The 574,876-nt window shown below is 44.0% G+C and overlaps 6 protein-coding genes across 16 annotated transcripts; 1 reads left to right on the forward strand and 5 right to left on the reverse strand.

Moving 5' to 3' along the window:
* Nucleotides 1-1,079: 1,079 nt before the first annotated feature.
* PPARGC1A (PPARG coactivator 1 alpha) lies at nt 1,080-346,811 on the reverse strand. 5 transcript variants are annotated; one of them, XM_068149304.1, is made up of 14 exons: nt 64,052-64,204; nt 63,830-63,965; nt 58,545-58,724; nt 33,348-33,542; nt 32,276-32,398; nt 31,139-31,343; nt 27,032-27,077; nt 26,850-26,923; nt 18,704-19,607; nt 18,057-18,161; nt 17,800-17,920; nt 8,875-8,996; nt 8,090-8,241; nt 1,080-5,228 (listed from the first exon to the last, which is right to left on the reverse strand). In XM_068149304.1, the coding sequence occupies exons 2-14, from the start codon at nt 63,875-63,877 to the stop codon at nt 5,125-5,127; spliced, it is 2,379 nt and encodes a 792-aa protein (XP_068005405.1). In that variant the 5' UTR covers nt 63,878-63,965; nt 64,052-64,204; the 3' UTR covers nt 1,080-5,124. The 5 variants fall into 5 exon arrangements, with proteins under 5 accessions (XP_068005405.1, XP_068005403.1, XP_068005406.1 ...); XM_068149302.1 differs by lacking the exons at nt 63,830-63,965; nt 64,052-64,204 and adding an exon at nt 346,649-346,811; XM_068149305.1 differs by lacking the exons at nt 63,830-63,965; nt 64,052-64,204 and adding an exon at nt 121,947-122,114.
* Nucleotides 346,812-359,411: 12,600 nt separating this feature from the next.
* DHX15 (DEAH-box helicase 15) lies at nt 359,412-396,940 on the reverse strand. Its single transcript, XM_068149307.1, has 14 exons — nt 396,723-396,940; nt 390,502-390,850; nt 387,403-387,596; nt 386,885-387,044; nt 386,265-386,483; nt 377,709-377,876; nt 373,721-373,807; nt 372,050-372,199; nt 371,782-371,890; nt 370,473-370,664; nt 367,350-367,472; nt 365,015-365,205; nt 361,112-361,281; nt 359,412-359,980 (listed from the first exon to the last, which is right to left on the reverse strand). The coding sequence occupies exons 1-14, from the start codon at nt 396,788-396,790 to the stop codon at nt 359,863-359,865; spliced, it is 2,298 nt and encodes a 765-aa protein (XP_068005408.1). The 5' UTR covers nt 396,791-396,940; the 3' UTR covers nt 359,412-359,862.
* A 38,895-nt stretch (nt 396,941-435,835) lies between these two features.
* On the forward strand, nt 435,836-437,321 carry SOD3 (superoxide dismutase 3). Of its 2 annotated transcripts, none has more exons than XM_068149309.1 (2): nt 435,836-435,957; nt 436,386-437,321. In XM_068149309.1, the coding sequence occupies exon 2, from the start codon at nt 436,421-436,423 to the stop codon at nt 437,144-437,146; it is 726 nt and encodes a 241-aa protein (XP_068005410.1). In that variant the 5' UTR covers nt 435,836-435,957; nt 436,386-436,420; the 3' UTR covers nt 437,147-437,321. The 2 variants fall into 2 exon arrangements, with proteins under 2 accessions (XP_068005410.1, XP_068005409.1); XM_068149308.1 differs by having other exon boundaries at nt 435,837-435,957; nt 436,405-437,321.
* Nucleotides 437,322-438,271: 950 nt separating this feature from the next.
* On the reverse strand, nt 438,272-488,423 carry CCDC149 (coiled-coil domain containing 149). 5 transcript variants are annotated; one of them, XM_068149310.1, is made up of 14 exons: nt 486,894-487,076; nt 478,124-478,285; nt 477,556-477,594; nt 469,223-469,330; nt 463,584-463,700; nt 461,975-462,147; nt 460,430-460,502; nt 459,088-459,172; nt 457,747-457,891; nt 452,965-453,041; nt 451,333-451,365; nt 447,388-447,495; nt 442,286-442,879; nt 438,272-441,688 (listed from the first exon to the last, which is right to left on the reverse strand). In XM_068149310.1, exons 1-13 carry the CDS (start codon nt 486,963-486,965, stop codon nt 442,287-442,289), a joined length of 1,785 nt encoding a protein of 594 aa, XP_068005411.1. In that variant the 5' UTR covers nt 486,966-487,076; the 3' UTR covers nt 438,272-441,688; nt 442,286. The 5 variants fall into 5 exon arrangements, with proteins under 5 accessions (XP_068005411.1, XP_068005415.1, XP_068005416.1 ...); XM_068149314.1 differs by lacking the exon at nt 486,894-487,076 and adding an exon at nt 488,339-488,423 and having other exon boundaries at nt 438,272-442,879; XM_068149315.1 differs by lacking the exon at nt 486,894-487,076 and adding an exon at nt 487,243-487,261 and having other exon boundaries at nt 438,272-442,879.
* Nucleotides 488,424-508,090: 19,667 nt separating this feature from the next.
* Nucleotides 508,091-528,450, reverse strand: LGI2 (leucine rich repeat LGI family member 2). Of its 2 annotated transcripts, XM_068149317.1 has the most exons (9): nt 528,154-528,450; nt 526,858-527,216; nt 526,079-526,150; nt 523,196-523,267; nt 519,923-519,994; nt 519,303-519,374; nt 518,001-518,170; nt 512,812-512,976; nt 508,091-512,222 (listed from the first exon to the last, which is right to left on the reverse strand). In XM_068149317.1, exons 3-9 carry the CDS (start codon nt 526,108-526,110, stop codon nt 511,405-511,407), a joined length of 1,401 nt encoding a protein of 466 aa, XP_068005418.1. In that variant the 5' UTR covers nt 526,111-526,150; nt 526,858-527,216; nt 528,154-528,450; the 3' UTR covers nt 508,091-511,404. The 2 variants fall into 2 exon arrangements, with proteins under 2 accessions (XP_068005418.1, XP_068005417.1); XM_068149316.1 differs by lacking the exons at nt 526,858-527,216; nt 528,154-528,450 and adding an exon at nt 526,254-526,441.
* Nucleotides 528,451-546,865: 18,415 nt separating this feature from the next.
* SEPSECS (Sep (O-phosphoserine) tRNA:Sec (selenocysteine) tRNA synthase) lies at nt 546,866-572,516 on the reverse strand. The gene is made up of 11 exons (XM_068149318.1): nt 572,215-572,516; nt 570,255-570,409; nt 568,829-568,947; nt 568,583-568,741; nt 565,629-565,782; nt 561,594-561,696; nt 558,930-559,059; nt 558,709-558,800; nt 551,822-551,915; nt 551,142-551,232; nt 546,866-549,168 (listed from the first exon to the last, which is right to left on the reverse strand). Exons 1-11 carry the CDS (start codon nt 572,326-572,328, stop codon nt 548,922-548,924), a joined length of 1,458 nt encoding a protein of 485 aa, XP_068005419.1. The 5' UTR covers nt 572,329-572,516; the 3' UTR covers nt 546,866-548,921.
* Nucleotides 572,517-574,876: the final 2,360 nt, after the last annotated feature.

Genomic DNA, 574,876 nt, shown 5'->3' on the forward strand with positions numbered 1-574,876 from the left:
GAACCCAAATCCCACACAGCAAAGCACTTCACTCTACCTTCATTGCAAGCACCAAGCACAACAGTTTGGATTAGGCAATAGTAGAAATGCAAAAGCTGATTGTTTTTGCAAGTGAAAGCAGTATCTTTACAAACAGTTAATGTTAGACCAGAGATGACATGGAGGCTAGGTGCCTCGAGGAAGGCAAGTTTTACAAGTGCATTCAATAATCCTCCATACCTAAAGGCCACAGCCAGGCTGCCCATCAGCTGCTGCTCGCATCATGCTTTGGGTAGCTTCTGAGGCACACATCAAGATGAGAAACACTCATTAGTTTTGTGCTGTTAGCCCCCAGAGAAGGCTGTTGACACAACACGACAGGCCTACAGTGGTACATCGTCTGCCTGTGAACAAACCCCAGGCAAATGAAAGAAAAGCAATTTCTTTCCCCTTTTATGTGCATGTAAAGGAGAGGGCTGTGAGTACCTTTTGTCAGCCCTGCTGTTGCCTGCCCGATGGCAATGCTGGTATGGCAGCCCACCATACTGCACCCTGTACCATCCAGAAAGCATTCAGAAAACCCCATGTTTGTCCCGCCAGCAAGCAGTCTGATCCTCTCAGCAGAGAAGAGAGGCTGGTGAAGGCCTCTCATGATAGTGCTTTTCTCCTAGCACAGGTATTTATCATCTCAGGATAACCAGTTTTGAAATTGTCAGTCTCTACTACCTGCACCACTTAGATCCAAGCACGGCCACACAGAAAAAGCATTACATTCCCCACACTCTCCTAACTTGGGCCAGTAACTCTTCCAACTCCACTGAGCATTGTTCAAAAGCTTTCCTAGGTTTATGTCAGCCTTTCAGCAGCCTTGGGTACTCGCAGCAGAAAGGCAGACAGCCCCTTTCTACCATTAAACACACTAAACCCAGTGGTTCTGTCCCCTGCCCAAAGTGCAGTATTGCAGGCGTGATCTGGACAAGCACCAAAAAATCAATCACGACCAGAGAAAGAGCAATATAAAACCCAGTACACAACCAGTCTGGGGGAGAAATGGGGTGGTGGGGAAAGCTGCCACTTGTGATAAAAAAGAGAAACAGAAATGGATTTGAAACATTCGTTTCCCTTTATTTGCTCAGTGAGGCTGATGTGTACTGCACATTAAAAAAAACAAAAAGGAAAGAAAAAAAAGAAAAAAGAAAAAAAAGAAAAAAAAATCACAGGAATTTTCATACAATGAATTAACCACAGAAGTACATGTAGAATTGTAGAATTAATTGGCAGGTGGAAACCAGCCCACAGCTTGGGCTTAGCTAGTATCTCGCTTTCCCTGTTCAGCATAGTCCAACCAACAGCTTTACACGTTCACCTCCGACACAAATCTCACAGTAGCTCCATCAGGTCAGTGCTGCACATTACTGAGAATGTCTGTCACACAGATACAAATTTAGGATCATCACATTATATTACATGGCTATTCTAGGTCATTTATAGATCAGATCTTAAACTACAGTGATTGAAGTTCTCATTACCGCCATCAGAAAAGGACACACAATCATTACCTGCTGTAAGCTTACATCTGAAGGGATGGGAAGGTGTGGTTGGTTTGGTTGGTTGTTGTTTTTTTTTTCAACTGACCCCAGTATTAAACCCCAGAGGCACAAACTTTCCTCTCAGCCAAACTGCTTTTCAGAATCGTTTAGCACAGGCATTTGTCTCCAATTTTAGGCTCCCTCTGTTTGGATTTGGATGATTTTTACATGCTGTAGGAATTACTTTGTTACAGCTCTAGGAAAGACCATAGCTTCTAAGTATCGGTTCTGTTACCTGTATTGTGGATGTGGTACTTACCACAGCATGAAAGCAACAGCACAATCTTCATCTAAAAGACACGGGGAGCTACGCTGCTATTTGCCTCCGGTGACAATGTGCTACATGTGCTAATGTGAAACGTTCTTGGGGAAGGGAAACAAAAAAAGGAAAGGAGACACCAAGTTTATGCTTGGATCGGTTACCTACTACAGTGCCTACGTAGGACAGAAACAGCTTTCTTCAGCAATCCTAGCTCTAGTAATTTCACATGTAATTTTTAAACCCACAGAGGAAAGCCATCTTCAGGATTAGAATGTTTACCAGGCCAGTGAAAAAAAAAAACACCACAGGAAAAAAAACAAACCCCAATTGACTCATGTCATTATGCCTGCTTGGTGAAAAAGAAAGAATCCCTCCCCCAAACCCCACACCAATTTGTTCATGTCAGCAATCTAGGGCAACAGAGAATGTATTTAAAATTGAATCACATAACTTTAAAGGCAAAAATTAGGTAATGCACCTGGTCCTTGAACACATAATTATGATATACTAAATACTGATTTCTTAAAAATAATTTATTGCTTTTAATATTTTTTTTTTTTTTTCTTTACAACAGAAGAAGATACTCAAAATCCAGAAAGGAAAACTGTAAACTTTTAGTTTGGCATTCACACAAAGTTAAAACACCTGCATTTTCGACCTACAGAGCAACAACAAGAATGATGCAGGTTAAAGAATAGTACAGTCGGAACGCAGAACCTCTGAAAAAGTTCTTGACCTTTTTTTTTTTTTTCTTTTTTCTTTGTTTTTTTTTTTTCATTTTATTGCTACCTATCTACTGAGAAAGAAGAAGCCAAAAAATCAAGCAAGCATCCGACAGGACAGACAGTGGAATCTCTCAGAACACAATATGCTGGTGATAAAATGAATGCAGCCATCAAAATCAACTGCACTGGCGTGAGGGTGGAATCGGTTTTCTCAGATGGGGAGTGGGAAAGGAGATTAAATAGTTGGGTGTGCCATACCTTTAGGAGGAGTCATGAATGCCAAACAGTAACAGAATACCCAATTCTATACATTCACAAGCAAATTCCAAACTGTGCTGATTGGGTCTGGAGACTCAGAGTTCAGATGAAATTCTGACGCTCAGACTAGCAGTAGTTTACTCTTGTGGCTTGTGTTTATTTTCCCTCTTTCCTGAAGTTCCTATTGAATTTAGCAGAAGCAATGTCATCAGCAACAATGTCATGGGCACATCTGAGGCCATGCTAGTGCATAGTAAAACAAAAAAAACAAAACAAAAGAAAAGTATAAGAAAAAAATAAAGGAAAAAGAAAAGAAAAACAAACAAACCACAAAGAAGAACCCACTGCTTCTGCAAAAGCTGAATTTCCACACAAAGCACTTACTCCAAACTGACAACCATCATGCATCCTACATATAAAATTTCCACTGGCCTTTGTATTATTTTAGTCATCTCATAATTTATAATAAATAGGATAATTGTAACTGATAAATACGTCTCTTCAGTAAACAAAGGAATGAAGGATTGGTATTTGTACAGGATGCAGAACTGTAAAAAATATAGATAAATACCATCATTAAACTCTGCCAATGAAAAGGTTACTGGCTTCGAGAACAGCGTTTAGACACAGAATTACCGTAAAAATCATAACTGTACTTAGTACCTCAGCGTAGGGTTTTTTTTTTTTATCAAATTAAAATCACAACAATTAAAACAAAATAGCATTTTAAAAAGAGTTTTGACCTCTAGTTCCAAAACTACCGTCGATACATAAAATAAAAACCATTTCTTAATGATCACCCATTTGAGAGACTTTTACATAAAGTTATTATGGTATCTCCTAGAAAAATTTAGATGAGAAAAATTTGTCGTTCCCCTAACAAATTCAGTGTATAAAACTGCAAAAGAAAATCAAGCAATGAGAAAAAAATGTGGAAAAATACCGCAGAAGTGGTTAACACCTTTTTTTGTGGGCTAGGATAGCTCTTGACAAAATGCTTACAGAAGCTCACCAAAGAAGGGATGGAGGCGTGTAAAGCATTTTGGCGCTCAGGCACACGCACACGTACGCACACACACACCCCCTCACCCACACCAGTTTCTCTTCTCTTTGCTTTTTTGTTTTTTACAATCAAATATATATAAGCGTTAAGTTCAGCTTTCTACATATGTTAGTGTACAGTAATTGTTTCACCTCATATAATTACATTTGAGTACTCTTAAGAAAAAGTCAGCAGTTTTTGAAAAGAAGGCTGCATTTACAGTGCATAGCTGTAACAAAACCAAAGAACATCGTCATACGTTATGTACATAAATAAAAATACTCCATTTAACATTTGTAAATACTCAACTACTTCAGAGAACGTAGCAAACAAACTATCTGTGCACACACCCAGATAGTTACATCCAACTCTCATTAATAATGTAACATCACGTCCGCTCGTTAGAATAAACCGCTGAACAAGCTGCACATTTGACCAGTAACAAGGCTTTGAAAATTCTGCTGTGGAAGATCAACGTTGTAGACATTTACATGGGTGTCAGAATTAAAAGATGAAACTTCAAAATGTTAGGGAAGCTTGAGCCTTTCATTTTCTCTTCTGCAAGGACTGGGAAAAAAAACCAAACACAACACACACACACAAAAAAAAAAAACAACGACAACAAAAAAACCCCAAAACCAAACAGGAAAAAAAAACCAAACAAAACCAAAACAAACAAAGGAGGAAAAAAAGGTCTTAAAAACAAAGCTGGAACAGATTGTAGGCTTCTGGGAGCTGTGGTTTCTTCTGGATTGTCATATTATCACCATGTGAGAAGAAGCTTAATCTTTACAAAAAAATAGAATTGCAGTGTCTGATTGCCAGACATCAGCAGCTGCAGTTCTCAAATTTGGGTTGGTTGGTTGGTTTGTCTGCTTGGCTTTTTTGTTCTTTTTTTCTTTCTTTTTTTTGTTTTTCCTGTTAAAATGCAGTATGTACAGATTTTGCAGTTTGTAGTTGTTTGTGTATCTCTGTGGAACTGCTGCCATGTCTTGTGGTTTGCATCGAACTCTCAAGGAACTCCCGGCTCCCCCGCCACCGATCGCCCGCGAAAGCAAAGCTGACACCCATGGACATGCGTGTGCTTACTGGACAGCCGTCCTGCCCCTCCACTCGCTGAGCAGCTGTGTTCATGTAAACCATGGTTTTGAACAGAGAGTGTAAAGCAGAAGAAATTCCTAAGTATGACTTGTTAATTGTCCGTTATTGAAGGACGTGATGTCCGTGAGGTATTCGCCATCCCTCTGTTTTCCTCAGGTCTGATGCATGTTACCTACGCAGGCTCCGCTGTGCCTCTTTAAGTAAACTATCGAAATCCATGGAGTCGTACTTGCTTTTAGTGGAAGCAGGATCAAAATCATCCGAGTTTGAATCTGAAATCCAAAGGAAGCAGATTTAGACAAGATGCAAGAACCCCTAGTGAGTATTTATACTGTCTCCTCTATACATCCTATGAAACAATTAACTTACAACCACAACCTTATGGGATGAGAAAAGCCTAGAAACGATCATCAGAGAAGCTTTAGGTATGGGCAGAACTTTGTGGTGAGGAGCAGGTCTTAACAAAAGCAGTAAACATCACCAGCAATGGGGAAGAATCTCAGATTGCATGTACATATAGAGCAAGTCAACACAAAAGTTTCTCCAAGGACTTGAGCACCAACACATGCTATGTGTAGGTCTCAAAGGGGTCCAGATAATCTGAACAGATGCGTCAGGCAAAACCCCACCATCATTTTGCAACAGCTCTTTTGCAACAGCCAAGAATTTCTGTTCCTGAGGAAGGTACTAGGGGGATGGCTTTGTAGAAACCCAGGGCTGCCTGCAGGCAAGCACACAGGGTACCTGGCTGCTTCTGCCTGCCCTTCCTTGGGGTGTTGCAGAAGTCACTACACCTCCCTGAATCTCTGGTTTTGCTTCCACTGTGGAGTTTTTAAGGGAGTTTCTTGTTTAGAGTGTGAGCCATTCAGGGCGGGGACTCTGCACTGCCATACAAGCAATCTCAGGTGGGCTCCTCAGCCTTGTGCAGCATACGTGATAAGTCACAGCAGCAACAATGGTCCAGCTCCTGTGACCTGTGGTACCTGCTTCTGCTTTGGTAGTTGCTCAGATACAGATGTCAGTCTGTGCCTCGTGCAGAGGAGGGATTGTACATCTGTGGCCACACAGCCCCAGTACGACAATTACTGACATGGCTGCAAGCACTGAATTTCCTTTTGGAGTCATCCCTGCTTAACACCAACTCTCTCTGGTTCCTGTGTCACAGCTCCTTTATGAGAGTGCCCTTTTCTTGCCATTTCCTGTGTTGAATTAATCAGAACTCCCCATCTACCACTATAAGACACACTGTGCATTAAATGTTCATTACAAGTTCTGTTAAGACAATATCTTCTCACAGAGGAGAGGTGTTAAACTTCCGACTACTATTTTCAAGTGTTTTCTTTCTTCTGTACTCAACCCAAGGCTGATTAATTCTCTCTGTCCTTGTACTAGCTCATGAATTTTAAAGTTCATCCTGCCATTTCCTTGTGTAGCTCTCTCAGCTCTATCTACTCTGCAAAACACAGGGAATGCAGTCTGAAGTACAGAAGCTCGAGCTGTCAGCAGGACAAAGTGAAAATACCCTGCTCACAGATACTCTGGGAATCCCACTCGGTACAGAGAGACCTGCCAGGGAATACTCCCGGTGATGAATAATGTTCAAGAGGGTTCCCTTCAGACAACTTATTTTAAACCCCAGATTTTCTGAGATACAGACATGACCCTGACTTCCACTGCTGAAGATAAGTCAAACCAAGTCAAGACTTCAATCTGTTTTTACTGTTTTTTATCAGCCTACATTTTGACAAATGCCTCACTACCTTTTGTATTTTCAACATCAACCTTATATCTCTTCAGCAGTCAATTGCCTTCTCTTAGCTTTACATTATCTACTTAGCCACTGAAGTGAATTATAGCATATTCATCGTGAACAATGCGTATCATCTTTATCATTTATTCTGAAAAGACATGAATTGGTTAGAAAAAAACAGCTCTGTATTCACTTTCTGCATCGTACAAAGCCGAGGGCAGCGCACACAAGATTTCATTAGCACTGTGTTACAGGGTTATGAGAGATTTTAATGACTCTGGTCATTTATTCATAAAACCCCACAATATCTGATTAATATAGATTCAATGGCAAAATGTCCCTTGCTATTCAGAAAAGACTATCTCCCCCACCTTTAGTCTATTTATACAAGTATTAGGAAAGGTTTAACATCTAATGAATACTTTAAATTTTAAGAGGTAATTAAATAAGAGGCGAATTTACAATATAAGATTACAGAGGATGTTTTGGTAGTCTGCATGATCTCTTTATGCATATACTTAACATCAGTACTCCTGCTGTAAGATTTGAACATACCTGCCACAAGAAGCATCACACCCTGACCCAGAGGACAGAATGACACATTCCTGTCCAGACAGGTCTAGGACATATCCAGATGTGTTATCACAGCCTGTATGCAAATCAGGATTGGAGTTATCGCAGCATACCGGGGTGTAGAGACTGGCCATACATACTGCCACCCATCAGAGGGACAGCGAGCACCACGAGATATGCCAAGTCCTCCACAGGCTGAAGCCTTTTACATCACACCTGGAAATCCCTGCAAGGGGACACCTTCATACAGAGATGCTTATGCACAATTTGAGAACCACTGGTGGAGATTTGTGGCCTCTGCTATACGAAGGGTCAGATTCAGTCACAAGGCCTTCTGTCTTTCCAACCTGAGAAACTATGATTTGTGTTTAAGAAGTCTCTGGCAAGCTCTATGCATCTACAGCACAACTCATGGCAAAGTAAGAACCATAGGAATTTTCTGGGTCAAGGCATCTACTTTGTTCTCTGTTGCTCATATAAAGAAGTTTGGTATTAGAACCAAGCAGTTATCATATAGTAATGAATAGCAAAGTGTGCACTATCATTTTGACATGGAAATGTATTATTGAATATTGGGCATGGAAACAGGCTTTAGAATAATGTTCATAGACTGAAATACCTAAATGAAGCCAGCTCAGATTAGAGCTCAAGTTTAGCACTTTCAAACTTCTTGCAGCAAGTGAACTTTAACTCCCCGACCAAGCACTTAAATAACACAAGCAGCAAACGAAAAAGAAGCAAACCCTAAACTGTTCCAGTCTATGAGGTTCCAGTTACATGCTTTTAAGTCCCAGAGAGCAAAATCCCTACCTAGATCTGCATAGTTAGACTTGCACAATTGCTTGCGTCCACAGAAGTACAGCTCGAAGTCAGGCTCGTTCGACCTGCGCAAAGTCGATCCGTTTTCGAGAGCAGCGAAGGCGTCACAAGTGTAGCGGTAGGTGATGAAACCATAGCTGTCTCTGCAATCGAAAACACAGTTGTGGGAAAAGCCTGAAAGAGTTCATGCACATGTGTGTAACCCCCTCCTCCTGAAAGAAAGGACCTGCATGAGATCCAGCAGTGGACATGCCAGAAGTTCTGCATCCATTCTCTCAAGAAACTTGTGACAAGAAGAGGGGGCCAGGCCTGAAGCTGCGCCAGGGGAGGTTTAGGTTTGATGTTAGGAAACACCTCCCTGGGGAAAGGGGAATCAGACACTGGAATGGACTGCCCAGGGAGGTGGTAGAGTTACCATCCCTGGAGGTGTTTAAGGAAAGATTGGATGTGGCACTTAGTGACACGGTCTGGTCGATGCGGTGGTGTTGGGTCACAGGCTGGACTTGATGATCTCAAAGCTCTATTCCAGCCTCAATAATTCTGTGATTCTGTGATTTAGCAGCACGATTGCCCTGACCTGCAGCTAAATACTTATTTCTGAGACAGAAAATCTCAAGATTAATAAATAAGGCTGAAAGAAAACAAATAAGGGTTTTGCACCCAGTTTGTCATCTGTCACAACACTTACACTGGTAAGTCCCATACCACTAATCCTACTGCCATCATTTTTTCCACGTGACAGCTCCCAAAGAAGAAGCAATCTCAAAAGTTCATACCCATCATCCTGCAGATTTACTGCACACTCCTCAATTTCACCAAAAACTTCAAACCGGTCCCTCAGTTCGGTTCGGGTTGTGTTGGGTCGGATTTTGCCCAGATAAATCACACGGCGTTCTTCCTGTGGAGACAGCAGCAGCAAGGGCAGATCTTCAACAAACGTGGGAAAGAGATGAGCTGATACATGCATGCATGCAAATGCACACACACAGATATGCAGGCGATGCATAATTATAGTCTCAGCTGGAAGACTCACTGCCTTTTGTAAGTGAAACAGCTCTCTCCTGGAAAGCATCTAAGGTATTTCAATGGCACTACATTTGTCAGGGGGTGTGCTCCTGGAAGCTTTCACTGCTTGCTATACACTGACAGACAGCTCCCTTTGTATCATACTGCACCTTCTTCTCTTCCATCCTTTCTACTACTTCCCCTCCAAGACTGTAAACTATTCCAAACCAGCAGCTCCCTTTCTTTTGCCATCTATACAGTATGAGGCAAACCCCATCTTAGTTGTGGGTCTCTAACAACCAACACAGTAATTGTACCACAGATATAACAAAATGTATTACAAACGTAACATCATACAATTCAGATGACTCAGCAGCTGATTTTTTCCTCCAATCAGCTGTCCCCTAAAACTCCATGTCTTAAAATACAGGGAAAACTGAAGGGGCCCAAAAGATGACTTTTATGAAGATAAACATTAGGGGGGCAAAGGTGAAGCAATAGACTATATCCTGGGGTCACCACTGCCTTTTGGTTTCTTCAGAAGAAACCACCTGACTGAAGGCCCTGATTTCTGCAGGCTAGAGTGCCATCTGCGTTTTCCTTTGTCACTTGGAGCATAAGATCAAAGATGCTTTTTCAATAATCAAGTCATGGTTACATCCTTTCTCTATGAGTGGAAATGCTCAGCAGAATGACAGAAGGACTAAGAAAACCTGTGAGAGTCACTTAAGGAATTTTTGGATGCACACCTTACCGAGGGCAGAGAGCCATTTAGTGAGCTGCAAGCAAAGCAGAAGGCAAAAGATCTTCAAAACACTGACTTTAAAGTGACCAGGGCGAAGAAGCACCAGCTCCCACACCATGGCTTGGGTGCCCAGCCCTCCTGTCTCAGATTGCCTCTGGCCTGAAGAAGCCTGGCACTACTGGCCCTGCTGCTCATCCCTTACACACACGCACATTTGTCCCTTAAATTGAACCACCACCACCACCACCACATTCTCAGCTGGTGTAAATCTGTCAGTCAGTGGAGCACTGTCAGTTTAAACCATCAGCTTTGGCACCTGAGACCTGCATAGAATTTCGGTGCTGAATGCTGAAGGAGCTATACTGACTGCTGAGAATTCATGACTGTCGTAACCTGGAGGTGCCTAAAGGCTAATGGCACCTCAACTGTGTGATGCAAGAGACTCTAGGGACCTAAATATAGACTTCCATTCCTGATCAGAAACATCCTAGCCTGAAGAGGCAGGCAGCTTAGAGTGTTACAACTCAGATATAGCACTAAATATATTTTTTTCCATCGAGTCCCCACTAGTCATTCGTGGACCATGGACAACAGGATTGGGATCAGACCAACAGGTACACATAGAAATGATCCTGATACTACATTACTGTTTTGAGCACTTTGAGATAAATGAACCATCAGAACTCTTAGTTATGGGGGCCCAAAAATCTTGACTCCCTCAAACTGTTTAATGCAAAATAAAGAAACCATCCCTGCAGCAGGAAACTGAAAGTAACATATCTGCTTCTCACTGGCACAGTCAGTCAACTATTTTCACTGACTTCTTTCCTGGCCTTGAAATCTCAGGGGCTCAGATCCAATTAATCTAAGCTCCTGAGAAATGGTAGTGAGTTTAAAGCTCCCTAAGAAATATCCAAGAATCAAACACTCCTACCTAAAAGCCCTACCCTCTAAGGTATGGCAGAAGAAACGACCACTAGAACCACCTGGGCTCTTTACAGCTCCCTGGTCTGCCCAGCACAGTCCCTGGCTGCTCTACCAAAGTATGTACAGGCTCTCCTTAATCAATAGACTCACATGTCTCATTCAGATGCTTCAAACTACAGCCTCTTTTGATTATGTAAGGAAGCCAGGTCACTGCCTTAGTAGTCCTCTGCAGCTTTGCTGGGACAGACACTTCACTTTCTAAATGTTATGCCTAACAAAGTGCATGGTCCAAAAGCTGCCCTTGTTCTCTGCTGTAGCAGTGCAGCCTGGAGAAGCTAGCATGGCTAAAAGCAGGACAAGGGTGCTCAGGTGTGGCCATAAGTTTAAGAGTACCACTTTACAGCCAGCTGCTGCTTTTTATCTGTCCCTGTTGTCCCTCAGTCCAGAGCCCTGACCCTCCTGACAGAGGAATCTGGGCTTCATGGAACTAGGGACTGTAGAGTACAAGCAACAGAAATCTGCAATTCTTCCCTTTTGCCATTTTAATTCTGCTTACTTTCAGTATGGTTGGGTGCCATAAACTTCAAACCCAGGAAAATCTGCATATGCACAGTAATTACTTTTTCAGCCTGTTTTACCAAATCAAGGATTTAACCGCACTGAAATACTTGATAAGAAACAATTCCACTGATACTTGCTATTGAACCTAAATGACTGACCAGATGGAGCAGAACATAACATAGCAGACTGTCTAATATACTTCAGCTGTGATAATACATCTCGACTGAAAAAACATAATGCTTCACTCACTGACATGGAGATTGTTATATTACAGTGTGATGGAAATAACTATTGCACGCTCTTCCATAAGTCTGCCTGCATGCCTGCACAATTTTTCCTACTTCTATTTCCTCTAATAACCTTTATATCTCCAATATCCCTTTAAGACAACTGTAATAAAACAAAACTGAACAATTAGAAAAAAAAAGGGGGGGGGGAAGCCTGTTAAACTATCATTAAGGGAATAATTTAAACCTGCAAAATTAAGGAAATTCAGATTTGAAGCTGAAATGCACCATATGTCCTCCAGTGCACACACATGAGGAGATGTGCTCAAGCACTTTCTGTAAGCAGAGTGCCATGATGGTGTAAGATACTGGAGAACACAGGATTCATGCAGCAGTGTCACTGTTCTGGTTAACTTTGGTTCCTTTAAAGCATCTGAGTTCACTGAGACACCTCCCTTTTAGTCCCTATTAAAAATAGCAGCGCTGAAAGCCTAACAAAATGACAGCATAGCTCTAAATGTTCAAGACCTTTATTTTACAATAAGTTACATGCATAAGTCCGTATCTGCATATTAAGTGTACTTTGCACTGGACTTTTTAAGAGGAGATGATATATGACCTGGAAACCTAGAGAATGACAGTGGAAAGCTTGTGCTTTCAATTTAATGTGGGCAGAGGGAACCTGCAGGAGACTCCAGAAGATACTGTTCATATTTCCCTCCCAAGAGGGCAGATGATTTATTTGGCATCTTAAGATCTAAGTGTAGTTCATTGCTTTGCTAGCTAAAAATGGAAGAAAGAAGAGTTAATCTAACTCCCTCAGGCCCAAAATGTCTTCTTTTGGTATACATAAAGCTTCTTCATATTCTTCCTCTTTCTTCCTTGCAGTAAAAACATTTTAATAGACAGATGTAGCAGAAAAAACTCAGTCTGAAAAGTCCTATTTCAGGTCTCAAATGAAAGAACTGAAGTATCAGAATGCCACAATTTGAGAGCACAGGACCAGGATCTGCCCTACACATCTACAAGTCAACAATAGGATCAGCCATCCTGTAAAACACTCATGCGTGCTAATGTTCTTTCTGTTCTGCAAAGGCTTCCTCCAAAACTTCATTGTTTTCCCTTCCCCATTCTGAGACCTTCACCTCACAGGGAACCAAAGCACTGCTAGGCAGGCTGATTGCAAGTCCCACACCTGTATTGCCTACCATGCCAAGCAACTTCCCTCTTCTAGTTCAAGTGTCGGGTTCTCACTTTGGCCACAATGACCCCATGCAGCACTACAGGCTGGGGTCAGAGTGGCTGGAGAGCTGCCAGAAGAAAGGAACCTGGGGGTACTGGTTGACAGCAGCTGTGCACGGGCCAGCAGTGTGCCCAGATGGCCAATGGCATCCTGGTCTGGCTCAGAAATAGTGTGGCCAGCCGAAGCAGGGATGTCACTGTGCCCCTGTACTCAGCACTGGTTAGGCCACACCTTGAGTCCTGTGTCCAGTTCTGGGCCCCTCAGTGTAAGGACACTGAGATACTTGAACATGTCCAGAGAAGGGCAAACGAGGCGGTGAGAGGTCTGGAGCACAGCCCTGTGAGGAGAGGCTGAGGGAGCTGGGGTTGCTTAGCCTGGAGAAGAGGAGGCTCAGGGGAGACCTTACTGCTCTCTACAACTACCCAAAAGGTTGTAGCCAGGTGGGGGTTGGTCTCTTCTCCCAGGTAACCAGCACCAGAACAAGAGGACACAGTCTCAAGCTGTGCCAGGGGAAGTTTAGGCTGGAGGTGAGGAGAAAGTTTTTCCCAGAAAGAGGAACCATTGGAATGTGCTGCCCAGGGAGGTGGTGGAGTCACTGTCCCTGGAGGTGCTCAAAAAGGATTGGATGTGGCACTTGGAGCCATGGTTTAGTTGTCAGGTGGTGTTAGGTATTAGGTTGGACTTGATGGTCTCAGAGGTCTTTTCCAGCCTGGTTGCTTCTGTGTGATTCTGTGAAAATGGTTAAGTGCTGCTGTGTGGCTGAGAACTGCAACAGTCCAGCCATGCTCCATGGTGACTGCTAGAAAGACAGTGATGGATGAGTAAATCTCAAGATTTAGGTAATCTGTTTGGTACATTTTCAGCAGCTCACACAGCAAAATTATGAGTGCCTGGGATCAATGCCATAGATGAGCAACTACAAAAAAAACCCCAAACTAAATATACAACATACAACTGGATCCTTCCTTAGTGGAAAAACACTCCATTATAAGGCTGACTCTGGTTTTAGATTTGAGAGAAGCCAAGCACTCACTTAGGAAACCACCTTTCTCCTGCCTTCCTGTTGTACAGCAATTTATTTTCTCTGAAACTGTGTTTCTTTCCGCTGCAGTGGCCCCACACTGCATTTATCTTTTTATGGCTGTAAGTTCTGTGGGACAGGGACTCTTGATGCTTGTCTCTTGGAGGCTGTCAGCACTTAGACAGGAAAAGTAGCAACGTTAATAATAATTTTCTACTTGGATAAAAAGCTGATTGTGTTGTACCTCCTGGTAGCAGCCAGCAGCCACAGTAAATGAGCTGCAGGGATGATGTGACCCTAAGTCAGTATTGTGCCCAGAGAGGCAGAGTAGCAGAGATCCAGAACACCAGGCTGCTCATCAGACAGTTTAACCTCCCAGCCCTGGTGCACCATGTCAATGGGGAACCATGAACTGGTGACTCCAGAACAAAAATGTGCTAACTGTATTTCTGACACCATGCCTTGGAAAGCATTTGCTGCATGGTCTAATGGGCTGCTGGAGTAAAAGCCAACATTAACTCAGAAATTTCCTGGGGTGTATCAGAAGTGAAAAGGAGCCCTCACTCTTCTTGGCAAATCACTGTTACCTGCCCTGGTTGGATGTTGCACTCCAGTTTCTACAAAGCCCTGAGAAGATTTTCCTGTTCTGCAGTTGCTCTTCAAGTTTCACAATGACTGTGCCTCCACTCCCATCTGCTTAACACTACAAAGCCAGGTCAGTTTTGGTGGTAGACCATCCTTCTGTTCAAAGAGAACCCACTCCAAAACAAAACTGGGACCCAGTGAAATAAATCAAGTAAAGATCAAACTAAACTCTGCTCGCATTTCTCAGGTAGCAAAGGCATCCCAAACAAAATTATGAACAAATCAATGACCAAAGTATTTTTCCCTCCCTAACTGGAAAATATCTTGTGGACTCAGCTCCTGTTTTTCAAGTGTGATTGCTGAAAATTAAGACCTCAACTCACACACAAAAATAAAAGGAGGCCCTGAATCTGGAGTAACTGTAGAGAGGAAGAGAAGAAAAAAAAGGAGAGAAACATCACAGTACCTTTAGATGTCAAGCCACCTATATATAGCTGTAAGTCTAGATAGGCACTCAGGGATCCATACAAGGAAATGCTAGCCCAGGCTTCTAGCTGATCTGAAGCTCCTGTGGTGAAAGTGGCGTGTGCAGGACTCAAGGGGCAGCCACTTGAACACGCCTCCACCACACAGCATGAGCACAGGCTTCTAAAACGAGCCTCCTGCGAGTTCTGCCAATATCCCCTCTCGCCTGCCAAAACACAAGCTGCCTGCACAATCAGAGGGCACTGCTTCACATATGGGTTTGACCGATTCAAATGTGAGTTTTTCTCTCATTTATTTTCTCCTAGGTTTCCCACCCTGCTTGTCTCATGGAGACTAATTCAGGGCATGGAATTACCTGATGGCTTTTAGGTCAGCCATAACTTCTGTCCCCTTTCCACTGTGCATGCTCTCTACAACCAGCTCCTGAGAGCACAGCACAGTGCTTCTCATGATGAAAAGCCACCTGCCCTGTGTGACACCTGAGGCATTTGTACTGCCCAATCTTTGGGCCACTCTTTCAACAGTGTCTGGAGGAATGTGGCCATGAATCAGTTGTGGCAGCATGAGAATCAGCTAGAAAGCATGTAAAAAAAATCCCCAATGCAGAGAGTAAAGAAATCTAATTTATGGGACTGTCCAAAGAGTTCAAGGAAAGAGGAGATTCTCCTGGCTGCACAATAAATGAGTTAAGTCCCTCAAGAAAAAAAAAGAGTAGCACAGAAGGGACCCATAAGCTGAAAGGACTAAGAAAAGGAGCAGAGAAGGCTAGAAATAAACCAGATTTTATCACTGATTTCATGGCATCAGGCCTTCCCTGCCTCTGCAGTCCCTAACCTCTACTTATTTGTACAGAGAATAAACCAGCATGATTCAACAGTGATTTTTTTAAGTGCTCATAGACTTGATAAAGAAGTTGACAGGATTTCATCTACATCTGCAGCACTTACACAGGTGACTGAATTTTAAGTCTATGCCTTGTCTTCGGCTTTTTTTTTTAGTTCTGATTTATTCACATTCATTGATAAACAATTTCTTGAATGAAGTTGATCGTCATGACAATTCTTCCTTCAGAAAGGAAACAAATTCAGCCTTGCACTGAAATGTCTAACATTGTTAGGATAGGAAAAAGCCATAACACAGCATGTCTGGAGCTATTCAAGTTGCTTTTCTTTCCTTTTCTCTTGATTAGCTACTTGCCAAGCAGTTTTGGTTTCAAACTAAATGCAATTTTCCATCTCCTCATCAGGCTTCATCTTTATTTACACCAATAAGGTAGAGTGACTGAGCAGTAGCAAGATATACCCATGACAGAGGTCTACTTGAATCTCTAATTTGTGTTTGATCTAAGAGAGAGAACAGGCAGTGTAAGTTACGATGGCTGGAAGCTAGTGTTCATCTCCAAGCAGATGGAAGCCAGATATTTTAAAACTAACTGCAACAATTGACTTAAATATAGCCCTGTCTGAAGGCAAGCAAAATCATTCCATTGCCTTCACCGAGTTTCAGATCAGCACAGCAGAGCATGTCATAGCTCTAAATCTCGTGCTCTACAAAATACACCTATCACCAACACTTTGTAGATAGGGCACCTGAAGCAGGGAAAAGTGAAATGATTTGATGAAGCTCAATAGTGAAGACAAAAATCAGAAAATAAAGGTGTCTATTCCCTTGCAGAATTTCTCATTGCTGTGGAGCACACCAGCCTCTGTCAATCTCGCCACACTCCCAGTTCTGAAGGTCTAAGTATTAGAAAAAATGCTGCCAAGTGTGTGACAAATCACCTTTTATGACAAAGTCCACTAAAGGCACTGGAAAAAAACTGCTGCTCATTTTGGTGAGCCTTGGACAGAGCACTAGGGGAAAACCTAGAAATGAAGATAAAGCATCCCGGTCTGTACCAGTTGATGCAAACGCCAGAGCACAGACAAAACAGCAGTGAAAGTGAATGGAGCAAGCAGGACATGGAAATCAAGCAAAACCGGTTAAGTGAGACACTAAATGGGCTTAGCAACTACAAGAGGAGTCCAGGCTTAGAGCAGCTCCCGACTTAATTTATCAGAACTATCATGCAGTTGCCAATGGGGAACTCAAGAGGGGCAAAAGCCACCTGGCCAGTTAATAGCCATTCTTCTATCCTGCAGTTACAACAGCCACGAGAGCTGCTGGTCCCCACATGGGTATTTCATTTGCCTCAGGTATTTGAGTTGTTTCAAGCAGAACATAGATGAACAAAATAATTAAATAACACACATTCATTAGGAAAGGGCCAGTGTTAAGTGACACTTTCAAATTGCATCATGTCTTCAGACTATTTATTTTGCTAAAAATAACTTTAAAATTAACAGAGTCCTAGACAGGGAAAAAAACTTCAATGCAGCTCCTGCCTTTGGATCCTGCTAACTGCACCCTCTTTGTAGACAATTACAGCTACTACTGACGTCCAGCAACCAGTAGGTAAGCTGACTCCTTGCATTGCTTGTGCAAAAAACCCATAAATACAGAAAATAGGCATTGATTACTGGCACTCTGGTAGGTGATATACGGTATAAAATGAAGGCTTTCTGATAGATCACTAGAAAAATTGACTGGTTCACTTTTAACTTTTATTATCTGGGGTGAAACCTTTTTCAAGTAAGCCCTTTGTATGCTTGACTGTGAAAACCTTGCAGAGTTGCAATTTACAGGGGGAAAAAAAGTACTACTGTAACATCAAAACACAAACTGCTACAACACATTTGCCTACAATCTGGAACACTAACACACACATGGAAGCAGAGTGCTGTATTTTGGTTTTTCTTTTATGAAAAAAGAAAGAAAATTAAGTGTGAGTTCTAGCTTTAGAAATCTATGAAAAGAAACAGAAATCTATTTCAAAATGAAAGTTATCTTCACAGTGCTTACAATTGCTTTCTGCCTCTGTCTCTCCCTTTGTTTGGCCCTTTCAGATTCCCGTTTTTCATACTCTTTGCGGTATTCTTCCCTCTTCAGCCTTTCATGCTGATACTCCTCATAGCTGTCATATCTAGGAAACATAACTGAGTCATTAAATCAAGCACCTGCATTTGTGAAAGTAAAATTAGCAATACAGTTTTCTGGAATGCTTCGTTATGCCTTGAGAACCAGCTGCAAAGCAGAGCAGTGCAGGTAAAATGCTCTACCTGGGTCTGTGACTGCACGGTGATCTGGATTGCGATCTTGCACGTAAGGGAGAACTCCTGTATGCTCGGTGTCTACAGTGGCTGGACTCATAATAGCAACAAGATCTGCAGGAAGAAACACAATTCACCTTGGCCACTCAGTCTGAATCCATTGGTATAATTTTCTACTTCTCCCCTGAGCTACCAGCATGATTTTCCAGCGACAGCCTGTGATCTCCTAGTCGGCAATGGGCCTCAAGTGTTTTCCACCCTCACCCTTCTGTAATGTTCCTTATTGAGGCAAATGCAGAGAGGAGAGTCAGCTACTGTCAACTTCATCTGATAGGAACTGCAGCTAGATTGGCACCAGGCAGCTCACAGATACTGGGAAAGGTTAGTTGTGTACATCTCTCACCAACTGTTCTGCTGCTGACCTGATTGGCTCCACTCAGAAAGGGTAAACTCGACAAATTTAGAGGATAATGGCAAGAATTGTTTCTGCAGCAACTCCACTGCCTTCAGAGTTAATCAGTTCAGGAGCAAGAGAATCAGTTACACTGGGTTAAGTCACTGCTTCTTTCTTTCTTTCCTTCAAGCTGCTTTATGCTTTTTTGCTCTTTTCCCTCTTACTAACTATGAGGAAGATAAATGAATTTGCTGTACTGTACCTTGAAGAGGATCTACTACAAGGCGACCTTGATCTCGATCGGGAATATGGAGAACGGGAACAAGACCTGCATTGAGGAAAGGACCTTGATCTAGAGCGTGTCCTTTGGGATCGTTGAGAAAATAAGGATTTGGGTGGAGACACTGAATCTCTGCATGGAGAGTTAAAAGAAGAGCAAGAAGGCGATACATCAAATAATGAATAGGCTTGTGTCCCATCCCAAGGGTAGCATAGTTTATCACTTTCATCTTCACTGTCATCAAAGAGACCATCCATTGCTAGTCCTGAATTTATAAACATAGGTAGTTTGGAGAACTGTTCATTACTGTAATCACTGTCCCTTAGTTCTCTGGTCTGATCTGCTTCTTCATCAAAAACAGCTTGGCTGGGGTGACCAAAATGCTTGTTCAGTTCAGCCCGAATTTCCTGGTCTTGGAGCTGTTTCCTGTTATTACCGTGGGATCCCTGGTTACTTGTCTGTAGAGTCTCTTTCTTGAAATACTGGTCTTGTTCTAAAGAAGAACAAATCTGACACTGCCACCCAGGTGAAGATTCTGGTTGTCTGGAGTCCTGAAGTTCCTGGGATATTTTAATGTGTATTTCCGATTTTGAATTCACAGATTGGCAGTAGTCATGGTCACCAAACAGCCGCAAACTGGGCCGTTTTGTCTTTCTCTCCTCATGTCCACTGGACAGTACTGTAGTCTTGCTAAGCTGTGCATACAGCTCAGACTGTTCTGGACCCTTCTTGATTGGGTTATTTCCTTGAGAACCGGAAGACTCACTACAGCGGGGCTTTTTGGAAGGTGGTACAACAGTCTTGCATGATGACTTCGGCTTAGGTGAAGTCCTGAAAGGATTATCCTGGTTGGCTTTATGAGGAGGGGTTGTAGGTGGAGTTAGGCCTAAGGAGGGAAAAAAAGAAAACAGGAACAGAGTATTTGTCAGCATGCATGCAACATTTATAAAGGTAGCTCACGTGCCTCTTTAAAATCAGACACAAAGCAAGACCCATTCCACATCACTTTAATATAGCACCACTAATCCTGGGAATGAGAGTATTTGGAGCACGAGACGCCAAAGCTCTGATAAGAACAATAGTAACAGTACTAATGGATTGCCATTAAACTTCAACATCATTGCTGCCCCTCCCCTTCCTCTGTGACATCCGCCTCCCTCTCTGTAGATTGGAATAGAAAAGATCAAGAGATAAAAATGAAAAGGCTTTTTTGTTAAAAATCAGAAAGACACAAAAATTTCAGAAGTCAGGAGACCAGCACTGTCAAAACCCTAAAGAAATTAGCAGACAAAAAACCTGAATAAAAGCAAGCCTGAGAAAAATAATTGAGCGCTACCAAAGGAGCCTTGGTACAACACAGAACTTGACTGAAGGAAGTACAGCAACTCTACGACTCGACTGCAATGACTCTTTGCCTCCACAGTTCATTAACTTAGTAAACCATTGCTAATATATGTATAATACATTCTTGTAAGCATAACTAATACATTTCGCCTGAAAAGTGGTTCTGCAACTGCAACCCAAGTGAAGAATAGGACAGGGAAGAGTAGAATATTGCAATTTCTTCAGATTTTACTGAAAAGATAACCCAGGGCACCAGGCTACAGTAACAGCAAACTGCAGCCACTGCTCAGGGAAAAAATACAGGAATGTTTGGATTATGTTTGGAATATGCACTGACTCTAATGTAACTTAGGAAAAAATATGCTTAAAATTAAACAACTTAAACCAGGGCTAGGGAGTTCTAGAACATCCAGACCACCTGAAGTGCTCCAGAGTTTGATGCTGCCCAAGATTTCTTCTCCTAGCCCAAACAATGAGGTTTCTATTACTTCCTTAGCAAGAATGAAAGAGAGAGGGCAGCCACACTTCCAGGAAATGTGTCTTTCAAACACAGCTATAGAGTTTTGTTTCATATTTTTAACCATGCAACAGAGCCCAGCAGATCAATGCAAATGGATTATGTTTTACAGTGTTTTGCTGTAAAGAAGGAAAAGCGTCCATCAATGCACAGTGCTCCCTAAGGAGCACAAATGGAGACTGGGAGCCCCACTGCATTAGCTGCAATGAATTTGTGCTAGAAAAAAACATAGAAGTACCAAGGCATGAATACTTGATGTGAAAGAGATGCTTGGTGTTGTTTAAATGTTTGGCAAACACAGCTGTGAGCTACCTGTGGCTATGTGAAGATTTTGCCTAATGCCATAAAAGCCAGGGAAACTGAGGCACAATAATGACACCTAAAACTCCAGTCGCCTCAAACTTAATTTCATAGTGATAAAGTCTTGTGCAAAGTCATCACTGCTAAACTCTTTCCTTTAATTTGAGTTCTCAAATCTTTCTTCCTTCCTGAAGATTCACTTGAGGCAGCAGCATTTATTTCACACCTTATCCACCTCCTCACCAAGAGGTATTTTGGAGTGCCAAATGAATGTTTAGTAAAACGAAGAGCACCCTTTCAAATTCTGTAGCAATAACTTTTTTGGTTAAAACTTCAGGCTCATACTCAACAAAGATTTGAGTAAGCAAAGACTATTTTCTAGATTAAAAGTGAGAACCCTCGCTGTTCCTCATGAACTTGTGTATGCCATGAGAATCGCAGGAGGGACCTCAAGGATCACCCAGTTGTAAGGCCCCTGCCATGGGCTGGGACACTTTCCACTGCACCATGGTGGGCTCATTTATTTTTTCTTTTAAACATAGTTTTAAAGAAAGAATGAAGCAGCAACACAACCACCCCACAACAAACATGCATACTTGAGAATTTTAGCATAGAAACTCAAAGATAATCCAATATTCAAACACCTCTTTAAAGCTGGCCCCAGGAGGAAGCCAACTAAACACAGAGCACAACAATTTCCACAAGCTCAACAAGGAGTTCAACAATCTTTAGAGGAAGGGAAAAAAGCCACCCCTATAAAAAAAAACCCTTGCAAAAGTACAGACTGAGCTACATTTACTGGCACTTCTCTTGCTGGCAGAGCTGTGCTAGGGACAGCCTTAGAAAGGGCTTCCTCGTGGCATGTTGGCTTTTTTCCTGGTGTTCAGCAGAAGCAGGAAGCTCACAGGCAAGTACAGATAAAAGTTGGAAAACATTCCTTTAACTTTTGAACAAACCTCCACTGGGGGATGGCAAAGCAAGGGAAGCTTTGAATTCATGTCAGCACTACAGAATCCATCTTGGGAGAGTCCCATGACCAATCTCCAGCCCATGAACTTTGAGAAAAGCAGCTGGCCGCACACTTGTTCATCTTCACACGAACCCCTGGCAATCTGCACTGAGGGCCATGATCCCCCATCAGGGGTGTTGCGATATTCTCTAACCGCTGGATTACTTCACACGTGCCAATTTCTCCTCCAGTGTGTACATTTTAGCGTTGACAGTGCAAGGTATACTCTGTGCTCTCTCTTGAACTTAGCAGGTTTTGACAGATTTATGGAAGGACAGATGGCCATTACGGGCTGAAGGCTGACAAGAGGCAGTTCAGAGCATTGTTAACACACTTGCACAAACTCTCAGCAGTGCAGCGCTGTGCAGAATGTAATTCAGACTATAGCTTTTTTATTGCTGCCTATTTTCTTTTGTCAAAAGAGCCTGCTGTGCACAGCAACAAATGGCTGCCATTACCCAGAATGTAATGGGTGTCAGACAAATCACGTAACACAAACAATCAAGAGTATGTAGGTCATATTTCAACAGAGCACAACCTTAGCAATATTTATGATTACTGCATTGAAATGTGCTCTATAATAAACAAGTACCTCTACATCACTCACACTTATGTACTTCTGCACAGCAAATCTGTTAGAAGTGGTACACACTCTACAATCATCCCCCCTTAAACAGTCTTTTTTTTCCTCTTCTTTTTAAAGTAAAAGGCAAGTATTTTTTCATGACGTGCTATAAAACCATTTTCTTTGTAGGGGCTTTTCTCTAATTGAATGGCTTTGGTAAATGGTAGGTTTGCACTTTGCCTTGCTCTGTCTGCATACTATGAAGTGAGTCGACGATCTTGTGCTTGAGAGCGGCGTGCATTCACTTGCCAGCACTGCCAGCACCATCCTCCCTGTGTCTGTGCAACAAAAGTTGTTTGCGTGTGTGCCAACTCTGCCACCTCGGTCGAGTGACTTCTTTCAAGAAAGTTCCTGGGAGAGTGAAACTGCTTTTGTTGCATTCCAAACACTCCACTGAAAAGACACCAAACCCTTAGTAAGTATTTTAGCTCAAGCAGGTTGATAAGCAGAAACAAGGGGAGCCCCTTGGCATAAAGCATGACATCTTGACTTCTCAGGACTGGTTTGCAAAGCTGTTCTACACAGACAGATCCTTCTAAAACTCTACTGCAACTGTTGGCATTTCAGTGTTGGATGATGTTTGTTGTGCTTTGCAGGGGCTGAGGATCAGTGTCTTCTGGGGGAGACAGTCCCCAAGCCTTTCCACGTGTGGACTGGACTTTAAAAGTTCATTTTCATGCCTCTCAAAAGTCTGAAAATGGATTGTCAAGGGAAACGTTATTTAAGGCCACTTTTGACACTGAATACAAGATAACAGCTCAGTTCAGTAAAAGAAGCAGAAGAGCCTTTGTGTGGCATAAGACTGCAGTAGCCAGGAAAATATAATAAAAAGAAATGGCCATCATATCATACAGAACTACATGCTCCTTGAGTAGTCAGTTTAATCCTGTTGTCAGTGCTGCAGAGAATAAACACAGATGCCTGAAAATATCAAATTATTTACTAGATTTTATTCCCTCTGGACAGCTCTCTGCATCTCACATCTCATTTTATCAGAAATCATTTTGAAGTCAAACAAGTTCTTATGTGATAGATTTTAAGTATTTGTTCTGACAACTAAAAGGTAACACAGATCTAGAGGTGGGCAAAGAGCAGAGTGTAAGTATTTTCAAGGATGCTCATGAATTTCAAATCACTATTCGGGCTGATTGTATTCATACAGCCTCTCCTGTCATCCTTTTTGGAGAAATCAAATTTTGTACCTAGGAAAGACCAGTGAGGAGTTTTATGCTCAGATAAATTACAGGGATCTGTGTGCAAATGAGAGACTTTGCACCATCACCTGCTGCAGACAAAAGGGTGGAAATAGCCTTCCAGTTACTGATTGAGTCTTAAGCATGTGAACTTCTTTCATGCATTTACATGATGGCTTTGATTATGTGGGAGTGAAGGCTTAAAAAAAACAAAACCACTGGGAAAACAAAGGGAGATGAATTTCAAACATTGTAGGAACCACATCAGCCAACTTCTGGCAATCAGAAGTTCAGCAGAAAATCTAAGATAGTTATTGGGGAGCCCTTGATCACCAAGAGAAGCACAGCCACCTCCAGAGGGGGAGTTAACCCTGCACTAGCAGGTGCCCCCTCAACTTGACTGGTAACAAAGAGGTCTCAGTGACACAGAAACATCCCATGCTCCTGGAAGACATCACAGAGATTCAAGCCCATGACCTCCTACCAAAGTGTTGGCAATGCAGCTAGCTGTGGAAGCGAAGGGAGAGGGACTTCTGAGCCTCTCGCTCAGAACGAGACTTGCTTTATACAGAAATTTCAACTGCTACACTATCCTCACCTAGAACTCCCTCTACATCATGATGTTCTGGTCCATTTTCCTTTGAACAACACTAGGAGCTGGGACTTCACGTACCAGCAGCCTTACTCCTCTACAACACACCATTTACTTAAAGTGCATTCAAAGACTTCTTACGCGAGACTTCAAAACACTGGAACAAAATATTTCTTCCTCGCGATTTGACAGATCAATGTTTTGACAGTTTTAGGGAGGATAAAGTTACACTCATGACTACTAACAGATTTGTTGTAAAAGCAAGATACAGCCCTGGCAAGAGAACAGTTTCAGTTTGACTTCAGCTACACGAATCCAAACCGTGTGTGTGACAAAGATTGATGGCTCACGTAGGAAATGCTCTTATTTATTTTTCTCCTCCAGAGTTAATTCACCGGTGAGGCAACCGAGGCTGTTTTCAGCAGAGAGATCAAGGGAGTGCTTCGGTAGTGTGAGCAGCACTGCTAATGGTCTTTCCAATTCTGCAGTGAGATCAAGGCAACTCCTATTTAAATTATAATAAATAGTGCTGGTACAGTGCAAGCTGCCCTGCGTGAGGACAATGAGCTATGTGGTTATCTAGATATCATTTAGAGTTGCCAGGGTCTCACTAAAGAACTCCAAGGCAGTATTAATCACTGCTGCCACTGCTTTCTTCCTTATTCCTTTTTGGGTGTGGTTTTTCTCACTGAAGTTTTTCTCACTGAAGTGGGTCCCAGTTCTGCCATGATTTACTCACATACGTCGTAAGTTCTTCAGTACTTGAGGTGGTTTCTGTGATGGACTTGTGTCTGCTTCCAGCATGAGCAGATTCATAACACAAGATACTATTGCAATTCAAATGAATTAAGAAGACATGCAAAACCACTGGACTTTTTATAGATTTATATAGATATGATTATAAAATCTACATGTATCTAAAGGCAGAGATTAATACAGCAGGCGAGCGATGAAATACACTGTCCTGAAACCTCCTCACCAACCACTGTTAGGACTAGAGCAAGATAACAGAGCAGAATGAATTTGGTAACACCAAGACCATTCCTGTTGCCAGTATGGAGGCAATGCTAGAGGACTACCCAGGGCCCCAGTTTGTGTCTAGTTAGCTGATGTGAAGAGTAGACTGCTGGCTGGGAGAAAAACACTGCTCCCTTCAGTGATTTCAAGGGCTGCTTGTACCACCCTGCTGTAGTCACCTCAGCTGCCCCTTTCAGTTGGCAGCACTAAGCACTTACCAGTGTGCTTACAAATGGGCACCCTCATGCAGATTTGCTCTGCAGCAATGATAAAAGAGGCTCCTCCATGCTTCAGGCCTGCTGGCACTGAATGGGATTAGCCTGCTGCACGCAGTGAATTTTGCTGTGTTTCTGTTGGTTTTCCAAAAAGGTGCAATAGAAGGAAACTTCTTTTTGGCATGAGATGAATGATTAAGGCTGCAAGCTTTCAGTAAAGTGTGTGTGTTTTAATGCTCAACTAATGAAGGAGTTTCTGGAAGAGTGAAGGATGTAGGGAGGTGAAAGCCCCACGTAGATAACACATCTAGTGCTTGGACCTGCTCTTGTGTACAGCTGCCACCAAACTGAGAAGCACCAGGCTGATTCAACGCACCCAAAGACATATTTTGCAATGCCCCCCAAACATGTTAGGAATCACATAATTTACAATTCACTCTTATCCTGAGAGAAACACATGCCAGGTAGGACATCTCTTATTTTTCAGTATTATACAACTGAGAAAGAAACAGTCTTGGCAAAAGCTCCAGTGGAGCTCAACAGTTCTGAGCACTCCAGGAAAATGGAGGCAAAACAGAGTTCAGAGGAAAGAATAAACCTGATCTGAGTCTGAAGTAATTGACTTTAGCTGGAAGAAGAGCAGATGAATTAAATGAGCACAATGTGTGATGCATGAACTGTCCCAGCACAGGATAAAATATCTACAACTCTTCAGGTGTTAGAAACACCAGGGATCTGAAAGGAGGGGCAAGGTAAAGGGAGGTTGTGTGATATGTGCTAACAGAAGAAATAAAGAGAAAGGCAGAATATAAAATGAATACCAATTAAAAAAAAATTACCTCAAAGCTATGGCATAGTTTTTCAGTGGTAGAGGAGAAAGCTGTTATTTGTGACATGTTAATCTAGAATTGACAAAGCACTGAAACATGCAGTCACGTACAGCCCTAGACTGGCCTGGAGACAGGCTGAATGACATAACTTTTCCATCTGTAACATCTATTACACTGTGCTGTGGGGTTTCTCTCTGAAAGATGGTGCTCAGCAGTACACAAATCTATGGGGAAATGGGGAAGCAGAACAGATAAATGGTTTCATTCATATTTTCCCAGAAATTATGCTCTCTTGTGGAGGTTTGGAGCCATATTTTCAAACACATTCCTTCTCAGGTAACTGGATAAAAAGTCAATGCTGAACTGCAGTGCAGTTAATCTACTGGAGACCACTGTGAGATCTTGGTGTACCTGTGGTATATTAAGATTAACAAACACGCACATGAGCCATGCTTAAAGGAAGAGGCAGCACTCTCCATTTCTCACCTGCAGTTCCAGAGAGTTCCACACTTAAGGTTTGTTCAATAGTCTTGTTCTCAAATGGGGAACCCTTGGGATCACTGGAAGACAGGGCACATTTATAAAAACAAGCTGAAATGGAGTTGCTGTAGCCAAAATCTATTGAACCCCCCTCCCTTGTAGGTATGTTTGCGCTTTTTAGTACTTACTTTGGTGACTCGGGCGTCAATGGAAGTGATAAACTTGTTGGTTTGGCTGAAAGGAAAAGGAAAAGGATTATGGAGTAGTTAAACACTCCATACTGTGTAGCAAGAACATTTCTTTTTATGTTGGTGCTGGAATCCCATGCTAGTCAGGGCTGAGTGCTGATAGCTCAATAGCCATTTCAGTGTATCTTAGATAAATAAGGAGGCTCATTCTGATTCCTTATTAACGGTACCAAAAGGGCATCTAAATTTCAGCAATGATTTACATCAATTACTGTACCTCTGAAATACAGTACACAACCCAAATGCCAAGAACCTTTCGGAAGAAGAGTGGTACATGCTAAAAATCAATGAAGAACTCTACAGGACACACTGTGAAAATGTTATTTCTCTTAGAGCTAATTTAGACTACAGTTCACGTTCCATTTGGAAACGGGAGCAGCAGAATTGCTATGAAGTAACAGAACGTTATGAATATTCAGTTAATTTTACTTCTACAATATACAATTTTATATATAGCACTGAGAATAGGTTGTTTCTGTGAGGCCAGAGTCCAACCACTTACAGTCCAAATTTCTGCATATTATCCTCAAACTATGACAAGCCACGGACACAGTCACAGATGGTTAAAAATGGGGTTGAAGCTCTCAGCACTACAATCCCAACAGACACAGAAAACCAAAGCTCCAGCTGTAAAAATACAAGTAGCCTTTTGCATGGCTTTTACTCATGCAAACTTGTGTTTTCCCTAAGCAAGCCAAGAAGCAGGCTGCTGCACTACAGCTGAGAGTCCTTTAATTGTCAGCAAAATGTTTAAAAATTAAAGAAGAGTATCACTTGCAAATTTCACTTTTCAGAAGTTAGATTGATGTTTAAACGCAGAGAGCATTGTACCAAGAACAACAGCAGGGGATCTCTTCTGCAGATTAATTACTTAAGACAAAATGTTCCCCTTGAACACTCCTGCACTGCAGATCTTTTGTCCAGAGTGTCACTGCTGCGTATTTTGTATTCATTCCAGGCTTGGAGCTCCCATCAACATTAAAGGATTTTATATGCAAATTGATTACTTTTATAAGCTCTAGAGCATTCCTGAAGTGATATTACTTAAAAAAAATAATAAATAAATTAACTCAATTCTCAAGAGCTGCATATTGTTTCTCCTCCTCCCCATATGAAAGTTTGAAATGGAAGCTCAGGTGTTCACCTCAAGTTCACCTTCCTCAGAAGTCACCACCAGAGTGAGGAGATGCACCTCAACGAGTCAGTTGTCTGACCCAGTGCTGCTGCTGCTTTGTGCATAAAACCACGTGCACTAAGGCTGAATGCATCTTCACACGCCTTTATGTGTGTTTTATATACATCTAGGGATAGTAATGCTTTACCTAGGGGTAAAAATGTGGTAAGCCAACCACAGACCTTACAGCAAAGCTCTGGGAGGAAGTTTTATGCAAAACCTCCACTATTTATTTTTTTTGTATAGTATTCATATACTCTGCTTGTTTTAAGCTTTCTAAGGAAGTTGAAAGTGTAAGAGCTATTTAAGCCTCTACAATGCCTCATTTTAGTTCTCATTAGTCCCACAGAACAGCTTCACATGAGACCATATTTATAAAATTCTGAAGCACAGTGCAAACCTGCCAGAGATGGGCACAGAACCAAGGCGCTCTCTCACACTCCTATCTATTCACTTTTGGCAGCTGTTAGGGAGCTCTCCCACTGAGAAATTCCCATACCAAAACACCCATCAGTTTTCTTACAGCTAGTCAAGGGCTTGACCAAACAGCACTCCTGCAAAGGATCTGTCCTCACATACAGCTATTGACAGTGTAAATATTTAGCTGAGACACTATCAATGGTGCTTGTTTATTAGAGCTTCAAGATCTACTGTGGTGTGGGGTTTTTTCTTGTTAAAGAGGGTTCACATGAAATTGCTTGTCCCTGTAAATTGAAAACATTCAGGTTCAAAAGAACTAAGTTTCCTCATGGGCAAATTTCAATGCAAACCCACAGATGATCTTTGGCATGATGGGGTTTGTGGACATTCCCGTGGGTTTGCAATATGTTTACAACAGCAGCCCTAAAGGAAAATACCATTTGACTTATCCTTTGTGAGCTTTCCCCAGCTCTGAAAGAAAACATCAGACCCTGATTATTTTTTGAAACAGAAGGAGCCAATTTTCTTGTCCTTTTGATTAAATGTATGAACAAATGACTGCAGGTCTGCAAATACCAAACTTGTAAGGTTGTTTCTGCCCGAACTGACTGTCCAAGCTGAAAGCATTAGAGTCTTGTGTTTGTATTATATGCAAATCCATTGATATTGAAGCCATATATTGGTGTATCAGGCAAGTGTGATGAGAAAACAACTCCCAAACATTTCAGAAGCCTGTAAATTAAACTGCAGGAATTAAAGAACAGAACATTTCTCTATGCCTGCAATTTCACCTGCAAAGTCACCATCATCTCTTAAACACTGCTAAGTTAGCTATATGTCCCTTTGGACTTCCCTCAGCTCTCTTTCTGTGCTGTTTCCACAGCCCAGCATGCCCACCTGCTTCTTTGCACTGAATCTACACAACTGCCTCAGCTGGGGGAAAACTGCAGCTCTGATCTGAATAGGAAGATTTCACAATCTGTACTTCTCTGTGTGTGTATAAGACACATGTGCTATATATAGCATGTCACACATGATATACCTTATCACATAGCACCTTAGCACCCAACAGTGCCAATCAAGCTCCCTTTAACTTCTGACAGGTCTACATTTCAGTGCCACTGCAGCATGAGACTCTGGTTTTACATGCAGAGTTCAGCCTGGATTGTTCTGTGAAGCAGACTGCTGAAGCCATCCAGAAGGAGTGGCAGTTGGTATCCAAGAAGCTCTCGGGGCAGTTGGATTTCTTTCTTACAAGAAACATTGCTTAGATGAGACCATAGCAGCAAAAGCTGCACTTAGGCTGTCAGAACACACAGCTGCAAGAGGGTGGCGGAAAGGGAAGACTATTTTTCTGAAGTTTGCTTACGCTTCCTACTGAAGAGTGAAAAATGAGACTAGATGTGGGCTGAAAACTGGGGGAGGGAAGAAGCAAAAAAACCTCTACAGTTTACAACTGTTTCTTAAAAAATTACCAGAACACCACCTTTAGGGTCATGTCCTGATCTGTGTCGCAGCCAGAGAACCCCCAGTGGCTGTGGTGGAGTCACTGAAGTCACAGCCAGGATTTGCACTGATGTGACTGAGACAGGCACCCAGCCTTCTAGTTGCCAAGCCTATACATAGATTATATATATATACATAGATGTATTTTAAAGTAACAGCAACTTTAAAAGTAACTCCCTTTGGGCTCGTTAACTTTTACAGCTTTCCTTTATCTTGGGAAAACAGGCAAGGGAAGAGGGGGAGAGAAAGAGAGAGTGGGGGCTTTAAGTTCTTGCTCTGTCATAGAAGCAACTTGTAATGCAGACTAATTGTATATGCATTAGGGAATACTAAAAGTCAACACAAGTGTTTAGGTTTGGCCATAAAGAATCTAAAAGGAGAGAGAAAGATCAGGATGGCAGCTAAACTTTCAACTATTTACAGAATAAAATTACAAACTGGCATTCCAGCTGTAACAGGAATGACACGTTTATTGCTTTCTCTGTAGCAGTGAGAGCACTATTTATTGTCTCTTAAGGACTAGGTGGCAGGTTAACAATGCCTTCAGTTTTACACTAGCAAAAAAGAAAAGCTCACTAATGAACTGGCCTGCCCAGCTTGTTTAGGGAAATAATGATTTCTTAGTGGTACAGTACTCTGTGAATAAGCCTCTCCAGCTAGCCTGGCAGATGAACACGTGGTATTTGCTAAACTTTTTCTCCCTGAGATTTGTTTTCTGAGGCTGAGGGCAACAGAGACAGGATTAAAATTATTTAAAAGCTAAATCTAGCTAACTAATTCTAACTTCATTATAATGTTTTAAAGTCCTCCCTACACAGAAGAGATGCCAGATTTGCAATACTAATCCAAAGAACAGAAGCGGTATCAAGGGGATTCACAACTGCGGTATTACAGCTTCCCGGCGATACTGCTGGTACCAAAGCTGCTTCCTGCAGTCCCACACCTACCTTGCAGATGATTTGTCTGAGACTGCAGATGGGGCTTCCTTTTGGAGGTGCATTTCTCTTTGCTGCTGTTCCTGTTCTCTGCTGGTTTGGTCTGAGGAGGGTCATCGTTCGTAGTCAGATACTTGAGAAGTTCAGAGCAGGGACGTCTTTGAGGCTTTTGCTGTTGACAAATGCTCTTTGCTTTATTGCTCCATGAATTCTCAGTCTTAAAAACAGGGCATAATAAAATAAAATAAAATTAAAAGGGGGAAAAAAAAAAGTGTTAAAATTAGTGAAGTGAACCTTATCAGAATGGATATAGGTTTTCTGAAGAGATGAGATTTTCAATGAAGTGTTCAGTCTAAGTGTACTAGATCTATGAGCTGTGAATAATTGTTTGCAGAACAAGGGAAGAAAATTACATTTAAAATTCCTAAATGACATTTATGCAGCTTTTTATTTCATTTCTCCTACATTTCAATGTTCCTACTCAGCAACATGTAACTAACAAGACCCTGCAGCACCTTTACTGTGAACAAAAAAAATAAGCTGGTTTAAACCTTAATTTGCTGCTGATTGCTTGAGCCCAATACTCACAACTCTCTTAAGTACCCCTGAACGCTCTGTTTTCAGTTACGGTGAATGGCAAGACAAACATTGTTGACTATGCCTGCTAACAGAATTATGGCACAGCCCCATTCCAGCCAATCCATGGCCGATACACAGCTTGTTCCAAGGATCCAGTGTCATTTTTCTTAAGCTCAGGCAGCTGGTAAAAAGGCAATCCTGCAACCTGGAGTCCCTCATAAACACCACCAGACCATCAGCAAATTTTATCATGCCCCCTACTACTCTCTGCATCAACAGAGTAGGCGAGAGTAACAGACGGTGGGACTACAGCTCAACTCTGCCAAGTGAAAGAGCATCAATGAAATATTCAGAGCATAAAGGAGCTCAGGTGATTTTCTGGAACCCAGTCTATAATCTGGTCACTTTGGGCTTTTTTTAAAGCAATTGCAAGACAGTAGGTAGATTCATACAATACCTATGGATCTACTGCTTGCTCAGTTGCTGGAAGCATGAAAGACCTTGTTACACTTTTTATTTCCTCCCCCCCCCCCCCCCATTTTTTTCTTATTACAAAGATGAAGTTTGTACCTTAACAACCACAGGGCTTGTTCTGATCCTGTGATTACTGTTTGCATGGTTTTGTGTGCTGAGACCACTGCATTCATTGTAATTTAGTTGAGTGTTGGCTGGAGCCAGCAAGAGCTTCTTAAGCTACAAACACATCAGGGAAAGAGTGAAGTTACGCATCTGTTTGGATGAAAATGACTTATCTACATTTTTGCATAGTTACTTCAAATTAGCTATATCAATTTCAGCAAGCAAAGGTACAGCAAAACAGAAAGAAGGGCTCGTGATTCCCCAGAGCAGAGAGATTTCAGTTTCTCCTGGACTGGCAGCGTATTTCTGCTCCCTTCCCTGCAGTATACTGCGGGGCAAGCAGAAATGCCCAGGGTGCTCAGTTTCTGAATCCACAGCAAAATGAAATCCTTGGTGATCTGTTTGACAGAAGAGGCTTCTGATCTGAACAGGGAGGTTAACTTTAATGGATACAGCACCAAGATGCAGGTATCTGGCTCTGCTATCACAGCAGCCAGTGATCAGGAGCTTTCAGCAGAAGCAGAATCACGCCTCAAACTGGTTTTATTTAGCAAAATGCATATGAGGTTTGACCCACATCCTCACCCAAGGTTCAGTTTTGCCCCGATTAGCACTGAGCTGGTGTTTACTGGTCAAATCAATGTTAAAGGCACAAAATTAGCCCCACATCCCGCCAGACTCAATGGGTCTTGCTTTGCAGATCACCAAAAGTGATGTCTGCACATACACACAAAAACAGCCCCGAGAAATGAAATTTGGATTAGAAACCATTACCCTAACTTATTTGAACAGCATGATAAGCCAAAGTGTCAGCCATTAGCAGAAGAATCTCAAGAACAATCTCTTCAAACACACTTTTTAATGGACTGCCTTATTAGTCATCCTATGGTATTTGGTGTTATGTTTTGCCCCCCCCACCCCCCACTTAATTTTCAGTTCTGTACTTGATTTTCCTTTCCAGTCTAAAAGAAAAGCCCAGACCTTACTGTGACTACATCATACCCATGCAGCGGGCTGCCAGAGGCACATCCAATTCCCGTTAAACAGTAGGAAGGGTTCTTACTAGAGACGGCTCTTCTGCCTCCTGAGTTGGAGGGGTGCCGTCGGGCATCGGGGAAGGGCTAGTGGCATTTTCGTTGGTCACATCTCCATCTGTCAGTGCGTCAAACGAAGGCAATCCATCCTCATCCACAGGGATGCTGTCCAGGGTTTCAGTGAGAACAGCTAGCAAGTTTGCCTCACTCTCTTCATCTATCTTCTGCAGAAGGAGACAAAACAAAAAGCGGAACCAGGTGAGAAGAGGAATGGATCAAAATGATGTCTCTGTATGTGACAGAAACCTGCAACAGTGTCTCAGAAGATGTAATTAAGCACAATAAAAGAACCCATCTCTGCCTTCAACAGAAGTCTCTTTGCATTTGCACTGTATTGCTCTCGTTTACTTTTCATCCACAGTTCTTTTTTTCCCCTTTTCAGTGGTGTTAACAACAAGAAGTAATCACTCAGGGATTGTATTACAGGATGTGCCTAAGCTGCTGACACCCAGTGATGGTGTCAGCCCAGGCTGTCTCTTTCTTTTTCTCAACACTGAACACCAGCTAATTGACCTGACAAAATTACAAGTATCAGAGAGTAAGACAGCTAATCAGAAGACCCAAACGAATCACCAGTGAAATCTGAAAGTCCTTCTTCACATACACAGCCAGGGGTAAGCAAGAAAGTGTTTCCCTTCCATACTTCTGGAAATCCTTGCTCCAAACCCAAAAGAACAACTTCTCACTGCCCAGCACTTGTGCCTCCGAGCAGCCATCAGGACTCACGCTGCAAGTGGCAGGCTCTTTGGGGTTTTAAGCAATGCATTAGGCAGGTTGCCTTTGAAGTGGTCCTTTCGAGTTCTGTTGTTTGAGTACTCAGTGTGACTATTGTGAGCATTTATCTCATTCAGATGGCAATTATAAAAAGTTGATTAATTCCTAATCAGATGTGGCTGTAATGTGAATTTGTATTAGATATTTTATTCCAGCAACATGACTTCCTTTTGTCAAAGGGAGTAAATTCAAATGACTTCCAATTTTTTAATGAAACACGGTCCCTACTGTATATTAAGGTACAAATTTTTTGGCATACTGAGAGCTTGGAGGAATAGACTTGTGTAAAAATCATTATACTTATTTTTCAGAAAGGTTGGAAATTGATCTTGACAGATCAATTATCTAGGATTCCTAGGCTGATCCTAGCGCTATTAAAGTAAATGAAAAGCCTTTCACTGATTCTCAGGATATCAAATTGGGAGATTTTCCACCAGCTTCAGAGTGGCTCATCATGTTCCAGGTTCACAGTGTGAAGAAATTTCAGCTGAACTCAAATCTCACACATCAAAAGTGAACTAGCAAGAAATATACCAGCGAGACAAACAACCAACAAATTAAAACAACCCTTTAAAAGTCAACACTAAAACACTGCCAGGTACACTTCAGAAACAAAATTTAAACCAAGTGAATCTGAGTATCCCCTTAGCATGGTCTTTTCTTTTCAGTAATAATTTTGTCTACCAGACTCCAAACAGAGACACTCCTAAACCACACAGATCACTGCTTCTGTCAGGCTGCTCTGCCAAATCACACCTCACAGCTGCTTACAGAAACTCTGACTTGGAGCTAGACAGCTACAGCAGAGCACAGACTGCGCTGGTGCTTACAGCATCGCCCCCAAGAAACAAACAAATACTCAGGCAAAGCTGATGCTACAGAGAAGTATTTACTTACAAGGCCAAAAGACACTTGGCCACTGAGGGGAAAAAAGTCTAAGTTTCAGTACCTGCTGATTTCACCCAAACCCAGCAGACACATGCACAATGCTGGGATAATTCAGTGTACAAAGGTTGGAAATATGCTGAGGGAAGCCACCCTGTGAATAAAACCATGCTCCAAATCCAGCTTTTGACAGCCACTTTTTGAGGGAAATAAATACAACCGTGGGACAGTCTGGCTGCCTGAGCCCCAGCCCTGCAGCAGGAACTTCTCCAGCAAGTCTAGCCGGTGGGGCACACCCCTGCACCCCCTTCACTGTGCCTTGCAACTTCCAAAGCTGACACCCAAGCTGGAAGTGTTACTATTTCTAATGGGGAATGCCTTCTTCAATAATAGCATGCCAGAAGAAACCCTGATATTTGCTGTTAGCTGCTCAGCTCTTGTGCTTTAAACAGACATTCAAGTGTGCTGACATTCAAAACTGGAAAGTTGAGTGGACACTGGTCCTCATCACAGCAATTTCAATTAGTTTTGTACAAGTTTCAACATTCAAACACCCCAGAGAAAGCAGAGGATGTGACAAAGAGGACTCTGTTAAACAATTAATGTCACTTTCCATTATTGCTTCAGTCCCAATTTACAGAGCAAATAAATCAAAGTCAGCACAGATGAAGCACACTAGCTGGCTAACACATGTCTATTCACAAACGACATGGCAGCAGGAACACATTAGTCAAGAAAATGACATTGCTAGATAACCTTTTAAAGGTTTAACTGTGCTATTGCTCCTAATTGTCCTAAATTACTGTTTATAAAGAAACACAATCATTAGATACAGCAGAAATGGTGCTGAGGGGAGATGCAGAGGGAGAGATGGTCGGGCGCATCAACGTCTGAGCAATAATCACTGAAGCAGCAGCTTTCTGCTTTGCTGTTGCAACCTGAGTCTTGGTGTTGACAGCGCTGGGGAGAAGTAACGCCATGGCCAAATGCAGGCTCTTTCACAGTTTCAGCACTGTCATTGCAGCAGCTCACATTTCAGACTGGCATCCAACCTGCACAACACACAGGCTCAGTGAATCAGGAGCTAAGCACCTTCCTCCTCCAGCGAGGTTAGAGGATGTGCCATGTGCTCTCAGGAACTCATTCCATCGTGTCCCTTACTTCCAAGCAGGGTCACACTGGAAGGGCTTGCTTCTCTCTAAAGAGAGACACTAAGTAATTGGACCACCTAGCAGAACTACAGTGTGTTTTTAACACAGGAGCAGTCAGGCATCACTTCCCAGCCACACCACAGGAACTTAACATCCTTGGTTTTACCCTCTGCATCTCCCCTCAGCACCATTTCTGCTGTATCTAATAACTGTGTTTCCTTACAAAGAGTACTTTAGGCCAATCAGGAGCAATAGCATAGTTAAACCTTTAAAGCCAAGTTTAATACACAGATATAAGGACCAGAAGTTTTTTGACCCTTATGAACTACCCCCCAGCTGAAGGAGGCAAGGAGCAGAGCGTGTCACTGCACACAGGTGTCTTCACATTTCTGACAGCAAAACTTTCTAGGATACCCAGATGGCACTAACTCTGAAGAGAAATAAGATTTGGCACTAGGAAATGCAATGGGAAATGCTGGCTAGTGCTGTAGGACACCAACCAACCCTCAGAAATAAGCAATCTAGGAGCCTGAATATCATGAAGTGTTTCTAACTGTGATCTTCCCTGCTTTCACATGTTTTGCTTTAGTGCTTCAAGACTTTTGCAGCACTAAAAATAATTCTCTGTCTGAAAGCACTTTATTAGTTGGGTAACAATCTTATTCTAATTGGGTTTCTGCCTTCAGTAAAATGTCTCCAGAGATGTTCTCTTTGGCCAGTGAGAAGCGCTAAGAAATGAGTTGATAATTTACCCACACAAAGGTATTTAAATCCTCTACCCCTGATAATTCTTTCTCCTTTGCTTATTCTGCCTGTTGATGGAGTGGGGTTCACTTCGTGGCTAGCATTTCATGACTGTAATACATGTTACTTGTAAGCAATCCCACGGCAGGTGTCTCAGACTGAGCTGTAACAGAGAATTTGCCACTTTGTCTTTCCCATGCACCAATCCCTTCCTGAAGACCTTGACACCAGTGTGCAGAGGTCCAGATGCAAGACTCCACTGTAGCTCTCTTGTGGCCAGCTTGGGTATGCTGATTCACTCTGGGAAAGGCTCGAGCCCAAGAGTTAGAAAATCTTTGCCAGATCTTAATCGTATCTTCCAACATTTCCCCTCTGATTCCCTCTGTGATACGTGCAACGCTTCTGCTTGCTGTATCTCAAGAAGTGAAATCACCTAAGGGATGATGACAATGCTCTAAAGTTTCTTTACTGATAATTTGAACCACCTTGATTTATCCTGTAAGATCAGGGTCTAAACTGTGGCATTAGTCCACAGCCCCAAAGAGCTGGGAGCAGTGGCAGCTTGCCACGTTTCTGTAAAAAGCCCAGGAAACTTTGGGACAGATCCACAGCTGGTAGAAGCTGTCACCACTCCAGCAGCCCAGCTTGGTAAGCAGTTCTGAGCAGCCAGGTGTACACGTGAGCCCATGAGGGATCACCATTTCAACATCTTGACTCATTTCTCCTCAGCAGCCTAAGATCTATTCATAGCACAATTAACAAAGAGTACACAAGATTTTCCTCCAGCTGAAAATATCCAAGTGATCTAAAAATACTAACACATTATGGCACTGCTCTCAGAAGCACAGAACTTTCTTGTGAGCACATCTGGGACTTCCAACAGGACTTAATTCCTCAATGACACATTTTGGAACGAATACACCCTCAAGATTCATACCACTAGGAGAAACAAGGGGTACAGACTCACCCCTTTTTGCACACAGGGATGCAGGGGCAGGGAAAAGCTCACCGCCACCACCTGAGCACCACCTGCCAAGAAACATGTAGGGGTAGGGGCAGAATGTATCTCAGCCACAGCCTTACAAACCAGGCTTTGCCACCTGAGGATAAGGAGCCGCAGGCTGGGCAGAAGCACAGGGAGTGTGGAAGGAGGAAAAGGATTAGGATGCATGCTGATCTTCCTGCTCCTGCCAGCAAAAAAAATGAGAGCTGAGGTCAGGGACAGCGAGTGGCAAAAAATTACAGCCCAGGTTTTCCTTCTTCTGGAGTAGAAGGAGCCAACCTGGCACAGCACCAGCACAGACAGTGCTGTCATGGTGATTCTGCTGCCTTCTCAACGTGCTGATCAAGGCAAGTGCCTCCTTCTCCTCAAGCTACAGCTGGCCATACCTGGGACTATTTTCTCCCAGAGCCAAAAAGGACTCAGTGGTCCAAGTGAGAACCACTTGTTCCACCCTACCTGCTCACAACCAGTCCCAGATCATTATACACTTCGAGACATACTTCAACCTCTGTTCCGCTACTTTGTAAATCCTTAGGCATCCTGTACTGTCTTACAGCAGAAATCCACATGATGCATTTGCATTAGAACATTTTTCCAAGGTCTGTTAGTCTGGTCCCCAAGAGACACTCCCATAATTGAAATGCTTAAGTCCAGACCTATCAATTATCTTTAAAAACAAAATGGAGTCCCACCAGGAGAAAATTACAGCCAGATTTCTTTATATGTTAGTAGGAATGTGGGGATTAATTATCACCACCTCTGTGCAAATGCCTTTAGGGTATGGGAAGGCAACAAGAAATCTTCTCTTCTTGAAGGAGACAGCTGTACTCCTAGTCTTCACATGCACCTGTAGGCAAAGACCACTTGGATCCAGAGCTCTCCTTCTGTCTTCAGCTGTCCCACTGCCTAACATACGAACCGTGACCGTCTCTCATCTGTGGCACTCGCCGCATCTCTGTATTTATGTAAAAGCTTCACTCCAGCTGGGTTTCTGGAGGTGCTGTACAGAGCTGGAGCAATATGCTCTGCCATCCCCATCTCCTTCAGAACAATGTAAAATAAATGGTGTAATTATACACAAAGCAGGTACTGCAACACTCAACCGCCAGAGCTGGGTCCCTGAAGTGGAACAAACTCCCAGGGATGTTATGGCACCGCAAGAAGGACCTGCACAGGGTCTGCCAGCTGAAGGAGACAGGAGCACCTGCAGCAACCACTTCACCCCTCCCTTCTCCAGGGTACAACAGCAAAAAAAGTATCAATATCTGCTATTATTCATATACTCCACAAGGTGTGTATTTCCAGTCTGAAAAATGCTCATGGTTCATCTTGGCAACTGAACTCAGGTTATTCTCCGTCAGAAGTAGAGAGCTTCTCACCTGACATCATAAAACGTTCATCAAGTATCTGAGATTAAAACATCACAACACAAACCCATCTGTAAATAGGAATTTTCCTTAAGATCATGCCCTTGATCACCCAAACCAATGCTGGACTATCTTTCAGCTGCTCTAAGCTAAAGACATCAGTTTAAAGGAGCTTACTAAATATTCTTCTCCCACAGACACTTTTTTTTCCTACTGCTTCTGAGTTGCTGCATTTCAGAACTTTCCATTACATGCAATTAAGTTTCTAATAAACTACAGAGCTACTAACTGACTTATCCATCTCACAAACTGAGGATCCAGCTAGCAATCTGTATCACATTTTACATTTTCTGGCCATAACTCATGCATATTTTGCAAGTCAATTTCATTGGTGTCAACTTCATCCTTCCCCTCGGTGATACCAATCTTTGATTCTGAGAAAAAGACAGAACACAGAACCACCTGAGAACACACCGTGCTTGCTGCTGACTGTGTGAAGGGGACCAGGGTAAGATGTTGCTGTGTTGGAATCAGTGTCCCAATGGCAGACCCAGTAAGAAAAATTTATGGTAGCTGAAACCACAGAACCTTTGGAAACGCAGTCAGTTTGACTCTGCATCAAAAGGTTATGCTATCCATTTATACTTGGTGCTGAAGACTATACTGAGGAAACACCTGAAAGCAAATCATCAGCAGCTTGGGCCTCAGCACTGACTGCCTACAGAAGCTAATTTGTGGATTACTAATTAAACACATCACCTGTGTTTTGGGCCTGGTGAGCTCAACAGTGGGGCTTCTTAACTTGTATAGGGCTTGAAACTGTAAATCCATCACCAGACCTCTTACCAGGAATAGCACATCTGTGATGCTGCAGCACACTGTGGACATACTATCACAGTCTTGCCTACTGCCAGGGAAGACAACCTGGTGGGGAACTGCACCAGAAGACCTGGCATGTCTTGTCCAGCCTGCAGTGGGCTAGGTTTGGGCAGAGCCCCACATCAAAGAACAACAAAACTCTACATATATCTGCAGGTGGGAAAAACAAGAGCAGGGAAAGAGCAGAGTGCAAAGGGGAGAAAAAGTCTGATGAAGAGCTACAGAAAAATGCAAGAGCTGGGAGTCATCCTCTGCTTGCAAGACAGCCACAGAGGCAAGCAAGCAGGTGGAGTCTGCTTGCTGCCAGTACTGTTGGAGGGGCAGGAGCGAGCAGAGGAGTAGCTGAGCTGCTGCTGGGGCAGGGGACACAACGTGGGCAGCCCAGCCTGCAAGAGTATCTCACTGTTTGGGCTCTGAGAGGCTACAGAGACTGCCCCTCCAAGCCCACCAGCTTCCCCCTGGAGCAGGGCACAGCACCTCTTACCTATCCTCCCTTTTATGCACATAGTAAGGTCGTGAACAACAACCCAGAGGTTTTTAATCATTATTACACACCCAAAATATGCAGAAGGGTAGAGAGTCACAGTTCCTGACCTAGTCCCAGTGCCCAGGCAAGCTCTAATGGGGAATGATTACTGCAAAAACAAGGGAAGGAGCAGGAGGAAGGCTCCAGGTTACAGCATCAGGTAGAAAAGAAGTTTGGGACTCCCCCCACTGCAGAGCCCTCAATAACGGTGTCAGCAGTATTTCACCTCAAATACTCAAACACTGCTTGCTCAGATTTATTTATTTACTTGATTTATGGTACATGCCCACACTAATCTCTCTATGCACCAACATAGAATTTTTCAGCATTCACAGACCTTTGTTAGGCAGCCAGGCATGCTCTGGATAAAAAAGGAGCTACATATATCTTACAGTGATTATTTCACACCGCTAACTAATGGAAAAACTTCCTTTTTCCTCCTGAGGATGCACACCTCTAAAAATTGCTCTGGAGTGGTAGCACAGAGCCTTTGCAAACTATAAAGTATAAGCTTGTTGCTTTTGTTCATTCTCTATTTCAGTGTTGCATTTGCTTTAGTTTTAATTATATTGGATGTGTCAGGATGTCTGTCATAATCCCTACTTCTTTCCAGAGATTTATGCTTCCCCACAAACATAAATTTCCTGGTATAGAAAGTAGGAGACTTCACACACTTTTAAAAATGTTGTCCCATTTTATGGAGGCTGGTTTATGTGCAAAAAGAACAGACAGCCCCAAAAATCCCTTTTTTAAGAGTAAAATAAGACACACACTTCTGTCTGGTGCTTTTACTGTTAGAAAATCGGGATTTAATTTGACCAGGAAATTAGCATTTGTAAAGCATCCACCTGTACTGTGAGCATCCTAGGCTGAAAGCAGTAAAAGGCTCCTTTGTGACCGAAGCACCGAGTGAGAATGTGGAGATGCCAGAGTAAGGAAGGTGCTAATAGGTATAGGGTTTAACACAGCACAGATCACAGGTTTCTTTGGCCAAGCTTCTCAGTTCACTTTTACAATTCCATGAAACCAAAAATGTAAGCTTATGCCAGCAGGCAAGGACACCTTCCCCTCCAAAAGCAGTGATCCTGGTAAACCCCTACAACCACAGAGGACAGCCTCCAGAATGAGATGTGTCAGACTCTTCCAGTAGTGAAGCATTTACATTTGTTTAGGTATCTCATAATATCCTTAATGATGTATTTCCTTGATTTGTCACTAGGGGCTAAGACTTGACTGTTCTTTCAACTCCATTTTTTGCATGCAGTGTAAACAGGCCTCTCCACAGGTTTTAACCTGCATGCAGAGCTACGCAGATGCACTCTAGCTAGGGACCTGCTGCTCTTTGGGTATGTTGATGCTGAAGCTGAGAGTAGCAGCTCCTGCACACCAACCTGTCCCAGGACTAGTCCAGCAAGGGCTAATTCTTCCTCCTTATCAAGTGAGTTTTGCAGCAGAGTGCTACATTGCTCTAAGCAGGCAACATGTCTTCAATGTGGTAGATGCTCTGCTCATGTTCCCTACTGGAAATGCACTGATGTATTTGTTCATGTCAAGTGCATTTTCAATTTAAAAGTTATGCCCACTGATGTTAACACAAGTTATAGTTGGAGCCTATGTAGCTGCCAGACTCACACCCCAAACCTCACAGGCTGTGCCTAACCCCGGGAATAATAAACAAATTGCAGCCATTTGAATACTAAACCAGGCTGGGACACTGGCTTCAACACAGCCTATCTCAGAAGGCCTCAATTTGTATCAAGGTATTTTGCCTTGCTCTATCAGCACCCAAAATGAGGGGAAGGAAGCTGGGGACTGGAAATGGCCCAAGATGCAGGTTAGAGCTACTTCCCTTAATCCATGCTGCGTGACCTTTCAGAGAGAGGGCAGGACAGCATGCCCAAGCCCTGCTCAGCTGGCAGAGAGGAGAGGGTGGGACCACTCCTCTTCAGGTAGCAATAAAATCCTGTTTTGTAAACGTACTTAAGGAATACACACACATCACCAGAGAGAAAGGGGGGAAAGGAAAGGAGAGAGAGGAAGGGGAGAGAGACCAAAGTAAAAGCCACACTTCATCCTGTACTTGAGGGGGACAAGACCATACAGTATTTCCATTTCCAGTAAAAAGATCAGCTATCTGTGAGTAATATTGCAAAGTTGTATCCACCTGAAGCACCACTGGTGTGCACAAGCACTGCAGTTTCTCAGAAGCCCCTGTCACCAGCAAAAGGTGCCCCAAGCCCGGGCAGCGGCAGCGCAGGGAGCGTAACAGCAACCCCAGCTTGACTTCCCCGGCATTAGAGCAGCACAAACCAAGCATCACCCGGCAAAGTCAATGGAGTTACACCAGGGCAGATTAAGTGTAAGCGAGAAGCCAATCAGGCTCTTTATGTCTGCCCTTCCTTCCCTGAGAAGAACTAAACAGGATCCTTTTTCCTCAGAGGCACCGCCAGCAACAGCCTCAAACTGCCGCGATTGGGTTTCGCCGGCCGCGGTGCAGAAATGTTTACTTCCATCGGGCTGGGACTGTAAGACCTCCTTCCACTCCTCTGCTTCTACAGTTTCCAAACAGCAACGCCTGGCATTTCGGTCTCTGACAAGCAACGCTCAAGGGTGGGACATTTGAAGGAAAAAAACCCCAAAAACCTCTAAGAAGAAAGCTCTTAAGACAAGATAGGCTGAGCGTCTGCACCACAAAAGGTTTGTTTTAGCTATCTCTCTGCCTCCTATAAGACGGAAATCAGACAGCTTATTGGCTTAGCTTGTTAGGCCAGGTTAAAGGGATGCAACGCTGAAAGGCTCTTACAGAAGCTTACCCTTGGACTAAAAATAGCAGGCACTAGAGAATTATCTTAAATACTACCAAACTTGTTCTGCACTGTGAATGCAGATAACTGTAATATGTTTCCATTTTTGGTAGTTTTAGAGCTTTTTAAAGTTATGCTGGCTTTAGCTGACTATTTAATTAGTTTCTGATTCTATTTGCCGCTTTTTCTCTCAGAGATATAGCCTGAGGGGTACTTTGCCTATGAATCCTTTGTATTTAGCAGCGTTGCTATTGTTAACATCTAATGAGCTGCTGGATTTGCCAAACACTCCGCATAGGTACAAACGCTGCTTTGAAATATAAATGTTTAACACCCAGCAAATAGCAAATCAAAAGCTACTCTAACGCGGCATCCTCACTCTCTCTTCCTTGCCTGTCTCATCAAAAGAGAGGGAAAATAAAAGTCTGCTTTATTACATTTAATTCTGAAATGCCCAAATGCGTATCGGAACGCGACATTTTTAGCTCACTGCCCAGGATTTAGAAGAAAACTAAATGGTTTTTGTTGCTGCAGGAGGACTGGTGCGGACAGGCAAGGCTCGCCTAGCTGAGCTGTGGAGGTAGCAGGGTTCTCTTTGGGGTGAAGCTGCAAAACCCTACAAACAGCTCTCTTTAAGCGGTCTAAAGATGGCTACCTGTTCACCTGCTCCTCACTGAACACTGTGACAAGATATGAAAACAAAGAAGCTCCAAAGCAAAGCACCAATGTCCTCCATCCTCACATGCATTTCACTCATGCCACAGCCAGTCTGAAAGACCTCACCACAAAAATCAGCTGTGGTGTAACACCCTGGCTGTCGTTGCTGCTTCAACTCTTCCCACTTCTGCTGATAACACCACAGTGGATACTTCTTGTATGAGCTCAGACTGAGAACATCACAGGACTCAAGCAGCAGGTGCCTCCACCTGCTGATTTTGCCCACTGCCTTCCACATGACATCCCAGGTACTACACCAGCCCTGGCACCTGGATGATTGCTGAAACAAGAGTACCAAATGGAAACCAATTCAGGCTCATACTTCGGCATGGTTCCCTGGTTTACCTGCAACGTTTTAGTGCAAGTTACTTTTAACATAGTTTTAAATCCCCAGCTCCAGGAAGGCAAATTTCTCTCTACAAACACAGGCCAGGGTCATGTTAAAACCCAGCCACACAGCCCACCAGAAGTTCCTTCCCTTATGGGGCAGGCACTGCATTCAGCTGCCATGGAGCTAGCAGAGACTGTCCTTTCAGACACCATTTTTCTTTGACTCCTTTCAGAGTGAGAAATGTTTTCACTCTTAAAGAGTGGTGGAATTCACAGATTCCCTCACCAGATATATACCTACTGCCTTTATAAGCTCATGCATAGTGGGCATAACCCAGCCACCTGTCTTGCAACTGCCATTAAAACCCTCCATATGTCTTCATTTGGGAAGCAAGTTTTCTTTTTGAGTCAGGAGATAAGTTCACAGCCTCTCTGTCAAATAAACAACACGTCTGTTGTCACCTGGCTGCTGAGCAAGCCCTGCTTTTGACAATATGCACTCAGTGATGCACTCATCTATTTCTCAGCCTCTCCTTTCACATTCATGCAGTAAAAATAATGTTCCATCTTCATTACGATGATTAACATTACCATCCACCTCTTGGAATTTAACTTGCTCCTGGTTAAGTGCTGCTCTAGCACTACCAAGACAACAGCCTTGCACTGAATGGTCTCCAGTCACATTGTAAGGGAAAGTAACTTCAGAATGTATTCACAGTTCAAACAGATGAGATCAAGAAAGGAGGATTATAACCCCTGCTTTATAGCAAGGGATTTGATGCACAGAGATCAACCACCTTCTCTAGGCCAGAGTGTCCACAGGAACGGTGGAGGGCAGGGTTCCAACCAGCAACATCTGTCTTTGCAAGCAGGGAACAACATTTCACCAGTGCACCATCCCTGTCCCAAAGCACTTGCAGCCAAGCTTACAGAAGAGGACTGAAAAATGGTAGTCAACAGCAACCTAAGGGGAGACTCATCTTGTGCATCTGTGGAACTTTGTAATTTTGCCATCTTTTGTACAGAAAAAGTTCCCATCCTGTTTGTTCACTTACTACAGGCATCCAAAATGGAGATTTCCAGAGAAAGTTAACACAGAGACAGTAGTGAGTGGCCACAACAGAGTAAGGCTCGTGTGCCAAATGTACCTCCACCAGACAGCCAGAGCATAGCTGCATGACACAGTGAATGGTAGGGAGAACAGCAGCACACCACAGCAAAACAGACAAGTTTGGATCAGTGGAAAGGAGCAGGGTCATGATTGAGCTCAAAAGTGAGCACAGAGACCATCTAGTTTAACATGAAAAACTGGACTAAACCCTGGCAACACAGGAAGAAGAGGCTATAACAACAACTCAGCAAGTCTCTAGGAAAAACAAAGGACCCACAAAATGTTATTTGAGTGGGGCCCTCTCTTTGCATAACTTACTTAGGGAAGATAAAAATCAGACAACATCCAAAGCTGGTTGGGTAAGTCATTACCTGTACAGACAGTCACACGCACAGATTTGCCCCACAGAAAGATAAGCAGAAGTGAACTGAGAGTTCAGCACTGCATCATCTCAAAGATTTTCAAATTACTGTAAGCCAAGATGCAAGATATTTCACTTTATAACTTGGATGGTACTTCAAAACAAAAGTGTTCACAAAAGCAACCCATTTGCCCCCATCAAGATGCCACGGCAGCAGCTTTATTGCACATGGGCTCCAAAGAGCAGAGCCTGTGGGGAGAGCAGCACACAGGGTGTCTGCAGTGTCCCAAACCTGCCAGACAGAAAAAGAGAGGAGAAAAGCTGTTGTGTTGCTGCCCCATTTTTTCCTGTATGCTTTTCCCGTTCTTTTCTCTGCTAGTGAAGAGATTGCACTTTGTGATGAGTAATAGTTCAAGATCAGTGATCTGCTGTGGAGGACCTTCTGAGCTGAAGTGACAGCCTGAGATGTGGCACTCATTTGTGGACTTTTGTATGTAAGACTGTGCCATCTACCACAGCCTGCAAAGGTCGTTACAAAGTCTGCAAGAAGGCAGACAGCAGTGATGGAGGAAGAAAGTGTCTTTGGCACAGGATCAGGGATAAAACACTTTCTCAAAGGCATTTGTGGGATATCAGGCAGAGTGAATTGGAATTAGGATGAGGAATTGTGCCATTAACAGCAGCAACAGATTAAGTCCTGACAATTTTCCTTTTGTATAAAGTAGGGGAAGACAGGCTAGATAGTGTGTGTTTATTGAAGCAAGAAGGTTAGAGATAAGATATAATCTAACCAAATCATGGAATGCAATTTAGGGAGATACTCAAGAGTCCGGGAGTCTGAATTAGCGGGTTTGTCTAATACCTACAGGTGCAATTATGCCCTGGTGCAAAACAGTTATTGGATTCCACAGTGGGAGAACACCAGGTGAAGTGGCCCTGATCCTTCATTAGTTGAGTAGCTTCCAGGACTAGAAAGGACACCCACATGTTTCCAAAGATACAAGTACTTAGGGAGGAGGAAGACATCTCCAGAAATGTTGGAGTGTACAAATTTGGCACTAGGAGACACACTTTCTTTACACAGAAACAAGTCAGATGGACCCAAACATTTAAGCAGAAGCCAGGAATACTTTTGGAGGTTTTCATTCCAAGTCTGTGAGCATTTTGATTCCTGGGTTATTGAATACAAGGATGTTATTACACCACTCTGTTGTCCTGCCATCTTCCTCACACACAGAGGGGTTTGGGCTTACCAGTTCCCAAAGTAAAGGAGGATATAATTTTAGAACTGAACCCAGGACTTGCAATGAGAACTGAAGCCATGAAAATTTGACCAATTTCTCATCTTAAAGCTTCTCAAGAGAACTTCATCTCACTTCTGCATGGCTCCTGCACGAAACACAGAAGTTTGCAATGAGATCTGCTTTTCTTTTTTTTGAGGTCATACACACTCCACTCTTGGATTGAACTCTCTAGGGGTCAGCGTGATGAGGAATCATGTGGACAGTCTCCAAATCCCTGCAACATTGATTCTCACCAATATTGGAGTTATTTTCCTAATTGAGAGCACACCAGTACTGTTCGGAGGGATTCTAAAGGAAAAAAAAACAATACTTGATGAGTCTTGATTGGAATGGCTAAAGAATAGAAAGCAAGTTTGGGACAATACATTAGAGGGATGGCTTTGTTAAGAGCTCTGATTTTGGGAAGGCACTGGGGAAACCTAGCTGCTCTGTTAAAAGGTATAGAAGGGCAATGAATTCTACTGTAGGATCTCTCCTTTTGCTGACTCAGTGAAGACACATTTGTCATTCAAAGACAAATTAGAAAAGGGCATGGATCATGCTACATAGATGCTCAGTCTCAGTTATCAGCCAGGTACAGGCAGCTTCCAACCTATCTACCTCCAAGTGCATCTGAAAAAAAAAGGCAATCTCTTCTGGTGGATGTGGACAGAACATCTTTGTCAAAATTTCAGTTTGAGCAAATACTGCAAAGCGGTTTAGTGCAGGGAGGATTTGTCCCTGCAGAAATTGACACAAATTCCTTTAGGACAGGGGCAGCCACCCCAACCACATTGCTGGGATTGCCAGCAGATAGAATTAGGAAAACTGGAAGATAACACTGGGGCCTAATGTAAACTCTTAAATCTGCTGTAAACAGAGCGGTAACATTGGCACGCAATAAAACCAGTATCTGTCATTGCACTCCCAGAAGCAGGTGCAGAGAAGGACAAGAGACATGCCTGGATTTCTGTTCATCCCTGTGAAGTCAGGCTGGGAGGAAAAGCAAGCTGACAGAGGCTGTGGCAAACAGCTAACATTATAGTGATGGAGGGCAGGCTGGAGTGAGTGTAGGAGGGAATAATGGAAGGGTCCAGTTTGAGGTTCTTGCTAACACCCATGGTGCAACTTGGAGTAACAGGCTTGAGGAGGCAGCGTTCCTGGATGTTTCAAACTGGACAGAAAACACAGTACCCACCAAAGACCTTTCCCAAAAACCTTGTAACATGCCTGCTAGGCTGAGGCTCCTCTTTGAGAACATATACACACAGTTTTCAAAGCCACTCATTAGGGAATGGGAACTAATAGCAGCTGAAGTTCAGGTCTCTTGCCTTCCTTAGCTTTGGGTACAAAAAGCAAAGTCTCACAAGCTGAGTCTTGTCAGAGTGCACACCATAAACCAAGGGTGGGCTGGTCACTAGTTCCAACAAAGAGACGATCCAAGATCGTACTCCAGGGTTTATAGGCATTACCATGAGACAAGTAAATAAAAACTGTGGTTAGTAACTAAAACAAAACAAAATAATCTAAGCTAGCATCACAGCCAAGGAACCAGGCAGGCCAGCTACTAAAAAGGGCCACATGGAAGCACTGCAATTAAACTTAATTCATGAGATGAGATTTTCAGGAGGGTTAGGTATCCAGTGACAATGTTTAAAAAGCAAATGCACACAGAAGTAATGTGCTGCCAGAACTGTAACAAAAAGACTGTATAGAAAGTTCTGCATTATGGATGATTTAGCAATATCATAGCACAGGCTCCAGCAAAGAGAGTGAAATCATCCCTAACTTCCCATTTGTCGGCAGAATTTTAACAAGGGACTCCTGGGAGCTCTTGGGGGCTCCTCCATGGCTCAACAGACAAATTAACTCATCAGAAGAAAGGTAGGGATGATTAACTAACAAAAGCCCCCTCCAGCCCTTCACTGGCACATGGTTATTCCACCCAGATGGTGTTCACCTACCTGAAACTGGTAATGACAGCCTTGGATCGGATTTACAGAAAAACATAGATAATAAGGTGCTGCAAGAGTGACATGATAGGAGTTATTGGTCTGTGATGCTCTAGACTGTGCCAGAGGCAGCAGAGCTGTTTTGTAACGTTAGCCTCTGTTTTGTAACTTTATCCTCTCTGCCCGGGAGGTTTCCTGCTGCAAATAGGAGACTTGGTCTCCAGAGAGGCATTTGACCTGACCCTTCCTATATGAGTGGGATCAACAGCAAAGAAAATGACAAGAGATGGCAACACTCCCATCACATACAAGCAGCAGCAGTTTGACACCCTCTCACTGGAAATGGATGAATGTCTCTGCAGTGCTAAGGACTGTGCAATATTTTCTTATGCCTCAGGGGGGAAAAAACAACAACAAAAAAAACCAACCCCAAACCCAACCCCCACAAGTTCTTCTGGCTTTTCTCCAGATGCAATTGAGGTGACAATTGGTAAAGTTTTGACCTTTGTGCTAGTGTGAAGAGTCTTGGGGACTTTGAGGGACAGCTGATATGGGGCAGAGGGAATTGGAAAAAAATCCACAGCAGTCCCTGGATGGGGGAAAGAAGCAAATAAAAATCCAGAAAAAAAGAATTAACAAAAAATAAACAAAGGTAGGTTTCCCTCACATAGCTAGAAATAGAAGTCCACCACTCCTTCTGTGCACGCCTGGAGGATCAAATGCCTTACAGAGCACATCCAAGCAGATGTCAACAAGCATGCACTTAGGGTTTTGCTCATTAACATAACTGCAGGTGCATCCTTTTGTACCTGACAACTATTAAAACCTCATCTGTCCAAGAATAAGCCTATGAAAATGCACAAGCTAAGGACCTGTGGAAGTTAGGACTAGCCCTAGAGGTAGGTTTCCTTATTAGGTGCTTGGAAGGGCTGATTTTCATGAACTTGTTGTGACGAGCTAGATAGCCGCGAGCAGTTCAGGCAACTCAGATACGTCATAAATCAACACGTCCACAACATTTGCCCACGGGTCCTTACGGAAAATGTTCTGGGTTTATGATCAACATCTTCATCTTGGTGATTAGAAGTACCCATTACAGGCCAGCAGCCATTGTGCTCCTCACAGGAAAGCACAAAAGCACAGATGTGTGTGAGGAAATGGAAGCGCTGTTCCAACGCATCACAAGGCCCAGGCCTCACGACACCACCAAATCTCTGCAGGTTTTGGTTTCGTGCTTCCATAAACAAAACCCAGTGATTACTGCATGTGGTAAAAAGCAAACTCCAATCATGGCCCTTCAGACTCATCACCACCGCACAGTGCTAATTAATTTCTCAATCATTATGAAGCAAGGCTGTTGTCTGCTGTGGCAGAACAAAAAACGACCCACAGCCACCGACTCTGCATTGCAAAGGGGCTGATTTCCACCCAGCCCTGACGCCAGCCAGCATGGCTCAGCACATGTGTGCAGCCAGATGCCCACACTGCAGCCTGGCACCTGCAAACACCTGCAGAAAGCCATCACAACCAAACCCAGAGGCTGCAGGTTTTCTCCCCCACAAAGCTGCAGGGGAAACTCCTCCAGAAAGGCTGCAGATTTCTACTGCATCTGAATCACTGTAGCACAAGTGGGCAAGCTTTCACTGACACACACCCCCTCATTCTTGTATTTTTTTTTCCCTGCTCGTGGGGAGGAGAATAGTTTGACACTACTTTAGTTCACTACTAAAGATTTCTCCCTGCAAGAAATTTGCTCTGTGCAATTTCTTTCTCCTGGCATACACATGCACAATAGGTTAGCAGCATCAAGGAAAGAAAATAATTACCAAATGAAGCCTTGCTATGATTTTATCCTTCTGTAATGGCATGGGCCTGAGTAAATGTCAAGTGGGATGGGGCAGCAGGGGAAGAGCATGCCAGGGTTAAGATGGAGCATTTAGCAGCAATTAGCAACGATGCACAGTGCAAAAATAGTAACAATGGGGGAAAAAAGAAAAAAAAATAAAGGAAAGAAAGAGGTTAGAGTAGAAATAAACCCATTAAGGGAAATAAATTCAACAGTTTAGCCAATTAGCATTTGTCTAAGAAAGGCAAACTTTCTGCTGCTGTTGTTAAGCAAGTAGGAAAAGAAAAAAACCCAGGAGAATCATATCAGAAATATTTACTTCCCACTAGCAGTGACTCTGGGAGTGTTTTCCTAACAGAAGACAGAGCCACTGTCCCACTTTTTTGTGACCCTCTCTGCAGTTCTAGGGAGAAAATATTTAGTTCAACATTATCGTAAGCCAGAGTATGGCTCTATTTATGTGACAAGTTGACAACATACAATTTCATGCTTGTTGAACTGATCTGTGTTATATATTCACTGTGAATATTATGAAGCCTCACCATTATAAATATGAAACAGTATACACTTATTCAAAATAACTCCAGCAGTGGCAATTTATAGCTCAGTTGTTGGTGTGCTTATGAAGTCCAAATGCCACCTTAAGAAGCTGCATCTCACTAAAACAGATGTGGAGTGTGACTGTGACCAAAGTGGATTTAAGATGACCTCTGTGAAAGGAGGCTATTACAATTTTTGTCTGCATGGCAGCTGACACCAGTTTGTATTTAGCTACGTAGCCAGCGGGAACACAGTGTAACACGGTGTCCTCAAGGGCTGGTTTTAACTCCGGCCAAGACATTCATCTAATGACCTAATTAGCTTACTACTGTTCTAGCTAGTGTTAGCCTTCCCTCTTGCAAAAAGGACAGGTGCTCAGCAGAGCAGAGACACCATGGGTACCTCAAACCACTACTGCTCCAGGTGAAATATCTCCTTAATGGGACTGTGAAGGGGATCAGTTGCATTTTCTTGATTGCGCGCCCGGGGAATGGTCTTGGTGGCCTCATACATCAAACAATAAGCTCTCAAAGCAATTGGGTTTTTTTGCTCATTTGGGACTTTTTTCCTGCCTGAAGGTTTCAACCAACATGCAAGGTTCTTGCATTAAAATAGAGACATGTTTAGACAGTTTGTAGTTTGTCCAAGTGGGGAAAAAAGGAGCAGCAAAACACCTTGCTCACACCGATACGGAGCATTTGCATAAACTCTTCCCAATCATAGAGCAGCTGGCTTGAGTAAAATAAATTCCACTTACTGCTTGAGCCTTTTTAAATGTCAGCATAGCTAGTCACAGATTATAGTTTACATACATCATCCTCATAGATGCAGTGTTATTGTGCTGGCCCTTATTTAGCAGATGCAGAAACCTGAGTCAGGCCAGAGACACTGGAAAAGGCAATGCATAGCAGCACACAAGAAAGGTGACATTCCTCCATTAGAAAGCTAACAATTCTGGCATTTTTCCTCAGCCTCCACCATTTTCTTCCCCCAGGACACAGACAGGGTCTTTCTGGGTGTCTCAAAGTGGGTTTTATAATACATTGTTACCTTTTATTGTTCTTATAAAGTTTCCTATCCCAAATCTGCATCTTTTGCCTTTTATGTTTATTGTTGTATTAAACCTACGACGTTGTCTGTCGCCCTACTAAATCTATCCCATAACCACATACTGTACATTCATTTCTCAAGGCCCTCAGTAGCTCTTATCTGTTTGCTTTTATGATCTCTTATGAACTGCTAGGAATAGCAATTTGCAGCGCTGTTTGTAAAGTCATCTCAGCCTGAACTCAGCCTTCCCCTTTTTTGCCATCCGGCGATCTCCTCTGCAGCGAAATCCCATTTGCCGTAGAAGCATTTCATTACGGGATGCATTTTAGAGGGACACAAGTTCCCAAGCACCCTACGTGTGCTTATCATGTAAAATTCAACGTGTGTGGATCTGGAATTCAAAAAACCCTACTTATTAGAGCAGCAAACTACATGTTGATAGGAGATGGGCCTGTGCTGCCTTCAGATTCTCTGATACGCTGCCTGCTCCATGCTGCTGCCCAGAGCTATTTAGCTTGTGCTCTCTGAGGCCTCAGACACGCTGCTATGCTGTTCACACAATCTCAGTTCTTTAAAGCACTTTGATAAGCTTTATTCTGCCATTATACCATCTAGAACATTAAACACAATGTTTAAGTTCTATGTTAAATCACAATCAGTTCCTATTAACTGTTCCAAGCTCCTCATTTTTATCAACAGTTACTTTATTAAATCCTTAATAATATAGATGGAATAGTTAGTTAATTTGTGTGTTGAGCCATGGATGTTAATTTGTAAACATAATAACATACTGCAATCATTTGCATAATAGCATTTTAATCTTTTTAGTAAAAGCTGTAATTCCCTACAAAGTACGCTGCAGTAGAAACTAAGTGACTATTGGTAATAATAAAAAAGGCCTTAAAATTCTGATCCTATTATAGTGTTGGAACATACCCAAACTGCTACCATAATCTCTGAAATGTTACTGTTCTCTGATTTAGGTGTCTGTGTCAAGAATAAAAATGAAGTATAACTGGTAGCAGTAGACTATTTCCTAAATGTAATTTAGTATTCACTAAGCACCAGCACTTTGCAAATAGCTCTGAGGCTTTCCTTCAAAGTTCAGAGCTCTAGTTATGCATATTGTGTGAGGTACACCATGCAGCTCACCTCCAGCCTCTGTTGTGCTGAATAGATGGCTATGATAAATCATGCTGATTTGGCACTGAAGGGCATCAGCCATCAAGGATTTGACTACTATGTCTTTTTTTCCCTTGTCTTTTTTTTTTCCCCCTCTCTGAGATTGTATCTCCTTGAACTGCCTGCCCTGGGCTACTAGTTTTGGAGAAAATTAGAAAGTGGAAAAAATGCTAGGGGAGGCCAGTACGGAAAGCCTATATAGGCTCAGCTCTCTGGAAACCCATTAACACTAGTCACAAGACTGGCAAAGAAAACAGTGGTGGTTGTTTAAAAGTCAGGCCAAGTCATTTTACGCAAGATCTGGTAATTCATTAATCAATCTGGCTGCAAACCTTGAATGAATAACCTGAAATAGTGAAAGAGACTGGCAGCACCACAGAACATGCTGGAGTTTATAATCTGAAGCAATGCAAAACACCCTGGTGATGTTTAGGGCTCCCCTCTACCCTTGTCATTCCCTTCCAAATAAATAAGAAAAGATTTATCTCCCAAGAATTTCCCTGCTGCCAGGGACAAGTCTGTGTGCAATTCACTGGGCAGCTCTTTCTCTCCCCACATTTTCATTGCTTGGAATACAGCAGGTTTTGGCAACCCACTATAAACATAGTAGCCTGCTTAGGCTTTCCAAATACATGGGTACTTAGCATGGTCTTGAAAAGTTACCTGGGCTACATCTCTGCAAAACAAAGTCATCAAACACAGTAAGCATCTCTCTGGAACAGAGGATTGTGTAAATAAATTAAATCCACAGAAGAGCAAGCAAGGTAGGTTTGCTGTAGTCTTTTTAAAGGCTTTTGTTTTGCCAGGTATGAGAATACCTCACTTACAAGTCTTTATGATTTTGCACATGCTCCTTAACCAGGTGATTCCCTACCTGTGGGCTGCATTTTCTCTTAACATCAGCTCTTTGTAAACAAGACCAACAGAGACATCCACTGCAGAGACCTGCTCTCTTCAATGGTAGGCATGGGCCATAAATAATTGTAAATATGACTAACCTCACGTGATATGGTACAGCATGTTGGAAGAAGCCTCAGGGGCCACAGTTCTCACTTGTGCCACATGATGTTGTATGCTTTTACATAGTATTGGCTTAGAGAATGGAAAACTTATCCTTCTGATTTAATCAATTTATCACAAATACCATTTTTTTAACTCTGGGTCTTCACAAAAGCAAGTCATGAAAGTGAATGATGCAGTGAACCATCTAAATACCTGGTCTTGGGTGACTTGTTAACTATTTACTTGCATGAACTTGTGTCAACAGACAGTGCCCTGAGGGGCAAGAACTCCCTCATTCTATCTTTCTAGTAGTCAACACAACAGGCAGAGAAAACTAGGCTAAACCCAGAAGGGATCAGGCTGTAAACAGAAAGAAATGAACTAATTCATAACATGCATGTGTACAGATATTGATGATCAGCCTCTGTGCTGGGACAGACACTCCAGGTTGGTTCAAGACTATGATCAGTGGCACCAGTGTGCAAAGAGTGCAACAGTGATGTTCTAGGTGTGCCAACAAAGCTCTGCTGTGTTCTGACACTGGGGTGAAGGGCAGAATCTCATCACACCCAAGCAGCTGAGAGCAAGGATTTATACTCAACGGCTACATACTATCCAGATTAATTCAACCTTTATCTCACTTGGCTCCTGGTTACTGCGATAACTACTCATAATTTCTAGTCTATGAGACTCCCAGTGACACTGGAAGTGCCCAAGCTTGTGGGTGCTTGGCTCAAGTGAGCTTCCAGGAAGCCTGAGAATTAGCTTCCCTAAGTACAAGCCTTTCTTAAAAAGAAGTGCACCAGCAACATCCAGGAATGTTTCTGAAGGGCTTCTGAAGACCAGCCTGCACCTAGAAAATGCCACATGTAAAACCACAAGAGAGAGTGTGCTTCACTCAGGGTTAGATTTGGCAGCCATAGCTTGTGCAGTTAATGCTGCTCATCCACTTCCCAGCCTTTGTCTGTTGTTTTGGTTCTTTTCCTTACACCCTAAACTGAGTGTATTTCTCTTTTTGGGATGACAAAGCCTCATCTAGAAGCTTAAGTTAGAAAAAGCACACCACTCATGCTACTCCCATGATCATATGAGAGAAAAACGGGGGAAAAAAGGTTGTTTTGTGGTTTTTTTCCAAAGAAAAGCCAGCGCAGATCAGTAGGGAAAAACCCTAGAGATTACCAAATGGGAGACTGCACAAAACTTCTATTCTCTCAGCTAAAACAAACAGTTCCTTGCAGAGTTTGTGAGAAAAATCTCTGGAGAAAGAAGACGTCTTCTTCTGTTCTTGAGCACCCCCAGTTGTCACATTACAGAGAGGCAGAGGTGAGAAATAGTGCAAGGTAACCAGCTGCATGATGGAGAATGGGGACAGAGTTCGTATATGGGAGGAGAAAGTAACTGTTTCATTGCCATCTTCCTAGGCCAAGTAATGTAAATATAACAACCCATGAAGCTGAAAATAGTCTAATTTTGCACTGCAGTATTGCAAAGTGCTATTAGAGCACAACTTGTCCCTACAGGTAAGATTGGGCCAAGCTGTGCTGTCAGAGACAGTGATGCAGCCCGTGACCGAAGCTGCTGGCACATGGAAACCCAGGCACTTGCAGAGAGCACAACAGAATTTCCCTGTTAGGAACAAATCTTATTCCATTTCCAAACTATGGTTTCTGACCTATCAGTTGCTGCATAGATGCACTGCCCAAGCTGCTTACCACCTATTTCTCCACAATGGGGCTGCTCATCCTCAGATGCATCCAAATGTGCCTGAGAGGTTACACCTACTGACCAGCATCTCTTGTCACCATTTCCCAGTGCTATTAAGAAGAAGCCTCTCTGGTTGTCTTGCTGTTTGGAACATGGTTTGCTTTTCAGAATGGGAACTGTCTCATATAGGATGTGACAATTCCCATACAAATTACATAGGGGAATTGTCACTACCAATCCCAGACAACTGTGTGTCCAGCAGCTGTGGCCACCAGTGCAGCTGAGCAGTTACACACAGGGCAAGACATAAGCCTGTGGTCAAGTTCCACTGGTTTTCACTGGAAAAGTTTGTGTGCTTAAGAGCTGATGGATGCTTATTCATTACATTATTCATCTGGAACTTACACTTTGAAAGTCTGCATCTTCAATTGATTTTTCCAAAAGGAAAATGTCTCTGCATTGATGAATGAGGAAAAATATGTCTCCTCAGTTATAAAACAGGCAAAACCACTCTCCACCATGCTAGCTGCTAATGGGTCCCCTGCCCCCCCTGCCTCTGCTACCTACCATCCAAACCTACACACCAACACACTGTACCCTGCCTGAGGCAGTACAACAACAATTCAAGAATGAGATGGGGTTTGGAAACTTTGTAAAACAAGGTGTGGAACATTATACAACTAATAAAAATCAAGAACCTAAGCACAGGGCTTTGCAGGGCTCATTTTGGTTTGATTTTAATAGAATTAATTCTGAGTTACTTGGGTGTAAATGATAGAAACTGAACAGGGAAACTGAATAAAGACCAGTTTCTGGTAGCAGTTACCCTGGTATAAATCCAGAGTAACTTCATCTGCATCAGAGAAATCACTGCAGGTTTGGAGCTGTACATAAAAGTTATTCAGGACATCTTAGGTGAGAGTTGTTTTATATTGCCTCAATTAAACCTTTCTAGGTTTTCAACTCCACCATGGCAATTTGGGGCTTCCTCAAGCCATGGGCCAGCCACACTTCCTGGAGCTGCAGTACCTGCCCTGTGAGAGCGCCAGTGCTTGCTGTTGCACAAGCTCCTTCTGCCAGCTATCACTTTATTGTCCAACTTCCCACTCAGGGGACAATCTACGGCATTTCCTACCATCAAGAAGGAAAGGAGTTCAGGGTTCAGAAGGCACAAGGCAGAGAACCATGAAGGCTTTACACAACAAAAGAAATGAGATTGGAGATTGAAATAAAGACACAGCAATCATCCTCTCAACCCACCTGATCCTCAAGGTGGAATTGTAAAGAAAACATTTAAATCTCCTGTACCACCCTTCAACTTTTACTTTAAGACTGCTCTCCACAAGAAGATCTATGAAACATCTCAAATTTTGTGCTTGTTCCTGAGCTGCTGACATCCTGACTGCTTTCCATGTCACATTTACACTTTTTCTTCCCTATATGTCAACTATGAGGACCTCTCAATTTATATTCAAGTGCCCTGCACACTAAGGCCCTGAGAGGTAAAAACCTTCACTAGAACTGCTCCAGCTACATCAGGTAGATGCTGTGCTGCACTCCTCTTCTTGCTGGGGAATACAAGTGGAAAACAACAAACAGGTTTCAACTTTTGTTTCTCCTTTGTAGCTGAGAACTGTGCAACTCCTTGCTGTGACACCACGGGGCAGTGCACTCTAGGCACTTCTTAGCCATTTTCTTCCAAAAATTAAAAGTTCCATTTCATTCCTTTCAAGACTTTTCCTCCCCCTCTCTCTCCAGATTACAGGCCTGGTTTTGATCACGAAGATTAAGGGTGCCAGTCAGAAACTGGAACACACATCACCACATTTGTTGTCTCTTAACAGAGGAAGAACAGTAAAACTGCCGTCCACTGGACCAAAAAACCCAATACAATACATTTAGAAGTAAAAGCAAGCAAGGACTTTGCAATGTGCACTTGCATCTCCTTGCCTTACCTCGAAAATATTGGCGGGTTCATTGCTGTACTGATTGGAGATGATCTCCGACTGGTCACTGTACCACTTCAGTCCCCCCAGAAAGCTGTCTGCGTCCAAGTCGTTCACATCTAGTTCAGAGAGGTCAAGTTCTGGGAGATCTGGGCAAAGGGGCTGGTCTTCACCAACCAGAGCAGCACACTGCAGGAGACAGCAACACAGAAATAGTTTATTAATTACTGGGAATCTATTAACTTTAATATCATGTGGTAAGAATTAAGGCTGGATTAAGCCATGGCACAGGGTCACTAGAAGTGGCTTTGTTTTCTGGAAAAGAACCCACTGAGTAAGTAAGTATGAGAACACGGTTAGCCCTATGCAGGCATGCAAGGCAGAGGGGGAAAGAGGAGGGCTTCCTTCTCTACCACATCTCTGTTCAAAGGCAACAACTTTCCTTTTCTCTATACTCTTTGACAACAATCATGTTCAAAGGTTTATGAAATTAAACAGCAGAGGCCAAACCATGGCCTTACTCTCCTGCTTCAGAGTGCCCCAGCACAGGTAGCAGTTACAGATGAATACCTCTGGGCAGTATCTGTCATGCATTTCCTGATGCATTCAGGTTAAAGAGGCACAGCCTGTTCCAGCCTTCAGGCCCGGAGGCTAGCTCAAGCTGGAGATAGTCACACTTTCACTTCTACAGATCCTCACTAATCCTCGAGGGTCAAGTCATGATGGTGGACGCCATGTGGGCATAAGAAAGTACAGGTCAGTGCTGCTCCTGCGGTCTTTCCTCACTGCACTTGATGACGCACTGACCACAAACACCAAGCCACACATGAGGGTGCTGGCAACCGCTCGATGTGTGTTCTGAAACAGCCCCATACAACTCATTCATGCAGCCTTTCACCTGTTTGACCCAGTCAGTCTCCTAAACGTCCCCAGACAGTGGTTGCAGCCAGGAAACCAAACAGGTTTTCCTCCTCTGGCAGCCTCTGATTCAGTAATCCTAATGCAGAGGGTCTGTGAAACAGTTTGTCTGAGGTAGTAAACAGAGTCTGGTCTGTATGGATTCTCTTCAACACTGCAAAACGTTTTCGTTTCTGTGACTTTACAAAGTGAGGAGCGATAAATACAAATACTCCTGGAGTAAGTGTCCTTTCATATGCTAGCATGAAGCTAGGTAGTGTATTGACTGACCTACTAAGGAAGCAAAATGAGTAACACACATTCACTTCAGCATGGCAACTGAAATGTTAGAATATGCACCAAAACCATTTCCTAATTATGGAAAACATGTAGTAACAGCTTGGCAAGCAGCAGACTCCCATACATCAATGCTGCTTGATGAAGCAATTCCTCCTGCACCACACCTCATACCCTTGTAACTTATGCCCAAAGATCAGCGTTGATGAGGGTACACTGCAAAAACCCACAGAGCTGCAAAGGCACCAGGTGCTGAATGGTTAAACCCATTTAAACTCAACTGAGTATAAGGACTTCTATCCTGGATGTTTCTAGCACTGTCTTAAGGATGGCCAGCAGCAGGCCCTCCTTGAGTCCTGCCCATTGACTGGGTGGTCTGAATGACATCCCAACTGCTACATGGACCGAAGACAACACGGAAAGTGCCGCTGTCTGCGGGTAGATGTCTGTAGGGCACTAACACAGCGTCCACAGATGTGAATTGCTCAGGGCTGGTTATGTCACTCCCGCAAGGCCTGCCTTTTACACCAGTGCCTGTGAGAGCTGCTGAAGGTGCATCTCATTGAGGCTTTTGTCCCCGGGAATCTCGGCGCGTCTGCAGCGCGCGGGCTGGATGCAGCAGTGCAGCCGTGAGCAAAGATTTTGTCTGCTGGCACAAAGGCTGGGTGCAGCTGGTGTGAGCTATAATTTACCAGACAACTTCTACATCGACCAGGACTCTACAAGATAATCACAGAATAGGCCAAGGGGCGAGGCAGCTGAGAGGTTACAAAACGAGGTTCTGAAATAGCAGCTGCTTTTCTCCCTATTATTAAGGGGCTGCAGAACTTTAAGAAGTCAAACCCCACTTCAGGAATTTTCACAGCACACAATTTTTTATAATTATTTTGGTCATAGGGGAAAGAAAAAAGAAAAAGAACAAAAAAAAAAATCAGAGAGTTTCCTCTTCTCCAACGCAAGACACAACCTTCTGGTAGCAATCTTGTAATGCAGAGATGGCCTTTCACGATGCTTGGCCAAAATCTCTGATCTAATTAAAGGATAATATAGCTTTGAGCAAAAAGGTAGATCCTCAGCATCATTCTCAGGTTTGTGTGGTGGAGGTCAGTAGCTTGTAACTGATACTGTAGACTTCCAAAGTACCCTGCTGGTCTGTTACTGCTTTCATTTGTAAAAATAGCTCCACTCTGTGAGCCACTCACTTAAACATGTTTACTCTTGGTAACCTGCATTTTTAAGTTCCTTCAGTGTGCTTTTGAAGCACCATAAACAATGACATTAAAAACACCACCAATCCTGCTCATCGCAGCCTTCATCCGCCTGTAGTGACTGCACTGCCACCTAAACAAATTGCTGAAATGAAGTATATATGCTCTTGCCAGCGCTGACATGATAATAAAATCAATGTTTCTGAATATGACATTATGCTTCTAATCTGAGACACATTAGTAGCAAGTGTTCCTGTTATTAATTTATATTTGGCCTTTGGATGATGCCAGATTTAACAGTCCAAGTCCTAAAACTGTCCTCATCTGACACGCTGATATTTACTGTTTGCCTCTACATCTGTAACAGGTGCACCTGCATTGCTAGCAAACGTTTTACTGTCTGCCTACCCATATTTGATAGGAGAGTTACTCCATAACTATAGCTTTACTTTGGCAGTAATATTTAGGAGGATAAAGCAGTCACTAAACACAAAAGGCTAATTACTGCACGTTATTTCACCCCAACAGACTTTTTTCTCCTAGTTCAGGTGCAAACAATAAATTAGCTTAACTGCACTGATGATAATGAATCATTATCATTAAGTATAATTCTCCATTAACCTTTTGGATTTTTTTTTGCCTTTGAAGGTAAATTTAAAAAAAAAAAAAAAAAAACAAAAAGAGAGAAAAAGAAAAAGGAAGAAAAAAAAAAAAAGACAGACTGGCCTTGTGCCATATTAATTACATTAATGAAAAAATAATCTGCGTTTCATTTTTAACAAGTTTTTCAAACAGCCAAGGGGATGAACCAAGGGAAGAAAGAGAGACTTGACAGAATGTGTGTCATGTGGATTCTCTCTATCAATCTTTGGAACCTTACTGTACATCACCTTCATTAAGCTGTGAAGCATTGGGGACGCTGATCAGCTACAGTGATGCAGGCCTTTATTAAGCAACACGCCATCCTGTCATTATGGGAGTGAGAATATAATACATTTCCCACTGACAACAAACATTCCTGATTCAAAAAATGCAAGCTTCCTCCAGTGCCTGCCACCTGCAATATTTTAGATCAGTGAAGGTGATCCCCTGAGCCAGAGAAGCACACAGATGCTACTGTATTGCTGTAAGAAGTGCAACGCAGGAGCTCGTTGGTAAAATCCTACCCAGAGTTAATCCATCCACCACACAATTAATATGAAGATCAAACCTTTTTTAAACTCCTTTTCTTTTCTCCACACTATGAAAAAGTCATTGACATAAGTTATCTATTCTGTTACTAGCTTGAAATTACCGCAGGAACTCCAGTGATTAAAATAAATCTTCAGCATTTCCATATAAGCTGGTTCCTCAATCAGCTCCTAGCAGCATTAGGAATAATACATGATGGAAAAATGAAGCTACGGCAGCTGAGACCCATGCTACAAGCCAGACAACAACCCACAGGATACTCCAGCTACTCAGAAACAATTAGGACTTTGGAGCCAGCAAGTCATCCACTTACAGCCTTGACTCATAATAGCTACAGGACATATGAATTATCCATATCTATTCCACTTTACCAAGAAATCAAAACAAGATAAGAGCAATTACAATATGCAAACAGAAATCAGTGGACACAATGGCAAGCTGTGAGTATGTAGAACACGACAGAAAAACTTGAGAACCCGCACGCATGCTCCATCAGATAGGAGACATATACTGGAGAAGAGGGTAACGTTTTTACTTTAGATGGGTATCTCTCGGTGGCAAGAACATCTGACTTAAAAAACATTGCCTGTAACCTGTTTTTTCCCTCCCCCATTGCCCAAGGGGAGCATTTTAAGCACTTATTCCAAGCTTGCAGCCAGAGGGTTAGTTCCTTTGAGGAGGTCTGTATTTGGGATTCCTCTCCATGGGGTCCAAGGAAAGTTTGCCTCGCTTTGCAAGTTGCCCGAACTTTCAGGTAATGCTCCACTTTGCTGAATGCAAACATGCAGAAATCCTCAATCCTCACTTTATACTCCAGAGATTACCAGGGAGCTGCTTGCCCTTTTTTTTTTTATTCTTTTTTTTTATTCCCTTTATGAATTGTAGCCAGCAGAAGCTGTGGATTTGATGTATTGCCATCTATTTTTACACAAGCAGCAGCGGCGGCAGCAGTGGCAGCAGCAGCAGCAGTTCACACAGTCCTGCATAAACTCTATTCTCATGGTTCATCCTGTTGTCTCTGCTGTGCAGTGGGATTTAACCATTTGTTGGGCTGACTGCGAACCCTGCTCTACAGGACATTAGCTACAGCGTCATTATTCCAACACCACAAGAAGCAGGGAAACGTCTCCTTCCAGAAACCTCTTTTAAAAGCATCTAAAGCCAAACAACAGGGTATTCATTCTTGTGTGTGTGTTTGAATTCTGCAGCTGACAAAAAAGGAAAAAGCCTTCCACAGAGCACAGTGAAACAAGCAATTAAAATATGAAGCCCTTGGTTAATGTCAACTTCCCCCCCCCCCTTTTTTTCCTTCTTTTTTTCCTTTTTGCAAAATAATCTTTATCTTGTTCTAAATAAACATGGCATTTTTCCAACCAGGCCACTAAACGCCACTGGAAAGACTTCAGACACCGATTCATATCAATATCTTAGAGCATAAATATTGCATATGACAGGAAAGCGAGCCAGAGGCACATGAAAATAGTTTCCAACTGCAGGAGATACTGATGACAGGAGCTCAGCTTTGATTTGCTCAAGGCATCGCAGAGTAACCTTAAAATAGCAAACTTACTGGAGTTAAGATAAGATTCAGACTTGTTTGCAAAGTAGGCTGCCTCGGCCGCCCTGCCGGCCCCCCGACGAGCCCCCCGGCCCCGCACAGCGCCCGCGCCCCACGCGTCACCCACGCCGTGCGCCCCTCACCTCGAAATCACTCCATAGAGAGTCCTGGTTGCACATGTCCCACGCCATCCAGCTGCGAGCGACGGCAGGAAAGCTGGCAAACTACAGTCCAGAGGCAGGCAGGCAGCAGACACTCATGCAGGCAACGAGACCCTCTCTGAGAGTGAACCGAAGGCACCTGTCTTACTACTGTTCCCCGTCACATGACAAAGCTATTAAAAAGTAGGCTGGGCTGTCACTCACCCAGCCTTCTGGTGCCGCGGCTCCAGCCCGTGACGTCACCCAGGGGCAGACCCAGCCTCAAGTGAAGTAAATCTTTGCAAAACCCGCTCAGACCTCGCCGGCCGCGGCTCCACGCTGCGATTCAAAGCACATTTCCACGCCACACCCCTGCAACTCCGCTCCGGCCACGGAATGCCTCCCAGCCCTCCCCATCTCTTTAAATTTCTTGGCTTGCTTTCCTCACCAATCTACAACACCCCCCCCACGCCCCCCCCCCCAAGAAAACAACAGGCAGAGCTCTGCTTATTATAAAGAAAAAGTGAAGTAGCTCCAAGCCGAGCTACAGCCTGCGTGCTGCCAGCAGCCCGAGCCCACCCTTTGCAGCACCCGCAGCAGCTCCCCGGCGCTGCTTCTCTCGGAGGGGCTGTCCCAGAGTTCGGCAAAAGTTACACCACCGGCCGACTTCCTTTTTTTTCCTTCTTCCCCCTTTCCAGTCAGGGATTTTGGTTAGGTTAATGGTTTCTCGTCGGTAATTGCAACTCAAGTTAGTTTTTCCACACCAAACGCATCAGCAAACAGCACCCAGCCCCCCCCGCCTCCCCACCACCAGGCATTTCTCTGGAATGGGGTAAGCAGCTATAAAAAACATTCATACAGTTATCTCACCTGCTACACGGAGGGAGCCTGATCCTGTTCCCAGCTAGATAACAGTATTTCTCAGCTGCTCTTTAATCACTTCTCTGTCTCCCTGGCTATTCCCTCTGGAAGCCAGGGCTGCTACAAGCAACTGCCACAGCCCTTCCCAGAACTACTCAGACCCCTGCTTGCTTTTTCTCCTATAAGCACCACTGCCTCAGGCTGCATTTCTGTATAAACACCATGCACCAACTCCTCTGACCTGGACTCGGCATTTTCTCATTGAAAAAAAACAACAAACCAACCAACCAGCTCTTGTGCGAAAACCTGGACACGCCGTCAAACCCTTTCCCAGACAACAGGGGCTGCTGCAGGTGCAACCGGTTTATGATGTCCCTGTGCTCTGTATACACAACAAACTCCAGGTACCCAACCGAACTGCAAAACACTGCTCACAAGGGGGGGGGGGGGGGGGAAACCCACAAATAAAGGTCTTGTTTAACTATCCCCACCTGCCTGCTTAATTGTCTTAAGTTGCAGGGTTTTTAATTAGCTGGGTGCAAAAAAGTCTCCTGAAATGAAGCGCTGGCTCTGTCCTGCTGGGCTACCACTCAAAGTCACAAAACCATAATTGATCATCCTACTTGTCATGAAATATTCATTTTCATTGTTATTTGCAAACTTGAGTATTCTAAAGGCTAAATGAATTCAATTATTATACAAGAGCATGGTGATTTTGTTGAGAGAAAAAATAAATACAAAGAAGTACAATTCTTGGAACAGCCTTTTTGCCTCATGCACACTGGAAACTTCAGAAATGGCAGGGGGTCTCAGATACATTCCCAGCTTGTTTGTGTTCCCTTGTAATTCATTATTGCCAGTCCTGATAAAATGAGCAGTTTTCCCAGCTTGTGCTTGAGTTGCACATCACATCACCCTGTCATATTTTCACCGGGCACAGATGACAGAAATGGCATTGTTTTCACTTTACTTAATTAATACATAAAATAAAATAAACCCAAACCAACACACAGCAAAGTGCTGAATGACTACAGAAAGCCTTTCCTAGGAATGATTAAATTAATGATATTGCTTTGCTCTCATAACTAAAACAACCTCATTTCCTTCCCAATTATATGCCGATTTAATGACAAATCTGCAGTAAATTATTAAGATCCGGGGCAAAGGTGAGTACCTCTACCCCCTGAACAGTCAGCTGTGAAATAATGCTGGGCATCCGCCTGCCTGGAGTGGAGTTGGTTCTTACTAATTATTATCTGTGGATCCACGGCTGGTGGAATATTCTCCTTCAATACCTACTCATAATTGTGTTCATTGACTGTGCCGAATCCATCATCTGCTTTTTTTGAAGTTTCATTCACACCTTTTATGGAACTGTATTTACACTGGAACATTTCATATTGCTGTTTGGGATATTTTGACCTGCTCGTGTTGTTTCTATTTTCTACATTTCCACTTCACTGCTTTCCCTTCAAATTAGCAACTTAACTGATAAATATAAACTGTGGCCTTAGTGGTGCTCTCACCACGCAAGCTTTAGAGATTGGAGAACTTTCTTAGTGTACTGTAGACAGTGCAAGCACTAGGTAATAACAGGAGCCCTCCAGAGCTCTTCTGTGACCCTGTCCACATCACAGCTTGAGCTTTGCTGCCAGTTCCAGCATTACCTGGAAGGGATGCCAAGCACAATTCCCACTACCAAAGACTGCAAGGTTTCAGCAAGGGTTCCCCATTGCTTGGGAAGGTTGTATTTTACATTTTTCATAAATCCAAGTGGCTACCCCCAGCCACAGTAAACATTTACTCACTAGGAGCTTTTTTTCGTGTTGTAATGTGATCTTTTCAGCATACTGCCCATGAGAGGAGAAAAGCAAGGCAGGCAGTTGTTGCAGTAGTGGTGTAGTGTGGAAATGGCACAGCTTCTGCACTTGGAAATGAAGCCTGTGAAACCCGGCCAGCACCTAAGCTGCTCTCCTCAAAGGAAACCTTGTCTTCTGAGCATTCCCTAGAAGCTTTAGCAGTGCTCTCCCCTCGTGTTTTGACAACATGGAAGAATTGCACAAACATCTTTCCTGGGGCAATACCTGAACACATACACGTTATTTGGTTCCATAACAAACCCATACAAAGAAAACCCTCTTTCAGCTGGTAAACGTCCGCGGGTCTGCTTGACCCAGTCTGCCCTGTTGAAATACCCAGCGTCAGACCACCCCCTCAATCCCTCCATTTGCCCTGTTTCCAGGTTACTCTCTACCCACTCTCAGCAATTCCCAAATTTTGTCTTTTCTTCTTCAAGGGCCATAATTCAAGAAAGTTCTGGCAAGCCTTCCAACAGCATTTGGGCATGAATTCCCAAATCCTGATATATTTTTTAACAGAACTTGAAGGTAAGGCTGCCTGCAATGACAAGGAAGACAATTCAAAGACCAAAGTCTTCAAGCCCTCTGTCCTTAATTTTTTCTTGGATTCAGCATTCATTTTATTTCTTCCTTCTCTTCTCCCACTGACATTTTCCAGATATGATCATGTTTTCAGTCCCTGTAATTCAGATTGCTCAAAGAAGCTACTCATTTTGGAACCCTCAGGATTTTGAAATCCAAAACAGTCCCTTCATCACGGCACCGAGGAACAAAGACTTTAATTCCTGGCCCTTAAGACTATGTTACTTGCTGATTTTCAGCACTCTGCTGCTTTTCCAGTGGAGTAAGGACAACCAAACTTGTGTGTAAAACTAGTGCTGGAGTTTCAGCAAGCTGAGGTTTGCAAACCAGTTCACCAAGGTTCTCACACCAGCTCAACCCCCTTCTGCACTACCCTCCAAGAGTGAATGGATTTACAGCAGCTGATCAGCCAATGCTGTATATAAAAGAGCAAACTGCACTCCAAAGGTGTGTTAGTGTGAATGGTGTTCTATATAAAGTATATGTACCCTATTAATTTTTTATTAGAAATCTTCCTTCTGTGCATCTTTACTCTCATTTTTTGCACAGTCCTGTATTTGTTGTATTTGTTTTCCAGTTTGTTCTCTCTGTTCTGCTATTTGTTTGCTGATCTCTTTTTTTTTCCCCTTCTCAGTTTCATTTCATTATTTATCCAGTTCATCCTACCCAGAATCCACCCTCAATAGCACAAGCCAACTCCTCAAACTTCTGGGTTCATTGGTACAGCAATTAAACAATGCAATAAAACTGTATGTCCTCTCCCGTTTTACTAGGGCAGTTGGGAGATGAAATTCTTGTGTGGTTTGTTGTGGGGTTTTTTTAACACAAGAAAACCATGATGGTTCTCTGTACCAGCTCCCTGAAAAACTCCACAGATCTGGGCCAAGTTAATTCCTGGCCCAGCTCTAGGCCACAGGCTGCTGTCTGAGGAGCTGACATTACTGACACCAGGCTGAGTTTTGCCACATCTGCCTCTGCAGAGTGAGGCCTCAAATAAACAGCACTGAATGCCAGGGGAAATCACTTGCTTGTTCACATGCAAATGGACCTGACTGTGAATATTCACGATGAGTGCAGATTAGCTGATTATCAATGTTAACAGGGCTCGCAGACACACAACTCTTTGTAACTCCTCCTAGTGAAACCTTCCAGGAGTCTCTAAGTGAGGCAAGAGCACAGGCACCAAGAAATCTTCCTCATTTTTCTCGTGTCTCCCTGAACATCTCCCTCTATTTCACTTACTCATTTTTAAATCAAGTAAAGCAAGCCTCACCAGCTGATTACATAAAAAACACACTGTCACTTGTTTTCCCCCAACATTTGGAGCATATGTTCTCCAGGACCCACATTTGTGATGATTTGCAGGAAAATCCAGCTTGTCAGGCCTGTTAAAAGCAGCATAAACAATGTCTTTCACTTGGGTGTTACTGTTTTGGAGAGAGACTAATCTGTAAAAGAGTATCTACATTTAAATTTATTGCCCCTATATGTTTGAGAAATGGAGCCCTGTAAACACATCAGTTTCCTGGAGAGGCTTTGGGCTGTTTGAGCACAGATGCCCAGACAAGCCAAGGAGACAGATTCCTGTTTTGCACCTTGCACGCTGGCAGAGCAGGCAGGACCACAGCAAGATCAGACCATTACAGATCTTCATCACCTCTCTTTTAATCACCTCTCTTTTAATCACCTCACTGCTGATACTTCCTTGAAACAGAAATCATAAAATTCTCCCCCTCCCCCATGCATCCCCTGGGAAGAGACCAAAACCTGCAACCTGCTCATGTCCAATAGTATCAGACTCGAGGAACTGGCTTCTGGCATTACTGTTCAGTGGCTGGGTGCATTGCCCCCACATCCAGAAGCTGTGCCCCTCTTCTCCCCCTTCCGGTCTGTCTGGGGTGCTCATACCCCTTATGGAGACAGACAATTGCCACCTTCATCTTCATCCATACAAGGCAGAACCTGGGTCTGCCTGCAGTCTCTGCAGGGCCCTGAAAATCCCACCCAGATCCTTTTATTTACTCCTATTACCATCCGCCTTGCACCACCCTCCCTGGAGCACCTGTGGGGTCCCATTCATCATCAATACCTCCAATCTAGTTTATACTGACTTGTTCTGAGATGGATCTGAAAAGGGTGACCCCAGGAACAACCACCCAATATCAATATCTTAGGGTACAGAAAAGATTCCCTGATGCGACTGTACAGATTTGGTGGGAGCTGAGGCTGTTCCAAAGTCACTATCATTCACTAGGGCTGGCACCCAGCTGGCACACTGTACTTGGGACTTGCTGCTTTGCCAGCTGGCCATTTAGTCACAGAACCAGAACCTCTATGATCAGAGGGAAGCTGTGGTGTCCGGACTGCCCCAGCAGCGCAAGAGAGCACAGTCTCTGCCAGATCCATGCCAAAGTTTGTGGTGGCTGCTGGTGGAAGGCAAAAAAGCCTGTGTTTCCATAGCAGTGTTTCCATACCATAGCCTCTCTGCTCTCTAAAATGGCTGGGAAGGCGATTGCAGTGGAGCACACACAGGTCTGCAGCACAGCACTGGAGAGAACAGCAACCTCCGAATACTCTAAAATCAAATCTTGTTTTACACAAAACCGCTATGGTAAAGTCGATGTGAATGAAGCACCTTTGAGTGAAGGAACAGAGGGAAAGGCAGTGGACAGCTTTAGTGCCTCCTAGCAATTTTTTTTAATAAACTAGAGATGACAGACAGCCTTACCAACACATCTCTCATCTTCAAATAAGACTTTCTTCAGACAGAGCTCAGTGGAACTGAGTCAGCCTTTTTTTCTTGGGCCTAGCTCTTGGCATTTTTCATATTAAAACAAAGTATAATGTGGAAGTAATTCTGAAGTGTAGTCATCTGATGGGATTTTAGCAAGAGAGGCTACAGATTTGCTCAGCTACTCTTTTAGGCAAACAAAAGAAAATGAAGATATCACACATAAGGACTGGAGCTGTTGTGTGGTGGTGTTTGCTTATGAACCAGTTGTAGGGCTATGCCTAACTGCAGAGGAGGGCAAGATGCTGTGGAGCCTGCTGTCAGTGGGCAGCAGAGCTTCACATGTGCAGCAGCCAGCACTCACTGCTTGGCCTCTGTCTGTCACAAAACTCAGCAAATGTCCCCTTCCCCAGATGAACACAGCACCCCATTTTCCCCAGTCAGCCAAGGGACAGGCCATGAGGAGATGGGGTCACGTCCCCACAACAGCCAACGTAGTCTCACACAGACAAAGCTCCTGAAGTATCAGCTTCCCCTGACCTCTTAACTAGCAGCTCCTGCCAGCCAAAATTGAGCCCTGAAGTTATTTTTAGCAGAACCCTTCATGAATTGCAGTTAACTTGCAATATGCAAACTAGTGACTAGTGCTAGAGGAATCCCTATGGGTTTCGTGGTTCCACTCTCTGCTCAAAAGTCCAATTATTCATTTTTCTTGGAGCTGCAATATTAATCTAAAAAAGTTGCACAAATGGCAAGAGATGTCATCCTCCCTCCATCCCCAATTCAGATAACTGAAATAAAGGAAGATAAGCATTTAGCCCAGGGGTTATTAGCTGTACAAAGTGCAGCTGTAAACCTTTGGAGGCTGACCCTCCTCCAGCGATGCTTTTGACAAGAAATTTGTCAGTACTTCCACCTTTGACTCAGGGCCAAACAAAGTAGTACAGAGATGGAATGGGAGAACTCCTAGCTCTGGAGAGGTTTGGGCTGAGTTACTGTTTTGTTTTAACTTTATTTTATTCTATCCAAATTGCTTGCCTTCATACCTGTAAAAGAGGGGTTAAAGTGACTGGAAGGGGTGACTGCTCTAAATCCTGTGGAAGAGAATGGGAGTTTAAAAATGGATTTAGGCAGGCTTTGAATCAGACCTTATCACAGAAAATGGGACCAAGACAGTTCAAAGCAGAATCTCCTCCACACATTTCCACCTGTGTTTTATTTTCATGCTACTCAGACTTGCCCAGCTTTCCCCTGTGAATGGAACAGGGATAAAGTGCTGAAACCACATCAGCTATCACCGTTTTAGAAATCTTGGTTCCTGAAAAATGTAGTATTTGCCAAACACTCTTTGCCCTGGGCACTGGTTAGTCTCATAACTATTTTGTAAGTGGGTGCCAGTGAAGATTCGTACCTCCACCCCAAAAGAGCTACAACTACTTTCATTACTTCATGCCAGCCAACGGGTAAGACAAGCTTGCTGCTTCATATTTGTCCCTAATGGAGCTCTACCATCATAAAATTTCACAACAATCTGACACAATAAAACATTATTTGCTGTCTTTGCACTGTTGAACTTCACGTGCAGAACAGGAAGCCAGGGCAATGCATTTAACCAAAAGCACTGAAAGGACTGTGTAGGACAGACACTTTACCAGAGTGCACCCTTCCCTTTCGCCCACTGCAGGCTCCCCCTTCCTGTCTGGGGAACAAAAGACCAAGTGAAAATAAGAAACTGTCAGGATGGAAGTTTATTTTAATTTATGTTGCAAGTTGCTATGCAGAAAAAGCCTCTGAAAAAAACAGCCAAGCAACAAACCAACACCAAAGAGCACTTCATCATAATATTATTACCAATTTATTAAAGCGAGATTGCCCAGACTGGAGAAATGAGCGTGACACATCCCCAGGGCTTTTCTGGAGGTAGACCTCCAGCTGTTTCATTCTCACATGCACTCCTGTTTACAAAGACACAGCAAAATATTTGCACTTCGGCTCAACGCAACACAATTTTACATTGTTTGCAGGTTTCCTTTAAGGCAGGGTAGGAGCCTGCCGAGCGGGCTGGGGACGCACGCTTCTGGGAGACACAGGGCTACCATCTTCCAGGGAGAGTGGGGGGAAGGCAGGGCGGCTGTTAATTTATATCCCGGACAATGCTATAAATCGAAGCATTGCTGACAATTCCTGCCCAGTAAACATGCTCAATTTCATCTCCCGTAAAAAGGCAAGCAGGCACTAAATAGCAACACATTTTGATTTTCATTTAGCCACTTTAATGATAGGTGATGTTAGCGGAAGAGATCATTTATCTTCAGATTTATTTCACACCAGATAAAAGGCCTTGCCAATTTTTTAAAATTCATTTACACAAGTGAATAAATCTTCCCCAAACAATAAGTGGGAAAGTCATATTTCTTTAACTTTGCTGAAGTCTGAAAATGCTGATCTTGGAGTGAAATAGACAGCACTGGCATTTTAATCAAGAGCATAAAGACTCCTCTTCTAAATAAGAGGAGCAGCTTTACTTCGGGGGGAGAAAAAAACATCTCGGAGTCGGGGAAGAGCCTTTTTAATGCACTTTGTCCAAAATCTCTGACAGATCAGGAGAGACACTTGCAGTTTTTATATCACCTTCATTTTCAGATCAGTCCCAATGTGAAGGCTACCTAAAAATAGACCGGACCTAACCTTTCAAATATCTGTACTGCTGCATACCAGAAAGGCAAGCTTTCAGTGCCTCTCATGGCTTCCAGAGCCTTGTGCTGTGCCTGTCCTCTCCTCTAGCACATTATCCCATGTTGCATACTGCGCCCGGGCACGAGACGAGCTGCAAGTCGCAATGTGCAGCGCCTTGCAGTATGCGATAGGTGCTCATTCCGGACATGCAGCAAGATCATCAAAACCAGCCTTCCCTTTTGGCTGCTTGAGTTTGTCACAAAAAGGACACCAGCAACACCCAACCTAGAAAGTGGGGATGTGAGAATGAAGCCATGCCAGCTGACCTAAGCAGCTCTGCTCGGCGAACGTGAGCTGACGCGTTTGCAGCATACCACTCTTAAAAAGCTGAAAGGGCACAATAAGCTCTTTTGTCTTATTCTTTGCTACAGCGCTTGCAGACACACTTCTACCCATTTAAAGATGAGACTTTCCAACGGTGCACTGAACTCTGAGTGACTGGTGTAGAATTACAAGACAGCAGAACACGCAGCGACTATTTCTTTGCATTGCACTTTATAAATCGTGATTCTGCTTGGCCTTAACAGTATAGGTCAAATTCATCCCCAGCACAATCCCAGCAACTTCAGGTCAGTAGTACCTGGAAAATCAATAACATTTAAGGTGATGAAGTTATAACAAGGGTGATTTTGACCCAGGCTGTACAAATACTTACTTTTATTGTATGTATTCTTCACTGGGTATTATGCTTCAGTGAATATATTTTCCTGTTCTCTGCTGCTAAACACTCTGCTTAGCAGGTCCTGAAGCCAAACTAGGAGCTGGAACAGGAGAAATCTGTACTAACCCAGGTTGTGGGGCTGCCCTGGAGGCTTTGAGTGACTGACTTCTGCTTACATGAAATAGAAAAATCACCCTTGTACCAGTTGTTAGAGAGCTACTCCTAGCAGGAACGAGCTCGAAAGGAGCAGCTTTGCTTTGTTTACTGTCATCCTCGGCTCCGACAGAGTCAGAAGTTTATCGAGGCACTTCACTCTGTCAAAAAATGAACAAAATAACTTCCACTGATCAAACAATCAAACACAGCAGCAACAGACTAAGTGAGTTCTTTCAATGGATTTTGGATGGGGAATGTCTTACCTGCTGACAGGGAGGGAAGAACAGCAAACAAAGGCATAGGAATAAAAACTATTCAATAAAATATCGATTTCATTATCACCACCTATTCAACTTCATTTTCTTGGCATCCATATCCCTAATGCGGGTTCGTGATAGATCGTACAATCACTTTTTAATTAAGCCCTACTGTGCTTTGTATTAAGAACAAGGCAGTAGACATTATGGCACAATGTATCTAGCGCAATATTTAATGCTTATCCTTTTCATTTTGGTATTTAAAAGTTGTTCTCTTAGGAGGAGGTATCAGTATTTAACAACACTCTTGACAGCAAGTGGAAAAAAAAGAAATCAAAAAGTTTCATACTTAATCTAGCCATGTCAAAGCTGAAACTCCTTAAAATAATGGCTTTCTGAATATATGATACTTCCATTGCCTGATTTTAGTATTACCCAGCTTTCCACATCTTAAGATGCAAAACTCGCTCCCTCTTGCACATACTGAGGAGAGACAAAGTGGCACAAGGACAGGAAGCTGAAATTTGACCGACGCAGTTGAATGGCACACGACAACGTGCCATCATGTTTTAAGAGATATTGAAGCAGAAGCTGTAGAAGGTGGGAAACTTCTTGGCATGGTTGTACCTTCTTTGGGGTTTAGGTGTCCATTGGTACATTGCAGCTCTGCTGCTTGTGATGGGGCAGATCCTGTAGAAGAAAAGCAGCTCTTCCAGTAGAGTACTGGCACTTTTCAGAGGGCAGCATTCACTTTAATTACTAAAATGTGCCCACCTGCTCCTTCCAAGGAAGAAAGGACTGTTGTTGCATATATAATGTGGTTTTAGTTTTTAATGCCAGAAATAAATTGGTAAACATAGTTACATTATGGTATACTGCTTTTTATTCTGTACCCATAGAAACCAAATTAATCTCAAGGCACTGCCGGCATTAATTCAATCTGAAGCTCCTACTTTGGATTTCACATAGGTGCCTTCACCCTATTCTTCTTCTCAACTCATAAAATGTTAATATATGGCAATGTATTTATTTCTGGTTCAGTTCAAGATGAGGAGTGCAGTACTTTGCAGAAGCCTAATTAATATCAATCATACATTACAACACTGTGGTTTGGTATACTAAATAAATAAATAAAAGTGGTGCTAGTACATGAGGATGAAACAGATGAGCCAGGAATTCATTTCTGTCTCTAGTTTCATTTCTGTCTCTAGGATAGGTATGATCTGTTTTTTCCTTACCCTTCAATCACCATTAGGAAAAAAATAATCTGTAACATATGGCAAATAACTACACTAAATATATCACAGATCCTAAAAAAAAAAAGAGAGGATTGAGATTTGGGAGTATGAGATGTTGATAGCTCCCTCTGTACCACTGTAACTTGGGTACACACTAGCAAGAAGCTAGAACAGCTCAGGAATTGCACTTGAGCGGCTCAAGAGGCATAGGCAGCTCAACAGCTGTTGTGTAGCCATCCTACACCAGACCATGGCCAAAAGAAACGTGGTTCTTTCCTCAGGGCTTAATTTGGACAGCCTGAGACTCCAGGCACACTACAAACCCAAAGTCTTAAAATTTCCTCTACTCCCCATAGTTAGAGAGGGTTTGCAGCAAGGCTCAGTGGCAGTTCACATTTCTTGAAGCCCTTCTTTCCCTTCTATTCCTAGAAGCACTGGTGTCCCCAAGTATTTTGGTGCTTTCAAAATGTCCACCTATGAGAAATTATTGTGCTGAACAATGCTCAGTCTGATCCAACTACTGCCAGAGCAACAGGGACAGGATCTGTCACCCCTATTCACCACATAAGCAGACCCATCATATGGGTGAGTTGGTGTGAGGACTCAAGGACTTCTGGACAAGCACAGGGAGGGTGAGTGAGCTGTGGCTTACTGAGTGAAGATTCACACTCCAAAAAGAAGTACCCTTCTGCCAGCACTGCTCTGCAGGGAAGCTCAGGCCTCGAGCTGTACATGGGTCACACAGCTGTGGCAGAGCTTGCCTTTGGCTTACAAAGGTCTGGTGTTCTGGCAAAAGTCACAGGGATGTATCAGCCAGCCCACAGCCCACTGGCGGTCCCACGCCCAGCACTGCAGCACACAGAAGACTCAGCGGGTCCCTCCAGCAGGCACATCCCTAAAGGCTCTACAGGCAGATGCATGAGCCCAGGACATTGCAAAAGGATCCTGACCCATCTCTAACAAACCTGCACAATGCAGAATTGCATCAAACAGCTGGGCTTCACAGAACCCTCCAGAACGCTTCAGGCTCTGCCTTGGCAACAGAACAGTAAAGCTCTTAGGGGCCCTAATGTGCCCCATGGCGTTCACACAGGGCTCCCACTGGCCTTGAGCACTGCCTGTATACCACATCCAAGGGCACAATAGAGTCCTTCACTTTTACCAACTGCTACAGCATAAGCATTCCTAGAATGGCTCAAACACATAGCAGTTCAAATATGGGTTCTTTCAAACTTCTTCTTTTCTATTCCAAATGATGTGCTTTGCCAGCTTCAAAAAAACAGATGGAAAATACATCCCTAAATGTGCACCCTTGTGATCATTCCAAAAGGAAAGCAGCACCAAGGAGCTTAAAACGCTCGCTAGAAAAATCCTCTTCCATATCATGCAAATAGAAGACAAAAATAACTGCTAGGCAATTGATATACACACAAATATTGGTTATTTTAAACAGTAATTTGTTATTGAGGACAGCTCACAGAAATATTATAATATTCAATTTCCTCTGCATTTGCATGGAAAAGGAGCTGGAGAGCACATGATCATTCATTTAACTATTACATAAATACGTCTGTGATAAGATCACAGGGCTTTCAAGCCAGAGTTCAAACACATGTTTAATGCATGAGAGTCTGATGAAGAAACTTGTGAACTCACAGGTCTCGTAGCCCAATCTCAATCAGATACGAGCTTGGTGTAAATATGTACAGTATCATGTGCTTTCCAATAGCAGTGTGTCTCCAGGGAGCAGTCTGACATCAGCAAAGGAGACAGGTGGTTCCCTTTCCAACCCAAGAGGGAAAAAAAGAAAAGAGTCCTGAAGACACTGCATAAATACAGCAATATTTTGCCTCGGTGTTTTGCTATGGTTTTCACCCCTTAATGAAACTTCAGTGCATGAACAATTCTCATAACATCTTTGCTACAAATCAGCGAGTGGATGTCACGTCCCGAGATATTTATAGCCTTAAAGGTAGTGGTAAGTGATACTGTTTGGCAGCCTGGGTTTTTGCTTTGCTAAGAAAGGAGTTCCACGAAGCCACAGAAGCCCATTTTCCTTGCTCTGAATATATCCTTTCCCTGTAGCAGGTCACTGTTACTAACAATGCCTGTAAGAATGACAAACAACAGTCAATCACGGGCGAGAGCAGGTCACAACTGCTTTCAGCTAGCTCAACTTTGTAAACTCCAGCAGTGTCAGATATGCTAAACCCTGCCCAATCCGCAGCCCTTGCATTTTGTGTCTCACATTACAAGAATTCACACATACGCTAACCTGTGTATGGAATAACCCAATTTGGCCTTTCTTTCCTATCTCTACGTAGATACTTTCTACACAGTGACAGCCACAGCCTCTTAAAGCATTTTCTTTTGTTGCATTTCCTTAGAAACACAAATCTTGTTCCTTGGCAGCAGTTGCTGTAAGTGCTGTACCACATGCCCAAACTAGTTCTCACTCACAGCTTTAATTCACAGTAAGTGGCACGAAAGGAGGTCAACACTTCTCAGAAACCACTTTCAGTTCTTTGCTGCTTCAGTATCTATTCTCTAAAGCCATCTACCCTAGCAGGAAAAAGAGAACAAAACTAAAAAGGAGTTGTTTCCTATATTGCATCCCTTGCTTTTTTCACTGTTGTCATCTTTATGGAACGGGCTGCAGAATACACGATGGAATAGAAGATTATTCCTGGAATCACATTCCTGGTGTCCCTTTTGCAAGATCCCACAAGTATGATAAATTATTTTTTACCAATAAAATATGAATCCTTTCCCCAACAAAACCAAAATACTCTTTTTTCTTTTGCCTATGCAAAAAGACTTTATATAAATGGCCTCTTGCAGCTCAGTGTCAGTCTCTGTGCCTTACTTTTTGTCCACTTTGCCTTCCTACAGAAAGATTATGTTTTTTTATCAACCTGACCAACACCTCATGGAGGTTGAAAATCAAACAGCCTTCTTTTTGCTGTGATGCATCACTGGCAAGAGGAATGGCCTTGCTGACAATATTTTGCTGTCACATTTGCCTCTACAGCTTCACTGCCTTCTCTGTGATCAATGAAAACAGATTTTGACCTCATCTATTTCATTTCAGACCATATTCTGCCCTGAGGCACACAAGTACAACCTATCATAGTTATAGTGGCAAGGGGGGCAGAATTTGTTCCTTTCCTGACAATTCAATATGTGATTCATGAACCAGAATTGAATCCAACTCTCCTTTCCTAGAGCTCCTCTGGTTCTTTGGCATTAGCATTGGTAAGAAAGCAGCAAAGATGAATTTATGTTGGGTTGTATCAGCAGAACCGGCTGGGCAGTCAATAATCAGACTGCTCAGTAAGATGCTAGCAGACCAAAAGTTAGTTACTGTGTTTTATTTACACAGCCTGTTCTGTAGTCTGCTTCCTCCCTTCACTTATCCCTCTGTTGTTTATCTAATGGGATCATAAGACCTGGAAAAACACCTCCTAGTCTCCAACATTTCTAATTGGCTTAATAAAGCAAACAGGGGGAAAAAAAAGCAAAAGATAATCCTCTCCCAAACCATCACCTTCAAACCCACAGAAAGCCATGCCACCAGACATGGGGTATCTGGTGTGCTCACAAGATATGCAGTGGCAGGCAATAACCGGATGATCAAGTTCCCATTAATCCCCAGGACAATGGACCGCTTCTGAAAACACAGACTCCATTTAGAGCCACACATGGGCCAACGCCTGCCTGCATTCCTTCATGGACCTCACTGCACAGCAGAGGTGAGAACTCTTCAGCATACCAGGTATGAAATGGAGACACACAAATCCCTCTGAGATGTGTGGTGCTCCTCGCCAATGTATGTTATGGGGCACTCTATGCATGACACTCAGGAGGAGGCAAGCCTGTTTGAGACCACCCGGGGGACTTAGGTACTTCAGAGCCTTCAGGAGATCATATTTTGAACTCTGGAGGTTCTGTGTCTCACTCCAGATGACAGACATTGCATGCATATATTGTATGGGGATTTTCTGCAGGACTGAAGGCCCAAGCAGGGCCAAGGTTGACACAACTTTGAAAACTGCATCTAATGAACTGCATACAGGAGACTAATCTACAGTAAATGGTAAAAATAAACTCCTTATTATAACAAAAGCACTAATCAACATATTGCAAATCAGGCCTGCAAAACACCAGTTACCTGCTGAAGAAGAGTAATAGTAGATTGTTCCAATTCCTTCAGTTACTTAACTATTTACATCAATGGGAACCAAGGAAGACAATGCCTACAGATCCAAGCATGAAAATACACATGAAAGAGATGAGCCAAGATTTGGGTTCAGATTTGAAGGTAAGAGGAGAGAAAAAAAACATTCAGTGATAAACCAACAACAATACTGCTCAGGATCTCTGAGTCCTGCTGCATATTGCTACTGTACTGGTTATGAGAACACTGGTTTTGAAGCAAATTATTTTCATTTCTTTTACCATTTAAGAAAAATCATCCACAGCAAAACATCCACAGAGCCTGATCCTGCCCTCCTGCAACCCCCTCAAAACCAGCTGTACCACAGATTCCAGAGAGGCAGGATTTAGCCTTTCTTGTGGATCGTGCTCTGAGCTTTTAATGCAGTAACACCTTATTCACCAGCTGGCTCAGAAAGGTTGGCTGTGGTTTCAAGCATTATTCATGGCCAAGTAGAGGGTCTGCAAACATCCTCTTGCTCTGTATTGTCAGACCAAAGAAAGTATCCATAATCTGGAGAGCATTTCCAAAGGCCCAGAAAGAAACTGAGTATCTTCTGGGGGGCTTTAATGCAGTGAGAGGTGTTCTTGGGTTTGAAAATTGCCTTGCAATGAGAACAAAAGACAAGAACTCCCTTCTCTTCCTGTCTTTTGTAGGTAGCATGACCTAAAAAAGGATTTGCAAAGAAGCTTGGAGAGGGAAGCAAGTTCACGAGTTTACTGGATTTCTGCTTGTATTCTGCAGTTATTTCAGAGATCATCTCAATATTTTCAAAGCTCTCTGAATCTTACAAGGTCCATCTTTTCCAAGTGCAATGTGTCTCGTTTCAATGTCTTTTATTTTTTCATCCTATTTATTGCACTTATTACAAACTCTCTGAATGCTCACAACAGTGCTTCAAACCAGGCTGCAAATATCCCCTGGATCACCATCAGCAAAAAGCTGCTCTCCTAAAAGGAAGTAAAAACCAGCATGTATTTTTGTTCTGTTATGTGCTGTTTCGTAAAAGTGCAAGAAAACTTCCGCCTGAAGGGCCAAGCTCTGCTGGTTCGGCAGCGAAGGAGCCCAGGAGCGGTCTGCGCACTGCACCGGCGTCGTGCTTGGAGGTAGCGCACGGGAGGAACAGCCTGCCAGAAGTGCTGATTCACTGCAGCGACCCAAGAGGTTGCTTAGTAGCTAAGCTGGGGAGGAGAGACGGCACAGAGAGGGGGGCATCTGGATCAGTGCGAATGAATAAACAGGAGGGAATGCCAAAGTTGTTGCAGAGCCTGGGTCCCCGAGATCTCCGCTTAGTACATGCATGTTACTTCGTTTATTGGAACAAAATCTGTTACTACAGCTTTAGCCATAGGGGGAAAAAAATACTTGCAAACGCACAGAAGTCATGTAAATCAGATCTGCTGCTCTATTTTACAAGAAATGTTCTCCATTAATTAGTTTCCTGACTTAGAGCAAATGTGCATGGTTGGAAACGGGGGACCCTGCTGATACCAATCTCACGGCACAGGACACTTTTGTCTTTCTCTCTCAGATTTATAGCAGATGTACTCCCTGGCTCAAACCCAGGTGTGGACTAGGTGCTTCTGTGGCTGAAGCAATGCCTACTAACCTGGTTAAGTCTATTACTAACTTCTTTCTGGTTTGGAGCTGTAACAATCACACGAAAGAAAGAAAGAAAGAAAAGAAAAAACAACAGGATTTTAAAATCCAAATTCTCAGAGCTGTCACATTTATAATTAGAATGATCTGACATGACTGGCATTAGTATGAGGTAGGAACATATCACAGAGGGCCAAGCAGACAAACTAAACTATTTCTCACCCTTAAAAAGGGGATTCTTCCAAGTAGAAATGTCAGTAGAGTCACAAGAGCCCTGTGCAAAAGTAGCACCTCTTCATCCTCATGCCTCCTCATCAAAAGTCCCATGCTGCAGCCTAACTTAGCTCAGCAGACCACACCACCAACTGCAGCCCTGACAACAGCCTTGTCTCCCTGTATCAAACCCAGATCCTCCCCCAGACAGGAGATTTCTATTCTGGAGATGCAGGTTGTTTTGGAGGTACCTGTAACACCTTCAACCATAAAGCCAGCATCTCTCATCTCTGTTGATATCACACGTTGAAGGAGATGCCCCCACACTGAAAAAAATGAGGTTTGATAAAACACTTTGTCACAGAATCAGTAGATGCAGAGCTGGTTGCGAGTGTAACCCTTTTTATGTGCTGATGGAAGGATTTTTCAGGTTGTCTGCCCCCATATAGGAGAAAGAGAAGAAGGAAGAAAAAAAGGAAGGGAAGAAAGGAGGGAGGGAAGAAGGGAGGTTACACTACTGTAGCTACTGAATCAGCACACAAACCAGCAGCGGTCAAAATGAGAAGGGCTGTAAGGAACCTGGCAGCACCAGCATGTTCACTGAGACAACAAAAGGCCTGGAAGACAAGAGAAACCCTGAATCCAGAGACTCACATCCCTTTTTTTTTTCTCATTCTTCCTGGACAAGGATTTATGATGCCAGATTTCAGTTGTCTCTTAATAGCCACACCTGGCTAAATACAAATGAAATTAATTTTACAGCTGCAGACTTTCCACACTTTGCACATGGTGATTTGCTGAAGGAAACCCTCTCATGAGGTGTCAGGAAACAACACAAAACATAACATCCAACGCTTTTGGAGAGACATCAACCATAATTATATGAAACCTAACAAAGCTGCTCCAGGGAGAGGTGGATGGAGGGGCACAGCAGAGTGCCTGGCCCCCTGTGCAGAAGGCAAAGCTCGATCCAAGAGAGTACAGTGGGAAGGCCACAGGGGCTCACACACATCAAATCATACCAGTAATAGGTCTCCTTATTCTGCCATCTGGTCACTGAAATCAGTGTGAAAGCTGTACAGAGATAAAAATACTATGGTCATGGATTAGGCTAGGGCTTCCTACATGACCTGCAATGACAACCACCATCCCTCAGCCCTCTTACTTCCACATGACAACTCTCATTCCTGTTGTGTCCTAAACTAAATCACTGGTCTTGGAAGTTTGACTAGCACAGGACGGGTGAGCCTCACTCCAAGGCCTTAAGTTGGTTTTGAAAATCAGTGGACAATATGTCCGTAACACAGCCCTGGGATTCATGCACATCAGGTGCTAGCACTGTGCCAGTGCTGTGAGAAGAGATGGTGATACTCCTCCAGAAACCCAGGAAAATTTCCAGCAGACTCTGTCTGAGAAGCAAGGTGTGATTTTCAGAGTTAGGGCAGGAGCACTTTACCTGCTCACAGTCGTTGGCCTCCTTGCCACATGCCCAGACTCCGGTTTAGTGCTTGGGAGAATGAAAATTGGTGCTGTCCCAAGTCTCAGTGTTCTACCTATAAAAAAACACATCCCCAGGAAAGTAGTGTTTTCCCCATTGCTTTCTGCTGGTGAGGGTCAAGTTATTAAATGCCTTAGGCTCACCTGCTTGGAGGCAGCCATGCCCACAACCGGAGAGGAGACCTCCAAACTGGAGCTTTTTTAAGCTGAACTAAAAAAGCATCGGGTCCTTTACCAGGCAAAATCCCCTGTTTTGCAAAATGGGTCAGTGCTGAAGGGAAAAATCCCTTTTCTTACTATTAAAAGGGTAGTTTGCTTTCTGGTGTTTTACCTGACCCCACATTATCACAAGCATGCTGAATTAATAGCTGTAACTACATTAAAGCATCAGTAGGTCCCCCTTTTTTTTAGGTTTTGCCCTCCTTTGACTCTACCAAGCTGCACAGCGGCATTAACACTCAGAAAGATATTTTCCCTTTGAGAAAGCAAGCAAAGAAGAGTACCAGCTTTAATGGGTACACCAGGGGCAAACTAGGAAATGTGAACACCTATCTTTCAAAGTGTGAAGAATGGCAACCAGTTTTTTACAGATATGCTGCAGGAAACTCTCTGTAAGGTGGCAGGTTCTCTGCACTTGGGCTTGCACCTGGTTGTAATCCCTCCCATACTTCTCAGCTCTTGTGCAGGAAACGCAGCACAGTCCTACAGCTGCGGCATTTTCAAGCCTGCACAACATGCTGTACATGCCATTGCTTGACATTTTATTGACAACAAAGGCCTGCAGCATGGCAGCTTTTTTAGAGATGGGATTAACATAATGAACTCCATCTCCATGGCTTTTTTCATGGCATTTCTTCACATGTAAGAGGAAAAAATACACAAACCAGAAACAAACATTTTTTCCTACTCTTTTAAGACACAGTCCCCTTCAAAATAATAGGAGAGAAAAGTCTGTAAGTAAAGGAGCACGTTTGTATCACAGTATGTTAGAGGTTGGAAGGGACCTCCAGAGATCATGGGGTCCAACCCCCCTGCTAAAGCAGGAGCACCCAGGGTAGTCCACACAGGAATGCATCCAGGTAGGTTTTGAAAGTCTCCAGAGAAGGAGCCTCCACAACCACTCTGGGCAGGAAGGAGAATATAACTGCTGAGGAACCTGGCAAACAAAAAGGTTCTAACATGTCTATGAGGCAAGAAGAGCTCAGCTGTGGGGTCTGCACTGGTGCAACATCGTATTTGATAGTGTGAACTCCAGCCACCCAGGGACAGACTGAAACTGTCCATTTGCAGCAACACAACACATCAAACACATGAACAAAATCCAGCAGATACTGCTTATCTCAGCCTCAGGTCAGTTGGTCCTTGTGCATGGTAGCTCTCACAAACACAGCCACCGAAACCAACCTACATTTGCCAGGTGCCCAGCCCAAGTCTGCAGGATGGTCCTAAGCACAGAGAAGAGAGCAGCATCCTGTGTAAGAATCAAGCAATTTTGTCTGCAGTGCTCTAATCTTCCCCTCATAGGGCTTCAAGGAAACTCTTCAATGAAAAAGTGCTTGGCAGAGTTTCCACTTGTTCTCAGCTGGATTTGCTAGCCAAGTCTGAAGAACACAGGGCTCTGGTTTGTGGGCTTTTCTCCCCCCAGTATATAGATAAAACACAACATTCATATGTTTTACTTAGTGAGATGGAGTAATCACACAGCCATCAGTGCAGCCTAAATGTAGCTGCTACAAAATGATGTCTAGACAATTAGGAATTACAGCTTTTGCTTTGGGGGAATGTTTCCATTTCCTTTCTGTCCCTCTCTGAAGTCCTGCATCCAAGTCTACCCTTTTGTAGCCTTCTACAATGCCTTAAAAACTTACCTAGTTATCTACAGCAGTAACTTATTCAGACCCTTTAAAGGGTGACAACAGAAGGAAATGGCAATTTGATATGACCTCAACCAACAATGCAATGAAATTAATGTTAGGAAGAGATCAAAGAAGAACTAAGCAGTAAAAAAAACCACACTGGCCACCAATTGCATCAAGAACCTGTCTGCAACTCAATCATTGGCTTTAAGTTAACATGTCATATCCACACAGAAAATTAAAGAGGAAAACTCAAAATGCCAACTGCTTTGAAAAATGGAGGCAAAGTTCCCGGTCACTGTGAGAGCTGAGAGTATTCAGCACCTTTCCTGAAAGTCCTGACAACTTGCAGAATTGCTACTCAGTTTCTCTGGGAAGCTCTGAGGTGCTTTCTAAAAATCAAACACATTTGCAGCCCTGATCCAATCCCTCCGTCCTGGTTCACAACCTTCACTTAAGGAAGACAAGCAATCTACACTGCAGAAGGAGGCTGTGCTCATTTTCCTGACGTACTTCTCTGTGACCCGAACCCGCAGTTATATAAGAGTGGGAAGCATGAACAATTCATTCTTAATGCTAGCTCAGTCCTGGCCTCTCCTGGGCACTGGCTGAAAATAATACTAAACCATGCTGAATCATTTACAGTAGCTTTATGATGTGGATTATCATTCAGAGAGGACTGACCTGACCCCAGCACACTCTCTTCATGCAGCAACACAGACTGGACTCCAACCAGAGCCTAACGAACGCCACCCACCAATACAAATCATGCATCCGTGTAGAGTAAAGTCGCTTTACATTTATCCTTCTATTAAACCTTCAGTAATTGCCATGTACTTGCCTCTTCTGTCAGCACAGGCACTGCTTTAAAAATACAAGTGGCCCAGAGATATCTGCAGTTTTTTATTTCAAGCAGCTTCCCCGCTCTTATTTTCAGAAGGATGCTAGCCATTACGAGGAAACATTTTGTTAATTAATGCTTCCAGCAGTCGCACAGATTCCTAATGTCTTTGCTAAAATAATGGTCCATTATTCTGTTTCATCCTCCAGACAGATCCTGGTCACAAGGCACAGGAACAATTTACCTCCTCTTGGACATGAGATCCTGTGCCACAGTGCATGCAAAAATGTGAGCTTCCCAGTCACACAGGACCTGGTCATATGGCTGCCCACTGAATTCCTTCCCTTTCCACCATCATAAAAGGAGTACAAGATGCTGTTGCCATTTATATTCCACTGATTACACAAGCTATTTTCATGGCAGGACTCTGCTGCTGCATTCCATCTCACAGGCTGAACAGATTGAGCTTTTTTAGTGGATTCTGTTAAAATGGATGTTGGTTCCAATAGGACAAATTCGTCAGGTAGGGAGCTTTTACAATGACTCATTTTGAGGTAATCTTTGTACGCATCCTTTTCTGATAGCTTGAACTCTTTGAACGATAAGAGCACCAAAACCAATAGTGGCTGTGAGTGGAGAAGCAATGTTTAAAAAGCTGGATTTGTTAAATGTTAACCCAGAAAACTAATGTTTGCTAGCTGCATTCCCATCCTTGCTGATTTCTTTCTACAGATGTGCTTTTACACTAAGTGAAGCAAAGGTTTTAATTGCGAGACACTTTCATTTTTACTCAGGAACTGTCATTATCAATCATTTATGTTTTCTAGTGAACTCCTACACTAAATAAAAAGAGAATACAAGAATACATCTTTTAAAAGGAATCAATTTGCTGCACATCAATCCCTGCAGGCCATGTGTTCATAAGTCAATAGTCTAAAATGAAAACATCTGATTCAAGGTAACACACCTGGTAAAGGAGCATAAAATTCCAAACCCAGTGGTAAAATATAAAGATTATGAAGCCTCTTAAAGGAGCCATCAAAGTAAACTATTACACAGATACATCTGCTTCACACCAGCGCCCGCTCCATCAGTGCCACTCACAATAAATGCCTATTAGGACAAACATTTCCTAGAGCCTCTGTTGAAATAGGGTGTCTCCAAATGTGAGTAGTTCAGCTCAAGAAAAGAAGAAAGTCATAACTTGGCCTTCCAGGTACTTCTAATCACGGATCTCCAAGCAATGCAAAATATTAATGATCTGACTCAACACAGGATCTGTGTGTTCGCAATTTTTATCAGTCATGTTTTACAGATGGAGCAACAAACTACATATTGTAATATATGTCAGCAGAGCAAACTGACCAGCAGGCCTGACCATGGTGAGAGCAGGGCTGAAGGACCAAAGCAAGCCCACAGGACATCAGTACTATCCCCGCTGCTGTGACTAGTCATAGTTCAATCAGTTCTACTGGTTCCCACCCCAGTGGCTCCATACTTTGAGGTTTGCTGGAGAAGGAAGTCAAGCCCCACACCATCATGGACATCCTTGTGCTTTTGCAGTTTCCACCTGCCCTGAAGCTATAGAAATCTCTATGAATGCTCTGCCAACATACTCACTTCAGTGTGTGCTGTTGGGAGAACCAAGGGGGTTTTGTCATTTGTTCTTTCTTTTCTCTCTCTCTTTTTTGTTTTTTTTTAAACAAAAAGTGCTCAGACCCCCACCTGAGGGATTTTTGAGCCCCTTTCCAAAAGCTTCTGGGCTCCCAGGTCTCACTTGTAATTACAAAATCATAGAACCATAGATTAGTGTCAGTCATGTTTTCTAGTCCTTCATCCCCCGGATTGCAGCTGGGTTTGGCCTGCAGTTTAAATGGAGGGAAGAGCTGGTACCAGCTCTGTGTTCAGACTCCAGACTTTCTCACCCTTGCTCATACTTCATAAATCTGAGGTTTTGCAGGACATGAGGGGAAGAGAACTATGGTGTCCCACACAGGGCCAAGGGAGGGTATGATTTCTCCTTCACAAAATAGATTTCTGCTGGGATTCCTCCTGGTTCCTGACCACAGCAGTGCCGAACCTCCTCTGGCCTCACAGCCCCAATGACACAGGTTTCACACTCTCGCCTCTTCCCTTCATACAAAGGGAAAGCCAAGCCCAACGCCCAAACTTCCTGTAGCCCTGCTCACAGGCACTGTCGAGGTGGGCTGCAGGCAGCTCCTAAGGGGAGAGAACGAGCACCTCCTGCCCATCTGGTGGGTGGACATGTGTGAGAAGACACCATGGGCCCCATCCCACCAGCCTTTCACCAGAGGTCACTGACATAACCTTACCTTCCAGGTCACCACAGGAGCAATGCTACTCAGGTGACCAGAGTTACCAGGCATGGAATCCAAATTCTTTGCACCTCTGATGTTACCTCATGAGGTAGAGAGGGCAAGGCCCCTGCCTCCTCAGCTTGGGGCTGGCACACCACACTTCCCTGCGAGCCTCAGCTTCTTCACCCAGTACCTCACGCACAACATTTACCACCTCTGTCCAAGTGCTTGAACAGTCAGGGCCACTGCCACGCTTCGCACAGTGCCGCATGCTTGGCGCTGGCTTTGAAGTGCCCCACGCAGGTGTCAGCCTGTGCAAAGGGTACGGCGTGTGTGCCTGCCTCGCCTTCCCCGTCAGCCTGCGGATCGTTACCTCTCGGCAAGCATCGCCCTGGTGCTGCTGACATTTATGTAGCACGGGGAGGTCTATTTTGCCAGCTATGACTTCAGCCCCGTTCTCAATGACTTTAAAGATCAACCATAACAAAACAAGAAAAGGCTTCTGAATTCTATTGGCACGTGCTGCCACCACGAACAGAGAATGCGGGCACCTGCCACCACTGATCTGTTTCAATTGTTACTTATTTATTTATTTACAAATAAGGGGGCGCGGGGGTGTCAAAATAAGAAAAAAGCAATTACAGCCTGCAGAACTGCTCTGAACTGTAGGGTCACATTAAAACAGAGGAATCATTGAGATAATAGTCTCCTCTGAGGTACAACAGCCAAGGTAAGCTTGGTGACAGTGCACTACCAGGCAGGGCAGGGTGCCTGCTGTGGGTGCTGCTCCCAGAGACAGAGCTGCTCTGGAAAGAATGGGTTAATATTAGCTGCATGTTATACTCAGTGATGCCTTAAATAATCATCACATGGCTCCTGTAATCTGTTCCATGCTGTCAGCACCGGGTTAGTCATAATAATATCAGATAAGAGCTGTTCAAAGTGACATACTAACCAACATGAGAGCCACATGACTTTCTGGCTACATGGCTGCCCTTCACCTGAACTTTGGCTTAGATAGCTTTACGCCAGCACAAGGTGCGCTGCCCTTACAGGCAGCTCCCCAGCACCTGAGCACCTTCCTGCCACCTCATGCCCCCCACGGCCTGTCCTCTGCCGTGGCAGGTTCGGCTGCCAGGGCCACCCCTCCGGACACTCCTCTCTCTTTTCCCTAAGCTGGCCGCGGGGTGAGGGAAGCACTGCTGGCAAAGGGCAGGCAGGGTGACTTTGCCTTTTCTGCCCAGCGCTTCCTGCCCCTCCCCTGCCGCAGGCGTGAGCTACCCTGGGCCAAAGAGGGGAGCTGAGGGGCCGGGCAGGAGGAGGCACCTGGCTGGGGAGCGGGAAAGGGAGGGAGGAAGGGGAGAAGTATTCAGAAGGGAGCCGGTGCAAGGCTTAGAGGATCTGTAGCAGAGAGGGCAAAAGGGGACAGACTGCGGTGCTCAAAAGAAGTATCAGAAGCAGAGAAACTGCTGTGAGAAAGAAATCAGGCAAAAAAACCCAACCCCAAAGCAACAAAACAACCAGAACTGGTTGTTGCAGGCCCTGAAGGACACCAAAACCAATGCAAATGGATTTGCAAAAACCATTGTGAGGAAGAAAAAAAACGTCAAGAGTTCCGGTTACAAATGCCAAGACAATTCTAACTGTGGTCACAAGGTTCCCATGGCCAGTCAGGCAACAACCTTCCCTGTATCCACAAACCACAACTCATACCCACCACTTAATATAGAAAGGGACTGCTGTGAGAAGGAAGGGAGTTCAAGGGAACAAGGGGAAACAAGTGAAACAAGAAAAAATATGAAAGGGAGACACAGCATTAGAGAGCTTAAAGAAATTGAAATATAGCCACAATATTTGTTTTGGTTTATCTTCCTTAATTATCTCTGTCCTTATAAACTGCAGCGTACGCCACCTGCACCTCCTAAAGCAGCAAAAGTTTTGACCCCTGAGGAGAAGATCTGGATTTTCAATCTTAATGTTAACTATCTGTCACATGTTAATCTCTGCAACATCAAACTGCCATTGGGCACCTAAGATATCGCTGTGTTAGGCTCCCATTAAGCAAAAAAGAATGGTGTCAAACGAACTCAGTGAAGCCAGGGGATTCAAAATGAACAGGAGAAAAGGGGAAGTGTTTGGTACTGGGCTGTCAGCAGTCAGCTCAGACCGGCTGCAGAGGCTGCTCACCCAGACTTTGTCCTGAAGACAACAGAAAGGGGTGGCTGGATCAGGTCTCAGCCTGCCACGTGTGATGCTCGCTCACTCAGGAAGACACCCTCAGCAAAGACAGAAAAACTGCACCACAGAAAGCCATCCCTTCCCTGGCACTGATGTGTCTCTTGAGCATTACATTATCACCTGCTTTCTTGGGTATTACACTGAGACTTAAATACATAGTGGACAGAAACTGGCATCTCTTGGCTCAGTTAAAACCTGAATCGCTTTATGGACCTATAAACTAAGAAAACCATACCCTTAAGACATTAACTTAAGTGGGATAAATCTAGGAGTATAAATTAGTTCCCTAAATTTAGGTGGGCCCCAGTTCCTGCATTGTTCTTGTGAAGAATCACCTCTAGGATATAGTCTGATTCTGGGAAGAATACCTGGTGTCATCTCAGGAGACAGCACCCTTTTTCCCTACCTAACTGTAACCTGAGTGTGTTTTTTCTTCTACTGACACATGTCAAAACCAGTGTTACACAACAGTGAAATGGCTGGAAAGAGCTCCCTGCTTTTTTAAGACCTTAACCCTAGGCAGGGGTCTGGGATGCACTCACATTTCCCTCCATGAGAGGCAGAAGGTCTGTTAGCCGTCTTCACTTACTGAGCTGTGCAGAATTCTGTTCCAAACTATGCCATTTATTATTCATTATTATTTAATGGGACCAAAGAATGCAATATGTGTAACCAAGAAATATGCCAAGTAATGTTCTTTCCTTTAATGGCGAGATCAAAGGAAAGTTTATGAGGCTGGTGCTGGCTCAGTCAGTAGTGGCATTTGCCCCAGATCCTCTGCAGCACACCTTGCTCAAGCATGCTGTTTTAAAATCTTTAAAATCAGGAACCAAAAGATGTGCTGGGCATCTGGAGTTCACTTGCCTTCACGAGCTTTTTCTCCCCTTCCAAAGGAACTGGGAGACATTTTTTCCCCAAATGTTTCTGAAAGACATTTCTAAGCTAACTTGTAGTAAGTGCTTAACATAGCATCTTGGGTACTCAAAAAGCAAATAGTCCTTGGAGAACACTCTTCCTTCTTTCGCTGTAAATGCATGCAGTGGGTGATGGAAAGGCTCTTAGACTTGCCAGAGAAGGGATGATTTTATGATTTTCCTTCTTCCTCTTTTAGTCACCAGCTGCTTTATCAACAATCAGATATTCCACATCCACACTGTATACACCACCACCCCCTAACCCCTCTTGCCCCCAGTGAGACTTGTAAACGTCTCTGGAAAAGTTGTAAAACTAGCTCTGGCAGGATAGGCACTCACACTAATGCTGAAGACTCTCAACTGTGATAATTTAGCAGATCATTAATCCCACTCTCTAAAGGAGGCTGTAAAGCAGAACTAAATATGCAAATCCTCTTGTGCTTTAAAACTTGCATCTGTCTGTCCGTCCATCCAACTATCTATCTATTGTAGTGGAATTCTCCTAAGATCATGCTGCATTCTAATCCATTAATGTAGCTCAACTGGAGCATACAAGATTAAATTAAAAAAAAAAAAAAAAGGAGGAAAAAAAGGGTAAGAAGAAGGTGGAAGCCTCAGTACAGTGGCAATCTTGAGGGCTTTATGATCTCCACCACACGTGCAGAACAGGGGTGCCCACAGCACTGGGGGTTAGTAAATTAGCCTTTTATCACCACCCACTGACATTCAAGCATCAATTACTGTAAGGCAAAAGTTGCAAATGAGGTGGGTGGCCTCTTTCTAGTCCACTTCACTGCACTGCAACACAATCTGGCATGACCTCCAATTCCTATTCAGGACAGCAAAGGCTGTGCTGTCAGGGGGTTTGGGTATTCTGGCATGGCTGCAGGTGGTATGCTTGCGCAGTAACTACCCACACAGTGCCTGGGGCTAGACATTTTGCTCACATGAGCAATAAACTCTCTCAATCAAACGTAACTAAGTGTATGATTTACTATTTGCAGCTATTCTAGCATGGAACTGTTCCTGCTTTAACTCAGACTCTTCTAGGGTTTTTTTTTTTCCTTCTGGCTTTAAATCAGAATCCTAAATGAACATTTAAAAACGTAATGATCTTTGCTCCTTAAAAATTGCAGTATCAACGTCTATGGGGCACCTTCACAGCGAGCACTGCAGTGATTTTTAAGATGCAGCACAAATGATGGAGTGCTAACAAATGTGAAGGAACATTGCGGGTGAAAACTCAACAAGCAGTGCTGGACCCCACGATACGTATGCAAAATCCAGGGGGAAGGGATGCACCCCATCTCCTGAGAGGAGCTGCAGAGCAAAATACAGCAAAAAGAATATGCAAAGCTCACAGAACCTAACCCAGTGGAAAATACCAGCTCCTGCTTGAGCCATAGGAGCTCTGGAAGGCAAGAAATGCCTTATTTCTGTTCAGGGGAAAAAGGGGCACTGTGCAGATGGGGAAGACCCAGCTTCAGCAGTTTGTGTCAGGGAATAACAGATTTATTCTTGGTTGGAAAGCCCTGTGGGGAGTTTCAGCAATCTTAAGGCTGGAACTAACACTATGTCTCCAGCAGCCACAGGACTCCACTCCTGTCTGAAAGTGCAGCTGATGCTCCCATATGGGATTTAGCTGCTGGCAAAGAAACTCTCCCATTTGCTACAGAAACCTCCACTCTCCTCCCCCAGTCACTTCAGTGTACTGTGAAGAAAGCTACTCATCTAGGGAGACCTAATGGGCTATGTCTGCCTCGTACGCCTCTGAAAACGTCCTGTTTCCTCACTGAGAAGCTCACACCCAGAATGTTCCACTGAGAGGCTTGTGCTCTAAGTGCCTGCTTGGGCTTACAGAAGGTTCCTTTCCAAGGACCACTTCTGGTTTCCCACTGTCTCGGTAGAAACTGGCACAACCACTGGACTCTGCACATCAGAATCCAACAGGATGATGGCTGAGACCCTGTGGATGTATGCCAGTGCCATGAACACAGCAGGTGCTCCCTGCACATGCTATGGGGCGTTTGTGTACACGTGTAAGCACACCAGAACTTGTGTGTTTCCTCATGTATACTCAGAAACATGCAACCACTCCAGAAACTAAGCAACATCATCTGCAACATCATCTAGATGTTTTCCTTCTCTCCAGGCTCAACTCAGCTATTTGGGCTACACTGGGAGCACACTCTGCTGAGCCCTCTTGATGGTCAGGGAGGAAGAGGAGGAGGAAGAGGAGGAGGAAGGAAGGGTATCTGAGAGTTATGTATGCATAACTTTTCTTCTGCTAACTGACATAAACTGGCAATAGAAATTAAATCTGAGTTGCAAATGCTCGATGCCTAGATGTTATTCTCATGTCCCATATGCCTGGGTCTATTCCAGCATGAAACAGCTCAGAAATTAAACACTGGGACTTTAAAGATGAACTCTTCACTCGCAATGCATACAGACACATTAAAGTATTTATTTGTATACGTGTCAGCTCTGCATCTGGAAATGTTCACAAAGACTCTAAATGTGTCCCATGCTCCATTACATGCACTGAGTATTCAGAAGAAGAAGAGTTTGCTAGCCAAACACCGTTATAAACACAAGATATTGTGGGGGGTTGGGGTTTTTCTGCAATACTTTGGCGTGATTTTAATTACATATGAAGAAAAATCTGAATAATTAGCTTTATAAAATCCTGCCATTTCCTTCAGTAAGTGTTTAGCTCTTTTCCTCAGTAAATGGCTCACATCCATCCAAATTTCAGGCTCACAACAATGAGCTACTCAAGAATACAATTCAACCTATTCTGAAAGCATCTTCTCATTGCTAGAGACAAGCAGTTTACAAAGGGGACGGCAGAAGTAGCCAAGCCATCTTACTGTCTGCTGCCTACAGGATCGCCTCAAATTCAGCTTCTTGCCATTTGTAAGCCATAAGCATTGTTTTGAGGAGACTACTACAACATGCTGCAGAATGCTGCATGCAGCCTGGTCAAAAGCAAAGTTGAACAGCTAATAACTCTGCTCTTACAACACCAGCATAAAATGTACCCCTGCAAAGGGAAAGATTAGCATTAATTGCCTGTTGTCAAATTCATCATTTCCCCCAATTTATTAGAAGTTTTGAGCATTGCAGCACCGCTAGGATAAGTTTGTGAGCACTGCAACACACCAATCTTTATTCTCCCTTTGGCAAATTAATGCAGATATTTTGCCTTATGATAATTCCTAATTAATAAGGGGTATAGAGAAAGTCCCACTCATTTGGAACTCCGGTGCTACTCTCATTCATTTGAAATTCAACTCTTAATTTATATTTTTTTTTTAGAAGGAAAAAAAAAAAAAAAGAGAAGATATTCATCTCTCTCTTTACCACATCCCATTTATTGCAAGAATACTTAATATTAGTAAATTGGTCCCTTTGGGAATCTAAATGTAGGCACATATAATAATACACCTTGAAAACCGTAATTCTATCATAATCACTCCTCATTTCAGGTTGTTTGGTTTAGGGGTTTTTGTGGGGGTAAGGAGGTGCTAATTCAAAAAGGAGGCTTCCTCACTGAAGATTTACCATAAGATGTAGGTATTTACATAAAAAATTATCCTTGAAGTGCAAGCTCACTCAGGCATAAATAACCCTTTCTGGTATGGAACTCTTACATGTAGTGAGAGAGTTCAATAAACTTCTGCACTACAAATTCACTTTGGGTGATCCGTACAATTTTCTGCATAAAAGATCAGGTCAGCCTGAAAACCACTTGTGAACGACTTAAAACACAGGAAGAATACTACCAGGCTGTACATCAAAGGCCGGGGGGGTATTTTCAAAGGGTACTTAGTGCAGGTGAGTGAAGTGCCCGGCGTGTTCTCACATCCGCCGGCTTCTTTGAGCGGCGCTTAAGGACAAGCAGTTTTAACTCATTCCGAGTCTGTGACTTTAATAAGTGGAAAAAACATTACGAGGCGGACTCCAGAGTCAGCAAAAGCTTCCCACGTAGTGCACTCCAGTGAGCAGGAAAGAAGGGTATGCGCAGGGGAACGGCACCGAGAGGAGGCTTAACCTGATTTCCTAGTTTGTATTTCCAGCCCTGCTGACGCACGCCCAAGAAGGTCGCTCGCATGCGATCTGCCGAGGTGTCGCTGCAGGGACCTCAGTGCCGCCCCGCACCCGCACCCTTCCCAGCAGGAGGGAGCATCTCGATCCTGTGGCCATCAAGAGGGTCTGCAAAGCACTACCGAAGCAAGAGTGGAGGGCAGCATCCGGCCTGCTGCGACTCTTCAGAGGCGCTTTGCATTCCCGTTGGAAAAGAGGCAGGTTTTCCACGAGAGAGGAGGAGGAGAGGGGAGAGGACCGTCTTTCTCTAAAAGGCCAGCACATTAGTGACGAGATTTTTGTGTTAGATCCCGGTTTGTCTAGTTGGGGAATTTATGGACTTTTAAAAATAGATTTTGCCAAACAATTGTGTGGGCAACTGCTGACTTGCAGTCTGCAAGATATCTTTCCGTCAGCCTCAGGAAGATTAAAGCAGGTTCTATTTTCATCACGAGGGAGCTAAGGATGGAGGCACAAAAGAGAAATTCACTTTTTGTCCACATCAAGCTGAGCCTCTTGCCAGACGATGCAGCGTTCGCTGCAACAATTGCCAACATAATGTGTTGCTTTCTATAGCCCCTTCAGGTTGAAGAATAGCCTTGTACTGCTACACGTAGAGAGCAGGAGTATTTCCCAGTCCCTGGGTATCTGGTTGAACACTAGGACAATTTCTTTCCTAATTTTGCATGCCAAAAAGCTGACAGAAAAATAACATTGGTCTACAAAGCAGCAGAATCTCCATGCATCACACCCAGGTGAGGAAAGAAATGGAGATGAAAATAAACTATCCTCTGAAGGATCACAGCATTACTTATTTTTCTGTTTTCTTTGAAGTCCTGACTCTAATACCAGCAGTACAATGCTCAAAGAGCAAGTCACAGCCTGGTATCTGCCCCTCTAAGACAAAAGAGGGGTAAAGGAGCCCTGCCAGCACACCAGAGAAACCTTGCACTAAGTAGGGCTACAGGGACATGGGAATGGAAATTATCTTCTCAGAATCCAGGCCCCTAGTGTGGGGCTACAATGTGGTGCAGTCCCTCTTGAAAATCAATCACCAGCCCCTGTAAGGGATCTCCCCCACTACCCCTCAGCAGCAGGTTCTTCCAGAACCTCACCTTGTTGATGGTCTGAATGTCTTCCTCCAATTTTCAACCTACCTTTTCTCTTGGCTAGTTTATACCCATTTATTCTTATGGCAACATTCTCTTGTATCTTGAACAGTCCTTCCCCTCTCTGGTGCTTATTCCTCTGATGTATTTATGGTAAGCAATCAGATCCCCTCTCTGCCTTTGTTTCAATAGGATACCCAAGCCAAGCTCTTTAAGTCTCCTTTCACAAGACAGGCTCTGCATTCCTCTGATCTTCTTGGTACCCATTCTAAACTGAGTTATCATTCGTGCACACAGATGACCTGAATTGTACAGAGAATTCTGATGGGGTCACATCACTAAATGTGCCATGGAAATGGCATAAGCAGAAGAGATATGGGACATATGCTCCTGTTATTCTTGGATACACAGAAACAGAAGTGCACTTGGCACTTTCTAACTCAGACTGAAAACATAAAGGTACTAATATTTAAATATTCAGACAAACAAACCCAAGAAGCTTTCCTTTTGCTTGTCAAGGGAAATATCATTTTACCCTGAACCTAAATGTAACTTCCAAGGGAAAAGTTTCCTATGCAATCTAGTGGACTTAAACCAAAGCTGTGCTCCCATGAAATACCATCCTCCTGTTTATAACAAAGGAGGGGCCTTGTGCTGCAGTGCCTCTTTCAAGCCATGATAAATACCTGCATGAAGTGCAAACTCTAAAGACAAACTTGGAGAGAAGAGCAGCTTCTTCAGATTAGCTGCTCTGTCTTCTTCAGCTCGACCTGACTGTGCTGCTGCTGCTGAAGCAGACACAGAAGCCAAAAGCAGAGCAGCTCACTAACTTTCTGATGAGGCAACTGAACCTCCCCCCACTTGCAAGCAGACAAAGTGACCCGTAGGAAATGGGTAAACGTAAGAGCTCATTGCTACGGGCCCCCAGCACAAAAACTAAACTGAGCCAAGCAGTGCCACACAGGTAGCAATTGTACTGAGGTATGCCAGCAGTCAGCAGGCTTTCAGCAACACCCCACACATGGCTGCAAACATTCGTGCCAGTTAATTAGCAGTGGCATTAAATGAGAAAAGGGACACTGCCCACGACATTGGGGTTAACCTTAGCCTATGTGAGCTGTGCCATGTGATCTTTTATTCCATCTGTTATCAACATACTTCAAGAGATTAATCCCATACTCACTATTTCAAACGAGCAGATACCATTTTGTTACTCTGGATCATACTTCACGAGTCTCAAATGTTCAGCATCTGATTGACAGCTTGAAGAGGTGCCACAAGGTTAAATGACAGCCTATCAATTTTTCAAGGGCAGGAAATCCTTTACGAGACATTCAGAGGGTTTTTTTCCCCCTTTTAGCATTTCTCCACCGTTTGCCTAGCCCAAACCTCAGACATACAGCAGAGTTTAAGGACATGTTCCTGTAACAGGAACCATCAGTCAGCAGTGAAAAACATCTCCGAGAGATGTGCCATATGCCCATCCTGCAAAGACACACCAATTACGGTGCTCGTACAAGGGATCACGGCAGGATCTGTTGCTATGGCAGAGCCACTGCTGTCAGTTACACCACGCCCAGCGCCTGCCCCCGCCCCTGAACTCCAGCCCTACAGCAGTACCAGAAGGGACTTGCTTCCATTGGTGCCACCTACCACAAAGGCACCTTTGCTTTTCCAACCCTGCTATAAAGCTTTACACCAGATCCGGGGCAGCATGAGAACGTAGATTGAGACGTAGATAGCTTTACTAGCCACAGCTGTGCCAGAGGAAGATGAAGCTGTGCAACTCCCTATGCATGAGGAGCTGCTCTACTGGATTGTGAGCAAGGGAAGCCGGACAGAAACATGCAGCCAGGCACATGCAGCACTGCTCTTCTTTATAGGAGGAGACAAGTGATTTCCTGGCATATGTGCAAATGCCTGGGAAAGTACTGGTAGCAACATATGAACATTGCCTGGTAGCTGGCAAAGCATGTGAATGTGGAACCCTCGCTGGAAGGGAAGCTTGATGGTGCCCCTTGTCTGCCCATGTGAGAGTCACTGCTCCTCACCTCATCAAGCTCTGCACCCAGGAGTGTACTCCTACACTATACAGAGCAGGAGCTGGACAAACATCAATAGCAGCTTTATACTGGCCACTGGAAATAGAGCCAGTTAGTATCACCTAGTCATTAATCTGGTGTTATGCTGCAGGTCAAAATGTCCTTCTGTTTAGACCTTATTGTCAATGTCTTCAGCTTCCTCAGCATCATGATTTACTGTTCAGAGCCATGTAACTTCATGTCACTGTCACTGTCACTGCATGTGTTCTGCTCTTTGCCTCTGAGACATCTTGACACCTTGATATACAAACTAGGGACGCAAAGATGGCTGTAAATACTGCACTGGGCTCCATTCCTAGCAAGCTGAAGAGAATCTAACACAACTAATTGCAGGGAAGAGATTGACTTGAGAAATTCATAAAGAAAATATATTGCATTAATAAATTAAGAGCTGCAACCTGTCTAAAGTTCAGCTGCATTGACTGCTAGAACATCTGAATGATTGCTCTAATTACTGTAGATACCAGTGCCAGTTTACAATATGGCCTCTTCTGCTTGCATTGTCCTTCCCATCTTTGCAGCAGCATCACAGCTCCAAATGCAACTGTTGCTGAATTGAAGCCGGAGTGCCTTGAAGGCAAGCACCATATTTTATTCTTCCATGCTTTCGGTGCTTAATTGGTTCCTAAACTAAATATGCTGAATATATACTTAATTAAATGTGCTAAAGAAATATTCTAGGTGCATTTACAAAAGATTTGTTTGGCCAACTAAGATGTTTTGCCACTGTAATTGCATTATTGTTATTGGCATTTCTAAATCACTGTCTTGCATTTCCTTTGGAATAAATGTCTCGGTAGCTCACCAGTATAATGTATTGCTGTGCTACACACTGGAGGAACACATTATATATTCATGTACACTTGGCTTTAACCACTTACAGTAGAACAATGAAGGAAGGATTATTATGCAGTAAGTTTGCTGAATCATCATTCTTTTCAACCATAAATATACTCTGCACATACCACAACACCCACCCAGGAAGAACTTGGGTAAACAGAGCTCACTGTGTGAAAAACCTGAATGGACAGTTGGAACTGAATTAAGCAGTCAGATAACATGGAAACTGCAGTTCACACATTTGGAGCCTGTTTCTCTTGCAGTACAAGGGAAAGGAGTTAGTATCATGCATGTTCCCAACACCCCTTCATTCATTCAAAAGCAGGTCTTAAATACCTCAACTTATTAAAAGATAGAAGTCCCTTTATATTAACATTGTCTAAAGCATCATCAACACTGCAGCAGAGCAAGGGGAATCCAAATCAGCTCCTAAATGTGCCCTGATTATCTATGTGATACTATCTTCTGTCAAACTGCATCCAGGGCATTCACTTTCTCGAAAATCACAATCAACACCAAACCCAAGGCACAGAGGCTGCCAGAGCAGCAAAGGGTGCTCAAGGCACAGATGTCAGAGCAGCCAAGGATGGTCACGGCACAGAGGATGTCAGAGCAGCCAAGGATGCTCACGGCACAGATGTCAGAGCAGCCAAGGATGGTCAAGGCACAGAGGATGTCAGAGCAGCCAAGGATGGTTAAGGCACAGAGGATGTCAGAGCAGCAAAGGATGGTCAAGGCACAGAGGATGTCAGAGCAGCCAAGGATGGTCAAGGCACAGAGGCTGCCAGAGCAGCAAAGGACGCTCAAGGCACAGATGTCAGAGCAGCCAAGGATGGTCACGGCACGGATGTCAGAGCAGCAAAGGATGGTCAAGGCACAGAGGATGTCAGAGCAGCCAAGGATGGTCTTTGGAACAAACTGACTACACTGAATATGGACAGGGAAAAAAACCCAACCCAACCACAAACCCCCATGTTAAATTTTTCCACTCCAGCAGTTTAGTAATGTACAGGGATTTTCATTGTTTCTGTGTATTGCAGTTTTGTTCATAGGCAGGTCCCAAGCATATGCTTGTACAACACAAACCATACTTGCTTGTAGCATTAATAATTTCTTTAATTACTGTTTTTAGCAGTTGTGGCATATTTGCAATTTTTGCCTGCTATGTCTTTCACATTTTCTAGTTTTTAACCTCTTGAGACCCTTCCCTTCAATCTTTTTGGGGTATTTTGTGTAGCAGGAGATGCCAGTAGCTGCAGTATAAATTAGCTGATGAAATTCAAGTTCAGAAGATAGGAGAGGCAATCCTGCTTGATGCGGCAGATCTCTTGGTCACAGATCTGATTTTGAGTGGCGTCTGAAGGGAAGGGGACCAGCCATGCCCCAGCCTAGCAAAGCTTTTAAGCACACACTTAACTTTAAGCATATGATTACTTTAAATTACTTCAACAGGATTATTCACACACTTGAATTAAATGCTCTTCTGGGTTTGAGCCCTTATGCACAGCACAGTCTGCCTCTGCAGCAGGTCCCAAAGTATACGGGGGATGTGGGAGAGGAGGGTGAGGCACCTGTAGGTATTTCCAGGACCTCACATAGCAACCAGGTGAGGTAAATCTAATACCAGTGGGAAACTGCAGCTTCTTTCCCATACTGAGATGGGCACCTCTTACAGAACCAGTGTGGGTTACATTCTCCTCTTTTTTTTTGATCTGTTGAAAAATGAAATAAAGTCATGCTTTTCTTCAAAACAGACTTATTGATCAGAAATCTCTCCTTTCAACTCACATTTTCTCTAGACAAAACCCCCTTCTTCTCCAAAAGCTCTTCACTTGTTTGGTACCCAGTGCTTTTCAATAAATTTGGTATGTACTCCTGTGCTGTTGAGAGGAGAACCTTGCTCATGCTCTGATTTTTAGGACTTGGAAGTATTACCACAACCCAGAAAGGCTTGTTGTGTTTGGTTTGCTTTGTCCTTCCTTAAGACAGAATAACAACTCTTCTGACCAGCTTTTGTTTCCTGATCCCACACAGCAGCTCTGTTACGTAGCTCCACTCGTGCAGAGTTTGGCAAGCCAGGCAGGCTGGATGGAGCTGGGTAGAGGAGCTGCCCTTTAAATAGAGAGCACAGCTGCACATTGGTCGGTTGGGGATTTAAGTGCCAGCCTCTCTAACTGTATTAATGGGAATTTAAGATGTAAAGAGATACCACCAACACAGAGAAATAAAACAGTTTTGATCTGATGTTTCTTCAGCATCAGAACCAATGGAGAACAACAGCCTGGTACTTTGTAGCTTTCACAGCTATAAGGCAAGGCAGAAACTCTTTTATCTTAATACACTTCCTTTTTCAGAATGAGAATTATCATGTTCAAAATGGCCCTGAAAAATGAAGACAGACATGACACCAATGCTACTCAAGGCAGTTTAAAATCAGAACTTATTTGTCTGTGTCAACATTTTAAAGCAGAGGGTACAGAGAGTTTTGTTATTTTTGTACTAATAAAGATCCCAGAAGCCCGCAAGGACCCGGTACGCTACTTCAATATTTAGAGAGTGTGCCAAAAGCCCAGGCATTGTATTCCCAACAAGGAGGCAGAAGCACAGAGTTTTGCTGCAGTCTTGGTACTTTAACTACGTGTCACTGTGCATCAGTGTTAGCTGGAGAACCGAGAGCATGGCTAATGAGAGAGAGAGGAAAGTAAAAACTGATGGTGACATAGGATTTTCCCTGAAACATCACCTCTCCCTCTTTTCCAGGTATTAGGAAAAGGTTATGCTCCTTTTGCTCACAATTATAAAGTGAGAATTCTGGTAACACAAAGGGCCAAGCTTTTATCAATTTCCAACTGCTACATTTATTAGGGAGTGCTTCTAATCTTTTATCTGAGATGGGAAACGAATCCAAGGCTGAGAATCTTTTGCTGATACTTTTTAATTGCACTGAAACCACCAGGCAACATTTATGTTCCTGTTAAGATTTGCTAATTTTATTTCACTTTTTATAGCTGAAGACCTTTGCAAAATGCATTTTCTCACCTTTAATGAATACTAAACAAAACTGATTGATACAACTGGAAATGTGTTCACAATGAGTAAAAATTACTTACGATGGCATTAAAACATCAACCTAAGTTATACTTAGCATTTTTTCACGTCCAGGGGAGGTATTTTAAAACATCTCCTAGATTAATAGTTACTACTCCTGTTGTTATAATTATTGTTACTATTATTATTATTTATATAAAAAGTGGTGCAAAAAATAAAAGAAGCAGAAATCCTTGAAGTTGCCTGGTTCAGGGTCTGCACCAATGCCTGTTAAAGAGGTCTTGAGAAATATTTTGGGTACTATTGCAAAGGAATCAAAAGATCAAGGTGGTTTAGTTTCAGTTCTATAATGGTTATTGTTTTAAAGTACTGATGTATTTTTATCATATCTATATATGTGTGTGTGTATATATACACACACATTTCTAGTTCAGAGTTAAATCTTGAATGTAGCAGTCTAACCATAATCCCTATAATTAACAGATAGTCCAGCATGCTGGCTAGGCTTTCCCCTCTCGAGCAGATAAAAGTCATTTACAAGAAAGAGAGAAAGAGAAGGAGGGAGGAAATACAATTTTCTAGCTGATGCAATGTTTTACTGCAACACACTGGTTCCTATGTGGCTATTTAAAAATATGTTTTCAAAGATAGCTGATATTTCTGTTGGAATGCAAACCTAAAGGTATTTTTATCTCAGTGCACAAGGGTTGCACAGAAATCTCAGGAGCCCTAATGAGAAGATTCCCAACCAGTCTGCTTCAGGGATTTGTCCAAAACCCAAAATTGCTGTACCACATGGCCCAGCACTGGCAGTATCTGCTGGGCAGAGAGACTGGAAGGGAAAAACAGGATCCCTCACGCTATGAAGAAGTCTTTCCTCACTGTCTGATCAGAGAGGAAATGTAAATGCCATCACATTGATTGAAGGGGAAGCATCACACACCGTGCGGTCAGTCAGAAGCAACTCTGCAGTGAAGGAGAAGCTCCTTGTTTTGACAATGAACAAGGCAGGCAAGTGAGTGGACACCTGGTGATTTAAAATGCACCAGGATTTGAATGGTGGGCCTGTTTGCCAAATTGCTGCTGCTCTTCTGAGCCAGAAGAAGTAAAATGTGTTTCTCTTACACATTTCAGCTGTTGTGCTGTATCAGAAGGCACTCCAGGCTGGAATGTGAAAACAAGCCCAAATTATCATCCTGGATTGTTTTCCCACAGTTCCTACCAACTTTCACGCTGCAAAAACCCATCTGACACGTACTGCCATTAGTGCATTACCTTCAAATTAGGACTAATAAAGTCCTGTCCCAGTCTGCTATAAAATACCAAGGTTGTTTTTCAATTGCATAGTCAGTGCCATGAACCGATGACAGACTGTGTGTGTAAGAAGTATTTCCAACCTCTAACTAAGGCCCAGTATGTATCAACATTGGAGAGAAGCTTGCAGTTTATCTGCCCCAACTCACATCAACAGTAAACATCACCCAAACAGGTGGCTTCCTGCCTCTTTGGAGCTATTCTCTGGATTATTCCTACAGCTGACTACACATGGAGTGCCTGACAGAGATCTCCCCACTGCCACTGCACATACATCCTTCCTATTACTCTCTTTATCCTCCCAATCAGAACCACAGACTGATGTTTTGGTGCCCTTGACATCTTTCATCCGAAGCTTCCTTTCTCTGGGCTGCTCCCATTTTCTGCAGCACCTCGCACACAGCCCTACCGCATCACCTGTGTGCCCCTGGTGCCCCACTCAACCTATGCTTGATGTGGCTTAGCCTCTGCTCACCAACAGCTGGTCTCTGGGAAGCTCAGCAAGTCCCAGCTGAACTTTCCATTCACAGACACTGCTCACAAGCTCCACATACAGAAAACCACTTTACTATTCAGCTTCACGTCCTACAAGTGAATATCCAAATGCTGCAGCATTCATCAGGAGGAGTTACTGGAAGCATTTACCCTAATTATGCTCCTGTCTGAATTGGTTACTGATCTTGTATTATAGTTAAACTACCAAAAGGATTTCTAAAGCAACAGATTTTTTTGCTGGTTAGTGGTTTTTATCAGACAGATAATGGGAGAAGAGGAATAAATAAACTCAGTGAGGTACAATTACATCATCTTACTATTTCAGCATGATAAACAAAATGGTATTCTCTTCCCTCCCCAGAGTGCTATGAGGCTTATTCCATTAAGGTTTGTCAAGTGCTTGGATGGAAGGCTCTGTAAGTGCATGGTGTTATTAGGAAATACTAAACAGAAAACTAGATTCTAATTATCAGGATAAACAGGCTAAGTTCTGCTTGGCTAAATGCACTTGGGAGAGGAACCCAGGACCACCAGCGTGCTGCAGCATATGCATCCTTATCAGATTCAACACCTCTTATCCTCCAAAAGACCAGATTTGCTCAAGTTCAAAACTACTAGAGCTAAAATTCATCATCCCTATCCCTTCCCCAGCTCTGAATAAAAATTTTACTCCCACTTTAGTGTGTCTCTTGCATAGCAGACTGATGCAATTAGTTTTCCAGGCATCCCTAAAACTGCCCATCACCCTGTACAGCTGGGACAGAAACATCACACAGGTACAGCAGGCAGACCCTCTGCTCCCACACCTGGCAAAGGCTCCTGCCCTTCCAAGCACAGGGCACAGCCTCCCCTGTTATTTGGCTTGAGGCTGCCTTGCTCCCTACATCCCAGCACCAGAAGGAAATCCTTGTTGTAGCCTTTCTGCCTTTCACCACAATGGAGAGACCAAATGGAAAAAACCAAAACCACAAGTAATCATCCTACAAACGTTTCAGCAGAGATAAAAGAAGGAAACATTTGTGTAACACTGCGCTGATCAATCAGAATCAGAGGGAAAAACTGCCCTTAATATCATGCGTGAGGAAAAAGTCTCAAATACTTTTGCATTGATCATTCATGATTAAAACTAATGTCATCTGCTAGCTTTGGTGGTGTTTGTGGTTTGTTGTTTTTTTTTACCTTTGCTGTCAAGTCAAGCCTGAGCTGGGCACAGCCATCTGGGGCTTTGCATCTTCCCAAGCATGCTGTGCAGTCTGATGGCATCGCTTGCGTAAAAGCCATCGACTGACAAGGATTCAAAGGAGACACAATTGCTGCAGTGAAGAGGCTCCTTTCACATCAGGGACAAGGTAGGGATGGGTAAAACTGTGGAAATAGCATTTATGGTAGGTAGAACAGGAACCCTAGTAAAGAAAGAAGGTCCTTCACAGAGTCTTCTATTCTGGGAGAGTGAACACTTTGCCAGCTTTAAGTGTCCTTTAAAAGGAGGCAAACGACCCATGCCTACAGACCTGCTCCTAGAGCCTGTGCACAACACACAGCCCCAAGAGCACAGCTAAAGCACATTAACCAGTTCCTACTCACCTATTTGTTTGAATGGAAAACTATCTTCACTGAACCCCATGTTAACAACCTGGCTGCTGAAGCTTTTCTCACTGGGAGTAAGCTCAGAGATGTTTGGAAGACAAAAGTTGTGAATTACAGTGATGACCTCTTGCTAGTGGGGACTGCTTACCACAAAGCAGCATTTGCAAGACTGATGGTTTGGGCTTTCCTGCAAAGATCCCCCTCTAGAAACCAGGTCTTGGAACACCAGCAAAATATTAAGCAGGATGGTTTGCAACCTTCCTATCTGTCTCCTCTCAACCCATAACAACAGGCTGAATTCAAACAAACAAACAGAAGAGTCTGTAGAGACTCAACATCAGTCTCCTTCCATAATCCCCACCGAGTGGCTCTCAGGAGAGATGGCTTTCAGCCACACTGCATCCTGACCGAGACTGAGGGAGGCTGGGCTGCAGAAGCATCAGCTGGGAAGCCTGTTTCAGGAACACCCAGGTTGGACTGTTGCTAATTCACTAAAACTTGCTCTTCCCTTTAGGTTTATGCATGGAACAGCACCAGCCTTACCAGCATGCCAAGCTGCATGGATGGCTTGGGTTTAGGAGAGTCATCACCACGTACACCCATTTGTTGTGTTCTCCATCCATATAACAGCTACAGATTCACACAGCCTCCAAGCAAGCCCTTCTTCTACAGCTACAGTGTGGTTAGGCACGCACTGAGGATGGGCTGAGGCATCCTGCAATGGTGGCACCATCTCCTGCTTCTCAGAAACTGCCTTCCAGCACTAAGCAGCCTGAATGGGGAGTATGGACTGAATTGGAAGCATGCAATTTTTAATGCGTCTACTTATTGAATTTTTAATTTGCAGATTATTGACTGTATGGACTGTAATGGCTTTGAACAACAGGGTGAGTGTGTATGCCAGACATCTGAAGTAATTCCATGTGAAAAGAGAGAGCAAATTGCTGGAGCCTTTAATTACACTATTATTTAATAGTATTAAGGAAGGGCCAGGAAAAAACAGAATACTCTCCCCCTGCACATTTATCTACGTCTCAATAAAATGAAATGCCATTTGTGTGAGATGAAGGGAAGGGTGGCTCTGAATATATATATATATATGCACACACATGTATACAATATCTCTGAATGGGGCTGGTATGAAAGGGCAGCACATAAAGAACTGATGGTTTCAGTCCATGGGATGTTAACACTTTTTGCTTCTGTGATCTTCTAAGCCCCCAACACCAAGAAGCCATTAAATGAAAAGTCATTAGATTTCTGCCCTGCCTTTTTCTATGCATCTGAAGACAATAAAAACAATGAGGCTGTCACCAATTCCCACATCTGTTTGCATATTGCATACTTTATAGATATAGGGCCTGCTGCCACAGAGATGAGGACTCCCAGGTTGTGTTTTTCAGCAGGCTCTTGACAGCACGGTCAGCACAAAAATCCATTCAGAACAAAGCAGCAGCCACGGGCCAGCCTCTTCACCATACCCAGCCCAGGTCATGCCAGGCACTCCTTCCCTCCCTGGCAGCAAGGCACTGCTCTTCTTCTCTTTCCTCATGCTTTTATTTGGAAACAAAAAGAAACAACATCCTGTCATCAAACCTCAGTAAGGTGTAATTATCATAGCTACGTTTTACCTACCACAGCGAAGGTTATTAATATGTGAGGACCACAAATATCAAGGCTCAGGAATGTCACACGAGAATGTCATAACTAAGCCTACGTCTAAAATAAACACTCGGGAAGCCCCTTCTCAGAATCTCTGCCTACCTACGTGCAAGTGCACCTTGTCAAGGGCTGAGCCTTAAAGGCAGGGCAACAACCTGCGCAAGAGCGAGGCCAGATTGTTATTTGGGGGGAGAAATGGCAATTATGCAGAGAGCTAGTGTTTTGCTGTGACTTCTCTCCAACTGGTGCCGTTGGAAGGAGCCACAGCTCGGCTGGAGCACGCTGCAGCTGCTCAGGCTGACCTGCTGCCATCGGAACAAGGCTGGGGCCGGCTCTTCTCTTTCATGCCACCGACTATGTGCCTGCCTTGTATTTCTGCTGCCCCTTGCCAGCACTCGTGTCTCAGGCAGGCAACTCAAAACTCTGTTATAAAAAGTACCTTTGCTAACATTTAAATGCACTGTGCCCAGCAAATGAATTTAAGATGAGTTGGTGTCACTGGGTGCTTTAGATAGATACATATTTTTACTCACTGCCAACCAGCTCATCGCATTGAGGTCTAGCAGCGCTGAAAAAGAAGGCAGCGAATACATACCCCATTGGAAACTGAAATGGCACGCAGCAGGACAAAGCTTGTCAGTGGAGGGATGAGCCAGGGAAGGGAATTTTACAAATTCCTTTCAATGTCAGGTCCTTAACTTTGCAGCAGCAGCTCTGTATACCGAAGTTTTGTTTCATGCCCTATATATATTCCCCTTTCATGGAGAGAAGGCTGGAGACTGTGCTTGCTATTCTTGGAGTGCTGTCGTGGATGGGTGGAATACTAAGAGAGCCACATCTGAAAATGTGCACTCACAAACTCTTATCAGTGTTGGACATACATAATGTTTTTTTCTTGCAAAGTTTTTGCTATGAAATTGGTTGTCACACAAATCCTCGTGCTTCTCCTTGCTGGGCTGTTGGGGCTTTGTAAACTCCCTACATTACTGTAGGTTTTGATGTCCATTTTAATGTTCCTTAAAGATAAAGCCAATCGTCTATACTGAAATTTCATGCACTCTTTTGTTCGCTCGCACGGAACTGCGTTCTCACTCCCCACTAAAACTTCACATACGTTTCAGTAACTCAGCAAACTCCATCCAGATAAAAATACCCACCTGTAGGCATGAAACACTTCTGCTCTAATTGAATGTAAACACAGCCTTCCTGAACACACATTCTCTCAGGTAAGAGCCTGTGCTCTATCCGTGTGAAGCACCACCATTTCACTTGCTGCCACGGGAAGTAAGGATGGATTAGCTGAATAGCTGAAACACTCTGGTCTACCCTTGGAAAACTGAAGGTTTCTTCAACCTTAGCTGAAGATTCTCTCAGGCCAAGCTTTTGATAAATTATAATTTATCAAAATAACACCTGCACTTGATACAGAGACTTCAGGGAATGCTTTATGTGAACAGAATAGATGGGAAACTTCAAGGGTTCATGGCTAAACACAAGCTGGCAACTAGCACTGCTAGTCCACCAAGCACACTGCTCTCTTAACAACCTGTTTTTCACCTGAAGTGTAATTCACTACAGATTTTCCACTGCCCACTATACATGAGACAACAGCAGCACCACTTTGCAGGGTGTTGTGTTTTTATAAAGCAAGAACCACTATTGATTGCATGTGGAAATGCAGAACAATGAACCAATAACTTCCATCAACAGCATTTTAATCCCTTGAGTAAGGTGCTCAACCAAGCCCTTATGGGCTCTTTGCAAGGTTTACATTGAAGTGACTGGAGCACAGCAGCAGAGAACTGCAGTGGTCAGAGCAGAGACCTAGAGGAAGTAATGTAGAGGAAACCACCAAAAAAAAATGCCTATTTAGCATGCTGAAAACGAGGATTGCTTCAAACAAAGCTCTTCGTGGAGGCTGGCTGGGATTACACAAGCTTTGATAAAGTTGAAGCAGGCCTCAGAAAAGGTGTATGGGCTTCAGCCACAGAAGAGCAAAACACAGACACTTTCCAGATTAGTCCTAAAAGGTAAGGGGCTTGCAGTACAGTTGGCCACCACCAGGCCCCAGGATGATGATGGAGATGATGATGATGATAATGCTAATAATAACAAGTTAATTAACACAGAATAGGTTCTAAAGTAACCAAGTCATCTAAAGTCTAAGTAGAGGAGTTGTTTTCTTTCTAAGTGAAGAAGGGGAGCACTGCTTCTACATCTGCTGCATTCTGAAATCATACTGGTTTCAGCAAACAGGTACCCTGGACACAGCAGTCAACAGAGCAACTGAGGGGAACCAAAGCACTAAGACAGCTGAAGCACAATGGAAAGACCCAGTGCTCTATTAATAATGCTCACATTTAAAGAAGCATGATAGAACTGTGGCATTTAATATCAGTGCTTATCAGGAGCATCTCAAGAGATTTCATCTCTTTTAATGTATGTCTTACAAAAGAAACACCACTACAGAGTGCTGACTTCAATGTTTTCCTACCACTAACAGCTACCTTTCAGGGAAGCTCCCGTGCCGCTTTCCTCTTCCACATTTAACTGACTGCAGATTTCCACGTTTAATTGAATGGGATTCAATAGCAGGAGCAGAGAGAGTTCAAATTGTCCCTTTGGGGATTCCCTCACCAGGAATTACTCATTCATGCCATGACATTTTGAGGGAATATCATAATGTCGTTTTGGACACAATGTCATAACTTAGAGGAACAGAAGAGTAAGATGGAAACATCAATTACAATAAAAGAAAGGGTGTAAAAATCATGGTTTGCCCTGTGCCCCTCCTTTCACAGGGAGCTCTGAGTTTGAAGAAGGCTGTTCTGTATCTGCAGTTGCTACATGATTGGGTCAGTACCATCACCAGTGACAGGGTCACTTGCAGGCTGTGTCCTGCTTAGCCCACATTCACCCCAGCCAGCCCACACTCCTCTGTGGCAGGGTAGAGGAGAGCGTTGTTATGGAGACTGGTGTAGTAGGTGAGTGCTACTGGCAGGATCTGGCCCTTCCTCACAGCAAGAGATAGCAGAAAAGGACTGACATGGCTGTGGTGGGTATGCTTGTCTGGCAGTACCGCAGGGTGGGAGCACAATACAAAGCCTTTGTATGAGCATGTATGTACAGGATCACTGAAGGCTTATATGGATAGAGAGAGAGTCCTGAGAGTTATTTTAGCAATGCTACCTCGTGTGCTGACACTGAATTCCATTAGCAGCACCACTCCACAGCAGAATGTTGTGGTTTTTAAAAACATGAAAAATAAGTGTGAAAAATCAGGCAGATGCAGAGCTGTGATGGGAAGGCTGAGTGTTTGAAGGTATCTAATATGGGGATACAGCATGTCACAGATGAGCCACCAGGTCATGTATGTGCAGTCTGAGGACAATGGCTCAAAAATCCTTCCAGAGATACTCCTTGCACAGCCAATGAGATGTGAGTTGTGAGGTAAAAGGTGAGGAAATGTCCTATGGGGTTTATGGCTTGAGGAGGAAGTTGACTTTACCCTACCCTGTGTGCATTAAAAGCCTTTCTCTTTGTCCTCCGTCTCTCTGCCTTCAACCTGCTATCTGATTTATATTAATTAAATATAAGTGCAATTAAGAATGAGTTATTTTCATTATGAGTAAGTAGGTTGAAATGAATCCATCTGGTTTTGTGGTAAGCAAACTTCAAGGAACAGAACTCTAAGTCTCTAAAAGAAATAAGGCAGTGCTGCCCCCTTTATGCTCACTGTCTGATTTTCAATTACTTACTACTCTCTACATATTATTTCGCCTGTTGTGTAACTTTTCACTTTTTGTGTTACAGCTGCTATGCCAACACGAGAAAGGCACTAAACATTTTGTCACACTGTGCTGAATGGCCTCAGAGTTACCACACTGTCAGTAAATATTTGTAGAAAGGCTCCTTCCCGTTGGAAGGGGTGCCTGGACCCGCTGCCACCTGCCCTGACTGCCCCACTGGCAAGTCAGGCTGTGGGGATAGCTGGAAGACAGCGAGCTCCCTACCTCCACAGTCGAGCTCTTGGCAAAGACTTCACTGGGAAAGTAAACTTCCACATTAGGGCTTCATCACTCTGATATTATAATTATTCTGTGTTTCAGTTACTGCTGCAGCTTCAATTCATCTAGCAGTAGGCTTTTTAGATTACAGTCCATTTATTACCTACTTTTTTTTTTCCCCCAGAAGGTTACAACGGTTTATTAATCCATCAGTGGACTCCCTAAAAATATGATCAATGATGCTGCATGAAATGTCATTCTTTATACACTTTAGGAGGTTCAGCAATTAGCACTTCAAAACATTATGATTGTATTGAAGGTTTAAAAAATAAGTTGTACAGAAAAATACAGAACCATATCCCTGAAGAGTTCTGCTGAATTAGGATAAAACGCTGTAACTCTCGCCACCTGACAGCACTACCTTCATGGAATGATTCAAAAATGCATGTTATTTGCAAAAAGTTTGGGGAAAAAAAACACAAAAAGGGAAAGTATTAGGGACAGCATTTGATTAATGAGACTGTGTCTCGAGCAGCTCCACAGTGCTGCGGTTCCTCAGAGTCGCCTTTCAGACATACCTTGAAGCCTGGGAAGCGCTTGCTGCTGTTTTCCAAAGCATCTTATTAAAAGAAAACACTCTGACAGGGCTGCTTGCTCACTACAGTGTGGCTGTGAACAAGGAGAAGCTACAAAACACATTACCGTTTGCTTTCCTTGGATGAAGAGAGGCTCTTCAATTACAGAAGCGGAAAGGGGCGAGGATGGAACCACGGTGGTGAAAGCCCCACACGTACTCATCTCCTCGCTCCCCGCCCAGAGCCTGCAGGCACAGCAGCCAGCAGCACCTTCTGCAAGGTGCTGGGAGAGAGTTAATGCTGCACAGCCTCTTGCACTGCATTCACACTGCATTCAAAGGACAGCACGCTTTGCTGAGCCCTGCTTTAAGAACACCGCTTACTGTAGCGCTGTGCCAAATATTTTGGTTGATATTTAAATAATTCATGAATGCTAAACTCATCTCTTTCTCTTGCCTTTCTTTCTTTTTTTTTTCTTTAATAGAAGAATAAAACTGTCATATTCAGGAGCTGACCTTTTTACTCTGCTATATAAACCCATTAACAATACGGAAAAACAGATCCCAAACATAAAAAGCTTTGAAATATCAATTTAAAGGCTACTTTCTGCTATATCCTTTATTGTAAATGTTACCAAGAAAAAGGCAGAAACCAAAAAAAAAAATCAATTTTTAATATATTTCTTCCTACCACAGGGCATCGGAAGCATTAAGGCTTTCTGCAGCTCCCTGGCTACTCTCGCCAGCCTTGCTCTTCCCACACTCGCCTTTAAAACGTGATTAATGCATGTTTGCATATACATTTAAAGTACTTCTGGATGTAAATTAATTAACAATAATGCAGCACACACAAACAACTTTCCCATTATTTGATTACCCAGAAAATCAGTTTGGTATTTACATAGCTGCTGCGACTTAGGCAAAACAAAATGTTGCCCATTTTTCATTAGCTAACTGGATCCCCAGCAAACCAGGAATCCAGGCAGGAGGCAGACTGTTGGAGTGAGGTTTTGAAGCCACTGCTGTTCTGAAGAACTCAGCCAGCTCCAGTAAAGACATTTTGTGACAATGTTTTCTGCCTTTAAACTTTCAATGGTCCAGGAATACTGAGTAGGGCTTAGAAGTTCCACCGCACATCAGCACCACAAGGGTGCTGTATGAGTGATGGTTATGAACAGCTTTGTGCAATCCCAGTGTGGAAACACTCCTTTGCATTTTCTTTCTGCTGCTTCTGAGAAGTCTCCCCTTTCCATCATAAATCCATGCACACACACACACTTCTAACTAATTTCCACACTCCATATTTGAAATCATCCTACTGCTCCTGGTCACTCTAGTTTCCAGGCTTTGTTCACCTCTGTTTCTCAAACTACCCTTATGTTTCTGGAGATGAGGGTGGAAATTTCCTCTGTAATCAAGAAAAAGAAGTAGGAGCCTTTGAAAGCCTGCAGAGAGGGAGATCTGGATTAGGATCTAATTAATTAGGGATTAGGAACCTAAATTACCTCTCTGTTCACAATGTAGGCATTTACTTCAGGAGGACTGGTTCACTATGTGCCTGAAGGAGGAATGTGAGATATAATCTAGATATTTTCCTCAGGTTCACATAACATACTCTGTCATAGGTTTCATGATGAATTTTTCTTCCTCTCTTTCCAGATCAGGCTCTGGCTCAGTAACACTCATTGCTATTCTACTAATAAAGCAATACCACATTCTCCAGTCTAGAAGTAGCACATTAGACTAGAAAGCAGAAAAAAAGACAGCTGGACAACACTGAGAGGCTGAAACCATTGCAGAAAATCATTAAACTATGTTTGCTTGGGCTCTAGGGTTTTCTTACACTCCTTAATCTACTTTTAAATACCACCTTCCTTTTCAGGCTGTCCCACTCTCAGAAGCATAATCAATCTACTGGATTGCTCATGGGTTAAAGTGACTCTGGGATTGCTGGGAGAATGTGTGAAAATGTTCTTTCAGAACTATGCAGTGGCATTGCTACAGTCAGGCTGCAACATTACAGAAACTTCTCCCTCTGCTTGTAAACATATCACTGAAACTCCACGGAGCTGCATGTCCAAAGCCTCCTCTCCAATCAGCTAGAACAGTCTGGGCCCCACAAATGCAAACCAGTTAAATATTATTTTTAGCCCTTTAAAAGGAATTAAGAATAAAGCCAAGTTTTCATATGGCATGGAAGTTATCAGTGTGTCCCATGTCATTTTAAGCTGATCCTTTAAGTGTTAAAATAACACAGCAGAAGCCTACAAGGCCGTGAAAAGGTTTTTTTGCTCCCTTTCAGAGAAGGGAGTAATCCAAGGGATTTACAATTAATTGTACAGTTTCAGCACCGAGTAACTGCACTGGGTGAAAGTCTGTATAAACTATCTTAAGCTGGAGCTTTCAGTCTGTCAGGCCAGTGCTGTCCGCTGCAAACTCCACTCCCAGGGTAGCACAGCTGCTTTCTAAACACCCCTGCATATCATAAGTAGTACTGCAACACCTTGGGGCACCTGGATGAGTTACAAGCAGTCTTGTTCCCAGTTTTAAGAAGAATCACGGTGTCATTAAAATGTGGATTTCATCCTGGGCATGACCACTGTCACGGCACAAGCATGGAAATACTCCTGTGGGAAACTCTGTTGAGCCCCCGTAAGAGAGACCTGTCTCTGCCAGTAAGGAGAGAGCACAGCCTTCCTCAAACAACACAGAAAATGAGAGGTCTCTCAAGAGAAAAGGATTTCATTCACTATTTCCTCTTAATTGTCCCTGTCTATTGAGGCCCTAAACCTGTTGCTGAATACTGGGGAATTCAGAATAAACAACCATAAGGTAAAGCTTTTACCAGCATGTATCTGAGCATTAACTGAAATGCTTTAAGGCAGAGTAAAAATGCTTCTAAGCATTTACATGAGATGAATAGAGCTTGGGTAAGAAACAAAAGAGGAGATATTCACAATACTTTTCTTTATAGCTATCCACATCTATTAGCCCTCACACACAATGACTTCTGGACTAAGTTCTCAGAATTAAAGCCCACTGCAAAGAACCCCAAGGTCTTAGAAAACATGGCTTGATGAAATGTTCCAGAACGACTTGTAACCAAATAGCACTGAAAGGACTGGTCTCTTAACAGCAGATTTAGAAGGCACTGGCTTTGTTGCTTGGTTCTTGGTTGGATTTTTTTCTATTGATAGCTGCACAGAGTATTTCTCAGGCAGACTTTGGGCACTTTAGGTACATTATGCTTCCAAATACAGCGCACACATCACCAAACACCCAACTGCAACCAAACCTTAAACCTCCTTCCACTGCATCTTCTGCACAGAAACCTGTGGCATTACAGAAAAGCTTTTTTTTACTGCAAATGGGAGTCATGTGCCAGGATACCTTCCCCTCATCCCATTGCTGATGGTCTGAGGTCTGATGAGGCTGTAAACTGCAAGGCCAGTGCAGACGCAACTCTTCAGAAGCAAAGTTCTGATTGCACTTAGTGTGGGAAGACTTTCCACAGGTCCTGGCACCAGGGGTCCCAGCAGGGTCCTCAGCCCTCTGGAGGAAACGGCTCTGAAGATGTAATCTGACTTAAAAGCTCCCAGCAGGGAACACATCCTCCTCCCAAGCAACTCGCCACAGAAGCTAGTGATCTGACTGCTGAGGAACTGTGGCCAATTTCTCCCCTGAATTTGCTGGGGATCATCTTTTAACCCTGGCATCTCAGCTCGCCTTCTTTGCCTAGATTAAGGAGCTATCTGCTATCGAAGGTATCGTCTTCAAGTAATACCCTGTAGACCATCATCCCATCATCTCACATCCTCCTCTTGGACAAAGTAAGTAGATTGAGCTTCTTAAGTCTGTAATTGTAGGGCCTATTTTCCAGAGATTGAGTGAATTTGCTACTGACTTTAATGCTGTCAGGATTTACTCTCAGAGCCTCAGCTGGGGCAACTTCTGTGCTCAGAGGTCAGAAGAAAATGTAACTAAACCGTTGCTGAGATGTTCTGATTCCAAATACCTCCTGCAAATCTCTCTTGCAATCTGTTTTAATTAAGGCTTAGCAATCAGAAGGAAAAAAAAAAGATCTTTGAAGTTGAACATTTCAATATCATGTGAAAATGTTAACTACTGACTCCTTCTGTGGAAGCCTTATTCTGTTAGTTAACAAATTTCCAATACAGGCAGCAGCTTGTTGAAAGCAGATAAAGGGAAAGAGATTGGTGTGGATAATACCTTGTGGCTAACACACTCCTTAAATTCAGTTATTTACCAAATGTTGTGCTGGTGACAGTGGAGTGCTTGGCAAAAGCTGGACAGTAAATCATACAAAATTATACTCCCATGCAACCTTAAATTTTGCATTTTAATTGCCTTTAAACAGATTCTGCCCATGTTATAGCCTAAAATATGCAATGCTGTTCTAGATAACGGAAAAATAAATGGTGGGATCAGAAAACAGCAGTAAGAATTATGGCTGGATTTGTTTCTCCCAGTGCCATTGTGAGCAAGCAGAAGGGAGCGGGACTGCTACTTCTAGCTACACTGGGAAGGGCTCAAAGGGTCTGTGTAATGAGGATCTTCATGGCTGAAGAACTGGAAATAAAACCCTTACAGGCATCTAACAAATCAAGCCAATGATCCTAATATTTGAGAGGCCTGAAACAGTTCCATTTCCCTGAGAGCTGGGCAGAAAGACAGAGCACCACACCGTACCCGATGCACTAACCAGGGGCTGTACTTAGAATGGTACTTTTGGACATTAAAAGACTATTTTCTTTCATGTTTTCGTCTATTTGTGTTGGCAGGAAGGTACTTGTGCAAGCCTGCCTGGGTGCTGATGAAACACAGGCTACCCAGTCTAATTTTCAGTGTCTGAGTGCTCTCACAACCGACTGAACTTGATACCCAGTTAAAAATGAGTGGTCAGAAACCTCAATACAAATGCTGTAACATGTATCCTGATAGCCTGACTACTGAGGGACTGCTGTTTGCTTTTATTGCTCATAACATTTGTATTGATAACTACTTAAGCTCTACAAAGGATTCCCACATCTAACTTTCCTAATAATCTATAGCAGGCCATGAAATCTACTGCTTGTGAGAGGGCCAACCCATGAAATCAGGCAACTTTTGCCCCGATTTTGGAAGTTAAACTATGGTAAATACTGCAGTAGAGTGTGTGATATAAATGTGAGTGTACCATAATACCCACAGCATACGTACTAATGCAACCATTAAACAGGATAGTACTGCCACAATATTAATACATTTTAGATTATAGTAGCAGAACTAATACACATTAGGTTACATCATCTTCCCACAGTAATTACTGGAATACTACATTATCCATAAGAAACTGCCATTTGCCTCCCTGAATTCCATTATGTGCCATTTCAAAGCAGCAGGAGCACAGCTGGCCTCTGGAGATGAAGCTCCAGCCGAGGAGCAGTGCTGGGCACCCCAGGAACAGTCAAGGTGCTTAGGTGTTGCTGTGTAGCACAGACATAGGAAGCTCTTTGGATAATGTTTCCTGCAGGAGCAGTCTCAGCTGGAGCTGTGGATGCCTGGCCCTTCTGGGTCCTCTAACCTTTCCTCTCAACCCTAAAAACAATTCTAATAAAAATGCTGAGAGACAGGACAAGGAGGAGCTCTGCTTTTTGATGGTGAGAGGCAAAGGCATTTCCCCTGATTAGTTTACCTGATTAATGTTGATCCTGATCAATGACAATGATGAAAGGCCATAAACTCCTCCTGAGATACTCAGAGCTTTTCAGCTCTCAGAGAAAAAAAAAACCAACCCAAAACATAAATATTCATTTGGCTTATAACACAAACTGAAACCCCTCATTTGACCAGTTCTGAGTGCTGCCCTACCTCCTGGCCAGAAGCAGGATTTATTCATTATTTAGATGAGCACTCCCCACAGCAGGAACACACTGGGGCTGGGGCCAGCACAGGTATGGGTTAGGCTGAGGAGGACAAAATTTTGCTACACCTGTGATTTACTCCCTTCACTGAGATGCCTGCCTCCACTTCCAGCAGGACCCTGAAAAACATCTCGGTCCTTCCTCCTCCAAAGAGGCAGCTGGCAAAAGCAGCTGGATTGAGGACAGAGATGAACCTGTTAGTGAGCTGTTTGCTTCTCTGTGCTCCTTCCTAACCACCACTGAGTGTTCACTGCATCCCAGTCACATCCTAAAGATACCATTTGGCAGGAAAACTGCTGGCAGAAAGTGCAAGGAAATAACGGTGAGGAAGTGACTGGGTTAGGAACAAAGCACTGCAGGCAAGCAAGTCCTCTGGACTCAGGCAGTATCACTCTGCTCCATCCCTGGACTATGTCCCACAGTAAAAGTAGCTCACAAAGCAACAAGGAGAGTAGCAGAGATGGAGAGTATGGCAAAGGAGAGGAAGGCAATCAAGTAAAGCAACTCTGATCAGTATCTGCTCCCACAGGGTTTTGCTCCTGTAACAGTGGCAAGTCCTTAAGCATAGGTTAAGTCCCAAATTGTGTCCTTTGCACCAAGGAACAACTCACTGACTGGCACTTAGCTGACAGCAACACATCCTGATATTCGGGGGCAGGTGATGCCACAGAATCAACCAGGTTGGAAGAGACCTCCAAGATCATCAAGTCCAACCACCCAACCCTAACTAATCAACTAGACAATTTCCTACCAAGACACAAGAAGGCTCAGGATGCCCTGAACCATATGGGACACAGCCTGGTCCCTGCTCCAGATGGCACAAGGAGGAAAGTCCCCATGCTGAGTGCTGCACAGTGCTGCAAGGATGCCCAAGAGGAGCACCCCTGCACTGACCAAGCCTGTGCCTGCTGCCTCTGACCTCAACACACACCAGTCTCCAGCTTAGCAAGCTCTGGCTCACCTCCTGCTCTCTCCACCACATGGAAGTGCTCACCTGTGGATAAGAAACCCCCAGGTGACCTACACCATTCCACATCCACCACACATAAAGCCTCCACTTCTCCAGGTCCCTCTGAAGAGAGAAAAAATCCTAGGAGAGAGAATGTGTGTCCCTTTAACAGAGAGATATCATTAACCATTCCAACAATTTATCAAGGCTTCTCAGGCATTTCCAATCACAGCAATTTTAAATCAAGGTTGGATGCTTTATTTCTGAAATAAATGCTCTTGTTCAAACAAGAATTATTTCAGGGAAGTTTGATAGTATGTGTTATACGACGTGGTCAGACTAGATTAGCACAGTATTCCCTTCTGGCATTATAATCTATGAATCTATAAAAGGGAAAGGATTTAATTGATGAAGTTTAGCCCCATTAGCCCCTCATTACCAGATGACATTGTCATCGTTAATCTCTGACTCCAAATGACTATAGATCCAAATTCAACCTTTTCTCTCTAATTTTATATACATTTTATGTCTGTGATATACACACATGGTTTAAAGGGATTATAAAATCCACCCTTTACCTTTCCCCTGCCTTAAATACATGGAAAACATCACAGATTTCAGAATTAGCCCATCTGCAGCTCCTCTATCTGGAGGAGTTCTTCAGTAGATTTTCAAAGGGAAAGCAAAGGAAATTCATTCAGACTGGAGAAAGACATTCAGGGATTGCTATGTTGAATCCTGGGACTGTGTGGAAAATGATGTGCAAAAGCCATGCCCAAGCAGATGACATAAATGCACTTTCCTTTTAGCTCAGAGATGACCTTAAAGAGAAGACCTCATCTGGAGGATCATAACTCTGTTACCAGGGAATAATCATTTATGAAAGATCTTGTTGAAGCCTGGGTTTGGATATCAAGTAAATTCTGAGCAGCAATTTTCTTATATCCATTTATAATCTCCCCAAAAGTTTGCAAAGGAAAACAGGAACAATTGAAAGCCTTCAGACTGTCCCTTCATTTTACACCCCACTGTACTGAGTTGCCCAATTCACTTCCCAAGCATTTACTTCACTTTTTAACTAGTCCTCATTTACAGATTTCATCCTCAGTCAAGAAACAGTACTCAAAAAACTGGCCTGCAGTGAAGTGGGTATTTCATCTAGCTTCATTACAGGCAACAAAGGAAAGCAATCTGTTGAGTTCACTTCTGTTTGGGTTGGCCTGCTGCTGAAGAACAACTGTGATTTAAGGATATCTGAGATGTGGAGTACATGAAGAGAAAATGCAGATGGAATATGGAGCTGACAGAAGTCAATGGCAAATCTGTTGAATTTGTTTCATTCCAAGTACACAGTTTCTCCCCCCCGCACCTCACCATTTCATAGTGCATCGTGTGAATGTGATAATACAGTCTGAAATTGTTAAACTTGGTGTTTATGGAGACGATTCCTTCATGCACACATCTCCAGCCCTTTAAAACAGAGGATGAACCTTCCTGATGCTCAGCAGCACTCAGTTCTAGTCACCCCATGCCCACAGCTCCCTGGGAGTCAGCAAGGCAACAGGGCAGCTCTGCAACAGTTTGCTCCCACGTGCATTCACCAAGCAGAGGATGCACCAAAAGCCTTCTTGTCTGGTCTTCCACTTTTCCAAACCAGAAATGGTCCTTCCCTTTCTCTTGAATGGGCAGCTGAGAGTCCATGCCCCATTTGCAACAGTTTGCTTCTCAGAAGAACAAAGTAAAGAAAGATATTTATAGCTCAAATCTAAAGTAAACCATACCTGAGAAGCCGGATTAGACAAAAGTCCTTTTTTATCTGAGGTTTTTGCTACAGATTAGGGAGGATTAAGCAAGCATCCTGCTCTCACCGCCGTGTGAACGGCTGCAGCAGAGGGGAAGTTTTAGCACGCTCCCCATTAACATGAAAGGCCAGAGATGTTTAAAGGTAAGCACAAACCAAGTTTTTCCAGCAGCCCGTGTCACTTCCAGAGAGTTCAGCACAAGTAGTTTGGGTTAATAGTGTACTTGCATGTAAATACATAAAAGCTTCAGTGCCGTAAAGCTAATTTAAAAAAGGACATTTCTCTTTATCGTCCCCCCGAGTATAATAGAAGCTATGATATTCTTTCTACCATAATGTACGTTTCATTAAAGAGCTGGAGCTATAATTGTCTACATCAGTATGTAGCAGCAGACTGGATAAATTGTCCACATAAATTGCTTAATACAACTCTGAGCCCTGTTGCAGAGTGCTGGTGACTCCTACAAGCGCACCGCTGAGTCCTGCCTTAGGTTATGCTGCTACCTGCAGCTCCCCAGGGCTTCGGACAGACCCAGAAGGAGCCCGGGTCCCATAGAACCGCCCGCTGCTGAAGTCCACGCTCAACACCACATCAAACATTTAAACCTGTTCACGATGTTCCACGGTGGACACGAAGATTTATGTGACAATTATGTATATGAAGCGATATGCAGGCTATTATCATTCTTAATAAATCAATAAAGTCAACTGAGGAATTAAACTGAGCATGTACGGAACATTTGACAGCAAATATATTTCGGTCTCTTAAGCGCTGTCATTTTCATTGCAATTTACTGCCTACCCTGCAAGAGGGTTAAATCAGAAAAGTGAGTAAAGCAAGAGAAGAGGTCTCAGAAAAGGAACTACAGTGCATTGAATTGCAATTTCCTAGTAAATCAGCATGGCAGAGGGAAATTTTTGTCGTAACGGGGCTGTAACAATCTTTTTTTAAAGCCAGTTTTGTCTTGAACCCGAAGCTAACGTTCATTAATGGCAACTTTAGGACTGCACTAAAACATAAAACATACTAGAAATGTAGAGATGTGATTTCATTGGTTTAAGGTTTCTATGCATTATTCCTCATAAAATATGAATGCTGATATCGACTTAGTAGGTAGGATGCAAAGTATTTTCCTTTTTAAGCCGAAGAGGAAAGAGGGAAATCTTCGAGACAACAGCCATTTTCCAGCCTAATGTGGAGACTCAGCACTCTCCTGACTGAGGTTTTTTTTGGATCTTGATCACATTTTGACTTTCTACAAGATATATTTGCATGAAGGGTTTCAGTTTGCCCGTTTTTCATCCTGCAGCAAAATGGAGTAGTTTCTTTCAGAATGTATGGCCTCTGAAGGCACACACAAACACAGCAATAGAGGGCGTGGGCTCACACAACCCAGACGCATCCGTGAGAATATTGTCTGAAGGAAATCCCCCCAAGAAGCACACCAAAGTTTGTGGTTGTTAGCCCTCAGTGTTTTAAGTCAGAGAGTAATGAAAGCAAGCAGCATATGTAGCACATCCATGTGTACCAGGATATTAAATGCTGCTTCGTGAGCGCCTTTACGAGCCTCCGTATTCCCTGCCCTCTTTTGTGGAAGTTATCACTGTATTGGATGTTGTTGAACATATTTGATATGAAAGCATTGTCTGTTTGCTACCAGTATCTAACGAGTATCTCCCCTAGAGTTGCCAGCAAGGTGCTGATTAATTAACTGAAGTAGTGAAGCTGAATTGTACAACAGCTGTTTAGAGAATTGTCATTAACTCGGTCTCTTTCCCCATCTATTCATTCCCTCGCAGTGCTACCTCTAAACTGTGCCTTTGGGAAGCTTTCTGTTGCTCCTACCTTCACTTGTCCACGCTCCATACCGAAGGAAGGGGTGGCTGGTCAAGGCTTATTTATAAAAAGAGAAGGGAAGCATAGGAAGGAGGGAGAAGAAGAAAATAAACTTCCTGGAAGTCGCAGCTCTGCTGTCACTTGTCAATGGCAGCTGACAATAGATGGTCCTCCAGGCAGAATGTCAAAGCAGGAATCACATATATCCTCAGCTGACTGAGAAGCCCAGGGCTGTGACAGTCCTTCCCCAGGACCGCTCTGCAGCCCAGGGAGGCAGCTCGGCTCTCCCAGCCGGCAGAAGAAGGGATGAGGGCTAAGCAGCTGCAGCCCACTCCCACAGTGTAATGACACTTGGCAGTGGATCCCAACCTGTGGACCTCAGCTGCCCCACTGAATAAAGATGATTATTCAGGAGAGTATAATCTGTATTAAGTGGCAGACGGAGGGGTGAGGGGAAGTGTTGATAGGAGAAGCATTTCTCGTTAAAACATGCTGGAGAGGCTTTCTGCACTTGCAGGAGCTGCACATTTCAAAGGGGAAGGGGCAACAACGATTTTTCTTGTGTGTTATAGCTTGGGTGAAATTAATGCAAGGCAAAGTTTGGCATGCTCTCCTCGGGCTGATCACCTGACCACCTGAGTAAGCTCAGCTTATTCCACTTGACGTGCTCTGCCGTGACACGCTGGAGATCGAAACGTTAACACCAGCTGCATCTCTAACTGCTGCTCTCTGCAATTTAATTTAATATGAGGCTGCTTCACATGGGCCTGGCTTTATTATGCTTGAGAGTTATGAAAACTGGAAATTACACATGTGATTAAACACCATCTAATCATTCCACGTACTAAATAAGCCAAAATACATTGGGAAATAGATCAGGTACAGTTTTGGTGTGAAACAAATGAATGCAGGAATGTGTTGCATTGATATAGATGGAGCATCTGCCTCATGATAAAATTAAGTCTTGTGACAGAAATAAATCACTGTAGGGGAGAACGCAAACCATTATCCAATAGGATTTTCTCTTTCCTTCTTATGTGACGGGACTTATTGGATTCCCTGATGTTAGACAGCCAAGTGCCTCCATGATACGATGATAAATCAGCAAGGCTACACCATCTGAAATTTAACAGCTCCTTATTTTTGAGATGTTAAGATAAAGGGGGGGGGGGGGGTGGGGGAGGGAATACTTTGATTTCTGCAAGTAACTATTAAATTGGGAATCTCCTTTCCTGATCATCTGATGCTCCGTTGCTGTGTCATATCATCAAACAATGCCAGCAGCCAGCAGTGGGTAAAATAGATTTTGGACTAAGATGAATACGAGAACCACTTACCTTCCTTCTTGCTTTTCCAGTAGTCACAGTTTTAGCTAAAGAACACCGTATAAAGGTTACTGTTGACATAAAAATGTACTGTTCTTATTACAGTCTCCTTTTTTTGCATGAATATATACTCAAATGGAGCCCCAAAAGTGTGGAGTTTTGCTGCTTCTTTCTACATTTGAATGAAAAAAAAAAAAATTAATAATCCATAGGCTACCTGAGAAATACAAAATAAATAATGGAGCTTCAGCGTGTATGGTGGCTGATAAATGTGACTCACAAAACACACCTTCAGGTTTTAATAGCTTTCCATTGTTAGAAGTATGCTATTAATTAGTGGGGAAATGGATTCATCTATCCAGGATCTACTTGGATTTCTTCCTTTTAAACACCCCCCCCCCCCCCCCCTTTTTTTTTCACTGTGGTGGCTTTTGGCTACTACCCTCAAGAGAAGAGGAAAGGAGGTGGCTGAGAGAAGATTGCCAGGTAAGATGTCTGTAGGGGCATTCCTAAGCAAGCCTGTGGGGAATGCCACTTAAAACAAGCATCACAATTAGGTAACTGATGAGGTCACGATTAACATACAAATGAGCAGAGGAAGGTAAGGAGCATCAGTCACAGCACTGCTAAGCACAGCACCGGTTCAGGTGCCTTTGGTGGAAATACATCAAGAGCCTAAACCTGCTGGTCTCGCAGGTCGTCAGTGACATCATCCTCTGAGCAGTGTCCATATGTGACTGTCACTGTAAAGCCACTTTCTCCAAGCTGCCCCTCCACAGCCTGCCCCACAATAAGCTCTGCTGGGGAATGGCTGAGCAGGGAGGGAGGGTAGAGAAGAGAAAGCACTGAACGTTTATCACTTTTAATTAGGGTAATCTCCTTCAGAAGCTTTAACTGCTCTAAACTCCGGCTGCCTTCAGACAGACCTGGCTCCATGCGACAACACCATAAAAGCCATTAAAGAAATGTAAACTCCTCTGGCTGGGCTCTCCACACAAGGGAAGGAGATATCATAACTCTATTACAACCTGCCAGGAGCGATACCATCGCTAAAGTCAGGCTCTGCAGCAACACAGAGCAAGCTTAAAATCACAGCCTAACCAGAGCTGTTTCCTCCCAGACAAAGCAAGGAAAAGCCAGGCTGTTTCTAATTACTTGTCCCAGGCTGTTTGGGAAGCACTGTGCTGCACGGGTGAAAGCCAGTTATTATTTGACATCCTCTGGCTGACAAGGACATGATAACTGGCACTTGATGATGTACCTCTGGGAAGGGAACAGCATCAAAGCAGGCAATTCAGCATCCTGCCACACTCTGTGTTAAGAAGCCCTGATCTGCAGGTTTTTTGCAAAAGAGATATGAAGAAGGAAGGGAAGACAGAAGATAAAAACTTTGCAGGGCAAATCAGAAAGGCATCTGTCTGCAGCCGTGTGTCACAGGAACGATACAGAGGCTGAGATGAAGGAGACAGCCAGGAAAACCAACCAGGGGTGAGATGCCTCTGCCAGCAGCACATGAGCCATTCGCCATTGGCTTAGGCTGGGCAAAGAGAAGGCGACATCCAGGAGGACAGTTCTGCCCGATTTTCAAGGGTTTATCTCAATTCAGGGTGTGGTATTTTAGCAGCTAACTCTGACAGATATGTTTAGAAAAGACCAAGTTTTAAGTGACTACCCCATTTGTATCACTACGTAAACCTTACCATAACCTCACCAGATAACTGCTATTTCTACCCTGAAACAGTGGCCTACCCTCAAAACACAAGACACTTAGTGTTGCACCACTCCAGCCAACAAGAGTTTTGGCCCTGAGGGAGCAAGAGCAGTACCTGAAGTATCTGTAATTATCTGTCAAAACCACATGCAACTCCCAGAAGTACTGCTTGTGTTATTGCAACATCAGTGTTGAAATCAAGTGCTCAAAAAGGAAGGAAATGCAGAGCTTCAACAGACACTTCAAACTTTTGTCTCTGTGCTTATGCTCTTAAATAAAGGCTCTTTCTTTAAATAAATTAATAAACATCATTAAAAAAATCTCAACAGCCTGACACAAGGTTGACACAAGCACCTTATTATCATGCAGGGTTTCACAAAGAAACACCACAACAGTGTGTCAGAAAACACTGAGATTTTAACTCCTGGTTGCTTAAGACAATTCCACCTTGAAGGGTTTTGTGTGTCTTGACTGTGATTCTTCTGCTCTTGCCATTGGCTACACCTCTGCTGCCATCTCCTCTGGCTGCACCACAGTGAGCCCTGCAGAAAGCCCTGACCCAGGCAGCTGTGTTGGAGATGGTTTGTCCATGGGGCAGGGCTGCCATGGCATTCAGTCCCTAGGCTGCCCTTCCACCTTGTCTCCCCCTCCCATTGGGAAATTGTCCTGAATGCAAAGCCAGCTGACTTAAGAGTCCCCTCAGATTTAGAATGGGAGAGGCTGTCTTGACCATCAAAGACTTTGGACTTCTACATCACTTTGAGACCTGAACTAGGAGAACATTATAGACCCAGGCAGCCTACAATCCCCTCCAGAGTAACCTGGTTCCAAGACCAGTCTTTCTAACTCTAAATTCAGGCTGCTAGCTCAGGAGCAGTGATGTGCTTTCTTGCAGACTTCTCATTTAGATAGCTCAGAGTAAGCTCAGCTGGAAGACTAGATGTTGAGATGGGCCATGGTGGAAAATGGTGTGAGATAACCTTTTTTATCCACTATGATCGATGTATCAGTGGAAAAATCTGAAGAGCAAGAGGAGAGAAGATGAATACATGCATAGCAAATTGCATTTCAAGTTATTTCCACTGAAAGTTTAAGACTAAATTTGTTTTAACACCCATCTATAAAATCAGGGCATAAAGCAACCAGTATTTTATCACCAAGAGCATTCAAGTTTGGTTGCCCTTCAGAAATGAGGAAGATCAGGCTATAATAGCTTTATATAGGAAAACAGTCTTTGATTGACAGAATCTAATCATTTGAAGGGCAGCAAACCCACATTAGGAAAGCAGAATTCTCTGTTCAAGTTCTGGCTTGCAACATCTATTAGCATCTTAACATTTGCTTGTACAAGTTTTTGCTAACTGAACATATTATTATTCTGTTACTGTGGCAGAAAAATAGCGACCTTTCTTTCCAGGGATAAAACTATGGGGGTACTTCTCCTGTACTTCATGTATCTTACACTGCAGGTCATTTTCAAAGGTCCCACCATTCACCTTTTCATCCTGAGGAAAAGCTAATTTCATCAAGCACAACAAGACCTTCACAGAACTTTCTGGTGTCAATGAGTACAGCCACATGGCCACTCCTGTGTGAAAGGTTTTCTCTAACATATCTCCTGCAGACAAATAAGCATGGGGGTGGGGGAAGATAAAGCACACTAAACCTTCTTGCTGTCTGTCTTACAAAAGTACCTACAAGCAAAGAGAATTAAGTGGAAGTTTGATGGCAGAACAAAGCCTGGTGTGAAAGAAACCTGACAGGAAGACCATAAAGCAGCAAACCAAAAAGCATGACAAAGCATGGTTTTGAGAAAGGATTTGAGGTATGATGGGTGGAGGGACACAAAATGCTCTAAATGAGGTTTTTTTGCTAAATGTGCATTATCAAAAAGATTTGACTGGCACCAAGGTAATACAATTGTCCATAAAGATAACAGGAAGCCCTGAACAGACAAGGCCATTTGCAGGACAGACACCAAACCTCCTCCTCAGATGGTACTCTCAGTACTCTCCTTCACCTGAGTATCTTAAGAATAGAAAAAGGCCATGTGCACACAGAACCCTGTGCTATGTGGAGAGAAGCTGTTTCTCACGGTGTGTGTTTCTGCTGCTGGCCTTGTCCTGATGTCCCCTTCAAAGCATAACATGCAGAACAAAGGCAGAACGAAGAGTTCAGGTTTTCTGCACAGAAATGAGACCTTAATAAGTCCTAAATCCAGTGATTAGCCCAAGACATCAGTCCTTCCAGGATAACACATGCTGCATACGTCAGGATTCACGAAGAAGAAATCAAAGAAAGGTAAGGACAGCTACCATAGCCCAAGTTGGAGGACAGACAGAGACCACAGAAGGATGCACTAAGATTGTGTCCAGTTCTGGGCCCCTCAATTTAAGAAGGATATTGAGACGCTTGAATGTGTCCAGAGAAGGGCAAACGAGGCTGGGGAGGGGTCTGGAGCACAGCCCTGTGAGGAGAGGCTGAGGGAGCTGGGGTTGCTTAGCCTGGAGAAGAGGAGGCTCAGGGGAGACCTTCTTGCTCTCTACAACTACCTGAAGGGTGGTTGTAGCCGGGGGGGTGGGGGGGGGTGGGGGGGAGGTTGGTCTCTTCTCTCAAGCAACCAGCACCAGAACAAAAGGAGACAGTCTCAAGCTGTGCCAGGGGAAGTTTAGGCTTGAGGTGAAGAGAAAGTTCTTCACAGAAAGAGTTGTTTGCCATTGGAATGTGCTGCCCAGGGAGGTGATGGAGTCGCCATCCCTGGAGGTGTTCAAGAGGGGATTGGCCATGGCACTTGGTGCCATGGTTTAATTGGTCAGGAGGTGTGGGATGACAGGTTGGACTTGATGATCTCGAAGGTCTTTTCCAACCTTACTGAGTCTATGACTCTAAGACAACAGATCCTGGTTTTGTGAAGCAGTCCCATGCCGAGGTACTGCAGCCTTGAGCGACGACTTGCAGCCCCTGCACTGCTGAGCACACCGGAACCTGGAGCCAGAGCAAGCGGGCTGGCTTTGTGGCATACATTTCATGTGAAACACACTGCAAACTGTACCTTTTAAAACAATTATTGCCTTTTTAAGGACAATTATGTATTATGTATGATGTATAATTTATTCCGGAGGTTACTGGTTTATAAAGGAGTCGTGGGCAAGCCGCCAAGTTACCGTCTCAACTGGAGCAGAGTAATAACAGGGTTATAATTTACATTCCTACTCTGTTTTTAAGTTAATGAGCTATCCAGTATGAAACCCAGCACTTGGCTTTTTGTTTCTGCACTTCCTTATGTTCAAGAACACAGCTCGGTGTTCTAATTTGCCTCTCAGATATGCAGCACCCTAAATACCTTTCACTCAAGTGTCATGGTGGTGACTGCCTCAATAAAGAAGCCACTGTGTGCTTACCCTTGGCTTTTACATGTAGACACTGATGGTGGTACTTGCTCTGGTGAAGGAGGGAATACTACCAGGACAGTAGGATTATACTTTCCTCATTAGAACAAAAACAAACCAAAACAAAACATTCTCTGGGATATTTCCACTTCCCCTTGGCCACCAGGACAAGGTGCTTCAATGCAACTGTTCATCCAGACTGCAGCTCCTTAAGCAGCATGATACCCGGTTACCACACTGGGGAGGAGCCATGTCCTGTATGGGAGTAATGAGAGTGCAACCCCCTGGCCTTCAGGTGACAATGTCAGTGATGAGCCTCACAGTCACAAACACACAGTTTTCCCCAGCCAGTCAGACAACCTATTTGTATTAAAAACCTGGGTTAAATGCAGACTGGTGAGAGACTGGGATAATCCACCTGGTGAGCATCCTTTTTCTTTTTGGTAACAGAGCAAGAGAGGTGAGAACCAAGGAGGAGACTGAAATTAAGGAAGTAACGGACTCCATGAGGTCAACTGAGAAAGAACTAGCAGGATGCCCTGACAAAAACATTACAAGACAGACCTAATGTACAGGGCGAGGACAGAAGGGCAAAAATACAGAGAGGCTTGTTGTTAAGAGGCCCACTTATGTCTGTCACCAGAGAACAATATTTATAACTCCTGAGCCTGGCTTTGGTGAAGGCAAGCCTGGCAGGATCACCAAGCCTAATTTGCCCTTCATACTCATGCCACTGCTAATGGTAGCCCAGTGGTACCTCTGCTTCCCATAAGAAACTTGTAATCACTTCCCCTTCCCCTGGAAAAAAGTTACAAATTATTAAGTCCTTGGCACATACAAAAGAAGCAATAATTAGATAATGCCATGCTTGGACTTTCAGTCAGTCATCTTCCAGTCATGGTTGTTAAGTGCTACTCTGGTGCCAAGTATTAATTATCTGAAAATTAGTGCTTGGTGATGGACCAAGTCTTTTCTCATCAGGACTCAGTAGCACCAGCGTAACGGTGTGGGAGAAATAAGCCCAAACATCAGTCATGAAAAGGAGAGTGGAAGCAAGCAGGGCAGAATTTCCTCTCAAAGCTTTGCTGATTCACTTGCTTTCCACCCCAGTGTCTCATTCCTGTCTCTGAGGCTTCACTTCTTCCTCTCAACCTGAGGACTCAGCAGACCTGCCTGAGTCAGGAGGCAGCTGGGGGCTCCCACTAAGCCAAGGAGAGCCAACTGCAGAGTGTGATTCTTTCCAAAAGAAAACCTAAAGACGGCTCTGCAGGTACCACCTTCTGTCCAGTCAGGCAGCCAAAGGCTGCTCCATGGTGGGCTGGACCCAGGTTTGCCAGCTTCCCTTTCAAACCTGGTGAAATCATCTTCTCTAAGCCGAAGGTGAGAGCTGTGCCTCAGTCACTGCTAACATTAAAGCAAGAAAGCAATTATTTTAGTAACTGCCACAGGAGAAGAGACAGATGGATCTTGGAGGTGGGATTCACCTCTCCATTGCAACAGGCTTTCTTCCTGCAGCTTTCACAGTGCCGTGGCAGCCCTGAGGGGCTGTGGCAAGCCCACCTGAGGAATGCTCAGGTAGCAAGAATGGAGACCCTGGGCTCAATCCTCCCTTCATTTTAAGCTTTCACAACTCAAGGCAGATGGAGGAAGATGGATGCTTTCTACTGCAGTGTGAGTTAGTTCCAGAATAAATCTCTTTCACACAGTTACTGGATTACCCAGTGTCTGGTTTTGTCTACCAAAAGCCTTAAGAGATTTGCTTGTCAGTGCTGCTGTATTTCCGTGGGACAAAATCTTCTAAGCAGCCTTTTACAAGCAAAGCAGCTATGTTAGCATCCCATAACCCAGGCACAAGAAAAGGGGGAAAAACAGGATTGTCCTGAGGAACTGAAAGGTCACAACACTTCCAAAAGAACATGAGGTCAAGGGCTGGAGGTTTTAAGCACTCACTAGAAAGGGGTGAGACCCAGAATCTTTTTCTCTGCTTGCTAGGTTTTGAACACAGACCCTAAGGCTTTGGAGGTTTCTCCCTCTTAAGATTCTCACTAAGACTAGCCCACATAGTCAAACATCATTACATTAAATACTCACTAGAAACTCGGAAAACACCTCCAGACTGGAATCCCAACAATTATGCTATGCTTGAAAAATGGCATAGAGATGAAAGAGATCTACCACAGAGCTACCACATCCTCTGGCTTCATCACCACCCCGGGAGAGGCAGGAGGCAGCCAGATGCCACCTGCCTTGCGGCTGAATCCCATTGTGTCCTGCTCACTGTGGGTGCTCCATCCTCCATGGAGTCACTCAAAAGTGGAAACAATATGCCTGGCAATCAGCACATGAAACCTATAGTGGACAGAGTCCATGTTAGGCTAAACCTGTCTCTCTAAAGGAACCTCAGCTCCTTCAAAGAGGTGCTGGAATTACTCACCCATAGCAGCAATTGCAGTCATACCTTGATCTGTTGCTGCAGTGAGCCTGGCTGTCTTGCACTTGGGACAAGGACAAAATACACTGCCCTATTCTTACAGAGCAGCAGCATCTTCAGCAGTGCTTCTAAACTATCCCACATTCCCTTAGTATTGATAATTCTGTGCCACTGTGTTTGAGCTGCTGTGATAAATACCTGAACTTAAACCATTTTCAGGTTTTCTCCCTTCCCCACGGCTGTGCAGCTCCATATCCATCCTTCCACAGATGTAGAACAAAACAAGGCTCAGCAAAGTGTTTAAAATGTCACTAGTTACTTTTTTCATATTTCTACACAGATCTTAACACTTTGCAAGATGTAACCAGGCCTCTCCCTCACCCTGATTTATGAAAACTTCAATCTAAAGAGAGGGGAAGGAAATCGTGCCTTACGCTGCCCTTAAATGTCAGTCAACCTTAAGACTAGGGAACGGGTCCCTACTTTTCAAATGTCACTAAGACTTCTCATAAAAAAAACATGGGTGAGATGTCTGTAGAGTTCACATGCTGTATGATCTCATTTCCAAATGTTTCTGATCTTTCCTTTCTTTCCCGGTTTGGCTGGCAGAGCAAACCAATTCTCAGTGCCCTCCCATCTGCAGCTCCATCATAAAAACACTCCCGTGCTCCCTGGTACCTCAATCTTTTAACACTGCCTCTTTCTTCTCTTTCTTCTTCTCTCACACACACACACACCCCCTGCCACCCCACCCCCCATTTTAAACAATACCTTCAAGTTAGCTGTAACACCTCAGAAAATAATGCCATAAAACTAAACAAAAGACCCAGGACTAAAATTGAACATAAAAGTTGTTGCAGATATTGTTTCTTGACAAACAACATCTCCAAACGTCATAAATTGTCCAAACCCTCTTAAACCTTTGCTCTGCATCACCCACGTAGGACTGCAAAGGGAATACAGCCAAGGAACTGCAGGCTAATTGAAAAATCATTCACTTGAGATACAGTAAGTATCATGCTCCAGCTCTATGAAAGTATACAGAAACTTGACACAAGTGGCATCCTCCATGAACTAAGCAATTGACTAATCAGCAAACTCAAAAGGAAAATAATCTGTTTTTTCCTCCCTTGCATTGCTGAATTTGCATTTAATAATTCATCTGAGCTGCGAAAGAAAACCAACCCTAAAACCCAGCAGCCAGCCAGCACCACGACCACCACCCACCACCCCCCTCCAAAAGCAACACACACCAAACCAAACCCAAACAACACAAGCCATAGGGTGGCACCAATCCCTTCCCAGCCTCCAGGGCTGCTGCCTCTCAAAAGGGAGCTCTGGTATTGACTGCTGAAGCTGGTGTAAGGACCCAGGAGCTGCTATTTCTAAACCTCTATTATTCAAAGATCGTTATCACAGTTTTCCATTAGCAGAAGTAAGTAAAAGCTTTGCTGTATAACTGACAATGTTATTTTGGGAGAAGGGGAAAGAAGGCTCAGTATTGTGCTGCCAGAGTTATCCTATTGATCCTGACTTTTCATAAGATTTCTGTGCCTTTATTCTGGAGGCCATTTACCATCGACTTTGCCTATTATTAATTTTGCAGTCAGTAGGAGCTTCTGGATGTTACATGTGCAGTACAAATGGAAACACCTGTAGGACCTGTTATTTACCTGACATTTTCATATTCTGCACTCTCTGCCCCCCAAAATCCCATTTAGGAGGTTTAGCATCTCCCTTCATACTACAAAAACAAGTCAGACACATTTCAAGCTCTGTCCTTCCGCTGGGTTCACGATACAGAGAAACCAGGCTCTGATGTCATGATTCCCAATCGCCTGCTCTGGGCACTAACAGCATTTACCTTCAGACTCTCCTTTCATGCCTCAGTAACTGGATTTTTCACTGTCACTAGTTGCCTCATCCCTCTACTCCCTTTGAAGCAGGAGGTGAGCATACACACACTTGAGCATGTATTTCTCTGCCTCATACTGGGACAGTAAAAGTGTAACTGTAGTCAGAGAAATACATCACACTGTCCACTTTGGAATCCCTATGAAAATAACATCAGGGATATTGACATCACCTTCAGAAGAGCCTTCCATTATCTCTTGTGGATGATCACAGCATGGGTCATCATCCTCTCTATCGACAGCGACAAGCTGCTAACATGACAAGACAAAATATCTTGTTTCTGAAGGTTCAGAATCAACTATTGACAAGGTAATCCCTGAATGCTTTGTGTCCTGCGCTTTAAAATATATATAGAAATGTACAGCAAAACTCTCATAAACAGCCAGGCAAAAAGGAAAAAAATCTACTTGGACAATGTCCAGGGGAAGAAGATGCTCAATACAGACACAGGGGAAGAAGATGCTCAATACAGACACAGTGCAAGTAAACAAACAAAAGAAGCCTCAACAGGGAAATTAAAAGCACAGATTTCCACCGTGGAACACCACAGCACTTCTTCCCCACTGTACAGTTATTAGCTACAGCAAGAGTCAGGCAAGGAGGCAAATGAAAAGAGAAGCAGAGAGAGGAACTAGATGGATGAGAGATAAGCAACACATGCTCTGTGGAGGGAGAACCACCAGACAGATGATGGCCAGGTCCAGACTGCAGGACTCAGCTTGGAATCTGCTTTCTTTTCTGGTAAATGAATAAAAAGCCATGGAGTTTTTCACAGCATACAGCACCAAGGAGAGTCCCACAGCTCCCTTAAGAATACCCTCATGGAGCATTTATATGCATTTATTGTCTATTTAGGCAATCTGAAGCTTCCCAATTAGAAACATTTCTGGAGATTCAGCAGTTGCCAGCTTTGTAATTTGAGCTCTTGGAACAGTGCTTTCCAATCTGTGGTCCACAGATCCCTTCCAGTCCCCATTTCTAAGGAGTTTAAGAAAGATTACTACCAAGATGAGACTACTAGTTGTGGCCTGCAGCTTTCTATTGAGGTGAATACACCCTGTATAAATCTTTCATGTGTCACAGGATGGCTGAAGACTATCAGGGTCCAAAATTCACTAATTTGTTTACTCCTTCATTTTGACTTGCAAATCCTCCAACAAGTCTGTCTGAGCACAGCAGCTGAAGTTGTATGTTCAGTGCTCTGAAATCTCATCTCTCAATCGTTCCTTGCTTTCCTTTCTTCATGCCATGTATCTCCTCCATCCTTCTCCAGGCCATCACCCTGCAACTCTGCCTGAGAAGCTGACACTCCTGGAATCCAGAGAATTCCCCACAGCACAGGTTCCGAGAGCCCAGGATTTCTTTGGTGGGCCAGGCAGCAGATGAAGCATTTGGGTAATAAAATTGTGTTTATTAAGTGTTGACTGCTGAAACACCAGCAGCTGGGCCTCTGACAAAGCTGCAAAACATGGCTACAACTGGGCAGATGAAAATACAGGCTGCTTTTAAAAGAAGAAAGTTTGCATGAGCTCATAAGGCATAAACTTATGTTTTGAAATCTATGGATGGAAACACGGACACACAGCAAATTGTAAGCTGTGTATTTCCTGGTGAAATACACAAGAAATACACATAAGGAATACACAAGAAACCTTGAGAAACAAAACAACAACAAAAAAGGGGAAAAGATGTCCTGACCCCCTAGCCCTGGTCTATCTTACCAGTGCCTAACTCCACCAAGGCTCTGAGGATGCTCCTTCCGATCAGGAAACACCCAGGGAGAGACACAAGAATCTGTCTCTGCTGTCTCCAGGCTGCCCAGCTCATGTACTCAGCCACTGAGACAAACATGCTCTGAAATGCTATCTTTTATTCTCTTTTCTTTCTGATGTCATAAAAAGAAAAAGAAGAAAAATCAATACAATTACATACAAAACTACAGAGAAGGACATTACAAAATATAATGCTAAATATTTAAATAGGCAGTGCTGACCACTAAGATCTTTAAGGTTTTATTATTCCCAGTTCCCAGTGCAAATGGATCAGTTACTTGCAAAAGACAAGTAACCAAATGGTCTTAACTTGGCAATGCAAACAGATAACTACAAATAAAACAACAGCAGTAACAGAATAACATCCTGATAATGCTTCCTCCTGATTTGTAGCTGTTAAGCTGCAGTGATTTCCAACCTGGATATTCAGACAGAAATAATACACCAAAAACTGCAGCTTATTAAAGAAACCATTTTGCTTGGGCAGCCTCTCACCCCAGGTGACCACCTTTGCGTCCCCAGCCTTCTCAGGCAACCACCCTAATGGGCTACATGGAAGCCTAATGCAAGGACAGAGAAACACTGCCAAATATTTGTAATGCCTAACATTTAGGTACATTTATCTAATCTCCAATATAATGGAGGCCAGCAGTACAGAGAGGCCTGCTGAACCTAGCCTGTGCCTGTTCCTGCTGCATGTAAATAGTCTTTTCCTCAGTTTGCTTCCTTAAAGCATGGAGCCTGCAATTCTCTCTCACAGCTACAAAGGCAACTTAGTGCTTTCAGAAGTGATACATTCAGTCCTGGTGACAAGGGAGTCCCAACCTGCCAGGACATAAACTGCAGCATAAGATTTTCCAGTCGAGATCTTCTGTCCCACAAGCTCACTCATTTTCAACCTCTCCACTTGTTCTGGTCTACTCCTTCTTAAGCACAGGACTCCTACTGTGGTCACTCCTAAAATCACTTTCTGACGACTGTTCTTCTTCAGGTACTGAATAAGATCCATTAATTCCACTATTGGAAAGACCAAAGGGGAAAACTGAGACTCGAGGAGCCCCCCCAAACCCCAAAAAATCTACAAGGCACAACTCTGCATTTCATTAACATTAAGCTTCCAATAAACACCTGCAAAACTGCTGATGCAGCCAGTGGCACATCATCATCACCTTCATGCCATGGTGAGATCACTGGGTTTTGGAAGTACAACAATCTAACTAGAATGGGAGATTCCCAGATTAAACAGCCTCTTCCTTCCACCCCTCTTCTGGTCATTTCTCATGCTTTGACAAGAATAAAATGCCACCCAGAGTTTTCCTGGGACATTTTTTTTTGGTCTAATATTCTCTGTTTAACTTAGTTTGACATATCTGTAATACCTATTTAAAACTGTCTCTCCCTCAGTCTAATACCTCAGCCTTTAACAGATGGATATTTTCTCCTGCACATAGTTACAGGCAAAGCAGCTAAGAAAAATACAGTGCAGATGGTACAGGATGGAGTAATGGATGAAGCAGGGGTTCAGCAAAAAAAAACAACAACAAAGGAGAGCAAAACTGACTAGTCACAAAAATGCTTTTAAAAATAACAATTGAGGAACAAAAGAAAGGCCTGGGATCAAGATGCCTAAAATGACAGAGACACAGCTCATGCTGTTGGTCCAAGCAAAGACTCAGCTATCTGACCTGTGTCTATGTGTTGAAGGTCAACCTGGGTGGTTGGAAACTGGGTCTGAGATTCACAGCGCAGCTCTGCAGCTATTTTGCTGTGCCTTGATGCTCCAGACGTCTGCTCACAGCTATATAGAAACTCATCTCATCGATTCTGTACCCAAGACACAGCCAGACTCCTTCCCAGGTGATTGTGCAACCAGAAAACAACTTGCACGTCCCCCACAAAAATGGGGGCAGTAGAGCTGGGTGGTCTGTCGGTCCTCAAGGGATGTGGCTGGCCCCTGCACGGCAAAGCAGGCAGCTTCTGCTCTGCACCTAACCCTCAGCCAGGCATTTACCTGTGCCTGGGTGAATCTTTCCTGGTAAGGGTGGAAAACCAGTGGGTACAAAGCAGAACAGGAGTGAGGATTAACAGAGCAGGGTGGTGAGAAACCAAAGTGAAGAACCAAGAGCTGCTGCATACAGCTAACCTAACACAAGTGGTTTGACTTGGGAGGGTGGCCACTGGTTCAGTTGCAGCAGTTCTATAGCAATGTTGTGATAGGTGCAAATACCTGTTAGACTGTCAGCATCCTGAAGCTTTCTCATCTGTAGTCTGCTCTTTTAAATATTCATGGCCAGCTTCTTCCAAGCACACATGCTAGTCCAAATAACATTCAGCTGATTGATGTAATCTTCCAAATTAAAAGGCATCCATTTGCTCTGGCACGTGCTACATCTAACTTTTACCCAGGATGTGTCTATTTGCTCTCTCTCACATGAATTTCAGCAGGAGATATAACTGAAAGCAATAAATAGCTGAAGATGGAGCCCTGAAGAGCCCAGGACTGGCAATGCAATGTCCTGCCAGGATACTGACCTTTTATTTTTCTAATGAATACACAATAAAATGGCACTAAAAAATGTGAAATGGCCATTTTTAAAGCATTTAATATTTCTAATCTCAGACACTGTACTGTACCACCCAGTGTTTTGAAAATTCATTGGTAATCATCCCTAGTGCCATTTCAACTCCTCCCATGTGGGCTCACAGCTTTCTGGCTCCCTGTGGGAATGGCAATCCAAGGACTTGCGTCCCGAATGTACCCAGGGAACCATGCAGCCCTGATGAGATGCCTTTCCTGTGGCTGGCAACAGCATCCCTGCTGCAAGGTAGGAACTTCAGCCCCAGCCCCATTCCATGCTTCCAGTGAAGGGGCAGGAGGAAACAGCCTTAAGATCATTCATCCTTTCATGCTAACTGCTGCCAGGCCATCAGATTCACGGGGACTAGTGCAGCCTGAGTTCAGATGAGGAACCTCAACGTTCTGCAGCCTGTTGCTGACTCCAGCTCTAGCCTTCAAGCCCTGCATTTCTTGCACAGCCACAGGTCAGGAACATGCTATTTGAATTTATTCCTGTGTTAAATCAGCTGCTGTGTGCTTACATAATCACAAAGCAGCGCTATCATTATCAAGCTGAATTTCATGGGGTACGCAGGGAATTTTATGGCTGTTTTAAAAAGCATTACACTGGTTGGAACTTCTATAAAAGAAACCATCTTTCAAGTTAAATATCCCCTTGTTAAGTGCCAGACTGCTAAGAGAGGCAGGCAAACAGAAGCCCCGCTACAAATCTGATTGCCATGAAGGGTCCACCGCCCCTGGCTGGAAAGGCAAGTGAATATTAATTCAAGATGCAGCAGAAAGAGCTGTGCCACCGGCTCTGGGCCACTCCTGGTTACTCCTGGTCAGCCCTTCCATGAAGTGTCCCTCTGTCCCTCCATTCCCAGCCAGCTGGAGCAAGTGGCTCATCACCACACTAACAATGCCAGCCACAAGGCCAACTGCAAAGGGTCATGTCTGATGGAAGAGCTGAAGATATACTCCCTCTGAATCACATTGGCTAAATTTAGCTTGAATATTTATTCCAATACAAAGGTAAAACAGCAAAAAAATGTGAAAGATAGCTTTCTGTCCTGAAGCTTTCTAGGCATCCCTCACCATTCATTTCTGACACTATTTAAACATCCTTTCATCTGCTAAGTGATATTATAAAGCTCACTTGATACTTACAGATCTTTAGATTTGTGCATAATGACATTTCTTTCAAAGTTTTACAAAACCCTTCATTAACTCTAGACTCACCAGGCCCTTCCTAATAAAGCAGAGTCAGCCCACCTGCCTGACCCATTCTTCGTGTTCGAGTCTGACACTGACAAATGGAAAACAGAAGAAAAGATGGTGAAAAAAAAAGCCCTTCTGGACATCACTGGGAGCACACCCTCCTGTGGTAAAGTAGAAGAAAGCAAGAAAAGGCAAGCAGGTTTCATCCACTCTTGCAGAACAAATACCAGCCCACAAGCAGACAGCAATTCAGCACTACAGGAATTGTCTTCTACTGAACAATTATGGGAGACAGAGTCGCCACGAATGATATTTCCAAGCAGATACATTAGCCTGCAAAGTTCAGCTGGAGCCAAAAAAGAACAATAATCCAGGTTCTGACTCTCCTCCTGAGATACAAATAATTCTTATTTACTTTAATAGAAAGTGAGATTAAAAATAGAGAGGTATTCATGTCATATGGGAAGTGATTCAGCTCCTCAGATCATCCCATTAAACACAAAACTCCAGTGAAATGCTGGAGAGCAGTGTAATAGAAGAGGCAAGCATAGCATGTAGGGCATGCAGTGAAAGGCAGGCTTGTAAAATAAAACCAGCATTGCACAAAGATCTGATTAGCTCCCCAGCTTCTATTCTTAGACAACCTAGGCACAGGAATGGCCAAGGCAACATTTTCCCAACTCTTGCAGTCTGAAGGCAGCGTTTTTAAACACTGGACTTTGCTATCATCATTCACTGAGATGATTTGTTGGGGATGAGTGGGAAAAGCAGGCTGTACACAAGTGGGTGCTCTGCACATGCCAATGCTCTGAACTTGCAGGTCAAGAGGAAATGTCAAAGATGGGTCTGTGAACCACTCAGGGTCTAAACCACTGGGCTACAGCTGCAGATGTGGCACTGTTACAAGAGCCACAATGTTCCTCCTTGTAAGGGAGTTCATGTACTGTACTCCTACAAAGTGCTTCACGTCGGATGAAGCTTCAGCTCGAACCACGGGCACACCGCAGCACACCAGCACACGGACCAAAACTACTGCTACCAATAGAGGGAGTGGGCTACAGCCCCCACAGTTTCCCTGCTAAATCCTTCCTTCAGCCTTTCATCATGCAGCACAGAGAGATCAAAATTCAATTTACTCTGAAATTAAAGGCTTTAAATTAGACAGAGCTGGTACCCTTGAGTCCTGGCACACGGTGCCTCCATCCCTGACACTGAACACCTCCTCTGCCAAGAGCAGCCACCTCCACCACTGGACTGCCTGCCTCCAGCGTGCTGCCCCCCTGGCCACACTCCTCTAGCACAGCCAAAGAAACACTTGGGCTAACTACTGTCAGCATGGAGACTCCCACCTCTTGCACACAGCCAGTCAAACAGCCCAGCCACTCTTCATTAACTCCATCTTCTTCCCAAAAAAGCTTCTTCAGGATGCAAAGTCACATCTGGATGTACCAAGCAGATGTTTCACCACCTGCCCATGTGAGCAGGCCAGCAGAAAATCACAGCCTTTTGATACCAAACTTTGGTATCAGTGCTTGAAGATTTCTGGTGACCGTTGTTAAAAGGTTGTGACTGAACAAAGCAGCAAGAAATGAGCAGCGGTGTTGCACTCTGCTAGATCTGCATCAGGAAGCAAGCAGTTAACTCTACCTTTTCCTATCTGGCTTCCTACTCTTCTACTTTCCTTACTACTTTTAATTTTTTTTCCCTTCTCTTTGTGATGAGAGGCAAAGGGAAGGCAAATCCCAAAGACCATAAACTGAAATCCTCTCTTCAGGGTTGGCAATTCAGGGGACTTAACCCTTTAATATTTCATGAAGTAGAAATTTTGTTGTGAGGCATTACAAACGTATTCATCAGCACTATCCACCAGTTTTCAAGCAGCTCTATACAACCCATACAGTCATGAGCCAGGGATTGTCAGGAGAAGAGGTTGTGTTAAATCAGTGAGCCTGAAGCACAACTGACCAAAACCTAACTGACCCCCACCCCCCACCTCCCCACCCCCACATATTCTCTTTGCAGTGGCACTAGCGTTGCACCTCAGCTCAGCAGACCCAAGGCTTCTGGTGGGTCCTTTTCCCCCACGGTCCCTCAGTAAAATGCATTCCTCACTTTACTGCATACCAGGCAAAATCTGTTTGCTGATCTTCAGGGTATTATGCAAAGCATTTGGGGAGAATGACAGGAGAGAGAGAATTGAATTCTGAGGCATTTGTTTGATCTATCGCTTTGATGATTTAGGCTGATTTATATGATGGGTTTGGGTTGTGTGTGTTATGGTTTGCATTTTATGCAGCTTTTTGTTTTTTTCCTGTGGCTGGATTCTCTGCCATGTTCAGCATCCTGCCTCTTTTAGTACAACACACAGATTTCAAACAAATAAATAATTCCCACCATTTAGCACCTGCTCTCTGGCAACCCATGCTAGAATTTAACCAAGAGTTGGGCCGTTAGGAAATCTGGCTGCATTGGAGGGCACTGACCACTTCAAAAGCTGGTCTTAAGCTCAGGTTGATGTGATTTTAACCATCAAAACAACATTCTGAATCCCATTCAGGGAATCCAAAACAAGACAGAGTGGTTTTCCAGACGTGCCTGCTATGTGGTCTCAGGAATCGCTCTCCTATGAATAGAAAATGAAGTCTTGGCCTATTACAAACAGCTGAGAAATAAAGAAGGGGCATAATCACCAAAAAAAAACCCACCCAAAAAATAAATGCTTTCAGAATTGATTCATTGATTCTCTGACTGTCTTGCAAAGAATCCTCACATCTTATTTTTCACATTTATTTTTATAGCTTTTTCTTCTTTCCTTCTTTTGTATTCTGCTCCTTAAAACTAAGTAGGAAGCAAAACGTTCTTTTGGTCAAAAGCTATTGTTAGCATACATCTCACAAATCTAGACAGATGGCATGGAGGAGTCTGTTGTTCTGAGAACTGATTCGGTGCTGGATCACTGAGAGGGAGCATCTCCATTCAAAGAGTGGCACTTCTAAGGCAATGCCAAGCTTCATTACTAAATTCCATGCTTATCTTAAGAGGTTCACACACAGCCATATCCCAGCAGAAGCACATCCCTCATGCTGCTAAAAGCGGCAAAATAGAGAAAAACCTGCTAATCACCTGAGAATGAGAAGCATCAGTCTCTGCAACCCCGTTCTACAAGGCTTTGTGCAAAGGAAAGCAGTCGCCAAAGCAAACATCTGTGATCAAACAGTAATTTAGCACCAACAGGAGATTGACTTCAAATCATCTCTTTGTCACTGTAATTGATTAAAAGTCAAATGAAAATTGATAACGTGATTTTCTATGTGTGAATGTGTACGTGGCACAGACTCTCAGGAGCTCTATTGGCTTCAGCTATTGACCTTTCCCAAATAAAGCCTTTTCAGAGTACCTTAGTCGGTCCGCTAATAAACTCAACATGCAGACTAATTACACCAACATGAATCATTAATGCACTCTCCAGACTGCTGAATTTTGGGGCAAACCCAAAATTCTGAAGAGCTGTTTGAAGCCAGGCAAAGTAACCAACTGCACTGTGAGGGACCGACTGCCATCCCCTTGTATTTTCCTTCTCATTTAAAACTTGATCAACATTTTATTAACTCTTCCCCAGTCCCATTGGCAAACACCATTGCCCTGCCCTGCTCTAAAGGCTGGGCTTTTAAGTGCAGGTTACAGATGTACATACCTTTTTTTTTTCCTTAACAGATTATTTTCTGCATCACAGAGCAAATGCCCCTCTGTATCGACCCCTGAAGAGGAAGCAGCCAATGGAGAACTAAAATGTTATTTCATCTACTCTGTGGACACTGATTTTTTTAATTATTTTTGTAATATCAGATGCAAATCCACCAGAAAGCATTGTTCTGCCTCGGGATGGCCATTTGCTTTGGCACTGCGTATTCCAAGCTGCTCTGAAACTAGGAGCAGAAACGTCTTGCAAACAGCATTAACTCCACTGATTCAGATTCCCACCTTCTCCTCTCTTAATGGGAAAACACAGAGGTATGAGAAATGGAAGGAAAAGAATATTAGAGATGTGTCATTAAAGAAAGCAAACTTCATCTCTCAACCAACCATAACACACACAAAAAAACCCAAACCAAAATCTTTGCAAATAAATTCTTTAAACCAAACACTTTCAAGACTTTCCAAATGCCTTTATATTGCAGTCAAGCTCTGTTACATCACCACAGACATGCCACTGGCCAAGGAACTACCTGTAGGTCAAGCAACAGAATCCTAAGGGAGAGAGCATCACCAAGTATCATCCCTCTTTGTCTCAGGAGGAAGGAGAACAGCAGGAGGAGTAACGTTTCCAGCTGCAGATATGGATTGTGCCTGTTAGAGCTAATCAGGAAAGAGATGGGGAATCCAGAGGTGAAAAGGCTCCCCTTCCACATGGCCACAGTAAAGCAATGAGCAGCTAGGAAAGAGCTGAGATGGTCCAACTTTCACAGCTTTTGAGGTGGACTGGCCCAGCTTGGAAGAAATTAAGAGAGGACTAACGTGGTGCTGCTGAGTGCAACAGTGAGCTACAAAAAACAGCCAAACCAGGTTGCTCAGCACTGCCTTTGTGGGCTTCTGTGGGGTTCCAGCTGTAGCAAAGGCTCTCTGTGTTGATGCAGTGAGCAGCATCAGCAGAGATCCAGTCTGTGATGAGTGCCAACATAACATTATCACTTAAACTCCCCTTTATTAATGTGCCTACAACAAAAATGGCAAGAGTTAAGCTGCTTGTGAACTAATACTGCCCTTCCATCTGAGGCTTCCCAACATATTTCTTGCTTCCCCATGTGTTTACAGCTGCCTCATACTTCCATATCCTCCTCTCCACTTCTTGTCTCCTCTTGCTACCCCAGGCAAAGGCTGCCAGCAAGGTCTATGGGCATGCAGCACAGACCACAGAGGCACTCAGTCCCTGGGATGCCTCAGTATGACCACAGCCCAAATCTCAGTAAGAGCTCAGATGACCTTGAAGAGACTGTGTGGGTGGGCAGACCATGTGCAGCCCCCTTGCCCAGTGCTGAATGCCACACAGTCCCCACCATCTGCTGCAGAGGTTCTCCAATTGCTAACCACAGCACTTGCAAAAATTCAGCTCTTCCATTTTCCAGGAGAAGCTTTAGGAGCACTCAGATGCAGGGTTTACTGAAGTATGCACACACACATACACACACATTAAAAACAAAGCATAAGCAGGGGCAGTCAGGGCACCATGCAACCTGATGCTGAATTCAATGCTGATTTGGGTTGGGTGGTTTTTTCCACCAAAGACATGCTGTCCCCAAACTATAACATGCCACCAGAACCTGCAGAAGGCTTAGGAAGGCTGAAGGAACTGTTGTGAGGAGGACACAGATTTTGCAGCCTACACAGGTAACCAAAAAGTAGTTACATTTTAGTGCCTTAAACGTTGGAGCATCCACAACTACAAAGCAGATTCCCTTACTGTCCAACCAGGGCCAGCAGGAATCTGAGTTTTCAGTATGAATCGGACACTTCATTGCTCACCTCTGGAACCATCTGCCCTACCCTCTGCTCCTAATAACCACACAGGCAAAAAAAGCACCTCAGCTGGCCACTTCAGTAGTAAAGCAGAGCTGGCACATGCAAATGCTCTCACCTGTCTGTACAAGCAGAGCAACCTGCACAGGCTGCAATTCCTGTGTCCGCTTTTGCATTTGCACCATCATTTGCCTTGGCTCTTAACAATTATTACTCAGCATTTCGAGTGCCATCTGTGCTGCTGATAAGTAAATGCCTTCAAGTATATTTGAAACAGATTTCCTGAAGTTTTACCTTGTACTGGGCAGAGTCAGCATCAGAAGGATGTTCTGTATGGAAGCTGACATGTGTTTAGCTCTTTTTCCATAGAGCTCGGTGTATTTAAATTTGACGTGTGTAGAGCCAAGCTGCCCCCCAGAAGACAAGCACATATAATGAAGGGAAATCACTGCATCCCGAAAAGCACTTGCTCTCTATGGGGCAAATTCAAATCCACACACAGGAGGCACATTCACTTGCACCAGGAGTGAATTTTCTCTTATAATTGTTAACTGCATCTTGAGACAAAACCCTATTAAATAAGAAAAAACAGATCTGCAGGTTCAATACCCAAATGCCTCAACTCTTCTTGACGTCTACATCAGTCACCATTAATATTAAAATGTGAAATCTAATGAATGATATCCACAAGACACATGAAGCTGACTATTCTAAGATGCTCAGTGACAGTTTAAACTAGTCAAAGTGACACACGGGAACAGATCCAGACTAACACATCTCTGCCCACTGTTTTAGTGTAAATGTCACTGTGGAAGTAGAGTCTGTGAAAAAAATATCTTAAACAGATTTATTTATCCCCTCCCCCTTTAAAAATCCCTTAGAGGGATAAAGCCAAACACATAAACCCCCCCCAAACCCCAAGATGCAGATACAGGTAAATACTGTGCCACACTCTTTCTAAACACAGAATACAAACTGGAGGGAAACTACAACCTCGTAGACAGCTCTAGAGTGCTTCAAGTCAGTGAACAGATAGACCGTGGTAAAGGAACAAAGTGGGAATTCCCTTCAGTTCCCTCTTCTGATGCTGAATGGCATTACTGACTGCAAGGGCATTCCTACCAAGTCATGCCTGACAAGGCCACTTGGAGAAACCCAGCAACGCATGGACTGGGCACCAGGAAAGTTTAGTGCATGAGAGGGGTGGCTTAATGTAGCCGTAACACCAAAGCCACTGACATCCAGTCTGGGACCTGGGCAGATTTGATGCTGTTGGGAGCCCATGAAGAGCTTGAAATAAGAAGCAAAGTGAGGCTCAGTTATTCCAACCCACCCATGTGCCAGGATGCCCCTCACAGCAGAGATCCACCAGAGATCCCAGCTGCTGCCTCTGCTCCAGGCTGGAGGAGAGGAGCTGAGAGGCTGCAGAGAGGCCCTGGGCATGTCCTCCATCGCTGTCCTTCTCCTTGCTCACCTCGAGTCAGGGCTCTGTGCAGTTTAATTACAAACCACAGACATGCAATTCTATTAGCCAGGCTACAGCACTGGCACTAGATAAGCTTGTGCTCTGAATCCAGTTACTGAGACACTGCCAACAAGCTCAGAGATTCGGAGACTCTTTTCCATGCAGGTCCGTTTGGCCTGGAAATAGCCTACATATACACTGACTTGAGTTTAACAAAGAATGTTAATTTGGGTCAGTGAACTACCACTAATTGAATTCTAATAGATGTCACCATAACTCAAGTGCTCCAGCTCTCTCAAGCAAAATGGCAGCAGGCTAAAGCAGGTGCTTCTAATGCACAGGAGGAGAGAAAGTCTGTCCTTCAACTGCCTGGCTTCTTCCCTTTCCAGTTTTAACAATTGCTCAGACATAATAAGAAGCAAATGAGATGCTGGCTTGACAGCTCCATCAAAAGGTCTTCAAGAGCAAGGTTTAGTTTTTAAGGGCAATGCTCTCTTTATCCAAAACTGAGCAAACCTTGAGTTCTTCCACACACAGGCACAGTGGTGAGGATTGTGCAAACAAGCAGGCAGACAAGCACCCAGCCTCTTCTTCCTGAGATCACTTACTTGAAACACACCATTTTCAAAGTCTTTTTGCCCAAAGCCAGCAGCCCTGTGATGGCTGGGAGGAGTAACCCCAACACAGGATTTTCCCAAGGCTTTTGGAGCCCAGCAGCGTGGGAATACCACAAAGACTGCACACAGCTGAGCATCCAGCCACATGGGAGCAGAAGGAAGAGGACTGCATTCAGAAAGAAAGGAGTGAGTTTATTTTAGCTGAAGTAAGCTTACTGTGATTCACACTAGCTTAACCATGGCAAGGCTCCTTCTTAGCTCATCTGAAAGTAAGAGATTTACAGTCAACAGACCATGAGGGTGCTGGTTCGTGCCTCGGTTAAGATGGAACACAGAACACAAGGTGAATTTTCCACTGGCTTGCATCCTCTATAGTCACTCATCCCTGCGCAAAATGGATGCAGAACTGCTGCTGAAGAACAATGGTGGCATTTTGTACAGCTGTGAGTAGTGACAGAAGAGGCAGGCTGGTGGAAAATCAGGCCCAGTGAATTCCAGCCTCTAGGTAAGTCTGCGGTAGCAGCCAGACCCGATGTAACAGGTCATGCTGCTGACAGCCACCAAAAATGTTACAACAACTGCTGGAACCCAAAAGTAAGACAAATGAAAAGAGAAAAAACCTCTGAAACTGAGAAGTCAACCTAAATTCATTTGCATGGCTCTATGGGACAGGTAGCTGGGCCTCAAAACAGTCAGATGCAACTTCGCCATGCCGACTGAGCACAGGTAACATTTCAGGGGGAGGGCAGGGAAGAAGTGAACAAACACTTCTGTTTCATTTACCCACAACCTGTGATGTGCCTCCACCATGAGGCACATAAATATCTGCAGGTGAGTAAATTCCACTCTGAAGTCCAAAACGCCTAGAATTAGCAGGACAAGGAAAACAAAACTCCCTTTTGTCCCATGCCACTGCTGTGCACTTCTGAAATGCCACCATTTAAAGTATATGCACTAAAGAATGTGGATATCAGAGGCATTACATAAACTAACCCTTTCCTATGCTATTGCCTTTCCTGTGTTATTTATTTCACCTCATACTGCCCTTCTGCTTTGCCTCCATTTACGTTCTCCATCTCCTTCACCTCTCCCTTTTAGTCAGACCCCACAACCACCGGCGCAGCACTGCTGCTTTTCCTTTCCCACCACTGGTTTTGTACACCCTCCAGTGAAACTTCCCTGTCCATTTAAAAATGAATAGCCCTCACATAACTACAGATAATGTTGTCTACTTTTTAATAACCAGGTTATATATATTTGCCTGTTCCAGGCACAAAATCCCCACAGCTCTTTTCCCAGCTATCTCCCACGATGAGCTCTCAGGCAGTCGGTGTCCACCATGAGTCAGTGGGCTCCTCTCTGCATTACTGCAGTATAAGGTAAGGACAGATGTAAACCTGAGATCTTCATCATCTGCAGCTTAAAAAAAACCCAGCACCAAAACACAAACCAGCAACCACAGAAAGCTGTGGCAGTTTTCATCAAAGGAACAGTTTTGAGCAGTGCCCTGCCGCACAAACACTGCCTTCTGTTAACTTTTGCTGCCAGTTCAAGGGGACCTGTAATATTTTGTCCTGAACTGTTGCACACCACTGCAGAGTTCAGTGGAAGAGCTGTCATATTCTGCACCAACACAGGAGGTGTCTCTGTGGAGAACAAAACAATCCTGAGGTGTAGTTTTCCGTATTAATTTATTTAATTTGTGAAGCTCTTTGGGACTCCGCAAGATGAAAGAAGCCACATAAATGTAAAATATATCACCATTATTGCTGTTTTCTAAGCAGCATCTTCCATTTTGTAGTTGGTATTTTTCTCCCATAGTGTATGACCTTGTATTTTATCTAAATTAAATCTCATCTTGTTAATTTTTGCACAGTTCTTTAAACTCTCAATATCCTTTTGTTATCTCTCTCTCTCTTCCTCTCTCTCTGCCTTCCACCGCGTTTATGATCCCTCTTAATTTGGCATCATCTGCAAATTGTATTGCTCTGTATATATTGTTTAGGAAAGTATTAAACAATATTGTGATCAGCACTGACCCTTGTGAAACCTCCCCTGATATTTTTCCTAAATTGATGTTGTAACATTTATAATTAGGTACAAGAGGACACCAGAAGAAGTAACAGGCGGCAATTAAGGAAAGGAAAATATAAGCTATCAGTAAAAGCTCTGACAGTTAAATCTATGTGAATGTACAATAGCTTCCCAAAGGAAGGGCTGAAAGTCCCAATGCTTACTAAAGAACACATTAATAGCAAATAAAGCACTAAATAATAATAATAATAATGCTTAGCACACGGTGTGTATACTGCTTGCCACGTTCCAAACCTACTCACCAAAAATAGCTGGTTTGGGGAAAGAGTGAAAATTCTGGAAGACAAAGCACCCAAGTGTATTTTCTTTTTCTTTTTGCATATGTAACAGCCTCTCCCCACCCAGCGTGACTCAGGGACAAAGCACTCCTGCAAATAAACCTGCGCTACCAAAGGGATCTGCAGATGCCTGCGAAGAGGACAGGATGACCTAGCACTTTCCATCGTCTCTGCTGCTGTTCCCTACACATCCCCACTACACATTCTCCATGGGATAAGCTCTCAGTCACCAAAACTCACCTTCACAAACCCCTGCTCTCCTGATTTTTCATGTTTTTTGTTGTTCCTTTTCTTTCCCTCTTTTCTATTTCCCCCCTGTACAACAAACACAGAGGGCAATTTCAACCTGCTGCCAGAAGATAGGACTGATTCCCTTGTGAAGACAGCCTTGAGAATCGGCATCATGAGACTCAACAACTGCCAGGAAGACCTCTCTCAGAAGTGTAAGCTAATCCATTTCTTCTCTTCAGCCAAAAAGAAGCAAAGCAGGACAAGTCTGAAACCTGTGCCAGTATTCAGGAGAGATCCTGGGACCAAACCCATTGGGACCAGGGGACCTCTAAGCCTGATATTGGATACGCCACATCAGCGCTTGGTTCACCTAGCCTTTGGCTAAAGCAGTTAAGGGAGATCTTGAATAAATAAGTAAGGCACAAAAGTGTCTGCCACAGGATCTTCCAGAGGTGGGTGAGGACTCTTACATCTCAGCCTTTTACCTGAGATGATCATCTTTATCCACAAGCAGCAACAAAACCTAGGAAGCACAGCCATCACCCACATGATTCACCAGCCAGTTTGCATACATGCTCAGGAGAAACAACCCTTTGAATCAAATTCCCACTCCCAGATTCTGCAGCTAGAAAGAGTCTTCCTTTCCAATCAGTCTGCCATGTAGTTAGTCAGTATTTTTCAGTCTCCCACTTCCTACTCCACCCCAGCTTTTGGAATTGGAGTACAAGCAAACCCAATGCTCCACCAACCTATGGGCACTTAAGAATACGCTGAAGATTAAGTGTATTACCAGCCCAATCCATCTCCACTGGATTGCTTACATGATTAAAATGAAGCAGATGGTTCAGATGCCTGAAAGCTCATAGCCCAAACACTTATTCTCTCCATAGGTTTTGGCAGCCACTTGGTGGCCTGATCACATCTACCATGTGATGTCCACAGAGTTGGTATCTGTCTCTTGCTAGAAAAATCTCAGTTTCACAAATGAGTAAAACTGTACAATAAGTGTTGTGATCTCCCTTCCTTTCCCCCAAAGATTTAGTAGTAAACAGCTGTGAAAAAAGGACTCATGATCTACGCAGAGTGTGGTAGGCAGAAGGAGAAATAAGGAGAATACAGGTGGGAACAGAGAGACCTTGAACCACATCAAGCAAAGAGGGAAAACCAAAGAGCCTAACATGGAAAACAGCTACCTAACAGTATTGGTTTGGAGAAGTAAAGAACAGAAAGGACGTTGAATACTCTCAAAACTACCAATCTCACATGGAAAAAGACACAAGATAGGACTGCAGTCATGTTCTCACTCCTACAGCCAGGGAGAATATGCATGAAGCTCTGAAAAAAATGGGCTAAAGAAGGAATGTAAAGGTGGCTGGTTCAGGCATCCTGACAAGAGGAAGCCAGAAAGTGGTGGAATTAGAAGGGAGGGGTGTGAGGAGAAAACTGAAAAGCTTAACAGCAAAAAAGAGAGAAGCATTTTGAGGAATGCCTCTGACCTGGCACGTTGCTCAACACTCCTCAGAAACTCTTGTCTTTACCCAAATGGGGCTGGCATAACGATATGCCATTTAACCCTTGAAACTACAGCCACACAAGGGACAGCAGATGAACACTTCCAAGCACAGATGTGCCCAATAGCAGCAGGAGTGCTCTCAGGAGCCCTGTTATGAGAAGGAGCTGAGGGATGGGAGATTTCAGTGCTCTGGAAGACTGATATGAACAGCCGCAGCCATCCAACCTCACTGACCTCTGCTGCTGGAGTTCATGTGGGGTGAGAAAGAGGCCCCAGTCACTGAAGAAAGAGGACAGATGTCACGACACCTTGAAATCTTGCTGCCCTTGCAAGCCTGTAAGGCCAGGTTGGGTATAACGACTGGGTGCAATGCCTGCAGCAGAAATCAGGCCAGCAAATTCCAGGTGGTGGTTACACTTCCAGACTTTCTGCAATGCTTCCAGTGCTGCCATCTTGTGTTCCCACTTGTGCCTCCTCGCTAGCATCCTGCTTTTAGTCCACTCTGAACAGCTCTTACCTGGTCGTGTCACAGCCTTTGCAAACGTTTCAGAAGTCTCTTAGTGCTTTTGAAAAAGAAGACATTTTGTTTTCCTCACCTCCCTATGCTTACATGAGGTTCCCTAGAAGTATGTGTGATAAATGCACTGAAGTTAGGAATTAAAGCCACATTAGAAGGCATCGATTTTCTTTACAGTAAGAGGAGGCTCCTTGGGAGCTGGATGGGGGTAGCTGTGAGCAGACACAGCAGGATGCTGGCGAGGAGGAGCATTCGGGGAATTGCTCCCGCAATAGGAAAAATTTGTTTTAATTAGGTTGGTTGGTGGTTCCCAAAGCAACGTGCTGTGAGTGGGAAGGAGAAATGAGGATGGGACTGTAAACAGCTTGTTGTGCTCTCAGCCTCTGAGTCACAGCACAGAGAGGGAACTTGCGCTCCTGGCTCTGCTGCCAGAAGAGTCCTTCCGAGGAGGGGCGAGGGAGGCGATGTGTGGATGTCCTTTCCCTTTTCCTTTATTCCCGTGCTTACAAAAGCCGACGAGGTTTTGCTCTCCTGGAGGAGGGAAAAGGTTCAAGGAAGAAGATAATAACGAGTAATTAGGGCTGCAAAAACATCCAAGAACAAAACTGACCGAAAATAATAAAATTAAAAAGTGAGGGAGAGCGACTTTGTCATTCTGTCTCAGATTATGTTGAGGAGGCTGAACTCAATCTTATTGAGAAATCAATTCTAATTTGGCACTCCACACGCTATCTGGCAGAGGACGCCGGTAACAGTCTCCATTGAAATCTGCCAGCTAATTTACTTCTGCTGACTTTACACTAGCAAACAGAAGCAGGGAAAAGTCGTGTCGGAGGGATGACATTTCCCACTAAATATCTTGTACTAATATGCATTCTGAGCCCTCCCACGCTCGCCTTCAGAAACCCTTCACCTTGCACAGGGAGACAAAAAACCATGAAGACCTCCCCCCCGCCACCAAACAGCCCCTGTGCCAGGCTATGGGCCCAGCACATGTCCTGCAGACCAGGCTTGCATGTCCTGAGCTCAGCTGGGAGGAAGGGCTTAGGGACAAGAATTTAACCTCATCTGTCTTCCTATTCAACTGGCAGTGGAAGTCCACTACCAGCAACTTTTATAGACGCTGCATCTTGCCACTGATTGTCAAAAGGGGAGGGGGGAAGAAAAAAAGCTTTTAAAGGATTGTGAATTATTGAAGAAAATGTGTCTATAGATATTTCAGGAAGGCACTGCATAAAATTTATCAAGGGTTACGTGTCTGGGAGCACAAAATGTGCCATTTAATGCTATGCTTTACTGACCTTTAAGCAGTGGCAGCTCTCCTAACTGTATTCACAGCTTATGTGGATTCACTCAGCATTTATAGAAAATCTTGTTCATTTTTACAGGGTTTGTGCCACTGAGGATTTTCCTTGCACTGAGAAAACCATTGCTGAGTGGGTTGTTCATAGCATTGTTTCCAAACATTAATATAACCAAGAAGTGTGATTTTCTCTTGCACTGGCATGCTTACTAATAGGTCCTTATCATATTTTATGAAGTGGTTCTTACATGTGGACAGAATTAAAAAGAAAGGGGGAGGGGGGAAAGACAAAATAAAATGTTTTTTTATTCTTTTGATTACTTACAGCCTTTGCTTTCGCTTCTAATGATGCCTGAGCAACTCTACCTGCCTGCCACAACTGCATTTTCTTTTTCAGGGAAGGTTTCTGTCTTCAGTTAAGTAAGTAATATCCATACAAAAGCCCCAAAATTAGAAGTGCACAATGACTTACATTTCCTCACTCCATTTATAAACCAGGTTCAGTGCTCCATGAGGACCTGATTTCACCCCCTCCCTCTCAGCAACATTCTTTAAGTCTTCACAAAGATCCATTTTCCCTTTCTTATTCCCAGAAGCCTGCTAAAACTAGGGCAAGATGGTCTAAAATTGCTATTTCCCTCAAAGTCCCAGAAAACCTAAGGCCACTGGCACCTCTGCCTTACAGCAAAGCTGCAGCCGGACGAGCCACGCAAGAGCCATGCTGGGAGCGCTCGGGCACCCCCACACCTCAGCCTCTGCAGAACCTCTTCCTCGTCCATTCAAGGACACACTCCCACTTAGTCTCAAGACCTGGTTCATCAGAAAGCTATGAACCTTTGACCCAAGCAGGCATTTTGTGGCTCCAGAAACCTGATGCTAGAAAAGGCTGAACTTTATCTCTGAGAAAAGAAATAGGGTAAAAAATGACTATAACGACATTGTTCTAAATAATTGATGTTGCAATCTAATGCTATTTCCTTTTGTATTACTGCAATCTTCTTAAACAGATATTCTCAAGCTGTTTATTATAGCAGTAACTATAATTTTTCCTTCTCTTTTAGCAACAGTGCTTCACCCAAAATGTTGCCTACAGATAATGTATTAAAGACATAAACAAAATAACACAGTAGAGGTGGTACAGCAACATACAGATTGTTAACTAGCCACAAAAAAAATGTGGTTTAGAGTTGGATTAGCTGGAGCTCTTTATCTGAGCGTCTTCCCTCTTTTCATTTATCCATCATCAGCTTTCTATCTGTCTCTATCTGTATTTGCTCTGACATTACGACAGCACTGTGAACAAAACCTAGACACATTCACACTTTCCTTTTAGTCACCTCACCAGGAAGAAGAAAGGAGATGAAACAAACAGCTTTGAATGACCAGAACACAGAAATCCAGACCCCAAATTTAAACACCCTCTTGCCTCTCATGTTTTGTCATAGCTCTGAAGCTCTTCCAGAAAGCTGTAATTTCCTTAAATATAAAAATCCATTTAAAAGAAAATTCTCTCTCCCTCTTCTAGGATGGACTAAAAATAGCCATGAGTGCAATTATTACCCTCTAACCTCTAGCTTCAGTTCAACTGCATATGCCATCCTCAGGAACATCTCCAGAGGAAATCAGCACAGTTATTTGTGTTACAGCAGCATCTCTAAACCCTTGCCAAGAGTCAGTCCCTCGGAGTTCTTTTTGTACACCAGCCTAACGCGGCAGATCTCACCTCAAAGATTTTAAATGGAAACCAGATTGTCCTAAATGTATGAGACAGACAAAGGAGGAGAGGAAGAGAGGAGCTCCACTTGCGTGGGGGGACCTGAGGCACAGTGAAACTCCAGGTTAGACTGTGCAGAAATCACACTGGAGGTCATGGCTTAACACACCCCACCCCCCCCAACAGCAGTCCTGTGAAAGAATGCTGTGAACAGAGGAAGGAAGCAGGTCTGGCAAAACTACCACAACTACATTAGAAGAAAGCAGGTTTGCCACTGCCAAGGACTTTCTCCAGCAAGACAATTAGAATAGAATAGAATAGAATAGAATAGAATAGAATAGAATAGAATAGAATAGACCAGACCAGACCAGACCAGACCAGACCAGACCAGGTTGGAAAAGACCTTTGAGATCACCAAGTCCAACCTATCACCCAACACCATCTAATCAACTAAACCATGGCACCAAGTGCCTCATCCAATCTCTTCTTAAACACCTCCAGTGATGGTGACTCCACCACCTCCCTGGGCAGCACATCCCAATGGCCAATCTCTCTTTCTGTGAAGAATTTCTTCCTAACATCCAGCCTAAACCTCCCCTGGCACAGCTTGAGACTGTGTCCTCTTGTTCTGGTGCTGTTTGCCTGGGAGAAGAGACCAACCCCCACCTGGCTACAACCTCCCTTCAGGTAGTTGTAGAGAGCATTAAGGCCTCCTCTGAGCTCTGGGTTCAAGCCACACCGTCACACATTTATGTCCACAGTTCAACCTAAAAGGCAAAGTACTTCCATGTGATGAGGATGAGACCACTCACAAGCCCTCTGCTTAGCACACAGGACTAGGACCTGTAGGATCAACTCCCTGAAATGTTAAACACCACACCACCTCCACGAGGCCACTGGGGCTACGGGCAGCCCAGCAACGTTCCTTACCTGGAGGCATTACTCCCCTAAATTTATCTATCTGCAATACTGAAGCACATTTTAAGACAAATGCTGTTCTAATTTGCTGTAGGCACTGAGGACCAACATGCATTTCAGTGGAGGAAGTTATATGTTTTAATTGGTTTATGAAGACAAAGCATATGCCATGGCACAGTTAAATGATTAACAGATTCCCACGAATGCCTTTGGCATAGAATATCTATACATTCATTAGCTGGAACAATTCATCTTCTTGATAAAACTAGAATTAGTTATACAGCAGGTTTACTTTTTATGATTAATAAATGATAAAAATCTAAATTATCCATCTGCAATGACTGCTTTCTTAGCTATTAATCTCACATTTATCAGCTCCTAGAATTCACGTTATTAGTTGGGGAAAAAAAAAAAATCAATTTCCCAAATACTTTTAATTTCCTATGGAAAAAAAAAAAAGAAATCAAAAACATGTGGAATCATGTATCACCTCTTGCACTACATTAGTTTGGGATTGATTCTGAATCAAGATATAAGAGAGGCACTGTTTGATGACTCTACCATAAAAACCAAACAGATACAACACACCACTGTGCCTCCCTCATTATGAGAGTCCAAAAAGGGATGGGGGGGAAAAAAAAGAGGAAAGAAATTGCTCAGTAATAAAACAGCTCTAACAAAAGATGTATCAGCTCATTTGGATTTTCCAGCTCTCCAGAGTTGTTTTGCCAAGAAGCAAAATCCATCTCATTTTGCAGAAAACCAGCTTAGGGCAGAGCAGAGCAGAGGCTATGGTAGGAGCACAGCGCTGCCTGTGTGCTGGGGATGGGCTTGACACAGCACAGGTTTAGCTAGAGGGAAGGGCTTGAGAACACATCCTTCTGGCAGCTGTTTAAAATGCTGAGGGCCTCCTGTCCTCCAACTAAAGCATCAAGGAAGTCAACAACAGCTCATGTACAAGTGCTGTGCAGGACTCCCACTGAAGGCCAAGGGCTGAGGAGGATGTCTTACTTTAGTCCTGTCATTACTGGGGTCAGCCAGTGACCATCCCCAATTCCAGTGATATCCCCAGAATCCCAAAAGCCAAGTTTACCATTTTCTAGTTCCTGGCAAGAGGTGGGTGAGGAGAAAGAAGGATGAAGCAGAGGTATTTGGTAGCCCCAGCTACCTGCCACTTTACTGATGGCTGAACTGAGCAGGTGGCACTGCCCTCCTGGATCCCCAGCCCCGGGGGTGCAGCTGATGGCAGCACACTGGAATCTGCTGGAAGGAGCAGCAAACACCAGTGGTGTCTTGCTGCCCTACTAGATCTCCTTACCAGCTGAGAGAGAGATTTGGGGCTAGTGAAAATCCCCTAGCAACACAGAAAGGATTAACCAAGAGCCATAGCAAGATGAGTGCTGAATTCCGTGTCATAGCCATGGGAGATAGGATCCAGAGAGATGTATGATTCATCAGTCAGAAGTATATAAAAAACCCCAAACAAACAAACAATAAAAAACCCAAACAAAACAAAACCCAAAATCAAACAAACAGCAGCACCATTCTGTAAGAACAGGAATGAACTGCAGAAGTTTCCTAACTCTGAGCTGCATGTTGGCACACCTCCCTACCTGAATGCTCTGGAACATATTTTAAAGAGCAGTCACATAACTAAAACACTTCTTTTTTTTCATTGGAAAACAATTTGTCCATCTCTTTCTGGGAGTAATTTTCTGTGCAAATAAGGGGCTAAATTAGCAGAGAGATGTAAACAGGCTGAACTCTGCCCTGGGTAGCCTGGGAAGAGAGAGGTAAACATCTAAGGCATCAACTACCCACCTCCAGAGCTAGAATATAATTGCCTGGTCTGACACAAAGCAGACCAGTCACAGTACAAAGCCTTCAGGGAACATTTAAACTGTGATGACACCAGAGAGGTGGGTACATGATGGCAAGTACCTCTTCATAGGAATTAGGAAACATGGGTTCAACGTGAAACACTCCTGCCTGACAAAGACCTTCCTTAGCCAGATGTTTCCTTCAAGATTTTCAGAGAATAAGAGAGAAGTGATTCAAACAGCACAGCCCAAAACGTCACTTGATCATTTTTGCCACTTGTGAAAGAAACTCTTCACCAAAAATAAAAAGTTTTAGAAGAGTTAAGTAGGCACAGAACAAAACCTCCAGTGGAACATGAGCCAGCCAGCCCACAGGTTTCCATCAACAAATCAAGTGCTCATAGCCCTATACAGCTTCCTGAGGAGGGGGAGTGGAGACCGAGGTGCTGATCTCTTCTCCCTGGCATCTAGGGATAGTACATGTGGGAATGGTTTGAAAATGCAAGAGGGGAGACTTGGACTGGACATAGGTAACCATTTCTTTACCAAGAGGGTGGTCAAACACTGGAACAGGCTTCCCAGGGAGGTGGCTGATGCCCGAAGCGTGTCAGTGTTTAAGAGACATTTGAACAATGCCCTTAATAAGATGCTTTGACTTGGTGAGCAATGAATTGATCAGGCAGTTGGCCTAGATAATTGTTGTAGGTTTCTTTCAACCAAAATATCCTATCCTATCCTATCCTATCCTAATTCTTATTCTATGCTATCCTATCCTATCCTATCCTAATTCTTATTCTATGCTATTCTGCCAGACAGTTCCACAATGCTCTCTTAGGCACGGGCTTAAGTGGTTGTTTACATAGGGCTGGACTCCTGCCTCCCCAGGCTTTGCAGAAACAAAGCCACCTACCTATAGGTAGTGCTGGAACAGCGCTGATATTAAAGGCTGAAAGTATTAATGGTGGCTTTGGCAGTTCATCCTAGTAGTGTAATGGAGCAACACAAAGCTTGAGCTATCATAAGACCAACCCAAACTACCCAGTGAAGTTAAATAATCATATTCTCAGACCCAGATGTCTGCACATCAGTACACTTCACATATGTAACTCAGGATAGCACAACATTCATTTAGCAGGTTAAAAAAAAGCTAAGAGGTGTCCTGGAGAAGCCAAAAGATAGCGTTGATATCACTGATAAGAATCCATGCATGCACAGTTTTTAGTATCAGCATGTCACAGCAGCAGCAGCATTCAAACGAAATGCCCTTTTTACTAGCAAATGTCTTCAATGTTAGAAAAACATAAACCCAGCTTATAAATAAAACCACATAAACACTTTGGCACTGGCAATAAATGGAGAATAATTGACCTTGTCCTATCAAAGGATGAGTGTATCTTTAGATCTTAAGTGCTGTGAATAGTTATGAACAGGCTGAAAGTACTGAGCAGCCGCAAGCTAAGCACAGCATGCACGGTGCGTTTCATAGGGTATTAAATAACCCAGGTTGGTAGAACCTCTCTCTTGGCTCAGTCTCGAGGCGTTTGATTTCTCAAACTACAGTCCATACGATATCACACGTTGGTCCTGCTTCTCTTTACGCTAATTAGGCATTTTATTATCAAAAAGACACCTTGTACTAGCCTGGTGCAGCTACAGCTCTTTTCTTACTGCTGCGCGCCTGATCCCAGCTCTCAGAAGGGCTGACACCGTCTTGTCTCGCAAGGGAATATTCCCCTGGTGCTGTGCTTGATGAGGAGCATCAAGGAGAGAACACTTCCTCGGGCATGATGAAAATAAGGCAAATCATTTTGTTCCAGCGGTGTGGGGCCTAACCCTCAAACCCGAGGATGGACTAATCACTGCCCGCGCTCTGAAGAGGGATTGAGGCCTCCATCCCTCCCAAATGCCAGTGCCTAATGGCACTCTGTGGCAAGCTGAACAAAGGGCACAGAGTGCTCATGTAACATCAGAGATGGCCAAATACCAGTGCTGGACATAACTGCACTGCCACTCATTACCAGCTTTTACCCTGCAAAGCAGCTGCAGCTGCTCCCAAATCCTCCCAGGTAATAATTCCCTGTGTTAGTTTCATGCTTTGAAGCATTATGTGTATGCTTCCAGTAGATGAAATCAAACAAAACAACAGTCAAAATAGCAACTGTAGGCAGAGCTGATAAAGAATTTCCAGTTCACTATGCTGCTGCTCAGCTGCCAATCCTTCTGTGAAGCTTCCAGGATTTCCTTTGTAAAGGTAACCCAGGGATGGAGGTCCAGCCAGCCCACCTGCACCTGGGAATCCTGCAGCTCATACTGTACCTTAAATACTGAAACTGGTAACAAAATAGGTTGGTAAGGTTAGAAATTAATCCAGCAGTAGATCCTCTTATGACAATTGTCTTGAAAATAATATACTCAGGGGAACAATAAAAAATAAACAGCTTCAGAAGGTGCTAGTCTAAGATAACTGAATTGTGACCTCCTCCCTACAAATAAAAATAAAAAGAAATGGAGGGGAAAGAAAAGAAGAGGGGAAAGAAGGGGGGAAAGAAGAAGAGGGGAAAGAAGAAGAGGGGAAAGAAGAAGAGGGGAAAGAAGAAGAGGGGAAAGAAGAAGAGGGGAAAGAAGAAGAGGGGAAAGAAGAAGAGGGGAAAGAAGAAGAGGGGAAAGAAGAAGAGGGGAAAGAAGAAGAGGGGAAAGAAGAAGAGGGGAAAGAAGAAGAGGGGAAAGAAGAAGAGGGGAAAGAAGAAGAGGGGAAAGAAGAAGAGGGGAAAGAAGAAGAGGGGAAAGAAGAAGAGGGGAAAGAAGAAGAGGGGAAAGAAGAAGAGGGGAAAGAAGAAGAGGGGAAAGAAGAAGAGGGGAAAGAAGAAGAGGGGAAAGAAGAAGAGGGGAAAGAAGAGGGGAAAGAAGAGGGGAAAGAAGAGGGGAAAGAAGAGGGGAAAGAAGAGGGGAAAGAAGAGGGGAAAGGGCAACAGAAAGAATAAATCTTCAGGAACTTCACTATTTAAAGGAAGTAAGTGTTCACGGCACAAAGGTGTTATTGACTATACCAACTCAAATCTTGCTTGCTTTGAAAAACTAAGCCAAGTTTTCCATATTTTTCACATCCAGTATCATGGAGGAACACAGGGAAGACTCGTGGAATAGTATAAGCAGCAGATGAGATTCCCTGCCCGGATCTCCAGTTGGTTAACAGCCCAGTTTGGCTGCCACCACCAGAAGACTGAGCTGTCAGCACTGGGAGCAGTCATTAAAAAAATGAATATACTTCTTAAGGAATGAATCTGCAGGGTTTTTTTGCTTGTGTTTCCATCACCAAACTCCCAACATTTTGGCAGCTTACTATTTTGCATTGTTTTTAGTAGATTTTGGAGAGCTAAATACTCCTGAAATCAGGCACTGGAATGGCTATTCTAGACAGAACAAGAAACAACAAGAGAATTTTACATGTTACTTCAGGCAGGGATTTCTAAACCTCCCTTTCCAAAACATTCAACTTTCAGCACTACCATACCTTGAAGAGGGGAACACGCTGCACGCAGATGCCCACACCAATAGACAGATACATGCCTGCACATATAATCCATACATATATATCCACACACACACATATATATAAATTAACAGTGTTCTTTTCCAGCTAATATTATTAGCTCAACAGGACCATACTCTAAAGAAGAGGATAGGCAGTCATGCTTCCTTCACTTTATACTCTCTGTTGCTCTGTTCCCAGCTTGACTGAAGCCTGATAAGTTCTCACTTCAGCCAAACTTCTCCCACCCCCCACAAATGCATATGAGAACTAAGAATTAAATGAGAATGGCAGGATGTGTCTGCTTTTATTACTCTGTAGGAAACGATCATCAGCCTGCTGAAGGCTCTGACAAAATGCCTGCTTTCCATCAACCGCACGCCCATCCTGATGAAAGATCCCAAATGATTCTGGAACGGCTTAAACGTCTCTTGCTCTGCACTGCTCCCTCTGCAATACATGCAGTGGATTTTAGGCTGTACAGTAACTCAGCACATCAAGGACAAACCTTACAGTAAGCTTGAGACACCGGCTGCACGCTGATTGAGCCATCAATTAGGAAGGAAATTGTGGCTTTCGAGATCTCAGTGTGTCAGCAGAGGGATCACCGCTTCGACAAGTTGCTGGAGTCGGTGCACTGCTCCTTTCTCAGGACATTCTGGATGTCTGTTTGCTCTCATTTGTGGAAGAAAAATTCACTTTTAAATCAGCTAGAGTTACTCTGGCATGTCTGAGAGCACAACTTTCCCTGGATGTGTAGAGGTGAAGGAAAATCCATTTGTCTCTATCAATATGCAGGACCTATTTTTTCTCTAGGTATTGACACCCACACCCTTATAGATTTCTTAACCTTTGGTCTATCAGCACAGTTGTGGTCACCCAAATATGTGCCTGGCCTGTGGTGAAACTGTGCCAGCTTTGTGACAGCTATAGATCTGTTGGATGTCAGAAGCTGTTCCCAAGGAAACATCAGGAAAAAGGATTATAGGAGGTTTTGAAAACCTGTTCTGAAGGTCTGCTAGGAGGAGTAGGAAAGGCCACTTTTCTCCATGAGAAATCAAAACCAGACACAGACCATTACAGCGAAGTCTGAGATGAGGAGAACAGAAGATAAAAAGTTAAAGCTAAGTGATATCAACAGAATTCAAATTTTAGCTCTGCTTTTTAATTATTATGGGTTTTGCTCAATAGAAAACTCTCTCCTTCTGGAGAGAGACTGCAATCCATTTCCCAAATTGCATATCCCCCTGAAAGAAACACTGTGAGCTCCTTCCTTCCTTTCCCTTGCAAGCTGATGTTTATTCATGTGCATGGGGCTGCCACACAGACCTCTCCCAGCATGACGAGAGCGCTGGCTGAAAGGTAGGATGGATGACGACTATCGCCAGGATTTTTAAAGCAGGATGCTCAAGCTTGGCTGCTTAACCTATATTTAGCCTGCTAAATAAGTGGCCTGATTTTTCCAAGTGCAAAGTCAGAACTGCTGTATCTCTCACTAGGAGAGGGAGACTCACAAGACTGGCTGCTGCTCCCCCTTTGCTGCATGGCACCGGGACCACTCTCCTGCTCTGTGGCACCCTGCACGTGCCAGCATGGGTCAGCAAGTCCCACTGACCACACAGAGCTGTCATAAGGGTGAGGGGCACAGCAGCTCCAAGGGTTATTAAATAATTCTTAAAGGCAGTTCACAGCCATCAAGACCTCCAGCTGCAGCTGAGCACCACAGCCTGCCTCCTACCCCAGGACCACGCAACAGGCACCATCACCATGCAGCCCGAGCCTCACACATTGAAGCTCAAGAAACTGTCTGTTGGCTTCCCAGGATACTCAGCACTTTGGAAAATCAGGACACTTATTTGGGAGTCTAAATATGGATATAAGGGCCTGGTGCTAAAAAAACTTGGCCCATTTAAGAAGAAAGGATGTACGCCATCACCTTGGAGCTCCCCAGCACACAGGACTGAAGAGGAGCTCTGGCTCTGCAGCGCTCGTTCAAAATCAGCTCCTTTCAAGATTGATGCTCTGCCCTACCCTGGGACTTGTAAAGACCTTGCAGTGTGAAGAAATATGGGATGACTTACAATCAGAGTGAGAGCTGGATAACCCTTTCCCAGGGGCTTCTCTGAAAATCTCACTCACGTGTAACAGGGTTGCAGCTTCAGAGCAAAACATTTCCACCCACCATCCCTGTGCTCCAGTCAAAGGGAAGTCAGTCAAGATAGCAATTCTGCCTGGGAAGGAGGACGCGAGCAGGCACTACCAGGGAACATTGTCTCCTCAGAGATAAGGCCTCACCTTTATCTACCTCAGAGTTGAAGGTATGGCATCTACAGCAAATGTGACTACCCCCACCATGCTGCCACCACTATTCTGTAGCAGTGCAACACCCAAAAAGGAGGCAGAAGCTGCTGACTGGAAATTAATCCTTGCCATGGCATGCTTGGTTTCTAGCCAGGTACTACAGGAAAATTGCTTCCATATTTTCCCAGCTCACTCTTCAGTCATCTGACCTGGCAGAAACAGCACAAACCTGGGAAGCAGCAAAACAGATTTCCAGGTGTACAGACTGGGTGTACAGACTAGCTGCAAACAGCCCCAGCTCTCTCTTGCCTTTCCCTCATCTCCTCCCAGGTCTTCCACTCCTTCACACACTTGTGGAGCCCAATTCTTCATGGCAGTGATGGTCTCCTACGCTGTGTCTGCACCAGCTCCACACACTTGCTTCCACCGTGACAAAGAGAGCAAAGCTCATTTATTTGACTTTTATACGCACAAGATCCTGATTTTGTATTTCATTTAGTCAGTGATACAGACAGATGATCAGAAAAGCATCACAACACAAACCACAAGCAGTGTGACATGAAGCATCTCCTCTGAAAAGCGATTTGTATTTCCTTCTCTCAAGCAAAGTTATGGGGAGGGAACCAAACTAACCCAGCTCTTCTTCTGGGGGGAGGGAGCATGCCTTGGAGCATTTAGACTGCTGCAGTAACTCTTACCAAGCTGGGACTCTTGTACAGCTTCACCTGATAGGAACAAACCTAAATGCCACTTGATATGAATTCTGTATAATGGCATCACCAAAATAACAATAATAATAATAGTAATAGTAATAGTAATAATAATAATAATCATCTATTAAAATCCCTTGTAAGAAGCACAAGGAGGGGGCGGGGGGGGGGGGTAGAAATAACTTGGTGACACATCTCCTGAATATTGTTGATTGACTAATTAAAATGCAATAGAGCAGAAAAAAGTGCATAGAGGATGCTGAGGGTGTAATGCAAAGAGCAATCACAACCACTCAGCGGGGCTTAGCAGGTCTGAAACGGTATCTAATTCTGCAAACTCCAGAAAGGTGCTGCATAATGTAAACAGTATTGCTCTGCACACGTTAATGAAAGCTGCCTGCCTCGGGAGTGAATTGCATGCACATCCATTGTGAGTCCGGCGTCGCAAAGAAAACAAGCATTGTGCATTTAAAGACGTTTCCTCCTTACAAGAAGCTGAAAGAGCCCCCTTGTTCCAGGGACTATGGCACAATTAAGTCAGAGAGTGACAGGTGGTGTATTATCATTTGTAATGGAATCAACTTGCATCTACCCCGACGCGAGCCACGTCTTTCCTTTGATCTTACAGCATGCACCTGCAACTTGTTATTGCAAGGACCTTTATCAAGGAAGTGCATTCAGTAATGCCTGCAGATTGCTAAAACTACTCACTCAGCCTACAATTTGCCAGAGATGGCTTTGGAATCTCCCAACTATTCTTTCCAAGAAAATAGGAAGATAATGATAACTGCTCTGGTAGGAAGGAATATGCTTTCAGGCATTGCTAGACACAAACATGTACGCTTCACCTACGCTTAGGCTAAAAAGTTCAGAGATTTTCAGAGCTGAGATTTAATCTGCTTGCAAGCATTCGTCTTTGTATCACTAACCTGCCAGCTAGCTTCCCGGCGCAGCCCTTTTATCCAGTTTTCTTCTAAGTCCTTATTCTCTCTCGTGGATGTTTCATCCATAGCTGATGGAGCTTGCACAAACTCGATTGGCCACTGGCTGTTACACTCTCTTTGTAAGCCTTTACCGAGGCAGCAGCAAGTGCAGTTCGGAGACAGACTGTCATGAAGAAAATGTCACACCGCGGGCTGGGGGGAGGAGAGGGGGGAGAAGGGGAAGGGAGGGGAAGGAAAGGGTCGACACGAAGGCTCCACACACGTGAGAAGATTTGGGGAAGTGTGACTGCGGTCTGACACTGTTCCCGCTGGTCCAGCAAATGCACTGCTGCAGCCGGGGAGTTCGCAGGGTAATGACAGAGGGTTGGTGACACTGTGGAACAGCCCTAATTAGATGTAAAGTATAGCAGAACTGCTAATACTTTCCCCAAAGTGCTTTCTTCACGTATTCCAATAATTGTCTCATTTGGTGTCATTATAATTAAGACTGCATCAGGGGTGTGGATTCAAGCAATGGAAATACAAATAGCTGCCGGGTCTGTTTGAAAGAAAATATTCTGTGTCTGTTTGAAAAGTGCTTCCTGAACTGCTCTGCAGCCAATAAACATGAATAATAATACAGGCCATTTTGATAGCAATGGGCTCATTACCATACTCGCTGCTGAGCTCTTTCAGAGCTCAGGTTCAGCAATGCAGGAGTGGGTTCAGCAGGACACAAGGATTTCAACCCCAAGCCAGAAAAAATTAGTCCCAATGTAAGGCATTTTAAAAAGGTTCTTGAGTTTGCTCTCTGTGCTTCACACCTAGAGATGCCTGCCACGCACCCTGAGCATGGCCAGGCTTGCTTTATGGTGCTCTTTATCACTCCTTAACTGAGCATCACCATCCTTCATCCCACCAAGAGACAGTTGAGGCTTCCCATCAACTGCTAAAAACATCCTCTGCCTTTTTTGTTACCCAAACAAACCCAAACCAGAATCTGCCCTGCTACTGCACTACAGCATCTGTCACAGATGAGCTGAGAATGCTGAACTCGTGGCATTTAGGAGACCAAGGGTTTCAAGAAGTGACAAAACCAAACTCCTCTTTGGAAGTAATGCTTCAGTACAAACCCAGAAGATTAATTTTGAAGCCTGCTTGTAGCTGAAACAAGTTTGTCCTGCTAAAAATAAAAAATAATAAAACCCCCACAACAATACTGCAATATCTTTACATTTCATAAACTTTCTGACTGCTGGGATGAGCTGTATTTTTAAGGTATGGATCATCTGCCAGTCACACTCTCTATGTAACTAAGCAGACCAGAAAGAACAACAACAAAAAAAAAGGATTAATTATTAGGTTCTTTTTTTTTTCCCCTGAGGATTTTTACTTGCCTCCCCCTCCTGGTCTCCCCCCAGCCATCCTCCCTGGGCTGAGTCAGACCTCTGCACAGGGCTGCTGACACACAAATGAAAGCCCCTTGCTTTCCACCTGCCTTCTAGACTGCTGGAAAACATTTCCATTTTCCTCAGGTTTCACAAGCATCCATTGTCACAAATTTGGGGCCTTCCACAGCTTGACAGTGCCCTTGCCATAAAGCCAGACGTGCCAAGCTCTGCACTGTGGCTACATTTTGAGCCTCCCTCCTGCAGCTTTGAATTTCTCCTTCATGGGATTTTTTTTTCTCCCCTTTCTCCTTTTAGTTGAATGATTGGAGGAGCTTGGGCAGCACAGGCCTCTGCTGCATCCAGTGTGACTTCAGGACTTGTGTTACAGACCAGGAGCTCCTCTCACACCTATGGCTGTTTTATTTTTAGAGCCTGGGAGCACAAGGTAAAGCAGCACCAATGCCAGAAGGAACCAGGTGCTCGCACAGACACAGGCAGGAGCATCAGGCTGGCAACAAAAGAGCTGCAAAGGGAATTCTTGTTCAGAAATTCCTTAGTGGAATTCTGCTTTCTTGGTGACCAGGAAAAAGAAAAACCAAACATAAAATTTTAGTTGAACTGAACCGGTAACCCAAAGCACTGCCCTGGCCCTGGTGGAACACACCTTGCCTCTAACACTCCCCACCCACTGGCTGGCAGCAAAGGGGAGCAGGGTGACAAAGGCCAGCAGTGCTGCCAATATGGAATCCTACCTCCCTGATGCTCACAAAACCTACCAATGACAAATCCTTGAGATGAGATAAGCTGGCTGTCACTTGCAGCAGGCAGCGCCCAGGCGACAGCTGCTCTGATTTTGGCGGGGTACAATGAAAAGAAAAATAATGAAAAAACATTTAAAACACATGTGAAAACAAAGCAGGAGGAATTCTTGTCTTCCTCTGCATATGGCAAAGACAGATGCAAACCAACACATCGACATATTTGTGCCGGGCCAGGAGCATAATTCTGGATGCGAGAGGCGGGGAGCGCGGAGCGGGCCGGGTGGCAATTGTAAATATTAGCAGCGCTGCCAATCTAAGCTGCTCTGCATGGCAGCGAATTATTTCGTGGCTTTCCCTTGTCCTTTTTACCACCATGAAACAGCCCAAATTGTGTATGAGCTGCAAGAATATGAAGACATTTATTGATGGAAATCAAACTACTGGTTTTTTTCCCAGCCACGGTGTCTTTGATATGTTAGAGCCTGAAGCAAAGCAAACGTAATAAAAACAATATATAGATGAGAGTTTCAATTTTCCCCTACGTATGAATCTGTCACTTATTTGCTAAGAATCAAATCTAACTCCAGACAGTTAAAGAAGCTCCATACATCATTCTCTGTAATCCAGGACTCAGTTCAAATGTACCTGGCTTGAAGTTCATACAACACAGTTGATTTTACACTACTCTAAACAAAACATCTCTGGATATTACAGCTTGGAGTCTAAAAGGCTTTCACTGCAATTGCATCTCCAGTAGTGAGAAAAGTGCTGGTGTGAGAAGGGATTTATCAGCAGGAGGCAAGCAGGGTGTTTCAGCAGTCCATCCTGTGGATCAGATACCACTGTAACAATAGGCTATTCTCTTTTTATGTATCCGCAATTTATTACTGTGATGCCAGCACACAGCTGCCAGCAGTGTGAAGACACAAAGTGAGAAAAACAGGAGGGGTTTTTTCAATACTTAACTGGTTCCCAAGCACAACCTGATTCTGCAAAACACTTGACCTGTGACACAAGTGCTGCTTCTGAGTGAGGGCTGGTGTCTCACACTCATGCAGCTCTTACATGCCTATCCATCTAAGCATAGTAGGATTACCTGTGGTGGATAGGGTCATGAGGGTACCTCTCCACCTCATCAAGGCTGCACAGAGCTTCTAGTCAGCCATCTGCTCTCCAGAAGCATGATCAGGGTGCCTCCTGGTGACCCTGCAAAGGGTCGTTAGTGGAACACTGAACTCCATTCTGAGGAGGCTCAGCATCATGCTGGGTATCTGTAGACTAACTGATATGGTTGTGGGAGGGATGCAAGGATGAATATAAACAATTTTCACCACCTTCTTCAGAAGCTGTGCTGAGGGCAGCTTGGGCAAAGCACATCATGGGCCTATTCCATCTGAACACACTTCTTTCAAAGCTTTGTGTTCTCCTAACTGTCCCACATATGCCCACCTTTCATTTCCTTCTTCCTAAACAAATGCCATGCTCTGATCTCTGTTACCAGTTCCACATGAATTAACCACTGAAGTCTAGTACCCAGTATGCATCAAACTCCTCCTGTTGTTCTGTGCTCCTGCATGGGTACCCACCACAGCTCTGCAATAACCTTTGTTTCTGAGTTTTCTCATCAGAGAACTATGATGGGAACTGATAAAGTTACTAAGGGATCCTTTGGGATCTCTCAGTGCAGGACATCTTCCTGCCTCTTGGATCACAAGTCTTCAGCACATTTCATGTTTTCAGTGCCAGACTCATGATTGTCACCTTAACTCATGGAGGCATAAGATTTTCACCAAAAAGGTCCTTCTAGCACCTGCTAAGAGACTGATGAGGAAGAGCTTATAAATGCCTTCGAGTACAAGCCAGATCAAGAAGCACTGCATGGTAATACATGAAAGGGAAAAATTATGAAGTACCTCTTAACTTATAACCACAGAGTGGTTACTGAGGGTAAAATTTATGTTGTCCCTGAACTAAATCCAAGCCACAGCTACATCATTTCCAGCACAGTCTGTATTAAAGCTATTCACACACTGCTTCTTATTCATCAACAAGGCTCCCATTTAGGAGTCAGAGATAGGAAAGTGCAATTAACAGGGAACTGTTTTCAATCTTGCTGTGCCCAGGGATGTCCCAGACACAGTGAGACAAGGTAGTACCTAGTGATGACATCTTAACTGCTTTGTGAAACTTCAGTGTCTCTTGTTCATAGCTGAGTGAAGGAGAGAACTGAGTGATGGAGAGAGCTTACCTTCAGTGAAACTGGGGCTCATGAAATCCCCTGATCACTTCTGGAAGTACATTTTAAGACTATTAGTGGAGGCTTCTGATGCCAGTTGCTGGAGGCACCACCCTCCTAATGAAGTCCTTGCACCCTGCTGCAGCCCTGCAGATCTAACTCTAGCACCTGGCAAGCTGATGGCATGGCAGGTCAAGGCAGTTCAGAGATACCTGCTCTCCTCTGTAATGCTGCTGCATGTACTGCTTAAATCGATTACCTGTTGACAAGCTATAAATAAAGTTGCCATTAGAGCAGCCTGAGGTGTGATATTCCACAGGCTAAAGCAGAGCTCTGTTTTCCCTACCTTAACCTAAGTGTCCTTTGAGGAGCTTGCTTTGTCTTGCTAACCAGTCAAGGAGGAACTCGTTTTTCTGTCTTGCCTATCTTGCAACTTCTTAGCTCCTGCCTGCAAGAATTACTCATTTGTTAGTGCCAGGCTGTCATCTCCTTGAAAGCAGAGCCACGCGGTCTTAACAGACTGGATGTACACAGCTGTTAAATTTATTAGTTAAGAAAAACAGCAAATGACAAGTGAATAAAGCACTCCTCGGGACGTTCGGACTACAGCTTTGGTATAAATCAATAGCAAGTGCTATAAAATGTCAGAAAATACCAAATGAGGAGAAAGAAATCAATAGATACCTTCTGAATTAAATGAGTGATGAATATTCTTTACCAACCAAAATAAATTAAACTACAAAAAAAAAACACAACCTACATTAAAGCAATATCCAGCCTCTTACTTGAAACCCCAGAGGGAGGTAATTCAGGGTTAAGTCTGAAAGCTCTGTCCTTAAACAGCACCACAGAGGAAGCGGGGGACAGAAGAGAGGAGCAGGAAGAGAACAACTAAATTGCTTTGACAGAAGTTGAAAATGACATATGAACTCAAACATGGTCCTCTTCATCCTGAATTCCCTTCATTTTCTGGGCTCAGTCAAAAAGTCACCTGCCATCTTTCTGCAACATGTTTGCAGCATGTTCTGACTCTCATTTGGATCCCTAGACAGAATACCAGAACAGAATACCAATTCTATACCCAGAAATGGTTACAAGTAAACCAAATCCCTTATCAGCAACTGAGGATGCATTCTGTGTATTGCAGAGGTCCTTCCACCTCCTTGTTAGGAACCAGCATGGAATAGTGGTGTAATGAGTTTGCAGGTATTTTGCCTTTGTGGTTCGGGATCCCACCTTCAGGAGCACGCTAGGGAAGGCACTCAATGGGGACACCACCACACAGTCACCACAGTGAAACAGAACGGAGAAGAGAAGACCTGGGTTCACAATCACAGTTGTGCAACAGCTGTGGATCTGCCCTCAGTGCAGCACATCACTTCATCAAGGGGATGTTTCTGCTTTTAACAGGCCCCTGTTTGTAAAAGGCCCTGTGCAACACGCAGCCAAACACCAATGGCTTCCTGTCACATGTACATTATCCTTTTCTTACTAGAGGACAGAAGTCCATATGTGCCATCATGCATGCAGAAGAAATCTGAGATCAGGTATAATGGAAAAATACTTATTGATGTCTTCCAGCCTCCTGTTGAAGATTGTATACAGTCCTCCTCACTCCCCTTTGCACAGCTAGGACAAAGAAGGGCAACGCAAACAGAACATGGAAAACCCCTCCTATACAAAGTGACAGGGGAAAAATTGTGGGCAGGGTTTGCTCTATTTATTTAATTATGTTTAATCTAAGGAAGAAAAATCATTAGCACAGGACATGGTACAACTTTCTAGAGGAGGGAACGGTGAGAAGGCAGCAGATCCCTTCTTTCTGGCTCTCAAAACAGCAAGGTAAGGACATACAACGAAAGCCAAAGGTGGCAGATTCAACCCAACAACATCAAATGCTTCTTGTGAAATATGTAATTAGAGAGTGAAACTCGGTGCTGGAAGAAGTGCCTGAGGGTAAGAATGTATCAACTTCCTAGAAGTGTTAGTGCAGCTGTAAGAGCAGAAAATTCGAGCATAAAGCAGGTACCACCAAGAAAGACTCCTGCTTCGCTGCGCCACCAGCCTGCAGAGCTGGTGACACGTCGGACAGAACACGGGACCAGCACGGCTGACAGCTCTGACGCCCACCCAGCCCTTCTCTACCTTTTCAGAGACCAGCCTCCATTCAGTCTGGATACATCAGAGAGCTGAAGAGGTGCAGCAATTCCCATGGCCTTACAGATCATCACTGGGCTCTCCTGCTTTACATGGGTAGGCAGCTATCATCCTTGATGACAACTCTATGGAGGAAAGGTGTGGGAGGTCCCCCACGCTGAAGGGCAAGGAGTCCTCCCCCTGAAGAGGGAAGAGCAGCTGTGGAAAAATGTGATGAACTGTGCCACTAGATGGGGAGGAGGCAGAGAAAACGGAAGTAAAGTTAAGCCCAGGAAGAGGGGAAGAGTAGGGAGAAAGGAGGTGTTTTTCAGATTTGGTTTTATTTTTCATTAGCCTACTCTGATTTGATTGGTAATTAATCAAGCAGATTTCCCCAAGTCCAGTCTGTCTTGCCTGTGACAGTAACTGCTGAGCGATCTCCCTGTCCATATCTCGACCCATGAGACACTTGTTTTATCTTCTCTCCCCTGTCCAGCCAAGGAGGAGGAGGAGGAGGAGGAGTGTGAGAGCAGCTTCAGTGGGCATGTGGCCTGCAGCCAGGATCAAGCCACCACACCCACCAAGATTAGAGCTGGCTTCACACACTTGCTCTATTAATCCCTTCTGACATCTATTCTAGTGCTGGACATAGACTAGCCTGAATTTGCTAAAGCCTCCTTACTCATACTAAAGCACCCAGAGGGAGACTTTTTGAGGATGATCCCTGAGCAGCTCGAAGGAGAGATCTATTTCATTAAAGCCCTACCTGTTGTTTGTTACTGTAAGAAGCCTTCTCAGTGGAAAGCAAGCTGAAGGCGTGCCAGGTCACTGGTGCTGCTTGCTATTTCAGACAGTGTCACGAGCCACAGTCTGATGGTATTTCTGCTTCAGTTTCACTGCATGGCTCCAACCACTCAGGATCTTTATGAAAGTAATACATTCCAACCTAATCTACAACTAAATTAATGTCAGAAGTAAGACAGTGCCTCGAGTGATCAATAAGTGGGTTTTTCCCTATAGAAATATTAGAAGCAACTCACATCAATAAGCTTCAAATTTATGTGGCAATTCGGCTCCTCCATTTACAGCTTGAGTAACTGGCCTTTGTATGGGATATTACATTACTAAATAACATGTGCTAAAAGGAGCTTCTCTCTTGCAGCCCCAGACCTGCCACAGCCACAGATTTCACGGTCCATCAGCACGTGGCAGTGAGGGACCTGAGATGTCCACCTCAGCTAAGCCCCTTCCAAAACCAGCACAAGATTATTTCTGAATGCATTACAGACAACTATGGCATTATCCTCAGACCCACTTTGAGATTAAAATGAAGAGGGCTAGTACTAGGACCTTTGGAAGACTGACTTTGGTCTTGTGACTATCTGGATGCTCACCTTTAGAATTACAGAGTGAAACAACATCCTGTTGAATATTCTTCATCTTACTGACTGAGTCATATAAACCCAGGCTACTAAAAGAATGCTGTCTGTAAGGAAGGAACAATCCTCACCAGATGGACTAACAGGTCTCTCTCACCTGTAATTTTAAAAAGTCCATACAAACCAGTGGATCTGAGTGCAGTGAGCTGCTTACCTATCAGGAAGACATTAAAGGAAAGCCCATTTGATTTCTTTTTCCCTACAATATAATGTTAGGTCAGACAGCTACTGGAAATAGAGAAAATCAACTGACAACGCTATGGCAAACCATTAATTACCACAAAAACTTCTCAAAAACCTTCTGAAGTCACTGCTCACCCTTGCAGCACCAACAGCCACGGTGCCTGGGTTTTACATACGAAAGAACTATAGGCTGTGGTGAAGAGTAGCACAGGTTGGCATGCTTGGTACACAGCAGAGTCCCACTGGGCACTGCAAACTGCTGCTCTTGCTATGTGCTGATTCTGACATTCCAAGAACAAAATCTAAACCCAACCCTTCCAAAGGACAACCTGCACTTTGCAGCTGCCATGGGACCCACAGTGAAAATGGTTAGGAGTTTTCCAAAAAGGGCTCTTGATCCATATCAATTTTCTTTTCCTGAGGGTAAACATCATTTTAGCATCACTGGCCACACATCCAAACTGTATTCTGATCAGCTCAATCCACCCTGCTTCACTCTCTGCAGTAAGCTCAGCATTTTCACCTACATCCACCCTGGAGAGCATGGAGCTTCATGGCAGTCACAGAAGTTATTTTGCTGCCCTCTTCTCTTCTCTTCTCTTCTCTTCTCTTCTCTTCTCTTCTCTTCTCTTCTCTTCTCTTCTCTTCTCTTCTCTTCTCTTCTCTTCTCTTCTCTTCTCTTCTCTTCTCTTCTCTTCTCTTCTCTTCTCTTCTCTTCTCTTCTCTTCTCTTCTCTTCTCTTCTCTTCTCTTCTCTTCTCTTCTCTTCTCTTCTCTTCTCTTCTTCTCTCAATCCTTGGCTGAGCTCAGACAGCTCTTGAATTCCTTGAAAATTATTCTCCAAAACAAAAATAACAGTAAGGAAGAAAGGTGCCTGGCTCCAACACAATCACTTTCTGTTTAACAAACAAACTCGCCGAGCTCAGTAAGGTCACCAATGGCTGCTTTTCATTTCCCATTTCTAAAAGGGCAATGACTGCTGTGCCGTGTTCGAGGCAGCACCTTGTCTTTCAACCATTCTATTCCTCTCTCTCATTTATTATGCTGCCTTTATTTAGGCATTATGATAAAAAAGCAGGCTCTGCTGCAAACTAATAATCTTCAGTTTCTCCACCCGATCAATGCCGACGTGGAGGAGAACTTCCAAATGCCTTCAGATTAATTTCTCACACATCATCACGGACACTTGAGCAACAAATAGCCTGCTCTATTCCTGATAATAGGAGATTAGTAACACTAACAATGTACAGAACAGACGAAAGGAAAAGGGTATAAATCTTTCCAGTAATATATTACATCAAATCTGGAGGCAGGTTTCTCAGTGACAGGTGCAAGTCTTGCAGCCGTTGTCGACTGCTGCAGGAGACTCTCAGTTTGTGAGAAGTGCAGAAAGGTAAAATCAGAATCATTGTCATTTTCCTCTCATGTCCTCTTTACACTGAAACTGGAATGAAATTTGCCTGTTTTTCTTTCCCAAGTAGGCCCCCATGCAAGCACTGCCAGTAAATCTCCATGTGACACCAGCCCTCAATGTGAGTATTATTGTGGAAGTGTCATGGTCTGCCAGCTATTTGGCCACACTTGAAAATTACTCCTGTTTTATTTAGTTGGGGATGCAAATGTTCCAAAAATGAATGCAAGCAAAAGGAATCCTGCTTTGTCCTTTTTCCTCCCCAAGGGAATAGTAGCTAACAGTGAGATCACTCTGACTGGCTTCTATGGCTTCTTGGCTTAGCCTTTTCACCTCAAATACATGCAAAAAGAAGTGGTCATAACAGAGGTATCCATCTTAATCACACAGAGCTCCCCTAGACTCATCACAAATGCATCTGGAGTCTTCTGTCTTTAGCATGCATCACCCTTATATTGTAGCACTATTAAGAACTATTATTAAAGGTATATTTTAAAAGGCTAGGTGTAGTGACAGAAGGACAAACATTCACCATGCCAAGAAAGTCACCAGTAACATCCCAAATGACAGAGAATAAAAGTGCTGACTTGATTTGCCTCAATTTCTTAACTTGCCTAATAATTAGCCTAAATCAGATGTGCAGCTTGCTTACAGCTAGAGGTAACACTAAGGTGCTTGCCACCCTGTTCCCTACTTCATATGGCAAGTGGATGCCATTAGCACAAAATACCTTCCAGCTCAAGTGTCAAGGGTGGCTCAGATCCCCTGCCCAGCACACAGCTCTGCTGTGGGAACGTGCTTACAGACAGAAAGCCCTCATGCTGCAGCTGTTTGCAGAGCTGTGCCTAGATTCGTTGTACAGGAACGTTGCCAGCTCTTTCTAACTAGTTTGGGCATCTTTTGGGCACGCTCACCACCCAGTGTAGCTTCAGGAGTGCTAGAAATCCCTCAGAACAAAGGTGTGACTGTACCTACAAGGAGAGCAGGTGTGCAGCATTTTTGGGTTCACTGAGCTGATCCAGCCTTGGTGGTAAGTTGGCATCTATCACAAACCATAGAAACCACATCTGTGAATGCTGGCAGATGCCATCCCGGGTGCTACACGTGGAGGGGCTGTAAGGAGAACTATTGGTAGCAGAGGAGATGGTTTATCATGGAAGAGCCCCGCAGTTCCCCACGCTTTAGCGACAGACAGAGCACAGGGAGCCTGCATGCCCAGGGCCATCAGAGCAGTTCTGTGCAGCCTTGGCACTAAGTGGATCTGGCGTCAGGAGTCAGCGGAAGGTGCGCGGCTGGCAGGTTCGGCGGCTGTCGAGAAGCAGCGCCGGCAGAAGGAAGTTTGTCAGCTGTGCAGCAGCGGTGACAGTGACCAGCGGCAGCAGGCAGCAGACAAGGAGGGGAACTAACTGCTCACATCTGCTCTGTGCCGGTGGCAGCGGCGATGGAGGGCTGCAGCAACAGAGGGACTTCATCCGGGAGCTGCTGGAGCCCCTGGGATCTAACAGCAGCAGTGCCAGCCTGGGGAAGGATACTGCCCACGCAGAATGACATTCCTGCCCGAGAATGACAATTCAGGGACTCTCCTTTTGTTCTAATTTACTTGCAAATAATGGTTTCCTTCTATGCCTACCAAACAATGTTTACGCAGGACTGGATATATAGCTCTCATTAGAGCAAATGCTACTACCTAAATTGGGCTATTTGTGACTCTACACCTCAAGTTTCACTCATCCCTGGTCTGAAGTGCACTAAAAGCACATTATTACCGCTTAAGATGCAAACTACTATGCTGAAAAATACCACTTTTTACCTCCAGTGAAAGAAGTTAAAAACTAATGGTTACTCAAAACTGAGGTGGAGAGCAAACAGGAACTCCTCGTGACCATGTGCAGGCTGCTCCCCAATCTGTGAGGAGGTTATGCTTACTACTTAGATTAATTACTCTTTTTTTCTTCTATCTTAATTTATTTTACTCTTTAGGAATCCAACACGTCCACTAACCACTCTGTACGTGATAAAGAAACACAATAAAAGCAATTTCTCTCCTAACCACCACCACCCCCCCCAAAAAAAAACATTCTCAGTAATGCATTTTTGAATCCAGCATACCTTCTCCTAATGAGGTTTCAGCATGCCATAAATAACACTAATGAGACTTTGTCTTGCCCATGTAATACATTTCCTTAATACAGCTTTAGATTTTCCTATGTTGCACGGAAAACTAACAGTCACAGAAAGAAATGTCCTCCAGTAGCACATTAAGACCAAAATTACAATTAAATATAAATTAATTCAGTAATTTAATTGCAGGGTGGCCAATTTTTTAAAATGCAGAAGAAAAGTAATGGTGTCATTTTTTTTCCCCTACTGGTAAATAATAAAAGTGCTGAGGAAATCAGATAATATTTAAATAAACATTATTGTGACGATATATGATGCAAAGATACCTTTTATTGCTAGGTAAATCCTGTGTTTGCTAATGAAGAGAGAGCTCCAAGCATGGATCTTTGCAGGCTGAGGGACCAGTTCTGCAGGCACTATGTAAGCAGTCCCAGGTAAGGGATGTGAGCTTTGACTCTGGTTTTACAAAGCTAACAGCCTAAGCCAATGCACATTTCCAGCCTCAGAATGCAGATACTTTAAATATCATCTGCAAAACGCAGCCATTTAAGCAGAGGTTTATAGTGAAACAATCTCTTACACTGACAAGTGGTATATATTTATGCAATCTGCAGCTCCCATCATTCTAAGAGCAAGCCAATATTGTCTGGGTGGAATTTTTTTTCCCCTCTAAAAATACCAGCTCATGTTTTTTTTTCCCCCCCCTAAAAAAAATAGAGAGAGAAACTACATTTTTGCAGAAAAATCAGATGATTATATCGGGCAGTATAAATTTGAAGCCTACTCTGTTCCTAAAGATCAACTGAAATGCTATGCCTGTCACCCCGGCACCCTTTTTCCCCTCAGAAAGCAATGAAAGGCTTATGCAAAAATTCAGTGGGTGCACCTGGAGAGTTTTGCCACCAGATTTCAGGGAAATGGGTTAACTAGTAGCTCTTTTCCAGGATTCCATCTTTAATGGCAAAGTTCAGTAAACATCTTGGACTAGGCTGGGCAACGCTGCAGTGACAACAGAGAGGGAGACGAAAGAGCAGCAAGCTCCATCCACATCAAGTCAATCACAATCAAGAGGGTGTCACTGGTGGTGGTATGGGCAAAAGTAGTTACATGTATAAAAATGGAAATAATCACATCCAAAGTGGAAGCAAAACTCCATTTCCGTAATTCCTTCAAGTCAGGAGAACAAGATGATCACAGCTTCCGACTTTGGAAAGAACCAGGACACCAAATTATAGGTTGGGCATCTGAACAAATGATTAAGTCAGGGTGGAACTATATAGCTGAAGATTAGGAGATAAAATTACTGATGTACTTCAGAAAGGGGAAAGTGATTCATGCAGATATGAGGCTATTCATCTGATCTCACTAGCATCTAAGGCTGTAGAGCAACTCTTCCACGAGGGAATATCTAACAGAGGTGTAGGCAATTGGAAAATGGCATGAAAATTGACATGGATTTATCAATAGCAGACTAAGCCAAACTAATAGCTTCCTTGGTATGCTTTCATTTTCAAGACAACGTTAGTGACCTCATCTCTCTGCATTCTGGCAATGTATTTATCATCTACAGGGGAAACCCTCAGTTAAAATGTGGATGAGTTTAGGGAAATAACTGCAAGCAAAGCAAGAAGAGAATCAAAGGGAGGTGCAAGAAAGTTCATACATGGCTCTGGTGAGACCTTCTGTGGAAGCCCAAGCACGAATCCAGCTGCTGGCTCCCGAGATGTTTACACACCTCAGCGGCTGCAGGAGAGGACTGCTAGGACAACATCAATATGCAGAAAATAACTATATGAGAAAGCAGTCAAATATTATTAAACCTGGGCACAAGAAGGCTTGTAAGCTTCAGAATGCAGCACTCCAAAACAGACTCCCAACAAAAGACACCACAGGTGAAAAACATAAATGGTTTTAACATGAGCTTTGATCAGCATCATGGAAGGAATAGGGAAGAAACCATACAGAAACTTCTAGAAACAGCAGTGTGTGCACACTGTCTAGGTTCTGATTCCCATGTGGGCAAATGATTTCTCTACCACCTGTATCATTTCTCATACAAATTGTGCATTTTTCTCAAAGTAAAGGAATTTCCTAAGTCACAGAGAGACACACTGGTTGCTCTGATTCTTCTTTACACTCGAGGTTTGTAGATCAACAGATTTAGCTAGAAAATGAGTATTAATCCTCCACATATGCCTCTTACACACACACACACACAGAGTTTTCTGGGAGAAAAAAAGAGGTGGGGGAAGAAAAATTAACTATTTCTGACATAGCTATGTGGCCCTAATTTGATGGGTATGCATTCAAACAAACCAACCAACCCACAAGACCTTTCCATTGTTGCTCCTCACAATTCAGAAAGTTTCACAAGAAATAGCCACAAAATGTGGAGAGCTCAAGCCCTAAGGGTTTCTTTCTAAACTTCTCAAGTGACTAAGCTGAAATTAAATGGTTCTGAATCAAGAGCCCTGGCAGAAAGTGTGCAAGTCTGATGTGCTATTGCTGAAGAAGGAAAATGACCCCTGACAACACCGGAGCCTCACGAACGGTTGCTCAGCATCACGTTTTAATTCTACAGGTACAGGCATGAGCCAGGCTATCAGCAAAATCCCACAGAATTGCTTAACGTGGGTCAAAATGAAGCCATGTTTTTCTTACATTAACTTTTAACCCCCTTAAAAAAAACAATAGAGCTTCATCAGACCAAGTTCTACGAGGGATATTAACTGCATTTTTTTCAAGATTCCACAGCCTGTGGGTGCTTCCAGCACAGCAAGGATGACTCTGGTCATAAACTCATAGTAAAATGCTAAATGGAACAGGTAAGATCAAACAGCAAACTTATGAAATCAAGTTAGGGAGAAGCAAACGCTAAGGGCAGCTACCAGAAATGACAAAGGAAGGAAGGATGATCAATATTAGGATTTCGATTCTAGCTCTAGACAGATAGAGAGATCATTCCCCAATGTCCCTTTCTGGCAGGCAATATTAGCAGAAGTGATGTCAAATATTGTCATTTCATATCCAGACAATTGGCATTACTATCTCATTCTCAGGGCATCGTCTTGGAGAGGCATGCCTAGACATACATTGGGCCACAGATCTGACAGGAATATCTCTGAACTTCCCTGCTAAGAGATGCAGCTGCACTTTGTCAGACTGTTTTGACTCACTTCCAGTTGGAATCTGATGCAGGATAATGGTTCTTGTATTTCACTAAGGTTATTTATGATGCATCTCTTTCTTTTCTTTTCCCCATAAGATATTGTCTTTGAGCTATTTCTCACTCTTGCATCACTGCTGTCTTTCAAAAACATAGTAAATTCTGAATAGAATGACTCTTACCGTTTGCTTGGCTGGAACTGGGTTGCTGCTGCTGAGCTATGGCCAGGCTCAGGGCACTCCAGTAACACCAGCAGCCTGGAAGAAATTAGCCTCCATACATGCATTTAATGAGAAGTCAATGACAGACAGCAGAGGGTTTGATTTTCGTGTTAACTCTACAGCTTTGCCGATGCAAAGGCTACAGTGCTATAAAGTGGGGCCCCATTAGCCTGGGGCTCTACACAGCTGAAAATCTTGTACCAACACACAAGGTTCAGGGAGCGCAGGGGCAGTGTGGATCACACAGAAGACATGGTAAGGTATTGTACAGGTATTCATGTATTTTCATTATACAGTTTCTTCCTCCCCACCAATGGTTCCTGACAAGCCATTAGAAAATGAAGGCACCCAGACAGTCTTGAGCTGCTCCTCAAGACTCTCACATCATTACCATTTTAGAGATAAAAAATTGAAGCCTCTCATTTCAGCTGTTCCATATAACACATACACAACTCACTCAGTCGAGAGCAGGATTTTCAAGAATCAGTCCAGCTGCTGAGCCACATCTGGTACCCACATCTAAGAAAATTTAAATTGGTGCATCTCTGCTATTTCTGTTAGATGTGCTTGTGACACATGGCAAACATGCCTTTATCTGAATGTGAAATGCCTGTTATCTGCTAGGCAACATGTATTTTATCATGTTGGATCACAGCTTGCTCTCTGAAGTAGAACCCCCATTTTCCAAGAGCACACTTCTGCTTGCTACGGATAACAGCAGAGAAATCACTAATTCTACTTTTTACCCTCTGCTCCAGCAAGTAGCTCCATTGCCTCTCAGTGGTTCTCCATACAGAAACCAACAGGCAAGGCTAATGCTTGGGTTTTTTTCTTACTAAAGGCAAAAGAAGATGGAAAATTGTAGAGAAGACCCAGGATGAGGGGACAAGAAAGGCTTCTAATCAGAGGTCATTAATTCTGCACTTTCAAAAGGAAAGAAAAAGGCAAGGGCTGGCCCTGTCTTTCCAGGGTCTTTTAGCACTTAAACATGCCAGGTAAGGAACTGCTGGGATAAATCTGTTTTCCTTCCCTTTTTGCTCTCACGGGGTCCATGAAGGGGACCATTGCTGGAGCTAGGAAGATGGGGTGCTGGGCACTCAGCTTACAAGGGCTCTCTTGCAACCCCTGTCCAGGATACCCCTAAAAGACCTGGTGCTATACACCACAATGACAAAAGAAGGCTAGGCACAGCAAACTTATTAAAGCTTTCTACTTACAATCACTGTATGTAAATCCTTTGTGTTCCTACCCTGGAAGTCAGAAATCCATCCCCTGGCTTTGCCCAATCATTATCTTCTCCTTTGTACTTGATGACACCAAATTTCTGCAGCCCTTCACAACAGCGGCTGTTAACTGGGAAGAGCTTCCACATCTCTAAATACTTGTCTGTTTAGTGCCAATCAATCAAGTACACATCCACAGGGCTCTAAAACTAACATTCTACAAATTCTAGTTATTAGTATTTGCATTTAGCTTCAGTGTACTTAGAAATAATTAATCTTTTTGACGACACTTTGATTTAAGCATGTTGTATTATTCACCCTATTTTGCAGGCTGGAAATGAAAAAGCCATAGTCTCTGAGGATGCCACAGGCAAAGCTGGGGATGAAACTTGAGCAGCTACTCCTCGCCCACCCACCATCTCACTCTTACAAACCAGGAAAAGATAATCTGACTGCCCACTCTCTTGAATCTTAAGTTTTGCACCCATCCTGCAAGCGACCACACATTATGCAAAGCAGGCAGGAACTGAGCTCCAGACTTTTAATTTTCCTCCACCTAGGGACCAGTCCTGCTTTTCTGCAATCTCAATGCAAATCAGAAGTGTATCCATTAGAGTCATTAGCATTGCATCACTCAAATCACCACCAGCAATATCAAAAATGCAAAGTTTTATTCTAATGATGGGGAAACACATGCACTCCAGAGTGGGGCTACCATTGTATGTGGACAGCCATAGAATCATAGAATTGGTGGGGTTGGAAGGGACCTCAAGGATCATATAATTCCAACCCCCTTGCCATGGGCAGGGACCCCTCGCCCTAGATCAGTTGCTCAGAGCCACATTAAGCCTGGCCTTAAAAACCTCCAGGCAGGAGGCTTCCACCACTTCCCTGGGCAACCTGTGCCAGTCTCTCACCACCCTCATGAGGAAGAACTTCTTCCTAACACCCAATCTGAATCTACCCATTTCTAGTTTATGTCCCATTCCCCCTACTCCTATCATTACCTGACACCCTAAAAAGTCCCTCCCCAGCTTTCTTGTAGGCCCCAGAGGATGACTTTGAAGGATTTCCAGTGAAACAGTTTGATCATCAACTATCAGTGCCACAGTCAGCCTTTTCCTTGCAAAAACAAAACTAAAGAATTAGAAGCCCCAGCAAAGCACAGGAATATATCAACATAAATTAACTTCCAATTTCTAAATACTGGAGAATTAAGTCAGGCATTTGCAAATGGTAAATCACTGTTATTTAGTGAGAATCAGCACCAGGCATTGCAAAGCAACAGATAGAAGTGCTGATAGATAGGAGATGAAGAACTGTGCCTCCAGAAGGCTGGGTATGGCACTCCAAGTGCACACAAGTCCCTGTCCTACACTTGAAGTAAAAGAAGAGGAGAAGAAACCAAGGTCTAAGCCGAAATAGACTGCTGCTCATAGTCTTCTCTAAGCAAAACTAGAAGTAACAACCAAATATAAAACCCAAACTCCCAAGAGGCCAGGCAAAGTGCCAATGGATTTAGATGAGCCCAGATGAGACCACAACATTGCACCATCCCCATGATGCACTCCTAGAGGAGTCCTAAGGGTGAGGTGGGTAGCAATGTCCCATCAGGAAGTGGTGGTACAGAGGTGTAAACTGGCAAACTCTCTGTAGGGCTACAAACCTTTCACTCCACAAATAACTAACTCTGAGACATAATTCCAGGATGCAGATATCTCAGGCATGCAGAGGCCTCTTACCAGGTCAGAGTTCTGACATGCCCCTGTGGATGTCTGCTTTCCAAAGCAGGTGCCACTGTGATACTGTGAAATTCCACTTACAGGCAGGGTAATCCTGAGAAATCATATCATGCCATATAAAGCTTTAGCCAAATACTGAAGGTGATTTAAGCCTTCCTCTTAGAGCCAACCAAACAGCATACAAAATCCAAGACATTTCCAAAGTGTCTGCTTTTGTAGGAGAGGAATAAGGAAACCTTATTCCTCTCCTACAAAAGTCTTGTGATTGGCACACACAACCAAGGACGGTGAATCAGAGGCTCTCGGAGTGTTACCAGCAGTTAGCTAGGGCAGTACTGGGTGCTGTGCTGCTCCCAGAAAAAAACACTTGGGCATTTCTAGTGACTGTGGGAAATTCACATAAGACAATGTTTTCAGAAGCACCCCAGGAATGTACTACCAGTTTCCAAAACACATCCAATTTTCAGCAAGTGTTGGTTTTTTCCCTCACCTTTGGGCTAAAATACAGATAAAAGCTTTTGCAATCACCTGCGTGACTTAGCTTCTCTTGCCTTAGTCTTTCTGCCCCTGTACAAAAGCAGGCCAGCTCAGCTGAGCTCTTTAATTCATTCCTGCCTGAAAAGGACCTTGGATGGAGGATGTTGGTGAACTACACAAAAGCCTCAGAAAGCAGGGCTTAGGTGAAGAAACAGAGCTGCTTATGCATTCTGAAACACATGAAATTTCTGCCTGATAAGTAACGTTAAGGGACAGCAGTCATGTCAAACACATCAGGAGCTGTTACAAAACCAAGCACTCACTATGGGGACTAGTGTGTCCCAAATTCCAGCCCAATGACAGCATCTGCAGTCCCAAACTGTGTCACAGATTCTTCCAACTTCATAAACTCATGTGGTGCATACGTACGTGTGCACGCATCTGAATTACATACACAGTCCCATGCTGGATAGATGCGAGTCAAAAATGAGCTGAGGACGATGTGCAGGGGACACACCACCCCTCTCCCTGCTGCCTCTCACACAGACTCTCACAGAGCAGGTAAGCACTCGGGAAAACCAACACAGAATAGATTCTGCCTCTGAGCATTTGGCTACTCTCATCTCTGTCTGGAATTAGAGTTATGACCATCTCGAATATCCAGATGAGAGGCCAAGGAAAATGTTTTAAAGTAACACAAAGAGTTATCACTACTTACACATTCCAGACTTCTGTTCAGCTGCAAATACATTAATGCAAGCAAGAAAGAAGAGTGTGATGTGGGGAAGGAGGCTGTCTACAATTTATCACTGCTGTGCAGACATGCCCTGAGAAGAGAGCTGTGCTGAAAACCCAAATATAGGAACATCTATATTAGCAGCACTTATTTCTGATTTGGTCTGAGGGACCTTCCAACTCTAGGGGCTCACAATGAAGGACTGGCCAGCCATGAAGAGCCTGCAGTAAAGCTGAAAGGACATGTAAATTGCTCTGATATCCCAACAGACTTCTGCTGTTTCAGGAATGCTATTCTAATCCCCAGAAGCAAGGAGGAGCCCCATTTTGTGCTTTCCTCCCCGCTGCACCACGTTCATACTCGAGCTTAATCAGAGCCTTTTTATCTGTGGACACCTCCATTCCGAAACTACAGCTGAGAATTGAAGTTAGGAATGATTTCACAAATGGCACAATTGCCTAAAAAAGCTGAGTCTGAACTGGGTCAGAGCCTCATCTGGGGAAAATCAGTGCAGTAGTGTAAAATGCAAGCATGGAATGGGTTAAACATCATATAAGGAGTACATTCTGTGTTTTATTGGGGCATTAATAAAGGCATACCAAAATTATAGTTTTCTAAAAGGTCAAAAGAGAGCTCCCTGCTCCTTAGAATATATTTTGCACAATATTCAAAAAAGATGCATAATTTGGGGAAATAACTCAGCCATAATTTTGCAGTGGTATCTCCTTTGATGCCTAAGGAGAGTACCTTTGAGCTGGCTGTGAATTAAACATTTAACAGCAAGAAATGAGAAAGCCTGTCAATACTTTCTGAACCAGCTACATGAACAACAGCTGCTGAAATTGGCCCCCTGAAATTGCTGTTTCCCCTCACTAGCGTTTCACAGTTTTCCTTCAAGGTTTGCTTGTGCATAAGTAATTAATTTAAAGCAGTTTTCCAGGTTCTTCTGTCTTGCAAGATCCTCACTTTAAGTCCTTGCTCTTTAAGATCTGTACTATGAAGTAATTTTAGAGAGACACATAAAATAAGGAAACTTGTAGAGTTTTTCAGACCAAGTCTTTGACTGTGTGTTCAGCTTTGGGTCTCTCCCACCTGCACGACAGGACTTTTCTCCATCTCTAGAACCTGGCTACTCTCAGAACCTTTTCCCAGCCATGGGGTTGATTACACAGGTGACTCTAGCCTACCACTCCAAACACCAACATTCAGCCTTAGAAGTGGAAAGAAGACACACACACACACCAGCAGTGATAAAAAAGCCTTCCAAAGGCAAACTCTAATCTCCCTATCTCCAGTTGTTCCCAGTCTGTGGTTTAATTTACTGCTGGGTTAGCAGGGTGTTCCACAATGCCTCTCATAATTACTTTCTCAAGGCTCTAATTCAACTGCAATTACCCACTGCGGAAGTCAGAGAATTGGATCCCAGCTCTGCTTAGATCCAGCTGAACCACCCAACCAAGGAGCTGCCCAGCTCCCAGAGCCGCTTCCCTCGCTAAGGTGAATCAGGACCTCGCAGAACCACGTAGTGAGACTATCTCCCAAAGGCCTCTTCCACCTCCCCACCCCAGATGCCTTCCCTCTGAGCCTGAGGAATCATTTTTGCAACAAAGGAAATATTTATGTTTAGTTCCTTGTGTGGACTAAAGAGTTATACTAACAAAACAACCCAGCAGACCTCCCTTTCACACCCACAGCTGACCAGCTGGGTTCATGGCTCACAGCTGGCCAAATGATCTAGATAATTAAAGAAGAAAAAAACTCTTTGTTGTTCAGGGATTTCAATCTGATTCATCAAGAACATTATGTCCTTGATCTATCTCTGCTCTTTTTTGATTTTTTTTATTATAACTGCCAGATTTAAAGGCCACTACAACTCTGTGGAAAGTGCCTATCAGCCATCATGGACCAGGCCTACATAAAAGAAATGTCAGGACAGGAGCTCTCGGTAGAGCTCCCTCCACTCACTAAAGGCCATATACGACATAGGGCACATGTTTATGGGCTGCTCCAAAATGCCCACCATGAGACAGAGGAGTGGCAAAGCAGCAAGTGCTCCCTGCACTCACAGAGCCCATCACTCTAACCCACTCCCCTCTGGTTAACCTTAAGCACACGGATGGTTCTATCCACAACACACTTTATTGGGCTTCCCATGCTGTGTGTGGGGGCCTGGCCGTGCAGGCAGACCCACCATGGCATCCAGGAATCCTCACAGAACGCAGCAGTGCATCCCTGTCAATACTGGTGACTGCTGAATCAGCTGCTTGTAGGGAGTGACTGGAAAAGGCAGCAGCAGGAGTTAATTTATCTCTGCAATCTGCTTTGACTGCCACTTTGCTTAATACCCAGCACCCAACACAGCTTTCAAGACAGGCCCAGGCTTACTGCATTTGGGAGGACTCAAGCTTATGGCACAAAAATGTATTCACTTGATGATGTAGCAAAACCCTCTTTGCACATTTTGGCTGCAGAGCCAGCGTTCAGCAACATACATTGGTGCTGGCAAGCAAGAAAAAACACCCTGTGCACACTGAAAGGAAAATAGAGGTTTCAAATGATGAAGTGATGGTGGGGAGGGAGGAAATCTCTTTATGAATGTGAGCCTGAGAAGTGGCTTGCAGCACAATGACTTTGCCAGGACAAGGTACCCTGTAGCATATCTCCGCAGCTAAGCAGTGCAGCATCGTCAAGTAATACAGCACTGCTAACAACGCTGTCACACAGATGCTGTTTAGTCAGCAGCTGCACCTCTATGACACTCCACACTTGAGGAATGCTTAGGTTCCCAAATGAAACGTGATACCTTGCTAATGCACGAGACAGCCTGAACCACATTCCCCACCACGCACATCCTACCGACCTTAGATTCAGTGCCTTTCACGATTAACCTCCTTGCAATTGAAAGATTTACCCTAATCCCACTTAGCTGTTTTCAAAGCACACGAGCTCTGTACGGCGGCGCCGCTCCTGCAGCCGGCGGCACAGTTCCCTCCAGTTTTCAGAAGGCAAACAAGATGGTTTCAAAGGCACTTGGCTTCTATCTCCGCCACTTGACCTCCCCTAATTTGGAGTGCGAGCCCCCAGCGTGGCAGCGGTGCCGTCTTTGTTGAGCCGTTGCTCTCTGATAGCTAATACATGCATACATTACTGCTGACATTTAAAACCATTCCTAACAGTTTGTGTGAGTACATGGCAAACAGATGCTATGGGATTTTTTTACCCATTATCAGTCATCTCTGAAGACTGCAGCAAAGTGACAGGTTGTTTGAGACTCTTCGGTCTAACAGTCAGAGATTTATTTTTAATAGGCTATTGATATTGTGGCACAAAATGCCATTTGGTGTTTACCTTTTTTTAGTGGTTTTTTTTCTCCTAGAGATGCAGTGTAGCTTTTCTTTCTTTCTTTCTTTCTTTTTTTAAAGCTTTTGCAACCCTGTTATATCTACTATTTTTTATGGAGGGAGGAAAAAAAAGAAAAGTTAGAGACTTTTATGAACTCTCTGATTAAAGTACCTCCATCTGAATGCAGATTAAAAGTTCCAACACCTGAGAGCACTAAACCAATGAATATTTATATAGAAAAACAGCAGATGAATGCACTTTAAATCTTCAATGCAAGTCTAGTCATGGGGTTTATCTTATTTTAGGGCTTACTTTTTATTAAAATGAACTCTTGCATATTTACACTACAGAAATAAATGTTATTTGCAAGCACAATACAGTAAGAATCTTACAAATGGATGGCCTTGGTGAAAAGTAAATTTAGTCCTCAAACTGATTTGCTCTTTTATCAAGTATGTATTTAAGGGGGTTTCATTGTGTTCTGCTGGCATAGCGTGGCGCAGATCCAGTGTGTTCGTTTCAACTGGCTCTGAGTTCACACTTGCACAAGTCAAGTAGCACCCATGGTGTTAAACTAACCACCCCAGTATAAGTCATGGGAAAATCAACAGATGCAAGAGGGATCCCTGCACATGGCTTCCCAGGTCGGATACAGGATCCTTGCACTTCACTGTTTGCACAATACTGCAGCTTCTTGCTGCACTTGGCTGCTACCAGTAAAACTAGCTCCCACTATACACTGAAGCTACTGTCTGCCCCGCCAGCAGAAACTGTGAGCAAAACCCAGCCCCTGAGTCAATTCATCTCAGGAACAGCACAGGGCTGCCAGGCCACCCCAAAACCTGTGACTTCCCTCAGCACTGACTCCAAACCTGCCCTGCTCAACACCCACAGTGATAGTTGGCATCGTCATTGACCCCAGTTCCATAGCAAGCCACTGACACCTACAGAAAGGGTGTAACAGTGCAATTGAGGGGGAAGGGTGACTACTGTTCTGCACAGGAGGATCTCCATGTCTCCCTGCATCCTTCAGTGGCAAAAATCCTGCTCCCTTACTCAAAGATCCGCTCCTTGTTTGAATGGGGATAAATCCACAGCACCAGAGAGCAGCAGCACCACCAGGAAGGAAGTCTTGATGCAGCCCAAGTATCCTTTAGACAGTAAACATCTCTCCAGATCTTGTGTTTTGTAGAAAGATTTGTTACACTGTCTCCAAACCTATGCAGTTCTATTTTGGCTTTAAATGTAACCTTAGAAATAAATGTTTACAAATCAGCTCATTGTGTCTTTGTTTTGAAGCTTAAAGCCTCACTTTGATTGCTGCCTTTTTGACATTTTGCATAGGAAATATGGTTGTGTGTTCACAGCGCTATCGAAACAGCAATTAGATCACCATATTCCAGCTGTTACAAGGTTTTGTAATGCATTTTCCAATAAACATTTTCAAGAAAACAGAACTATTTTGGTATGTCAAGCAGATAGGCTGAGAGCTTTTCTGTTTGTCTCTTCCCCCCCACCCCCCCAGTCTTGTGCTTTCCTGCCTGTTCCTGTACGTCTTCATGTTCCTCTGTTTTCACTTCTTTTAATGCCACCTAAGATTAATGAAAAGGGTCAGGCCTTCAAAAGCAGAGAGTGATTTGAGGAGGTTTGATTTGGAGATTTGATCTGGGGAGCTGAGCTGAGCCAGTTTTGACAGAACTGAACTTTTTCTCTTGGATTACCAAACACCACAACTGTGATGGCTTTTAAAACACTTGCTGTTACTTCTCTGATCTTCTTTAAACAGGACCATTTTTACCTTTCCCAGGCACTACCTAGCTAGCTTCCTCCCTTCCTCAACAATTTTCCCACTTGCTACAAGAAAAAAGTAGAGTTTTCTTCCCTTGCCTGCTAACATTAAACATGCAGCTCCCCTGACACTGCAATGATTTCCTGCAGTGCCATGGAGCCAGTGCATTAGAGGCAAAGGCAAACAGCGCCCAGGTGTGAGGGGAAAGCAGTGCCTGCATCTGAACCTCAGCAGCCCAACAGATCAGACAGAGCCTCACCTCAGCTGGGAAAACCTTGGTTGTCCTCTCTTAAGTAACTCAGTTCACACCAGTCAGTAACCAGGCTCATGACAGACACGAGGCAGCAGAAGTTGCCTTGGCTGAAGAGGAAGGAAATCTGCAACCTTCTGCTTTATGTTCAGTATCAGATAACTATTAAGGATTACTTTTTCTTCTTGCTTGGTGGTTAATCATTCCTGGTATGGATGATCAAAAATTAAGATTTTCTGCTTCAAATTTATTTCAGTTTTGCTGCTTTCTGTCCTCACATGTCTAATGTTTTGCTTCCTCACATGAGAAGATGTTTTTCCTACTTGTTGCTTCATGCAGTAAAAAAAAAGCGAAAGACTTTTGTTGCAATATACCTGGTTCTGTCTAAACCCAATGAAGTGAAACCACAGCAGCTGATTTATCTTCTGTGTGTTGACTGATCACTTTGAATTTGGTATATGCTAATGAGAGTGATACACTGACTTACCTTTTTGGGGTGTTGTAAGTCATTAGTGGGCTGTAACCAGATTATTTTCCAGATGGTAAAAATTCAGAGAGCTACTTCTTTAGCAGGAGAGTTGGCCTAGGTCATCTCTAGAGATCCCTTCTAACCCCTACTATTCTATGAGAGGAAGAAAGAGATTTTCCTGGGGATCAGGAACTAGGGTGGGAAAGAGTTCTCCCCACTTGATTACCCTATTTCAGAGCAGGCTGTCAACTATTTCCTTGATGGTGGCTGTAGGTAACTGTGTCCCAATGGATTGCTGATTTCTTACAGTAATTTTTAATAACGAAAATAATAACAGGACAATGAAGACTTACAAACCTCTTGGGAGGCTTCCCCTTACCTCCAGGTAACTCCCAGACTTGCACAGTGGCTCGCTGTGATTCTGCCAAACAGGGTGCTGAGATACACCACCCAAGGAAGAGCGAACTCTAGGGACACACAGACCAGTTAGTGTCTGCTTGCTGCTAGGAAGGGCTGGCCATTGCTCCATCCCATTCCAAGTCTCTCAATTAGAAGTGCAAACGTAGGAGAGCTGCAGCAGAAGAGGTTATTTTAAGTTTCCTTCTCATCTTCTAGGAAAATGAGCCATTATAAATGCTGCAGCTGCCTGTCTATCACTGACGGGACATCATCAAGTTGGGGCCATTTCAGCCTCCCTCGGGTTTAGCAATAATTATGCATGATTTTGTCACATCAAGATGAGTTTATTTGCAATTCCCAGGCGTCGTGCATGTCCAACGCAACCTTGCACAGCGCTCCAGCACCGACAACCTGAAAACACTCCTTGCGAAGAGGGTTTGCTCTTCACATATTTCACCCAGTCTGAAACTACTACCTTGGTTGCCAGTTAAACAAAAGTATTGATTTTAAAATTGCTCTTTTAACCTACAAGGTACTACATGGCCTCTGTCCAGCATCCCTTAACTTTTTTTTATGTTCTCGGATGCGCACTCGAATCTGCTGCGGGAAATCCGTCACTTGTCCTAGATTTCACTGGGAAGGGGTAGGGAACAACAGCTTTTCCTCAGAGCAATTCTGTCCTCCTGGAAAAGCAGGAGGTAACAGTAAACCAAAGAAGTTAAAGTAAGCTACAGGTACATTTTTTACAGCATGTTACAAGACTTTCTTTTTATTGCTCTGTCTTACTGTCTAATGAACTCTCTGACAATTTCTACCTTCCCATATTGTTTTATTACCAATTAGTTTGTCATGTAAAATACCCAGAGACACACTGCATGAATGACAATATAACCTACTGACTGCATGGCAATGGGGAGGCTTTGACTACTGCATCCTAATTCCCTGTATGCTGAAAGGAATCAAAACGGTTTCTGTAGCTGCTGGGTGCTCCAGGTCTCTTTGTCAGCACCCTGATTATCAGAGGAGCCAAGTGGCATTCATCTGAGACAGCCTAGCTCAATTCCTTCCCTCCCGTGGCCCACACCTGTACATACTCTTGTCATTTTACTTTTCTGAACCCTATTATTTAGATTTGAAAATCTGTAAAGGAGAGAGAGATCTCTCCAGAAGATATCCACAGAGAAACTTAGCAATCCCAAAAAAAGAAACTCCAGCTCTGGAAGAAATTGCTGGGGCCAGGCTCTAGCAAAAAGCTTCACATCATAAGTCAGGACACTGCAGATGCAGCTGATTAATGGTATCTTCTACCCATTTCACATTATGCCAATCTCGAGAATGAAAATGTGACCCATGGAATCTGCACATCCCTGGTCATTGATGCATTGATTTTTGGAACAACTGTGACAAGAAAGCATCACCTGGTGACTAATGCAATCTTCTGCAAAGAAAGCAGGCTGCTGCTGCTTAACACTGCTCTCTGTAAGCTGCCCAGAGCAAGACAGGCTGTTGGCTTCTCTTTGGATGTGCCATTAGAGACACTAGAAGATGATAAGCCACGAAGCTGTTAGACAGTGCAAGAGGGAAAAACATTAGAGGACCAGAGAAATTTGGCAGAATCTAAGTCCCTTGTTCTTGTGAGTTGCTGCATCAACATTACACCAGCAAGACAGCCTCTGAAAGGTAACTGTTTCCTTTAAAAACATGTGAAATTAATACAAGTCCTGTGCAGAAGGCTAAGTTCCCTGGATGGCATCTAGGAAGGACCAGGGAGAGGGGTGTTGGGGGGCAGGTATGACAGAGGAGCAGACAGACTGATAGATGTGAACGCCGAGCTCCTATTTCGAGAGTCAGTTACAAGCAAACACAAAACCAAGCTCTGGGAACATCTGAAAACCTTAAAATGGAGGAAGTGAATCACCCACAGCCTCACAGCTGCCGTAACAAATTAGGCTGTCCCAAAATCGAGGAGATCATTTGATAGCCAATTACCTGAAATAATGAAAAAGGGATAAGAAGTGAAGACACCTAGGGGAACAAAACAAGAACCATTTCTAATATCCCTGACACTCCTCTCTTACTGAGATCTCCTCCCTTGTTTCCCTTCCACATTAAGTTCAAGCAATTCATCTTCACTCCGAAAGCTGTGCAGTTTTGACCCTGCCTGTGCACTGATGTCCTGGCTGCTGCTACATCTTCTGGCTGCCTTGCCTAGCCTACCTTCTCTATCACTGTCCCTCCATGTCTCCCTGACGCACCTTCCTCCCCTCCTTCATGAGGAGCGCACCCACCCTCCTTGTGTGCCACACTCCTCCTCAAAGTCCTTCAATAAAACACAGGATGAAGGTTTTTTATGACACCTCAGGAAAAGACAAAAATCCAGGGAAAAAGGAAAAAAGAGCCACCTTTAGACCAAATCTTTACCTAATCAGCTAACACCTTGTAAAGATACAGCATGACCTCCTGCTACAGGGGATTGAGATCAGTGCCTGCCAGGCTTAGGTCCTTTAACTGGAGCTCATTGTGTGCTAGAGGATGGGAAAAGGGAGTTTTGAGCTTAGAGGGGTTTAGGAATTCGGATGTCTCACTGTTAATTAATCATTACACTATCTTCTGACACAATATACAAAGAAGCAAATGCTACAGCCAGATCCAAAGAAGAAATCAATCATTCAGTTTTGTTCTTTCTGAACTGACCAGTGTAGAGAATGAAAAACTCTTGACAGGACAGCCCTACAAGAAGGCATCTGTGGATGACACTTTTCACTCATTCATTTAGAGAAAAACTTGTCTCTTATTAGGAGTTTTGAAGAGACACATGGAACTGAAGTCATATGAATGCAGAGGCTGGAACCTGGCATTAATTCCAGTTTGCTGGTTTACTGCACCCTGTAAGCATCTACAAGAAAGCTGTATTTCTGCACTCACCATTAGAAAAATCTATTAAAGGAAAGTCATTTAGGATGAACACCCTGCACTCAGAGCCATAGGTGTCTTCTTCATCTAAATTAAAAACCATAGTCTTGTCAGGCCATAAAAAACATCAGAATTTGAGTTACAAATTACACCACAGTCAGTGTCAGCATCTTTTCCACAGATTTAGCATTGTCTGAAGATAAACTGAAACAGATCGGTGCAACACTTAATTGAGCTCTCAATAGCCACATTGATAAAAGAGCCTTAGTAGACTTTGGCAAAACTTTAACTATGGCTACCAGGATGCTGCACAGAAACCATTCTAAATAGAGTGGATCACATTTTCTCTGGTGCCCTAAGGCCTCTTCTGTTGCTCTTGTAGCATAAAGAGGCTTAAAGACAGCAGACTTCAACCTCGGGGATATTTCCCGCGTAACGAGATTTCTCAGGCAATAAATAGCTGCAACTACCTCTGCTCCCTCAGCATATAAAGTACGTGAAGGTGAGGATGATGCTCTACTCCATGCCTTTCCCACCAACAGCTCAAGCAAAATTCAGAGCCTCTGAAGAGCTCAGTCTCTGGGCCAGCACAGGAACTACCCAAAACAGAAGACAATCAGAAACGACTTAGGGGCACATCTGTTGCTGCTTCCCCCCCTCTGCATACAAAGGGATGGATAACTAAGCAGGGAAGCTGCAGCCACAACCTACAGCCCTTTTTCTCTGGACAGATTATGTTGCCAGATGCTACTTTTGTCCTAGGTCCTTTTGAACCAAGGAGGACCATCCAGAACTGTTCAAGTTCCTATTAGAGGGTGGAAGAGCCCCCAGTGATGTTATGGCTCTCAAGACAAGGAGGGCTGAACAGAGCTATGAATGCCTTATTCTCTTCCTTTAAGAGAATATCTAATAGGCATAAGTGAAGTTTGTGTACTCAATAGAAACTTACTTGCATCTAAATCTTTCTCTTCACGTCTCACAGAAAATCTGATGGTCCAATATTAGTGCTCAGTAGTAACTCATTGATTCCTAGCAGAATGAATGAATACCTTTCAAAAAACCCCTTGGAAATGCTGATGACTAGAGACTATTGGTACAAACCAGTTTTACAGATCATAGAAAATCAGTTACTCATAGAAAGCGTGACAGATACAGAATGTTCTTGCTTTAGATGGGGGAAAAAATTCCTACATTATGATCCATAAATCGATAAATATCCTACAAATCAGCAACACAAACAAGATGAGAGAACTTTATTTCATCTTCAATCAGAGAATAAGAAACAAACTGGGCAAGGTAGCTTCAGCAGTAAAAAATAGTTACCATGCTAATTTTCTACTCATCTAGTAATGCCAATCCTTTGCATTTCAATATGTTTTCTTTCCTCCTTTGCCATCGCATTTGTATCTGCAGCACTTCCAAGCCCACGATGCAAGCTGTGAAATATGTTAAGCTGATTTGGGTTTTTAATAAAAGAGAAAAACGACAATATAATGCTTATAAAACAAATCAATACACTCTTTTGCATTTAAAACAACTCAGGAAAATGTTTTCAAGCCACGGTGTCAGCACAAAAGGGGCCGGATTCAGGTGATGGGAGCACAGGTAGAGGTGTAGTAAAGACTGAAGCTGCTGCACAGAAAAAGGGAAAAGGAGGATGGATCTTGCAAGGCAAGAGGAGGATGGATCTTGACACCCAATATTACTCAGGCAATTGCACAGCCTTCATTTTTTCAGTATCCAAAAGCATTTTTTAGAGAGGAGAAACCCTTTTTTCTGTCTAGATGCATTGGTGCAGGGTGAGTGACTGTGGAGAAATCACATTGAGTATTTTTCTCCCTAATATTTATATATCAGAACTCTATGAGCTCTGATTGCCTTTGACATTGCCAGACTGTCAAGTACAGTACAATCTCTGGCTTTTGTGTAGTATTCTTTGCAGAAGGGTCTCAGAAGTGTTACTTTTGCCTGCACAAAGCTCCTAGAAACCTACAGCAAGCACAAGTTTTCTGTTCTGCATTCATCACTGGTATTGGATACACAGGAACAAAGAGGAGAGGAAAGCAAGCTGGGACAGTAGGGTCCTGCAGATGGCCTGGGTCACACTATTAGGCTGTAATCACCATCCTCTCTCCCCCATCTCCCCCAAGTGCATACACAGAAGTGCTGTGTAAGACCCTAGACCCACACAGGAACACTGACCAAGTGGACACATTAGTGTATCCTTTTTTGGTTGTTGGAGAACCTTTGGTGCATGGGCTAAGGGAAATGTCACAGGAGACCAAGTGCAGAATGGGTGTGAAGGGTCAGCTCCCATCTGTACCCCACCACCATCACAACCTCCACCAAACACATGGACAGACTTTTATGCAGTGGGGATTTAAGCAGCACTTCTGCAAAGCATTTTTTCCATTTATACAATTTAGTCTTCACCTAGGGCTGACATATGTCCTAGCTTCCCCAGACAAGAGCTCTTTTTCCATCTTCAAGTTTCTTTGCAGGTGAAGAAAGAGGAATTTGGCCAGATGTCTCAGAGGTACAAATCCCTACAGCCACAGCCGCAGATGTCAAAAAGTTCCAAGCAAATGGTTTTGGAGCATGTGCAGGCCACCTGTGTAGCCCCTGTGCCTGTATCTCTATCCAAGAAATGACAAACAAAACTAGGACAAAGCCAGCTCCCTGTCCTTACCCCATGGAATAAAAATGCACAAAAGGAAAGCCTGTCTGTAGCTCAATCCGTAGGAGCAGAATTCTGCAGCTTTGTTGTGTGGCATCAACATAAAAATAGTAGTTTGAGGAGAAGAGTCAGAAATTCACACCTAATTTGCAGATCAGAAGGGACAGCATAGGGATCCTTAGCAGGCAGGTACAGGACACCACATTTATGGTTCCACTCCGTAACACCACACAGCATTGCTTTACTACACGTGGGAATCCCAGCTTCCTTCTGCTGCAAAATCACCTTTCTGGAGCACGCAACACGTGTTTGGAGACCGGCAAGCCTCCCAAGCCAGCAAGGAAAGGTCTCCCAGCACTGGGATGGAGATGGAGCAGCTATTCCAGCAGCAGGAATATTGACAGTATTCACACCTTTAGCACTTGTTTTCCAATGACTATGTTAGCACAGAGAGGCTACGGTTCTGTAATCTGCACAGCACCCTGAGAGCAGTGAAAGAATCCCTACCTCTTTAAATATTGGGGCAATGCACAATGACTGAGGTGCTTATCAAAAGAGCTGAATCAAGATTTTACATTTGCTTTCTAGTTGCCCAAATATTTCTATCAGCCACTAGGTAGAAGGCAGGACATGTTTTGAGAGAGAGTCATTTTCCCTCTGCCTGCGAGCTTGCATGCATTACGGTTTGTACTTTTCTTTAAAAAGAAATGAGAGACTGCTGAGATATTATTGTACTCCACATTACCCAATTACCCTTTTTTAACCAGACACATTTGTCATTCTGTTGGAAAAATAAGTGTTTGATACTTATCATATTCTCACAGACTTCAGCCACTATTACTTCTTAAAAATGCAGGGTAGCTGAAGAGCCCTTTTATTATTTATTTGCTGTGTCTCCAAGTGTCTATGCTCGTGCTCTGCCTCTTGCTGAGGGAATAAGATCAGTGGCCCAGAAGGGCCAAACGCTGCTCTGATAAATGTGATGTTCCCCAAGTGCCTGCATGGCTGGCTACTGGGCATGCCTGCGGAAGCATAGTGGCTGCGAACTGCTTTGTGAGCTACAGAGAAGGAAGGAAATTCCTGCTGGGTCCCCCCAGAGCAGGAGGGTTGTCTGGTTCCTCCACGTGCTCATTCTTCATGGTTAGGACACATCCAGATGGTGGTGGTGAAACCTGCTTGTGTGGGAAAAGCCTGACACTGGCACAACAGCCTGTGAGGAGCATTGCTTCACCTGAGACAGTACAAACAAGTAGTGATTGTCCACAGCAGACTCTTCATGCCCTTCCTCCTACTGAGTCATGCAGCAGGCAGAGGAGTGAGGAGTGAGCGGGCTACTTGTGGGAGAAAGCATTTCTCAGTGGAAGGCTCTGATTTGGTCTGTTCATTAGCATGTACAGAACGACAGACAAACTGCAAAGGTGGTTTATCTATGTCTACATTTGATGCACTGGACTAGGTTTTTGACTATAAAATTCCATCAAAGGGAAGAAAATTGCCAAGAGGCTACGTGGAAAGATTGTGAAACTATTAGACAGTGCATGGAACAGGCCTGCTCCAGGAGTGGCAGAAAGCATTGCCATGGATGCTTAGAGGAGGAAGATAGATCCATCAGGCACCTGCAGGTGCTGCTCAACACAAGGCTGGACCACAGCTGCCTGGTCTATGACAGCCCCCTCAACACTTCCAACTTGATTCAGGAAGACCAAAGCAGAATTACAGAGAACTAAGCCATTTTGAACTGCTTCAGTATGTTATAGGAAAAAACCATAAATGCTGGGGATCTGGATGTGGCAAGGGAACCATGACTCCCTTAACTCCAGTTGTTCCAAATACCTTTTTGTCAAGAAGTGGCATATTAATCAGCATGCTCCATGTCCTAGGTAAACCCTGGATTCCTTGTCCTCCAAAGCCCCTTCCCATCCTTACTCCCTTAGCAGTCCAGCAGTCAGGGAGGGTCACTCCACCTCCATCACAAGCCTACTGGCATCCAGGAGGTGGTTTCTCAGCACCACAACCACTGTGCAGGCACACCACCAGGCCAGGCTTGCACTTACAGTGTTGAAGCTTCCGGTTTGTGGCACTGATGGTGCCACCAAACTTTCATTTGCTGCAGATATAGCTAAAGAGAGATAAAAATCCCCTGCTGAAGCATGTGCCCACAGACAGCCACTGTCCCCCACATCTCCAGAGCAGGCAGCACGCCTGCCTCTAGCCAGGCACCGCTGCATGCTGCCTGCATCTCTGTCTCAGCAAGGGCAGCCCAGCCAACACAAGCTGCTCCCTGCTGCCAGCAAATGAGGTGTTCCTCCTAAGTCCTTGATGGCACCAGCGTGTGCCATGTGCACTGGGCAGCCGAGTTAGCTCCCTCTCCCATGTGACTTTACCTGGAGCACTCCATGATGTCCTTACTCTTAGCAAAGGAACTATCACTACTCTTTGTCACTGCCCACAGCCCTTCAGTTGTCTTCCAATTAGAGACCAATGGCTCCTTGCCCCGTTTTACCCCCCAGGGACAGGCTGTTTTCTTCTGTGGTTAGGTCCAAGGGGCTGCCAGCAAGGAAGGGTCACAGAAGCGCTGCTTTCCTCAACCTGCCAGCTCCAAACTGAATAGCTTTGCAGGGGGCACTGCTAATGACCATCCCCGGTTTTATTGTGGCTGGCCGCGGATCTGCTGGGCTGAAAGGACTCACAAAAAACAGTATCCATCACTCCTGCAAACTGCCTGGCACATTATTATCGTTTGATAAGTTCAGCTGCAGACCACATGCATTTGCTGGCTTCAAATGAATGGCACAAGTCAATTCTCTATAAATTCTAAATGTATATTAGAACATGGAAACATATTTTAAGTGGGTTTCACACCCTGCCTGCTGGAGATGAAGCCTGCCACTTTGCTGCTTCAGTCTTCTGCCACATAATAAGACATGAAGAGAGTTCATTACCCTTTGTCACCCCCAAGCCACCTGGGTGAGAAAGGAGGAAACAACCTGTGCCTGAGCTGGGATGCTGAGGGGGAAGGGACAAAGGCTGAGGGAGGGCACATCAGGAAATAGCTTTTTAATTGTGCTTCCTGAAAACTGCTGCCGTGGAGAAAATGACTGACGGAGAAAGCGAAGCGGCCTGAAAGCATCCACCATGCCGCAACCCACTCGGGAAGCTACAGAAATAAGAGGCAGTTTTGTACTCTGAGTGGCCTAAACAAATAAATTACAGTCTTGATAACCTTTTATTTCAGTGCTGTGCCATTTGTGCTACTCCAGTTGGATTGTGTCATTCCCAGGATAAATCCTCAATTGCAAGGGCTTTAAAATTGAGCTATAAAAATTTCCTCTGGGCAGGAATCTGGCAAAATGTAGCACAATGGGGGGGGGGAAGGGAAAGGGAATCAGACTAAAAATAGAAGCAAGTAAAAGAACTTGGAAACCTTTGGGTGGACAACAATTTGTCAAACTTCTCTCCCCTGCACGCTGGTAGGCAAAAGGGTGGGGGCCAGGCTAGAGGGACACAGTAGCTCGCCTGCACTTTCTGAGCACTGCACCTTCAATGCCAGGATTTAGGGAAATGGCACAGTGGCCAAACTGTCACTCTAAGGGAGGGAGGTCTCAGAGAGGGAAGGGTGAGCCAGGATAAGAGATGTGACATGCTGCTCAGCCCCAGGTGATTCCCCTATCCGAAGGCCATCTCAGATGCTGAGTTATCCTCCAGAGCTTAAACTCAGTCTGCCTAAATCCCACCTACATTCCTGCTCCTGTTGTTGCCTACTGGCTGCCCCCATGTTTAAACCTTCTGTGGGTCTCTGTGCCTGCTGAGGTGCCTTTAGAGACACCCTGCTTGGTAGCACTAGGCACAAGGCTGAGCCTGTGCTTTATTACCTGACAAAAGCTTTGTTTCTCTTCATAGCTTAGCATGAAAATTAAAACAGTTTTTAATGAAGTTTGCAGCTACCAGGAACAACATAGACATGGCAAGGAGAGCAGACTCTCAGGTTATGGGAAGTTAGGCAACTAAGCATTCACATGACAGAACCCAAGGCAATGCCTTAATTATCTGTATGTAAAAGAAGAAATAATGCCTCAAATATATCAGAGTATGCTGCAGCATTAAAGATTGTTGGAAATAACGCTGGGAAGCCAAACCAGACAAAAGCCAGCCCTGTAAAAGCCAGTTCCCCCTGCAAAGTTGGGCAGTCCTCAAAAATGGGAGGGCTGCTTGGAAAACACACCACAGCCCTGCAGCATCACACAGCGCTTAGGGGGCTGAAGGTGACACTGTCAAGCCTGGCTGATATCCCTCCTATTTTTAAAACTGCCAACAGAGCTTCAGTTGGCTTCTGATCTCTGACCCTGTCGTGCTCCCTGGGAGCCAGCCACACAGCAGCACCAGGCACACCAGCACCAGCTCTGCCTGTATGACAAGGCAGCACGGCCCAGGCCAAACGCAGAGGCACAGCCATCAAGACACATTGTCCCCATGCTAGGCTCAGACTAATTTTCATGAGAGCATCTTAGTGTGGCCGTGACCTGATGGTAATGAAGCTCCTGGGCAGCAAGCAGGAAGAGCTGGCCTGACAGTGCACATCACCTTCTGTGCAGCTTTTTTAGCTTCCTTTGTGGGATTGCTTGAAAAAAATAAGGATCTGAGCAGCAGCCAGTGTTCAAAACCAAACAAACATTTCAACATCAAAGTCTCTGCAAGCTCAAGGTAATGCTTCTTACACAGGGCAAAATGACATTCAGATTTAAAACATGCTTCAGCCCTAATAACTTAAGGTGTCATTATGAGCATATGCAAGGAATACCAAACAAATAAACCTATTTTCTTATCTTTCAATCATTGCTCTAATAATATAATGCCTGACACACGTGAGGAGCAAGATGTTCAGGCAGCGGCCGCCAGAGTTAATGACATCAGGTACTGATGAAACATCTCAGCATGCCCCAAAGTTATGCAAAATAAAGAACTACTGATTTGAATTGCATCCAACTCTGCAACTCTCTATCTTCAGGGCAATCCAAGAGTAGATTTGTTTGAATGTTTTTCATTAAATGCCATCGTGCCATACTAGATAAGAGATTCCATTTGGACTAGCAGCCACTTCCAATTTTCACCCCAAAATAAAGGAGGGTTTATCAATTCCAATCAGTCTTATCCAGAATTAGTTGTCAAGTTTCAATAGCTGGCATGGATCTGACAACATAAATTCAGCACCAGTGTCAAATGACTAATACAACCTTGTAGAAGAGGCCTGGATGTATAGTCCTGCTGGGATTGACCAACTGCATTTAAAATATCAGCACTTTTATGTTATAATGGCTTCTATTAACAACAGTTGGCTGACATTAGATATATCCAGGCTAAGCATCAATTAAAAAGTTGCTTATCTGTTTGAAAATGTGAAAAGCAGGTATGGGCTCTCACACAGGCAGAGCAATACAAATGAAATAATTGCTGTGGTGTCCTGGGACTGCATCACTTTGACTAATAGATGCTGCTACTTTTCTGTCTTCTTTAAGGCAAGACCATACATATAGATGTGTGTCCCCGTCATGCTGTGCTGCATTTCTTAACAACCATCTTTCATTTTCAAAACAGCATCGTTTAGAGGCCCTGTGGAAAGCCAGGTGTCTGTTACACCAGGTATCACTCAAACAAAATGCAATCAGATGATTGCCCTGTGCAGTTCACAGCACAGGCAGCCACGAGAGGTTTTCTGCACCGTTCTCCCTATGGGAAACTGAGGCACTGCTACATTTGAGGCATTGCCCAAGGTCACAAAACCAGCCACTCATATCTCCTGAATCCAGGGTCATAAAGCTACACTAGTAGTAAATGCTGACATCCAAGAGACCTCATTAAACTCATTAAGGACTCATAAATGAGCTGAAATAAGTGCCAACCAGTCTAAATGTTAAATAGGTCATCACTACCTCTGATCAAAATGCTTTATTCTTCATTGTATCTGAGAGTGATTTAAGTGAGAGACACAGACATGTTCCTAGGAGCTGGAACATGAGGTTCCCTGCCCAACTGCTCCACTCGCTCCCCATCTTTATGCCCCACTGGCTGCCTGCCCAGCTTTGGCAAAGTTTGGGGCAACACTTCAGCTTGGTGGCATTGAGAAGGGTGTGGGGAATCTGCTCTCTCCCCACCTGCTCCCCAAGGCTAACCTGCAGCCTTCCAGCACAGCCACACTGCCCAGGCTGGGCATACTGGGAGGAAATCCCACACCAGAAAAAATGACAACCCAAAGCCCCAAATGTCTCACCATGGTCAAACCTTTTAACCATTCAGCTACCCTGCAGAAGGGGGAACTTCTCTTCAGCTGTCTTCTAAAGGGGGAAAAGTAGCCCAAGTCAATTTGTCAAAGGAAAGGTGCTTTGAGGAGAGAGGATAGGGCATGATCTTGAACAGATGGAGACCCTTCCTTGCAGCTATCAGTAGCGCCTGAAAGGCAAAGTTAAGGAAAAGATTTATTTCCCCTACAGCTCCTATTTCAGTAAGCCACTGAGAATGCAGACATGTTTCTTTTCAGGAGGCAGTCAGGTTTTGGTTCCCACTGTCAGCTCTCCCTAAGCAACACCAAGGAAGCCTGGATGCCTGACAGACATTTCTGGGTTCAACTCCAGAGGCCTTAGAGATGTCCACGCTACTTTCTTATCCATCATCAACTCCAGAGCAGTCAATGGAGTTAATAGCATTAAGGACCTGACACCTCCACCACTTATCAGGGTCTCTGGCAATTCTTCAGGCCAGTTAACTGCAAATAAAACCCTGTCTGAGCAAGCTGGGACAGACTGTCCAAAAATAGCAGACAACCACTAGCCTCAGTTGCACCATTGCCTGTGCGAGGAGCTTAGTTTCTGGTTGTCTGGTCAGATCTCTCACTGCTCCCTTCATCATACATATCTCTCATTCATTAATATAACAACAAGCTCCCAGTAATAGGATCTTGCCACGAGAAGATGATTTCTTGCTCTCAAAAATAAACATCTCTGTTTCACCTTCACATTGTTTTTACAATACAGTAGGAGATCTTCATCCTGTCAGGTTTTATTTTCATCCCACTGACATTATTTCTTAATTAAAAGAAAAAAAAAAAGAAGAAGAAGATAAATAGAGGGATTCAGCCAGGTGCTATGGCTGATAGGAGGCATAGCTCCTCAGGAAAACAGAGTCAAGGCAGAGAAGAAGGGAACATGCCTGGCAGTCATTTCGTGCAGCCAGCCTCCAGCAGCGGTGGGTGGCCATAACTGGCTCTCCCCTTCGTTTGTTCTGCAGTTTTGCAGCATCTTCCAGCTGTCATTTCCTTTTCTTTATTATTGTATTTATTTTTTAATGATTCTCCACTGAGGAGCTTCAGCTAAGAGAAGAAAGAACCAGCGGCAGCAAAGCATCATCTCCCTCTCCCCAGGCACAGGGCAAGTGAGGATTTTGCACTTCGTACATCATTTATGGCTGCTGGATGTCAGGCTGCCACCGGAGTCCACCTCAGCTCAGGCAGCATCCTGCCACCAGAAACTGCACAGGGCAGACAGGATTCAGAACTTCACTGGGGAAAAAAACCCAACCACACAACTGTGGGGAGAAGTATTTCATAGAGAACCACCACTTTTGGAAGCTTCAAGCCACTGCAGAAATAGAACCTTTTTGTTCAGTGCGAATGTGCTCGTTCAAACCAAACGGTCCAGCAGATGCCAAAATGTTCTGTGCATTAAAGGAGACATAAAATGCAAAAGGCTCTGCTCCCCAAGAAATTGTTTATTTTCTTAATGCCTGTTTGGGCCATACCTCCCACCCCAGGGACCAATACAAGCACTGAAGAGTACAGCATCCTCCTTTCAAGAAGGAAGCACTGCTCAGCTGGGGAGAGAAAGACCAGCAACAAAGCTGACCCAAGAAAAATAAAGGATGAGAGCAAAAGAAGTTCTATATTTACAGAGTTTGCTCTTAAAGAGAGAGATTAATGAGCAGCTGAAGAATATGAATAGCACAGAGTGACATTAACTGGGTTGTTAATTTGAATAAAAGAAGGAGGGCTTTTGGTTTCTGGGAGACAGGGTTTGGGGCATAGATGCCTGGGTGCTCACGACAGGAGGCAGAGGAACAGTCGACTGCAAGTCTCATTTTCTTTGAGTTGGCTGAGCTGCTTCACTAGGGAACCAGATCGAAGAGGCACTCCAGGAAGAGATAAATGTGCCAAATGAAGAGGGTTTAGGAAAAAGAATCTGTTCAGGGACAAGAAGGTATGGAAAAGAAAAAAAGCCTGTCCAGGAAACAACAAAGTTTTGTGAAGCTGGGGCTTGTTTTGCATTAATTCAAGCCACAGGAATGTTTGAACCTCTATATAATCTTAAAGCCTTGAAACAATCTGTCCTGCAAGGCAAATCTACTAAATAATGCAGCATTCCCAGTGGAACAGAAACAGCCTTCCACCTGCAGAGGAATTGTTAAAGCACCGCATCAGAGATCTGAGCTTTTAATTGTATCTTGCTAAACTTAACAACAGGCCTATTGTTTGCTCTCAATAGGTTAAGAAAAAAGCCACAATGATTCCAGAGCATTGAAAGTGAAAGCAGAATAACAAGACAAGATTAGATGCAACAGTGTTTTCAAATTGCATAGCTCTAGCATCCTGCTGTGTAGGGACGATCTCACCCTTGGATGCTGGTCACACAGGATCTTAGAACCAGCAGGGCTGCTTAGCTTTATAGCTGAAAATCAAGATCAGTGGCTGTGGGGAAGACACTGCTGGTTGAAGCTGGCTTGGGAAGAGCTGTGTCCCCAGCCTGTCCCCGAGAGGAAGGTGCCCATCACAGCAGAAACTGCTCTTGGGTGGCCGCCACAATTTGAGCCAGTGCCTCAGGACTGTGAGTCACATCAGAGTATTTCTGACTCCCAGGATCCAGAGGGCCCAAGGGATGATTCAGTGCCACCTTCCTCCCCAAACTGCATACAAGAGATGGAGCACAGAAAGAACATTTTTTAATGAGCCAGTAATAAACTGGCCACAATCACAAGAGCAGCAAAGGCAGCTTTGTTTGAGACTATATATACATATATCTGTAGAGAAATCCTTAATAAGATCAATACCCTTACTGAGCACATTTCCCTCAGTATGTGCTTAGTCTTTCCAATAAAATGATTCATATAAAGCAGACTGAGTAAAGCACTGACTGTCCACTCAGTATATATTTTGGATATTCAGTACCCCTTCCAACATCTTCCTCCTTCCTGCTGGGTCAGGCTACAGCATCTCTCTTCATTCCCTCATCAGAGTCCCCCAACAAGGGTCACCTCCTCTGTAAGGAAATGTGCATTTACATTTTGTCACCCTCCAGCTTACATGAAATGGCATCATAAATGTAGCTGGCACAAGGCAATCTGTCATGAAACGTTCACGTTTGCCCTGCTCCATTTTGCCTGCAGAGGTGATCAAATGCAAACTAAACTTCTTTCAGGAAATCTCCTCCCTCCCTAGGAACAGTGCTCCCTTTTCCCCCCAGATTTGACCTAGGAAGTATCTGAGGTGTTTGTTTATATAATTTTGCTCCTGTCAGGAGAGGCCAGCCTGCCTCTGATGCCAGAGCTGCTGTCTGCCTGCCAGTCTCACTTCTCTTCTGCAGACACTTCATCCCATTGGAATCAATAGGTAAAGAATCAATAAAATGCAGACACTGCACTTTACCCTGGCTGCTTCAGCCTGCCTTGCTTCTGCCCTGGAAATGCTGCAGCTCTCCCTCCACAGCCAACCTAAAGCAGTTCAAGGGATGAGGACAGAAAGGTCCTGTGAGACCAATGGGCAGGAAAAGCAGGAAGGCTTTGCTCAGCTCCCAGCTGGTGGCAACAGCCACACAGGTATCTCTTTTTCTGCTGGTACTCCACAGCTTCAGGAACCAGCAACGCCCTGCCATAGCCTCACAAGGAGCAGCCTTTACCAGGCACCATCCAGGGCAGCCTTGGTGTACCTCCAGAAAGACAAAGCCTGGAAACTGCCTCTCTGAGCTCAGCAGCCTTCAACCACTGTCCAAGCCAGATGGTTTTAACCAGTCATCTTTTCACTGCTGCCATGAGGCCACAAGCCATACTCATTCATCACTACGTTTTTAACCCCAGCTCCTTCCTTAGTCTCTTTTTGACAGACTGCTGCTATAAACAGCTTCACCTTCTGCAATTTCCAGACCCCACAAATCACTACTGGCAGAGCAGGAGCTCAGTAAAACAACCCAGTCGTACAGTTCCCTTCCTAAAGTGGCCATCAACCGTACAGACATCTAAATAAGACAATCTTTCTGTTTGGGGTTTCCAGAGAAGTTGTCACCCACATCTTGCCCCAGGCACACAGAGGGTGAGGGACCATGGCAGCGAGCCAGTTCAGGGCTGTGGGAAGCATTTCTTGCCACAAGGCTTATCAATTTGAATGTTCCTATTATTCCAGTACTTGTTTTGCTTTAACTTATTCTGGTTTATTTCAAACAATACTATAATTTGTATGGGCATGATGCATTTCACTTCACTGAGAAGTTGGGGTCTCCAGAGACTCACACTAAAATCATACTGATATTGTCAGCAATGTAATTGCCACACAGTCTCCAGAGACTTCTATTGAAATTGCTTTCCTCTCCTAATCTCAAGTAGTAGGAACAACATCCCAGCAGAGACTCCAAAGACTTGCAATGGAGTCATGTTCCCATCATAAATGGTCTCATAATGATCCTCTTTAGACATTCTTTGAAACTGCCAAGAGATTGGTGCTGCACAGTATTTATTTTCCACGACGTTCTGAAGAGGACATTAATGTTCTCTCCCTTGAATCCTGAAGCTCACATCCTATTAAAAAATTTTATGAGAAGTAACTACTGCTTCACTGCAGTCCCCCACAGAGCCTTCAGTATATATATTATTATTTCACAAGCTTCACTACTGAGTTGCAACAAAATTAGCAAACACGTTCTTTACCCAATAGACTAGAGCCGACCCCAAGGATCTGTCTTGCTCCATGAAGTCATGATGAGCACAGGGGAGAAGAGAAACGTATTCTTTCACCCAGAAAACAAGACTGTCTCCTTGGGAGCCACACTGGCCCAGGCACAACAATCCTCACAAAAGGGCAAGCACAGTTGGTGATAAAAGGTGCTGGCTTTGTACAGGAGGCTGTAAAGATGATTTTCCTCCTTGTTTTCCTTGGTTGTATATTATAGCCAGCAAACCAAGTTCACTTGAAGCAGTGACATACTGAGAATGGAGATTTAAACCCACCTGCATGAGGGAGGAAGCTTAAACTGCAGGATGGAGGACAGACCCTAAATCTGGTCCACTTCTCTATCTTTGACATCTTTTCAACTGAGATAATCAAAGTAATCAAAGTTTCTGGATTTCTGGAGAAAGTTCTTTCCCAACAGGCAAGCTGAACATATGCTCAGGCTGCAGCACAAATCAGATCTTGCAAGAAGCTTTTGAAGTCCTTGGTCTCAATGGGGTTTGAGTGGGAGTATCAGCAAGGTTTTGAGTCCTCTGCTGGGGCATTTTGTACTTTAGTGAGAGTGAAAGAGATGTAGTTTATGGAGCAAGAAGCACCAGATGTGAATAGAGGCTTAAAGGCCAGAACTCCTAGACTCCTCTCTTGTCGCTCCTGGTCCTAAGATTCACATGGTGCTAGCACTTGATGGCTTTAAGGAAGCAATCTTAGGTGCCCCAGACTCCCCACTGGCAAAAGGAAGATAATACTACTTACCAGTTTCAAGGATAACCAACTGCCACATGCGACACAGAAGATTAAGCTTTAATTGCATAAAGAAGGAAACTAAGAATACAGAACAAATTATTCTACCTTCTGGGATATCCAACTACTCCTGTGCAGCAGGAAGTGGAAGAAATCCCTTCAGTCAGTTCATACTCACCCCAGCTATTTCACTGTGGCAGTCATGTGTTGGCAATCTCACACAAATGTCATCTCTAGCCTTTGGCTGCATTTGCCACGCTGTTAGATGGCACAGAGGCATTACAGACTGAATCAGAGATTTCTCTGAGTCTAAAATAAAGACTGGTCAGCAACTTGTGAAAAAACAAAAAACCACCAGCATAAAAATCTACTACACAGATGTCACAGACAAAAGACCTGCCTGGAGATGAGCAAGGACAGGATTGCTTTCTTTTGCTTGCTACACAATGTAGGAAACTCATCAATATGTAGCTGGGTGTAAATGTAACATGTAATTACTGTTAATAACAATTATTCAAGCACTGGGGAGAACTGAATCAAAGGTCTCATCTTGGGACCCCATCAGTACCTGATCCTTACCATGAAACTTCTGAGCCAACCTACAAGGTTCCAGCGTACACACACATTCACTAAAGAAGGAGTCCTGATCTGCTGCCATTTCACAGCACATTTTACTTCTATGGCTGAGTAAGATCATAGGATTGTCAGGGTTGGAAGGGACCTCAAGGATCATCCAGTTCCAACCCCCTGCCATGGTCAGGGGCACCTCACACTACATCAGGTTGCTCAGAGCCACTTCCAGCCTGGTCTTAAAAACTTCCAGGGATGAGGCTTCCACCACCTCCCTGGGCAACCTGTGCCAGTGTCTCACCACCCTCATGGGGAAGAACTTCTTCCTAATATCTAATCTAAATCTCCCTTCCTCTATCTTGGATCCCTCTCCCCTAGTCCTATCACTGCCTGACACCTTAAAAAGTCCCTCCCCAGCTTTCTTGTGGCCCCCTTCAGATATTGGAAGGCCACAATTGGAAGGCTCTCCTCGGAGCCTTCTGCTGTTCAGCACGATATGCCTGCATAACACTGGCTACTGCAAAATACACTCTGGCTTCCACCCATCCTCTTTAGGGTAAAACTAATAGTAGCTACATCTAAAACACAACAATCTTGCAAGTTTGGCACAAGCCAGTTTGAAATGCTGGATTATTGTCATTCCCAGTCAAAACTGCATCTTTTCTACCCGTTAATGAACCCTGCCTAAAACAGACATTTCTATTCAGACTGTTTACCTGATGCATAATGCTTGATAGGGGGGAAGGGGGGGGGAAATCAACTCTAAATGATATTGCTACAATTTTATTACAGATTTTGGTGCAAATAATAAAAAGCTTTCTACAGCTAATGAAACTGCCCAACAAAGCAAGTTTGTTAGTTAATAAAACCACATCCCTTTAGAAACAATTGAGAGATTAGAAAACTCTGGTTGTCACTGAAGAGCTGCTGGTACATTTCCTGTTAATTGGCATCCACTACTCTCAGATTTTCTGCAGTTCTAAAACTATGGAAATAAGCATCAGGAATATTGGCTTTCAGGATAAGTAATTTAGATCAGACTTTTTATATCTATGAGAGCAAACAAAGACTTCCATTACTTCATCCAGCAGGACAGACAGAACGCCCCTCAGCAACATAAAAGATATCTAAGTGTCTAGTGGCCAAGCTACCCAGGTAGCAAACACTCTCCCTTTCAGACTTTAAGGTTTGACCTTGATTTTGGAACATTTCAAAGACAACATTAAAAACATAGTGGGAGGGCTCAAAAGAAAGTAATGTTTGCTTTTACAAATTCACATTTGTAAATCATAGAATCATGGAGTGGTCTGGGTTGAAAGAGACCTCCAAAGGTCACCTAGTCCAACCCCCTCTGCATTCAGCAGGGACATCCTCAGCTAGATCCGGTTGCCCAGCACCCTGTTGAGCCTCACCTTGAATATCTCCAGGGATGTGGCCCCAACCTCTCCCCAGACAATCTGTTGCAGTGTTCCACCACCCTCATGGTAAAGAACTTGTTTCTAGCATCCAATCTAAATCTGCTCTTCTCTAGTTTGAAGCTATTGCCCTCTCCTGTGATCTGATATACCAAATTACAATAGTTCAGGTCTCAGATGGCCAGAGCTCAACACTCAGGAAACAGAAACTAAAGCTCTAAACAGAAAACAAAGACCCTGTGAACAGAAGGAAAGTGGGTAAGATCCTGACAGCAGCTCTTACAACCCAGGAAAGGTGACCACACATTCACATCTGTCTGACCTGACCATCTCCACATGATGATAAATAAGACTATGTCCATGTTAGTCAAACACTGATGGGTTTCAGAGCCCCCCAGTGTGGAATACATCAGGCTTTAGAGGCAAGTAGTTATTAAACAAAACATAAATCCAGGTAATTTTGGGAGGGAAGGGGGAAATTAATCCTGCTCCTTACAGGTGACTTTCTGGAGTCCTGACGCACCAGATTTTCTTATAATCACTTTCCTAAGCTAGGTTTTTAAGAGTGATGAATGTGCTGAGAGCAGCAAGGGCAGCCCAGTTCCGTCCACAGCATGTGAAAGCAAAAAGGTAAGAGGTACCCTGAGCACAGGGCTGAAAGAAAACAAATACTCATGTACCTCACCATGACTCCAAGGGCCACAAAACCTCTATGACAGGTGGAAGTAACTCCTCCCAAAAAGACATTCAATATCATCTTGAAAAGCACAAGCTGAGTCCCATTGTCCCCCTCCCAGCAGACACAGCACTGACCTGCCCTCCTTGCTCACAATAAATGTCTGCTACTTGTCCAACTTCAAATTCCACCCACTGGATTTCTTCATGCTTTTGCCAGACAAAGAGCTGCTACCCCTGATTTCCACCTGCCATTATCTTCCAGTGCATGCTTCCCTATCCTTATTCCAGCTATACATCAGCTGTTTCTCATCCTTACTCGGAGATCAATTATATGCAGATACCTCGAATTCATACACAGCTTGCCCTGAAGATACCAGCAGCTTTGCACAGCCAAGGACTGCAAGACCAGACATGACTTAAATGAGGCTGAAGGTGATTCTCAGGGCAAAATCCAGGGGACAGTTGCCACTGCTTCTAAAAGGTCAGGATTGATCTCTCAAGTGAGAATTTCACCTTGTGTCTTGGCAAATCTGAAGCTCAGGTAATTATGTTCTGCCCTCTTAGAATTCCTTTGAAGATTCACTTGAAGAAGTTAACCTCCACATCCCTTCCTGACAGACCTGAAGCTACAAAAGGACTATCCCATAGCAGCAGCCCCTGAGCGATGCACAAAGGATCTCTCCCTGGGCAGGTGGTGGGGAGCTCTGGTCTCACAGGGAAGAAATGTTACCTTGGAGACAGAGCAACCTGCAGCAATGCTCTTGAAAAGGAAATGGCAATAAAGTTAACAACAGATCTGTGAGCATTACAACAAATATGGAAAAGGCAAATGTAAGCTCTTTCCTTGGAAACACCAGTCTTAACACGTTTCCCTTGCCATTAACAAAGCAAAAGCCTACAGGTTGTTAGTATTAGCAGAGTAACCTTCAGAAATCTTCCCAAAGAAGAGGAGATTAGCAGCACTCACACACAGGCTGCTCAGCTGTAACACAGCAGCACCTTATGTACTCGTCTATGAAATTACAGCACTCGCTATGTACACAATCGATGCTTAAGTGCAGTTCTTTTTCAAGGGCAGTAAAACCTGAGAGTTGCACGACCAGTAAAGTAACAAATGCAGCGAAGTAAAAACATCCAGAGGATCCACATTGCTTTTTAAGAATTAGTGGTTTATAGTATAAATTTATTGATGCTCAGAACTGTTGTGAACTGATAAAGTATTTCTTTAAGTGCTGCATATTTTCATTTGAAACATATGTTCTCAGGGTAGTTAAAAAGTATCCTGCAAGGAATTATACTTCCCAGTGCAAAAATCAATCACCTCATTTAATACTATCATCAAGGAATGTCTCAATTAATTATTATTAATCACACAGAGCAGATTATATTTTCATGTTCATAAATGCTACGCTGCTTTGCTGGACTGCTACTGAAAAGTTCAAGCAGGAAATGGGAAGGCTTTAAGCGGGTCAAGAATCAAAAAGTTGCAACACCACAGATTTCTACTTCATTCTGGGTGTCAGATTTATCTGCAGCAATACAAAGAAATCACTTCTAACTATGCTATGTTCATGCCACCCCAAAACTGCATATTTGGAGAAAGCTATTCTTGCAGCACGGCAAAACCTCCTGAATTCTTCTGCAGATTTTCTCACATACATCATTTGTCATAGCCTAAGTCTGGCATCAAATGCTAGCAGCAGATATGTCCTGGAGATGCCACTCTCTCCCTCTCCCCGGTGATGTAGTGACTAAACAGTTGGCTTATCATAAATACCTGTCTCATAGATGGTTAAAGGCTTATGAAGTTAATGCTATCCTAAAGAAAAATGAAACCCCTCTTGCCATGCTATGGTTCTGCAAAAAATAAAAGCATTTTACTATTTACCCTTTGGCCCCTGGAAAAGTCCACCATAGCTTATTGAAATTAAAAACCAGCAAGCAAGCAAACAAACCCCAAACCCAAAGAAAACCCAAAAAACATACAAAAGGCCCAATGAAAATTTTCTCCATTTCAACAGTTTTGGTTCCCACAGCTCCCTGAAGGTGTTTCACCCATGCAGGAGTAAAATGTTCCCCATGGCAGGAGAACAGCCCACTACCTATGTGGGAAGAGAGAGTTCAGGCATGTTTGAAGCTGCAGCAAAATCAGATCCAAATTAAATGCTACCTTGGACAGAGCCCCCATACGTGATTCTGAGCTGCTGCTCTACCAGAGCTTTCTGGTCTGAGAGTAGGAATCTCAAATTCAGAGGGAGAGATGGGAATGACTTCTGGCATTTTTCCCCTTTCCTCACCCCATCTGCAGGAGGGGGGGAAAAAAAAGGCAAGCTGCTATGAGAGTGAATTCTACTTTCTGTAGCCAGGATTCATATTTCTCTCTGGAGCTTGATTCAATGGGAAGGATCTTGAAGCGAGAAGCCTCTAGTGTACAAGCATTTTAAAAGATGTGCTCTGTGCCTTTATATTTAGTTTTTTTATTGCTGCCTTAGAAGAAACTCCTGCCAAGATATCAGACTTTTTAAGAAAAGGCTGTAGCTTGCCTTAGTAACTCTCACTTCAGTGACATCTTCTGTTCTCACAATCAACTTTATCCTCCCAAAGCAGAAAAGATAAAAAGAGCATGTAAGACATTCCTTAAATAACAATGTTCATAAGGACTCACAGTGCAAGCCCCCTAAGGCAAAACCCAGGTGGCACAGACACGGGCAGAAGTCATACATTTTGGGCATCACATCCATTGTGGGGCCAGGGAGAAAGGCAATTCACCTGAGGGACAGGCAAGAGGTGCAGAATGCACCACATCCACAGCGTGAACGTGCACCATCCTACTCCTTGCTGTACCTTCAGACACAGCTCTCAGGAGATGATCTAGAGAGATATCAGCATCACTCCTGATCCACACCTCAGACCCAATCCATTACAACCCAATTCTTCCCACATCTCCACCGCTGCTCACCTTCCCCTGCTGCAATCCAGCCTTGTCTTCTTTATGCAACAAGGAGCAGAATCCTATCTTCTCACCCTGCACTAAGTCCCATCCTTCACCCTTACTGCTGTGTAAGTAATGGTCAATATTAATAATAAATCCACCAGAGGTGAGGGTGCCACTGCTAATGAGCCAAACCTACAACCAGAACCCTGCAAAAATAAACTTACAATCCCCGCAGCCATGCTTGCACGACTGAGCCACCTTCCCGGACAGCAAATAAAGATCAAAAGCGCTCAGTTCCGCGGGGGTATGCACCAGGAGAAATAAATATGTTGCCACTGGAGAAACTCTGCTCCTTATTGAATACTGGAGCACTATTAGGCACATTTCTAGCATCCATGACAAATATAGTGCTCCTAAATTTAAAAGACCCATTTAAAATATTCCTAGACACAGTGACCATTTAGCAAGTTTATACTGAATAGCGCAAAAGAAAACAGAACAATTTGGTTTTCAAACAGCCAGCACTGATACTATTGACATTTAGCTCCCCCCCAGCCTTAACCTTATCTTCTTTGTCCTTGTCTCTCCCATTATTCTTCCTTTCTTTGTTTACTTGCTCTTACTTTTCTCGTCCTGTCATTTACACAGTAACATTATTTTAACAAGTACATTTGAACAGGAACTACACCAATTACTACATCATCCATTTTTTTTTCTGCTCAGCCTTTATAAAGAGAGGCTGAGGAAGGAAAGGGAGAGATTAAACCCAGCGCAAGAGTTTGGAGCTCTTTGCAAAGTGCCACTGCATCTCAAGCGAAGCCTGCTCCGCAGTGAACGTGCAGAATATATTCAGTGCCGCACAAGTAATGACATATCAATTAACTGTGTCACAAGGTCTAAAAATATGCAAATTACTGTACTTCAATTAGAAAAATCTACATCCTTGGAGAATATTGTAAATCAGGAAATTTGGGAGACATTAAGAGTAATCAGTGAAGGAAAGCATGCACTTTTCCCCGTATCCTATTTTTATACATACATAATGAAATAATTATAGCTACACTGTATTTATGCCTCTGCAAAAATATTAAAATCTTAAGATCTTTACAATGATAAATTTAATCCACGTTACGTTTGCAGACAACATTAATTATATGAAAAAGAAATCTATTATCATGCAATATAACTAAGTTGAAACTCATTTGGACATGTAAATTAGACATATGACTTTTCCATAGTGCCAGGGTAGCAGAAAACAGAAATTCAGGAGAGATCCAGAGATTAATTAAAGAGGTTGCATATGTGGGGGGAGGGAAAAAAAAACACCCAAACCCAAGTATATTTCATTTGGTTCCACAACCAAAAATATGGATTGACCAAAAGAAAAGAAGAATTGATAGTATAGAAGCATTTTAAGAAAGAAATAAAAGAGTTTTATGGTTTAATAGCAGCTCTTCAAGGATTATTTTTCCTGCTAGGAATCCTACATCATAGCCAAAGCCTATCAGGGCAGGGCGCACACCTGCAGCTGCGTACGGCAGTGTCACTGTTCAAAGACCAGGTCACTCACCACCGTAGCAGCCGTGGTGATAGCTTTTGTTTGAAATTCAATTTGCATCTGTTTCAGGGATGCCATAAGAATGCATATAAGGAGCAGGCACATGACTTGGATCTGCAGTGGTTCCACTCTGTAGCCTTCAAAAGACTGTAGAGTCCAGCAAGAGACATTTCCCAGTACTGCTCCAGAAGAGGAGGAAAGGGCTGTCCTTGCCTACTCTGGCATTCTGTTTGATGGAGAGACTATTCAGAAGGATATTTGTTGTCTCCTCTTCACCAGAGAGTTTCTCCATCTTCTGAAAGTGCTGTTTATGACTATCAGGTGATCAGGACCCCCTGAGACACTCATTGTCATTTGAGACAATGCTCAACGCTACCATGGCTGCGTCACCTCCCAGGTTCATTCACCAGATGGTTGGTGTTAGAAGAGCAGGCAGAGGTCCACACAGAAGATGGCTGGGTGCATGGAAGGTGCCATTACCCAAGCTTCTTTGCAGCCAAAAATGTACAGGGAGCACACAAAGGCAGCCAAATTCACACAAGTATGAACTGTGGAGGTCCAATATTCCATCATTTTAAGTGCAATCTTTAAAGTGACAAAATTACTTGCATTTGTCTGAGGAATCAGGGGCACTCAGTGGCCTCTACAACTGATCACATGGAATCAGGAAGGATCAGCATCATGAAGGACACAAAAACAGGACTGAGTCCTCCGTGTGGCTTTGACTTGGGAGCTGAGGTCACCAAACCCTAACAAAAGGTGCTCCGAGTTCTGCAGAAGGGGCTTCCCCTACCAGTTTGCAAGCACCAGAGAACTACAAAGCTCTAGAAGGCTCAAGGCCACGTGAGCTTTTTCCTAGAGTTCTCTACAAGCTGCTTAGGACTCAGTCCTCCTCTTAATAAAGATGAAGCTTCCCAGATGACTTGAGGGAGGAACCAGCCCTTCGTGGTACCCGTCTTAAGCAGCTGCTCTTGACCTATACACACTGCCATTATTAAACCAGCATCAAGAGCATCACACATGCATCTGAGTTGGGCTCCTCCATTTAACAAACTCAGAGCTATACATGGATTTAAAAGATGTATGTAGGCCAGTTTCACTTAAGCAGAGGAGATTTCTGATAAACATGCAAATAGGAATTTAAACAGCAATTTAAAACCCAGGAATTCAATTCTCATTACTTATGCAAACTATCATGGTCTTGTCATGCTTTATTTCTCTGCCTTATCATTTTATCTATGGCATTTCCCCCCTGTCGCTGCATTTTCTTCTTTTCCCCCTGTCATCTACATTTTCTGGACGTGGTTTTAATGTCCTCACCCCCACATTCTAACCTCTCAGGTAACACAGGGTTTCCAGCAGCAGGCAGGGAAGCGGCATCCACGCGCAACTGAAGGCACCTCCTGCAATTTCTGCTACATAATTGCAGGGAACAGAAAACTCAAAAGATATTTATCGGACAAGCAGTTTATCATATGAACCTAAGGGCATTTATAGGCTACAAGCAGAAAACAGATAGAGAGATTTACAACTGCATTTATACATCTTAAAAGTTTAAAAAGCTCGGCGTTATCCTTTCTAAGGCATAGCTACGCTTCCTTTTTAAGACAACTCCCTTTATTTCACTCAATCTGTCTGAGATTTATTTGCCATATTTCTGTTTGTCAGTATAGTGGAGGAACATACCAGAATGTCCATCCTCCCTGAGCTGCAGGACAGCCAGCAGATAAGGATCAGGACAAATTCTGAAGAAAAAAACCAACACACCAAACCACCACCAACAACAAAAAAAATGAAACCCCAACCCTCTCACGAGTTCTGATTAACTCTATGTAAAAAAAGAGGACAGACAAGGGGAAAAAAAAACTATGAGGAAAAGAAAATCATAATCACCATCTACCATTCCTGCAGCAGGGTGGGGGGGAAACTGAATTAAAAAAGGAAAAGAAAGAACTAAAAGCCAAGGATATGAGGGATTCAGACAGAAGCATGTGCTGGAAATACAGCATACATTTCATTACCACCTATATGCTGCTACATCCCAAGACCTTGCAATTTGGTTGCCTATTATTTGCCTTTAAACATTAGCAAAAGAGATCTACCATTTTTTTGAAAGGTAATTGTGCTGTAATGCAGGTGGCAGTAAAACAATTATACAAGATAAGCCCTTGCAATGATCTTTACAAAGCAAACCAAAAGTAGTACTGAATCATAAAAGACCCAACGTGGAGAAGGCTGCATTGCAGCACTACCGCGCTGCTGCCAGTTCCCCTGCAAAAGTGGCAGAGCAATATTGCAAACAGCACAAGAAGCAGACACAGTGAAGGTTAAGCACTTCATAAGTTTAAAGGGTTCTTAATCCCAGACTAATCCTTTACAGTCTCTATTTGGTGTAGATCCCAAAATACTCCAAGTGCTACAGAAACGCTTGTTTGGTGATTATTTCTTCCCCCACCCCAAAAAAAGGGTTCAACTTTTACACCCTCCTGCCACCCCCGAGCTCCGCTGGCACACTGTCATTTCAACAGGATTTTTCCTGCCTCCTTGAAGTTGTTCAGACACAGTGAATGCAACTGCTGAGGAATCATTAATTACTATTAATAGACAGCTCTGGAGATGAGATGAGCTACAACAAGTAGTTTGTTTGACTGTCACATCAACGCACTTGGTATTTTCATGACTTGTTAGTGACTCGGAGGAGATTTCAGATGGCCAAAGGTGCCTCACCAGCCCACGCTGGTCGGGACTGCCAGCTGCAAACAGGTCGTTCTTGTCTTAAACCTTGACCAGCCATCCAACAAATCAGGGCACTCGCCAGCCACACATTGCAGATAGAGCCTAGCATCAGACATGCAAGGAAAAGAGGGCACATGGGAGATAGGATCTGATCTTTGCTGTTTTCCAGTGCATAAAATAACAGCCTGTCATCTACCTTTTGCAGGTCATTTTTATCACGTTGCAGGCCAAAATGAAATTTGACCTCCATTTTCCAGCTAGCCCAGAGATGATAAATTTAATGCAGGCAGTGTAAATGAATGGAATGCTACTAGGGAAAAGTCAGACTGGTGAGAATTATTAGTGGTGAAGTTTTTGCCCCTGTATTTTTCATTCCATTTTTCCCCTCCAGTTTTTTGTCATCTTTTTTTCCCCTGTATTTCTCTTCCTCTCTCCCCATGATCTGACCCCTTTTCCACCTGGAAAGATATCATTTACTGCAGCCATGCCCTGGTCACTGCAAGCACTTTTCTCCTTCTGGATAATTAAGAGTACAGGGCAGCAGGGGCCCAAGTCTGCAAACCCACCCAAAGGAGTCAGGAGGACTGCTCTTATGGAGCAAGAGAGGGGCAGCCAGGGTAAAGCCAGCAGATACTTATGCAGGGCTTTAGAGCACCACACTCATACTATTTCTGCATTCCTTATGCATGAAAACAAAAGGCATCCAAAATTATGCCCACTGATGACAATCTCATGAGCCCACACCTATCTTTCCCCACAAGCAGCACCAGGGCTTGGACTATAACCTCTTCAGAGCAATCTGCCTTCCATTACAGGTTAGTAGAGGAAAGGTCCTTGGCCAGAACCTTTGGCTACAACCATGGCTGGAAAACAAAAATGTCATCAGCTTGCAACAGATGGTTTTAAACCTTGACCAGTCTTCCAACAACAGCAGCTCCTCTTTGGCAGCAGAGAGAGAGCCTTTAGGCTGACAGTCCTCTCCCATTAATTGCCTTGATGAAGGAAAGAAATGAAGACTAATGGTGGACCTGGTGGGCCACTCCACCTGCACAGTCAGCTGTCCTAGAGAGTCTTACAGTTATCTTGGATCTCTCTCTCGATGCTATTTGAAAACAGTGACTTACTGCCAATGTAAATCTGATACTCCCTTGTTTAAGAAAATGTGGTTTTATTATTAAAGCAAGATGCCTCACTGGAGAAAATTTAGTACCACAGAGAGCAGCAATGGATATATTTCATTACTATTATTGTATACAGGGTGCACTGGTTGTAAGAGGAACATCTGTGCTCCTAATTTTATTATAACATCCAGTATTTACGATATCCAGGGAGGCAAGCAGCGTGCTCCATGTGTGCATCTGAAAGACAGGGACAAGAATGGATACCTGACAAACTCCAGGCATCTAGCTGAAGCTAGATCCACCTACTTCTCTTCACCAGGGAAGGAGTAGCTACACGCAGTGAGGATACAGAAACCAAATGGAAACCACAGCTGAACCTACTGGGCCGGGGATGTTGCATTTCCAACGGTCTCCCCCTCTGGAATTCAGTCTCAGTGAGGAGATGAGGTTGAGCACAAATACTAAAACTATCAGACTGCAATTCAAAGCTGGCAGTGGATCTTCTACATTACTAAGTGCTGAACAGTGGAATGGCCCCAGGAGTGTAATCCTGAATTAAACTACACGAATTCAAGTACCCATAAGCAAAAGATGTATAACTGAAGCAGAGGGAATTAGAACTAGTTCCTTCTCTTGAAGGAACCAGATGCTTTACAGACATATTGTAGTACCTCTCTACCACAGTGACAGATGCCTTAGTGATTCCTGTAATTGGTGATGATGATGGTGATAAAGGTATGCTACTTCTATCCCACTGGACTGACAAACATTATCTTTGAATCTCAGAATCTGAAAAAAAGAAGCGAGAGCAAGCTGGATACAACTCGTGTGACAGCAAACACATCAAGGGAAAAGTCTGACCTGCCATCCATGGAGAAAGAATAACACTTCTGAAAAATCCTTCCTTGCTGCTGCAGAGAAATGAGGAGTTATTCCAGGAGGGAGGGAAAAAGTCCTGTAAATACTGGTTTAACAAGTCCTTGTGGTTGGCCTATTCCTCCAAGTGCTGTAGCAGCAATGTATCATAGAGCTGTTTACACACCTACTGATCTGGAGTCATTCCTCTCCTCTCACAGCCCAAAGGAGGGTCAGAAAATCTTACATTTGATGCAGAAGATAGAGACCTCTTTCCCGTGAGTACACCTACTGCCCTCCATTTATTTGCCAATGAATCCTTCAGACTGTGTTCTTCCCAGGCATGCTCCTGGCTCCCATCTAAAACTCCTCAACCAAAGGATGTCCAAGAGCTGGGGCCAATGGAGATGAGGGGAATGGTTAGCCAGGCTCCTATCCAAATCCTTGCAGCGCCTCCTTTTGCTGCTGTCAGAAGCACACTACCAGGCCAGGCAGCACACAAACCTGACATTGTAGAGCAGTTTTTGTGCTCCTAGGTATAGTGCACACCTCCCCACGGAAACTGCCACTGGGTCTTCTAACCCAAACACTACACTGAGTAATATAATGCAGTCACATATTCCAGCCTGCCACCTGATTCTCAAAATATAATTGTTTGCTAGAGAGGTCTTGCACTGCAATCATTCAGATAAACTACCAGCCAAAGAAAAAATAGAGCCATATTAAAATGGAAGATAAACCAAGCAAGTGGAGTAAACCCTGCCTGAGTAAATGCAATAGGACTGCTGGAAAGAGGGAGGAGAACATCCAGGCAAGGACCAGGGCCAAGCCCTTGTCTGCTGTTGTACTGACACCTCTGTGATGATGTCTGCTGGGTTAGGAGAGTGATTCTGACAGTGAGTGCTCCTTCCTTTGGAAATAAAAAGGGAAAGGACACTGTATGCTGGAAAAGAAAGGGGGAAACCAAGAAATTAAAAAGCAATCTATAGGAAAGGAGACAAGTGAATCTGTAACGAAGCTGCATGGCTCCAGCCGTGCTGTGATCTTGCCTTTGCTGTCAGCAAAGGTCCCACAGTGCTGAGGGAGAAAGCAGGACAAGGTCCCCCTGAGGCACAGGAGGTCTCACCCTGCATCTACAAGGCAAACAATCCCTGACCAGCACAGCCAGCTCCTGCTGGTGCTGCTTCCTCTGCAGGGTAAGGGCAGGGGCTGCTGTAATAAGCTATCTTGTCAAAAAGCATGGTTTTGCCAGGACAAGCTATTTCCAGCAGTCCACCCAGGACTGCTTTGCTGTTGCAGTGTGTGGGTATAGCTGCATCAGCAGCCTGCTCCTAATGGAGACAGAGCTCCAAGGCTGCTTTCCACATGGAAAAGGGCAGAACAGAGGGCAGTCAGCTTGCTGCTTCACCTCCTCCTACTCCCAGACCCAGTAAGGCAAAGCCGCCAGCTTCCCAGCCAGCTTCTGATGGTCCTGGCAGAGAGAGGTCATACGAGAGAGGCCATATGGCTGTGCAGACACAGAGATCGGGATTTCAGGCACTGTCTGACACACAGAGAGCAAAAAGTGTCTGTACAACACTGAATTAACCTGTGGAGCTGGAGGGTGCAGGATACTGCTCAGGCAAAAGATAATGGGTAGGATGGAGAAGTGATGCATTTCAGTGCAGAATCACAGAGGGCACACCAGACCTGAAGAGTTGCCTTGTGGCTGAAAGGAAGAAAGAAGAACTGCAAAGCAGATAGCCTTGACCATCACTGGTTAAAATCTGTCACTGGGGAAGGGAAGAGTCTGTTCCACCATTCCAATGTGCCTATATATATTGAGATTTTTTTTTAATGCACTCTAGAGATGTGCTGTACCATAAGCTTTACTAATAGCAGCTCCACAGATCTAAAACACTGCATCTGGCAGGTGGAAGTACAGCATGCCCAACGCTCTTTTCTGTGGAGCCTCACCCCTGTCATCTGCCTCATGCAGCTCTACAGTCCAAGAGCAACAAATCACATGAAGATAAGATTAGCCATGATCTCCATATTGTATGACCCACCAGAAGTCTGCTATCATCACAGAACAGCTGGAACAATTTGTGGCTAAGCACTTCAGCAACGGACTACAGCCTTGCTTGTATCAGGGTTTTCCAAATAAAGAATAGATCAAACCCTCCTGACCCAGATATTAAAGACAAAAAAGTCATTCTGAACAGAGAGCTTGCAAATTCAGCTTCCTGCACCCATGTCAGGAAGTAGATAGATACTTTATTCCATGTCCTTTAACTTCTGTTGTTTTTATGGAGAGTTTTTCTCAGCAAGTGAGACAAGGCCATCTACAGAAAAAAAAAATGAGTATTTGGGGATAAAAAAGGAATGATGGACAGGCTGGCACTTCCCTTCCCATTTTTAGGATTCTTTCTGAAATTTCAGACAAAGCCAGCAGCACCCACGCAGACAGCAATACCACACTTACAAACTTCAAGTGTGTCTGTTGTAACAAAACCCAGACATTTTTTCACTTGACAGTATTTTGCAGCTAACAAAAGGCACCAGCTGAACCGCTGCAAAATGCTGCCCCGGCGGCAGGGAGCCGTTCCCTTTCTGGGTCCAAACAGCATCACCCCAGAGCAGCCGTAGCACCGGGGCTGCTGCTTGCCTCCCAGGCAGACCCTCACTGGATGTTTGCTGGCTGGAAGTGGTGAGTGTTAAAAAAAGACTCACCAGGGTCAGGCAAAATCCCTGAGAAACCATGAGGTTGGAGAGAGAATGGAGCTAGGAAACCTTTACAAGTTTCAAATCGAGTAAGATCAAGCCTCAGATAGACAGAGCAGGAAATAAGAGACTGATCCCGCTGGGGGCTAAGTGCCCTCTAAACCTAACAACTTCCAGAGGCTCAGCACCTTGCTGGAAGGGTGTCACTTCAGAAGATCAACTTCCTCAGCAGCATTTGTGGGTGCTACTATTCTTGGCTCTCTCATAGCTTCATGTTATAATTTTCTGCAAGTACATTAACCTTGCTGTGGCTGAATTCGCTCTCCGCGCTTTTCCCTCCCTCCTCCACCAAGAGCTTTCTGATCTTTGGAAAAGTCAATATGGGCTGTAAGAAGAGTTCTCCTTACAACTGCATGAGAAATGGAGGGCACGATTCTGCCCTCCTTCCTCATTCAAGCATTCCCAGAGATTTCAGTTGTGTGATTAAATGCTACTGGCCATGAATACAGGCTACAAGGTAGGACCTTTAGCGGGGGAAGGGTGAGGGGGAAGGGATACTAAACGCCAGCGTTAGAAATTCCTCACATCTTAAAGAAGCCAGGAATATTTTTAAATTGAATTATGCACCGAGTAAAACAATTCTTAAAAATATCTAAAAGTCACATTTCCATCAGAATACTGCATCACACACACACACAAAATCACTCTCTGCTAAGAAGAGTGCTCTCCGGGCTATAAAATCAAGCCTCCGACATTAGGCAATGAAAGAATTACGGCTGCTGAGGCAAACTTCATTTGGTGTCCTTTGCATATACATTATCACACAGTCTAATTTTTGTAACTTTCTTTATTTTTTTTTTAAGGGCAGTTCTCCTTCACAGCACAGGATGGATGGTGTTGAATTAATAAAGCAGCTATTCAATATTTTGTCTTATCATTGCTAAGGGTACGGCCTTACGGCTTGTTTCCTGCTAACTATTCAAACACTGCTCTGAAGACAAAATTATTAATTTCCTTATGGGCTTTTCTCTTGCACTCATCACTAAAATAAGTGAGAGCTTCACAGGCACTTCACTAATCTTCACCAAATCCCTGCAAGTTGAGGGAACTACTGGTCTGTTTCATACAGAGAGAGCTTAGGGACAGATAAATTAAAGCCAAAAGTACCCACTAATTTAGGGAACCCTGCCTTAAGATGTCCAGGCCATGATTTTTCAGAGTCTTTAACATTATGCAGTGCTTTGTATCTTCAGAGCTGAGTCTCACTGGTTTCAGTTATAGCCATGCTCTTCTGCAAAACAAGCCCTAGGGCTGAGGCTGGGCTTCCAGAAAAATGTGAAACATGCAATTAGGCATCATCTTTAAAAAGCCTGATTTACGGGGCTTAGTGTCATGGAGAAATCTGTGAAAGAACAAGAGACAGAACCCAGTTTTAGGGGCCTGGTAGCTAACCATAAGGCTGGCCAGATCCTGCCATTCCTGCTGTTCACCACCAGCCTCTTCAACCTCCTCCAAGGGACAGCACTCTCCCACTGACAACAAGCCCACCTACCATCAGCTGGCCTGCACAACTGGTGGGGTTTAAACCCCAGGGGAACATCATGGCATGATGGATGCAGGACTGCTGCAATGCATAAGGGGCAAAGTAGTATTGCATGAACAATCTCAGCTTCCCTACCTCTTAATAATTGAAGAGCTTATTGGTTTAGTGCAGATTTTTCATGCATTTTCCTTTCTCTTCCCCCAAAAGCAGAACACACCACTTGCAGCTCTTCATGCAGGCACTATGGCTTATACCAAGCCCAAGCACAGACAGAAGTATTCAAACTGAAAAAGAGACCTATTACTATCTTTAGAGGACACATCTCAGTCTTTTTCTTCTTTTAAGATTCATGAACTGCTCAAAATTGGGGCTTGTTTTCATAAGCACAAAGAGAGCCTCCTTGACAAAGGAGACTACCTCCTTGGCAGTTATCAAACCACTGCTCCAAAGCACGAGCTGTTCAAGAAGGCTGAAGTGTTTCTCAAAAAGAGCAGAACAGTATGCTTTGCAGCACTTCATTTTCAGAAAGTAGCTAACTTTGTATGGTATTTGCAAGGAAAATCTACTGGAGAGGCTTTTGCTTGCCTCTTTTTTCTTTTTATTTTTGGTGTTTTTTTGCTTGAATGGTTGCAGTGTTCAGCAGCAGAGAAGGGGACCCTTCAGAAGGACATACTACATGGCCTTAAGAACAACCCACGGCGTCACCCCCTCACCCTACTTACAATAAATCAAATAACTTCTCATTTCAAGCAAGAGAAGCAAAGCTGGGAAAGAAGCCAGAGATATACTTTGATGCATATTGAGGAAAGTGTATTCCAGGGTCAGGAGACCTTATTGGCCAAAGTCCTCTTTCTTACATTTTCCTGAAGATGCCCCAAAAGTCAGCAATGCTAATTCTGCTCATTTCACCTACAGATGCAGGGTGGCAGGCAGCAACATTTGCTGTTTTGACCAAAGCAATTAACTAATGTTCTGGATCCTGCTGCAATTTCCCTTCAAAATTCTGCTGCTTAGGGAATCAGATACAGCTCGAAGGCAATCCTGTTTTATCAAGGGTAGTGTACAAGATCCTCCCTAATAACAACGAACAAGAATGAAACATTTCCCTACTTCTATAGCCTGAGACTTTCCTTTGGGCTTTTGATCACACTAAAGAGTGTTTTGTTTCTGTGGGCTGGGGTTTTTTAAGCTTTCCCTTAGAACTGCATTTCAAATGCTGCTCCAGCTGCCCTGCCTTTCCAGCACTGTCTTTCACTGTGCCTGAAGTGTTTCTGCTCATGTCAAGTCCTGACTTGTGAGCCCACACACGTTCATGCTGGACCAGCTAAACAACACACAGCCGTTGCAGCTTGCATGTGGCTGCAAAACAACAGGTACTTTAAGGAGGTTCCAACTCGGACTACACTAAAAGGAGCTTCTGAAAAATTTCTTTCCCTTGGCTGAAAAAAGGGGGCACCATATCTGCCAGCTCCCTCCAGGGTTCCTCACAAGCCCTGGATAAAATAACACCAATCTGAGCCCTGTCCAGCCATACAGAACCCAAGCATTTCCAACCAGGCAATAAGCACCATGACTCACCCAAAATGTCACAAGTTTCTCATCTGATCCTCTGCCTGGAAGGTGCCCATGGTCTACATCCAAACACCTACCCAGAGGATACAATGCTCTGTACATGTTTTAGAAATAGTTACACCAAAGAAAGGCACTCCAAGGGGGAAAAAAGAAAAAAGAACAAAGTCACTGCAGTAACTATTTGCAGTGCCCTTAAATAGTCTTGAAAAGGGAGGAGAGAAAGAAAAGGGAGGAAAGAAAGAGAGAAAGAAAAGGGAGGAAAGAAAGAGAGAAAGAAAAGGGAGGAAAGAAAGAGAGAAAGAAAAGGGAGGAAAGAAAGAGAGAAAGAAAAGGGAGGAAAGAAAGAGAGAAAGAAAAGGGAGAGAAGAAAGAGAGAAAGAAAAGGGAGGAAAGAAAGAGAGAAAGAAAAGGGAGAAAAGAAAGAGAGAAAGAAAAGGGAGGGAAGAAAGAGAGAGAGAAAAGGGAGGGAAGAAAGAGAGAGAGAAAAGGGAGGGAAGAAAGAGAGAAAAGGGAGGGAAGAAAGAGAGAGAGAAAAGGGAGGGAAGAAAGAGAGAGAGAAAAGGGAGGGAAGAAAGAGAGAAAGAAAAGGGAGGAAAGAAAGAGAGAGAACAAGAGGAAAGGGAAAAACTTGGCTCTATTTAAATATGTAGATGACAACTACAATAAATAAAGAAACACAACTGTGCCCTGAACAGGCTCCTTGCCATTTGGCTGCAATGAACTCTCTCTGGACACTGGCACTGCTCAGCTGGCCCTGAGCAGGAATCTCAACTTTGCTACAACCTCCAGCCCCTGTGCGTGTTGTTGCTACTTGCATAACTCCAATCTGCTTAAAACAAAAGCTGTCGAGGGGTAGAGGCACAGAAGGAACAGCAGTGACACTGTGGCCTTTTTCTTGATTGCTAGAAGCATAAAGAGGGCCACATCCTATCAGACAGTGGGATGAGCTAGGAGGTTAAGGAAGGAAGCGAGGGAGGGGGAGCCAGCGGGTGAGGGCGAGTGCATGAAATGGCAGTGGTGTGCTCCTGGCTTCCATAACTCAGAACCTCACAGGGAATTTGGGTTTGAACAATTTAGTGCCTTAAAGAGTCCCTCTTCGTACAGAGTCAACCTGTGCTTCAGAGTATCTAGCGGGAGGGCGGAGGAAACACTGACACAGAGCCTAGAAACTTCCTTTCAGTGGGTTTAATACCAAGGAAATACAAAATACAGACGTGGAGTTATGTGACTGAACATAAAAAGCAGCAGCTCACTAAGCACTGTAGCTATCTAGAAAACACACATAAAAATTCAGAGAAGAACCGAATGTGAAGCAATAGCACAATTTACTTACAATCTGGAATATCAGCAGGATTTTAGTTTGTTGTTTGTGGGTTGCTGGGGTATATGGTACATTACAGTAGAGCATCAGCACTAATTCTACATGGCAGCTCCTCAGAATACCATCTGCTTCCCCGGTAACTGTTAATATAGTTGTAATTATCTACTTCTAAGCACTTTATTGGGAATATCATTTGCAAATTAATCAACTACAGACCGGTAAAACAAATGACATGCTTGTCTGAAAACAACAGCATTATTTCAAATTATTTTCCTAGGGGTTGGGAAATCACAGCCACAGCCAAAGCTAGGAACAGGGCAAGGAAAGGTCTATGTTCAGCTTTGAAAAAAAAACAGACTCTAGCTACATTCACCACCAATTTGTGGGTACATGAGCCTAGCTTCAAGAGTAGAAAATCTGCAATGTAAGATGTGAGTTCCCTTATTGCTCTGCACTGTCCAAGTTCCTCCAGGACTCTGCTCTCTCTGCCTCGGCATCTTGCTTTGCTCCAGGCTGCTCAAGAGTCTCTGCCCTTCATCTCTTCCCTTTCTACAGTACTTGTGCCACTTTTTCACAGCTCATAATCCTTACTGCTGGCTTCTGTCTCATTGCTTCCTTTCTTCAGTGAGGGATTCTTAGCCCTGGGTACCCCAGTGTAAAGTTCCATAATCCAGGAGTGGACACCACCTTGTGATGTCCAATCCGGGATCTGCTATGCAAGGCTAGCGCAGAATTCGCTCATCCAAATCCCAGCTACACACTCAACACATTGCAAAGCTGAAGGCTGCCTAATTACTGTAAAATATCAGGTTGAGATGCACCTTCTGATAGAAAGAAGCAGCTTTAATTATTTGAAAGACAGTTCATGAGGAATGATGAGACACCACACAGAAGCACTGTCCCCACCAAAGTTTCCAATAAGCTATTAGGAAAATGAATTTGGAGGACCACAATAAGCAACCCGGCTGCTATCAGTTTACTCATGCAGCTACCACAAATAGCCCTTCCATGATAATGCTGTTCAGCAAGAGATTTTTAAAATCACTTAACTTGTAATTCTTGAAATATTAGAAGCCTTGCAAAGTGAATACAATCTCCTAGCTCAGTGAGCAAGCAATAGGTAAGGCACGTTTGCCGTGGCATCTGTTTGCAGTGTCCTTTGTTTGGCAGTAGGTCTAAGTGAAGCACTTTCTAATGGCAGACAGTGGGGTAAGCTGATCGATAATTGTGGAGTGCCATTTCTCCATTCATGGTTGAAAGCTCACAAATAAAAGCAAACAGGTTATCTGCTCTGTGATATAAGTGTCCTCAGATCGCTGTATTTCAGCATCTCAGCACTTTTCTTATGCTTTTCCCATCAGTGCCTCTATCATCTATTAATGCAACGATCAAGGTTAAAAGCAACAAGGAAGTACATTGTTTGGGGAGAAAAATTAAATTAATTTCTGAGGAGTGATAACTCCTCTGTGCTGCTTCAGTATGCATAGAACCAGCTCCTCAAGCAAAAGTCCTGCTTTCTTACTTTAGAAATATGGATCTACTTAATGTTCCTTTGGTCCTCTGTTCCAAGGACCCAGACGCAGCTTTATTAAGTAACAGTTCATAGTAATGAGAGTTTATGTTCTTTAAAAATATTGAAGTCCTTGAACAGAAACCCACTCAAGAATCCAAGTGGCAGGCAAACAACTCAGCTGGTAAGACTGAGCAACTAAAATAGTTTCTTTTCCTTTTCATTGCCATTCAAGTGAGCAACAGAATTGTCACCTATCATCAAGGCTGAACAGCTACCGCTAACTGCTACTTTTGTGCATGATGAACCTTTTCTTAAGGGTTACAGATACTTAAACCCAACAGCAGACACTTCACAGGGACTGTAATGAAGTGCCAGCCCATTCATAATGAACTGCAACTTTGTATATGATTCATCACCTCTGCTTTTAATATTTCATTAAACTTTACAAAGCAGCCTGGAAAATTGGCACAAAACACCCTCTAAAGCCTTCCACATTTTCTCACTATGTTCATTATTAGACAGGTAGACTTACAAAACACAAGCATTTGCTTTTCTTTAGAGAAGGCTATGTGCTCCCAACAGTATGATAAACACCTTTAGGGTAAAATCTAATTGTCTCTTAACAAGTCCTGTAGCCTCTCTGTAGGCAGCAGGTTCCTGGGAATGTCAGCTACAGCTAAATTTTGGGCAGAGCCATGAACAAATGGCTCCACAGTTACCATCTGCAACGAACAGGCAGTAAGCAAACAAAACCAAAAGTGTTTCAAGGAGGTGTTCATTACAGCATATAACATTTGGCTGTTTGGGGGGGACCACATTCTGTTCCATAGGATAAAAGTCAAAGGCACCAGGTCTTCATTGCTTTCAAGGGTTTATATCAGTAGACATCGATTAGTATGTGCCCCATGAACTTCTTTCCCACGTATTGCTGAGACTGAAGCTGTAAGCTTTGAGCATGGACTCCTGGCCAATAACATGTGTAAGATGAAGACCTCTGTGCAGAAGACACAGCTTACATCCCACATATATGAGACCTCCAGCTCATTACACGAGAACCAGCAACTTCAGTGGCATCTCTATTTCTTGCATTAGCTGTTTTTCCAACTATTGTGCACCGCAGCCATCTACTCTTTCATCCTAAATGAACTTTATTGCTTATTATACCCTCACTTATTCTCTACTTAGTGCTGCACTGAGGCATTAAACAGCACTGCATGCCAAGGACCAATTCCTGACCTTCTTTCTCCTACAGAGAGTAGCACAACAATTTAGGAAAACACCTCCCTGGGGGGTCAAACTCTCATATCAAACTGGTGCTTCTTGTGCAGATGTATTTATTCACAGGAAGCAACCCAACTTTTCACATTCTAATTACAATTTTCAACCTAAATGGGCAATGGAGGGAAAGGAAATGGTAGCCTCTGTTTCTTATTATTTCTACAGCATCACTAAAAATAAACAAGCACAAGAAATCAGAAGAAATGTGAGAACAACACTGGACATCTGACACCAGGCCAGCAGAGGAACTCAGAGCTAAGATAAATGCTCTAACCTTAATGCACCTTCACGGTGCCCAGCCATCTGCAGGGATCTGTGAACAATGAGTGCTTCTGCATATCAAGTGAACAGAAATACCTTGAGTGGACACAATCAGGCAAATTAAAGCTGCAAGGGCAGCCTGAGCTCAAAGTGCTTGGGGGTGTGCCCACTGAACATTGTCTCTGAGATCCCTTCCTTGTACAGGGTTAATTTTGCACAGGAATGTAACAGCCCCTTAGAAGGAGCTGAGGGGATGGCAGACTGTCCAGTGTGCCTTGGCTGATCCATGTGGTGCCTGTCTCCACACCTTTTGCTCACTAGAAGCACCATTGTGCTTTGTGATATGCCACACCGAGCTCACAGGAGTTCAGGTGTCAGAAAGAGGCAAATAATTTCCAAGCTTAACTTGAATTCAGTCCTGAAAATTCCTCCTACTAGTTTCCTCTAATATTTCTTTGCTACTAGCAGGGCTTTTCTGCTGCACAGGACATCTCCTCTGTTCTCTAGAGCTCCTGCTCACTTTATAGCAGTCCCTTGAAGGCCCCCTGAGGTTGCTCTTTGTGAAGCAAGACATATTCTGAGTGGGCACAGACATCTTTGCTAGCTTTCAGACTGCAGCTTACTCATTTCCTCGCTCCACTGTGGTTCTAACCTTCTTTCAGATTAAGAGCAATTTACATCTCTTTAACTAGACATATTGGTGTTATTACCATTGCAGTCCTATTGATTGCAATGCTGCACTTAGCATCACTGTTCCAATTTTATCATCCTTAGTCATTCTTGCATGACTGTGTATTTATGTACGAGTTCTATTATTTAAATTAGTATATAACATTAGAAAGGAAGCATGACAGAATTAAAACAAACTGAAAAGCACAAAAGAGCGATGCCAAAATGCTGCAAATAAAGCCCTCCTCTTCTTGGATATATCAGCACTCAGCTATTGGAATTTCTTTTAAAGGGGATGCTGCTACTGGTTATTTTGAGACATTATGGCCATAAAACAATGCCATCAACCTTGAAAACAGAGGAGGGATTATTTAAAAGTTTCATATCCTGCTCTACAGTGCAACACAAAAAGGCAAAGGCAAAGAAAATGTTCCAAGTAGGTGCAACTGTGAAGTAGTACAAAGACTTGTGACAGCCAGTGCTTGCTAGTAAATGACACAGCAAGACAAACACTGCTGAAAATAAACCCCAGTTGTTCCTACCAAATGATTGCAATAACTAAGGAATCATGAATGTATACTCTGGAAAAAAAATAGTTCAGAACTTCTGTGAGCCCTGCAATAATCCATCATGACATCAGTCAGACTCCATCACTCCATTAGGGCATTTCAGGGACAACAGAGGAAAGCAAAGACAATATGTACTGAGGGGCCAGAGGTTGCAGACAGTACCTGAAATACAGCAAACCAGATTTTTCTACATTTCTGAAGTGTCAGCTAAAGCCTGCCTTCCAACTCTTGCTGCCTCAAACATTCTGATTGCTCTTTTTCAAACAACATTCACACCACGTGAAGAACACTGACCGCAACCTTCCAAGGCCTGCAGTTCTGGCATGGCTGCTGCTCCCTTTTAACTGGCCTGCAAAACTGGAGAAAAAAGCCTACAACGATCCCAAGTGCTCAGGAGTTTATAGACCAGCTGGGACTGCAGTACCTCTGCTCCTCCATATGCCACAATTATCTCAGCAGAGCTCATGATGAACCAAGCAGAGACTGCTACCATTCCTGTAACCCAGCACACCTCTAATTCCAAGACCTCATTAAAAATACATCCCTAGCATTCCCCTTTGGCCCTCAGTGACTTATCTTAAAGCGGTGTCAGTCAGTCTAATGAGAGAGAGAAATGCTTTGCCTTTTGAAAAGAAAAAAAACCCCAACACACCACCACAGAAATTGATCAAATGTTCTTTGAATATTTGATAACCCAAATAAGAACATGCAGATAGAGCACATCAAAATTCTGCCCTGGCTGTGATCAATAAGCAGGCCATTCCACAAATCCACTTCCATTAATTAAGAGAAGGAAGTGCTATTTCTTCAGGCAGATGCAGGATGACACTCATGTGTTATTATTTCATGTTAGCATCTTGATCCAATCTGGGTAAGAATAGTATGCCTCTCCTCCTCTCCTCTTCTAAACAAACAAAACCTCCACTTACTACCAGTTGGTGGTCTGACAGCATTCTGCATTCAAAGCCAACCAGACCTATCAAAGTCATGTCATATCAAGTCCAGCTTTAGCTTTAAAGCCCCACTGCTCCTCTCAGTGTGGATGGTAACACTATTGCATACTGCTTGTGTAGGAATGGAGACTGTACAAATCCTTAGCCTTCTCATCTACAGTCAGAAGGAAGACTTGTTAAGTTGTAACATGGGTCTTGTAAACCACCAAGATAGGAGAACTGGAAAGAGAAACTGGGGAAACATGCAGAAGGTTAACTCTCAGATCCTTGTGTACTTAGGAAACAGTTATCCACTAATACCTGCCAGCCCCCATTTGAGCCACCTGAATTAATGACTAGGTATGACTGTGAAAACCTAAGAGAACAGACTTTCCTCCTCATGCTGTCCATCACTCTACTCATTTTCCCTTTGCCAAAGCACAGGTTTTTCACAGAACTACAAGGATCCACCACTTCAGAGCATCTTCACCAACCTACAATAAAAAGCCTGAACAACTATCCACTGACTTACTCAGCCTCTCCTGGTGTCTACCACATCTTTGCAATGCTCTTGCCCTGAATGGGGACCAGCAGAGGCTCATGCTCTTTGGCATCAAGTTCTTCCTAGACTAGGTTCATCTTTTTGTGGAGGCTTTTTGCATCTGCCTCTTGGCATGAAGAGTTATGAGCTGCCCACACCCAAGGATGTCCCATCACCCCTGCCCAAGCTTGCCAGGGCCGTTTGTAGGACTGTGGGGAGCAAAGCGTGCCAGCTGCAACTAAAGGAAAAGACAATAGGACACCTTATTGCACTGCTGGCAGCTGTGGAGGAAAAAACCTGCTCTGACAAAAAAGACAAAATGTCTGCAGAGTAAGAATGTTTCAGCCCCTGCTCATACCTGTAAACTTGCCCTTTCCATTCCCTCCAGGCAAAACACGAACTGAATAACCCCTAACTCCGCTCAGAAGAAAGGGAGTCATAATACTTTCTAGGGTTGTTATCATTTCTTTCCTTTTTTAATCAAACAGCTTAACAAGGAGAGCATTTCAAAACTGAAAGGATACATTCAGAAGGGGAATTCAAACAGATCTAACCTAGATGCTTATGACAGACCAAAATCTGGCCTGACATGGGAATGATGGAGGTTCAGAGTTTAATAGTTTGGTAATTCAGAAAGACAGGAAAGAGCTGATCCATATAATCCAATGAATGTCAGGATAAGGATTTAAAACTCAGTCCAGCACATAACTAAAAGGCAATGTAATGGCAGAAGAAGCAGAGGAGTATGTTCTGCACAGGTTAGCACCTCAGCTGTGTAATTCTCCACTAAGCTATTCAGACTCTAAGGGATTCATCAAAAATAAAACACAGGGGAAGGACGGAGGTTGTTCAATGGTTTACGACAGAAGCAGGACACATCTGCAGGCACAATGCAGGACAAGCTATTCAGAGCCTGTCTTGATTTTTACAAGACATTCATGTCTGTGCAACAGACAGCAAGGTTAGTTAATGAAAATACATCTCATCGTACAGCAGGTCAAAATGACTGATGTATGACAAAACAGATCTGATGAATCAAGTTAATAATCTTCACAAAGTTATTTGGCGTTCACAACAACTCAGAATTTATTTTCACACTCCCTGATGGGGGGCAGCTTGCATTATTATGAACAAAACACCAACAACTGATTCAGCCTCCAAGTCAATTCTATTTACAGCTCCTCGTTCCATTATATCACAGCAGCACGGCCAGGGACACAAGAAAAAGACTTCATCTTCATAAAGATCATTTTTTACCGGGCAAGCATGGATGGGCAAAACCAAACACATTTCTTTTAATAAAGAAAGGAGGTGCTACAAATTAAAGATCAGGCATCTAAAATGAAAAATGGTGTAATCTGACACTAATTCAAACTGGTCATCAAAGCATGCACCGTGGAAATACAGCCCAGACACGGAAGAAAATGGACTCCTCTCCATGCCACTGCATTCTCATGTAGCCTAGCAGAGGGTCTCCAGGAAGTCATTCTCTGGGACTTCTGCAGACATCTAACAGCAGAGTGAGAGATGAATTATTTGGCTGTAAAGGTAAGCCACTGGGTTTCCTAGCCACAACCTTTTAACATGTTAATAAGACAGCAGGCATTAAGGTAGGAGAAAACGCACAGTGGTATCCAACTCTGTAACCTTTCACTAGTTAGTCATACTGCATGCCATCCAAAGGTTTCTCAGGGGAAGGCTAACACTCGGCGAGTCAAATCAGCTATGGAAATGTGCTTCAGTGGTGAGCTGCTGCTGAAACACAGCTACTCCTACTGCACAGACAACAGCTGCAAGGGACCAGGAGCTCTCAACATTCGGTGAAGCACTTGGGTTTGGCTATTTTATTGCTTTTTCTTCTACAAGACTGACAAAACAAAAATCTACTAATAAAAGAGTAGAACTGAAAATTTCACATTAATCTTATTCATAACTGTAACGTGGATGCTCTTAACAACTCTTCTTCAGCAGGGAATCAAGTCAGGATTTACGCAAGCGACTGTCTTGGCAACCCCTCCCAGAGTACAGTCTACCAAAGGTACTCTTCACAGACTATCAGGAGATCATGATGCCCTTGGAAGTCTCTCTAATTAACAATAAACTGCTTTTACAATTGAAAAGGCACCCTCAGAGCCTGGTGACACTATGGATACGTCAATTCCTGCTCCGCATGCTTCATTGTGTGCAATGTCTTTGGAAATGAAGGGCAACAACAACCTGGAAAATATTTTTCAACATTTGGACTGTTGCCACCAAATCAATAATGGTGGAACAAAATGAATTACAAGATCCCACAGCTTCAATCACAGAAGAAGTAGGGAGTAAGCCAAAAAGAGAAACCACAACTTACATTGAGAGACTAGTTGGACTGAACTGTATGTAGACTTGTATCTAATTAAATGAGACTAAGGGCAAAAGTGAGGCAAAATCATTTGATAGCTGGCATGGAATTGGTCAACACAAAAGGGTACTCAGCTCATGAAATACACAAGTAATTCCTCTTGATCAGGCCAGAGGATTGACATGACCTCCACACCTGAAGGACAGGCAATGTCACAAGGAAAGGAGAAGGTTTAACTCTTCAGAGTATTGTGACTGTCCCCAATAGCTGTTCCACAGGACTCAGTTTTTCAACACTTCAGGAACATAGGTTCAAAATTGTTTAGGGAAGATTCAAATTAGAGGAGACTGTGAAATACAGATATGTGAAACAGCAATTTTCTCAAAAAGAAATGATGTGCATTGCTGTGATATATCTGCACTAAACATCTCTTGTTGTCAAGCCTCAGTTCCCTCAGCAGCTAGCTCCTTGTGCTTGCTCTGCACTCGCTTCCCTTTGGCAACAACAAAGATGGAATGAGCAAGAGCACTATTTCGGACAGCAGCATGCTCAGCTCAGGTCAGAGGAGAGCAGCCCACTGCTGGAGATCCTCAGGGGGCAAAGCACTTGCACAGATCACAGAGCTGTCTAGCAGAGAACTGCATAGCTTCCTCTTATCACAAGCATAGCCTTAAGAAAGGCCAAGCCAGCAAAATGCATTTCCAAAATGGCTGAATTCGTTCTCCAAGTCTCTTTAACCCCATCCCCAGAACCACATACTTGTGACTTGCATTGTACAGCCTCCTTCAGCATCAGATTTCGCTTGAAAATACTGCATTTTCCCAATGCTCTCTAAAACTGTTACAGTGGTGTTGGTAAGGATATAGTGCTCTTTATTTTCACCCTTGATGCTGCTTCTGCAAGCCAAACCTACGTCTGGAATAAGGAAGTCCAGCATCGGTGATGAATAGGATCCTTGTGGGAACAACAGCCTGTGCTTACACCTGTATGACTGCTGGGTACACTAGAGAACATTGCATTAAACTTTCATATCTGATTCCTAGGTCAAAGGAGCCACAGCAAGCTGCTTTTTCATTGATGCAGAGAGCCAGGCAAGCACACGTTCGCATTTACAAACACAGGCTCAAAAAACAATGGGTACCAAGGTATTTGAGCCACCCTTCCAACAACAACGGACAGGGACACTGATTTCTCACCTTGCATTATTGAGTCTTTATTCCCAAACACAATTTGCCATCATTTGCTCCCATTTTCTCCCTATCAAAAAAGGATGAACTGCCCAAATAAGGTTGATAGCTTGAAAATCAAAAGTAACAAGCAAAATAGGACTTAGTAGACCATGGATTAAATACACGAATCTCAAAACATACTTTACTCTTCTTTCCAGCTGCATTCATTAAAGGACAGAGCTAGCTCTAATACAGGAAATTAGAGACCTTCTGTGAGAAATGTATGTCAGGTGCCAAAAGCATTTAAATTCTATCTTTTTCCAATTCATGAAGCTCATTGTAGCATTGTATTGTTGCATTATTAGATTTATGCATTTAGCAAGCAAGCATATTATAAGAGTGGCTGTAAGTAATTACTCTTTTCTACCAGCAGGAACCACAGCATTGTCCATGCAATGTTGTTTTTATGAGAAAAACAGCCTGTTCTCTAAAAGAGACTTCACTGTTTAAACACCCAAATATCTCATTTATTAATAAACCACAGCCCTAACTTGTGCGAAGAGCAACACACGGAGCCCGAGGATAAGTGACAGAGCTCATCCACTGCTGTGTATTGACTATGAGACCTCATCCAGAAGAGGTTGTTTATATACTGACATCCCATTACTCTGGGGATTAGGTCTTTGCAGGACACTTTTTTAAAGTGATGTTGAAAACAAGGAAATTCAAAGGTACTTGGTTATTCTTTGTAACTTTTTGGATCTGTCCTCTTGAAAGCGTCACTGTGTGCATGGAATGTGCTGTCAGGAAATTATGGTGGTGGAGCACTTGATTAGTCTGATTGCTTAATGGCTGTACCAGTTTGCAAAACTTCCCATGGGGAGTCTTACAGAGAACATTCTCAAATCCAAAATCTCACTTTCCAGACATCTAGCAAATGCTCCCTGTCGGAAATGTCCTTCTGCACCAGGAACGTTGGTATTCATTAGACAGAGCTTGGAGCTTCCTAGGTGGCTGTTTCCTGAAGCTTTCCACCACATTTACCTATTATTTTTTTCCTCACTTCCATGCAGATCAGCAAAAGCTTTGTAGAAGCAAGATGTTGGAATACAGCCTGACATGTACTGTGTGAGCCCAAGGACCTCATCCATCTGCTCCTCACATTCATGGCTCTTCAAGCAATTTAAAGATAGCCCATGTCCTATGTTCTTTTACTCACTGCACAAGCAAAGCTAAACAAGCTTTATGAGTTCAGTGCTCTTGTGCATGGTGTCACTAGAGCCCTGGGAAGTATTTCATGGTTTCCTAGTGTAATTACAAAGTATAAACCCAGTTACTCATACAATGGCACTTCTGGTATTTCAAACACAGGAAGGGTCTTTGTCCAATTATAGATAATGTCTGTGTCAGTCCAAATACTCAACCCCCTGCTCACATTTCTCATGTGAGAATCCCACTGGAAGCATGTGAGTTATGCAAGTGTCTGAATTCAGGTAGGCTTGACTCTTGAAGACATGACACTCCATAGACCAGCAGCTCAACACAAAATGGTGCAGAGCTGCAGCCATGTGGAGTTTATCATTCACTGCTACACATACTGAAGTCTGAAGAAACTCTGCCATGATTTCAATCAGCAGATGAACAACTCCAATGAGCAGAACCCCACAGAATATTAAGGGTTGGAAGGGACCTCCAGAGATCATTGAGTGCAGCCCCTCTGCCAAAGCAGGATCACCTAGGGCAGGTCACACAGAAACACATCTAGGCAGGTCTTGAAAGTCTCCAGAGAAGGAGACTCCAAAACCTCTCTTGGCAGTCTGTTCCAGTGCTCAATCGCCCTCATCACCAAGAAGTTTCTCCTCCTGTGTTCCAGCTTGTGCCCATTGTTCCCTGTCCTATCACTGGGCACCACCAAAAAGGGAGCAGATGAACAGCCCCCAAAGTCTGTAAACTCTACCTTGGTCTGCCACTGAAACACAGGGCATGATCATTAGCATTGTACACAGAAGAATTCCTCTGAAAAGACAACTCAGTGAATGTTTATTTTGTCATTTAATGATCTGATCCTCACTTTGCTTCACCCTGCTCTCTCCAGCAAGAAAACAAGACACCCCAGTCAGTGACTATCCTGTTGGCAAGGCCAAAGAAGAGCAAAAAGACCCAAAAAAGTTGTGTTTTATGAGACACCTTTCTTCTACAGATGCTGCTGAAATGTTATGGCTAAGTACCTGGGCAGTTTATAAATAAACCTTTCCAAAAGTGTATTCTTACACAATCACAAAATGAATTAAACTATCCAAAATTCACGCTGCTAATTAAAATAGCCCCCGTAGGAGGGCAAAGTAGCTACCAGGCTGTTGTAAACATGAGGCTTTTTTTACTGAACTGCAGCTGATTAATTTTATACCCTATTTACATATATTTGCTAGTATCATCAAAACCTGGGGGGGAAAAGAAGGAGGGGGGAGGGGAATACCACAATTTTGTACTCCTCACAGACTCCAATCTGCTAGTGCTCCATCAGTCTTAGGACAGACACCAGCAAGCTCTCTTGCTGATATAGAAAGTCAGGAGCAAGGACACTTCCATTTTAAAAGGAACCTACCTGGATCAAAACACTTTATGTCAGTCATAACACTGGAATTACATGATTTGTGAGACCAAGGCCTACAAAGGGTTAAAAATGCACACCTTATTACAGGGTCTCCTGACAGAAAAGTGCTCTTCATGAGAAAAATAAAACTGAGCACTTACTCCTTGCCAGGAGCGAGCTTAAAAGTCACTTTTATTCAGAAATGATCATTTTAATTTTAATGGGTGATACAGTTCCATTTTCACCAGCTGCTCAAGATAAATTTTTCTCCTGACAATACGACTGAGGGGGAAAAAAAAACCACCCTCAATACTTAACATCTGAGTGGCCTAAGAAGTCAATCTAAATACACCTCAAGACAAGCGATCGTCTTGTCGCGGCTGATTACACAACTTGTACCACAAGCTCATGAGTTTATGGAAGCTCATGGAGCTGATTAAGCTTACTTGGCCTAAAAAATGAGCTGCAGATACACAGAGCTCTCCTTTCAGTGCCTTCATAAGAAGAATCAAAGTGACAAATGAAAATCTGGATAATGCAGACCTCCCCACCTCGCACTGGCAGTCAGCAAGCAAGGCAGTGGTGCATTTCAAGGTCTTGCAAGTACAAGGTCTCATCAGATACAGTATCTTTAATAACCCAGCAGCAAGCCACTCTCAAGATTGTCTATCACCCTATATTCCATACAGCAATTGAGAGCAGTCGGGGTGCCCTTGTCTTCTCTTGGATGAGCGAAATGAAATGGACCCAGGGAAGGGTCCCTTTATAGCCTTCTTGACTGTAGACCCTTGATCATGAAGCTTTCTCACCGATTCAGCCTATAACCTACTGCTCAGCCTTTCCACAGTTACTTAATTATTTCAATCTCCTTCCTACTCTGGACAGAAGCATTTCTCCATCAGACTGAAGTTTGGCAGGGAGGTTGTGGTCTGCTCACAGGTCCTTAGTTTAAGAGCTGAATGAAGTGCAGCAATGCTCAGAGCAGTGGTGGCTACTTAACAAGTTACAGAACCACTGCATAGGAGAATCACTATTACCTCTTTGTGACTTAGACCACAACAGGCTGCAAGGACTATACCATTCCTCTTTCTTATCACTTTCTGCCCTTATTTGCAAAAGTTGGTGGTTTGGGATTGTTCTCTCCAGCCTGCCTTTGCTTGTGGCTCCACTGACTGGCAGAGCCCCTGAGGATGCACCAGGCAGTGGTGAGAGGCAGTTGTAACATCACTGCCTCTGCACAGGGTCAGGAACCCAAACAGACCAGTCTGAATGGACAGACCCCAATGTTTGCTTTTGGAGCCCCAGGTGCAGGGCCCAGGCAACATGGTCCTGCTCTGAACAAGTTGTGTGACAACTAAGAGGCCAGACACTGAGCTATAGGGTTATAGTCTGCAGCTTCTGCTGTTCCCGTGAAGCAGCAGAGCAGAGCTCCAAAGGCTGCTCCAATACAATTCTTTACTCTTTACAATGAGAGCAGTATTGGATTTTTGATTTAGCTCTAATGTAAACCTAGAAAACCATCTTCTTTTTCCACTGAAATGAAATTCACTTTTCCTTCATAAGAATGAATAAATGGTAATTGAGAAATACTGTTTCTGACCCTTTAATAAAACGTACATTTAACCAGGAGTTTAAGTTAAAGCTGAAGGTGTTTGCACACATGCCAACAGGACTGTATTCCAAGATGTCTCTTTCAACAGCTGAACACAGACCCAAGCCAGAAATCTGTAGAGATAATGTAAGATAAATTTTGAAGTTTGTGCAGAGGCAACAAAAAAGATTTAAAGGTTTTTGTCTCCTGGGCTTTGGCCAGGCTCATTTCCACACACATCCTGGCCATCCACACTGTTTTCCTTCTCCCTCCCAACACATACAGAATGGCTTTGTCCCTCAGTGATCTGCAGCTGGGATGCAAAGATCACCTTGGCAAGTAAAATAAAAAGAAGATCTAACAGCAGGAGGCTGAAGGCACACAAACCAGACTAGATTTTGTGGGCAATTAGCTGCTGGAGCAATGACCGTGGGCTGCGGTACACTGCCTGCCATGAGCAGCCTCAGATTCAGATATTTTCCCTCACAGTGAGGCTCCAGGGCAACAATGAACTGATTCTGGTGAGCCCAAGTAGCAAGTTCACGCATGCTATGGATCAATCCAGATGGGCACAGTAGTCCTTTCAGGCATTTTCACCATGGATCTACATGCAAACCTTCTACAACTCCCAAATGCTTGTGCTCTTAAGGAGAGGAAGAAGCAGATCCTCAACAAATAGATGGCAGTGCCAGAACCTGCAGCATCTTGCCAGATGTGGATTTTGCCCTTATCCTTCACTGAATTCCTGTAAGCAGCAGAAATTCTCATGGAGGTGAAATGCCTGCCTGACATCAGGTCTGACAATGGTCCTTGTGCACCAAGACACACAGCACCAGGAACATTAACTGCTCCTGCAATGCTGAGCTGTGTCTCTGCCAGCCATCCCCACCTCTAATTCTCCAGAGCCAGGCTCAGACTGTGTCTCTCTTCGTGATACCCAGTTACATCCTGCTGCCTCTGCAGTGAGCCCAAAGTTCTCCTAAAGGATGAAAACCACTTGAAGTTAGAAACAGAAACAAAGTTGAGCAGCTGGATCACCTTACGTGTTAGGCAGCCCCCAACCCAGCACAGGAGGCTGCTCTAAATCTCCTTGTGGTCAGCTCAGTCAGGCAGAAGATTTTGCTCTGCTGAGAAGCATGCAGTGCATGCACACCAAGGTGATCAAATGATGTTCCACTCTATGCTGCAGTGGCAGCACAATCCTCATAAATAAAGCAACCAACTTTCTTACTTCAAGACAGATCCCATAAACAGCACTCACATCACGTGAACAGAGACTGTGGCGTGCTGTGACATGGAGACTGTTAATTTCAGGATCTTCTGGAATGTGACATTTCACTACAGTACACTGAGTCTATCTCCTCCCGACACCACATGAGCCAACAGCTTTTAGCTTTGCATCTCCACGCTTGAGCTGCAGTAGCAGAAGCATGTAGTGGGGCTGGATTTCAAATTATGGAAAGGCAGCCTCCCATCTATGCAAAATTTTCAGAAGCTTTATTTTCCATCCAAGCTTTAACTGTGACCTTCCTGTTCTAGTGCTGCTAACAGTAGCTTGTCGTGGTGCAGCAGGAGAGGAGAGTGCACTGCTGCCCACACTACTTACACTATTCAGCTCATGGGTGCAAGCCATGAGACATCTGGAGAAACCTGTACAGCCAACTTGACTGAACACAGAAAGAGGTGTTCTAGAGTAGTGCTTGGCAATCTGAACAGTCTGGTCAGCTGGCCACAGGTGGTCAGGAGTTCACCACAGGGACCCACATGCTATAAACCAGACACCAGAACCACCCTCAAATCAAAAGGCATGGGTTAAAGCAAATCTGAAGAGCACACAAGCCATAGCCCCCCAGCAATGCCATCACAGACTTTGCCTAAAACAGGATTGTTTTAATCTTCTGTGCCTTTTCTCAACCACAGTCCCTCCAAAATCCTGTGTCCAGAGTGTTCAGTGAAGGTGTGCTGAGTGACAGAGGAGCTTTGGGACAAGAGTGGGCACGCTCAGGAGGCAGACGTTGTCCATCTTTCATTTCAGAATACACTGCACTCCCAGCAAAACATCCTAAGGGGTCTCACTTCACTAGTGACCTATGGGATGAATCTCCCTGACTCCAGCACAGATTAACTTCTAAGATCAGTTCTCAACATAGGCAATTACAGTTGTCCAGTTAGGCAGCACCACACAACAATGCTTTTCTGAGCAGCTACAGCACAGAGCAGTATTACAAGCACAGTCCTTCAGGACAGTCCATTTCAACTGAACTATGAGCACAATTCTCTTTTGGCTGCTACTCATTATTGCTCCCACTAAACAGAATTTGTAAACACAGATAAAGAAACCAGCTAAATCTGTACCTGGAGCAGACTTTGTGCCTCACTCTGAGCAACATATTCAGAGAAAACCCTTATCATAGCTTTATCCATATCTGCAATATTGCTCAGATTAGTCTTTCAGAATCAGAATTCTGCCTGCAAAAGGACTACAAGCAGCAGCACATTATTGGTAGACTTACACTATCATTGACAGCCAAAAGGAAAGCTCAAACACATTTTGTACCACTTTTTTTTGCTCTTCTTTTTGTACACATTTATCTACTTCATAAAGACATCAAAAAGAGACAACTCATGCTCCATGCACCTGGAGCACATGTAAGTCTTACCTCGATAGACTAAGTATCACGGCTGTATTCCTAAGACCCGATGCAAAGTCTGCTTCCCAAAATAAATCCTAGTAGTGACCAGTAGGATTTAAGTGGCCTTTGGGGAATACAGAGGATAGGATAATAGCTGGGTTTTCACTCTTCACACCTGACAAGCAACAATCATGCAATCACTCACTCCCCAGCCCTACCAAAGCACGCCAGCAGGACACAGCCAAGCCACCACATATTTTTCTTTATTGGAGCTCAGCATTTCTGACATTGGACTTTGGAATGCTGTAACTCAAAAAAAAACCCCAAAACTCTGAAATTTGGAATAATCTTCCTAGCAAGAATCTGACAAAAGAACCATTACAGCAGTGCCAACTGAATTGTCCTCTGCTTTTCCACGTCTCTTTGCTGCAGCTGGTACAGGAGGCTGCATAACCAGGAGCCTGTGTAATGTGGTGCTCCAGCAGCATGATTATCATTCCAAAAACTTCTCTCCTCTTTAGCATTTCATCCTCATATTAAAAATAACATTCCTGTGCTTAGCCTTCTTATTTTTAGTGTACTAGAAACATAATCTGTGAGCTGTATGTATATTCAATAGCACCGTCACATAAATTATTATTATGGCATGTGTGGGTTTTTCCCCCTCCTCCTCTGATTTATAATGGATTTTAGCATTGTTAAAACTGCAGTTAGTCTGTCTACAGTCTCATAATTCTTCTCTCAGTCAAATGAAACTACAGTCTTGCAATTTCTAAACCAAATTACTACTAAAATGTGTAGAAATAGGAATTTTAATAAGATTTCTACGTTACAAATATTTCAGGTCAGAAATATTTGGGAGTCAGTCTCGGAATAGGATTAGCTCCTGCATATTTTCTTTTAATTTTACATACAAATGAAATGCAGGATCTCTCATCATAATTAAATTTGAACTATTCAAGATTATGAGTGTGGAAGCACTCTGCACGCACATCCACACAGATTACTCAAATGTCAGCAGATTCTGCGGCGTACAAACAGAACATGCCAACCCCAAGGCCTTTGCAGTTCTTCAAACTCATGCTTTCAGAGGAGCTAAAAGGCAAGCAAGGCAACTGAGGAGAAACTTAGCTCACTGTCATGGTTTGAGACTGGGTGCCTTCAAGAAGCCATAGAGTACAGGCTTCCAGAGGCTAGAGAGGTGCAGGAGGTGGATGGGAAAGTGTGATTTTTGTTACTCCATTCCCAGAATGCCTGCATCTCCTGTATAAAACTGGCTGCACATCTAGCTTCTTCCCCTTTTCCCTCCCTCTCTCTCCTTCCCAATGCTGCTCCCTTAGCTTTCCAATTGCAGGGGAGGGAGGCACAGGGCAGCCTTGGCAGGGGTCTGGAGCTGGCGAGCCAAATTTTAGCTGTGTGACACAGGTTTGGTAATGGGGGGTAGGGTGCAGAGAGTCATGCTGGGGGAGAGTGTTTGAGGCCTGGAGTTTTGGCCTAATTGGGGTAGGTTTTGAAAAGGTTTTTGGCTTAAAGAGGTTGCTGTAAGCCCAGGTCAAAGACTGAGCTGAGGCTGAATGTGAATTTGGGTATGTTGCAATTTCTGACCAGAGCTGTGAACAGCACTTCCATTTTACTGCCAACTCTTCTCTGTCCCATGTGAGAGACTTTTTTTTACTTCCTTTGGGTGGGTAAAACATATTTTCTGTCCACTCTTAAAACTAAGAGACACACACACAAGCTGCTGCTTGGCAGACTCAGCATTATACACTCATCATGTGTGTGAAAAGGTAAACTGAAAGGACGCTGAGCTTTGATGGATCTTAAGATACATTAAATTAATGATGATGATCTGACTGATTAGGATAAGCAAGGAATTGTAGGCCTGGGATTTTTTTCCCTGCATCACTGAGGTCAGTAATAGCTTTGCCATTGATTTAATGAGATGAGGACTAAGGCCACTGATGAACTGCAATAAATGAAGACAAGCCAAGCGGTGTGGAAAGTGGGCAAGGGCAGAAGCTTGGGTGGAACAAAGGGATTGGAAGAGAAATTGAGAAGAAAATCAGAAGCAACCATTACTTGTCACCAGTGGCTGCCCTGCAGATAACCATAACTGTCCTTTGATCTTGACTTAGCACTTCCCATGTACCTTGGGGTGAAGCCAGTTGAACGCAGAAAGACCCAATCTTTCCCCATGATGATATGTGCCTGATTGTTGGGACACTATCACACTCCTATGGCTTTGTTTCTTCCTTCCAAAATCTAATTCCCAGCCTCTTTCTTTTCCTTTATGTACCCCAAACTACAACATCCTAAAGACAAGGTAACTTCTTCTCTCTGACCTCAAATGTATAAACACCAGAAATGCTTCACCCATTAAAGCTCTAGAAGCTTCAAGGACTGCACCTCCATAGCTACCCTTCCTGCTAACACTGCTCAGCACCAGATCCAGATGCTCTTCTCCTGTTTCTCTGAGCTACAGATCAGTCTCCTGTACTGCAGATTGTCACACAAATGACTGTCAAAATGGAAACACATCAGTAAAACCAGGATTGATGCTTCTGCACCACAATGGACAGTGCTCACCTAAACAGAGGCTGTACTGTGGCTAAGCTGAAGTGTCTCTTTCTGCAGTTCTCATTATTCAAGTTTCCACTGGCATCAGCAACGGGGAGTCAGGTTCTAAGAAAATGTCTACCCCAGCAAGTCACTCATCCACCTGAATTTAAGCTTCCAGAAAGTCCTGGGCTTAGCCACAGATAGACTGCAACAGTCTGATGGATCAGCAATGGGAGACAATTATCCAAGTACAACATGGTCCATAAGACACTCTCCATCCCAAAGGTGCCTCTTAGGCAACCTCCTATAAAGTTTGCCTATGGCAAACAATTTTCACCCAAATGGGGAAGTGCCCCTGTAGGAGAATCCTGCCTAATGTGTGATCCTTCAGCATCTAATAATAGTTACAGAGCTTCAGCCACAGCAACTTGCATGTTGTGACAAGGAAATAAAGTTCCCTATTATGGAAATCCTATATTGTATTTAATTATGTAATTATATTTTATTGTATTAGTGAGTGGTTGGGCACAGTAGCAACTGCTGGGATTTCTGCAAATTAGGAGCACAAAATTCATTCTTTCCAACAGCTGATTACTTTTTATGATTCTATGGGATTTTTTCAGGGCTATGGAAATCATTCTATTTTTGGCCTGTTTCTCACAGACACTCTGCAGCAACAGTGATCCCCTCTCTTGACACCATAATCCACAAGCACACAAAGAATTTCATTTTAGCAGAGTCACTGGGCCAAATTAATCCCTAGCATAAACTCTTATAATTTTATGCAAATGATGTTTACATCTAAGATGAATTTGACCCACGCTGAACCAGCGTGCCTGGGGCTTTGTTTCACTTTTAGAGCTGAGTCAAGTGTGCACAGCACTGCAGAGTGCCTGCACTCGGCGGAAAATACAACATCTCCAAGCATCAAACTCCTGCTGAACTGACTGGGATAAACCTTCATTAGAATATTAGAATAAACCAAACCAGGTTGGAAGAGACCTTCAAGATCATCGTGTCCAACCCATCAACCAATCCAACCCACCCAAACAGCTAACCCATGGCACCAAGCACCCCATCAAGTCTCCTCCTGAACACCTTCAATGACGGCGACTCCACCACCTCCCTGGGCAGCCCATTCCATAGCGCAATCACTCCCCCATACCCTAATGGCAGTCAAGGAGCACACACTCTCTTCCTCTCACTCAGCCTGGGGCCAGCTTTTCCACTGCCTGGCTTGAGCTAATACCTAGCAGCAGAGATGACAAAGGAATGAAGGCAGAGATGGGCAGCACCTCCTCCTTACCTCACCCGCTGCACATGCAGAGATGCACCACTTGCTCCTTCGGACAGCACAGTCATGGCAGAAATGGGAAATTCATTTCAGCCAAAAGCCTTTAAGTAGCAGGGTGCAGGGAAAGACAGAGATGTTAGAGCTGTCTGAATCCAGGAGGAAAAGTGGGAACTAAAACTGTGATGCAAAACCTACAGTAAACATATGCAGCCCCACTCTATGCCACATGCAGAAATAAAATTCCTCTGACTCAGGGACAAGCACATGCTTCAGAGCTACAGGACAACGACAGAAATATGATTTAATAATACACATGAATACATTTATACATACAGACAGCAAAATACTAAATTGGTAAAACTAAATAAACAGTAAATAATCTTTTATTCATTGTCTCTCTTCGTGCCTTAGCATACCGTCTGCCGTGGTAGCAGGGACTCTAAAAGTGAAAAATGAAATGCAAAACTGCTTTATAACGTGCAGAGCCCTTCCTACTGCTGAAGTTCTTCATAAAGGTGAACAGAAAGAGAGGAATGCAGTGAAAAAGGTAAGAAAAGTCTTTCTTCACCATAAGAGACACTGACCAATTAGAGAAGATCATGGCCAGCATTTTCAGGGTGGAACAGAACATTCGTGATGCTCAGAAGTTGTGAAATCCTGGCAGCCACTGATGTGCTCCAGAGTGGCTAAAGAAGCTCATTTTAAGCACCCACCATCTCTGCTTTAGAGACCTCCCAAACACACACCACACTACTTTCTGGTACATATTCTTCTACATTTGATGAAAACATGTATGAAGTTCAAATGCTCACAAGTATTTTCGTAACAAACACTACTTGCCTGAGCAAACTCATTACAAAAACAACAACAAAAGCAATTAATTGTTCTGCTTATCTCTCTTTTTCTTCCTTCTGGTTTGGTTACTCTGGAGTAAATCTCCCAATAAAATTCTCATCTTCTGATCATGTTTTCACCACCAGCACGGTCACTGAATCACTTGTACACTGCTTAAAACCCCCATCTTAATCTGGACACGCTATGCCTATCAGATCAATGCAATTCAAGTTAAGATTGAGTGTGCTTTTCGTTATATCAGCCTAACAATCACTTAAAATAACAAAGAGCAGCAACTTCACTTCACCTGCTCTAAAGCAGATTTTCTACAGCCATAACAGACGTTCAGCTCACGTCTGACTTCAGCCTAGCATTCAGCAAGCAATTCACCTGCTGACATTTATTTTTGTTAAGCAATCTAGCAGTGGGTGCCTGGAGTTGCTTTTCTTTATCTACATGACATGATGGTATAGACAGACATTACTGGATTAGGAAATATTTTATTCCTGAAATGAAGTTAGAGGGTCAGTGTCTAAAATGAATCATTACAGATCTCTACTAGGAGATTAAATATTATCTACCAACTGAAAGCCAGTGATATAAAATATGCAATTATTCTGCAGTGTGTGATTACAGTACATTCTTCACATCACTTATTTCAGCTCTGTAAGTGCTACCAACGGTTCTCCAAACTAGAAACTACTGAAAGAGGTATGTAAACCAGAAAATACACTATGAGAGGCAAACTCATAATGGGATTTTACTGGGGATTTTCCATCTAGAGACTTCTGTTGTGTGCAGGGATTTTGCTTAAAAACTCTGTGATGAAGAGAGAAGAAAGCAGACAAGAAATAAAGATCTCAGTACTCCTTTTAAAGCAAAGCAAAAGAGCAGTTTCTCTATACAAAAATCATAAATAAGTGTTACCAGGAGGAAGAAAAACTATTAAATTACATGTGACAAGCTTTGCTGTAACCACATTTTGACATCATCATTTCAATTAAATGGTCCCACTAACTCTAAAAAGCATCTTAAATGGTAATAAGGGTTATAATTTATGTCAAGCAGACAAGCATCCCAATGGGAAGGACATGGAGCCTGACTACCTCTTGAAGTGCACTGATTGTGGACAGGCACTACTGATGCCATTTAGATGTTCAAAGTCAGCATGGCTTACTCTGCTGTCTCATTACTAACATATGATAGACATGCAAAGAAAGATGTGAGATCAGCTGTTTATATCTCATGTCTCAGCCACTTCACTCAAATCTCTGAACAGATTTATTATTTACTTGCCTGTTAATAAAACTAGCAGCTTTACCAGCCTCTGCCTTCCCCCCCAGCTTCTGAACTCCGCTGAGATTTGGAGGCAATTAACATTCACCAGTAACAGAGCAATCAGCACGGGGATATCTAATGGGACTGGACAGAATCCAAAAGCAGGTATTAGGATAATAGTGAGTCACTGACATAAGGTTATGATGTTAATTTTGGAGGGGAGAGCAAGAGTGAGTTTTCAATAGCAGCGTCTGTGATTGCTGTCACATTAACGTAACGTTCCTCTCTATATGGCTGTCTTCTGAATCCCAAACGTGTTCAAAACTGAAAGCAGCTGACAGGACTCAGAATTAACTCTCTCATGCCTATTGCTGAAAGGCCTGCCCAACCAAATGACCTGCACAACAGTTTCCAAATGCTTCTCTTCAACAAACAGACAAAAACCCTCCATCATTTTACAAAGCCAGAAATCGCCAGCAGCTGTGCAAGGTACATTTCTGCATGGTACACTCCAGAGAGCTATTCATCCAAGCATCCTTAGACTGAAAAGCAAGAGACGTTCCTGGAAGCAGCAACTCTACAAGGTATGGCTGCTATCTAATCAGATCTCTAACTAAGGAGGTTTAAGATGCAGTTTGTATCCCATAAAGGGCCTGGGGACCCACAGTTAGGATTGCAAGGCATACATTTTTAGAAATCTGGTCCCAAAAGGGAATCTGAAACACAGAGGTAGACACACGGGCCCCAAGGGCATACAGAAACCAAACTCAGGAGTGCACTGGAGTGTGAGAAACCTCAGAAGACTCATAATGAGTCACACAGCCAAAGAGGAAAGCTTACTGCTGAGCATATTCAAAGTCCTGCCCCTTTCCTAAATTCCCTGAGACAGGACATCAGGTGGTTGCCTCAATGCACATTCCAGAACACTCTCCTGAGCTTCAGTGCCCACTTCTGTTCTCTGAAAACAACAGCAGCAGCTCCAGACAGGATTATCTAGCAGAGGAGTTGCTGTCAGCAGCTGTTACACCATTCACCAGTGGTTATGGCAACAGAAAGGTGGAACACCTGGATGCAAATCTCTTCCCAGACTGAGCGCCCAGATTCGAGCACATGTCTTCTATGAGAGCATCACTGCCAACAGGCCATAGGTGACACTGGTGATGGATGAGTACTTTTCTTCGGAAGCTATGTCACTGGGGAGCTAGGCACTCAGGATTTGGAATGCCAAGAACAGTAATATAAAAGACAGACCAATTTTGTAGCACCATGATTTGAGTAAAGGACGCTTCAGGTCTTCCAGGTGGACACTCTGAGGATTAAGTGACCTTGGAGAGGGATGCAGACCAGGTCCATTGCAGCTGGGTACATGTCACAGAGCTTAAAAGACAAAACCAAGAGGCTGCAAACAGCAGTATTAAACAGAATTGTTATTTTTCACAGATTAGTAGGTCTCAGAAAAAGGCACTGTACAAATGTAGCCTCTTCTCCAAACATATGGCATTTGCTATCAGCACCATATGTAGCTTCTGCACTTAGTGAAAGAGCATCCACTCTCCTAACATGTATGCTGTCTTTATTAAGTTATGCTGTGCCTTCCATAAACATCCACCACTTTTACAATGTTATGTTCTCTACACAAAAGCCACTCGAATTTGCCAAGTAAAAGCTAATAAAAGCACGGAAAGGATCTCAGTGTTTGGCTTATAGGCTTCATTTCACTTCATCCTGCATCCAAATGCAGACATCAGGGGTGGAACACACCAGACATTTCACGTTGCCAGCAAACCAGGAACAGCATATATAAACTAACTAAAATGACAAAAATATTTAGCTTCTATCCATGAAAGGCTGGCACAATAGCATATAAAACATAAGGATTACACAGCTTTACCCTCCTAGTCTGAAGGATTATTTAGAAACTAAAGACATCTACATGGCATTAGACACGCTCCCAGTTGAAGTTGTCCATATTTTCACAAAGGCTGAACATGCAACCAGTTCACTGAAGGACCAGACTCCTAATGCTAAATGAAAATAGCAATTAAGACTTTGGGGTTGAGGAGTTGTGTTTTTGTGGTGTCCTGTGCTGCAGTGAAGCTAACAGACCCACGTCTTCCCTGCCTGTTTGAGTACAGCCTATTTCTGCCTCGCAGACAGACGTCCATTCCCATTTCCCAACATGGTTGAATCCCTCTGCTTCCTCTCCAGCCCTGCCACCTCTTTTGCTCTTGCTGAAACTCAAGAAACTGTCAGCCAGGATGGTTCTTTCTTTATGTGGAGACATTTGCTGATTAATAAATACCCAATCTTACTTACTGGCAGGTTTTGCAGCATCCCCCAGCTTTTTTCCTGTAGAAACACCAAAGTACATTAAGCAGATGCAGGAAGCTGGAGCTGTGCTGGGGACCCTCATGTAAGTGAGAGGGCACCTTTTAGTTCCCACAGCATCCTGGTTAGACAGTGTGCTGTAAGTCAGACACAAAATGGACATTTTGCATCTCTCAAGACAATTTTCATCACCTCATCTATGTCCTGCTTTCCTTACTATCTGTGCCCATTCTTGACTGAGACTTGAGCAGGAGAAACTGCTCCATTCCCCATTTATTTTCCACTGTTATTCCTATCTCTTTGCTGACCTGCATATCATCCAAAGTTGGGGTTTAGTATTTCATGAGTCTGTGTTCCTTCCATGTCCAAAAGGGCATTTCTATACTTGGAATCACTCCTGAATAGCTCTGTTTGCAGCCACTCTTATGCACAAAACATAGCATTTAAACATAAATTATTCAAGAAGTGTCCAGAAAATACTGACTATTGTCAGCCTTGGGGGGAAAAAAGTCACTTTAAATATATGCTGCCTTAATGCCCTTCCACTGGCATCTGCTGCTGGTCTGAGACATGGTACTGGGTTATAGACACCTCTGATTTGCAGCACCGGCTTTATGTGCTTACATTAATCTCAACCACTAGCTTCCCCAATACTGTGTTCTGAGCAGGGGCTCAGGCTGCTCTGATTAGGGCTATCACACAGGCTGCTTCCACAGCTCTGGAGGGGGATGGGGGGGGAATGCCATTTGTATTTTCTTTGCACGATAAAAGGTGAAATAACTACTCAGTACCTATTTCTCTCTCTGCTGCAACAGTTAAATATTTTTCTACTCCAGCCACAGGACTAGAAGATTAAAGAGCTAAGTGCAGTCATCCGCTTCTGCAGCATGGTCCCGCCACACGTCTCAATCACTGGCTTCCCCCAAAGCCACAGTGGTAGAGATTAAAGTGCTTCTGGTCCATGGTAATCCAATCAGAGCTAGAAGGGCTTTAATATCTGCCATTCTATAGACAAACATTTTGGCAAAATGCCTTCCTTACGGCGTTCTGAATTCCACCTGGGCTGCGCTCTCACTTCGACAAGGACTGGGGTTGTGTAGGATTATCAGCCCACCCAGAAGGGTGACAATTCCTGCCTCCTCAAGCCTTGGATTAAAAGAGAAAACACCTAACTGCAGATCCTGCCACACAGACAATAAACTGTTCCCAAGCTGTACACTGGGAAGCAATGCAGATTCTCTGGACAAAAGAAGATGGAGAGAATGCACTTTCCAATATAACTTGGGGACAAGGGGGTTTTATTGTTCACAGTCTCAAAGGATTAAATGTTTAGATCAATCATCCCCTCCCAAAGCAAGCAAGGAAACCTCTACAACCCAGCCATGGAGAGTGAGCCCATTTTTTAAAAATGAGGTGACAGCCAATTGAAATTCTGGAGCAAAGGCAAGTCTCTCCTGCCCAGGGAATCTGCATTATGCCCACAGGCTAGCACAAGACTGTTCAGATTCTGCCCTGTCATATAGATAGGATATGGCATGATCTTCCTTGAAATGTTAGATTTATGTACATCTGTTTGTGTCAACCACATTACTTATAAGCAGTGAAGGAAATTTTAACCAGAAAGGCTGACACAGTCATCCTGGGGAAGAACTGGCTTGAAATTAAAAAAAGGGTTTTTTTTTCACTGGGAGCAGGTTCTGCAGCGTGAGCTGTTTCAGAACACTTTGAGGAAGGTGGGAACCACTGATGGATTTTCACTATCACCTTTATAATCACATATTATCACCATCATCACTGCCTTGGACTCATGCCAGTTGGGTTAGTAGGAAGGGTTCAACAGGCTAAGTGAGGCTGGACAGTGCTCTGAGCAGCCTGATCTAGCTGAGGATGTCCCTGCTTACTGCAGAGGGGGTTGCACTGGATGAGCATTGGATGTCACTTCCAACCCAGCCCGTTCTACAATTCTATGCCTGCCCCTCTCTACAGAAAAAGCAGCATTGAACTGGCCTGGGCTTTTCACTAAGGAGTAGAAGTGAAAATCTGGGGAGGGAATCAATGGGGGAAAAGGAAAAAGAGAAATAAGAGATGAAGGAATATTATTCTAAAGTCAGTGTGTAAATCTTTAGCTGTACAACTCCCACTTGCATTAAAGGGATTTGCACAGCTAAAACCTCATGCATCAAGTTGACAATACAGCCATAAAGATGTGGAATCTGAAGGGGGGTTTTGTTATGGTTTGGGATTTCTTAACTTTATTTATTTGGAAAAGAGGTTTTTAAATGTTTATAACACCAGGTGAAAGTATGAGCAGCAACAGGACGCCATTAGGCTCCCACAGCCAGGGCCAGGACACCTCCAAGGATTTTTCCACGTGGAAGCTAGGCACGTGTCCCACCTGCTCTCTGGCAATGGGCTCTTTGCAACACTTGGCCTAAATCTACAGGACTAATCTGCCATATCTTATCAACATCTATAGATATCTGAGGGGTGGGTATCAAGATAAAGGTGCCAGTCTCTTCCCTGTGATGCCCAGTGATAGGATAAGGAACAGGAGGTACATGGTAGAACCCAGGAGGCTCCACCTCAGCATGAGGAGACACTGCTTTATGGTGAGGGTGACAGAGAACTGGAGTAGGCTGCTCAGAGAGGTTGTGGAGTCTCCCTCTCTGCAGACTTTCAAGACCTGCCTGGATGTATTCCTGTGTGGCCTGCCCTAGGTGACCTTGCATTGGACTGGGTGATCTCTGCAGCTCCCTTCCAACCCCTAACATTCAGTGATTCTGTGACTGATACAAGACTCCCACTATTATCTCCCATGGATTCAGTGAACCAGTCCTGCTTGCCAAACTTTCAGCAATAATTTGCTCTAATCAATAATTTTCATGTAACAATATTCACTGGCACCCATCGCTGCTGTTATCTCCACAACTTCCAGCATGCAATTTGGCCTATCAGTTCCCTTTAAGAAGAATGCTAACATTTGCTATCATGATAAAGAGCTTATTGACAATGAGGATTTCTCCACCCGAGTCAATAAAGTACAGATTACTGTTTAAAAATTAGAAGTTCAAGGGATTTGTTTAAGAAGCAAAAACTGTAATAGGAATTTATCAAAGCTAAATAAGCAATAAATAAGACGGTATGAAAACTGTCAGAGCAACTTAGCATCCCCATTCTATTTGTGCTTCATTTTATTAGCTAATCAAAGTGTCATATTATTTCTACTGGCATCTATTTACTGCCATGTAATTTTGATAAGGGCACCATCTGTATTTATAAAAGCATTATCTTAATAGCTGTCTAGCAATCTACAAACACAGGTGATATTTAACTTTTCTAAGGGGATCAATTTTAACCCAGGCAAAAGGACTGATATAAGTCAATATGCTCTGTTAACACACCAAGGGCCCTGTTTGGATCTCCCCCTGCCACGTGCCGGCACAGCAGCCTCGCGCCCAGACCGAGGGAGGAGGTGAATTTGTTTGACACGCTCTCTGCTCCTCTTTGCTTTATTAAGATGTACAGCCATGAATTTTGTTTAGCAGGGCTTAGAGCGGCCCAGATTTTAAATCCCCCACAATAAAAAGAAACTGTCACAAAGAACTGTTTTGCAACCAAGAAAGTTTAAGTGACAGGGCTAATTCAGCTACTCCCTGGTCCTGCAGTCCCCCCTCTTTCAGGATTCCCTACATCATTTAAGGCTGTCTTTTATATATATATATATTAAGAAGAGCTTTGTTCTACCTCTTGCCTCTCTGTGGAGTGAGAAGCACCCAAACTCAGCCCAGGTCAAGTCTCTCCCACCCCAGAAGTGTCCCAACTCCTCAGATGCCTTCTTCCTCTGGCTCCCCACTCCCACCTGACAGCACAGCAGCGCACCTCCACCAAGGGAAGCTGAAGTAACTTCCAACTAGAGCCTGCACTAGGGTTCACTCCCATGGCATAGGTGATAGCACTCCAATTCCCTCCTTCCACACCCAGACCTCAGCTTTCTCACTTTATGGTCAAGTTTTCACATAACAGTTCCACCAGTGCACAGTATTTTGTGCTTTGGGTGGTCTCAGAGGAAAGTATGAGTCACGTTGTGGGGCACCATGAGCAGCTCCAGTACCCTCCTCTTCACCCTGAATCTCTCTGCCATCACACAGGGCCAGCTCCCCAGCTGCTTAGCTCTACACAGCACCCAGGGATGCCAGCTGCAGGCTCACAGCTCGTTTGGCACCTTCCTGCCAAGGCATTGCCAGCATTACAGCTCAACACTCCCTTTGAACATCTCTTTTAAAAGACTTGGAGCTACGAGCAGCAGCATCTCCTTTTTATGCAGCCACTGAAGCAGAGACTTTCTGAAATGCTTATGTAGAACAAGACACCTAAACTCTAAAACCTCACATGAGACTTAGCCACAGAAGACTCCTTGGATTTTGGTCATTTAATTCTACTTCTAACTCACTGGCTGACGGGATGGAGAAATAGGAATTACTGCAGGATTAAATCCTTTGGGGGCTCAAATAAATACGTTGTCTAAATTCATGGTTAGTGGGAAGAGAGTAGGAAACTGCAGTCCATCATCCACTCTATGACAAATACGTGTCAAACATTCTTAGACTTGAGTTTAGCACAATCATTTTGAATGCATTTGAGTGTTAATTGCCATCTCCTATTTGACATAATAATTATACATAACTGAGTAACTATAAAATTGCTGCCTTATATTGCAAATTAGTAATTATGGCAGTAAACATTAACAACATGCCATATATAAAATAGTGATTTGTACACTGCAATGAATTAGGAATAATTGCAATGTGTGATAATTGGAATCATGTGAACATTAGTTATCTGCTAGGTGGGTTTCTAATTTTTGTCTTCATTCAGATTGTCCTTCCAGAGGTTGAGATCACTATCTGAAAAGTTTTTAAACTGTAACTTGAAGACTTTTTTCCACAATCCAAGGGGAAATGAAGACAAGAAGAGTCCTTGTTGAGCCTAAACAGGGGTTTGAGGCAATGCTCATACACAGGGCTACCAAGCAGGGCTATGAAGAGAAACCCTTGGAGGTTTCCCCAAACAAAGAGGAATCCTCTCGTTGCCCACTCTGCCGAATGGGCCATTACCTGTACAGCTCCTAAGTCTGTAACCAGAATTAGTCATCACCATCAGTAACCACAGCAACCTCAAAGACACCTTCTCACCACTGTGACCTCTTAGGACTTCTGTGGAGCAAAACTACATGGAAGGGGCTCCTAAATGTCCACCTCAGGCTGCAGCTGGCTTCTTGTGAGCCTATCTTCTTCCTAGGGCAAGACTTGGGTGAGTAACCATGGGTGTCCACCTCACCCTTCCTCTCTTCCCAGACTCTCTGCTTTCTTTGTCTCTTGGCCTCTGATATATGTGTCCCACACCACAGAAAGACCTCTGTCCCTTTGTTACCATCACAACATTTCCAAACACTGTGTCTAACTTCAGACACAGAGCTGCAAAAAATCCTCTTGTAGATTTCAGTTTAGATGTAGGCTTGGTAAGATGGTAACAAGCAGGAGCTGTGCTTTAGTTGTTGTAGTTTTGTTAGGCATGGTTTGAGGATTGAGTAGCACAGGGGTGGAAACTGACAAAGTGCAGAAAGGTCTTCAGCTGGGAAAGACACTGAAGCTGCTGTCAGTTCCGTGTTTAGAAGAACTTTTTAAAACATTAGTTTTTTGTAATGAATGTATATGAATATGCATACACAATACTATTAAAACCACAATGATGATTTCCAGTCCTGACTGAGGACATGTACAAACTCTGTTGGAATTTGTTTCTGAGATAAGGCAGCAGAGAGAGCTCAGGAGTCTTAAAATTCTATCTCCCCAGGGAGGGTACGAAATAAGAGCCTGATGAAGTCCACGAATTGGAGAGTCTAACTGAAATATCAAATCTCACTTTTATTTGAAATTTCAATTGGCTAGAAAATAAAATAAAATCAAATAGGCAGCCCTTGAATTAGCAAAAGAGGCTATTCAAAGGGCTTTAGAGTTATGGCCCAGGTAAAAAGGGGAAAGCAACTCATATGCTGACATCTGCTTGCAGAGGGGCCCCCACCCCATCCCATTTGGATTTGCTCAGAGGTGTGGGGGGTATCCTATTTCACTGGCTTTGGGACACTTGGGTGGAGTGATCCCCTATGTGTCCAGCACTGAATTAATGTCTGCTCCCTAGCACCCCATTGGTCTGAAGGAGTTTTCTGGCCTTATTCAGTAGCAGCATCTTTGTCCTCTTCTCTTCATCTCCTCCTAGCTTCATTTTTGCAATGCTGTAGAAGCCCTAATGGAGAGGAGGGGTTTGAGGCATGAAAGTTGCTGTAGTGTGCAAGCAAAGAACAAATTAGGTTGCTAAACTGATGTGATAACCCTACATTTATCTGCTAAAGAACAGCTTCAATATTAGTGCAAGACTGGAGCACTAATCAGAAAACAGTCCAGACACATTATCAGCAACAGAGCAGTGAGAGGGGACAGCCCCTTTATGAAATTGTTTTCTTTGATAAAGGGAGTTTCTTAGTGCTGTAAATCTAACTCACATGAGTGATCACATAGCCACAGGTACAACACCCATTATTAACTAACTAAAGAGTATGCACCAAATCAATTAAAAACAATCTTTTAAAGAAGGTACATAATTTAATTGTACCCAGGTACAGCTCTGCTCTAATTTATCTTCTGGCCACTTGCAAGGGATTTTACTTAGATGTTTAATCTAACATTCATTGCAAAGGGTAATTCTCATGAAATTGCTATGGCATCTCCTGTATCACTTAATGCAAATGCTTCAGTGCCTCGGCAATGGAGAGGAGCTTTTTCAATAAAGACACACATCAAAGTGCAGGATGAAGTGCTCTCTTTGTTCAAGTTGTTTCAAAAGCAGCAAAATGTTTCACAGTAACGAGACATTCAGACTCTAACACCAGCTACATTTCCATGACAGATCACAATCCAAACAGTGGATGTGTATCGCGTGGCCACCATGCACAGCTAATGTGGCCTCCAGACACGGTTTGCATACACAAGCATCCCCAGCCTCCTGAACTTGCACAGAAACACTAGAGAGGAGCACGCCTGCATTACCAACTGATGGGCAGCATTAAGATAGCTCTCTGACTTTTTCCCCAAAAAACCCAACCCCCTTCATTTTTGGCTCCCAAATTCTGATTTAAGACACTTAAGGAAGTGGCCCAGAGGTTAAAGGTCATGCAGCTGGCAGCACTCATTAACCTTCCCATGTGTGCTACGTGTATGGAGAGAATTGTAGCAGGCAGCAAAGAAAGCAAAGAAAGACCACAGGTGCCATATGGGAGCAGGAGCTAAGATGTTGCATCCGTCTATAAAATCACAGTGGCTGTCCAGCAAGAGCTGAATTGCTTCCTAGTGAAGGAATCTCAACCCCAGAAGTGGAGGTGAGACCTGCAGGAAAATGCCCTCACAGCCTGGAACACCTGTAAGAGCCCATGGGGTAAAGTACTCATTTCTGCACAGTGAGCAGAAGAGAAGGAACTGCACAGTAAAATGTCAAGCCTGAGTCTGGTCTCACTCCTATTTCAACCCCCCCTAAGTCATTTCACCCCAGCATTGTTCCCAGTTTAGGCCTGTTCTGTTGTTTGGAACCACAAGCTCCATTTGGGAATGCAGGAAGCTGGGGCTGATAGCTGCCAAGGCTACAGCAGGGATATGCACTACAGCTGGGGAAAAAAAACACCTGTGTAGTTCCATCACCATCTCCTCTTCCTGGAGAAGACCACAAACAGGAAACAAAAGACTGACCATCATTACCTGCTGTTCAAACAGGTGAAGGGAAGAGGTTTCCTAAATAATGACCTGCATGGACTTTCCCTTTGGGCTGCTGCAGCAAGGAGCTGGGAGGAGGTAAAAGAGAAGGGAAGAAGGGGCACAAACACCACCTTCAGTCCTGGGCACTGAATTGCTTCACTGTAGCCCTGATGGAAGACTGAAATAGCAGCTCAGTGACAGGAAGCAGAGAGGGTTCGAGGCAATCTTGCTGATACCTGCACATATATTTTCTCCATCTGCCAATTTTCTCTGGAGAAGGAGATAATCTGTTCCCTTACTCTGGTACTCCTCATTATTAAAAGCAACTGGGCTGGTTTTTTTTTGTTTGGCTTGGTTTTAATTAAGACCCCTACCAATCTCATTGTCCATCATCTCAGAGAATGGCTCAGGAGGACATCGACTTCCTTACGTTGTTATTCTTCACCTTTACTCTTGACGCTGAGTATCTGAAACATCACAGTGGGGATGGATTCCCATATTTACAGAACACTTATGTAAGCAGCTATTCATCTTTTTACTTAGAAGCTCTCTTTTCAGGTTACCATTACCATCCATCTGACTAATAAATGCACTCATAAATGTGCATGTCTTCACATCTCCCTCACCAACATGGTGTCACTGTGCTTGCTAATCGTGATACAATTATTCAGGACCAGCACTGTGAATCTGTGCTTCCTTCCTTGACACGCAGAGCTCTGCACCTGTTAGCTAGCCTGCCTTTTTTGTTGGCTTGGGGTTTTTTTTCCCCATCTAAAAATGCTCTTAAATTATGTTTTTTTCATTCTCCTGACAGGAAATGAAATGCTTACATTGCAGGGGAGATTGGAATATGTTAGTCAGTCTGTTAAAGAAATAAATAGAAAATAAATAAATAGAAAGAAACAACCAAGCCAGACACAAACTCCTGACATAAATATTGCCCCACCAGAGAAAAGACATTTATGGTCATGTTTGCATCGCCCAAACGCCAACACATCAGTAGCTTGAAATCATTACCCAACCTTTAGTTTGTACAATGGAGTAAGTGAAGAAAAAAATAATAATAATAAAATAAATTTATAAAAAAAAAAAAAGTTAATTTAAATATCTTTCCACAGAGCAAAACTCTACTGACATCAGCACATTACCCAAACCAATTTTCTTACATCAACTCACATCTTCCCCTAATTCTGTAGCATAGCTCCTGGGAGTTGCTACAAGGTCTGTGTAAACTGAAAATCTAAATAACATTATGACGCCTGTTACAGAACTAATTTATAATCTAATACCCTGGTTGAATTTAATATCCTACTTATTTATTCAAGGAAAATATCTGGAAAAGATATGTCACATCGTAATGCAGTTGTTATGAAAATGGGGGAAATAAAGAGGAACTTTAAGCACGCATAATAATAATCGGTAGGGACAGGTACAAGCAGCAGCTGCTGCCTGCTCGTCACAGGAACAAAAGCTACATTGCCTCAGTAATTGGACTGTTTGTTTCAGGATTCAATTATTGACAGATCTAGTATTTTACACCAGATCTGCAAGCTGGAAATGTTCCTTCCATTAATGCTATTAGCTGCACAGTACAGCAGCCTATAAGCAGTGGACAAACCGCTGCCTCCTCATCAGACACCTTTAGCAATTCCCTCTTTTAACCGGCTTGAAGAATTGAGCTTTGTAGCAGTATCTGTGCACATGTGATTTCAACATAAACAGTCACACATGCATCATAATTCTCAAGTTAATGAAAACAGACTGTGCCAGTGAGTATCACATTTACCTCTTAATTCGCCTTTTCTAAGCCCTTCCAAGTGAATATACCTCTCAAACATAGTTTTGTAAAAATATTTAGGATCACAGCAGGAGAGAAAAACAAATAGGCTAAAATCATTCACAAAACATTTTGCTATTGAAGTGTCACTGCTGGATAAGCCCTGTTAGCTATTCTGGCAGAAACAGCATTTCATAAAAACTTAGTAGACCTGCATAGCATATTTATATGGCAGAGCTGAATGCCCAGGAAAAGGACAGCATCCATTTTTAGCCAACTTAATACCCACCGTGGAGGGCTGCATAAATCATCTTACAGTAAAATGCATAACCTTACTGCATGGCTTGAGTTGTGCTGCAGTCCCAGCTTTCAACCTCCACCTGGCATTCAGCAGACCAGAGACAGCCACTGACCACCACGCTCTGGTGACTGCCAGAGGTCACAAATGGCACACACACACCACCAACAAAAATACATATGAAATGCTATATACACACAGACATTTATATATATAAATATCACAGTACCACAGGGTGTTAGGGGTTGGAAGGGACCTCTGGAGATCGAGTCCAACCCCTACACACACACTGGTTTAACCCTGTTGAGTAGTCAAATCCCTTCACTTAGACACCAAACACACTCTGGGTGAAAAGCTGTGCTGAGGCTGCTATGCAAATGTAATTACCTTGTTCAGCCAATTTGTTTCAGCATGTGCTTAGGTCCACCCAGTTACAAAGTGGGTGAAATGCCCCTGTCTGGAAGTCCAGGTGACAAAAGCAAAAGCTGCTCAACTCTGCTACCCTTGATGATGTCACGGCGCTTGGGGGCACAGGATATGCCTGGTTGAGTTTAACAATCACACCTTACTTGCAACAGCACTTATGCTCTGAGAAGAAGGAGGAAGGCAGCTGCCCAAGTCACCGAGTGACAATTAGGTAATTCCTCCTCCATTTGCTGCAAAAACCTGCAGTTCCTTATTCAGAAACACACACTCCACAGAATCACTGATTAGAGAGATGCTGCCTTCTATTCCCTATGAATACTTCCCTAAGGTTTCCCTTAAAAACTAGCTTATCATTATCTGCCTTCAGGAGGTCAAAGGCTTGTCAAGTACTTGCCCTCCTATGATGTTCCTTCACATCCTCCCGTCCTTTAGGGGCTGCTTCTAATGGCCACAGGCTCCAGGCAGCTGCCTCCCTAAAGCACCCGGCCCCATGGCAGTAGGAGCACTCCTCTGCCACTCCTGTGCTCACACACTGCAGCAGGTTTTGTGTTAGCTAAGAAAAGAAACAGAAGGTCAAAAAGCACAGTCTCCAGGATCACAGCAATCAAACAGTGGAGGCACGGGCAAGGGTGCAAAGTGCAGGAGCCACCAGCACTGCTATTTTGCTCTAATTACCCTGGAGGACTCTTCCCCTGGAAGAGCTGGAGTCTGCAAGCCTCGTCCTCTTCCCGGCTCCTGTACTGCTTCAGGGACAGCAAGGCAGAAGAGACCTGGCAGTGCGTTCCCACCATCCCTTAGGGATGGAATGCTGCCACAGGAGCCATTCTGAGTGGACTTCCCAAAATGTTTCTAGGTATTTCACAAAGCTACCTGCTTCACTTACTCTAAAGATACAAGTTTGGGGTGGGGTGGGGAGAAAACACATAAAGAGATTATCTTCCCTTACAATTCTTAAAAACCAACACTATGCATGGACTCCATTTGAGTCCAGTTAGCCATACCAAACTCCATGTAAAATCTATTTCCACGAGCACTACCCTCCCATTACTCAGTTACTCAATATCCTAGAGCAGTGCCAAGCACATCTGGGGAAAGGGAGGTGAGGGTGGAAGGAGGGGAGCCTTTTGTTTGTTTGATTTGGGTTTCTTTACCATCTTTCTGCTGTTTGCGTTTCTGAAGACGACCAGGGCAGAAGCAGTCCCCAGCACACATTAAATCCCCATAAGCTGCCTTTAGGCAACTTTAACTTCTTTTTTTCACCACAGGTACAGCACAGGAGGGACTCATAAAATGGAAGATCCCCAGCTCTTGCTTCTTCAGGCAAGCAATAAACTTCCCCCAGCCGTGCACAGCATGAAGGTTCCTCTTCTCTCTTTCAACAAAAGGCTAAAACTTGTCTGCATTTTTCTCCACTGATCCTTCACTAGGGGAAATTATTTTGGACAGCAGCAAGGCCAGCTGCTCTTAATTATAAATCAGGTCTCCAGCATATGTGCACAGCACATAGGGCCACTCTAGCAGTCGGGAAGATAAAGCTGTACACGCAAGCCAGCCCTCCAAGGAGCAAGCGGTGTCCGAGTTGAAGCCATGAGACTCTGCACCCACAGAGCCACCCCTGACCAGCTCACCTTCTGCACCTTTCTCAGCCCTTGCCCATGGGAAAAGCTCCTGAATTTAGGGCTGCTGGAGGAGAGTAGTGCTGGAAACCTCTACTGCTTTAGCATCCATCTCCTTGCCAGCTTTTCCTCATTTGGTTTTAAGGCGTTCATTAACAGCCAGATTTGCTAGGGGGTTTTCTTTTAAGTAAAAACAAACGGGGGGAATGTGGCCCAAGGGCCAAATGCATCCCACAAAGTGCTACACTATGGCCTGAGGCCACTCCTGCTCTCTCTCATCTCTTTCAAATATTTAAAGACTGCAAAAAGGCACAGCTCTCAGGAGAACACCTAGCCCAATCCCTTGCACCAGCTCACCAGTCACAGCATTACCCCGAGAGAGAAGTAGCCAGTAAAAACCAAGCCCAGGTTTGACATCAATGAGTGCCTCAAGAACCTACAGCCGTGGTTCAGTCTCCAGTCTATCAGACTGATTGTCAATGAGCAGTGCTGAGGGCCAAGGAACTCCCACCAAAGCTAACAGATTGCCTCAAGATCCTACCACACCTTTAGATTTTTAGATGTGGACTTGGAAAATAATTCAGCCAATGAGTTTGAGTTCACAGCTCACTTCCTTTTTTTGTTCTACTGGCTTTATGAATGTTTTCACTCCTTTTAATTTTCTCCTCCCCCAATGGCTGATTAGTTTAGAAGTTCACATCATTTTTAGGGGAAAGATTTATGATCCTATCTACTGTACTCTGGTACACCTGCATCTAAGTTGCAAATAATAAGCAGGTATGCTTATTACACTCTTTGTGTCTCAGGGGCTTTTTGCTCCTTTTGCCTTAGAAGCAGACATGAATGCAAACTTGAGCCACGCTCTCCTCTTTCTTAGCAACCTGTCCACACAATTCTCACAGTCAAAAATTAAGCATCCATTTAGATGAGGAGCAAAATGATGCAGGAGACTGCAGCAAGGAGAGTGTAGGACAGAGGAAGAAAGGTAACCAAAGGGAAAGGGGCATTGAAGAACACCACAAAATGAAGAAAGTATGCAATGTTCTAAATGCTTAATGAGCATTCACAGTTAAATGGCAAGCAGAAAGCCCTGGCTAGTGCAGCTGAGGTTCGAACTTGGTAACCACTGTGTTTGCTCCGTATGTTCAGCATGCACCATCCTAGGCCATCTGCTTCTTGTGACTGTGGCAAAAGGAGCCAAACCCTACCTGATTTCTCACACCTGCTCTCAACACCCTCCCCAAATGGCACACACAAAGGAAAAAGCACTCCTCCTCGGTGGGTACAAACCTCTGGAGCGTCTGTGTGTCTGTGCTTGTGTCTTGGAAAGAGTTCATTCCCCTGCATTTCATAACATGCCAGAAAAATATCTGACATCTTCTAATAACTACAGGGCAGATTTTCCAAGTCAGGCATGTGCAATTGGGCAAGCCTAACTTATGCATGCAATTACCAGATGTGCATGCACAGACATCTGACCTGCACACGCACACACAGATAGCGTTTCCCAACCCTGATGACTCTGGGGCACAGGTTTATCTTCAAAAGTCCACCATCACTTGTGGAATTTTACCTCCTGATTGCAAGGAAAAGATGTTCATTTATGCTACTCAGCTACATACTGGTATTCAGCTGGAGTTCAAAGCAGTTAGCCAAAGCAAAAATGACCTGAGCTTTCAAAAGAGGTAGCAGCAATGTAGAGAGCAGACTTCAATCAATCTGAATCCATCCACTATATTAACAGCACAGCCATTTATACAACGTCCTACGTAAAAACAGGCTCAAGAATGATTATGTTTAGTATTTGAGAATTAAATCCTGGCAGAGGGCAATGTAAATGGTGTATTGAGAGGTTTATGAACATGCAGTGACAAGTAAGATTGCTGTACACAGGCAAACGTGAAATATGAAAAGTGAAATGAAAGAGCAAGGAAATAACAGGACTGAGAGGCACTGTTGTACCAGGGGTGCACAGACCCTTACATCTTTCATCCTGTGATGGTGTGGCTGCCATTGGCTCATCTCACAAGAAACTGAGGGAAGTAAATGATGAAGTGCAGGGGGGGGAAAGGAACCTCAAAGCTGTTGAGAAAAGAATAACAGATTTGGGCTCTGACCTGACAGAGTCACAGAGCCAAGGTCCTTTTGAAAATCTTTATTTAGAAATCTAAAGATGTGACCTGATTTCCAGAAGTACTGAGCACCCCAGAAGATCCCATTGATTTCATTTAAGTAACTGCAGGAACACAGCAGATCCTCTCAATTGCTAACAATTTCATGAGGCATGTGTGTCACCTATGAGATCAATGAGATGGGCAGTGCCTAGGTATCTCACAAGGTAAGTCCATCTGTCTGGGAAATAAACCCACGGCCACATCATTTACCCTTTCTTTCTCAATCCAAGCTCAAAATAAAAGCAGAATTACAAGTTCTGCTCAATGAATGGTACTGACTTGTGACGCCTTAATGGCACCTAATATATGGGCAATCAATACATTTACACACATAAAATGTGTCCTTTAAACTCTTCACAGTAAGCTTCATTCATCTGCTCTCATTGTTTGAACCTTTTCCAAGGTTTTCTTTCAGGAACAGCAGAGGCTTGTCCTGAATGTCAGGACGGCGCAGCTCAGGTCAAGAGTTCTGGGACACATAAATGAGCAAATTCAGTTTCCTTAAGATAAGAAAGTAATTTTTCTTCCCTGAAGGAAAGCAAACGTGGGCTCTTTTCAGCATAACAAATATTTCACTCAAGGATCCTAGACCATTTCTTTATCTTTTTTTTTTCTTTTTAATTTGGATAATGCCACTCAAAACAAGCATCCTGCTACATTCCTATTCACCAATGCTTGATGCTTTCAAGGGGAAGAAAACCATTGTCACAGCATCACCAGGGTTGGAAGAGACCTCAAAGATCATCGAGTCCAACCTGTCACCACCGACCTCATGACTAGACCATGGGACCAAATGCCACATCCAATCCCCTCTTGAACACCTCCAGGGATGGTGACTCCACCACCTCCCTGGGCAGCACACACCAATGACTCTCTCGGTGAAGAACTTTCTCCTCACCTCCAGCCTAAACTTCCCCTGGCACAGCTTGAGACTGTGTCCTCTTGTTCTGGTGCTGGTTGCTAGGGAGAAGAGGCCAACCCCTTCCTGGCTACAACCACCTTTCAGGTAGTTGTAGAGAGCAACGAGGTCACCCCTGAGCCTCCTCTTCTCCAGAGCACCAACAATATATTGTTACCCCCAAATGCAGGTCAGCTCTGAATGCTTAAATGGCCTGAAACCATCTGACCACTAAATGATCAGCTAAGTGAATACCTGAGTGTTCCTCAGCTGCCCTGTTCATAAAAAGCTTGGTGTGGTTTTGCACCACTAATCTGCTACAGAAAAGGCTCTTGCTTCTGCCTTAACAAAGCCTTGTGGGGTTTGGTTTCTGTTAACAATTCCAAACAAACATACCAATTATTCTGGATGCTGGGAGTACTTTACAAAAGAAATGAACAGCATTATGCTGCAGCCTGGGACACAGTTGTCTGTAGCCATAGAGTTAAGACTGCAATACTGTACAACAAGTCATCCAAAAGTTCTTTTGTCAAACCAGATTGTTTGGGTGTTGTTTTAAAATATGGGTTCTGAAAGCAGAAAGAAAAGAAAAATGAAGCCACTCCTCACCTACATCTTCACAATCTGTGCAACAAAGGGGATGAGAAGAAACAGGTTCACAGCAGAAGTTCCAGAAAAGCAGAGATTTCACATCAGACCCTTCTCCCAGTGCAAGACTGGGTACCCCTGCTCCTACACTGGCTATGCACCTGTGGGGCTACCTGAAGAGTTTCTAAGTATCCAAGGACAGGATGGAAGAGTGCAGACAGCTTCTAACCCTCTCACTGGTGCCTGACCTCCACTGGGACTCTTCAAGCCCAGGTCTGGCTGTTGGCTTACAACACACAGGAAGCCAAGGCATGCAACAAGAAATGTAATGAGGGTGTCAATGAAAACTGTCAGGTTCTATCTACAGAGGATGAAGGTGGACTGGGAGCAGAGACAATGCATTGCTGGTAGAAATGTGGTTTGGCTGCCTATCAACAGGCATTTTTCCTGCCTGCCTCCCTAGATAAAGAGAGCAGTTCTCACAGACAATGCTCAGGTACTGCAGTTAATATGAAGCTGGAAGGGTCATGTCCCATTTGTCAGCATGTGGAAACCAGAGAAAACAACCAGACAAATCTGAAACCCCTGCCCTCCTGACCCCTCACTGAACAGACTCATTTCTAACAGCCACACACATTTAATTTTGCCCAGTGAGGAAACACTACGAGTTCAGCACTGTTAGAGATGGTTTGTCAGCCACCCAGTACCAACGTGCCTCCCTTTCACGTTCATCTCAAACACTCACAACTGAAACCCTTCCTGCAGCCAGGAATGAAGGATGACTGGCAACACCTGTGGCACACGAATGCCAAGGATACGGGGCTCCCTGGTGGCCATCACCAGGCACCCTGCATTGCCAGGCTTCACTCCAGCTGCAGTGATGAGCACAGTCACTTTGAGATGACTGTCCACTCTGCTGCTCTCAAATGAACAATGCCATTCTAATAACCCTCCATTTATTCTTTTAAATGGCACCCACCATAAATTTTAATGCATCTCTTATTTTGCTCAATTCATAAATCCTTTCACAGGTAGGAACATTTTAATCTAACTGGAAAGAAAATTCATTATTCTTTTGCCATCTGCTCCAGCCTACCTACACACAGGAGATATATTATTCATTGCTGGATTGCTGACGCAATAATCTCCGTAAGTTGTGAGAATTTGAGAGACACAGGATCTGAAGGCTGAATATTTAACAATTCCTTGATATCAAGTCTTGAATTGCAAAAACAACTACTGAATCTGTCAGTACAAAGCTTTTGCTTCATTCAGACAAATGCAGGCTTCTGTCCAATTTCACTCCTAATAACCTTTAGCAACAATTCACAGATTTCCAAAGACACCAAATCACAGAACCATAGCATGGTTTGGGTTGGAAAAGACCTCCAAAGGTCACCCAGTCCAACCCCCTCTGCTGTCAGCAGGGGCATCCTCAACCAGATCAAGTTGCCCAGAGCCCTGTAGAACCTCAACTTGAGCATCTCCAGGGATTGGGCCTCAACCACCTCCCTGGGCAACCTACTCCAGTGTTCCACTACCCTCATGGTAAAGAATCAAGTTAAAGCAGTTCTGTTTGCCAGAATCAAAACTTGAAGCAAGTTTTTGAGAGCTCCCTCGTGTACCCTAACGACTTAAATCCCTTTGCACTGTTTTGCTTTGCCGTGATAACAGTTTGCCAAATAACAGCTGCATTTATAACCTAAGAACTTGTCCTCAACACTGATACAAGCCGCTCTTCACTTAGAGGCTGGCAAGCTGACATATCTCCTTGTTGTGGCTGAGACTCAGCCAGACACTCCTGTAATTTTGAAACTGTTGTCACGTATGGCAAAGCCACTGAAAAATCATCTTAGGCACTGCTAAAAGCAGCTGGTGAATGACATGCACTGCACTCTCTCCTGCTACATGGAATCACAGACTTACAAGCACTGCAATTAGCCAGAAGCACAATATTCATTCTCATTCTCTATTACTCTGTAGGTAGAATAGTGCCTCCAAAATCTTCATTAGCATTATCAGCTGCAAATGACAGTACACTGTCAAAGTTTAAATCATATTATTCCGGGATGCTGTGTATTTTTCCCACTATTCTTCTCCTGCTTTCATTCCTGTATTGAAAAATAACTATATTCAATTACAAAGGGGGGGAAAAAAAAAGCTATCAGAAATGTTCTGCCATTTTCATGGTTTGAGGCACCAGTGGTCTCAAACAACAACATGTGCCTGCAACCAAATCTCTGCTTCCTCAGCTGAAAGAAAACTGATGGCTGGCAATACTTACAGCTTTACTCACAGCTTTCGTCCTACCAAGACGTGTCTTTGTAGCTAGGGTTAAGGTCTGGCAAGCAATATTGCACGTTGTGGCAATCAACATTTTTATACAACTAAACTAAATTCCCTGTACTTTAATTATCAGAGTCCTTCCTGCAATCATAACACGTCCAGGCATAGAAAAATTAGACTCAGCTACTGTCTCTGCACCACCAAACTGCCAAGCCACTCCAGTCAGTGTGTGCCCCATATAGCAGTGTTAAGCATGTAGCAAGTAAACCTCTAATACACAAAATAATATGGCATTTCCATGAATCCCAGGTGCAGGTTTTGGCAGCCTACAGCTATTAAGGAAACATCTTCCAAATGCAGTATTTTGAATTTCAGTATAAAATTAAGGACAATTTAACACATCTTTGGTATAGGAATTGCTGAAGAAAATCTTTCCAAAGCATTGCAGACATGGAAAATAGGACTCTGTGGGGTCAAATACACATGATTTGGGTTTAAAGCCATCCAAAAAGCTCAGCTGAAAAGAGGGACACATAAGGGAAGAGCTTAAATGAAGCTACTTAGAATTCCTCGCACTTATATTAATACTCCTAATATTTCCTCACATTTATCCCTCTGGATAGATTCTCTAATTTTCAAAACCACCAAGCTGAAGTACTCTCAGAAATGTCAGCAACAGCCTTTTTAGATTGTTTGAGGCTTATGTTGTGGGGTTTTCTGAAGGAGTTTTCCACTCCTTAGTTACTCCTCATTTCTCCTTTGAAACTCTTGCTGGTCCTGGAGAGCACCAGTTCTGCTTTCCAGCCTGAGCACAGCCAAGTGAAGTCTCAATTTCATAAGTAACCTAGATATAAGTTGGTATTTTATTAATGCAATCCAACCCATGTCACTGATTGAACAATCTTAACTCCCTGAAAATTTAGCATAGGAGAGAACAGCCAGCAGAGAACCACAGGCATGTGCAAGAGGAGCTCAGCACCTTCCAGGAAGACCTTTGAGCCATAACACATTTTCAGTGCTGCTCACCCTACTGCAAGATCTCCTCAAGGACATCTGCATACAGAACATAGTCTCCAGCTAATCAGGGAAACTGAGTTCTACACCTTCCTTGCTTGTAGTACAGAACACACACTGTGTGTGCTAACCTGAGCAGTTTCATACTGAATACATTTTACTTGAGATGGTGATGTCTCAGAATAAAACCATACCAGCAGTAAGAACGTGGATTCAAGAACAGGCTTGTGTTCCTCATCTCCTGCACAAGTCATTGTCCCAATTTCTGTCTTTGAAACAGGAACAATTACACTTCTCTCCTTGAGAACTATAAGGTAAAAACAAGAGCATTAATACATTGCCAAGTCAGACTGTAGAGCGATGGATAAATACCCAGATAAATAAGTTCATTCAAGTTGGATGCTTCCCTTCTCTCCTCATTCTTAGATAATACAGAAAGGTCAGTAAGGAGTCTCACCAGGCTGTTCTTATACCATTGTTTCCTACACTTCTTCCATTAATCTCTGCTCAAAAACTTCAGAATTAGAGCTTTTTCCTTTCTCTCTGTTGGCAGTCTTTCCATAGGTCTAGTTACCCCCAAAACATCTTTTCATGTCTGGTGTACAGCTGACAGTTTTGAAGCACACATTTATGGCTAGAACTGCTGTTTTACACAGTTATCAACAGAGATCAGCATCACTTCCAGCAGGAATGATCAACAGCACACAAACAACAGAAGAAAGGGCACACCTATACCCTGTGTTTCTTTCTCACCTAGACTATTGCTGTGCATTTTGCACTCAAAGCTTCCCACACAAAGCCTACTCAAATGCCACCCTTCAAGCAGAGTGCTGCTTATGCCACAAAATACTGTGTTAAATATGTCATTTTGTGTTCCAGCTAATAATGAAATGATCAGAAATGCTCTCCCAGACTGAATGATCAGAATAGGGCATGTAGGGGAGCACAAGGAAAGCCATAATGCACTCACAATTTAGGGTTCAAAAAGAACAAATATAGAAACTTTGCCTGCAAAAAAAAAAACCCAGTGGCTATCTATGGACCTGGAGAGGGGGGAAACAAAACTAAACTAAATGGGGAGTCCTCAAACCTTGAAAGTTTACAAAATTTGCATTAAATTTAAGGTTTGCAGTACAAAACTGTACTGAACACTAAGCTTCTATGCTTGTGCAAAAGCTCTCTGATCCACATGGCAGCCACTACACACCACTGTGAAAAAAAACTCCATGTGTTTCCGAGTTGGTTATCATCAGTATTTGGTAACTGATTGGGGTAGCTCTAGGGGGGGAATGCTGGGGGGAAATTTCAACCCACCACACTGATGTCATAACAGACTTTCTGATTTACACATTTACACACACACACACCTCGTAGGCATGCTTGTATTTTTGTATATGTTAGAGAAGTGTGCATGGAAATACCCACAGAAATCTCCACTCCAGGTCTGATGGAAGTGTGCTGAAATACTGAAGGCCTTCCAGGCTTGGATATCCATCACTTGGAACTGCGTATTTACACAGCCAGCAGCACGACTAAAACTGGATCACGAAATAATCGTTCATTAGGAGGCCTTAAATTAGGAGAAGTCTGAAATGATGACTATTTTAGGCCAACCAAGGGACAAGGAGGAAATCTGTGGTTTGAGAATACCGCAGAGCAGCTCAAGGCTGCTTGAAAATATGACACATTTCACGCTGCTTATCGTAATACCTTTTTCTTCATATTCAATGCAGCAAGTCTGCTCAGAGTAGTTTGGCTTTCTTGTCAATTCTGGGGATCTGATGCATTGCTATTATTTATGATTTCATCTATTTATTAAATAGATAAAGCCAGCTTCTCTGAAGCTTGTATCAGAAATCACTGAGCTTTTAATGAAGTGCTGCTTGAAAATATAAGGATTTTTGTGTGAATTAAAACCTAAAGGCAGAAGCTATAAAACATGCTGCTTGTCTATGTTTCAGGAACTGTTGCTGGATTTTCAAATATCTGCATCAATGTTCTGTGCTTTTCATGCATGCACAATCCCTTAAAAGAATCCAATGAAACAATCCTTCCTGATAGCATGGCACTGATGTAGTGCAGCTCTTCTCAGCTTCCATTTTAGAAACTGCAGTACCACGTTTCCATTTTCTATTCCTGACTCAACTGAAGAGTCAAGGTAGCTCACAAAAATCTGACTTCTCAATTTATCAGCACAAAGAGGGGGGAAAAAAAAATCCAGTAGTAGAATAATTAATAGTTGTTCTAATACACTATAAAAAGCCTGACTTTATGAGTGCACAACACTTGAGTATACCAAAAATATGTTCTGAATAATACCCTTTTCTAAATGCTGTCATAGGACGGTGCATAATTACTGGTTTAAAGACTACTCATTTAAAATAGTGCAGCAGAAGTGGCAGTGGAAGCTCATCAACCAATATGGGTGCTTAGTGTCCTGTTTCTGGCCCATCTGGAAAGCAGGAGGCTGTACTGTGACAGCCACCTTCTCGCCTGGGAAAAGCAGCCTGTTGTACCATCCAAGGTTAAACACTTACTTTGCTACTCCACAGCACTTGGTCCTGCTGCATTAACAATCACATTAGTACGTTCATATGAGTGCTAAAGATTTTTCATAGGTGCAATTAGTTACAAGGCAAGCAACTGGTGGCCAGGCTTTAGATCCAGCAGCAAAGGTTTCACCGTGACAAAGGAAAGAACTGACAATCACCTCTCCAAAACGAATTTCTCCTCCACTGCCGCCAGACATAAGGGTAGAAGAAGGGAAAGGCAGAGTTTAGCTTCAAAGAGAGGTTACTTCTGTGGGAAGAGGATGCTTAATTATTTTGGATCAGACACAATTGTGAAACACAGCAGGGGAACTGCAGAGTAAGGCATGTAAGGATGTGAGAGCCAAGTTCTTATCTGTTTTCTTTAACATTAATGATGCAGTAAGGATTTTCCATACAAAGGCAGCATGGTACATGTTGTGAAACTACATTGTGAGGTTTAGATTGGATAGTACAACAAATCTCTTTAGTGAAAGAGTGGTCAGGCATTGGAAGAAGCTGTCCAGGGAGGTGATGGAGTCACCATCCTTGGAAGCGTTCAAAAAACACTCAAGAGACAGCACACTGGGAAACAGTTTAATCATAGAATCAATGAGGTTGGAAAAGACCTCAAAGATCATCAAGCCCAACTTGTCAGCCAGCACCTTATGACTACTAAACCATGGCTTCAAGTGCCACGTCCAATCCCTTTTTGAACACCTAAATGGCCATGGTGGCGCTAGGTCATGACCTGAGAGGTCCTTTCCAACCCAAACCAGCCTGTGATTTTATGAGCTATAACTGCAAATTCCTGACTAAGGAAGGTGTTCTGGCTGCACAATCAAGAAGTTGTTCTGAGGTGGGCAAGGAAAGGGAAGCACTGCTCACAGGAATTAGCTGCTGCAGAGAGTGTCTAAATGGAAGAATTATCAATTCAGCTCATGATGTGGCAGTTTCTAATGAGAATGGCAGGATGCAAAAATAACATCTCGGTATAAGTATGAAGCCAGAGGAGAGGCTGTTTACCCTATTAGTGTTGCCTTTACTGGGGTAAAGACACAACAAAAACCAAACCTACAACAAAACCAACAAACAACAAGGATTGTATTAGGCCATCGAGCTCCCATCTTTTCAATTACAGAGATAGAACAATCTCAGATTCCAAAGCTAACTACAAATCAAAATTGTGTTATGTTATCTACTGAGACACAAATGGAAAATAAATACTGTTAACTGTCACTTTCCATTAGGCAACAGAAATTCAATTACATTTCAAACAAGCCTCCATGTCAACAGAATAAATCTGTTTCATAAATGAGCAGGTAACCATTTTTGATTCTAACTTCCCAAAGGGAAAAAAATCAATTTTAATCACAATTGTTCATTTTTTTTTCCATATGAATGTTTTGGAGCGAAGTATATCATCTGACCTAATAAATACCACTGTACAGCACCAAGCTTTAGGGAGAAGGGACAAGAGGAAGAGCAGAATTATGCAATTCATCTGCTGATTTATTGCACCAGCATGGATTGAAGGCTCACACTACCCAACTGACCCTATGGACCATCAGCTTTCCCAGCTTTATTGCACCACAAACACAGAAACCCAAGCAGGGATCAGCAACTGCTGCGACAATCAAGAGTTTATCACAATGCAATAGCCACTGTAAAAAACAATGCATTCTTCCAGGGTGGTTACAATTCAAATGGTTGAGGCAAGTAGTGAAGACCAAAAATATGAAGACAAAAAAAATACCTAGGGCAAGTGAAACACTCTTCAGAAATACAGGCTCATGTTTGGTGGGGTCAAGAGGACCTTCTCAGCTGGGAGACCACCAAGGCACTGACAGCAAATGAAGCAAGCTGAAATTGGCACCCATGTTTCAGCTGCCTTTGTAAACCTTCACACCAGATTTCAGAAACAACAATTCTGCTTTACCTGCAGAAGAGCCCCAGCTTGACAGAAGGAAGAGTCAGCATCAAGGTGGAGGACACCTTGAAGACTAGCCCTGATAACTATTCTGAGTCTCTTGAGTATTCACAGTGTCACCCACACGTTTATAGGTCCTATTCCTGCCATGGACTGGAAAAATTAACTAAATGATTGAAAATAGTAACAAGGAGGCAAAAATAACCAGTGCAGGAAGAAAGCATGTCCAAAGGATCAATACCAGGAATGGCATAGTTATTCATATTTACTAATAACTGAAAGCTGACATGCTGTAAGTAATAAGAATGTGAAATTTGCTGACTACAGAGAACTATTTAGGGTAGTCAAGACTACAAAGAGTTGTGAGGAACTCCAGAAGGACCTTTAAAAAACTAGGTAATTGGACAACCTGACAGCAGATGAAATTCACTGTGAAAAAAAGTGCAGAGTAGGGTACACTAGAAGGAACAAATTTAAAGCCACTTGTACATACTGATGGGTTCTGAATTAGTTATAACCTCTCAGGAAAAAAAAAGATGCAAGATTCATCATGGGCACTTCAATGAAGACGTTTGCTCAATACACGAGGGGTCAAAAAAAAGTGAACAGGATGTTACAAGGTATTGAGAAGGGAATACAGAATATGAAAAATATTAATATACTGCCATTTATATTGCCATCACTGTAAATTAATGACATATACTCCCCTTGAATACATTACCTCTGTCAAGAAGGACATGAAAAAATAGTCTAAAGGACATCAAGGATAAAAATCCTCCTGCTTCACAGGAGAAAAGGGTCCCTAACTAATGCAGTTAAAACATAAAGTTTCCTTGTGGAGGGATTATTCCATCAGCATCCACGCCAGCCTCCAGCCTCTGAAAGGGGCACAGCATACTCAACAACAGTAACCAGGTACCAGGCCAAGAAGACCTGAGCCTTTGTTCAGAGGACAGTGCCCCTGCTTTTACTTAGAATGTTTAAAGCTAATTATCTGGTTTTCAGGGAACACAGAAATAGAGGCAGGTGATTTAGTGACCATGGACAGTGGGAAGGCTGAGGTACTCCAAACCTTCTTTGCCTCAGCCTTCACCTACAATGTGACCTCAGTGCTGAGACAGGGTTGGCAGAGATGGCCAACAGTAAGTGAGAACTCAGCCCACAGGTGTCCATGGGACCTGACAGGATGCATCCACAGCTGTTCCCAGTACTAGCTGCTGCCCTTCTAAGGGTGCTCTGTCACCTTTGCAAGGTCTTAGGGAGCAGGATAGGTCCCTAGGGACTGAAAGAAGACAGAATTTGCACCTGTCTTCAGGGAGCACCCATCTTTTAATGAGAGGCTGAAGGAACCAGCCACGTTCAGCCTGGAGTAGGGATGCCTTTGGGGCAACCTAACAACAGTCTATAGCACCTATGGGGAGTGTCACTGAGGAGATGAAGTCAGGGTCTTCACAGCAGAGCATCACAGGACAAAAGATAATGACCCTAAAGTAAAATAAGAAGGGTTCAGACTAGATGCAGAACAAAAACCTTTTCCTGTAAGAACAGTTCAGCAGTGGAATGAGCTGCCCTGAGAGGTTCCATCCTCAGAGGCTTTGAAGATCCAATTGGATCAATCCCTGAACAGCCCAGTCTCATCTGGGCACATTGTGCAAGGTTGGACAGGAGACCTCCTGAGGACTCTTTCAGACAGAATTAGCACATCAAGCTGTAAGTAGCTCTTTTTTTCCTATCACAATTACAACACAGTTGAAGGAGCCCCTTTATGGCATCCAAGTGCCTGGAAACCCAAGAAAAGGACATTTCTAGAGAGCACCAAACCCTGTGCTTTGAAATGACAGTGGCAGGCAGAATTCTGGACAGGCCATTTCCTTCCTCAAGTTTCCATCTGCTCTCTTCCATCTACTTCAGTTTTATATGGCCCCCATTAACCAGAGCCTCTCAGCACCACCCTGTTTCACCGCATTTAAGAGCCATGATAATCTTTATGATGAAGAAATGAGTAAATCCACTGTCATGTGTTACTGCTTGCTTTCCCTAACTTTTTCTTGCTGTGGATCATTAAGTTTTACACTGTCAAATGCTGGCACCTTGTATATGCTCACAACACAGGACATTTTGATACAAAGCCAAGTAATAATCTAGACACAAGAAACAGGGGGGGGGGGGGGGGGGAAATCACAAAATCTAGAGAGAACTCAAACCTTTATTCCCACATTTTTCCTGTGATGCACTACTCTCTATTAGTGATAGCTTAAAGATGAAATGTCATCTTTAATTTTTAATTTCTTTAGCACTTTACTCTAATGGTTTTCAAGTTTCATCATACAACATCATGACACTGAATTATTTTTTTTTTAACCACCTTCTCTTTTTTTAAAGCCCAGTGTGTGTAGAAAGGAAACACTCCTGCACAGATCTTTTGAGTAGTAAGGACCTCCCTGGTTTACCTTCCTTCCTTTCACTCATCTACATTCAAAGCTCTAACTTTTCCATACTAATGTGGATTTGCTCTGACCTGCAGAAGCGGTGACCCAGCAAAGATGATGCTGTGCAAGTGCTCTGCTCCCTAGAAAAACTACCTGCCACTGACACAAAGTTGTCTTTGTTCCCCCTGTCAGCTTCTGTGCTGCTCCTCCCCGATCTGGGCAGCTCACAAACCAAGGAAAACATTTGGTCTTGGGTTTTAAAAGAGCTCAGAGCTTCTCCATTTTGATCCCTGCATGCTTCTGTTGCCTGTGCTTGCCTCAAGGGTATTGGGATCTGCTGCACAACCTGTCCTGTCCTCACCCGCACTGCTGCTGCACCACCTCCTAGGGAGACGTGCTCATTTTTGGAAGGCTGGGCTATCTACTGGCTGCCTTTTCATTTTTCTTCATTTCTGTTTATTTTCTTCTTTCTGCTTCATTGCTCATTCTCTCTTCCCTTTGACTTTTATGTCCAATTTTCATTTTAAATACTTCCCCGAGTTGCATTATCTAAAAACGTAGGCAATAAATAATGTCATTAATACTGGCACACAGAGAATTATCACTTCTTTCTGGAATGAATATCCCAGGTACCTTGGCAGGTAAAAATTCCACTGCACTGCAATCAGCTCACTTAAAGAAGGCTTTCTCAACTGGCATGAGACCTAAAAATGTTATGTTTGTTTTGTTAAATGAAATCAGGTACTGAAAAATGTCACAAGGGGCAGAGAGTTCACTCTGCAGAGGAAAATCTAGCTTGGGAACCAGGGCTTGACATCAGTGATGTAAAATTTCTGAATGTAAGGATAAGTATTAGGGGAAGGGGACATCCCCAGCTGGCAATGTGAGAGCAATAAGACCAAAAGCAGAAGAAAGATGGGAACCAATATAATCAGGTATCACCAAAGATTTGAAGGAGCAAGACTCTGAAGCCAACAGCACCAAAAAAGCCACTTGGATGTCACTTGTTTTGTCGGTCTGCCACTCCTTTTTAATCCCTTCCCCAACACACAGCATTGCTCTGCAATGATGCACACAGCGCTTCCTCAATGGTTTGGCTGCTCTGATATGTATGACCCCAGGCTAATTTTCTCAATGGGTGGTGCTGTTCCTTTCCCAGTGGAAATCTAGAGCTAATTTCAACCCAGGAATGATGTCTGTTGAAATTACTGAACCCATAAGACACCAAGTTTGATGGTCTTAACAGTCCTGGTACAACTTGAACTGCTCCTGAATAAATAATCTGCACAAACACACAACAGATGGACACATGCACACACATTTATGTGTGCTGATCATGAGAGTGGCACACAAAGTCTCGTATCTACAATGGGTCTGTCACCTGACTCAACAGCAAAACTGCTCTGAAATGATTAACCCTAGAGCTCAGGAAAGACCAGTCAGATCCAAGTACAGAAAGTTCCCACACATTTTGAAATGTGAGAAATTTAAGCAACTGAGGCAAGTAACAAATCAAAAGTATCAGTAACAAAAAGTATCCTCTTCAGCTATTACCGTTTTTTTTTCTAGGTTAAACCAGAAATATTACTCAAAGAATGCTGAAAATGAAGAGGTTAGGAAATAGTCTTTAGACTGAGAATGAAAGAGTTTGTTCATCCTCAAATGCCACACTTCAGCTGTAAGCAATTACCAGAAAGCCTGTAAGATCTCAAAACAAACAAAAAAATCCAATACTGAAAAATTTTAGACAGTTTCAAAATAAAGCATCTAAGCTAAACACTTCTTTAACTCTTCTGGAACTTTTAAAGGCCAAGAAGATGGATAATAAAAGCCCACAGTGTGTCATAGAAAGAGTGACTGGCCTTTGGCATGTGCTGCCCAGGGAGGTGGTGGAGTCACCATCACTGGAAGTGTTTAGGAAGAGACTTGATGGGATGCTTGGTGCCATGGTTTAGTTGATTAATAGGTGTTGGGTGATAGGTTGGACTCAATGATCTCAAAGGTCTCTTCCAACTTGGTTAATTCGATTCTATTCTTGGCCTTTCAGTGTCACCTAGTCAACCTCTTGAGGAAAATAAAAGTTCTGTCAACAAAGGGTTAATTGATGATCTGGGGGGGGCTTTACTTAGTGGCACTCACAGAAAAATACACTGAATTCTCTCCCAGTGACAGCTGAGCACAGCAGAAGTTTCAATCACAATTACCTCTGTCCATGGGCCTCAACGAAGAGCTTTTCGTTCCTACACTAAAAGTAGTATTAGAAGTCACAGAGCTGATACAGGCATTTACAGGGGGGTTATGCTACTGAGTTGTAAAGGCTTGCTCAGGGTTGTGCAGTTGTCTGTCTGCAGACTCAGACTCGTTTGAGCTCTACACACCCAAGCAGCAGACAGAGTGAAAGAAGAAACACCTCCATGCTGCATTTGATTAAGTCTTGTAGCTGAAAGATACAAGGGTGGTTCTACATCCTCCTAATGCCACAAAGTAATATATTTTCTTCCTGCTTCAAGTGTAGGGGGGAAAAAAATAATTAAAACCTATTTCTAGGTATTGAAGCCTGGCTACTATCTTAGTTATGACAAGTAGAACTGAAATAGTCAAATCTTCCATCTTAAGGAGCTGCCGATGGATTTGGGAAGATGAACGCTCACCCACACGCTTCTTTCTGCCATACTCATCAGTTACTTTTCTTTATTACATCTTAAAGATAAACATCCTGTGCATTTCTATCAGGCACTGTAATTCTGGAAGTTATACCCTTTTTTGATACATTAATTGGCTATCATGAAAAATGGAGCAGAAAATGTTATTCATAGATGTGTTACTCCACTGTGCATCGCAACTTCAAAGCGCTTCGCAGGCAGCCCTCACTCGCCACAGCATCCCTTGTCAAGCAAATAAATACTGGTTGCCCTGTTCTGCAGGCAGAAAAGGAGGAACAGGAGAAATAAAAGGCCTGAACTGCCGAAGGGTTTCATTAAAGCAGGCTGTTCCAGTGACCAGTTAACACAGCACCTTCTGGGCAGAGGTTCTAGTCCGCAGCACAGCTCTAGCTGGAATTATCTTCAACATCCTAAGTTGTCTCTGCAGGTTAGCAAATCATTTTTGGTATCTCAGGTTAGGTCAGCTAACAGCATACAGCAATATTAAAACTCTTAAGACCATCTTGTCCCTAATCCCAAGTAGTTGTCATTATGCCATTTGTTTTGTAGAGCAAAAGATATGAATGACCTCAGACATTCCAGTTAATCATTTATGCACAAGGGGTAATATCATGATTGGAAATTATGCAGGACAGATTAAGCTGACCACGTTTTATTATGGAAGAAAATGACAGGCAAGGTTTCCAAAACATGGCTGTCTAAAAATAGTCTTCCAATTCCTTACTGAGACACCTGACTTTCCAAACTGCCAAGGATGCAAGACTTTTCCCATGTCAAACACCAGCTAAGGAATTCAGTACTTCTTGCCACGTGTCTCTACGAAAAGCTGCCCAAAGTGAAGCCGGTGAGGCAAGAAAAGCTGGATCGTGAAAGCACAAAGACCTCCAAAAGCACACACTGACATGAACAATTAATCTGTCTTAAAAACTTGACTGTAAAGATGTGGTTTATATAATTTAGGATGTTGGAAAACACAAATGTGTGTTGGGGCCATGTGCTCTACAATATACCTTAATTTCTTCTGTCACAAAGAGTATCATTTACTTGAATTACAGTTGGTGGCAGAAGATGCCAGTTCCCATTAACTAAAAAAAGAATTCACCAGCAGGTATTTATGCTCAAGTAATTCCGTAGGAAAGCTCTTAGCCACCTGGTGCTAGGAGTCAGAATTTGTCAACCCAAGGTGTTCATGCAAAAATGTATTAGTGACTAATCACCTGAGACCAGCTAGGGTTAATTTACCAGAACAGCTTCTAATCTCCACTTCTTTCCTCTCTCAGTGGTAAATGGACCAGTAGAGACAGCACAGGAAAAACATGCTCCTGCTGTCTGAAAAAAATACCTTTTGTCACTACATCCATCTATCACAACCTTTCACCTTCCACGACTGTTGTGAAGGCCACATCACTCATGGAACTGTCCTTCATGTGTAAGACAGCGCCCCAGCTGAATGCAGCCAGTTTTGGAGAGACAAGCAGGGGAGTGGGAGATCTACCAAGGAGGTAAAGCGGCGGGGAGAGAACCCACAGAACAGCAGCCACGTTTCAACAGCCATTATGGGGCAATGAGCCAGGCCTAAGGATGGCTTGAAGGATGAGCACAGAGGCAGGCAGGAGAATGTAAGAAAAGGTGGCCTGGTGGGAAAAAAAGGAAAATAAATGCCACTGAGTAGCTCTCAAAGGAATTAATGCTCACAGGCAATGTCTGGATCGTTGTACCATTGTACCAACATGATGTGAGCAGCAACGGCTCCAAACTGAAAAGGGCAGGTGAGCTGCAGTAAGAAAAGCAGTAAGAAACAAAGAAACAAACAAAAATCTACAGAATTACTGGGCAAGGAGAGGAGAAAAATCCTAGGACAAGAAAAAAAACAGGGAGCTAACTTTTTGCCCACAAAGACTGATGGAAATAAATCCTGCTGACTTAAAAGGGATCAGACTGCAGGCTGGATAGGAAAAAAAGCCATAGGAATACCCATGGCATCGTCTCCAGTGCTGATCTTAAGCAGAAGGAATGAGGTGCTGAGCATCAAGCTGCAGAGAATGGAAATAGCCTAAGAACATATGCACCTTTAACACACATTTGCCTTGAACACTGGAGGCGGTGAGCTGTGCTAGATACAAGGCTTTTAAACTCAAATTACAGGGCTGTCCAGAGAAGTCTACAAGGACAGCAACTTTCCTTTCTAGAGTCCTAGTGTCATGACTTGAAATTCTATTTATTCTGATAAGAGGTTTTCAGAGAAGAGATGCAACACAGCCCTATGTATCCTGACAGGTCAATCAGACAGCCAGGTACGGGAAAAGAAAACACCTGGCTGCAGCGGCAAGGCTTTGGGTGCCATCAGAACAGCAGCACCACTCCCTCCTACTGGTGGACCCTTTCACATGATGCTCCTGGAGAATGAAATTACTGTATTTCCTTGAAGATTAACTGGTTTTTAATGGTCTTCATTACCCAATAGTTCCCAAAATGCAGATCCATATTAATGAATTCCTGCAGTTTTCTTAATGCTCCTCCTGTCCACTCCGAGAAAAAACAAAGCCCATTATTTAACCAAACCATACTGCTAAAAATGAGAAGGGGCTACAGGCTTCTGCCTAAAGCCATAGCCAGACTAAGCTCTCTACTTGCAAGAAACTCATCTTGCTTACCAATCCTTTTATGTGTAATTAAACCAGTTTCCTTATTACACCCTTGCTAAGCATGGCAATAACTCAGCTTTCCAAGAATTAGCCTGGCATTTTAAAAATCACTTCTTTCCTTAGCTAGCCTGTTTTCAGGGCTGTTGTTTTAAGAAATTCCCTCATGTGCTGTAAAAAAGAAACTCATTTAAGCCAAAGAACCCTTTACATTCTAAAGAACTAACTACTTGGAAGGGGAAGGAGAGGCAACCTAACCCTCTCTTCGTAGCCTAAATGTGAAATACAGTTTCTGATGTGTTTTTCACTCATTATAGTTCTAACACCATACTCTGTGAGTCCCCCAACAAAATGTTCAGCACCACTGCCTTCCCTAAGCAGTAAATGAAGTCACAGATACTTGATTTCAAGAACAGCATTCCACCAAAAGCTGCCATCTTGTATTCCATCGAAATGTGAAGCAGCAGCCCTTGAGCTGCGCATGCACCACAGCTGCAACCACAGGGGCACTCAGGTATTTGGGAAACCCAACAGTTTCTCTCTTTTATTTATTTCTAGTAAAATTGCTTGGGGTATTAGCCAAGGAACCCTGAATCTACATCCATCCCCACAAACCCTGACCTAATCCCACAGAAATGGGGACACCAAACACAATTTACTTGTCTGCAGAGCACTGTTACAAGGCAGTTGCAGCATTCAGATCCCACTCCAACCTCCAAGGTAGCACTGGAATGTGCACTCAGTGCTATGGATAGTTAAGTGGTCACTGTAACACACCACTGTTGGGCACTGGCTCTTCTACCCTTCTGCCAGCTGCTTTTCTTCTTAAAAGCCAGCTTTGAGTGTCACTGTATGCTTTTCAGACCATGTTCACACTGATGCTCCTACATACAACCTAACCCATGAAGTCACACTAAGATGGAAGTAGCAGCAGTGATAATGGGGCATGGGAAAGAGTCCTAGGAGTCTTCTTGGAGGCAAAAGGAGAGCAGAGCTGCCCATCTCCTTTAAAATCACTTAGGACATGGCTGAGCACTTCCAAAGTATGCTAGTCCCTCTCTTCTGGCACAGATAAGCAGGACAAAAGGCATTTAATATGAGTTATACAAACCCCTGACCATCTCCACCCTGCAACACTGTCTTCCAGTACTTTTCAAATCAATGCACCACTCCTCTCACACACTGTGCTACCAGGATACTTCACTTACTAGCAGTATTATGAAAACCCCAAGGAGTATTTCTTATCACTGCTACACAAAGCAGGGCAAAGGCAGCGCTCAGGCAACACAGAGGCTGTGTTGAGGTTCCCTGCCCAAGAGGCATTTCCCCCAGAGAAGACACATTTCCTTTAGGAAAATGAAAGGGAAAGCAGTTTTGGTTTGTAGAATCAATTCTGTAAGAGGAGTCAGAAGACAGGAGGGAAGTTCTGCATTTTATTTACAAGTCAGTTTGCAACTCTCCACCCTAAAATGAGCTCAGACCCTTTCTTTCCCTGGCAGAGGCATGGCCCAGACCCTGCATTCTTCCTTGGGAGGCTGATTCTGGAAGCTTTCTAGAAGCAGCCTGACGATGGCACCACACTTTGGCCAATGATAGCTACTGGCATCTGAACCTGAGGGTGACGAACCATCTAGTTTATACATTTTGCTAGCACACATTTCCTCCATTTTTCTCCAAGGCATGAAATCTGAAATCACTGCCAGGCTATTAATATGCAACATGATTTTACATTTTTAATTGTTGTGTTTGCATGGCAGATCAATTCTGAATCCCTGTTACACTGGCTACTGAAAGTGTAAACACCAGCTTAGTGCTAAGAAGACTGCATGAGTAAAGATTATTAGCCCACTTTATCCCAAAGCAGAGAGTCCAGTGCCAGTCTAAGGTACAGATCTGCATGTTTGACATTTGCATGTGCAAAACACAGGACCCCTCACCACCTGAAAGCACACACATCATTTTTGGCATGACTAGGGCTAGCACCATTACATTCAAAAGCTGGTCCCAGATTTCCCCAGCAAACTGCCAAAGATGGTGATTGTGGAGGTGTCTAATTGACAGGTACTGTGGAGGAGTAGAGACAAGTGGTGCTGCATGACAAAATCAAGGCATCATCTTTACTGAGCCTTGCCAACATGCCTCAGCTCTGAGCTAGGAGAGATGGGCACCTTCATTCTTGGCTGTTTCCTGAGCAGACTAACAAGCTTGACAATTAGTGTGCATTAATTAGTGTGCATATAGTGAAAAGGTTTGTACTGCTATCAAACCAAATACACTCTTGATACCTACAGGACATTTTTAAATATCATAATCCATCTATTTGAAAATGGATGGAGGAAGTTCTTGTTATAGTAGAGCAGTGTCTAACCTTTCAACCCAGAAGATCTTCCCCCAATGGAGTCAGGAATGTGAACTTTAATGGACAAAGGAATATATTCAAGGCAAAATTTATGTATTCATCTTGCATCTTGTTCACAGAACCATACAATGGCAAGGGGTGGAAGAGACCTCTGGAGATCATTTAGTCCAACCCCCTGATAACACAGGTTATCGTGTTGCACAGAACACATCCAGAAGGGTTTTGAAAGTCTCCAGAGAAGGAAATGCCACAACCTCCCTGGGATCCATGTTCCAGTGCTCTGACACTCAAAGTGAAGAAGTTTCTCCTTAAGTTCCAGTGAAACCTTCTGTGTTCTACTTTGTTCCTGTTTGCAGGACCACTGCAAGGTTTGAGAGACACTACCTCTAACCTCTCTTCCTGTGGAAAAGTCTGCCTGAAAATGGGAAAGCTCTGACACAGCTCAGAGAACCACAGAATACTTTGTGTTGGAAGGGACCATTAAAGGTCATCTAGACCAACTCCCCTGCAGTCAGCAGGGACATCTTTAACCAGGATCAGGTTGCTCAGAGCCCAAAACAACCTGACCTGGAAGGTTTCCAGGGATGGAGCATCTACCACCTGTCTGGCCAACCTGGGCCAGCGTTTCACCATCCTCACTGTAAAAAATTGCTTCCTTGTATCTACTCTGGATGTCCTCTCTTTAGTTTCAAACCATCACCCCTTGTCCTGTCACAACAGGCCCTAGTGAAAAGTCTGTCCCCATCTTTCTTAGCAGCCCCTTTAAGTACTGGAAGGCTGCAAACAGGTCTCTGTGGAGCCCTCTCTTCTCCAGGCTGAACAGCACCAACTCTCTCAGCCTGGCCTCACAGCAGAGGTGGTCCAGCCCTTTGATCATTTTTGTGGCCCTTTCTGTTCTCCAGTGCAGAAATATTCAGAATTCACCTAACACAACATAGCCAAAGCAGCTGCAGAGGAAGCTGTGAGGCGGAGCTTTTGCAACTGCAGAAGATGACGCACGGCTTCCTACGTGGCTTAATGTGGCTTTTTACAAGGCCTTTTTATCAGACAATGTAATTGCAGTAGGAAATAATGTCCAGTAAGTTTCCACTGACTTGGAGATCTCAGCTGGCACCAGATCAGAAGACTGCTTTGCAAAAAAAAAACATGACAAGCTAGACAAGAACAGAAACAGACAAGCCAGTCCATTTGGCCACCTTAACCTGTAACATAAACACAAGCACGCAAGAATTCTCCCTACCAAAAGTGGATTTAATCATATGCCTAAGTAGTTTTCTAAATTGGGGTCTATGCTGCTTCTCCAAAATCTGCAACATTCTGAAAGGAATTAGCCTCTCTCGTTTCAGTTGATTTCATGCTGCTAAAAAGTCTCTTCAACCACCAACGAGCTAATGAATTAGGAAGTGTGCTGCCACACCAACCACAACGCGCCACCGCTGCCTTTTTAACGGCGGGACCTAATACACTGCACCAATATTTTGCTTTGTGCAGACATCAAGATTTACAAGGGCTTCTTTGCTTCGCATTAATAGTGATAGTGCTAAAATCCTAAGAAGCAGCGTTATATTTAATTATCCTTCTATAATTACGATGATTAAATACAGCGTAAGGGACCATAAAGATAGATAAAACATTATGGCTAAAAAACTTCTCAAAAATGACCATAAAATTATTATTAAGCCTGAGGTGAGAAAATTAATATCACAAGCATGATTTTATAGGGTTCTCTTACACCGCTTCCCCTTCTTCGAGTAGCTCATCTGCAGTGGCAGCAGAATTTCCTCCCAGCAGTAATGAAAATGAGAAGTAACTATTAAAAGATGTTGCAGCTTGAAAGGGAGGTCAGTTTAGTCCTCCATATCACGGAAGAGTATTTGTGTGACTGATGCTTCAGGCAGATGCCAATAAAACATATTAAAACATCCCACTCCCATTTGTTTCCCTCTTGTTTCCTCTTCCTTCCTCCTCTTTCACAAATACTCTGCACGACTTCACTGCAACGAAGCAAGAACTGGCACCACGTAACATTCAATCCACTCTCTGAGCAATGATCTAACAACACAGATCCAAAGATTTGCACACTGGGTGACCAATGCTGTTAGAAAGATTAAAGACTCTCAAGAACAAGTCAGACCAAGACCTAATATTAAGGCAAAAAGCTAATGTTGGACATCTGCAATGCCTTCAACGCCAGAAAAGTCTGGATTCTGAGATTATGACTGAGCCCAAGAAAAATAAAACAGATCTGACCTACAGATGGGATAAATCATTTCAAGTAATAATTTTCCTGATTCTTTGAATTATCTGTTTAATTAATTTTATTATACATAATTACCAAAATGTATCATAATTATCTGACACATTTCAAGAAATATGGTCTCATTTTGCTTAATTATATGATTAATTAACTGTGCTACGTAATTGCTAAACTTCAACAAGATTACATTTCTCCTTTTCTTCCAAAATCCAGAAATCCTTCCAACCTGCTCCTGCCTGTGGCTGCTCCACGCAACGGGCTCAGAGATCATCGAACACACATTTGTTCTGCAGGGGAGAAGCCCACAGCCTCCTGCTCTTTCCCACTGTCTACTACTCATTGTCTAATTCTCAGTTGTTAAAAATAACTATTAATGGGGTTTTTTCAGTAATGGTTGGCTTTGACACAGACACTCCTGGTTGTCTTAAAAGCCATCAGGCTCCCTGTAAAGTCTGCTGTCACATTTCCCAGCCCACTTGCTTGGTTCAGATGCCTGTAGCGCATTAAGGGGATGCTCCTGAAGATACAAGACTGATGCAGCCCTTCACCTGGATGTGAGGTGAAAAGCAGGAACAGCCACAGTGTTATCACTCTCCAGCAAATGTGCACTGGCAGAAAGCACTCATACGAGGCCATTAGAGCAGGAATGAACTGAAGACAACCTTCAATCTCTCAGATTCATCCTAGAGGCCAAAAGAGTCACCAGCTGGGTCACAAAACTGCCATATCAACATCTCTGCTGTGTATCACTGTTGCTGCTGCTGCACTTAGCTGCTAGCCATGCTGTTCCATGAAGCACAGTTCTGGATGTGAAAAGAGCTCAGAATTGCAGCAGGGAGAAAAATTGCTAAGCATTATCAATCACTGGCAATGTAGGTGAAAATGAGTAGCACCACACACTGATAGCCCCTGGCAGAGACAAACATACATCTGGGGAGTTGTACATCCCAACCAACATGAAGCAATTGAGGGGAACTCAAGAGGTTTGGGTCATTCAGGACTTAGCTGAAAATAGTCCAAGAATGTGTAACTGATACCATTAAGTGCAGCCTTAACTGGGGATATTTTACTACAAATTGAGGGCCTTTATTTCTAATGGATTAGGATAATTAATTCACAAAACTGTTTCATCTCCACTGAAAAGGCATAGGGGCATCCAGGCCTCAATCAAAGAAACCAAACAAAACCTCCTCCTGCATTTTGAAGGAGGTGAGAAGTCATTTCTTAGGAAGAGCCTTCCCACTTTGCACTAGGTTTAAGCCACTATTTTATACCTGGAACACAATCTCTGGATTTCAGTTGTGTGCTAGACGCTCCTAATCCAACTAGTGCTGCCAGGAATCAAAGCAAAGACTGCCTAATGCAGCAGGATCTTATTATAAACCAGTCCCAAATGACACTTCAAAAAAACAAGAGAGGAACAAAAAAAAAAAAGAAAAAGGAAAATCAATCTGTTTTATTTTAATCCCCTTCTTCCCCTAATAACAACCCAAGGAAGTGCCTGTGCTGCAGGTCACACTGTGGCTGACTGGTGAGCAAGGTAAGCAAATGTGCATGAGGAGCTGTAGTGCCTGCTGGCTGTGAAGCAAAACAGAAATCAGGGACTATCCACATCAGTGCTCTGTCAGGTCAGTCACACAAAGTGCTCTACATTTCATGTCTCCGTGCACAAAACTGCCTATCAGCATTTTACTTGGAGACTCTACTCACGTGTTGGGGGTTTTATGTATTCTTAAAAGTGAGGACACATATTCCCAATCTTCCTTGACAATTTTTAATAAGGTTTTGAACAAAACCTGGGGGGAAAGAAAATGCATTGTACTTTGAAGATAAAAGATAAATTATGGAAGCCAACACAACTGTCAAGCTTATCCCAGCCATGGCTCAATATCACAAAGATCAACTCCATCACATACACAGGAACGGCACAGAAATCCACATGGTCTGTTTTCCACAGTTCTTCACTTATCCTGAAATCTGGATCAGCCTCTGGCTCCCATGGACAACCATCTTCTCCTACATCTAGAGCTCCCTTCTCTCGTGGCCAAGTTGTGAGATGCCAAATGTGTGCTGTGGATCCTGAACACAAACTTGGAATCCCTTGGGAAGGTGGAACGATTAATAGTCCATCTTGGCCTCTGTAGTTTAATTGTTTCCTGAAGACAGAATTCTTTCTCACTGCAGCATATCCAAGCCAGCAGTAAATATCACTAACCTCTCCTCATTCTGCCTGTAAAGTGAAAAACAAGCTACTCATCAGGGACCTTTTGTTATCTCTATTAACTGGAAGTCTATACTGCTCTTAGGGACTATGGGAGATCTTAGGCACATGGGATGATGCTGATGTTAATATACTAAGAGTGCCAGCCTGGGAAAGAGAAGAACCCAACAACAGAAAAGGGGAAGCCTGCATTGATCTCTATATTCTAGGGCCTCAGTTCTATCACACATTCCCTCCACAGCTATACTGCTGCTCAGAATGAGTGACAAGGCTGGGCTGCAGGGTCTGCAGTCAGGTTTATCACAGCACTGCTCTTATTTTAAAGCCTTTCCATAATGCCTCTTCTCTTCTTCATATATAAATGATATTGCTGGATTTATTTCTGTTCTGTTTCAATAGTCATCCAGAAATTGGGAATTGTCAGTTTGGGTATTTTGTTTCAGTTATCTAGACACATGTAGACACGTGTCCTGCCAGGTGGCACTTCCTGATAAACTTATTTCAAGGTCTCACACATTTGCAAATACGCATGCAAAAGTAAGAGGCAGTAATGAAGGCATGATTATCCCAGAGTTCATACATAAACATTCACACACGCAATGTCATGAACTTCAGGAGGACAGGAGGCGGGAATACATCCCCTTATTTATCTTGGAGACAGATTCCACTCTTTCTTTCCCTACTAAAGGATTCCTTTGCTTATTTCCCCCCCGAGCCATTCCCAGTAAAGACAACACTGCTGCTACGTTACCCTCTGCCGTGCACACACACCCAGCTGAGGAAGAGCACAGGCAGATCAGTGAGCACCATCCCTGCTTTCCTTCAGCACATCTGACTCACCCACAGGAGGAAGAGACACCTGGCTTTAGTAAGAACTTTCCTCCTTTCAGTCATTCACCAGATTTATGATAGCTTGGGCAATCCTCCACAAATGGCTGCTGTCACTGTACAGAGCAACTCCACATCTACAACACCACAAATCAGACCTAGCTCAGATGGGACAGTGAGTCCACCTGAGCATCTTCTGTGGCCAGCACAGACTCCACAGCCATATGCAGATCAGCCCCAAAATAAGCAGGACATTCACCAAAGCCTCTCCACTCTGGTATTGGACCTCACAAACTCTACAGCAATGGAAAGCACAAAGCTCAACTTCAGATTTCTCCTCAGATTTAAGTAACTTTCTGGGTTTGTTCTACTCTTGCTTTCTCCCATCCTCTACAACTAGAAAATTAGCTCTTATTTCTGTATTGCCCAAGGCAAGGGTTTATGTCTGAATGTCTTAGCATCTTTTTTCCCTCTTTTTTAGGGGCTTTTGTTGGATTGGGGTTGGGTTTTTCTGCGGCTTTTACTTTACAATCCCTACAATTGCTGCACAACTTGAGGGCAGCTAATTCTCTTTCCTAAAATAATCAGTTGACACAGATACTTCAAAACCCAATGAGGTAAATGTGTGCTGCATTACAGCTGGGTTACAACAGAACTTCCAGAGAAGCATTTCTGACACAAAAGGAACCTTTGTGATTGACGCTCCCGGAATGGTTCACAGGATGCTGAAGTGCCACCATGACTTCAGTGTTACTTTAAAGGGATACTAAGCCATCAGCTGCTCTGGAAACACAGCCAGGCCTAGCAGCAGAATTTAAACACACACTTTTAATAACACTTAACATATTGCACTATATGAATCACAGTAAATAAGCCCGACGGGGATGTTTACTGAGGCACAAACAACCAAGATCTGCAGAAGGAACTAGTTTATCATAAACAATACAAATATTTACTCTACTATTTAATGTGTGCCCAGCATGTCTATCCTTAATGCAGCATTAGCTGACATCAGGCATATGCCATATGCGCAAATAATTAATTCCAATTCTGTTTTCTTCCAGTGTGTTGTCTCCGAAACGAGCTGAATTAATGTAAAGCAACATCCGACAGCAAATACCGAGATGATCTCTCCATGTAACAACCCAGCAGTGTTTGTCTTTGGGAGCATACAGTTCTTATACTTCACCCTCATTGTAATTCCAGTGCCAAGGGCTGATGGTACACGAAATGCTCCTGCAGGGTTCCTTATGTAATCACCGTGATGACTAACATGGTGATTCAAAAAAAAACCAACACACCAACTTGGCTAAACATTAATTTTTTATCAGCTAAAGCTTCAAATAGCAATGTCTTCAGAACACATCCACCTTCTTTAACCCCCCACTCCCCACAAAAAACAACCCATCTCCAGACCAGAGATGTTTTCAAAGCAGCCAGCAGACAGTCTACAGCAGCTTCCCGCAGCGCGGGAGCAGCTCAACTGTCCGTACCAGCTTGGGTGGTGTGCAGTGCAGAGGCTGGCAGATCCTCCTGACACAGACAACATACTCCATGAAGGTGTCCCTGTGAGTAATCACACCAGACCTTTCAACAGTGAGTTACTGCTCTGCAAAGTTCTGTTTGTAGTGGCATTCCAGATGCAATTTGCCTAAGAAGAAAAGCTACGTTTAGGCCCAAAGTGCTACATAAACAAAAAGTTACCTAAGCACTTAATTAATCTTGAAAGGCAATGTCTCTAGAATGCCATTCCTGTAAACCTTTAGTCACATCTTCTCGGAGAGCTGCATCTTCCTCCTGTGCTCTTCTGTACAGGTGGTGCTAACTGCCTGCTCTCCACACCTACTGGCTCTCTTCTCATCAGCTTTTCAGCTGATCACAGAAAAGGAACTGACTGCTGAAAAAGGAATCTCTCCATCCCAAAATTAGCTTGGAGAAATGCCATATCCAGTTGCTGAAAACCAGCTTGCCTGGACCACACTGGCAATCCAAGCAACACTGCAATTCAGTCCGCTCAAAAAGATCCCAGAAAAGGCAACTCCAGTGGGATGCAGTAAAGCAGACACAGCCTTGGGTGGGCATTTGCAAAACCTCTGATGAGATGGACACCACCAGCTGGTTTCTCTCTCCCTCATTAAATAAAAAAGTCATTCATGGTCATTTTTCCCAAAGTTCAGTCCTATTAACCTCCAAGCTGCTCATGTTCCCCACACAACTGAGCCTATATATTCCTCCACCTAAATACACAAGTGCATTATGACACGTTGGTTCTGCCGAAGGAGTGAATCTCACAATGCTACAGTCTGGCACACACACTGGGGAGGGAAACACTCTGGCCCTCTGTCACGTACCTGGCTCTGATCTGGGCCATGAAAGATGTGGACACTGCACCTTAAGGACAGGCACTATCTATCCAGGCACCTTAGGATCCATCAGCCCTTTCTCTCAACTCCTGAGAGGTGCTCGAATCACTCACAGGGGGTCTCACGCCTTTACAAATATGGCCTTTAGTATCCATGTGTTTGCAGAGACATGCTGAGCTTCTTGGCAGCAACTCACAGCTCATCAGTTCAGTGGGGCTCCCTGTGGCTGCCCAGGTACAGTCTGGCACAAGGGAGGCCAGGATTTGTAAGACACTTCTTGCTGCAAGAAGGGAACAGACTGATGACAGGGCAGACAGCTCCTCCAGCCCAGCTGGGACAGCATGGGAAAGAACACTCTCTACCCTCACTCTGGCATTGTGATAGGAAATATACAAGAGTCGGTTACATATAGTTCAGCTAAGCAAGCACTAAAGCAGGCAATATGAATGGTGTTGAAATGTCTACAAACACCCAAAAAAATGTAAATAATATTTGAGAAATGTGATCATGCCTAAAACCAAACTAAATAGCTACATAAAAGCCAAAGCAGAAATGCCTTTCTCTGCATTTACAGATGATTTCCATTTTAAGCTCCTGGTCATAGCATGAAAAACTCAACCAGAAGGAAAATCTTCCATTTTATGACATTGCATATTAAGCAAGCAACTCACATCATGCTGGAATGAAAACCTGTATTACAAACCCACAGAGCAGCGTGCCAGCACCTACGACACTTTTCTGCACACAGGTCTCAAAAAAACCCCAAATATTAACATAACATTTTGAAGGGGTACCTAGCTCCCTAGTTCCCAGCCACATCAAGACACAGTTAGCCATTTACTGCTTGGAAAAGCTGCCAAGATTAAACCAGAAAATTCATTTTAGACTCATGAGCTTTATTTTACTCTCAACACAGTAAAGTAAAAGCCACCTTCCCTATGAAAGCAGGAGGGCTAGAGGTATTTCCACACACACGTCAGTTCCTGGAGCTACAAGCTCTTTCTTGTTTTTCTTCATTGTTTCTGTTTTAAACCTGGATAAACTGTGCTTTAGTGAACGAACATGGAACACCAGGTAGGAACCCAGAAGCCCAAGAACCACTTTACAGAGCTCACCAGAGCGTGAAACTTGTTTTGACAGACCAGACATGATCTAGCCAGCTCCCTGACTATAGCAGGACAGTGTCTAAGACCACCAGATACACTGAGGTGAGCCTTTCTCAGAGACAGGACAGGCTCAAGGTGACCAGGAGGTAGTTTTATCTAGTTAAGTATGCAGGTAGTTCTAACACAAACATTTTAAAGCAGAATATCTTATTGTTACTTGACTTACAGGCAGGAAGTTCATGGTTTGAAAACCTAAATGACAAATTTCATTCACACATGACCAAAGAGAAAGGAGTGTGCATACAGCTCTCCTTATCCAGGGCACAAGGGGTTACTGTAGGCAACAGCAAAGAAAAGTTATGCTGAAACTATGACAAATACCTTGACTGTGTCCTTTTAAAGTCATAACTTATTATGGGAAATCAGCATTCACAAGCATAAATTTGTTTCTGTATAATTCACTGCCCAGTGACATTTGATTCCTTCCTAACAAATCTGTATTTAAGAGGAAAGTCATAAAACTGAAGCAATGGCAATGACTGAGTAATTCACAGCCTGGCACTCCATTAGCAATTAATAAATTCACCTGGCAATATCCAGAAAGCACTCGTCTGCCACTTTTTATTTATTTCATTTCATCTGCAGTATCCTGCACATCCTTTGGGGCAATCACACACAGTACCTTTACCTTGCTTGCAGAAAACTAGCAATTCCCCCTTGTACTTCAGTGTCTCAGGCCTCATCTTTTCTGCATTATTAAATGCACATGAAACAAATACGTCTTGTAATGCAGTGGAGAGCACAGTACTTAACACAGGCTCCTCAGCTGCTTCACAAAGAGCTATCAAGTTTCTGATGCACACGATGTGTTCATTTATATTTCATCATCCAGGACAGAATTTCATTTGCTTGGGAGTATTTGAGCCTTAAAAAAAAATGCTTCACAAAGAAGTTCACCAAACCTAAAGAAGAGTCTTCAGCAACCAAAGACTGTCCCAGGAAGAACCATGCCTCAGAAGCAGCGAGCCATAACATCCTTCCTCCTTACTTCCCCTCAGGTTCTAAGGGCTGGTACTTGAGCCAGTTTGTATGTCCTAGCATGTAAGGAAAAGAAACTTTCTGTCTGCATGCCAGCTCTCCATGCAGTCTAAGCTAATGCATCCAATCTTAGAGTTCATTGTTTCTTTCCTCTCCTTGTATGCCTTAGTATTTGCACAAATCATGGCAATGCATGGAAGGAAGCTCTTAATAGTGAGTATGTAGCCTCTGGAACAGTCAAAGCTCAATATTCAAGTAGAAATAAAGAAGAGTCAAATAAAACAATCAACTCTGGCACCTGGCTGTGCCTGAGTACCCCTGCCCCATGCTCACAGAAAGAGCTCTCGGCTCTTTTATACAAGTTACACGTCAATGCTGCTTCAACAGAGACAGGCTGCTTTCTGTCCTCTGGCAGGTAGAGAATCCCCCACCTGGGTGTTGCCATCTGCCTGCCTGTTTTAGGATGCTTTATGCAACAGTATCAACAGTAGCACAATTCCCAAAGGGTCTAGGGGGCTTTTCTGGGAGTCAGAAAGGAATTTTGGCTGCCACACGGTGTCATTCAGAAGGTAAAAACCTGCCCCATGGTACACTGCTGTAATTCACCACAAAACACGTGTTAATGTGGTTCATTAATTGATTGTGCACACAGATGGCAGATTTTAGGTTAACACCAATGCCTTTCCTGGAACAATCTATCACCTTCCTCCAGGGTACCCTCCAGGGCAGTCCACGCTGACTGGCACTGCTCAACTGTGCTGCTCCTGAGATGCAGTGGGAAGGGAGGAGACCCCAAGTATTTGAAGTGATTGTATCCCAGGTCGTATTGACTGCTTAGTGCTTCCTGAGAAATCTGCAAAACCTTCAACACTTTGATGAAATTTCCTTGAAAAAGAAGAGATCAATAGTTTGCTATGCTGCAAAATTCAATTCAGTCCCTGTTGATAAGAAGAAGATCCAGGAGGGGAACGTTTGATTTCATCTGCCGCACTTACTGGTTCCACATCTTCCTACAGGTGCTACCTTGTTTTGCTTTTCCTGTGGCCTTTGCGGCATCACTTCTGGCACGAGCTCTGAAGGCACGTAACACCTGACATTTTTAATGGGTAATTTTGCTAATGCCATTCTGTACTCATTTTAATTATATTATTTTCTTACCTTTAGCACCGGAGAGATGGAAAGTGAGGAGCACTATGCCCATATTTGCATGCACATTGTCTTCCAAAAACTCACCTTCAATAGGAGGCAGGTTTTTAAATAAGCAATATTACCTCTGGCATTTCTCCTTTCTTTGCCTGGAAACACATAAAAGGAGGAATTCCACAGTTTCACTGGAAGTGAGATCAGTCTCCACCTAGAATCTGCAAAAATCACTGTCTTTTGCAGTGTCTTCAGCCAAGCTAAAGTCAATCCTGTGGACACTGAAATTGCTGAAGTTATATCACATTAACAGGTCACCGAATTACAACTTTCAGACCTGTCCTTCTGAATTCTGACACACTGCTACTGAAGGGGCATCAGCAGAGGGTTGATGGCAGCTCATCAGTAACCTCAGAAAACTGCAGATAAATTCAGAAGTTTGGCTGTTTAGGGTTTTTTGTTGGGTTAGTTGGTTGAGGTTTTTTACATCTCTCTCTTTCCCTCACTTCAAATTCCATCTCAGTCTTTCAGCGTTAACAATTCCATCCTTACCGGTCAGGTTTCTGCTGAGACAATTATTTTATGACCAGCCCTTCACCATAATTTTTTTGTGATACTCCTCTGCAGGAGGAGGATAACTTTTAATGCCAGTGCAAATACGATCCTGTATATCTGTAGCACCGAATTTATAGCACACGCGTGGAAAATCTTGTAAAGTGCCCTTCTCTTGATAGGCTGTGCAGTAAACTGGATAGTATTTTAATTAATTTCTTAATTACAAACCTAAAGTGTGGTAGTTGAAATCTCACATGCATGCACAGCAAATATTGTTGCCTTAGCCTGACTAACACAAGGCAGATCAAGGCAGAAATACTCAAAATAAGTAGAACCAGCTGGAAAGATAGATACTGGCTCATGCCTGCTTTTACTCACTTCCTATTTTTTCCCTCCTCTCATAATTACCAGATTACTTTTTTCCAAGCCTTACATTTTAACCTTTTAGAAATCTCAGAAGCCTGGAATACTGCAACAGAGGAATTAGCACCAAAACAGGGACGTGCAGTTAACTGAGTGACTTAGCAGTTGTACTGCATAATAAAACCATGTTTATTTGTGTGTTTGTTCTCAGTAATTGATCAGGTAACTGCTGTCACGGGGCAGACACACGTGGAGCCAGACATCCAGGTGCTGTGAGCACCCAGTCATGCAGAAATTCCCATTTTTGTAATGTGACCACAGAGTAAATACATCTTTCTTTCGCATTTTACTCAGCCAAATACAAGCTCACACTGCTGATCTTTACTCTTCTAACTTTGCATGGTATTGACTTAACAGTCTAACAGCCTTCTTACAGCGAGGAGCCTACTCAGAAGAACGGCACAGAAGACCAAGCTGTTACCTCAGGCCAAGTGTCTACCTAATCTTACCCCCAACAGTGGCCAGAAGTGGGTGCCCTTTGGAAGAACACGTGGCCCTTCCTCCCCTCCGCTGAGAGTTTCTAACATTTGCAGTTCAGAGCATTTTCTGAACACGATGGAATTGCTTTGTTTATTAAATCCTAATGGATCTTCTAAGTTCTCATCAACCACACCTAAATCACACATCATGCCCTTCCAAGCAAGCTCCGTTACCCAAGCTCTGAGAAGATCTAAGGCTGGCTAAAGCTTCATTTTTGGATGGCTAAAATTAGGTGAGAGTCTGATAATCCTTCTACTTCGTTAAAGCCTGTTGTCCATTCTCTTACCTACAATACATGCCTGCTATTAACAGCTTGCAACCAAAGCACAAGGCACCAAGACCTTGCAGAGAAGAGTTCTCTACAAGTTCAGAAAGGATCAGACTTCTGCGCAGCTGTACGCCTGAGAGATCCCACAAGGCAGCTGGCTGGGGCTGCTCCACTTCAGACCCACGCAGCATGCTGTGGGACCTGCCCTCACCACACTCAGAGCAGGCAGCAGGGATGCGGAGCTACATCACACAGTGGGGCTGCACCTGTTTTGCTGCACTGAGAAGATTCTAAACCTTACCTTTACAGCATGAGCTCTCAGCACAGCTCTACCAACAGAAGGTTATTGCCCACAGCAAGCAGAGTTTTGTTGCTCTTTTCTTTTAAGTACCCTCGCCAGCCAGGTTGCCTCTCAAATCCTAATGATGCCTCACATTTGCTGCTAAGTGCAGCACTGCTGCTGGGCACCAGCCTTGTATGTGCCTGATATGTTGGATTGTTTCATTTTTTTCCTTTAAAAAAAGGCTGTGATAATGGTGCAGTCTCCTGAGAATACATTTATTTCTGCAGCATAAAATAAAACTAAATTCTTCAATCTCAAAAACTATTAAAAGGTTGTATTTAAAATGCATGAAGCATTAAAAAGACATCAAAATTAAAATAATCTCATAAATCTCTTCATTTAAAAGACTTATTAGAATACAGATAGAGGCAGAAAACAGCTGCCCTGCAGACTAAAGCAGTAAATTATGACTATTTTAACTTCTTCCCCCCCACCCCCACCCCCCCATTTTCATCATTGAAATTTTCCTCACAGAATTATTGCAGTAGTACAAAAAAGACCAACTGCCCCTGTATTTAACATGTGAATAGTGAATTATTTTTCAGTGGACTTCACAACAGATAAGCTGTTGTATTCTTTCAAATGTCAGCAGACTATGGGATTGTTTCCAGACAAAGGAGGTGGGCAGTGTTTTCAGAAATCAGTATTGCATGCAAAACTGTAGAATTAATCAGCCACTCATTCAGCACAACAGCAGCAGGACGCTGCAGCAACTGCGACTCCAGCACTGCAAACTCCTCCCACACACTCCTGGCCATTATTTCGAACAGGAGCCCAAAGTCAGGTGTGTTTAAATATCAGCAGGCTGACCTGTAAAGTGCTGAGCATGAAACAGCTCCAGGAAGTTTGCTTATTTAGGAAACTTAGCAGGGTCTTAAGAACCTACATTCAGCCAAGATGTAGGTTTCCCTTAAAAGCAAAGCAAAGCCCTCCCTCCATCCTCAGTACTATCCGGTCAGAGGAAAAGATTCGAGGGCTGATGTGGGGCATCAGCCACGTGAGACAGGAAAATAAATGTTTGTTCCATTATCAATCAGCAATATTTGCCTTTTTATGAATATCAGATGAATTGCATTTTTCACTCCTCAGACCACCACTTGGCAGTCCTGATGATACCAGAGCGTTCCTTGGAGTACAATTAAATGATCACATTGATTGCTCCTCAAAGTAGTTCAATCCAGGGAGAAGCCAAAGAAAAAACCTGGGGGACCTGGGGGAAGGAGATTTCACACCATTTATCCCTCATCTCATCTGTTCTCTAGTACTATGATCACTGCACAGCCAGGCTGTTGATATCCGAACAGATTACAGCAGGAAATGCTAAGGATGCATGAAACTAGGGAAATGAACAACAACAACAACCACGCTACCAAGAGGGAAGGGAGGGGAAGCAGTTAAATCAAGAGGATAAGGGGTGTTCCCAGATAGCCATTTGCTGGTTTTGCTTCACTGCAAATTATATCACACAATATTATAAACCACTTTTCCTGACAGCAATGTGCATTACTGTGCACTTTAACTTCCTTCCTGCTTACAAGAGATAAGATTAGTAAATGCTTGCTTTATTAACGACAAGTTGAAATGCTATTAAACCAACTTAATTGATGGTACAGTTACATGGAGCCTGCTTCTTGTTTATACTTTCAAAACTTACACCTGCAACAGAAGTTGATTTCTTTCCAAAACAGCCAAGCCCACATCCGCTGCTCACATCCCAAGCACTTTCTTCCAACACCGCCGCCTGTTCAGATTGTGCAAAGCTCCTTAGCTAAAACTCCAACGAGGATAAACAGCAGTGTTGAAGGATAAAACCTCCATGTACTTCATTCACCTTGCTCACTGCTAGATTACCATTACATCTGGTCAGTGAGTTTCAGCTTTTGGCCTTCAAATAAAGCAAGAAGTCGATCAGAAGGCACAGTTCTAAACCCAAGGGGTTTAGCACACCACCAATAAAAACATTACAAACAAACACACACACACACACTTCTGTCCTTCTTTTACTTTAGCCTAAGGTTAACTTCCTCATGAGTGGCTCAGGATGCTTCTGTAACCTTCCTTTCAAAATGCTTATGGCAGAAGAACATTGTGTGTTGCACAGCTGCTTCAGTAAACTGCTGATAATGGCAAGCTCAAATGTACCTCACTAGGAGCACGCCATCGCTCCGCTGGAAGCCCAGAGAAGAGGCAACTCTCTACTGGGGACAGAAAAACTTTGAATTTAACTGCCAGCGTAAACTCTAAAGGATGACAGTGCTGCTCATCTGACAGGGTTCTTGTTCCAGTTTGATGGTTCCCTCATCCTGTGCCTGAACCAAACTAATCACTGTTATTTACAGCAAATAACACAGCATTTAAAAGCCAATCTATTTTAAACAGAAAAGAACCCCGAACCTGTAAAGCAAGTCAATTATACAAATCTCTAAGTGTAATTCCCACTTAATATAAAGACACCAGATAAATTGCCAGCCAGGTCTTATTTAGTTAGCAATATCTTGACAAGCAACATTATTATAGCCTTAATTTATTATGTCTTCAATTGATCAGGCTCTCATCTGATAGTTACAAGAACGCAACGATTGGCACAGAGTTGTCAAGGTGGTCATCTACACAAGACAGTAAAAGCCCAAATGAAATTCATCCTTCTCTTAATAAATTCAAAAGCTATATATTGTTTTCAAGCTACAGATCATATGCAAGCTAACACAGGCTGCAGAAAGGCAGGCACTAACTATGCTTCCTTACGGCAGTTTTTAATGACTTTGACGTTGCAACCACATCGGAATTGCGGTCTCGTGGCTACAGGCTCTATCGTGCTAGAAAACATCATGGGGGGACTGAGTGGTCCCTAAGAAATTGATTCTGATTGCACAGTATTATTTTACATCTCCATCACATGGTTGCCTGCCTGGTGTACTTCCAGAGTGAAAGAGAGGTTTTTATTTTGGGCTTCAAGTGTCAGGAGGGGAAAAAAAAATCGTAGTAGTATTTCTTATGACTTATGAGATGAAGCAACAGAAATCACTTCATGTGGCAAATTGTAAATTCGAAGGATTTACAGAGCTAGATCCTCTGTAACCCCTCTGCAGCCTCGTTCACATCAACAAAAAATACTGCCCAAGAATCCCAGGCTGTGTCGCCTCACACACTACCAAAGTTCTGCAGAAACTAAACTTCAGCGTTACCAAAATGCCTCCATCCCTCTTTGCTGCGAGGGAGAAAGCCAGAACTGGATACTGATGTCCAACCCTCAGCATACACTAAAAATGAAATACACTTTCTTTGTGAGCCTGTGAAAGCGCCTTTCCATCCACTTGTGTGCTCGGCTCCAAGGAATGGGAAATCCATCAGAGCAGAAATGGTCACAGTGGGGAGGGCTGAGCGAGAGAATTCTTTGGCAGGGAGAATTACTTTGTTTTTAAACTCAAACCTGAAATGCACGAGTGCTATATAAATAGTACCGTATGTGTACAGACAGAAGCATTCTCTTTACAGATAGACAAGATAGATACACACATCTACAGCTAAACACACAGTCACACATTTCCTACACAACCAGTGAAGTGCAATCCATACAAGACTGAAGGATGGTGGTCCCCATTGTCACTCCTACACTGCAGGAAGACAGAAGCTGTCTGTAAAAAGGGGATGTGAAGATATTTGCTAACATTCCACATTCTTTCTGTAAGGCACAACTGTGCAAACAGTTTAAGGTCTGCACACTGTTAAACCCTTATCCCTGAAGACACTGTGAACATTCCAATTAATTTCAGACTTCATTTGGTAACCTGAATACATTAGGTAAGCAATCATCATAACATCCTGAGGAGTGCTTCACAGCTCCATATCACATAGGTGAAGGCTCACCCTTGGATACAAGAGCAAGAAATGCTCAAGGTAAGCCAATCTTTACCAGGGTCTGGAGGTGCGCACCGGGAGCCCAAGGTTTCACTCAGATTCTTGGAGGGAATCAGAGAAATAGGATAGAACTGCCCCGTGCTCCCAGTCCAGCCCCCCACACTGCCTCCCACCAACTGTGTTTGCTGTGACAAGAGGTCACTTGTGACAAGGCTGCTCAGAGCACCTGCACCCAGGGCTGCTACGCTGCGGCAGCCACCTGCGGTCTCTGGCAGGCAGCTGCAAGCACCCTTGCAGACAGCACGGGCAGAACAGGTCACTCTGAGGGAAGCATCACCTATCAGCTGTGGTCTTCAGGGAAGCTGCCAGCAGTATTTTATTTTCTAGCATATTCTTTTCAACACGGTTCTCTGCTGCACTGCTTGAAGCCCAGCACACAAACCCAGCCTTCCAGCCAACACTGCAGCCACGTACCAGCCCAGCTGTTGTTAGCAGCGGGCTTTTTTTCCCTTCACTTCTGTGTCTAATGGGACCTTATATTGCCTGTTGGCTTGACTTTTCTAATTTTTCTATTTTTAGAAGGACTCATACTAGGAAAAACACACTGGAGGGCCAATCTGGGAAGACAGGAAGATCCCAGATGGTGTTAGTTGTCAAAGCTTCACTTCAGTGTCATGACAACTCCCAGCAGCTGAGGGCCTGCTCCACTCCATTTCATCACGCTGAATATTATGTTACATTTTAATGCACATTTACTGGACTCACGTTTGTCCCCTCGCTTCAGCAATGAAGCTTTGATTTAGCCTAACGTAGCTGTGAAGCTGGAATTCCTGGTTATCCAAGCTCCTGATTATCTTCTGGTTTAGGACACTCCCACGGGACTCGCAGCTAACCAGGTTTTCCCTGTATAACACAGCAGTCCTATAACCACATTATAATGCAGTTTTGTCTCACCTATAAAGGTCAGGGCCATAATACAATTTAGCAGTGAGGGTAAAATATGATTTACTTCCGTCCACAGGCAAGACCAAATCATGTTATAACGCTGAGGGTAGGGGAAAAACTATCAGGTTACAGCACAATCCTCCAAAGTCATTTTGCCTGTTACAACCATAAACTCTGCGTTAGCAGCTGATAGCAGAGGGAGCACAGTACTTAAGCAGGCTATCACAGTTCCTGGGAAAAATATAACTCTGCACACTGTTAAGGGAAACCATAATTTCTACTGCTGAAAGTACACAGAGTGGCTGAGACCTCTATAAGCCCCATCTACTGAAATCAATGAAGCCAAAAGAGGCATGGAGGTCACTAATTAATCGTTCCTGTGTAATAGTTCATGATCTCCTAACTACCAACATAAATATTCACTTCACTCCTACCCAAACCCCTGAGACCTCCTGCAAAGCATGTTCTAGAAGATCACAAAGTACCCTCCTGGAGCATTGAGCCCTTCAGCTTCTTTCATTTGGTAGAAGGTCCCACTGGACTGCTGCCAGGTAAGGTTCAGCTCCAATATATACCATGGAGATGTACAGTACATGGAGAAGAGTCCAACCATACAAGCAACCACTTGCAATTCAGGAGACTAAGTCTGTTCTGCTATCTGGTTGCAACCCCAAGCAAGTCAATAAACTTACCTGTGCCACAATTTCCTCACCATAAATGACTGGCACCACCTACTCCAGTTTGCACAGCACTGGTCAATGATTGGCTTCAACCCACTTCCAAACCACAGGGGATGCATCCTTCAAGATCTGCCCAGGTCACTGGGACCATGTAATGCAGTTATTGTGAATGGAACTACTTGGGCTCCTCAAAGTGTGCAAAAACAGCTGTTAGGGTTTCTCCTAGTTTTCTTTTTAAAAAGCTTGCTTGCTCCCTAACAATAATCCCTGGCAGTTGTTCAGTATTCCTCCTAAAACACACAAAACAGCACGGAGCCAGAAAGACCTTCACAGAATTTACTTAAGATGTAATTCTAACAAAGTTCTTCCTACACACACACACAAAAAAAGTAACTGACAGTGAATGTTTGGTAACTTTGACATGAAAAAAAGGGGAGAGATAAAATGCTTTTATGCAAATTTGATTTCTCTATAATAATCTAGAGCTATTCTGCTAGAAGGAATTATCTCCGCGGGCTGGCAGCTGCAGTAGGCAGTGAATTAAAAATGGCTCTGTATATGGGAAAATCTGTTCCATAATCAGTGCTATTCTTAGAGAGGACATCAATCTCACCAGCTCCCACGATGCTCCCTCCGTGTGAATGACACACCAGTATGATGTAGAAACTCCCATTACATCACTGACACCGATTTCCTGACCACAAGGAATACAGCACTGAACTGTTTCAGGAGCAGGTCTAAGATTTTGTATTTCCCCTTTAAAGAGCCACAGCAGCAAGTGACCTTATTAAATAAATAAATAAATAAATAAATTCAACAGCAGTTCAGCCAACTGGACTCGAAATGAACTGCACAGTCTCCCTGCAAGGCTCCAGTTTCTGCTTGCTGTTTTTATACAATAAGCTCTGTTCCCAGGTCACAAGACATCAAGATAGCAGATATTGCATGAGCTTTCTTTGAACACTAAAAAGGCACATGCTACAGGGAAGTATTTTAAGAAGCAAGCGACTGCTGCAGCTCTACACCTAAAATGTCACTGTTCCTAGCGCTGCAGCTGTGTGACACACAAAAACCACCACCACAACACCCAAAGAAAACCCCAAAGGCAAGCCACCACGCATCCGTGGCACACAGGGTGTATTCCTGACAACCTGCCCAGTCAACAGAGCCCAACAGGACCCAGGCTCATGGTCAAATCAAAGGGAGTTTAGGTTGTAAATAAGTAACACCTCCTATGCACAAACCCATCCTGCCCAGCTACGGCTGACTCCAGTATTTCCTCAGTGATCTTTGTCCTCATGCCTCACACGTAGAGTAATCCTTCTTCTGCTGTGTCAAATGTACTGCAAACCATCCCAGCCTGAGTGATGGATTTGAAAATTAAACAACCTAGGGGGCTCACTGTTTTTAAAAATCATTTGATATATCATTTGAAAACAACTTGAGGTAACCTGACACGAATGCCGAGCCACTGGATCTATTAATTCAAGATTTACTCTCCCATGTTACAGTTTTCCCTGACAAACTGACTTGGACAAATCTATAAATTGCACTGGAAAAGAAAGAGCAAACACAAAGTGAATCTTACAAATGCCATAACCTCTCCAATTCATGGGAGCTCTTCAGGTATTGGTGTCTGGGGCACTTGCCTGGGGCACCACAGTTACCAAAACAGAAGGGACTTTTTCTTTGTAAGATGAAACTCCCTCAGAGTCTGAAGATAGCACACCTTAACCACAGGAAGAAAACTGGATGTTTGTTGCTCAGGAGCTGGAGTAAAAGCTTTTAAAACTATGCCCTACCTCTTACATCATCAAACTGTGTTTGCATCACCCAATCACATCCCTCTACTGTGGAGCTGATGTCCTGCAGGTTACTGCCTGGCTTTCTTCTGGGGGTTTGTCATTATGACAGCCTGGGCTCTCTGCCCATACAGGCACAGGGACCTCCATCCATAACTCTCAGATGCCATGGAGAGGTTTCCTGTTGTGTTGTGTAGGGATGACACTGAATGCACTGCACTTCCATGGGAACTCTGAGCCTGGTGAGCCTGTGGGGTTAATCTCAGAGACAGCTGCATCCATTCTGCTCATTGCTCTCCGTGGATAAACTGCAAATTGCATTTGAAAATAAAGTAAGTTATTTCTAACCTTTCAGCTGGCAGCAAATATCTTGGTAAAAAAGGACATAATTTATGACTCTGATGACGTGTGGCTGCTTTCCAGAGCCTTTAAACCTGTTTCCAGTCTGCTTTAATGCTAAATTAACAATCAAAGACTTTCACTATTTCAATAAATGTTGAATAAAACACAAGTGTTTGAGTAAAGTCAGCCCCTGGATTGCTCTCTCACAGCTCAGCAGTTCCTAGCCACTCTTGCAACACTCAAGGAGCAGCAGCATTTTATCCCCCCCCCCATCCTGGAAGGCTACACCCCTTTATCCCTTCTGATTCTTGTGTCTCTAAGTGGGTAAAAGACCCCTTTCTGCAAGAGAAGTGCCATGTGTTTGCTCAGCTAAACTCAGGCCAGGCAGGAAGCACGGAGCATGAAGAAGAGATACTGAACCCAGAACTGATCCCAAAGAATTCACTGCAGATTGGAGGAATCCATGAAGGTGTTCCCTTCCAGTTTTCCAAAGCCCAGCCTCAAAAGGAAAGAAAAGCTTCTGTAGGTCCCCCAATGCTACCCTGGCTTACACTACTTAAAACTACTTAAAACTGGGTCTATTTACAGAGACAGGGCAGAAAATCCTAACACTTCTGACTCTATTAAACTGAAGTCTTCAGCAGGTTTGGAACTTGGAAGCCAAACCTGAGGTTCAAGACATGCTCTTAAAAGAAATATATATAATTCTTTGCTTCTAATATTGCCCCAAACCTATGGATCTCTATGGAGGGACAGAGAATCAGGTCCTCAAATTGCACCACCTGGCAAAAAGACAGAGAAGATGCTCTTTCCAGATAAAGCATGACTGTGCGACAGTAACAGCTTAAGAAGTTATAGGCATCGTAAGCATCTTCCCTGTGACTTTGGTATGGAGCTCTGTGCTGCTGCAAGGGCCACTGAGCAACCAATATCCCTGGCTATGGGAGGAAATGAGGCTGGGTGAGACTGATGAGGTCAGTTTTGCTGGTTCCACTGATAGGCATCTTACTGATCTCAGTCACATGAAGATTTCAGCAATGCAGCTTATAGAATGGTCATCTCCTTATCACACAGGAGAGTAGCTGGCTTTATCAGAGACAGAGTGGCATGGGTGGCCACATCACAATCAGCTTTGAAAATAAGCTAGATCTGTAGGACAAAAGTTCCTCTGCATCTCCTCTGAGACACCATCTAGCCAATTTCCAGCTTCTGCCATTGCAGCGTTCAGGTTTCACACTGAATCTGTTCTTCTCCTAACAGAGTGTTAGCAGCATGGAGGACAGCTCACTCCAGGCCCCAGTGGGCCAAAATTTAACGGTCAATGGATAATCTCCATACAATTTGTAACAAAGTAAGGCCTTAGATACAAAGGCTAAACTTAGAGAGGGTCTCCAGGCCCGAGTTAATTGGATACAAGCAGCACTTTTATTTCTCAAACTGTCTACAGGGAATGCAGCCCCCCTTCTAGTTCATAACAGGATCCCTGTAGCAATCCATTAAGTGTCAAATGGAGACCTGCTGAGCTGCATAACTTGGATTTTTAATTAACTAAGTTTTGCCACCTACATCCTTACTGCTTGAAGATTCACTTCCACGCACTAATACCATTACTCTACCACAGTCCTGTGGGCTATCCAGTCCTGCCTGTGATGTTAATAAAATATCTTCACTTGCTTTTTGCTCTTCTGAGCTCTGAAAAGCTTACCTAGCTTCTAGAGATGTTCGATTCAGTTCAACTTCCAGGACATCACTAAGCTGCTCGCTTAGTCCAAATCACTTACCTCTGTGCAAGTCCATGACGAGTTGCATTGCTCCATCTGCTCAACAGCCTCACTGACTGGGAAGAAATGTTAAAAAGAACAACTTTCATTTGCAACACCTAACATCAAAAGAATATTTTTGTAAACAAAGAAGCTGTTCTACACAGCTCACCAGGACAAAACCAAGAACTTTATTTATAGAGCATTACTCTTCTGTAGACAAACACCATAAAAATGATTGAAATTTTTGCCACAGTCTCATCCACCCTGCCAGGAGAGTGTCTGAGATTTTCTCCTCAGAAGCACAGGAAAAGCAGAGGTCACACACCAGCACATCCATCCAAGATGAACAAGAGGCGAAGTTGCAAGACTGACTCAAAGCCTTAGATCTCCCGTAACAGATAGTCCACAAAAATTCACCTTCTGACTCCTGCACACAGCCTGCACCTTCCAAGTGACTTGCAGAAAAACATTTTGTCTTGCTTTAAAGATGTGTCAGGTGACACAAATCACTACAGGATGAAGGAATTAGACTTGCTGATAAACTGGTATGTAAAATCATAGCAGAAGTAGTTAACTCCAGCTACTATCCACTGGATGTTAAGAGCTACATCTTCCATCCCAAACTGAAGAACTCTCTCCTGATGGAAGAAAAGACAGAGCTGGAGAAAATACCTTCTAAATATATAGAATCACAGAATCATAAAATCGTTAGGGTTGGAAGGGAGCTCAAGGATCATCTCTAGTTGCAACCCCCTCCCGTGGGCAGGGACGCCTCATGCTAGATCAGGTTGCTCAGAGCCACATCCAGCCTGGCCTTAAAGACCTCCAGAGATGAGGCCTCCACCACCTCCCTGGGCAACCTGGACAGGCATCCACACCAAATTATTTTAGATGTTGTGGGTTACTGAGGCTATTCCTAAGCCTCTGATTTAATGTATGCATCACTAATGCCCAACCTCTGTACTCACTTTTGTCACTGGTACTTCTGAACTAAATTCTGGTGCAGATGCAGGCATAAAAGCATATTGCCAGTGCTGGCCCTGTGCTTTCCCCTTTAATTCTTACCCTTGGCAGTTAGTTTCATCTTTAACAACCATCAAACCTGTATTTATTTATTTTGAAAGAAAACAAATGAGAGCCTCAGTGAGTGACACGAGAGAGATGTTATGGCATGTACTACCTAGCCAACCCTCATCTCTGAGGGCTTCTCCAGCGAGTGGCTACAAACAAAGGCATCCCTTTGCCGATAAATAAAATGGAGATTAGCACTCTGCTGTCTCTCCTGTGCCCTAAGGTCTCAACGGTTCAAAAATAGCAAACCACAGTTGGCTCACACCAACCCAGCTAAAAATGGCTTGCTGATGCCTCTCTCCCAGCTATAGCCTTGATGCTTAAATGACATGAGAAAAGATGCTTAGCAATCCAGCTGCCGTTTGTCTCGAAGTTCATGAGTGGCCGATCCAAAGTGGCGCTACACAAACTGCATTTGCAAACCTTAGCCACCTACAGCTACTTTACACTCACAGCCGAGAAAATGCCCAGGCGGGCGCTGCAGCGTGGAGACACAGTGACACCTAGTGCCCGCCGGCCCCGCACGCCAGCTGCGCGGGGACGGCACATCTGGGCTCCTCCAGCACATCACTACTGCTCTGAGCAACCTCTGCCTGTGACATCCCGAATGGCCGAGGTTCAGCATGAAAGAAGAAGAAGAAAGGAGACGTTATCTCCATGCAAGCATCCGCAGACATCAGGAGAGCGGCAGGGCAGAGGCAGCCTGCATGCAGAGAACTGGGTCTTTGAACTCGGCGGTTTACACACACCCATGGTCCAACAATGGAGTGGTGTCTGGATGAAAGACCTCTAAAAACATAAAGGTTACAAAGGGACCTTGGTATTTTATGTTTGTATGAAGTGCTCAATCTATATTTCATGTTGGAAATGTCACCAATCTTTGTGACTGAATTACACCCTTGGACTTTACAGAAGACTGCCGATTGCGCCGCTGTCTGCACGCTCTGCTCTCCAAAACTACCAGAGGACAATCATTTGCTGAAAAGCACGAGTCCTTTACACTGAACCAGAACCTTTTGATAAAATAACACACCTTCGAACAGGACTTGTACCACGGGAGAATTATGCTATAATAAAAAAGGTTAAGATATGATATGCATTCTTTTTAATTAAAGTTTAACATCCATTAACATTTCTAGATGAAAACTTCCCATTCTGAGCACAGCTTTAAATTCTGCTTTGATTACTACTTTTTTTTTTCCAGAGCACTGAAGCTATCATAGAAGTGAATAAAAAGGACTAACAACGTCAGATTCTTTGGTAATTAATTTTGTGTCCTAGTGCAGATGTATGAAATCCTATCAGCATTATCTTGACAGGCATGTCAACTCTTCTGAAAAATTCCTATCCATTATGAGCTTTATTGCAATTGTGCATTTTTTTATTAGCTGGGCAGGCAGCACCATCCAAGTTGTGCTTTGTGAAATTAAACATAACATCGAGTTGGTTATTAGTCCTAGGAAATAACAATGGCATTGTCAGTGGAAAAGGAGCATAAACCGTCAGATAATTGGGTCAGGTTTTGTACGGTATCTTTATTGCATCAGATCCACACCACTCTACTGCACAATTGTTACCTTCTTTGCAGCTTTGCAATTCACATTATATGGATTGCAGGTGTCTCAGAGAGGTATCATAACTTCCATAATACTGCCAGAAAAAAATAGCCTGAGAACTGCAAGGAGCCACAAAAAATAAAAGAATAAACCCTCTTACCCTTTGCAGAGGCATTCCTGCTATGCTAATACCTGGTGTTAGGTACTATGGCAATCTAATCAGCGTTGGTCAGCAGGACTGAAGCTTGATCACTACAGTAAGGGAAAAACAGAGTGATGCCTGAAAACCTTGATCTGTTTCTATACATTGCACTTTTTCCGCCTTAAAATTGAACAACCTTCCCCTCTTTTTTTGTCTCACTAAAAACAGCAGAAACAGCTCTTCTTTTCCTTCTTTGTTCTCTCCTTCAACAAAGATACTAGCAATTAGCAGAGAAAAGAAAGGGAGTAAAGTCTTATAATTGCCAAGTTGAAAGCCTATAGATGCACCAACTGATAGAGCTCTGTCAGAATTCACCGCAGAAGAGAAGCACCATTCCTGCTGCTAGCCTCACATGTGAGGATAAAGTACCTGACAAGTCTGAACGACCAGCTGATTTCTGTTCCCTGGCACACCAGCATAGACAGGGGAAAATCCAGCCAAATACCTTAGACTGCTTCTCCTAGCAGGCTCTCCGTGGCACTTTTCCCCATGAAACAAAGCACCTAAGTACGTGCTTTAGGTTTAAAGGTTCAAGCTGTTCAGACCATTTCATTAGCGCCAGCCCATTTAAATCTGCGCTGAATGGCCTTACCAGAGGATTCCAGGATCAAGGGAAACAAGAAATAAAAATAAGGCACATCTGGATGTCTCTGGGGCTCTAAGTGCTACCAACACTATTTCCATGCAAGCAAATGAGAAGGAAGCAGGGGTTTTATGTGACAAACCTGATGCTAGAAAAACAGATGGCTTGGATTGCCAGCACACAAGGACTACTTCACCCACTGAAGCTACTCTCAAGCCAGAAAAGTACATCTGAAAATAAAAATCAGTGTCAGTTTTAGCACCCAGCCTCATCTGAGTATGTCACAAGTGCAAGGGAGATTTGCCATAAAAACATAATTTGAGTATCATCTCTCATCATTCAATACAATTTTTCAACTCTTTCAAAATTGCATTGGAAAATCTATATAATGTGTGCTTAGATTAATGAACTGTTTGAATCTGGATCAATACGTACTCAGAGATTTGAACTGTTGACACCTGCTGGATACAGCTCTAAGAATGCTTCATTCAGCTTATAGCCAATCAGTACTTTGTAACTACAGGGGTTCCACTTAATAAACAAGCAATCTAATATATGACCTCTGTAGATTAATTTCCTGAGAGCAAGTAAATAATCTGGATTCAAAATTTCCATGATTATACATATAATTACAGTATCACTTACCAATTAACACATTGATTTAAACCTTCTTGGGATTATGTACTTAAGTATAAAATAGGTGATTCAGCCATCACTCAAATACTAAGCATCTCTTTAAGATGGCAAAATCATGAGCCACGGAGCACTAGGCATCTAATTTCTCTTGTGGAAGAAAAATGTGCTATGGTAATAGAGATTACGAGAGATACAGCCTAATTACCTCTGCTATGGCTAGCTGGGCTGTTATGCAGTAGCTGGACCACACCAATAAACATCATGGAATCGCTCTCCTTGTGTAGTGGGAGCAAAGCCTTTAACGTGCTGTAGTTCCTCTAAGTGCCCCACTGTCCTTTACTTAATAATAAAGCTGAGGATGCGCTTGGACTTTGGGGCTTTTGATTTCACACGCAGAGCAACTTGGCCAGAGTTACCCACTGCCCAACAGATGTATAAACAAACAGACAAGAGATTGATGATGGTTTATTATTACACTTTTAACAAGGGCACTAATTAATGCAGATTCATATTATACAGCAGTTCTTGACAAAATTGCCTGCTAGAAACCTTAATACAGCTCTGCACACAGCAGCACTGCGGTGCATGAAGACAAATGGAAAGCACTACACAACTCCCTTGCAGATCTTATTAAGTTAAAATATTAATTCAGGGTGGCAAATGAAAGCGAGGATGAGTATCCAAGAGCCCATGCTTGTGAGGTTTATTTCCTGTCACATTTTGGGTTTAATATTAAGACCTTTTATCCAGTGTTCGGTTGAGTATCTGTCATTTCATGCCTATACCTTGAGGGGAAAAAGAATTCACATCTGGAAGCAAATCATTATGTTCTGCCATTTTTCCCTTAAGAGATAAGGGAAGATGTTGTGAGTAATCCTTTCACATAGAAAATTAGAATATATAATAAACAGCCAATTTTCAATACATGGCTGCTTGCAGTTTTCAAACTGTCAAACAGAGATAAGTAACTTCCGGAGACAAACAGCGGAAATCTGATAAACTGAATGCACAGCACTCGAGGAAAAAGGAGTTAAAGAACTACCAAAGGGGGGGGAAAAAAAAACCAAGGAAAGAAATTGCAGCTGTAAATGGTTTATTTTCCTATAGAGCTCTTGAAATGATGCATATTTCATATGACTGTCACTGAGAGTCACAAGAAACTGATTGCTAAAGACTATTTCAAATAAATAAATAAATAAATACAATTAATTTAAATCATTCTTTTCATCTTAAGATACTTCCAAGAAGGGCAGGGGGAGCTGAAGCTGTAACATGATGCAAGGTGGCCCTATTATGCTTGAGCTCTTTTGCAAGTACAAGGATCTACTGCATCACATCCCTGTAAAACACACACACATACAACAAAGGCAGAGCAGTGTCCTCTGTGTCAGCCACTGCAGTCCAGCTCTGGAGAGACTCAGAGGCTGCTGTTGGCAGCTATTCAGTGAAACAAGAAAGGGAAAACAGTAAAAAAACAACTCAGAATAGCAAGACTGCTTGGCTTCCTCAGGTATTAACTAGCAGATAATGACCACTAGAGACTTTAAACTAAGTGTTACAGCTTAGGTGTGGTATGGTGCTCATAGCAGTTCCATAGCTGGGAAGTAAGTAATGCAACGTTGCCATAAACACTCACTGTTAAAAAGCCAGCTTGCACACATGGATTTCTCTCTCTCCAACTTATCCCACCAGGCAGCTTTATAATGATCTAAAAAATACATACCTTGACTAGCAGTGCTGCTCTGGAAGAGAAGCACTTTTAAGAGAACACATTGTATGAGTGTTGGCACGCTCACCCACCACAGCCCCCGGAGGCAACAGTCCCTTATATCTCACACACTGTAACATACTTCACTGCTCAGCCACCTCGTGCAATTCCTCACTCCAGACTCACCCTTCAGTACTTAACACCTTTGTCAGCAACATGGATAGTGGGAGCAAGTGCACCCTCAGCAAGTTTGCTGATGACACCAACCTGAGTGGTGCGATCAACACGCTGGAAGGAAGGGCTGCCATCCAGAGGGACTCTGACAGGCTTGAGGGGCTGGTCCACGTAGACAAATGATGTTCAACAATGCCAAGCATAAGGCTCTGCCCATGGACTGGGTCAATCTCAAGCACAGATACAGGCTGGGCAATGAGTGGAGAACCCTACAGAGAGGGACACACGGGGTGCTGGCTTACAAGAACCTCACCATGACCTGGCTCAACATGACCGATTGCATAATGGCCTATACCAAAAGTAATGTGACCAGAAAGTTGAGGGTGGTGATTCTCTCATGGTATTCCTCTCTGATGAGACCCCACCTGGAATACTGTATTCAGTTTTGGGCCCCCAGAATGAGAGGGTATGGACCTGTTACGTGAGTCCAGGGGATGGCCATAAAGATGGTCAGAAGGCTGAAGCAGCTCTCCTATGAAGACAGGCTGAAAGTGTCAGGGTTGTCCAGCCTGGAGAAGAGAAGGCTCCAGTGAGACTTTAAAAGGAGCATACAGGAAAGCTAGAGAACAACCTTTTGCAAGGGCATACAGTGACAGGACAAGGGCTAATGGCTGCAAACTAAAAGAGGGTTGATTTAGATTGGATGTAAGGAAGTAATTCTTTCCTGCGAGGGTGGTGAGGCACTGGAACACTTCAAGGCCAGGTTGGATAGGGCTTTGAGCACCCTGGCCAAGTGGAAGGTGTCCCTGCCCATGGCAGGGGCCTGGAACTAAATGATCTTTGAAGTCCCTTACTACCCAAACCCATTCTATGCAATCTCTCAGAAAGAGCACTTTATCCCACTAAGGATCTGATCCACTTCTAATAAAACACGTGAGATGCTCAGTCTTTCCACTGACTGTAAAGGTTAATAGACCAACACTGAAGTGCCTGTAAAGGCCCTAATTGGATGAACTCCGATCACAAATGAATCTCCTGGTTGCTATCACAGGAGCCAAGAAGAGTTAAAGAGACAAAAAAATTGGAAAAAAATTACCCTGACTTGGACACTGGCCTGAAATGCAAGAGATTAACATCGAATTCCTAGCTCTGCCAGGCCTGGTGCTGCCTCTGCTACACTACACCACCCTCTGCAGAAACAGTCAGGCTAATTCCGAGCTGTGAAGTCCTTTACATCCACCTGGTGCAATCAGGATGCTGATGTAATCATGCTGCCTCACAAGTGAGCACCACTGCAGACACGTCAGCAAGCATTTCACTGTGCCCCACACACACGTTCAACTCATGACATTAATCTCCTCTGTCCACACCAATAAGGGAGACATCATAAAAACACAAGCAGTGGTATCTGGGAGGACCTCAGCTACCAGGACTTCTGAACACCTAGGTGAGCTCAGTGGCACCAACTCTGAGTTAAGAGAGGGAAAATGCAAATTCCTAGTAAAAGCAGAGCACAGATTTACAGGACCTGTAAGCACAGGGTGGACCTCAGCAGCAAACCCCAGTTTGGCCACTTCAAAAGTCAGGATATCAGCACTCCCCTTACTGAAAACACATCCCCTTTGCAGGGGACTCGGCACATTTTTAGACCTTCCCCACAAACTCTCCAGCCCATAGCAAAGGAAAACAAAAGGCTCAGCTCTCTTCTTTACCTTTAGGCACAAATTTCACCAGCAAAATAATTATTCATCCTGATAGCCACCCTGTTCCACACTTCCCAAAAGCAAAAATCTCCAATCTCTCAGAACACCCTCCTCTCAAGATGCCAGGAATAGGACCAATGTCTTGTTCAGCTGTGCACTGCTCCTGAAGGACACTCCTTGCCTTTATACTCCTTGCTTACCTAACACAGACTGATAATTCTGCACACCTTAATGGCTACTGCTCTGTGAAGGCTCAAGGTTTTCTTCCTGCTGGCTGCTAATACCTGAATTTTCCCTCATTTTTAACAGCATCCTCTGAGCAGGGCAGAAGAACAGCCAGCAGCCATTCACCCTCTCCATTTTTGTTTACCAGATGTGTTTGCATTTCTATTGGGCCAGCAGTATGACTTTATGAATGGCCCCATAAGGTTGTCTGCTCTATGAGCATTTTAATAGAGTGCTCCTGGAATGCTCAGAGTCTTAATCACAACCAATTTGACAAATAATGGGCCCCGCTGTCAAAACAACTCATCTCCCATTTGAGTACATATGTGGGAATAAAAGTAGCTGCTAGATGCTAAATACTTTTGCAAATCTAACCATTCAATTTAGGTGTCCAAATGGGAGCTGAGCTCTTTTAAAGCCTGGCCAAATATATTCTTGAAAGGAAGAAATACAGTGAAGCTGTGTAAAGTTCATCCTTTCTTCCAGAAGGAAAGGTCTGGCTTCTGCATGCCTATGAATTTATGAGGAGAAACCCTTCCTCACCACCCGTGATCACAGGTCATGAACATTTCCAAGGCTCACACTGGTAGCTCTAACTGCCTCTTTACAAGAATTACAGAATTACCTACTCAAACAAAATCAAAGAGAATGACACAGAGTCTACGAAGTACCTGCACAAATGGACAGTGCACATTTGCTCTAAAACTTCTCTCAGTCTGGGGCTTTTTACATCCCTCAGGCCTCCTGTAAAAGACAGCAATGTTTGAAACTAGTTTTTGTCTACGCCAGTTACCATAAACCACAGTGGTGAACGTGGTAACAGATAAACAAGGGACAGGCAACAGAGAAAACCAGCATGGCTCAGTGGTGAAAAATGCAAGCAAAATCAGAGTCATTGACCCAGCTGCAGGACCACACAGACCACTTCTCTGACAAACAAACAAACAAACAAACAGCCATTAGAAAGGTCTTTGTCTGCTGACAGACAGAGCTCACTGTGCCCAATAACTTTTCCAAGGTTTCTGTACACATAAAACTTCCTTTTCTGTTGAAGTTTCCCTCCAGCATCAGTAGCTCAAACAGCACCTCATATACACCTTACAACTTTGTCCTCCTCCTGTTATGAGAAATTATGGGGTTTTTCTTGTTCTGGACTGTTCCCATGAGATGAGTCTCTAAGGAACAATCAATTTCCCATTTAATTTTTTGGAGCAAGGTGCCAAGTTTCAGCATGATTTGGAACGTAGCACTGCTCTCTTTATAAACCAGAAGCAATTTCACCAGCCAGGATGATATACCTCTGCAAATGTTGAGCAAGCCAGTAGGGCACTTCAGCCAGAGCAGGAGACAATTTATGGAAAACAAATGTGTGGTACAAAATAGGGAAGCTAACAAGGAGAATGATTCAGGTAGTAAAGAACATTCCTGTGCTTAAGACGGAGCAGGCAGCTAATTTCTTCCCTAAAAAATCTAAATCTACGTATTAATTCTTTTGTGTATTTGCAAAACCTGTGCTCACCCCCTTCATTCACTTCTTCACTATCATCTTAAGCTCTCTTATTAAATAAACTCAAGTTACCATCTATGGCTGAGCACATGGCTGACTCCTCAGATGACCCAATTTCTACTGCTGATATTCAAGAAGCTGTTAATTCTTTTCGTCTGGCAAAGCCCCAGTTCCCAAATAGCTTACTACTGATTTTTATAACACCTCTATTGACAAAATGACACAGAAGCAAGTCAGCTTGCATAATAGCTCCTCAACCCACCTAGTCAGCCACCTATCCTCCAGCACAGCCTTGATGCACAGCATGGCCAGTCACATGCCAGTACAGGGGAGCGCCAGAAATGCTGAGTCTATCTCCACTCCAAATGTTACAGCAGCCTCATGGCACTGCTTATGATTCCGGTACAGAAATAATTACAACCACTTCCTATGTATTAGAGGGGGGGAAAAAAAGTTTAGTGACAAAACTCATCCAAGCCTCAGTCTTCTGGAATGGATTTGCTTTTTGTTTCGCATTAAAAGTTTGGCAATAGCCTAAATATTCATCTCCCGGTGTGGAGAGATAGAACTTAATTTGAAGAGGGCCTGCTGTGACAGGACATGGCAGTAATGGGTTTACACTAAAAAAAGGGAGATTTAGACTAGAGGGAAAGAGGAGGTTTGGTTTTTTTAATGAGGAAACCCTAGCTCAGGTTGCCCACAGAGATGGTAGATGTCCCATCCCTGGAAACATTCAGGGTCAGCTTGGATGGGGCTCAAAGTTCATCTCCATCTTGAACACTGTGCACAGATGTGGCTGCCTCTTCTCAGAAAAGGCAACAGAACCTGAACACAAGGGGGAAACAGCCAGCCTGATGAAAAACATGGAAGTGCTGCCACGTAAGGAATGACTCAAAAGATAAGGGATCTTCAGCCTGGCTGCAGTAGTAACAGGAGAGTTAATGATAAATGCCAGAGATGTCTACAAAATCACAAGTGAAGGAATCAAATAAAGAATGATCTTTCAGCATTCCCTCCCAAAGACAGACCTCAAATGAAATTAGCAGGTGGAAGGCTAAGAAACAGGGTTTGGTTTTGCTGCAGAAGTGTAGCCAAGCTGCCTCATTGACTGCCAGAAGATGAGGTTTATGCCAGAAGTGTGCTCATGGGTTAAAAGTTCAACTGGACCACGACATGGAAGGAAGTTTAGGGAGAAAAAAAAAATACTACAAGAGAAAAAAGAAGGGGAAAAAAAAAGCAGAACTAAGCTATGGAAGTCTCCAGCAACTGGAAGTGAGAATATGCAGGCAAGGATTTCCCAGTCTTACACTCCTTCCACCACTGATCTTTGCTGTTGGTTATCAGCTGAAACGAGATCCTGGCTACCAAAAATGAGCCAAAGCCTTTAAGACCTTCCTTATGTCCCTTCCCCTTCCCAAAGAGGTGTGCTTTACAGAAAGGGACAGGTTCCCCCAAACTCCTGCAGTTCAGCTAGGACCCCATCACACCTGTCAATGCCACACCAGTTCTAGCTGCCTCACCCTCTGATGTACATCGCAGCTAAGTTCCACTGAACAGGAAGAGCTGCGACAGAAGTCACTTCATTCTTTCCATGCTGGCAGTGTTACAGCAGCATAACATGCAACAGCCATTTCTCCCAGCAGTTTTCCTGCCTTTCCCCACCCTGCACACTTATTACAAACCCACTGCAAACAGGATTAAATGGCTCCTCTACACAACAGTACATTTGCAGCAGCTAGGGTGTGACGTGACACAAATGCAGCTATTTTCAGATCTGGTGCAGGTGTCGTTCCTCTTTAGATCACAGTTTTGCTGCTTTCTCCCCCAAAATCCTTATGGCAGGATTCTGAAATGACATCACAGGTTGCAACAGCAGAACAAGAGTCTCATAAATTTCTACTACCCAGGCTCTATAATAAGAGCTCTCCTTTTTTTTGCCATCTACCTCATTTCTTTGCCAATGGAATGCAGAATCATCATTAGTCTTTCCAGCATGCAGCAAATTAAGTTCCAGCGAATTGTCTCTTCCTGTTTCAGGTGTGTGCAGATAAGCTGTTTTCCCTTGCAGCTCTCCTAAGGGGCATACTTTACCTTTTTACTGAGCAGCTACAATCAGTGCAGATTTTAAGAACTCCTGCCAGAAGATGCACAATATTAGCACCACTTTAAAGAACGCCATTTAATCACCAGGTATCAGGGCAGTGCAGAGCGTGGTGCATAGGAATTAGCTATTCAAAGGCACAGTCTTACACCAACACACCCTGATGCAGGCTGCCTTTCTGGTTCTCCTTGCATGTGAACTTAAGTCTTGACATTCTTGTGGCACATAAGATGTACCAGTAAGTCAGGGGTTTGTTCCTCTTGTGACACAGAAGCACATTCTCAGAGCACCTGTTGACAAAAAAAGATCTGACACTGATCACAGGAAGGAAGCAGAGAGTGGGAATAAGTATTTGTGAATTAGATCCTAAGACCTTCATGCAAGGCTGTATGACCTTTTAGTCTGATTCTGCATAGCTGTTACACCTTTGTGACCAGATGCTCCAGAACTCAACACTATTCCTGCTGTGATCTGGAAGTGGTGAAGAACACCACCTCCTACCTGGCCCTACACCACCAGTGCACCTTCATCTCACTTCCCTCCACTTCCCATAGGGGTAAGAAACATCAAAACTTCACAATGGCTTTCTGGATTTCCCAATATTGCAGAGTTTAACAAAGAGACAAAGAGCAGCTGTCTCCTAGGATGTCTTGGGATTAAAGAAAACATTTGAAGCACCAAGAGTGAATGAGGAATCTACAAAGCTGTTCCACCTGTGGCTAGATTCCCAGAAGCTTAACTCTCATGAGAAATAAAGCAAGACTGGGAGGTCCCAAGAATCCTGGATGTTCTTGAGCACACGACCCTTTCTCTACACACTTGCTTCTCTCCTCACTATCTTCATATATTTTTCATCTATTTACTCTCCCACTTCTGCTATCACACTGTTCAACAGACATAATGATCTCTTTTCTTCACCTTTGGAAGGCAGACTCTTGTCCTCACACATGGACCCTTTCCTCTCTAACACCTGGAAGCCTGTGTACATGCCAAAAGGAAAAGATGCTCTCTTGGATTTAAAGGCTTCTTCCTCCACTGCAGTAATGTTCTAGAAGCCACTGTTACATTAGGCCTAGAGGAATGAAGGAGGAAGATTCATACAGTGATAATTCACTCTCCCAGGTCACAAGCCAGACACTACCTTAACCTCAGTGTTCTGACAACAAAGGGAGATGTGCTCCCTCCACCTGAAAGCCTTGTGCTCAGGATCCATCTCACAGACAATGCCAGCTGTAACCCCACACTTCTCTCTCCCCTCACTGCAGCAGCACAGGGCATATTCAGGTTACTGTGAAGAACTTGGAGGCAGGGGCTGCAAAGGGATACACTGGTCCAGCAGGATGCTGTCTGTACACCACTTGCTTTAGATCTCCTTAGAGGCCCCAAGCTGGCTCCATTTCCATGCTATTTCCAGAACTGCCATACTTTGCTCTCACTACACTTCAAATTTAAAGGGCAGCAGAACACTATAAAGCACAAGGCTATTATCCCCAGGTCATCACAAAGCCCAGCAATCTCCAAACAATCATGAGTACGGGTAATAGAGAGGCCCATTTCTGCAGGCTGTAAAAGTATTGAAGGAGAGGTCTCCTGAGCCAACACACAACTCACAGCCACTTGGTGAGCTCTCCTGGTCACTGACAGATTCTTTCCCTGAGGCCAGCTGGCTCAGAAGGAGGCAACAACAGTGATGCTTCAGGGCTTCAACACAGACATTCATGTAAGAGAGAGATGGAAAGACCTAGCAGGTCACCACGTTCATTTTTCTGCCAATGCAGGGAAAGATTTATGTGCTATGACTATAACCAGTACAACACTTGAAGACTTGTAATTTCACATCAAACCTGTGACATTTGGATAACTGAGGCATCTGGGCTAGACTGCTTCAGATCACCAAGGTCTGACTCACCAGCATGTGGAACAACAAGGCACTGCCAACACTTTGCTTAGTCAAGAGAACTTACTCCACAAAACAGAAGATCCTCTGGAAACTTAACTGGGGAGATCTCCTTTCAACAGAACAGAAGGTGAACAGAAGATGGAAGAGAACCAGAAGCATCTAGGACAGCATACTGCCAGCATCACTCCAAAGACTAGAGGCTTATGCTCATATTATGCTACTGGCCAAGCACTTAGCTCAGATTATAAAGATCTCTATCTACATTTTTTTCACCTCTAGAGCCTAGGAGAAGGTTGAGCTGTTTCCACTGCACCATAGTACTTGTCTCTCCTTCAGAGAATTAGTTTTCAGCCTTCCCTGAGCTGTCTCTTTCCAACTGCTCTCTGCTGGTTCAGCCACTTTCTCTATCAAACAATAAGACTACCAAGGTGCTTCGGTTATATATCCTGACAATTCTGCCAGTACACTCTCCTCTGGCCAGCAGAGAGGCAACTGATTTTAGGATTAGGGCATGTGGTGCTGCTCCTATGTCACACAAGCCATGCCTGTAATGTGATATTTGGTACTGACAGACTGCAACCCTGATGCTTCAAATATGGCCAACTTCTGTTTTTCTCAGCCCAAGAGGCTAAGTTGTTCTTACTCCTTAATATGTGCTTTGTCACCTGTTGTTCTGTCTCTGCTGGTCCTAAGAACTGCCCACTGGCACATTTACAATACTGCCAGAACAGGCATTCCTCTGAACTTGCTGCACTGAAAGAGCAGCCTCTTCCCACAAGTCCACTCTACCTGGGGAAACAGAGAGAGATCACAAAAGCTGCTGTGTATTAGAAGCAACTCCATGGTTGTTGGTTTTTTTTAAGCATCAAAGTGACAAAATCAGGAAGCAGGGACAGTGGTAGTGCCAGATGTCAGGCTCAGCAAAAGCAAGACAGTCAGGCACCAAACAGCTTCTCAAAGAAGAAACATCAGCTAGTTACAGAGAAGCATTACTAACCAACTGGATTATACAACAAGCCAGCTTGTGATTCTGCCCTCTACTGCCTCCAGATCCTGTGTTTTCCAGCAGCAAGGCAGCTGGATGCAGAGGTCACACAGGGAATTAAGGAGAATTCTTAAGTGCAGATTCTTTGAAGCTGCACAAAATGTGCTCTATGGAAAGTGGTGCATTTAACAGCACAGCAGCACAAAGACCTGCACAGAGCTGAGCACCAGCAGCCTGCCGCCACCTCCAGCCACACTACCCAGGTACAGCACACCTTCAGCTCCTGCAAAAGGATGTCCTGGGCTCAGCAGCCATGGAGCTAACAGACTTGTACAATAAGGTAGGATTACCAAGATTCAGTACCCATGCTGCATTTCCCCCTGCTGCTTATTGCATTCAGATCACAGGCAGCAGCAGCACAAGGCCCTGTCATACTACGGTGACCTGTGCCCCTCCTGGCACCAACATTCTTTGTTCATAGATCCCACATGAAGGGCTAGCTTACTTATGTATTCCTTCTTCCACAGGAGAGAACACCACACTATCTACTCATGAAGCTTTCCCTTTTTTCACAGGTATAAAGACAGGAAAGGACACAATAAACAACATCCTTCCAGCAGTAAATGCCAGTGGTGAGAATAGAGCTAAATAGCAGCAGTGTCCCTTCTGGAACTACAAGCCTGACCTTAAAAAGGAAGTACATTTGCATTCATTGCTTTTAAAAGTGGTGTACTTAAAATAAAATGCAAGTGCTCTCCTGCAGAGCCACCAATGTCACACTAAAGAAAACATGTCATCATTCCTCATATTAAAACAAAGTCATGTGCAGTATTTTTTCACTGCCTAGGGCTACTAGCTCTTTGGGGAGAAGTTCAGGGTAATCCAAGACAAACCTCAAGAGCCCAACCTGAAACAAGTCTCCTGTGTGCAGCACCTCTTAGTGCCCTAAGGTGGAATCACTACACATGTAGATCCACCCTCATGCAGATCCCTGCACAAGTGAGCAAAACCTGCTGCACGTCTCCCAGGGCCCTGCCTTTCAAACTGCACAGCCTTCTGCTTACACATTTGCCAGAAATTCCTGAACACTACAAACTGGGTTCTCCCATTTCACCCAGATGATAAAGGAAGAGTGGTTCTCCCTGGAGCAGCTTCCTTCTAAGCCCCTGTTTAGTGTACATGACCAAAAAATACATACATGTGATTTCCAAGCTGTGCTTTGTAGAAGCTATAGTGCCTTCATCTACAGAAACAAGCTGTGCTCAAAAGTTGCTTAGCTCACATTATTTCCAAACCACCCACAAGCTCCATGGAATTTGATACAGCAGATATGCATAATACTTGCTGCACTTGAGACTGCTACAGGAGATATGTCTGCTGAATCAGCCTTCAAAAGCCAGACTGATCATAAGCCTTGGGTAGCACAAAAGTGTTCTCATGAGAGCACAAGGAATTAAGTGTGCACAAGGAAGTCAGCTTCACTAATGGATCCGAGGATACGGCTTCGCAAACTCACCAGAAGATGATCCATGTGAGGACAGGGGAAGAACCTCGAGTAGGCAGGAAAGGCAATCAACTGACAGCAGAATAATCTTCTCATCTGGGCAAGGCACAGGGAGCAGCTGCTCCATCGACCACCCCACTGAACTCATTTCCCAGCAGTGGTTAGAGAAGCAGTTCTTCGAGTCAAAATTTCACAGGCATCAGCAGCAGCAGAAATCTGGCTGCTCCTCTTCCAACAGCAAAACAAGCAGAAGGAGAACAGTCCACAGCTACCTTCCTGAAATCAAGCACTTCAAGACCTGGGTACCAGAGTGTTCCTTCTGCCAATTTACAGTTACTTCACTCACCCTCAGGACACAGCTTTTTTTCATGCACTACCTAGGGAGCCCAAACAGCTCCATACTGACCACTGGTTAGTGCTGCCTGAGGCTCTGCTCAGTTGCACCCTGTGATAGGACAAGGGGCAAAGGATATCAACTACTGCACAGGAGGTTCCACCTCAACATGAGGAAGAACTTCTTCACTGTGAGGGTCACAAAGCACTGAAGCAGGCTCCCCAGTGAGGCTGTGAAGTCTCCTTCTCTTTCAAGACCCATCTGGATGTGTACCTATGTGACCTGTGCTGGATTCTATGGTCCTGCTCTGGCAGGGGCATTGAGCTTGATGATCTCCAGAGGTCCTTTCCAACCCCTAACATCCTGTGATGCTGTGATCTATTTGGTCTATTTGATGACCATCTTAACTGTCAAAGCTTTGCAGCTCACCTTATAGTACTCTTAAATATCAGCTATAAGCACAACACACTCCACAGGTGTCACACAGAAGCCTGTGGCTTGCCTGTCAAAAGCAGCCTGATGAAGTGCTAACACACCCACTGCTCTCCAGCAAGCTGACTCCTGCGTGCCCTGGTTCCACTGGTGTGGATTCAACAGCTACAGAGCGTGCTGCTCTGGTCAGGACAGCATGCTCCTAATTCCACAGACAGAACACATCTATCTCCACCAGGAGTTCACTTCCCCTCTGTCAGATTTCTCCTGCTGGAGACCTGGGACTTTCCATTACCTTGCTGTGAAGGAAAATAAAATCAGACCATGTATTTTTTTCCCTTTGTAAATGAGCTAATCTATCACCACACTCCCCCACTCCATCACTGGCAGTAACCACACAAGCTTTGTGGCCATCTCACAGGCATCTGATGCTGTCACAGATGCTGTGTAAGGAACGGCACACAGCTGCACTGCACCAGGGATAGATTTCAGGAGATTCCACTCCTTCCTTCCTCCAGAGGAAAAAAGAATATGCATTTGAGATGAGAAGAAACTCTGAAGACTTCTCCTTTGTACTGTCAGGTGCAAGACTTAGTGAGTCCATTTTTTCTCAGTATCTGTATTTGCTCAACAAGATGGCAGAGAGGTTTCTCTCCACCCTGTCATATACACAGCCCAAGAAATCTCTCTCTGTCTTCCCTCTCTGCTTGCAAAGAGCAAGTTGCAAGATTATGTTCATTTTTTGCCTCCTGATTGTGATACACTGAATGGATGGCTTCCCATCACGGCCCTGCATGCTTATTCTAGTAAATTATTCAACTTTTTCTGTGTACGGCAAATTAATTTCTACAGCAATTCAGCTGCTGCTCCATCTACAGCACAGACACTTGCTGGAACAGATGAATTCTGCCATGCAACGTCATCTCTTGTTTTCTTCAGCGTTTGCACAGAACTTTTATCCAGATAAAACTCCTCTTCTCCCCTTGACTCCCCATTCCCCGCCACAAGTAACATTTCTTGGACCTACTACAGCGCTTGTGGCTGGGAGCAAAAGAAAACATGGCCAAAATGCTGCTAAATCCTGTGAATCTAAGAGCCAAGTTACAATTAGGATGGAGGTGAGGAGAAAGTTCTTCCCAGAAAGAGTCACTGGCCGTTGGGATATGCTGCCCAGGGAGGTGGTGGAGTCACTGTCCCTGGAGGTGTTCAAGAGGGGCTTGGACCTGGCACTTGGAGCCATGGTTTAGTTGTCAGGAGGTGCTGGGTGACAGCTTGGATGTGAGGATCTCTGAGGTCTTTTCCAACCTTATTGATTCTATGATTCTCCAAATCATCTCCACTCAATTTGCCTGTACCAAATTTTCACAGCTGTTCATTGTGGCCACCCCCAAACACCGTGGGGTGCAATGCATCAAACCCTAAAAGAGATTTGAATGGAACTCCTCTGAAAGCAGGAAGTGAAAAACGAGGTCCAATCGGCAACGTTCTGCCACTGTCCCTTAGCCACAGGAGCTCTCCTTAGCTGTACACGTAACCAGCTGCCTCACTGCCTGCACTGACCTCCTGAGTGGAAAACAAAGTTACCCAAATGCCTCCAGATTAGCAGCTGTCAAAGACACCACAGCATTTTCACCCTCTTTTAGTATCAGGCCGTTCCAAAGATGAACTTGGCTCCTTGTGCCACACTACACTGTAGGTTCATAATGCAGAGAGTTTACCTGCTGGAAACACGAACAAAACCAAGATGCTTGTACCTCATTAGGAAAAAAAAAGAGAGATGGATGCTGACAGGGTTTTGGTATACAATCAGGCTGGGGTTGCAGTTTATTTGTTTACAGAGTCTGAAATTGAATCAAATATGTTGACTTCCTTACCTTCTTACTTGTTTGTATACAAAAACGTCTGGAAAAGTCAGAATGATTTTGTTTTGCAAGACAGTTTCTGACCTGAGGTGACCTCCTGGTGTCAGATTTAATAGAGACTGCTTTCTTGGGAGCCAGACAGGATTTCTTTCATACATCATCGTCTGCATGTACAAGGAAGCTTCTGTAAAGTTAAGCCAGGTTGTTTTAAGAGAGTATGGAAGCTCAAGATGCAGGGGGGTTCACTTACACACTGGAATGCTCTGACTTCTCTCTGAAGCTCAAGTCTGTTGTATAACCACAAACAAACCCTGTGGTCACTGAAATCAGACTTCCCTGGGAGCACAGAGACCTCGAGCTGTAATTCTGCCTGTCGTCCCATGACGTCCCCAACTCCGCTTGCCTTGCTAAGGCCATCAGAGTGAAACAAGTCTCAGTCACACCACTGGTACAAGCAGGTGCTGCCTCAGTCATGTGGCTCTCTCACTGCTCTATCAGAGGTCTCTTCTAAAAGGTTTGTGCAGCTGTGATGTACTTCCCAAGCAACCCCACTTATGCCAAAGAGAAAACAACTGCTGTGAGAGGCACTGGGTCCTCGTGGAAGAGGTCTCTGTCCGATCTGTTCTCACAGCAGGATCAGTACATTCAGTACTTACAGAGACTGCAGCAGACTGTTTCAATGTCTCCTTGCACTTCCCACCTGCTTGCACTCACCTATCATGTATTCTTTGGTATTTGCAGGGTAAGCTCCATCAGGCAGATAGCAACATTTATTTGGCATGTGTACACAGCCTGCAGGAGCAAGGTGCCCACAGATGCAGCTGCAGACCCAGTCAACAATGAAGAAAGGAACACCTCCAAGCAGAGTTGTGCTCTTCCTTGAAGAAGACTCTTTCAGCACTTTTTCTCTGTGAGGTGACACATCACTGATGGAAAGCCAACTGCAATTCACCCTTTATCCATCTCAACCTTAAACCCTTAGTGTCTGTGTCCTTTCACTTCCTTCCTACATTGTTCTACAAAGCATTTGAGTGCCTAACACAAACCAGCCCCATACACTCTCCTGTTCTGCTCTAGGTTACACATCTGAACCTATTTGAAATGCTACAGTGCAGGCACTGTATAAGATATATTTCAGTATTTTCCCAAAAAACAACATAATTCACCAGTTTCCACTTTTTAATACACTTCTCTCCACAGGGACAGCATGACTCACCCTCCCAGTGGAAAAATTACTCCTGCAGTTGGACACCAGCAGCAGTTCTGGCATCCAGCACTAATAGCATTATCAATTTATGACTCTAGAAGCACTACCAGCATCTAGTAGTGCCTCTAACATTACAGATGGCCCATTTGTCCAGTTTTTCCACATGGCCCTCTGTGTCTTTTTTTACATCCTTACTAGTGTTTCCTGAGGGCACTTACCTTCTCCCATGTAACACAGCTTTCAGAAGAATCCCTTCAGCTACAATTCCCACAGTAAACAAGGCAAAACCAACACAGAAAGCCTGCTGAACTGTCTGCTTTTTCCTCAGCAGCCCTCATGAAGATTGGCTGTTACCTCTCCTCTCAGCAAGGGGTCTCAGCTGACCAAGGCATGGTAGCTCCCTCCACCTCCCACCTCTGCAGCATCCCACGCAAATCATGCACATAGCAGTCACACTGTAAGGTCCTCTGGGCACTCTCTCTTCCTTTCTGAACTGTGAGATGCCAAGGAAGAATAAAAAGAACCCCAAAAGGTTATGAAGGCTATGAAAAGAATGAAAGGCTACAGATCCCAGAACAACCACATCAGCAATAGCACAACTGAGCAGCACTGCATTCTTAACTGCATCAGGAGACAACAGAGCATGGTGATGAAAGCAGCACCTCTGCTCCAGCCTCAATGGCCTGCAGACAGAGCTGCCAGCATTCCCCCACATCACCACCTCAGTCATTAACTCTCCAGGTGTAGGAGGAAGATAAGAAGCTGGAGATGGGATCACATCTTGTAACACGGTTTGAAGAAACTCATTCCCAGGAGAGACAGTGGGGCAGGTCCTCAGCAGAAGTCAGCCACCTTCACCTACAGCAACTCTTCTCTGGCCCAGCCACCAAATTTTGAACTCATTACAACTTGTCTACTCATTCTGCTAGCTCAAAGGAAACTCTTTGACTTTTTAACTCCCTTCTAATGACGACCTTTATTTTGGAAGATGTTACTGAATGGGAAACATTGAAACTATTCTTAATCCTCCTCAAAACATTTACAGTTACTGCTCTCCTTTAAAACAACATTAGTACAGCATTTAATGGGAAAAAAAAAACTATCAGACCATCTTCCCACAAAGGAGTGTGTTCCACAGGCTGGTCACAAGCTTTAGTTCAGCAATGGCTTGTGATTGTTTGTACTTCAAGATTTGTGTACATATGTGGAAACTATTGATGAAAGAATTGCATTTATACTGCACTGAAATGCAAGTCATGCTGTGATAAAAATATGTATTTCTTTATACATCAGAGAGCTAGAATAATTGGCTATTACACGAGCAACGTTAGACTTATGATTTTCTAATTCATTAATTCCCTTGTTTGGGGTTTCTTAACAGAAATCCTTGACTTAAAAGGTTTTTTCAGGAAGTACAATGCCTAGCAAAGCAAGGGTCTAGATCTCACTAATATGCTTTAAAGACATCGAATTTACTGAGCTAAGTGGTCTTGCAAGTGTGTTTTAAATCATTTTCATCCCACTTTTAATTCCTCCAGGTAAATGAAACCAACCTTCAGACACTTTAAAGAAGCCTAGACATTCTGAAATCTCTACCCACAGTAAATCAAGCCCCTTAGTGATTCTCAGGGTGAGGTGGAAAGATAATCAAGGCATAAAAAATGAGAAACACTTTTCAAATGGTAGACAACATTTTCAAAGTGCAGAGAGGGGAAGAAAAACCACCACCCACCCAGTTATTAACTATCCCTTCTGTGAAGCACTGGATAATGAATTAAACAGGTTGGACTTGGTGATCTCAAAGGTCTTTTCCAACCTGGTTAATTCTATTCTATTCTGTAATACCTGGGAGCTTATCCACTTCTCTATGAACACCTATATGGAAAATGCAGATAAAGATAATGCTTCCTATTTCCAGCATTTTTTGACATGAAGTAAATGGGGTTGGATATTCTCAGCTGACTTAAATAAAGAGAGAGGATGCAGAATGTAGACCACTTGTGGCTGGAGTCCACAGAGACAACTTTGGCACTCTGGAGATGGGTAGTTCTGGTCTTGCCAACAAAGTCTCCTGTGTCACCTTTCACGTGTGTCACTCTACATTGCCTTCTTAAACCTTCCTAAAGTGAGGGGATAATGAGAAATGGAGGAACAGGAGGAAGTGTAATTCTACAAACACCAGAGTGCCCTTTCATTTCTGAAGAAGGTAATACAGCCTGGCTCTGAGGCTCATGACAAAAACACTGCCCCTGCTTTCCTATTTGCAGTGGATTTGCTGACAGGGAAACAGGTCTGATTTTTAAATAATGAAAATGTCTTAACCATGTTCCTGTCACTGAAAATCACTTCTTGCAGGAGCCATTGTCAAAATCTACCCACATGTCAAGCGCTAGATGTAATAAGGGGGAGGAAGGGAAAGAACATTAAAGCACTAGCTATTCTAGACGTAATAAATGGAAAGGTTCTAAGCCTTTTAACTGGAACACATTTACTTATGCTAACCCAACATGTTCACTCTTTATAGAGGGGAGAAAACTGCATATTATGGAATGGAGAGATTTCTGGAATTAAAACCCAACTGTAACATTACCTTCAGGAGTAAACTCTTTTCTATCAGGTCAATTCAGAAAGCACTACATCTCCCACAACCCTCGGTACACACACTTAATCAAAAGGTTTTCTGCACCGAAAGACACAGCCTAGAAGAGTGGAAATGTGGATGGAAACAGCAGGCAGGTATAAAACAACTGAAGCTGCAAACATCAGCATCCCATACTGATGATAGGGCAAAGCAGGAGAGAAGATAAGCAGAGCAAGGCTCGATTATGAAGGTGCAAACATGCATTTGAAGGCCAAAGTTTGGGGAAAAAAAGTGAGAAAGGACCCAATTTTATCACTGGGCAGTTTTAACTATAAAGGACAGGTTCCCAGTTATAAAGTGGATTTTGTAAGAGATCAGGTGGGTTCACGCAGAAGAAAACAGGCAATCCTGGCAAAGAAAACATGACAGAGCTAAAACAAATCAATGATTTGCCAGGGGCAGGGAACATATCAACTTGTATGATTTAGTGAGTCTCCTGATGTTAGAGCCTACCCAGATCCAGAAGCCAAGAAATTATGCAACTTGTCTTTCCTTATTTCAATTTCTAACATTCCTGATTGCACAGAAAAGTGGAAAAGTAAACTCAAGAGTTCAAAATCCTGAAAGCAAATAAAAAGGTCCTCAAAAAAAAAAATCATTAGAGACATCATGATTTTAAGCAAGCTGATTTTCTGGCACAGGATCATTACAAAGCCAACCATCAGCAATAGTTTATCTGCTCTCTGAATTAATCATGGCTATTTATGAAGGCACTGAAAGCTGTTTCGAATAACAGGGGAAAAAAGCCAACAGTAAGGGAGCTGCAAAGGACCCAACCACCAATGAATCATTTGAAGGTATCCCCAATGCACATAATTACCATCCCCATTAAGCAACAGTCACTGCAATTAAGTATTGTTTGGCTTAAATCAGTTACCTGGAATGTCTTCTGATCAGAACTGTTCCAATTAAATGGCACTTACTTATTACCTTAATCATGCCGTATCAGTTCAAAGCAGGACAGTACAGCTTCACCTTGAAAGCAATCAGCCTAACGCTTGGCAACCAAAAGCAATAGCCCTCGAGTTTCCAAACGACAGAAAACTGATCTGTAAGTCTAAAGCATCCTTCCACTGTCTCCTCTCATTTGCTTTATTCCTACAATTCTACCCACATCATTCTTAAAGCTGCTACCAGCTGCAGATCTGTTTGAAAACAAAGGAGAGATTAAACACATATTAAAAGCCACACATTGTGCTGCTCCTTAACAGGAAGATGCTGGGGATAACATTAAGTACAGAAACAGCAGGACAATGCTTGAAACTTTCATTAGAGGTTCATTTGTAAAAATGGAACATTGCTGCACTCTCTCTCCTGCCACACAACTGGCTACACACATCTCTGTTCTAAGCACGTTTCACCACGCTCCAAGTTGACTTTGAGTTAGATACTTTCATGGTGCATACCTTTTCTGTTTCACAGTATTGAGGCTTCTTTTTCCTCTCATTTGAAACCACAATTTTCCCTACAAAAGCAGCCACACCTCTGACACTAAGAATTGAATTAAGGCACACAGATAAAACTTATTTCAGAAGATGTAATTCTTACCACATTAGGACTCATCAATAAGGTTGGAAAAGACCTCAAAGACCATCAAGTCCAACCTCTCACCCAAGATTTTTACCCACATATTTATTGTTTTGTAAAGTACCTGGATTTTTTTACTGCTTGGCAGTGGAGTATTTAGGGTTTTCAAGCAGACATAAACATAAACAGAAATAAACATAAAATTAGGCATTTCAATGTGTACTTTCATTTTGCTCTTAAGTTAGCTTAAAAATAAACAAACAAACACACATACCAACAAAAAAATCCAACATACATCCCTAAGCAGAACCAAACCACAAGCCCCACACTGGTGAACAAGCCTTTTGCCTTCAGGTAATCCAAGTCCTAAACTTTTCAACCTGAACTTCAGGTACCATCTCTTAAGTCTGTCTTGACAGAGATGTCTTAAATCTCAGGATAAAATGTTCAGAGTCCCCCTCATTGCATGTTCAGTTGCTGCTTGCATCAGGTTAAAAGTACACATACACTATATAGGAAGTGCAATGATGAACAGAGATATCCAGCATAGCCTTCCATCTGGCTAGCAGATAAAAGCCACTCTGACATGTTTTCCCACCTGTAGTAACTAATCCACCAGCAGACTGAAGTGCTGCCTTTGTTATCTGAGCTAGTTAATTTTAAACTCTCTCAAATATTCCTACACAGCACTATATTTTTTAGAAGAGCTTACCTAAAGCCTTACTGAAAGGCACCTTGCTTCTCAGACCCATGTACCCTCAGAAAGTCAGACTCAGCACCTTTGACAAATGTTCCCCAAGTGCCCTGCACACAGCTCTAAATACAGTCATCACTGCCAAAGCAAAACTCTTGGTGGTCGCTGGCACTTTACAGAGAATTATTTCAGGCTGTGCTTTATCTCACTTAAGTTTGGCACAGGTATCAGGACAGTCCTGGTCCAGGCTTCAATTTCAGCACACAGAAAATCTGCAGGCAAAATACATTTCACCAAACCTCCTCTTTTTATTTTGTTCCCCCTAAGGGAACACAACAGCATTGAGGTTCAAGAGCTTGCCTGAAGTTCAGAGCCCTGCACTGTGGAGCAGCATAAAAGCCTGAGCACGCTAGGCTGATTTCAAAACCCTTCAGCAGAAGGCCTTCAGAGCCTCGCCTGTGATTAACAAACTTCATAAGAATAGATTATTAAAGAGAGAGAGACATCAGTTACAGTCATCAATTTCTGTGACTACTGGTAATTCTCTGCATAATCCAGCCTAGCAAGGTTTCCATACAGCTTCCCCTGCCACGGTTGCAAGCTGTCTCCACGCATTAAACACCAGAGACACGCACGTCTGGAGACATTGATTCTTCTTGGTTAAGATTTGGTTGCTCAAAAAGCCAAAAAATTCCCTCAGTGCTAAACAATTCAGCTGCTGAAAGTCAGCCCTATTAGAGATGTCTGAAGCTGGGCCTTCAAAAACCTAAACACTCCAAATCATTACTTCCTCGAAGGAGGGGTGGGGGGAAAACAATCACATCCTCAATAGACACCTACCGAAAATTACATTCATTTACCTATAGCTCTTCAGTGAGGAAATAATCCAGGCCTGCTGAGAATGAGAAGCTCCCACTGTTTTCACCTCAAATCTTTCCTAGAAAAGGCATTTAATTCTTTCTTACTTCGTACCTCTCCCTCTTTAGTGCTTTTACAGCAAATGTAGGCTGCATTGAGTTACTCTCTTGAGGCTGCAGCTGACCCAGGCTACCACCCCTACAGACCTCTAGTTGCTCATCATCACGTCCTGACGCTCACCCAGCATGACAGCACATCACTACTGTACCCAAGTCCTTTCAAAATGAAGGCAGGTTTCCTTGTGCTTGTTAAGATTCCTAAGAGCAGAAGCTTTTTTTTCAATGCTTATATTAATTTGGGTCATTTTGAAAGAATCAGGTTAGGGAGCAATTGCACATACTGTAAGGCTTACAAATTCGGAGGGAGGGTCTCCTGGCAGCAAAGGCCACATTAATGGGGCAGTAAAGGTGAACAACAGGTGTGGGAACCAGACTGAAACCACTCTGGATCATCACTGAAGCTAAAACACATGGATTTCCCTTTTCCTTGCTGCGTGCTTTTGGACCTGTGCTGTCCCTTCTCTGTGCCATGGGCAATGTTTGTGTAACTATGAGGTGAGCCACACGCAAGAGGTGAACAAACCTGAACATGGAACACTTGCACCAACATAAGTGCAGGAGGCACGTTGGGAGATGCAGGCACCAGGACCATCTCTTTCAGAAGCAGTCCTGGTTGAAGGAGTTTAAAGAGAATGAACTACGACATATCAGAGAAGCAACGCATCACATGCAGCTCATTTTCAGACACACAGCAATACCTTCAGCTCAGATACAAACTGACTACTGCAAAATTAAGTCAGGAGTTGGTATATCTAATTTGTTTGGGGTTTTTTAACATAAAACTAAGGAGCCAAGCATATCCTAAAGCTTTACTTTGTGGTGGGGGAACTGTGTTCCCTGTCTAGGTGAATTCTGAGTAGTTATTTAAGTCCTACCCACAAAAAGATAGAAGTATTTCAAAAGCTATCCAGGGCACATCAAACATGCTGGCCCACAGGCATTAATACTCTGCATCATGCATAAAGTATTGTTTGAGCCCACAGGATGCTTTTGTCACTGTCTCTTTAGTGTAAGCACTACGAGTGTAGCCGTCTACAACGAGGGGGAATGAAGCAAAACTAGAAAGGGGTAGATTCAGATTGGATGTTAGGAAGAAGTCCTGCCCCATGAAGGTGGTGAGAGCCTGGCACAGGTTGCCCAGGGAGGTGGTGGAAGCCTTATGCTTGGAGGTTTTTAAGACCAGGCTGGATGTGGCTCTGAGAAACCTGATCTAGTGTGAGGTGTCCCTGCCAATGGCAGGGGGGGGTGGAACTGGATGATCCTTGAAGACCCTTCCAGCCCTGACAATTCTATGATTCTAAAACTATGAAGATACTATGCAAGAGTATATTAAAGGCATTAAAAGGAGGCTAGGAAAGACATTACAAAATACAATGAATTTGCATTGATGTTTCTCCTGGGTTTCAGCAAGGACTGGTGCCAGGCTTCACACTAGTCAACAACTCATCAGATAAAATGACAATAAAATTAGTAGCCAGAAGTAAAACTGGCAAGAAATCTGTACCTAGGTACAGAATGTTAGAGTATATGCTGGATAATCTTGACTCAGTTAAGACAGCAAGTATTGAAGTGCACCAGTTACTCAGGGTGAGCTCTCATTGCAATACTGCAGCAAAGAGAATCAATTTGAACCTTGAACATAATGAAGAGACACAGGTAAGTGAATTCTTCACTGCAGTACTGAGAGCATTGGAGAGATTAACACTCAAATACCATCACACACTCCTGGCATCTGATTTTCCTAATGGTAAAATCAAAAGATTGGAAGGGAAACAGAAAACTTATGCAAATGTGCTTAAAATCTGCAAAAAATTGTCCTCCAGTAAGAGTCTCACAGTGATCATTCTGATTAGCCTTGCAAAAGGAAGACACAGCAGCGTCCAGAGTGAAAGTGTTTCCAGAAAGAAACACAGAGAGATCCTGAAGGGCTTCTGAAGCTACCAGGTCAAAGCATAAAGCAAACCTCTGCCTAGAAAATTAATCCTGAACAACTCCAGTGAAGAACAGGGCTCTACACAAACCAAGCAATGAGAATCCTAGAATGCTTTGGGTTGGAAGGGACCTTAAAGATCATCTAGTTCCAAACCCCCTGCCATGGGCAGGGACACCTCACACTAGATCAGGTTGCTCAAGGCCCACCCCCAACATTGCCTTGATCACTTCTAGGGATGTGGCATCCACAGATTCCCTGAGCAACACATTCCAGTGCCCCACTACCCTCAAGGGGAAGAGCTTCTTACTGTCTAATCTAACTCTAGCTGCTTCTAGTTTGATGCCATGACCCCTCATCCTATCACTACAGGCCTTTGCAGAAGGATGCAGAATGCAGTATAATCAAAAACTTTGCTGAACCCTTGGTGCCATCCCCTCAGATCAACACCTACAAATCTGGAAAACATTTTGGTCAAATCACTTTAGACACTAAGCACAGTTCCCAATTCAAGGCTGAACCACCTGGCCATAATGGCTGAACCACCTGGCCGAAGTCCAGGTGTGTCTCTGGCTTTACAAAATGGTACTTTCAACACCATATCTCCTCCTATCCTCCACATATGTAAATGCAGAACATGCAAATTACCAACACCATTAGTTCTTGAGATGATTCTTGAAAAGACATCTTTAATTTGCTGCATATTTTACTGCTGAGGACAAGACAAGTAAAGAATTTATCACCTTAGCTACCTTGGTTATATCATTTCATTCAGACACTGTTATCTCCTTGTCTCCCACACAAGAGTCATGCTGTTATCAAAGTCTTTCTCACTAAACAATTATTTCCTTTTATGATTTCTTCTGGCTGGTCAAAGATAAGGGCTTACAGTGAGCTTGATTAGAGTTGCAAACAAATAAGAGTAATACTAGAGCAGACATAACTAAGCTGAGGTAATCAGCACTATTAATAACCTTTTGATTTCTAATCAAATACAGCTCTGACTTTTGCTGCCACTTTGCTTCACATCTTCCAAACTACAAAAGAATTAATGGCTTTTTATAAAATATTTTCCAGCATGCCAGCCCTTTTCTTCTTGTTTGCTTTTTGTCTTACACTTAATTCTTCACTTCAGAAATAAATAACTAAAACCTTCTATATAAAAACCAAAACCAAGCCCCAAAACAGATCCAGTTTATACTGCCTTCCCTGGTGGCAAGATTTAATCACACATCATAGGATGAAACTTTGCCTTTCTTTTTTAATCTGGTAGCATAGTAAAGACAGTAAAATCACATTGGCTGATGCCTGCATAAACAAACCAACCCACCAACCTCACACAAAACAAAACCCTGGCTTGAGACATGCAGCTGAGGCAAAGAGCAGTGCACACAGCTAATATCTGGCAAAATTGCATCCAAAAATAGGAATCTAACATGGAAAGGCCTTAGCAGCTTGCACTGCAGGTAGCACTGCCACATCCATTCCTCGTCCTGGACAACTACTAATCCAAAGGCAGAAAGACATTTGGCTTAAGCAGTGGGCAATGATCCTTACAGAAAAAGCCTAAGACCACTGCCCAGCTTCCTGTGCTGTTAGAAGAGGAGAAGCACATCATCTCCTCACTCCCTGCAAATCCCAGATGATCTTCCCCCCATGCAAAGCTCTTCATCAAGACTCTCTAAGAGGGAATGCATCCAAAGCACCAAGAATGGGCTATGGTTGACAGGATAGTTCAGTCTACTCACAGGAGAAGAAAAACCCTCACTGGATTCATAGACAAATGCTTGTGATGCCCACCAGTTGGGTGGGGTTTCTCTTCAGTGACTCCATCTCTCCATGGCTTTTCCAAACACTCAAATTTGTTTCCCAAATGGGGACAAAAACCAAAAAAGGCAAAATATTTGGACAAAGAATCATTTCTGCATTGCTAGCTTGCTGTTGTGGTAGTGCTAGGAAAGCTGAATGCTGCTCAGTGAGCTTCTAGTTCATTTAGAGATGAAGGTTTAGTGCCAATTCCAGAGACACTTCTGTACATCTGGGGTTTCCGTGTGCAGTACTCTGCGCAGCCCTGCATGTGCACAACGTGCACAAGGAAGAGCATCCTTGTTTCAGGATGCTCCAAAGAACAGCCTTCCATTTCAGATGGCATCTACTTGTAGCAAAACCTAAACAAGCTTGCTGCTGTTTTGGTTTTTCATCCTTCACTATTTGTGTCACAATCAAGACTAAAAAACAAACAACAGCAATCACAAAGCCAGCAGAGTTTCTTCACACAAAAAGTTCTCTTCCCTGTAACAAATGTGCTGTGCCTACCAGCAGGCTTAAAAATAGACAGACATCAGTGTTGAAGGTACAAATCACTATGCTAAACACAAAGGGGGAAAAGAACGTCTGAAACGTGGCAAATATTTTCCAGAGTTTTCACCTAGAGAATTCCTCTCAAAGGCAAAAGGCAAAGATGAAGAAAACAAAATGTCATCAGCTGTGTGTGAAGCGTTGGCCCACGCAGACCTGAGCAGGCTGGGAGCTGCCTTACAACACGGACAAACAGCAACACACAACATGCACTAAGATAAATCACTCACTTTGATTTCCTCATTTCTATTAGCTGTCAAATGTAAGTATTTCTTCTGTTCATTCTTAGCATGCTTTTAGGAGGTAACGAGGCAACGGGCAGGCTCTTTGTGTCCAAAGCATGTCCAAAGTGGTCCTTACAACTCCATGTGTGTGTCGAGAATGTGTCCTATTTCATGCTCATTAAAAAAAAACCTCAAACTGTTTATTTTCTAAAGGCAGCTTCTAACCCTATATTGAGGGGAAAAAAAATCATGAGCCTCCCCAGTTAACTTCCCCAAAAAAGCCACACATCTGCTTCCACAGCTGGAAACGATTCAACCATTGGTAACCAGAGAGAAGCTCCAGCGTGTTAAATGACTCTAGCCAAAAACTGGCACTCCAGCAAAGGCAGCTACTCTGACAGCACAGTCTGAGCAGCTGTTAGGACAACCTTTATTCATACTGTAAGGGCATGAGATATCCTGCTGCTATTACCACTAACCCAGCAAACCTGGCTGGAAAGGCACCGCCGGCGGGCAACGGACTGCGCAAAAGCACCAACCCGGCCAACGGTTACTATGATGCGAGAACAGTGACGTACAACAATCCACTCCCTACCCACTTTTCTAGCACAGATTCTGCAAGGCTCAGCTTCCAGACTGGGGGGGGAGGGGAGGGATGGTAAAAAAAAATCCTTTGTAAATTATTTGTAATGCAACTGTTATGATGAATGTCAGAAAAATCAATTACCAATGCTGCCCTAACTCTTTAGGAGGAAAAGGACTTGGATAATTGGACAAAGATGATGCTGTTTCTTTTACAGCAGTATTTTTGTACTGAAAGTCACATCAAAGAGCCACAAACCTCTCCCTCCTTTTCCTCTCCCCCCTTCCTTTGGCTTTGACATCACACAAAGAGAAAAGTATTCCTTTCACTACTTGGAGCATCCAAGCTTCTGCATACTGTTACCACTTTCTATCCTTGAGTGTGAATTATTTTACTCCTCCAGCAATTAGCAATCTTTGGGGATGAAAATAATAAAATAAAAGAAAACTGGAGGTGCAACCTTCCATTAGTGTTGCTCATTGACTTGGTCAGTAGCTCACTTAGTCATTGTTTCACAGGGCTTCAGTATTTCAGGCTGTGCCTGTCCTGCTTACAGTTATCATTATTTTTACCATTATACATCTTCAGAGATTTTTTTCTTCTTCCTTTTCTTTTTAAGTTTTGCTTACAAGCCAGAAGGAGCTTCCTGTCCTTCAGTATCTCCCATGCATAGCTTTCTGTCAGCACACATAACTTTGCATTTCCATGCACTACCTATTCATTTCATCACAAGGCTTCTTTTGCTTGGGAGAAGAGGAGAAATTGTCTTTAATTTGCAAACCCATTTAACAAGGAGACTCCACTGCCAATGAACAATACTATAAAACATCACTGGGTTTCCTTCATCTGCTCATTGCTGCCTTGCTCCCGCTGCCATAATTACCATCAATACTTTTAATGTACTGGAAGCATGGCAAGGACTTGACAAACAAGAAGAAAGCAAAGTTCTCTGTCCTTGAGATATAGCTGTCTACAGCCCCAGTCCAACACACCAGACACTCATTTTAAACCTGTAAGCAGTTCCCTTGACTTGAAGAGCTTACAGATGAGCTATTAAGTGGTCTGCTGGATCAAGGCCTAAGCAAACTATAAGCATATAGAGGTAGCAGACAAATCTAGTAAGAAGCTTCATGAATAGAAGTCAAAGTTCAGCAGATACATGAAGTCACAATGTCCTGTTGGACTCGAGCAAAATAAATTGAAAACAAATGGCTGAAAAGAGGTAGCTTGTTGGAATGAGCTTGTGCAGTCCAAATACTGCTCTGACATGGGAATTGCTCAGTTCAGGGACCCCATGATGACTGGGCATGGTTGATGAATCCACATACTGGTAAAGCCAACTGCCAGCAGCCCTTCAGGAATCATTACTACAACAGTCTTCCCCCTTAATTACCTCACTTGTAATATTTGTTAAGAGTGGAGCAAAGGACAAAAGACATCATTAATCTTTTTTCAATGATTGTAACAACAAAAAGCTATTGTTCATCTGATCTACAGGCTGATCAAAGTATGGCAGCAGATGCCAACCTAAAGAAACAAAACCCAGATGAATACAGTGAAAATCCTGACCAGGGTTGGGTCAGTTTCTTCCATAGCTTTCTAATCACAACACAACTTTATCCATCTTTAATAATTAAGCAACAATGGCTTTCAAGAGAGTAGGTAGAGGAAAGCTTACATGACCTTCCTCAAGAGCCTCATGACTTCACTAAGAAAAACTATGGGGATAGCAAAAAAAGGGCTGGTTGGGAGAAATAACCTAGCCAGCATCAAATCTGGCACCAGCTGCAAACAGAAAGACATGGCTGCAACAGGGAAAAGCTAAATTATGCAGAGACTTTAAAAGAGCAAGAAGTCTAAATTCTGAAGTGTTAAATGAGATAAGGTATGGACTTGGATTTGTATTAAGAGAGAAGGTGGGGGCAATCCAGAAAGTATGTTCAACCAGGGCTTAGACTGCATACAGAATGGATGGAGGCAAGAGGGTTACCAAGACGTGAGAAAGAGGCTGGTGAATGCAGGCTGGCAGAGGGTGATACAGATGTTGGCTTTCTGGTCAGTGTTAGAAGATCAGAAATAAACACAGATGCAAACCAGTCTATAGAAAATCATCAGAACTTAGCCTCCTCTAAGGAAAGGGGCTGTAAATGATGCTTGGATTGTGTCCTTCAGTGATGTGAAGCAAGTGTCTGCAAGGGGAAGAGAATGAGTGGGATTCTGGGCTGTTTCTCACATTCATTTTGGCTGTGGACTGGTATTTTTCCAAGCATGAATAACTCTGTATAATACAGAAACACATCACAGCAGCTGACAGTGAAAACTTGTTTCATGACATTCAAACTGGTAAACTCATTAAAGTACAATATATTACCTTCCCCTCCAGTAGAGACTTACAATACTCACTCATCCAAGCAACCATAATAACATCTCTTCCTCTTCTTTACCCTTCTAATAACCAGGACCTAGATTGTAAGTTCAAAAGAGGCAGAAAAAGTCACGTCACCTTCAGCAGGCTTTGGATGCAGCCTCTCCTCTACAATTTCCATCTTGATCTGCTAATTCCAGAATGCTGTGAAGCTCTCTAATCAGCATCATCATCAGAGTGATTTGTGGCTCAGTGCTCCCCTTCTGGAACATTGGGTACAGGTGAATATACATGAGTAAAGCTTCACACAAGGACTAAAGCAGCAATCTGCTGCTTACAAAATGCATATATTACGTGCCACATTTTTTTTTGGGGGTGGGGGGTGGGGTTAAATACCCCACAAACAATGAGTAAATTGTCAATGGAATTCGATAAAGGTTGTTTTAAAAAAGAACCCAAAACCAACACCGCAGTGAACTACTGGTGACAACAACCAGCTCCTATTGCCATTTTGTACGGGAAGGTTTGTAAACTACTTCCATTTGAGAAGTAATTGATTCCATTTTTATCATTTGCTCAAGTTTATGTGGTTGCTCACATCCAAAGAGATGATAACATCTATTTGCAGCAAATTATACATTATAATTCCTCATTCAAAAGCGGTAATGGAAAACAAAATGCTAATTTATGCTGTAAACGGAAGTACAGAATCATAATCACTCATTGTTAACATTAGGAACTAAATTGCTCTTGCAAATAATAAAATGGGTTAAAAATGTGGAGGGCTTTCGTGAGCCAAAGTGCCAGGGCCTCTCTCTCGCTCCTGTGTTATATTACAAGCGATGAAACGAACCTTTGTGCTTCGTGCCAACACAAACTACCCCTTTTTGAGGGAAAGGATAATGGTCCCATGATTGCAACATAAGGATGCCTGTCAGGTGACCGTTCTTACCATGAGCCTCCAACCAGCTTCCCAAACATGGGCTTCCAAGTGCTCCCTGCTAGGTGAACTCAACTGTCTGCAAAGGCTGCCTACAGCAGCAAGTAACAGAGAGCTGTCAGATGGGAAGAGCCAGGCGCTGAGGGCCTGACATCTACACTGTAGGCTTTGCAACATGCACCGCAGGGTGTGGTTGCTTTGCTTTTTTAACTTCATCCTACATCTGGTCTCATCTCACTAGATGAATGCCCGTTTGTAGCTCAAATGCAGTAGGAGTACTTCTGGAATACATCTCCCAGTACAGCTCTATCCAAAAGGAATTCCATTCATGTGCAACAAGACCAGTTTGCAACAGCAACCAAAGCACAGCAGAGCTGGGATGCATGCAGCACACTCCTGCCCCCATGAAAAGTGCTACTGTAGACACATCTCTCATTGTTTTAGGTCCCAGTGCATTCACATGGAACTGGGAGTGCCCAATTTCTTCTTCCACAGTTAGAACCACGGTGTCACAAATGCCACAGCCAAAGCAAGAGTCGCTGCTATTAATCTCTCTCTAGCTTAATTTTACCTCTAGGGTAAACACATAGCTACTTGGCAGAAAGGGAATCTCAGCTGCCTCTGCAGAGAACAGAGGCTAAACCAAAAAAATACCGTAGAGTTATTGAGCTTGTTAGCAATTTCACAGCCCTACAGGTTTTAAATGCACGAGGAGATTTGCTCACGCAGCAAACAGACACATCAGAGGACATATAAAAACCACCAACACATTAGGACTGTGCACCTGCTCTTCCACATTTCATTAAGCCTCTACACCTAAATGTACGTCAGGTTCTCTCCTATGTGCATCCGTTGTGCTGGTATCCCTCAGTGATACCTTCTGGTCACGGCGAGACAAACTGGATCACAAGCATCCACACTGCCTCAGGAAAAAAAAATAAACATTAAAAAAACTCATTAACTTTTGGTAAATCAGCTCAGATTATTATAATCTGAGTGATAAATGCCAAATAGTATGTTTAAAAGGGAAAAACAAAGTTGTTGTTTGTAAATAAGCTGCCGTTTGTAACCCTGCCCTAGCTGAGATGCTAAACCTCAAATCCCTGTGAAACAGCTGACTTGCCAGGGCTTTTTTTTTTCAGTTATTAGTATTAAGAAAAAAAAAATACAATTATGTTATCAAAAAATCAAAATTGCCTTTTAGGTAACCAAAAGAAAGTTCCACCGCTTCCTACAGTAAATCATTTTACTGCTGCCCTTTTATATTTAATACCCTTCTGCAGTACACATTTATCTCTACACTAGCAAAGTGTACTCATTGATTTCCTATGGTCTCTCTGGAAGAAGGTTCTGCTTGCCTGATGATGAGTACAAAGGGTGGATGACCCCGTTCTCATTCCAATGCAAACCCTGCACTTTTACATTTCTGCTTAGGCCATATGAACATTTGACCAGCTAAGAACTCCCTGCCCTCTTCCCACAGAACACGGCGCTAGAGCCACCGACGTTTTCTCCTGAGCACCACTGTACTTTGGAAAACCCCAACCTATGTATAAAACACTAAAATGCCTCAGTTCATCACAGCCACAGCTGTAACTTCTGATTTGCACACAAGCTTTTCCTCCATACCGAGACACAGAAGTAACCCCTTGCCCATTTTCTGCCTGTGTTTTAACCTCACGCCACTGTGCTCTACTGTACCGCCACTTGGCTGGTTTGCTCTGGGGCAGGAGGAAATGGTTTGTACTCAGTTAAAACTCTGGGGGATTTGGCCAGAAGGGACTGTAGAGACTGTTCACTGTGTTGAACAACCAAACACAGCATTCACTTCTGGAAGAACAAGAATCACCTTTAACAACTTTTTCTTTTAAATCTATTTTATTATTCATTTTATTGAGTGACATCTTCATCCTTATCCCACTCTCTATCTTTTGCCAGGATGCCAAGATCAGTCTCTCCTGTTTCATTTTTACTGTGTGCCATTTTCCCAGCTTTCTGCACCAGCATGCCATACCCCCTGGGTACAGAAAAGTCAGGAAAATTTCAAATCCCAAACTACTAAGTCTTTCCTGTTAATACTAAGCCAGGATTGCTGCTGCTTCTTGACTAATTTACTTTTGACAGCATCCTGTTAATTTGCAGAGACACTACAGGCTTTGCTAAAACACAACTGAAGTTGAATGATGGTTTTATTCCACTAGTTTTCACAGTCCAATAATGTACAACTCCTGACTGAGACTTTTTCTACTAAATAAAAAGGTCTTTAAAAAAAAACCAAATCATGAAGTGCACTGCCCAATCTTATGGAGACTGATACAGTATCCCTCATTCAACATCCTCACACACACAGACCTAGTGCATGCTGTACATGCTCAGTGCAGTAACCTGAACTCATCTAGCTCATTTCCAAACCTCCACAGACTCTTGAGTTCTACTGCTCAAATTAAAATACAAACCAAAGAGACCCAGGAACCATGGAAACAAAAATAAGTCCAAAAGTCTCACTGGCTGGGGACCAAAACCAGAAATGGCCATTGGACTCTCCCTAGTCAAATGAACAAAATGCATTAAAGCAGTAGGCTACATTCAGCCCAGTTCTCCAGAAGTACTGGCAGGCACCTCTGACACTGTTGGGGTAGTTGTGCCTCTGCATATGTGAAGACAAAGAGCCAAGGTACAACATTTTACTGACTGACTGACATCCACAGAACGCATTCTGTGGAAGTTATGTCCTACAATATACTGTCATGTTTGAAAACACAGGGCAAAGAGGTGGTGCCAGGAAGACAAGCCCTGAGCCAAGCATTGCAGGGAAAAACCTCTGAACTGACAGCAGTCATCAGGCGTCACGCTCTCATTTCACTTCTCTACTGCAGGGATGTTCTCTAAAACATCTACCCAGATATATGCCTTGGTCGTAGGATTTCATTCACGAGCTACATTTCAAATGATTTCCAAGCACTTCTCAGCCATATATATTAGTAACACAAGGACGTATCCAGTCCTGGGCTGGAGAGTGAAAAATAATTAATACAAATAATGCTGCCAGTTCAGCATGGACAGGTTATGCCCAAGAATATTACTGCTCTTGCAAGGCTGAATACCCCCTGTGCAGTACTTAGAAATAGCTGTTCCTTCCTCATGACTACTAATTAAGAAACAGATGTAAAGAGAATTTCAGTAAGCCAGAAGATACACTCGGGAAGTTTCCCAGGAACACAGATTCACAAAATAAAGAGCTAAAAGTAGCATTTTTTATTGATGGTCTGAAAATGCAGATCAGAGAATGAATCAACAGGAAAGCTGGTGGGTCTTCCCCAGCCTTCGCTTTACACACGCTGGCAAGCCAACGCAGGTGAGTTTATGCCACCACAATTCACAGCTCCCTGGATTTAAGTCTATGTTTGTCTAGCCTAGAATTTAGCATAATGGTTAAGTCCCTGTACTAAAATGACTGTTAAAAAAAAGAGAAGACAGCAAACTTCAGGAGAACAGTCAATCTTTTTGGAGCTCTCCTTGGCAATGCAAAGCCTTATTTGTAACCATTACAGAGCCTTATTTTCTGGAAGGCTGTCTGAGAAATGGACTCAAAATAGACTTTGGGAAGTTTCTAGACATTATTTTTTCCCCCACACAAGATTTTCTGCGGCGCACTTTGGAATTTAATATGCTGTGGAAAAAAGTTCCTCCCAAGAATATTGCCAACGAATCACGCATATCATCTTGTGCTTAAAAATGAGCTGCAGTAATGCATCGGAAGTATCAAAGCCGAAAGGCATCTCTCAACCTCCCTGAATTTACAAGCAGATGCCCTGGCTCCGCTTTCAAAACTACCCAGATAGTATATTGCATTGCTGGAAGAAATCACTGCTCCCTCTAACCTGACTGATCCCATTATTAAGTCTTATTTTGATTACTTATATTCTCATTAAAGTCCTGAGATGCCAGGAGAAGATTCTTTGCAGCAAGCCATGGCTGAACCGCTACTGATATATTATATAAGGGATCCTTTTACCTCGTACTCCATGTTGAGAGTGCATCATATTGATCTAGAAATAAAAACATGTTGGGTTGTGTGTGTGGTTTTTTTTCCCCCAGTAGTCAGCCCATCTTCTCATCTCAGCACTTTGTTTTAAAGTTCTTCTGTTTGCTGTTTTGCTTTAAACAAGAGTATACAAAACAAAATTCTCTTTCAGCCAGGCTGCTATATTTAGCAAGAAGAAATGTTTTGCAAGCTCTTTCTTTTGTTTGGTTTGGTTTTTTTCCCTCCCCTTCCCCTGGATGCAATTCAGGTAAAAAACAAACGCACGCAAATATGGCTGACTGTCAAATTGAAGCCAACTCTGCCTCTGTAAGTGTTAAAACTTGTAAGGGGGGGGAAAAAAAAATCTATTTGCAGCAAAATCCCATATTCATTTTGATTTCATATTCAGACTAACATCTACTGCTAATCCTCAGCTGGTGAATTTGACTGATGTAAATGCTAACGTAATACGCAAAAGACTAAAATAGAAAGGAGCCTTGAAGCACCAGGAAGAATATGTGTCTTAAAAATTCTTCTCATCTTCACCCTGGAAAGTCTTGCGAGCTCGTCTGCTCCCGCTGTAATGCTATATAATGACTACACCACCTCCTTCGAAACTCCTTTCCTCATCATGCATATTTAATTCAACTTTGTGTATGTATTCTACAGTTTATATACTCTGTCTATAAATAGACCTTCTCCATCCTGAATTATCTCCCCCGTTTTCCCTTAGATACAGTTCAACAGTGGTATTTAGAACAGATCAACTCTGGATTTGTCAGTAATTCTTCCTCCTTCCATTGTGATACAGGCTTGTTCTCCTGAGCTTCAAATGTAAGGGAACTATCATCTCACAATGCCATCCTCCCACCGAACTGTTTCGCTACAGAATGAAACTAACTTTATCTAAGGAACTGGTTTAAACCCGGTTTTATTGTCTGTGTTCCTGACCATTTTCCTCCCCTGGTGGTTTCAAAGGAGTCTTGGTATGATTGCCTGCCTTTTATAGCAGGCATAAGCCCTTCTTCAATCTCAGTTACTTCCAAGGACTCGTATTTAGCTGGATAATAAGGTCCGTTCTGTGCTCACATAAGCACCCCGGCGCCGGTGTGTACACTCGGTATGCACAGAGGCAGCGGCAGGGTCTCAGCAGTACCCGGCCGCCCCAAGCAACCGCTGCCAGCAAGCATCGAGCAAACTTACGCCGCAGGCACCGCCGGCAGTCGGGCACGCCGTGCTGCCAGGACCGGGGCCGTGAATTCGGGCAGCCCACCCTCCACACACAGCTGCCCCGAGCGGCTCCTTGCCCCAGGGACCAGCCAACGGCCGCCACCTCCCGCACCTGCCGCCCTCTCGCCCCTCCTAGGCCGGGGCCACCGGCGACACCTGACGGCTTCATCGAGCCAGTGGGGCCCGGGCGTGCTCGGGAGATGGTGATTCAGCGGTGGCTCTGGGTTTGGTACGTGCCTCTGTGTGCCTGTTCCCCACACGAACCCCCCTCTCTTCGGCACGACTTGTTCCCTGCTCGCAAGGCTCTTGCACTGCCGGGGCGGCCAACTCGGCAGGCAGCTTGACCCAGCCACCAGCTGCCTTGCCAGCTGGGCCCGGCAAGTGTCCGCTCGCACCCGGGACATCAGAGATGGCTATTTATTCGGCCGTTTCAATGGACGATCCGCTTGTCGGGGCTCCAGGGCCCCAGCGTCACAGCTCGGCCCCCAAACCCCGCCGGCTGGCCGGCGGCTGCTGGCGAAGGGGCTCCGCTCCTCGCCGCTCGCTGCTGGCAGCTCCCGGAGGCAGCGGGATGCGCGTGGCTGCTCGGCCCCTCGCCGTGCGGGGTAACCTCAGCCGGCAGCTGTTGGTTTGGGGATGCCAGTCCCCGGCAGAGAGGGACTGTGAACCGCGAGTCCTTCCGCGAGCTGAGGCGGCTCTGCCCCCCGCGGGGAGGCGACACCCCCCAGCGCCCCCCTCGCCGCCTCCGGAGGGGCCGCGGGCAGCTCTCCTGCCCCCGCGCGGGCACCGCTGCCTCCACAGCTCGGGGCTGCCCTTCACCTGCTCCGCAGCCCTCTGCCACCCGCTGCCCAACTTTTCCTGCCGCGCCAGAGCCCCCTTCCACACGCACGCACACGGGTGTAGTTTATAAATGACAGTTGCCTGTAGACTTTCACCAGACAAGCAGCGGGGGCAGCAGACTACAACAGTTATTTAATTAAAGACGTTTTGGAGGCTCCCAGAATAGCTCTCTCCCTCTGAGGCGCGATTTCTGGTTTCCCCCACTCTCCCACACCGCCTTGCCCACCACCCCACGCGGGCCGAGCCACGGCGCAGGCGAGAGAGCCGACCCGGCCGGAGGAGCCGCTACCGGGCGGTGCGCCCTGCATTGCACAGTCATCAAAGTTAAGTACGCGGGGGGAGGGCTGAATCGGAACGAGAGATGGGTAAAGCCGAACTATTTCCACCTAGGCGGGATCAGAAATTAGGAGGCTCAAGGCATATGCAGCCATTTCTGCAGGAGAGGGAGACGGGCTGGGAGAGGAATATCCCTTTCACACCAAGCCCGTGCCCCCCGCCCGGCAAACTCGTCTGGCTGCCCTCAGCAGGGACCCTCAACGCGCGGAGGACAGCGGCAAGCGTAGCCCCCGGGAAGCCTCAGGGATGCTTCGCTCGAGTTGCCTTCCTGTGCTCGAGTTGCTCCCGGGTAACGCTCAGCCTGCCGCGCACTACGGCCCCTGTTCCCCAGCCCTCACGGGAGGGGCGAAGGCGGAGGGAAGGGGGCTGAAAGGCACACGGAAAAAGGCTCTTGCCTCTCATTTCTTTCCCCGGCTGATTTCCTTCCCCACACGCTGAACAGAAACACTTCCAGACCCTTCCTGCACACACTGGCACAAACCTTCGCCTCTTCCGAAGAACCCGGCGGGGGCAGCGGCGGCGAGCGCGCCTCGCAGCACCGGCCACCTCTTACCTGGTTGTAGGAGGTCTCCCAGGAGGAGGTGTAGTTGTAGAAGAAGGAGGAGAAGCAAGCGTCTTCTGACAGCCCGCAGCCAGCCATCCTCTGGGCGCAAAAGCTCTTCGGAAAAGGCACGCAGCAGCCTTCGCAAACTCTTGCCGCTTGCGCGATCGCCGCTTGCCGGAGCCGGTGCCGGTGCTGTCAGCGAGGAGTGTCGCCGACAGCTTCACCCCGGCGGCGGCTTGCGCGGTGCGTGCGAGAGGAGCGTGCGGTAGCGAGCGCGGCGGGATGGAGGCGCGGGGAACGCGTGTGTGCGGTGCCGGTGTGCGGGGTGTGTGCGTGTTTGTGGCGGCACCGAGGAGCCGGAGCCGGCGTCACGTGCGCGTGCTGACTCCGCCGCCGCCGCCGGGGACGGGCTGTGCTACAGACCCCGGCACTGAATCACCAGCACCGGGCGCCCTCTCCATCCCCACCCACCCCCGTCCCCCCGCTCGGCAGCGCGGCCTGCGCCAGCAAACAAGGGGGCGCTTGCAGGACCTGCGACTGCACCGCGGCGGGGAAGGAAGCAGCGGGCAAGTGCCGACGCGCGTCCTCCCCCGCCGCGCCGGGGCAGCGCCGCTGAGGGCGGGCCCGCCTCCGCCCTCCCGGCCGCGGCCCGGCCTCCCCCGCCCCTCCCCGCGCCCGGGCGTGCGGCGCAGCGCTGAAAAGTTGGAGCTCGGTTTCCAGCGCGCGAGTCGGGGCCCGCGGGGGCTGGGAGGGCAGAGGGGCCGCACGAGGGAGAGGGGGCGGCAAACTTCATCTCAGCTGCCAGCGGGTCCCTGCCTCATCAGGTGCAGGTGCCCTCGCTTGGTGCTGTTTCGCAGGTGTTTTCCTCATCACCTAATTTTCGAGGAGCGGGAGAAGAGCAGGAGGAACGTGCTTATTTAAGCGTGTCGGTGACCACCGAAGCGGCCCCGGCAACGTGACTTCGCTCCCTCTACACCGGCGCATCCAGCCGCCGGCTCCTGTCGCAGCCGCGGTGGCCAGGCCGACCTGCAAAGGGGCCCCAGGTCAGCAGGAACCCTCCCGGTCATAAAGAAAAATCAAACTGTTCATGGGACACAGTAAAGTCACGCCCAACACGATTTTAAAGTGTATGCCAAGCAATTAGTGAGAACAGATTGGCTTATGCTGACCATGTTCCTTGAGCAGCCCTTCCCCTGGTGGCACACACAGCAGCACCTCAAGCTGTGTGCCTCTGACGAAAGGGACGTTTTCCTCATTAGCTAACGCTGAGAGCACAATGAAACTCAGATACTTACAAATTAAAAGGAAATAACGTAGTTGGTCATTTACTTCTTTCAGAATAACCGTTTGGTTTCATATAATGTATGATTTTAATTTAAAAATAAACATTTTTGCTTCCCAGTCCGGAGCGGGAGGGCCATTGATCCCTTGAGCAGCACTCAGCACAAACATAACGGCCCATAGCTGTCAATGGAAAAGACTAAAGACAGCTTTCTGCCACAACTGTGATCAGAAGCCTGATCTCTGAAGGACAAAATTACCGTTTAGGGGTAACCATGAATTCTTTTGGCTATGCCAGTTGTTGAGAAAACCTTACTCTCTTTGGTCTCCCAATGTGGCGTGAGCATGGCATACCATGAAAGACCATAGAGTGTAATAAAAACTCTGCTTTTTGATGTGGGTTGACTTTGTCTGAATGAAGGCTAGCCAAAAATACCTGAATCCATCATCCAGTGGAATCTTTGTGATAGGCTCTGTTCCCTACAAAGTCAAAGACCCTTTCATCCTGCCCTAACCTAGGTAAAAATGTAGCAGGAAGGTTCCTAGCACTACAATATGGAATCCACATCGGGAACAAAGTGTCCACAGTGATTTGCTTCTCAATTTGCTTCAGCGTTTTGCTCAGAGACTTCAGCCTGGAAGGCTGCTCAGCAGTGGCACACTAAACTTGGGGTGGTTCGAGAATTTGTTTCAACTTTTCAGACAGCAACAATTAAGGCACAACATTCCTTTCTTCTTCACCATCCTTCTTGAACTGTTTTCTTTCCTCCTCTCTGTTTTGTTTGGGTTGGTTGGTTTTGTTTGTTTGGTTTTGGGGTGGTTTGGTTTTGTTTTTCCTAACACCTGATGTGTTTATACACTGTGGTAGGGATGTGTGTAAATATCCTCTTCTTCCCCTCTAGTGGCAGACATCCTATCTGCCCCTCCCTGCTGTAGAAGTCAAAACAGATTATAGGTTCTTACATGTATGTTTTTCTTCTTCCTTCAAATATTGTTCCTCATCCTCCTATTAACCATTTGCTCTAGCTCCAAGTCTCTTCATCTGAAGTTCAGGGAGTTGCCCACAGGAGACCATCACCGGTAGAAGGTTAGGCTTAATTGCAGAGTGATCAGTTCCTAATGGAGATCCACCTGTAGTCTTTTCTTACAGCTGTGAGCTATTAAACTCAAGGCCTCTGCAGAGCACACTTCTGCTGGCAGCAAAACAAGATATGGAAACTTATTTATAGCGTTAAGTACTGCTGCTTCAGACTATTTGCAGGTGAACTGGGGCAAAGCTTTCCAGCTGAGGCTGATCCTTCTCATTGCCCCAAGGCTGGTGCACAGAGAAAAGGCCAAGGCCAGGGGCTGCTGTTTGAGCCGATAATAGATCTGGTATCACCAAGTGCCAACCTTTTGGGAGAGACCTCTCAAGGAGCAAACATACCCCATTGTCACAGGCAAAAGCCAGAACATCAACACATCTCTCTGTTCATTATGCAGAACGGTCTCCTGAGAAATCCCCTGCAAAGCAAGGCTCTTGAGGTCTTTGGTTTGAGAGAATACGAGATGAAGACATTCATCTTCCACTTATATGTTCCATGCAGACAGATTTGTACCAGAACAGTCCCAAAGGGATCAGGAGTCAACTCAGCTGTAGCCTTTAAATTAAGATTCTACAACACAAAGTGATACTCCATGGCTGTACATTTTGTTTAGGCAGTTCAGTGTCCCTCCAATGATCAGCGTAGCATCTAAAGTAAGTGCTGTGGTCCTCAGCTTGTGACCATAAATACCTCAAAAAGTTTTATGGCTCCTATTCTTTTATTCACTTTCCCTCACTTTTTTCTTCTTTTCCCCATGTTTTCTGCAGCAGCAGACATGTAACTTTTCTTGTTCCTGTCTTCACTGGGCTTCATTAGCTGGAAATCCCTTCTTACAGGGCAAAGGCCTATAGTCTACAATAAAGTCAGAAGCTATCCTGCTATCTTATTTGCAGGTGGGGGGAAAGAAAGAGACTATTTCTACTTAGTCTATTCATAAGTGCATAAAAGCCTTTTAAAGTCAATTAAGACAGTCCATAAAAATTGAAGAGGAAAGGCTTTAAAAGTCCACTGATAGGTTTTCTATTAGGCTAATACTTTAAAGCTTCCTTAACACCTTTCATCAAATAATTTCATTTTGCTTTATGAACACTTCTGGAGCTAGCTATTACATCCTTTTAATATTTGAGGAGATCAACAGTTTAAGTACCAGACCCTTCAAAAAGTCAAGCAACATTGTTAGACAATGTTTGTAAAACCAATTAGCCCCAGAGGAGCAAAACCCTACTTAGAAGAAGAGAAAGCAGTGGAGGTTCCAGACTGGTTAGGTTTCTGCTGAACTCATACCTGTAGCCCAAAAATGTAAGATCAGACAAAACTGGGGATGAGGCCACCAGTGGGTGAGAGCACAGCAGCCACACTTACCTTTACAACATCATTCTGGTGTTCTGGGGTTTTGTTTGTTTGTGGGCTTTTGTTTGGTTTGGGTTTGTTTTTTAATGTGTTTTGGGGTTGGGTTTTCCCCCCCATTTTCTCACTGTATTCTAGCTAAAATCCAGATGGCATTTCTCACCTTCATGTGGCTAGGCAGCCCAGCTCCATGCTGGGACTTGGAGTTCCCAGAGCAGCTTCTACACATGGGATTCCTCAGCCTCAACCACAACAGCTACATGTGCAGGTTTTCCAGTATTCATTCACACCACCATTCCCAAAAGGTGAAACTGAAAACTGCATTCAGAAAACAATGTCATTGGCATCAGGGCAGAAAGCAGCTACCTTCTGTCCACTGAATGGTGCTGGTACAGGAGCCAGTTTCTCTGAAGTTCCATGTTGTGTCTCCTCATGGTTCTATATACAACACCTGAATCCTTGCAAACAGCGTGCTAAGCTGGGAGACTAACATCTGCTCCTTCTTTCTCTGATGAAAACAGGGGCAGTAACTGTGTTGGAGTCTCTGCTGTCTATGGTGAGAAAAGAAACACTCAAAGACATGGCCCTTGCAATCAGAGCAGAAGGTACTGAGATTCTAGATGATAATTAGTTACTGTTATACTTGTTATACTGTCTTGTACTGACAGACAACTTTTACCTTTATTTCAGAAGGTTTGGTTACACCAAAGGAGGTAACTGGCACCGGGGCTTTGCCACTCATGGGCTTCATCCAAGAGATCAGCCCAAGCTCTTAAAAGTCTTGAAGACAAAAAAACCAAACCAAAACCCAACCAACCAATCTAACTCCTAAGTTTGCTATATGGCAAAGCCTGCCTATGCTGTTGTGCTAGAAGAAACAAAGGTAACTGAAGCTAGCTGACTGCTGAGATAGGATGGCAGCTCCAAGACAAAGGGGACAGCAAAGCAGCACTTTGTGAATGCTGCTCTGTCAGACCATCGGAGATGAGTAACAAAGGCCAACTGCAAATACAGAACTGCAGAGCAAACAGCACCGTCTTCAAAATGTTTTGGTCCCACCACCACTCTGTTACTGCTTGCTCTTCATCTGTGAGCTGATCCCATCTAAGCATTGGGTCATTTTGATAATTGAAGTTATGTGAAATAGGCAACTGGATGAAGCAAAGCTGATTATTCAGAAAGAAAGGAAGGGGGGAAAGTGGCAGGAGTTTAAAAGCTAGATGACACCAATTCTTGCTCATCTCAAAAAATGCAGGAAATTATTTTCCTTGAATTCTGCAAGATCAAGTGTGCCACTGATTAAAACTTTGTCTAGTGAAGTGGAAGAGCAGAACACTGATGAGTTTGATTGTCCTGCAAGCAAGATATTTTCAATGAGACTGTTAACAAAATGAAGCCACTATGATAATTTAATTCCTAGTTCAGGCCTTCCAGCAGCTTTTCTACATGAGTAATCTCCATCAGTTCAATACCCCCAGACTTATAAATAACAACCAGTGAATATCTGCCATTCAGATGTAGGCAGGCATGAACTTATGAGGTAGTTCATAACTTTTATAGTCTCACCACCAATTAACAATGTAAATAAATTACTGAAGCCCTATCAGATTATGATTTCCCCAAAATAACATTTCTGTGATTACATTTCTGTGATTGTAGTTATGAAGTAACTATATGAAGTAACTCATCAAAGCAGGGGGGAGGAAAAAATTTCCTAGAATAACCCAAATTAGCAGGAATCAAGATGGTTGGCTTGTCATGAGTCTCTGCCTCTAGTCTTAAGTTATCTGAGAAAAACCCCACAGCTATTCTGCCTGCTCCTGGGTGCATCCGGATCACTGGCACGACAGGGAGTGACATGAGCAGAGGAGACTCACCATGACTGCAGCACTCGTGGTGGAGATGTCTTCTAAGAATGAATGCACTGACTGTCAGATCATGGAAAGGGAAAGAGGCTCCATCACTCCACACATCATTCAAAGCTTATTGATAAAGCAATAGCACTTCATCAGCACAAAGTACATTACACATTCAAAACCTATTTGGCACTAAATGATGTACCATGTGGGGAGGAACGTGGAGGAGAGAGGAGGACTCCCAGTCACACAGCACAGAACTTGGAGATTGCATTTAGTTGTCTTTTGCACAATCCCAAGAAAAGCTTCAGTCAACACAGAGTTCCATTATCACACAAGAAATACCACAAAGCAGCAGAAAGGCCTCCAAAATAATGGAGAGATGTTTCAAAGGGATTTGACAGCTCATTAACTTTGAGTTTCTTCAGTGACATCATCCTAGTTGATGCACTTAATAAACCCAAACATCACTAAGAGCAAACCTGGGCAGGTGTTGGTAGCAGAGGTGGCACTGCAGTTTGGAAGCACGTGTCCTTTCTGTCACATATCTCCCAAAACCAAGGGAAGGAATAATCCTCAGAGCAGGTGAAAGGGACTGCAGTGAAGGCAGCTGGAATGGCTCTGAAAAGTTTGTTAACGTCAAGGTTTTGGAAGTAGTAAGAACAAAGATTTGCTGCTGACTTTGTTGCTAATTTAGGAAGTCTAGACAGCCCAGCACTGATAAAGTTGTTTTTCTAATCAAATTAGTTTGATCAAGAGACTGCTTGCTAAAAAAAGAAAATTAATTTCTGAAGCCTCCCTGTACCTAATGAGAAATCTCAGCGCCAGCCTCCCATCGAGCCAGCAGACTACAAACACTTGGGTTTTAAGCTTTACCTGCAAAAATAACACCCATGGCAGGCAAGCACTGTGTTAAGAACAAATATGATTATGTAGGAATCATGAAGCAGGCCATTACCATTTCATGTAACTGAATATTTTCCTCTTCACTTTTCCCTCTGTAATTCTCCTCCAGAAACAAACAGCAATTCTCCAGGCTGCAGAGAAATCCCAACCCTACCACCGCCGCACCGTTCAACCTCCTGTACGGCAATGCTTGAGAACAGAGAGAGCAGAGTTGAGCAGTGTTTGGATTTACACAGGAGCAAATCCAACAAGGAGACCGAGAGCAAAAAACGTGCAAAGCATAGCCCTGACCTAGCATCCAAGATGAAATAAATATTCCTCTGTTCTGGTTCCCATTCCTGTATGGATTTTTCTTTAATGCCGGTTTGCTTACAGGGAGAAGCTGTTCATTGTCCATAGATTCACGGAAAATTAACTGTCTGTTTTCAACAAACAGGGTACATTTTATTGTGAACACTCAGACTGGGCTTTTAAATTCTTGCCCATTCTTCTCTCTGCTTTCTGCTCTTGATCAAATTGGTTTTTTAAAAGTATGTAAAAGTAGCAGTAATTGCAGCTTGCTTCCATTACATTGTGTAACCCAAATAACTCCTCGGAACAAAGCTGCCAATACCCTCTTGGACAGCATGTAGAAACATTTCCTGAACAGCACTGCTTTTAACCTGCTGTACAAACTCTGAGCCTTCCAGAACAGGCTCACAGGGCATTAATTTCTTTTAGAAGAAAGATGCTATCCCCATCCCAGTCAAAGGCTTATCAGCTACTTGTTATTCAACGTGCAAAATGAAACAACCTCAAAGATACCGTCCTCAGGTCGGGTTTAGTTTGTAATTCTCTTAAAAATCACACATGAGTGTTGATGGTAAACACTAGAGACTCCATAAAGCTGAGCAGTTTGATGGGTTTGAGGATAAAAGTGGTTACTAATACAAGTAGAAGCCAAATATTTAAGCAAAGCAGTCAGGAACTAGGTCCACCAGCAGCCCTCCACCCGACGGAGCCTAGTAAGTGCTGTGAGCACCGAGCGTTTATGCTGCTGGAAGCAATGAGGCCAGGAAGCATTAATGTGATATGCCTGCAAAATAAACACTGAACTCAGATGGAAGGCAAGAGCCCACTTTAGCTAAAAGAATAAGACCAACCCAAAATAATACGTGTTTAGAGCCACAGGAAATATTTATTATCAACATAAATTTGTGCTGTGTTTCATTTTTCTATACAACATAACTACTGCATGGCTTTTGTAGCTGGAGAAAGCTTAAAGAATCACTCAGAGCCAAGATGTACACAAATGGAAATTGTTTTATCATCTGTCCAACATACATTCAGTGTTCCTGAGAAACTGCCATATCTGAGTTGAAACTGCAGAATTACACCACCTCCAATCAGCAGAGCTGTTGCTGCTGCTCCAGGAATGTTATTTCACTGCTGTTACCATATTTAGTTTAATCCCTGGGTACTGGAAGCTGGGATCTCCTTGATGCCAACCACTTATCTCAAAAACATCAGTGCGAATTGGAGGCAGCCCAAGCTCCTCATTTATGAAAGGCAGAGCAAAAAGAGGGGCAAGCACTCTCATGTCACAGTTCCATCCTGGGTTTAAAGCTGCTCAGCACAAGCTCAAAAATATCCAGCGCTGGTATTAGTGGGGACCGATGCCCAGCCCTGTAGCAGAGCAGCTCTGGGAAGCACACCACAAAGCTACCAGGGTAAGGTGTATCAGCAGGGGGAAAGTGGAACTAGGTTGACCAAATAGATCATTGTTCTCGTTCGACTTCACATAAATCTTATGTCATGTACATAGTCCTAAAGCTAAATAAATTAATAGGTCAACAGATACAAGATTATACTTCCAATAGCAAAAGATGTTTATTATGAAAACCTTCAGCAAGATAAATGGCTGAGATAAATGGCTGCTCCTCACAAATTACAGGAAGAGAATAAATTCATCTACTTCATAATGCAACTCTGCTTCCTAGGGTCACCGTGTGGCATGGCTTCTTATTGCTAAACTGCCAGAGAATGAAGAAAACTGGAGCAATCTGACTGCAAATTAACTGCTGTAGCTGGACTGGAAAGAAAACTCTTTACTTGTGTTCAGGTGTCTTTCAAGATGACATACTGCAAGCAAAATTCAAGGGGTTTGCTTTAAGCTGCATTTCTCATAGCCAGGAATAAGCAGCGCCCAGTAGGCGCCGTGCTACACAGCAGTGCAGGTGGAAAGCGACACATTACAAACTGAAGCTGCTCCACTAGCCCTGATCCAAGAAGGGAGAAGGTGATCAGAAATCCTGGTACTGCTCTGCCATGCAAAGCTGAGCAAACGGGTGCAGAACACAGCAGAGTGTCAGCCTGTACCAACGGCTCCTCAACATCAGCGAGTGAGCAGAGGTGCCACCGGCGAATACACCCCTGTAACCCACAGGAACTTCAGGGCCTGCCTGTGCAGCCTCCCAAAGCAGAAGTGCCAGGGGTTATGATGTCAAGACAGAGTGAAGCATGAGGTCACCATTTGTGCCTGGGACAAAATATTCTAAGTGCTCTAAAACCCCTACAGACCGAAGCACAGTATAAGTGGTCACTCTTTAGGTCTCTATAATGGTAACAGATATTTATCTAAACACAGCTTTACGTCCATCAGCCATCAGGAGCTGATCTCTGCACCTAACAAACCTAAAAGGTACTTCCTAGCTCACATCAGTCTTAGCCCTTCACTGCTCTGAGGTATTACACACAAGCACGACAAAGAAGGCAGACTCTCCTTTCCAAAGAATAGATGCCTTTCACTCAGTGCTCTTTTCCTATTGTCTAATCCACTCTACAGCTTCTGAAGTCCCCCACTATAAATAGTTTCTTTTATACAGACCATCTAGTTCCAAGCCCCACCAGAATTCCTCTGGTAAAAATACAAAAGATCACTGTGAGTAAACAAAGCACTGCTTTTCCTTTTAGATGGCTCCCAAGCAGATAACCAGCTAATCCTAAGGGAACAGCTCCTCAGTACTCCAAACCAAGCACACCTACACCCTGGCTCCTGGCTTCACCGCCCTGAAGTGACAGCACCAGGGCAGGGAATGCAGCAGAGCAAACAGCTGAGGCTGCTGGGGGCAGCTGATGTGCTTGATTCAGGATCCCTCACACCACAGGCCAGCAGAAAGAGCCACAGGGGCTGCTGGTCAGCTGTGGCATTTGACAGAACAGAATGCACAGGCAGCTCAGTTTCTATTTGACATTAGCAGTTTCCAAATTTCCCCCCCATTTACTGCAGTCTGCAGCAGCCACACCAGAGCTCTCACAGTCAGCAGGACTGCAGCTGCTCTTGACTGTTCTAAGAGGCAAGAGGCCTTCACACACTCATAAAGCAGCAACTCTCCTACTCCTCCTTCCTGCTCTCAACAGGGTTTTTTTCCCACCAGAAAAACATGGATGAGGTTTTGCCTTCCACCATGCAAGATACGAAAACAAACAGAGCTATCTTCAAACCCAAGGTCCTCTGCATCTGGCTGGTGTATCCCCCAGATAACAGAGGGTTCTGGAAGGTCCCTTTAGTGCCTCAAAAATGCCTTTCTCTAGGAAACCATCCTGTCCCTTTCACCACTTCTTCAAAGACAGTTACTTCCTGCACTTGCTACATGGCTTGAAAATGACATTAAGAGAGTAGTTTGCAGTGACTCTTAAGGCATCCACAGCCATACAAGCAAGCCTGTGGCTCACTGCCCCAGCCTTTAAACACCTTCTTGTTAGCAAACAGTATTGTGCAGCAGAATGGCAACTGCTTGGTGCCTCCACAAAGCCACTCCAACCCTTCAGGCCATTCTCTGCTCCTCTGGAGATCACCAGTAAAGGAACAACTGTGGATTCAGCACACAGTCTAGTATGGGAAAATGCTTCCTCCTAAACTTTGGCATTGTGAGCTCCCTGCTTGCCATTTCTCCATCAAGAGAAGTGTTTTCTTGGGATATCAGAGGTGTCACTCAGCTACCAGATTCACTGGATTCCCCAGATGCTGGAGCTTCTTGAAGCACTACCCCCCAGAATCCAGCCCAATGACACCAGCCAAGCTGTTTCCCATAGCTCACATTTTCCCTGCCAGGAGGGACAAGGGCACCAGGCCGCTCTGTCCCTGGTGACAGCTGGGACACCCAACAGCCTTCCAATTAAGCCAGTGCCACTGGTGCACCCCAGGGCCTGTCAGTGCATTGCACAGGTGTCACTGACTTAATTGGAAGATGGGAGGGTTGCACAGCTGTCAGAGGACACTAATTTGGCCTGTAGCATTTGCATTCTTGGTAGCCAAGAGAGAGGAGAGTGAAAGATCCCAGGTCGGCTGTCACAGCCCAGGCTGGGTCTCTGGGCTTGACAACTCAGGAAAGGAAAACAGAAAACCAGGCCAAAGTCTCTCCCGTGTCAAGCTCCACTCACAGCCACAGCCATCTGCTCCCCCATCCACAAGTACCAAAGCTGCTGCAGCTTATGCCAGCTGGTTGCGGGGTCCTCAAGGGATTTCACACTGAGAGCTGGCTGTCTTTGTGGGCCTGGCCACAGCCAGGGAAAGTCACACAGAAGGTAGCTCTACACCATTTAGCTGAAGGCTGCACACAAGTACCAGAGAAATTCCTACCTGGGGAGCAGCCATTTTCTAGCACTACATAAAGCAGCACCTTCTGCCCCCCAAAAGAGGGACAAGCAAGCCCTTGTAAAAGCCCAGATACTGAACCTGAGTTATCCTAGAGCAGACACTTGTATGGTTAGGAACACTGCTTTGAAATCAAACTGCTTAAGGAGTTCAGAACCCCAATGCTAAACATGATCATTCCTATGACTGCAGCCAGGTAACTTAAACCACTGCAACATCTTATGAAGAAACCTCCTTCCTTCCTACCTGAAATTACTTCACAGGACAGCCCAGACCCAGCCCACAACGCCTGCAGTGGTGGAGATCCACTGAGTGTTACCCATTCACTTAAACCTTAGCCTTCAGACACGTTTGCCCTCACGGTGCTGTTTCCATTGCTAACAAAAAAACCCAACCCAAACCAAACAAAACCCCAAAAGCAAACTTTACAACTTCTCCACTGCCCATCACATAAATGACAACCAGAAAACCCCCAAATTATTTGTTTCCAAGTAATTCTACAGCCAACTGCTATGACTTAAATAGAATACCTCACCCCAGTGCTTCAGATGAGCCTAACTGAGGTTACTTGCCAGCTCTCCAAACATAACCTATTTTTGCTTCAACATTACAGCACGACAGCACACAGCTCCCATTCCAGGGGAACCTGTTTCATCAGCAGGAGCTGCTCCAGCTTCTCTTTGCCAGAAGGACTCCAGGGAGAGGAAATACTGAAACTTAACCAAATACCTTAGAGATCACAGAATGGTTTTGGCTGGAAGGGACATTAAAGAACACCTACTCTCCCCTGCACCTGCCACAGGCAGAGACACCTTCCATCAAGCCAGGTTGCTCAAGTCCCCATCTAGCCTGGCCTCATACACCACATGAGGCACCAGAGATGCACACATGTACAGCTTCTCAGAACGACCTCTTACAGCCTCACCACCCTCACAGAGAACAACTTCTTTCTCCTATCTAGCCTACACCTCCCCTTTTAGTTTCAAACCATCACCCTTTGTCCTGTCACAACAGACCTTGCTAAAAAGTCCATCCCCAGCTTTCTTAGAGGTCCCTAAGTACTGAAAGGCCACAAGGAGGTCTCCTTGGAGCTCTCTTTTCTCCAGGCTGAATAACCCAAACTCTCTCAGCCTGTCCTCACAGCAGAGGGGCTCCAGACCAAATCTGACTGTACATTCCATGTGGGCTTGGTTTTCCCAGGTGGAAAATACCGTCAAGTCTGTTGCACTAAAAACCACTACAAAGTTAGTGGAGCCAGCTGGCCTACAGTGCTGCTCACGGTTTTATTTGTGTTGACCCTGAACTGTACCTGAACATCACCCAGCAGAGCCATCTCTCTGGCTACAGACTTGACAGGAGACACAACTACAGTCCTGCCCAAGAAATATCTAGGAGTACATTTGAAGAAAGCATTCTCCAAAGACATCTGCATGCATCTCGGTTTTAAAACACTTCCTCACATAATTTCAACAAGTTGCAAGGGATCTACACCCTCTGCATACCCTGCTGTCACTGTAGCCGTGCCGCTTCAGCATCCACGCTTCTCGGAGCAGAACACCCAACCGCTGCCGCGCCAACAAAGCAGCAGTTCGACAGGAGACTGAAGGGCTGCTCCTGTTTTGGTCAGAACAGTAGAAATACTGACATAGTGTGGCACCAAATTAGTATAAATAGACTTTATTGAAGTCAGTACCTCTGTACTGAAGCCGAAGATTGTGTCTACAGAAGCACAAGTTGTAACATCTCACAACTTCTAAAGGAATGTCAACAATTACAACGATCATGCATACCATGGTCGAGAATCACATTTTTTAGAAGCATTTTCAACCATTTCTAAAGAAATGCTTATAACATTGTTATATATAGAACTACTTTCAATAAACTGCAAAACATTGATCAGCTTTTCCAGTATGAGCTACAGTGTCAACACAAAAAGGGAGGCATAAATGTTTAATTTATGAAATCAGAATGGAATATTTACTGTAAAAGAAAAATTAAAAAGCTTTCAAAATAAAGGCCATTATTGAACCAAAGTGAAGAGCACAACTTGAACTTTGAATCCTTTCATCTCTTAAAGCTGTCCTCTGAATAACTTCAGTTCAACACACAAATTCAGTACTGTGAGTATTCCTTGGACTGCAGTTTGGCAATGATCCGATCCAACTGTCTCTTTGCTTCGCACTGTGGGAAATTGCTCATGTCGTAGTACTGAGGGGCAATTTTCACCAGCCTGTCGGGAAAGGAGAAGTTTGTTACTGACACTCAAACTCAGAAGTGCATCCTACAGAAATTCTACACCTGAAGGGAACCCAGCTCCATTGTTTTCAGCTCATTCTGAACTTCTGGGGCTAATGGAAATGTTTACATAGACACACTTAAATCTCAGTCCCAAAGGGCGAGTGTCTTGCAGCCCCATGCTGCTGCTTCAGCAGGTGCCAGACAGCCCACACTGATATTAAGCAGCACTTCTGCCTAAGTCCACAAGCCACAAAGTTCCCCTAAGTATCAGTTGGTATAAGAGAACAGTCCACCCTCAGCTGCTTTAAGCTTGACATACAATCAAGGCTAGAGAATCCAGCTACCCAGCACTTGTTGAGAGTAAGATTTCTAAGGAAGGATTCAAGCACCTATTTTCCATTCAAGTGCTACAGACACCTATCTTTACACTCTCTGCACAACCTCAACAACTGAAGAACCTCCTGAGTCCCCAAAGCTTACAGCTTGGCAGCTGAAGTACAACCTTAAAGATAGGTAAAACAATTCAGCCCTCTGCCTGCCTGCAGAGGATGAGGCCTCCCATTTCCTTGGTATACACCCTATTGACAAAGAAATACTCTGAGAGGGCAGGCTGTCCCAGCATTACCACCTCCTTCAAGCATATTTTAAGGCAGCACTGGATCTTGTTCAGAGCCTTTGGGGATGGGGGGGCAATAAGAAAAACACAAAACCAACCAAGACACCTGCTTTCTAGAGAGGTCTGAGACCTGGAGAAGAGCTATCTAACAGTAACTCTTACCTTAGCTATACAAGTGGGTGCTAGGACACATCCCAAACCTAGCACCTCTGAGCATCTCCTTCCCAAGAGGCTTACTAAAGTAAGCAGTTTCAAGTTCAACACTTCTCTACATACAGAGCCTGGGCATCTGGGGGTTACCCACAAGTCCCACAAACAGAAACAAGCACCACAAAGAAAGCCTTTAGTTACGTACAAGATCTCAAGCCTGTGGCACTGCCGTTCCCCAAACCACTTTAATAATATTACCTTCAGGGAAAGTGAAAGGAATGACCTCAATTTAAGGAAGGAAAAAGAAGAACAAGAGCTTTACAGCAGGTCACGACTGTTTTAAGACTTTTGGCTTACCATTCTGGCTTGATGTCTGTACATGTCCGGATGTAATTCTTTGTTGTAAGGACAAACTCATTATAGAGCACCCATTCTGGTTTATGGTCAAGAACAGTGGAGGGATGTAACTGCACCACCTGGTTATCTTTCACTGTTAAGTAATGCCCTGTTCGTTCCAAATGTGCCACCTAAGTAAAAAGACATTCTTGCATTACTACAGGCAGTTTGTACATTACACCATTTCGAGTGGACTATTAAGTGTGCTACCCAAGAGACACCCCCCTAGCTTTCCAACCTCATCTGGATTTGGCACGTCACTTGACCACTGCAACCTTTCAGGTTTTTTTATAGCAAATCAAGATGCCAGATTGGTTTTGCTAACCACCAGAGTCAGCAAATATTCTAATGCACAGTTCAAGCAACACACAAAAATAGTTTTGACCCAGAAAGAAGAATCCTTATTAGAGCAACAGCAACGCAAACAGAAGTACTGGGCAGGAATATCTAGTGGATGGGTCTGTAGCATCACAGAGGGTTAACTGTGGTCTACGACAGACACCAGCTTGAGCACTTGATTGCAGTAGCTGCTGTGGGACTGGTGAGTCACAGCATCAGCCCTGTGAGTTTGTATTAGCGCAGTGTTCCAGTGGTAATTTCACTGATGCACTTATTAGCCCGCAAATCCTCTCACAGTGGGCCTGGAAAAATATGTCAGTCCAGCAAGAATGGGAAGTTTAGTATGTCAGAAATCAGAGCAGTTTTGTTACAGCATGAGCTTCAGAGCTGGAAAGTGTAAGTTCAGCAGCACACTTCTGCCGTGACCTTGGTGAAAATCAATTAACCTCTCTCTGACTAAGCTTCCTGCTCTGTGAAAGGAATAATGCCTACCTCGCCGAGATGCTCCGATAGCCAGCTCATTAAGATTTGGGAAAGCAGACAGTTATCCTTAAAGGATATTCTCTGTAAGAACAGTTAATCTCACAGAGCAGGTAACTAAAATTAACCTTTTGATACTGGTAATTCCAGATGACCTCAGTACTTATTTCATTACACATAACACACACAAAAAAGATTAAGCAGGATGGACAATGGCTGAAAGATGTTCTGAAAGACACAGTTTTAATCAGATGATCATTAGCTGCTTTCCTTTAATATAGACTGTGTACTTGTTTTCTTAATTCCTACGTATAGCTCACCTTTTTTCCTGACCAAAGGTAAATTCCATCTATTAGATGAAAATCCCAGGACTTCTAAATCAAAAGCTACCTCTAATTTTAAGTCAGAATATCTCCTTAGTAACAAATTCCTTACTTTGAGCGTGCTCCTCTTTCATATGTTATGACATTGATATCCAGATCATGCTTTAGGAGTGGAGCAAAATATTTAGCAGTCTGCAAATCTTTCCACCCAACATTTCAGAGATTACATTGCTACTTTGTTTCAAGTCTGGGGAGCCAACACAGGCTCTTTTAAATGGAGATTAACACTGCACTGTCTGTAACAATTTAGGCTTAATTTCAGCCAACTCAATCCAATGTTTGCAAAACTAAATAGCAGTATAGCTGCAAACCAGACTAGACTGGAAACTCATCTGTCACAGACACAACACAACCACAGCACATAGGCTGCTGTGGGGCTATGGGTTGGGTTTTTTTGAGGGTTTTTGTTTATTTAAAAACAAAGCAAAAAAGAAAAAAAAAACAAATAAAACCAGCAAAGCCAAACAACCAATTTCATTTTTCAAAGCAGAAGTAAAACACATGCAGAAAAGTATGTGGGTGCTTCATCTGTTTTTGTTCTTCCTATAAAAGGACAGAACAACTCATTGAGCTAGGTTTCATTCCAGAAAACAGTGTGCTGCTAAATTCAAATCAATACTATTTACTCAGGTGTATTAAAATAGTGAAGCCTTATCACCCAGCTCTCCCAAACACATACAATTTGCTTTCCTGTGGCATTTATAATGATAAAGAATTGGACTTCTTGTTTACTTGGTGTAATTCTCAACTAAGTAAAGAGATTCTGAACTAAACATACTCAAGTCAAAACAGGAGTACAGTTAGGTCTTAATTCCCAGGGAAGGACAGGGACTGAAAGGACCCCAATTAAGAAAGCACAACCCTGTTTCCTTGGAACTTAGCTTCTCAGGGATGTCCCCTTGAAGTGATTATGCACTACTGTGACTTCTTTCAATCCTCAGCCAACACTGAGCTACAGTTTTCATCCTGCTGCAGTGTTTCTAGTCAGCATGCTCCTTAGCATGTGGACCTAGTGAGCATGTTTCTTAGCCTGTGGATTGGTGAGGACATTCAGGTTCAGCAGTGGCAATGCTCTGTCATGAAAACTGCAGTGAAGTTATGGCTCCACAGCAAGCAATGATGACCTAACTGTCAGCTACTACATTTTCCTGCTTCCTCCTGGCCCAAGCTGTTTCAGCATAGCTGACAGAGTCAATTCTGCCTCTTCTGTGAAGGTGTGAAGTGGCCTGGCCAGATCACTATGCTAGAAGAAATTGGCTCAGGCAAGCACCAAGGTTGGCAATAGGGAGTGAACAAGGACACAGGGGAGGCAGCCCCCCAGCATGTAAACTACACAAATATGACACAAAATGGATCATAAAGAGCCAAGCCAGCCCATGCACCTCTGCAGCAGGTGACCACAGCCCAGAAAAGGCCACCTGCTGATTTACTGACAATTATAAATGCTTTTATCAACATAAGACAGAACTGCAGCCACCATGGCACATGCCTCCTTAAAGAAAGCTCTCACAAGAGAGGTTTCCAGGATGTCACAATTTCATGAAGAATGACCCACCCTCCCCTGAAGTTTTGATTGGCTTGTGCTTATTTATTCTCTATCACCTCACTGAACCTGAAGGACCCAACCAGGGGCCTTGAGTCAAACATGGCAAACTATAAATCCAAATGCACTCCAAAGGGCAAATGCAGGAACAGTATCACAAGAGTCAACCATGTTTAGATTTAAAGCCACAGATTTTGGCATGCTGGTCTCGAGAGATTAGAGAAATGATTGTTTCTTGTCTGTCTTTTCAGAAGAGAATGTTAAGGTGCCCTAAAGGAGCACTGTCAGGTGCTTGGCCTGCTTGCAGAACATGCAGTAGTGTTTCTGAAGCTATTAAGAAGATTTTTAACTGTTGTTCTGTATTCTTGAAGAGACAAATGAGTAGCATTAAATACACTGGTGACCACCTCTGTGCCATAGGTTTATTTCATTACCATTCTACTATTGGGAGGACCCTGATTATGTAAAGGCTTCAAAAGATACACAATTAGATGCATGAAATAGCACCAAAGACTGAGTAGCAGCAAGAAAGAGGTTTTAATTAGTAGTCTAATCATCTGACATCCAACTTCCTGTACAGCACAGGTCATTTAATTTCATCTTCTGTAGTGACCCTGACATATCCTGTGTTTGACTAAGCCACATCTTCCAAAAAGAGGTTCCAAGCTTGATTAGAAGACATCACAGGATTTTATTCCACCCTTAAATACTGACAAATTTTCCACTATTAGCTCTTGCTCTAAGGACTGCAGGTGACATTTATACAAACAGGGGAAGTGTAGGTGTGTATGAGATTACAAACCACTCAGAACTACATATTTTGCAGCTACTTTGAAATGCTTTATGAAACTACAGCTGTTCAGAAGATAGTGGTCAATTCCTGACTGGTCAGGCCAGAAACAGTATTTCAAGACTTCATGAAGTCTGCCTACAACTCCTCTTCCAAGTAAGATCTGACTAAGTAATAACCAAGCAACCTGACAAAGACCACGTGGCAGTACAGTTAGCCATGCACAATTTAAACCCCATTCATAAAGTTTTGATGGAGTATAACCACCCTACCAACACTGAAAGCCACAGAAGCCCTGAACTACGCTCCCTACAAGAAGGCACACTCACCTGCATGAAATAGCCAGTAACTAATGCCTTTCTTATGTTGATGTAATAGTCTCGGCTGGTGAAGTCTGTGCTTCTACGAGGCAAATTAAATCTGTCCATGATTCGTGACAGCTGTTGGCGTACATTGTCTGCAGACATCAGGGACCTGTAGTTAATGAAGTTGTCATAACACCACTGAACCGACTCATGATCTGCAACATTAAAAAACATGAATCAAAAATTAGTATTTCATCCAATTAGAAGAAAACAGCAACTAACCAATTGATCAGTCACTTGAACCAGAAAAAACTACCCATACGCTTTTCTAAATGACAACTCCTCTTCAAGTTTATTGAGTCTATTGCATTAAACAAGGTGCCCAAACTGTTTTCTATTCAGCAAGCACGTGGGCAGGACAAAAGTTAGCTTCCCCCTGCTGCACCAACAGGATATGCACACAGTGAGATTTGCTGAAACCACACGGATACATTTTGCTCGTCTTCCAAACCTGCACTGCAGAGTGGAAGTGAAGGTAAGGAAGGCTGCACTATCTGTAACTGTAGTGTGCAATCAACGTGCAAGAAGATGGGGCATAGTTCTTCTGCATTTGGGAAACTAAATCCTACTTAAATTAAGCATTCAAGTAAGAGTTAAGATCCAAACAGACTTAATCTAATAAAGTACGATGCACCTCGCAGCAATTTAAGTAGGTGTAGGTGCCTGGTAAAACACAGTGTCAGTAATAGAACTCTGCACTCTGAAATTATTGTTTCCACTGCTGATAGCTCTAATAAGAATGTTGAGCTAGCAAGCTTAAGCCATTCTATCAGGAAAAAAAACCTGCATGTTTGCCAGCCAGTAAGCCAGTTCTCCCTACCAATTGTTTTCAAGTGATGTTCTTCCAATCCTTGTCAGCTTAATAATCCAACCAAGCCAGCCTTAAAAAACACAGTAAAGTATCTCTTGTACAGAGACTACTCTGAATTAGCATTGAAAAAAGGGACAGTTACATAATTTAAGTTCTTCCTGTACTTTACCTCATGCAATCTATTTTAAATGAAGCACAAATGCTGAAGCAATTGTTCATTACACAGCTGAATCAGAACTGAAGTACCATATCGTGTGCTGCATTGTGTGCCATCTGAACTACGCATTTTAGATGACAAACTATTTTCTGTGGTTCCATATACAAACAGCAGCAGCATTTTCTCTTCCTATTCCAAATCTCAGGAATCCTGCTCAATTTCACAGTGAAACTGAACAAAAGATTATTCCCCCAATAATTTCATCTCTCTGCAACCCATAAACATGAACACACACAATGTTCACAAGACATACTGTATCCTGTTAATTAGAAAGCCAACCATAAAAACAAGCAACAGATGCCTCCAATTCACAGGTGTTTAGTAGAAGTTCCTCAGCTACTCAATTAATTTTGAGTACTTTTGATCAGACTTTTACTCTGAAGTTAACCTTACATTGGACTGCCAGGTAAGGACCAAGTGTTAGAATGTTTCAATGCAAAATTTCTAGATCAAGGCTGCAACAGGAAGGAGCCCCCACTTGTGTTTCTTTTGACTCAGGGTAAAAGACTTTTTCTTACAGGAAAACACAACTGGAGCACCTAATTTAACCTGGTTGGCAGTTAAAGAGTGATCTTTCTACTTCCCAACGGGATAAGTCACTGTTAACGAAGTGTGCCACTTATGCAGTCATTTTTTCCAAGAGAACTCCCAGCTTCACCTGTTTATTCCCCATCTTTTTTCAAGCTGTTAGAACAGACCTCAGCTATGCTGATGAAGGCCATTCCATGCACTGAAATGTTTATACTATGGCTGTAAGTTAATTCTTAATGCATCACGCCTTTACCTTTCAGACCATCCCAAGGCTTTATTACAGAGTTATTAACTATATTGAAAAGGTTTTGGTTCTAGGAACATATTCTCCAGATCTACTGCATTTTCTGTACTGCTCTCCTTGAAAAATCACTATGCAATAATGCAGATGATTTTTTCTGTAATTAATGTCAGATAAATCTCCAGTCTTTCTTAATTATAGGAACCTTTACTTCCTTCTGTCCAAGGTTACCCAGGATTGATTTAAAAGCCTGGCTTGTCTCCATGTTCATCAGTTCATTACATGATCTCTTGGCTGGCTTTTTGGTTTTGTTCCTGCCCCCCAAAGGAAAGTATCACTTAACTCTTTTACATACTTTAAAAAAACTTGAGCATTTGAAACTACCACAGAAAGGCTCAAAACCCAAGCTCAAGCCTTTCAGCTGCCCTTGGAACCCAGGAGCGAACGCTGGCAGCACAAAGTACTACAGACCATTTTGGTAAGCCAGGTGCACACTTACTTTGTTTGAAAGCGTGGTAGACATTCAGCAACGTCAAATGATCTCCATCTATATGGGCAAACCTCATCTTGGCTTCATCTGCTGCTTTCTTTGCTTCCGTGGGGCGAACAAAACACTGTGGGACTAAACAAGGTTGGTATGGGCCCAACACAAACGCCCATATCGATGAGTCACGCATTCACAGATAGAGGAACAAGGCCTAGCTAGGTCAGTTCACAGAGCATAGGGCAGGGCAGGATGGCCTCCAACTGCATCTTGGACTGTTTACTACCTTGATTTGGTACATCAACACCTAACCACATCTGTAAGACAAGAGGGTTTCAAAGCTACAGAGTACCTGATTATTTTAATAGAACTATATATAGGCAGCAAAATATCTAGTCTGAAGGCCATCAAGATTGCCTATGTATCCTAGAAGGGTAAACATCTCAGTTCAAAACCCAGTGCTGATAACTCTACCAGAAGCTAGAATCCCAGGTAACAAATACTTCAATAGAAAGTTTGCTTCCTCAGAAAGCCTTAAAGGAGAGTGAAGGAGATAGTTCTGGAACTGTACTGCACTAGCACAGTCTAAACCAAGATGGGACATCACAAGTCTCTACTGAACAGAGCACACTAGTAAAGCCTCTTCCCCAGCTGGTATTGTTATCAGCACTGGTATACAGAAACACCTGAAGAAGGTATTAATAATCTAAAGGTTGTGATGGTAGCGGTAGTGGTGGAAGGTTAAACCGTCCTTTGGCACTACATGGAAAAACAATTAACCAATCCCAGTGTGAGGACTTGATCATTATGTTCTCTTAACATAAATCTGAATCAGTTTGACTTAAATCCAAGTCTAATGTTTTAAATGTTCCCTTTCCAAATACAGGCTATCAGAGACCACGAACTGTACTGAAGCCAACTTCAGTTCATGGTCTGTCAATATTCACACAGGTTTATCATACCAATACTAATCCACAAGACGAGAGATCTTCGCTTTATGGAGAGGAAGGAGGAAAAAAGTCAGTTTGGTTTGAAGTGGATGTAATTTTTAAGAGGGCAAATCTCAGTAAAATTAATGCTAAGTTAAGATTTGTATTAATGCTACAAATCCTTCATTTTTCCACTGCTTGGGACTACACAGCCTTCTCCTACCTGAAGCCCAGCAATCACGAGACTACCTCTTTGCAGTTCAACTGCCCCTAACAGATGAGGGCTTTTTGGTAGGGTATTATGTGGACTTACTTCATTTCATTCTTAAAATCCCATAAAGCCCCAAGGCACTGTATTTCAAAAATATATTGATACTGGAATTCAAGGGAGAAATAAAAAAAGAAAGCAACAAAGCCCACACTGCAATGGTGAATCCCAAATCAGGAAAGACCACTGCATGAAAGAAAAAAGAAATACAGCTGCAAAATAAACACCCTGGGGTTTGGGTCCTGCATTTGAAGACAGAGATAACAGAAAGTGTATTTTGACTTCAAACTCACACTAATAAAAGCAAATCCAAATTATTTGATCACTGGTTTAACTGCTTTGACTAAGAAGTTAACACTTTCTACCCCACAACAAGACACAAGGGCTCTCATAAAATGAAGTACATCTATTTCATCTGCTCATTTATTCGGTGCTAGTCTCTGCTTTTTTTTCTGGTACCTAGTTTTCCCTTCATTCCAAACTATTAATAAATTGATTGCTATCCAGAGCCTGACAGTCTTTATGTGGACTTCAGGCACGATAACATAATCATGCCAGTGGTGTAATAAGTGTTTACTTTCAGAAACAGTCTTTACAAATGCTAAGACTATGCCTTTTTTAAGAGCAGAATTTCAGTTTCAACCCATACATTAACCAACTCCAACCAATTCTGTGAAAAGCACACCAAGCAAACATTATTCATCATTGCACTAATTGTATCTTGAAACAAAAAAGCATCATGGCCTAGAAAATGGTAAACAGAAAAAGGAATAGGGTGAATCACTTGAAGATCACAGAAAAAAACCAAACCCTAGCCTTTCTGTAGTAAAGAGTGGGGGGAAAGGGAAGAGAAAGACAGGCACCAACCTACCACCACCTCCGCAATGAAGCCTACCGTTTTATCACCAAGAAAATTGTTATGATTCTGCCCTGCCCATCTGCTCTGAGTCTGAACAATAACTCTGCAACAAACATTTTAGCTTGTTCTTAAAAACCTTTCATATCAATATACTGTAAGACTGAACTGAAGCAACAGAGTTCACACTTGTTTTTTCTCTTTTCAACCAATTTAAGCATGTAAGCAGCACATCTGCATTGTGAGGAGCCTGGTAAACCCCAAAGGACACAAGAATATTTATGAGAAAGAACACCCCCATTTTCAGACAGACTAAACCTTGGTTGTGTCTTATGACAACTAACTGTAAAATAAAGTCAGTTCTACGTAACTGGGAAATCAAATCCAAGGCTTGCTTGGTAACATTTTTCTCTCATCAAGCTCTCTTGACAAGCAGGTCTGCACTGACGCAGCACTATTCACACAACACAGCAAAGTACAGCTGTGCACATCAATTAATTCCTATATACCCTCCCCCCAAAAGTTTTTCTTCCCTTTAAACATTAGGACTGTTCTACAGCTCTTCCACTTAGTGACTGAAAAAATGCATCATCATCTCATGTACAAGCTGATGGTGTGAGATAAATCACATGGCAATGCTCTCAAACATACTGGGATTTAGTGAAGAGCAAAGAAAGCACAATACAAAACAGGTCTGACTGCCTTAAAACCAGAGTGACTGGGATGACATTTCTGGTTCTAACTATAACCCTAAGAAGGTATTTCTCTTCCACTAGCCTGACTTTTCCCTGCCCTCTATCAACTCAAATACATACACTTAACTAAAGTTAGGAGCACCCTGTCTGACCATTTTAGGTATGTTAATTTCTTAACACTACTATTCATTACCTCATGATGTCTCAGAAACCTGTAATGATTAGACCCCTCATAACTGATTGCACCCCTATATGAAAGTCTAAAAAACCAAAATAAATCTAATGTTATTAGAAATACATTTCTACTGCTTATGTTACTGATGTGGAAAACCCTGATTTTCCCCAAGTCAAAGATCTGCATTTTGTTTCGATCTCTTGCCCTGCTATTACCTGACAACATGGCAGTAATTGATAGGACCTCATTAGAGCAGTTGTAGTCACAACTTGCAATAACCATTTTAGCCAGCTGTGGGTCCAATGGAAATTCAGCCATCATAGATCCCAACTCAGTCAAGTCTCCATCATCATTTAAAGCAGCCAGGTAATTCAAAAGCTCTAATGCTCTCATCAGAGTTTCAGGAGCTGAAAGGGAAAAAAGGAGGTATTTAGGCAGGCTCATTAAACTGTTCTAAATAAGCAAAAAACAATGAGGAAGCATTGACTATAAGCCATCTTACTTTTCATTCTCCATTCAAATGAGTTCCAAATACGAAATTCTTACCAAATTCAGTTATACAAGTCCAGACATGAATGAAGTGGGGAAGGGAGAGTAATAATTGCTTATTTTGATGAGCTCTTAACTGGATCAAAAGCTTTGAGTATTTGAAGATTACTGCTTTTCAAAATTCAGACAGCAGTGGCATTGTGAAATATTCAGTATCACAGTAGTATCACTTCCCCCCTAATGCACTGATTCACTTTCCCTTGTTCCATACAAAATGGATCGATGCAGTTCTGAACTCTCAGCCATGTCAGCTGTAGGTATCTAGTCTTTCACAAACCTGCGCCTGTAAGGCTCTTAATGTTCTCTTAATCCTGCGTTCCTCGTAGCAAGTGTGTATTACACTCACAAAGCAAACCAGAAGGAAATCCAAAAGCCTTCCTGCTAAGCTATCACACACGCTGCACAGCACAAAGAATGCAATTGTTCCCCAGAGCTATTAGAAGCTTATAGATTATAAATTGTATTTTTATTGTAGGGGAGGAAAAGCCAATCAACTTTGGTGTGGTTATATATTCAAGTGTTCAATTAGCAACAGAACCCTGTTATCTTTTGAAGTATATATGAACATTTAACACTGCTACAACAGACACACACCTTACCTTTCTAGTTTAAGCAAAAAACGTGTATTCAGCTTCTAAAAGGTTAGCCAATTTTATTTACATGCAGCTGTTAACTGGTGCACAATTAGAATGGGTAATTGAGGTGCTAAGTAATAAAACCCTAACTCAATTTTAGTAGTTTCTAATGCTCATAATTTTATCTGATTCTCTACAGGTAAGGAGCATTCAGATTCCTTGGTTCCACTAAAAGCTGTCATGCAGACAGAAACAAAAAGCTTGCTTTAAGACACAGAGCACTAAATTTCAGGCTAAATGAAAGACTCTTTATGGATTACAATAAAAATGATGGGGGGAAAATAAAGATTTCAGAAATCAAAACATATCACAGTAGACAAGACAAACCAGAAATAGATACCTGGAGGATCCATAAAATCAAAGTGCACCAAATCATCTATACCAAGCTTCTTGAGCTGCAATACTACAGATCCTAAGTTAGACCTCAAAATTTCAGGGTATGTGTTGTCCTGGAAGAGGAGGAGGTAAAAAAAGAGAATTCAGAACACTTATTCTTCCAAACACTTTCAAATACACAAACGTTGCCAGCCTGATTGTGTTTGGCAGCACAGCACTCAACTTGTATTGATCAGATGTTCTTATACAAGCAGTATGAGAAGTCATCTTACCTGCATTTCAGTTTTGTAAGCCTTCTCTGTATACAGCCTGAAGCACTTGCCTGGTCTGGTACGACCAGCACGGCCAGCTCGCTGCTGCGCGGAAGCTTTACTAATGGCAGTCACTAAGAGAGACTCCACTCGGATACGAGGATTGTACACCTGCGTGAAGGAGGAATCGGAGATGGAAAGAATCAACACCACCCCTGGATAAAACAACTATCAGAAAGAATGCTTTCAAATTAGTTTTAAACACAGCTTCTGACTAGGAAATCACAAGTTGCCTCTATCTGAAAGAAGCGCGGGGGGGGAATTGGCTACAAGTCTTTGGAACGGTGACAGAAAGCTTCAAATACAACTGCCCAGAGAACAGCATTTGCTTCCTATTCATTTGTTAACAACAGCTCCTGCCAGACTCCCTGTCCTCCTTAAATGTGTGTATTTTTAGATAAGATTTTCATGGCAAAAGGAATAGGTCCAATTTGTTCTATAGAGTGCTAAACACACTCTTGATGCTCAAATAATTCCGTGGGAAGGGGGGGGAAATAAATAATCTCCATACAATTATAAGGTTGGATAATCACGTTCCAGAGGTCAGAAAAATCTAACATTAAGGTTGAATGCAACTGTACAAATCAGACTGATGACAAAGCAAGACTGTATTTCAAGGGTACATGCAGACTGTCTCAGTGCAAAATGTATGCTGGAATTTACTGTGAAATTTCCATTGCAGTCATACATAAACAAATCATACAAGCAGCCTTGCCAGCTCACTATGGCTCGTGGAAAACAATGTACTGTTAAAAAAAACCCAAACCCAGTAGTCAGATAGTTGTGTCAGTTGAAGATGTTCTTTGATCCAGGTTTCAACACCCTCCTGGTAGGAACAGGCATGAAACACACACAAACCCCTTTGTTTGTTATTACAAAAGGTATTCTTCCAGTATGAGAACTACTTGGGGAAAAAACTCTCAGCCAAATGGCGATTGAACCTTGTGTATGAAGATGCACTGACTGTCACATTCTGCTGCCTCTCATTTTGCAGAGGTTTAGAAGGCTGAGAATATGTATAGGATTACTAAAGGGAAAGTGAGAAATCAAGTCATAGATGGTTAGGTTAAAAAAAATAGAAGATTAAGAGATTTGGGGTTTATCTTTCTTGAGTTATTGTGTTGACTGCAGGCAAGCTACTTCAGGTCCTCTGCACACCCTAAGACATTCCAAGATGCTCTATGACAATCTTCAGGGCTACAACAGTATGTGATAAACACTGGAAAGGAACAGGTTCATTTCTATCTTACTTCAGTGCTGCCTGTCCACACTGACATAACAGAAGCAGCTTCTAGCATCATTTTTATTTACTCTCAGATCATTTCTTGGTTTTACTTGAGCATTCCCAAGCACACAGTACAAAACCAGCCTTCCTAAAACATCTAAGAACCACCTGTTCCAGGCCTAACTCTCAAAAATCTTTACATTTCAATTTGTTCAAAACAAAATTCTTCTGCACTGCACTATTTTGGACTGTTGTAAGTATCAAAAGTTTGCAGACTAGAACCAGAAGTTAACCAAGGTCAAGAGTTTGACTGGGAAAAGACCTATCAGCGTTTACAAAGAGAATTTATTTGAGCAAACCAAATTCTCATCTTTTCTACGGCAAAGGGAAAATGAAATCGTATTTACCTTCTGTTTTGCAAAGCCAGGATCAATCACAAATACAACACCATCTATTGTTAATGATGTCTCAGCAATATTCGTGGACACAACCACCTGTGGAAAAATAAAAGAGTAACTAACTTTTTCCTGAAGAGCTCTAACGAAATCTGTGTCTGCACCAGGGATTTTCAGCAAACCTTCCTTAACTTCAGCAGTAACTACCAGAGCTGTCTCCCCTCCAATACTTCTTTGCAGGACAATCTGAAATCCACAAGATTAATTTCTACTGCAAATAGAGCAATTTTTGTCCACTCTGTCCCTATTAACAATATAACAAGCATTAGTTTTGAGAGAAAGAAACAGAAGAGCAAATATTTGACTTACAAAACTGCTATTCTAAGTTTTCCCTCACATCTCTGGTACAAAATGACAAGTTCCACTGGATCCCTTTCACTTCATCTGTTAATTCCAGCCTTTCAAACTTTTTGTTTTTTCAATGCCTAAACAGGGCAAACAGTTTCAGTAATACTAAATCAAAGGTACAGAACCGTCCCAGCATACTATGTTCTTTTACTTTGTTAGGAATAAGGCAGTTTTCAATGCATTCCAGCTAAAATTCTGAACAGTAAGTATTTAATTTCAAACTCTGTGTTTTGAAATGACCAGACAGTCAAACATCTTTGCCTCTTCCTGAGGTTAGATTCTTCAATTTGTAGACTTTTTGAAGATTAGGTCTGGTGCAAAAATTAAAGCAAAGACAATACCCAAGTTCTAAGGCTCCATTCACTGTCATTTAAGCATCATGTCCAGAGAGGCAGTAAATCAGTTTATGTCTATCATTAGCTCTCATCCCAATGGTGACCAAATTAAATGCCATGTTATTACCGGGTTTAATCGGCGAGCTCAGACAAGACCAATAATCTGTTCAGCATTTCATCAGAACTACTTACCTTTCACCTCCCTTTTCAGAGCATTCTGTCACCACTGTGTTCAGTTCAGCAATTACAATTTCTGAGACTAACAATTTGTTCAGAATTACAACAAAGCTAGTGGCTGGACTAGATGTATAATCCTGCTGACTTCTCTTCTTCCTGGCTGATCACTTTGCCAGTCAGCTACTTATTACTCTCACAGCTTGGCTCTTTCTAAAGTAGACTTAAGGACTAAGCTTGCCCAAATACTACTGTATATTGAAAGCAATACTTCAGTGGGAAAATCAACACATGACATTAATTTGGAATTACAGTGTTCCACTTGGAAACAATTTGCTACTTCAAACTCCTCAAACAAAGGAAATCAAGTCCTGTATACCTTTCATTCACAGATAACCTGCCCAGATTGGTCAAAGACAAAAGCCAGAAACAGTGCAATTAAGCACTGACAGGCACAATGTGTTTTCATCAGAAACCTGCAAGTCATTAAATATGCAAATTAAACTAGCTCTCATGTTAAAAGGCTAGTCAAGGCACATTTACCTTGCTGTTAGAGAGTCCACCTTATGTAAAAAGGTGGCAGCTTTTCCCAGATTTACTAATGTATAGAAGTGTCCATACCCAGAATCTTCAAATACCAATTACAGAGCAGTGTCAAAAGGTTTTGGTCCTGCTTTTAATCATCAGTTTCTATAAGGACACTTCAATATCAGTAACTCAATACTGTTAGCATGCTTAGTCCACAAGGTCCATCAATTCAACTTGTACTGGAATTGTATACATTATTTACACAGTGGATTCTGTTGTGCATACACATCTTGTTTGTTTAGGTGACACTGCTTAACAACCACAAATAACAAATGTAAAAAACACAAGAAGTTTAAGAAAAAAATGTGCGGACGTTACACCACATCTTTCAAACCTAAATCAAAGTACAAAGTTACTTGGAAATCAAACAAATGCAATTAGCATTGAGCTACCTAATATAAATTGTACCTAATTAGCTTTAACTGCAGTTCTGCAATTACTGAAACAGTGACATTAAAAGTGTTTTGAAATATCAGATTAACAGTTTGATAAAGAGTTAAAGTGCTAAATTTAAGCAAATCTCTTTGAACATGGAAATATACAGACATTCTAGATATACTTCTAGAGAGAGGAACTATGTATATTAAATAGCAGTGCTCAAGATTCCCAAACCAAAAAACAGAAAGAAGGTGTGTGACAGGAAAAGGGAGTAGCAAGGCTCCTTGTTAAGCCATCTTCATCTTCCTCCACAGCATAAGTGAAATACTCTGATTAACTGTAACTAGTCAACACCTTTTTTTTTTTCCTCTTTAAATCTTAGCTTTCTTGCAATAATAGCTGATTTTACCTAGCACAACCAAGAGAACAAAAAAGGTGCTGTCACCCAGCTGTATCAGTAGAAGCTGCTGCAAGATGCCACACAGCTTTCAGCATGTAACTTTTCTTTCACAAAAATTAAAGCTCAAGAGATACGTATTCAGATACTGCAAGCACTTCACTTGGGTTTTATGACCATTAAAGCCTTTGAAATCATTCAGGCCTCCTGCTAGCTCTCTCTCCTCAGGAGTTCTAAAAACCAGGTTCAACTTCCACAGGCCACTGTGTGAAAGCAGGTATTTTTTGCAGGACAGTGGAGGCACAGCAACACACGGTGCTAATTTAGGTATCCTGATCACTAACAAGCTAAAACAACATTGAAACCAATTTGCAACACAGACACTTCCACTCATTGCTACATTTGTTATGAAGGTAAAAGCCCAAATAGAGAAGCTGGAACTCTTCAGCCAAAGCAGGCAAAGAGGAAAGATGGTTTATTTTTTTCCCTAGTTGCTTTGGTTTTTAAAACAAAAACACAGAGGTGCTGTGTGTGTGTGAATTTGTTGCTTAGGCACTTTGTGACTGCTTTTGCCAACAGCTGATACCTTTCCAGCATGGCAATTTTTCTTGTAGTGACATAGATGCTGCACCAAGAGCATCTTCCTCAGAACAACACTGGTAGTGGCTTTATCAGTTTAACATAAGGGAAGCTACACAACACATCTGTTAACAAGAATTTAAGAGAACCAGAAACTCCCTGTTTTCAAGGGCAGAGTTTTAAACATGAATAGAAATTTAATCAACTACATGGCTATCACTTGTTCATCACTGAAAACCAATTTCATTCAATTAAATCATTTGCTAATACCATCTTGTTGCAGCATTAGTTTCATGATTTCAGATTGAATGCTTTCTGCAATCAGCTTCAACAGGAAAAAGAGCATCATTTCACTAAATGTCTTTAGTGGCTTATTCTTCCAGAACACTAGAAAGTTGTCACCAGCATTCTACATGCTTTGTACTGCACAAAAAATCCACAAATAACCAAGGCACGAGCCCTGCCTAGAGCAGACAGTATGATTCAGCTTTGACCTTCAAAATCTTAGCTTTGTGATTGCTGCAGTTTCAGACAGCATTAGTTTAACTTGAAGAAGCTCCATTAAGATGCCTTCCAAGTGTTCAGTTTTAGAGAAACAGCCACATAGTTTCTAATGTGGTTTGTGCAAGCATTTAGGAGTTGAACTATTCATTTCATGAGCATTAGCTAGTGTATTTCAAGTTTTTCACTCTCTCAATCCATTTCACCCAACCTCAACTCCTTGCTTCCCAGTACAGAAAGCACAAACTGTCACTTCAAGGTACTTCACACTACACACAAAATATACTACTACACAAAACATCCCCTGAAGAGACAGCCTTTTCTGTTTCCAAAACACCCACAAACATCTCAGCACAAGTATTTAAGGGGGGGGGGGGGGGAAACCAACTCATCCCTCCAAGTCAGTCATGTGGCTGTCAAAAGTAGTACTGCATCTGACTTCTTGTATTTCTCAGAAGAAACTTAACTGAATGCCACTCCCATTCCATCAAATGATCACTAGAACATTCTGGATTTCTAGATGATGGTCAGAATTTAATTGCCCTGAGGAAAAAACTGGTTACTTTAAACTGATCTTTAATTGCCCATACAACAGAGCAGCTAATCACTGAGCAGAGCACTAAACCACCATCATCTTTACCTTTCTTCCTATTGCTCCATTTTGTTTTTTGGGTGGGGGAGGTTCGAAAATCCTTTGCTGCTGCTGCGGCGGAAGGGTGGAATACAATGGAATGATTTTGATGTCGCCAACTTCAGGGCCTAAATCATCAATTTCACGTTTTATCCTCTTGCAGGCTTCATCAATCTCCTGCAAAACAAAAACAGTGGTTAAAAGAGAACTCGGTTAAGAAGGTAGTGCGCATTATTTTAGCATGCTTTACGACGTCTATGAGATCTACGCCCTGAAGACCAATCACAACAGCTTCTATCTCAAAAATTAAGAAAATTAAATAAATTCAAAGTTTAAAAAAAAAAAAAAAAACACTTACAAAAATATATCAAGGTCCTTACTGAATTTGCAATTGAATTTCCACACTACTTCAAGGCGCTTCAGCGCTGCTACTCTAATGAAGAGCCTAATTTGCATTCAACAGCCTTTTTCTTTTAGTCAGGTTTCCCAATTAATTCTCTACAAATTGTACTAAAATTGAAATCCCTCACCCTAGAATATTAAACTGCACTCGTGACCTTTTCAATTTTCACAATTTAAAAGAAACTGATATGCAAGATATTTCAAACCAGCCAATTAAGCTTTAATGTCACGTATCACTAATGCAATTATATGGCAGATTTGCTTCGTTGTACCTAATGAGAACAAACACCTTTACGGCGTAAACATGGATGCTCCAAACCAAACCTCTCAATCCACTGCTTCAGGTTTTACTTCAAAATTCAATGAAATCCCAATGAAGCTTAAGGAAAGTCAGGGAAGTACTCTGATGGAAAGATTTTTCATGCCATTTTTCGACAGTTATTTGCTGGCCTGTTCTCTGACCAGCTGACTGTACAAAAAAAGTTCATCACAGCCAAACTGTTTACAGTTCCATTTCATTTTAAAACAACTATATTTAAGTCAGCTAGGTGACATAGTTATAACAGTATTTAATGAAAATTGAAGTGAACAGAAATGTAGGTTAATGCATAACACAATTCATTAACTTCAACTAAAAAGAAAAATCACAGCAGAGCCTCCACTGGTCTAAGAGGGACGCTTACCAACCTTTGGTGTTCAGCTGAACCACTGATGGGAGAACAAAGTCATTATGAGAAGCAACAGTAAGCAAGAGCAGAAAATGGCTACAACAGACTTGGAGGAAAGAGGAAAGACTTCCATTACTACAAATACTTCACCAGCCTGAAGCTCAAGTCAGGCTAAAGACCCTCAAAATCATCTACACAGAACAGCTTAATCTAAAGTATCTTTAAAATTGCTGCTTTAAACTGTAATTAGAGAAGCAAAAGCAGACTCCTTTTTAGAAACCACAAATTCTGACAGATCCTGGGGGGGGGAAATGGATGCTTTTCATTCATTTTTAAAGAGACTTGTAAGTTTTCAGCACAAATGTATTAAGTATGCTTTAAAGAAGCACAGACAATACAATACTCATGTTCTGTATTGATCTGCATATTAATGTAAACATGGCAAAATAAAGGCTCTTCCTTTTTGATGTCAGAGCCCTTTAATAGGCAGCCTAATGCTTTCTGGCATTATCTTGCCAATTTGAATGAACTGCAGATAATTACAAAAACCTTTTAAACAAAGATGCACTTTGCCAACAGATCCACCAGACCCTTCATGAACTGTAAGGGAGACGCAAGACAGTGAGCTGGAATGCCCCCTCCTGGTGCATGAAGAGCAAACAAACTTTCTTTACACAGGTGTCAGTATCTGGTGTTCTGCTGATAAATCCCTTAAGTTCAGCAACTGCCTCTCAATGAAAAGGAAAACCCTAACAATTCACAGCTGATACAGCATTAATTTACTAAGCTACTGTGTAACAGTGATGCCATGTAAAAAGACAAGTTTAAAAGGAAACAGTTGATTATGCAATAACAGTCCTGTTCATAGTTGTACCCATTCAAAGTCTTGACACTGACACTTGGGCCTGCCAAATATTTAATAAAAAATTAGATTATACTGTTTAAAAACAACTAGAAAAACCCCCACACAAACCAAAAAGAGCAAACAAACCCCAAACAAGTCAAATGCTTAAACAAAGCCACAGACAGACCTTAGCTTCTGATCTGAAGGTCACTACACTGTTTCACGGATTGTGAGAAGATTACACTGTGTAATTGGGAAAGCTCTGATGCTGGACAGGATGCTTAATCTTCAACAGTAATGACTAGAGACTCCTGGACAGTTTAATACTTAAGAGATAGTAAAACACAAGCAAGCAGTGATAAATGGAAGCACTACACACTTCAGGCTACATGTGTTCATAGCCACCTATCATCTTTCAGAAGAGATAAAAGTGGTGTTTCTCCCTAGAGTTTCCCAATGTAGTTTCCACATATCCCTAATCAGGACTCATTAAAACAGTTCAACATAGAGATGACAAGTGCATATATAACCATTACTGCAGATCTCCAGAGGTAACAACAGACCTCTCATCATAGACTGCTGGAAGAAGTATGCAAGTCACCAAGAGCCACTGCCACTCATCTGAAGACAGTGAAAGAGAATTCTTTAGTACTGAATTGTTTTAACTTCAAAATTAAACACATGTATTTCCTTTAACATACCACACTGGCTGAAAACAGCATCTCTACTTTAACCATCCACACCAGCCTCCACTTCCAGCAGATGACTAAAACTGGTTTCCCTAGTACAGTCAAGAAGAAATACATGTTTAACAAGAGTAGTCTGAAAATATTAAGGATTCATTTAAGTGTATTTACAAAGGCATGCAGCACTAGGATGATGAGCAATGGTTTTAAATTACAGAAGGACAGATTTAGATTGGACATTAGGAAGAAATTCTCTTCTATGAAGGTGGTGGAACACTGGAACAGGCTGCCCAGGGTGGTGAAGGAGGTCCCATCCCTGGAGACATTCAAGGTCAGGCCCCACAGGGCTCTAAGCAACCTGCTGAAGTTGGGGATTTCCCTGCTTACTGCAAGGGGGTTGGACTATTTGACCTCTAGAGGTCCCTTCCAACCAAGTTCATGCTATGATTCATTTCTGTCACGTGAAATCATTTAAGATACAAGAGATAGGGTTGAAGGCAAACTACTAACTTTAATCCTTCGAGGATGAAACAAATCTAAGCCAACAATCCTTATTTATTCCTTTAAGAAAAGCTTGACAGAAACAACAAAACAGAAAACACCAGCACACACTTAGATTTACACATCATCTACTCCAAATGCACTACAAAATTCCTTGAAAAGGGACTATTCCATCAACCTACATGTAAGAGGATGTTTCTCTTTTTGGAGGGAAGAAAGGAAAGGTAAAGTGAACTTGCTTGCATTTAGATTACACCTGTAAAACTCCAGAGCCCCATCAGACAGAACACCTGAGATAGTGGGGATCAGGGTACCAGAAGCACGAATAGACACAGGATATAAAAAGGAGCCATAATTAAGACCTATGACTGCCCAGCACATCAGCACAAAAACCTGCTTCAGAGTTAATCAGAGAAGAAAGGCTGAATATACCATGTGTGAGGCTTAAGCAGTGTTGAAATTACTAGATTGATCTTGATCCTGAAGATTCTTAGGAGTATTCTTTGAACAACAGTTCTCTGTAGAAGTGTAGTCAATGAAATCATCCATCAGTGCACTCATTCTAAAACAGCTGACTACCAAAAGGTAAATAGTAAACAAACCACAGAAAGGGGAAAGGTCACATGCTAGCTAAAACGCTCATTTATCTCAAGCTACAACTGCCACTTAGACTCAACACATCTGTACTTCACAAGATCTAGTCATCAGAATTGTCCCAGGCAGTCTATTATGCACTTCAACATTTTCAAAATGAATTAACAACATAAATGCAGCAGCTGTAGTTCAGCTATACCACTATGAATATTAACATGGAGTCCTCAACATGGAAAGCCATTCTCCTTGGAAAAGCAAGGACAGACAAGAACAAGCAAAAAGGAAATAGTGCTTTTCATGGCCAAGCATATGATCAAGAAAGTAATCAGGTGGCATTTTTCAACTAAGAAAGAGAGTCATCTGAATATACAAATGAGAAAGTATTTTATACCTGCAGCTACATAGCATTTACAACAACAAGAAGAAAAAGCAGTAACCAGGAAAATAAATCGATCAGATAATTTAATCAAGGTTAGTATTAATAAAGTTTAAACTAATTTAAATGGCATTTCTTCCAAGAAATTGGTGTGATTAAGCATGATTCTACTCAAAATCCTGAGCAGGCTGCTTGCTTTCAAGCAACTGGTAGACAACAGGCAGTACCTAAACTCCTGAATGAACTCCACTTAATTTGACAGGTGTTTTAAGTATCAGAAAGCAATTCTGCAACACCAATAACCTTCAGGATTTCAATGGGAACTTCCATTGTGCCAGAGATTTCAGCTAGACCCGAGTCTGTACAGGAATCAATGCTTAGCAGTGCCTTGTTAGGAAACAAAGCAAGAACAGGGTGCACAGTTCCCCTCTCATTTGTTAGAACCAGCAGTACAGCCATCTATATTTTCACATATCAGAAAGTAGGTTACTTAAGCCTCCTGAATCTGGAAGGACTTTTACTCCATTTTAACCCACTTTTCCAGAGAACAGGTAGGCTGATGACTAGTGCCCAAAAAAAACCCCTCTTGGATGCTGTAATGTTTACTCCTCTCTCTGAAGCTGTGTTTCTGTGCAGTTAGAAATGCAAAGATCCACCAGACCACAGGGAAAATCTGAGTTTGAAGTCTGTTGAGACAAGGAGTCCTGAATTCTCAGAATATCACAATTGCTGCTAATATTCCATTTGAACATGTTCTGGATGGAGACAGGAACACCTATTTATATCAAGCTCTCAAGAAATTAAAAGCACAGTGCTTGCTTTATTTTTCCCCTTCTCATGGCAGATCAATACATCTACAAATAACTGCTTATGTTAAGTGATTGAACCTCACACAGAGCAGAACTTTTGATCCAGCTTCAGTGAAATGCACTGAGAAATCATCATTTCCCATGAGGCTGAGAGAGTTTGTGTTTAGCCTGGAGAAAAGAAAGCTCCAGGGACACCTTACTGCAGCCTTCCTCTACTTTAAGGGGGCCTACAAGATAGCCAGGGAGACTAGCAGCACTGAAGTTCAGAGCAATCATAGAACATCAGGTTAGAAGAAACCTCCAGGATCATCTAGTCTCATCTGCCTTGGCATAGTCTGGCCCAGACAAATCTTAAAAGTGTCCAATAACTGTTCTCAGTGTCCAGATTCTCCCCAAGAGTAACTTGCCTCCATCACCTCTTTCCAACCCGATTCCTTGTACAAACAGAGGCTTCCATCTTCTTTGTAGCCGCTGGAACACGGTGATAAGGTCCTCCTAAGCCTTCTTTTCTCATGACTGAACAAACACAACTCTGCCTTTCCTCACAAGGCAGCTTCCCAGTCCTTTGATCATCTTTCTAGCCCTAAGTCAAACTGTTCTCACTAATGATCCAATAACTTGAATTTCCTTCCCTCTTGTTTGGCTGCAGGACTCATCCCTGCTGCCATGGATGAGGCTTGAAAATACACTGATACTAAACAGCAGTTACTAAACACTCCAGTTATTCTGAACAACCAAAGTACATTAAGTGCTGGCATTCATCTAGCTCACAGGCCAAACTGGTGTATGTAAACACACATTTACCTTGCTGGTCAGGCTCCACCCCAGATCCCAAATGCATCTCATCTTTAGAAACATTGCTTCTACAAAAAGGCAACAACTAGTGATGTACATCTGATGGAGCTGTTTGAGCTCTCAGCATGCAAAACAGAACTCAAGGATTTTTGTAAACATGGTTCTTGGGAACATTATTTAAGAAAACCTCTCTTCAGGTTACCTGGTATTTGGAGCTCATGCAAATAATCTCATGAGGTGAGCAAAACTTCAAGACTGTTCAAACTCTTTTAAATGGGAGATGACAGTCTTAGCTAATGCAGATAATCTGCTAGAGCATAGTTAGATTCAGCTTCACCTTGCACAAGGGAGTCAAGTAGACACAACTGTTAAACTCTGGAGGAAAGTAATAGCAAAGCAGAATAAGACACTTATACCCTGTATAAAATGAGTAAGCAGAGAAAAACCACCCCAAACCTAAATGCATAACTATAAAGCATCTCCCAAACTAGAAATACTTGGCAGGTATGTCAACCTTCTCCCTACTTTGAGTTTTCAGTCACAGACAGGGAGACTACCAGTCACATCTGGCTTCCATCACAAGTTCATAAAAACTTGTCTTGGTCCTTCAAGCTGCATGGAACTTCACTAATTTTCCTTTCTGCCTTCAGGGTTGAAAGCAAACTACAAGCTAAAATGAGGAAACAACAGTAAAAGGAACTGGCCCTGTGAACTGCACCATTTCAGGAGATGCTCTGAATCCAAATTCTGAGAAACAGAATCTAGACAAAAGTCATCCATGGAACAAGTCAATGCTTGACTGTAACTCAGAACTGCTCTGCCAGCATGTCAAGACTGAACTTGTCTTGGTATGATTCCTGAACATTCAGGATCTTCCTGACCTGACCAATTTCAAATATTTAACATTAGCATCAACTCAAATGAAAAGAAAAACACACACAAAAACCCACAACAGAAACAACTTCCTCCCTTTAGTACTTGAATATAGTATTATTGCTCTTTCAGGTTATGCTCCCCATTTCTTCAATACTTTGTAAGGCTAAAGAAGATAATTTGTGCTCCCTGCAGCCCAGGATGCTTACTGCCTTAACCTTACTCTACCCCTACCACTGAGACTAAAGCTGTCAATTTTGACCTCTACTTCCTCTTAGTCTCTCTCTCCTACTTCCTTCCATACTCTCTCTCCTACTTCCTTCAAAGCTTAAGCATCCTCACTGTGATAGAAAAAAAAAAAGTACCTTTTAAATGAATCCTAAATTACACAACTTTCTGCCAAAACCTCCTATTTGCTGCTCTCTTCTACATCACCATCAGCTTTACCAACATCACTTTAAACCATTCTGGAATGCTGACACCAGAATTCTGCAGCAACGTTTTTCAGTATCCACAATCAAAACAAGAGTACTTCAAATCTCCAGATACAGCTTGGATTCCTCCTCCTAAATGTGTAATGATCATATGGCTTTATGGGAAAAAAAGGCACAGGGGTGGCAGAGAACACATACTGCACTTGAAAGTGCCTAGGTTATCAAGATATGCAAGACAGATCTACACAGTTTCTGTGCCATTATTTCTGCCTGCCCCTCCCCATAAGTTTCATCTGTAAGGATTTTACACCTCCTCTCAGATTACTGATCTTAATGGAGTGTGAAATCTATACTGCCTTAGCAGAACTCCAGTAGACAATAAATCAGTTACCTGAGATCTGCAGGTGAGCTAATCTTGAGACATTGAAAGTCAAGTTTAACAAACGTGTATCTACACAACCAGACTACCAAATTGTAATCTCAATGACTAAGAACAAGTTTGACAAAACCTATTGTCTAGGAAAGACATGTTGACTGAAATGTAATTATACTTTTTCCTTGTGAACAGAACTCCCTGTCAGAGTCTCCAATTTTGCCTGTAACTGACATCAGGCAGCCTGGCTTACAGTTATACAGGCTACTGCTTTTTTAAACATTGACACAGAACATGAAGGTTATTTCCACCTTCTGCCATCTCCCCAGTACATTAGGGTGGCTTTTGTTTGCTTTCAAAATCAATAGCTAAGCCCTTCTTACACAGACTGTGGGGAAAATCCTGGTTAAAAAAAAATGTTTGTTACTAATGAATGTTTTTAAAACCCCTCTATTGTTACCAATGGATGGAAAAGCAGCTCATGTAACAATCACATATTTTTGTTTCTTTCAGGAAGAAATCTTTTACTGAACACTTATTTCTGCACCATTCAAAACAATCTTATCTTTGTCCAGCAGCAGGATCACACAATTAATTTGGTTACAAAATTTAAACTTCTTTATTTGTGGGCCTGTCAATGTAGGATCTTCCCTAGCATCTCCAGGTTCCATTTATCAACTTTTTAACTAATCTGTATTAATTACCTGGTATCCATCTTACTGCCCATGTTAAATTCCTTCAGATTTAGTGGGAAAAAAGGCAGTAGCCAGTAAAGACCAGCACTCTGCCTTAGACTCTTACTGCTATTCCTTCTCCTCTGAAGCCTCCTGAACTCAAGAATTCACACTTGCATGGCTCCACCTAAACTACCTTCCTTTTATGCAAGTTCATTCAGCTTTGTAAATGCAGCTCTCTGATCAAATCCCTCTGCACCCTGTTCATACAGTTTTCAAGCATCCAGACAAAGCTCATGAAGCATTTCTGCCCAGGAAAAATCAATAGCAAGACATAAACCAGCATATGCATACAATGACTAACTATCTGAAGCATATGGCAGGTAGAAAAGCTCCAGTCATTCAAATGATAAGGTAGAAACATATTATATTCTACAGAAGACATTAAAACCAGTTTCTGTATGGAGTGATGGATGCCAAAACCCACCAATGGATAAAACCCCACAAAGAACAGAAAAAAAAAATGAAGATAATACCTCCTGTCCTGTAAGAAAAAGTAAGAGATCTCCTTCTTCCTCTTCACACATGTGAATTTGTATCACTGTTCGAATGGCAGCTTCCAGGTAGTCCCTTTCTGGTTCTGGAGTGTAGAAGATCTCCACAGGATGGGTGCGACCCGGGATAGTTAGAAGAGGACAGTTATCAAAATAGATCTGAAACTTGCCAGCATCTAAAGTAGCACTCATAACTATAACCTGTAGGTGTGGAGGACACAAAAATAAAAAAAAAGTTATTCCAAATGTTAACAAGAACCTGTGGAACATTACACACACAAACCATAATACTGTTCAGTAAGAAACTAAACTCAATTGCTCTTATCACCAAGACACATCACCCTCGTTACAATGGTCCAAACAAAGCCCCAGTCAAACACAGAGACATTAAGCAACAATTGTGCTGTTTCTAGTATTTTCCTCAATATAATTAAGAATTTCCTAGGGTTCTCTCTCCAATACAGAGTATGATCAGATCAAAAAAACCCTACTTGATGTGCTTTAGCTGATTATAAAAATCAAGTAATGGTAAGCACACAGAAATCCTATTTGCTATGCCTGCAACTAGAAAGATGCTGCCACTGGCCTTCATCATTACTGACCTTCAAATCAGATCTCTGCCTTACAACTTCCTTCAAAACACCCATCAAAATGTCAGTAGCCAGTGTTCTCTCATGGGCCTCGTCAAGAATTATAACTCCATAGCGCTCCAGCAAAGGATCATTCATTGCTTCACGAAGTAACATACCATCAGTCATATACCTGAGCACAAACAAAACCAATTTCAACACAAATTTTATCTATTAAGCCTGAAACAGAATCCTCTCCCATACCATTCACTAGGTTGCTTGAACAAAGCTTTAAATCAACATTAACACAGAAAGATCAGTAAACTATTTCCAAGATAACAAGCACATTGTTTGCAAACATAAAGTACTGCAGAGTTTAAGTGAAAGCTCAGGGTAGGAAGAGGAGCTTGGGGGGGGGGGGGGGAGACAGAATGGGAAACCAGGTTTTGCAACACTACTTTGCAACAGTGTGGCTCACCCTTCACTACCCTTCAATTCCCCCCACCCGCAAGCAGCCTGCCTTAAACCTTTGCCCAAGTTGCCATACTTACTTCAAAATGGTTTTTGCACTACTGCAGTCTTCAAATCGAATTGAGTAACCAACTTCTTGGCCCAGCATGACATCCATCTCATCAGCCACCCGCTGTGCCACACTCATTGCAGCTACTCTCCTAGGCTGGGTACATGCTACTCCTCTCTTTGGTCCAGGTAATGAGCGCATGTAGTCAACACACCATTGGGGGATCTGTCAAGAACAAAATCCCTTTTTAAACACAGTTGAAGTGGCCAGGTGTAATCTGCAACCACTGTATTGTATCAAAGTTAGTTATAATTCCACTGAGATGGCAACTGCACGCACAAAAATAGCAATTCCTAAGCATTGATAGCATGAATCTGAAACCCTACCCTGTAGCGCACACACTGCAGTGTAGGAAGAATTTGCTTCCCAAGTCACCAATAAAAACACAACTCTAAGCATATTAGGAGAAGCCTCTTGACTTTAAACAGAGCAAGTCCTGAAATTAACTTTCCAACAGCAGGTCTGTCAAGCCACAGTAGCATGAAATAATTTTTAAGTGGTTTTCCAGGAAGCAGCAAAACCTACAGCACCAGTACCAAATGAAAGAAAATGGCTACACGGACTGCAATGTGCTAAGCTGCTTTAGATGACCACCACAGCACTTTTCATGTCAAGCTTTAAAAGACCTACAAACACTAGGAAAAAGGACTGTTAGTTCTACCTTTTCTACTTCTGTCATAACTGAGAATATACTGATTAATTATCATCTAGTTCTTATAAAACCTAACAAAGTTCTTTCAGCTCCACTGGCAAACATACAAATGACCCAAATCCTTTACTTCCCTTAAAAGCCATTCTATCAATGCTGAAAGCACATGGAATAACTTTAGTTACCACACTTTAACCTCACAAACTTTCCTCAATTAGAATTTTCACATACTGCCTCCATAAACATGGAGGTGAGGACTACACATACAGCAGCCTCTAAGATCAAAGATACATACACTGAGGGCAGTTCAAGATTATTCCAAAGAACAGCCAAAGTAAAGCCATGTTTTTAAAGGGATGAAGGGCAAGAGAGGAACAGCACTGCCCCAGATTTTTGGAGTCATTTCCATTTGTTGAAAACATTCTCTGTTAAAAGTTATATGTTCAAATTCTCAGTAGTTGAAAAAGGTGTCAGAATTTTACCCTTATCAACTCTCTTGTGCAGTGCAAGGACAGCAGGAGATTAAGCTATACTCAGAATCACCTTGCTTCTGAATTTCACCTGCCAAGAAAACTTGCTGACAAAGTGGCATCCCTTATGTTGCATCAACAAACATCCTACCCTTTACAGTTAATACTCTCAAGTGAAAGCAGATGCTACTCTACTTTCATCTACAGAAGAAATCTACATTACACCAGCACCACATATGATCCCACACTGCAATTACACAAGTACTTAACCTCTTTCTAAAAGAAATTCAGCACAGCCATTCCACCACTGAGCAGATTCAGAGAGCATTTAAAGAAAACAGAAGATTAAATTACAAACCAAACCACTGCAAATACTGAAGATTTGAAAATTAATGTTACTGCTTCAATTCAGTGCTTTGGATTTAGGTTGATGTGGAACAAGACTGAGAAAAGTTTTATCTCCTGTTTCCACTGCTGAAGCCAAGAGTTTCCAAACCTGGCTTCTCTGCAAGACTACAGGGAAAATATGCACATAATCACAGAAGGGACCTGTCAGGCAGCAGCTCACTCTGTAGCCTTCTACTACCTCCATGAAAGTTAAGACAGTTTTGGAAGAACAATTCATTATATAAAGTTGAAATTATTTCAGACTTATTAATAAAAGTAAGAGTGGTTCACATACATCTTCAGTTTGAGTATTAAAGAGTTTCTTAATCACAATTATTTATCTTGCTCTGATCCATGAATGAGAAAAACAATGTCCCCCCAAGTGGTTTTAAGACAGCACTTGATCACAAAAAGGATGTGACATTACTGCATGCAAAACAGGGTTTTCATTAGCTAGCAGCAAGATTACTTGCAGTGATATGTTCCTAAAGAGACACTTCCAATTGTTTTAAAACGTATCTGCAGTCCCACAGGGAGAATTCAGAGAAAGCAGTGAAGCTTCCAAGACAACTTAAGTGCTTTTGGTAGCTTAAATACCATTTTTAGGAAAGATGCTTTAGGTTCCTTAAGTCCTTTTGGAAACTAAGGGGTAAAGTAGCAAGACAATTCAGGAAAAGCCTTATGCCTGAGCTACGATGTATGTGATGTCTAAGTCATAGGCACTAAGAACACACACCTTTTAGATTTTCACAGTGTCACATCATGCAATGAGGAACCTTGTTTTCATAGAAGGACTCTTTTTAACATGAATGTTATCTCTTCCAAGTAACTACAGAATCAAACATTTCTGAAGTGTATAAAATCATGGTCCCAGCTCATACATGTTAAAAAAGACAATCCAGACAATGCCATATAGGACCTTCTAAACAAGTTACTAGTTCCTAAAATTTGCAGCAAGAAGGGCCTGTAACTTGAAGTATTTCAGGCACAGCTGCAAAACGTATCCCAGGTACTATGTCCTTCACATTCTGTCAACATAAAAATCTTACTTATTTCTTAAAGTTTACTTGTGTAAGGCTTGCAATAATCAATTTCATAAAAACTCAAATATCCTTCAGTTACTTTCTGCTTAAAAGTAACTTATCAGGTTACAGAATAAAGACCATTTTTACATCACTTGAGTCTACATTGATTTTCAACAGTAAAGCAGAAGATAAAGGTTTGAGCAAGTCTCTCCTGCCACAAATACACTGTCATGCTCCTTGTGTCTTAGATCCTCCCCTCAATCCACAAAATTCTTCTTTAAGGTTAAGGAGACTCTGCAGGTCTGTTACCACTATGTCCAGTGCTCAGGAAGACTTTTCAGGCCAATACTCTACCAAAACAATAGAAAGCTATATGACCAGAGAACAAGACTAGACTGTACTCGTCAAGCAAATGAAACATCCAATTAGTTTTGCTCACAGTTACAAAAAACAGAGGAAGTTTCACCCCCTGCCCTTCTCCACTTAGTAACAGTCTCAACCTTCCAAAAAAGTGCAGTACCATGCAGGTAAGAACTCACCTGTGTTGTTTTACCAGACCCAGTCTCTCCAACCAGCACAAAGGATTGATGCCTAACCAAAATATCCGTAAACCTTTCTTTGTACTCCCAGACGGGAAGCTGTAGCCTCTTCTTCAGGATGTCGTAGTATCGTGGCGTATGGGGGAGATTCGTGAAAGGATTAATACTGTGTGGAATCATTGCTGGCTTTATGGCTGGTAACCCAGCAGCCCCATAATATGTGGAGTTAGACGTAGAGCGCAGATCTTTTTCCTTGTCCCTTTCTCTGTCACGATCTCTATCTCTGTCGCGATCTCTGTCACGATCTTTAGAACGGTCATCACGATCCCGGTCCCGGTCACGGTCTTTCCTAAAATGAGTCAAGAGACACAGAAGAAAGTGAGATACTTCAACAGTGAAATGCAAACGAGGAATTTACAGACAATGCCATTTTGAAGGTCTGCAGTACAAAGGGGATATAAACCAATTGTTTTTTCAAAAGCCTTACAAACCACTACCTGGAGGGATAAGGAAAGAGTAACAGTATGCGATGCAGACTGAACAGTAAATCTTATGTGCCAAGTTCCTCTCACTGCTGGTAAGATTGAAAAAGCCATTACATGAGAGAGAGCATTGTCTTAGCCCTCTCCTCTGAACGATGGTAAAGAACCAACTGTCCATTCCACACTTCTCTTGCTGTTTCAACAGCACCAGAAGTGTATACCCAACAGTCTTCTTGCCTACCTAGCAAGAGAATGATGCCAACCCACAAAAGCTAAGCAAGATAAGCGAACCCCAGAATAACAGTTTAACATCCCACAGTTACTTTGTAGCTTTCATTTGTTCAAAGTTTCCCATACAACTCTGATTCAATCAACTTTCATACACAGGTTGTGTCTGAAACTTAAAGTCTTAAAACCAGCCACTACAGTTCATAGAATCATTCAGGTTGGAAAAGATCCTTAAGATGAGACCACATCTAACTGTTAACAGTGCTAAACTTTATCATCTTCTCTGGTATCACCTCCTACCACACAGGGAAAACAACCAGCATTTATATGCTTCATTTGCTTCAACTATTAAGCCAAAACACATTCACTGAACTAGCAGAAGAACAACAGTATTATTTTCACCTGTTATCCACTCACATTTCCAACTCTGGCCTCAGTGGCAGTTTGACTTTACCAATCCACATACTTGTTCTTGCACACAGTCTTACTCTCTCTGTGAACACTGGAACGCTTACATAGAAATCCCTAGTTTCACCCAAAGAGCTACAGCCACATTTAAAACAAAAATCCTCAAATTTACCCCAATTCAGCACTCTGAAGTTCTGCTTTTCAAAACACCACCCCACTGCATTTTAAGCTAGTGGATTTAATATTTTTAAATTCAAAAGATTAGTGACATCTTTGCCTGCAGAACTGCGAATACCCTCAGCTTCAACTTCTGAGCACTCTGTTAACTGAAATCCCATCAAACAGGCAAAACAGTCGACACCAGCTTTACAGCAAATTCCTCAAAATGTTTGTGTGTATAGTCATTAAGGGAAAACAAAACCTCCCCCTCTTCTTTAACTGCACTCAAGCACACCCAGAAGAAAGGGTACAGCACATTTCTACAGAAAACTGTTGGCTGACACTCCTCTGCAGTGTCTTTAACATGCAGCTGCATTCAAATGTAACTGGTGAAGTGAAAAGTAAATTCCTACCTACAGAGAAGATGAAATAACCCAAAATTATATTAGTACTAATTCTATAAACTCTAATTCAAAGTCTGCTGCACACAGGAAACAGCCACCACTCTAGCTCTTGTGAAAATGACTGTAATTTAATCAGGCTGTATTTTTTCCCCAAAAATACTTTAAAATATTATGGTTTCAGATGCTGTTACAATATTTATTTATTCTTAGTAAGACTTGTTTGAACACAACCCACTAAGAATAAGGAAAAACTACAAAACAGTTTACTCTCACTTACCTAACTCGCTTGTAACTTGATTCTCTCTAAGCTCTGGACACTGAACTGTCTGAAAACTAAGGGCCTTTCAGCTCATTTGCTTGCACCTGAGATACCAAGCTTTACCATTACTTCTACTGTGGCCAAGTGTTGTACAAGCTAGAAAACTCTTCTTACTGTAAAATGGGAGACAACACTGTATAACCCAATAGGTTCATATTCTCTGGCATGGAAAAGTTAGCCCTGTTAAAAACTGAAGGAACTAGACTCTGTTATACTATACTTACTGGTGGAAGAGTCTAATAGAACACATCAGACAAGAGGTAAAGCTTTGGACTTGCAATCAATGAGCTATTCACAATCAGATTTTTAAGTGTCTGCAGGTAGTGAGATGAACAAGTGCACGGTCAGACAAATAAAGCTATTATTAGGAAAAGGAATTAAGTACAAAGACAACTTAAGAATGGTAAACCCAGGATGAAATGCAACAACCTGGTAACAGCACACAATTCACTGAAAGGAAGAATTAAACACCCCTCTACTGCAGGATGGTTTTGCATGTGCATGCACATTTCTGAAGGATCTTCATTTTCCCTGACATTTAGTCAAAGCATTAAAAAAACCCCAACACACCAATAAAAATATTCCATAACCATTTAAACAGTATGATGTCAGAAGTTCCACATCACAGATCACCAGGTGTATCTTCAGGCATGCTTCAGCCAGACATAGGCCAGCCCTACTGTGAAAATGAACAGAACCTCACCGCTGTCAGTCCGCCTCAGTGTTGGCATAAGCACAGCAATGGCCTTGTGCTGATCAAGCCCTCCCAGATGCCCTGCAGAAATGTTAGTTCTAACTCAAGATAGTTCTGTGATCTAGTCTCCCAAACACTTACTTGCAGCACAAGGGAAGAGGGCAGCACTGTCTTCTGTGTTGGTAGCCATTTGTGTGGGCTTAAAGCACAGATAAAAATACAACCTCGAGAAGAGGACAGTGGATTAAATGGACTACAAATACAATCCAGAATGGAAAGTTCTCTTAATCCCCCATTTCTGAGTTTCTTCATTGAACTCCTACAGCTGTTTAATCACACAAATAAGAAAACAAACCTATCAAGTTCTACCTACATTTCAGAAGTAACAAACCACTTACAGGTTCATCAAAGAAGTTTTCTTTCATGGTAAAAAAAAAGGAAGTGGGGGCAACCAGATCTTATCACAGAAAAAATACAGTATATAGCATGCTCTCAAACTCAGTCTCTTATGATCTTACAGCAGAACTTCCCCTTCTCTTCCCAGCCCCACAAATATTTCCAGTCTCCTGGTATTACAAAAACTTAATACACATCCAAGCTCCCTTGGTCAACAAGGGAAAAGAGGACTGACAGCTTTGCTGCTGCATGAATTTAGTGAGTTTGCTAAAAATGCAACTTGGCAGTTCTTCATTTATAAACTGACACATGCAGGCTACTTTTCAGTGCTGCACAGAGAAAACTGGTCTTAAATCCAGAAATAAACAATAAAAAAGGCTAATTTAATCACATTTGTCTCGTGCCTGAATCCATAACAGCCTCCACAATCAAACAGGAGTGGGGCGGGGTTTTCCTGCTTTGTTTTTCAAGTGAAGTAGCCTGGCCTGCTCTCTGCTTTCACTTCTTTATGCCAATACATTATACACACACAAGTGAGTGCAAAAGAAACACTGTAGCAGTCATTAAATCAGAGGATGAAAAGCACATAAAAAGCAGAAGCAAAAAGCACAAGGTAAAACCACTGATCATCAGAGTGAAGGTTCCAGCATATCTAGTGGAACATCAGTGGTTTTCCTCCATTTTTAGACATGTCAATAACTGATAAAAAAAGCAAATGCAGCTAAAGCAGCATTTCTGTTCTACATGTAAGGAAATAAAGTATAAATAGTCAGTATGGCACATTCCACTATACAGTCACACAACCTTTTTGCAAATAAATTGAAGAGATTTTAAGTAGCATCTATGTAATGCACACAGCACAGCCAAACCCCCACCATACCATTCTAATGTCTCCAAGAAGTATTTTACTTCACACAAGACACTTCAAGACTGAAAGAGGAGAGATGTCACGCCAAAGTTTAAGGTAACACCAACAATTACAGGCTTGCTGGCCTGGCACCACCGCCATGTAGAGCCACACTTACCAATACAGGCCTCAGTTAAAAAGCAAATTAAAAAAATGGAGGATAACTTGATACAACTTTCATATTTCAGGTGCTCCAGTTTAAAGGAACAACAAACTACAATTCTGCACCCGCAGTGGTAACCATCCAGTGTGATCCAGTTCCAAGACACAACTGAAGTGGATAAAAGCACTCTCAGCATGTACCTACACGCTATGGACTAGAAGAATCTCTCTGTGCTTCTTCCTTACAGCCTTCCAGAAACTGTAAAGTCAAACTACCCAAAAATAAATCATAACAATGTAATACTAGTATGGCTTTTTCTACATGAGTTATTATTTCAAGTAGTAACAACCACGCTCAGTAACTATGCGTGTAGTGACTTGTTCTCAGTCCCATGCTCTCTAATGCTTTTATGGGCGGAGTAGGGGACAAAGAAGGGGCACAACACCAGCACCTGTCTAGTTTTTAGCTGCCACAAAGGTCCAAGAATGCTGGTCAGAAAGTTTAACTACTCATGGGAATTCATTACAGTCTAAACACAAGTCGGTAAAACTAAGAGCTCAGGATGACAGACGATCAGTTCAGTAGATGACAAGTGAAAACAAGGCTAAAGAAAACCGCACCAAAACTACAGAACCTATCAACACAAACAAGAAAACACTGACCTGTGAAAACACCGCCTTGGCAGCCAACTGCAACAGCTGCCCCACATTTAGGCAGTGCCCAGGTGCAGCATAATTATTTGAAAACTTAACCAAAATCTCTACATGTATTTAAAAAAAAAAAAAATAATAAAAAAAGCTGCATTTCTTTGACTTTTCTGCATGTACACGAGAGCTATTTCAACTTCTGGCAAGGCATGCAAACACAGATTCAAGAAGATAAACAACTCAATACTTTTTGTTTAGCAAAACACGAAGATCACTTTTCTTTATTTTTAAAAAAACCCAAACGGGGGCGGGGGGGAAGTTGTGCAGAAAGTGTTTATCAGCAAACACTAACTGCTAGTGTAGACTTTAGGCTGTTGCCAGCTTTTGAGAACAAGGTGAAGTATTTTTCTTAGATAAATAGTCCAAAAACAACGCTGCTGGACTTCAGAAACCGATTAATTCGCGGAATTCTTTTGTGCTCCACAGAAGAGAGTAGATAAGTGTGGTATTTATTTGTGCTCCCTTTAGGCTGCAGCTATTTACTCGGAAAGAGCCGCTCGCCTTCTCCCCGATTTAAGAGTATGAGATTATGCAAAGAAAACTCTAAACTAACTGTGTATAAAAGGACATCAACAGTGTAATGCTTCTTCCTACAATTTCATTAACCTAAAGCTCGAGCAGTACAGTCCCGAAACTCCCATTTTACTTAGGAAAAAAATATTAACGTCTCTCCCGATCCCTATGCCAAAACCCACCTCGCCACCGATTTTTACTTTAAGTCGAGCACATCGCCGTCGATTAATCACCGAAAGCCGCTAACAAAGGAATAACATTCCTACTAGAGCAGGCGCTAACTACACAGGTGGAACAAAACTCAAGCCGATCTCTAGGACCACATTCGCTAGACCTCTCGAGTCAGGAAAGCAAACAAAAAAAGGAAATTTCAGACATTTTCAAAAAGCAGCGAGATGAAAGCGATCCAAGCCGCAGACAAAGCCGGGCGCAGGGGAGTGGGCCGAGCGGCGCGCCGCCCCCGGCTCCGCCGCCACGGGAGCTCAGCCCAGCCCTGCCAGGCGGCTAGGCCGGAGCCTTCCTCCCCTTTCCCCTCCCAGTACCGCCGCACGAGGCTCTCCCGGCCCGCTCCCTGCCACCGCGCTGCCGCCATCCTCCTCCTCCTCCTCCGCCCGCACCGAGTGGCCTGCAAAAAGGCCGACCCTAGGCCCAGTGCTCAGGAGAGCCCCCGAGGTTCCTGGGCCTGCCGAGTCGAGGCGGCGGCGGCGCCGGGGGCTCGCCGCGCGGCTCTGGCCACCGTAACCCCTTCGCTGCCCCCCGCATGGCTGCCACCCTGCTCCCCGGCGAGGCCTAGCCCCGCGGCGGGCGGCCAGCGCCGAAGATGGAGACTGGATTGCGCGGGAGCCTCTGTAATCCCCCCACCCGCCGCAGGCCGCGCTCTCCGGGCCGGGCCGCCCCTTACCCATCCGTGCTGCGTTTCTTGCTGGAGCTGTAATCGTCCCCCAAATCGAGGCGGTGGCGCTTGGACATGGCGACGGGGAGGGTGGCGAGCGGGGTGGCGAGCAGCCGCTCGCTGCGGTGGCGGCGGCAGGGGGGGCGGCGGACGGGCTGGGTGCGGCGGGACGCGCTCTCCGCTCCTCCAACAGCAACAGCAGCGGTGCCGCGAGGCCAGGCACAGCAACTAAAATGGCGGCCGGAAGGAAGCGCCGGGGCTGCGCGAAGGCGCCGGCGCGCGCGGCCAGGCGAGACGAGGGAAAGAGAGCGGAGAGCGGAGCGCGCGCGCGGCCCCGCCCGCCTGCAACAGCCTGGCCCCGGCGCGCGGCCAATAGGCCGGCCTCGCCCCGCCCGCGCGCGCTCTAACGGCCGCGCGGGGCGCGCCGTGGCGCTGGGCTGGGGTCGTGGCTGCTCGGGCGGAGCGGGGACCTTCCGCGGCAGCTGCTGGGGGCTGGCAGCCTGGCCGGTACCTCTGATGCTGGCCAGGAAAAGAAGCCCCTTTCTCCAGCCCTGTGTGTTCGCCCGGGCACACGTGCTCTGGAACGGGAGTTACCACCGGGGGAGTTTAAACTAGGGGAGCTGTCTTGGTAAACCTGTTTCTGGTCGTCCCAGGCTTCCCTGGGGAGGTTAGCCTTGCGTGAGGAAAAAGGCAATCTCTCACAAACCGTCTGCAGCAGCAGCAGAAAGAGTAGAAGTCCGGGGACCTTAAAGCTGTGAAAGTTGCTAAACTTTGTCGGTTTCTCTTGTAGTTTGTCTGCGGTGTCAGAGTAAGGTCAACAGTGCAAGGGAAGCCGATGTGCCCAACAACCCCCAGCAGATCTGTTTAACTCTGTAGTGATGTAGTGGACTAGATGACAGTCTTCCAAATGTGAGCAGCAGTGACTAACACAAATCCTGAGGTGAAACAAGACACACGAGTTCCTCATTCCAGTTCTAGTAAGTTCTTTCTCACACTCCCAACCAGTGTAACCGCCAGCAGAAGCGTGCACGTTCAAGCCTGGTCCAGAAAACTTGGTCCTCGGAGTTGTTTCTTGTACCTCTGAGCTGTTCCACTTCTACCACCCCTAGCAGCTCTCAAGAACTGGGTTAACCGTCCCCACAAGCAGTATTTGTCTTCTAACTGAAAGTGCAGAGAGCTTGGGCAGGGTATAATGAAGTCGGGCAGACAATGAGATTCCTTAACGACCATGTCTTCAGGTCAGAAGCAGGCTTGGTGCTCACCGAGCAACCTCTGCTCTCACAACTTCTTTTGGCCACTTCTGCTCCCTTGCAGCGCTAAGTCTCAGCAGCTGCCTTGCCTTCCCATGTGTTCACTTGATACTTCAGCGCAGCTCATAAAAGCCAGTCTCTAAGAGCTTCTGGAAAGGCAAGAGGCACTCTTCGTGATACTTCTGACAGCTATTTGCAGAACATCAACCACTGGACATTCTGTTCTATATTCCTCCCTGCTCTATCCCCTATTTCATACTCCGTCAGCAGCACTGAGGTGATTTAAATTCATACCACAGACAAGTGAATTTAAAAGCACTACCATCAGATCAGTATTTCTCTTCATCTAGCCACATTTGTTGGAAAACATGATCTGAAAGGCTTGCTCCCCACCACTCCTCCCAACCAGAGATTACCTTAACCTTTGCTGAGCTGCCTGAATGAGCGCTCCTTCCCTAAGCATTTTGGTCAAAGGGATTTGGTTAGTTCATATGATTTAAATAATACATCTGTCTTAACTCTTTCTGGCTGTGAGAGCAAGGGAGTGTTCACATACATGGCTCAGCCTACAAACACAGAAGTGGTCAGGAAAGATCATCTAGCAGCAGTGACCAGTTCCACGAGCACAGCCAGCTCGGCAAGTGGGTGTTTGTCCACAGCTTCATGTTCCAAACACTTCCTGAGACTGCATCAGTATGAGTGCTGAAATATTTTGGTGTAGACAAATCTTTTGAGTATGTTCTTTAATAGGAGATCATTCCTGTCCCTAATTTTAGATAGCATAGCAACATTGCACCCACAGCTCAACTGGAATTCTAGACACCAGAGCAATAAAAAGAACATTTTCCTGCTTAGAGTTAGCAGCTGAAATAAATACTCCTGGGGGGGAAAAAAAATATTTTGAGATCTTCATGTGAAGCTGGAAGTAATTTTTCAAGCTACATTACAAAAAGCACTGGAATATCTATGTCAGAGTTTGCCAGAAGTGTTCCAGGGTGTGTGTCTCTATCCCAAATATCAGGTTTATTTTTTGTGATGCTGCAGTAGTGCTCTCAGAGTACAGTTAAGGGAAGAGTTTCTACACATCTCCCCAGCTGGATATTAAATGATTTTACTTAAATAAAAGCAAATGACAACTAACTAGAGTGTGTGGATAGCATACTTTTAGCTTCTCAGAGAAGGGATAAAAGATAAAACAAATAAAGTGTGTAGGTCTCTCTGGGAAGTGGGAAAACACAGGCAGAAGATAAAGGCATTAGATGCCTCAGCTGGGATGAACAGCTCCTGCTGTGTGGTTATCAGAAGGCAGCAACTGTCCAACATCAGGAGCCTGGAGAGCTCTGCAGCTATACATTCCGGGTCTTGATCGCTCCTCTTTACAAACAGCAGCAAAAAGCTACTTATGGTCTTGCTCCAGGTTACCACATGGCCAACACCAGGGAAGTGTTTGCTTTGGGAGGCAGGAATAAAGGAGCAGGTGTCTCAGCAAGTGTGAGATCTTCAGCTATGCCTCAGCAAAAGCCCCAAACTAAACCAAACATCAAAAAACCAACCAAACAAAAAACCACAATCAACCCCCCCTAACACTTTCCATGTTACTTGGAGTGAGCAGCTACTTGTGTGCCATGCCCCAGACTTAGCCCACTCATTTGTTCCCTCCTAACCATACTTTGCAAACTCCTGAACTCATCCTTCACCTAACCATGTTCTGAGCTGCACAACTGCATAATAAACGACCTGGTCCCATCCCAGAGTTTACAGTGCAAGGCCTTCACCCTGCAAGCACACACATGCCTTATTTTAACTAATGCAAATAATCCTTTTAACTTCAAAGGGATTACTAAGAGGAGCAAAACTAAGCATGTAGGTAAGTGTTTGCAGGATCACAGCCTAAATATAAGATGAGACAAGAGAAAAAAGATTGGTAAGCACAAATTGACATAATGACAAAGTGATAAGCATTATGTAAAAATCCCAAAGGATGAAAGGAATGTGTGAAATAGGGCACGTTTAAGCATATTTTCTGCTTTTTTTCAAAGGCCTTTGTTAAATAAGAGATTTTAATGTCTCCTCCCCCCGCCCCCCCCCAAAGTCTTCTACATCCACCTTTAAAAATGAAAACTGTAGATTACTGAAACAGGAGGCATTTCCAGGAGTTGCTATTTGACTATCTTCTCTCCTTCTCTGCATTTCTTGCCCTAGTTTTTGTAAGTATACTTGTTGGTCTCAAAATCCTCTTAGCCAATTTCCAGTTAATATTTCTTTGCTTTTGATATGGGCATAATACATGTTATGCAATTTGGGTTGAAAGGAGAATGAACATTTAAAACTAAAACAATGGCTTAGAAGAATAACACTCTCTCTGAAATACCCTTTCCCCCCCCTTTCCTTATTGAGGACTGCCTTCTCCTCAAAAGAATAAACACGAGTCTCAGACAAGCCAGAGTTCAAAGACCTACTGGATCAGGTGAGGTTTGTGGCAGAGAAGTCTAGTGTCACAGTTTAGGATATCATTGCTTGTAGCTAATTGCCTCACCTCTTTGCTAGAGATTATCAATCCATAAAGAGAAGGGGGGAGGGGAAAGAAAAAAGAGACACATCCAGGCTAGCATTTTAGTTGAAATGCACCTTCTTCACTGGCTTAAGCTAAAACAGGGAATGGTGAGGTGAAACCACAAACTGGTGCTGCAATGGAAGCCATACTAATGAACAGGCAGCCAGGAGAGGTTACATCTGCCAAAGAACAGACAGCCAGGAGAGGTTACATCTGCTAAAGCCTGTGTGTTCAGAGCCATAAAGCCTCTGTAATTCATATTTCTTCTATATTTGGCTGGCTTGCATTGCACCCTAAGCCAGTCTGTCCATTCCCAACGCTATGGCCACACTTGCACTACCAACATAGAAACATCCTGAATAGTTTGAGTTTTGGAAGCCAGTTCAACTCCTGTTTTTTTTTATAAATCCACAAACTAATTTAAATCTATTCAACCAAAGCATTTCTGGTAATTATTGCTGTAATACCTGATGCAAAATGTCATGTGTGTACATCAAAATGGGCAACACCCTTACAAAATTACGTGGGCCCCTGAAGTGCAAAAGCTCGTCACAGACAAGCTCTCATTCTGTGCTCACCCACCAAGCTCATGTGAATGAACAGATATTATCCTCATGTTCTGTCATATCATCAGAGAAAGAGCACTTGAGGCAAGAACCCACAATCAGAGCATGTTTAAAAATGTCAGCCTTCCACATTTTTCAAATTAAACATGCAAAGATGAGTGCATGGACTGTTCTCAATTTCTGCAGCGGAGAAAAGAGGCAGCTCCTCTGTAATTACAGAAGCTAAACTTTGCAACACTTCAAATATATATAAACCAACACTCTGAATTGCTCTGGGAGCTGTGCTATAGGAAGCCAGCATGGCAACAGCAGTATTGCCATGACAGCAAACTTTACCAGCCACACAGACACTGAATGTTGTGAGTGGCTGTTAAACGTTGTCCCATAATACAACACACCACTGTAACTGTGAGTCTGCAGCTCAGAAAGGCTCAATGATTAGGGTGAAGTGTCAGAAGGAATCAAAACAGGAGAGAGAAAAAGAGCAAAGGAGAGAGAAAAAGAGCAAAGGAGAGAGAAAAAGAGCAAAGGAGAGAGAAAAAGAGCAAAGGAGAGAGAAAAAGAGCAAAGGAGAGAGAAAAAGAGCAAAGGAGAGAGAAAAAGAGCAAAGGGGAGAGAAAAAGAGCAAAGGAGAGAGAAAAAGAGCAAAGGAGAGAGAGACTGCTGGGTTTGTATCTACAAAACCAGAGTGACAAATCACTTTTTAAAACAGCCCCCCAGTCTCTAGAAGGAAATACATTGCTGGAGACAACCAGCTGCTATTCTGAGCCCCTCAGTTCCCTGCTAAGGCCTTGTGATCACCTTTAGCCCTCTCAGAGAAACCTTGCCAGAGCAGGTATTCATTATGTATTATGAATACAAATAATGATAAAAACCACAAGCAGTGTCAATGCAAAATGCTACCCCTGAGAAGATGAGGTTGTGTGTCCAATTTGCATCCATTATACACAGGATTCACACATTGCTCTTGTAACTTCTAGGTCTGTGTGGTTAAAGTGGCATTGTTTTAATACCTTCTGCATTTGGAAACAACTACAGGCTAGGATGTTGTACATGAGGGCAGTTTATCTTTTAAGCTCCTTACAATCTGACTGCTTTCTATGCTGAGTCTGAAATCTTGGGAGGAGCTCCTTAGACACAAGGTGCTTCTGGGGAGTTGCAGCCAGTTCACAGGGACATCTCCAGAGTCAGAAAAGACCACCATTCCGAGCTGCTTGTTTTCACTTGCACTAGGATATTGGAAGAGCAGCAAATGCAAGTTTTTCACTTGATGCTTCTTTTGAGGACATCTGATTCTCTCTTGCAGTTTCTTTGCAAATTTTTGGCGTTAGAAAGGAAAGAGATGTGATGCATTGGTGTGTACTTGTCATTCCTCTTGCACCGAGTACAAGCACCTCTTACTCGCTATTGCACTAGCTCCTTAAGACCTGTTTGTAAAGTCCTGTCTTTAATACAGTCTGTAAAACATTCCTGTTCCTGCCTAGTCTTTAGCATGCTGGACCTACCAGTGCTATGTTGTCAGTCTGAGTCCCTGCTGAAGTGTTAGGAAACTTACTTGTTTAGTTCCTGCTGTCTACATAGAGCACACACAGTTTCAGCAAGATGAGAGTACAAAAAAAAACCCCCAAACAACAACAAAACAAAACCACAACAAACAAACAGGACCCCCAAACCTAAACCCAAACTAGTGAGCAGTGAAACAAGTGACCTCATAACCTCTATCTCACGGGCTACTACCATCTAAAGTGGTAAAACACTAATCTTTGTCATCATAATAAGTTTCAGACTGCAGAGCAAAATAATGGCAGCAGAAAATCATGCACGCTGAAAAATCCATCAGCTCCTGGAAATAGCTTGTACCAACCCATGAGCATTAGCATCATACCTTGCCCAGCTAAGCCCACATTTATGACAAATGGCTGTCCTTATCCTTCCCCCAGATAACTCAGGCTTTTTCTCCTACGTTAGAAGGCTACTTGCAGAAAAATCCTCAGCAGCCAATGAAAACACTGGAAGATGAAACTTCTACATCTGTCTAGCCTCCACTTTCATAACTTATTAGGACAAAGCCCCAGCCTTCTAGAAGTAAGATTATTTGTTAGTGAGCATCATTCTGCCCACAGCTGGGAGGAACAACCTTAAGTATCATCTGAAAACCAGTGTGGGAGTCCTGAAGATGCTTAAGTTTGGGGGCTTTTTTTTTGGGTGGGAGAGGGGAAGGGGACACAGGGAGGGAAAGGATATTAATGCATTATTCTATTACACTGCATACCCTGTAATGATATCCCTCTTCCTAATTAGCAAGGGTGTTCCCAGAGGAAAGGAGAGGGTGCTGATAGAGCTGCTCCTTCTTGTAAAAACAAAAGCAGCGATGCAATCCTCTGGTGAGTGACCTTCTTTGTAGAGATAGAGCAACTTGTCTCTCAGCTGAGACCAAGGAGAATGTTATACTTACAGCAGCCATATCTAGGTTAATATAAAGAGCTGTCTCATGTGCCCTTAGGCTCGTTTTTTGCATTTAAAGCAGTGCTGACCTTGTGTCTAGGCGATTCTGCCTTTGCAAAGGTGAGCCATAAGGATGGCCTCCTTCTTCGAGCTGGGCCTGCCCTAGGCACATAGGAGAGATCAATGTGTGGGCAGGCTGGACTGATTCTCTAAGTGCTGCTTTCTGCCCACATCGGTAAAGCACTCGGAAAGAGGCTGGTGAGGAGCAAGCTGCTGCTATAGCCTTGCTCAGACCCTTTGGACTTGGACTGCAAAGCAGGTAACTTGTTCTGAAGGCAGCAGCTTGCTTTCAGGCATTGTTTTCTACCACCCCATCTTGTATCATGTCACTGAATATTTCCTTGTTGTGGGAGATGCCTCCAGAAAAGAGACAGGCTGGAACTCATCAGTGCTTGCTTAGTGTTATGGAGCCTGCATGGCCTAATGAGAGCCATGCTGGTTCAAAGTAATGTTTTTTTTGTCTCCTGTAAATGTGTAACACTGCCACACCGTGTGTAACATTTACATGTAATATGTGAATGTGTAACGTTGCTCTTACAGCAGGACTGTATCATTAGTGTAATACCGCTGCAGTAAGAGAGGAGGCAGAGTTAAGGTTACCACAGGTAGAGAAGTGCTTCCTTCTGCAGTTTTAATGATGATTCAAAGTACTTTGTCTACACTTTGCTGCATGAAATGTGTGACATGCCACCCAGACTTATGTTATATTTAAGGTGCTTCAAGTAGTTCCTTGGGAGTAAATGAGCTTTTGCAGGATTGTGCTGCAGCAGTAGCTAAGCAGTCCCTGGCTGCTCCCACGCTGACTGCTCAGTCCCATCTCTGCAGTGCCCTCTCCCTCGCTCTGGCAGGGTTGTTTGGGCAGCCATGCAGTGCACCAGGCTGGGGAACCAGCATGGCTAAGAGAACAGCCTAGCAACAGCAACGTAAAAGCAGTTTCTTAGTCTGCTTGGTTTCCCAACAAGGACCACAAACAGAGTAGAGCATGGGGACACAGACAAGAACCTGGAGACAGGACACTGTGTCAGCTGCCAGATGGCCTGAAAAAAATGCATGACTTTACAGCCTGACACTGCTCATGGTGACTAAAGCTCAGTAGTTGAATATATCTTTGGAGGACAAGGACCAAAGAATTGTCTCTTTTCTTGTAAAAGTTGTCTCACATGCATTTTTCCATACCAGATGACTGCTCCAACATTAAAGTGACATCCTGATTGATTTGGCTACATTTGCATGAATAATATTTGCTGTTCTTAGAGGAAAAAACCTCCCAAACCCCTTATGCAGCATTTTTGCCCCAGAAAATATTCAGATAGTTGAATATGTTTCTTTTTCCACAGATTCCAGAGGAAGCTAATTAATATGTTATAGGGAAGTTATAGTGGAGAATCCTAGGGGATTTCATTTCCTTTAGAATAAGACAGTGCTGCTTAACACCTTGTGTGGGAGGGGTGGTAGGGTAAGGACTGAATCTTCAGTGCAAATATTCTCTGGGAAGTGTTCATATCCTGTGAAAAACATGCAGCAGCCTCCTCTGTGGGAGCAGCAAACTAGGAATAAACATTTCAAGTCCTCCAAGATGTAGCTGAAACACCGTGGACCTTGGTAGAGGATGTTAAACCAGATGAGACTGTTATGTGCTCAGCTTTTTAACAGGGTATCTATTTGGACTCCTACAAATAAATCTGAAATAACCAGGACAAGACTTCAGGAGCTCTTTTGCCTGAGTATTGATAGACTTTCATCCAACAGAAAGCCCTAATATCCCTCCTACACATCCTTTAGCTCTGAAGTTCTCCCATAGGTGTAGTTTTTATAAGCTCTCTGATATACTTCTGTCAAGTAAGCAGCATTAACAAAGAGCTGATTTTTGGACTGGTTTATGTTAACCTCTCTTGTTTGGGCAGAAATGAGTTAGGGAGCACTTACATAAATTGCTTTCTTGGAAGATTAGGGTAGCAGGAAAGTATTAAGGGTCCAGCAGAGGAGCATTGCTAGGAAGCTGAGGGTGATAATGACTTGTAATCCCCAGGATGGATCTAGGAGAGGTTGCTGCTTTGTGCTTTGAGAATGCTGCTGAACAATAACCAGCACAGATTCTGCAGGTGCTCTATGGTAGCTTTATTTGTAACCACAGCATCTTCCATCTCTGCTCTGATTGAGAGTAAATATCACCCCCAGCTAATGCCATGGTGATTAATGCTGTTGAATTAAAATGTTCTCAGTAGTTAATACCAAGAAATAGCTAAGAGACATGTTCATAATCTGCTTTGTCATGTCTTAACAAATCACTTTTCTGTACTAACTACACAATGGTTAAGTCTGAGATTGGTGTCAGCACTCTCAAAACCATTTGACTTGATCTGAAAATTGTGCTGCTTCACAGGGCCAGTGTGAAAAATGTTAATTTATTTCAAGATGAGATTTGTGGGGTTTCTGAGATATAGTTTGTCCTGTGCACTCACAAAATCATCCAGTTCTGCTCATGCCTATCATCTGGATGTTCCTTAGAGGAACACTACTTCTTTAGGTTTATCTCTGTTCCAATATTGTGTTCCCCTGGGGGAAAGTAAAAAGAGCAGGGTGTATAGAAGTTGAGAATGCCAAGGGGAAAAAAGCAGTAGTGGTAAAAGGGACAGCAGAGCAAAAGAGCTGACAGATACAAGAGAAGTGGAAAGATGAAGAAAAATTCAGCCTTCTGAGCACAGCCTCTTCTCAGACCTTCTACAGGGATAAAATGTTTGAAGATCATAGAACCACTGAATTGTTTCAGTTGGAAAAGTCCTCTAAGACCACTGAGTCCAACCACCAACCTAACACCACCATGGCCAGCAAATCATGTCCCAAAATGCCATGCCCAGGGTTGTTTTGAACACCTCCAGGGATGGTGACTCCACCACTGCCCTGTGCAATCTATGCCAATGCCTGACCACTGTTTTGGTAAAGATTTTTTTCCTACTATCCAACCTAAGCCTCCCCTGGCACAACTTGATGGAAGAATCACAGTAAGTATGACCAAAAGACAAATCACCTCAGGAAAAGGAAAGCTTTAACCTTTTTTTCCATGAAGCCCCCATCATGCAAGCTTGTGAAACTGCAAACCTCAGGCCTATTTCTTACCCAACGCTCCCCCTTCATCCTAGTGTTTTACAATACATACAGCTCGTGGCTGCACAGCCCTGCTGGCCCTCTGCAGCTTTCCTCAGCAGTCTTCCTCTCTGCTGCACGCTTGCACAGGCCTGCACAGGCTGCATTGTACTCCCACACACCATTTACTTTCAATTAGACATAATCTGCAAGATATCAATGTTGAGAAATCAACACTAAACCACAAAGGAGAGAGAAGCAGCGCTGGTATTTCATTAGAGGAAAAAGGGGAATATAGAGCAACTGAAGAGAGAAGGCTGCAGGTCAACCTTTGGCCATATGTTCTAGGTACAATGTCACAGGTCTCCCAGGAGAGGAGTCCAGATGCTGTGTAGAATGCAACTGCGACTGCCAGTGAGGCAGGTGACAAACAAGACAGAAAGAAGGAACAGGAGAAGAAAGAAATCCTGGTGTTAAAAGACCACAGAAATCTAATTACCCTGTACTGAGCCAAGATCAATACTAAGTGTTAGCCTAAGCTCTGATCTTGCTGTTGGTCACTGAGTGCAGCTCTCCAAGTTTCATCATGTTTTCCTTCCTTGCACCTGTCTGCTCTGATGCTACTCCCAGCCTGCTACATCTCCCCAGTCTGCTGGTGGTGTCCCCTCCCTCAGAGCCACCTTTCGGTGCGGCGTGTGCCGCACGTGGCAGCCCCGGGCTGCTCCGCACTGGGTTTTCTCTTGCTGCCATCAGCTTTCATTTCGATTCACATAGATCTGCTGCTGTTGCCAGCAGCTCCACAAGCCAGGGCTGTGCTGGAATATTAACAAGGCTTTCTAACTTTGAAGAGGAGATAAGGAAGGGGCTCTTTATCACTTACTACAGTGTTCTTGTACCCTCAACATCAAGACTCCCTCCCAGTGTGTTTCTATGTTTCTAAGTAAGTCTTCACCGACAGAAATATGTTCATATTATTACATGGCAAAAAAATGTCACATGATTAAAGGTAGGTCTTGAAGCTAGCATTACAACCCACCCTTCTCCCAGATTTCCCAAGCCTCCAGCTCTTTCCCATCCCCATCAAAGAACTTATTAGGGAAAATAACAGAGCAAAAGGCTATATTTCTGCTCAGTATTTATTTGGAATGTGCTCAAGTTTTGGTGCCTTGGTCTGCAAGTCAACTTTGTTACCTTCTCTCCTCTCTCTGGAGCAGGAGAACAGACAGTGTGTTCTTGCTCCCAGATAAGCTTCCTACAGGAATGATCTTCCTGAAACCTTTAAGCAGTCCAAAAGGAAAGTCAAAACTCTACCAAAAGTTGTCTATTACACATAAGTCTCCAAGAACCAAATGTCTTAACAGTTCAAAGTCCTAATACAGGAAAACTACTGCACAAACTCATCACTCAACAGGATCAGCTAGTACCAGCATCCCCTGATGCTTCCTTCAGAGACACTGTTGGTGATGGACGCTGCCCAGGGCGTATCTGGAGTCTCATCCCAGCTTTGTAAAGGGATGTAGAGAAACTGAAGAGGGTCCATCATGTTATCAAGGAGGAGTGATTGATTGTTGGCCAGTGAGGGAGCTGGCAGGGAAGAGCTACACAGCCTGCAATGCTTGAATGGGAGTCAGGAAAGGGACAGAGCAAAACTCTTCTCCATAGCAACAGGCACGTAACAGGGGGCAGTAGGCACACATTTCAGTTAGGAAGATTTGGACTGCACAGCACTGGAGCAGGTTCATATAATTTTCCCCCAGGGAGACAGTGAAATCTCTGTCCTCAAAGCTTTTCAAGACTCACGCAGATAAAGCCATGGCTGACCTGGTCTAGCACTGGCAAGAGTCCCAAGTCACATGGGAGGTTAGACCAGATGATTTCCAAAGGTGCCTTCTGACCAGTATTTTCACAACTGTGTGAAGAGAAAGTAGAACAAAAAGTCAGGAGCACTTCAAGACCAGCTCAGACACAGCAGAGTGGATTGAGCAACATCATCAAATTATTGCTTGGTTGATGTCACTGACATTTGAGCTAAAGTAACTATATTTGAATTGCATAATTCAGTCTTCAATGGCAGTTTCAGTAAGAGTCCTAGCATGGATTTTAAATCACATTACCCTTTTAACTATGGAGATGTAAATTGCTACACAGCACTAGTGGGTAACTTACATCATAGACGTGCAGGCCAAGTTTCATTTAGACAGGGGCTGCACTATTTCTCAGTTCAATCACACTGGCACTTTGTCTTAAAGCTAAATTCCCTTCCTAAATAACCACCAAACCAACTGTAACCTTTCTCTCTCACTGTAAACAAAGCTTTCCAAAGAAGTTCTCCAAAAGTGAATGGAAAGGAAATAGCAGCCGAGGAGAACAAACAAACAACAGCAAAAAGCCACACCCAAAAAACCCAAACCAAAGCAAACCCAAGCACTGATGAATGGGATTTGTTTATTCTGGGGTGTGATCAAACAGGCCAGCACCACAGTCAATGATAAAAGAAAGCCAAGTGCTGTGCAGATTGTTATATTCATCTGCTTAAAATTCACATGGTCTGAGTGCTAGAATAATTTGCTCCACACCATCTGGCAGACATAAGAAGTATGAATATGTAGTGGGGGGAGGGTGTGAGGAAATTTTTCTGCATTTCTATAGCATGCAGAAATACTCTGTTGGAGTTTGCAATTTCAATCTCATGTGACTTGTTCAATGCACTAAATGCACAAATAAGCTCTAAACAAATGCAGCAGATGCTTATTTTTAAAGCACACAGGAAATACTTCCCTGTGTTGGTGTAACTCCTCTCTTTCTACCTTATATCTGGCCTCAGAATATAGCACAAGCCATGAAGTGCAGTGCAGCAAGTCAGCACAAGCATTTCTCACAAGACAGGAAGAGCTGTGCAACGTCATCTCTGCTCAGACCTGAGAGGATGACTGCTCTAGCTCTCACCTAAACCTCTTAGCCTCACTAACAAGCTTCTGCCTGCAACCATGAAAACCCCCAGTGCTGGTCAAGGAGGCAGACAGCACAGTAGCAAATATTCCTACAAGATTCAAGCTGCTGTGGGACAGAGGTTGTAGAGTCATCTTGCATATCAGAAGGGAATCTGAAAGCCACTCTTCTAAATGTTTCTACATTCCCAGGACCACACAGGAACATTCAGGCTGGAAAAGACCCTCAGGGTCACCAAGTCCAACCATTAACCCTACTCTGCAAGGTTCACCCCTAAACCATATCCCCAAGCACCACATCCAAATCACCTTTAAGTACATCCAGAGTTGGTGACTCAACCCCCTCCCTGGGCAGCCTGTGCCAATGCCTGACCATCCTGTTCTCCTTACAGAGGACATAGCATGTTCATACCTTTTACTTGCATCCTTTGGTTTTACAAGCTACACATTTTCCTCAGGTTTTGTTAAGATCCAACCAAAACAATGGCTGTTTGGCATACAGAAACTGCCCTGGATCCAGTCAGGCATACCATAGGTGGTCCACAAGTCTCGAAGCAGCCATGATGTCCAGGTGAATCTGAGGGACAGAAAAGTATTTTGTTTGCTCCCATCCTTCTATTTTTTTCCCCTCCCACTCTAGAAAACGTTTCCTTTCCATAGTCTTATTTGTAATGATTGTGTGATCATATGCAAGCTTGCTCCCATAGAACAGAATGTCACCTACCAGAGTTTCCAAAGCTTTTCCTTACCTTTTGTCATCAAAGAATTCTTGGAGAGCATAGAAGCTGGTATTTCACATGGATATGTGCCTATTACTCTCTGAGTCATGCTTAAGAACCTGTTGCTAATAAGGCAGAGCAGTAGCTGAGTAGCTGTTTTCTCTAGCATAGCTGTGATGGTGAGTCCCTGACAGACAGGCTCAGGAGGATTCAGCTGGAACACTTTGGGGAGTTTCTGGTCTGCCATCTTCTCCATTCCAAGAAGCTGCTCATATCCAGTGGGAGGCCTGTGAGTGCTTTGCCACCCTTCCACCCTATGTGTATTGTCACTCCTGTTTGGACTATGGCACAGACAGACATCCCATCCTACCCTCTCTGCCCCTGACAACATAACCAGAGAAGAGTGAGGAGTGGGACAGCTCCAAAGGACTACAGCTAGGTCTCCCAAATCACATAGCAGAGCTTTAAGAATTTCCCCTTCCATAAGTACAAAATTTTGACCAATAACCCACATCAATTCAATCATTATTCCAACACAAGCTCAGGGGCTGAGCTCTGTGTGGGGGACCTGGTGCTGCCACATTGCAGCGCCTGAGGAAGGGTTAACCCTTAGGCAGATCTCAGTCCCAGGGGTGTTGCTCTGCTACACATCTTAGATGACCAGAGCTTTTCTGCTTCTCCAGGCTGCTGCAGGAGATATTTAATTACAGCAATACTGCTGTCCCAGTGCTATTACAGTGTTGCAAGGCAGTCATAAAGGCTGAGAAAGCATTCTTTTTCTAAGCTCCTGTTATTAAGTGGCTTATAATGTTTCCAAAATGTGACCTTTAGAGTAGAAATTTATTGTGCTTGCATACTACCCAAAACCTAATTTAATTAGGAAGTTCAAAGAAAAGCTGTTTACCAAGTCTGGAGTCATCTAGCCAGTAAAGGAGTATTAAAATAATTCTTCAAATGCAGGAAAATGATACAAAAATAGGGAATTTTTCCCCTACTTCAGGCACACCACCTGCTGAAGATTAATTTCAGTGCATGCAACTCCTTTTCAGATTTCTCTGTGTCACCTGCAGTCAGTTTTCTCTCTCAGAGCAGCCTGTGATGGTAATTTCCACATATTGGCTGTGGCTCTCTCAGCTCAGTGTCTGCCTCTTTACTCTTGCTAGAGCTGTGACAGCAGCAAGGGGTGGCCAAATAGCATTCTTGCAGTGACTAGCATTCACTTCAGCTTAGGGTGTGGAAGAATGTCAATATCTTTGCATGGTTTGCCTGTTGGCACTTATTAGAAAACCAGTGTGAGGTTTTTTCCTGCAGAGAGAAACGAAATTCCAACAGCTAGTAACAGCCCTGTGAAAGTTAGATCAAGACAGCCATGCAAGAAACTGGTGAGTCACAGAACTGTGCTGTGGCTTCTGTCATTGATCAAGCAAAACAGAGCCCCTGGCTCCTCAAAAACATTCTACTGGCTCAGGTCAGCACTCTGCTGGAGTGGACTTGTGCATTTAGCCAGTAGCAGCACCATTGCCTTCAAGGAACAGTGTGAAAGAAGGAGAAATGGGACTGGAATTGTAGAATCATAGAATTGTCAGGGTTGGAAGGGACCTCCGGGATCATCCAGTTCCAACCCCCTGCCATGGGCAGGGACACCTCACACTGCAGCATGTTGCTCACAGCTGCATCCAGCCTGGCTGCAAAACCTCCAGAGATGAAGCTTCTACCACCTCCTTGGGCAACCTGTGCCAGTATCTCACCACCCTTGGGGTGAAGAACTTCCTAACATCCAATCTGAATGCACCCATTTCTAGTTTAGCTCCATTCCCCTCAGTCCCATCCCTACCTGACACCCTAAAGTCCCTGTTACAATGCACAGCCTGTGACACTGATTTCTTTGGCCCAGCCTTGAAAGATAGCCCTGTCTTTAGGAGACTGCTAGGATTTTTTTGAAGAAAACCTAATTTACATCCACAAAACCAACAGAAATATTTTATCCAAGACTAAATACATGACAAATATCTTTGCCTGGTTTGTGCAACAAGTTCTTTACCCTGAGGGTGGTGGAGGTTGCCTAGGGATGGTGGTTGAAGCTCCATCCCTGGAGGCATTCAAGGTGAGGCTGACAGGGCTCTGGGCAAGCTGATCTAGTGGAGGATGTCTCTGCTGAGTGCAGAGGGGGCTGGACTTGGATGACCTCTGGAGGTCCTTTCCAACCCAGACCATTCTGTGATTCTAGGATATTCTGCTGCTTCATAATGCCACAGTTAAAGAAAGAAACTTAGGAGTGAGAATATTTAATTGCATGCTAAATACAGCCTGTATTCCTCTAAAATGTGAAACCTAGTAGTAAGAACAATTAGTGGCATGTGATAATTGAAGTCTACGTGTAACTGAGGATTTCTTATCTGCAAGTTTACTGTAGAGAGCTCAGTGGCTTTCTAAAACAAATCATCAGGGACTGGACAAATGATATTTACACTCTTTTAATTATCCACTGAGATTAGTGTTTGTGGTCTGGGTAAGTAGGTCACAAACATGGCAATGAAAATTAATTGTGCCGCAGAACAACAGTGATTCATATGTGTTCTCATCATAACTCTAGGAGTGTTTTACAGATAAGCCTCCTAAAATTAATTAATTAATTTATTTTTTTAAGAAGATCTGTTAGCAACATTAAAAGGACACTTTAAAAAATCAGAACAACCCACCACTCTCAGTGGAAGCAGTTTATTAGAATAGAATAAAATAAACCTTTATTAGAATAAACCAAACCAGGTTGGAAGAGACCTTCAAGATCATCGTGTCCAACCCATCAACCAATCCAACCCACCCAAACAGCTAACCCATGGCACCAAGCACCCCATCAAGTCTCCTTCTGAACACCTCCAATGACGGCGACTCCACCACCTCCCCAGGCAGCCCATTCCAATGGGCAATCACTCTCTCTGTATAGAACTTCTTCCTAACATCCAACCTGAACCTCCCCTGGCGCAGCCTGAGACTATGTCCTCTTGTTCTGGTACTGGCTGCCTGGGAGAAGAGACCAACCTCTGCCTGTCTACAACCTCCCTTCAGGTAGTTGTAGAGAGCAATAAGGTGACCCCTGAGTCTCCTCTTCTCCAGGCTAAGCAACCCCAGCTCCCTCAGCCTCTCCTCACAGGGCTTGTGTTCCAAATCCCTCACCAACTTTGTTGCTCTTCTCTGGACTCGTTCCAGCAAGTCAACATCCTTCCTAAACTGAGGGGCCCAGAACTGGACACAGTACTCGAGGTGTGGCCTAAGCAAGGTTTCCTTTTCAGTATTCCTAAGGTTGGAAAGGACCTCAAAGATCATCGAGTCCAACCTGTCACCACAGACCACAGGACTAGAGTAGGGAGGACACTACTGCCCACTGCAGGCTTGAACTCACGACCTTCCCATTAAGGGTCTGATGCACTACCAAGCTGAGCCACCCTGCTCCCCTGTGCTCGTCCAGTTTTCCTGTGTGGTACAGTTACTTCCCTTTGCAGAGACACACGGCGGCGGCACGCCGTCATCTGTGGGGTCTGTCAGAAATCCGTGTCCCCAAAGGAGGGGGTTGCACCCTCTTTTCAATATAGTGAATGGGAAGGGACAGTTTGTCGCCCACAAAAGTCTGAACCTTTTGTTTTGTTTTTTAAGTCAGCTGTTGTGCCAATTTCCACAGAAGTATGCTGGACTTCAGCACACTCAAGTCCACATGCATGTCATCCTTGTTCACTCTGCTCCAGAGCTCATCCCATTGCCATGTTCTTGCTCTCAGACACTTCTCACAAGAGTGCTGGCACAACACAACGCTCTGCAAATGTCAGCAAAGGCTCCTGCCACATGCTGTATCTATAGAACAGGACAGAGTAGAAGAGGACAGAGTAGAAGAGGACAGAGTAGAAGAGGACAGGTGGGAAAAGACCTTTGAGATCATCAAGTCCAACCCATCACCCAGCACCATCCAATCAACTAAACCATGGCTCCAAGTGCCTCACCCAGGCTCTTTTTAAACACCTCCAGTGATGGTGACTCCACCACCTCCCTGGGCAGCACATCCCAAGGGCCAATCCCTCTTTCTATGAAGAACTTCTTCCTGACCTCCAGCCTAAACCTCCCCTGGTACAGCCTGAGACTGTGTCCTCTTGTTCTGGTGCTGGTTGCCTGGGAGAAGAGACCAACCCCCACCTGGCTACAACCTCCCTTCAGGTAGTTGTAAGCAGCAATAAGGTCTCCTCTGAGCCTCCTCTTCTCCAGTCTAAGCAACCCCAGCCTCTTCTCATAAGGCTTGTGCTCCAAACCCCTCACCAGCTTTGTTGCCCTTCTCTGGAGCTGCTGCTCATTTTCATTTCATTCCTCCCATGCACCATGTGAAGGCATCACCAGCCTGCATGGGCTCATTCTTTCATTACCCTCATTCCTTCCAGTTATTACATTAGTTCCATTTCCACAGTCATAGTTACACCAGTGTATCAGCATTTCCCACTTCAGTTGTTCTCAGTGCATTAAAAATTAGTCATAAATATTGTTTCATGATCAAATTTGGCAGAACTTGCTTTACAGGTCAAACAAACACATTTTTCTTTCACAGATTAAAAGCAAAGTCTGTTTGATGGTATCCAAGCCATTTCATTAGTCGAGAAACATTTAGATTTATTAATTTGGAAGCACTGTGCCAAGTTCTGCTGTTATTTATACCACTGCTAATCTGGAGTAACTCGACTGTGTTCAGCAAATTGAGCTGAATTTATACCTGTTTTTATGAAAACAGCCCCAAATTGGCCCCCTTTAGCTTAAATAAATGAGGGGTGGGGGGATGAAAAGAAATAGAATCATAGAATCAACAAGGTTGGAGAAGACCTCAAAGATCATCAAGTCCGATGATTAGAAGAAAAATTTGCCTGCTCATGGAATGGTGCAACTGAGTTGGTGTATAATGATTTGCTGCTGCAACACTTGCCCCAGGAAGGAAGGCAACTGCAAATGCAGCTTCCCTGATAGTGCTGCATTTCCAGTTCAGCTGGGGGTTTAGTGTATTTGTGTTTGAGTTAGTGAACAGCAAGAGGAAACTGATGTCTCAAGAAGCGAGGCAGCCTCTCCTGTATAAACATTAACCTCTTTCACACATGGAAACAGTGATTAGCATACAGAGAGTGTTAGAGAATCACAGAATTGTCAGGGTTGGAAGGGACCTCAGGGATCACCCAGTTCCAACCCCCCTGCCATGGGCAGGGACACCTCACACTGCAGCATGTTCCTCACAGCTGCTTCCAGCCTGGCTGCAAAAACCTCCAGAGATGAAGCTTCTACCACCTCCCTGGGCAATCTGTGCCAGTCTCTCACCACCCTTGGGGTGAAGAACTTCCTAACATCCAATCTGAATGCACCCATTTCTAGTTTAGCTCCATTCCCTCAGTCCTATCCCTACCTGACACCCTGAAGTCCCTCCCCAGCTTTCTTGTAGCCCACTTCAGATACTGGAAGGCCACAATAAGGTCCCCTCAGAGCCTTCTCTTCTCCAGTCTGCACTATGTCCAATGACAAACCATTTAGGTCACTGGAAAACCTTGGAGATAGATATTCTGGAACCCAAAAGCCCTCTACTGGTACTAACAGCATTTAAAAGGCCAAGACCTGCCAATGAAATGCCTTCTCATCTATTGCTCAAGAGCACAAAGCTCTAACTGCTACAATCAGCTTTTTCCCCCAGGTTGTGTGTTTTGCAGCTGGAATTTCTGAGTGAGGTGGATCAAACACATCATCGTGGACTAGCTCCTCTGTAGGGTTTTAATGTGGCAAATACCAAAGAGCTGTCCCCAGGGAGGTCTCAGTTCACTGCACATTACTCAGAGGACTTCAAGATTCCACAGCTGCAGAAATCCTTTAATGAGAATTCCTCTGTGCACGTTTCCAGGCAGGCTGTGGTGCTCTTGGTGGAGGTGGGTTGGGTCACCGCTCTCTCCACCCCCTCAAAACCCCAACTGCTTTGCCAGGTGACAGTGGCCACCTCTGCCACCCAGCTGCATCTCTTGGCACCTTCTTGAATTTCTGCAGAGTCATCTGTCTCTCTGACAAGGGTATACCTGCTGCCTTCTGCCTGATGGCTGTACCTCTGATGGATTCCTTCTCCCAAATCCGGCAAGGAAACCCTTCCAACCCAAATGAAGATCAATCGCTCCGCGCCTGAAGTTTTGATGAATACTTTTGATCACCCCATGATGACTAATTGCTCCAGCAGAGCACAGGAATGCTGATGACACTCATTCATCAAACGAGGGAGAAGAGCAACTCGGACCTTTACAGCAAAGTCAGCCATCCTGCTTTAGCAACTGTATTTTATATCATACAGTGCAGGTCGGTGCAGAGAGCCTCTTCCACCCTGGTCAGATTAATAGGCAAGCCTCGCTGAAGTCAGAGTGGGCGCAGCGGCAGCGGTACCACAGACGATGTTCTTCATCTGCACAATCTCTGTCCTTACCCAGTTCATACAATACTTGGAGGAGGTTATCAGTAGACATTGATAAGAAATGGCCAAACACATTGTCAGCTGCAGAAACTGTTTCCACATCTACAAATGGTGAGCTTCTCACTGTCTTCTGAAACTCACCTAGCTACAGTCACCACAAGTACTTCACCTGATGAATCCTAACACATGGAACACAGAGCCTGCAGCTGTACTTGTCTCATATGCTGAAATGGTGGTGCCTCAGGTATGGAGCCTCTTACCAGCTGTCCCTGACTTTGGAGGACTTTGCCAAAGGAAAGCCAGAGCTCTCTGTGCGTTCTGCTGGCAATGTAGGACCTATCTGCTGTGCCAGCTGGTTGTGCCAAAGTGCAGGTCACCCTCCAGCTGCAGTATCCAGGCTGACCTGCGGGTGGAAGTCCTGTAGAAGAAAAAGGGAGGCACAGAGGCAAGTTTCTGAGCCACCAAAAAGCCAGGAACCCAAGTATGGTGCCACTCTGGAGGACGTTCTGGAGAGGCTACCTCCTTGTCTGCTTCCAGCGGCATGGTGGTTGTGCTTCTGTCCTCGCTCAAAACGTCAGGGACCCAAAGAGAGTGAATGAGAATCAAGGGCACTGTGGGCTCTGGAAAGTGCCTGGTGCAACTCTTCCCTCTCTTAGGGGCATGCAGTGGTGGCTGGAAGGCACACAGCAGTGCAGAAGCCACTGCTCTAGGTCATGCTGGAGATTGCTGCTTCATGCTGAGCTCTGGCTCTGGCAGCTAAGGAGCCAAGGCACTTCCCATTCTGTCATACCCATGCAAAACCAGAAGTTACTGCAGGCAGTGAGGTCATAGCTTTTAGTTACCATAGGAAAACTGAGGAGGATTGGAACCCCTGGACACAAGGGGGAAAGAGCTAATTGTTTGGTCAGCTCACCATTGAGCTTCATGCTCTCTCCTTGCACATCTTCAGGTGGTTTCTGGTCAGGCTGAGACCTGCGAGATTTCATGATATACACAGGCTTGGGTAAAACACTCTTGATTTCAGGATGACAGCCATAGAGGCTGGAAGCCTCAGACAGGCCTACTTTGTTCTGAAGGGAGAACAGATTGAATTTGACCTCTTCCTTTGCATAGAAACTGCCTCTGGAGCCAGCTGGCCACAGTACCCAACACTCCATCTTCATCTGAGCAGTCTCCGTGGAGTTTTGAACTGCCACCCACACTTGGAAAAATCTAAGTCAGATTTCAGATGCTGTGGGTTGCTGTCACCCTGGAGGTCAAATGCCTACAAGTATGCTGTAAAGGTGCACTCATACATCACATGCAAAGCTATCTTTGTTAACATCTTGATAAAATATTGGCCACTTTTACTTTAAGCAGCAGCTGACGTGAACTTAACTCGTCCCAAGACAGCCCTCAAATCAAGCTCTATATACATAGCTATATAACTCACTTGTACCCATTAGAGCAAGAGAGCATACTGATGAGCACATTCAGATTCCAAGACTTGGGTTTTACTTTCTAAGGTTGCTGGCTATTATTCTGGCAAATCTTCATGGCATTAAGAATACTGCTCCTCAGAGAGCAATCTGTAAAAGCCCCAACCCTCACCCTTGTTAGCAGGGTGTTGATGCTGCAGGAAGTGTGGTGGGGGAGCAAAGAAGGAAAAAGTAAGTTTTGAGTAAGACCCTCCATGGGTGCAGCTGGAGGCAGCCAAGGCAAAAGCAAACTCCCTCTGTCCTGTGTTCTGACATGGAAAACTTAGGGAAAGAGGGTGATACACAGGAGAGAGCTATGATAAATTATCTTTAAGTTCACACACTCACTCTGCATGCTGCAGAGCCCTCAGGAGCATAAGTTAATGTTCCAGTAAGATGAAAAAGAGATAGAGTTTGGGGAGCTGGTGCCACCTACATACACACCGAATATCAATGTCATTTATTTCACCTGACATGCTTACACAAATATGTTAAACTTCAAGAAAATTAGCTTTTCATCTTACTCTAGAAAGCTGAATTTAAGCTCTGGAAAGAAACCAGTGAGCAATTCTTTATTTGTTAGAAAGCTAGCTGCTCTCTAAAATAACTGCTTCTGAGCATAGATGCATTGATCAAAGCTGTTTTGATCAGGGGACCAAAGGCTTGGGGGGTTCTGTTTGTGTTTGTCCTTTTGTTTTGTCTGGGTTTTTTTTTCTCGGTTTGTTTTCCACCCTCTTTGTTGCCTCTCCCCCCTCCACATAGCTTTGTGGTTTGTTTTTTAATGCTGATGGGAGACAGCAGTGACTACCCACTTCTTCCTTTGGAAGCTGGGGCTCAGGCTGAGCCCAGTACTGCTGTGCCAGGGCTGCTCAGCTGGGTGCAGCAGGAGCACCAAGCGCTGGCTCTTCAGAGCCCACTCCCTTCTCCTGCTCCGGGCCCCTTCCTGGGACAGCTGCTAAAAGCAGCACCACGGATTTGCAGCGTGATACTGAAGCCTCAGTCTTGGACCCCTGCTTTAAGTCACTGTAGGATCAGGTCCTTAATTCTTTTGGAAGTGGTTTCCAGTCTGGTTTAGCAGAGTCTGCAGAAGACAGCAAATGATCAGTGCCTTGTATTCTTCACAAGCTGGGTTGTGTGACCTGCAAAGGAAGCCCCAGCAGCCTTGGTCTCAATCCCCTGAGCCATCCTGTCCCTTCCTAGTTGGCATTTTCAGATGTAAGCACTTTTGTTGTCAGAAGCAGGTAAGATGCAAGATCAAATAGCCATTTTCTGACCACCCTTCAGAACACTGGAGAAATCCCTGGCAGTTGAGTTAATCCTCCTCTCTCTGCCCCTCACACACACACTTTGTATGAAAGTGAATGCTGCAATTAGTCACTAAGTCCTCTAATCCCACCTGTCCTGCTTGGAGTCCTGGCAGATGTCCTGGTCAGTGGGGTCTGTGCCTGCACCTCCAGCCCATGACACCAGTGGCTGTCCCAGCAGTGACGTGAGGGTAGCCACGGGCAGCAAGAGGAACCCCGCTGCACAGCATGGACTGCAGCAAGGGGGATTTCACTACAGGCACAGCCTGGAAAGGACCCAGGGAGCTGCCACCTGGCCCTGCAGCCAGGGAGAAGTTCTGCTTTGGAGACACATACAGTTCAAGTCCACAGATGGAAGTTTTGTACCAAGCTCCCTTTGCCCAGGAACAGAAATAGGATCGAGAGCCTCTGGTAGGGACAGTTGTCAGCTGGATGTAGTTTGGCTCAGCTGGCATCGTGGCATCAGGATGTGTAACTGCCCGGAAAATCAAAGCAGACCTTCCCTGGACCTGATGGGGGCTGTTGATCAAATGTCTGCCTTCAGACATGAAGCAGTTAATACAAAGTGCTGGTAATTAGACTTCATATTAGCTCTCAATTAAGGTGAACGAGAAGTGTTCACACCTCTCTCAGCACTATTATTTCAGCCTTGCTGGCTGGCAGACTCCACAAGACAGCAATGCATCCTTGTCAGAGGGACCAGCTGTCCCTGCTTAGGTGGAACAGTCCCTTTTTTGTCATTCTGTCCCATTAAAACAATTCATCAACTCGGATGCATTTTAGTAGGAGCTAATGGTGCGACCCTGCTTTCCCTCCCAGTGTCCCAATTAATTACTTCTGCGTGTTGCTACCTGTGTTATATGGTAAAACATTTCACAACTTCTCTTAACTTTTGAGCATCCAGAGTAAAACAGCTGAAAGAGAATCCACAATAAGCAACACAAACCCTTTCTGGGGGTGGGAAATCACCACTGGATTATTTTGTCTCTCCAAATACTTTGCAGCTAATTGCTTTTGGGGCAGATGTCCATCACCACCCTCTGCTGGATGGAGTCCAAACAACTCAGTCATACATCACAGCCCCTGTGTTGTAAGCATCCTGCCTCCCCTTTTTTTGGGCAGCAGGTAGAGAGGCCAAAAAGGAAGATTAGGAGACAGTAACTTCTAAAGAAATCTGAGCTGAATATCACCTGTTGAAAGTCTTTTCAAGGAGAGACTAAAGCCACACGGGTCATTTGTGGAAGGGCACACAGTGAGAGCAAAGGAGGTCCCAGGGAAGATCAGAACAAAATTTCAGATCACTGATTTGTTATTTATTTTCAGAAGCTAGTGAGCTCAGTTGGAAGGGAGAGCTTCATTTCTGTGCCCATCTGGAAGAGATCCACAACAAAGAAAACTCCACTTGTTGTTTTGAGGACCGAGGCTTGTGGTTCCCTGGTGCCAAGTGGCTGTCACAAAGCCTGGGCTGACTCTGGCCCCTGAGATTAGAACAGCATCTAGAATGGTTCCATGAAAGAAAAGCCATGGCTTGGAAATCCATTGGATATTGAAATATCCCAAGCAGACAAGTAACATGCACAGCAAGCAGAAATTTTGGTGATAGGAAAATATGGAAGATTATTTTTTTTTAACCCTTCGAGGCCTTCATATGAGAGGTGAAATGGAGCCACACAATGAGCAGCAGGGACAGGGCTGGCTTCACAGTTCTGTGGCTGTTCCTTCTGCCATGACCCAGGTTATCTGCACCACACCGCAGAGTGCACACATCCCCAGAGCTTCAGAGCAGTGTGGAAGCCATAACCTGTTCAGGAGGTTGGAGATGAGCCATCCTCACTCCAGGGCTAGAGCCTTCAGCAGCTGCCATCCACAGCAGCATCACTGCATAATCCTAGGACATGGCTCACACCTCACTCTCAAACTCACACCCAAGGAAAGCTGAGATATTTGTGCTCTGCAGTGTGAGAGGCCAGACTAGAGAGCCCATTCAGACTGGTCCTGGCACAACCTCTCTCTGCCTTTCTCAAATCTAAGGACCAGACAGATATAAGCTATGGCACATTTCCATCAGGTGAGGAGTTTCAAGCAGAGACACAGTAAAAAGAAAAGGAAGCAGAACAGATTCCTCGGCCTAGAGAGCATTAATCTGCCAGAAAAGTGCCTCAGCTTGTCAAGAGGAATGCCACAGAAAAGGTGGAGCAGAAATCTCACAAAGCCTAAACCTGCTTTAGCTGAACACCAACATTCCCCCCGAAGCACCTTTCCCACCTCTAGCAGGGCGGATGGGACAGACATGGCTGGGTTTCCAGCCAGTTTCCTCACATCCCATATGTTTCTCAGCAAGAGGGAAGAACTGCCTCATTATTCAGAGAATTGAAAGATGCTCAGATTCATCAGTCAGTTCTTCATGAAAGGCTTTATTATCTCTGCTGCTAAGGGGCTTCAGCTTTAGCCGATTCTTCTGTTTCTTTCAAGGGGGTTGTTCCCTCATTCTCTCTTAATTCCTTCAAATTCAAATGTGTGAGCCCAGGCAGCCTGATAACAATAAGAGAATAGATCTACACCTATGAGAGGCCTCTGAAATCCACCTCTCACACCACCTCTTGTGCCAAGCCCTTGTGAGAGTCTAACACCAAGCAGCTTCGGTGTGAAGCCACACAACTAAGATGCAGGCTCAGTATGGTTTGCACTTGGTGTGTAAACAAACATTCCCTGAGGCTCCTATCACACTAAACATTTAGCTAAAGTATTTCAAGTGATACTAAACCATTAGGTTTATTCCAAAGAAGCTGAAAATTGACATGGACTTGCTGAAGTGAATCACACATCTACAGGCTAAGGCAAGGAATCTCTCTTGGCATCGTTTTTTCCCCCCTCTTTGTCTCCAAGCCATTTCTTCTTGGCAATTACAGATGTAAATGTACACATCTGGTTATGTAACCAGAGACACAGGCAAAATGTGTCATTTATGCCTTGGATTTGTTATTCTTTACCACAATTTCAGTTAATGATCAGAATGAAGCTTTTTTTTATCTGTGCTTTACACTCTCAAAATCCCACAGGACTTTCCGAGTCCTTAGCTTTCACGCCAGGGACATTGACCTTGCTCCCACTGACGCAGGAGAGCTCTCTCCATTGTCCTCTTGGATAGGAAAACTGACATTCTGCTTGATGGTATTCAACTGAGACACAGCCTTGGCTATTCTATTCTTTATCTATTTAATTGTAATTTGTGTATTGATGAGGAGCACAACAACACCACCGAGGGCCAGAGATTTTCTGCGGGCTTACCGAAATGCCGTGGAGCCTTTAACTTCCACCTGGACAGCCACCGGAGACAAACAGAAAGGACCTTGGGTTTAATGTCTCATCTAAAGGATATTATAATGTGTTGGCCTCATTATTCACAGCAGAAAAGGCCTTTGTCATGGTCAGATGGCTTTAATGTGTTTCGTATGCTACATAAATTCAAACTTGAAGGCTCATTTATTTGTTGGATTGCAGCGGTATTCAACCTAAATGAAGCCTTGGTATTTACTAATAATTTGGGCTCTGGCTGTTGTTTGCTTAGGCAATCAGTGTCCACTGTCTCCTCTCTTGTCTGTATTAAGCTTGGACTCTACTAATTCAAGGAATATTATAGAGGGGGGGCCAAAAAAACAAATGGTAGAGAAAATAGCTTTTCATTTGTGGACAATTGTTTGCCTAAGCTTTGAAAGATTAGTATTCCAATATTGCAGCTTTCTGGCATCAATTTTCTCAGGGTCAGAAACAACTTCTCAGACTTCATCTAAGCCTCAAAGTACCCCCAGGAGGAAGTGAGTCATCCTTAACAACATTTTGAAGAGCAGCAATCTGGTGTGGGGGGGGGGGGGTTAGGTGGTTTATCCATGTCCAGAGAAAGACACTGACTAAAATGCATCTGGAATTGAAGCCTGCCTTTTACTCCTAGGCCCAGATTTCCTGTTGGGATGTGACAATATTCTTTGGTGAAGCCACACGTGGCAGTTATCAAACTGTGCAGTCACTCCACAGCAGAGCACAGAGATTCTCTTCTGGAGTCAGAAAAGTGAGACTGCAGGGCTGTAATGAGGAGCCAGGCAATGACACCATTCCATCTGGTGTGCATCCCCTGCTCTGCCCTATGGGGAGATTCACCTGCTGATGTCAGGCTTTGAAAGAATCTCAATCTCCTAGCAGAACTCCAGCTGAGCTCTCCCAAAACAGATTTTAGTGTTCATCCAGTTGGAGATCAGGAGAGCAATCTCGAAATTAACAAATATCCAGTAAATAACAAAAAATAAACAGAGACTCCTGCTGTGCCTTCCTTGGCCTTAGAAACACAACTGAGCAGCTGCCACCAGCGAGCAGCCATCCCCAAGGCACAGGGGACTTTTCACCAGGGTGTTCCATTGGGATGTGCTGCCCAGGGAAGTGGTGGAGTCACCATCCCTGGAGGTGTCCACAAGGGGATTGGATGTGGCACTTGGTTTAGTAGTCATGAGGTCTGTGGTGACAGGTTGGACTTGATGATCTTTGAGGTCTCTTCCAACCTTATTGATTCTATGATCCTACCAACAAGACAAGGGGGAATGGTTTGAAGCTGAGGGAGAGCAAGGCTAGACTGGATCTGAGGAAGAAGTTCTTCAGTAGAAGGGTGGTGAGACTCTGGAACAGTTTCCCCAGAGACATTGTGGCTGGCCCCTCCCTGGGGGTGTTCAAAGCCAGGTTGGTTGAGGCCCTGAGCAATAAATGCTAGTTGAGAGACATCCCTGCCCACGTCAGGGAGGTTGGAGTAGATGGTCTCTAAGGTCCCTTCCACCCTGAGCCCTTTCATGACTCTATGATTCTTCCTGCAGACACATACAACTGGATTTTAATAAAGTGAATAACCAGACCTCCAATTGATGAGCAGAGTTGGAGTGGAACTGAGGAATTCACAGCCAGGAAAGACATAAACACGGCATAAATACCCAGTGCTCCTGGATGACACTGGCTGCACTTGAAAATTACACACAGGGAGCCAAGTTTTCCTTTCCCTGTAGATAGAAGTGGGGAATAACTTTAACATTCAGACAACTGCTGGCTCTGGCACTGAGCACAGCCACTCCTGGGCTGGTTCTCCCAGTCAACTTGCTAGGATGGAACAGCTGCTGCTCTCTGGGTCTCCAGCCAGTTAGTAATTTGCCACTCCACCAAATCACTTTTTGAGTGATTTATTAAGCGATTAGGAGTCTTGCTCAGACAAATCAAGTGGATTTTATTACCACAGCAGTGGTAATCCAGCCCTGTAGCAGAAGGAAAGGTGTGTCTGGAAGTACAACACAAAGTCCTTATTCAACACCTTTCGCTGACCTCCCGGAGTTGGAACCACATCAACTATGCCTTACAAATCTGTTTTCTCCCTTCCAGTACAGGGCTGTGCCAGCATCCAGCCTCGCAGATGTACTGGCTCTGGCTAGGATGGAGTTAATTTTCTTCATAGTAGCTTGTATGGTGCCATGGTTTGGATCTGTGACCACACCAGTGCTGGTCACACAGGGATGTTTCAGCTAAAGCTTACACAGAGTCCAAGTTTTTGCTTCTCACACTGGTCCACCCCTGGGTAGCCTGACCCCAAGTGACCAAAGGGATGCTCCATACCTTATGATGTCATACTCAGCAGCAAACCCAGGGGGCAAGGCTTTTCCAAGGGTGCCATTACTCAGGGACTGCTGGTGGGGAAGGAGTGCTGTTTTAGTACCTTGTCTTTGCCTTCTTTCCCCACCCTCCACCTCCACTCCAGTGAGCAGCCTTTATCTCAGCCCAAGCTTTTCTGCTTGTACCCTTCCAATTCTCTCCCACCCTGTCTGGGGTGGGGAGCAAGTGGCTGGATGAGTGTGAGCTACCCTCTAGGGTAAGCCACCACAAGAGGGTACAAATCATGATGCAAACTACTAGAAGCCTCTGGAAATGTCAAGTCACCTTCCTCTTAAGTGAAGACCTTGTAGAAATTGTGTTCCCAGCAGCTTGGCCTTAGTTGGAGAAGTTCATCATTGCAATGAAATGGTGGCTCTAGGGTCACATTATTTTGATTTAATGTTGGTGTTCACCTCTGAGTTCTTGTGTTAGGTTCACTAGCTTGAGCTAGCCCCTCATCAAACACCAATGCATTCACTTTAGGGGGGTAGGTTCTATGTCACCCTAACCTCATGCCTTAGGAGCAACAAGTTTGCATGAGGGTCTATGCACTGCAGGGTACAAAAACCTCCCAAAGGTGTTAGAGCTTTAAATATATGGCAAAGCTAAGCACATGCCTCATATGCTGATTTTATTTTGCTGCCTAGAATGTGTGCCAGCAGTGGAAAAGGACTCTGAAGAGAACAAGACAGAGGCATGTTTGGTATTTTATAGTAGATGAGATACTGCCTGCCACAACCACTCCATTTTCCCCATTGTACATCATCTGCAATGACTCAGCTTTCCATGACCTGTCCTCAGCATGGGTCGAGAACTGGGCCCTGGCTAAGGTGCAGCCCCATATCTGCTTCAGGATCAGATGTTTCATAACAAGCACAGCAGAGCTTCCAGTGGAATTACTCAGGCACAGTCTTGTTAACAAAATTTGGTAATCCTCTAATAAAAACATCCAATCTGTATCTGGCTCCTACCACATACTACATAACCTTATAATCCTCAGTTTTAATAACATCTGCAGGTTTGGGGAATAAAGTCTTGCAAGTGACAAAGCAGATAAGAACTCATAGGATGGAAACCTGGAGGCTGAAGATGGAAGGAAGGTTTGTTACAAAGTGAAGGGACACAGAAAATGGATTTTTCTCTCTTCCCCCTTGCATCTATTAGGACAATTTCTGATGCATGCAAAGGATTGCTTTTGCTCCAAGGTGGCCACAAGGAAACATTTCTGGGGCTTTGATTCGGGTTTGTTGTTTTCTTGTTTCTTTTTGCCTTGTACACCTCTCCTCCCTCCCCCCACTCCCTTTTCTCTTCCTTCCATTTTTGACTTGTCTTTTTCCCTCCTCCTTCCCCTCCTGCCTGCCCACTACCCCTTTTGAGCTGAGAGTAGGAAGAGCCAGTCCAAGGATTTCTCCACAAGCCCTGGAAAACAGCTGGCTACTCTCTTTAACTGGAAGAGAGAGACTCCAGATTCACACCACACCTCAGCAGCAGCCTTGTTTTGTACAAGTGTGTGCAGACATCACGGGGAAAGCTGCACCAGCACACCTCATTATACCTAATAGGAGCCTATTAGGAGCTCCATGCCTTGCAAGATGAAAACCCTTCTGTAAGCAGGTGGCATTCTCAGTCTTGCCTATTAACACACACGCTGGAGCTGGTGAAAACATGGCCCCTTCATGTGTCTGACCTCCCATCTATCCTCTGCTTGTTTGGGCTTTTTCTAGAGCCAAACCTCCAGCTTCAGAGATGCTCAAATCCTCTGTGCTGATGGGTTGGAACTAATGGGAGTCACCTGGTCTGGTATCAGAACCCACAGCAGCATGCTGGATTTCTGTGGAGATTCTAAAACCTGACTCTGTTGGTGGAAACTTTGTTTCACTGCAGTGTTAAAAACCCCAAACAACAACAAAGAGACCTCCCGGCTCCAAACCAACCCAAACAATAGAACCCCCAAACAAGAACAAAGCCCTAAACAACCAAACAAGCAGCAAGCAAATGCAAATCTAAACAACACTGCAAGTGTCTTCAGGCAGAAAGGACAATCTACAGAGCACCTTGGATTGGAAGAGACCTTCACAGAACCACAACATTACTGAGGCTGGAATAGAGCTCTGAGATCATCGAGTCCAGCCTGTGTCCTAACACCACCACACTGACCAGCTCATGTCACTGAGTCCTGCATCCAGTCCTTCTTTAAACGCCTCCAGGGACTCCACCACCTCCCTGTGCAGTCCATTCCAGTGCCTAACCACCTTTTGGTTCAGCTCAGGCCGTGCCCTCTTGCCTGATCCCCACCTTGCTACAACTTCCCTTCAGGTAGTTGTAGAGTGTGAAGATCATCTGAGTCAAATCTTCAACCCAGCACTGCAAGGTCACCTCTAAACCCAGTGCCCAAGCACCAGCTTCCTATTTGCTCTTCCCCAGAGTGCCCCACACTTGAATTATTTAATCTGATATTAATCTCACCAGAGAAGGAATTCAGGTGAAAATTATTTACCTCAGAACCTTCAGCGTCCAAAATACTTAATAGTGAGCCACTTAGAAAATGAAATGGTTCACCCTCACTGGGGGCCATTGGACAGTTCAAGAAAACAATCTCAAGAACAGACACTAATAAAAAAAAAATCAAAATTATCTTAAACAAGGTAAAAAATGAACCCCTCTTGTGCTCCTAATCCCTGAACAGCTGATCCCCAGAACCAGTCTCCACAGGAGAACTTTAATATGTGCCCAGGCTTAAACGAGCTGCATGAAACCCGGAGATGGTGAGGCCAGATGAGGAGCTTGGAACCTCTGAAACTTCAGACTGCAAATAGGATTTAGGATCCCATGTTTTCATGGAGACAACAAAAGCAGAGATAATTAAAACATGTTGTTAAACTTAATTAGTCTCCCAGGGTTTCAGTTATGCTCACAGAAATCGAGCCTCTAGAATAAACGTGGCTAAAAGGCTAGGAGCCACTGCACCATCACAAGGACTTCCACTTGACCAAAAACTGACTCAATAAAATACATTTGTCCTTTGTGTGCTTCCCTGGAAGCTACAGACACAACAGCTCTCATCACAGACTGCCTGGAGAGCACTCAGAGGCTCAGGCCCTGACCCACAGGCAGGTCTCAAAGGAGATGGGTAGCTGACAGTAAGCCATACCTGGCAGGCGACTACAGCATCTCTGGTGAACTGCCTGCTGAGTTCCTGAGAAGGCCTCCAGGAGCCCAGCTTGCTCTCTTGCCTCCTGCCATGTCCAAGGATGAGGAACCTTCCCAGGAGCCTCCCAGATGTTACTGGGTGTTGACTTCAGCAAAAGAGCAGAGCTGTTGCTGCTGGTCAGAAGGACCTCCCCCCACTCACAACATTTGTGCTCCTATCAAAGCAGGAACTGCTGCCTGCTGTCACAGCCAGGTGGGCTTTGTCTTCATAAACCATGATTGTCCTCAGCCTCTGTCCAGCCCTGCCTTGCTCCTGTGCAAAGCAGAGCCTTTGGTGCCCACAGGTGTCAGCACAAACCTAAGTGCTAATGGGAGGACTCTCACCTGTGGCATGGGATTACCAAGATCCTCCTGAGTTTGTAAATAAAGCCTCCTAATTTGTCACTTTATTTAGCAACCTGCCAGGCAGATAGGGCTCTACATTAAAGTGCAGGCTTGGGAACAGGCAGAGCTTTCCTGGCTTTGGTGAGCTGTGCCTTACAGCACTGCCAATTGTAAATGAGGGTGGTGGGGAGCAGGGACACCCTGGGAGGCTTACAAACAGGTGCTGCTTCCAGGAAGCAAGAGGGTCAGGAATGTGAACCTGTGGGAATGCATTTAGTCTAGTGAACATGAATTAACCTCAGATTTCTTTCCCTAGCTGATGTAATACTACAATGCAGTGCCTCTCAGGGACTCCTTTGGCAGAAGGGGGACAGAGCAATGTGGGGATGAGCACACAACTGGTGACTGTTCATTAGTTTATGGATGCCTAAGGTTTCAGACAGCACTTAGCATCAGGCAGCACTTCAAAACCACTTTGCCTCTCCCAGGGGAGTAATGGTGCTGCAGATACATTGATATAAGGCCAGTAAAACATTTTGGTTCCCATGAAGTCAGAAGATTCAGGGAGGATAGGGGAGGCTCATCAGCTCAGGAGTCACAGCCACGGGAAAACCACTGAAAGAGGCAAAGGTTTTGCATTCAGCTGAAAGCAAGAGAGGGAAATAAATAAAAGACATCAGGAAGTTTTTCTGTCCTTTCTACAGGAGAGTGACAAGTTTGCATACATGGAAGAAGGAGATGTTTATCTTTACTTCACTACCATCTCACATGACATTCTGGCACATAAGCTGGGGTCTTGATCACACTTCTATAAAGCAGGTACAGAGAGCACGGGAAAGCTGCACCCAGTCTGGAAACCAGTTCCCAATGGGATGCACAACCTGCCTGGGGTGCAGAACTTTGTCTCTGATTTGTTTTTATTCAGCCCTTCTGTTAATGACTTGGATGACAGAACAAAAAGTAAACTGATTAAATTCACAGCTGACATCAAGCTGGAAGCGCTGTAAATACACTGTGGGGAAGGATTAGAATTCAAACCACTTGTGACAAACTGCAGAAACAAGGAGGGGGGGGGGGGGGGGAGTTAAAAAAGGGAGGTAACTCAATTAAGAGAAGGTAAAATCCTCTACTTGGCAAGAACAGCCAATTAAAGAAATATAAGATGGAAACAATTGCACAGGCAGCAGTTCTGCAGCGAAGGATCAGGCACAGATCACTTCATGATACAGAGAGCAGCGTGGTCTGCAAGGCAAGGGCAGCTGACACCCTGAGATGGGTGTGCACTTCTCTCCCAGGAAGAGTTGCAGTCCCTAGCAAGAGTGATCTGCTCAGCATAGCTGCCCTCAAAACTTAGGAGGAAAGCTTGAAAGCATTGAGCTTGTTTAGCTGCAAAGGGAAGGGCCCTGGGTACAGAGTTAAACTCTGCAGCCTTCATGAGGCCGTTGCAGAGAAGAGAATGATCTGCCCCTTGTGTGTCTAGTGGGGACAACCAAAACAATCAGGCTAATCTGCACTGAGAGCCAGGCTGGAGGGCAGAGAAACAACACATCAAGCCATGGGTGATGGTGGATTCTCCACCAACGATGAGTTTGAAGGACAGGACAGACAGACACTGGTATGGCTGGGTACAGTGCCGCTAAATCCCTTTCAGACCTTATCACAGACACACAACAAGGAATCACGAGCGTCCACTCCACCACCGCTTTCCTAGCACTCTTTCAGATCACTTGTGTTTCTCTGTGCAGTTTGTTTTCCCTCTACTCTTGACAGTCCACACATTCTGGAGGTTATTTATCCTACCTGAGTAGGAGACCTCAAGTCTACCACTGGCAAGAAGCACCTGGCAGCAGTCAGTACCCTCAACCCCATCTCCCACCCCTGCTGCGACAACAGAAGCGTCACGAGCAGAAGGCAGGCATTAATCTATCATCAGCTGTGTTGTACACTGGAAGGACATAAATACCTGAGAAGCGTGCTCAGTCATCTGTGATGATCACCAGACTCCTGAGACACCTGCTATTAAGCATCCTAAGAGGAGAGATTGGTTTGTCTTTGGTTCTTTGTATGTAAGCACTGCTCCTGTAGCTGACCTCCTGGCCCAGCCTCCCTGCATCTCCTCAGCTTTGACTTGAAGCCACACACAGTGCTGAAGTTGTGCAAGCACATCCAGTGTGTGTGGGGTGCACTTTGGAACAAAACCCTCCAGATATTTCCATTTATGGCCATTGGATACTGAACTCCAGGGAAGTCTTGTGTGCATTCCTTGCCTTCCCTCCAACAGCAAATCTCTCTTCAGATTAGCGGTACACAGCAGAAAGGATAAACATCTAACAAAGGACCAGGGAATTAATGCAGACACAAACAATAACCCAAATTATCTAATAGCAGGGTTCCACCCCGACTTTTTACATCACATCTTCATACTTTATACCCACATGTAAAGATGGAATTCTGTTAATTTAGGCTGACAGACCCAGAATGAGTTTCTGAATGCAGCTTTTTCAAAGAGCTTTACTTACACTTCATCTCTCCCTCACTCTCCTAAACAGATTTCTTCTCAAGCTATTACAGAGGGGGAATTTAAGGAATTTTTCAAACTGGCTGCTGTAGAGCACTTTGACAGTTGCAGGATCTTCTATTTTCAAGAGAAATCATTCCCCAGAGAGAGGAGTGTTGTTTCCCCTTTGTGTATTTATTTAACTTGATTTTGTATGGGTAATGCCCTGAAAAGCTGGAGATGCCTACAGCTCTTTTGCAAGGGTATTATAAATGGATGCTTATCTCAGGCACTAAACATCTCTGTTTCTTTAAATAGAAACATCAAGGCAAGGGGCAGGAACAAACAGCAAGAGTAAGCCCAGAGCGGCGACAGATTTCCCATTGCTACAAGGAGAATTTGCTTTCTCTTTTCTTCATTTCTCCTTTCGGCAAATGCAGACAAGCTCCTTCACCACGACTTCCCCGGGACGAGGTGCTGTGTGCAGTCCAGCGCCAGTCCTGTGCTCACCCTGCAGGCTAAAACGACTCAGCCCAGGGCGGAGCTGGAGCGCTGCAGCTCCATCAGACACTCCCAGGCTGTGCTGCCCAGCACGGCAGGCAGCGAACAGCCAAAGCCATTGCACCTCCGCAGGTGCCCTGACAGCATCTGTGCTTTCTGGGTGCTGGTGACTCGGCAGCACTGCTCACAGCTGGAAACCAACACCGCAGGCTTTGCCTGCAGACCCACAGGCAGGCCTGGAACATGCCAGGCGTCACAGGAGGCTGGTGATGCGCTCGCAGGCAGTTGCTTCATGGAGCACGTATGATGCCATGCCAAACCCCACACGTACAAGTCTGGCAGCCCTAAAGGCTCTACACAGTGAGCAGGTAACTGCCCCACACCAACAAACGTTGGAAGCTCCTACTGATGTCTGCTGAGCCACCAGGGTAACTGGCTGCCGGGCTGGGACCATGACTCCGGAACGGCAGCAGTGCCCCCAACTGAAGGAGATCATTAGGTTCCCAAAGATCTTGGCTCTGCTTCCCTCAGGCTACAAACATTCCCACCCCCAACCCCCCACCCCCACTTCTTTTAGTGGCTCCAATCCTCAGCCATACGTGGAGGAAAGCAGTCAGCTCCATCACCCACTGCAGAAGATGTAAACCCTGCCTTCCCCGGGTGTCATTTTTATGGGGGCTCATTCTACCGTAAAATCACCGAGAGCAGCCCCAACTGCTGGAGACACAACACACGGCTACTGCTGCTACAAAGGATGCTCTCCCGTGCAGCATTTCTTCACCACGTTTAACTCCACACTGGACAAATCAAATGATGTGGAGTTTAACAGCAGGGTGATGCAACAGGACAAAACTAACCCCCCAACCACCCACCCCTGAAGGCCACAGCATGGATTGAGAACCTGTGAGCAGAGCTGCATGTGAAGTCCATGGTAAAGCCCAGTGAAGCCAAGTCTGGTTTTTTTCCCCTGTGAGGTCTAGAGAGTCTTGCAGAAGTTGTTTTGATAACTCTGTCTGGTACAGCCTGGGAGACTCGAGGGCACAGCATGAAATTCAGGGTAGGAGAGGTGCTGTACAACTGGGACAAAAGGAGAGCTCTGTTCTTCAAACAGGGACTGTGACACATGGACAAGTGCACGGCCAGGGGGCTGTGGGCTCTCCTCCCATGAAGCACTGCCTGCTTTGAAGGCTGTTAGGTCATTATTCAGCACCTCTGTCTAACCAGGAAACTACAACACAGGCAGTGGCTAACAACAGACATTAATGATCCACCTGGTTAGCGCTTGGTGGCTTCCATCTTCCAGCCCCAGCCTGAATGCCAAATCACCCTGGCAATTGCATTCCATGTAGTTACCAGCCCTTCTCCTTTTAAAAATACATCTTTCTGACAGCAGCCCACAGCCAGTGTTTCCTCTACACTCTCTGAAGTGCAGAGCACTACAAATACATCATTTAGCTTTGCTGCAGTCCTCTCTGTGCCTTTGATCATCTCCTTTACACCCTTCTGCACTTCTGCTCCGTTCCCGCATGTGCAGTACATCAAAAAGGAGCTTTGCAGCAAGCACCTCGGGTCTTTCAAGGGTGGGTTTTTTTTTTATCCAGGGGCAGAGTGCCAGCTGGTGTAAAACAGCACAAATGCCACTGAAGTCAGCAGCATTACTGTATTTAAACCAGCTACAATCTGACCCTGCTTCGTATTTCAAAATGCCTTATAATTCAGCCACAGCTTCAACATCCTTTCCTTCAAGCACTGACTGCTGCTTGGAATTTTCCTTGTTGAAGTGTTAAACTCCAATGCAGTCCATTACTTTGTGACTCAAGGAGCAAACCATGAAGGATGCTCTTTTCTTCCTCCCATTCATCATGCCCCTTTAAAAAATGGTCTATGATCCTAAGAAATAGGGGGTTTTCTACCAGTGCCTAGACTGGCCAGGTGCTGCTTGCATTTGACAAACAAAAACTGTCACAGGCTCACAGGATGTTAGGGGCTGGAAGAGACCTCTGGAGATCTTCAAATCCAACCCCCATGCCAGAGCAGGACCATAGAATCCAGCACAGGTCACACAGGAACACATCCAGACAGGGCTTGAAAGTCTCCAGAGCAGGAGACTCCACAGCCTCTCTGGGCAGCCTGCTCCAGGGCTCTGTGACCCTTACAGTAAAGAAGTTCCCCCTTGTGTTGAGGTGAAACTTGCAGTGATGGAGTTTCCATGCATTGCTCCTTGTCTCAGGGTGCAAGTGAGCAGTGGCTGTCCCTGTCCCTTCCTTCCTGACCCCCAGCCCTCAGGTATTGATAGACATTGATTAGATCCCCTCTCAGTCTTCTCTCCACACTGAAGAGCCCCAGGGCTCTCAGCCTCTCCTCCCTAGGCAGTGCTCCAGGCCCTTCAGCATCCTTGTAGCCCTCCCTTGGACACTCTCGAGTAGATTCCTGTCCCTCTTGAACTGGGGAGCCCAGAACTGGATGCAGTATTCCAGTTTGGGCTTCACCAGGGCAGAGCAGAGGAGGAGGAGAACCTCCCTGGATCCGCTGGACGCACTCATCTTAATGTACCCCAGGATACCACAAGGGCACATTGCTGTCCCGTGCAGAACTTGCTGTCCCACTTTGCATTTGGCTAGTGGTTAGCTGAACTTTTTCTGCATGTTTATAGAACATTTTACTCCTTGCAAATGCTTTAACCCTGAGCAATTTCCCTGTAGCACCATGTTGCAATTATGGATTTCCTCAGCTTAGAGGCTGCCAGTAAAAGAACTTAGGTTCATTGGTCTCAGGTTCAGCTTCCACCCTGCCCACAGACGAGCTTGGGTTCATCAGCCTTGGAGCTCAGCTTCCACTGAGCACTGCACGGTTCCCATGAGCACAGTAATCTGGACAACTCACAAACCCCCTGCAGAAAAGAAATACCACTTGTCCTAAGTCATAGTTTTAATAACCAAAACCCAGGGCTAAGGTAACACATCCAATATCCCAAGCAGAAGTTAACTCTGCACTTCCAGTCCCAGGGAAAAGATCCAAGCAGTGGGCACCCTCTTACAGAAAGAAAAACCCTCAGCTCTCAGCTGAGTATCTCAGATCTGATGTGGAGTGTGATAGCAGTAAGATTAACACACAGCTTTACCGTTCCAGAAGGTGACAGCCCCATCCCTTACCCAGCTGCCAGGAGATATGGGCTGGGAAAAAGGATTTTCTTTGCAATTTTCCTGCATTGAGAATCGCTCTGGAGTAGAAAGAGCTACTCTTTCTCTCTACAGAAATGTCAGCCTGTTAAATTGCTCCTGTGATGGCTGAATCCACGTTGCAGCCTCAACAGTGGGAAGTGCCACAGGCAGGGCAATGTCCTCAAGAAAAGAGCATGGGAAGATGAAACCCACATGAACTCTCCGTGCTCCATCCAGCTTCTGGGAAACGATTTCTGATGGCAACATCAGAACTGCTTACTTACTGCCTCAGTACTGCTTACTTCCCTCCCTGGAAAGAAATCACTGCTGTCTCGACAAAAGGAGAAAGAATTGCCTCCGTGGAGCAGGTGAGCTGGCAAGCAGGAGACAGTAGCCCTAAAACTTTACAGAGAAGCATCGCTGAAACATCCCTCAGCATCTGCCAGCTTCAGTTGTGCCCTTCAGGTCTGAAACCCAGGGGAACTTCGGGGGAAGAGTTTATGTTGCTCAAGCACCACTTTCAATTTTGTTTAACAGCGAAATAGAAATGCAAAGCAGCTCCATGACAACCAGCACAGAAGCGAGCAAACTGCCCAACTGTGCCTTAATAAAGCTCCTGCCTCTCCCCTCCCTGCACGCTGAAGGCCGCTGTTCCAGATAAGCAGATGAAGTCATCAAAAGGAAGATTAATTTAAAGGCTTGATAACATTTCCCCCCTTTTTTTTTTTGTTGGAAGGTCAGTAAGGTCTGAGAGCCAGACTAACAAACTCAGCCAGAAAGGACAAAGTATTCACCCTGCCCAAAAGGAAAATGCCTAAAACTTTTCCCCTGCTCCCTCCTTCTCCTCCCACAGCTCTCCCTGTGACGCCTCCCTCCCCCCGAGCCGGCATTACCTAACTTCTACACAAACACGCAGTTCCCAGCAGCATCAACTTCAAACAGCTCCAGCTTCCTGGCTGCTCACATCTTGGCTTAGGGGAGCAGAGGCAAAGAGCTACTACTGAGGGGTTCTGCAGCAGCTCTGCAAGGTAATCAACTTCTTGGATTTTTACTTTTCCTTTGTAATGCCTAACTAGTGGTTAAGTAAATGGACCAAAACAAAAAGAGGCACCTGGCAAACTGTCTTGCTGGAATTTGCAGCAGCAGGAAAGCCTCAATGCAAAGTCAAAAATACTTGGGTTTACTTGCTTTCTGCAGGGGAAAAGAGGCAGCTTTTGAGATCAGGATCTAAACCATAAAATCCCTGGTCTTTCTTTTAGTCATGGGTGTCAGTTGTATGTGTTCAAACATGCATAGGCATTCTGACGCAGTTGCAGGTCATCACATCAGGCAGAACTAGAAAGCAGCCCCCCCCCCCCCCCGGGACCCTGCTCCAGCTGCTTGGCTCAGCACTGCCACAGGCTGTTTGCCTTCCTCCCCAGCCATACCGCTGCAAGAAGCCCTTCACTCCCTGTAGCTTCTTGTATCTTTTGCAGGCTTGGAATTGCCAAGATGCTTCTGCTTCTTTCTCTGGTTACTGGGCTTGCCCTGTCTGCCTTTGGTACCATGACAGACAAAGAGACTGATCCAAGCCAGGAGTCACTTCACGACATACAGAAGAAAGTGAACGACCTCTGGAAGAATTTGCTGTATCCAGCGCTGCCTGGCAATGAGACTGAAGGGCTGAGTTATGCCACTTGTGAAATGAAGCCCAGCTCCAAAATAGATGCTGAAAAGCCCCAAGTGACAGGGCAGGTCTTATTCCGACAGCATTACTCCCATGGAAGACTAGAAGCCATTTTTCACTTGGATGGCTTCCCACTGGGCAGTAACCAATCCGGCCGGGCCATACACATCCACGAGCTCGGGGACCTCAGCAGCGGCTGCGACGCCACCGGTGGCCACTACAACCCCTTCAGTGTCAACCACCCCCGGCACCCAGGGGACTTTGGCAACTTCTTTCCCAGAGAAGGCAAGATCAGAAAATACAAAGCAAATCTCTTTGCCACTCTGTCTGGTCCCTACTCCATCATGGGCAGATCCATTGTGGTCCACGAGGGGGAAGATGACATGGGCAAGGGCAACAACAAGGCCAGTCTGGAAAATGGGAATGCTGGCAAACGTCTGGCTTGCTGTGTGATTGGGATGTGCAGCAGGAGCCTGTGGGAAGAGAAACTCCCTGAAGTGACAGACAAGAAGAAGAGAGGCCTCAACAAAAGATCACAGAACCAGGCTTAGGTGAAGACCAACAAGCCAGCTACAGCCCAGGCAGCACAGAGTATCTTAGGCTGTGCCACTGGTCACCGAGCTCTATGGTGAAAGGATTTCCACTTGCTTGCTCCTCTGACAACTGCCTGTCACTTTGTAGAGCCTCCTCTCTGTAAGCCCACCAATAAAACCAGCATCAACTCAACCTTGTGCTGTATTTTCTTAGAGAAAAGATTCCCTTCTCTGCAGCTTGGCAGCTGAACAGGTGGAAGGGTGCTAACAGGTACAGTCAACAGCCTATACAGAGTGTGTGCTGCAAGGGGCTCTGAAGGGATCCTAAGTTAGATATCAAAGGAGAAACAAGGTAATAGGAGTAAGAAACTGCCTCTCAAGAGAGGCCATCCTGTATTTAGCTGCAAATCCCAGCAGTAAAAAGATCTTCACACTTCCAGCCATAGACCCCTGACCTGAAAAAAGGACTTCCCTAAAAAGCAGGGGAAGCACAAACAGCTGTGGTCAACTTCAGATCCATGCCACTATTCTACTTGTATTTCCAGGTTTGAGAATCAAACATGGATAAGCTCCTCAACTATTTCACGTTGTCCCCATGGCCATAGCTATCACATGAATCATAGAAACAGGATTGTCAGGGCTGGAAGGGACCTCAAGGATCATCCAGTTCCAACCCCCCTGGCACAGGCAGGGACACCTCGCACTAGATCAGGTTGCTCAAAGCCACATCCAGCCTGGCCTTCAGAACTTCCAGGGATGGAAGTGTTGGGGTTTTTGTCTGTAAGCAAAGAAAGAAATATCCCAGTTTACCAGAAGTCCCCAGCAAAAATTCCCTGAAGCCTCCAGTTTGTGCTGGTTGGTGACTATGCTCTAGCTGCAAGCTGTTATGCCGCTTGGTGACGACAGAGTTGGCAGATCAGAGAGAAAGATCAGTTTCCAAAACCACTGAGTGAGTTTCTTCAGACAAACAAATGTAGGAAGTGCCTGAGTCAGTTCAGACTGGGGGAAGTGGCAGTGAGAAGATTTAATACAGATCATTTCCAGCTTTCCTTTTTAAACTTAGCACAACTCACTGAAAACCCCAAACCACTCCCTGCTGACTGTCACCCATCTGCTAGCAAGAGCAAAGGCCAGAGGCAGGTAGCATGTCAGGAAATGGCTTTATTAAAAGATGACAAAATGCATTAATAGAGTTGAACCACGTGCTGCAGCTAATCCAGGCTGCAACAAAAGAGAGGCTGCCAAAGTAAATTAATCTGCATCATTTACAAAGTGAAACTACAAACCAGAAGCTGGTAAACAAAATCTTATCTTTAGCTACCTAGCAGACTTTCAGCCTAATCTCGGCTAAGATTTTTGCAATGCATTCCTGAGCTCCTAAGGATTAAAGAAATTCCTCTGTCTTTATCACACAAACTCCCAGGTGCTTAAAAATAGCCTCCCTCAGAAAAGCAGCAGCATTCTAACAGACACCTCCTAATCTGTGCCTTTCACACACTCCTCTGGCGAATCCAGTGGCCATTGTTTTTCAAACAGCCACATCCTACCGCCCAGCCAAAGCCTTCCCACAGACCCTGCAGCCATTCGCCTGGGAGGTGAGGCACAGCCTCCTCCAAACCTTTGCTTTGTGAAATGCATCTTCTCCACACACCTGCCACGACATTGCCTTCTCAGTTTGTTTCCCCAGAGCCCAATCCTAAAAAGGCTTGGAGGATGTCTGGTGCCATTTCTGCATTTCAGAAGTCCTGAGAAAAAGGGAACACAGGTCTCAAAAAAAACACCCCAAAACCCAACCAAATAAACCCAAACCAAAGGCAGCATTCCCTGCAAAATGCAGCTAAAGTTGCAGTGATTCCACATCAAAACAGTAATTAATTCACTGGGGGGGAAAATAACTCATTGTTCTAATGGCACAGAAACAGAAAGGACAGCAATGCCCAAGGAAGATACTGACAAGAACAGGTGATTACTCCTCACATAGTGCAGCAGAGATGTCTCACGTTCACAGGTGTCCTGCCTTTGAAGTCCTGGGTGCCTGGGAGAAGACTAAAAATGGAGCTAGAGTACACCTTCACTGGGGCTGAAAGGGGAGGGATAGGAGTGAAGCAGTGATAACAGCACTAAAAATGAGGGTCCCAGAGATGGAGGTATCTTAATGATTGCAGAGATATAAAAATGGCACCTAAGAGGGAGAATTAGTCTGGAGAGAAGACTGAGAGGGGATCTAATCAATGTCTATCAATACCTGAGGGCTGGGGGTCAGGAAGCAAGGGACAGGGACGGCCTCTGCTCACTTGCACCCTGAGATAGGAAAAGGAGCAATGGATGGAAACTACAGCACAGGAAGTTTCACCTCAACACAAGGGGGAACTTCTTTACTGTAAGGGTCACAGAGCCCTGGAGCAGGCTGCCCAGAGAGGTTGTGGAGTCTCCTGCTCTGGAGACTTTCAAGCCCTGTCTGGATGTGTTCCTGTGTGACCTGTGCTGGGTTCTACGGTCCTGCTCTGGCATGGGGGTTGGACTTGAAGATCTCCAGAGGTCTCTTCCAGCCCCTAACATCCTGTGAGCCTGTGACAGGTTTTGTTTGTCAAATGCAAGCAGCAACTGGCCAGTCTAGGTACTGGTAGAAGATCTCCAGAGGTCACTTCCAGCCCCTAACATCCTGTGATTCTGTAATTACCAAGATGTCCTGATTGCTGGGTTGTACACCACTGTGTTCTCACAGACAAAAACCAAAATACCAAAAGGAATCAACAAATGAGGCACTAAAAAGCTGTTGCTCCAGCCCTGCTTCTACCTGCTTGAGCTCTTGCACCAAGCTCTTTATTAATGGACAGCATTAACTGGCTGCTAAGGGACGAGGAGCAACAAGCTGCGGGTCAGGAAAGAGGCAGGACAAGGAAATAATGGAACCCCCTCAACATTTCTGAGCTCAGCTAGAGGAAATCTTGACCTTCTTATTTGCTTGCCTCAGTCCTGACTGCATTGATATTTCGCTCTGTGCTGGATTAGCCTGTGAAAGATGGCAAATAATACATCTTGAATAAAATGCTACTTTGTGTGACATTCAGGCATTAAAGGAAAAAATCCTGCCACATTCTCCCAGAGATTTCAGTTTCTGCAGCTATTTCTCTTCCAGCTTGTCAGTCCTGTCATATAAATGAGTCAATAATGCAGTCAGTCACAATTAATGGGAACAGCATAACAATTTTTCATAGACTTCAACTCTTCTTGGGTTTTTTTTCAGGTGATGAGGAATTTAAATGGTGATCAGGATAATGAAAGAAAAACTTTTTACAGCTCCATGTCCCTAACAGGCTTAAATATAAACAGATGGGTTTTGTTCCTAAGGGCTGCTGCTTAGTGTCAGTGAGATGCTGCAGTGTCAAATTAGCTTTAAAGGGAAAGGAAACCTATCTGAGGAGCACTGAGTGTGGCTGCACTGCCTCCAGACAGACACTGAAAGGGTTACAGGAATGCACCTGCTAGGGAAAACACAGGAGAGCTGAGAGAAGCCACAGCTTTCACCTTCCCACTATCATTCCTTATATTTATATGTAATAATTTACATACAGCCTTTCTTCTGCTGAATACAAACTGTTCATGGACTCTGACACCTTGATTATGGCAGCACCTGCTAGCTCATCTTCCATCTCCAGAAGAGTTTGTCAGGACTGCTAATATAAACTCTGTTTATTCAGTAGCTGACAAGTGGGCTGTAAAAATTTGCAGCTGGCAGTTATTTGTCAAAGGAGGACTCAATCTGGGAGGGATTTTCCTTTTTATTAGTAGTATTTTATTAAATTTGGTTTAATTCTCTCTGATTGGTTTCAAGTTCTAGGAGTGAGAAATGAACAGTTACAGACAATTAGGTCCCAAGCCAGCAGAAAAATTGCCTTGACGGCTGCTGGCCCATAGAAGCTCCACAGCTGCAGAGACTGCTCCTTATGCTACAAACAGGAGAGGAAGGACGTGCCTCCCCTTCTCCAACAGCTGCTGGCTTCAACCTTAACCATTCCCTTGTTGCTGCCTTCCTAGGAGCAGAGTGGCACAGCTCCAGCATCAGGAGCTAGGCAATGACACAGCAGCCTCCCTTTTCCCCACTTATTAAGGAAATGTTTTCCTGTGACTACATCAAGGAGGGAAGAAATGTACAAAAGCAGCACCGCTGCAAATAAACCTTCTTCCACACCACAGACTGGTGAGGTGAGGAGGACAGGAAGATTTCTCCTTAATTCCAAAGGGTAAGAAAATCAAGCAGACAGATTCCTTCAGAAAGGAGGGCACAGATGGAGCAGGCTGAAATCCACCCCCTGGTACTCAGCCCCAGGGCTGCTGCAGCTCCTCTGACTTGAGGAACACAAGTCCAGGAACTGAGACTGCCAAGCAGGTGGACAGAGCATCGCTGCTGCTCCTCTTGCTCTTCCCCTTGCTTGGGAACAGCATTGCCATTTCTCACAGAAAGACTTCTGGCTTCTCTGGTGATGTTTCCTTCAGAGCTTCGTTAAACTGGGGTCTCAGTAGCTGCTGAAACAGCTTCCTGCCTTTCCATCAGGTGAGCTGGGAGAGGGAAGGAAAAATTGTGTACAGCTGAGACAACATAAAGGCTTGTAAGGAGAGAACTACAGGCATGCAGGGGTGGTTTTCAGACACCTCCTAGAAAGAAAGAGTGACTTCATTCTAAGGATGTACTTACAGCCACTATGTGTAAAGAGACACAGAACACAACCTGAAGAGCAAGCAAAAGCTTACACCCTTAAGATGCTTCTCAATTTATCACTCCACATTCTTCCTCTTTGGAAGGCACTTCTAACCATTAAAACAGAGTCCAGCACAGGGATCTTTGATGTTGCAGAAGCCTAGTGATAACTTGATAAATCATCTGTGTGATAAACCAATCCACACAGAAAGTTCAAATCACTACAAAACCCCAACATGATTAAACCTTTCCACCAATTCTTTCCCTTTAGGTGATTTGTATTTTTGGGACGCTGCAGCCAGCACTAACAGAAACCCACCATTATCAGACACATATTAGCAGTTCACTGTAGCAATCAAGCCTACAGCAATCAAGCCTACAGCAGAGTTTCCCCAACTATCTTTGCAGCAGCACAGGCTCTGCAAAAGGATTACAGTGGGAGGCTCAAGATTTCATACCTCAAGCCACACTGTTATCCAAATATTCAGAGTTTTTGGCAGGATCAGATGGTTTCTTGTTTGCAGGCTCAGGGAGCTCCTGAGAGCTGTGATGTGTGTGTGCAGCTGTACCACCCAGCTCTCCGTGCCTCCCGAGCTCCTGGGCATGCACCACATCCGCTGCGCTGCAACCCTGCCCCCCGCTCTCGTTGGGGATTTCACAGTCGCTCTCTGAGGTTTCATTGCTGTCCTTCAGGGCCTCAGCTTCAGCTGTCTGTTCGTTCTCTGAGTTTGAGGGATCTGTGGGGTCGGATGGGTCAGGGCTGGAAAGCGGGAACTCTCCCTCAGATGAGCCATTAAGCTCTGCTCCAACCACCGCGTCCTGCTCCCCCGCAGAAGCTCCTGCTCTTTTCCCTTCCAGTTCTGCAACTGCCTGTGCTGTCAGCTTAATTATCTGACTGCCAAGCTTGTTTATTTCCTCTTCCTCGGAAGGTAGCTGAGGTAATGAAGGATAAAAATGTTTATTTTGGTTTCTGTTATTTAAGTTTGTTCCCTCTGGAGCCAAGGACTCACTTGCAACAGCACAGGTTTCATCACGTTCTCCCTTCTGTCCTGCTGAAAGAGAAATGGAACAGTGAGATCCTCTAATCAGTGACAGGCACTTATTACACATCTGACCTCAAGACCATCACCACCAGTGCCACAGAGTTGCTTACCTGAGGGAGGAATTTCTAAGAGCAACTCCCTGCCCCCTCCCAGGCCCACTTCTCAGATGACAAGCTATCAACACTAAGTTTCTGGCTGGATCTGGCCCTGTTTTGGAGCCTGCCCATCTTTAAACTCTTGTGGTGTCGTAGTCAACACCACAGAGTAGAACAGCAGGGCCAGGCACACTCCTTGCAAGGAGGATCAACTGTGATGAGGCACACAGCTACAGAAATTTTTGGCATAGCTTAAGACTGATCCCCATGTCACCACCATTTTCAGGGGTTAACACAAGCTCCATTTTATTTGGAGCTTTTCACAGGCCTTCATCCAATATTGAAGCTTCCTCACTGGTCCTGCAACATCAAAGATTATTCTGCTTTGGGTACCACAGCATAAAACAAAGCAGCAGTGGAAGAATTTTAACTATGCCATTATACCAAAAGGCAAACACTGAACAAGGCCTCAGAAAAGAGAAAACAGCAATGTGTAAACAAACACTTTTGGGGAAGAGAGGGAGTTTGTCCTCAGCTAAGGACAAAAAGCCTGGTTGGAAATCAGCTTGTGAAGTCAAGTAAGGAAAATCAGGAGATGGCAGAAGGATGACTGCACTGACAGCTTCGAATGACTCCTGTCATGCACAGGCCTTGCACTGCAGTTCAGGAGCAGTCACTCTGTTTCTCCTGCAGGAATCCTGCCTCACACAATGCACAGGATGGCCTGGCTGCAGGCTGGGACCAGAGCTGCCTAACCCAGGAGTCTACTGCCTCTCTCAGACCTGCCTCATCTGTAAACCGGGGGCTGCCAGCTGAGCGAGATGAGGGTTGGCATGAAGGCAACAGACACTTACTGCTGTTAAGGAGGCCAGGAATGCTACTCTGAAGAGCTGAAATAAAGCCTGTGGAAAAGGCAGGGATAAATTAACTTTCAAAAGGTGATCACCCACTGGATCTAATCCTCATTATCTGAGCGCTCAGCTGGGAAACTAGGAGCTCAATTTGCAGCACTGCTCTGCTTATGTTGTACATCTGAACACGTACTCAGAGTGCTTCAAAGAGAGCCAAAACCTGTGTCCCTCAAATTGGCACTCAGAATTAGCAAAGGACTCCAGCTCCTTCGCTGTGTGCCTCAGTTTCCTCCCTCCAGAGGGGGTTACCATCGTCCCATCGCCCTGCCGCAATTTTCTGACGATAAATTGTTTCACAGCTCTGCACCACCCGGGGAAAGTTCACAGAGCAGCAGTACCTCTGTCTACAGGGACTGCTTGAAATAGCACACAGGCAATGCAGCAGGAGCAAAGCATTCAGCAATGAAGAGAAGAACCTGATGAGCTGTTCATTAGCAACTGTGAGGCTCCAGTACAATCTGTCCCATGACACTCCTCATCCTGTGCACTGGATAAATGTTCTGGGCTCCCTAGTTCAAGAAGGACAGGGAACTGCTCGAGAGGGTACAGCAAAGGGCTACAAAGATGATTAGGGGACTGGAACATCTGTCTTACAAAGAAATGCTGAGGGACTTGAGGCTTTTTAGTCTAGAGAAGACTGACTGAGAAGGGATCTTATCAATGCTTATAAATACTTCAAGGATGGGTGTCAGGAGGATGGGAGCAGTCTTCTTACAGTGGTGCCCAGTGACAGGACAAGAGGTGACAGGCACAAACTGGAACATGGCAAGTTACACCTGAACAAGAGGAGGAAATTCTTTAGGCACAAACTGGAACATGGGAAGTTAGACCTGAACAGGAGGAGGAAATTCTTTAGGCACAAACTGGAACATGGCAAGTTACACCTGAACAGGAGGAGGGAATTCTTTATTTTGAGGGTGGCAGAGCACTGGAACAGGCTGCCCAGAGAGGTGGTGGAGTCTCCATCTCTAGAGTCATTAAAAATCTGTCTGGATGCTATTCTGTGCAACATGCTCTTAAGTGAATCTCCTCTGGCAGTGGGGCTGGACTAGATGATCTCCAGAGGTCCCTTCCAACCCCTATCACTCTGTGATTCTGTAAAGTGAGATTTGGTGGCACAGTCTGCAGGTCCTACTATGTCATTAGGCATTTTCACAAAGGACTTCTACCACCCAGCTGAACTGGAACAATGACAAGCACAGACTAAAGCAGGCCTTGATGAGACCAGGGTAAGCAGACTGATTAGATAAAAAAGCCTGAAAAAGCCTCCTGATTATCTGTAGATGTAGCTGGGGCAGCATCTGATGTATTAGAGAAAGATGTGATCAAGAATGTATGTCAGTACAAAGGCCAAGAACATCTCCTGGGCCAAAGAGGCAGCAATTACCAGTGGTGGTGTTTAAAGGACCACATTTAAAGATATGCAAGAATTTCATTGCTGTTCTGCTTATCAACTGTTTGAACTCCATTGAAAACTCAGCTGATAGGAAAATGAAAGTGGGTTTGGCTTGGTTTTTCTTTGTTCTGAAATACTTCTAAACCAAGGTCACATTTGCTTGGTGAATGACAGCAGATGGACACATTCTTGTGCTCTTCCCAGCAGCCAAGCTCCCCCAGATTTTGGAGGTACACTGCATAGATGAAAAATTGAAGGATGCACCAAGCTCCCAAAACTCAAGAGCAGACAGCAGCTCTCTGTGCAGCCATTCTCTCATTATGTCACTCACATGGGAGTGACACACGGGGGATCACTCTCATAGAGGGAGGGAAAAAAGGGAGGGGAAAAAGGGAGGGGGAAAAAAGGGCAGGGAAAAAAAAGGAGGGGGAAAAAAAGGAGGGGGAAAAAAAGGAGGGGGAAAAAAAGGAGGGGGAAAAAAAGGAGGGGGAAAAAAAGGAGGGGGAAAAAAAGGAGGGGGAAAAAAAGGAGGGGGAAAAAAAGGAGGGGGAAAAAAAGGAGGGGGAAAAAAAGGAGGGGGAAAAAAAGGAGGGGGGAAAAAAAGGAGGGGGAAAAAAAGGAGGGGGAAAAAAAGGAGGGGGAAAAAAAGGAGGGGGGAAAAAAAGGAGGGGGAAAAAAAGGAGGGGGAAAAAAAGGAGGGGGAAAAAAAGGAGGGGGAAAAAAAGGAGGGGGAAAAAAAGGAGGGGGAAAAAAAGGAGGGGGAAAAAAAGGAGGGGGAAAAAAAGGAGGGGGAAAAAAAGGAGGGGGAAAAAAAGGAGGGGAAAAAAAGGAGGGGGAAAAAAAGGAGGGGGAAAAAAAGGAGGGGGAAAAAAAGGAGGGGGAAAAAAAGGAGGGGGAAAAAAAAGGAGGGGGGAAAAAAGGAGGGGAAAAAAGGGAGGAAAAGTGGAAAATGCAGGATGGAAAGCTTCAGCCCAGAGCTAAAGTTTGGCAGTGTTACAAGCAACAGAAAGAGGCTCTGATGAGATCTGACAGGCAACTTTAATTGAAACTGTAATACCAACCTCACCTAGGACCAATATGTAAAGGAAAGAGCCTGATGCCACCAAGTAAATACTTTCAGTAACTGCAGATTTAATTAAAAATCAATGATTAAGCAAGCAAAAAAATGAATATTTATGAGTTGTTATTACTCACCAGAGGACTATTCACTACAGTTTCACTTCTTATTTTTAGCAAAAGTATCAGCTGATGGAGATGATAAAACCTGATCAGTCTGGCTGTCAGGATTGATCAGAAGATGACATGGGTAATGAAGTCAAAATTAAGCCACAATCTATTTAGTTTCAGGACTACCAAATAAATTGTTTATGGTGCTTCATGGTTAGCTGAGTAAGAGCTGGGCATACCAAAATGCTACAGCCCCTACAGAGCTTATCCAAATGCCAACAGGCAAACATCATAACCCAGCTCTCATCCATTAAGAAAAACTAAGGAGGGGGGGAAAGAACTAAATGAAGGTTATCAGCAAACCACTATCTTCTGCTACTGTCAAATAAAGTTAAGGCTGACTTTGGAGAGCTGGTGAAGCTGGCTACTGGGGAAGGATTCTTAACAAAATACATGGCAAGACTATTAAAAAAAAAAGGCAGTCAATTTCTCTGGGAAAACGAGTTGGGTATTTCAATTTACCAGGTGCAATCAGGAAGCCTTTCATCTAGGTATCAGCTCTAATGCAGGGAAGTGCTAAGCCAGGCCCTCCTTCGGAAATGCTTTCCTACTGTGCATTTTAACTGAGGGGAAAAGAGCAGGAGGCAGTTAACTGTAACAGGGAGGGCATGAATAACTCCCCACAGTATCAAGTTAGCTGGCAGGAAAATTCTTTGAGGTGTAAGACCAGATCCCCAGCCCTGTGCAACCCATTCAACAGTCATTTTGCAGTTGTTTTGCCACCAGGGCTGGGCCCATCTATCCATTTTCCTCGTGGATGATTTATTCAATCTCTGTGACCACCAAAACTTTGCCTTCTGCTATCCCAGCATGAAAATTTATTACATTTTATTTGGAAAGAAATGAGTGCTCAGCTCTTATCATGCTCCTTACATTCCAGGTTCTCACCTTGTACTTCAGTTTTCTGTGGCTTATCAGTAAGTGCTGACAAGGGTGACCTGGACCTCTGCATAACAGGCACGGCTGGGTCACCGAACGTTATGGTATCCTTTCCACCTGAAACAATCCAAGTGTGAGAACCATTGATTCACCAACTGCATCCCTCCTCCACCAATGATATTCAAACACATCCTACAATATTTTGCACACTGTTACTGCAAACAGACAGAACAGGAAAAGCATCTCAAATGATCCTTCCACAGCACTGGGGAAAAAAAAATTGCTCTGTAGTGGAGCTGGAATATGCAAGTCAGCTAGAGAAGAGGCATGGCTTTCCCCACAGCACTGAGTAAAGGACAGATTTGGAAAGAAGAACAGGTGCTATATGCAGCAAATCATATTAGCAATTAGCATTCAATCCAGATTATTAATAATCAGATCATAGCAGAAGTTTTACAAAGAAAAATGGATCATTTGCATGCTATTAACAGCAAGTGTGCAGTGCTGACTCTTCACTCTCTATCACTCTGCCTCAATGATGAGCCTGCTCATAGCACAGTTTTACACTGCAGACTCACACACACACTGCTCCCTTGAAAAGAATATTAAAAGCTTAGTGTACCTAAGAACTGAGGGGGCAAACAAGTGTATACCTTGCTGGGGAACACAAGGGATTTGAGTCTGAGAATTAAGCCAAACCAAACCATTTCTGAGTGTTTTTGTTTTAAACCAAATGGAAAAGGGCAATTTTCCAGTTCTTGGGCAGACAAAACGCTGCAAGAAACTCTTCAGCTCCAGAGGACTCTGCTACAGATGCTTAGCTTTCAGCTAGTTTAGCAATACAGATAGCAACACCTGCAGATCCTTTAGGAAGTCCTCCGCTCTTCAGGATGCTCTGTTTTTAGTGACTGACACTCCCTTAAAGCTGAGGGGGAAGGGCAGGAAATGTGCAAGATCAGCTAAGCGTGGTGTTTGTGTGGCCTCCAGAACAACTGCCAAGCGATAAGTAATGGCTGGGGAGGCAGCAAGCTCCTGCTCTATTTATCTCCATAAGAATGGACATTTATGTAACAACCACTTCTCCCCTCTAAATCTGTTTGTACATTTCACCTTAAGGCAACATCCTAAATCTAATCACCCATCCAAGACAAAGACTTTCAAAAGAGCACCAGGTCAGGAGGTACCCAGAATAAATCCAGCTCTGAGAAAGTTCTGGTACCTACTAAGAAACAATGCAAATCCCCATGGAGTCTAACTGGCCTGCTCCAATCCCCAGTGACTTTTGAATCACTGGCTGTAAATACCTTGATCCTGAAGGTATTCATGATGTATTTATACCCTTAACATGTTGGGGGATAGAATAAATCCAGCTCTGAGAAAGGTTCTGGTACCTACTATGGAATGATGACAATACCCATGGAGTCTAACTGGCCTGCTCCAATCCCTAGCTACTTTTGAAACCACTGGCTGTAAATACCTTGATCCTGAAGGTATTAATGATGGTTTTGTATCCTTAACATGTTGGGGTATATTCTGCAGCAATCTGAATGCAATTAATGCTTTTGGATGGTGGATCTTGCCAAGCTTTGATCCCTCTGTCAAGTGTGCATCACTACAGCAAGTAATAACAATAATAGTACCTAGCAGCAAAGTGGAGAACCCCCCAGTGCAAGGCAAAGTTAATTAATAATTAAGATAACCCCAACCACCACCACCAAATTTAATGGCTGTTTCAAAATGCCACAGCCCCTAGATGAATGCACTTTGCTGTAACAGTGAAGGAATTTTGTGCTGGAAGAAGAACTAAATCAGCCAGGGAACTCCTGGGATGAAAATGTTCAATATAGTCACACACAGTCCAAAGCAGTCACACATCCCAAAAGTTAACAAAAGAACCCAGCAGAGGAAGTCAAATTTCAAATACATGATGAATAAAAAAATAACTGGGGAGGGCCTGAAGAGGAAAGTAGAAAGGAGTCTTCTTCCTCCTTGTTTATTTTTGGAATCAAGAAAGAAGTAAAGCCTGAGCTGAAGTCCCTGAAGATTGCAAGACAAGCTTCAAAAAAAAGACAAGTAATAAAGCCAGGCTCTTGACTGCCAGGCTCCTGACTGCCAGGCTCCTGACTGCCAGGCTCTTGACTGCCAGCCAGCATTTAGGCAGCAGACAGATTCACTCGCACGTTTTTCTCTGAGAAACAGCTTGGTTCCAGAAAATAAGGCTAAGCTCAGTATCCACACATCTAAGCAACAGATGTGGCCCAAAGAGTCAGATGCATATTTGTTTATTAAGAGTGACTCACATCCATTCATGAAGGAGGGAGATGGGGGTACTGCTGCCCAGCATGCTGCGAGTGATGAGCTGAGGCTGGGTTACACACGGGGAATTTCAATGAGCTGCCATGGGAGCCCAGCTTCGTAACTTACATAGCTTTGTGTTCCTCTAATGAATTTTCCAAGGGCTTCACTGAAAAGCTTCCAGATCTCCAAAGAAGCAAACAAGTTTTCAGTACCTGAACAATCTTCATTTTATTCTCCTATTAATTCTACCTTGCCTCTGCTCCACGCCGATTACCATAGAGCAAGAGGCTGTGCTGAAACTTCCTTATCATCTCAGGGAGAAAAAGGCTGAGTCATGATCAGACCTTTGCTTAGGCTTTGTCTTTTTTTTTCAGGGTAAATCTGGAATTTTTAGGAAAGGATAGGTTCAAAAAAAAAGAAAAGAGATTATTTCTCTGCATGTCTTGTGACACCAAACTGTGAGAGGAGTTCAGGTGGTGTTTACTGCGTGCTGTTGCTGAACACACCTAACACATTCTGCATGCATGTCTGAAGCACAATATGCTAAGACAAAGCAAAGAATTAAATGCTTCTGTGAATATCACATACTCTGCTTCCTTCCCAAGCTAAGTAGACTCATAAAAAGAAAATGAGAGTCAAATTTATGCCCCAGCTTGCTTTGTTTTCAGCAATGAGCCTCACAAGAGATTCATTTAATTAAAGCCTCTTTTCCAAACGGAGGAAGCTAAAGTTCGTGGTAGGCAGAAAATGAACTATGCTACCAGATTCACCACTGCAAAAGTCAAACATCACTGCATCTTGATTCAGCTTCCCCAGAGCTCACTCATGCTATTGCTCAAAAAACAAAAAGGCAGCTGAGCCATGTCACCTAAAAGAAAGCAGAAGTGGTCAAGCTCTGTCTTCAGTGGGATAAAGTTTATTAACAGCCTTTATTAACGCCGTTCGGAAGATATTAATATCATGTTTAGAAATGTTCCATGGACAATGATGCCTAAGTAGGAACATTAACTTCAAATTAAAACCCTGCAACTTATAATGTGTGTTTCTTACAGTGCTAGACTGAACACCAGCTTTCCTCTGCGTGTTCTTTCCAGTGGTGAGTTCAGCTCACAATCCAACAATATTGGTTTTTTCCCTCTGGATTTAAGACTGACTAGATGAGCTAATCTCCACGTCCTGCCCCCCACTCAAGCCAGCACTCAGCTGCAGAGTCCACTGTGGTAGTTCCCACACTATTTGTTACATGCTGCTGTTTCATGGAGCAGAAGCTTTCCACACTGAAAACTGGTGACCCACCAGGTGTTGCAGGGCCCTTTCGGACCACCTTGTGACTGCAGAGCACTGGGAAACAGAAGTGGACTCTTGATTTAAGAGGTAAAGAGCGAATCAACAAACCTTCAGGCTCAACAGACCTCATAATCCAGTGTAAAATGGCTGTACAACTATTCCTTACTATTTTCCTCAATGTAAAGAAATTGCCTTGTGGAGCAGCCTGTATTTCTTTCGTGGTCATCTATCTAACTCACTCTGACTCAAAATCTTAACCATCCAGATATCAAAACATTCAGGCACCACTGCTGTGTATTTACATTTAGTGACAATATTTAACATACTGCTACAATCAGTTACTAGAAATAGAGGTTAAGCAGAACCTACTCCCAAATCCCACTGAGACATTGTAGCTCAGGCCTTCAGGCAGCAGAAGAAAGGAAGGAAAGAGACAGTTGTTATTGGAGAAACAGTCATTTGAAGTCTTACCTACACAGATGAACAATGGTGCAGGAAGTTCCCACTGCTTCTGTTGGTTGGTTTGTTTTAAATACAGTTTGCAAAGCTTAGAAAGGCTGCAGTTATTAGGGTATGGATTTCAGGGAGCACTGGTTTGGAGGAAAAGCCTGGAGTACCTTCAAGTGATGAGTTCATGACACACTAATGTACAAAAGCGCATCAGCAGGGTCTTAGACAAATGTTTCACCTGCATCTTTTAAACTAGATGGTTTGGCAAGGGTGTTAAACCAGGGTAGATTTAATTTAGACAGAAGGAGGAAGTTCTTTACAATGAGAGTGGTCAAATACTAAAACAGGTTGCCTAGAGATGTGGTGGGGCCCCATTCAAGGTCAAACTTGAAGGGGCCCTGGTCCCTTCTCACTGCAGGGGAGTTGGACAAGATGACCTTCAAGGGTCTCTTCCAACCCAGTGCATTCTGTGACCTTCTGGAGAATGTGAAAAGGATAAAAACCACAGAAGGTACATTATGTATGTTGGGAGATTAGCTCATGGAAACCAGCGTGGGACCTTCAGCTCTGGAAAGCATGAAGAGGAGAGCCAGTTCCAGAAAGGTGATGGAGAATGTTTATAATGGGCAAGCTCAAGTGGGAATGCACCATGTGAGGCCAAACAGCTGAAGAGCACAGATTTGTCACAAGGTCTCCAGCTTTGTTAAATGCTTTCCTCTAGATGGAAAGAGGTCAGGTGCTAAAAACACAGAGCCACAACAGTAGAAGCTGCAACCACACAATCTCCCACCCCCAGCAGCAGCGAGAGGAAGCCATAAACAACACAGCCTAATGAGGCAAACACCAACAATGGAGTAGCATAATTTACAGTGGTTAAAGAAGACACAATTAGGTGTAATGGGAAGAAAAGAAGCAAAAAGTAAATGTAAATTAAATATTGCACATTTTCCTAGCAGTGAGGTCTATTAGGAAGCAGATTAATCTCCCATTACTTGAGTAATTCAAACCCAAATACAATGCTTAAGATGCTACAGGGAATAAGCTTGTTCTGGAGAGATGGACTAGAAAATTTAAGATCATTTACATTTCCAATTTCTCAAGAGTTTATGATTCTACAGAAAAACATTAAAAATACAGTGATAAAATCCATGGAAGTTCTAAGAAGCACCCAAAATAATAAATAACATTTGTTAACAGCCATAATGGTCAATATCCTCTCCATCATTTTATACAGCTGCTGAAATAAAACTGGTCCCCCCCCTTTTTTTTTCCCCTTTGCTTGCAGACTAAGGAGACAATTTGATTACTCCAGTATTTACAGCTCTGGGCTTTTTCCAGCATACATATGTGACTCAGGAGTGTAAAGAGCAGTGATTTTTGGTTTCATCTGAACATTTATTAGAGGCTTCTAATTCCACAACTGTGCTGAGCAGCACATTTGCACAATGCCTGCCATCAAAAACAATAAAAGATTCTAGCCAAGCTTTGCTTAAACACAAACATATCCTTAAAAGCTAAATAATGCAAGGTGGTCTCTGGAAGTTGACTAACCTGGAAGACTCCACAAGCCAGCAATTTCCAAAGTTCTTAATTTCTTTTCTAGTTCTGCCACACGATTACCTAGAATTCTGGAGGGGGGAAACCCACCAGAAAACACAAAGCCAAAAGAGAAGCAGAGTCAGAAATGAGATGCATTTTACACTAAGGTAAGCAAAGCCTACTTGCCTACATCACTACAGTCACACTTTAAACTTGGTGCTTAAGTAGGGCTAAAACCAAAAGCTATTCAGACAAAACATAGCCAACTCAAAACAACACCCAGATTGATTCTGAAGCTCTAAAGCACAGTTCTGGCCTACTCCTTTATTCACTGAGGTTCCCATTGGGATGGGCTGCCTGAGGAGGTGGTGGAGTCACCATCATTGGAGGTGTTCAGGAGACTTGATGGGGTGCTTGGTGCCATGGGTTAGTTGGTTGGGTGGTGTTGGATGATAGGTTGGACACGATGATCTTGAAGGTCTCTTCCAACCTGGTCTGGTCTGGTCTATTCTATTCTCTACCACAAAGATTGCTGAAAGTGAGCAAGGAATATCTTTTCCATTACACCTATTTCTTTTGGTGCTGAGTTCTATTTTCTGCTTTACGAAAACCCATCAAGTTCTTCGGTGCCTTTATCACCCCACTCTTGGTTTTCACTGCATTTCTTGGGTCATCTCTTCTTTTGTATCTGATTCCTATACAAATACTATTTGCAGCTAGCTCTCCTGCAGGATTTAACTTTTAGTCTTAATTCTCTTCCCCAGATCAAACAAGAGATTTCTGTCTTGCAAAGAAAGCTTCCCCCCACCCCCAATGAAGTTTTGAAAGCATTTCTCTCCCAGGCACAGCAAGTCTCCTAGAGTCAGAAGTCTTTAAATAAATCCCAAACAAAACTCAACAGAGTGAGAAACCCAGACAAGGCAGCAGCTCTAAACATGACAGCAGAGATAATGGACAGCAAGTTTTACTCATCAAATTACAGCAACAGGATAAGTCAGTTAAATTTGAACTGAATGCTGAGAAGCAGCATATCACAACACAGCAAGGCAACACTATCTCCCCATGCTCACTAGAGCTCTGTAATACTGCACTGGGTGCTCTCCAGTGAGGGTTTTGTGCTGCAGACATTTGAGCATAATGGGAATGTCATTACTGACAAGATGGCAGAGTCTGGGCAGGAAGTGAAGATAGCAAACCCAGCAGATATCAAAGGGGTTAGAAAAATTGATTAACAAGGACTAAGCAGTTTCTAAATCTCTACTGTGAGGGCTTTGGCATGGCACAATAAAAGCCTGTAAGCATTTTAAAGATTACAGAAATATCAAGATGAGAGAGAGAATGTAAAGAAGAAAAAGAAAGCTTCTATTAAGTATCAAAGAAAGCACTGAGAGGTACAGGGGTGTACACCAACTAAAAGGCAAACAGTCCACCACATTTATAAGCAAAAGACATATGGGAGCAGTTGTGTTTATTTCCCCACTGACACTCAGTAATCAAACAGGTAACCCAGGTTAGCTGGATCTATTACCCTCTTCTCCAACAACAGTCAGAATTGCTCAAGCCCAGATTTCGCTTGTAGAATGCTTCAGTGCTGCCCAGTGATAGGACAAGAGGCAATGGACATAAACTCAATCACAAGAAATTCCACCTCAACATGAGAAAAAGCCTTTTTGCTCTCAGGGTAGTGGAGCACTGGAACAGGCTGCCCAGGGAGGGTGTGGAGTCTCCTTCTCTCTCTAGAGATCTTCAAAACCTGACTGCATGCATTCCTGTTTGACCTGCCCTAAGTTGTCCTGCTTTGCAGAGGGCTGGGAGTCCATGATCTCTGGAGGTCCCTTCCAGCCCCTACACCATTCTATGCTTCTATCTGGTATGAGAGACTCAGCCCTAAAAACTTCACTTTCATACCCCAGCATCTGGTGGCCCAACACCCAGCAGCAGAGCTCTGCAGTACAGAGCAACAGGTGGAGAAAGGCACAGAACAACTTTGAAGATCTCCTCTGTACACAGACTGCCTCTTCCCCTCTTGCTGTGTAAGGCCCCACCAACAGTCAGCTGAAGGAGGTGGAATTTCCCTGGCTTCCTACAGAAGAAATACACCTTCATACAGGTGCAATCACCCAAATGTCTGCCAGTAGGGTCAGTCAAGCTCACATACTGGTTCTCTACATGACATGCAAACATGTGCTCAGTTACAGGCTGACATGATCCTTCCTGCCTTATCCTTGGTCTTGACTGAGCCTGCCCAGGTTAGAAACACTGAAATGAGGGCAACATGTCCAAGCAGCAGAGCAACTTCTACACTCATCTGGCTTGCAGGGGTGCTGGCAATTTCAGAAACAGACTGCACTAAACCAAAACACTTCCAATAAACAGTTCATTGCCAGCTGAAAGACAAAAGTATTTTAATCAGCTTGCCAGGCAGGGTTAGGAGTGTTTATTCTTGCATTTATGTAACTACTTAATCTCACAACATCCTTCATACAGAATTCATTTACAACTGCCTGTTCAAATTAAGCTAATGTGTTTGTGAGGAAAACCATAGGACATTACTTAAACTTAGCCACAGCAGCTAGAAATCACCTGGGGAGTTGTGTCTGTTTTCTTTGTATTCATCCCAAATAACTGAAAAAAATCAAGGCTGGATTTTGCCTGCTTGTCCCTAGGCACATACTCCCCCAGCTCCTTCCACCACAACACACATTTAGAAAAGTGGCAGTAATCATAGAGTGGCTGTGCCAACAGCAAGTGGCAATGGGTATTTTTAACAGGAATATAACAGCAGAAAGTCAACTCAACAGCACAGCCAATTTCTAATCCATGGTAAAACCCCCACTGTCTTGTTACTGCTCCAGTGGATGAGGAAGCCAATCTACCCATTCTGCTGCTGTAAACTTAGCCCATGTCAGACTGCAAGCAACAAAGAGGTTTTGCCTTTACAGTTGGAGTTTGGAGGAAAAGAAGTTCATGCTGGCTGAAAAGCCTCATTTAGTGGTAATAGAGTCACTGAGATTTCAACTGTCTATCAAATATCATAAGCAAAACTTCTTCCCTGAAGCAACCACCCCACAATCTCCTGATCTTTACCCAGGAAATCTCACCTTCTTCACAGGACAGTCTCAAAGAATAACTGTCCTTCAGCCATGCTCTTTGCCCAGACAAAGCCAGGCAAGCAGGGCAGAGGGGTCAAGAAGACTTCTGCCTTCTAATTTATGTAAAAGCTTTTGTCATTACAATTCTCTCTAGGCCCAGCATTAAGAAAGTAAGTTTGCCATGGTTATAGACAAGAGCATGGAAACTTGAATGCATCCATGTCACTGGAATAACCAAACTGTTGTCTGAATGTCTCCCTTCTGATGTTGCATGAGCAGTAAGAAGGGAGTAAACAGGTGTTAGCCCTTCATTAGCACTGCTCAGTGCAGAAACTCCTCTTGCATTACATGACACTTAACAGGCATGAATTGACTGAACTGCCATCAGCTAGATCTGGGCTACATTTTCACAGCTTTAGTCTCTCTTTAGCTGATTAGGCATTTGCTTTCTGCAGAGTGCTAAGAGTGGCTATAAACTGCTTCCCCATTTCTGTTGCCACACCAGGAAGAATTCTGCAGTGGAGTCTGCCTAGTATCAGAGTTATCAATTTTCACAATGAATCATCTATTCTAGTGCCATACAGCTAACTTCAGTACCACTCCTTCCTTTCAAGAAAGATGTCTGCCTCTTTCTGGCATCTGGTCCTGATGTGCTTCAGAGAAGCCTGAATAACCTCTGATTACCAGCAGTGACTCAGTGTTCAGAAGAAGAAGAAAAAAAAACCAAACCCAACCTAAAAAACCTGAGCACAGAACCAGGCAACACTTCCTAGTTCTGCTTTTCATCCAGCAGAAGGACAATAACACCAGAATGTCAGACAATGTGTCAAAAATGATTACATTCTGCCATCAGAGGAGCTGTGCAAGGCACAAAGAATTCTTCTGATGAGGACAACAGCTAAGAGTAAACAAATTCTCCTTGAAAGTTTGGTTGAGATTCTTCTTAAGACATCATAGAGTAGCAATGCAGCAGTGTTTATCTCCCACAACTTTTGGCAGAGCAGCAACAGGAGCAATAGCTATCATTTGTGTGACACACAGGCTGCTCACCTGTGACAAATGTGACACTGAAGCTTTCCAGATCCTTTCCTATTTACTATTCCCAACAGTGTTCATTTGCAAATTCCCACATTAACAACCAATTCTCTTCCAGTTTAAGGGTACCCTTCCCCCCAGCAGCTTCTCTTCAGCCTTCCCTAAAGATCAGATGTTAGGAAGAAGTTCTTCCCCATGAGGGTGGTGAGACACTGGCACAGGTTGCCCAGGGAGGTGGTGGAAGCCTCATCCCTGGAGGTTTTTAAGGCCACCTTGGATGTGGATCTGAGCAACCTGCTCTAGTGTGAGGTGTCCCTGTCCATGGCAGGGAGGTTGGAACTGGATGAGCCTTGAGGTCCCTTCCAACCCTGACAATTCTATGATTACCTGCTTGAAGTGCCCCTGGGTTATTATGGTTTGTCATAAATCAATCCCTACCAACCAGAGGCAGACAGGTCTCTGTCAGCCCCAAACTCTACTTTGGAAAAGTGATTTTTCTCCACACACAGAGGATTTAAAAAACTAAAGAACCACCCCCCCCAGTTCCCAGTGCCAATGATTCTCTGTGAGATTGGCCCTTCCTTCCCATTCCCCTGCAACTCCCCCAAACCCATGACTTTTGCATAGCTTGTTAAGCCCTCTTTTACTCAGAAGTCATGCTACCTACTTGTTGGTTTGCCTTTGGTGCTGTATGACCATGTTTTTTTCATGGATAGTTTCCAGCAATGCAGTGGCCAGTGATTTGAGATCTGAAACAGACTGTGGCGTGGCTGGCAGGCTACATCCGTGATCCTCCGACAGCAGCTCTTGGACTATGATGTTAAAAACAGAAAGGAGCTTTGGCTTCTCAGGCACAGAGATGTGACAAAAACATTTGCTTAATGCTAAATAAATATTTTCATTACTTACATGAGTATCTGGGGGTTTTCCCCCCTCAGTTAACAACACAATCTCCAGCTGGCATAAAGCTGGTGGCATAGACAAGTCTGCTTTGGGAAAATGATTTCTGTTCACGGGGAAACAAATTCATTCTTCCACTGTTCTGTTTTGGGTACAAATCTGCCATTTCTCTCCCACTTACATTAAAACATAAACCCACAAGGAAGCTTTCATATTACTTTTTGGAATTATTATATCTATCAGATTATTTAAGACTGATGTGAAAACAGAGCCACCCATGACTGTTTCCTCTGCAGCTCAGAGCCTGTACCTCTCAGCTACATCAAGAGGTTTGCTAGGATCAGCTTCTGTAACTGTGTATCTGCTTCTGTAGCTATGCATATCTACAGAGAGAGCTATCTGTATGCAAGTACATGCAGAAGAGGACAGAGGAAAAGGCAAAACCAGAGAAGTGAATTTCAAGTTACCATGACAAATATGAATCACCGTGTTTGTGTGTGTGAGAGCACACTGACACCGGAGTAGGGTGCCAGGTATATTCTTTGGCTCAGAGGGGCTTCTCTCCCCCTTTCATTCCTAATCTTGATATTTTCTTTGAAGGGGGGAGAAAAGATTACTCCATTTTGCTACCCCTGAAGAAACACAGAACAAAAGCATTTCTTACAAAACCCCTGAATGTGAAAGCTTCCAGGAACAGCAACAGCAGACCTGATGTGGAGCCCCTCCTTTATCACCCAGTCTATTTTTCATTGGAATATGAATTGTGATTGCCATTGTTAGCAGAGAAAAGAGATGAATAAAGAAGTGATTTGTCAGGGTCAAAGTTGCAGAGGGTTTAGAGATTTAAAAAAAAAAGTATAAAAATTGATAAAACTGACAAGGTAGAGAATGAATAGCAGAAGAGTAACAACAGGAGAAGCAGCCCCCAAGAGGCAAATGCTACATTGTCAAGCCAACTGCAAGAGGGACAGAAATTAGCAAGTGATAACAAACAGCAAAGAGAAGAAAGATTTTGATTTTGTTGGTGTGGAAAGGGTTACTGAAATGTAGCTGTAAGATGGAAGGTATGCAGGGAGATCTGCAACACCATGCTGCATCTCTGCAATACCTTGCTTGGCAGACAGGACTCCAGTCAGGGCACTGCTACTGGATCTGCCGTGGCTCTTGGCATTTTTTCGTCTCTCTAGTGCATTCTGAGGAAACAATAAACATCTCACTTAGAAAACCAGCAGCAAACAGACCTTTTCAGTAAGAGTAAAGAATCTGGAACTTTGGATTTTGGCTGCAGAGCATCTCTGCAGGGCCTGGAGCTCACCCCCTCAGTGGCCTTTGGGAGTGTGACTCTCCTGGAGAAGTATTCTCCAGCCAGTCTTTGCAACGATACAAAGATTCTCTGTCTCGTTGCAGTCACTTCACTGTAGTCTTCCCACAGACTTCCCCCAGTGCATTTGAAGATTTGCCTGGTTTTTAATACTCTGCTGAGTGCCAGTGAAGATACTGCTGTGTCTGTGGATAGGCTTCAAAGGGGAGGCCCAAACTCCTCCATCAGAGTTCCTAGAAGCCCACTGAGTATCAAATACAGATTTTCATGAATTAGCAGCAGAGTGATCCTGCTGCAGAAGTCCAGCTGTTCTAACACAATTACAGTTCTGGGAAACCCACCAGACCACCAAGATGCTCAGTTCCCACCAATAAACTAACTCAGACTTTGAGAGACCCAAGCCATAAGTGTGAACAGACACCAAAATGAAGCTGGTATTTTGAGGAGCTTTGCCCATGCACAAAGAGCAGTTAGTGATGTGACTGCTTCATAGTGACCTAAATGGTTAAGAAGCCCTACTGACAGTCCTAACATAACATTTTTCATGCCCTGACAAGCAGCCCTCCCACAGCCCCAAAATCACCAGCACAATTAAACAAGAGTGCTTGACTTCTGGGAAGAGCAAGAATATTCTGCTTTCAGGATTCAGTCCTGAAGGTCTCATGCAAAACAGCATATATCTTAACCCAGGAAAGGAAGAACAATGAAGACTTAGCAATCAATAAGACACACAAAGAAATAGTGGGGCCATTAGAGAACAGAGAGCCAAGATCTTCTTGTGATGGCTGTACAGCAGCAGCCATTCACCACACACCGCCTAACCTGCTGCTTTTCACACCCCCAGAAGGCTGGAAGGCTGCTCACTTTCTCCAGCAGGAGGAGGGTTCTCCCACAGAACCTTAAAAAAGGTACTTAAATAATTTTTCAAAATACTCTTGATGGGTATTGCATCAGCCAGGAAGCTTACAGGGAAGCCTGAGCAGGTAATATGTACACACACTAACACTGTCAGAATGCTAATGGGACATTTTGCTTTGAAATCACAGTTTTGTTCTTTACATGCATGTGAACATGAGAACTAACAATAACCTCCAAGCACAGTTTAGATGATATACTGAGAGGATCTTACCTTATATTTAGTAATATTAGACTTGAGAAGGTTGACTTCCTCTTGAAGTTGCTTTAATCTCTCTTGAAGATACCTGAAAAAGAAATGTAATCCTTTAGTTCATGTTACCTTCAAGTACTGCCTCGAGCGCTCCTCTGTACTATTTGGCATGTCCTCTCTTTGAACTACAGAGAGTTCTTTCCCCTCTGCAGTTCTGTGAGGGATAAAGTAACAAAATCTTACTGCTCTTGACCCCATAAAACTTTAAGTAGGGAAACAAATTGCATCAGAAAAGGAGGCTGCCCTTCTGCTAGATTTGTTGAGCACGCTGCAGAACCATTTTATATAGGTCCTCAGGTTTTTGGGGAGGGAAGCTAAAAGGATGTATTTATGTCTAGAGGAAACAGTTAAGGAAGCCCTGGCTTGTGTCCTCTGTACTTGAAGGTCTGTGAGATGGACACACAAAGATTTGTATATATGTCAACACAAGATTCAGCTATGCAGAACTTCTGCATTGCAATATCCATCACTTACATGGCACTTCTCATTACAAAGCAATCACAAAGTAGAAAATTTAACAGTGTAGCTGAAAAATGGCACACACTTAACTGAAATAGTACACTTCTTCACAACAGAGTTTATGCACTTGGACTAGATGGCTATTTCCACATTGGAAAACATCTTTTTCATGTATAAAGGGTTTATAAAATATCCCCTTTCATGTAGTGCAACTGCAGATGTATTAGCATTTGTGACAATTTAATGATTCCAGAGAAAGAAATCATATTACTGTCAGGGGAGCAGGGGGCTTAAATTCACACAGAGCTCTGCAGGCCACACAAACCAGAAAAAACCCTGGAGTTGCTGGGAGAAATAATGCCTTTGGTATCAGACTCTCCTACCTGAAGAGTAAGCCTCTGCAAGTGGAAAGTGTCTTACAAGATCTATTTCACTTTCAGGTAATTGTTGACATTAAGGGAGGTACCTGCAGTAGCTGTGTCAGTGACTCTTCTGTTGTCCTTAGCAGAGAACACAAAGCACATTCTTTTCCCAAGGAAGTGGAAAGAATATCTACACGGGTGATTTCACCAGCAGCTTTTGCTGGCCAATCACTTCATGTTGACAACCTCTCCCTGTAGTGAGAATTATGTCCAAAACTGTTAACTCAGGGTACTCAAAGTCCCTGTTTATAGTCCAAGATTAGCCCAGCACAGCTCACTGTGAGCTTCTGAAGACAGCAGTTTTTAGTGTTTCTGCTCTTGGTGATGGGAATAAACAGGTCTGCACTTCTCTTCCTTTTTCTAGCTGATCTCTGTTTGGGAATATCACCAACAGCTCTGTGGCCAAATGAAACACTGGGACTGCCTGCAGCCTAACTTTCTCAACAGTATCACTTTGTTAGCTGCAGCACAAACAGAAGAGAATAAAGCAAATTACCAAAATCTTTTCACTTTTATTCTTGGATATATTTTCTTTAAGGTTTTGGTGTGACTGACTTCCTGATGCTCCTGCTACAGAAATATACTGCTTGTTCTAAGGCCAGGGTAAGGTTTGCAGGGCACTCACCTGTTCTCCATGCAGAGAGCATCTACGTCGATGATGCGGTTCTCATGCCCTCCCAAGACATGATTAAGTTCCTGGTTTAGTCTGTCAGACTTATCTTGGTAAAAAGACCTTTCCTCTTTCACATCCTGTAACTCATCCAGTGCAGCCTGAAGATCATATCTCAGAGCTTCAATCTGAGAAGAGAGCAGAGCTCTAGGACTTACTTTAAACAAAAGGTTACCTAGCACCCAAATTGCAAACCGCAACAAGCACTGCGGTCTCAACAGGATTGGCTTTGGACAGTCAAAAACCTTTCCAAAGTCCACAAACTCCACTACTTTTAGTCTATTATTTCATTAATTTGAAGTAGCTTAACACTTCAAGACTTGCTTGACCAAATTTCTGGACAACTGCTAAAATGTAACAACAGGAAAAGAAACCTTAACCCATACTGCAATTCCACTGCAAACAAACTGATGCGGTTTTAGCACACAGCTCCTGTGACTCCAGGAATTAACTACCTGAAAAAGAGTTTGCTGAACTTGGAGGATGAAGAAAAAGTCTGCAAGAGAGAATCTGTACTAATTAGGGGATTTTCAGCAATGAAGTTCCACAGGATAGAAAGCAAAACTCAGTAAGGTACAGAATAAGCCAGCACAGAGTTCATAGGTTGAGCTTCGCTATTAAGCAAAAATGTGATGAAGTCCAGTGTGAAAGATACTCAAGGACAAAAAGCTTTAGACTTCCAAGAGGAAATGGAGAGAGTGAGAAGAGTCTGCAATGAGTTGAGAACTCTCAGAAAACACTGACAAGCCAGGATGGACAGCAGAAGAGCATGTGAAAAAAGGCCAAGTGATGAAAAGACAGAGCATGAGCTTGGGAACCGAGATACCAGAGAATCACACTGGGAGAGGACCAAGTGCAGCCAGCAGTCCTTCCGCACTAGTACTGCACTTGAGTGCTGGAACCTAAGAAACAGGCACCTCCTCCTGGATCACAGAATGCCTCATTCCAGGTGGAAGCTGACATTGGTAGGAAGGGGATTGAGAACAACAGAGAGCACAAACCCTCAAAGTTGTCCAGAAAACTATGTACCAGTAATAGGGAAAGAGACTGATAATTGGATGTTGCATGGTACATGATATTAACATAGACTGCAGGTAGGGCAAAGTTATCTGTTCCAAGAACTTTTCAAAAGAAGGGAAAAAATGGCTAAGAGGTAGGAGGCAGGAGAGGCTAACAATATTTCTCCAGAAGATGTGAATGAAAGAGTATCTTTAGGACATGCATCAGCCACCATCTACTGAGTTAAACACTTGTAACAGCTTTCATTAAGGAGTCTTTTCCACTGATATTCACTGACAGTATTCAGTTGTCACAAGTTGTTGCTGCATGTTACAAAAGAGCAGAATCAACAATCTAGAGAATGAATTCCTGAGGCTAGGAAACTCACTCTAACTAGGTATGCATGTTTAAGCTAGTGCTCAATAAGAACTACTTAAAAATCCCAACACCTTCACCACTGGATGCAATGTTAACCAGCAGCCAGCCCTCCAAACTCAACAGAAGCAGTCCTTGCTACTACAGCAGCCCTGTGAAACATGTCAGCATATGCCCATGTGGTTCTTACTTGCTCTCGAGCCTTCTCCAGCTGTTGAACGAGGTCCTCCCGTTCGTGTGCTGCAAAGTGGCGAGCTCCAACTTCGTCGTCTCCAAGCCTTTGCTTTGCTATTGTCATTCGAAGGAGCTGCAATTACAAACCCAGCTTTGATGAGCAACAGTACACAAGCTGTAACACCAGAGTACATCTGCATTAGAAAGAGTAAAGCTGTCATAGATTTCATCTCTTTCAGGCCAAACAGCTGTATTATTTAAACCAGAGGGAATTTTCTCAGCTGAGGGCTCAGTCTTGCTCTCTGAAAAATTCCAGACAAAGCAGCAAGAGCAGCTGAATGAGACCCTGCAACAATACTCTTCAAACAGATGATGAAAGACCAGGTGAACACAGACAAGTGGTCTAAGTTGTTCTAGAAGCCACAGCACCTAATTCTGCTCAGAGTACAGTTAGAGAATTCTCACACAGACATTTGCATAGATAAACCTTAAAATTCTCTGCAGCAGAGAACTCTTTCTAGTTAAGAATAGAAAGGCAGGAAGTAACTTGCCCAGCTTCACTTTACTGAGACCACTTAGAACCCCACTGCATCAGTGCAGAACTTGCACTGAGAGCTGCTAATACCTTTCCTTGTGCATTTTTCACTGCCCAATCCCAAAATGTAATTCACCTTAAAGCAAAAAAAGACAAAATGAACCAAACCAAAAAGGGACAACAACAACAAGAAGGCTTGGCCAAAAGGCTCAAAGAGAATGTTGTGACTGTGAGCTTTGTGACTGCTGGAAGGAGTTTGACTTGAACTAATAAACAGTCATATTCAATATCCAAACAAAGAGCAACTACCTCTCAAGCATCATGGAGTATCAAAAGCAGAGTCTCTGAGGCACTCAGCATTTACAGTTGTTTATGCTGAGCACAACCAGGCAAAGGTGTTGCCTCCCCACGGCCTCATTTGTAGGAGCCCTACAGAGACTGAGCAACCCACCAGAATAACCAGCCTGCCTTTCCCCACCTCCTTGCCTGCACCAAGGAATTAATGTACATCATTATATTACAGAGTTAGAAACGAATCAATCTTCTGAAGTAGAAGACTGTACATTAAAACCTGTCTTTGGTATTTATGTGATGCCAGTCACCATGGTTGCAACGTGCCAATTAAAATCCTGCTGATGCAAGACATACCACCAAAATCATCCTCCCCACTTAGTTCAGCTCCAGTTCAGTGCAAGCCATCGAAGCTCGTACAGCTTGTTCCGATAAGCATTCGCCTGCGCAGGGGAAGCTGCGCCCCCCAAAGGAACTGCTTTTGGCAAACTGCATTTCCCTATCCCCACAGGGGAAGTGCAAACCACTGCACAGTTAGTAAGGCTGAAAGGATCCTAGGAGATATAATTCCTATTAATTTCTTTATCAAAACAACTAAGTCAAAAAGGCAGCTAGCAAATCCTGGAACGGCTTCACAGCGCTGGGACTGGGGCTTTAAATGCTAAAAGGCTGACGAACAAAAGGTATGGTAATGTGATTTAATTCAGCTAAGATTCATTGCCTTTCTAGAACCTCTCACCAGTGAGAAAGGCAGTGAGAAAAAATCATGTAACATTCTGAGGATTCAGTCTTGTTCAGAAAAACTGGATATGAGAAAGGGAATCACACTTTACCAGTGCCTGCAGCAGAGCAAAACTGCGTTACGCTGGGCACCGGGCTGGGAAGTGGATCAGAGCTGTGACTCATGCACTATGACCAACTCTCCTCCTGCCCAGGAGGGGGTGAGGCATAAGATGCAATTATAACTGCAAGCAATTATTACTTGCAAGGTCAAACACTCTGCCAACAAAAAAGAGAACACTTGATTTACTACTAATTTTGAGGTGGAAAAAAGCAAACCCCAAAAGCGTATGAAGCCTTACAAAGAGAATGCTTCAGAAACCCAAATGCAGCCAGCAAAAGCAGCATTATGAAGACACATTCAAAACATAAAATACAATACCAAGCCATAAAATGACAGAGTGTTTCTTCCAGACAGTTGGCCAATCAGAGAACTGACAGGGCAGAACAGGCCAAGTCCTTTAATTCTGCATTGCGAATGCCTCATGAGGCAGCACCACCTGCTGTAAAATTCTTCCCTCAAAACGCTGTGACCCAGAGAGACACTAAGTGTTATGCCAGAGGGTTAAGGGTTTATTTCATATATTAGTGCTTTGTTATAAACTTTATACACCTGCCCTCTGGCTGCTGTGTTTTTATTTCTGTCATTCAGACATCACTGAGGAAAGCACCACTTAACTTCATTTTGCAGCTAGGGAAAGAGGTTAACACTATCCCTCTGGATTCTGTAAACAGCATCCACAAGCAGAGTGGGTTTAAATTAATGGCACCTTACCAGAGAAAGCTCCTGTTTGTCAAGAGCCTACAGATTGTTAACCAAACCAAGCCAGTGTCACAAGCCACTCGTCTTTATTAGTTTAATATCGCAGATTTTTCTTCATCACTGTCAGCTAAAATAATTCTTTATTAAGTAGCAGCTCCGGAGCAGCCCCACAAGGCTCCAAACAGGCTTGGCTGTGATAGCTGCTGCACAGGCCAGGCCCACACAGACAATGCCTGTGCCAGAGCTGGACATTCCTGACTATCAGCAAACCAGGCAGAAGGAAAAGGGAAGCCAGCATAACCAAGACATTCCTCACGGAAGGCAGAAACCATCATGTTTAGCCACAGCCACTGACAGCAATTGTCTTCACCACACTGCCTAAATCTTAAAAAGTGGACCAGAACTATGCAAATTGAGTTCCTTAAGTCCCAGTTCTGCCAAAGCAAATGCACCACATGTAACATTCTGCACTGCTGCTGCATGAATGATTGTCTGCCTTACGATAACGAACTGTCAGTAATACCACAGCCATTGTTTTCCCTGCACCTTCCTCTCGCTGTGCACTGCCCTCAAAAGCCTAAGAACCATTTGTTTGTGTGGGCAGCAATTCAAGGGAAGGCAACTGAGTCATCTAATCTTCCAGAAGCCTCCAGATTTTCCTGTAGTCTCCATTTCCACCCTTTTGCAGGAGATTTCCTAAGCAACCTCTTCTAAATTTCAGTAATTGTCCTCCCAGCACTGCTGCCAGAACGTTAGCAAGGAGAAAGATTTACAAATACCCATCACAGACACAGAATAGTTTTCATGTGTCAGAGCTGATAAAAGAGAGTGATCAATCATAAAAATAAATAGTCTTAGATATCTGTTGCTGGAGCACTGCAGTCTAACTATTGCTGTATTTCTCAAACTGCAGCAACAAACACTTCCAGAGGCTGCTCAAGGAGGTTTTATTGTTTGTGCCAACAGAACTCTAGCTGAGATTACAGGAAAAAACTTAGTCCAGTTAAACCAAATGCAAGTAATTTGTTATTGCCTAACTGATGACGTACTTAATATGATTTCAACAAGCAAAATGTCACCAGTTTAAGGTCTTCTTGCTAATGCCAGTGGCTGCATCCTACCAGCAGCAAACATTAAAGCGGTGCAAAACAAGTCAAGCTATCAAAACAATTCTTTATCAATAGAGCTAATGTGTGATATTTAAAGAGGGTTTTTTTTTCCTTTTTCAGTCCTACAAAGCTCTTGCCACTCAGTGACAAAGCCTGCATGAGTCACCCCTGCTCAGACAGAGGCAGAATTGTTCATTCATAAGCAGCTTCACTTGCTGCAAAAGCAGCTGTTTGTTCATCTTTTGCCAGGAGTAAAGTTGACGTAGACCAGCTGGGCAGGATGCCCTCCCTCATTTTGGGAAAAGCAGAGAGAAGAATGCAGGGGGAAAAATGTAAGAACAAGCAAATTATTATAGTTCTTTGTTTTTGTATATACCATGCATTATCTGGACTCCAGTGCCTGAAGTAACCCAGATGCCAGCACAGGAGAACTGATGAGCAGAACAGAATAGCTTCAGTAACAAGCCTAGAATTTTATCACCAAAGCTAGGACGGAGTAAAACCTGACACAGGAGGAGAGTGTTAAATCCCTCAGAGAGATGGCAAAGCTTTTTTAGGCACTTCAAAAAACTGCAACCTGACTCTAAAAGAAGCTCTATTTCTCATTTACTAGGAAAGTGAAGAATGTGTTGCAAAAGTGAAATCCTAGTCTAAACTAATCTCTGTCTGATGCAGCTCCTTCTTCCCCCTCTTTATTTAGTGATTTGCACTTTTGGAAAGGGGCATGGGGGGCACAGAAAAAATCTTTTGTGTTTTTCCCATTTGTTATGAGGCCCATGAATTTCAACTCATGCTAAGAATACAGATGCCACAGAGATGACCAGCTAATATTAAGATAACCTGCAAAGTCAAATCTAAACAAAGCCAGTTAGATCACAAAGAAGTAGGCTCTGTGTTACCAAGATCATGTTGTTAGAATAGGCACATAACCTTGATACCTTAATATGTTGTAGTTTTACTACTTTTGTGTTCTGTTTGTACTTACAAACCCTTGCTACATGTTCAGGATTGGCCTGGGAAAGGCTGCATGGTATAATTGTGGGACTGGAGAACTGCGAGGCAGTTCTCTACAGTTTTCTACATTGTAATAGACTTCAAACATGCAAATGAAAAGAAATGGGAAAGCTGGTCTGTGAAGACCTGAGCAAGCTACACTCAGTGCTATGCTTACTACAAATTCAGGTCTCACTTGGCCCTCTCCCAGCTCCCTGCACACCTTCAAGTAAGTGCTTTGTGATAAAGAGTCCAGCTACACTAGCAGCATATGCTTAGGTTTAAAAGAAGATACAGAAAATAAAATGAGCTTCAATGGCAAGAAAAAAATAAACCCCAAAAAATCTGAATAATTCAAAGTTGCATAATTTTTATTCACATTTTTACATCCCAAAACTTTAATCCTGGAGTTGAGAGAGGGAAGTTATCATTCATTATTTGTTTCATTTTTTCCTTCGTTAACCACCGGCTCTCCAATTCAACCTCTCACGAGTTTGATCTCTGAATGTACTTTTGCATACAGCTCCAGCTGTGAATGTTACACACATTTGGCTTGAGTTAAAATATTTCAATTAACAGAGACAACAGGAGTTTGATTAATACCAAATGGCAGATTTTGAGCAATGTTCCATATAACTTCCTAAATTTAGCAACAAAATAAATTGGTTATGTAAGGGTAATAGGAGAGGGCTCAATGCAAAGCTCACTGTACATATTTGTGATCAACTGCTCCCCATTCCTGAAGGGAAACATTTATGCCTCCCCTGCTGCTTTTATCATTTACTAAAATTTTGCATTTTCATGGCAATAAAAAAATGGGCAATTGTCACATGGTTAAGGCCATGCACTTGTCCCTGCTTATTGGTAAGAGGAAATATCACTAATAAAACACATTAAAATGAAAGGGGGGGAAAATTCTGAGCTCATTAATGCAAGGCTAGGTATAAAATACAGAGTTGAAGGCAGCAGAACAACAGCAGCCTACAAAAACACAACATAAGCTGCACTCACTGGTATCCGGTTCAATCTCCTTTCGTTCTACTGTGTTGAGCACTTACTGCAATCAAAGTTTTCCAGAACCTCTGTAACCTATTGTTTGATTTCTTTTCCTGAGAAGTAAATGCCCAAATCCATCCTAGCTTACCCATTTCATGCCACTTACTGATGACAAAAGTTTGTAATACCTTATTGTCCCCTTGGACTTCCCCCAGTCTCTGTTGAAGCTCCCTGATCTCTTCTCCAAGATGTTTGTTTCGGTCTTGAGCCTCGCTCAGTAGCTGAGCAAGATTCGCCTAGAAAAGGAGCATTAGAGAGAAGTTAGAGCCCATGGAGAGAAGTGTAAGTGGTGGTTGAAGAGAAAGCCTAGGCTGACTCCTTATCTGCCAACAATCTAACTTGTATTGTTGTTGGTACCCAGACTTCATGCTCCATTAGTCAGCTAACAAAAAAAGTCACCAGGGTTCCTTGAACAGTAGGAAATACATACAGCAGGTGTGCATGCACGCTCCCAGAACAGCAGCCAAACCCCAAACAGGGCAAGGGGAAAACATCCCTGCCAGTTCTGGTAGCCTGGCTGGTGGGAAGAGCAAAACCCAGAGTACTTTGACAATATTTATACAAAGTTGCTAAAATAACAGCTTTACATTTGTATGTAATTAGGCAAAAGGCATAGCTGAGAAATAATTATCATGTAATTATATGCCCTAACAGTGCTTAGAGCAGATTCCTAGCCAGTAAAGAGGATGCCAGGGAGAGTCCCTGCCCTTTATACAGAGCTGTACCATGGGTATCCACTAGCACAACACTTCCTATGTGACCTGACTTAGGCTGTTAGCTAGTGTGGAGACATCTAGAAAAATAGAAGTGAATGCTAGAGATTAAAAACAAACATTGCATCCTTGCCACCCAAAAGCTGTCATTCACAGGTCAAAAGTGGTCACTCACATTAGTCTGCTAAATGAGCAGGGGGAGCAGACTGCTCTCTAATTTTGCAATTAAATGCCATCAGCTTCCTCATTAATTGAAACATAATGCAATCTCCTCCCTTCCTGTCTATGATATCTGAAAATGAGCAGATACTACAGATCAGCATCTTTTTACCCTAAAACTATCAGAGGATTACAGAGACATTGATGCAGCACAGTCAGAGCCTACCAAGGACCTGATCTAGGCTCGTTATCACCACGGTGGCTGTGTGCAGCCTTTCGAGACGCTGCCTGTGGACAGCTGAGTGTGTCATCCACTGCCACACATCTGAAGAGTATCAAAAGAAATGAAAAAAGAATTTTCATCTTCTAAGCATGACTTGGTAAAGCCCCATGAGTCACTATTCCTAAGCTACCCTCACACATAATCCATGGGTTTGAGGCCAATGCATCAACTGATTCTTCCTAGTTCTTGGTGGTTTTAGTTTTGGAATCCTCTCTTGCTGTGCTTCTCTTTCAGCTCCCCCACTTCTCCATTTTGATACTTCTCTTTCTTTTTCAGCCTGGCTCTTTCACCCAGTCATTCTCTTAACCACTTGGCAGTCCCATAGGATGTTTTTCTGAGGTTTATCTTTAAAATTCATACACAATTCAAACCAATAAGTTGTTTGACAGCCATTCCTGAACCCTTTCCCCTTGTTTATTAACACCTGCTCTTTCCACAGGTCCTGTTTTATATTTAACAGAACTATGAATATATTAACATGAATATAGCTATGCATGCATCTAACCATATGCAGGATTAGGCTATTAGACTATTAAACTATCAAACTCTAATCAGCTGGAAGCTCTGAACGCTACTGTATGTGAAGAAGTCAGCTCCCAGCTCCAACTGGTCTCAAATATCTTCAAACCTCTAAAGAAGAAAATAACTCTAGACACTGACATATCCCACTTGATGAACAACAAGCCTCAGTCACTGCTGCAGCTTCTGCATTTCTGGTGCTCTGAGATCCAAGATTCAGAAGAAAGTAAGGTAGGTTTCCCACAGTTTTGAAGAGATTAGAACATTGTTTTAAACATGAAGCCTGCAGATAAATAATCTGAGAAAAGAGTACAATACCAGACCACAGACAGAGCCAATTCTAGGCCAAAACTAAACTGCCTCTGAGGTCCCTACCAAGCCCTAAAATTCTGTGGTTCTTTTCTGTGAGGGTGCTAGAGCACTGAAGCAGGATGCCCAGAGAGGGTGTGGAGTCTCCTCTGGAGAGTTTCAAAACCCACCTGGACATGCTCCTGTGTGGTCTGCCCAAGGTGATCCTGCTCTGGCAGGGGTTTGGACCCAATGCTCTCCAGAGGTCTCTTCCAACCCCTACCATTCTGTGATTCTATATTTACTCTCAAGAAAGCAACCATTCAAGCAATGCAAAAGGCTCCTCTAAGATACTTTGGTAGAACTACTTTTCTTCCTTCATATTAAGCAAATGTGTAGCAGTCATTGATATACTGAGTGAATCAAGCAGCTTCAGGACTCACTCAATGGTTTTGAGAGGCACTTCTTAATGGCTGTTGAAAAGAAAGAAAAGTAAGGGCCTGTGTTTGCAGGAAATTGTGTTTAAACTGAGCTATCTGTGGGTACTGCTCAGCAGCAATTCTGCTCATTTGGGGTTTTTTGGAAGAAAGCTGACTCCACTGAAGGCCATCCAGCCACCTGACTGAGCCAGCTACGAGGAGCATGATTTGCACAACCCTTCCTGAAACACTTCTATTTATAAAGTCTCTTTTTTATGATGGATTTTAACAACTCCTAACGCTGCAATAGCACATGTAATTTCAACACCTGGGAAGAACTCAATCTCACTAATCAGTGTTTACAGCCACAACACCAGGATTCTAGCAGGCTGTAGTCAAAACCCAGCTCCCAGTAACTGCAGGAAAGGCATTACCATGCCCATACTAAATCTCCCTGCTCAGATTTATTTCCTTTAAAACCATTTCTCTGGGATTGCAGTTCTATGCTGAATTTTATTTGTCAGTCATATAAATGACTTAATGTGACAAAAAACCTTTATTCTCGAGACAGGGATTTTGGAAGAAACTTTAAATGAAGAATTTCAGACACTTAAAATAAACAGCCTTATTTAAGCAGGCTAAGAGTATTACCATGAGCTAAGTATAGACTTGCTTCTTAATGCAAAGCTTCTGTTGTATTTCTGTTCAACTAAAACAACCAAGCTATGTCACAGCAGTAGTCTCCAGCAATTATTCATTTCCCTGGCTTGGAGGTTCTGTACAAGGTATAATTTAGATTGTCCTCAGTTTTAAAGGTTTTGGCAAGACCTCATTAAAGCACTCAGTTAAACATGGAGAGAAGAAGAAGTATTTGATTTGCAAAAGTGGTCTGCTGGGCTTAAAGAGAGCCAGCCAAAAGGCTACACTGCTCAACACCTGGCCCGGTACGGTGTCTTTGGCATACATGAGCAAACATACCATATGGCTGAAAGATGATAAAGCTAACAATGGAGAACCAGCTTGGGGAAGCTGTGAGCATGTCTTTTTGGAGGAAAGGGAAGAAATCTATACAAGGGGAAGGCAATTCATTTTTCCACCTGGCAACTTCTTTTCAATATTCATAGAAGAAGCACAGAATTCACTTAGAAATCCAAGACAAGTTACTTCAGCAGACAACAAAGCTCCTATCGTTTACCTGTGCAACAGAGAACAATTCCCTGCAAATCAGCCAAATGCAGCTTCTCTAGACTCAACCTCCTCAACAGCTGCTTTTGATGCTGAGTGAAGCCTTCAAAAGGCTCCTGTAACTATCAAGAGAATTCTTTCACTCACGCTAGTCAAAACTAACTCCAAAGTACTCAGCTGCTGTCAACATCTGTAAGAACATTTTGGGGATAGAAGGTGGAAGAGAACCTTATTGGCCAGAGATGAGCATCTGAAACTACTGATAAAAACACCTATGAATAATTATCAACAGAAGTCAGTGAATATCTGTCAGACAGCAACTGATCTCTGCTCACTACTGACTGGCAACCCAAGTTTTGAGCTAACTCCAGCCAGCCATCCCTGGCACTGTGCACCACACTTGAATTTGGCTCCTTCAACAATTTTGCAAATCCAGCCACACATACACACTGTTATTTTTCTTCACACCACTTTAAAAATGATGGATAGTAACAGAGTCTTTAATATAGCTCTCAATTCTCCTGCACATAAATCTTACCCGACACTTGGGAAAAAAGAGGACTTTGTGCCTTTAGACACTGCCTGAGAAACTCATTTGGCAAGGGGGAGGAGGGGGAAACTTCCAACATACCTTTACAGCTTCCAAATAGTTTTAAATACAAGCAAGCCTTTCCTGCTGCAGTTTACAATCTTTTATGTTTCCTTCAGCCACACCTTCAAACAAAGAACACTGAATTATAGGGCTGAGGGGGAAAAGGCTTGGGTGAAACATTAAGCACACTCGATGGGTGTGTCTGATAGCAAATTTACCTGCAGTTTCTCCTCCAATGCATTCATATGGCTGCAGTGGCTGAATTAATACAGACAAACCTGCTTTGCTTACCAACTGCCACTGTTCACTCCAAAGCACAAGTGGTGACAACCTCCCAAAGCACTACCTTCCTCATGACAAACACCAGAAATGACTGTATTTTTCTCTGTGAGTTGAAAGCCATGAAGAGAAGACTTTCTAAATTACAGATCCTGGGTGCACTAAAGAAAATACACTTAATATGTGTCCTATTTCCCCATGGAAAAACAACAGGAAATATCAAAGCCTTGCCAAGCAGTCGCTTGACATAAACCAAGAGAAGTAGAAAATCCTCTCCCCCTCTGAGTATCTGCTGCTCTGAGAACTGGGCAGGAACCCCACCACAGAAGCATGCTACTCAAACTTCACAAGGCTCTGCACAACAAGAAAGACTAGCTCCTGCTCACACACCTTCAAGATGCTCAGCAACTGCAATTTTCACAGAGCTGATTAACAGGACCAAAAAGCCATCTAGCAGGTGGCCCTGCTTGAACTGGGGGATTGGACTAGCTGCCTTCCCATCCCAACCATTCTGTGATCCTGTGATGTTTACTTCCATTTAATTTGATTTTTTCATACATTTAAAATACAAATATAAGCCCTCAAGAGTGAACATATGCATTGCAGCTTTATTCTTAACACACAGCCCCACTGCAAACCCATTATCTCCAACTGAGTGGTCTCACTGAGATCAAATTAAGCAAAGCATATTTGGGACTGTGGCCCAGCACAGTCATTTTCCTAACCATGCATTTTACTTCACCTTTGTTTATTCAAAGGATCTCATCTGTATTAAAAGAACTTCCATTTCATATAGAAGGTCAAAGGATGCACTGATCTGTTATTTCAATGACAAAGCTTCTCCCAAACTAAAGTTTACTGAAAATTTAAACAATGTAGACCACAATAAAATAACCCAACCCCAACCCAAAACCAATCAGTATACATCAAGCTCAAAATCCCACCTATGTTTTTTGGTTTTCTTTAAGTTTCCCAGCATGACAACACTGCCCAACAGACACCCAGTATTTGTATGCCAATGTCATAAAAATGCTCTGTACCCCAGCAAATGCACACCAATGTGTGGCACTGCAGAGAGACAGAGTGGCTCTTCATACAGGATGGACCACAGAGGCTTTGTAGACAGAGCAGTATTTTAACAGGCCTTTTAAAATGAAGAATGTCTATTGTTTACCCTCTCTAGTGAATTCTACCACCAAAATCAACTTCTCATTCTTTCTATCCTCCTGGAACATTTCACCCTTCCATTACTTACCCAAAACTGTCCTGCGCCTGACCCCACGACCTTCAGCTACAGGATGCAATTGTGAGTGTTTGGTAAGAGGGCCAGGAAAGCACTGACAGCTCACAGGCTGTGATAACAGCACTGATGGTAAAACACCTGCTCCAGGAAAAGAGATTTCAGTAGCAGTTTCTCATTTCCTGCTTTTGCTGCTTGGCAGGTGATAGACATGGAGCAATCTTTGGATTATGTCAGAGGCGTGTAGCACTGCACGCAGTTCTGGCAGGGAAAACACTACAGGGCATTGCATGTTGAGATACTTCTAAGTGACCCAAATTTTACCAAAGCACATGCTGAATTAACTGTTTGTTGGTAAAAATTGCCTGGTTACCTGACAAACAAGAAAATTCCGTACTGCAAAAACAAGCAGAGGAGGCACAGTGTGGAAAACAAGACACTTTAAGGAGTCACAAACTGATAACAAAGGTGAAAAATGAAGGTAAGAAGAAAGCAGCAATTCCAACCCTTGCAATGCCAACCCACTTGTTACATTCAAGGTTCTAGACTGCAATTTCTACAACAATTTCCCAGTTGCAGGAAAGAAACATAACAGCTAGCAAATTGCTCAGCATGTTTTCCTCTCATTTCTGACAGGACAACAGCATGGACTTTTGTGTCACACAAAATCCATTGCAGCATCAGGGCTTCTGGTTGTGTAAAGTGACTGAGGTCACAAACTTCTCCCAGCAGGCAGCCAGGCTTCTGGGCAAAAAGAGATGGGAAGAGTGAAAAAGAGCACAGGGAACTTCACTAGTCCTTAGATGAAAAAATGCTGAAAATTGTATGTACAGTCCTACCAGGAAAAGTCATAGAAACACAGAATGGGTCAGGCTGGAAGTGACCTCAGTGAGCATCTACTCCAATGCCCCGCCAAGGACAGGGATGCCTCTCTACTACACTCAGCTGCTCAAGGCCTCATCCAACCTGGCCTTGAACACCCCCAAGGAGGAGGCATCTACAGCCTCCCTGGGCAGCCTATTCCAGAGTCTTACCACCCTTGTACTGAAGAACTTCTTCCTAAGATCCAGTCTAACCTCATTCTCCCTCAGCTTCAAACCATTCCCCATTTGTCCTACGGTTAAACACGCTCGTGAAAAGTCCCTCTGCAGCCTTCCTGCAGGATCCCTTCAGGTATTAGAAAGCAGCTCTAAGGTCTCCCCAGAGCCTTCTCTTCACTAGGCTAAAAAACATCCCTCACCCTAAAATATTCATAACTTTATTACTCTGTCAGCACTTTTCAAAGCACAACTGTACTCTTCTTCACCAAGGTTGTCCTACCTGCTATGGATTATCCACCTTGTAAGCTACAGACACACTTCTCAGGAAAATGAAAAGTCAAGAAGTGCACTGACAGCCTGGCAGTGTACATCCTCAAGTACATTTTGTCCTTGGGGGAGACCTCCAAGTGGCCTCATTTGAGAAGATTTTCTTTATTGAACTGTTACCTAGCACAAGTACAGAACTTCCTCAGAAAACTCCTAGGCAGATTGTTAAACAGCTTTCCAGGCACTTCCCACAGCAACAACTGCCAAAGCTTCACACAACACAACTGCAGCTCCTGAGTTTAGACTACATTTTGCTTGTATTTTAGAAACCAGTGTCAGATTCATTTGTTTTGAAAGATGGGAGACTAATTAGAACAACATCCATGGGATGGCAGAACTCCCTTCCTACTTACCTCTGTAATGACCCAGATGCTGCATTGGTTTGGGGCTTTTTTTTTTTCCTTTTAATTTTATATTCTTCAGCTCCAATTTTAGTAGTCAGAATGCACAAACCTATATCTGGTCATAAACTTTTATTAGAACTCCACTGAAATAACAGAATCCCAAATAAATTATGCTACCTAACGAGGAAGTTAAATGATTCTAGGCTGAGCCACTGACTTCTTGGCAGCTATTTGTTTTAAGTGCTTGAGTAATTATATTGTCTCTTAAGTTTTAGTTTAAAACAACCAAAATCCTGAGCCCCTAAAATTTTAAGGAAATGGCAAGAACTGCAAGCAAACTCCCAGGGAAAGGAACTCCCAGGGAAAGGCTGATGAGCAGAACTTCTGACCCATTAAAAGAATGCATAACCACGCTTCAAAATTGGCTCAAAGGCTGGCAATTACAGCAGCAATTTTTGTTCTTTGGGGTTGTTCTCCTCTCCCTGCTCACACAATTGTGCTCTGGGTGCCATTTCTCTCTAAAAATTAAGATCATTTAATGATGTGACAACCAGCTCTCCAAAACCAGGGACACACTATGTGGATCTCTGGGAACAAAAATACAAGTGAGCAGACAAAAAGTTTTTCAGGGGAACCATAAAATGCAATTACCATTGCTCTTACCATTTCTAACTCGCAGAGCCCAGCTGACCCAGCAGAGTACCTAATGCAAAACAGTGCTCACAAGAATAAATTAACAATTATGGCTGCAGACAATGCAGTCCCACATTGCTTTAAAGTATGAAAAGTCCAGTCACAAACCCACTTTAGGACTCAATACAAGAAAGGTAAAGTCACTCTCAAGTCTCCAAACACTGACCAATTCCAGGCTCAGACGAACACGAAAGCAATAGACATATATTTCAATTAACAGCAGTTAGATCTTTCAGAGTGAATCCTGTTTAGGCAAAAGCCGTTTGAAACCTGGACAGAAATGCTGTCCTTTTTTACCAGACTTTTTAGTTAATATTTTCACACTTTTGCAAAGTACTTTTGCAGCAGATAAATAATGTCAGGAGAAGAATAAATCCTACCTGCTTCCTCTTTTCGGGAGGGAGGGATGGATCTCCATCCTATAAATAAATGGACACATTTTATTGGTACCTTTTATCTGAAAGCAGCAACTCTATAGAGATGAAATTTTAAAACACATATTTTAACCGAACTCCAAAGGGTTTCTAGAAGGCTGCACCTCGAGATTACTACCCAGTACCATTAATTTCAAGGCAAGAAATTGTCTAAGGCTGAAGATCTGTTTACACTTCCCGAAGAGCAGGTCATTACAAATTTATGTTGCATTATTTTTCACAACGGTACATTAAGTTGCTGTGGAATAATCATACTGCAGTCAGTTTTTAAATGGAATTACAACTGAAATGAATTTCCTCAGAGCATGCCCTGCCTTCCTGTGTCTTCTGCAACAGGCACTACCTCACCGGCGCAGGACAAGTGAGTAATAAGGCGATCGGGGCTGTACAACTGCAGGACTGCTGTCAACAAGGGCCTAAACATTTTTGTCAGTTTGACCTTCTTGCCCATTTTTCTTTTTTTGAGGTCCACCTTTGTCCCCCACTCATAAAGCATTCACAGAGAACAACCTACAATCAGCTCCCGGTACTTCTTCTTCAGGGACTGGTGTCGTTCCCGCAACTGGTTGGCCATAAGCTTGTACTGGTCTCTTTCCTGTTGACAGGTGTCCAGCTCTTTGGAAAGGATTAGCAGTGCCTCCTTTTTACTTTCCAGCTTCCTCTTACACACCAGATACTGCAGAAGACAGAAAAAACAGCAAAACAATTCTAATATGTCGTTTCAACCCCAGCCAGCACTGGATACAAGAGGTGTAAGCTTTTCTCTGGAAAGATGGAGGAAGATTTTCTGCATGAGACCAAAGTCTGCCACAAGTCATCTTAGTTTATTAGTAACAGTCATGGAGAATAAACCTCTTCCATCAGAAGCCTGAGATCCATTTGTAAGGCCACATGTTCACCTGACCACTGAGACAGAAAAATTCACCAGGTCACATTTCTGCTCTTCCTCCTCATGTGCAGTCAGAGGGGAAACCTCACCATCTGACCTACAGCCCTGGGAAGGCTGCTAGAAGGAACAAGCTTTGGCAAACTCCCCTATCCACTTGTGTCCACAACACCCACCTCTGTTAGCAACCAGCATTTCCCACCTCATTCCCCTTTCCCTCCTTCTCCCCACTACCAGTGATGTCTTCTGGGCTCAGCCTCCCACTTGGGACACTGAAACAGGACCACGTCACAGCAGAAAGGGTAGTGTGTGTGTGTGTGTGTGTGTGGCAACCAAAATGAGTCTGAAACAATTACAGTGTAGTATCTTATCAGCACAGGTATAAGAAACTAATTCAGCTGTGATAGTTCATGCATGTGCTTGCTGAGTGAAAAGAATGGGAAATATTGCAGGAGTGCCACAAACACCTGAGCAGAGAGGAAGGGCTGAGATGAGATTCTACGCCTCCAGCCACCACCTCTTATGCACAGGGCTCACGCACAAAGCAAAGCAGAACTTGCATCTGCATTAGTCTGATCTGCTTCATTGCCTTTCCCCACTGAGAGCAACCTGTACATCATCCTCTCCTGCAGTGGCTGAACTGTCAGAAGTTTCAGGCAACTTTTTTCACTTAATGTGATGTTCAATCAGCAGATTCTTCTCACCCATCACTTGACACTGCTCATGCTAAAGTGTATGTTTCTATTTCTGATGTTACTCACATAAGATGTGGCACTAAATACTTTCTGAATGTGCTCTGCAAGAGACCAAATATCACAGCAGTCATGAAAACAATTTATAGTTTCATTATATACTCTGACAAGAATACTTTGTCATTATGGGCTCTTGCACAAAGCAAGAGCATCAGCACTTCCATACTGTTCAAGTCAGTGCTGTTCTTTGGGACAAAAATCATTACTAGTATGTATGACTTGCTTGGAATTGACTTTGTTAACCTCAATTTCAAGTCAATGAGAAAGGGAAGAGCGAGTTTGGTGCATCAGTACAGCCAACGTTTCCCCAAAGTGCTAACCGCTTAGCTGCGAAAAGGCCGGCTGGGAACGAGAGAAGCAATTCCAGCAAGGATTTGAGCTCCCTAAAAGGACACTTCCACCTTGGATTCATTTGATTTCTGGCAATACTGAAGTTGAAATCCTGCCATAAATTTTCTGGATTATGATGCCTTGGCATCCACAAAGGCAACTGTACCTATGTACTTATGTCCTTACTGATACCTTACACAAATGTCAAGTCCCCTGATAAAGCACTGAAAGGTATCACAAGCTACACTTTAATATTGTCAGCAAGTGCTGATAGTGACATGGAAAACTGCTTCAAACTTGGTAAAATAATTCCTTCCCTTACAGTGAAATATTTGCCTTCGACAATCTCCTTTTTTTCACAGAACCCTCTCAAGTCTTAGTCAAATCTAAAACATACCTAACTAACAGACTAACAATCTGACACAACTGCAAATGAAAACACGTAAAAGCAAACCTCACAATCACTTTAAAAAACCCCAGCAGCCCAAACCCCTGACCCAAACAGCCTGTCCTGCTCCTTTACCCACCAGGAAGAACAAAGCTGGTCCATCCAGCCAACACCTACATGGAGCAGAATCTACCCAACCTACACAGCGTGAGGGGAGCAAAGCAAAACCATCTCACCTTAGGCCACCCACAGCAAGGGACCCCAAAGCCTGGCCACAAGTGCTGGTGTATGGAGCAAAGCAGAGAGAGTTGGGAGGTAACTGAAGCATGTGGAAACAACACTTATCAGACCTAGTGCTAAACAAGACCCCCTTCAGCCACAAGTCACAGCTCTCCACAAAGGACAAACTCAAAGCACAAAAAAAGGCTTCCCCTTTTGCAGCAGCACTGGTGAGGGCAAGGGAATTCTCCAGCATCTGTTAGGCTGAGGATAGTACACCATAAACACAGTTGTGCTCAGGGTCTAAATGTAAAGGAATTACGTCCTCCTCCTTGTTTAAAGTATACTGTAGCTTGATGAATTACATCCTGCTGATGTGCCACACAGAAGGAAGGGGCTTGACAACTCTCATCAATGTGCTGATTGGATTTTCCTACCAAAATGAGCACCTAGGAGGCTTTCTCAAGCAATTTGTGCCTTTTGCATATATCGACTCTCCCAAATAAATGGGATAAAAATAGCAATAATGTCTAGTAATTTGTTTCCATGGGCTTATGGTACAAGAAACAATAAAGCCACAGCATTTCTGTGGAATTTCATTACTTGAGAGAGCGATGCTTCCAACTCCCATTGCCATTTTTGAAGGGAAAACAAATTATCCAAAGACAGACTTCAAAGAGGTTATCCAATATATAGGTTCCTGAATGTTAGGAGGGGGGGGGAAAATACTAATAATGGCCATAAAATAACCTAACAATGATACACCAGAAATGGATTCTAGTCAGGGAAACAATTGAGTCCCACTAACAATTTCCCATATATGGACAATTAAGTGCAGCAAAATTGGTGTGCTGTCAAAAGGAATATAGGAGTTTAACAGTCTTCCTGCAGCAGTTCAAGCAATAAGGAGCATTTTCTCCTATAGCCTGAGAAAAAGCATTCAGTAGATGTTGCTGGCATTCAAAGAAGAGATTTCCTCCTCTTCAGCTGCGAGAAAGCTGAAGTTCCACACCCTGTCAGTGCAACAAACATGTGAATTCTGTTATGCACTGCGTTTGCTACAAACCATTCGTTTTGTCTTTTATTTTGCAATCCATGTTCCAAAACAACCTTTGAGTTTAAAACACAAAGTTAACCAAGAACCAGCTGCTACGCTTTCAATCTCAAAAGCCACCATGTACAACTTTTCACAGCTGTCTACTGACTTTTATCTACCAATGCACTGTTATCTGCAATAAAGCAAATTATAATTGCTACAAGGAAGATCATAGTAATTAAAGGAATAGAGATGACACCCTACATTACTGCTTTACAGCCAGATAACTACTTGAGTGAAACTGAGTAAAAAGAGACTGGCATTACAGGAGAGTGTAACTCCTCCAAGGTGACCCTCTACACTGAACACTCAGTATTTGTCCATGGCTATTTTTAGTGGCAAATCTGGATAGATCTCATTAACGACGCTGTAGACATGGTCTAATAATCTGATGAAGCTGGGACAGACACTGTCAAGGTTTTAGACTTTCTCTTTTGAAACCAACAAACAAAAATTCCAATCATCAAGTAATTCCTTTTAACTGGGAGCAAATGAGTGGCCTATACTTGGGTATTTAATGGCAATTAGTGACATTAAGAAGGACAACATCTAATTTTCTGAGGGTAAAAGCAGCGACACTATCTCCAAACTGTGCTTTGGAATCACTGTGAATGATATTCTGTGTCCTCCCAAATGCCAATGGGCCACCACATGGCATGTGAGCCTGGAAACCTACTGTGTGCATCATGCTCTCAGAGAAATTATGGACTCTGCTCACTGTCTTTTGGACAAGAGATCCAACTGCTGTTGCACTGCCTGAAGTTTCAGCAGATTTCTCCTCACTGTACTCTTGGAGACAATTTTGTTGTGGAAACTACAAACTGAAGAGTCCCAAAACATACTGCAGTGTCACTGTTTAGGGTGTTTGTTGCTGTGTTTCAGTAGTGTTGCTCCCCTTGACTTCAGATCAAACTGTTCAACTTACCTGAGCCAAGCACGCAAGCCCAGGAAATCACACAGTTACCAGCGCTTTGCCTGCCTCCTCATCTCACATCCCCAGCGCTGATAAAACCTGAGACAATGCAGCGTCCTTGGGCTCATCCCACCACATCAACTCTGCTTTTCCTGCTGCCCAGCTATAGCTTCACTGGCTACCTCCTGCCTGCTGAAACACAAAGCAGGCTGGTATCATGCATTGCTGATGGAAGTGAACCCTGAGCACACTGTCCTGATGACAGTAATCCAGCACATGGCCTTCATCGGTCACTTAGGAACCACCATCATTTGATCTGATTGGTCAAAACAGCACTATTTTGGGATGTGGCCCAGCTCCTAGGTGTTTTGTACACTGTGCATGGGATTCATTTCCTCATGTTTGTCCCTCAACATCCTGGTAGGTATCTTAGCCCTACCTGGAACACGGAAACATGAGAAGGAAGCACACACTCGTTCTGTTGCATGAAAGCACAGCATGCAGGTCTCCACAGCACCTCTCCCATAGCTCCCAAGAACTTTGGAGAGCAGCAAGTCACAGTGCCAGCTCCTCTAGTGTTTCTACTTCCTTTTCCAAATGACAAAAGCATTCTGATGCCAACACAATCACCTGGGGACCCCAGAGCATCCGCTCCGCTTTGTTCTGCCCTACAGCCACTGCCATTTGGCTGCATTCAGAAAAGCTCTGAAATTGGTGGCTCCAAAACCAGTGAGGTCCCCTCATAAAGGTTTGGTGAATTACATTTCATGCTCCATTTGAAAAGGCAACATGGCAGAAAGTTACAGAGATATAAATATGAAAACCTCACTAATTTTCCTTCCTCTTCTGCCTTGTCCACATTAAAGCAATCGTTCAGCCAGTCCCTCACAAGCAGGTTTCTCACTCTTATTCAGAACTCATATCTGGAACATTTAGCTACTGCAACCACAAGTACCGCTCAACAGTTGCATGCTCACTGAGCGACTCCCCAAAGCTCTTTCCCAAAGTTTTAAGCTGGCAATTACAAGGCAAAGGAGCTCAAGAGCACAAGAAATCACTTACCTCTGTGGTGCTGAAGACCATACCCAGTTAGCAGTCAAGAAATAGCCCCTTGAGAATTAAAAATCAAATGGGGACTAAATGTCTTCAAACTAAGCTTAGGAGGTACAGTCACATATGAGTACCTACAAATAGCATACAATAAATGCTCCAGTGCGTGGGAAGTGACAAGAAAAAGAGAAGCATTTTGACATTGGATGTAATTCCAGAAACTGGCAAATCCAAGGGAGAAGACATCAGAAAGGACAGAGGACAACCACTCTGGTCTTACAGGTTTCCTAGGAAACCCTTCTTGCTTCCAGTGGAAAACACTGCCAGAAGTACATCATCTCCAAGCACTATTAAATTAGGAGCAGTGCCAACTCTCAGTGAATGGAGGCACACTCACTGACTTTAGCAGAAAGGAGACTGAACTCATAGAAGTCAGCTCTCTACAGCAAGGTCAGTGGTGGTTTTACAGATTATGTAAAGTGTTTGTCCCTACCAGACGTGGCCTCCCAATATTGTTCAACTCATCCCACTACCTACCTACTCCTTTCTCCAGCACTGATTCTGTCATCATACCTAGATAAAATGATTCCAAGACAGACTACATAGAGTCCAGGATGAAGACTGAGATCATACCTTTCTCCACAGCAGAACACAGAGTTGGAAGCTTCTACAAACATTCATGAATAAGCCCCCAGCTACCCTCGAAGTTCTTATATTGTGTTTTTCATTCACATTCATGGGATTCAGTTGCTTCATCTCCCTTAGAGAGGCAGTGAAACTGAGGCACTAAGGAACTGACTTACATGACTTTGTATAAGTTAGCAGCTTAGGATATCCATACACATGGCTGTCAGGGTAAGGACATTTCAAAACAAACAAAAAACTCTCCAACCAAACTTACTTCCAAGAATTTTGCACTCTTCAGTGCAGAGTACAGTACAACCATCCTTCCATCACTGCTTTCTAGCAGTGCACTCATCAAAGCAACCAAAACTTGTCACACTCTCCTCTTGCCATCCTTTTCCAGATAGGAGAGGTGTTCTGTTTACCCTGAGGACTTCCTTTCTTTAAACTAAGAGGCATTTCAAGAGATGTTCATGGGAGCACAGGATGCTCTTGAGATAGTATTTCGAGATTATGAGGATGACTTGTTTCTAGAGGACTTGGGCACCACCTCACTCCAGCCAAATGTGAAAGGGTGCAGAGCAAAAGATGCTGCAATGGAACACAAGTCAAAAGGGAAAAAAAGAATAAATACAGGGAAAGACCAGAACACACCAAAGAACCCAAGCTGGCTTTTTATCTGAGGAAGAACGATAAGCCAAACGACAAAAATAAACAGCTGTGTGTACAAGTGTTTGTGTATGTCTACACAAGGACCAAAAATACATCCTATCACTTCTCCCAACACCTGCAATACCAGACTTTTAAAAACATGGCAGTTGCTTTGGCAAGTTATTTCCAGTTTTCAAACTAGGAGCTTGTGGAAATGACAAGAAAAAAGACCATGTGAGTGGGGATCTGAAGCCAGCAGCTTCTGATCTTTCATGGTAAGGTTTTGAAACTCATTCTACAATTTAACTGCCCACCACCAGCCAAGTGAGAGTGCTTTTCCTGCCCATGATGTCCTAGGTTTCTTAGGTTTGAAAATACTTCCAAGTGTTTTATGAAGCGCAGAGGAAAAAACTACCTAGCAGGCACTGAAGGTAGGAGGCCTGGAGAAGCTCTGTACCATGGAGGGATACAGGAAACTGCAAAAACTTGACACATTACTTCAGAAGTCAGAGCCACTTCCTCACAGATACATTAGGATGTTGGAGTTAATGGGTAAATTGCACAATGTTAATCACAACAGCCAAAGGAAGAGAGAGGCAGAAGAGGGAAGCCTACAGCCTGACAGCATGTGCTACAGACTTCATGCAGAAAAACAGGCTGTAAGCCTGCTGTGGGAACAGAGACAAAGGAAAGGAAAATGGAATATAAATCACTAGGTCTCTAACTGTTCCTGACAAAAATAAATTAAATGTATGCTTAACTATTTGCAAGAATGTAGTTTAGCACAGTCATTAACTTCACTATAATCAAGAAGCCCCTAAACCAGAAGTGCTCAATTTCAGGATTGAGCTTTAAGGTTAAATCATCAAAAGTTTAGAAGTTCCAAAGTAACTCTAAATGACTTTTATACAACTAGGAGCAGGGCTATTTCCTTTGAACACACTTGCTGAACTGTCTCTCTTACCCTTCCCTGCCATGTGACACCACCATCAAATAAAAGTCCACCTGGGAAAAGCGATGTCAGATGCAACACTGCAGGATCAGGACTCTGCTAAAAGCACTTCCCAGGGGTTCTTTGCATTATTTTGTGTTTGCAAACACTGTGCACAGGTAGACTCCACTCCTGGATGTACTGTACAGCACAGATCTGGGGCCACAGAAACACCCATTGAAATCACTGGGGGAAGTGACAGGCTCAGGACATTGACCTGATGAATCTTTTTGACAGAGGAGGGCCTTGAGCCACTATCACTGAATGCAACGAGAGGCAAAGCCTCTCCAAAGTCAGAGTTCATCTGTGTGCATGATGCTCCAGTACATCCTACTCATCCTACTTGTAGACTCAGGCTGACCTAGGCCCACGTCATTTGCACAGAAGTTTTGTTTGCTGGCTGCAAACAGAAATATACTATTTTTATAGTCATGTAAAATAGATGCAATGCCAAGTGCAATGCAAAAACACAGTGTGCCCATCTACTGTGCCCATCTACAGCTCCCGTTAAACAGACTTGACTCTGACACAACTTTCAATTACACTGACCTCAAGTTTTTTGAGTTTGATGCAACTTACCCTACACGGGCATGTGTCCTGTACACGTGTGGGGGTAGCAGGTAATACGGTTTTCTACTCTCGTGTTAAGAAAACCCTCCACCCCTTGAAGGTCACTGCGCTACTCCAGGTTTGTCTCCCACTCTACAAGCGACACCACGGATCTTAAAACCCTTTCAGCTGTGACTCAGGTGAAGTAAGAAAGCAAAGCATGTGCCAGAGGGGCGAACTGGCAGGGGCTGGCAGGGGCTGGCAGGGCTGCGCTGCCCCTGGGCCTCCCCCCGAGCTGGCAGCAGGGCGAGCCCCAGGCCTCAGCCCCGCGGGCCAGGGCCACAGGTGACCGCCTGGCACTACCGCACCCCCAGCAGGCTCCGCACCCGAGCCCCTGCGCTCTGGCAGCCCCGAGGCAGCTAAATACATGCAAGAGGTTCCCAGACATTCCCGCACCGTACCCAGCGCCGTGCGGGGGCCGGGGCCGGGAGCGGGCGGCGGGGCCGGGGCGGGCAGCGGGCGGCGGGGCCGTGGCACACGGCAGACGTGGCCGCTCAGCTCAGCCCCGCCAGGCTGCGAGCTCAGTGCCCCCCCACTGGCTCCACCTGCTGCCGCCGCAGCCAAGGCCCTCCTCTCAGTCCCGACCCGGGGTCTCCTCCCGCCGGCGCTGGCCCTCGCCCCGGCAGCTCCCCCCAGGCGCGGGGCAGCAGCCGGGCGCCGCGGCGGGGCCAGCCCCTGCCCCGTCCCTGCTGTCCGGCAGCCCCGGGAGGGGCCGGGGCCGGGGCCCGGCGCTCAGGCCGCGCCGCGGGAGGCTGCCCGCGCCCCGCCGCCTCACCTCGCTCACCAGCCCCTGCCAGTCGCTCTCGCTGCGGTGGGAGCTCATGGCTCCGGCGGGCCGCGGCGGCATGCGGTGGCGACCGGCTCCGCCCGCCCCGGTCTGCCGCCGAGCAGCCCGCGGGGAGAGGCGGGGCCTGCGGCCGCCGCTTGCCGGCCGGCCGGGGACGCCCAGCGGTGTGCCGGACGCGGGCCGGCCGGAGCGAGGCCTGCGGCGGCGCCGCGGTGCCCTCGGCCTGGCCTGGCCCTGGCCCTGCCCCGCCGAGGGGCGCCGGGGCCAAGGCCGCCTCTGCGCGGCGAGGAAGCGCGGCGGGGTCGGGCAGGGCCTGGGTGACACCGCAGCCACCCACCTGGGGCTGCGCGGGGCGGGCGGAGATGCGTTGCCCATGGAAGCGTCTTGCTCAGTGTCCTTCTCTGAAACAACAACTGCAAGGCTCTGCTGCCATCGCAGGCACGGAGCAGCTAGACATGCCCAGAGAGCACCAGGATGCAGTACTGCTATGGAGACCTTCACACAGAATCCCACCATAGCAGGGGACTTGTAAAAGATCATCTAGCCCGACCACCCCTGCGGTGGGAAGGGACAGCTTCCACTAGATGGGGTTGTCAAAAGCCCTATCCAGCCGGGCCATGAACACATCCGATGGTGAGGCATCCAGAACTGCTCAAGGAAACCTATTCCACCCTCACAGTGAAGAATTTCATCTCTGAATCCAGCTTAAATCTACCCTCTTCAAGTTTAAATTTGCTGCCCCTCGTCCTGTCACTACAGACCTTGGTAAAAAGTCTTCCCTAGCTCTTCTAAGCCTCCTTTCTATATTGAAAGGCTGCAGTAAGTTGGAATAACCCGACTTTCTCAACCTTTCTTCATAGAAGAGGTGCTCTAGCCCTCTGAACATTTTCACTGCCCTCCTCTGGACTCACTTGAGCAGGTCCATGGCTTTCCTACACTGAGGGTCCCCAGAGCTGGTGTGGTCTTTCAAGAGTGGAAGAACAGAATCCCCTCCCTCAACCTTTTTGCGATGATTCTTTTGATGCAGCCCAGGATACAGCCTGCTGTCTGGGCTGCAAGCACACATTGCCAGTCCATGTCTAATTTTTTATCCACTGAAGGCATTATTTATATATAGGAAAAATACTTACATTGTGTGTGTAAAGTAAGACAGAACAAAAGGGTAGAAAACCATCTTCTCAAAACGTGCTACTTCCACTGCCACTTTGAGCTCAGATCTCTGTTGTCTGTCAGGTCTACCTTGAGGCACACCACGTGCAATCTTCGTTGTGCTCCTAGCACAGCGAGTGCTCCCACGACCCACGTTTCCCAAAGAGTCTAAGTGTAACTGCATGGAGCACTGCAGCAATTTTACCCACAATTACTCTTTGTTTGCAGTAACACAACAAACAGCACAAGACAACACAATAAAATATGTATGCCGCCTTCCTTACCACAGTTTCCCCACTGTTAGGGTTTGTTTGTGGTTTGGCATCTCAACACAGTGTCCTTCTGTTCTCTAAAATGGCTGAGATCCTCCTTTGACAGCTTTACATCCCTTCAAGAAGGTGATGCCTCAGCCTGGCCACTGACAACATTTCTGTTCGAGCTGCTTAATTAACAGCTTACATGGGGATAAACATAGGGCCACATTCCAACCCAGCAGGAGCTCTCTTTGAGTGTAAGATTATGGAGTTTAAGAAATCTCTTGTTATCTCCCTATAATAAAACAAAATAGTCCAGGAGAGCAGCTAGATTTAGTATGGGACTTTAGTTTGATAAATACAGAGTTCATACATTTTATCTGCAAATTATAAATCACACTCCCACATTTTCTCCAAATTATAATCCATTTTCTCCTAAATTAGCCGTTCCTCATCTCCGGGCATTCTGCAGCTCCAGTGCTCTGGAGGGCACATTTGTCTTCCCTCTTGGTTCATATTTTCTCTGTGCTTTACGTTGTCGCGCGTGTGATATATCACAATCCTGCATGGCCTCGCCGGCTTCTCGGCAAGGCGTTGCTGAAAGCAGCATCTTGTTTGCACAGGCAAACAGCACATAATGAAAATTAAATGAACAAGAACTGTAATTGAAACCCACTGATTAAAAGAATCCTTAATGATATTAGAAACTCCATCATTTCCACGGGATTGTTAATAGTTAAAGCTATCCCCCTGCTAGTGTAAATGAACCAAACAATCTTTTCCCCAGGTCTGCTTCTTCTGGGCAGAATTTCTTTCCTCCGTTTTCACGGCCTTGCAGTACTCCAGCCTCAGCATGCTCTTGCAGAAAGAGAATAGAATAGAATAGAATAGAATAGAATAGAATAGAATAGAATAGAATAGAATAGAATAGAATAGAATAGAATAGAATAGAATAGAATAGACCAGGTTGGAAGAGACCTTCAAGATCATCATGTCCAACCTATCACCCAACACCACCTAATCAACTAACCCATGTAACCAAGCACCCTGTCAAGTCTCCTCCTGAACACCTCCAGTGACGGTGACTCCACCACCTCCCCGGGCAGTCCATTCCAACGGGCAATCACTCTCTCTGTGTAAAACTTCCTCCTGACCTCCAGCCTGAACTTCCCCTGGCGCAGCCTGAGACTGTGTCCTCTTGTTCCACTTGTACAGAAGATAACCCCCTAGTAGCCCTCATTTTTGAGGGACGTCACTCATTTTAATCCCAAAGCTGCCTGCTCTCTCCGAAAACACGAGGTTTTCATCTTTAGTGATGATAATTATTCAAATGAGAAGTAAATATTCACAGAATAGAGGTTATGAAAACAAAAGGACCTCTCAGTATTTCCAGCTTTTGTGATTCTATCAAAAGTCTGATGAGAGCTGGTGTTCTTCAGAAAGCCCAGGCTCTTGGATGAGAATAACCACTTTCTTTTGAAGTGTTAGAAACATTCGAGGGAATAAATAAAAAATAAGCTGAAATGTGCCTTGGGTACACTTGATAGGATCAGAAAGGAACTAAAAGATCCCAAACACGTGTTTTTAAAGACTCATTTTCAGTGCCTGATACCAAGCCTTTTGGCAGCTTCTTCAGCTTTCCTGATTCTCTCTGCCTTCCTTACCCCTGGCTGCTGTGACACTCCTATGTAACAGTCCCTGCTGGGACCAGGTCACCCTGCTAGGCAAACACGTGTGGAGATACGGTTCCTGTCTTAGTCAAACAAGTCAAGCAACTGACAGTAAAGAAGCACTATCACCCTTGTTTATAAGTAGGAAACTTTCTTGCCCAAGAAAACAAAGTTCCACATGTAACCAGGGAGCAAAACTGCAGGTTTCAGGAGTACCACTCTACTGTTGTAATTGCGAAACTAACAAGGTGTCTTGATTCTTCTCCTACCTGCCGCAGTAACTGCTTTAGTGCTGTCACTTTGCCAACATCAGAAGTATGCACTGTTGTCATTGAATGAATGAGGGAAAAAAATAATCTCCCAGCCTTCCTCTCCAGCTACCATCCCATTGTCTTTGTCTGGAGATCTGTTATCTGCTTTGCTTTCTTCCTCTGTACATTCACTAGATAAACGTATCTGCTCCTGGTGTTTCATCTACCTTCTCTGCAATTCTGCTTTGTGATCAATCTTTCCCCTGGTATCTCGAGTTCATCTATCTTTTCACCAGATTACCCTCCACTTCTCTAAGCATTTTCTACATTTCATTAAGGCTCCAGACTTTGTAAAAACCTTTTCTTTCTATCTTTTTTTTTTTAAACCTGGACAAATGACACATTCAGAAGCAGATCCAAGCTACCCTGGCTCTTTGATGCAACTACTCAGGTAAACATATGTAGGAGATTTAGCCAACAGTTTTCACTTGTAGGAGATTTAATCAACAGTTCTAAAACACAGCTTTCAGAAATCATTGTCTTTGTCAGGCATAAAGCAAGCAAACCACCCATATTTTTTATCCATGAGTAAGCCGATGAATGGATCGCTTTAAATTTTGCTGCTTAGTTTTGTCAATGTTTGTCTGCTGCTCTAACACCATCATTATGTCCACGTCCAACTCTAAAGAAATATATGATTAAAAACCCAGTGTAAATCCTTAAGAACTGGACAGGCTACATAATTGAAATGTAATGAAAACATGTAGTGCTTGTCTCCTGAAGGATGAGTCAATCTGACTCTCCACAGATGTTTCAGGGTCCCATTTAATCAGTGTTTAAATACCTCTGAATGAGGATATAACCTATCATGGAGAAAACATCCACTTCTGTACTTTTGGTAATCAGTATTTTTCTAGTCCATGTTCTTGCTGATCTCATGATAAATACATGCTCAAACCCTTGTGCACCCATTTTGGAGGAAGCACCCTATGTTATCTAAGTATCCTGAGGGGGCCTACAAGAAAGCTGGGGAGGGACTTTTGAGGGTGTGATAGTGAGTGATAGGACTGGGGGGAATGGAAAAAAAATAGGAAAAAGTAGATTTAAAATGGATGTAAGGAAGAAGTTTTTCACCATGTGGTGAGACACTGGCACAGGTTGCCCAGGGAGGTGGTGGAAGCCTCATCCCTGGAGGTTTTTAAGGCCAGGCTGGATGTGGCTCTGAGCAACCTGCTGTAGTGTGAGGTGTCCCTGCCCATGGCAGGGGGGTTGGAACTGGATGATCCTTGAGGTCCCTTCCAGCCCTGACAATTCTGTGATTCTGTTTGTTGGAGGTGCTATTATTTTTAGTATTTATCTCTTCCCTGTTTGCTTTCTTCCCTTTCCCTTTGCCATTTCTTTTCAGAAGCTACTTTGTCAATTTATATTCCAGCTGCACCTTCTCAATTTTCTCAGGTTCATTGCTGGTTTCACTATCCTGTATCAGCTTTTCTACTTCACATGCATGATCTGTCAGCAGGACAGTATGATCTGTAGATCAGAAGCAGTTTAGCAGTTATTCATTTATGTTGAATCCTTTTGTGCCCAGTCAAGTCTGTGAAGGACACATCTTAGGCAAACAACAAAGTTCTTTAAAGCAGTGGTGTTTCTTTTTTTCCTCTTCAACAGTTTTGCACCTTCAATGTCTTGTATTCCTTTGTGTATTAGATGCTACATGTAACACTAACATTGGAGACAGTCTATTTTCTTTTTGTAATTTTTGAGCTATTGTAAGACTCTTAGCTAGAGCAACTGGATATTGAGGTTCAGGGTAGAGCAGCTCTTTCCTCTAGAGAGACAGTGGAAAAAGAGACTTTGGGGGAAGAGATGAGAATAGACTGATCTCTGGAAAAGAGCTAGGTGGTGAGGTTTGGCCAAAGGAGGGATGAGAGGAACAATGCAAAGCAGCAGCCAGGAGTGAGGAGTGCGGGTAGGATGCTCATGGAGAGAATTGAGGGGAAAGCTGTTAAGGTGGTGGGGTAGAGGAGAAACTGCAAGTTTGGAAATACTGATTTTGAAGGTGAACACATGTAAGTGTCTCAGTTTAGTCTGTATCTGGGGCTAAACTCTAGCAGTTGCTCTATCATCTGATGATCCTCCCCAGCAGAGAAAGGGAACTGGGAAAAGGAGAGAAAACCCACAGGCTGAAAGGAAAACTGATTTAGTGAAACAGCCAAATTAATACCAATACAAAGTATACAACATCATACTCAGCCCAAGTGTACAGTGGTCACAGCAAACAGGAAGGCAGTCCTCAGGAACAGAATCAGAGAGAGTCCAAGCAAAAGGCTCCCCTGCCCTCAGGAAACATCCTCTTTATCCTGAGTATGATGCTTATGGTATGGGCTACACCTGTAGCCAGCTCAAGTCCTGGCTGGATCACATCTGCTAATTGCCTGGGATTCTGTTGCAGCAAAACCAGGACTAAGCAAAAGAACTATCCCAACCTGGAGGTTTTTCCTGAGTGGTTGAAGTCTAAAGTCAAGAGTGTTCTGCTGTGTAGATATTTGGGGAGTATTATATTATGTATAACTTCATATACAAGTGTTTTGCACAGCTTGATTTTAAAGGCTAGTTACTTCAAGGCCCTGTGATATTGCATCATCTAACTCTTAGGCACACTTCTGTCTTAGAGAAATCGTCAGCCTCAGGCAATACAGAAGGCTCCATTGAAAAACAGCTGGCTGGGTGCTTCCTATGACTGGAATGCTCAAAAAATGAGTTGTGTGTTGGGCACAGGCATTTGAGCAGGTCATCAGCCCTTAGGTATTGCCAGGAAACACCCTTTATAGAGAACTGTTCAGTTCAGACACTCTTCTGTGGACAGTCTTAGCTTGACACTAAGCATGGAACAAGAGTTTGTGAACAAGGCTCTGGAAAATGCTGGGGGCAGTTTGAACACAGCTGGGACAAGAAGGCTCTAAGTTCTTTGCAAGCATCTGTAAAAATTGTTGGTTTGATCTAGGTTGTATTGGAAAAGTTTGGCACTGTTACCTCTGCTCATGAGAGTAGGTGACTATAGGGATGACAAATATGTTATTTTATGTTCACCATCAGAATTTGTGGCTCTTCTTCCCCTCACCCTAAGAAGAGCTCAGCAGGAACTAGAAGAGGGTAGCAAAGAAAAAAAGATACAAAATCTCAGAGCCTGTTTTAAGGCCTTGTCATTACAATTGAATATAGAGTTTGTGTAAATGAATTCTGTTTTCCCAGAGGCATCAAACTCCTCCTGTCAAGCCAGTCTCTCAAGAGAGACTGGAAAGTCTCTCACTGCCCTCCTTCTGCATTATTATTTCCCTTAAAATTTCTTGCTATTGATGTAACTAAAAATGCAATATAAGATCAGAGAAAATATTTTGTCAAGTGACTCAGACAGGCACAACTGATGGGTACTAAGGAAACGTGTGCTGCATTTGATGTTCCTCTGAGTGCACTAGGAAAATAGAAGTAGTTCATTTTACTAAGAAATCCAGGTGGAGAATTCAGACTGCTTTCTGCTATGATGAAATTGAAGAGTGGCCTAGTACTGTCATCAGATCTGACATATGAGTGGCTTTGCAGACTTTTAAGTTCATTTTTCAGCTGGTGGGGTATATCAAATCCCCAAAAGCTGTCTGACCATTGCAGAGATATTTATTGCTGTGACCACAACAGGCTCTTTAGCACAAAGACTTTATGTATGTGGTCAGTACTCAGCAGACTGTAAGCAAAGAATGAGGTAGACAACATCAAAGGCAGCCAGCCTGATGCTGTGCTCTCTACTCAGTTTAGAGGGAATAAAGAGAAAATAGAATAGAATAGAATAGAATAGAATAGACCAGACCAGACCAGGTTGGAAGAGACCTTCAAGACCCCACTGATGAAGAGCACAAAAGTTACATTGAGACAGACTATCACAGAAAAATAATCTTCTAGTTGAAAATGTCTGTCTAGGAAAAAAACAAGCAAACAAGCAAAACCCAAACACAAAAGACATCAGCTTTGGTGTGCAATTTTTCTAGGCTCCTGGGGAAATTTCCTCATCAAACCTTGACTGCATGCCTAAGAATGGGCAGTGGCACCATACAGAGGCACTGAGATGATGATGTTCAAGTTTTGCAGACATTTAGGGCTTCAACTACTAAGAGAAGCTTGGTGAGCATTCTTTTATCTCCTTCAAAGCTTGCCCAGTTAATAAAAGCAGTTGGTTCAAGGAGCTAAAGTGTGGCCTCTTGTTTCTGTGTTAGAGCAGGATGGCAGCCAGTTTGTGTACACAAAGAATGAGACTGGTGGAATACTGCTAGTTTTTAGCATCTCTCTGTGTGCTTGCTGTGTGCAGTTGTAGTTGTGTTCGCTTCTAGACTGTTTCTCATTCTGTTCCTAAAATAAAGGGGGGAAAAAATCCACACAGCAAGAGCAAAGAAGTCAAAGCCTGGTTAAGGTGTTTCCTTGGATGTTTTGCTGATAGAGAGTGCACTTAACGCTCTCTAGCTCTCCAATTCTGCTCCTTTCATGGCTTTCACTAACAGCACAAGGTAATTTTTCTTAACTTTAGTGGTTGAGCAGATCCTGACACACCAGGAAAATGTATCTGTTTCCATTTGGTATTTAACAAGGTGCACAGATGGTGTTAAAAAGCAGGTAGAAGTGGTTAATCACCTGTGAATTTCAGGCATTTTTCTGCTGTCCATAGAGGACTTTAGAAGTGCATTTGCTGCATGGGTTTCTCCAGCACGATTTGCATTTTCATGGTTGCTTTCAATCAATCACCCCAGAGAGGTTTCATTCCAAAGCAGTGAAGACCTGCTCATGTCCACATTCCTAGCGCAACAAATTATTTGGGACCTGAATCATGTGGTATTCGGTATTTACATTCAGGCATATCCCTACCTCATCACCCCCTGAATTGTTTCATTTTACTGACACCATCTGTTTCTTGTGCCTAAACCTATTTGTATTCCATTTCAAGAGCTGTCCCCTACGCTGGGCTTCCTGACCTTGTAAATCGATCTCTCCTGTACGGTCTGTAACAAATACTTTCCCCAAATCTGGATGAATTATGTCAACAATTTCATCTTTATCAATTCAGCAATGCATTGAAATGACCCTAATACATTTGTCATACATGGTCTTCTTTTAACAGAACCATGCAGCTTTTCCTTTACTAAATCACATCTCTAACTGAATTGTAATCTTCCTTATAAATGTTTCCATTATCTTGCTCACTCTCACAGTCAGTCTTACAAGTCTGTATTTCCTTGGGCCCTCCCAGCCTCTCTTTTTGACAGCTGCTTGAAGCCACTCATCAGTGAAGTGCATTTCAGGTAAATATCTTCTTAAAAGAAGAAGAAGAAGGAGAGGGGGCAGGGGGGAATTAAAACCTAGTAAAATATACTCCTGGTGTTCAGTAGCAGTTTCAGAAATTCACCGAGATGAATGGAGAATAAAGGAGGATTTCTTTATTGCTGGCAGTTAGTGGCATTGATGGATCGTGGTAGAGCCACTCTCAGTATGGCCAAATAATTTCACTGTATAGAATTTTATATAGCTCCAGCTAAAATTCAATGAACTGATTCAGAAGGTTCAGGATAAACTATAACAATAAGTTAAGCCCTTAAATCGATTTGGTATTTTAAAAGGATAGGGAGCAGCAAGATGTCATCTTCCTTCACAGATGTAACTTTAACTGGAACTGTAAATCCAAAGCAGAGTATTGGGGGGATAAGGGTATATAATGTGTGATTTAAGACCCATCCTGGAAATCAGTGAGGATTTGAGTACACCAACTCTAAAACATAATCGGAGCGTTATAAAAGTCCATCCAGAAAGTTAGGAGGATTTTTTTTTCTCTTAAAGAAGAATAAAGATAAATTTCATATCTTAAAGAGGCTATTTTTGAAGAGTGCCAGGCAAGATGAGAAAAGAAAATGACTGTGAAAGAAGAAGCAGAACAGCGGAGGCATAGATAACCACTCATCCTACTATCCTCTCAAGATACGAGCTGGGGATGATTTCTATCAACGAGTTCCAAATATAACATTACTCAGCTTTCATTATGTTGTCAATCTAATTTGAATGTAAGTTATTCAGAGCACATGGCTGTTTTGTCTTTGTGTTTGCCTGTAAAGCTCTCTGCACCCCAAGCCAGGGGAAAAAAAAAGAAGAGAGAGAGAATTCTTGGATTAGAGGAGATAAGGTCCTCTTATAAAGTGCTCTGTGCAAGCGCTTGTTTTCTAATCACTTGCCCCTGCTACACCACACAGAGCAATTCCTCATCAAAGAAAGAAGAATTGCAGCTTATTTTATACTAATCCTGGACAGACTCTTCACTTATGAGGAATGTGAGAAACTCCTGCCAACTTACTTTAGTTTGTGGGGGGAAACAACCCTGAACTGCCAAGACTTGGCTTTGGTGATGACCCTAAGTTCACAGAGCTCTCAGTATTGAACAAACTCCATGCTTGAGATGAAATGCTGAATTCACAGTGAAGTGAAATGGAGTTTTTTTCATTGATGTTAGAAAGGCCAAGGTTTCAATCCTTCCTTTTGAGACAGGAGTTATAAAAGTTTTAGCATGCTGTGGTGTGGTTACATCAGAATTGAGTGCTGTGGAGATAGCCCATAAGTCATACAGAAAATATTATCCCTAGGGCTGCAGGGTCTGAGATAGTCACTGTGACCTAAAATAGCAGCACCACTTCTGCTTAGCTGTGACCCTAAACAATGTGTCAAGTTTGACCCATGAGAGGGAATACTCCTTATAATCCCATTCCTGAATGTGGGACCCACAAAATTCAGACTAGTAGAGAAATTAGAAAGAAAAAAAGCAATCAAAATTTCTATTATATAAAAAGTGATGCCAGCAAGGAAGGAATCATTCTTGGTATCACCACCACTGACAATCCAAATATCTGGAATTTACCTACTGCCTTGTCAACTGCTCTTCAGCCATAAAATTGTGGGTTCTTTTTGTCTCCTTGTCCGAGTTGCCCCTGGCTCACACTTTCAAACTGTTCAGAGGAGATACGAAAGCAAAGGGGTGAAAAGAAAGAAGATTTTTTGCTTGGGCGCTTGAGCTTTGGATTTGGAGATCTAAATTGGAATCATAGAGTGGTCTGGGTTGGAAGGGACCTCCAAAGGTCATCCAGACCAATCCCCTCTGCAGTCAGCAGGAGCATCGTTAACTAGATCAGGCTGCCCAGAGCCCTCTTGAGCCACACCTTGGATATCTCCAGGGATGGGGCCTCAACCACCTCCCTGGGCAACCTGACTCACTTCTAATGAGAGTGAGTTTTGGTGTTCAGTCTGAATCTGAATGGCTTTCAGTCTCTGAAGGGCATGCTCTGCATCTCACAAGGGATGCACAGTTCCACAGCAGAGGGATTCAGATTCAGCCCTATCTCCACTAGCCACATTGGTACCCAGGTACCTTGCTTTGCTTATCTGTCTTTAGAGGTCTTTGTTCAGCAGCACTTTAGTCTTTCAACAGCTTGTTATTTTGTTTACAAACCTACCCAGGCTGATACTGAGAATGCTTTTTTCCTTCCCTCAGTGTGAAGGTGCAACATGCTGTTCCTGTTTACAGCAAGCGGGCCAGCACAGCGCTGCAAACTGAGGAGGAGCACCCATGCAGTGGGGTATTTGCTGGAATGTTTTCTCAGAAACGTGCAAATACACCTATTTTTTTAAGTTTTGGTATCAAAAGGGGGCCATGCTTCCACACTTTTGTAAATGAAAAGAAATAAAGCTGAAAAAGGGATGCGTGAAAACTATCATCAAAGAAAGAGCAACAAAATGTGACCTGCCACAAAATGTGACCTGCTGATGATGACTTCTTAAGAACTGATCTAATTTTAGTGAGCTCTTAGGGCAACATAAAACTACTTAGGCTCTTTGGAAGGAGTGGATTATTGCCATTAAAAAAAAAAGGGGGGGGGAGCCTCCAGATTAGTGCAAGTAGAAAGCCTGACCATGACATTCTGGACAAATTCCTTCTAATTTCATTTTCACCTGAACAACTCCGTTTGTGAACAACTCCGTTTGTGAGCCACTTTACAAAGCTGTGACCTAACCTCTAAGGAACAGCCAAACATGCAGACTTCAAAATCCATCACTGAGACTTGGAGCAGAAGGCTGCTCTCTGGTCATGAAACTACACGTGGTACAGTGTCCTGGGCTATGTGTTTGGGGGGGAACTCCACTTGGTTCCCCACATTCCTCCTGGCAATGGCTTTTACCCATGTGGTCACCATGTTTGGTGGTCTTCTGGAAAGGGACCAGTTACAATCAACTGAGCTCACCTCTGTGCTCAGTGGGGACCACAGGTCACTGCCCTCCCTGAGGCTTCTTCTCAGGTGTGGTTGTTTCCATCTCCTTTAGCTGTGCCCCCAGGGGTGCCTGGGCAGCCTGCCCACAGCTGCTAGCACTTAGCATAAGCATGTGGCTTTCCCAGCCCCAGAAAGCACCCCAAAGAGCTCCTTCTTGGCCCTTTTCACCATGATTCCCTCTCCCAGTGTGGATTTACCTACACTGCAGCAGGTGGAAAAGTTCAGCCCACTGGTGGAGGCGTGGGTTCCCCATGCAGTTAGGATAGGCTTCAACCAGTGGTACCACTGATACAGTGCACATCTCAAAGGATTACATAAGGCGACACATAGCTCTCTCCCTTTCCCCACTGTGCGCTTCTGGTGCCTAATGAAACAATCCCAGAGCTGCTGCACTGCAGGGAGCTGGGCAGGAGTTGGGAAGCCATGGAGTCTTGAGGCACACTGCTAACTAAAAGGAGGGTAACAGTATGGGTACCCTGACACGGACCACAGCAGAGGTGTCCTGAGCATCACAGGATCCCAGCGGGCAGCATGTGCCATGGGTCAAACATGCAAGAACATGGCAGGTTCCTTGAGGGCTTGGGCTTGCCAGCACCATCAGTGCCCTCAGCCCTGCGTTGCACTCCTTTGCTCAGGCTCCTGCCATGCTTCCCTCCCCTGTTTGAAGAGCCTTGTTTAATTTTGCTAACGACGCTGGATGCAGATAAGGCCCATGTGTGTAATAACAGCCTAAAATTAAACTTCAAACAAATTATCTGTTAGGATTTAGGAAAATCTTATCTGGGGAGGAATTAATCCTTGCTGCTTGTTTTGGGGCTTTAGCAGGCCACCAGGGATTTGAGAGAGAAGACTTTTTTTCAGTCTAGTGCATGCACAACAGCTGGAGCAGCGTGCAGAATTCTGTGGATGTGCTATAAAAGGAATGAAAAACAACCCCCCCCAAAAAAAAAGACACCTCAACATCTGAAGTGTGGCCCAAACTGACTGCAAACCAAGTGCAGGTGTTGTACATCATCAGCTGTCACTGTCAAAGTCCTGGTCTCCTTGTGACTAATGTCCCTGCTCCCTTCGTCACTGCTTATCAGGACACTTCTGTAAGCTGGCTCTTAAGCCCTCGTGCTCCACGCTGCGTGGGCTGGAAAGTAGCCATTGCACCCTCCCAGTGATGGGAGGTTGCTCCAAGAAGAAGAGGCTGCTCAATCCAGATATTTAATCAACAGAGAGGAGGCAAGAAGTGCCTGTGGGGGTTACTCTGCTGAAAAATGCTCATGTGGCTCCTCTGGCTGTTGGGAGTGGGACCAGAGGGGGGCTGCAGAGACTGGGCAAAGTCAGCTGCCACTTGAATGCTACCACCCCACACTGGTTTGAAGGATTTAGTCCCAGGAACGATTTCACAATAAGACTTCTGTTCTGCTTCTGGGACCTTCCTGTTCATAAACCACCTCTCTCCCTCCAGAGCACTCCCTGAGCTGGTCATGACCTCATGTTGCCTATCATAAATCTCAGGAATGGGGGATAGGTGGACTATGCAAGAAAAGATATTGGAAATAACCTTTTCCCTCTCATCACAGAGTCAGAAGCACAAAGCCTTCTTTACCTCTGAAGCTTCTGGCAAGGACACCAAATGTACAGCCACTGAAGCACAGTAGAAAACCTCCAGCGGTGCACAGTGCAGTGATGCTCAGCCCAACAAACCTACACACAGTGCAGAGACTTGAGGATCTACCAGCCCAGAAGGGCTGTGCTGGTGCAGTACTTTGCCTCAGACATTCACTCCTGCTGGATGGGCAAACCTCCCTGCCCTCCTGTTCCTTCTGGTCCCCAGCAGTGCTGCAATCACACAGATTAAACATGGTGCTCTTGATATTTCTTTTACCTACCCAGCCATCCACTGAGAAGTAAACCAAACACAACTTGCACCAGCTGAAGTAATTCTTTCGTGCTGTTTGTTGAAAGGCATCTAATGACCTGCTGGTAATCACTACCTGCACTGCCTTTCTCAGTATGCAGCCAAGCAGGACAAGGCAGACATCCCTAGAGACTTGCAGTCTTCCTTCAGTCTGGCCTTTAACTGGGCAGAGAGGTCACTCCTGAGCAATCTCCAGCCCATGCAAAAGGAGTATGTTATCTTGGCAACACTTCAAATGCCTGCTGACCTGAAGAGTGAAGGACTGGAGACAAGAGGTTAAGCAGCTCGGTGTGCTGAACACGCAGCCTAGCAGCTCCGTTTTACCTTTCCCGAGTTTCCATCTTTATCTCCCAGGCAGCTCTTGACAATAAATGTCATGTGTTCCATTGTAATAGACATCACTAGCAAAAGGCAAATACATTTCCAAAGGACTTAATTTGTTGCCACGGGAGGCAATGCAAATAATTGGAGGTTAAGTACAAAGAGACAAAGAGAAAGCTTTCTTCTTCGGGTAAATACAATCTCATTGCTCTGCACTCCGTTCAGAGGGTTCATGAATATCTTTGTTTTCTGTAACCTTTCAAGTTATTGAAAAAGAGCTTTCATTTGCTTCTACTCTTTGTAATTTCCTTAGATATTCTATTTCCTTGCATCTGCAGAAACTGAGCTGTTTTCCCTGTGCTTGACAAACCATCAACATCTGCATGTGAAAGATTTCAGAGAGACAAGGAGCAGGAAAAGAAAACAAAGCCAGAAGATAGAAACCTTTCCTAATCAATTTGCCTTTGATTTTCACACACTGGTGTAATAGGATGTAGGATTTTTTTTTCCCCCCCTGAAAATATGTTTAAATGGAGCAACTTCAGATTTGATTTCTTGACACTAGAGAACAAACTCAGTGAAAGCAGTAGTCTGTCTTGCTCAGGAGCTGCCTCAGACTGAAGCTGTGTACTCCTCAAGGAGTATATTTGTGCCTTCACAGAGCAGCCAGTCAAAGACTGGTCTTGATTTGAGAATATGAAACAAAACCACAGAGTTTTGCAGGTGTGATACCTACTGGAGGCAGTGCCCATAACTTAGAGGGCCACCAACCAGCACACCAAGGTGGCACATTCAAGTACCGACTCAAGGTCTTGCTGCATCCAAGCATAGAATCATAGAATGGTCTGGGTTCAAGTGGACCTCCAAAGGTCATCCAGTCCAACCCCCTCAAGACATCCTCAACCAGATCAGATTGCCCAGAGCCCTGTCAAACCTTAGCTTGAATATCTGCAGGGATGGAGCCCCAACCACCTCCCTGGGCAACCTGTTCTAGTGTTCCACCACCCTCATGGTGCAGGACTTGTCCCTAACATCCAATCTAAATCTGCTCTGCTCTAGTCTGAAGCCCTTGTCTCTCGTCCTGCCACTGCAGCCCTTTGCAAACAGTCTCTCTCCATCCTTCAGGCAGCCCCCTTCAGGTACTGGAAGGTCTCTATTAGGTATCTCTGGATTCTTCTCTTTTCCAGGCTGAACAACTCCAGCTCCCTCAGCCTTAGTAGCAATGTTTAGCTCAATGTCACAGTATTCATGGTTAACTACTGAGAGTTAGAATAAACCTTTATTAGAATAAACCAAACCAGGTTGGAAGAGACCTTCAAGATCATCGTGTCCAACCCATAAAGACCCAGTTGGTCTTCTTGGACTGAAAGGGAAAATCCTGAGCTAGCTCTCAGTGTAGACAAGTACAGGTGAAGTACAGCAGAGAAGAAATCCATGGATGAGCCAGAGATGATTTTAGGAAGACAATGCCTTGGGCTGCAGTTGGGAGCAGTAGGAGTGATTCACTCTCTTCCCTAAATTATACCACTGCGTGGGGCACGCATCAGACATTATTAGCAAGCTCCCAGTTATTCCAGAAGTTAGTATGCTGTGCCAACTCATTACTTCCTAAATAGCCTCAGTGTCAGTGCTAAGTGGTGACTTAACTGACTGCTGACATTTACTGCAAGGTCACTAAGCTAAGTCTATGCTTAGGAGCACTTTGGTGCTGCAAATGACATAGAAGTGATTTCATCTTATACACATTTTGATGAGGATAAGAGGAACAGAGAATGAAATATTCTCAGAATGACTGGGGGTTTTGTGTGTGTGTGCAAGTGGCCATAAGCAGTTTATCTCTGCTTTACTCTCCTGAAGACCTGAATATGAGAGAAAAAAAATAATAACAAAACAAGAAGCTTTTTCACTGTGAGAGTGACCAAGCCCTGGTACAGACTGCCCAGGGATGTTGTGGAATCTCCTTCCTTGCACATCAAAAGTTTCTGGAAGTGGTCCTGGGCAGCTGACTCTAGGTGACCCTGCTTGAGCTGGGTGTTTGGACTAGATGGCCTCCAGAGATCACCTCAGCTGTTCTGTGAGATTTTCTGGCCTGGCTCAGGTCATTGTCTAACAGCCTTTCTGATACCTGAATACCTTGTCTCTGCTGATCCTTCCTATCACATGCCTTACCAACATGGAGAAAAACCTGGAGAAGGAGTCCCAGGAAAGCAAACACTGAAGACAGCCCCAAAGAAGAGTCAAATGACAGCTAAAAAGTGAACATTTCTGCACTTTTCCCTGAGGAATCTAGCATGCCTCTGCTGGTGACTGCAGCAAGCATAACATTTCTCTCTGCTGAGAGCCCTTCTTGACTTGCACAGCTCTTTACAGTCAGCATGCTGCAAATAGATTCTTCACTCCTAGTGCTCACTGAAGAGGATCTCCCCAAAAGGCTCAGTGCCTGTGTTCAGATGACAAAGATGTGGACAGCTCTGCCTGGCAGCCAGGAGCTTTCAGCATCTCTCCTGAGCTCACAAAGTGCAATTCTCACACCCCTACCCCTATAGCACGTCAGCAAGTAACCTGTTCCCAACTGCAACCCCCTCCTGGGCCCTGCTACTACATCTGTGCCTATCATAGAAGCACAGAGTCATTCGGGTTGGCAAAGACCATCAAGTCCTAAAGCTCCAGGCAATTCAGAAAGATTCCCTGCAGCCTCTGTGTATCAAGCACCAACACAGAGGGTAGCAGTGCCATGATCATTTGAGGTTCTTTCCAGCCCCTAACAATCTGTGATCCTCTGTGATCCTGTGGTGTTCAAAGTCCTGCTCACATTTGCCAAAGTAGCCCAGAGCAGAGCAGGACACTGAAGTCAATGCCTTTGTAAGAGAGGTTTTTTTAGCTCATCACTTCCATGGATAGGTAGTTCAGCATTCCCCTCTGCATCTTCCATGAGGAAGCTGATCTCTGTCGAGAAAAAGGGTCCCAGAGCTGCCAGACACCAAGCTGCAAAAACCATCTTTATTCTCCTCTGCCCACTGCACCAAAGGGCCAGGATTTGTGCCAGTTTGGCCTCATTGATAGTCCATAAAAAATATCAGAAAGGCAAATTATCCTCACCCGACCTGCTGGTGTTGAAATGAGTCTCCCCACAACAATAAAGATAAATATCTCAGCTGTCACTTCAGGGGAACGGCGAGCGGTTCCTCACGTCTGGTGGTTCAGACATGACAATCTCACAGTGATTAGGAAGACAGAGGCAAATAAATTGGGAGCAAAGGGGAAAGACAGAAAATGGAAAGAAGATAAACTCTATTAGCTTCCATCTTCCCCCCAAATCTGTCTTCATCCATATCTGAGAAAAGCAAAGGAACCAATCACTATTTTGTTCCTAGCCTGGGCTGGGGAAGTGCATCTGTACACCTGCACTCTCCATTTCAAGCCCAAGGTGGCAAGAAGGCACTGCAGTGCCAGTTAGTTTAGCATTAAAGTTTATTCTCTTGGCTTAGGTCAGGTACCTCCCTAAAGCACACTGGGAGCCATGGACGCCCCCCAGCGCTGGAGCAGGCTGGCTCAGGCACAGCAGCTGCCTGCACCTCTGCTGTGGTGCAGGGGTGGGACTGGGATTCAGCATGGAGATGAGCACAGCCCTCACCACACAGCTGTCACCCAGGATTTCCTTATGCTTTTCCAGCTCCAAAAGCAGTGAATGTCTGGGAGTTTTCTCCTACCTGCACCCATTTTCCACCAGCAGCATGGTCCAAGCTCATCCAGCCTGTGTGATGATGAGGAAGGAGAGGCTCTCCCAGTCCCAGCTGTGTGGGATTTTGTAAGACAAACTCCAGATAAGAGGTTTCATTTAAAAACAAAATAAACAAAAAATCCTAAAACTGAGGTGGTAGCTAATCCTGTGGTAGAGGCAGAGGCAATAAGTTGGTGGGGAGGAACTGCAGGACTCTCTGGTTACTCACTTCATTAAGTCTTAATTGTAACGATTTCAAGGTGCAACCCCAGCACCGTAATCAGATCCCGAGGTGACAGAGGCACAGATAATTGTAATGAGCCTTCCTCTGAAATGAAAGGCCTGCAGTTTTCTCCCCAGACACTAATGGTACAAAGCAGTCAGAAAATGCTGTCAGCAGGAACCAGAAGAAGCTGGGGATCCAAGGAGACCTCTGGGCTACTGAGTTTACAAACAAATAGTAGTGAGATGCTGTTAACCAGAGCAGCTAATTCAACTTCTGTTTCCCCTTTCTATTTTGGGCTTGCTCTCAGAAGCACCCCAAGTATATCCTCACCATCCTGGCCCCATCACTGCTCTGCTTTCTCTGGCAAACCCACTTACCATTCTGGCAAGACCAGAAGAGAAAGGCATGGAAGAGACAGATTGAACAAGGTAAGAGTAGTGCTGCTCCCTCCTTCCATGTGTTAGCCCAGGCTCCATCCACACAGACCCCACCTGCAGTGGGTGGTGAATGCTTTCTTGACCCCCTGGCCTTTCATTCATGGGACTAAAATGGAGAATTAATTGTCAGGGCACACCTGCAGCTGGAGGATGAGTCAGCCCCAGGGGGCTGCTGAGTCAGAAGAACTGCAACAGCCACTGAAGTTGGAAAATGAGCATTCTTGTACAATCCAGTGCTGATGTCCAAGCAGGAAATAGAAATGAACTTTGGAATAGAAGTCAACAATTGCAAATGAATAAAAATGGGAGCAGTGCTACCAGAAGCCCTTCATTCTGGTGATGTCATGGCTCCCAAATGCCCTTCAGAAATGCAAATTGCCTCCAATGTAATAAAAAGGGCATTTTCTAGAGTGTGCAGAGCTTGCATAGTTTAATTAAGCATAAACTAGGGTGACTCTGGAAAGGAAAATGATGTGGATTGCATTCTCTGAGTGACCTTGGAAAGGCACTTAGATACTTTCTATACACAGCAATTAAGTAAACTCACACACTTCATATGCTGTCACTCCTATTCCTTTCCTTTATATAGAAGCATGGGTTTTGTTCTCCCTGATTCCCTGATCTCACATTGATTTATCTCTGTGCTTAGAAAATGTGATTTGTTTCCTTTAAGGGAACTAAACATTTGTCTGCAGCCTCACCATGTTAGTTTTCTAATCTCTGCTTCAGTATTGCTTATATTAAACTTCTGCCACCTGCTTTCCACCAAACTCCAGCTAGGCTGCCTCACTGATGTGGCAGAACTGGAATAAGGCTATGCCTGTAGAAATTTCTCATCCAGTCTTCCCCAGACCACTCTAGTGGAATGACTACATCAGTGGACAAGAGATCTACAGGTGTCATCTATTTGGATGTCTGCGAGGCCTTTGACGTGGTCCCTCACAACATCCTTCTCTCTAAACAGAGAGAGATGGATTCAGTGGGTGGATAGTGCAGTGGTTAAGGAATTGGTTGGATGGTTGCATCCAGAGGTCAGTGGTCAGTGGCTCAATGTCTAAAACCCTGCAGGGGTCTGTACTGGGACCATCATCATCACTGACATGGATGGATCTAGCGCGCCCTCAGCAAGTTAGCAGAGGACACCAAGCTGAAAGGGGTGGTTGAAACACCTGAGGGATAGGATTCATCCAGAGGGAGCTGGGTAAGCTCAGGAAGTGGGCCTGTGTGAACCTGATGAGGTTCAACAAGGACAAGTGCAAGGTTCTGCATCTGAGTCAGGACAGCCCCCAGTATCAATCCTGGCTGGGGGGTGAAGGGATTGAGAGCAGCCCTGAAGAGAAGGACTTGAGTGTACTGGTGGATGAAAAGCTGGACATGAGCTGGCACCGTGCACTCACAGCCCAGAACCAAGTGTGTCCTGGGCTGCATCCAAAGAACTTAGTGTTAGCAGCTTGGCTCTGTTTCTTCTAGGCTAGGATGTGGGGAAAAGTCTCAGTAATTCCTGGTTGTCAGCATTGCTGCCAAGAGGGAGTGATGGTAGCAGCTCAGGTCTGTAGGCCAGGAGTGAGTGGGACTCAGACGGGGTGAGAGGGACTCTTGCAGCTGTTTCTTGCCTTGCCCTTGGCCTTTCAAACAGCCTCTGCTCTGTCTTCTCCTTGACATTCACAGAGCAGTGACCATCCCCACGTTGCTCTTTGGGAACGTTTTCTCCTTGGTAGGAAGGAGGAATGGAAACTTTTCAAGGAAGATTTAAGGAAGGTGGTAATGAGTGGAAACAGAAAAGTTCACCTAGCAAGGGCAAAGAAACTGTGGGAGGTCAGTGGGGAAATGGTGCTGATTTGAAGCTGATGTTTGAGCTATGATGGAGTTTCAGTGAACCACACCGCAAGGGCTGCTGACTCATAAAAAGGTGGAATACCCAGAAGGAAAGCAATGATCCCGGAGCAATTGCATCCCATTACGGCATGTCAGACATGCCTTTGATTGCACAAGCCTGTAATTAGTTACAGAGAATTGCCCTTTCTGAAGAAAGAAGAGGAAACAAAAGGAATTGTTCCCTGTGTTAGTGAGTAGCAAGATCAGTGGATCCTGCTCGAGGATTGCTTTAAATGAAATGCATTCGCTGTGGATAGTTTCATATTCATTCTTTGCAGTTTCAGAGTGAATGCCAACGATTCAGTAAAATGTAAGAAATCTTAAGAGACCCCACAGCAGAGAGATGAAAGTCTGGGGCATCATTTTAGGGCTTGATTCCTAGCTACTCCACATGTAGGAAAGCACCTTAAGTATCACAGGATGTTAGGGGCTGTAAGGGACCTCTGGAGATCATCAAGACCAACCTCCCTGCCAGAGCAGGACCATAGAATCCGGCACAGGTCGCACAGGAACACATCCAGACAGGGATTGAAAATCTCCAGAGGAGACTCCACAACCTCTCTGGGCAGCCTGTTCCAGTGCTCTGTGACCCTCAGTGAAGAAGTTTCTCCTCATGTTGAGGTGGAACTTCCTGTGCTGGAGTTTATATCCATTGCCTCTTGTCCTGAAGTATCTTTTGAAAATGGTTTTGAAACGCCAGATCTCTCGGGTTTGTGGTAAGGAAGGAAGGAAGGCAGGACCGAGTTTGGGAGGAACCAGAGCTGGCAGTCCCAGCTGCATTACCACTTGTGAACACTAGATGGAGTGTAAGGAAAGAGTGAAGGGAACCCAACCTTGGCGGTCGCCGCACCTCGGGCACAGGCGCTGAGCTTAACTGAGCTGAGCACGGCTCCCTCAGTGGTTTCAAAGGCCAAAACCAGCCATAACTGGACAAAGACCCGTTTGCCCACCTTGCCCACCCCTCCGGCAGCGTGGCTTTTCCCAGCGTGGGTATTTTCACACAGACATCACACCGTTATCAGTCTCGTTAGCTACATTTTATTCACTGAAAGCCTACATACAAGTGTCAGCAGCACAGATTGCATCGGCTCCTCCTTACTGAAAGCAGCTCTGTGTGTATACAGCCTGAAAACGCTCTCCCTGCAGCTAGCACATTGTATTCAATCTATGCTTATAGAAACTATTGCTCTTTCCATAGTCGTGTGTGTTCAGAATGCATTCAGAATTACCAGGTGGCATGTTCTGTTCTGCTCTCTCACTGTCCTGATGGCCTAACACTTGCAATAAGTGAGGGATATGCATAGTTTATTTACTGTTCCAAACAATTTCTGGCACAGAACACAGGCCCTGGAGACAAAAGTGTTAGCTGCTTTTGGAAAGGCAGAAAGTGTACCTTAGTGATTTCTGTTACAGCTGCAGCCTGCAGCTTTCCCTTCAGAGCAGGAACAGCAGAACAAGGCTCTTTGGAAGATTCTGTGTTTGTTTAACCCTGTGAAACCATAGCCTCCTCTTCGTCAGCTGGTGGTTTTGCCCTGCCTCTTAGCTGCTTTGACCTCCTGTCCGCTAACTCAGCAGGACAGGTGAATTGGTGTCTGACTCCAGGCTGCTCCTGAAGTTGGGAGGCATGTTGAGCTAAGCATCCTGATCAGCCAGTGCAGGTACTCAGCAGAAGTGGCAGCCTGCCTGCTGAATTCATTTCCCTCACTGTCATCTTCTTCTGGTCCCCTCGGAATGAGCTAGACTCCCATGGATAACTTCATCCTCTTTATTAAGCCTGTCTCTGCAGAGACCATTTTAATTTAATTCAATGTGATAGCCAAGACCCAAAGTCCCCGTGGCTCTTGAAACATACAGTCTCCTGCTACTCGATACACAAGCCCTTCCCCACCATCCTCTTGCTTCCCTTCAAGTGAAAAAAGCCAAGATCCAATTTCTCTAAACTAGCTTTTAGCTCTGCCTGATGCCCCTTGCTGAGTGAACAGTACTCACAGTGAGCCCTAAAAGAAAGTGCTGGCACATGCAGAACTGCCCCTCCTCATCAGAATATCTGACTCCATTTAAACATGCACTCTCCACAGAAAAGCAATAAAAATGCCTTCCCATAACACAGCTTAAGGAAACATCACTTGCCAGCCATAGCCCCCTAACAAGTAAACTGGGAACATGGAAAGCAATTGCATTCACTGGCAGATATATGAATCATCTCTTTAATTCCTTGGATCTGTTGGCTGAATCCTAGGAGAGGTGTTGCTAAAACCCACTGCAGAGAGTTATTTAGCATCTACTGCTCTGGTTGAACCAGCAGGACTCACACCACAGTGGGAGTCAAAGGGCAGCATAGAATCATACAGTCATCTAGGCTTGGAAAAGACCTTCAAGATCATTGAGTCCAACCATTGACTCTACTCTACCAAGTCCACCACTAAGCCACATAAGCAATGCAGTACTTCAGAGAGATGGATGGGATAAGTTGACAAAGTAATTAAAAATAAAAGCAGGGGGGAAACTGACATGTGACTTAAAACCAGAACACAGTGAATTCTGTCTCTGAAGGCTAGTAAGTAATAACTTTATTTCATAGCAGTGAGGTAAAAGTTGGGGAAGGCTGTAATATGCCAGGTCACTGGTAGGTGGACTCCTCATGGGAGTCCTTGTGGACAAATCTTATCTGCAGCACTCTTCACATCTTGGATATTGGAAAGCCCAGGAGACCCTCTCTATTTATGGTAACAGCCCATGCTTCACATGTCCAGGGCAAAAACATGAGGCTCACTCAGCACAGAGACATCAAGCTAGCCCTGAGGATGAAGGAATAAGGACATTTTCCTTAGCTCTCCCTGCTTTATGCAGAGCCTGCCTATTAGCTAAGGCAGCAGGGTGGCAGCAAGACATGATAATGCCACCTGGAGTGCTTCATGGCATGAAAACCTGAGGACACAATCTGTAAGTCAACAAACACAGGCTCTCAGACAGTTGTGTTGGGGAAGCCTTTCCAGGAGAACAGTCCCTTGCTGTTGCCTGATAAAGGCTGTGTGTGCCATGACTGCCTTATTTAGGATGCCTTAGTCTGTAGCCACTCAAAACACCCATGTGGCATGGTCTGTTCACATCCTCCTGTTTAACCTTCAGTGGACTGGCAACCTGGCAAAAGCCTGGAGCCACCAAGAGGAAGCCCTTCTTGGAGTCAGGGTTAGCTCTAGCTTGCAACAGCTCCAGCTGCCTTGGTTTCCAAAGACTCAGTGATACCAAAGTCACAGTCAGACCTCAGGCAGAAGGAGAATTCCCCAAATACAGTTTGTGATGACCCAAACCTGAATTTATTGCTTGTGCACTGTGCTGGGGGGGAAATAAATCATCTCATTGCATACAGATGAGCACAGAGTACAGCACTGTGGATGTGTGTTTCAGGCTAAGCTTAAGCTGTGCCTTCTGGAATGAGAGATCATAGAATCAAGCAGGTTTTCTTGTTAAAATGCCCCAGAATCCACTGGGATCATCAGGAAAAGCAAGAATTACAGCAAAATGAGGTGGATTTCTGGAACAGCTGTTAAAACAGAGAGTGGATGCAATTTGGAGTCGATTCATCCGTGGCAGAATCAGACCTCTGTTATTCTCTGTCTCTGCTAACCTGTTCAGATCCCACATTCCAAAAGTTCCATACTCCTCCTTTCCTGGCTCCCCAGTTGCTAGGGGCTGGGCTACGAATTGCTGTGCACCATTTGTTGCTGCAATAATGAATAACAGAAGAAAAGCAGCAATCATTGGTTGGTGGTTGGTGTTGTTTTTACTTTCCCTTTCATCTACAATGAATTAAATAACCATTCCTCAGACTTACTCTAAACCCCAAAGATTCTGAAGACAGACCTCAAGAAACCAAAGCAATGTGTTCTTCTGGAACATCCCTGTTTGCTTCTGCAGTTCATCAGCAACCATGAAGCACTGGCACTGCCCTTTAGCCTTAAATTCATTGCTAACACATTAAAAAGCCAAGAGCATGTCTGTGCTTTCTCTGGCTTACTCCTCACTTGCTCGATGAGGTGTTCAGCTTGAGGTGGTTTTCTGGGTGAAACTGAGATCACTCTCTTGGATGTCAACATTAACCCTGTTGCACTGCATTCTCCTCTCAACCACTGCAAAGCATCTTTGAAGAAAAAGAAAGGATAAAAGGGCCATGGTCATGCAGCAACCAAATAAATGCAATCCCTGATTAATATGCAAGTCTGAGAAGTTCAGAAAATGTCAGCATACTCCATAGGTGCAACCCTGCCTTTGGAAAGGTCTCTTTTGTTGTTCTGTTCCTGTATAAATGTCACTCTGCAGGAATTTCACCCCGGCAGCTGCTCACAAACTCAGGTCAATGATGATGTGCTCAAATATTTGAGTGTTTCCTTTAAAACTAGAGGCGAAGAAGAAATCTCGCCGGTCGGTCGACACGGCTGTGAACGACCGGGGGGCTTGGACGTAGATCTCTTTGAATAACCTGAAGATCTTCTTCTCATCATCCCACTGGTAAATCTGGGAGAATGTATAGTCACTCCCCAAGGCTAGGTAGTGATTGTTCTTGAAGGAGAAGGGCTGCAGTGTCATGGCTCCCCGGGACGGCAGAGCCTGTATCTCCACAAACTGCTTGCTGTTCCACTGCATCACCCTGGAGTCGCCGATGAACCTTGTGAGCGTGAGGTACAGGCTGTCTTGCATCCTGAAACTCTTCACAGCCAAGACATCTTCCATGTTGGGGATTTCACTGTGGGGGACGAACTTTTTGGAAGCTTTGTTCCACTGGAGTATGATGGGAACTTGGGAACGGCTAGAGAGGATTAAATGTGATTTCCCATCTATGTCGAGAAACTCAGCATCTGTGTCCCTGAACCACTCATGAAGGGACTGGTAGGAGTAAAATCCTTTGTTATTCCACTTGTACACTGTTGACAAGCCTGCTTTAGAGCTATCTGCTATGACAAAGAACATCTCGCTGTCTATCTCAAAGAGCTCTATATCATTTGGCTTGGAGATGCGAGACACTTCGATATCCTGGAATTTGACAAACTTTGTCCAGCTTTCATCGTACTTGTAAATGTGTGAGCCACCAAAGAGCTGTGCCACCACCACAAAGACTTGCTCACCAACAAGAATGGCTTTGCATCCCACTATGGACTGACCTATTGCCCAAAGGCAGGAGAAAAAACAAGCAGATCTATTAGCACAGTACAAAGCACCCCTTAAACCACAGAGAGGTCACCAAGGCACTCCTGCTTCTCTTGAAATCTGCACCAGCCCATCGTTTTGTTTTCTGCTGCACACCATCAGACCTTCTTTTCCTGCCTTCCCCCCCCCCTCCCCCCCCAATAACTGGAAAGATCACAGAATGTTAAGGATTAGAAGGGACCTTGAAGGATCATCCAGTCCAAACCAGCTGCAGAGCAGCATCACCTAGAGCGGATCACACAGGAACACATCCAGAAGGGTCTCCATTTCCAGAGAGGGAAACTTCAAATGTTGGAAATACCACATCCCTCAAAGTGTGCAACTAAACTGCTCATTCATTTTTATCTAGCAGACTTTTGCTTTCTCTCTTTGTTCCAACAGAGTATTCCCAAGATGCACTACCCCACAGAGTCACGACACATTCACATCTGCCAGATCCAACAGCGATTCAGGACAAAACCCATCAGCTGGTTCCACCTATGAATCTCATCCTGGGGAAACATCAACAATTCCTCAAGGACTGGGACCCCAGCATTCATATACCTGTGATATTGTCATAACTCCTGAAATTCATTTCAATGTGATCCCACTCCAGCACCATGCAGTTCTCCATGCTGGGCTGCGCGATGGCTACGAACACATCATTCTTTGAGTTGAAGGTGTCCACTGAAACCGACTGGTAGGGCAAGATCTGGTGAACAACAAAATCTAGAAACACAGATGTACAGCAGTTAGGATACAAATCCTTGCTGGAAACACACAGCAAAGGGTGGCTGAGCATAGCAATTTACACTGAACAAAGGAGTGAAACAGTCTGGGGCTTTTCATAAGACTAGCATGGAAGTGTCAGTGCTCACGTCAGGCATGCAGCAACGGGGGAAAGCATCTCCTGCTTTAGGCATCTGGAAACACAGTTGCCAAAGAGATCAAATAGGTAAATAGTGTCAGAACTCAGATTTTCCAGCCAGGCTGGCTGGCATCAATGAGCCCAGGCTATCAAGAGAGAAGTCTCTTTCCCCACAGCTGGACGTTGCTTTCCCGTCAAGTGAAGCAGCCTTTTACCAGAATCACTTTCAAGCTGAGAGACAGCAACTTCCAGCTGAAGTCAAATAACTTCTTAAGTCATGCAAATTTAATCACTAGCAATTTGTGTTATGCTAAACCAGGCAGAAAGTGAAATGATATCTGAGGTTTGCCTGGGGATAACCCCATTTTGGCTAGGCCATAGACAAAATGGTGTAATCAAAGCCTCAGTTAACACAACGCTTTATGGGGCATTGTAAAGTCGTTTAGGCATAAAATACAACCAACCTGCACATTACTATCCAGTGGAAAAATCATCCTAGGCCCTAAGACTGAGGAGTTAGAGCAACCTGTGAAGACTAGGAGTGTAGGTCTGAAAGTCAAGATGTTTTTCCTCAAAATCTAAGTGCCTTTGTAGATTTGACTCTAAAATTCACCCTGGGCTACGCCAGCAGTCAGCACAGAGCTGATACTGGGCAAAGGGAGGGAACATTAGGGAAAATAGTTTCACTGAAAGGGTTGTCAGGCATTGGAATAGGCTGCCCAGGGAGGTGGTTGAGTCACCATCCCTGGAGGTGTTTAAAAGCTGTGTAGATGATGTCCTTGGGGATATGGCTTAGTGGTGGACTTGGTAGAGTAAGGTTAAAGGTTGGACTAGGTGATCTTGGAGGGTCTTTTCAACCTAAATGATTCTATTGGTTTATGATTCTATGACTTGGGTCTGAGTTTGATCTTTGGCTTGACAGCTGGCCTGACAGCTGGACAAGGTCATTATTATCAGAGCAAGAATGCAGTATAGCAGAGCTGACAAAGAAAAGCCAGCACCTGGGTCTAGATGGCAGCAGGAGGCCTGTGCTGAAGTGATCTGTGGCTATAGATCTACAGGAAAGGAAATGCATCTTCTGCTAGGATGGTGTTCCTCTGCTGAGCCATGCACTGCTCTGTTCCAAGCTCCACTTGCTGCCTGCCTTCCCCATGCACTCCTGCACTGGAAGGGCCCTGAGCATCCAGGGATTGTGGTGAAATGGTAATTAAGTCCTCACTCAAGTCCCTCATTTTGGTGCATTATGAAATAATTGTTTTTGAATGAAGAATTCTCTGCCTCTCCATGCTTGAAAGCCTTTGCCCTTGAGGAGTTACACTTCTGGAGAATAAAGATAGATGACTACCATTAAACAAACAGAGCAGATTCTCCAGCTGCAAAAGGAATGACAGTCTCCATTCTCCCAGGGACTATTATAAATAGAGTTTGGGCTTGATTCATAAATGCTGGTAGGAAAACAAGAAAGTTATCTTCGTTGTCACTGGGAAAATAAAAGGACTGGAGAAAACTGACACCAAATAATGCAGGAAGTAAAAGTAAGCAATAAATCATGAAAGGTAGCTAAGGATGGCACAGTAGCAGATACAGGCAGAGAAAAATCAAAATGTTTCAGAAACTTGACAAAAAAACCCAAACAAACAAACAAAAACCCCAACCCAAAACACCCCAACCACAAACTGATGCTGAAAAAGACATCTCTTGAAATCTCAACAGTTGAGAAACACTTCAAGGGAATCTGTGAATCAAAACAAACCCCACTGCCCACTCAGAGTTAACACAGCCATTTGCACTTGTGCCTGCGTTGGGGCTCTTTATGCCACTGGAGGAGTGAAAACAGGCAACAAAATCAGTTCTGATCAGTAAAAAGCAGCAAGTGCTGGGTTTAGCACCAGCTGGAAGCACCAGAGTGTCTGCTGCCGCATCAGGTGTGCCAAAAATTTAGGTCTGGAGGGCCTGATTCAGTTTTACAGGCAGATCCACATGCTTGGCACAGCAATGCCAATGCTGGCAGAGCAGAGGGAAGCATGAGGGGAAGGCTGGAGGACTCTGAAAACACAAAGCAGCAATGGTCTGTTGGGGCAGCAGCTCCTAAACTGCATCCTAGGATTCAGTCCCCCTCTCCTCACATCTTTTTCCTCACAGTGGAGACTTCTGCATCAGGTGAGGCTACCCAGGCCCTGGGGGTGCTCTCAGGGTGTGTTTGCAGCCCTTCCTCTCTCCCCCCATGGCAGCACAGGCGATCTCCAGCACAAGAGTGAGTATGGAGCAGGTAACTGAATTTATAAACTACCTTCCTTCCAGCCAGTAGGGAAAGAGGAGCACCTCCAGAAGACAGTCCCAGCTAGGCAGAGAAAGGGGAACCCAAGCCTCTGGAGCTCAGTGAGATGATCCCTGCCTGCAGGTCTGGGCAAAGCAAGTCCCATGCACACACACCACCTGCCTCCAGCAACTGGGAGCATGATGCTCATTTTCCAGTCTCCTGTAGATAAGTTACACATTCCCAGGCCATGGCTGCAGCCACAGCACAGCCCCTCACACACTGCTGTGGGAGAAAAACAAGGGGGGGAAAAAAGTGAAATGGTTTAGCTTGCTTCCACGATGCAAGCCATGAGAAATGGAAGGGAGATGCCATCACCAAAAAACAAAGTTCAAAGTGCAGATCACTGACACTGTGAATCCCTCTCTGTGAAGAAGCAATAGGATCACTTTGTTCTTTGGCTTTTTGTTTTGCTTTGTCTTAAATTCAGCAGCTCCTCTCTCCACCTCCCCTCCTGTTATCATTGTAGCACTTCAGTGGATGCAATGAATTGATGGAGATGCCCAGATGCACATCTGACCAAGCAAACTGCTTTGTTACCATGGCCCACATCCAGCTGTGCTCAACACAGACTACCAGAGACTGGAAATGATGGAAAGTCTGAGGGAAATACAAAAGTAAAGACTAACATGAACAAAAGGTCGGCAGAGCACTGCCTGTCCCCAAGGAGCAAAGGAGGATACACCTACAGGGCATGTTGCTTTCTTCAGAATGTGGGACAGACCTGAGTTTGTCACTAATCAATCCTCAGGGAATGCACATGGGAATACTTACACTCCTTAGGATCTGGGGCAATGGCAGAGCAGGAAAAAGCAGCTGTGGCCTCACACCACAGACTGCCGAGGCCAAGGGAGGGTTACAGCTCCAGCAGGGCAGCTGCAGCTCCACACAGGGCTCACCATGCTGCCTCAAGGGTGATACATTTCTGAACTCATTTGTATTTCTCCTCTGCTCATCTCTGCTTTGTCTCATGAGTCATTTCTGCATGCAGACAGACTGTCCCTCTTGGACACTTTGTAAAGCTGCCAGAGCTCCACATCTTCTGTACCCTGCACTTCACTGTGCACCAGAGCCCCGGGAAGCCTGCCGATGCCTACCCCCACGCCAGAAAGGTCAAGCACCCAGCCTGCCCTCACAGCAGCCAGAGCACAACTGCTTTGAAAATGTCCTTTCCTGCCTTAAGGCTGCATTACAGCTAAATGTTGTGCTGCAAGAGCACTTCTCTGATGGCATTTCAGCAAAGGTTCACCTGGGCAATCTGTGCACCACACCTCAGCTGCCCAGCAAGCCCTGCAGCAAGGGAACTTAGACTTATGCTTGGTGTGATTCCACTTACAGCAGACAAAGGGACTGACATAAAGGATGAATTGTGTCTGTAGCAACTCTTAGAGTTGGGTTTCTAGGTACAAAGAGATGACACAGGACAGGTAGGTCAGTGCAGGTCTGAGGACCAGGGAGGTAAGATCTATTCTCACAGAGTGTTGGTTAAACCAGACTGAAATGAAATAAAGTCAGATTTCACTTTGTACTGCTGCATCTCAGTGATTTGGCAGGCACAGGAATGCAGCTTTGGTACCATTCTAGGCTACACTGCTCTCCTGGTTTTGACACCCTTTTATGTAGCAGATAATTGTGCTTTACCTCTGCTGTTCTCCTGACAGGTTCTTGAATTCTGAGTTCATTCTCTGTTCCTTTACAAGCTGCCCTTTGATTGCCTTTCATACCTCGGTCTGCAACTTTGTTTTAAGTTATTACTAAGCCACTTTTCTACTGTCTCTTAATGATGATGACTGCCTTGATGACAGATGAGAGCTCAGAACCCTCTGAAACTACTGGATGGAAAAAAAGGCAGAGTGCTGACACCATACAGATGAAAGATGGGAAACAAAACCTCACAGCTGATATTCTCAGTTATATGATGTGACTACATTTAAAGATAGGTAACTGCAGCTGTTTGGTCATAAAATACAGGCATAACCACATGCAAGTTTCTCTTCACATCCTTCAGCATGCTTTACATTACCTACAACAAAAATCAAGATCCTAAACAAGACAGTAGTCAGAATATTATTGGACATTTCTCTGCAGCTTAAGGGAGTTTCATGAAGAACTGCAGGCAGTATTGCTGCAACATTTGATGCTATTGAATTGTGGCCTAGTGAATAGAGATAACAGACCCAGCCACACCATTTGGACTTCTTTTCATTGCCCTCTGTGAAATACAGAGGTTTGGGGAAGCTCCTCTGCCATAGCTATGTGGGCTTATTCCAGATAATAGAAAGCATGGTGAAAATTAAGTCACAAGGTGAGTCATAATCAAGTCTTTTGGCATATGAATTGTCAGAGCTCTTCTCCCATTATCACTTAATCCAAACAAAACAAATCAGTACTTACTTTGGCTTCCAAGTGTAGCTTTCCCATTTTATGCTTGATCTAGTACTTGGAAGTGCTGTGTATGTAACCCTTTCCTCCCCCCCCAGGTCATGCTCACAGAAGCAAAAGGCTACAGTCTAAACTTCTTGATAGTTAACCATTTGTAGTGTGCTAAGAAATATACATTCTGAATACCTGTAGTGGTGCATTCATAATCAAAACTTGTCACATCATTTAACTTCTTATCCTGATATTCTGCTGGACCAATACACAGGACATCAGAAACAGTGGAATTTGTCATCTTTAACCACAAAAACAACCACTTGGCTTTGCAGTCACACTCAAATTTATTTCCCCTTAAATCTCTAAAAAACACACAGAAATAAACATATTTGAAAAGGTTGATAGCAACAGGAACACTACAGAACTGTTATCACCTCGACATGCTGAGTTTAAAACCACCTGAGCAGCCTAGAATTGGGTTTGAACCGAGAAAGGGAAGTTTCCTAAGTTTTATTTGGGCTCTCTTATTGTGGACTCTTCTTCTCTGAGTGCTGTCCTTGGGGAAAAACCAAACAGTTTCAGCTTAGATGTGCTCCCATGTAGTAACAGAGCACTGGGGTTCATGTGTGAAGTCCTCATGGATTTAAGTAACTCTCATTACTGATCTATTAAAATCCTGACAGTCTGGTTATCTGCTGGGAGCCTCCTTCCCTTCCCTTCCCACCACCTACACTGACAGATAAATCCCATTGCTCCACTGAACTACTCCAGTACCTCTGCCTGACAGAATGGCCTTGTTGGTACTGTTTCTGTCTGACATAAAGGACAGATGGAAGTCTTGCATCTTAGAGCTGCTGCTGATGTGAAGTCAATTGAACCTCCTCCTCCTCCTAATGTATGTGCAATTTCCACACTGTACCTCTTCCTTGATCGTCTGGCTATTTCTGTGGCTTACAATTATACTCTGCTGTTTGGAAGAGCCAGGACCAAAACCAGGGGAAGCTGACTAGCAGCTCAGCTATACAAGAGAACACTGACACCAAGTCAGCAATGTGCTCTAACTGCACAGAACCAAGAAAAAAGAAAGAAAACAAAACAAAACAAGAGGCTATTCTTTAAAAGGAGTGCTTTTTACTGAAATAATCTCAGGGCATACATGCAACAATAGCCAGACAAAAAATGTTCAGAGTTACCATAGCTTTAAAATTCTTTTTCTCCCCTTCCCTACAAAATAAAACTGACTTGCTACAGAAGAGAGAAGTACATGGATGCAAGCTATGTACAGCAGCACGAGAAGCAACAGTGAGCTGAGAAACAGCAGTTCTGTCACAGGAGTCTACCAGATAAACAACTTTAGAGTGAGGAAAGCTAGGACAACGAAATGCCAAGTTTCTCTCCTGTGCTGGTATCAGACACAGCACCACACAAAGCCGGAACGGAACGCTCAGGGGGGGACAGAAGCAGGCGGTCAATAGAAAGAGTCTCATTACTCACAGTTCAATTAAAGAATCTAAATCACTGAAGACATCCCTTGGCAGAGCTTTGAGGTGGTTATTGGCCAAAGAACTAGAAAAGAAAGTTAGAGCTTAGTATTATTGCTGTCTTTTGTCTGGCTCGCTCTTACTAAGGCTGGGCTCACAGACTGTTAATTATCTAACACTGTACAGCCACTGGCACTGTGAACAGTTAGGAAGAAGAGGCACATGTTAATTATTCTCCTTCAGGAAGGGAGATTGCTCCAAGCTTACACAGAAGTAAAACACATAAAGCTTTTTTTATTGCCCAGGTGCAAATGCAACACACAGAGCAATCACTGAGCAAGCTGAAACCAAACAGGGATGTCCATCATGAGCATGCAGTGTGGTGGTGGTACTGGTGCAGCATCCATGGGTCTCAGATGCAGCCCAGCACGAGCTGCAAGTGTGCATGGGCAGCACAGCCTGCCACGGTGCTGCCCAAGGAGGAAGCTCCTAAGGCCATCTCTCGGTTTGTGGGAGGCAGGTGACTGACAGCAGGAGGGAAGGGAGGCTTTCTGCGTGGCAGGAAAACCAGCAGCCCCCCCAAAGTGTTTTGCTCAAGTACAAGTTACTCCACCAGATGTTAAAATCACTTACAGGTGAGTGAGGTCTCGAAGGCCACGAAATGCATTCCTTGAAATGGTTTCAATTTTATTTCCTTCAATGAATCTAGGCAGAAAAGTAAACACATGAAAGACTTTAATTAGCATTAATAGCATCACCAGTGCTTTCACCTAGGTTCTCCCAGTTCAGCAGGTTCCTGGGCCACCCCTTCAGACTTAAAGGCAGGGAAGTCTCAGTGGAGCTGCTCATGTTCCCTTTTCCTCAGGTGGATCATAAGGAATGATGCAGGAACTGGGCAGCACAAAGGGAAGTGCATGACACATCTCCAGCAGAAGATGAAGAAAACAAGCAAAGCAAAAATCATTATTCCCCTGTTGGTTAATACTCTCGGGGTGTGTTGTGTGAGGCAAGAGATCAGTGTAGGAGAGGCCTCTAAGACGGACTTTAGAAGCTGGAGTGCCACCTTCCCCTCACAGATCGCCTGCATCTTAAAGCCATAGGGCAGTACAGCAGTGCCAGGGCTGCCCAGGCTGCAGATGGACACTGCAACCAGAAGCTCCTGTGCCTGCAGGTACAGTGCCTTCCCTGGTGTGAACTGCAGCTGCAGACTGCTAGGTTTCTGAAGTCTGCACAAGTGGCAAGACCACTGCCTCGTTTCTCCTTTTGCTGCTCCCCGCAGCCAGGACCCCTCCTCTGCAGGGTGTCCAGCTGCACTGAAGCCAAGGCCCTGTGCACAGGGAAAACAATGACAAGCACATATCGATTCCAGGAGCATGCTGCTGCTCCTGACTCACGTCAGCATACAGAGAAAGAGCTGATATTTGAGCATCTAGACCCCTGGGCCCTGGAGGACACATCCCTAGACACGCCATCAGCCCTGCAAAGTGACTGCAGCCAGGTGGCCGCCAAGGTGTTACTGGTGCTGCTGTACCTGAATGAAGACAACTGCATGCTGACTTTAGAAAAGGTTTTATGAGATAAAAGTGTCTCACTTCCTCCTACACATCCTTGCTTGCCTTCCAGAGAAACAGAGGAAAACTGCTGAGCCAAGGTTTCTTCTTGAGGGAGTCAAAATATGGATGTAGGAGATGACAAGTTCTCTTGGTTTTAGAGCTTAGACACAGCCAAAATCCTCTGTGAAGTGATCGTGACCCTGACTGCTGCCAAAGGCTGCAAGCAAGAAACTGCTGTGTGTGCACAGGAGATGTCAGCAGAGGGTCAGCCGTGCTCTGTTACAAGGCTGCCTGGGGACACGAATTCAACCTGCAGAGCAGAGATCCACTGCCTCCTGACACCCTCACCTGGCAGCAACCCACAGCCCACCTCAGCAGCCATGCAGACATGGCCTCACTGAGCACACTGCAGAGAGATGATGGACATCTGGGCTGGGACTCAGCAACTGGCCAGGTTCCTGAGTCGCCCAGCCCAGCCTCAAAGGGATGCTGCCCTGGGAACCCCACTCTGATCAACAGCAAATCTCTCAACTTTATCACGCCTGTCTTACTCAGACTCTGGACATGGAGACAGTGAAAGGGTGCACTGAATGCCACTGCCAGCGCTGCAAGTGCAGCAAGACACAGCCAGATACACAGGGAGGCAGGCAGAGGTATCTGCTGCTGGTGCTCTCCAGCTGCTCTGCATCTGGAGAGTCTGAACACAAACCAATTTGCCATTTTTGTCAGTGTGGGGCTTTTATTCTCCATAAGGTCTGATCCCTGGCAACTGAGACTTGAGCTCTTGAGCTGTAATGGTATTACAGCTGCATGCCCAAAAACAACCCCACAGAAGGGCCACTCAGACCCAGTTCCCAAACAGCAGAGGTGTGATTTGCCGGGAAGAGGAAGAGCTCTGTGGACTTGGCAGGGAGGGAGACCACAGTCATTAACAGAGACCACTTGTTCAGCTGCTACTAAAGAAAATTGAAAGCAGAAGGCTTTACCAGCCTTGCCTCTGCTCCCTGGTTTGCAGCTGGCACCTAGGGAAAGAGATTTTCCCTCCTACCAGCTGAAGAGGGATAGGTTTTTCTCTTTCAGACAGGGAGTCTGGCTCCATTTACCAATGCAACCACTGTGACTGGGTACACTTCTGGGACAAGCCCCACTTTGGACCCACCAGCACTTGAAAGCAAGCCATTCATGAAACAACAGACAAAGGTTTTCTTCCCTTTTGCAAACATTCTGCAAATGACATTGTTTCCTGTAGACACACAGAGAAGAGAATGATTAGACAGCTGCCTACTGCTGAAAAATCCAGATGCAGCCCCGGCCTGGATTTCAGCAGGTACCAGTTGCCGTTCTGCTCTATTTCTTGGTCTGCAAATTCCATCGTTGGCTGCTCTGCATGTAGCAGACATTAGCCCTGAGTGCAGGCCACCTCAGTACCCACTGCCTGCAAGGCTTTAGCAGCAATCAGTTTTGTGAGCATTGGTCTTCCTTCAGCAAAAGACAGAAATGTTTTTTCCACAGCTACCAAATATTTTCTACAGCACAGCAAGGTGGGTGGAAAGATGAATTCTTCCTTTTTCAGATCACATTCAGAGTTTCAACCATAGCAGCTCGTGTCCAGTAGCACAGAGAAAGGGCAGTCCTCTGGAGGATGAAGTGAGGACAACCTCCGACTAGGACTAATATATTTTTTTAACAAAACAACAACAACAAAAAATGACCTAAAAAAGAGACGTCTGTGACATGAAGGTAATGTAAAAAGCAGTAAGGAAGTGAACTAAGCAAAAGAAAGTCAAATAAATGTAAATAATACTCTAGATAATGACCACATTTTGTATTACATGAGATACTGTTGATATATTCACACAGACATAAATGCCACAGGCATTATGTGGGATATCAGAACAAAGATGAAATTGGAGAGGAAAACCTAAGGGAAGAGAAGCAGTTTGGTTGTCAAGGTTGGTCTGGGCAGCACACAGATACTCTGCACCTCCTCTTCAGGCTGCCAGCAGGCCAGGAGAGCCTTTCCCAAGCCTTTCCTGAGGTTCAAACCCTTCAGGGATGGCACTGTTCTGGAAAGGCAGGATAAGCTCTTGCTCAGCAGTGCTTTTTTGGTGCACTGTAATTGCACACAGCCACCCTGCATTCACAGCAGATTTTAAAACTCCACTGCAACAACCTCTGAAAAATGGTGAGCCATCACAAAGGACACTTGCACAGGAGGGGAACATAAATCCTTCCTCTCCCCTGCTCCTGGGGATCGCAGCAAAGACTATGACTCCACGGCAGGAGCCTTGGCAACTGATCAAAACATCTTGCTTGAGAAAGGACAGGGGAAGACATGAAATACCAAACTTACAGGTACTCTAGGTGGAACAGACCAGCAAAGGCATCATCTCGAATAACAGTGAAGGAGTTGGAGTTCAGCAAGCTGAAAATGAAGAGCAGGCATTAGGAAAGCACATTAAACCCTGACACGCTGGATTGTGCCCATTGTGTTTATTGCCCGTGACCAAACTAATCTTACTGACTCAAGCCCATATTGCCCCACCAATGCAGCACACATAAAATATCGTGGAATGGTCTATTAAAAAGGAAAAAAACCACCCAGCCTCCAAGGCATAATGTGCTGCTCGTTAACATTCACTGCTCGCCAGGAAAAGCGTCCGCTGCGCCATTCACCTTGCTCACAACCAACCTGCTCCTCTGCCCCCTGAGCAGGACAAGGTTAGGTCTGCTGACTCTGGACCCCAGGTGTCCAACACCCCTCCAGCCATACAAAACACTTTCCAGAAACCATCTCCACAGCACTCCTGAGCAACCAGCAAGGAGTGAGCCCTTCTGTACAAGCATCAGCTCACAGCTGAGTAGCCTGGGTGGATCCCTGCTCCCTCACGCTGTGCCCCCAGGGGGGTGCTCCGAGCCTGACCTGCAAACCAGCTACAGCCCCTGGTGTGCAAGAAGGGCACACAGCTCATCGGCTGGAAAGGTAGATGTGCCCAAACCACCAGAGACAGTCCGGCTGCCCTTGCAAAGCAAAACTCTGTGTCCACAGGCAGCGAGGAAGAGCAGTGGTGCTGCCTGCTCCAGGCACTGCTTTGCCCTCCCACGAGAACCTTAGGGACAAAGTGCATTAGAGCTGTACTGGAGCAGTTGTCACCTGAGCCAGGACAAGGCAAGCAGGGAGAAGGCTGCTAGGGAAAGGCTTTGCCAGCAAAATTCTTTCTCTGCTGTATCAAAGCATAGCAGTCCCCAGGGCTGATGTTCAAAGGCACAGAGAGCAATCTCCTTTTACAAAACCAGCAAAACTTCTTCCTGAGTCCAGAAACATCATTCAAAAGAAAGAATTCGGGGGGAAATCTCAGAATTTTCTGCTACAAGTGAGGATATCTGCACCAATCACTTTGTTAGAGTAACTCAGTAATCCTTTCTGTATTGTTTTAGGCACTTTACGGAAATTAATTTGGAAGACTAATGAAAGTGAAATGCAAACTTACCCTGTGATCCTCTGGTATTATGCTAATATCAGACAAATGCTCCTTAAATTACCCCAAACAAATCTGACAGAGGTGCAGACCACCATCAAAAAACACTAATCCTTGTGTTACTGCTGTGCCATGGCCACTGCCACAGCAGATATAGTCCTGAGGTAGCCAAGTGCTTAATTATGCATGTCTCTCTTTTGTCATTTAATCATGCCTTTTTCTCATGTCTGAAGGGCAGACTCACAAATTACAGTAACCAACAGAATTTGCCAGGGCCCAAGGTGGTGGTGGTGACAGCAAACTGCTCTTGCTCCCACATCTGATCTGCTGCGTAACGTGCCATGAGCAACTTCTGACTTTCTCAACAACTGACCTCTGCCCCACCACCCCAGTGTGTGGATTTCCATCTGGGAATCTATTACAGCTAGGGAAAAGGGGTAACCTTCATCTGCTCTTCATCCCTCTTCCCAGTAGCACCATCCAAAACAAGCCAGGTTCCCCTCATCTCCATTTCTCCCCCCCAGTTTCTCTCAATCTACCCTTGGATTCATCCCTTTCTTTCCCAGATGACATGAGTCTGCTCTTTGCTCCCATTCACAGGTGGGCAAAATCCCCCTGCCCTCTACCCAAGCCCCTGTGCTGGCCCCCAAGTCCTGCAAAAACATGGGTTTGGGACTGCTGCCACACTAAAGAATGTGAAAGCCTCCCCCCTTGCTTTGTCCACTTTTCCCCAGTGTTTTCCATGGGGTGCTGACTCCCCCAAATGGTGAGTCAGGCCTCTGAGAATGAGGAGGGGATGCCTGAGGAGAGGAGGGTGACCAGGTGCCTTTAGGGACTTCTTGCTAAGACCAGTTGTACTGCCTAGCTCTGTGGTGAGCACTCAGCCTGGGTTTCTGGCACACCTTGCATCTTTCTGCCAAATTTTCCTTTGCAGAGTGCCTTTGCTCTGGGGGTAACCCCATCCTCATCAGGGAGATGTGGAGGGGCTGCTCAGTATCAGGTGCTACAGGCAGGCTGCACAGGGCACAGGCAGCAGCATGGCTTCTCTGCTGGCCACCTGAGAAGCAAGCTTCTGGCTTCCCCAGGGCAGTTGCCTGCCCCCCAGGACAGCTCAATGAATGCAAGTTTGGGTATGTGACAGCAGCTGCAGCCACACCTGACTGCCAGACAGGCACAGCCAACTGGCTTGCCCCAGGTGAGGCTGGCAGCAGGGCTGTAGAGCACTGGGTCACTTGTCCCTTGGCACAGAGGACCATCCCACCTAGAGGTCCATCAGGTCAAAAGGCAGTCGAGGGGCCACCCTCCATGCCGGATGCTGAAGCACAGCATCATGCTGCAGACAGCAGCAGCAGCACTTCACACACAGAAGCTGTTCCTCCCAGGCGCGTCCCAGCAGCCTCCACTCGCCCGCAACGTCCCGAAGCCAGCGTGAGACTCTAGGGCACGAAATGAGCACCAGTGGGAGCCACCACACGACTGCAGAGGGGAAAACTTATCAAAGCTGAAATTAACCAAAGAAAAGGAGCTTGGGGCATCGGGAAACATTCTGTCCTCCTTCAGCAGCTACCTGCTCGTTTTATGGAGTAGTTTACAAGCGGAGAAGGCATCCCTCGTTATGAAACAGCAGCTGCAGCGGTGGGGCTGCACAGACTGGGGTCACCTGGGACCTCCCTTTCTTCAGGGGCACCCCGAACCCTTTTTGGGAGGAAGCGGCAAAGTGCTGTCGCTGGCCGTGCGGTTTCCAGTGCCATACTCACAGCAGCTGCAGGGAGGGCAGGTGGGAGAACATCCTGTCCTTCACTTCGGAGAACGTCCCGTTCACCAGGCTCCTGCGAAAAGAGCAGCCGGCAGTCAGGCGGGTCCGCCCCGCATCCGCCCCCCAACCCTCTTCGTCCCCGACCCTCCCAGCCCCGCGTCGCCCCCCGCACTCACAAGGAGCCCAGGCCGGCGGGCAGGCTGCGCGGGGCCCCCGCCGCCCCCACGCACAGCGCCGACTCTCGCCAGCAGCTGCAGGGCGGCCCGCAGCGCGGCGGCCTCCGCGGGGCGGCGGGTGGCGGGAGCGGCAGCAGCAGCAGCAGCACGGCGGTGCGGAGAGCCCCCAGCCGCAGCGGCACCGCCATACCGGCACCGTTCCCCGCCGCCGCTCCCGCGCCCTGACATCAGCGCGGCGCCGCCCCGGGGTGGGTCCCGCCGCCGCTGCCGGAGGGGCGGTGCAAGACGGCGGGGTCTATCCCGGCGCTCCGCCACCCGTGGGGACTCCGCTCCCGGCTCCCGAGTGATGCTGGCATGGGAATTATTTCATTTCTTGGGGGGTCGTGAGGAGTCCTCAAAACAAAAAAGGGGGATTGGTGGTCAGAAGAATTGCTCGGCTCCGGGGGGCCGAATTCACCCGGCGTGGGGTGATCCTGGTTGTGTTCAGACACTGGGGGACAAGAGGCTGGAAAGTAGCCCCGCAGAAAGAGATTCAGGGGTTCGGGTTAATGGCAAGTTGAGTATGAGTCACCAGTGTGCCCTGATTTCCCCAAAGGCCAACTACCTCCTGGAGTGATTGGGAGCGAAGTGATTGTCCCACTCTGCCCTGCGCTGGTCCAGCCCCACCTCGAGTACTGTCTGCACTCATGGGCTCCTTTCCTGGTTTAATCTGGACCAGAAGTAATCCTGTGCAGGCATTTGACTTCTCAGCTCAGTCTCTGCTCAGGGGAGGCACTTTCTGAAGTTCAGGGCAGGTTGGTACCACCAGTGGCTGGTTCCAGCAGAGGGAACACTCAATGTGTATAGTCACTGATAAGGGTTGGTGTGCAGAAAGGCTCTAGCTTCGATTTGCTCCTATGGAGACCAAGGTCACTGATACATCTTATGTGCTGTGCTGGGGTGCAGTAGATTAGAAGGTAACACCTGCAGGGAAGAGCAGACAGGACAGGTGACCCTAAACAGGCCAACAAGGGATTCCATTCTATTCCATATACATCTTATTCAGTAAAAAGCTGAGGGGTCACAAGGCCTTGAACCTCCCCATGGAGGAGGCATCCACAGCCTCCCTGGGCAACCTACTCCAGAGTTTCACCACCCTCCTACTGAAGAACTTCTTCCTCATCTCCAGTCTAACCCTGTCCTCCCTCAGCTTCAACCCATTGCCCCTTGTTCTGCCTGTAGACACCCTCATGAAAAGTCCCTCTGCAGCCAAGCCCTCTCTCTTCTTTGAGAAGAAAATAGGTGCTGAAATAGAGCACCAAAACCCAAGGAATAACCCAGAAACGTGCATCCTGTTGCTTGCCTTCAAATTCCAGTTCACAGGCTCAGGTGATTTTTTATGTAGGCTTGCAGGTACATCCATTTAAGTCATGCCACAAATAAATGCAGTCAGCTGCATATGAGTGATTGTGCTATCAGATAGCCCCTGATAAAATGGCATTTCAGATGGGTAACACCAGCACAGCAGCACTCAGGCAGCATGCCAGTGGGCACGACACAAGCGGCTGAGCAGATACGTGAGGTGCAAGGGATGTGCCAGGGCTTCAGCCAGCCACTGCACACTGAGTGTGCAGGGGAACACACAGACCCCCCACCCAGGGACACCACCTGCACCCAGCACAGGGGTGTAGAGCCCTGAGTGTGATCCTCCATGGGGACATGAAATGGAGAAGGTCCTGATTCTCAGCTGAGTATCACTCAGGCTTGATGTATTGTCACTTTGATGCATTACGTTATCACTGTCAGTTCTGCTAACACCACGGCTCTTTCTCTTCCCAAAATCTGGGATATTTATCTTGAACTGCAAAGAGAAATAGACTCAGAGCAGCGTTCACAGCACATAAATATTTAAAATAAATACCCTGGTGTGGGAGTTGTCAGTTCTGCTCCTTCAGGACCAGGAAGAGTAGTTCTTGCACGTTCTTGCCTTTGCTTCTCAGCCTCTTTTTCATAAACCTCTGCTTTGTTGAGCAAATATTAACAGAAACGCTTCCGTTGTGCTTTCTCCTGGAGCTGGAGAGGAGTGGACAGAAAGCTGCTGATCAGCTCCCCTCCTACAAAATGAGAAGTATAAAAGAGAACACTTCAACCCCTTTCTTTTCCTTTCTTTTTTTTTTCTTTCCCTGAGAAGATTTAATTTCTAGGTTATTTTGCAAAGAAAAACCTGAGCGTTGTTGGATCCTGACCAACCACCTGCCCCAAGTAAGAAATCTGAGCAAAATTGTGGGTGAGAGGAAAGTATGTCAGTGGGAGTGTTCCCACTATGAGGACTCTTAATTGCTTGTGACCCTGCTGTGGAGAAGGTATGGGGAAAATTAATGCTCTGAGCAATATTCATCTTGCTGAGTGTTTCCCTTTCTTTCTTCACTCATGGCTGATGTGACCTTTCTGGGCTCCAACTGCTAAGGGGAGATGTACTGCAACATGCAGTCTACATTGCTATGACCTTGAACATTCCCCAGCTTTCATAGCAAATGGTTAGTCTGCTTGGTCAGGACCAAATGTCCTCTGCTTTTGACTTCTGAAGATTCCAGGTCTAGACTGCACACCTGGTATGCTCCTGCAGTTTTCCTTTAAAGAAGTGCAAAAGCAGTGTTTGCTGAAATGCAGCACTGCAAGGCAGGCCTTTATGAAAGCCACTTAAAAAAATACTATCAGACAGCAAATAAATTTACAGCTTTCCAAATCCTACTTTGGGAGAGCTGGAGAGTCCTCTGCAGGGACACGCTGCTCACCAGCCCTGGTCTCTCACACCAGAGGTGTGCTGCCTGCCACTTACGATAGAGGTGAGTATTCACCTGACGCCAGAAAAAGAGGACATGGTCCCACCTGCCATCCTGATGTTTTCCAAAAGGCCTCTAAACAGGGACTCATGGTGGCTGCAAGCCCCCACATTTGGAAAGGACTCACTGTGAAAAGAGGAACAGGCAGAACAAGTTGGGGTTCCCTGGAGGTTTTCACACATAGCTTCACCTGTGGTCCTACCCTGTGATAAATCTTCTTGGGAAAAGGTATGAGTGTTGCCTTAGCACCATGTATGGAATGCAAACTGAACAGCCATAACGATCCACATGCTTTCCTCTTTCTTCACTTAAGAATGCCCAAGGCACCAAAGGAGCTGCAAGTTGTTCCTCAAAGAGCAAGATGAATGGAGTCTGACCTCCTCCTTGCAAGATCCTCACCCACCCAGGACCTGCACTTCCCTGCTACCTCAGTTTCAGTGAGCTCAAGCAATGGTCACCCCCCTCTTCCAACAGCCCCATGCCCCATCAGTGTGCCTGGCAGGTGGGCAAGGAATTGGAATTGCCTCCAGCTGGTGCAATAAACTCAGGATCTCTGCATCCTTTGTCCTGTAACCAAATGAGCTCAAAGCTATCAAAGGATTCTGGCAAACAGATCCAAAGGCAAACAGATCATGCAGCAACAAAGTCTCCTTCTTTAGGACAGGCCAGAGAAAAACCCCATGGATAGGATGACAATTCCATGAGAACAGGAGATTTTCATATGTGCTGGATGACTGCATTTCATAGAATCATAAAACTGGGTTGGAGAAGACCTCCAAGATCAAGTCCAACCATCAACCCAAGAGCACCATGGCTGTTTAACCACATCCTGGAGTGCCACATCTACAAGTTTCTTGAACACCTCCAGGGATGGCGACTCCACCATCTCCCTGGCCAGCCTATTCCAATGCCTCACCTGGAATTTGGCTGCATGAAATTTGGTATGCATTTGCCTTCCTAACCTCAAAAACCAACCAACCACATCAACATGGAATTTTAGTTGTTCTCTTTCCACCTTGAACTCAGGGGGCTGGAGGATCAACTTTGACTTGTAAATGAAAACTACCTTCATTTGAAATGTTCTTAAGGACAGACTGTCTCTAGCTCTGGCTACAGAAAAAGTGGTTCTCTGGGGTGTGGGAGATATTCTTTGAGAACAATGAATCAGAGTTGCTGTTCTATTATCCATGTGTGGCCAAAGCTCAGATAAGCTGCACTCCCTCAAAAGCACAGCCACTCAAAAATAGATCCTTAGCTAACCCAGAATTCTGGATAGCCCACAACAGGAGCCAGGGAGGCAGTGGGAGAAGGGAGGCAGTGGGAGAAGGGAGGCAGTGGGAGAAGGGAGGCAGGCTTTGTGGGAGGCACAGCAGGGCACTGTGGAGATACAGAAGGGTGGATCTTGCCATGTGTGTACCTGTGTCCTGACAAACTGTACAATCAGCTAATAAATTTTAATGCCATTTGATCAACTGCGCTCCCCTGACCATTTCACCCCAATTCCACTCATTGATTTCATGAGCACTGAACTGCTTCTGACCTTGCCATTCAAACCAGGACTGCTGGCCACAGCACCCTTACAGAACAAACAGCAACTGCATTTTAGGAGAGGACCAATACTCTGCAGTCCCATTTTCCTTGAAAATGACCCTAAATTTGCTCTTGCACGTTTAAGATGAAGCTAAAGATAACGTCCATCAGATAATAGCCATTGCTCAGCTTGGAGGTTGCAAACAGCAGTCTGAGATAGCTTTATTTATGCTAGAAAGGGCTATCACATTGTCTGAGATTCAGGAAAGTCAGCTCCCATTTTCTCAGCAAAGGAGGAACAGACAGAACAGTCCCAAACTGCCCAGACTGACACAGAGCAGCTCGGGTGCAAGGGCAGCACAGCAACTGGTGCCATCTTTACTAGATTTTCCTCATCTTCCTCCTCACCCCTGTGTGCTCTCAGTCCAGCCTGCAGCCTGGGCATGTTAAATGCTGCTGGAAGTGTGAAGGGGCAATGCTGTCTGAAGGGTAAGGAGCCCTCTCTGCCTCCTCCTTTCTCTGGCTGTCCTGCTCTGTTCCCACTACAGTATTTACACACTGAAACACTTGTAGGTGTTTCTGCTCACTTGCCAGCTCTTTCTTCTTAAAGAATGACCTGAGGAAGAGTTGCTCATTGCTGGATGCTCTCCCACTCTTCTTGCCCACGTGAAGATCATCAGGCTGGAGGAGGCTCCTTCATTGCTCTTTAATTTCCATGCAAAAGTTTCTCCCTTCTTTTCCCCTAGTCCCAAACCCATTAAGATCATGTGTGGCAACCAGTGCGTAAGCAGTACCTTCCCCAGGCACGTTCTGTGTTTAATGATGTTACCTTGTGCTAAACTGTGGTTTGTAGTTACAAAACATGTGGGTAACAGCTTTAAATGTTTATAAAACTACAAACGATTTTGCTACAACCTAGAACCCAGTCCAGTGGTGAATCTTTTTCAATGTATCCAGTCTGAAATGCCCCTGTTTCACTGTTTCTTGGCTCTCATGCTCCTACCTTGCATCCCTCTGAGTGAAAAGCCTGGTCCTGCCTCCTTGGTGACCTCCCTGTAGATGTGGGACAGACGCCCTGGAAAGCTGTGCAGGCTTCGTCCTTGGGGCTTTCAAGGAACAACTACATCAACCAGGCTCCTGCTCTGAGCACAGGTTGGACTAACGACCTCCTGAGGTTTCTTCCAGCCTGAATCACCCTGCAGAAGCCCTGCAGTAAGGGAGCCTTCTTTATAGGCTCCATAATCAGAGTCTGCTTGCAGGTGGTGCCACTGAAAGCAAGAAATGCAACTTGGATTTTGTTTTTCCTTCCCCCTATTTATATTCTCATTAGAAATGAAGGATTATTTCAGGGTGGCAAGCTTGTGGGGTGTTTTATTCTCATCATCCAGATATATTCCTATACACACAGGTCCTTACACATAGAAAGAGAGCTTGTCTGTGCATTTTCCTCTGTGTATTTATCCACCAAAAGCCTGTTTCTATAATCCTCAGTGTTTTGCAAGGCTACAGGGTAATCTGCCTCATTCAGTAGTTGCTCTTGCCCAGGAAAGGCACAACACTCACAAACCCTCCACAGCTTGGTTGCTGGGTAAACTGTAGCTCATTTGTATTCAGCACCCTGCCTAAAAGTGATAAGAAGCCAAAATACTCCTAGGAAACAGCACAAATGAAATACAGCACGCAGGAGGCAAAGTATTTATAGAAACAAAATATCAGCATTTTCCACACATTTACACAAAGCAATTTTAGTCTTTTCATAGGGGGGGAGAGGGGGGAAAAAAAAAAAGACAAGCCCATCATCTCTGGCACTCATTTACTCATTTCCCTGCAGTCATATTTTTTGGCCAAAAAGCACTGACTCCATACAAAACCTTCAGGTCACAGCAAATTAAAGATCAATGACAACCTAAAATAGACACTGTCATATTTTCACTCCTAACATGTCTTTGTAATAAGAGCATTGTTTGAGTAAGTAAATAACGTGGCATTTCTGCTTGAATGGGGTTTTAGCCTCCTGGCTGAACTCTGCCCACAGATCCCCAGCCTGCTATGAAAGAAAGAATTATATCTGCATTTAACTCCTTGGGACCTCTGGATTGATTAGCTGAGTGCAAGGCAGAGGCTTGCTGATGAGAAAAGCAGCTGACCACATCTTCCCTCCTGTGTGTGTGTTGTCTCCAGGCTGTGCTCAGGACGTGAAGCCTCGCTTGCAGAGCACACCTGCACCCCCCAGGACAAGTCCCCTGCCTCGCAGCAGGTGCCAGACCTGCCCTGGCTAAGGCTTCTTCTGGCAACATGGCCAAAATGCTTCAGCTTTCCTCGAGGGAAGGCTGTGACAACCTTTCAAAGGAGGCTGCCATATTTGCATTCCACTCATGCCAGCCTGGCTCCATCACAGAATCACAGAAACATTCAGATTGGAAAAGACCCTCAGGATCACCAAGTCCAACCATTAACCCTACTCTACAAGGGTCAGCCCTAAACCATATCCCCAGGCACCACATCCAAACCACCTTTAAACACATCTAGGCTTGGTGACTCCCCCACCTCCCTGGGCAGCCTGTGCCAGTGCCTGGCCACTCTTTCCCTGAAAAGAAATATTTCCTAATGTCCAGTCTAGCATTGGCAGAGAGGGAAGCAGTTCTCCTCCCTCCACCCACCTCTGTCTGGTGTTGGTGTTGGCACTTGCCCATCCATCCCCTCCCCAAGCCACTGAGCTCAGGATCCATGCTGCTGCCTGTGTCAGCTGACAGGGCAGCCTGCCTTCTGTCTTGGAAGGAACAGGCAGAAATAGAGAACTATTTTTAAGAAGTAGGTGGCTGATTCTTGAGTCTAATGGTGACATTTTAAGACTCTCAATTCGTAACTCAGTCCTCCACATAGTCTTGTGAGTAGCATTAAGCCTGAGCAATAGCACTTATGGACTGGAGCAAAGATGGGGTTGCTTAGTCATCCACAGTCAAGTAATCAAGAACAGCTTTTGTAGGGAGCTTACAAAATAAGCACCTCTGCAGCTAATTCCAGGCATTATCCCCACGGGGCTAATGAGGGGAGGGAAGGTTGGGAGATTCCATCAGCTGTGCCTTCTGCTCTGCTCTCTTGGCTTAAGCCCTGATTTCCTGTTTGTGATTTTGGGGGTGAGGAGTTGGTGTGAATTTACCTTTCATGGCTGGAGGTTTTCTTAGGGAATATGGGGAAAACAAGAGAAAATGCTAGAACCATCTAATACACAGAAAGGAACTAAAACTGAATGTAAGCAAGTGTCTAAAGTGGGAAACAGCAGAAAGATGAACAATGCCTTTTGCTGCTGTGGCCTACAACTAAGTCAAACATATTTTAGATAGAATTTGTCTTTTCTTATTGCCTTACTAGTAGAAAAGACATTCAATTGAATGTGCAATATTTTGCACATCTCTGTTTTACCCTTTGTCCTCTTCAGTCTCTACCAAGGTTCCAAAAGCAGCGGAACACGTGGCGGTCAGGGCACGCCGGCAGCAAGCACAGCAAAAGAAAGGCTTGGACAGCACTGAGGTGCTGCTGCTTGCATGTTTTCTGTCTGTACCCACACACAGTGCCTGCAGGTGAAGCAAAGACATTTGAAAATGCACACCTGCAGCACAAGGTTTCTTTGCTCTGCAGGACAGCAACCTGCAAAGCTTCAAACCTCTCCCTGCCTGGCACAGGAGTGCTGATGGGTACCAGCCCTACACCAGCCTGACAAAACAGAATAAAGTGGGGGGGGGTAAGGGCTGCAGTTATCAAATGTTTTAAAACCTGATCCTGAAACAGCTGCAAAACAGCAAATCCAAGACTCTTCCTGGCCAAAAATGTGGCGGCTCTGCAAGTTGCTCTGCTTAGGGGAAACTGATACAATGCTGGGGCTTACAGCATTTTCTGAGCACAATTCCTTCAGGCATTGGAGGGATTAAGAAAACAAAGAGAGTTTCTGTGCTTCTACCAAGTCTCTTCCAGGCAGCATATTTCCAACCCTACCCCTCTGGGTTTTTTCTGAGGCTCACACTTACTTAGGGTACATCTGGCTTTCTGCTCACTTCTATGTTTTCTTCTTCCCTTGCATCTGTAGCCAAGGATCAGAGAAGTTCCTCTTCCCAAGTGACTCAGTTTTCTCAGTGAATTTACATGTGCCTTATATTGTGTTTGGTGCTGAGACCAAGTGAATGATGGCTGCTTCACAGGATGTCAGGGGTTGGAAGGGACCCAAAGAGACCATCTTGTCCAACCCCCCTGCCAGAGCAGGGCCATGCAGTCCAGCTCAGGTCACAGAGGAACACATCCAGACAGGCCTTGAAAGTCTCCAAGGAAGGAGACTCCACAACCTCTCTGGGCAGCCTGCTCCAGTGCTCTGTGAGCCTCACAGTGAAGAAGTTCCACCCTTGTGTTGAGATGGAACCTCCTGTGCTGCAGCTTACATCCATTGCTCCTTGTCCTATCCCAGGGAGCAAGTGAGCAGAGCCTGTCCCCTCCCTCCTGACCCCCAGCCCTCAGATACTTACAGACATTTATTAAGTCCCCTCTCAGTCTTCTCTTCTGAAAAGCCCCAGGTCCCTTCACAGATTTCTAGACCAGCATAAAACCTGCTGGAGACAAAGATGAATATTCCAGCTCAGGGTGTTTGTTTCACCCTTCAAGACACTCACTGATTTACTGTGGTCTTCAGAATTCATGCAGACACTCTATTATGTTTTGGATCATATGGTTAACCTGCTCTGGTTTCTTCAGGAGGACATCAATGTTTCCAGTTTGTAGACCCAAACATCATCTCTTTTCCTCATATCAGATTTCTATTTCCCTTGCTGGGATCCTTGTCTACATTTCAATACTCATAAATCACACTGATGCAGCAAAATAATTTCTTTCATTGTTAAGCTTCTTACACAGTCAGCAAGATCTTATCTAGAGCAACACACACACATCAGAAGTTGCAGTTTGGGAGTTGTATCTTTCAGGTAAAGTAAGAAAAGACAGGCTGGGGAAGTAAGCCAGCAGCTCTCTGCACAAGATCTAGCTGCAGAGCACTGAAACCTCAGCAAAGTATCAGGTGGACCTTGAAGGGTACATGAGGGAGGACACAGGACTTAACTCCCACAGGCAGGAGCATGGATCAGTAGCAACAGCTAACTCAGGGCAGAGTGGATGGGGAAAAAAAGGGCAAACCTGATCTAGAGGTGCTAGGTTAAAGAACTGAGGCATCAGTTGTGCTTTGCCTTTAGGAGAAGAGTGACAGCATCTGAAGTCAAGCAGGCTGCACAGCCTGGGAGTCTGAGCATCACCTGCAGAACATGGTCTTCAGTAGCAAAGTGGCCACCTCTGGTGAGCCCTAAATTCGAAATGTCATGACTTGCATGGGGAGAATTAGTGCTGTGCTAGGAGCAGCCAGGGGTTAGTGCTCTGAAGCAGTCACTGCAGACAGAAAACCCCTCTCAGTCTGAATTCTGAATCAATGAGCTAAAAGACAATCCTTGCTTAAAAGACTGAAGCTGCCAGAGTTATTCCACACCATTCAACTGACTTTGTTCTATGTGGCCTTTCCCTTCCTTTACATTTTCCCTTTTGCCTTCAAAAAGGCAGAATTTTTTAAAAGCTGGTTTAAAGTGAAGTCTGAGAGAGGAGGAGTGATTTGTTTTGGAGCAATGTTAAGACCTATTTCCAGGAAGAATGGAAAAATACAGTGGAGATGAAAGAACTCTGAACACAGGAGAAAGGTAAGCTGTTCAGGGGTGCAGCCAAAGCTCTGGGCACAGAAGTTCTTGCTTGACAGTTGGCTGCAACCAACTGGAGCATGGGGAAAACCCACAGACCAGCATGCAAGAGTGACTAAAGGTCACAGCAGCAGAGAAGAAATGTGGAAAAATGAGATGAATCTGTTGGGAATTGCATATTTATTATGAAGAGGCTTTGAGGATGATCTGCCAGCAAGAGGAGGCAGGCAGGAGAAATTGCTCCAGGAAGCTTTAGCATTGAAACAATTAGCACCACCAGGTAGTGACTGTTTGAGGTGGGAAGATGCTAGCCTGTTCCCAAGTGCACTCATGCAGATGAAAGAGAAAAGTCATTGCTACTCTGATGGATGATTTTATAATGGGCACCTGGAATATTCAGAAAGATGGGATTCATAGGGGCACTCCTTGGAGCAGCTGAGGGAACTGCTCAGCCTGGAGGAGGCTGAGGGGTGACCTCAGCCAGGGGGGCTCAGATTCTTCTCCCTAGTTTCAAGCGACAGAATGAGAGGAAATGGCCTCAAGTTGTGGCAGGGGAGGTTTAGATTGGATTTTAGGGAAAGTTTCTTCAGTGAGAGAGTTGTCAGCCTTTGGAACAGGCTGCCCAGGGAGGTGGTGGAGTTGCCATGCCCAGAGGTGTTTAAAATAATGTGTAGCCATGGCACACTGGAACATGGCTAAATGGCCACAGCTTGGTGGTTGGACTTTGTGACCTTGGAAGTCTTTTGCAGCCAAAACAACTCCCTGGTTCTACAGCTTTGGTTGATTCTAAGCACTTGGAAAACACATAGGCTTGAGCTTAACAAGACATGATTAGGTCAGCATTATATCTGACCTCATTTCATTTGAAATAAGAGAAAACCCAGGGAAAAGCTTTTCCCACCTCCCTCACACTTCCCAGTGCTTTAAAATGCATGCAAAAAGCTCCACATGCCCTAACAAGCAGCAGAGTAGAAAAGACTGGAAGATAAATATCTGTAATAAAGAACTCAGTGCCTTCTCTCCAAAGCCCATCTAATCAATCAAAATGCATTTTGCTCTGCATATTTGCCTATTATATTTGCTGACCTGTGTGAGCGAAGCCTACAAATATTGGCAGCCTTGTGCTTTTCGGGAAAGGAGCTTTCAAACAAGGCTCCATCCATCACAGAGCCTGCACTCCTAGGAGCAGTTTGGAAACGAGCTAGGATTTCATGGGCTGCTCTGTGGGCTTTTATTTAGCCCTTGTCACTGTCACAGCAATGGCTGCCGAGTGGGTACCAACAAGTCAGGGGTTCTTGTGATGGCAGCTGGGACCCAGAGGTAGAATCATAGAAGGCACTGGCTTGGAAGCTACCCTCAAAGATCATCCTGTGCAACTCCCCTGCTGGGAGAGGGGACATCTCCAACTATAGCAACTTGCTTAGTTTAAGAAGGACATTGAGATGCTTGACCGTGTCCAGAGAAGGGCAACGAGGGTGGGGAGAGGCCTTGAGCACAGCCCTGTGAGGAGAGGCTGAGGGAGCTGGGGTTGCTTAGCCTGGAGAAGAGAAGGCTCAGGGGAGACCTTCTTGCTCTCTACAACTACCTGAGGGGAGGTTGTAGCCAGGTGGGGGTTGGTCTCTTCTCCCAGGCACCCAGCACCAGAACAAGAGGACACAGTCTCAAGCTGTGCCAGGGGAAGTTTAGGCTGGAAGTGAGGAGAAAGTTCTTCCCAGAAAGAGTAATTGTCCATGGGAATGTGCTGCCCAGGGAGGTGGTGGAGTCACCATCCCTGGAGGTGTTAAAAAAAGGCTTGGATGTGGCACTTGGAGCCATGGTTTAGTTGTCAGGAGGTGTTGGTGACAGCTTGGACTTGATGATCTCTGAGGTCTTTTCCAACCTTACTGATTCAATGATTAAGTTAAATAATTAGTGGGAGGTTTCTAGTCGGTCAGTTTGTTTGTTTTGCTTAATCTGTCCTAGAAGTAACTTTTTTTCCCCCCCTTTCACTCTAGGGATTTTTGTATGCCTTCTGTTTATTTCCTTGTTGAGACTTTGCAGTGACATTGAAAGCAGCAATGGCCTAAGTCTGGACCAAAATTAGAACCTCACGGTAAAAGAAGGCAGATCTCTGTGTGCAGATGCAGTGTGTGCTGCTGCTGTTCTGCACGCTGCTGGAACTCAAAGGCAAAGCTCTGCTCTGAGACAGAACCAGAGAGAAAATTCATGCTTCCAGCTAGCTGATAGTGCTGGAGGTTTTGCTGTCAAAAATCTCATTTTAGGCACACTGTTTTCTGAAGAGCTACAAGTAGCAGCTTTCAAAACGTTCGTGTTTTAGAATAGGAGCAGCCTTTGATTGCAGGTGGATGAGCTCTTTGCTTAACTTTAAGCAAGATGTATTAAACTTTGCTAAAACCATGGACTTCAAAGGCAGGATTGGCAGCGTGCACAGGGCTGTGCAGCCATCAGTGCTGAGGTACTTCAAGGACTTAAGAAAAATATCTGTTGACAGGCCTGAAAACTGGCATTTGCTGGCAGGGCATCTTCAGCCAGCTAAAGAAACAGTGATGGCTCAGAGGCACTTCCCTGCTCCTCCACTGTACCTGTGGAAGGAAATCAGAGGTCTTTTGTATTTTTCTGAGCTCCTTTTATCTTAGGTCCTTTGAAATCATCAAAGGAGCTAGGCTACTCAAAATCACCAGCCTGGAAAGTGGCTGCTGCTGATTTTACCCCAGCATGTGCCATAAACTGGTATTTGGTCTGGTCAATCCCATAGCAAATCTCATTCAGGCAAGGATGTATTTATCCTTGTTTCAATAAAAGACTGCTAAAAATAAAAGAGCTGAAGTGATCTGCACCTTAAAGAGAGAGATGCAAGGACAGGGACAGCATGTGTCCTGAGCTACCCCTCCCAGGCATCAGACCCTGGGCTTTCTGACACAGAACCAAAGGGCATAACCAGCACCAACCACCACAGCTACACAAAAGGCAATTGGCACTTGGAGATGATCCTCCTGTCTTTACTTTCTTACCTATAACCTGGAAAGGACACTTACTTAGCTCCAGCTCACAGAGTGGTGGAGAAATCCATGCTTTCCATTTCAGCTGCATAGACCTCAGGCAAACCTACAACAAAAATGCATGCAAGTGTCCCACAAGAGCATTAAATAAAGACTGAATTGGGATTTTTAAATGGAAATATTTAGGGCTTTTTTGGTTTGGGGTTTTGGTTTGCTTGGGGTTTTGCTGTTTTGGTTTTGTTTGGGGGGGGGGTGTTTGGTTGGGTGTTTGTTTTGGTTTGGGGTTTTTTTATGTGCAAAGGTTTCTCTGAAGTCAGCTTTCCCCCTTTTTATGCCAGCTGCTGTTTTCCTAGTGGTCTTTTTGGAAGGCCTTGAAGCAAGTTCCTCATGACATATGTCTGGGCCAGTGACACAATCAGTCTTCTGAGGCACCATCATCCCCTGCACTTTCGTGACACAGTGCTTACACTGCTGTATTTTACTGAGGAAATGAGGTCACCCAAGACTCACAGACTCCTAAATACAAATGCCTGTTACTGAAGAGCAAGGCAGGGAAACAGGAACAGCCTCAACCCCAGCATAGCTGGGGAGCAAAGCAGCCTGAACAGCCTTCCCATACAGGACACATGAGCAAGATGGACTTGGGCATGTAGCAAGACACAGCACAGTATTTCTGCTGAGGAAATCTACATCCAGCACAGGGATGAGGAAGACAGAGAAGAGCTACCTGCAGGACTGCCCTGTACATGCAAATAATGCCAGAACTGCTGTGGAAGAACAACAAAACCAGAGCAAAGAGTGGGGAGAGGAAAGTTGAAGCCACCTTATTGAATAAACTAATGCCTGATAATAAAGAAGCAAAAGCAAATCCAAATCTCCTGGAGTCCTGCCTGCACAAAGCACTTGAAGTAGGGCTGGTCCCTTCATGAGCTCTGAAGTTTCAGCTCCATTTAGGCCTCCTTCAAGCAATTGCAGTCAGCACTTCATGGACACCAGTGGCACCATTGGTTATGCTGGTCCAGAGCAGCACCACCTGCATCTCCCCTCCAAAGGTGGGATGTGGAAGGTGAGTACAGCCACAGAAAACCAAACCCTTCAGGTAGAAGGCAGAAGAACTCACAGCCACTGCAAGAAAAAAGGGCAGGGGGTGACAGCAACCTGGTAAACTACCAAAGGAGGAAGAACTGTTAGAAGGGCAAGAAGATTTATCATCAATAAAATACCCTGCTCTTCCCAAGGTATTTATTTTGGGAGCACGTTCAGTGTGCATGTGCAGCTTATCTCTGCAGCTCAGAGAAGAGTATAGATCAGCTCTCCACTGTCACCTCGGCTGACAGACAGCTGCTGCTGCAGCAGAGTGACAGCCGAGAGGCTGCGGCGATTGATTCCAACCCCGGGTTGCTCCGCTGCAGCTAACGAGAGGCTCCTGTTCATTCTGCTTTTATCCAAGCGATTTCTTCTAATTGCCTCTTTAACACCTTAAAAAGTATATGCCAGGAGTTCCAGGTCAGCGCTCCGGTAAGCTGATGTTTGGGACAAGGTCCTGCAGGTACAAATGAAGATTTGCTTATGCTCAACAGAAAAAAACCCAACAACAACAACCACCAGCCCTTAATGATCTTATCAGGTAAAGCAGGTGTTGTGGTCACACCGCCAAGGTCACCAGCATTAACAAAACACTCTGAAAACAGAACTGTGGCATGCTCCCAGCAAGGTGCTGGAGTGTTGCAGAGATAATGTGCCTAGCCTCGGGGGCGGGGGGGAATGGGATGTGCTAAACACTGACTAACAGCTGTTCATGGCAGAGCATTGTGGACAGGAGAAGGATGTTTGACCTCCCGGCCCTTTGGAGGAAGATGTAAACAAGTGGCTTGATTCCCCACTGCCTCACCCCTGCTATGGCCTTCCAAGCTTGTGCCAAGTAAATGCAGCAGCTATGCTAAATGCCCTCACGTCAAAAGAGCTGAGTCCGACCACCACTTGCACGGAGAGAAAAAGACACAGAAACTGCAAGGTAGGGGAAAATGAGGCCTTGGAAACGCAGGGAGAGTGGCTTGTGCAGGAATGAAGTGCACAGGGAGACTCAGAAATGCAGCTCTGGAGTGACTGAATGAAAACAGCATCTTCTCACTCCGCCAAGTGGTGCCCCAGGAGCCTTGTGTGCCACAGTTACTTGCTTCCATGACAAAAATACACTGTTATTGCTGCTTCTGCCGGAGCCTGCTGCTTCCTGAGCCTGCTGCAGAGCCACCACATCTAGAAAAACCACAGCTGCCTTCTGGATCAGCAGTCCACATCACCCAAGGCCAGCTGCAGAGTTCACCTCTGCCTGGCCTGGCTCCCACCTGCCGAAGGGCCGCTGCTGCCCCTGCCTCCCTTGGCAGTGCAATGGTTGCATTCTTGGAGCACACACTTAGCATCACTGGAGCTGAAATGCCCTTAGCCTTGCCCTGCTCCAGCAGCAAACCCACACAAGCTGCGCAGCACTGCTGAAGGCAGCACTTGTGTTTCACTTGCTGCAACTTTAAAAACTGTTAAGGGTGTAGGAGCAGTAAGGAAGCATCTGACCTGCCCATCTCAGTGCCAAGAGAGCAAAACCAACCTACCTGTAAAGGAGCACATGGATCCAGAAGCCACTGCATGAAGTCACCAAGAGGCACCATGAAGAGTGTATGTAGCCTCCAAAAGACCACCAGCGGCCACAAGAAGATTCTTTCTGAAGACAGAGGCACTGAGAGGTATCTCACCTCATAAGGCCTTGGAGCCAATGTGGCTGAAATTCCTCAGCATGCCTCCAGAGAGGGGAGAGGAACTGTGTGGGGCCTGACAGGACGATCTGCTGCTGGAAGATCAGCGTGGTGAGCATCTCTTCTGAAACCCAGCACGCTGCCCTGACACAGATTTTAACATTCAGATGAAATTTTTAGCAACAAACCCAAAGAGAAGAGCAGCAGAGCGTGACAGTTGGTGCCATCTGCATGGAATATGAGCCTGAGCTGTGACAGCACCGATTCCATCATTATTTAAAAATATTTTCACATTCAGCTCCATTTACTGATTGCAAACCCTTCAAGATGAAGAGCCAGCGGCATGTGTGCTTGCACCTGCTGCCTTTCTGTGCTCCAGTTGACTTCTTGCATAGGAAGTTCTGCATCAGTGGGCATGGCAATGGATGGCTGGGCAGCACCTACTCCCTCCCCCTCCCCCTAGATCCTTTTCCTGATGCACAGGCTCACAGGATGTCAGGGGTTGGAAGGGACCTCTGGATAGCTCAAGCCCAACGCCCCCACCAAAGCTGGACCTGAGAATCGAGCACAGGTCACACAGGAACACACCCAGACAGGGCTTGAAAGTCTCCAGGGAAGGAGACTCCACAACCCCTCTAGAGAGCCTGTTCCAGTGCTCTGTGACCCTGTGCACCAGTACAGCATACTCTGTAAAGCAAACCACCCACAAATATTCAGTGGGGTGAGGGGAAAACAGTACCACAGCTGAAGAGCATTAGAGGGCAGGCTGCTACTGCAATGAAATGAGAGCTGTGCTGTTGCAGCAGCCCCTGGGGCTTGCACTGTGCAGCTGGTCAAGACTTCACTGTGTATGCTCAGATCTTGCTGGAGACTCACTGCCTCCTCATCTGCTCAGCAAGTACTTGAGGCTAGTTCTGGTTTTGTAAACTTCCTAGACACTCTCCTTCTCTCCCACTTAAAACAATGTGGTTTTAACATTATCCCAAAGCCCCTCCACCTGCTAAGCCATTTGTAGTTCCTCTGCCTCTACTCACACAGATGCTGTATAAAAGCTGCACTACAGATTCATTACAGAGAGAACTACAAGAAAGCAATGAGAGTAGTAAGACAACTTGTATTTAATCCAGAGTTTACACAACATGCTGCAGGTTTCTGCTCTTTACATTGGACAGGTGCTTTTTCCCTCAGCAGCTACATTCCCCACTTGAGATACTCCAAACTCAGCATTCTTTCTGTTGGCACTTCCTCAGGCTCCAGAAAGACTCGTTACAGGATGAACTACCTGCTCAACAATAGTTGTGCTTGCAAACTAGTCCTATTTGTCACATCTGCTTGGCAGCCCAGTACCAAAGCAAGGTGGGAACTTTTCCCTGCTTGGGCACCATGTTCTCCCACTGCCCAGGGAGTGCCAGAGATGCACCCTGCCCAGCACCTAGAGGAGCCACTGCACTGACCTCTGCTCACAGAGACTCCTCCAGACTCAGATGGCTGCAAACAGTGTTCCAAGAGTTGAGACTGCAACAAGAACTTTATGCAGAGCAAAAGCTAAACTCATATAACCAACCTAGAAGCCTTCCAAAACGTTGCAGTCCTTGTTCTTTTTCCTCTGTTTTCACCACATGCTCCTCTGGTAGCCTCTCACCTCAGGAACACAGCCAAGAAATGGCTTTGGGAGAAGACCAGTAGGAACACTACCTGTTCATTTTGAACTCCCAAATGTTCCTGCCTGGGACTCCTAGAGAAATAATGCACACACCTCTGTCGCTGTCATGTTATTTGTACAAGACCAACTCCTCCCCGCTCCAAAGAGCAGTGAAAGTGCAAGATGGAAGCCTAATATTTGCAGCTCTTTGAGAACAAGCAATAGGAAAGGTAGCACCCAGCTGAAACCACTGCATTCTTGCTATTCAGAGTAGGTCAAAAACAAAAAAAGGCAGCAGTTACAATTTTGCTATAGCCAAGTCAGCCTGGGTTTGAATCCAGGCTCTAAAGGCAAATTGAATTTCACCATCCACGCTATGAAAGCAATTCGGCTTCTGAACTGGAGCAGCTTTGATGCCACACTACAGAACTCACTTGAAAAGTGGTGTGATGAAAGACTCCTGTTCAGCAGCAGATATAATTATCACACTGATCTTAATTAGAGCATGAACTTGACTTTAGGATCCCCAGAGGAGCACTGAAAGCTTGGTCCAGTTACCCTGAACTTGGTCCAGAACGCTGAAGCTTATCCACCAGGATAAATATATTATTAGCTCTTTTGATATGACAGATGCCAGCTGAGTGACAGAGCAGATGCCTTTTAAACTAGGGGTTTAAAATAAAACCAACCAAAAAAAGAGAGAACTCTTAAACTGCACTAAAGTGTATGCTGTTATCTTTGAAGGGAAAAAAAATTGCACTACATGAAAAACAATTATTGCAGAGCACAGGGAGCACAATTTCTCAAGCCCTCCTTTCAGAGCTGGAAAGGGCTGAACAAAGGTTCTCTCTGTGGAGAGTCACTTGGTAACCAATTCAAGCCTTCAAACAGCTATTGTTTAGGGAAAAATATAACTGGATAATTTTGTCACATCCAGAAATTGTTTGGGTTGTTATTTTCCACACCCCCCCCCCTTCCTTTAGATCCCAAATGCTGCCAGGCCAGGTTGATTAAAATGTGGCATTAAAATAACTAACTAACAATAAGGAGGCAATCACACCACCCTTCAGAAAAGGCAAAGCAGCAACTCCCATTTTTCAGTGCATCACAGACAAAAGGCTACAGCCCATCCATCATTCACATATGGATTCATGTAATGATTCTTCAATTAGAATTATTATCTGTACAGCAGCTGAAGACTGAGAACTGCTGATACACTGCAGATGAGAACATTTGCTGGTCTCTGGGCTCCAGCCTTGCTTTAAAAATGATGATCACACAATATAGATTGCTGGGTTTATACGTGGATTAAGCTGCAATGCCAGCATTTACATTTGCAACATTACAATTTTGCTTTCTTAGGCTCCAGAGAATTTGCTGCATCTGGTAGATTTTATTTGCTTTGTATCTTAGGCAATCATTAGGAAGAAACTGTGAGCAGGCAGCGTTAGTGCTCAGACAGTCCTTAGGCTTTGTTCATTACCTCAGGTACTACAAAAGGAGTAAAGCAAGAGTGGGCCTGTGAGATGGGTCATTCGGTGTCAGCTTCCTTGCACTACATTATCCCACTGCTATTTTTATAAGGCAAATCCATCTGCTCCTTCATTTCTTGCACCTATATAGAACTAGATAGCATAAGATGTGTGTCTGAGGGAAAGGAAAGTATCTCACAGAACAGTTACAGGCACCCTAAGGCAGGAAAGTCACTTTGGCGATTCAAATTGCATCGATCTGAGGGGTCCTGGCCTAAACACATCCCCTGCCCTGCTGCCAAAGGCTCCCATCTTCAGAAGCAGGTGCCCACAGGGCATGTCCTGCAGAAGCAGAATGGGAAACGTGCCAGCTCCACAGCCACTGTTTTTCATACCTGCAATGCTGAACCACACCTCAGCCTCAGTGCTTGTTAACAGCGTGAGCCGTGGAAGCTTCCCAAGACAGGGCACTGCCATCTCTGCCCCAGGGCTGTACCTCTTGGCAGAGCAGCACTCCAGGCAGCAAGAATGGTAGCCTCCTGAAATTACCTGTCTGGAATATTTCAGATGCTTGCCCATTTCTGTTTCACAGCTGACAACCACATGCTGTGACCCAGAAGATGGCAGAGAGAGGAGCTGTGAGAGAGCTGTACTAAACAGGAGTCTACTCTTGGTGCTTCTTCAAAGGATTCTTGCTGGATGAATCCCAACTATGTTCTGAAGCCCAGGCAGCCCTCCTGGCTGTCTCGCCAGTAACGTGGACGCTGGAGGCAGCAATTGGGTCAGGCAGGTTCTTGAGCCGTGTGAAAGCCATCAGTGACGTGTGCCTGTGTAAAGCTTAGGAAAAGGGCTGCAGTGCATTAAGTCACAAGGCCTCTTTCTTCACTGTACTATCTTGGAAAGATCTTGAGAGAAGGCAAACATTGTTAATGTATTTGATTTACTGAATACAGCCTGACAAACCATAGATCCTTCCCAGCACTAGTTTCAGTGGGTGAGACTGGCCTTAGCCATGACATCTCCTCCTACCTGTTCTGCAAAGGAAATGAAAACTCTGCTGCTGAGTGGAGGTTCCAACATCATTTCACTGCTTTATTACATCTATTAGTGAATAAATGATTTATACCTGCCTTTGAAAAATGCTTTTTATCTACTGAATCTTCTAAATAACCATTTACTTGAAAGTACATATTGCCATTCAGATCACTTAACACCTCATTATGTTTATAATGACCCTTATGGAATGCTTCTGTCTCTAGAAATTTAATATTAACTGAAAACATTGAAGGGGACAAAGCAGTCAAACAGGAGTGGAAGAGTGGAACACCAGCTCAGCAAGGCAACAGAACACAAACATTTAGCTCAAGAGTTCACACACACACGATGGCTGCTTTAAAATTCCATGGCTTCAGGTGGTATCACTAAGGTTTGTGAAGAGATGCAGGGACATGTGGCTTTGTTTTCAATTAAAAGCATCACCTCGTTTATTTGTTTTCAGTTGTTTTATTTTACATTGCAACAAAGGCTGAAAAGGCCAAAATCAGAACAAAGCACTTCTTCATTCTTTCCCTGGATGCTTGTTTATAGGGATTGGTTGAACCGTTCAACTTTTGATTTCAAACAGGGAAACATGTGAAGAGAGGGAAAAACACTACCTGAGAAAAGCAGCTCAGCCTGGAGTAGAAGTGAGTGAATTATCTGCAGCAGACAATTTATTCTGAGAACATAAAAGGTAGAGGTTCCTTCCTCTCAGAGGAGGCAACTGCTGTTTTCTTGATTCAGTTTCAGGACATTATTTATCAAATGCTTATTTTAGCTGCTACCATCCACCTCCCTCAACTCTCATAACAATAGTTCTAATGCTCACATTATGTGACTAGCCAGCTAAATCAATAATTTACACTCATTCAGGCACAGAACAACAATGCTGAAAACCAGGGGGAAGAAGGAAAACAAACCAAACAACAAACAAGTTCTCACTAAGGCCTTGTGGTTTTCACTGGCTGCTCCAATATACTGAACACTGAGGCAGGCAACTGTGGAGTTTTGGCTCCCAAGCTTGCAGAAGAGCTTTTTCCTGACTGGAAACAACGAGGTATAGCATGATCTCAGCTTTAAAAAAAAGTGGGGGGAGGAGGGAGAGAGAAAGGAAAGAAATTTACATCTCCTTATAGCCACAAGGACTCGGTAGCCAAGCGACATTACATTCCTCGCAGGATGTGTTTGCAGAGCAGTAACAACTGTGAGTGCAGTCCCGGGAGCCATCCCTTCACAAGCTCTAATCAATCTAACCTGTAAGTGTAGCAGTAACAATGCAGGAGCAGCAGTTCAACTCAAGCTTAAGATACCAGGGCCCTCTCCAAGTGAGAGCACCTTCATGATGATTAGCATACCATTAACTTCTGCAGATTAACCTCACCTCCCGCATCAGTCCACTCGGCAGGCTGGACAGACAATCCTTTTAAAAGCACCGTCACTTTGATGAAGCAATTTACAGAGGGCTCCGAAGGATACATGTCTCAGATCCCACCAAAGTCACCAGAGATTTCCTGACGTTCAGAACTCAGCAGCTGCGGTGTTCCAGACAGACAAAGGAACTGCCTTTGAACGCTGAGCTGGCGTTGAACAGTAAGTGACACCAAACCTACAGGCAGTGCAGGAACTGCGTACAAGAATAATTAACTCAAAGGTTTGCAACCCACAGCACTGTCACCCTGCTGGTGTGGAACCTCTGCTTCGGGAACAGACTCTGAATCTATTGTTTGCATAACGAATTCAAATCGGCACACTGGCCACAGAAAAAACAGTGCCAGTGGCAAAAGACACTTCAGAACTGGAAGTCTACACGGTTTAACAACAAGGGACTAAAAAATTGCCCAAATACCCTCAGGTCTCCCTGGCTCTTGCAACTGCTGCTTTTCAGTGGGTCTCTGACCCCAGTGCCCTATTAAAGAAACAATGAAATGGCGAAAGAAACAAAGGAAAAGGAAGAAAAAAACAACTAAAGCAACAGCTGTGCCTCTGCATTCCACAGCCCCCTGCTTTAACTGTTGGAATTCCTTTGCACTGCTTAGCTATGCAAATGTTTCCAACACCTGAGTACCCACAGCATATGAGGTATTCTAAGGAGGGTTGTCACCGAGGGCTGCTTTGACACTTCATGAGGGTTGAGAACAGCTGAAACCCAGCACAACTCCAACGGCAGCATTTCCTCAGCTGCGTTTAACACTGCATTTCCTAAGGGCTATCCCCAGCACGTACAGACCCTTGACAAGAAAGGAAAAGTGGCAGGCATGTGGATGAGGAACAGGAGAGATTTTGAGAGCAGGGAAACATTTCTTGCTGGATGGTCTGAACCTGGGATGGAATTCAATCACTGTCACAGAAAACCTTGTTAATGAAAAACATGTGAACAATCATTCTGTGATTTGCTGAACACCGGTCCCAACAGTCACCCACAGGCTGAAAGGCCAGCTCCAGAGCTTTATGAATGCAAAGCTTTCCTTTGGCAGATTCTAAGCACATTTATATGCTGTGAAAGGATTGCAGCTGGCCCCCTGTGTCTCAGAGAGAGTATCACCTACTTTCTCTAGAGCTGAGTTTCCCCCAACTTTTTATTGTTGCTTTGAGATCAGGAATAAATTTGCTGCATGGCAGATTCCCCATGCTGACCCCATACAAACCTGCTGTGCTTCACACAAAAGCATATCTGCCTGTGCTACTACATCTGTGTCTCCTAGCCTTTGAGTTCTGTGCCTGTATTACAGCTACTCATCTCATTTACAGTTTCTTCCTTCTTTGCTTCTTTTCTAGTAGTCTTCAAGCACTTGTCCAGTCTTTTGAGGAACACATCTACATCTTGCTTCTTAATTCCAATTGCTGAGGCAGCATTGAGGTAGGCACAGGGATAGTCATTTGCATGTGACATAAAGCCTTTAAAAGTGTAGTTATTCACTGTCTGTACAGACCCACAGGGAACCACTCTGAAACAAACAAAATGGTCATTCAGTTAAAGAGGCCTTGAATGTTTTATGGGATATCCTGTGGTGAACATACTGACACAAATTCCTGCACAGGGTAATATCTGCTAACTCTTCAACAAATTAATGTCTGCAGGCTTAGACTGGGCACTCTCCACGTCAGGGATCAAGTATCAGCACAAGTGGCAGCAGCAGATCCTGACTTAACCCAAATCTGTGTGCATATGCCTGTGTCTCTTCCCCTCTTGAGCTGAGCTGTTCAGGTCCTTACTACTGGTATTTACAAACACCCTGCTGCTGGAGGAAAAGACATCTGCAGCAAACTTTACTATTCCATAACAAGTCCTAACTATCTGACCTGCTTCATCTCTGACCTTGGTCACTTCACCCCTCCTTAGGCAACCACTGACTTCCCCCAATCACCACATTAACAGCAGCCTTAGTGCAGACATCTGCCTGGCAGAGTGTGCTGCAGACCCAAGCTGTCTGGGTTCAAGTGATTCAGGGGGCTCAAGATCCCAGCTTCCTCCCAACCCTTCCTTTCCACTGCATCTCCCATTTCTCCCATCCTCTGACAACCTTGTAGTGGATACTTTTTGCCACTGCTTCTATCTCTTCCTCACTCTAAGAGCCTGTATTGTTTGTACTGCATTTCTCAGTGCTTTCACTTGCACATCCACTCCCTGATAAATCAAGCCCCTAATCCACATCCTTACTTGTTAAAGGAACAACCTGCCCCGTGGCTACAGTTAAAGCCTACAGAAGCAGTTAACACCAATCAATTGATAAGAATTTATGACCCCTATAGAAACATTCCCTGCAGCCCATAAAGGAAACTGCACTTAGACAAACACCACCAGGATTAGCAGATCCTTCCACTCTCCACTGCTCTGACCACAAGTTATGCAAAAGCCTCTATGCTGCTGAAGTAGGAAGTTGCTACTCCCACCAGTGGCATTCAGCACAAGCTAGCATTTAACACCTGCTGAAAGGCATACTACAAAAGAACTACCTTTAAAAAAAGAGGAAAAACCTGAAAGCTCTGCATCAGGCAAAGGACTGAAGAGTTTTAACTTCAAAAATGGAACCTCTGGAATCATTTCAGCCAAAGAGGGCTGAAATTGCAGGACAAGCCAAGGTTAGGACAGGGAAATTAAAGAGACCATCTAACTACAGTACATATAGATTAAATGTCATTCATCTGTGCAGGAAGTGGAATAATCCAGGCTAATGAAGCATACCTTCTGATGTGGAAAGGTTCAGCTCTGCTACAACCAAAAAAATGGTATTAAGTCTATGGCAGAAGTCAGCATGGCAGCAGGGAGATTCAGATTAAGGAATTCTGCCAAAACTGATTTTAAATCATCCTCCTCTTCTAAAAGGTTTAAGCCAAAACCATTAAAAACTACTTTGATTCTATTTCCAGGTAGCAGTGCCTCTTAAGAATAAATTCAGCTCAGACTGGCTCTGGTTGTAGATTTAAAAGAAAGAAAGAGGGAAAAAAAAACACCACCTAATTTTGGTTTGAAGACAATTAGTTGCAGAAAGCAGGATTTTCTGCCATATGACAAAAGCTATGTAGGGTATTAAAAGCTTATTCCCCTGACATCCAGCACAACCATATTTGTGCTGCAATAAACAAAACAAAGCTCTTCCCTAAGCAGCTTACAACTTAACTGTAAGATCAGACAACAGCTGGAAACCAAGGGGTGCTAGGGAATAAAACCCACTAAACTAAATGGGCAGAGATTATCTGTTTAGTGCACCAAAGCTAACAGGGGGCCCCCACTGCTAACCCGGGCAGGCAGACATTATTAGCAGCTGGCAGTGATGAAGAAGGGTGTGCTCCTTTCTGACTCCTCATTGGCCTATCATGACACGACTTGCACATCACAAACATCAGGGAATCTCATCAAATACATGTTAACACAACCCCAGCATTGTTATTTTGTTTTTCAGATTCATAGCATCCTCACCTTGCTCCAGAAACTTGTCTCGTGAAAAGCATAGACCCAAGCTGGGTAACGGCAGTGGCGCTATTGTCATCCAGATTCTTCAGCGACATGGCTAAGGGAAACAAAAGGCCAGGTTAAAAGGGCTGAACAGCTTCTTTGTCTCCAAAGACCCACCACAGAGGACAATCTGTTTACCAGCAATAGAAACCTAGCCAAATATTTGTGTTGAGATACAAAGTACTATACAGAGAAGAATACAAACTGATTCTCCTACCGGCTGTCACAGAGCAGCCTGTGTGCAAGGCAGATTCTGCACAGGCAGGCACCACTGCTCTGATGCTCAGAACAAATACCTGGTTTACAGCACTGCAGGGTGAAGGACAATGTCATTCTCCCCTGATTTATTTTCAACCCCTTTTTTCTTTTTATGGAGTTCTAGCACCTGTTAACATCTTCTGCCTGCCTTGATTACAACAACAAAGTTGGACATGAGCAATTTGGTAACAATTAGAAGGCCCAAGTCACTACTCTGCTTTTAGATGAGGCTGTCTTACTGGGTGCAGTGGCTTCACATCAGCCTAAGAGCAATTTAATGGAGTGTAGTGAACACTCTCTAGCACACAGAAGCTGTGTGTGGAAGTGTATTAGGAATGCACAATATGTTAGAAAAAAACCTGCAGAGATAGAACCCCAAGAATTACCTAGAGAAATGGGATTATGTGGTGTGTCCAACAGCCTCTCATTGTGGTTATCTGCCAGCTTCTTCAGCTCACTTGAAAGATAGGAAAACATCTCCTGGAAAAAGAAGGCAGTGGTTTTGCTATAAGCTATCAAACAGAGAAAACAGCACCTAATTCACACAACTCTTAAGTCTTCATTGTGCCTTACAGGTGCCCAGCTGATCCCCTTTTCATGTGCAACGAGTAAGTGGACCAGACAATTCTCTGCAATCATCCTGTAAAGGAACAGCTCCATTTTCTGAACACTGCACTTGCTTCTCAAGCTGGTACAGAGCTCTCTGCCTGGTCTAATAGATGTGCAGAGGATGTCAGCCATTCTCTCTTTGGCCCTGAAACTCAGGGAGAGGAAATCTTGAAACGATTCCCACTGCACAGCAGGTCTTACCCTACCCCACTCCTGCAAGAGCTTCCTCTCCCCTCGCCCTCTGAGGCAGAGAGATTGAACTGTTACCATCACAGATGGCCATGTTATGGCAAATTGCTCCTTACTTTGTCTTCTCCACTGGCACTTTGTCACTGTTTCACACAACCACCACTCACACCTATGCTCCTGTTTTCTGCCCAAGAATGTGGCATGTACTTCCACATGGAATGGCAAAACAGGATCTGAAGGATCACAGAATCATGCAGCGGCTGAGCTTGGAAGGCACTTCAGAGATCATCTACTCCAACCTCCCTGCCATGGACAGGGACACCTCTCTACTAGACTCAGCTGCTCAAGGCTTCATCCAAGCATCCCCAGGGAGGAGGCATCCACAACCTCTCTGGGGAGCTTATTCCAGAGTCTCACCACCCTTGTACTGAAGAAATTCTTCCTAAGATTGAGTCTAAACCTACTCTCCCTCAGCTTCAAACCATTCCCCCTTGTCCTATTGCTAGACACCCTTAGGAGAAATGCCTCTGCAGCCTTCCTGTAGAATACCTTCAGGTACTGGAAGGCAGCTCTAAGGTCCCCTCAAAGTCTCCTCTTTAGGCTGAACAACCCCAGCTCCCTCAGCCTGTCCTCATGGCAGAGGTGTTCCAACCTCATCCCTGTGGCCCTCCTCTGGACTCGCTCCAGCAGCTCTGTTTCCTTCTGATGATGGGGTCACCAGAGCTGGACACAGCATTCAGGATGGAGTCTCACATGAACAGCACGCCCTCTCTTCCCCTGCTGGCCACAGCTCCTCTTGATGCAGCCAAGGATACAATTTGCCTTCTGGGCTGCAAGAGTGCACTGATGGCTCAGGTTGAGCTTCTCATCGATCAATACACCCAAATAAGGCTATGAGTACACAGAATCACACAGAACCTATATTTGAAGCTACTTTATCACCAAACCACACATCTGAACCCATTTTATTTCACACAATATATACTCTCCTGGCTACTCAGCTCCAACCCTTCCTCCCTTCTCTTCGAGCCTACTAAAAGAATGGGGATATCTGAATGTCTGCTATCACTTAATTAGATTGCACCTTTCTTGTGAAAGTGGCATAAAACTGAGATTCCTAAGTGTTTTGGCTCAAAGTCACACTGCACATAAAAGGCTGCTTCTCTTACTTCATCTGTGTTTTATTTCCTCCTTCTTCCCCAGTAATAATCTATGATAATTGCTCATGCTCTTCCTCAGTTTAATATCTTCCTCTTCACATATCAGCTCAGAACACTTATGGACAGAGTGAGAATAAACACCATTCTTCTTATTGTATCCTTTGGCTCCTTTCCCATCCTCTTTAATGCTCAGTCTCTCATAAAAACTAGCAAAAAGACACAGCTACTGGGTAGTCTTTTTAAAAGATACTAAACCCCAGATTTTCCCTCTTTCTGGCCATAAAGATTGTCCTGCTCCTCTGCTTCCCTGGCACTGCCTGTTTAAGCATCCTCATCAATTTCTGCACCTGACAAGTGATTTTTCATTCTTTGAATAGAGTTGCCTCTTCTGATTGTAGAGCAGTACCCTCTTCTGACCTGTGCATTCTGACAGATCCACATTACAGCTTGCCATCAAAATTACCTTTTTGAGCAGAACCTCCCCAAGGTTTCATAAAACCTAATGAGCTTGGTGGTGGCTTTTCCTGAGAGGCTGCAATGAACTCAGTCTCACTTTGTGAGGGACCAAATGAACACAGCTCCTGACCTGTTCTTCCTAATGCACAGAATTAATTCAGCCAGAGCAGGGAAAGTACCATCTTATTGCCTGCATGAATCAGGCTGTCGATTGCTGACCAACAAGAGCTTTTGGAACAACAGCAGCAACGTTCTGGGGAGGCATCTATGGTTCATCATCAGAACCTGAAATCTGTGAATAATTGTTTTGGTTTGTCAGAGGCATTTGTAAATTAAGTGATTTTATGGTCTCAATTCATCAGAGTTTATTTACAGTTCACTTGCAGTACAAAACCATTTGTGTTTCAACAGCTCAAACACTTGTGCCTTCCTTCTGGTCCCCTCACTGAGCAGAACCATAACACTTTACTTCTTTGTAATTTGCTTTCCACCAAGCCAATGTGTTAGCCATTTTATTAGTAACCTTTTGGAATCCAAACCATAAATTAATTGCTGCTCCCTCTGCTGGCTATTTACTTCTCTAACTGCAGCAAAGTAGTGCAGAAATGCACATAAATTGTGTCTGCTGTGGAGATGTTATTGGTGAAATCAGTACTGAGCAAAGCAGCTGCACTGGAATGGCAACAAATTCCCCAGTAATTAGTTTTTGAGTGTTGTACCTAGGGAATTCCTATTGCATCTCCTGCAGTGTTTATTACTGAATGGACCACAAGTTGGTATAACCAGCTGCCCACTGTATAATGTATTAAATTAAGATTAAGTAGCTAAGTAACTAGATGAGCCCTTACACACACACACAGAGGAGTTTCTTAAAACAAGAGAGAACAGAAGTGGCCAAAAAAAAACAACCCCCAAACCCTTCCAAGTGTTCATTTTAATCAGTTTGAAGCTTTCTGAACACAGATTTAGACTTTATTTCTATGAACAACTCTATTTTGCATCTTTCCATTGGAAGCCCTCTAGATAATTTATGCTTTCAGAAGCTAAGCAGTTTGTTGCAAAATAGATTAAAGGCCTTTCAACAAAAATAAAAGAGCAGTACTTTTGTGAGGTCAAATCTATAACCAACCTCTGTTATAAAATATTTCTGTTGCAGAGAAAATTTATAAGCACCCTGAGCAGTTATATACAAATGAGCTCTTATAGAATTGATTTTCCATGGTAGGCCCTCAAGTCTTCTCCAGAGCAGCTAACTGTTATGCTAAAGTTGCACTGAACAACCCAAGCACTAAATGTCAGTTAAGTTTCATCATTTAATTCACCCTTTCCCTTAGAAACTCAGCACAAAACCTCACCAGACAAGTGAAATTAATGCTGAGCTGGGTGAAAGAGTCTTCCACTTCCCTCTGGTCTTTCTTGCAGCTACAACCATAAAACACCTCCCAAAACACATGGAAAAGGCCAGCAGTGGTGGATGTGTTGACAGTGCCAAATGGCCTTTCTCCACACACCTGCACATGCAGATTTTCAAGAAGTTTTGTAACTATTCCTGCATTATTTGATTCACTCTGTGTTTACATTTCAAATCTATGTTTAACAGAACCTACATTAAGATGAGCAACTCTTCATTTGTTGCTCCATTGGGATAGAACTAAGTAGAGGGGAACAAGGAATGAAAAAGCCAGCAGCTCCAGAGGAAACACAGAAGGTGGGGGCACTAAATATGCCATTAGTCCCACATCAGGTGACAGAGACAACTGATGAAGGCCAGGAAACATTCTGTGTGTGGCTGAAGCTACCTTAGCTGGTTCTAACCACACAGCCTGCTCACACTCCCAGTCTGGGACACTCAGACTCCTCGCTGTTTCTCTCACCCCAAAAGCTGAGCTGTCCCCAGAGAGCAGCCATTTAGCTGTTTGTGGCACCAAAAAAGGCGCTGCAGAAGAGTCACTTCACAGTCTCTTTGCCCTACATACACACTGACAACTCTCTTCTGCTGTACCTGAAGTGAGAGCAGACCACTCTCAATTACTTTGCAGCAGCAACTGTTTATAGTGCAACCATCTTAGCCTCTTCTGCTTTGAGTGTTAGCTTGCCTGGTTGCATCTGACCTGTGATCTGATCAGCCCACTTGCCACACTGCTTCACGATGCAGAGAAGAGGCTGCAGGGCTGAGGATGGGGACCTGTTTGAACATGCCCACGAGAGCCCCAGCACAAGGCTCCTGCAATATTTCTCTGTTTGATAAACTACAGTGTAGCAAAGTGACTAGACACACTAAATAAAAGCAATAAGTGTCTGTCTTGGAAGACTATTTGATCCTTTACATCTTTAATATCCAGCATTAAATGTCTTGTCTTTAATTCTTAAATTCAGTCTTAAGTAGAGCACTATAAACTTGCACTAAATTATACAAACTATTTATTGCTATCAGAATAATTATGTCAATGATAAACCATGAAACATAAGCCAAATATTCTACTGAATTATAAAGCCCAAATTATTTCCTCTCACTTAATGCAATGTTAAATATTTTAGATACATACTCCATAAGGACATAAAAATTACTCCAGTTAATCACTCTCAGACAGTACTCAGACAGATGGATACAGATATAGAAAGCTGCAGCATATCCCAAGCAACAAAGCAATGCATTTAAGAAAACCAGAATTACCTTGATGCTTAGATTAAGGGAAGTCTAATGAGGAAATCCCTAACTGCTAACAACAAAGTGAAGCCATCAGCTCTTCACTAACACCAGTAAAATGATTCATAGTTAAATAGAATACATGGACCACATTGGAACAGGCATGACAGCAAGAATCCCTTGCTCTTTTGGCCCCATTGCACCATTTTCTCCTTCCTATCACAACATTTAATCTCATACTCTTGAACAACTGCACATTCCATGACTGCCAGCAAATCCTACTCCATGCACATGCTCCTCTCTCCCTCAGATAATCTCTTCCCTTCCTATATTAAACAGTTCATCCACGTAAAAGACAAACTGGGCAGCCTACTTCTTTCCTTGGTTGTGACAGATTAATCTCTTCTCAGTCATATTCTGGCCTTTCTGGCTTGAGCTCAAATAATGTGAAGCAACACCAATGTGAATAAGGCAAAAAGTGAGAGAAAAAAAAACCAACCCAGAAGTTTTTTTATAGCTGACTTTTTGTGTGAGGAGGTGTAGCTGCACTGATATAGAAAGGAGTACTCAATGTCAAGCTATAAATAGCTCCTGCTGGGAGCCTAATAGCTCTGCCTCTGCCTTCACACAGCACAGGCAATAAACTATCACTATTACATTTTTACAATTCAGGAACAAACAGAAAAAAAAAAAAAGAGAGGTTTCTATTTCCACAGCAAATCCAATAAAAGAAACATATTTATGCCATATATAAGGCTGTGTTTATGGAGTATACTCAGATTTGAAATAAAAAGACCTGAAGCTGTAAAAATATAATGTTTTACTCACTTGAAAATTCTACTTCCAAGAAAATGACTATTCAAAATATGCAGCTATTCATGAAGACATTTTATTTACAAGAGAATTATTATTTATGACTTGGAGAGTCTTTATACTGCCCATTACGTGCCTGCTAAGTTTAAAGCTGAACACATCAGCCCTGCAGAAGGTGTGGTAAATTCACTTGAGATTCTCTCAGAGATGAGAGTGAAAGGGGAAAAAAATACACTTTGCTTTTAATGAAGATACAAACCACACGTGGCAATACATGGAACAGTCCAGAATGAAGTCAGAAACTGTACTGCAGTAGTAACAAAAGTGTAACTGCTTCCAGTGTTTCTTAAGCCAGGTTTTCACTTGGGTTGCACAGATCACTTCCTAGTTGTACAGTCACTAAGCTGGTTTGGTTTTCTACAGTCTAGCTATTCCTATGGGATCTCAGTTCCAGCACAGAATTTCTGGATGCCTCTACAAGCAGCCAGAAACAACTCACAGCATCCAGCACTACTACCCTGCCAGGTAATCAGATGCATCAGCACGCTGTCAGCAGGCAACAATTGGAACATCATTTCTAAAGGAAACAGTGGAACAGATCACATGTGACTTAAAGTATTAACAGCACTTAACTCACAGCATTTCCTTACCTAAAACCCTCCACAAAAAGAACCCTCTTTGCTGATACACAAAGACAGGAAAATCAGGCCTGTATGACGTCCAGAATTGAGGACAACTCAAGGTGTGCAGGTTCCAGCTGTCAACCACTTGAACATTTGTGCAATGCAGTTATATCCAGCATCTACTCTGTGAGAGGCAGAGAAGAAATCTAGCTCTGTACCTAGGTGAGTACCTTAAATGAAAGGGTTTCTCTCTTTTTGTGGCCATGCACAGCACTTATAACCAGAGCAGAAGCTGTGACTCTCCAGAGAACGTGGCACACAAATGTTTAGTTGAACACTATCCTAACTCAAAGGCAGAATAGGGCCAGAGACCCCTGGATTAGTTCTGAGCATTCAGGTTCATGCTTTAGACCTGGAAGCAATGTGAGCAGGAAACAGAGCACAGTGCTTCTCAGCTTCAGCTGTTATGGGCAAAATTCTACTGTCTTAGTCACACTTTAGAACAACAAACATAGAATATTATAGAACAACAACAAGATAGTATAGGAGCCTCAGTTTAGGTTTCTGATTTGCAAAGCAGCCTGGAAATGATGGTCACTCATGAGCACTTCAGCCAAGCAGCAGTTCTATCATACTGCCTTCTCCAGATTGAGAGCTGTGAGCTCAGGAGTTCCATGGGTTTCTAGACAGAAACTGGACTTACTAAACAAAGCAGGGTTGAACAAGATTTTGTGAAGAGCTGACTTCAAGAAAGTGCTACTGGCCAAAAAGCTTACCTTCCTTTCTTTCAGTAACTGTTTGTATCCACTGGCTCCAAGAGACAGAAGTGTAATGAGGACATCTAAGGAAGGTGATGCAGATGCTCTTCCTGAAAAAAAACAACAACCCACAATACACAGATTCAACTGGCAAAAATAAATTCGATGTGAAAGCAAGCTGATAATCAAGTTTCCTACAGTTATTTTGTATGGAAGAAATCAGTCCATGAAGGAGTTACCTGGATACATTTTGCTGATCTCCTGAATGAAGGACTCATTGAAGCCAGCAATGATAGCGCCACCTACTGGAACCATGAAGTTTTTATCCAAGCTCTGAACAAAGGCGTCTATTCTGCCTACTCGAGCCCCCTTTAGCGAAGAGAAAGCACACACACAAAACGACATAACCCACAGCATCCATTAGGAAAAAGGAAACAGACAACAGCACCATAATTGCACAGCAATGAAACCGAAATAAATCTCATTCCTGAAGCTCTCTCAGATAGTGCATTTGTGATGAAAAATTAAAAATCCTATTACCTTTGCTCAGCACTGCTCACTGTTATTACCAGGGTCTGCTTACACAGTGCCTCACAAATTCCTCTTTTTGCTGTCATTTCAAATATTGATTTTACTTCCTGCAAGCCTAAATGTAGCTTATTGTCAACAACCACCTCCCCTCAGAATTTAATGGCAATTGGGCAGTTAAAATTGTACAACCCCAGGTATTTCACAGCAAATGGCTATGAGTTAGTGAATTATCAGTGAAGATGAAGATTTCATTGGATACATGGGGAAATTTGCATTAAAACAAGTGGGATGTGGCAGCACTTCTCACAAGGCTGCTTGCAAAAATCAAGACCCAGGTAACTCCCCAAAGCAGATTTCCCCACTCCCCAGAAAGCAAAACATCCTTACACCCAACCACTTGGATATTCTTTCAGTAGGAAATGCAGCTTCTGCAGGACACCTTCCATTTGAGTAAGATGCTACTGTGAACTGCACAATTAAAAAGCATGCAGCACAGCAGAAGCTGGCAAGTATATCCAAGGGTTTACATATTGAGGTATTTTCAAGTGCATACATATTAAACACTAAACATGGAGTTAATAGGTATGGTAAAAAGGCTGAAAAAAAAAATAGCTCACAGATCTTATTTTTATGTGTTAATAGCTTAGTGCATGTGAGGCAGGAAGAGGCACTCCAAGTTTGTCAGCTTTTTGATAGGAAGATGAGTGCCAGCAGCTATCATTTGACTTAATTGACAGGAGACCACCACAGCAAAAGCATCATGAATGGAAGAGGCTCAAAAGCCCTTTCCTGTGATACCCTTTCAAGCTCTGCTCACACTGTGCTCAGCATGTACATATTCCAAGCATTCCTCACTAACTGCTTCCTCATAGACAGCACATTTGATATCACAGGAAATATTTTTTGTAAATAGACATAGACCAAATCAGAGCTCAAATGTTTACATCTGCAGAAACAAAGGGCAACAACAAAACCCCCAAGCTATCAAGGAGCCAAGAAACAACACAGAAACCAGCACAGTAGGTTCTATTTGTAGCTCTGGAGCCTGAAAAGATGATTAGTAGATGTATTTCATGCAGTAAAAATCAGGAATTCCACAAACCTCTTCATGCTAAAGTTTCATTAAACTTGCACAAGTTAAACACAACAAATGTGTACCAAGCATGCTGCAAACAAAGCATCTGCCACTTTTTATTTCACACATCACATCAGCCTTGGAGAGGAGATAACACATCTCCTTTTGCTGCAGAACAGGAGGCTGAGGGGAGACCTTCTGGCTGCCTACAACTCCTTGAAAGACGACTGGAGCCAGACCCTTCTCAGGAGCAACAAGTGACAGGACAAGAGGAAATGGCCTTGAGATCCACCAGGGGAGTTCAGATTGGACATTAGAAGAAGCTTCTTGACTGAAGGGACACTCAAACACTGGAAGAGGCTCCCCAGGGTGAAGGTGTTTAAATGATGTGGAGATGTGGTGCTGAGGGACATGGTTTAGCATCAGACTTGGTAGACTCGATCTTAAAGGCCTTTTCCAACCAAAATGGTTGTGTGATCACGATTCAAGCCTTGTCATATCCCTTCAGTCTCTCAAGATTAAGGAATGCCAGGGTGATGTTCATGTCGTAATTATATATCAAACTGACGTGTGTCACTTAACATATCTTCTTCATGAGAAAAAAAACAACAGCATATTTTAAAGATCCTGTTAAAAAAAAATCCCCTCCTCCTCTTTTGATACGGGCAAGGGAGAGAAAAGAAATCCTGAAGCAACCACTCATGTACGCTGCAGAGGGCAAAAATGCAAGACTCCTCAGTCACAGGGCTGATCTTAGCTATTAAGCAACCTCCTTTTCAAGCTGAACAGCAATTAAACTCTGTTGATCACAACACTGAACTGAACCCAGCTTCATCAGCTCTTCTCTGTGCCAACAATATTTGAACAGTGACAGCATCTACCAAGCGCCGCTGTAGAATCCTCTGCTTTCAGTTGAAAATCTCTAACTCGTGTTCTGTTGAAAGCTTAATCTCTACTCAAGTATGAGTATTCCTCTGGTTTTTTTTTCCCCCCTTTTAGTTTAGGAAATATTTTAAGACAGCTTATTAAGGACTTTTTTTTCCATTACACTTGAACATAAACCTAACTTGCACATATTTGGGGTTATTACAAGAAAAGCACGTGACAGAAATAACAACTGGTGGTTTGAAGGTCTGTCTTCCTCTGCTCTGCTTTGTCAGAAAATTGTTCAAGTGTCTGACACACATGGGATTAGTCTCAAAGCTGTGAAACACCTGATAAAACTTGCTAGTGTCTACTATCAGGGATTTGCTTATACTTCTGAAAATATATATTACTGGCAATACATCGCTCCTACCTGCTGGATAAGATGCATGCATTTTGAAGACTGCACTCCATAGGCATTGTTGACAATGTGGGGAATGTCATAATTAGCACAAATCACAGCCAGCTCTTCCAGCCTATGAGCACAAAAATTGTGATTTTGAGAAGCAGTGACAACTAAATCACATCACAAATCAGACCAATTAAAGGCTGAAGGGAGGGCAGAAGGAGAAAAGCAACTCTTTTGATTAGCACCTCAAGACAGCTCTTGTCACTTTAAGCTACAGAGGTTAAGAAGAAAATTCTCTTAGCTTTTACATCTATTACAAACTGTGGACCTGGGCTGAAACTTTTCATGCTTCTCTGAAAGTGTTGTCTGGAAGCCAGTAAAAAGATCCCAAATCATTCTGCTTGAGATATTGGCATTTTTTAAATACCACTTTAATGCTAACAGAGCTTTAACTCTTCTCACTTCCTCTCCTTTTCAACCTGAAAATGGAAGTTTCAAGATGTATCTTGGGAATCATGTAACAGGAAGGGGTTTATGTGCTTCTGTTTATCTTAAAGAACTAATATTTCTGTTTATCTTTCTTGAAGAACTAATATTTCTGTTTATCTTTCTTGAAGAACTAATATTTCTGTTTATCTTTCTTGAAGAACTAATATTTCTGTTTATCTTTCTTAAAGAACTAATATTTCAACCCTTTGGCTGAAATCACACTTGAATATTTCAGCTAAACTGATGAACAGAATATACATTCTTCAAAGGAATAGAGAGCCCCAAAACCTCTGAATGTGGAGGATGAGAAGTTAAAACTTGGTTCAACTGTTTACTCAGAGATGAAGACAACCCTTAGCTTGCCTTCAGAAATCCCAGTGAGCTCAGTCTGCATTGATTTCCCAGTCAAACTGGGATGCAAGTGGCTCCACAGGTCAGTTTGGGTAAGGGCCTTCAGCATTTGAAGCATGCATGTACTTTGTACCCTTGTTGGAAGCACTGCAAACATGCCTGTTAAAAAAAAACACCCTCTTGATTTCCCCCAGAATTGTGAAAGTATTTTAAAATAAAATATATTGGGGAAAAAAAAAATAAGGTGACATCTAATAACTTCAAGTGATGATAAAGGTAATAGTCTTTCTTTTAAATAAATCAGGAAACTCTAAGCCTCCAATGCATTTTGACTCTATCTCCTTTTGTGCAGTCTCTCACTATAATTTACTGACATTCATATAAAACTTGACAGAGTATGAAAACATCCTCCAAGAGGTGACATTCCTTTGCATTCTATTTCTATTCCATTGCCTGGTGTCATTTTGTAACACAGAAATTCAGCTGCAAGCCTCAGATTACATTTTCTGAACCTCAGTCCTTAGGAAGACATCATCATCACCTCTGTATTACCCCTAAAGAAATCACAGCTCTTCAATGATTAGGAAACACCAGTGGTATAACGTAGGTATTGATCTCCTACACCCAAGATACTCAGCAGGAGCTGCATGCCCAATAATTTCTCACATTTATCAACATCCTGAACCACGTGACATTAACAGAATACTTCAGGAAACAGAACACTACACAGGGCAAAGTTTTTGCCTTCTGATCTGCTGATCTTAATCAGACTCATTCCCCACCTTCCATAGAGGCTCAAAGGAAAGCAGTACAGGTAGAGATTTTCACCAAGCTGGAAATAGAGGGTGTACTGCTGCAAATGTTTGTCTTTTTCACCTCCAGGACACCAAGACTTTTTAAAAGGAGCAATAAGCAAGCTTCTACAAGGACTGCAAACAGAAAAGCATCTTCTCCTAAAACTCTTCTAGTGAACAATTAGATCCACATTACAACACAGGGAGAGAGTGCCACAGTTTGAACAGAGTAAGTAATTATGCAGGAGAAGCACAGCACTTGCCTGCTTCCAGGGCTTAAAATGAACCATTAAAAGTGCTGCTTAGTCAGATCAGAAAAGTAAAGCATTAATGTAAGTTTTGCTACCACCTGAGTTCATTGGAGTCACAAACAGGACTTAGAAATATTTTCCATTTATTCTTTCTTTCTCCCCTGCCTGCAAAAGTTCATAAAAAGAAAGCTTTGCTCTTCCTGCTAATATGGATGAAAGTAAAAAGGTAAAGATTTCTGCTAAGTACATAAACTCAAAAAGACATTTTGTTTCCTTTAGCTCTGCTTTAAATACAGTAGGTTTTAGACACAACTCCCAGCAACAGCAGGTAAAATGCTAACAGATGTCCCCATGAGGAAGAGGCTTTGTACACTAGTGAATTATTGCCACCAAGTTAAATAACACTTCATAGGACAGCTATCAGTACACAGGCATAAAACCCTTGCCTGACCTTTTAACACTGCTTAAGACACTTAAAATTTTAGAACACCACCACCACCACACAAAGCCTTACAAAAGCAAGACTTTTAAAAACAGACATTTAAAATGGAACCCTCCAGAAAGGCTGCAGGGGATTTTCCTTCCTGCAGGAAGATGAATGTTATGGCCTTCAATAGTTGACAGTATCCTTTAAATAGAAAGTGCTTTCAAATCCTCCTATATCTGTAGTATATCATAACACAGTGCCACTACCTAATAATTCATCTCTTAGTTGCAGAGGACAAAACAATTGCATGTCAAAAAGAGGAGGCAGATAAGGAAAAGATTCATTTACCCAAGCTATAAAATAGACTATTCAATTTTGATAGCTGTGATTTAGGTTAGCCAATAAATCTGCAAGTCAACTCCAAGCAATGTTCATGCTATTCTGACAGAATTATACCATTCTAACATCCCTCTAGCAACTGGGTTAACCTATGATAAATACTGGGGTTGTTTTTTCAGAGAGAGGAAAAGAGAATGAAACATATCTTCACTTGCCATGTTTCAGAGTCAATAATGGTTCTTTCCTACACTTGGAAATATTCAACTAAATTTGCCAGATAACACAGTAATTAACACAAAAGTGTGAGCTGGAGAGGAGCTCTAAACCTAAGGTTTTTTAAGGTTGTGATAAATTAAATGTTCAGGTGGAACAAATGAGATACCACCTCATGCCTCAGTGTATTACACACAAGACCAGAAAAATATACCTGTTCCAATTACAAAACCTCATTAATTTGCTTCTTGATACATATTTCTGCAAGGAAATAAAGAGGGTTTTGTGAGTAACAAGGGTGCTCATCTTAGACAAATGATTCAATACACCAAGCACCTTAGCCACCTCTATTCCAACAAGCCATTTGCAGACTGAGCAGCTTTTCAAGCTATTTCATAATCAAGCTCCACATTGAAATAATGTCCCAGATAGCCTACTTCCAAACCTTAACCATAATACTCATCTCAGCTTCAGCTAGTGCTTGAATGCCATCTTTACAGCACCTACAGAAGCTATGTACATGGACACATAATATTAGGAAAGAAAGCAATGCATATTAAGCTTCTTTTAATGGTGATTTAACAACTGGAAATTATATGTAGCAGCATTAGGCAGCAAATGCCCAAACCAAGGTATGGTAGAACAAGGCAAATCATGTTATGCTTGTACAGCACACCCGCCCTAGAGAGTCTCAGGAGTTTCTTAACAGCAGCATTATCTTCATTAGCCCTGTAAACATCACTGGAATACTGCAAGTGTAACTCAAGCAAGGATTTGAAATTTGGTTGCAGCTTTCTGGCTTGGGAAAATTCATCACTGTCTAGAGGAGAGCAGAAAAGGCAACACAAGAGCAGAAAAGGCAACACAAATATTAAGATGTGGCATTAGCTATGGAACTACATTTTCTGGACTATGTTTCTATGGGAGTCTACTTCTACCACTTCCATTCCTTTCACCACAAGACCCCATCATTAATGTCAGTAATATCATGGGAGGAAAACCTGCAATGCTCTCAACTTCTCAATATACTTCTCTGAAAGTTGAACATTATTTCAACTTGCCTTTCTCCTTTAGCAAGGTGATTAAAGTCTCTTTTCTAGTTGTTGGCAGCAACTTCAGGGAGATGGACATTCAAAATAATAGGGCGGGAGGGGGGCTTGTTGGTTTGATTTTTCACTAACACCACACTACTCACCTATCAGGTACCCTTGGAGCAAAGCAAGATGTTGTAGAATGCACACAAAGAATACTTTCAGCACCAAGAGCCTTGATTTTAGCCTCCACTGCTGCGAGGTCTGTCCGTAGCTCATCACCTTCTAAAACATTTTCTATTACCACAGGCTCAAAACCTGAGCAAAGAAAAAAGAGCAAGACCTGAATGTGTACCATCAAATCTGACTAATTGTGGACTTTCAGTTCCAGTACAAATCTGGAAAGTCTTCTTGCTTCTGATGTTTAACAGATTCGTTCAGACTTGGATGAGGAGTGCAGAGACATGAACTGCTTTATTGTACAATGCCCATGTAACTAAAAACTGCAATAATAGTCTTGTTAAATACTGGACTACAGATAAAAGCTTTCTTCACATTGTTTGCATGCAAAAGCAACAGGTTTGAAGATGAAAAAGCCAAGTGTTTAAGTGGCAATCTTGCAAAACATCAGCATACTGAAACAGCCCCTCTAAGAAAGGATGCCACTAGACCAGCAGTAATGACCACTAGGAACTGGCTTCCATCAGAAGCCTCTGCCTTAACCAAGCTAAAAACTTCCAAATTACTTCTTAAAAGACAAAAATCTTCATCACTGACCTCATTTGGAAAGTGAGCTTTGTCCTGTCATAAAACCCAAGCCATCTCTCAAATATTTTCTTTCAAGTTTCCAGTTCAAATTTGTATTTAAGAGAACAGTTGAACCCCATAAGGTTTTTCTCAAGGCCACCTATGAGGAATGTTTGAAACAAAGGAAGTTCTCTCCTCACAAATGCTGCAATGTTTCCAGTTGTGGGACAGGTTGCTCAGGAGGGACATTGAAAAACCAGAGAGGGTCCATCAGAGGGCTACCAAGATGGTTGTGATAAAGCATACAAAGCTTAGAAAGACTTTTCAAGCCTGATAAGGCTAAGGAGAATATCTAATGGCAGACCCAACCATCTGAAAGGGAATTACAGACAAGAGCCAAACTATTTGGGCCTCACTCTTTAAGTAGGATGTGAAGGTGCTCAAATGCATCCAGAGGAGGGCAAACAAAGCTGGTGAAAGGGCTGGAAGGAATGACCTCTGTCAAGTAACTGAGAACTCTGGAGCTTGTCTAGTTTGGAGAAAAGGAGGCTGAGGAGTGACCTCATTGCTCTCTACAGCTTCCCAAGGAGGTGAAGCAGAGGAGGAGGCAATGGTCTCTTCTGCCTGGTATCCAGTGACAGAACACATGGGAATGGTTTGAAGCTGTACCAGAGGAGGTTCAGACTGGACTAGGAAGTGTTTTCTTACTGAGAGAGTGGCCAAACACTAGATAAGACTTCCCAAAGAGATGGACAGTCCCCCAAGCCTGTCAGTGTTTAAGAGGCACTTGGACAATGTCCTTAAGATGCTTTAACTTTTGGTCAGCCCTGAAGTGGTGAGGCAGTTGGACTAGATAATTGTTTTATGTCCCTTCCAACTGTTCTGTCAATAGTAGCTGTTCAACTTTCTAACTTATAAATAAATAAACCAGAAAGGCTTTGTTTACAGAGTAAAACACTGGGAACCATAAATTCCCTTCCCCAGACAAGTGTGGCATGGCAGCAACATGCCAGCTGGAGTGACTGACTTTCTTACAACTGATGGATGTTCACTTTCCTGCATGAAAGCCAAGAGGAGGAGGGGAAAAGGGAAACAGTGATTTCCAAAGCAGTGTAACATGGCAGCAGCTATGTGAATTTCCCCTTCATGGCTCAACACCACACCTGAACATGGACATTTAAGGCTCAAACACTACAGAAGAACTTGGAACGATTAGGCAACTGTTAGCCCTAGCCTGGTTTTCAATTAGTAATCTAGAAGACAGAGACTGCATTTAACAGATAACCTGCTACCTGCTTCTCTCCTATTTTCAGCTGATAATTATTTTAATTAATTATGTGGTAACCATCTCAACTACTAGAAAAATTAACAGATTCATTATATTTCCCCACAACCTCCTCCATTATACAGGCAATTTCCTTGGCTTAATGTTCTAAATTGAGCATAACACTCCAAAAATACTCTCCCTTTTCTTATATATATGTTCTATTTGTTCTGACCTGATTCATTTCAAACCCTTCTGCATCTTACCTGGACAGAATCCAGTCCCTGCTTCCAAGTGTTTAGTCATTTTTTATCTAATGAGGTTTTTGTGCAAAAAATAAATGTGCCCTAGTAAGTAGGACCAGAAGCTATGCCACCACCTGCAGGTATGTGCACCGAGCTGGGAAATTATGGTCTCCCTCACTTGCCCTCTCCTTGATACATCTGCCTTCAGGAGGGGAAAGCTTCAGAGGAGGGACAGACTTCTACCCTTAGCTTACTTATAGTGTGGTAAACAAGGAATTCCACTTGAGAGACATTCAGTTTGAACAACAAAATGCACCAAACTAATTTCCTGAGTGAGCTGAGTGACACTGCAAGATAAAAACCAAACAGGGCAGCTAAAACTTCTCATGTTCTACAAGAAAAGGATGTGCAAATCAGACAGCTTGTCACCTGATCATAATTCCTAGGACACATGTGCTTTTTACATAAACCTAAGTGAGAGATTTGAATCATGACCGTTGCCTTTATGTAATGGTCACAGCAGCAAATTAGGCATCTGACAGTGAACTTCCTTAGTACTTAATCCTTAGTCTTCCTCAGGACTTCCTTAGTTAATGTGAATGGGAAACTTTAACCCACCACATGTGTTCTCTACTGACTACTTTATACACCTCTGTACCTTAGCACACACCTGCACTTCACAAGGCATTAAGAAGACAATCCATAGGTGTGACTGCATGTTAGGACTCAGGAGTGTACAAATAAAGCACTTCAAGCACTACGCATTAGGCCTTCTCTGGATCTTACTGAAAGTGCAGGAACTGATGACTCTACTAGATGAAGTTAAAAGAACACAAAGTGTAGCCAGTCAGCTCCTTCTTACCTGCAGTTATCATTGATTTAAAGCAGGATTTCTGGTCTATACGTGGCCAGATAATGTATTTTGCCTTTGGTCTCTTGTGCCGCAGCGTTAAAAAACACAGAGTTAGGCTCATGCCAGTTGCCATAGGAACCACAAAGCAATTGGTCACCGTTCGGACACCTGCACATGAAAAGCAAGTCAGAAATGAAGATGAAGAAGCCATGAGATGTCCCCACAAACAGGAGGTATTTTCAGATTTACACCTACCAGCCTGCTTTATAATATCCAGAACAACTGAATTAGTAAGTTTGTTCAAAAGGCTTGACCCTGCAGCTTTCGGCTGGACTGCAGCAATATCACCTGACCTTCCAATTCCATGGATCAACCTAAACCAAAAACAGGTTGAAAACATGCATCAACTTCCCCACCACCACCACCACATCCCAAAACTGGCTGACTGAAGAGAATTTAGTTTGATAAACAGTAATGAAAAACGCTGTACCCAATGCAAGTTATAATGAGCTGCACGACAATGACCTACAGAGATTCACAGGAAATTGTCATGTTTAGCTTTTCTTTTTAAGAGTAGACAGCAATGTTTCAGCCTGCAAGTAAAAGCTTTGAGAAGACCCCTAGTAGCAACACCTTTAGCATCTGGCAGGTTTCCTTTAAAGCACAGCTCAGCATTTCCTGATGTCTGTTGAATTAGCATTATAAATGCTGACGTGCTCAGACACAGCTCCAAGGAAAACAAAACCCAGCTGCCTAGGGAGTAGCATCCCATAGGCATAGTAGTACTATATACAGATACTCCCCTGACAAATGCTTCACCTCCACAAGGCAGAGAAATGATCTATACTGTGACAAAGTGTCCTGAAAGACAGTTAATAACTCTGCTCATCTTTTTCTACATCTTCACTTCATCTACCTCACTCTGCTGCTCAGTATTACCTGCCATCCAACACCACCTCCCTCTGCATTCTGTTTATAAACTCTGTTTACAAACAGAGTGTACAAATGCTGGGTGTTATTCACCACCTTTCAGGAGTAAAGGATCCTCTTATACTTTCTAAATATCTAAGCTCACAGAACTAACTTTACCCACAGCTGAGCTGCAGCAGGTGCTCAGTAACAGCCAGTAACAATGCCCAGTGATGGATTTGATTCAGTTTTGACAGTTCTGTGTTGGCAACAGAGTAAAACGCAGTCTGATGAGTGCACAGAATTCACAACTTCTTGAGACAAGTTTCTGTATTGAATTTTCATTACCAGCTCATTAGAAGGTCTTAGATGAAACAAAAATCTTTTACCAGGGTCATGTCCTATATGCTGAACTGGCAGAGGCTTAAGATGTGGAGTTGATTGCGTGTAGGGGAAGCAGAGACCTTCCTGCTTTAAACTAACCCATGCATTTCTTTCCTTTTTTAATACTGTACAGCTTTTCTTCTGGAAGTTACTACAAAATCCTGCCTATTGTAGTTGTAAAGCATCAACCTTTCCCAGCAAGAAGCTGTTCTTATTTTGTTGAGCTGGTAATGAAAACTCAATACAGAAATCTGCATCAATTCAGCAGAGCATTCTATTGTCTTTTCTCAAACGCTACCAAGGCCTCAGATAAGCAGACACAATAAAACATGCCATTTGAAAGCAGAATTAACACATCTGAATAATTCAAGCTGCCAGTAATTTGTACCTGTAATGCCTTCGGGCAACGAGTCCTGATGCTACTCTTCCTTCCCTCTCACCCACGCCACAGTTGCCCAGAAAGTTATTGCTATCCATAATAGCAAGTTCATGAAGGAACAGTTCAATGGTGCTTTCATCCCAACCATCTTCTGGACATTTCCCCTAATAAAATAATAATAAAAACAGCAACAATATAAAAGTAACTACAAGGATCAGAAATGAAAACACTTTATGCAACCTGTTAAGATTGCTGCAGCCCTTCCTTCTCGCCCTGAAAAGGAGTTTATTATGTTTTCATTATGTTGTTAGACAGTCTAAAACACTATGAACCTGTATTTGGAGGAAAGCCAAGTAATGATGTACCTGTGTATTAAGTGAAATTAACATCAGCATATCTTGATATTAAAATAGTCAGGGTATTTTTCACTTTCAAGTGTTCCTTAACCATAGAATCAAAGAATGCACTGGGTTGGAATTGACTTCTAGAGGGTCATCTAGACCAACTTCCCTGCAATAAGGGCATTCCCAACCACCTCAGGCTGCTCAGAGGCCCATCAAGCCTGAGCTTGAATCTCTCCAGTGATGCGTCCTCCACCACCTCCCTGGGGATCCAGGGCCAGTGTTTCACCAATAAACCTAAACCTACCCTTCTCTAGTTTAAAACCATTGGTCCCAGTGCTACAAGCCTTTGTGAACAGTCCCTCCCCAGCTTCCTTGGAGCCCCCTTCAGGTACTGAAATGCTGCCCTAAGGTCTCCCTGGAGCCTTAGCTTTCAGGCTGAACCACCCCAACTCTCTAGGCCTGTCTTCATAGCAGAGCTGCTCCAGCCCTCTGATCATTTCTGTGGCCATGGTCATTTCTGTGGCTGTCTGGACCATGTCCTCCTTGTGTTGAGGGCCCCGGAGCTGGACACAGGGCTCCAGGTGTCGTCTCACACAAAACCACTGCAGCTCATACTCGTTAGTTCCTCCCTAGAAGGCAACAGATTATTTGATGTATTCTCTGAACAATCTACCACAGGAATTCAACAGAGAAAAATTAATGCAAGGGTGATGATAACTGGGTATTATAGAACCAAAAACATCACTCATGGCCTGCAGGGACACATAGCTTCACTTGCAGCACGTCACCTCACCTGCATTTTGCTTTCTAGCTGTTTTCTGACAGATAAGGAAATTACTTACAGAAGGCAACAGGTCAAAACCTGCAGCCAGAGGCCTGTTCCTGTGCTCTTCACTGTGTTAACTGCACTCATCTTCGTGAGCTGATGAGATCCTCAGCGGACAGGGACCCACAAACCCATGAAGCATCACCACAGCAGCCCAGAGGCTGTTTTTCAGTATGTCCCAAGAACAGGACAATAATTCAGCACAGCTATTTAATTTATGAAACGTGGTACCCAAGCTAAGTTTGAACCTGGGGATTGTGTGATTAAGGGACTTCAGGAACTGAAACATTTGAACACTCATTGCTAATTCTTTCCTTACATTGGGGACAAGGAAATACCTTGGCTTGGCACCTTACAAACCTAAGTTTTTACGTCCTGTAAACAACACATCACCATCTTGGTGCTTTTAAAGACTCTTTCAGCTGGTTTTGGGGCTTTTCCCGGCAGATGCACAATGGGGTTTTTTTCTCCCACAAGCCGCCTTTCGTTCTGGAGCTCCATGGAGTCTCCACCCCTAGGGCAAAGCGCGCCGTGCCCTCCCGAGCCGCCTCGCCCGGGCCATGGCCCTGGCCCGGCGGCACTGGGGCTACCCACCGTGCAAGCTGCAGGGACTGCGCAGCCCGGGTGTCCAAGGGGCCCGACAGGCCTGCATGACCACGGGGCTAAGGGGACACTCCCGCTGTGCCGAGCCGAGCCAGGCCAGGCCGGGCGGGCAGGAGCGAGGCCCAGAGGCGGGCCGGCGAGCGGCGCAGCGCTGCCCTCCGCGCTGTGCAGGGCCCCGGCGGGCGGCGGCGGTTACCTGCTCCAGCAGGGCTCGCAGCCGCAGCTCGTGCGCGCGGCGGCCCTGCGCCCCCTGGCGCACGTAGGCCGCCGTCACCAGCCGCTCGCCGCAGCCGAAGTTCTCCGCGTTCATGGCTGCGGCGCGGGCTGCGGCGCGGCTCCCGCTGACGTGGCTGACGGGGCTCCCGGCAGCACCGGCTCCTGACGCCGCTCCCCCTCAGCGCCGTGCCGCTCCGTACAGCGTGCAGTCCAGCAGTCCACCTACGAGCCTATCACTTCCCGCCGGAGAGACCGTCGCGCCTGCGCCAGAGAGCAGCACCGGGGCCCCTCCCCTGGCAGAGGCTGGGCCGTACCCGCCCCGCCGCCCGCTCCCCTTGCTCAGGCCGGCAGGGTTTGGCCCTCGGTGCGCCTCTGGGCTTCTGCCTGGTAATGCTACAGACCTGCGACGGCCTTTGCCAGCAGCTGCCCCGTGGGTCCCTGCGTGAGGGGAGGGAGGAGCCTACCAGAAACTCGATTTCTTAGCGGCGAGGAGCCTTATTCGTTAGTTGTTCCCTCAGAGTTCAGCATTGGAGTACTGAGAGGAGCCTCGACACTCCCTTTAAGGTTCTTTCCAGGGTAAGAGCAGAGCGGAGGCGGCTGTGTGACTGCCCACAGCCAGTAACAGCAGTCAGCACAAGGTGCAGCTTCAGCCTGGCCTGCCTGCGGAGGCAATGCAAATATTGCACTGCAGGTAGAGACACACGTTGCTAAAAGATAGCTGATTTGCGTTCTTTCTTACATTGCTTGGGAAAAACGCAGTGGGGACAGCCATCACATCTTTACTAGGAGCTGCTGGTGATGCTTCAGCAGGTGTTGACTTCCCTGGAGCCCAGGGACTCCTCCGGGCACTGGAGCCCCCAGCTCCTTTCTGCCAGCAGGTTGCCATTTGCCTTCCTCAAATCACCAGTAGCAAGTGTACAGGAATTGAAGAGGTGTGTTGATTAAACAAAGTGTTTGTCCCAATGTTTAGTTTCAACCAGCCTGTACCTGATCAACTGAACTTGTTTAGGAAGTCTTATCTGATTCTTCTGCTTCACAATTTTAAGCTCAGAAGGCTAATTAACATGTGGAAAGTACAGAGTGGCGCTCCTGCTTCTGTAGGTCTAATTAGCCTGATTATGATCTTTTAGGCATTCTGACAGAGTACTCTTACACACTTCTTTGAATTGTTCTTCCAGACTATAATTAACGCAGTCCTTTTGAACATAAAAGCTTTGAAAGTTGAATTACCCCTGCCCCTTGGTCCCCTAGACATGTTGCACCTGGGTTGCTGTGATGGGACGCGTTGCCCTGCACAGACCCTGAGCAGCTGTTGCTCTTGTTCTTTATCTCAAAGCACCACAAGAGAGCGCTCACCCAAAGCTAAAAGTGCACAATTCCAGGGATTTCCCTTTTTTTTTCCGGTCCCCTTTTTTTTTTCCCACGCCAAAGTTTCGACACAGTGCTGAGATGCATATTATAAACAGATGGCAAAGCATGCTCCACGGATTAGAAGGGTAGTGACAAAAGTTTTAGCGAGAAGAAAATTACCGAACTTATTTGCATGATTTGTTTGTAATGTTATTCCAAGTGCATAATTGAGAGTATTAGCGACTCGGAATTAAAAGTAATAGTTTGCTAATAACGATGATGCTAAGGAATGTTTTGTTTAATTATGGGCTGTTGTACTGTTTGAACTCTGCACTACTGAGGATTGAAGAAATGTAAAGACTTCTTAGATCAAGACCTGTGAGCAAGTTACAGAACTCTCATTGCAATAGAAACTGAAAACTAAGTTAGTTGTGTTTAGACATTATACTAGCTTTTGTACACTGAGCCTTAAAAGAAATAATTAAGGAGTCCTTTCTTGGTTGCTTCATTTAAGAGCAAAAACTTTCATACTTTTTAGAAACCCATAGCTGAATTGTTTGATAAGGTTATTGAAACAGCTGCAACTCGTAACTAATGTAGCTCAAGGGAGATGAAGTTTCCCTAATAGTCTGCTGGGAAAAAGATCAGACTTCTCCCCTTTTAGCCTGATCATTTTGCTAGAATTAATACTAGTACAGCTCCCTACACAGAAAATTACATCCAGTTGTGGTGCCTTGCATGTGCTTGTTTGCTAGGCCTAAAGCAGCTGTTCATTTGGAGTCAGAGTTGACTATGTTCACTTCTAATAGGAAGGAATGGAAACAGAAATGCAACTGTGAACAGGTTTTGCCAAATGGTACAGAAATCAATGGTTATGTAAGTGAAAGTGAGCTTAGTTCCAAAGTCCAATGGCTGACAGGTAACCTGAGACAAAACAAACACAAGTACTTCAGTCAGATTTTACTTTGTCAGTAAACAAAGTCATTTTCTTTTCATGGTCTAGGTAGTGTACAGAATGAATCCTTATAATTAATAATAAATATGTGCCATTGCTATTTTAGCCGGGAACAGGCTTGCTCCCCGTGCAATCCAGAATCCCAGTTCTGTGGAGAACTCCATGGTGTAGAACAATGCCTTCCAGAGCGTGAGGGTGTTGAGCAGCTGGTTAGTGCAAAGCAGTGGCCAGGAGCCACACCTGCTTCAGCTGTAAAAGTAAAGCAACTTTCAGGAAGGGGCTTGGTCAATGGCTCGCAGTGAAAATGCTGCAGGTGTGAAGGCCTGTACCTCTGATT

The sequence above is a fragment of the Melanerpes formicivorus genome, unplaced genomic scaffold (assembly GCF_026170545.1).
Source record: "Melanerpes formicivorus ecotype bairdi unplaced genomic scaffold, bMelFor1.0.p_v2 SCAF_18, whole genome shotgun sequence".
NCBI classification, from domain to species: domain Eukaryota; kingdom Metazoa; phylum Chordata; class Aves; order Piciformes; family Picidae; genus Melanerpes; species Melanerpes formicivorus.

Coding starts and splice junctions, on each gene's coding strand:
- PPARGC1A (XM_068149302.1), bottom strand. CDS start 346,735: ATGGCTGGCTGCGGGCTGTCAGAAGACGCTTGCTTCTCCTCCTTCTTC. Junction 32,399..33,347: donor AGGCAGAAGAGCCGTCTCTA/GTAAGAACCCTT, acceptor ATGTGTTTGTAG/CTTAAGAAGCTCTTGCTGGC. Junction 19,608..26,849: donor GGAACTCTCTGGAACTGCAG/GTGAGAAATGGA, acceptor TTCCCTCCTTAG/GCCTAACTCCACCTACAACC.
- DHX15 (XM_068149307.1), bottom strand. CDS start 396,790: ATGTCCAAGCGCCACCGCCTCGATTTGGGGGACGATTACAGCTCCAGC. Junction 386,484..386,884: donor GGCAGAGATCTGATTTGAAG/GTCAGTAATGAT, acceptor CCACACCTACAG/GTTATAGTTATGAGTGCTAC. Junction 365,206..367,349: donor CTACCACGCTTTCAAACAAA/GTAAGTGTGCAC, acceptor TTAATGTTGCAG/ATCATGAGTCGGTTCAGTGG.
- SOD3 (XM_068149309.1), top strand. CDS start 436,421: ATGCTTCTGCTTCTTTCTCTGGTTACTGGGCTTGCCCTGTCTGCCTTT.
- CCDC149 (XM_068149310.1), bottom strand. CDS start 486,965: ATGCCGCCGCGGCCCGCCGGAGCCATGAGCTCCCACCGCAGCGAGAGC. Junction 462,148..463,583: donor TGGAGAAGGCTCGAGAGCAA/GTAAGAACCACA, acceptor CTCTCTTCTCAG/ATTGAAGCTCTGAGATATGA. Junction 447,496..451,332: donor TGTCTCAGTGGGATTTGGGA/GTAGGTTCTGCT, acceptor GGATTGTTTCAG/GTGGAAAGGATACCATAACG.
- LGI2 (XM_068149316.1), bottom strand. CDS start 526,441: ATGGCGGTGCCGCTGCGGCTGGGGGCTCTCCGCACCGCCGTGCTGCTG. Junction 519,995..523,195: donor CTGTTCCACCTAGAGTACCT/GTAAGTTTGGTA, acceptor TTTTCTGCCTAG/ATTCATTGAAGGAAATAAAA. Junction 518,171..519,302: donor TTAGATTCTTTAATTGAACT/GTGAGTAATGAG, acceptor TGTGTTTTTTAG/AGATTTAAGGGGAAATAAAT.
- SEPSECS (XM_068149318.1), bottom strand. CDS start 572,328: ATGAACGCGGAGAACTTCGGCTGCGGCGAGCGGCTGGTGACGGCGGCC. Junction 570,410..572,214: donor TGCGAGCCCTGCTGGAGCAG/GTAACCGCCGCC, acceptor TTATTTTATTAG/GGGAAATGTCCAGAAGATGG. Junction 568,948..570,254: donor GTTGCCCGAAGGCATTACAG/GTACAAATTACT, acceptor TTTTTGGTTTAG/GTTGATCCATGGAATTGGAA.